This window comes from Peromyscus maniculatus, chromosome 19 (genome assembly GCF_049852395.1).
Source record: "Peromyscus maniculatus bairdii isolate BWxNUB_F1_BW_parent chromosome 19, HU_Pman_BW_mat_3.1, whole genome shotgun sequence".
In the NCBI taxonomy this organism is placed as follows: domain Eukaryota; kingdom Metazoa; phylum Chordata; class Mammalia; order Rodentia; family Cricetidae; genus Peromyscus; species Peromyscus maniculatus.
The window spans coordinates 57,148,794-57,725,509 of NC_134870.1; the positions used below are offsets into that span (position 1 = coordinate 57,148,794).

The 576,716-nt window shown below is 44.6% G+C and overlaps 3 protein-coding genes across 9 annotated transcripts; 1 reads left to right on the forward strand and 2 right to left on the reverse strand.

Annotated features, from left to right (window-relative positions):
• Positions 1-5,936: 5,936 nt before the first annotated feature.
• On the reverse strand, positions 5,937-29,239 carry Lman1 (lectin, mannose binding 1). 2 transcript variants are annotated; one of them, XM_006970059.4, is made up of 14 exons: positions 28,977-29,231; positions 24,895-25,049; positions 24,709-24,816; positions 23,946-24,007; positions 22,871-22,970; positions 21,131-21,254; positions 19,587-19,645; positions 19,054-19,186; positions 17,664-17,860; positions 17,506-17,576; positions 14,798-14,948; positions 9,440-9,561; positions 9,119-9,181; positions 5,937-7,904 (listed from the first exon to the last, which is right to left on the reverse strand). In XM_006970059.4, exons 1-13 carry the CDS (start codon positions 29,212-29,214, stop codon positions 9,145-9,147), a joined length of 1,557 nt encoding a protein of 518 aa, XP_006970121.1. In that variant the 5' UTR covers positions 29,215-29,231; the 3' UTR covers positions 5,937-7,904; positions 9,119-9,144. The 2 variants fall into 2 exon arrangements, with proteins under 2 accessions (XP_006970121.1, XP_042120395.1); XM_042264461.1 differs by having other exon boundaries at positions 5,937-9,181; positions 28,977-29,239.
• A 44,901-nt stretch (positions 29,240-74,140) lies between these two features.
• Ccbe1 (collagen and calcium binding EGF domains 1) lies at positions 74,141-336,025 on the reverse strand. Of its 6 annotated transcripts, none has more exons than XM_042263829.2 (11): positions 335,506-335,950; positions 334,995-335,075; positions 126,555-126,607; positions 114,975-115,109; positions 112,610-112,762; positions 104,273-104,376; positions 97,785-97,905; positions 90,353-90,492; positions 90,222-90,257; positions 89,524-89,559; positions 74,141-74,302 (listed from the first exon to the last, which is right to left on the reverse strand). In XM_042263829.2, the coding sequence occupies exons 1-11, from the start codon at positions 335,637-335,639 to the stop codon at positions 74,225-74,227; spliced, it is 1,071 nt and encodes a 356-aa protein (XP_042119763.1). In that variant the 5' UTR covers positions 335,640-335,950; the 3' UTR covers positions 74,141-74,224. The 6 variants fall into 6 exon arrangements, with proteins under 6 accessions (XP_042119763.1, XP_076411506.1, XP_006970122.1 ...); XM_076555391.1 differs by having other exon boundaries at positions 90,222-90,274; positions 335,506-335,781; XM_006970060.4 differs by lacking the exon at positions 74,141-74,302 and adding an exon at positions 83,749-87,872 and having other exon boundaries at positions 335,506-336,025.
• A 180,126-nt stretch (positions 336,026-516,151) lies between these two features.
• On the forward strand, positions 516,152-523,558 carry Pmaip1 (phorbol-12-myristate-13-acetate-induced protein 1). Its single transcript, XM_015997626.3, has 3 exons — positions 516,152-516,392; positions 518,648-518,806; positions 521,231-523,558. The coding sequence occupies exons 1-3, from the start codon at positions 516,341-516,343 to the stop codon at positions 521,332-521,334; spliced, it is 315 nt and encodes a 104-aa protein (XP_015853112.1). The 5' UTR covers positions 516,152-516,340; the 3' UTR covers positions 521,335-523,558.
• The last annotated feature ends 53,158 nt before the right edge of the window (positions 523,559-576,716 follow it).

The following is a 576,716-nucleotide window of genomic DNA, read 5'->3' on the forward strand; positions in this document are numbered from 1 at the left end:
TATGTTGAACCATCTCTGTATCACTGGAATGAAGCCTACTTACTCATAATGGATGATCTTTTTGATGTGTCCTTGGATTCAGTTTGCAAGTTTTTTTTAAATTTATTTTATGTATGAGTGCACTATTTGCATGTACACATTTATGCCAGAAGGGGGCATCAGATCCCACTAGAGATGGATGTGAGCCACCATGTGGTTGCTGGAAATTGAACTCAGGACCTCTGGAAGAGCAGCCAGTGCTCTTAACTGCTGAGCCATCTCTCCAGCCCCAGTTTGCAAATATTTTATTGAGAATTTCTGCATCTATGTTCATAAGGGAACTTGATCTGTAATTGTCATTCTTTGTTGGGTCTTTATGTGGTTTTAGTATCAGTGTAACTATGGCCCTATAAAATGAACTGGGCAAAGTTCCTGCTGTTTCTACTTTGTGGAATAATTTGAGGAATACTGGCATTAATTATTCTTTGAAAGTCGGATAAAATTCTGAGCTAAAACTCTCTGGTCCTGGACTTTGTGTGTGTGTGTGTGTGTGTGTGTGTGTGTGTGTGTGTGTGTGTGTGTGTGTGCGTGGGGGGACTTTTAATGACTGCTTCTTATTGTTGGTTGTTTCTGGCTCTTTTGGGGAACCCACCAACCCAGCTCCCAAATATCATACACAGAAGCTTATTCTTGATTATGAACACCTGGCCTTAGCTTGGCTTAGTTTCTAGCCATCTTGACTTAAATTATCCCATCTATCTTTTGCCTCTGGGCTTTTCCCATTCTCTTACTTCTGTAAATCTTATTCTTACTTCATGGCTTGCCGCATAGCTGGGTGGCTGGCCCCTGGAGTCCTCCTCCTTCTCTGGCTAATTCCTTTCATTCCTCTATCCCTTTTCTTCCTCCCAGGTTTCTCTTTCTATCTATTCTCCCTGCCTGCCAGCCCTGCCTATCCTTTCTCCTGCCTCGCTATGGGCTGTTTAGTTCCTTACTAGACCATCAGGTGTTTTAGACAGGCACAGTAACACAGCTGCAACACCAACAACATTAACACACCTTAAAATAATCTACTACAGCTTCTATTTCAGTCGTAGTTATTAGGTCTGTTTATATTGTTTGTTTGATCTTGATTTAGCTTTGATGGGTGGTTTATATAAAAAAAATTATCCATTTCTTTTAGATTTTCCAATGTGGGTGAAGTAGATGTTTTTAAAGTATGTCCTTATGATTCTCTGGATTTCCTTGGTATCTGTTGTTATGTCCCCTTCATCTCTAATTTTTTAAATTTGGATCATCTTTCTCTGCATTTTACTTTATTTGGTTAAGGGTTTTAATCATATTGATTTTTCTCAAAGAACCAATTGTTTGTTTCATTAATTCTTCATATATATATATAAAATATACATTTATTATATATAAAGAATATATATACATACATATAAAATATATACTCATTATATAGAAAGAATATATACATATATTCATTATATAAAGAATATATATACACATATATAAAATACATATTCATTATATATATATAGTTTTTGTTTTATTGGTTTCAGCCTGAGTTTGATTATTTCTTGCCACCTACTCCTTTGGGGTGTAATTTCCTTTTGTTCTAGAGCTTTCAGGTATAATGTTAAGTTGCTACTATGAGATCTCTCCATTTTAATTAATTAATTAATTAATTAATTATTTTTTGGGGGTTTTTTTGAGACAGGGTTTCTCTGTGTAGCATTGCACCTTTCCTGGAACTCACTCTGTAGTCCAGGCTGGCCTCGAACTTCCAGAGATCCTCCTGCCTCTGCCTCCCGAGTGCTGGGATTAAAGGTGTGCGCCGGCTAATTTTTTAATGTAGGCACTTAGTGCTATGATCTTGCCTCACATAACAGCCTTCATTGTGTCTTATAAGTTTGGGTATGTTGTGTTTTCATTTTCATTCATTCTAGAAAGACTTTAAATTTCTTTCTTGACCCATTATTCATTCATTTGTGAATTTTTTAGTTTCCATGAGTTTGTAAGCTTTCTGTTGTTTCTGTTGATATCTAGCTTTAATCTGTGGTGTTCACATAAGATGAAGAGTGACACTTCCATTTTTTTGTATCTGTTGAGCCTTGCTTTGTGTCCAGGTATGTGGTAAATTTTGGAGAAACTTCAATGAAGTGCTGAGAAGAAAGTATATTCTTTTGTGTTTGGGTGAAATGTTCTATAAACATCTGCTAGGTCTATTTGGTCTATGTCAGTTAGCTCCAGTATTTCTCTGTTTAGTTTTTATTTGGGTGGCCCATCTGTTGGCAAAAGTAAGGTTTTGATATCATCTCCTTTATCATTGTTTGAGGGGCAACATGTGATTTAAGCTATAGTAGTATTTCTTTTATTTGTATTTGGTGCATAGAAGTCAAGGAAGGCAACTTTCCCTTGGTGGGTTTTTCCATTAGTATGTAGTATCCTTCTGTATCTCTTCCAAGTAGTTTTGGTTTTGAGTCTATTTTGATAGTTATTAAAATGGGTACTCCAACTTACTTCTTAGATCCATTTGCTTCAAATCTTTTTCTATCCTTTTATGCTGAGGTGATATTTATCCTTGATGTTAAGCTATGTTTCTTGGGTGTAATACAAGGATATCTGGGCTTGTGTTTGTCCGATATGTGTTCCTTGGTTCCTGTTGCCCACCCTCCCCCCATCTCTTTTAACTTTAATTGATTCTTTGTGGATTCCACATTATGCATTCTGATCTCACTTTTCTCCCTGTCCCCCCCTCATATTCACCTTCTGCCCTTGCAACCCATCCCCCAAACAAAACCAAATTTAAAAAAAAAATAAAAAACCAAGACAAAAAACAAGTGAGGTGAGAGAGAGAGAGAGAGAGAGAGAGAGAGAGAGAGAGAGAGAGAGAGAGAGAGAGAGAGAATATCTTGTGGTAGTTGTAGTGTGGCCTGTCTTTACTTGCAAGTGTTCACTGCCAGAGTCATTGGTCTGGAGGCCTCTGGCTTCTGCTACACCACTGATTACGGGCTCTCACTGGGACATTTCTTGGATATCCTGTTATTGCCCTGTGTCGTGGAGATCCTGCTGTTTTGGATCTGTAGGTTCATCCCCTTCACCTGTTCCAACAGTTCATAGATGAGGTGGATGTTGGGGTGTACTGGTTCTGGACCTGGGTGGTAGCTGGGTTAGTCAGCCTGCCGCCAGCTCTCCCTCATTATCACTACCTGGATGAGCTCCCCCCAGCCCTGCCTCAGCTCCCTCATCCAATGCAGCCTTCCACAAGGAGCAAGGCCAGTGCTCCTGCTCTCAGAACCTCGGATCCTGTCACTCACACTATCAGAGCCAGCTCTACCGTTTTGCCCAGGTGAGGGATTGATGTAGGGGAGTACATGGGGGAGGGGGCGGGGATCAGCTCTCCTGCTCTCACTCCCTCAGAGCTGGTCCCATGCTCAACAAACAGGGTCAGCTCTAGGGTGCTGTTCAGGTGGGGTGCAGGGCCCTGCTCTCCTTTGTGCTGCAGCTGGTGAGGGGCGGGGCAAGTTCTCTCACTCTTGTGACCCTGGGGCCAGCTCTCTCAACTGCTACAGCAATGGGTGGAGTGGGGAGGGCATGGCAGATGAGGTGGTGGGGTCAGCTCTGTTGCTCTCATGCCCAGGGTTGGCTCACCTTTGTCCCCAACAGGGTCAGCTCCAGTGTGCTGCCCAGATTGGGGGTGGGGGCAGAACCCTCTCTCTTGTGTGCTGTAGATGCTGAGTGTCAGGACCAGCTCTCACTGGCAGAAGGTGGTAATGGGTGAGGGGGGCCGGTCTGTTGCCCTCTTTTGTTCTTAGAGAGTGTGGTGGCTGTATGTTGCCTGGTAGGGAATGCTGAGATCCTACCAGGTGTGGCCACTGGGGGTCTGGGTAAAATATGTATCTCAGTATTGGGAGCTGGCACTTAATAACAGGGAAGGGCTAGGAGTCGGAGGTTCAAAGGAGGGAGGAAAGTAAGGTGTTCCATCAGGTTAGGCTTAGTCCCCTAGGAATGGAGGCAGAGTGGGAGGCGAGGCCCCAGCAGGCAGTCTGTTACAGAGCTGAGGTGAGGGGACTGGATTTGGAGGAGAGTGAGGATCTGAAGGTTGTTTACCTGCTTTGCTGGCCTACTTGCTTCTGTGGTAGGCCTAGGGAGATGCCATATCTGCACTCAGCCTACTTGCTTCCCTGGCCTGAGTGTTCCCAGGGAATGCCTGCTGCTGTTAGGGCTGAGATAGAGTGGAGTCAGGGGAAGTAAGAGTAGAAGGGAAGATCTGTGTAGGCCACTAGAGATGGAGGCAGGGAAGGAGAGGAGGTCTCAGCAGGTGGTCTGTGAGGGATCAGACTAGGGGATTGAATCTGAAGAGGGAAAGGTGAAAATCTGCAGTTAGTCTACCTACTTTCCTGTAGAGACCCAGAGGTTTCCTAGTGAGAAATTACTCAGGGTCCCAGAATCTGAGCTTGCTTTACCCAGCAGGGCTGCATAAAGGGATGATTTGACCACGGGCATGGTTACCAGGTGTTTGTAAGGGTCTACACTTGGCTGTGTGGTGTCTTTTGTCCCGCCTCTTGGCAATGTTATAAAAAGCCCTTTTGAAGAGGCAGAAGGGGCCATTGGGTTTTGATCCAGGCCCTCCCGAAGCTATCCCATGTCTCTTTCTTCTTGTCACCTAGGTCTCTCTTTCTACCTAATTATTTCTTATCCCTCTCTCCTCCTCATAGGAACCCTGGAGAAGGTGGGAGCTGGCCCCACACTTTTCCGGCTGCCATGCTGCTTTGCTGTTTCATTTTGTTGTTTTAAACCGTGTCTAATCTTGATATAGTGGCTCACCTTTAGAAATACTGATTAGTTGTGACTTACTCAGCTTGAAAAAAATTGTATGGCATCTGACCTAAGGACTTTACTAGAGTAACAGTAATCCCATTAATGAAATTAAATTTTAGAAAAGATATGACATCCACACAGTACAAATTCATTTGGGTCTTTCACCTTGGCTTTTTCTGTTCACACCAGAGCTGGTTTGTGGCATGGTTTCTTCTTCGGGTTTCCGAGGAAAGCATCTGTAGTAACGGCTCAGTCTTCAATCTTCTCCCTCGATCCCCCAGTGCTAGCATTATAATCAACTCCCACCATTGGTGGCCATTTTTTTTTTTTTGATGTTGCTACTAATTAGAAGTGACGGAATAGTCCAGCTAAACCGGCAACACTTAAGCCAGCTTTTGATTATGTTTATACACTTTGTGCAATTCTAGGGATTGAGCCAAGTGCCCCCCAAATGCTGGACAGGTGTTCTATCAGTGCTCTACATTCCCGGCCTTCAGCATTTGGTCATTAACGGGCGAAAACACCAAATACATAGTTTTAACTAATACGTGCTTTTCATGCCTGGCAAAGGTGAACGTTTACCCATCTCTAGTTCTCTTCTCCTCCTGCCACCTTCTCTCTTCAGGCATTGATGCCATGGATGGCAGGCCACCCAGGACAGTGTGATGGGCAGTTTTAGTTGTCAGCTTGCCAGATAACTAAAGAATAACCTGGGCATAGCATCTCCATGAGGGACTGCTGACGTCTGACCTGTGGACACTTCTGGAGGAGACTGTTTTCACTGTGTTCATGGAGGTGGCAAGGCTGTTGATTGTGGGTGGCATCTCCTGACTTCAGTGCAGGGCAGGGGTGGGCATGAGTAAACAGTCATACATTCCTTCTCTCCTAGCTCCTGACTGCATGTGACTAGCTACTTCAAGTGCCTGCCTTGACTTCCCCAAAATGACGTGCTCTAACTGGGAATCAGAAGCTGAAGAATAACCCTTCTTCTCTTAAAGCTGCTTGTGAGCCACTGGAAAGGAAACAGCATCAAGGTGCAGATCACCGGTAAATAAAACACAACTGCAAAAGAGGACCTATCTGGAAAATAGCTACTTAGGCCCCAACATCAAATCAATGAAGGAAAAAGTCAATTTACTAAAATATTTCTTTTATTTGAATAAGGTCATTGACATTTCTTGAATTCCAGCTAGCATCAAGTAACAATCAGAAAAGCAAAACAAAAACAAACAAACAAAAAAACTTGACAAAATGTTATATAGTTGAAATTGACAGTGGATAGAAAACCCTTTTAAACTTGAACATCATAAAAGAAATACCTTAAAAAGGGCAACATACAGATTTAAAAAGTTGCAAGAGCTGATCTCACCCTAAATCTTACAAATACAAAATTCCCAATGACTAATTTGTTCATCGCCTTTCTCCAACCAGCATGGGGGCCCTTCGAGAGAATCTGACTCCAGCAACCAATCAGTTCTTTACAAAGACCGATTCTCTACAGAGCAGCAGGTAAGCGACCCCTTATTCAAGTCTTTCCCATTCTCCTCAAGTTATCAACAGATGCAGCTGTCTGGGATAAAAGGAGGTGACAATCAGGAAGGCCACAGCTTCAGCAGGCAGGCTTCATGATGGGCACGCTTAAGCTTTCCCATGAGCCAAAGACGATTCTACAAGTTTCGAAGTCATCACTGAAGCGCTAAGAGGTCAGCTAACAACCGGTTAGTGTGTAGTCGCTGATGAACAAAGAGTCTTAGCAAAACAAACACCAACAAGCACAGAAGAATCAGCAGAGTTGCCCATCTCAAAGACAGTGAAAATGTGCGTAGCTCAGCTTTGAGCCAACAAAACAAACTCCCACCACAGCCCTTTTCCTACTCCTCATGTCAGTGGCTCTCAACTGTCAGTGTGCTATGTCTGTGGTGTCTATGGAAGGGGATGGACACTCTGAAGCCCCACCTGAGTTGTGACGCAGCTGGGCTGGAATGGGGCCTTGGAATCTGTATTCCTAAGAAGCATTCCATGAACCGAATGGCTGGTCCATGGGCCATACTTGGAAGAACACTGAAGTGCCTTAAAAATGTGACAAAACACTGGTTTATTGTTTGTGACTTCAGGTGAAGTTTTAAGCTAAATAAAGCATTCAAATAATTATAATGCAAACAGCATATGACACAAGTTTATCAGCAATTACATAATTGCAACTTCTTTTAAAAGTGGCATCATAAAATTACATTGAAGTTTTAAAATAAATTTTGTTTTAATCCAAGGCACCTGTAAAATACTTGCTGGTGTGAGAAGTGAATTATTCCAGTTACACAGAACACTACAGAAATGGAGGAACTCTGGCAGTGATCGTGTCCCACAGAGCAGGGTTGTGCTCAGGAGATTCCGACTTAATGATTCTGAGGAAAACACAGACAGACAGACAGACCGACCATGTGGACGACCTTGCAGAGTGATTCTGAAGCAATTAACAAGTAAAAAGATTCCTGCTCCTGCTCCAATGGCTAGCTGCAATCACATTAGGAAGGATCAGTGTACTTCCCTTCAGACTTCAACCTCCAAAACGTACCCTGCCCGGGTCTGGATCCCCTTAACGTCCAGGCACCCACGACTGTGGGCTTTCAATACTGGGCTCTGGCAGCCTTTTATTTCAAGAAGATTTCCCAGTGTCTGCACTCGGACATTTTCATGGAGGATTTTTTAGTAAATAAGTTCTGGGAGATGACGCTTATGGAACATGAGTTTCCAAATGTGAACTCTAGAGGAGAGAGTGAGGAGCACTTTATGCTGCCGAGTCTCATGTAGGCACCGAGTGCACTGTCAGAATTTCTGGGATCTGGGGTGATGAATGGCAGCATAAAGTGTGGGGAGCCTGCACCCGTGGTGCCAGTTAGGTAGTGCCACGGCACAGAGAGCTCTCCAAAAGTCTTCACATAGGCTGGGCTGTTAGCCCAGTCTGCAAATGACAGCTGAGAGAAAACTTACAACAATTTAGCTGCGTATCTTATTAAACAGTGTTGTCCTGGATCCCAGAGCAAACGAGACCATTACTTTAATAAGAGGTAAACTGTCTTGAAGCCAGCGAAAGTCTAGCCCAGCTGTGAAAAGAAAGAAAGGTCACAGGTGGTTTCTCAAATACCTCCAACTGTGGCTGTCTCAACTCTTGCCAGCCTAATGTTCCTGGTTAATTCACTAACGGATGCTTCACAATATCCTGATTTCCAGCGTTTAAAGGAGAAATAGGTAAGTATTTACGTGACAAATTTGCTCTCAAATCTCTCAAAGCGCTTCTGTCATAGCCCCCTGAAGTCACAAACTAGACTAATGTAAACCAGAGTGTCCTGGTGCCTCCTGTGACTTTAGAATAGCTGCAGGACATGCTAGCAGAGCCACACTGCATGTTCAACAAAATGAAGAAATGAATCCCACAAATTACAAGTCTAAAAATTATTTCTGTGATACTGAATTGACATTATTGGAACAAAAATATTCAAGGCAATGGCCATCATGAATGAATACACCACCAGGCAAAATACCATTAAAAACCATCGTCATAGGACTGTCCTCACCTAAATGACGTAGGCAAAAAGCATTTTCCACCAAAATTTCTTTTCAAAGTGAAATACACCTTGAAAGAAGAGGGGACACTGGGTGGTGGTGGTGCATGCCTTTAATCCCAGCACTCAGGAGGTAGAGGCAGGCGGATCTCTGTGAGTTCAAGGCCAGCCTGGGCTACAGAGTGAGTTCCAGGAAAGGTTCCAAAGCTATACAGAGAAACTTTGTCTCAAAAAAAAAGGGGGGGAAACATTTCATGAAATGCTCTGATGCCCGCCGTCTCCTTTAAAGCTCCCAGACAAATCCCTGATCCCAGAGGGAGCCGTGTTGGGACCAAAGGACTCTAGAACCCATTCTTGTGTTAGGGAATTCTCACATTTAAAAACGACTTTGGTTACAAGACTCACATGAACAGGGTGCTCTTGTTTAGATCTCATATTCTGGGAAGAAAGGCAAGTGTGTTTATATAAATAGAGAGACCTCCAGAGGCGGGGAGGTTAATGTCCACAGCCAGCAGTGGCTTCTGTTTAATGTCTTGCTTGCCATTATTCTGTTCAGTGGTTGTACTCTGCCTACCAGAAACTCACTAAATTTAAAGACATGTGTACTATGAACAAAATGTGGTTGTCTTTAAGATTTATTTTTTACTGAAAAATGAATGTTTTCTAGAGTTATTTTATACAAAATTCAATAACTTAGACTATGAAGCAATTTAAATACTAAATCCCCTCAGAAGACAACATTTGCACATACATACATGATGTACATATTGGAAAATGAAGGTCAAAAGAATTTTTTGGCAGCTGCTTCTTGCTGAGTCCTAAAAAAGAAAAGAAAAACCAATAGATGATCTATATACTTAACGGGAAAGGAATGGGATTGTTTAAACTATCAATGCCCTCTGAAGTAGAAAATAATACTGAGATAAACACACTCTAAACACGCACACCCAAGAGACTAGTAAACAAGTTTGCTTTGAGGTGAACTGCCCGTTAGTGAAAGCTGCATTAGGTCCTATTGAATTCCACAGATATTTAATCCAAAACCATGCGGGGTCAAATGTCATCAAGAGACTTACCTGTACATGATATAGCCAATGAACAACACTGTCTGCACCACCACAAATATCACGAAGTGGATCGTGGATAGACATGATGGAAATGGGGGCAGTTCTGGGCATTTGGGTTTTTCATTAGCTGGCTGCAAAGCAAAGAACCTGTATTGTAATTAGTCAAATTAATGGCCTGGAAAGACATAAATATAAAATTGTATAGAACTCAGTCTGTTAAATAAAGAAGTATTTTCATACTCATTTCCCTAAATATTTTCTACCTATTTAACTTGAACTATCTTTTAAAAATTCTTTTTCTTTTAAAGAGCAGCTGACATAAGAAGGTTCCCCCTCATGCCAACTTGGTGCCACCCCCTACCCCCTTCAGTACAAATGATGGCTTCAGTGCCCTTCAAGGTTCTAGCCTCCTACTGCCCTGGCTGCTTCCACTTCCCAATTTCTGTCCTGACATAATAAGAGCACAGACTTCATGCTCAGTAATGTTCCAGTTCATGCGATAAATTACATGCTATCATCAACAGACTACTTCAACAGAGTTGTTTCCTTTCACATCCTCTGCAATCTCACAACACCAAACCTGACTGACTTCTGAAAACTGTCCACCTTCTGTCTCCAGAAGGCAGGGTATCTTAAGGGGTTAAGTAAACATCAGGGACAAAGAAGTCACCCAGACATAGTGGCTTCCAGGATTAGTTCTCAGTCGGCTGCATCTATGAGGCATAGTTTTTAGGACATACCCACCCATAGCACCAAGTTGGCCACTGCGACACAGAGGGAAAATACCTTCAAATAAAACTAAAATACAATGATCTGGATGAAAAGCCAGGGCCAATAAGAAAACTATTAAGCAAGATTTGCAAAAATGATTCAAGGCATGAACAGAGAAATGATTAAGAAAGGCAGTGTCAAAATATAATGGAAACAAGATTGGAAATTGAAGGCTCAAGTGTTTTCCCTCTGATGACCTGGAGAAAGACATGTTAATGTCATTATTGCTGACATAAATATAACGCATTTCAAGGGGTTGGGTCTCCTGCTTCTTCTAAGCTTGATTAGGACCAACTACATTACAAATGTGTGCTGTACAAGGCTACTAGCCAGGCGAGGAAAGCACTCAACACAATCTTATTTAACTCTACCTCGTTTCAGAAAACCTAACTGATGTGACATAATAACAAAACAGCAAGAAAAGTTCAGGCCATAACCTTGGGAGAAAATATGCCAAAGAAATATGCTTTTTAAAAACACAGACTTCAAGAATAGTCAAGATCAAGGCAGCTAAAATCCCAGTACTAATGGTGGCGGGGCTAATGAAGTCCCACCCCAGCTTAACTCCTAGTGGCTACTGGTGGCTGTTCCGGGAGGAAGAGTCAGTTCTCCTCAGGGATGTGGCCCCTGATGCACTGCCAGGCACCGGTGGGTGGGTGGGTGGCCCTCATGGGGGAGGGGGAGTAGGGAATGGGTCTGGTCAAACACCTTATATATCCTACAGCCTTCCCTCCTCATCCCATCCTTTGTCTCACTGGCTAACAACTCAGCTTCTCTCTCCCTGGAAACCCACTGACCATGCCCACCAGGGAATCAGGAAGGTCATTTGTACTCTCCTTCTAGTCCTCCAATTCAAATCCCCCAGTCTCATTCCCAGCACTGTAGCAGAGCACCTGCAGGGGGCTAGTCTTCCCTCTCTTCCTCCATTCGCTGCAGACCCCAGAGATCCTCTTAGCAAACCTGGCTTTCCTCCCTCCTGCCCACCTCTCAATCCCCAGCTCTTCTAGCCCATCCCCATTCCTGCATGTCAACTCCCAACACCTAGAAACAAGTCTACCCAGGACACCCAGTGGCTACACCTGCCAGGGACCCAGAAGCACTCCTTAGCAGACAATGTACTGCCACTGCACACTCCTATGATCCAGAGAGAGCAACAGAAACCAAGGACCAGAAAACTCACTCAACAAAGACAACACCTAGAATCATAATCATCCCAAACCCAGATGCCTAGACACCAGAGTAAAAACACATTAACAGACAGGAAAGCATGTCTCCACTAAGCTGGCAACCCTACTAGAGTAGGTCCTAAGAAATGCAATATAGCTGAAGCATAAGACAAGGACTTCAAAACAGCTATTAGGAATTTGTTTGCAGTCCTTAAAGAGGATATGAATAAGTCCATTAATGAAATCTGTGAAAACATAATCAGGGAATGAAATGACATGATTAACAAAAACAATATAGTATCTCATAAGATGCAGAAAAGGACTTTGACAAAATGCAACACCCTTTGTGATCAAAGTCCCGACATGTCTAAGATACAAGAGACATACCTCAACATAATAAAGGCAGTTTCCAGCAAGCCTACAGTCAACATCAACTTAAATGTAGAGAAACTCAAAGCATTTCCACTAAAATCAGGAAAAAAGAAGGTTGTTCACTCTCTCCACATCTATTCAACATAGTACTTGAAGTCTGAGCTAGAGCAATAAGAGAGCTGAAGGGGATATAAATAATAAGATATCAAGGGGATATAAAATTAGAATGAAAGAAGTCAAAGTATCTTTATTTGTAGATGATACCATAGTTGTGGTGTGAATGAAAATAGCCCCCACAGGCCTATAGGAATGGTACTATTGGGAGGTGTGGCCTTGTTGGAGGAAGTGTGTCACTGGGGGCAGGCTTTGAGGGTTTAGAAGCTCAAGCCAGGCCCCTTGTCACATTCTCTTCCTGTTTCCTGTAGATGTAGGTGTAGCAATCTCAACTACCTCTTTAGGACCATGTCTGCCTGCACACCACCATGCTTCCCACCATGAGGATAATGGACTAAATCTCTGAAGTGTAAGCCAGCCCCAGTGAAATGTTTTCCTTTATGAGACTTGCTGTAGTCATGGTGTCTCTTCACAGCAATAAAACCCTAACTAAGCCAGAAATATACACAATGACCCTAAAAACTCCACCAGGAAGCTTCTACAGCTGATATACACTCTCAGCAAAGTAACAGGATATAAAATTAACACACACGAAAATCAATAACCTTCTGATTATTACAAATGACAGACTGAGAAAGACATCAGGGAAACAATACTTATCACAATAGCCAAAAACAAAAACAAAAACAAAAACCCTTAGTGTAACCAAGCAAATAAAAGACTTGCATCATACAAAATTTAAGACACCGAAGAAACAAACCGAAGAAAATATCAGACAATGGAAGGATTCCCCAGGCTCATGGAACAGTAGGATTAATAAAGTAAAAATGCCCATCCTACCAAAAGCAATCTACAGATTCAATGTAATTCTGCACAGATCTGGAAAGGTCAATTTTCAGCTTCATATGGAAACACAAAAAACCCAGGGTAGTTACATTTCTGAATGATAAGAGAACTGTTGGAGTTTTACCATTCCTAACCTCAAATTGTGCAACAGAATCTTTTCCCATTCTGTAGGCCGTCGTAATAAAATAGTAATAAAAACTGCATGATATTTGCATAAAAACAGACACATTGATCAAGAGAATAGAATTGACGGCCCAGACATAAATCTACAAACCTACAGATACCTGACTTTTTTTTTTAAAAGAAGCCAGAAATACACACTGGGGACAAAAAAAAAAAGGACAGCATTTTCAACAAATGGCGCTGGTCAAACTGGGTGTCCACATGTAGACAAATTCAAGTATATACATATTTATCACCTTGCACAAAATTTAACTCCAAATGGATCAAAGACCTCAACGTAAGACCATATACAACACATCTGATAGAAGAGAAATTGAGGAATAATTTTGAACTTATTGGCACAGTAAAAGACTTCTCAACAAAACACCAACAGCACAGGAACTAACAATAACAATAATAATAACTGGACCTCATTGTGGTGGTTTGAATAAAAATGGCCCACATAGGCTTATAGGGTGTAGCACTATTAGGATGTATGGCCTTGTTGGAGTAGGTAGTGCCTTGTGGGGAGAAGTGTGTCATTGGGGGTGGGCTCTGAGGTCTCAGAAGCTCAAGCCAGGCCTAGTGGCTCACTGTCTCTTCCTACTGCCTGCAGATCAAGGTGTAGAACTCTTAGCTACCTCTCGAGAACCATGCTTCCTGCCATGACAATAACGGACTAAATAAACCTCTGAACTGTAAGCCAGTTCCAATTAAATGCTTTCCTTTATAAGACTTGCCATGGTCATGGTGTCTCTTCACAGCAATATAAACCCTAACTAAGACACTTTAAAAAACTGAAAAGCAATATAAACCCTAACTAAGACACCGTATGAAACTAAAAAGCTTCTGTATGGCAAAGGACACCATCATTCAAATAAAGCGACAGCCTACAGAATGGGAAAAGATTTTTTTACCAACTACACATCCAGTAGAGGGCTAACATCTAAAATACACAAAGAACTAAAACAACAACAACAACAACAAGACATCACAAAAAGAAATAACCTAATTAAAAAACGGAGTACAGATCTAAACAGTGAGTTCTCAAAAGAGGGAAGTCAAATGGCTGAGAAACACTTCCAGAAACATCAAACATCCTTTTTTATCATGGAAATACTTTGAGATTTCACCTTATACCAATCAGAATGGCTGAGATCAATAAAACAAATGGCAGCTTATGCTGGCAAGGCTGTGGAACAAGAGGAACACTTATCCATTGCCTGTGGAAGTGCAAACTTGTACAACCACTATGGAAATTAGTGTGGTGGTTCCTCAGGAAGCTGGGACTAGATCTACTTCAAGATCCAGGTACACCACTCTTGGGCATCTACCCAAGGGCTCTACATCCTATGGCAGAGACACTTTCTCAACCGTGTTCACTGCTGCTCTCTTCATAGTGTCCAGCCACTGCAAACGAACTAGAAGCCTGTCAATGTCCGGGGTTGAGGGAGGAGGAGGAGGAGGGACAGCTAAATCTAAGGGCCACCGAGGGGTTGGGTGGAATCTACTTGTGCTCGCCAAATGACCGGGGAGAGAGAGCTCCAGCTGGACATTTCTTGTTACCAAATAAAGCGTCTTGGAGGAGTTGAGGAGGGGAATCTATAATCAGACTATATCGTACTTAAAAAACAAAAACAAAACTAGCTTCAATTTAAAAAGAAAAAGACCCACCTTGTATCCATGTAAAAATTCTCAAACAAGATAAAAAACATGGATTATAGAGGATATTAAAACGGGAATACAAATATTTTCATTGCCTGGCACCCAATAAGTAATGACAAGAGCAGACACAGGCTTCTACTTTCTCCCCAGGAAACCCAAATCCAAGGTTTTTGGAACCCATGGGGCAGCTAGGAAAGAATGCGAGCACTGTTTAAAACCCCGACCCAGAGAAGCCCGGAGAAGCCCAGAGAAGCCCAGAGAAGCCCGTTACCCCGCTGCGCTGCACCAGGTTGTCGATGTCTCTCTTCACGACATGCAGGTGCTCCTTGATGTCCATGAAGTGCTGAGTGGTCTCATAGACGCCTGCTGAGCCAGGGTGCTGTATGCCACTGACCAACCGGACCGTTTCACTCATGGAGTTCCTGGAACACAAAATCCCTTTGAAATCACAGGGTTTGGGTTTGGGTTTCCAGCTATAAATTTCAAATGGTTACCCCTTTTTAAGTTCAACACGTCAGATCACTAGAAAAACAAATACCAAACTGGCGGGCAGGCAGGCAGACACAGTAGCACATGCCCACCATCTCCGTACTTGGGGATTGAGGCCAGACGACTCAGAGCTACACAGGGAGACCCTGCCTGAAAAGAGGGACATGAGGGGAGGGGGAGGGAGAGGAAATGAAAAGGGGAGGAAGAACCCTAGGAAGGAAATTTGGATTTCGATGAGTCATCTCAGCTCCCAGGAGAGGATCTGTGAGTCCTGCTTGATTCTGTAACATGAGGTAGGTCTACACAAACACCTGGAACCTTAAAGGACTGATCTCCAGAGGGACAGGAAATGTACTGAAGGTCGGCACAGGGCTCCCTACCCATGTAAATGACCTCTAGTAGAAATTCTAGACACCAAGGCTTGGGTGAGCTTCCCACACTATTTAGGGAACTACCCCTGACTTACGGGGCATCATGTCTGGATAGAGCTATCATAAACTAAATGAGAAGCACAGTTAATACACCTAGCACATAGAACACCTTGGCTCAGCACACAGCACAGCAGAGTTTTGCTTGCTGACCCTCACAACTAAGTGTCTGACTGAGATTTGAGATTAGACACCACTGCCTGCTATTGCCATATCAGACCAATAACCATACCACAGTGCAGGAAGAGATCAAGTTCAAGATCTGTAGTACCGTTTTTAATGCATGCTTATCACCTTCAAATCATGGTGAAGTAAAAACTTGTAATTCAAGCCCTGTGTGCACTGGGAAGCTGCTGGGAGGGGCAGAGGGAGCTTCCGGGTATTTCTGGACTCTACTCACGCGCCACCGTTCTTTGATGACTGTTTCTTTTTGGGGGGCGGGGTGCGATTCAAGACAGGGTTTCTCTGTGTAGTGTGTAGCTGTGAAGTCTGTCCTGGAACTCGCTCTGTAGCCCAGACTGGCCTCGAACTCACAGAGATCCTCCTGGCTCTGCCTCCCGAGTGCTGGGATTAAAGGTGTGCGCCACTGTTGCCTGGCTGACTTTCTTTCTGTTGTAACAAACCATGACCAGATTGACAGCAGCTTTCTCTGAGTACTTCTGGCAAGTCAGGGAATCTGCTGGTCTTAGGGACTCCTGACACAAATGTACTGCGCCTCTATCTCCCTGTGTTCCTATCAGATGGCCCTCAGGTACACGCCCAGAACGGCAACAGGAGGCCAGGCTGTCCAGTCAAGTAGGAAGGAAAGTGTGACAGTCTCCTGACCCTGTGCACCATTCTTCCACACTGACTTTGGGACACATTCTCCATGCAAGACGTGACTGCACTACTCAGACGTAAGGCCGCAGAGCTGCCACTGAACCCTGGGATGTGAGTGACAGCATGACAGGAGAAATGATGAGCACGCTGCTAACGGAAGACACAGAACAGACTCTCATGAAAACAAGGGGCTGGAGAGATGGCTCTGGTTAAGAGCACCAGCTGCTCTTCCAGAGGGCCTGAGTTTCAATCCTAGCACCCACATGATGGCTCACAACCATCTCTAACTGAAGTTGCATGGGATCCAACACCGTCTTCTGGCCTCTGAAGGGACTGTATGTATGCACATGGTATGGACATACATATAGGTAAAACCACCTATATACTTAAGTACATAAGTCTTCAAAAAACTATATCAAAATAAAAAAATACTATGTTATACAGTAGACTCCTAAAGGAAAGCTATTCCTTTAGCTAAACTATTTGAACAGGGCAAGTACTGACTTGGGAATTGTGAGCCAAGAACAAAAATGTTTCTTAAATGCTAAGGAGCAAAAACAGATTTCCTCTCGTCAGTGGAGTCCTTTCAGTCCTTATCTCCTGTTTAACCTCATCCTGTAGGGTTGTTCGGCTCACTTTGACACTCTCCTGTCGAGGGTTATACTGTGGGAACACTGAAGCATTAGCTTATGAGAACACACACTGGCTGTGGTCTCTCTCAGACCCCGAGAAGGTTGGCTATCTGTGTAAGTCTTCATTAGAGGCGTATCAGTGAAGCGTCTATGCAGTCTGATGTAGGGCAGAAGATGGAATCGGAAGGAAGTTCTGGAGCAAGTGTGCCTGTTCCCACAGTAAATGTCCTTCTACCCCAGTATGTCTCACGAAGTTTCGACAGCTCACTCCACACTCCCATAATTCCCAATGACAGGCACACTCCTGGTTTCAAGTCGCTACAGCAAATCTCTCTGTTTTTAAAGACACTAATACTGAAGCCTTCTCCCCCCTTTTTCCAACTTTTCATGATTTTTAAAATCTAGATGTTTGCACCTTGCATATGTACTCTTTTATTTCTAACCCGGCCCCAGGATGCGCAGCTTGCCCTCCTGAAGGGACACGGGAGGGCAGGCACACGAGCTTCCTTAGGACAGGGAGGGCAGGCACACGAGCTCCTCTAGGACAGGGAGGGCAGGCACACGAGCTCCTTTAGGACAGGGACATTTAAACATGACTGCTGTCTACTTACTTCATCTCGTTCACTTGTCTCAAAATCTCATGCTGGGTCTTCACAACTGTATCCAGTTCCTGCTGAGAGACCTGGAGGGAGACAAGACGAAGCAGCTTAGCATGCACTGGTCATGTTCTGACTCTCCTCTGGCTGGAGCACTGGCTTGGGAAGCTCACCTGCCCACCAGGCTGCCCCGCGGCCCCCACTCCTCTCCTGGAGATCTCCTCTGTCAGGGAAGAGACGTATCTCCTCTGTTCATCAAGGATCATGTCCAGCTGCCGGTTAAGTTGCTTGATTTCCAGATGAATACGATTCTGTCCTTCAAAGACCTGTCTTAGCTCGCGATCTCCTATGGTCTCGAATATGTCATCCGCTGAAAAGTCATCACAAATTACAGTCATCACAACCCTCTACACATCTGGAGCTTTGAAATATTGTAACAGGCCAAGTGCTGACATATACCAGAACACTACCAACCAGAGGTATAAACTTCCAAACAGTTCAGTCATGACTAAATTACTATTTCGGTAACTCCTAAATTACTATTACAAACTACTATCTGAACTTTCTCACTTAGAATAAATTTCTGTTTTGTATATATTGTATAATTTTACTCAGGAGAACTAATCTGGAGTAACAGAAATCACAACAGTGACAGGCTATGTGGGGAGTGGTTTACGGAATCAGAGAACTTTCTGGGGTGAAAATAAAATATTCCATGCAGTGATGCTTAGGTGGGTACCCATACTTGTCGACAGCCAACTGTAATCTACACACCTTCTACAAGCAACTTCAGGGTGTGGTGACAAATGACACGACGTCTGTCATCCACTGAGAACTGCACGTTACAAAGTGTTCAAATGCTAAGACACAGGCCTTACCAAGCAAGCCTCCATCAGTCAAGCTGATGGGAACAGACAGACACAGAACAGCAGACACTAAGCAGTCGACTGCTGGCCTTCACGCTGTCCCACTGTTGAGGTTGTAACAACATATAAGGTCTTAGTTTCTCTGGCCTAAACTAGCATTTAAAAGATTCCCACCACTGAAGCCCAGGATCCTTGGCACTAAGAGAAGGCGCTGGGGCAGAGGGCGTCCTTTCCTTCAATGCTATGGCCACTATTAAGACTCACTGGAAAGAAGGGGTTCAGAGGGGAAGGAAGGTAACACAGGGAAACGGGGTGATATAATTCCAACACACTGTATAGTGCTCAACGCTGTCCAAACTTCTCAAGAAAGGCCACTGTGTAACGCTGGAAGGAGAGGGAGATCTGGGTGGTTTACTCAGCACCTACCCAGGAGGGCAGCGCTGTAGTTCTTCACGTGTTTAGTTGAGAGAACACAGTAGTGGCCGTGTCAACGCCACCCTCACCGAGCGCCAACACAGAGGCTCGTGGTCACTGCTGCGGGGGGCTTCGTTCACACCCCGCGAGCCCCTCTCCAACCCCGAAGGACTCAGGACGGCTCCCCCCCCCCCAAAGCAGCTCCCGACTGTGCTGAGACAGCGGGGGTGAGGCGGACAGGAGACCCAGGCGTCCTCGCAGAACCGCCCCAGCTACAACTTACCCGGCTGCCCCTGGAGGTCAGGGTGGTCTTTCTGGAATTCCTCCTTCTTCTTGTCCAGTTCTTGTTGGAAGTGCTCAAACTCCTCTTGATACTTCTCCTTTTCTTTTTCTGAAATGTCTTTTTCTGGTGTCGGCTTTTTCAGAGGAAGAAGAGGGTGTAAGGAAGGGACTGGTGAGACATGTTGGCGCCTGTCCTTTCTCTCAAGCTCACCCCTCCATCACTGGCTGGAAGCTTGGCCCTTACTCAAACTACAGCTAATCTGTTCTGGTTTTAGTAAGAACACCCCAATCACAGTCACCACTACCAGTTAGTGAGCATTCACTATAAGCACACGTGTCTCACTTAACCCTGACAAAATCAAGAGGTGGTCACTGAACATCATCAACAGCAAGCTCCAGAGGTTCAGGAACTTATATAAGACCAGACGGCAGTGACCGAAACAAGACCCAGACTGACGTCAGTCTTCTCACAACCACAGCTCGGGCAACACCACTGAAAACTGGAAATTCACTATTGGATAAAGGTATACTCACTGGCTCTTTTCCAGGCTCAGTTAACTGGAAAGTCAGGAAAGAAAGAACATCGTGGTCATCTACAAATTTAAAAAAGGTTCAAGAAATGCTGTAAGCAGTTGTTTCGTGGTTGTGAATTTACCTGGCAGGTATTTCTTACTCATCAAAGACTGACTTCAGAACTACTCTAGACCCTTGACCCCAGTCAGCCCGGGCAGCACTGTTGACTGGAGTGAAGAGAGTGAATGGTAGGTGTCTGACAGGTGAAGGGTCCTCCTACGCTTTCCCAGTCTCCTGCACGGAGGAAGTCCTGTTCCAAGTGCACAAAACCCTATCCACCTCTTTCCAGTGCCTTTCCTCTGGTTCACGCCAGTCCTGGCTTTTCTCAACTGAATGATAATGATACTTCTATCTGATCTAAACCATGTAAGGTCAGATTAATATCAAGATGTTTGAGCTAATGGCAGGAACTAAGGAGATGGGACCTCACAGCAGTGAACCAGTCCTGGCTGGCTGCGTCCATGGTACAGAGTGATTTATTTCAAGTGGGCAGCATCCTTCTCCTTCTGCCTCTCTGGGGGATCTGAAGAGGTAGCCAGGTAAACAAAGCATGATGCACTGAAGACTGGCTAACTGGAGGACAGGGCATGTGCTCAACACTCAGGAATCACAAATCCAGACCAGGACTTTCTGGGGGAGACTGAGACCTTGAGAAACTGCCTTCATCTGGATTTGGCAACACCTGAAAAAAATGGGGATACAGACCTCCCCTCTCTTTGCTTGGGTTGTATAGAACAATCTATAGCTTTAGAAGCATTTAAAATGGTAATGTGTCATATGAATACAAAGCAGTATTGATGTGGAGGAACTTCATTTATCAACATACATGGAAAATAATAGCAATTATTTTCATTTAAAGTTTGCCCCCAAATAATATTTCCTTGGGGTTCCAAAGTCACTTGTATATGATACAGTAACTTTTAAGAGTCCTAAAACACTTAGGAATTAACTTTTTATATCCTCAACTTTAAATATGTCCCCTTCACTACAAAATGTGCCTAAATGAATGGTGTAATTTACATCCATGCAGCTCCAACACAGCCAGAGACGGGTAGAACAGCCATGGGAAGGCTCCAAAGAGATTTGAGTGGAATGGAATCGAGTCTATATACCTGTGAGAGCCCACAATGGTTTTCTAGTGAGATCTGAGCTTGCTTTACAGAGCAGGGCTGCATTAGGGGATGGCCTGACCACGTGCATGATCACCAGGTGTTTGGGATGGTCTGTACTTGGCTGTGCTAGGGGGCAGTCCTTTGCTCCACCCCTTGGCATTCCTTTAAAAGCCCTTTAGTAGGGACAGAAGGGGCTGGTGGGTTTTGACCCAGGCCCTCCTGAGCTATTCTATGTTTCTGTCTCTCTCCTCTATATTTCTATCTACATATTCCTCACTTCTCCCTGCTTGAGTATATTGGTCATAAAAGTTCCCCACATATACCCTAAACATACTATTATTACCACTAAGAATCACTCACAAGTTTTCAATATGAAAAGAAGGTAAGATTTACCTGCAAGACCTCCTGTTGCAGCAGATATCCCAAAATGCCCTTGGGTGGGGATAATCATATTTTCCACTTTGGCACAAAATTCATAATCATTTTTATCTGGTGTAAAGCCATTATTGATCATAACCTAGGAAGACACACCATAGCTGTAGATTCTTATAACACATTTAAAAATAAATTTTAGCATTTTGTGATGAATAATATTCACTCTTGCTTCCTTCTATTGTTATAATTCTTTTTGTATATGGATGTTGTGTGTGTTTGTGTATGCATGCTTGCATGTGTGTGATCATATGGAGATCTGAAATTGACTCTGGGTATCTCTCAATCACTTTCCCTTTATTTATTGAGGCAGGATCCCTAAATTGATCCCAGAGCTCAGTGATTCTCTAGACCAGCTAGCCATCTTGCCCTGCCTCTTGAGTGCTGGGATTCCAGGTGGCCACATTTTCTTAGCTTTTACATAGATTGGGATCTGAGCTCTGGCTCTCAGGCTTGCATGGTGAGTTCTTTATCCACTGAGCCATCTCCTCAGTCCTACAAAGGTAATTTGAAATAAATTCATTCACTAACCATCATTACCCAGTAAGATCATTCACTTAAATTTTTTACCCATTATTTGTCAAAGGCTCAAAAAGAGAAAATGTTGATAGTTCAACAATCTTTCTACAGTGAAGTAAGTTCCTCTCTTGCAAAGCCTTAGGGAGCCGTGATCTTTCTGAATAATCACACAACAGGAGTGCAAATGCTCTGCACTATCCTAGGTTAGCAAATGTGACAGTGCTGCTCATCTCTCCTCTACCTTCCTTTCGGCATCTATCACCTCAGGTCAGGCAGCAGCAAGCGGAGCCCTGCGGACAGGATGGAGCTGGTTCAAACCACAGTGCTGTTCAAGTGACTTGAAATCTCCCACATTCCATGTCTCCATGTTACAAATGGAGAGATGTAGCTCACAGAGCAGTTTGAAAAGCTGCATTTAAAATACAAAGCACCAGGCGCGGTGCTTTAAGGGTCAAAGAGCCTCTATCATCTTACCTTTAGTTCCCACCATTTACTCTGGGGCCTAAGTCACTTGGTAAAATTGCAAATACCACCATTTTACTTCCTGCTGAGAACATCAACTCTCTTAAAACTTCTTCCTCACAGGATGGCTACTGCCAGCCTTTCCACCTCACTTCTGAGATGTTCTCTGTCTTCACACTACAGCAAACGACTTGCTCTCTCAAATGTTCAGTTCTTCAAGGCCCTGTCTGCTTTCTGTGGCTGGAACATACACACATTCCCTATTCCTGCTCTGGAGTGCAGCTCAATTAAACCCCTTGCAGACCTTCCCCAGGGTCATTTCTCAGGGTCCAGGTTCCAAGCTCACAATTCCTTACCACTGGGTCATAGCCCTTATCACACAGCACAGGGATGCTCTGTGTTTCCTCTACGTCTACGAGCTCTTCAGGGAGAACGGCCTTTGTCTTACTCATGTTTCTACCATGAAGACTTGGATATGTGCTTACAGTATCTTCGAGCTGGGGCTTAACCCCCCTCTAACCAAACAGAAGCGTACTGGAAAAGCTGCACTGCAGGAAATCACACACACACACACCAGATGACACACTTACTTCTGTTGCCAGGGCAATGCATACAGATGTGTGGATACCCATAGACCCATGTTTAAGTACTTTAACTTCCGTCAAGAACTCCAAAGACAAGTCACGCTAGAGTATTGATTATCTGGTTACTGTTACTTACTGTCAATGTTTTCTGGTAATAGGTAATCTTTGCCCGGACAGGGTAGGGTTTATTACGAAAGTCCCTCTGACAACTTGCTAAGGCTTGAGTGGCACCATCACTGGAGTGTGAGAGAGAAGAAAAAAAAAGGCTTTTTAGTATTTAAGATTCAGGAAGATTCAAAAATATCAAGTTCCAGTGAAGCTTATGACGGCCCGTGTCAAGTCAGAAGACAGAGAGGCCTTTCCTGTCAGAACTCTGGGGACACTGAAAGGGAAGCCCAGTGCCACTGGGTGCTGAAGGGAGGGAGGATATGCTATTAGGAGACGAAGACAGCATCCAAATCATTCAGGGGACTTCACTGTTTTCTTTATGTTTTGTGCTATTGAGACTTGGACCTAGAGTCTTACACTTGCCAGGCAAGTGCTCTCCTCCTGAATTCCATCCCCAGGCCCTTGTGGAGTTTGTAAAGATGCAAGTCTGTCAACTCCATCTCAGCCAGCTGAAGCCGAATCTCAAGGAAGCGGCCTAGACACTTCTGTTTTACAGTCCGCCAGGGACTGTAAAAAACCCCCAGCACCGCAGTCACCAAGGAGGGGAAGAGCAGAGCCAGGCGTGGATAAGCAATCTTCCTACACCCCTGGAGCCTCTGTAACGCCAACAGTCTTAAAGTGACATTAATGTTGAAAACAGCCGCACAGACGCGGCACTCATTAGTCTGGTGAAAGCTAAATTTATTTTACTGTATTTTTTTTTGTTTTTCGAGACAGGGTTTCTCTGCGTAGTTTTGGTGCCTATCCTGGAACTCACTCTGTAGACCAGGCCTCGAACTCACAGAGATCCACCTGCCTCTGCCTCCCATGTGCACCATCACCACCCGGCCTAAATTTATTTTTGAAAGCTCTCTTTCAGTAAACATGGAAAGTGTGGTTCACAGAAAGAACTTCAAAACACAAAAGAAAGTAGACTTTTTCACTGAGTTACAATGTAACAGCTCAAGAAAAAAAAATCTTATTTCATTTGGGAAATGTTGAGATTTATTTCATGAAGTTTCCAAAGAAAAATTGAAATAAGAAATAATGCAAAACACACTTACTTTTGATGGTCATAATTAATCTGTCCATTGTTGCCTATGACTACTATAGCAGGATTATTTTTCTAAAAGTAAAGAGAATATATTTATTTAGTATCTTTCATAAAAAAAGTCATCATTCTTCATTTGCTATGAAATCTCATACTGCTGAGATTCTAAGGAGCTTAAATTTTTAAAATAGTATGGCCTAAGTTTTCAATGCATCATTAAAATGTCTTTAAATTGCTAGCAGTAACCTCTGAAAATCAATAACAACTAGCCAAGGGAAGACCATCAGTCTTAAAGCTTCCAAGCTACAAGTTAATGTTTCGGCATGTAAGTACACTTTGTTTTTAAGACATCAATAGAAAAATGGCCTGACCAAAAAGTAATTAACAAGAAGCTGAGTGTGAGGTCCAGTCATGCCTAGCACTCGGACACTGCCATGGCTTCCTCAACACTATTGGCTGCACTGCCCACATCTAGACTCATGCTGATGTTTTCATCGTTACTAAGCACACACAGGGTGTGAATCACCAACAGGTTTTCAGAGCTAGGCCTCCATCATGACTGCAAATTAGTATGCAAAAAAATCATGTCTGCAAAGCTTCGGTTGCAAGATTCTCTGTCACCAAGACTAATGACCATGCTCAGACATCAACCAAGATCTTTATTAGTAAATTTAAGGTGTCAAGTAAGCTACCTTCTCACAGCCTAACTCTGCTTAAAAACAACAACAAAAACCATTAAAATGCAAAATGGCTAACAGTTTTAACAATAAATATACCTTTCCATCATTGTCAAAAGAATCAAAAAATACTCCAACACCATTCCACATATCAGCTGATCCAAACACAGGTCCATCTAAGCCTGGATTTTCTGTATACCAAATTGCCTGGAACACACAGAGGGAAGAGTTAGGAGCCAGTGGCTTATGCAACTATACTCATCCAAGCAACAGAAATGATCGTACTAGGCCATCAGCTCCAATTCGACCTCTTCCGGTCACTCGAAACGTCACTTCCACCTCCCAGTTCTCGAAGGCTGCTTTTGCTTTTGTCCACACTGAACCTCTTTGGCTTTTTAATGATGGTGCTATTCGAATTTGATCTGAACTTGGAATAGCATCTACGGTAGAAATCAGAAAAGAAAAGCTTTAAGTTATAATTATGCAGAATTCAATGCATTACCACTGAACTGCTACATAGAGCTAGATATCACATTTTACCTTCCTATTATACAGAAGAATCTTGTTAGAGATTGCTTCATGCTGACAGCTACGTTTTTGATATGTTAAAAAGGTAGTATCTCTTTTGTCTTTTGAACAGAGAATTGCACCTGCAAGCCAACACCCACATATTACATATTAAAAGTCCCAGAGACCAAGGAAGAGACTTCAAACTTTTGCTTGTATATTATGGTTTCCAATTCTGTGTTTTTATGGGGGTTTTTTGGTATGTTTTTGTGCCGTTTTTCTGTTTTGTTTTTTGTGTTTTTTTTTTTTTTTAAATCTGGTTTGTTTTTTTACTTATCTGTTTTCTAAAGAGAGAGAAGGCATAGAATTGGATGGGTAAGGAGGATCTGGGGAGGGGAAAAGGTGATCAGAATACATTGTATTATTGTATGAACTTTTCTTCTTTTTGGTTTTTTGAGACAGAGTTTCTCTGTGTAACTTTGCTGCCTATCCTGTAATGCACTCTGTAGACCAGGCTGGCCTCGAACTCACAGAGATCCGCCTGGTTCTGCCTCCCGAGTGCTGGGATTAAAGGCGTGCCCCACCACCACCTGGTTTATTGTATGAACTTTTAATTAAAAAAAGGCAAACTGTTTGATTTTCATAATCTATTTTTAATAAAAATTCCCCCAAATTTGCCCAATATTAAAAGTCTGTGTTTTACCAGTTACATATTACAAACTCTCTCTATATAGTAATAATGTTACCAAAAAAAATTATTAGAACCAACCACTAGGAATCAAGTTCAGCAGTGACTTTGAACAAATAATTTCTGTGTTCTATTAGATTCATCATATATGTTCATCTGTAAAATAAAGGGGCAGGCTGTATAACTTCTCTAAACTCTCCAAAATCATATGCAAAATATCCTGCATATACACATTTTCCCAGGAAGAGGGCCAACTAAATTTTAATTTAATAAGCAGTTCTTTAAGTTTGGTTTTCTCTCAGAGAAAACAAGTGATTCTCAAAAGAGTACCTGGCCTAAGTCCCAATCCAGCCACTTAGGACTGCTGGATCTCCAGCAGGTCATTGGTACACACTGAGTATGGACGTGTGTATATATAGGTACTGCACAGGAATATTGCTGGCTCAGTTTCAAACCATCACAGCAAAGCAAGGCACACAATTTTTGGGGTTTTCCAGTGCATCTAAAAGTTACATTTATACTATATACTGTGTGTAACAGTATCATATCTAAAATAACAATGAGCAGGCTTTAATTTTAAAATACATTGAGGAGTTGGCACACAGATGAATGAAAAATACTTATCACTCACAGGCCCGGTGTTGGACTCCCAGGACCTCAGAGACAAAAAAACAAAACCAACAGTGTCATTGATCGAAACTGCTAATGATCATCTCCTGAGGCTGGAAAAGCAGAACTAACAGACTTCTGAACAAACTTTCAGTCTGTAAAAAAAATTAAACAGTCTCTGCAAAATTCAATAAACTGAGACACCATAAAACAAAGTATGCTTATAAGTCCTTCAATCCTCTTACTATTGGCAGATTATTAAGGTGCCTAAAAGGCCTAAATTTGAACAATTCTAACATACTCTCTTAGATTGTAATCATTCTGACATTGATGCTAAGAAATAGAACAGCAGTAATGCTGTTCTTTATAGGGAGGAAAAGAAAGCTGAGATACTTTAGTGTACTCACTGATTCAAACACTCAAAGGGTAAGGGAGAACATCATAGAAAAAGCCCTGGACAGAGAAACAGGAGACTTTGTCTGCAGATCTTGTTCTATCAATACAGGAGATGCCTGGCTTCCTACTACAGCTGAAGAAGGTGAGAGCTTTGAGAGTTATGAACAGTTACAGATCACTATCATTTCTTGCCCTTATGAACCCAAGGATATGTACTGACAGTACAAAAGGACAAAAGAGTTATAAAAGAGAAATACCACCTATGTGATCCTAATTAGGGCTGAATGTAATGGGTGTGTATAAACTAAATCCTAAGTTTCTCCCATTTTGTTTGTTTGTTTCAAGTGACAGATTGCAAGGATAAATGAAAAGGGAGAAAAATGAACAACAGCATTAATAGAAGAGTAAGTTTAAAAATTAACAGTAACCATGAAATGAGGGGATTTCCATGCCACCCACACCAGTGAGTGTCAAAGTCAGTAGACAGATCCAGTCATGACTAAAACAGCAGAATACTTTAGCCACACATTTGCATTGGGGTAAATTAGACACACCCTCCATTTTCAGCCCAAACTGAAGTTAAACTCAGCCAAGGATGACCTTGAACTTCTGAACTTACCTCCACCTCCCAGTGTAATCAGTACTAGGATTACAAGCCTGAACCACTACACCTGGTTTATGGGGTACTAGGGATTGAACCCAGGGCTTGGAGCATGCTACCAACCGAGCTACAACTCCAGCTCTTTATCCTAACCTCTTTCACAGTAGACTAGATTTGTTGCATGTGGCTCCGTAAAAGAGAGTGAAGATATCTAATTTCAGTAGTTGATTAACATTCTGAATTTGCTGATGTGTGACTGTGACGGGAAAGATAGAGAACAGCTGACAGGCAAAATGGAGAGGTACAGACAAACCCACCATCATTTCCAAAAGAAAATCAGAAACGGAAGATCTGAAAACCTGTGCTTGGTATCATGTCCACTATCTTTGTATATTCAGAGCAATGCCATCTTGCTAACAGGAGCCCAGAAGGCTTATAATAAATGAACTGAGTAACAGCATAATTGCAATGTTTCAACTACATAATGACTCGGTCATTAAGCCCAATGAAATTTACACCTGATAACTGCGCATTAATTTGAGGAAAATGGCCCTTCCGGGAAGTGTGCTTTCTATTTAGCAATTACTTCCTAGAAATGAAGCATTTTGTTTCAGTCACTGGAAAATCCCCAATGACACTTAAAAGCCTTCTATAAATGATCTCTTAATTGCACACAAAAATAGAAGGTATTATTACTTGCTTTAGTGGCTGTATTTGACAGTCTCTGAAGAGTTTATGGGATGACAAGTGCTACTGAATTCTTTGCTCAGCAGTGACACATCAGCACTCCAAAGTGTAGATACGTTTTCACCAGTGCAGTGCTCAGTCACAGTCCTGTCGTCTGTGTCAGAGTGCACAAAACTTGTACAGAAGATATGACTGACTGTTCTTAGTCCCAAGTTCAGAAACAATCAATACGAAAAGTACATCTCCTGTATAACTAGAGACACTAATAAAAGTTCATAGCATAAATATCAGAGACTACGCATGCCGTCAACTGAGAGGCAAATCTATGGTGAATCTCAACACTTTAAGAAGAACATCCGAAGACCTAAAAAAAAAAATCACTCTAAGACTCTATGCTGTCTTGGAGCACTCGGGAAGTTAGGTACAAACCTAACCAATCATTGACTGCTAACTCCCTAAAACAAGCAGACAGAAGGAGGCTGCTGGAACTGGTCTCAATTGCCATGGCCAGGCAAAGTGTACCCATGAGACGTGGCATTAGGGTATAATGTAACGCGACACCCAGAAACTGGCTTGCGCGCAAAGGAACTGCAGAAAGTAACAAAACACCTCCGAATCAAACAAAAGTACCGATGAGATTAAGAAGGGGACGACTGGGAAGTGGGTGGACAAGCTGGGTGAGAAGATTCGGGACACGCGGGGAACCTGGGTGCTAAGGGGACCTGGAGTAGGGGGGCTGCGTGGAGTGGGGCGTCCTGCCCTAGCGCATGTGGCGTGCAGGACTGGAGCTGACCCTCGGCCCTGCAGGGCACTGGGGAGATGGACCAAAGAGACGGAAAGCAAGGAAGGAACCCGGCCCCCGGCCCAGCCCCGGCTTACTCCCCGCGTGGGCCCAGAAGGGCACGGTCCCATCGCTCTGCACCAGATGCGGCCCCTTAAAGCTGTATTTGTACTCGAAGCGGCGGTGCGGTGACTCGGCCGGGGTGCCCGCGGCGCCGGGGGCCGCAGCGTCGCCTCCCATGCCATCGCTCCCGACGAATCGGCTGAAAGACAGCAGCAGGGCGCAAATGAACGGCCGCGCTCCGGCCCGGGGACCCTTCCGTCTGGACCCCGCCATCTTGGATTCTGGGACGCAGAGGCCGGCGGGAGAGGGAGGGGCGCTGGAGCCGCGGATGGCCAACAGGGCGCTCACTGATTGGTGGAGCCTGGGAGACCCGAGGGCAAGGGGTGAGCCCCGCCCCTGGCCTCCCCGATCCCGGGACCCGCTAAGGACCGAGCACCCGTGGGCGGGGCTACAGAAGGGGTGGGGCAAGACTGGGAGGCGGAGCTGGCGCCGGCCTCGTGGGGCGGGGGCGGGGGCGGGGGCGGGCCAGGGGAGGGGACGGAGACCCGAGCTTGAGGTGCCAGGGTACCCCAGCTCTGTAGTGCGCGTTGGGAAGGTGATTCCCACTTTTCTCTGCCGCCAATTTTTCCAAGCCCCAGAGTAGCGGGCTTCCTTCTGTGGTTTAGAAAACCTTGGGAGCCCCAAGACTTGTGGAGCCAGCCCATATTAAACTCTATGTAGAATAAAGGCATTCATTATTCAGTGACTGGCTTTCCCTTTTGTGAACTTTTCCAGACACAAGGCATGATCATGAATGCAAACCGTTTCAGCCCACTGAGAGCATCTCAAAAGAGCCCTAGGATCTTTGGGGTGGTTGAATCAGGGGGGTTTTATGTCAAATCAACGTTCACTCCTCAAAAAGTGATTTCAGAGACTTTCCAAATTCTTGAAACCGCGGCAACAGTGCGTTCAAATAAAACTGGATAGTTTTGTTACAAGCTTATATGCTATGTGCAGAGCCGACGATTAAGTTGCATTTTGTTTTATCTTTATTATTTTGTGTGTATGCGATAGCTGTGCGTGGGCATCGCCTACTACAGCACACGTGTGGAGGTCAGGTGGCCACCTTATAGAGCAGGCTCTCTCCTTCCATGTTTACATGTATTCTGTTCTTGGGATTAAACTCAGGTCCTCACATTTTTGTAGCATCTGTGTTGTTAGCATATTCATGGTCATCCAGAGTTTTGTTTTACTATGATTTAAAAAAAAAAAAACAAAACGTGAAACAGCAAAATGATTTTTACAAGCAAGTCTAGTTCATCTGGGCTATTGACAGCACACTCTCCTTAGGGATGTATGATATATATATATATAACAGTTCTCATCTCCTGGAGAAATATGCTTCTTTAGTCCCCTCTTGGGTACACCAGTAACAAACATCTATAACTGTGCGTCGTTGGACTGTGTGGGTCACTGCCCTGGGTGCTCTGGGATCTTAATTCCACATCTTTCCCCTCTTCAGTTCTGTAATCTCTGGAAACCATCACTCGGAGTTGCACAGTCGCCTTCAAATACTTATGAAGCAAACGTGAAGTTAATAAAAACTGGCGAACTCTTACTGAGTCCTTACGGCGTGACTGAAGTGGCACCAAGCCCCCTCTATGTAAGGTAGGTGCTATTATTAGCACCATCATTTACAGTGAAGGCATGGAGGCACGAAATGATCAAATAATTTACCCAGTATCACACAGTAGGAACAGAGATGGATTTTAATTCCAAGAATTCTGTTATTAAAGCCCTCAGTCTTAAGATTCATTCTATCTTAGACAACACATGCAAAGAATATTTTAAACTTATTGATAATGGTTTTAAAGTTAATGCTATGAGCAACCCAAATTCCAAGTACAAGAAATGCCAGTTGGGCCGAAGAGATGGCACAGGGATTTAGAGCACTTATTGCTTTTGCAGAGGACCAGTGCTAATTCCCAACATGGCGACTCAAATCCATTGGTAACTTCAGTTCCAGGGGATCCTATGACCTCTTCTGGCCTCTATGGGAACCAGGCACATACATCATACACACATGCAGACAAAATGCTCCTACACACAAAGGAAAATAAATTAAAAACAAAAAAGAAACACAAGCCATACTTTGTAATTTTTCAGGAACCAAAACATAAATGATATACTATAAGGCTGTTATTTTTTTTTAATGTCATTAAACATAATATATACAGAAAGTGCCTAGGTCCTAAGAAACTGCCTGATGAATTGCCTGTAGCAAAAGTATCTTGCATCACCAGTGTTCACTTTTAAAAGGAAAAGCAAAGGAACACATTCCTACCTTGTGCAGAAAGAGGAGTTGCTGGGCCATAGAAGCCACCCCTAACCAGTTTTGCAAAGCATTCATACTAACTGATATTCCTACCAAGAGCCTACTAGAACGTAAGCTCCTGACTCTCTTACACATTTCCACAAGTTCTTTCTTTTAGATATCATTCTTTGGATGTATGTTGTTTCAGACAATTTTCTTAAATATTGTCTTTTCATCAATAAAAGTTCGTAATTTTAACATACATGAGTTTATCACACAGACCTTCCTTTAATTAGTCAGGGTTTTCTATGTTCTAACCTGCATTCTTTATAAATTGATTTTCCAGAGAGATGTGCATTTTCTACATTCATATTCAATTGACCCAGCAACGTTTGTAAAAATAGGTTCCTTTCCTCACTGGTCTCTGGTGTGTTTTCTGTCAAACACCAGGTGACAGACATATGAGTGTATTTTTGGACTCTGGTTCCACAGGTCAGTTTGCTTATCATTGTGTCAGTGATCATGTCTTGCCAAGTGTTTTTTTTTTTTTTTTTAATGTGAGTGTTCTGCTTGCATGCATGCCCTCATGCTTGAAGAGGGCATCAGATCCCATTATAGAGGGTTATGAGCCACCATGTGGTTGCTGGGAATTGAACCCGGGTCCTCTGGAAGAGCAGCCAGTGCTCTTAACCACTGAGCCATCTCTGCAGCCTCCCAGTGATTTCGTCTTAAGTGCTTAAGTGCAGAGTGTTACACAGGCTGTGGTGTCCAGTCATGTACATCACCCAGTGTATTCTTCAGCGTTGCATAGGCTACCCTTGGCACTTTCTTTTCTTTTATTTAAGCTTTTTAAAGCATGTTGTACATGAGTACTGTATTTACATCATTCCCCTCTCCAATGCCAACTGTGTCCTTTCCTTAAATAACTGTTCTCCTTTGCTCATATTATTATTTTTACCTATATACACCTGCGTGTATGTATATAACCTGGTGAGTCCGTTTAGTGTTGCTCATATGCATATGTATTTAGGATTGACTGCTTGGGATTATATAACTTACCAAGAGGTTCAATGCTGGAGAAGAATGATTCTCCCTTTCTCAGAAGCTATTGCTCTTCATCTAGGCTTGCGACCATGTAAGGTTTTCTTCATCTGTATTGAAATGTTATCTGAAGGTGTCATTATGCAGGTCTGGTTTAAGTGACCACATTGTTGAGATTTTCATGTATAGAAGTCACATTCTCACAGCAGGCACCCTAGTCCTCTGTCTTACAATCTGCAATATAACCTGAGTCTTGGGTATAATGGTTGCATTGTAGATGTATCACTTGGGGCTGGGTACCCCACAGTCTGGTTATTTTTGTTTTGTTTTGTTTTTTGCATTTTGCATTTTGGCCAGTCATGGATTTCTGTGATAGTTTCCATTTTGGTGAGGGCTGAGAGCCATACTTATTTGTGTGTATACAAATTAATATTTAGAAAAAAAGGATAAATATTTAGAATGTAGTAGGAATTATACTTGGTTTAGGAAGGTGGCATTGGTATGTTCCTCTATAGGGCTCATAACCTCACCAGCCACAATTAGGTTTACACTACCAAGCATAAATTCCCTCTTGCTGGAGATGCTGGTAACCAGGGAAGCAGGCAGGCAATCATCAGACTTTCACTTCTCCTCCTTTCCTCCAAATCCAATCCCCCAGTCTCATCCCTAGTTCTGCAGCAGAACACCTACTCTGGTCCCCCTTCCTCTCTGTTCCCATCTCCAGTGAATCACTCAGACTTTCTCCTACATACTACCTCACCTCACTAACCCCTTTTCTCAGCCACCAACTCCAGCAGGCATTCTCCAGAAATCCAGTGAAATAGGTAGGTGATCTTTGGGTCTTCACTCTCCTTCCTTTCCTCCAAAGACAACCCAGTGTCATCCCAGTAGCAGACTATCTGCTGTGGCCTCACCTCCTTCTCTGCCCCCATTCCCAAGGGACTAAACAGATCCTGGTGGCATACCCTGCTTTACTTCTTTCTTTGGAACCCCTAAACCTCCACTTCTAGCTTATTCTCCTTACTGCCAATGTCCAATACCTAAAAAAGCATTCTACTTGGAACCCAAGACCTAAAAAAAAAAAAAAAAAAAAAAAAAAAAAAAAAAAAAAAAAATCCTACCTGGAACTCAATACCTAGGAAAACATTCTACCTGGAACCTAATACCTGGAGAAAACACTCTACCCAGAACCCTAGTGGCCACACCTGACAGAATCTGAGAAGCATGTCCTACCTAACAACTCACAGCCACCACCCTGTCCTAAGAAACAGAAAGGGCAACAGAAACCAAGAAATGGAGCACCCATTCAGCAAAGACAAGACCAGATACAAGCACCTAGAATTATAGTCATCCCAAACTAGAATACCTAGATGCCCAAACACCAGTGTAAAAACACAGTATCAGCCAGAACAATATCAGTCCACTATAGCCCAGCAACCTTACTACAGTAGGCTCTAAAAAAAATACAATACAGGTGAAGCACACGAGACAAGGACTTCAAAATAGCCTTTATAAATATGTTAGAGTTCCTTAAAAAGGAAGTGAATAATCAGTTACAGAAATCTATAAAAACGCAAACAGTGGAATGAAATGAAAACTGTTCAAGACAGTAGAAATGGAATCAATGAAGAAAACCCAAACTAGGGAAAAATGGAAATGAATAATTTAGGAACCAGAACAGGCACCTCAGAGGCAAGCCTCATCCACAGGATACAAGAGACAGAATAAGAGAATCTCAGGCACTGAGGACAAGATAGAAGAAAGAGGTCCCTAGGTCAAAGAAAATGTTAAACCTAAAAAATCCAGACACACAACATCCAGGAAATCTAGGACACTATAAAAAGACAAAGCCTGTAGGCAGAAGTTTTCCTGTGTCCCACAGCCACTCAGTATCTCTTCTAACTCTGCCTTCTCTTCCTCTCTCTCCCTGAATTCCCCATCTGGCTCTATTCTGCCTTCCCATAGGCCATAGCAGCTTCTTTATTAACCAATGGTAACAACACATATTCACAGTGTAAAGAACGACCATCCCACAGCAGAAGTCTGCAACCAATAAGAAAAGAGGAAGAAGAAGATACTCAGGTCAAAGGCCCAGAAAATATTTTCAACAAAATCATAAAATAAAATTTCCATAACTTAAAGAAGGGGGTGGCTACTAAGGCACAACAAGTGACCAGAATAATAAAGGTGATTTACAGCAAGTCCACAGACAACATCAACATAAATGGAGTAAACTAAAATCATTTCCATTAAAATCATGAACAAGGCAAGGTTGCCTACTCTCTCCCTAACTACTCAAAATCGTACTTACATAGTACAATATAGTCTGAGTTAGAGCAATAAGACATTTAAAGGGATTAAGGAGATACAAACAAGAAGGGAAGAAGTCAAAATACCTTTATTTGCAGATGATATCATTGTATACATACACGACCCCAAAAACTCCACCAGGAAGCTTGTACAGCTGATATCCACTTTCAGAAAAATAGCAGGAGACAAATACAATTAGCCTTCCAATATACAAAGTGGAGTGAAAAAGACATTAGGGAAACATTGCCTTTCACAATAGCCTCAAAAATTCTTGATGTAACTCTAACCAAGCAAGTAAAAAAGACTTATATGACACAAACTTTAAGACATTGAAGAAAGAAATTGAAGAAGATATCAGAAGATGGAAAGATCTCCCATGCTCATGGATCAATAGGATTAATATAGCAAAAATGGATATCCTACCAAAAGCAATCTACAGATTGGGAGGATTGAACTGGGAGGAGGGGGAAAGAGAAGGGTGAGGGAGGGAATATAAGGAGGGACAGCTACAACTAAAGATCTTTTGAGGATTCATATGGAAACCTAACAGAGTTGAGGCTTCCTATAATATATACATATGTGAAGGGTATCCAAACGAAATCTCTAAAAGTGAGGGAGAAAAGAGAGAGAGAGATCCAACTGGACATATCCAGTCACCAATCGAACTTTCCAGAAGTCCCTATTGCTGAAGACAATACCTACACACCTCACTGAATATTAAGAAGTCAAGCTGGTGCTTACCTAGCACTCCTATGAAATAGTATTCATGGTACTGGTAGGTCCTTTTCATGCTACCAAGGGAGACAGGAAAACACCAACCCAGTCACAAACCCTACAATCTACAAGAGTGATCTGCCTGCAAGATATGCTGAGGCAGTAGTGACACAAAGCTTATTGGAGTAACCAACCAATATCTGATTTGAGTTGAGGCTCACTCCATGCGATGGAACCTAAATCCAGTCTGCTTGAGTGTCCAAGAACCTGAGACTAAACAGGCCAAACCAAATACTACTGTTCTGCTAAATGAATGTAGCAATATAATGACAATTCTGCTATACTCATACATAGGTCAGTGCCTTGCTCATCCCTCTCAGGGAAACTTCCTCCTGCAGCAGATGGAAACAAATATAGACCCACCGCCAGACAATGTGAAGAGAGTGAGAGACCTTGATCATTCAGCACTAAAATGGATGTCTCCATAAAATACCTCCCTTTAGGGCTCAGGAGGAGGTGAAAAAGAAAATAGAGCCAGAAGGTGGAGTAAACCAAGAAATCAAGGCCTTTTAAATACAACAAGATCAATGCACTTATGAGCTCACAGAGACTGTGGCAATATGCTCCGTGGGTCTGCACCAGATGCGGTCCTAGAGCTGAAAGGAGAGAGGTGGATGCATGTCCTCATCCCTAATTCAAAGCTATCTCTGACTGATAGCTACTTGAAAAGGGTTAGTTTTCTCCAAGGGAGAATCACCAGGGAAACAAAGCACTCTTAAGGGTAGACTCCATGCCCACCATTGGATGGTGAACACAAACAAACTCAACAGTATCTTTGGAGGTTCTTTGTTTCATAATGTTAAGTCAGGGCATTTGTTGTTGTTGTTATTATTATTATTATTATGATTATTTCTATCTTTCTGGTCCTTTGTGTATATATTAAGGCTTCCCATTTTGGGATTTTATGGGATTCCTGAGTCTGTGAAGGTGTGTCTCTCTGCATCTATATGTGTTTCTTATGCTTTTTCTTTGGCTCTTTTTCTTGTTTGGTTGTTTTGTCATATTCCATTTTTTAAAGATTTGTTTTATCTTATTATTATTCCTTAGATGCCTGTTTGTTTTCTAATGAGAGATAGAAAGGGTGTGAATTCAGTGGGAGGGATGGTGGGAGGAACGTGGAGGAGAGGGGAAGCCATAATCAGAAAATATTATATGAGAAAAATCTATTTTCCATAAGAGAAAAACAGTTGGAAAAAATAAAAGTAAAGAATTGAGCTGTTGGCCAAAGGGCCCCATGGGAACTCAGGCTATTGCCAAGGCTATTGGTTGCTCTTCTCAAACTGATGGTAAGGCCCTATGGCTGAAGACAACACCTACATAACTCACTGAATATGGAGAAGTTAAGCTAGTGCTATTTAATGCTTCATCCCTACTGACTAGTGTTCATGCTACTAGAAGGTATTGCACATGCTATCGGAGGAGAAGGGCAAACATCAACCCAGATATAAATATTGTTTGCTGTTTTATTACTCTTTTGGGCTTTTTGCTCCATTGGGGGGCCCACCACCCAGCTCCCAAATAAATATACACAGAAGCTTATTCTTACTTATAAATGCCTGTCCCTAGCTTGGCTTATTTCTAGCCAGCTTTCCTTAACTTAAATTATTCCATCTACCTTTTGCCTCTGGGCCTTTTCTTTCTCTTTCTTCTGTATATCTCACTTTCACTCTTACTTGGAAACTGGCTGGGTGGCTGGGTGGCTGGCCCCTTGGGTTCTCTTCTCCTTGTTCTCTTCCTATTTATTCTCTCTGCCTGCCAGCCCTGCATATCTTTTCTCTTACCTCACTATTGGCCATTCAGCTCTTTATTAGACCATCAGGTGTTTTAGACAGACACGGTAACACAGCTTCACAGAGTTAAACAAATGCAACAAAAAAGAATGCAACACATCTCTGCATCATTAAACAAATGTTCCACAGCATAAACAAATGTAACACATCTAAAATAATATTCTACCACATAGAAACCCTTCGATCTTCAATGGTGACCTGTCTGCATGCTAAACTGGTGCAATATGGCACAAATGTTGTGGTAGTGACCAATCAATATCTGAGAGTTAAGGCCTACTCCATGAGATAGGACCAATGCCTGACTTGGCTAGTGTGGCCAAGAACCTGAGACTTGATAGGTCATGGGCCTAGTGAAAATCCAAATACTACTGTTCTGCTCAAGTAACACAGCAATAAAATGACTCTAAATGACTTTCTGCTAGACTCATGGGTCAATGTTTTGCTAAGTCATCATCAGAGAAGCAACTTCCTGCAGCAGATGTGAACAAATACAGAGACCCATAACCGGACAATATGCAGAGAATGAGAGACCTTGGAATACTCAGTCTTAAATGAAATGTCTCTATCAAATCACCCCCCCCCCTCAGGGCTCAGGTAACTCTGTGAAAGAGGAGGTAGAAAAACTGTAAGAGCCAATGAGGCTTGAAGACATCAAGAAAACAAGGCCTCCCAGACACAACAGTACTGACACACATATGAATTCACAGAGACTGGCAGCATGCACAGGGTCTACACAGGTCTAACCCAGATGTGGAAGTAGACAAAATCCCCCATCCCTAAACCAGTGGTATCTCCAACTAATAACCACTTGCAAAGGAGTAACTGATTTCCTCCCATTGAGTCTCACTGGGTATACACTTAAGGGCAGTAGACCTCATGCCCAGCAGTAGATGGCCAATAGAAAATGAACTCCATGGTATTTTCAGAGGAGTTTGTCTCACAGTGCTTTTTCTGAGTAATTTTTTTTTTACCTTACAGCTATTTTGCAAATAAATAAATAAATAAATTCAATAGCTTAAAACAATAAAAAAAAAAAACAGGGTGCCAGTATAATGTCCTGAAATGTCCAACCAAATGCTTTTTTATTGAGAAGTGGATTGAAACACCTGAAGAAGGAGCCACCATTGAAAAGCTTTCCCTAGCTTGTTTGCCCTTCCTTCTGGATAAAATGCATGTGTAGAACCTGTAGATAACAGTCATCTTTGATTACTGACCCTGATGGTGCAGGAAACAATGGGCCCTCCATGATTTCCTCGAACCCCTCTATCAGGCCATGACTGCCCATGTGTAGCCTTTCATGTTCTGGGCTGAAAACCCCCACTCCTGTGACCCAGTATTTCAGATTTTTTGTTATGTGCAATCCTGATGGCCCCCATGCAGACACTGCAGTATGTAATCCACTGTTCTAGATTTTACGCACACACTTTCACTTTTAAATCAAGTTAACCTGACTTGGAATATTTTGAAAGCTGTTTTCTGAGTTGTGATAAATCATAAATCCGTGGTTAAGCATGAAATCTTTAGAGCTGACTGGCTAGACGTGAGACTTGGCTTTCCTTCTGTGTGTAGCAGTTACTCTCTGCAAAGCTCCATTTTCTCATCTGTACACTAGAGACCAACAATAATGCCCACATCACACATTTTACAGAGCATTCAATGCTAGCAAACCGCTAGCAAATATTAGTCGATCTAATGACAGCTCCTCCCCTTCTATCGATAACTTGGATAAGCCCATTTCTGCCCAATTAAAGCAGACACATCATGGGTACATCGAGCAAGACACACAGCCCATCTGCTCCTCTCCACCTTTTCATCTTGCGATAGGAAAACATACCCAGTGCAGTGAGAGCTGTACATTCAACACTGAAGTATTTTGTCGACTTCACTTTGCAGACTTCACATTCATAAAAGCTGCCTGATTTCTCGTAGGCAGGCAGCCGACAGTTTGTGAGTAGCCTGAGAGTTATCCTACATACTTGAAAGAAGCAAGGTAATATGGTCGATGGGTAAGGGAGTTCCTTTTTCCTATTTCATTTTCCTCTCGCTGTGATGAAATATCTGACGGAAGCTACTTAAGGGAACAGGAGTCTGTGTTGGTTGGCTCACTGTGTCAGGAGCTATCAGCCCACCAGGCGTGGAGAGTGTAGCAGCTGCTATAACCTGGTCTATGTCAGCAGGAGCCTGAGGCTCAGTTCATTCATGTGTTGGTGAAAACAGATAGAACCTTCAAGGTCCACTCCTAGCCAGCTACAACTTTCTGCTGAGGGATCACATGTCCCAGAGTTCCACAACTTTCTAAAATACCATCATAAATTAGAGACCAAGTGTCCAAACACAAGAACCTGTGGAAGACACCTCAGACTTGGACCGTAACAGGCTATCTCTCTGGTGTTACGGCAGTTAGTGGTAAGAAATTTGCCACTTCAAAAATTTTCAGACTGATCTTTTACTGTTTACCTCTTAGTCAACGAATGTGGTATATATGAGAATTGTTTGAACTGTGATTGTGGTTAAGAGGGGGAATGAATGAATGATGCCATATTTAATATAGGGAGCACTGGCATCAGCTGCCCATATATTAACTTGTCATATGGGACCAGGCATCCTCAAGCTACTAAGTAATATTCCTTTAATATACTTAATTCTGTAAAGACGCTTTTTTTGGTCCTTTTATGTTTAGATGAGCTAAATGACTTGGTTCCTCCTTTAGGTTTTTCTTTTCTCTCTTTCCTTTTTTTTTATGGTGCTAGACTCACATACTATATCAGAATTCTGCCCCTGAGCTACTACCATATAGACCTTTTTTTTTTTTTTTTAATTAGAAAGTTTACCCAAACACATACACTGCTTGCTAAAAGTCAGCAGTGTATGTGTTTGGGTAAAGAAAAGAACTAACGAACTTTTCTTCATATTAGAAAGGTTAGCAATCATGTGATCCTTTATACTCTCACTGTTTCAATATTATTCTTTATCCATTTTCTTAGTTCAAAGAACAGTTCAGAAGAAATCGAAGGAGAAAAAGGAGGTGGGGAAACAGAGTTTACAACAGGCGAGAAAGAGAGGTTTGCAGAAGGGAAGACATTTCTTCCATCAGCTCTAGCATTCTGCACCATACTGAACGCAGAATAAATATTTGTAGATGCTGCTTTCCCAACAGAAATGACAGCGACAGGAAGAGAGAGCTTGAGTGAGACGTTTCAACTGGAGAATCAGACTAAAAGTAAAGAGGACGCTGCACCAGGAGGGGAAACAGCGCCCTCCACTGTACACTGAAGAATCGAGCCAGAGCTCACGGGAGGTTTTATCAGTTTTTCAGAGACAGTCTGCACACATTCACAACACAGGAGCATATTCGGTGTGGGGGGGGAAAATTCCAACAGCACGTGGAATAATAACAAGTTCTTCCTGCAGTCATTGGGTCTCAAGATCTCATTAGTTGCCTTAGATCCCTTTCCAATCGCTGTGATAAAATACACTCACAAAAGCAGCCCATGAGAGGAAGGGGCTGTTTCAGCTACAGCTCAGTGTGCAGTCCATCACAATAGGAAAGTCGAGGTAGCAGGGGACAGAGCAGCTGGTCGTGTATCATCTGGATCAGGAAACAGATGAATGCAGGCTGCTGCTCAGGTCCCTTTCTCCTTTCTCTCGGTTCTAGGATCCTCCACAGGAATGGTCTCGCCCATCATGAAGATGGTCTTCCTATTACAGATGAACGGGATCCAGGTAAGCCCCAGGCACGCCTATCTTCTTGGTAGTTCTTGACTCGATCAAGTTCACAAAATCAACATCACACGGGATAGGATATTTTCCTACCTATTTCTTGAGACTACCTGGTGTTGTGACCCTGAGAAGAACAATTTTCTAATAGGGAAGAGACAGTAGTGTAATCGACAGACAAGTAAATGCATCAAGCCTAAGTATGGATCACCTATTTCTACTTTCCTATTGAGAAAAGAACATCCATTCAATAATCCAAATTATCTCAAACCCCAACAGCTTAGAACATGAACACAGTATTTCCTCAGTTTATCCAAACTAACATTGGACTGATTTTTATCATACTTTTGCTTGAGCGGAAAATATTTGCTGAGCATATGACAGTACATTAAATATTCTCATAAGGTAAAAAAAATTTCAGAGATGTTAGCTTGTTAATTTTTCAGAATTGCGTGTTGATAATTATACACTAGTTGCATTAGTTGCTAAGGGTGATCTTCAAGCTCTACCTTCTCAACTCTGTCAAAATGGCAGTAAAATGTCCAAATTCCAAGCCAGGTTCTGGAGGGAGAAATCAAACTGGCGCAGGTATTCTCCTTATTTTATGTGCATTGGTGCTTTGCCTGCATGTATGTCTGTGTGAGGGTGTCGGATCCCCTGGAACTGGAGTTACAGACAGTTGTGAGCTGACATGTGGGTGCTGGGAATTGAACCCAGGTCTTTTGGAAGAGCAGACAGTGCTCTTAACCACTGAGCTCTCTCTCCAGCCCTATAGGAGATGTTAGATGAGAATAATATTGTAGAACTTTATAATTCAGTTCAAGTGAAGACAATCCTTTAATGTATTATATAAATGTGATAAAACATGGACATAGACTACCAGAGCACATTGTATACTATGTCTCTTTGTGCTAAAGTATAACAAACAAAACCAGAAGACCTTGTTGATAATGAAAGTCTATTTATATGTGGCAAAAATCTCCCCAGTCCTACTGATATGAGTTATACTATGTTTCGTTCTGCTTGCTTACAAAAGGGTAATTCTTGGAACCTTGTTTTCCAGTTGACTATTTTTATGACATGAAAGTTTCCCACATGACCCATAGTGGCCCAAACACAGGTGTCTCCTCTTTGGCCGAGGCTCTAGCATAAAGTCTTAGTTAGGGTTTCTATGGCTGTGATAAAATACCATGACCAAAAGCAACCTGGAGAGGAAAGGATTTTTTTTTTTCACCTTAAGGTTTATAGTTTATCATGAAAGGAAGTCAGGACAGGAACTCATGGCAGGACTCAGGGGTATGAACTGAAACAGAGACCAAAGAAGAGTGATCTCTACTGGCTTTTTCTCCATGACTTGCTCAGGTACTTCCTGTATACAACCCCAGACCACTTTCCTGGGCGTAGTACCAACCACAGTGGTGTGGACCCTCCCACATCTATCATTAATCAAGAAAATGAACCCAATGATTTGCCTACAGGCCAATCTGAAGGAGGCATATTTCTCAATTGAGGAGCCTTCTTCCCAACTTGTGTCAAGTTGACAAAACCAAACAAACAAAAACCCTAACCAGTGTACCCCTCTCGATACTTTGCCTGAAAAGTTGAACAAAGCTTGCTTTCTACTTTAGTAGACACACGCTGTGGAAGAAAGTGGGTACACAAAGTGGAGTGTGCCTGGCACCATTGGTATGTCCCTGGTGATTCCCAGTGGCTGTGATGATTTGAGTCAGAAATGGCTCCACAGGCTCAGGCATTGGGACACGTGGCCACCCGTTGATGGTGCTGTTTGGGGGAGGTTATAAGGAGCCGGTGCCTTGCTAGAGAAATTTGGTTGTATTTGCATCTATTAATTGAAGCAAGTTCAGGGAAGTCTAACTTCCCAGTTAGACCAGTTAAAGAGCACTGCTGGTGAGTGCTGCAGACACTGGGGGAAAAGAATTGCTTTAACAAACACATTTAGGTGACTTGGCTCTTCACATTGCGTGCTAACGTATTAAACATACGTGGAAGCTCATTAACGGTGAATTGTAGTCAAAGTTTCCGCAAATGCATTTTCATTTGGTACTGAGGAGATGACTAGTGGATAAAGTGGTCGCTGCGCAAGCGTGATGACCTTAGTTCAGATCCCCAGCCCCCATGTAAGGCCAAACAGAGGCCTGGAATCCCAGCACTAGGGATGTGGAGACAGAGAATCCTTGGAGCTTCACTGACCAGTTGTCTAGCCAATTAGAAAGCTGGAGCCAATGGAAGGCTATAAAAAATAAGGTGGAGAGTAAAATAAGGAAGACACCCAAATTTGACACACACACACACACACACACACACACACACACACACACACACACAGAGGATTTTTTAAAAATGCTTATAACACAGTACTTCCTCAGATTATTTAACCACAAAATCATTTTCATAATACTTAATATTTGCAGGACTTCTGTCTTATAGAATACATTTTAGGGAATGTTGAATGGTGCTGGTTTTATACACTATCAAATTAGACCTGAGATGAAGCCCAGAGATAAATTGCCTGTCTAGAATACAGAAAGCCCTAGGTTTGATCCCCAGAACTTCAGCTAACTTGCAAGAGAGAACACCGTCAAAGGCAATTTCCCTTTTGCTGGCTAACCACTCCATCACTTACTAAACTGCCTTCTAAAAATTCAATGTGATGGCTGACCCCAGTATACCACAGTAAAGCCAGTGTCCTAAGGTTTAACACGTATGCTCAAGAGGTGAGCAAATGTAACAAGGTGATTTATCTGCCAAGGTCTCTGCGGATGATTACAGCTTAACAAAACGAGGCCTCAGGAGATTCTCTATACACTAGATACATACAGAGTTTCAAAGGTGACAGCTAGTTGAGAAATACAATCATGACAGCATAGTACTGGCTAAGGAATCCGTCCAGCAGAGACCCCATTGGTCACATCACCAGTGACGTGTATTCTAACATGCTTCGGTTGGGTTTCTGAAATGCCTTTTGGATGGGTGACTGTGAAACTCCAGGCCCTGTACCGTTCCAAGCGTGAGAACTACTCATTTAAATGTTAAGGTAGTGTCTTATCTTCCTTCCAGAACTCTCGTCAGCAGCTTCACTTACTGTCTGAATGGATAAACATCTAAGAAGGTTACATGGCTGTTCATGACCATTCTCACTCCACATTTGCATTCGCCAGTGTGGTATTCATCTGCAAAAAGGGTGTGTGAAGGGGCCTCTCATTAGGGGTGCTCGACTCCCCCCCCCCTTCAGTCTAAAATCTTAGGGAGGACATGTTAGCGCCCAGACGTTTTTGCCCAACGTGTTCTTCTGTGTTTTCTCTTAGTCCCTTGCATGTCCCAAATCGGTACATTAACCACAACCGTGTGAATGTGAGTGGAAACGGCAGTTATAGGAGAGCTATGGGCCGAAGCGCACAGCATCTCTGAAGACAAATGGATGCAGACTCCCGCTGCAGAATGAGTCTGCTCAATATTGACACAGTGAATTGTCATGAGATTAAACCACAACCAGAGAAGCAGGCGGAGGAGGGTGCATGAGTGACAGGGGCTTTATGGGACGCAGTGCTTCCTAGTGGGAGAGTTCATCTTCTTACTCAAAGAGACGCCTTCAGGGATCATGTGACTTGAATTCCCTCTGAATTCAGTGTCATCTTGGCTTGACCAGTTCTGGAAGAACATATTAACCTCTGCCTGTGATTTCCAGAAAACCATTCTCATTTAGCAAGTAATTATGGGTCACATGCGGGACAAAGAGCTGGATAATCTTGGATTACCCACAGGAAGCTTTGTCTCCAAGGCAACCCCCCAGTGGTGGGGCCTGCTAATGCAAAGGCCAGTCGGCTAATGAACTGGGAAAGATAACTGGGTCTCCCCCCCATCAGAGCCAAGGAAATGGACACAACAATTATATGGCTATTGAGTAATTTGGTGTTGGAGAATAAATGCCTCCAAAAGCCAGCAGAGAAAAAACATTTAAGGAATGGAGATAATTATCACTGCTCAGCCAGGCCAGGCTCGTACAGCTCCACTTCGCCCGCGGTGAGCTCAAGTCAGGCCAGGCTTTACCAGTTTTGCCTAGTGTCCCGCTAAATCTTGTTTTTAGCACTTTCTATAACCTGGTTTCCTCTGATGAATACCTTGTTTACCTTGGGGCCAGAAGAGTGGCCTAAGGGACTTGGGAAAGGAAGACAGAAGGAGTATTTTTCCATCAGAGTCTCCATGAGCCCAGGCTGGACTGAAAATTAAGATTAAGAGGCATGAGACTTTGTGGCCAGGTTGGTAAAGGTGGAAGTGTGCAGGTGAGTGAGCCCAGGTGATGCCACCATGGATGAGAGGAGACCAAGAGCTGTACAGAAGGAACCTGAGAGGTAGAGGAGAGAACTCAACTCCCTCTAGTTCCTCAATGCTCCCTCTTCTCCTCCCTAACACCTCCCCGCCCCGTCTCTGACAAAGGCAACTCTACACTCATTCCAGGCTTCTCTTCTCCACCCTAAGCCACTCTTTATTGCTAGAAGACCTCGTTCATACCCCTCCTCTGAACACTTCCAAACCTCACTGTCCACCTACCCACACCTAACTCTTTCTGTGCTGGTTCACAATCCACTTTGCCTAGGTTTTGGGTCTTGTGGCATCCAAGTCAGATGCTTATGTAGGAAACTGTGTTCACGACAAAGGCATTGCTATGGTTTGGGTCTGGAGTGTTGTGTTCCCCAGGGCCAGGTGTCTGATGGTGAGTGCCCAGCTCTTTGCCATTGGGAGGTGCTGGAATCCTTGGGGGCGGGGTGGGGCCTGGTGAGCAATCTTCCTGTTAATGAGGGGATGTACTTGAAGGAGAAAGTGGGAAAAAATTTTGTTCTATTTTTGTTTATCTATAGGTGTGTGTGAGAGCATGCACACATGCATCCAGAGTGCTTGCTGAGGTCAGAAGGAGGCGTTCCGGCTTCCGGATCTAGAGTTACATAGGGGCAGCTGTGGGACTCCTGACGTGGGCCCTAGGGGCAGACCTCCAGTCCTCTGCCAGAGCAGCAAGTGCTCTTAACCGCTAAGCCCTCTCTCCAGCCTTTCTCTTTCTCTGTAGAGCGTCCTGTGCCACATACTTCCACCATGATGTGTCTCTGCGAGCCCAAAGCGAGGGGAGCAACTGTTTGTGTCCTGGAATGCCTGACTCTGAGAGAAATCTTGCCTTTTCTCTTGATCAGTTATTTACCTCAGGTATTTGTTTGTTGTGCTGACTGAGAGCTGGCTAAGGCAAGAATGAGCCCTAAGCGCTGACTGGTAGGAAAGGCAAAAAGGGAACATGTCTGGTTCAGCAAGGCTCAGAGCGTCCCGGAAAGTCGATACCCAAGTAGTATTACTGAATGAGAAGCAGCAGTCCAGAGAAAGTCCAGAAAAACATGGAGTCATTTGGCCTCAAGATAAAAAGTTAAAATGAGGGGGATGGCTACCCAGCTCAGCAAGTAAAACACTTACTGCTGAATCCACATTTGATTTCTAGGACTCACACAGTAAAGAGAGAACTGACTTCTGAAAGTTGTCCTCTGACCTCTACATGAACAGTATGGAATACATATTCACACACACACACACACACACACACACACACACACACACACACACACACACAGAGAGAGAGAGAGAGAGAGAGAGAGAGAGAGAGAGAGAGAGAGAGAGAGAGAGAGTAAATAAATACAGAAGAAAATAATTCAAAGGAAAACAGAGATGCCAATTTCATAGAGGAAAATGGAAAAGATTTTCTTGCTTATTGAAAACACAGGGTGTGAGAAGACACACACCCCTCAGGGCTGGGGGGAGGAAAAGCCTGTGTACTTCGCAGAGATGTTTGGAGGGCGGCACATGTTTACACAGGGAAATGGAAACGGGCAGAGAGGAGGGGGAAATCTGTTCTTGCTCTGAGTGTTTGTAAACAGACTTGAAACTCTAGGGCAGAAGGTAAACTTTGGAACACAGACAGCAATCAGATCTGACTGGGAGGCCGACCTCACCTGCAGGGGTCTGTCTGCTGGCTGTGTAAACGGCCCAGGAGTCCGTGACAAGTTATACTCCACGTGTATAACTCTGATAATAACTTGTAATTCCCGGGTTAAATCTCAGATGTGCTGAAGCACTAGGGATATGCCAAAAGGGAACCTGTAACTGTAATTACCCCATTCATTCATTCAGTAAGCATTCATTGTGCCCTTTATGAACCACACCTAGGGCTGTGCTGGATCTTAGGGATACAACCATGAATCATGTAGCCAAGAACTATCTATCCCAGTATTTTACATGCTTCCAGGAGAGACAGGCAATTGGAGGGGCGAGCCTGGGAGGAGGGATTGATCTTTTTCCTGCCCATCATAAAGAGACACGAGAAGATGGGTCAACAAGAGGAAAACACTGTAGATCATTTGATCATTGTTTTATGGATCACAGGAGTCTTGAGATTGACGACCCAAAGGCCCAGGGGAACTCGTCATTTCTATGCCTAGTTTTGATGAGTCAGGGACAGCCCTGTAGCACAGGACTTTATATCGAGGACCTGGGCTAACGGAAGCAGACCATGGGCCAAACAGCAGCTCCATCTACCCAGACCCTCTTAGTGCCTTAGTTGTAGAATCCTTCCCTCCCATCCTGGGACAGGAGCCTTCTGTCTGCTCCTACTAGAGAAGTCTTTCCTGGCTGGGTTCCCGGCAAAGGTAGGTGAAGGTTCCTAACACTTTCAGGCTTTCTGGCTGGCTCTGAGGGAGAAGCATCCCAGCCTTTGTGATCTGCCTTGGGGAGAAAGAAACTCTGGATTCTAGGTTTGGGTTGGGTGGCATCAAAGTGGCAGGACAGGAGTGTAAGAGAAAGGGGCAGGCAGGGGAGAAACTGTGTTTCTGAGGTTGGAGCATCATATTCGGAACTCTGACACCACAAAATAAAGTCAACCACTTTAAGGAGACTTCAGTTTATGAAGTCGATAAGCGCCATAGACGCGAGCAAACAGAAGCAGAGAAACGGGACAGAATGTGACCAGCGTGGTGGGACGGTGCACGAGGGGATCTTGCCCTTCCGTAGACAGCTCTCCGCAGTCCTCCCTGTGGACTCCACCTGAGCTGAGGGACACGTGGACCACAAGTGAGGACAAAGGGGCAGGTGTCTCAGAGAAAAGGCAGTAAAGACATCTGTCTGTCTCAAAAAAAAAAAAAAAAGAAAGAAAGAAAAAGTACATTGGAGAAGGCATGTAACATTAACCACTGACTTCCACATGCATGTACTTATTCACAAGAACATACACACACACACAAATATAACACACACACACACACACACACACACACACACTCCAAATAAAACAGAAAAATTACAAATACTTGTGAGGACATGGAGAAATCCGAAGTCTCCTGCATTGCTGGTGTAACTCTATTAAATTGGGACTCTGTTTCCCTCTCAAGCTATAATACTGAGATATTCAGTCCTGGCTCTCCAATGCCCCTGTCCTCATAGGAAGATTTTTCTAATAAGGCCAATCAATAGTTCTATAATTAAATTCAATTTAATGTCATGTAAGTTATTTTATGGGCTTAATTTACAAAAGAAAAACACTGGTAGATTGTGTGTCCCGGTTTTTATTTTGACTATCACTGAAGATATGGTCACTGAACTGATGGAGGCCACATGGACTGGACCCTTCTGCTGGCTCTTTCAGAAGCTGCAGCCAGCTGGCAAATAGCTTCCCCAGCCTCCTGCTGGAGCATCTGCTAATGTGTGGAGATTACCAGGTCCCCTCCACACACACCCTCCCACTGCTCCTCACCCTCCATGCTCAGGCTGCTCATTAACTCATTAGAGGCTGCCTCACCAGGAGCTGAGGGAGGCTCTGGTGCCCGTGACTACAGCTTACAGTAACGTCTGCCTCATGCACAGGACACAGGCCAGGTTTTGTTCACTGTGAGTATCCCAGTTTTCGCTGGATGCTAAATGCATGGGTACAGGAATGACCAAATGAGTCAAGCTAACAAATGACTGTTCTCTTAGGTATACATTTGTCCATGTCAATGAAAAGATCTTTCCACACCACTGATTTGGGGCTGACATGTAGGTCTATGTGTCAGTACACTGTATAAATGTATATAGGTGTATACATACATATAATTGGCTTCCCCTGGTCTAATCTAATATACCCAGGAACTTCATAACAGGTGACTGGCAACCTCAATTTGAGAGTCAACTCTTTGTGCTGTTAAAAAAAAAAAAGCATCATGGGGGTGGAGAGATGCTCAGCTACAAGCTAAGAACACTTCCTGCTCTTACAGTAGACCTGGATTTGATTCTCAGGACCAACATGATGGTTTATAATCATTTATAACTCCAGTTCCTGGGGGTCTAGCATCCTCTTCTGGCCTCTGTGAGCACCAGGCATGCATGAAGTGTACATATAGGTACATGAAGACAAAACACTCATACACATACAACAGAAATATATCTAAACAAGAAGAAGAAAGAAAAACAGTTCCAAGTTTGTTGGTTGATCTAGAATTTAGGTTTAGCCACTTCCTAGGACCTGGAGGATTTTGAACCCATCACTTGGTCTGAGGAGCAGTGGTCTGGGATCAGAGCACCTGGCTGGCATTTTCTAGCACCGAGGTTCTAAGGGTCATGGACAGTGTTCACTCTATGTCCTTCTGAGTCCTCTTCTTTAGGTCTACAGTTTCCACATCTGGTTCATCCTCTGTTTTGCGCCGATTCCTTTTGCCTATTGGGACTCCCTGTTCTTCAGGTTTCCCCCCTCTCGGTCGCCCTGTGTCGGCTCTGAATTGCTGGCCCCTAACTGCACGGCAGGCGAGGTTTGAAGCACTTCCTAGGTATCCACTCATTTCCTAAGGGTCAGACTCAATCTACTGACCTTTGGTGCACATCATGTGCTCAGATTTGTAGGTTGACCTGTGTCGTGTTAGTTTTGTATTTGTTTGACTTACGTACCGTAGAGTGGAGTTCACGTCAAGGCAGTGTGGAAAAGTGGACGGAAACATTTAGCAACTTAGGTGAGAACAGAAGACAAATGGTGGGCTTCACTGGCCTCAAGTGGGCCATGGAGTGTCAGGTATTAACCTTCAAGAAGGGTTTAAGCACAAGTGTGAAATACTCAAGAAGTGCTAACTCCATGGCATGCTTTGTAAATCCAATAAAACACTCCACAAACACCTTGCAGATCCTCCCGGAGGTCAGGAGACAGGCTGTGCGGGGATGCCTGGACGAAGCACATGCTTCCTGGTTAACCCTCAAACTCTCATAGTGTCCTGACTTTCCAGGGATCCTTTTACAGAGCAGGCCAGGCTCAGTGCCCTTTAACGATGTTTCTAGAAGCCCACTTTTGCACTACACAGGGGGCTCCCTTCTGCCAGCCAGTCCGTGGTACAAACAAAACACAAAAACCAAACAATTGTAAATATATGTTAAATGTTTTTTTTTTCCTGCTTAAAAGCCATACAGTCTCCTTTTAGAAAAGACAGAAAAAAAGCGAAGAGGATCAATAATAACAACAATACCCCTCCCCTAAAAATAAAAATAAGATCCCCAAATCAGAATAGACCCAGCTTGGGGCCAACGTAGGTAAGGCAAGCCTGAGTTCATGTCCCTATCTTGTTGAGCGTCATGCGTCCAAGTGTGGGGGAAATTTGCTGAAGACATCCTTCCCACAGCCGATGGCAAGCCGCTTCCAAAGGGCTCGGGGAAAACTCTCTCTCTGAGAAGCAGGACACTTGTCAGCAGATGCTGCCTACATTTCTCCCTTGCAGTTTTGAAAGGGAACCAGGGAGTTGGGACATGAAGGTTATTGACTGAGTTCAGGCCCAAGATGGGAATTGAAAGGCGGAAATTGCTGGACTAGCAAGATGCATCCTCTTCTGCTCTGTGAAGATGTTCTGGAAAGGTTTTAAAATGCCCGGGACTCCTTTCCCGTTTCCATCAAACTTCCCTTTGCGTGCACACAAACCCAGTTTTATTTTTGTGGAGCTACATACGGTTTCTCTCTTCTCTCCATCTCATTAACTCCACTCCTCCGGATTCCCTCGCTTTTCTAATGATTAAAGTCGTGGGCTTTTTAAAAAGGCCTCCAATTAGCACCTCATCAGCTCCAATTAGAGCAGACAAAGGCAGTGTAAAGATAACTCAGTGAGAGGGGCGGGCGCAACATCATGTAATCACTTAAGACAAGCATTGAGCATTCCCCGGGCGACCCACACTGGGCCCATTCACCTTTCTTTCTTCCTTTTGGATGCATTTAAGACTGTTTGGCTGGGAAGACAGGCCCCCCAGGAGTCTCATAATTCCTCATTCAGAGGCTACCTGTTTACTTCTCAGAGCGTCCAAGGACCTAAACAATCCCATATTGTACGCCTGCTTCCTTAAATTCCAGATCCTTAATAGTGTGTTTTCGGTGGCCCTCGGAACAAGTTAAAGGCCCGCTTTATACTCCCAGAGGGTTCTCCTTGTACTGTCTTCTAATTACAGGAGAGGGTAACAATGTATTTTTTTTCAATGAGAGTTCTTTGGAGCAGTTAATTTGGTGCCTGTACTAAATGCCCCCAAACATTAATTAGGGTGGAAGAAACCCTAATTTCCTCAGCAGCTTTCCCTCCATTTAGTTCCCTCGTTTTCACATAGGCCTGGACGAGTCTCCATAATGAAATTACCTCATTAATGTCTTTATTCTTCACAGTAACTCATTCAAAACCGACCATTTAGCTTTAATTGAATGCTGTCAAAAGGAGAAAGGTGCATTCATGGCTTTGATTAGCAAAAAATTTTGCCCCCTGAGGGGCGGACAGATTTAAATTATGAAGATGGTGAGCAGTGAGTTATAATTGGGTACAAGCAGCCCTTCAGAAAAGCTGAAATGCTTTCAAAGCCGGGGCTGGCCAGTCTGCGGACTATTAACTATGTCCAGGGCCTTGTTCTCTATTTGAATTGATGGCAACTTAACTATCCAAAGGAAAATGGGGTTTACTTTTTGTTTAATACACAGTGGGGTTCTATTTACCCACAGAGCGATCGTTCCTCCATGAGCCCCGTCTTTGTTCTCCTAATAATTTATTATTTGTGCTTCCTAACACGGGTTCTGAAGGGCGCCGTGCATGTTGCTGTCTCCAGGGAGAAATATAATGGTGGGTGTACACACCGAGCGGCCGGGCCGCTGGCCCAGCACCTCACCGGGGCAGACACAAGAAGGTGTGCCCGAGCCAGGGCCAAATTGGTGGTATAGAACCTTGAGAATTAAACCTCCAGAAAGTCTTTTCTTATTTGACACAATTCTGTGAAGATGTAGTGTCAAGTGTCAATGAAAAGACAGAGTTTCACGGGCCCGAGAGAGTGACTCAGATACATGGTTAGGGCGGGGTGCGGGTCCAGAGGCTGCTGGAGCAGAAGCTTGGGGTGAAGCACTATACTTTGAGGGTTGAAGGCAGGGCTGCTTTCTGGTAACATCTAGAAAGGTCGAGTGTATTTACACTGGCTCAGATTCAATATGTGTATGAAGAAGGCAGCCAGCATGGCCAGCAATATCGCTCTAGTGCTAATGCTGTCTACATTATATGTGAAGTGACGTAGCACACGAGTCATGACGCAACCAAGAGCCAGAAAGATGTAGTATAGGCCGGTCTGGGCCCAAAGTGTCAGTTAGTTATAAAGCATGAGTGATAGAAAAGAGACAAGAGGGAGGGAGGAGAGGAGGGGGGAGAGAGATGGAGGGAGGGAGGGAGGGAGAGAGAGAGAGAGAGAGAGAGAGAGAGAGAGAGAGAGAGAGAGAGAGAGAGAGAGGAGTAAGGGAGAGGAAGAGAAGGAGGTAGAAAGAGAGATGGAGAGAGAGAAAAAGAAGAAATATACAAACCTCCGAAAGCTTCAGTCAAGACAGAGAGAGCTCCAGTGATGGAGAACCAAAGACAAAAACCCAAACTGAAGCAATCTTGCTACTTCTTTGGAAGCCTGAAATACTCAACAAAGAGGTGAGGGATGCAATGGGGTAAGTATGGGTCTTGGAGTCAGACAGGTATGCCTGTGGGTCCCACCTCCGATCGATCCAGGTTCTTTACTTTTTCTCAGCCATTTAGTTTCTTCATTAGTCCTGTGGAGATAATCAACCCACACATGTGGGTGAAATGGGAGAACATGTGTGAAGAATATGGTCATAACAACACCTAGTAATCTCAGCCAGCAAGGCGAAGCTAGCATTAACAGTCACCAACCCAAGGGACTCCGCACCCTTGGAAAGGACCCGAGAGGCATTGCAATCTACATGTTGGCATTGATTCATATATTTAATATTTATGACTTACCATACAGTATTTAAGTGAGAATTATTTTTAAAGCCATGTCATTAAGTATGCAACATATTTCTAAGCAAGGATTATAATATTTTGGACACAATACTCCAATGCAAGTATCTCTAAACTCATAGAAAACACCAACACGGGGCAGGGGGGAACATATTTTTCTACATGGAATCATGGAAACGCCATCAGATAATTTGCACGCATTTCAGTTCCTCATCAATGCCCAAACCAGCATAGCATTTGCAGAAGGCTCTCTTTTTTTTTTTTTTTTTTTTTTTTTTTTGGTTTTTTCGAGACAGGGTTTCTCTGTGTAGCTTTGCGCCTTTCCTAGAACTCACTTGGTAGCCCAGGCTGGCCTCAAGAAGGCTCTCTTTATCAATACAAAAATGCCTGAACATTTTTATTTATTAATTATTATTATTATTTAGCAAATAGCCCATCACACTAATGTGAGAATTAATATGTTTTTGATCTTTGTCCATCATTCACCAGGCTTGGTCACTGTTGAGATGGCTATCATGTGTCCCTGTTGAGGACCTTTATTTCACTGACTTGAAAACACATTCAGGTTTGGTGAGGATTGGGAAACACAGATTCGTGATCTTCCCAGGGGAAGGTCCTTTGTACTGGTTTCTGGCTTTCTCTCTCACTCAGCAGAGGGACTTCTCCTTCATCTATATTCTTCCCCTTCCTTCCTTCCTTCCTTCCTTCCTTCCTTCCTTCCTTCCTTCCTTCCTTCCTTCCTTCCTTCCTTCCTTCCTTCCCCCGTTTCTGTGAATATATCACACTTCTTTTCAAAACCCATAGGTTATAAGGCCTGCACAAGTAGGTTCAGATGTCTTTTACCATAAATGGCGTTTCTTGGGAGATTTCTAGAAAGTTGTGGTTTACAACTTGGAAAGTAGAGAGGCAATATACACTCAGGCCTTAAATATTGTTCACACCCCACCCCTATTTTTGAGACGGGGTTTTACTATGTAGTCCTTACTGGCCCAGAACTCAGTATGTAGACCAGGTTGACCTCAAACTCTCAGAGATCCACTTGCCTCTGCCTTCTGAGTGCTGAGGTTAAAGGTGTGCGCCACTACACCCAGTCTGGATTTTTCTATTTTAACATTCTTATTTGGAGCACCTCTATATAAAAGGAAGATTCTATCTGGGTAGGCATCCCTCACAGAAAATGCTAATTGTACTGTGATTCTTGACTCTGGCTGTCCAGAGACCTGAGCAGACTTCAGGCGTAGGCACTTCCTTTTCTTCCCAAGTCCCTGTAATTTTCCTTGTCTTTCTGTCTGCCTCGGGAGAGTTGCAGATCATGCAGTGAAATGGAGACTCAGAACTGGAGAGATTGACAAGGGTACACAGCCTTGGACGCAGAGCTGGGTTATAATGAACTTTTAGCTGAATCACTGATGCCAGAAGTGAGGACCACAACAGATCCATCCCTTTCCAGGGAGTGGCCCCCATACACCTTGATTTGTGGTTTCTAGTCTCCAGGACTGGGAGGTAACATTTCCTGTCTTTGAATCACTCAGCTTATGGTAATTGACGTTGATAGCTCCAAATAATGAACACACATTCTAACACAAGTACTTTCAGAACTGTTTAACATTGTTATAAGTAATTTGGCATCCTTTTATGTCATCATGAATAGTTTGTTATATACATTGAGTAACATATTTTTAATTGTTTATCAATTGTTTTTATCCAAAGATCTTCATATGATTTTTGACCACTAATAGATATTTATTAGAAAACAAACAAACCAACCTGCCCAAGCATTCTTGTGACACTCTTTCCTTTCCTCCCAAATTCTCTAGTAAAATGGTCTACTTATATGCAGCTTCATTTGGGACTGATGGCCATAGAGAAAACCCTGGATGTTGGTGTGATCTTATCACTGCTAGTAGGAAGACACTTCAATCTCTTATTGCTAATATGAAGACAACATGTGCATGTCAAAAACTATAAGGAAATTAATGAAGCACCTGATGAGAACAGGGGGTTGAAGCTGGTCAGGTGGGGCAGGGACCCAAAGCAACAGCTTTAAGAATGTCCTTGCTGGAGTCCATGGATGGAGAAGTGACTTCCTTCTTCTTCTCCTAAATGACCATCTCTGCCCAGAGGCTGTACATCAGAATGTTCCCCAAACTGACAGGAGGCACTTGGACACCTCGTGGTCAGTCCATCAGGACTGACCAGCTCACCCCCGTTCCCATACTTCACTGCTATAAGCCTTTTAAAAAGTCCCAGACTAGTATCTCAATGGTACTCTATTTCCCAGGACTCCCTCCTGCAATACAAATCTCTCTCTCCTCTTTCTCCTTTCTCTTCTCTCTCTCTCTCTTCTCCCCACTCCCCTTCCTCTTAGGTACTCAACTACCTATAATAAATCTCTCTCTAAAATTTACCCTTACTGTGAATTTCATTCTTTGTATTTGAGATACAAGAACTCAAAAGCCACTGACTTGGGTGGCTTTGGTGGCTGTCAAGTTTTGAGAACCCAACTTGGGTGGCTTTGGTGGCTGTCAAGTTTTGAGAACCCTAGCTTACCGAGCTAAGATCCCCAAGAACCAAGAAAGGCTCTGTTGTTCTCAGAGACACCCCTATATTTCACATCACCCACCATGACTGGACACTAAACTATGTCCACTAAACATACATTTCCTAAATTTAATTGACAAAGTTACTCTATAAAGTCCTTCATTTTGCTGTATTTATTTACTTGTTTGCTTGGCATGAGGATTTGAACTTAGGATGCTGTGTGTGCTGGGCAAACATTCTGCCATACTCAGCTTTTCACTTTTCATTTCGAGGCAGGGTTTCATTAACTTGTCTAGGTTGGCCTTGAACTCAGCCTACAGCTCAGGCAGGCCTTGAATTTTTTTTTTCCATTTAGTATTTTTTTCTTTTATTTAGATAACATTTTTTTTCATTTATTTTACATATACACCACAATTTCCCCTCCCTCTTCTCCTCAGGCCTTAAATTTTACTCCTCCTGCATCAGCCTCCTTTGTATTGAGCGTTTTAGGCCTGCACTTTAGAGATGAGGACCTAAGGTGCTGAGTTACACTTCTAGGTCACAGAACACCAGCAGGCAGTATGGGGAGCTAGAGACTCCAGAAGCGCCGACTCCCTTCTGTTTCTTGCTCAGACCAGCCAACACTGAAAGCGCCCCCCCCCCGGCCCCCGCCCGCCCCAGATTCCCTGTAATGTGTACTTCCGCCAGCATATTCATTTCTTGATGTCAGAACGTTGTCAGCACGCAGACTGGGTAGCATTCTTGGACCTTTGTCACGGCTCATCCTTCCGGGAAGCTTGGCAAGGGGCGCTAGTGTATCTATTTTTACATGTGCTGAGCTGGCTTTTAACGCGGTTATCTGGAGCGACTTCCCTTTGTCGGGACTCATGCCAGATAACAGAAAAGCTGAGGATACGTTCAAATGGCAGGGGAGCAATGGCCGTGACGTTTGTCCCTGGGGAGGACAATGTGTGGAACGGGCTGTGACGGTTTTGCCCAGAGGACCTGGAAAGGCAGGAAGAGGACTCAGAAAGGACCTGAGCTCAGCGAAAAGTCACAACAGGATTTGCACGATCTGGTCTCCAAAATAATCCTCGTGGCTGAGTAAGGGCGACAGTATTTAGTGAGTTTCTTTTTGCCATAACAAAATGTCTAGAAAATCAGCTTCAGGAAGGGAGGAAGGCAGGAAGGGCTTGAGAGCTCGTCTGTCATGGTGGTGAAGACACGGTGTCAGGGGTGTGAGGCATCTGGTCACGTTGTATCTGAAGCTAGAAAATAGAGGAATGCCGGAGCTAGCTGACTTCCTTCTTTTTATCCAGCCCGCAACATTATGCCCCAGACTGGTGCAGCCCTCATCCACAGTGGGTCGTCCCCTTCAGTGAAATCTTTCTGTAAATAACCCTTACGGATCCATCCTGAAGTGTGTCTCCTGGGTGACCCCAAGTCCTGACAAGTTGACGGTCACAATTAATCGTCGCAGCCAGTTTAAGTAACTCTAAGCAAGCCAGAAGCAAGCGCTCCCAAGACAGGGTGCACAGGTCACTTCCTCGGCTCCCGGGGAGAAGAACACAGAGGACTGGGAGGATGGTTTTGAAAATGGAGGCACTGAGTATCTCGAATGAGGTGGAACCAGAGGATGAGTGAAAACCATCACAAATGAATAAGAAACAAGTTTAGACATGCCCAGGGCAGTGGCTGGGATATAGTGGGTGCTTAAGAAATGCCCATTTACCTACCCTGCCTCAGTCACAGCTATCAGTTTAATGAGACAAAACAATAAGGCTGGCTATATCACAGGATCACACAAAAGATGCCTAAAGGCTGGCTTAACTTTGGACAGACAGAAAACATGGACAGACAGCATGAGACTGAAGCAGCACTAAATAGCAGGTGTCAGGCAAGGCTTTAAAAGACACAGGTGAGAAATACCCAGCATGCTTGTGCATGCATGGCTTCTTCCAGCCCCAAATAGCCTCATTGCCCTCTTGTACCTTGAAGTAGGATCTGCCTCAGACATTGCCTATTTGTGTCCACAGACTAGTTCCTTGAAAAGACTATCAGCTTCCAGAGGACTAGGAAATTTTTCTATACATGATTGGTTTTGCTCAGTCCATCATTTCAGTACTTGGAGTGGCACTCTACATATCTGTGTCCTGACTTTATACACACTTGTGTGTGTTTAGATATATGCCTTTGTGGATAAGATCTGGACTCGGTACCAACACACAGGTCCATGCGCATCCCATTGCCTCTTCCTGATCTGGAGCACTGGATGAATTATTAGCTTGCGTTTTACAGTCACTCTGGCTTCTGGCTGTTGTATAGCTGTTTCCTCTAAGATAAAAAACCTTCTCGGAGGAAAGCTTGTTAAGACACAGGGTGCTCCAAAGGGAGGAGCACTCCAGCCTGCAGGGACTCAGAAAACAAACAACTAAAAGTCTCAGGAAGTCACTAGAGCCGTGACGTGACGGTCCTCAACCTTCCTAATGCTGCGACCCTCTAAAACGGCTCCTCATGTTGTGGTGACCCCCACAACCACAAAATTATTTTCATTTCTACTTCATAACTGTGATTTTGCTATTGTTATGAATTGTGATGTAAATATCTGATACTCAGGGTATCTGATAGGAGACCCCCCAATGCGGTCATGACCCATACGTTGAGAACCAACCGCTTTAGAGTCTAAACCAACCAGGTACATCAGGTCTCCCTTTCTCCCAAGCTTACATAAGCAGCAGGGATGGCTGAGTGACAGTCTCAGACCAACTGGGCCGTCTGCAAGCTGTACAGTGAGCTCATGGTTCTCACCTGTCACCCGTGCTGGGGTGGGATTTTGGTGACGTGGCTGACTTCGGGTCACTTCTGCTCCGGTTAAGTAACCTCTTCTAGTTTGCTGTTCATTTACCATGGTAAAAATGCTGGCCAAAGGCAAGCTGGAAAGATCAGGGTTTATTTCATCTGACACTTTATAGCCCATCATCGAGAGAGAAGTCAGGGCAGGAACTGAAGCCGAGACTTACAGAGGATCGCTGCTGATGGCATTGCTCCCTCGGGCTTGCTCGGCTACTTTTCTTTTAACTCTTTTTTTTTTTTTTTTTTTTTTTTTGGTTTTTTCGAGACAGGGTTTCTCTGTATAGCTTTGCGCCTTTCCTGGAGCTCACTTGGTAGCCCAGGCTGGCCTCGAACTCACAGAGATCCGCCTGCCTCTGCCTCCCAAGTGCTGGGATTAAAGGCGTGCGCCACCACGCCCGGCTCGGCTACTTTTCTTATACAGCCCAAGCCCATTTGCCTAGGCATGCCAACACCCACAGTGGGCTGGGTGTAAGGATTATGTCCTTAATTACGTCACCAGCCTGCAATGGCCTCCCAGCCTAAAAAGCGGGTGTGCCCTCTGTGCGTTCCCTTCCTTTCCACACTCTCTCCTTCCATTCTCTTCCCTCCGTGAGCGCCTCCACTTAACCAATACTGGGCCCTCCTCCATCAATTAGCAATTCATAAAATGCACCCCAGGCAGCCCCACAAGACAGTCTGATGGAGGCAGTTCCTCAGTTGAGGTTCCCTCCTCCCAGGGTAACTCTACTTTGGGTCAAGTTGCCAAAAAACTAACCATCACATAACCCATCACCCATCATCCTCTAAGTTACCCAGGAGAACTCATTGGTTCCCCGAGGAGGACATTGGTGGCACCTGTAATAAAAATAATGCAGAGATGCAGACACACTTGATCTCAACAGGCTGAGACTGCTGTATCGGAACAACGAGGGGCCCCAACTTTTCCAAGGGGTGAAGGTTGAGTGCATTTAGGGGAGACATGCATATATACATAGGTAAGCTAACAGGAAGTTACAACTATTTTTTTGTGACTTAATTGGAAGCAGGATAGGTTGTTTTTGATATCCAGGTATATTGTTTCTCTTCCTGTTGGGCAAGTTACCCCTCTGGTTACCCCTCTGCCTGGCACCAGGACTTCAGTCTTTCCCTTCAGGCAGCGGCAGGATTTCTGGGGACATTTTCACTTAGTGGGGAACAGCAACGTGAGCCTTTAGAATATCTCTTCTCCTGTCAGGGTAGGCTTCAAGTGTGACACCCTGCAGGAAGTCACTGTGGAATCCGGGCTGTCTTGAGTGTGAGGCAACTACCTTTCTGCCTTCTTCCTTTCTGTCCAAGAACAGGGTGGATTCCCTTTGTAAGGTAATGTCCATTAGAAAGAGCTTCCTTTATGACAGGGCAGAACTACACCGAGCTAATGGATCCATCTGAGGTAACACACACACACACACACACACACACACACACACACACATACACACACACACATACACACACACACATACACACACACCACACCACACACACACACACACACACATACACACACATACACACACACATACACACACACATACACACACACATACACACACACATACACACACACATACACACACACACACACACACACACACACACACACAGAGCAAACCTGGCTAAATGACCCTTCTTTACCATACATTCCTTAGTCACTGTCCTATAACTAATCAATGCCTTGCCAAAGTCCCCAACCCTCTTTCCTTTGTCCAGCCTCATCTTTCCATTTTATCTCTTTCTGCTAAGATTGCTGTGTACACTGCTGATCTCCAGCTACTCCTCTCTGAATTCTACGCACATGCACACTACAGGCGTAGCTTACCCTCACCCTGCTCATGCGTCCTTTGTCACTGGGGTTTGCAGAGCACCAGTCACAGCACACAAAGGGCAGAGGAGCTGGTTCTCCTCGCTGCCAGTGTGGACTCTGGTTCGACATCTGATAGTTAAAGCTGTACAATTAAGGAAAGTGAGGAAAGCAAGAGGAAGCATTGTGCGGACACACGCTACCTGATGTTTACAGATGTGGAGTACATGCTACCTGATGTTTACAGATATGGAGTACATGCTACCTGATGTTTACAGATGTGGAGTACATGCTACCTGATGTTTACAGATGTGGAGTATATCTGATGTTTACAGATGTGGAATACATGCCACTTGGTGTTTACAGATGTGGAGTACATGCTACCTAATGTTTATGAATGTGAAGTACATGTTACCTGATATTTACAGATGTGGAGTATGTGCTACCTGATGTTAACAGATGTGGAGTACATGCTACCTGATGTTCACAGACATGGAGTTTCTCTCTGGAAGGGAATGTCAGGCCATCAAGATAGGGTGATGTTAACCAGGACCACGTCACTGAACCCCATGTCTGATCTAAACAATGAAGACAAGAGTAGGTCACCATAAAAATAAATACCATGTTGATGTAACAGGAGACAATCTCCCAGGGAAGAATTACGATTGTGAGTCTTAAAAACTGCCCATCCTTGATTGCTGACCTGTCTGACTTTTAGCAGAGTGCAGATCTACTCTGAAGAGCATAGGTGTAGTTTGCACATATGCTGTGGTAAGTATAGTTCATTCCCTTCCCCCTGACTGAACTGGAAGGAAATACCAGGCCCTGTCCTCCCCGGTCACATATGGGCGACTCTGACAAACACTACTAATGACCAGGTTATATCGGCATTACATAGTCAAGTAGCCCATTCAGCTTGCTCAAAAGAGCACAGACATAATCAAGCATGGGCCTGAATGGGCAATTCACACTGAATAGGGCAAATATTTGGATTCAAGTATAGGTCAGCAGCAACCAATTGAAATATTGATAAAAGCAGCCTGTGGGAACCAACTGCACATAAAAGAGAGAAAAAGGGAAAGAAAAAAAAAGGAGGTTCTTCAGGGGCAAGACAGGGCACAAGACCACAGGGGGTGATTTGTCGGCTCCGCAAGGAGGGAGCTGGCGTAACTGGGGGGCTCGCAAAGCTGGTGGATGGCTGGCCATTGTAGCTACGGAAAACTGTGTGTTCAAACTGGATTGTGTTGTTCCAAAGAGGAATCCATCATTTACTGCAAGGGTGCCGTGACATTTCCTAACAGGAAGCCCCTTGTCCGATTCACCAAACATTATTTAAAAAGAGAATCAGCTTAAAGTCCGTGTGTGTCTTCTTCACACTGCTCTATTTAGCTACCAGCTCTCACCAACGTTAGTGAATTTTTTTTTTTTTCTCAAAATCTCAAAGTCTCCCAGGCCCTAGTACTGACAGTTTGGGGTAACGCCTTTCACTGGAGCCTCTGACATCCACTCACCCATGACAATGATGCTTAGCAAATCCAGACCTCTGTCACCCAGAGTAAACGTCCGCCACGCTCACAGTCTGTTTATAATCCCTGGCTTCATGGGTGAGTTCTTCTACAGCATCCACTTGGCATGTTGGCAGCATTAACCTGTCCCACCACACTCAGCCACATCCCCCTGCTCCTCAAAGCAACAGAAGTTCCAATCTATCTTATCCTGAACACGCAGCTTTCTTGGAATTTCCTCCTCTTTGTGTTCCTGTACCACTTCTGCAGGTCTAGCCTATGCTTCAGGTCTAGCCTATGCCACTGAGCTTTCTTTTGACAACCTTCAGTGAACAGTGATAAGGCAAAGTTCCCCCTTCGACCATTCCTCCCACAACCTTATCCTCTGGCTTCCTGCACTGTGCCTTGGAGCATCATTCAAAGCCTGGATAACTGTGGAGCTAGGGAAGGCATCTGGTACCCAGGCTTCTCTGCTTGGACTAGAGAGCTTGACCCCGGTCTTCAAATCTGAGAATTGTAATGAGTTTCAGAGAAGGAGGAACCAAGCTTATTTAGCTTATCATGGAAGAAGTTAAGAAAAAATGAGCTTTGGCTTTGAGCTACTTTTGGAGTTGATGCTGAGTGAAAACAGCCCAAGCCATGTGGGAGACACAAGCAACCTTGCTTCCAAAGCCCATGTAAGAATTTCTCCTGGAAATCCATTGATCAAGAATGTTTAGTAAACCCGGAGTTTCAACTCTGTTGGTGAAGATGAACGGACCTTTTTTTTTTTTTTTAAAACAAAACAAAACAAAACACTTCAAAGGGCATGTAAGTGAGACTGAAATGATGATCGTGCTGGGCGGTGGTGGCGCACGCCTTTAATCCCAGCACTCGGGAGGCAGAGCCAGGCGGATCTCTGTGAGTTCGAGGCCAGCCTGGGCTACCAAGTGAGTTCCAGGAAAGGCGCAAAGCTACACAGAGAAACCCTGTCTCGAAAAAAAAAAACAAAAACAAAAACAAAAACAAAAAATGATGATCGTGTTAGCTGCAGTGAGCAGGTGTGCAGATCTATAGGTGAATACCACAAGGCAAGGCTACCCACTGGCTCATAACTGGCAGTTTATAAATCACCTGCAGTTTGTAAGACACAAAGTATAAAATAATTTGTGTATAATTAAATTGTTGATTTAATATGGCATCAGCATACTTGGGGATGAGTGTCGAGATTATGAAGGGCACAGGACTTTTCAAGATGTAACTGGATAAGAGGATGGGTCCATGAGCTATGCCTGGTGAAGCTCACAGGTCATAATGACCTGATGTCCTGGTTAGTTATGTTTTGTCAACTTGATGTAAGCTAGAGTCATCTGGGAAGAGGGAACCTTGTTGAATTTAATTCTTTAGTTTGTGCTGACGTTTCATTCTGAAGTTCCCAGAGGGGTTGCCTAGTCCGGGGATGTGTGCTGTCATCTGATGTTGCTATAGGAACCACACTTTATCCTGTTATCACCTTCTTCTTGCATGGGCTTTCTCTTTCCAAAATGGAAAGTCCTAATGTTCCACAGGCCGATAGCAGCATACTCGCAGGACGGTTTGAGCCCCAGTGAAAGGCATGCGTTACCTGTGTATGAGTTAAGTCTGTCAACTTTCAGGGGTTCAGGAGACAGATCTTGGCATGCCAGAGAGTGTTTCTAAAGAGGTTTCACTGAGGATGGAAGGCCCACCCTAAACCTGAATGCATGCTGGGCTTCCAGATCTATCAAAAGGGAAGCAGACCCAGTAGGGAAACCCAGTGGGCACCAGCATTCCTGGCTCTGCTCCTGACTCCAGAAAGCCCAGGCTGCGGCCAGCACTCTGAAGCTGATTACAAGAATATGCCACCTGTCTCATAAATATTCAGGAACTCTTAAAAAAAAACACACACACACACACAACCCAGAAACCACTGCGCTACTCTACCTTTAGAGGCAGCCCATGCCAATCTCTTTGGAGTTCTTTCTTTGCTTAACAAACGTCTGCTGAATCTGTGTTTCTTGACTGAATTCTTTCCTCCAAGAAGACAGGATCTGATGGGCTCTTGCAACAGCCTTTTCTAAAAAACAAACGAAAAAATAGCTTTGATGTAAAGAAGTCCGTAGCGGAATGTTCCCTAGCACCTGCAGTAGAGCACGGAGGAGACAGAAGAAACCTCATCTGTCATCTTCAGAGAGGAGGTGGCTGAGTAACTGAAAACCTATTAAATCGTAGGCTTTTAAAGAAGTAAGCATTCTCACCTCGCCATAAATGTCTATCCACACCAACTTTAAGATTACCTTTGCACGGGATCAGCCCGTCATGGGACTCTTCATTGTTTCTTTTCTTTTCTTTTTTTTTTTTTTGTATAAGCCATGTTTCATATTTTTAAACCATTGACAATCCTTTAAAGTTATTCTAGAACTCTAGTAGTTGATCACTAGCTCTAGCAGTCCACACATGTATTCTGTACAGTAAAAAAAAAAAGTGTATGTATATTTATATAGTCTTGTCAAACCTAGATGTCAATCAAAGTAGGCTGCCTTTACCTTGACAAGGTTGTAAAACCATTCTCAGCAAATGTTTGTTGAACAAAAGCACCTTGCCCTAACCCTCTGCTGGCTGCCTTCCCAGGAGGGCCTTTTCCCAGCGTTATCCCACACATATCAGTGGTGAAGGTACTGAGCAATCGCAAATGCCTCTTAAGGTCATCTTCAGAGAGGAGGGGCTTGAGTAACTGAAAGCCCACCAAATCATAGACTTTTAAAGAAGGAAGCATTCCCACCCCGCTAAAATGTCTAGTCACGCCAACTTTAAGATCCAGGTCTATTGCCTTTGCACGTGATCAGTCCATCGTGGGAGCTCGTCATTGTTTTTTTTTTTGTGTGTGTGTAAGTCATATTTCATATCTTTTAACCATTGACAACTGTTTACAATTGTTTTCTTTAAACACCAAAGCCATTGTAACCCAGCAGAAGAGTGGAATTTATTCAATATTATCTTTCTCCAGAACACGTATAGTAATCTTGGCCACCTCTGATTTGATGAAGTTAGGTTTTTGTGACTGCTTGTTTACATACCCACACCTCTTCGAAGTATTTAACTTAGTGAGCCTAGACAGAAAGGAATTACTTTAGTGAACTCACATTTATAGCCCTGGCCAGTGTTGAGCTCTGTAATTACACTATGACTTGGAACCAGGCCAGCATTGCCTGCGAGTGTTGACTGTCCTGGCTCCGTCCCACATTCCCTCCCACCCTTCCCTGTTAGTGTCTGTGTGCAGTGAATCTAGCTCCCATCTATTTCAAGGGAGACCTCCAGCTAGCGTAGTGCACAACACAGTTGTCAGGAAAAAAAAAAAATCCACTGAGCTCACCTCATCCTGACGTGAGAACACACATTAAACCTGGCCTGCGATTCCCACGGTTTCCTTCTTCGTAGCTGCAACTATTAGCAGAGAGGAGCCAGGAACCTCTCAGGAGATAACTTTTGTTTGTTTGAGGTGGGAGTCACCCTGTGTTACTCAGGCTGGCCTTGAACTGTTGGGTTCAAACGATCTTCTTACCTCAGCCTCCCAATTGCCCTGTCCAGCATTTTCAAGCATAATAGTTCTGTAATTCCTCCTCCTCCTCCTCACCACCACCACCATCATCATCTTCTATATGGGTGCGGGTGTCCATGCCGTGGAAGGTCCATTGAGATCAGGGGATAACTCTATGGAGTCAGTTCCCCCTTCCAGCTTTATACATGGGTTCTGAGCACTGAACTCAGGCTGCAAGAAGTCTCCTGCAGCAAACGCTTTCCCTGCTTAACATCTCTCCAGCCCTCAATTATTTATATCTATTGCTAAGCCAGGAAACTGGACTCATATATGTACTAAATTAACTTCTATTAATATAAAGTATGGCAATCCCATGATAGAGAACTCAAAACAGAAGGAATAAATAGTAATCTTGCTAATTGAATCATTGCTGTTTTGATGATAGGTGAATTTGTGAATTTAAAAAAAATTTAATGACGAACAAAGCAAAGAGGATAGGAATTAACTATCAAGTCACTAGAACATCCTCTACCCGGAGTCTACTCCAGCAGCCCGTGGAGACCCCCGGCTGGTAAACAACCTCACCAAACAGGGCTGGGCTGACTCTGGAATGGAGCTCTGCCTTGGACCTGGCTTCCAGACCTTTCTGGAAGCCTGTCCAGGTAGACCGCGGCAGAGGAACCCGGTGTCCCTATGTGCCTCCATTTCTTAGGCCGGTTCTGGCGTGTGGCCGTGGTGCTCAGTGTGTAACAACTGCCTGGTCACACAGGAATCCAGGGCGAGCCACCGTCAAGTCTGGTGCCGGGTAGGCAGAGGTTTCGGCACTTGCCCTTGGAGGGGATTTAGGTAATCAGAGAACCTGGTTCTTTCTAAGAGTTCCGGAAAGCAGCTAACAGGGGTGGCGTCTCCTACCCCCGCTCTGACCCCCGCCAGTGGTTTTTCCATAGTAGCAGCACTTACTGCCCCCTGGTGGTTGCTCAGAAAAGGACCGCCGGAAGGAGAAGGTGAGAGGGCAGAACTTGACAATCAGGAGGGAGCAGAGACCTTGGCTATTTTACATATAAACACAACTTTAAAAAAACCACTCCAACCTATAGTAGTATGGAAGTAAGTAAGAAAGATTGGGTTAGGCTTACATTTGGCGGAAACACTGTTAGAGGTAGTCACCTATACAGTGTGGCTTGTGGGATCCGAGTCACCAACAGCTGCTGTTTATGGCCAGCATATTCAGAACGGTGCCGTGATCAGGCCAGACTCCTTAAGGCTTCTAGAATAGTTGTGTGATCATTTACATATGGAAATATATATTAATTTATTATAATGAACTTTCTTTTGTTTATTCTTTAGATTAGAATGCTAGAGTTTTGTAATGGTGAGTTTTGTAAACCGCATATTATGCCTTAAGATACTATAAGAAAGAGTTACATGGTTCTGTTACAGGTGGACTTTAGTGTAGCAAAGTAGAGAATTGTGGCACATGCTCGTCATTCCGTGGGTTGAAAAACATGGAAACTGGCTGTATGCGGGAATGCCACTGTTCTGGGCTCTGCCTCGGCACACTGCTGAGCCTTCCCACATACTCTGCATGGAGCTGCTGTCGGGTAGGTGCCCATTCCCCTTCGGAACCTGCTTGTTACATGGCAGAGTCCACACAGACGGCTGATTTGGTTGGACCCCGGGAAGTTGGGTACTGGATCTAAGTCCGAGGATTGCCATAGGACAGGCAGCCTCTGTAAAAAGCTGAACTCGTCTTGCATCCCACCCAGAAGATCAACTTTCCTTCGCCCCGCAGATGAAACGATACAGGGCCGATACACTGTGTATTCTGAAAGCTAAAACATCTTCACTAAACCCAGATCATTGTTAGCAGCGTCTTGCACAGACAGAAGGTTAACTTGTCAAGAATGTGGGGTCCGAAGAAGTGTGGGCAAGTGTGCCCAAGAGCCTGCCTGGAAGCACCGGGTAGGTGATCAGCCCGCCAGCTGGACTGCACAGTTGGCGTCTCCGGCTGTACCTGAAGCTTTTTTTTTAAACCACTCTTCACCTGGAAGGCCACCTTCCAAAGATAACCTTCCTGGACAAACAGGTTTTGAACCAAAGCCTACTGGGAACTGGGAACTGCCACATGCACGGAGTTGATGGAGCCCTCGCCGCGCGCGACTCACCTGCTCCACCTGCTGTGTCTGCTCGGAAGTGCAAGAGACCCCCGACAAAAGGACCCAAGGCGATAATGGCAGTGGCAGGGGATGGATGGTGCTTCTTGCTGGCAACATTATGACTCAGAGGGATGTGCGTGAGGAAAATATTATCCTTATGGCAGATGAGGAATCTCGAACTTCGAGGTTCAAGTTCATGTGACATTACGCGGCACACTCGATTCTGTAACACTACCCTATAACAGGACAAGCAAAGCAACTTCCCTTTTAGTCTCAATGCCGCTAAGGAGGCATTGAGTTTCAGAGACGTGGGCCTTAATGCTCAGAGACCTGCAGGTGCCTTTTCTGTGGCCCAAAGTTGCTCATTGGCTGAGTTCTATCTAGTTTTTAAGTTTGGCCCTGAAGGTGCACACAGAGAGATAAAGTAATATCACACCCGTAAACAGAGACTAAAGCCGAGTAGTTAAGTCTAGATGAACTGCCTCGCTCGTTATTTTCCAATAAGCAGACGCATGTTTCTTTTCTAGCACAACTGGATGGGAAAATGTGTGCACTAGCGTGTGTGCAGGTGTGCAAGTATGTTCGTGCGTAGTGTGTGTGTGTGTGTGTGTGTGTGTGTGTGTGGTTTGGAAAACTCCATCATAAACTGTCTTGTTTCAGAGAAGATATAAAACCACAGTTTAGTACCATTTTTTAGAAATGGGTTTCATACTTAAAGCTTTTTTTCAAATTAAGATAATTTTTACATTTATATTCATGTTACTATAAAAAATATAAGAATAAACTGACCCATTTCCCAGGGTTTCCCTCTACACTGCCCCACCTAGCACATGTCCCAGAGGTAAAAGCCACATGTCTGCCTACACTATTTTCTCTGCACTCACTTTCCTGTCTGGAGAGTGTGTTCTTGTGTTATGGGATACCTTTACACGAAGGATGTGAAGGCCTCAAATTGCTCCCCATGTCATCCCACTCAACAATAGGATGCAGAGTTCTTTCCACACCAGAGCAGACAGGTAGATCTGCTTCATTTACTTAAAATCATAAATGGAATGGGTCGACTATATTTCCACACTGATTTCCCACTGACGGACACCTGGCTTGCTTTTTGTGTCTACTGCTACAAACACCACCACACTGAGCATCCCTGTGCTTGCCTGGACACAGGTGAGTTTCTCAAGGATGGTAGGGCACGGACGTGCTGGGCTATGGCAAACGCACAGCCCGAGTGCTGACAGAGCCAGATTGCCCTTCCAAAGTGCAGGGCCTGACCAGCAACTCCACCTTTCCCGCCACCTCTGCCAGGCCTTGTTGACATCACTTTTAAACTGTGGTTTTCTTTTGGGTGAGAGTATCGCGATATTTGAAATTTCCACGACTCTGATTCTTAGTGAGTCAGAGTAACTCTTTCTGTAGTTATCATGTCCTCCTGGCTCTTTACTCTATAAACCTGTCCTCTTGTTTATGATTATGTATGTATTATGGAAATGCTTTCACTGCATTTTCAATGCATGGTCTTAGGGTGTGTGTGTGTGTGTGTGTGTGTGTGTGTGTGTGTGTGTGTGTGTGTGTACGTGTTGGAACTATTTGGGAAGGATTAGGAGACGTGGCCTTATGGGAGGAAGTGTGTCACTAGGCGCCTTCTTCGTGACATCATGAGGTCTGGGCCACTGCCGGTGCACCTTCTTGGCTTCTCATTTGTGGATCAGAAAGTAAGCTCTCAATGGTCACTCCGTCACTATGTGTGCCTATCTGCTGCCATGCTCTCCCCCACCATGATGGTGATGGGCTCCTATCCCTCTGGAACTGTAAGCCCTCCCCAAATGTATAAGCTGCCTTACTTGTGGTATTTCATCACAGCAATAGAAAAGTAATAATACTAGAAAGCGGCCTATTGCTGTGACAGGCCTGACCATGTGGCTTTGGGAAGGAATGTGATCTAGAAAGAAAAGCAGTTGAATACTGGAAGCAGGGCCTAAGGAAACATCCTAGCAGGCGTTTAGAGGACAGTAGTGCAGGAAGTGCCATGGGCTGCAGAGGCCCAGCTCAAGAGGTTTCAGAGGGGAGCAAGGACTTTACCAGTCAAAGCCATTAGGTGATATTTTGTCAAAGAATCTGGCTACCTTCTGCCCTTGTCCCGAGAATTTGCTTGAGGATAAACTGAAACTAATTTCTTTGGTTGAGCAGATTTCAAGACAGTCTAATACTGACTCTGTTGTGTGATTATTAGTAATCATTCTTATGCAGGTATATAATAAAAAATGGGGCAGAAAGAAATACAAAATGTACGATTTAAAGAGGAAAAGAGCAAAGCTTGTTCTGAAAGAGATAAGGAGATTAAGCAGAGGTCTAATTTGTGCTGGAGTAAAGAAAAAAGTTCCCTTGGGGCAAAACTCTACCCAGCTAAGCTTCCAACTTATAAAAGGACTAAGGAATTTTTTTTTTTGCATCTAAAAAGCAGTAATAAAGGAAAACTGCTATAACATGACTAAAGAGGACCAGGGTCCATCCCAAGCAGGGAGTCAAACTTTTCAGTCTTGTCCATGTGGTCCTGGCTTTAGAGTCATGAAGGATACATGAGTAAAAGGATTGTGGAGTCTTCCTCTATGGTTAAGGAAAGCCACGGAGGCCAGGTAATGTATGGCAAGGCGCTCTCTGCATGAAGGCCCAGAGAGAGCAAGAGGCCCTGAGAGGCATTGCATGAAGCTGTAAAAATGTAGTCTTTATTATGTTGGAGACCCCAAGATGTTAGAAGTGCCAGAGGCATGAAATGTCTGCCAGGGGGAGCTGCAGACAGGGGGTGAACCGGCCCAAGAAAGAGAAGGATGTTACACACAGCAAAGCTGGAGAGGCAGAGTCATCTAGGCCCTCTGACATCAGACATGGAGCTACAGGGTTTGGAGTTTGCCCTGCTGGGTTTCAGCTTTGCTTTGGTCCAGTGTTTCCTACTATACCCCTCTTTCCTCCCTTTTGGGATAGTAATATAAATTGTTTCATTGTGTGTTGGAAGTATGTAATTTGCTTTTTGATTTTACAGGAGGTTCATTACATTTAAGAGCTAGCCTTGAGTCTCAGAGGAGACTTCAAACTTTGGACTTTTAAACAGCGTTGAGACTGAACGCGTATGAAGACTTTTGAAGCTGGACTAGCTGAATTTTACTTTATGACATGGATATAAGTATATGGGATTCGGGGAATAGAATGTGGTGGATTGAATGAGAATGTCCCCCACAGGCTCGTAAATTGGTAGAACTATTTCGGTAGGATAGCAGGAGGTGTATCACTGGGGAGGGCTTGGAGACTTCAAAAGCCCACACCATTCTCAATGTGCTCTTTACATCCCGTTTGTAGATCAGGATGTGAACTCTCAACAGCTGCTTCAGCACCAGGCCGGCTGGCCTGCCTGCTGCCGCGCTCCTCACCACGATGGTGATAGACTTCTATCCCTCTGGAATTATAAGCTCCAATGAAATGCTTCCTTGTAGAAACTGTTTTGGTCATAGTGTTTTATCACAGCAATAGAAAAGTAACACACACACACACACACACACACACACACACACACACACACACCATAAATAAGTTAACATTTCTTTTCATATTTATACCTAATCCAATTGCATTCAGCCTGAATTAGTGGCGGGAATTGAAGACCAAACTTGATTTTTTTCCAAATTTTCCATTTCCTTTCTGGCTGTACTTTAATAGCATTTATTAACATCCTCTCCTATAAATATGGCACACACTGAAATTTTATATATACCTACCTACATATATATGTATGTTCATATCCACTCTGATACCCATTCTGTTCTGAGTTTTCCCATTGTACTTGTTGGTATAAAATATGTCAGTTATGGCGCTTTATAATGTTGGTTTTAGTGGTTGATGGGAGAAAATTTTGTTTCCGAAACTGACACGGTTAATTTTACGCAATTATTCTCTTTTTGGAATTTTAGGGTAAGTGCGTGACGTTCCAGGAGAGCTGACACCATTGCATCTTCATATCAAAGACCTTGACATCTGCCGTCCCTCGTCTAGGTTTGCAAACGCTCTCCGGGATATGTTTAGATTGTCTGCGAGAAGACACGGTCTTCCTCTGCTTGTTTGCCACTGGATCTTCTGTCTTGTTGCTACAGTGCACAGGATCCTTCAAACATGATTTCCTGGTGACTTCCTGCTGGAGATGAGTGATCTGTTTTCTGTCTCCCGCCCCCTAGTGGCAACCTCGTGTCATTGTTTTGCTTAGATTTCTTTCTGCCGTGATTTCTCGGGTTTAAAAGAAACAAACCAACGGATCCTATTAGCCGTGGACAGTGGCGTCTGTGCCTCCCTGTATTCGTATCTTTTGCCTGTATGGACACGTGTGTGCAGCTGTGTGTTTTGTGGACACAGGTGTACGTGTGGGGATAAGGGGACAATCTCAAGCGTCACTCCTCTGGTACTTTCTACCCTTTGAGACAGGGTTTCTTGTTGGACTGGACATTTACCACATACCCCAAACAAGCTGGCCCCTGAGGTTTCAGGGAGCTGCCTGCCTCTGCCTGTCATCCCGCTCGTGTGTGCCCCCACACCTGCCTCCTCACGTGGGTTCTGGGGACAGGAACAAAGGCCACGTCATGTTTGCAAGGCAAGGGTTTTACTGACTGAGTGATCTCCTCAATCTTGTCTTTGTGTCTTTGAAAACAATATTGCTTGATTTTTATGACGGGCCATACCGTGTATAAGAGTGTGTGTGTGCGTGTGTGTGTGTGTGTGTGTGTGTGTGTGTGTGTGTGTTATTTTCAACATGTTATTTATTTAAGAAACTGATTTCTTAAATCTGAGAGCCATCATCTGTGACTAATTCAGGAAAATTCTCTGCCTGTCTCCGGGGGTTCACCATCACTTTCCAGTGCATCCATTCTGAACTGTAGGCAGTGTAGTATAGTTTGCTCCATATTGTCCCATACATCTCTTCCTTCATATTTTATAATTGGTTTCTGTCTTTACTTTGCCTATTTTCTTCTGGTTTCTCTTCTCGTTTACTTTTTCTGCTGTAGCTTACTTGCTCTCTGAATCACCCATCTCCTTTAAAAGCGATCACACCTTTCTCTCATCACAGTGCTGCAGTTCCTCTTCTAACTCGGTCTGGTCAAGCCTAAGAGTTTCACAGTCAGCTTCACATTTTCAGTGGCTTTTCTCAAATCATGTCAAACATATTTGTTTATATAAAACATATTTGTATATATACATATATGTATATAAACATATATATACAAATGTGTTTAACACACACACATAGATATATACATACACACATACACTATATATTGCATGAAAATTCCATGTCTGTTTCCTTTGCAACTCTGTTTCAGCATTCCACTCTTTCCATGGTCTTATTCTGGGTTCCTGTGGGTTCCATGATTTTTATCCAGAGGCTCATGTTTCTTGGAAATGTACCTGGTAGACTTTCCCTTGAGGCCTGGGTTGAAAACAAAGTCTGTTTATCTGGAGGGGTTTGTTTACCTCTGCCAGGCGCCTGGAAACACTATCTGTTGTGGGTCAGGTGAAAGGTAATGTACACTTCAGCATGTTTAGGCCACAGAAGTGGCTTGAAGAGGGCTGGCATTGGCACTGTTTGGATGGAGTCCTCTGTGGGTGTTTTCTTTTTCTATTGCACTCTCTGAGGATATAGTATTTTGGGTAGATGTCCAGACTTTGGACTTGGGCCCAATCCAGTTTCCTCGTCTGTATTGTTTCTAAAGCTGCAGAGTTCTGGAGGCTAGGAACTCAATGCAAAGGTGTTGGTGAGACTGAGCCTTTCTGAAGCTGCGAGGAAGGATCTGGAAGCTACTGGTGTCTCTGGTGTCCCCTGCTGTAAAGGAACTTGACCCTGATTGAAATCTATTCTGTGTTGTGCACGTGCGTGCGTGCGTGCATGTGTGTGTGTGTGTGTGTGTGTGTGTGTGTGTGTGTGTGTGTGTGTGTGTGTACACTGGCTATGGACTTATTCTGTGACCTCACTCTGGCATCTACAATGGCCTCATTTCCAAATAATGTCACATTCTGATGGACCAGGGACTAAAATTTTACTAAATAAACTTTCCAGGAATGCTATTCAAACAAGCACACTCCTGTGTCTCTGTAGGTTTTGTTTTCAGTCTACATGTGCCTGGTCTATTGAAATGAAGGTTCCAGGTGACAGGGAATTAGCAGAGGCTGGAGGTAGATGTCACTCAAATCTATGCTTACCTCTCTGAGTTTGTCATTTTTGTATTCAAATTAACCCTTTAGTGTTCCACAAGTCAACCATGTACCTAAAAAGATATCTGAAAAGTTTTAGCCATCTTCAGGTTCACAAAAGAAATGTTTTAAAAATGAGTATTTATTTTGAGCTGGCTCTGGAAATGGGAACCCCTTTGGTATAAAACAAATGCAAAAGTCCTACATAACTTCCCCTCGAAAAGAAAAAAGAATTTCAAGTCGCTCATTGACTGTGACCAACATTTTTCAATAAACCTTCCAAATGTTTTTCCATTTGAAATAACACAAGATATGAAAGATAGGAAAGTTTAAAAATATGGTAGGAATTTGATGCTTATAAAAAGGAAATATTTATTGGTTTTATGCATGTTGCTTGGACTGGTGAGATGTTAATATGAATTTGGATCCATTCACGATAGTCTTCTTTGCTTTTGTGCATTCAGAAAAAGTGGGTTGTAAATCCGCCAGTAATTCCATCCAGCAGCAACCTGCAAACCAAGACCAGGAAAACACTGTATTTACCCAGTGGACCTGAACAGGTAGGCTTTTGCTTAAGTTTTCAAGCCACGAACTTTCCAGATGTACTCTGTGATTGCTTCTGCCAAGATAATGGTTTCTCAACAATTCATTTCTCAAATTCTAGGAAGGAGATTCACTGAACCATGCTACTTTGAAATTTTGATTTTAGCCTTCCCACCAACCTCTTTCCCAACCGTATAACAAACTCCAAGCATCTTCCTCTAGCTCCTCCCTCTCCTCCCAGCTCCACTATCAGTCTTCTCCAAGTCTTCCTTGGGGCTGCCATAGAACCTCATGTTACACCCCGAAGACATTGTCCCTGTTAGTCTGCACCGTCTCTTTCAGTTCCACACTTGGGTAGAACACATTGCTGCTGGGGGATGTCTTTCTGTATGCTGTGAATATGTGTTACTCCCATTGGCTAATAAATAAAGCTGCATCAGCCTATGGCAGGGCAGGATGGAGCCAGGTGGGAAAATCCAAGAGAGTCAGTGAGAGGAGAAAGGAGAGTAAGGGGAGACGCCAAACTGCCGTTGAAGGAGCAACATGTAATGGGACACAGGTAAAGCCACCGAACACGTGGTGATACATGAATAGTTATGATTGAGTTAAGTTGTAAGAGCTAGTCAGCAAGAAGCCTGAGCCATAGGCCACATAATTTGCAACTAACATTAAGCCTCTGAGTGATTATTTTATAAGTGGCTGCAGGACCATGGGGCTGGGTGGGACCGGAGAAATTTATGGCTACACATTGCTACTTAATCACTCTTATCTTCTCCTGCCTTCCTCATACCATGGTCAAAGAGAAGACTGATATCAAAAGAAACAAACTGCCCGTTTATTATTTGTATTCATAGTCAAGTACATGTGCTCTCAGAATGTAGTTCCTTGGGGATGTAGCTCAGTTGGTAGAGCACTTAACTGACATGCAGGATCCTTGAGTTCAGTTCCCAGCATGGCATAAACTAGGTGTGGTGGTGCACGCTTGGAATTCCAACAACCAGGAGATGGAGAAAGGAGGAGCAGAAGTTCAAAGTCATCTTCATAGTGAACCCAAGAGCAGCCTGGGATACACACAAGTCTGTCCTAAAGACAAAGGTGGTTCCTGGAATAAAATGCAAAATGGTCCACCTCCACTGGGCCCAGGCTCAGACTCTAGGGACAGAGTCAGCACTAACCATCTCTCTCTGATACACACTCGTGTGTGTGTGTGTGTGTGTGTGTGTGTGTGTGTGTGTGTGTGTGTGTGTGTGTGTGAAGGCTCCTGTGCACCTGTTCACATGTGCGTGCATTGGTGTGTATGCTCATCCATGTGTGTGCATGTGTGTACATGTGCATGTGTGCTCCTCCCAGATTCTCCTAGTGGAGCCAACAAGCATCAGAGTCTCTTCTTCAAGTGCAGGCCCTAAGAAAAGCATACTTCGTTTTTATTTTGTTTTTTGAGACAGGGTTTCTCTGTGTAGTTTTGGTGCCTGTCCTGGATCTCACTCTGTAGACTAGGCTGGCCTCGAACTCACAGAGATCTGCATGGCTCTGCCTCCCGAGCGCTGGGATTAAAGGCGTACACCACCACTGCTCGGCCAAAAGCATAATCTTGAAAAGCAAGCATGTAAACATGTAAGTCTGAGCATTTAATTGCCTACTGTTTCAAGATTAGCATTTGGGATTGAAAGAAAAGCTAGCCTGAGTGCTAGCAGCCATCAGAACTACTCAATGCCATGGCTAAAGGAAGTAATCAGCTTCCACCACCTTGGAAGTGTGCTAAATGGCAAAGAGGAGGGGAAGGGGTGATTGTTTCCTCCACTAAAATGAACTACTGGATGGTTCATTCCAGACCTGTGGCTGGGTTTCTAATTGGGACCAGAGAATTCACTAATCTTCACTGGCCTGCTGAGAGTTTTACCAGACTCAACCAGGTTTGATTACACATTACAAAACCCTCAAGACATCAATAATTCCAGTGGCTCAAAGTGAGGAAATTCCTTCTTTTCTCACACAAGTCTAGGGCAGCCAGCCCTGATGATGCAATGGCTTCCTTGTCTCCTGGGACTCTGCTTTCCTTTCCTCTGCAATCCTCAATGGGCAATTCATGGCTTAGATGACTGCTTTGGTTCTCAATACGACGTCCAAATATCAGTCAGCAGGAAAGAGATGGCTTCAGGAGCCAGCTTCCTTTATGGACACATTCTGGAAGTTAAATATAGCATTCATCAAGGGGTAGATGTCATATGACCTCCGCCAGTGGCAAGGGAGGCTGAAGAGGTAGTCTGTTTTAGATGGCCATGAACCCTGCTAACACCAGGAGTGTTTTGTTGCTGTGTTTTCCTAAGGGAGAGAGTTGGGGATCGTTAGTGGACCCAGCCTCAGTCTGACTTTAGGGACCATCAGACATGCATATGTCATTCCTCTCTTCCCAAAGTCATGCATCTTTGACAAGCTTCTATGGACATTTTCATTTCCAAACACGTACAGATGCAAGGAGGATGTTACAATGGTCTTAGTTTGTTCAGATGGCTGCAACAAAAATTCTATGAAATGGGGTGCTTGTAAGCAGCAGGAATTTATTTCTCTAGAAGTTGGATGTTGAAGACGAAGCCATGGGCAGGTTCAATGTCAGGTGAGGACTCACTCCCTAGTGCGCAGATGGAGCCCTCTTGCTGTGTCTCATGTGGTGTAGGGGCTAACTTTCTGGGGCCTCTTTCATAAGACCACTAATCCCACTTACGAGGACCTTAACCTCAAGATCTAAGCACATCTCAAAAGCCTTACTCCTCATTCCAACACCTTGGGAGTCAGGATTTTAACTCATTATCACATGATGTGTATCAATACACACACAATATTGTTTGATATATATTTATATCTATTCTGTTCACCCGATAAGAGTAAATATTTCATATAACAGGCATTACACTTTTACTTTTTGAGGAGGGAGAATGCAGGGTCTTGCTATGTAGCCCAGTCTGGCTTTGAACTTGTGATATTCCTATCTCAATTTACTGAGTGTTGAGATTATAGGTGTGTAGCACCACACTCCGCTCAGGGATCACATTATTGCAAATAACTATTGTAAAGTGAAGAGTGGGCAGAAAGATTGTTAAGAGCCAGAGGACCATGGAGTTTGCTGTGAGATTGGATCTCCTAGTAACACCAGGAGCTATAGCCATGAAAGTCTCATCAGCATGACTGCCCAAACATGAGATGTACAAAGAGGATCAGCCGGATGGGAAAGCCTATGAGCCTCAACCCTACACAAAGAAGTATAGGCAGCTGAATTAATCTGGGAGCAGGAGATGTGATCCTCCCCAGGGAAGAGCATACAACTGGGTGTTCAAGGTCAAACTGTCAGCTCTGAAGACATACACACATGTAACATGTATGAACTCAACATTTATATATATATACATATATACACACATATACATTTATATATACATATATATGTATGTAATAACGATTGGTGAAAAAGAGGCCGTAAACTTGAAGGAGGGGTATCTAAGTGAGTTTGGAGGAAGGGAAGAAAGGGAGGGCTGTAATTAAAATACAATCTCAAAAAAGATAAAAGAAAAAAATTAAACACAGTAAGTCCCCATAACGTGTTTTAATGGGCCAAGTATGGGTTCTCAAGCCTATAATACCAGCACTTGAGAGGTGGAGCCAGGAGGGTCAGAAGTTCAAGGTCATCCACATCTGTGTAGTGAATTTGAGACCAGCCTGGGATACATGGAACCATATCTTACCCTCCTCACCTCTTGGGGGGAGAAAATGTCTTAATTGTGTCTGAGAATGTTCTCCACCAACTCCCAGGTCAGAATTTCACAAACCCAGACCAAAAGATCATCTATTTTTTTTCTTCCACCCGACACCCAAATGAGTCACCACAGTCGAAAGCAATCATGGGAATATCTGGACATACTCCCTAGGCTAACGTCACAAGTGAATGATTAGCCCGAGGTCACAGGCTATGAATTTTTGCAGACAGATCTTTATATATGTGATTCTCCTCTATTTTGAAGGCAGATGATCCTGGGTTGGGCTTGCCATTTGTCACGTAGGCAGGTCTTGGACAGGTCTAGGCTTCCTCTTCCCATTCCCAGAGGTCACATCAGTTGTGGAATACCAGACTCACTCCAGCACGGGTTTCTCCTGCCTAGAGAAGGCCGAGTTCTGAGGAACAGTGTTAATAGTAACAAGATGCTACGTGTCATCAAGACGGAGGGATAGCCCGGGATTTCAGATCCATGGCTTCCTGGGTTTTGTTTGGGTTGCGGATGGATAAAAGGAAGGAGCAAAACAAAATGGCTCAAACCCGGCTCCGTGTACAAGGAAAGGCAGTTCAAACCCGAGTCACTCTAAGGTGGACTCAAAAGTACTAATTCAAGCATGTGTTTCATTTCTAATTAGTTTCTTTAAAAGTCTGAGGACAAAAATGGAGCTTTAACTGTGTTGGAAGCCCTCTCTCCTTTTGGTTTATGACGCCTTTCACGCCCATTTCTAACTTTCTTGTTACCTTTCTGTTAGTTCAATCCTGTAATCAGAAAACCTTGAACCTCGCATCACCGGAGCCTCAGCTTGTCTCTGCTCCCAGTTCCAAGGATGCAGGGCTGTGGGAAGGGAGCAGGGGTCTGGCCTTCCCTCCTCTGCCTCTACTAATTAAATGTCCCAGAGGGCAGGCAAATGGTAGGAGTTAAAGGGCCGCCTTTGCTGATGCCTCAGAGGAAGACAACAGATACCTGGCACCGGACATTCTCTCCACTTACCTCTATGTCCATTCATACACAGGCAGGTCCCCTTGTTCACAGCTGGACCCCCACCTACAGTCCCAGAGAAGAGGCTGCTCTCACCAGGCCTCCAACTTCACAGGAGAAGCCATTAGTTTCTATGTACAAGCGTGTCACCTCTTGGTGGCACCTCTGCCCAGCACCCTTCTCCATCCTTAAAAGGACAACCAATCTGACTGGCAGACTATTCTATCCTCCTCCTGGGAAACTTCATGCCCAGCCTTGCTCTGGCAACACACGGCAGGGACCTGTGAGTTCTGCAGCTCAGCTCCTGCCCAGCAAGGGCACCTGGTGCCCTGCAATGACAAAGAATGACATGTTGGCACCCCTTCCTCTTAGCTATGGGGATGGGCAGGGACTAACGGGTGAGAACTCAGCTCATCATCGTGAGTACTCTGCTCTTTCTGTGTCTGTGTCTGTCTCTGTGGTTGGATGCAGAGATGGAGAGAGACAAAACTCTGCATGGAACTTGCTCGTTCAGCAGCTCCCTACCTGCCCTCTGAAGTTTACTTTAGAATGTGGGGCTTCCGGTGCATTTTGTTCTCTGCTTTGGGCCGACAACACGATTTGGTTTTCAACATGGCAGCTCCATTTCCTGAACAGGCCTTGTGGATTTTGCTGAGTCTGTAAGGCCACACTTTGCGCAGGAGCAGCAGCCATCTGGTTCCATCTGGATCAGCCACTGAGGGGTGACTTCAAATATAGCGACCACGGGGTAAGTCAGTGATGATGTAGGCGCACCCGAGATGCTGACTACACCACAGAGCTAAGAGAAAGCGCCGTTTTGACACAGAGCCCAGAGCTATTGGTATGGTAACGGTACCTGTGTATGGCCGGGGGCCCAGTTTTGTGTACTTAGAACACCCAGATCAAATCACACCAAAGATTTTCATCCCATATCATGGAGATATTTGTAGACAAAGCTCTTGTCAATCTCGCTGGTAGAACTGGGTCTCCACAGTCAACAGGGCTAATAGAATAAAACTTGAAGGAAAAACGCATTTGCCCGGTACCCTGGAAGACTGTTTTGAAGGAATCGCTTTTCAAAACGCTTTCCAGCTGTTGTTTCCCCCCTGAATAATCCGAGCCTAATTCAATTTGTGGCACCTTTTTCTTTTCCAGGAGGCAAATGGTCCGCAGATGGTTCTTTGCGTTTATGTATGCGATTAGCTGGTTTGGGCTGAGGTTTCTTACTAAATTGTAAATAAATGATCCTGTCAGTACACGGGAGAGGTATTTCTTCCACATGATATGGTTTTTCAGTTATAAGGCACGTGGCAGAAGGCTGTGCATTCTCTGCAGAAGACTCACAGCAACTTCTAAGATGAGTCGGAGCAGGTGCTGCATGCTGCTGTTTCTGCTGAGGAGACAGAGCCAAGGACACTCACAACTACAGTTTAAAAGTTGACTTTGGAAATGGTTTCATCCCCAAACATCAAAAAAAATGTTAGCAAAATATGATCCTGAGGACCCCACAGATACCATCTCCCTCCTGGCTTCATCCTTTTCCCACTGGCTCCCTTTTCCAGTGCTGCTGTGGGGATGTTAGAGATCGATAAGGGTAGAAGGCAGCAGAGGGTACACTGGAGCAGAGCAGTGCCAATCCAGAATCTAAGTTGTCACCTAGGCCTGAAATGGAGAAGAACCAGTAACTGAAGTCACCAGGGGAAGCTGGCGGAATTGACACCATGCAGGCAGGCACAGTTGGAGAATCCAGATTACTAGGGTCAGCTTGCTTTGTGGACTTTGTTACTGCCCTTTTAACTCTGTGAGTCAGCCTCCAAAATACGAGTGGCTGTGTCCAGGCCAGGGCCCAGGCTGGCGAGAGTCAATACACAGGACAAGGGTCGTGTTTGCTATCTTTCCTCTGGCCCCTCAGGGACACCATCTTTTCCTTCACTGCTCTAACTTTATTCCTTATAAAAAGTTACTGGAGAAGTTCTTTTTTCTCTCTCTTCTTTTCTTTTCTTTTTCTTTTTGAGACAGGGTTTATCTGTGTAGCCCTGGCTGTCCTGGAACTCTAGCAGACCCCCTTGTCTCTGTGTCCTGGCTGAGTGCTGGGATTAAAGGTATGTGCCACTATGTCAGGCTACCAGAGAAGTTCTAGTTCTTGGTGTCTTAGGATGCACCAGTTTCCAGGGATTCCTCAAGGGATTGGCTCTAGCAACCTCTTCTCTTTGGCTACAGAATTCTAAGGATTTTTCAAGTGCTTTATAAAAAAAGTGACTTGGGGATGGAAAGGTACCTCAGCAATTAGAGTGTTTGCTGCTCTTCTAGAGGACCTGAGTTCAGTTCCCAGGACCTATGCTAGGTGGATCTGACACCCTCTCCTGGCCTCTGACGGCCACTGTACATACATGGCATACAGTCACACAGACACACATGCACATATATAAATGAAAACAAATTTTTAAAGGTGGTATGTTTGCACATAACCCATCAGATCCACCCATTGACTTTCTATCTCTATATTACTTGCATAACCAGCACAGTGAAATGCTGTGTAAATAATTGTATGGCTTAAAGAGGGGCAAGAAGAAAGTCTGCATGTATTCAGTATGGACACAAAATGTTTTCCTGAATATTTTAGATCCTCGGTTGATTCCATGGACATGGGGCCAACCATATAATTTTTTAAAGTAGTAGAAGAGACTAAGTCATCAGGATATAATAGCCATATGTGAACTCTCAACTCCTGTCAGAGTTGCAAATTCATCTAATTTTGCCCTGCTTGTGTGTGATGATCAGAGCATACATTCCTGTGAGAGAGATGAGTCTCTGCTCCATAGAGCTCATTTCATGAACCCATCACATCACTCGGGAGCTTGCAAGAATGCAAACCTCAAACCCCTTGAGTCAGTCTTCATTTTTGTAAAGGTCTGCAGATGATTGATGTGTAAAGTTTGAGGGGGCTGATTTAGTCAACTGGTCTTCAAGTTATGGGCTGCTACCCATCGGAAAGTCATGAAGACAACTCGGGGTGTGACCCAAATTGTAAACAATTGTGTAGAGAGAACATGAGAATGTAGTCTATATGGTAAGAGTAAACATTGTGAAATGCTTGCTTCAACTATAAGTATACAAGTGTTTATGTTGGCATATTCTGTAAATCATACTTTCTCAGTGGATCATGCTCAGAAGCTTTGAAAACCACGGAAGTTATGATCTGGCTGGTCACTCCCCAAAGCCTCTATGCTTTACCCCATCAAGTTCACCCACCAGAGCACTATCTGTTCAGTAAGTGCCCGGTGCAGAGACAGAATCAGAACATTCTTCTGTTTGCATGCAGCTCAATGTGAAATATGCTGGCAATGGCTACTAATAAGGAATTGACATAAAAATTATCCCAAACAATTGCAGGTTTCCTTGTATTAGACCATTTGCTAAATCTATTCTGTTTCCCCTTTTTGAGTGTTGGCTCCAAGTTACCTTTGGGGAGTAACTGTATTAGCTTTGCTAATTTTTTTCTTCGCCACTAAAGACAATCCCAACAGCCTTACTTACACATTTGTCAGTCACCTCATAGCGCCTAGTGTGGAATAGAGCATTGGGAAGCAAATGGCCCTGTGATGTCTTGTTGACACACTTTCTTTGTGTTATCTTCTGCACCGCGGTAAACTTTTAAGTGATTCCCAAGTGGGGAAAACTGTGTGTATGTCTGTGCTACGCTTACAAAGTCAACAAACACAGTGATTCTGGTTTGTTCTGAAATACACCTTTATTAGAAATGTTTTTAGCTTTGTGGCATTTTTGACAAGATGACTTACCTCCCAGGATGTGTGTGTGGCATAATAAAGGCATCAGTCTTAGGGGTTCATGAGGAATAAACTTTAGTTAAATCTAGTTTACTCAGCTCTTTCTGTACACTGGGAACTGTTCAGATGCCCAATAGGAAAAAAAAAAAAGCAAGTTCTTGTTCCCAGGGGCTGTGTGTGTGTGTGTGTGTGTGTGTGTGTGTGTGTGTTACACATATCAGTGTGGATGTGTGCTCATGTGAATGTGTGCAGGCATGCAAATAGAAGTCAAGGTCAATAGAGTGTATCTTTCTCAGTCATTTTCCACATCATTTTTGGAAATAGGGTCTCTTACTGAACCTAGAACAAGCGCCAAGAATCCCCATCTCCACCTCCCCAGTGTTGGGGCTACAGATGTGTGTGGCACCCGGCTTTTTACGTGGGTGCTGGGGATCTGAACATGAGTGCTCATGCCTGCATGGCAAACATTTTACCAAGTAAACCATCTCCTCAGCCCTCCCAGGCCCTCTTAGTCTAGGAAGGAGGCAGATAGATCGGTACTTAGTTCTCAGAGAGGCCAAAAATCAATAAGGAAGCACGTATCTCTGCTTCCTGAGTGCAAAGGCAATGTTAACAGCCACCGTGATACCTGCAGCTGTGACTTCCCCACCACGGTGAAGTGTCCCTCAAACCATGAGCAAAAAACAAAACAAAACAAAACAAAACAACAAAAACCCCAAACCAAACCAAAACAACAACAACAACAACCCTCCCCAAAGTTTCTTTTGTCATACAGATATTTTGACATTCAACAAGAAGAGTAATGGATGCACCATATTCAGTTGGCCAGGGGATGGCTCCTTTTACAGTAGTGACCGGACAAAACACAGGAGAACCACGTAAGAAAAATAACTTTGTTATTAAGCATATACAGTCATACAAAAGCACTTCATAGTATTACATCCATGACTGTTGGAATATCAGTTTGACTGTTATATGACCTGATATAAATAATGGAGAGAGATATTGAAGTATAATACCAGTCACTGGGAAACAGAAACAGACTCATGAACCCCTCAAGGGAACAAGCTCTGGGAATGAGACAGAACATGCTGAGCTCCCTGAGGGATGTGTAGCCCAAACATCCTTTCCATGGTTTCTCTCTGATGGTAACATTTGTAGGAGGAGTATATAAAGCATATTGTTTCAGCTTTAACAATTACAGCTCTTGTTTTTCATCTAAATAGAAACTTATTTTTGATATGTTGTGAAACATATATGATTACTATGTCAGGAAATAATACATCTATTTCCCTGAATACATGACCAATAACTTTAGAAGGCTCTATTCTATTGCTTGGCTCAGGTCCCAGCAAATGATTTTCCCTTTCAGAAAGGTTGCCTGGCAGATAATTTTGCTTGCAGGAGGCGCCTGCTGAGGCTGTCTCTGTGACACAGCCTGGATAAGGGAAGAAGAGGGAAATGATATTCAAAATAAGATGGGTGGTTGCTTCCTGAGACCCCCAAGATGAAGTATGATGCCTGGTCATGAAGAAGATCTGTCCCAACATGCCTGATAGTGACAATCCCAAGGCCAAGGTTGTTTAGAACCTTGGAAAGAGAACATGGCCTATCTGGACCTACCTGGGTGCTCTGCACCTGGTCTTTGGTGGGGTAATATTCCTTCTTTCCCTTGAAGGTCAATGGGCACTTATTATTTACCTGTTGGACAATGGACTGACTCTACACAGCAATATGACTTTAGTTAATTCTGTAGCAAGTACTGGAGAGTAACACAGAAAGCAAGAAAGGGCAGCATCCTCTTTGTACCCACTCCTTTAAAAAAAAAGGAGTATGTGTATCTATGTGTGTATATGTGCATGTGAGTGCAGGTGCCACAGAAGCCACAAGGGGGCATCAGATCACCTGGAAGTGGGGTTATAGGAGTTTGTGAGCTGCCAGATGCATGAGCTGGAAATTGAACTCTGGCCCTCGGGAAGAGCAGCAAGCATCATTACTGCTGAGTCATCTCTCCAGTCTCCTACTCATTATTATTATTATTATTATTTATTATAATTATTATTACTGTTGTTTTGAGATAGGCTCTCATATAGCCTAGACTGGCCTCAAACTTGCTATGTAGCTGAGGTTGACATTGAACTCCTATCTATATCTACTTCTCAGGTGCTGGGATTACAGGCATATACCACTGTATCTGGCTACTAATATTTTTTTTTTTTTTTGGGCACAGGAAAGCTAATTATTTTTCCCTCTAGAACTGGGAAGGGAGAGTAGTTTTTTTCAACTAAAATGCATGTCTTCTCAGTGAGTTTTTATTCTCATTGCTTTATAAACACAAGTCTTACTTGTGGGGATTAGAAAAATTGAACAATTCTACTAATGAGTTGAGGGAGATATTTAAAAAAAAACATTTTTGCCATGAGATAAGAAGTGACTCAGTAAATCTGTTTAACCATGGGATTTTTGAGAAGTTTGTTTAGATAGTAAAGCTTTGATTTTTTTTTTATCCACAACAAAAAGATACATGAGCAATAATGCTTTATCACTGAAAAGAACCTATAATTTGGACAAGTAGGGGGCATACTTTGGTCTTATAGGTAGTTGGTAGTCCAAGTTTTGAAAATTTGAGGAGTAATGATTACCTAAATTGACCTGGTCCAGCAGACTGAGGTTACAAGATACAGGCTATTGTATGTTTTACTGGAGATAATTATCTAGAATAGACTCATGAATCCCGGGTATTATGACTTTCACTTCATTCTTTTAGTACATTATCCTGGCCTCTGGCCAAGCATGGAGTGTGCTTGTATTTAAACAGCATTTGGCAATAAAGATTATATTTCTAGACACATTTCACTGTCTAGAGAAAGTAGAGATTATAAAATTCCTCATAAAAAAGATGGACATATCATTGCTCACAGAGCCTGTGCATAGTATTAAGAATTCATCCATCCACACCCTTGAAACTCCGGGTTCTATAAGCAGGCAAGCATGAAATAGGTTCCAGGTGGGACTTGACTGTGGTTGCATCCATCTCTTCAGGAACCCATGGTTGGCAAGGCCATCTGTGGTGATGCTCAGGTTCTGGAGAGACTGAGTGGGAAAGAGGAAGAGACAGGAAACAAGCAGGCAAGTGTGTGTTTGCCTTTACCATGAACTGCTGGTGGACAGCCACTGGAGATTCAGCATGAGTGTGTGGGAATCCTGCCTTTCTACTGGATTAGGAGGCCAGCAGGCAAGCAGGGATGGAGGGAGGGAAGAAAATAAGAGAAGTGAGGGACTGGTGGAGGGAGAGGAAGGGAGGGAAGGAGGAAAGGGATAGAAGGAAGTAAGGAAGAAGAGAAGGGGCAAAGGAAAGGGAGAGGAAGAGAGAAAAGAGAGAGAAGGGAAGGGGTCATAAGAGGGATGGAGAGGAATCGAAAGACCTCTGGGCCACCTGAGCTCTGTAGACAGAGCCCCTTCTCATTGCTCGGGAAGGATGGACAGTGCCATGCCATGCAGACCCAATAGCAATTTTCTTCCAACAACCCGTCATAGTAGGGGTGGGAGATGATGGAGCCTCTCAGGATATGGGGAAGAGGTAAATGGAAACTTCTTAGAACTATGAGGGGACACTGCAGGATAGCAGACAAGGGACCCTGGGGTAGGCAACCATATGAGCAAGATCCCTTGGGAAGCTCAAGAGAGCTCGAAGACACAAGGAAGGAACCTGGCCTCTTGTTCCTTTCTGGGAACATGAGTCCCTGGGGATTCTATAATTGCTCTAAGAAAGGATTTGGGGAGACACTGGAGAATGTGCATCCCTCCAAGCCATCTCCATCTGGCCCAGGGGAAAAAGTCAAGGAGACCTAGAACAGGGATTTTAACCAAATCAGGGGAAAATAGTGGAAAATTATGTCAAGTTAGAAAAAAATCTCTTCCCCTTCTCTGTCTCAGCGATCTCTCAGCTGTGCATTATTCCCAGGGCACTGGTTAGCTTGACTGGCTGGGGATGAGAACTCCAAGTGTCTTAAGAGCAGATTAACCTGCCTCTGGTGATCAAGCATTAGTGAAGCCCTCCTCAATGCCTCCCCGTCACCCTTTGCCAAGATTCCAGGCCAACAACTTCCCTCCAGCCTTGATTCAGCTAGGATCAGGGCCTGGGGGAACTTCTGGCCACCTGGTCAGTGCTAGGGCATTTTGTACTTCTTTTTTAATTCTTTTGTTTCTGTAACTAAATATAAAATAAGAAGCCTGGAAAATAGGATGCAGAATTTGAAATCTGTGATATTGCGAAGCAAAAGTCATTTTTTTTTTTATCAACATCAATCTACATTGTGCTCCTTCAATCCCCCTTTAACTGAAGAGCCATACTCCCGACTGTAAAGGGTGAACAGTCAAGTATTTTGAACACAATTTTCTTTTTAGGACGAACCTTACACTTCCAAGAGCCCACTTTGCCTCCCCTATTGGCACTGTGTCAAAATGTAAGATTCTGTGGGAACAGTTAACTTAGAAATTCAAAAGCTCCCGAAGAACTAGGATGTCAAGGATGGTCCTGATGAAAACCACCCAGCGGCTCTTCAAGAAGAGCATGTTAACCATCACATCCTCCTGTTGCCAGTGTGATGTGCAGGGTACCTGGAAAACAGGATTTGGAAGCAGAGTCAAGAGAGGGCAGGAAGACAGTACAGACAAAAGGCTTTGGGCCTCCAGTGGTGTTTTCCTTCCGATGCAATGACTGGGCGAAGCTATGCTTCTCTTCTGGTGCCATGAAGACGTGGGACGTGCTATGGATAAAAGTTCCTGGGGGCCTCAGAGTCTCTTGCTTCACTTCTTCTGGAGGAGTCATCCCCAGATCCCAAGTCCAGAGTCTCTGGGTAGCTGGAAAATTCCTGAGGTAGGGGGAAGTCCTCCGCTGAAGAGGGAGTCCGGTGCCCGAACACCTTCTCCTGCAGCTCGGCGATGTCATTGCGGATGTCAGCCAGCACAAGCAGCAGGAAGTCGAAAGAACCCGGGGGCCCCTGTGCACGTGGGAGGAATCAAAGCTGTGAAGTTACAGCTACTCGTCACGGCAGCATCCTGCAAACTGGCTTGCTGTGAGTCCTGTGGCTCGTGGGTGACTGACTACCTTCTAACCAACTCTGTGGCCTAAACAGAGTAGATAGATCTAAGGTCTGCAGGAGCAGCCTGGGATCCTCAGGCTTGTCCTCCGGTCCCTCTTCTCACACATGGACACTGGTGACACAGTCACCTCTCCTTTCTCAGGGGAGTTCCCAAAGAAACCTGGAGGTCAGTGCAGTGGTCAAGAGGTTAAGATTCTGCTGGATTTGAACCAACCTCTTCTGAGCTGTGTGTTCATGGCAAACGACCTGATGTCTCTGTTTAAGCTTTCTCCACCTGTAAAATGCAGATTCACCACCACAGGCTTCCACTGGGCTCAGAGGTGGACATTTAAATGGAGTGAATGCAAAGGGCTTAGAGGGAAGGAAGAGTTTGAAATGTTTTCTGCTCTTGCTTAAAAAAAATAATGAAGTTATTAATATGCTTATAAGAGGGGCAACTAAATGAAGCTGAGAGTATGTTGTTCCTTCTTGTCTAGAAAGATCCTAATCAAACCTTCCTTATTCTATTATTAGATATTCTTCATCACGTATAATATTTGGTAAGCTTTAATTTTTATGCAATGCCTCCTCAGAACTAGGATTACAAGTGTACTCTAATAATATTGGCTTTTTCACATGGACTCCAGGGATTGAATTCAGGTCCCCTTGCCTGCATGCCATGCACTATACTGACTAAGCTGCATCTTCAGCCTTTCTTTCAAACATCTTATGATACATTTGAAAAGGGATTCCTGGCATAGTGGGCTTCAGAGGACATATTTCACATAAAGATTGTCAAGATCAAAGAAAAAGTAACAACAGGAAACAGATTTTAAAAATTCAAATGAGCTGCTTAAGGCATCTACAGCTTTCTTCCTAACCACAGACTCGACTGCCTGAGTGACAGCTGAATGTGTCTTCTGCTACTAAGACCCACTCATACATGCTGTGGAATAATCCTTTGTACACTGTGAAGATGTGCTGCTCTCATTGGTTTAATAAAGAGCCAAGTGGTCAATAGATAGACAGAAAGAGGTTAGACAGGAGAGCAAGACTGAGAAAACACTGGGAAGAAGATGGGTGGAGTCACTAGGCAAACACAGAGGGAGAAGGTCATGCAGAAAATGAGGCAACAAGCCATGAGCCATGTAGCAGCATGTAAATTAATAGAAATGGGTTAATTTAAGTTGTATGAGCTAGTTAGTAACAAGCCTAAGCTATGGGCTGAGCATTTATAATTAATAATTAGTTTCTGTGTGGTTATTTGGGAGCTGGCTGTTGGCACAGAAACTTCCACCCACACATATATTTTTTTAAAAAAAATGTTTAAATGTTATTTACTTGTGTGGGGATATGTATATCACTCCTATGGAGGTTAGAGGATGATTTGCAGGAGTCAGTTCTCTCTTTCCAACATTCGGGTCCTGGGAATTGAACTCAAGTCATCAGGCTTGATGACAAGTGCTTTTACCCACTGAGTCATCTCACCAGCCCAAGCTCTACCATTTTATGAGTGCCACACTCTTGAGAGCATCCCCACTGGGTAAGCAGGACAGACAGTATAACTTACCGGAGACCCTGGGGGCCCAGGTGCTCCTCTCTCCCCCTAAAACCGAAAGGTGAGGGTTAGCATTCTGGAGCATGCAGATGTTAGCACCACTGTCTCTGGTTAGACACCCACCACCCACCACCGTCCTCCTGCAGGGAATAAATTCAGAGTTGGAGCTGGATTCAGGGGGGCCTCTTATTGGAACTGGCAAGCTTGGGTTGAGTGGCTTGGCTGCTGAGTTCTCACAAGGCTATGTATTTTCAAACCAGATCTGATGAGGAATCTTGTCTTTCTAGGAAGTGTGCGAAACACCAGCCTTTCGAAAGTAAGGCAGGCACACCAGCTGCTGGCTGAAGCAAGCAGCTGTCAGCTCTAGAGAGAAGCCAGCACTTGTGTAGAATGGAGCTGTGTGCGGTTCTCCACTTAAATAAGTGAGGCCATTCTAAAAAAAACCATAGATTAGTGAGGAATATGAGTGTAATCCTAACTACACAAGACTTATAACACAACACCCAGCTTGAAATTCATTTCCCCCACAATGTTGCATATGCTCTAAAAGTTTAGGATTTTCAAGCATTATAGGCTGTGGGGTTTGCCATTCTCAACTTGTATAGCTGTGTCTCAACTTTCAATGGTAAATGGGGTTTGCCAAGCTTCGTTGGATGTCCAAGTGGCTAGAAACAGACCTGTAGCTGTTAAGGACCATTTACAAGACTTACCTTGGAGCCATGTCGTCCTGGTGCTCCTGGTGGGCCCTAGAAGACACAAGCATCTGATTTAACTACAATAAATGTACAGAGCAAGAGCCATTTTCCCCCAGTATTACATGGGTCTCAGAGGAGATACTGACCACAGGGCCCCTCCGGCCTTGCTTAATGTGAGACAGGTCAGGGGATGGTCCCATAGGTCCCATTGAGCCCCGTGGGCCAGGCTGTCCAGGAGGGCCTGGCATACCAGGGAATCCAGGACTTCCCTTGGGTCCTGGTGAGCCTGTAATCAAGAACATCTTATTAGTACTTACCCCATAATAAAGACAAATACAGAATCTAGGAGTCACTGTAGACATTTACCTTTTAACTCTGCTCTTTGCCTTGTGGCATTTATACTGTGTTCATGGAAATTTAAACTCAACACACTTAAAAGTGACTTCACCTTTCTCTCTTTTTTTGGACCATCTGTCACCTCTTTGCTCAAGTCAGAAACTTGAAAATATTCCCACAGTAGATCCTTAGTTCCACAGCCTCCCTGCTCAGTCACAGGTCTGCTTGCTTTACCTCTTTAAGCCTGTCCTGCCCTGTGTCTCTCTATCCCTGGATCCCAGAAGTATGTGATATATCTACAGAGTACTTAAGAGTGCAAGGTTGTGGGGCTAGGGAGATGGCTCAGTGGATAAAGTACTTTCTGCATAAAAATGAAGATCCAAGCTCAGATCTGTAGTACCCATGCAGAAGTTTGGTGTGGTGGTGAATATCTATAAACACAGTCCCTCCCAGAGGATGAGTGGGTCGATACAGGAAAATCCTAGGGACTTGCTGGTCAGCCAGTCTATCTGAAATGCAAGATGAAGACAGTGGTAGAGAAGACAACAAAAATTTGACCCCCTAGCCTCTATGTGTGTATGCTTGCACACACCCACACACCAGCAGAGAAAAAAATTTTACCATCAAAGAGAGCTACATTTGAATCCTTGACAACTTGTTTGAGATCTCTGAACCTTAGTCTCTTATTTCCAAATGGGAATCAAATTCTCCAATATAAAATGGCTGTATTAGATAAAATTTTAGACACGCACACACATTACATGGCATAGTGCCTCACAGACAGTAAGCACTAAAAGTCTGCTGGGCCTCCACCTTTCTCACACTTGCCTCAACTCTTGCCTCATAACTTGTGCCCTCTGCCTCCTACTGATAGTGTTCACTCCTCACCCATGCTAAGAAGCTCAGTGGAATATTTCTTAACTGTAGAACTCTCCTACCTTTAATCATTACCATAAAAAAAGTCAATCCCCCAAGATGGGGAGCAAATGCTCTCTCCTGTAGGCATTATACATACTCACTGCTTGTGAGGGGATGGTAGAAGATACTGTTCTGTCCATGATTGTCTGGGGATGAGCGTGAAGAAGAGGTCTTACGTATTTAAGGCCCAGAAGCGTGGGACAAAGAAAAGCGAAACTGTGTCTGCTCCCACAACTCCAGTATGAAATATAAAGTAAAAGGAATCTATGACTGAAGAATGGACAAGAGAATTGTGGAGGGACCTCAGAAAGCTGAGAGTGGAATACAGAGAGAACCCACGGATACCCACAGCACAAAGGAACAGAATGGATTTGAACATTTGAAGACTGAAAAGCACTGACGGAAAATATAGTGACAACAGAGCCCCAAAGTAACTTAACTCGGGATTAGCATGACTCAGCTTCCTGTTACAGATCTGACAACAGAGGAGGCCTGTCTCAGAGAGTTATTGGCAAGTTCCCCAGGCTTTAGCATTTCTCTACAAATGACGCACAGCATACAATAAAAAAAAATCAAAAAACAAAACTGACACACATAAATAAGCAAGAGCAAAATAAACAAGCAGCTATCAAGTGATATAACAGTCAGCAGAATCAGACCCCAAGATGACTCACATATAAACCAGACACCAGATTACATCATATGGCTAGTTCTTAAATCCTCCTAATGCTCTGTAAGGAGCCGGATTTGATGGGAGAAAACTGTTCAGCGGCTTCCTTTGCTCCAAGTTCAATCCCCTACTTGCTCATTCTCATCTTTCTCCAAGGCCCTCTCCACCCCGTGACTCCTGTCCTTCCCCAACAGACCCTGAGATGCTGTATCACCCAGGCTTCTGCTCTTCTGCTTTGCTGCTGCCCCACTGAAACACAACAGACATTGTACCCCAAATCATCTCAGTTCCTTTCCCTGTGAAAATTAAGTGCCCACTTCATCATGAACTCATCACATACAGGTGTATGTCTTATAAGCAACTGTTGCCTGTGAATATTCCCACTGCTTAAAGATTGGGAGACTTCCTGCAAATATCTGGGTTTCTGGCCATAGTTTGAAAACAGGAAGAAGTACAATTAGACCCCAGTTCTGCTGCTGGCACAATGGTCTGGGGCATCAGTAGGTGTCCCTTTGGTTGAAGTCTGTGCTCTTTTCCAGTTCCTCACACAGTCATATTCACCCACCAAGGTCACCTGTTGGATCTCTGTAGACATAAATTTGTTTTCTAAAGTTCTCTTTGCAGGCTTGTATCAACAGAGCATTGGAAGTATTTAAGAACTAGCTACATGACCATTTTTGTACCTGGGTGATGATAGTTGTTACCCAACTTTCTCATATAATTTTGTCATGGAGGTTGATTCAGAAACCTGTGGGGTTTCTCCACCTTTTATGAACATAGTTAGAAACAGCCATGTTGGCCTGGGTGGAGCTTGCAATAAAGGAAGAGGTACCCCTGCACTGCCATTTAAGACATGCATGCAGGACACAGAATGTCTGTCCCATCATGGGGTCTCCAGGAAATGCCTTTCCTCCTGAGGGCCACAAATGTTCAAGTTGAGGGGCTGAACCTTGATACAGACTACAGCGCTCACTTCTGACCCTGAACATTATCCAGGGAAGATATGTGAAAAGGGTACAGGCAGTTAGAATACTTTTTTTTAAAAAAAATGTGCATAAAATACATAATACAAAGATTTTCATTTTAAAAATTTGTAAATGTGTAATTTACAAGGGTTGGGTGCCCTCACAAAGCGGTATCACAGAGCTGTAGAATGATTTCATCATGTAAGAATAAATCTCTATGGACACAGAAATCTTCTCAAGTGCTGGGATTCCAGGTGTGCTCTAGCATGCCTGGCTGTATCTGCTCAATTTAAAAACAGGGTGAAATGTCTCCTAATTAGGTTAAATACATAATGTCTCCAAGACTAGTTCATGTATCATGTCAAAAGGTAGACTAAGAGTTCATTTGTGTTGATGTATATACCAATTTTACTATTTTAGACACCCACCAAATAGTAAATGGGTAGCCTCTATTGGTCACTGAAGAGTAGTGTTATAGACATGGGTACTTGAATGCTTCAAGACCTTGCTTTCTATCCTCTTAGATGTATATGGACATGAAAAAAATACACAGAAGTGGGATTGCTGGCCCATATGAAAGTTCTAGTGAAAGCATTTAAAAATAACCTCATTACTTTCCCACAGAGGCTACATCATTTTACATCTTACAGTTTTCCTATATTAGTTAGCTTTATTGTTGCTGTGATCAAATGCCAACTGAAAAACCCAAGAGTGAGATTTAATTTGGCTCATGGTTTCAGACTTATCAGTCCACCATGGTGAAGAGCATGGCAGAGCTCACAGCACGGGAAGCAGAGAAGCAGCAGGGGAGTGTTGGGGACAAGACACATCTTAGGACATGGCCCCAGGGACTTGTTCCAGATCTCATCTCCCCAAACAATACCACCAGCAAGGGACCAAGCCCCAGCATACAAGGACCTTGAGAAGGAACACTGTATAGCCAAACCCTAACACTGACTGATGCTTAACCTTTCCTTCCCCTTTTCTTATGATAGTGGGTATAAGGGGACTATCTTACTGTGGTTTGGGTTTGCACTCTTCTAATGACTCATAAGATTGAGTGATTTTCACAGCTTTGTTAGCTGTTTGTATATGTTCTTTGATGAAATAACTATTCAAGTTCTTTGCCCTTTTTTGAACCAGCTTGACTTTTATTGCTGTTAAATTATCTCATTTAAAACATATTCTAGATGCTAATCCTTCATTAGGTAAATGGTATCCAAACATTTTCTCTCTTCCTATGGGCTGCCTTTTGACTCCTTTCAGGGTTTCATTTATACAGGTAAGTTTTAAAGTTTGGGATGATTTCACTTGCGTCTGTTTCTGCTTTTGGGAACGTGTCTAAGAAATCACTGCAAAATCCATAGCATGCCACTTTGTATGACTTCAGTGTTTTAACGTTTAGGTCTTTAATCCATTTTGAGCTAACTTTTTCCATTTGGTGGAAGGTCAGGGTCATTATCCTGCATATGGCAGAACATGAAACTTGACTTCAGTTCAGATAAGGAGCCCCGAGTGAGTGCAGGCTGTGTCTTATTCATCCACCCTCTCACACAGAGGTCATGTCAGTGGACTGCTTATAAAGCTTTCCTGCGAAATGACCACACTGGAGAGACCGGGTTGATTACTATGCCATATTGTCTCCTTTGAGTTGTCTTTTCACTCATCACCAGCTCCTACTAACAGAACACAGTGACAGCACAGGATAATTCCACCCTCTGGAAAAACAAAACAAACAGCCAAAGACCTTAGGCTTTTCATATTTGGAGAAGTCATTTCCAGTTCACAGAATAATTACGGCAAAGATGAAGGCAGCCAATGCTTCATTCAAACATATCCCATGTCCCAACTCTCAATACCCATTCCAGGTACATACTGAAATCGTTTATTTGGGAAGGGGGACAGATCGCTCCCGTAATTATTCTATGTCCATAAGCTAGCAGCGAGATGTCACCTGCAGTTACCTAACCAGTAAATGTCAGAGGTCACTGTATGTCAAGTGCCTTTAAAATGTAGGACCTTGATATGCCCACGGAAAGACCTTGTCATAACAGTGGAGGCCAGAGAGCTGGCCTCTCATCTCCAAAGCCAAAGGGCTATTCCAGTGCAGTCTCCTGTGCTGCTGTTCAGTATGCAATTCATGATGGGCTCTGGGTGGAACTTCTGCTTAAAGGAGAGAGAACCTCATGAGCTCTCTAGCCACCCCAATACATCTCAGTGGAAAGCAACCCAAGTCTAGAAATAAACGAGAAATTCCTCATGCATCGCAAAAGCTCATTCATCTGCAATCAGACTGTTTCCCTCAAGGACCCTGGACAGCTCAAACCAGGTTTGAAACCGGATGGCAGAACCGGATGGCAAACTAGTGAGTCATTTGTTAAGAAAACCAACAGCCAATGGCTTCCCTGCTCCTGCAGCTGTCCCTGTTCAGGTGACATGTGGACTGGCCTGGAGATACAAAGCAAGAGCAGCCACTTAGAGAGAGCCTGGGGCCACGGTGATAGGAATCACTTGTAAGGAGAGAGCCCCTGCCTACTTAGAAGAAGCAAGAGGATGCCAGTGTGAGGAACTTCTGCCATGACACTGAGAATATTCACATCAGGGGATGAACAGGAGGTTACACCAAAGTCCTGGAGCAGTTCTTCTGTGGAGACTGAGCCTCAGGCCAGTAGTGGAAACCAAGGGGTTAAGACATACTAGACAGAAAGCACAGAATCCTTCAGAAAGAAAACTTAGCCTTCCTACTGATCTTTTGATAGCTTGGCCATGCCCTTCCCGTTCTGATAGTTTACCAATCTCCCTTGACCAGTTCAATTCTCCAATGCCCACCTCCGACTGCAAGCTACATGCTATCTCCCTGCAGCCTTGATAATAAAAAGCTCCTGTGTTCTGACTGGGAGGAAGGTAAATCCCTTTCTTGATTTTGTTTGTTGTTGTTTGTTTGCTTTTTTTTTGAGATGGAATCTCACTCTTCAGCCCAGGCTGGTCTCAAATGCACAGCCATTTCCTGCCTCAGCCTCCTCAGTGCTAGGATTCCAGGGTAAGTCTGGCTTACTTTCCTCTGTAGTCATTATATGTCACCTCTTCCCAGCTAGGACATCAGAGGTCAGAACCAGCACACTGCTGAGTTGATAATGAGGCACCAGACAGCCATGGTTTAGTGTCACCTACTAATACTAATGTCATTTCTTGTACTAGTGTGAAAGACTCTACTGATGTATATGGAGAGGTTCACAATAAAGTGTAAAACACCTCAGAACTTGAAGAAATAAGTTCTCACTGTATCTTCTAACAAAGTAAGGGAGAATCTCTGAAACCATGTGCTGATAGAAAAATGACAGCCATACCGAACATAAGCTGTGCGGGTCCTCTGAAATGCATTCTGGGAATGGAAAAGCCTTGGTAAAGGAAAGCAGTTGGCGGATACCTAGAGCTGGTATGGGGAGAGCACATGGTGGTCCATGCCTCAAGGGAACTTTGTGGATGGTGGAAACTTCCTGTACTGTGAGCATAAGTAACAGGGGAGTCCATACTTGTCAAAAGCTAAAACTCAACCCTGGAATGGCCTACCCTCATTGTGTGATCTATACTTCAACAAATCCCACTTACAATATAATAGGAATAAGAATATCGCTGAAAATGCGTTAAGCAAGAAAAGACGATAGACAAAGAACTGGGGAAGGTGGCTATGGGGCTGGCTGCGATTCTGCAGAACTGAATGATTTTATGAGTCTACTACTCTGTATGTTAAGGTTTTCCTAGGAAGAATGTAGACAAATTGCTAAGAGGTCTTATTAATAAAAAACTTGGAGCCAGAAATTGGGGTTAAAGCCTGAGAGAGATCAGAGGAATAGGAAAAGCCACAGCTAACCTCACCTCACCAACTCCACTGCTTCAAAAAGAGAGCTACTTCCTGTCTACCCACACCTATATGTCTTTCTGTTCTGTTCTCTCATTTGCTCTCTCAGCCCAGCTACATCACTTCCTTTTCCTGCCCAGCTCTGTCACTTCCTGTCTATCTGTACAGACCTCCAGACCTTTATGGTTAGTGCTGGGATTAAAGGCATGTATCACCATGCCTGGCTCTGTTCCCAGTGTGGCCTTGAACTCACAGAGATCCAGACAGATCCCTGCCTCCCAATTGATAGGATTAAAGGCATGTGCTACAATTGCCTTACTTCTATGTTAATATAATGGCTGGCTCTTTCCTCTGATCCTCAGGTAAATTTTATTGGGAGACACGGTATATTGGGGGGACACAATACATCACCATGGAAGAACTTAAATATTAGTCTTCATGGGGCTTCTCATTAACTTAATTGTTTTTGAGATAGGATCTCACCATGTAGCCCAGGCTAGATTCTAACTCATGATCCTTCTTCCACTGACTCCTGAGTACTGGAATTCCAGGTGTGTGGTACCATTATTGGGTTTTAAAACGACCATTAGGAGTCTTATCTGATCTCAGAAAATTAACCCTTTCTTCCCAAGCTACAGAACCCAACTCCCCCCATGGCCCGTCATTGTACAGGCACGTTGCCCTGCACATCAGCTTTCACCTGTGAGAACTGGAGGAAGCTAGAGAGCCCTGTCCAACCTTGGTGGATGTGAGCTCCCAGTCAGCCTATGTTCTAGTGCGTGGAGAGGGCAGAAATGCCACCAGCTTCCTAAGCTCTTCTTCATACTCACCAGGAGGGCCCTGCCCCCCAGGCAGGCCAGGAGGTCCTGGAAGGTAGGTGTTTGAGGCCAGCACCTTGTCACCATTGACGTACTTGCCCAGTTCAGCAGCACTGTTGGGAAGCTGAGCAATCTATAAAGACAAGGGAGCAGAAAGTCAGCATTGTTCCGTGAGGAAGTCTATGTTAGAGTCTTTGGTAGAGGCTGCAAGATCTTCTCATGATTTTGCTCTTAACTGTAGCTAGTCAGAGTGTAAAGGGGCCAGAGAGATCCTGTCTAGCTGAGGAGCTGTCCAGCGCAAACTTCTTGCATGAGTTTCCTCAGTGAGCCAGTGGTTGAAGCCAGGACATTCATTCAGAGTTGCCGGGATCCACAGAACACAGTTACCACGACTAATAAAACAAACAGGCTTTGTACTTCCAGTCCTTTCAAGTAACCACTCTATAACTCAAACATATATTTATTATATATTGTATGCCAGGACCTGTGCTTTGTTTTATGGATCCAGTGGTGAACAAGACATGGCCCCTTCCCTTAAAGAATGTTCAGTCTTGGGAACCAGGAACAAGACTGTGGGTGGCCGTTCATATATACATTCAGGGCCAACCTTCAGAACAAATGGGCAGTAGAAACTTTGGTGTCTTAAAAAAATGTCCACAAATTCTTCAACACTCCTTTCAAAGGTGAGGCTTGTTTTCATTGTTGGATTGGTTATCTGTGTCTAATGAATAGAGTGTGGTAAAGGTGGCAGTGGGTAGCTTCTGAGACTCTTGGTTCTGAGGATACCACTCTGCTTGCTCTCTTGGATTTCTCATCCTAGAGGAAGCCAGAAGACTGCATGGACCAGTGACATTAGCATTCATTGAAGTCGGGCAACCTGTGAATCTGGGAAAGCTTTGATGGTAACTGAACAGCCGCAAAGTTAATTTCCTCACGGATAGAGGAGATGGGTGGAGGCAGCCTTGTGTGCCCTGAGAATCAGCATTGCATTATTTCAGATCAGGTCTCACGGTTTAGAGTCATAAGAGGACACTGCTGTGATCTGGTGTTCAATAAAATGCTGCTGGTGTCTTGTAGACAGCGACAACTTGAAAATGAATATAAGAACATGATGGAGTAGCAAAAGTAAACACACTCTCTGGGACCATGGCTCAACTCTGGCCACTGAAGCCTAATCCAGCCACTAGCCACCAGTTGAGACATGGAGATATGAATCCTAGTATGGGGCTCTGGCTTTGGAAAGAACAACACTGAAATGTCAGCCTTGCCAAGGTCCATCTGTAGGGTCTCGTTCTTGTTATAAACAAGTTGGTAACATTTGCCCATGAGGGCTGTTGCACACAGAAATGGATGCCTGGATCCAGTGTCCAGCCATGGTTACTGCCCAGTGGGAAGGTTCTGCCTGCACTCACTCCTGGCTCTGTGCCCAGGAGGCAACTTCAGGAAAGTCTTCTAGCCTTCCACGTTTTCACCTCCACATCTACAAGATGAGAAGTGTGTCACTAGATGATCACATCTTCATATTCAAAATCCTGTCGTCTGGCTTGGGATGGAGATCTACTGTGGCTGGGTTTTTAACACGGCTCCTATTGCTTTTTCCTTTTGGTTAACTCCAATGTTCAAGTTGTATTCAATTTATAAGATAAGCCAGTGAATACAACCCTGATGTTCCTGCAGCCTGTAGGCTCCATACTCCTAAGGCAAGTGGAAAGGAAAGGTAGTGGGTGTGACCAGCTACATTCTTCCAGAAATATCAGGGAGTGGGCTTGTGGGGTGGGAGTGTTTGGAGGCAAGACTTTAGCAACATGAGCAGGGCCTGAACTTTTCCTGAGTGTCAATCAATGGACTTCCCATTGCTATTCTCTCAGATCAGATTTTTCTTGTATTAAAAGCATCTGCTCTGGAGAGCTGTTGGCATGAGCTGGCAGGATACCAAATACAGAACACTCACTGTTAATGTTCAGCACATGCTTGGTAGATACAGAGCTTGGTCCAGGCAGCAGGCACTGCTGTAAATCTCTTAAGGACAATAATTAATTTGACATTGTATTTAACATGTGTTATCTCCTTTCATAAAGGCTACTTCTTCCAAGTCCATCATGTACTTGGTACTATATTCACCCCAATGAGCCTCTTTTTCCTCCCTCCTCATCTTCTTTCCTCAAGTCTATCTTCTGCTTTCATGACATACACACACACACACACACACACACACACACACACACACACGGACATATGCATGTACACACACACATACATGCATGAATATCTTTATGTATCTATTCTGCAAATGTGAGAAAACATTCGTTCTGGTTTGTTCTTTGTCAACTTGACCATCTTTGGTCATTTTGGAAGAAGGATCAGCTGAGAAAATGCCCACAGAAGAGTGTCCTGTAGGCGAGCCTGTGGGGCATTCTCTTGATTAATAATTGCTGTGGAAGGGCCCAGCCCGCTGTTGACAGTACCACCTCTGGGCAGGCGGTCTTTGGTTGTGTAAGAAAGCAGGATGATCAAGCCATCATGAACGAGGTGGTAAGCAGTGTTCCTCCATGGCCCATTTCAGTTCCTGCCTCAAGGTTCCCATCCTGACTTCCCCTCATGCTGGACCTTGGTTGAGTTATATATAATCAAATAAACCCTTTCCACCACAAGTTGCTTAATCATGGTCTTAATTACAGCAATAGAAACTTACCCAAGAAAGTATGCATTTTTTTTTTTTTGTCTGCGTCTAGCTCATTTCACTAAACATGCTAATCTCCAGTGCACCTACCTTTCTGGAAATTATTATTCTTTGTGGTTCAATACAATTTCATGGTGCATATGTACATTTTTCTTTAAAAATGTTATGACATGTATTTGTGTGTGTGTGTGTATGTGTGTGTGTGTGTGTGTGTGTGTGTGTGTGTGTGTGTGGTGTGATACAGCTGGGGAAGTCAGTTCAGACCCTGCATATGTGCTTGGTAGGAAAGTGAACCAGGATCACAGTGAGCCTGCTCACGGTGTGCACCTCACTGACCTCCGACTTCTCAAGCTTGGCTACCTTCCCATTCCCTCCATTCACCATTAAGTCACGCTGTTGGCTTGGTTTCTTGGTAAAATGTCAACTTACTTGATGAGGCAGGACCTTACTCCATACTGTTTGTATTTCCTTGTCCCTCAGGCTACTGTAGGGCAGAGTGGGTGCTCATCAAATCCCTGTGACATCACCATGACTGCTCACTATGGGCTAACTGTGGATGGCCGGTATAGGAGGGGAGAGGTCCCCTGCTCCCTGTACAGTGGCCTTTGGAGGCGGAGCACACTGGTGGGTTCTGAGCTGCTGAGCAGGCTTGCTGATGTGCTATGCCTCTCCCTTTGGGGTCTTTCTCCCCTGGTCCTCAATAGCTGCCTCACTCTTGCAGTTCATTTAGCCATGGGAGTAAATTTCTAAAGAGAAACCAATAGGCTGTGGACTCTCATTCTTCCTCCATCAACCAAAGCTGAAAGGCAGGCACTTTACCTGTCCCCAAGCTCCCTTTTTTATCAAATCACATTCCTTTTCTGACTTAAAAAAAATGAAGGGGAAGAGGCAGTGAGGTCTGAAGGGATGGTATAAGCCCCAAACAGGACGTTTCATAGAACCAATATATGTAGCTTAGACACTCAAGCCAACATGTAGACCTCCCGGCCCTCCCAGATTTCCCTAAGTGCCCTCCACCACTCTCCTCCTTTCCTTAAAATGTACCCACTGTCCTGACTTGTACATAATGTCTACATTAACCAAGCAATCCACCACCCAGCGATCCTCACTCGAACACTGCGGTTAACCTTGCTAGTTAAAAAATGACAACAGGTCTTGTAGGTTCCTTGTATCCTGCATGTTGCTGTTTTATGTGACTTTCTTTTCCGACTGATCCCTGAAGAGCCAAAGGATTTGGCCTGGAGCATTTTCTGTGGCTAGAATTCTGACTCCTGTATGCTCATGGTGTAGTTCAACATGTGTGCACATCACCTCATACTGTGGGGTTGGCTGCTCTCCAGCACCTCCCTCCTCATATAACCACTTCTTGGACAATGTTTATCCGGGCAAATAAATGCCTCGTGTTCTATGAAAAGAACAGATGGTATCAGCAGTAGAAAGTGGATGTTCAAAGCAAATCAGGATCTACACCAGGCTTCAGGAGAAGGTGTGGATTTTTAGGTCTGACCTCTTGAGTATGCACTGCATCTCTGGGAATGCTAGCATGCTTCTTACAAGGCTATGGTGACAGTTAAGTGAGATTTTGCATATAAAACTGCTTCCCATGTGACAGGAAGCCATATATTCCAGGAGGTATCTTTTAAAGAGAATTGACCCTCAGCTAGGTATGGTGACACGTGCCTGTGACTCCAGCACTTGGGAGGCAGAGGCAGGAAGATCAAAAGTTCAAGGTCATCCTCTACTGCATATAGTTCGTTCAAGGCTAGGTTGGTTACAGATGAGACCTGTTTGAAAGAAGAAGGGAGGAAGAAGAAAGGAAAGGGAAGGTAAGAAGAAAAGAAAGGAAAAGGAAGAGGAAAGAAAAGGAAAGGGAGGAAAATAAAGGAAAGGAAAAATAAATAGGAAAAATGTTCAGTGGGCAAGTGTTTGCCCTGAGCCAGGATCCTCAGCACTCATATAAACGCAGGGCAGAGAAGCACACATCTATAGGCCTGCTCTGGGGTGATGGAGACAGACAAATTCTGGGGACTTGCTAGCCAGTCTGTCTAGCTGAAATGGCAAGCTCCAGGTTTGGTGGCAGACTCCGTCTCAAAATACAAGTTGGAGAATGATGCAGGAAGACAACTAATATTGACTTCTGGCCTCCACACAGGCACGCAGATGGGTAAACAACCCTGCACACATATGCAGGCACATACCCCCCATACATACACATAAAGCATCACACCTCCTAATGCCCCACGAATGCCAGGGCTCAGGCCGTGTGCATGGGGACAGTGAGGCATAAGGTAGAGCAATACTTGCTCAACCCAACCACACGAGAGAGAGAGATAATAAAGGCTGAGATAACCTCATGATTCCTCGAAAATGTCAGCGAACCTCTGAGGGTCTTATGTATCTCAACATAAGTCGGCTTGCTTGGAACATACAATACTGGTGGGCAATTAAAAGAAGGCCAAACCCAGCAACTAGTTTTAGAAGAGCTCACAATATCAAGTGCCTTAAAACCACTCCAGCTGGAAAGAATTTGTGTAAGGTCATAGGTTATTTCCAGGGAAGGAAAGTGAAGCCAGCTTTGTGCCTTGAGACCATAATCAGCTATCTCCCCCACGCCTGATGCTCTACCCTATGAAAGGCAAGCTTAATGCTTCTACAAACCTTCTGGGTTTCCTCTAAAGATGTTAACATCAATTCAAGTGTCACCTGGGGATAGCTGTATGGGAGATATCCTCTTCTTTCCCTTTGTTTATCCTGGCACACAGACAAGGTTTTCTGCCTAGTATATCACGAGCTATTTATGATGAGGTCCATGATTTCCTCTGGACTATACAACTGTGTGACATCCAGGTCCATACAAGCCTCTGCTAACGTCGGTCATGACCTCACCAGCCCGAGCATCAGAGGTCGGAAACGCCGCTTCCCTTCTCCGCCCCTTGTTCCCATGGTTTAGCTGGTAGCTGGGTTTCTCATCAGGGCGGCTGCCACTCTTCTGGCCATGGAAGAGAGGGTGTCTCATGTTTACCCTTTTACCCTTTAGAATAACTGGCTGCCAAAGTTAAACAGATTATACACACCACTTTGATCTCCTGAGAGCCTTGAGTGGAAGTGATTAAACAAACAAAGCCGTACGTTTATGTTTGGGCAGCTGAAGAACCGTTTCAGAGTGGCTGACAAGCCAGCAAGTGTACTGACCTCAGGTGTAATAAACACCAAGCCAGGAGAGTCACCCAAGAATCCAGGCTGCTAAGACCTATCACGAAGCCCTTCCTCACAGCTGGATGACATTAGCAGCGCCCTGGTGCCCAACTCATCAGGCGGAGTCTTGCAGAAAGGGAGTTGGTCCTCACTCCTGGTGCCATGAGGCACTCAGAGGACTGATTTCCTAGATGCGTATTTTCCCCCAGACCATAAAGTTACATGAGAAAATGAAGGCACCACAGGATGCCGCCGGTTTACAGAAGAGAGAGAGAACATTTGAGAGAGAACGTTTTCAATGAATAAAACAGATAAAAATAGCATTGCCTAGGTCTGCCCGGGGCTGCGAATCGATACCTTCTACAAGAAGTATTAATGACTTTTTTCAACGACTTTGTATGTACCCATTGCCAGGGCTGATAGAGTGACGCCCTCCTTGGGTCTTCGCCTTGTGTTCCGTTGCTGTTTAGGTGGTCAGCAGCTCTGGAGCGGGGAAACATCCAGAGTTCCCGTCTGGTTGACGCTAACCGCAACGCTCAGCTAGGGCGGTCTGTTTTCTCACCCAGCCGCCGTTCCCCAAACCCCGACACGGGCTTCACCCTGCCCCTTGCCGAGCTCAGTGTACCTTCTGCTTCAGCTGCAGCACCGTCTGCTTCATCTGCGAGAACTCCTTGCATGTCGCGCAGCAAGTCCCGGCTCTCACCTCGTTCTCGGCCTTCTCCTCGTGCCCTGGGGAAAGACACAGGCTCAGCTCCATCTGGGAGGCTGGCAGGGCACATGCCTGGAGAGATGGCACTAAAGGGCAGTCTCTGGGCACGGGGTACAGAGAACGACCACGGGAGGTGTAAGGGGTAGGTGTTGACGATTTTATGGTCCTCAGGTTGATCCAGAATGACCCAGGGTCACGGGGGGGGGGGGGGGGGGAGTGGAAGGGACAGAGGAGAGAGGCCCTGCTACTCTTTGGGGCCAGCTGTTCTTAGACATCCAAGTGTGTGAAAACACGTGTTATGGCCCTTTAATTAGCAGCTTTCATGTGTGGAAATGTGGGCATTTGCTGGTGCTTTCTAGAAGGGCGGCTCTATAAGTCTGACGTGATTTTATTGTTTCCCCAAGGGCCAACGTTCACACGCTGCACAAATTCTCACACTCAGACAGCAGTTCACACACCACTGACTGCCTTTCCCCATCTCGGACAGTGCAGTATCCAGGGGGAGCACGGCCCAGCGGAGTGGGGCCCAGGACATGGAGTCCGAAAACAGGGCTCTTTGCAGGAGAGGACAGCTGGAAGGGGATGAGTCCTCCTTCCGATGGCTGCATCATTCAGCCAGGAGAGACGGCCACCGTCCACTGTCCTTGTGTATCTACAAACCCGCTAGACATAGAGAGCCGTTGTCTGTTTCTGTAGGGGTTCTTCCCTCTCTGCTGTGAGGGTATCTGAAGCTAGCTAAGGAGTCTGCCTTTCCACCACGAAGGGCAGAACTCAATCCTCCGCTCAGAGCTATCCATCTTTCTCAAGCACGCATCCACTGCCGGGGCACCCGTCCGTGCTGGTTTTGTTCCCTGTTGCTGTGATAAAATACCCCGACAGAAGCAACTTAGGGGAAAACGGGCTTGTTTTTGCTCCCAATTCCAGGTCATAGCCTGTCACTGTGGGGCCATCGAGGTGGCAGGGGATGGAAGCAGCTGGTCAGATCCAGTCAAGAGCAGAGACATAGGGCATGACTTTATACTCAGATCACGTTCTTCTCTTTTATACGGTCCAGAATGATGCTAGCCACTTTTAGGTCGGGTCTTCAACTAATGATCACCATAATCACGGCACGCCCCCCACCCCATATGCCTGTAGATTAATTCAACTCAGATGTTGGCTCATTGGGAGACTTCTCAGCTGATTCACAGTGTGTCAAGTGGACAGTTCACACTAATCATGACGCCACTCTTCCCACCACCCTTCTTCATCTATAGAGCTACACACTGTGTGAGGTATTATGAACGGGAGATTAAAAAAAAAATGAACATTTCTGCTTCACAATTCACATCTGGCCTTGGTGGAAGGCCAAGCCACCCATTGAGGGTACACGTACAGGAGTGAAAAGCTGATCTCTGCACCCCTCTTTGCCCATTTCCAGCTGAATTTTCCAAGTGTCGGTGCAAATTGCATATTTGCACAACAGGATAAAGCTGCCTCGTCCCTTGGTTCTGGACTCATATTATCTGGATCATGGACTGCTGGAGCTGGCGTGTCTTTAGTGCTCCCTTACAGATAAGCAAAGTAAGACCTAGAGGGGGAAGGTTACTTGATCACCCAGAATGCTGTGCGCAGACCTCACAACTATAGGGCCCAGCCGGCCCTTTGGGACATGGGGCAGGCACAAAGGGAGGCTGTTATTGGAGTTTCTGCTGAGAACACCCAGATGTGGTCGGGCCGGTCCAGGGAAGACACGCCACTAAACTTACTGTATATCTTAAATATGCTCTGAGCTCAATTTTGCTGACTTCCCAGATTTTTAAGGATGCAGTACTCCCAAGTAGCCACACGGGGGCATGGAGCTCTAACTTTTATGAGAGTTAAACGTGGTGAATGCTAAAAATGTAACGGCTTAGATATTAGGGTAACGATATCAAATAAACTGAGAAAAGCCTAAGAATGTGCATCACGTGGGAATTGACACAAGCGAATAAAGTATATTTGTTTAAAAACTTGACTGCTGTTTTGGGAACTCAGTCTGGGCACGTTACAACCCAGGGGGTGGGGCGTGGTGGGGGGTGCTTTGAAAACTCCTCTGGAATCTCCTCCGCCCCTCCACCTGGGGGCGGCAGTAAGAGACAATATCAATATGTTTTAACATTGCCCACATTAAGAAATCCCTAATCTATTATTATCAGAGCTTGAGAGTTATTTGAAACACCTGGTCGTTTCTGAGTCTTTGAACTGTATTGAGTGACACCCGGGGTCACGGTAACTTTATCAGAAAATAAACACAAGTTGAAAAATAAAGACCAGTGAGCTAATCACGGTGGAGCCAACATTTCCTACGTTGTCTCCCTCTTGTGCTACGCAGACTCCCTTGTGTCTCAACTGGCTCCAGCTCTGGGTTTCCAAAGATAAAAATCAAAGAAACTGAACACTGATTTGTCAGATGGCTTGTATCACCCAGCCAGAGGACATTCTTTCAATTGTCAGAGGCTGTCCTGAAACCACACCCCTTTTTTTTGCTGCTAGCCTTCCATATCATCATCATCATCATCATCATCATCATCATTTTAGTTTTAAAATGTATTGCATATGTTGTGTGTGCATGCCATGGTATGCATGTGAAGACATACATTTGTCTCCATGGAGACACACAGACAACTTTGTGGCATTAATTCTCTCCTTCCACCTTTACATAGATTCTGGGCTCAAACTCAGGCCATCAGGCTTGTATGACAAACAGCTCACCGGCCCTGGACTTCTATTTTAAATTTGTCCGACTCTAACATTGTAGATGTTGGACAATGAAAAGCTTAAGAAATATCTCTCCCCGAAGAACTTCCCCCAAACTCAAAACATATACCAGACAGGGAGAGGTGATTTAAGATCATGTGTTTATACTCAATAATCATTATCTTCATTATTTAAAAAAAAGAAAAAAAGCGGTGAAATACTGGGCTGACTAATTTGTCCAAAGCAGCTGGAAATGCTTAGCTGCCTCATGTCCAGAAGTAAGCATGGCTTACTATTGAGCTGCTTGTTCAGATATGAAATTACTCACCCTTGAGATACTGTAAGGAATGTTCCCTGCGTGGGGGGTGTGAAAGCTGGTCATGTTTTCAAGTCTGAGTACTTGCACAGATAGAGGAGAAGGGAAAAAAAATGCAGGTAGAACTTGCATTGTTATGTTGTATTTCAGAAAAATTTGAAATGTTTTCCAAGGGTAAAAGGGGCCCTGGAGCTGGAGACCAATAGTGTCCCCAGGGACCGGTCTCAAGTCACACAGTCAGCGAGCACTAACCCAGCAGCTTTGGTCACCTGCTCTAACTTCTCAGGCAAAGAACTTCCTGTGGCATCATGGCTGTCGGACAAATGATTGCTGGCCCCCTTCCTTCCTTTTTTCTTCTTTCTGACCCCAGCGTCATCAGAGGCAGGGGAGAACGTGCCTTGAGGCAGTGACGGCTCCGTGGTCGCGCAGTTGAGTTAGGACGGGGACCTTCTGGGTGCACAAAGACCCTGTCCTTTCTCAAAACTATCAACATTAATGATTCTTCCCAATTTCTACCCTAGAGACCCCTGATCACCAGTATAACGATGCTTCTTTGTAAAATATAAAACCCAAACCAAACCCCTCTACGCCTATGTGTTGACTTCGGTGGAGATCGTAAATTGAAAATTCAGAGCAAATCTTGTAAGGACCACACTTCTGGGGGGTGTGAAAGAGCTGGTGGTGGCGTTTCCCTTCTTTCAGAATTTCAGGTGAAATTGCTGTGTATGGAGGGTGGTGGAGGAAGAGGCGGAAGGAAATGGGAGAAAATCTCCAGCTCCATTCAGTTTTTTAAGCTTTGTGTCTCTGTAAGGCTTGGTGGTGATAGCACCAGATGGTTTGTTCTAGCAAATGACAAGGACCTTTCCCATTTGTGCCACTGTTAGAGGAATCAGGTATCTCTGAATGTGGTACAATAAAGAGGCCTGCCTGTTTCCACCTGTTCTGCACCAGGCCCCGGATAGTGAGTGAATCACCGTCCTCTGCACTCTAGCTGCTCTGTCTGCTAGTAACACCTTTGTCTGAGAATGGACCAGATGTCCATCAAGTTTAGCCCCAGAGCCCAGATTTGTGACATAAGATGGTTTCCAATCTGCGCTTTTTAGGACATCATCATCTATGAGATCTTAAAAAAACTATTATTTGGGGGCTGGAGAGATGGCTCATTTGTTGAGAACACTGGTCACTATTCAGAGGAACCAGGTTCAATGCCCAGCACCCACATGGCAGCTCATAACCATATCTAACTCCATTCCCAGGGGATCCAATATCCTTTCCTGGCTTCCTTGGGCACTGCACACATGTGGTACACAGACATGCATGCAGGCAAAACACCCATACACATATAGTAAACATAATCTAAAATATTAACACCCCTTTTACAAATTATTATTTTGCATGTATATGGGGGGGGTATTGAGGTGAGTGTGTGTCTGGTGTCTTCCTCTAGTGTTCCCCAATTTATTTTATTAAAACATTCAGTCATTTATTTATGTGTGCATGATAGCATATACGTATGTGTGCCATGTACATGCAGATGCCTGAGGAGGCCAGAAGAGGGCACTGGATCACCTAGATCTGGAGTTACAGGTAGTTCCAGGAGGCCTGATGTGGATTCAAATCCAGCTTCAAATTCAGCTCTTAACTGCTGAACTACCTCTCCAGCCCCTCCACCTTATTTTGGAGACAGGGTCTCTCATGAACCTCAAGCTCGACCTTGCTATTTTGCTTAGGCTGCTTGGTTGACAAGCCCCCCCCCCCATCTGCTTGTCTCCACCCCCAGCTCTGAGGTTAGAGATATGTGCTGCTGCAGCTTGCTTTTATGTGGGGGCTGAGGATCCGAACTTGGGTCTTCATGCTTGTGTAGCACACACTTTACCCACTGAGCCATCCCTCCAGCCCTGTTAGATGGTTTATAAGGTTGTGTGAGTAATGATGTGACATTCAAGGGTCCTAGTTAGCTTGGTCAATTTGACACAGCCTAGACTCACCTAAGACAAAAGCCTCAACTGAAGAATTGCCCAGATCAGATTGGCTTGTTGACATGTTTGTGGGGGATAGTACTGATTACTAACTGATGCAGGAGGGCCTAGCCCACTGTGGGCAACACTATCCCTAGACAGGTGGTCCTGGGCTATGCATGAAAGCTAACTAAGTATGAGCCAGAGTGATAACAACCACTTTCTGATTGGACTTAAGGCCTGCTCCACAAGATGAGACCTATACCACCATTATCAGGCCAAGAACCGATAGCACGGACCCTACTTTGTTATTCTGCTACAGGAACATAGTATTGACCCAACTCCTAATGACTTAGTGTTAGGCCCATTGATTGGGGCATCTGTCAGCTCTCGTTCGAGATCCTTCTGTTTGCAGTAGATGGTGATTAAGAATTATAACAGGCCAAGGTGCAGAGTATATGAAACTGTATGAGATTCTCAAGGAACTAAGAAAGAAAGAAAGAAAGAAAGAAAGAAAGAAAGAAAGAAAGAAAGGAAGGAAGGAAGGAAGGAAGGAAGGAAGGAAGGAAGGAAGGAAGGAAGGAAGGAAGGAAGGAAGGAAGGAAGGAAAGAAGGAAGGAAGGAAGGAAGAAAGACAAAACAAAAGATACAATGAGACCTCTCAGCCGCCCCTTCTCTCCCCTTTGCTAAGTGCTCCTTGCTGAAGGTGGGGCACAGGTGAGTGCTTCTCATTGACTCAGACCCTATTATAGCTGATAGACCACAGGGGATTGGATCCTGCCCTGAAGTCTAGAAAGAAATATGTGCAGAGAACCCAGGAATTACTTCCCGGGGGTGGAGATTTCTCGAGACCCCAGGGACAAATGAACTCAGCATATAAAATCTTACACAGGCCTCTAAGAACTGCCATTTGGTCTCTCTTCTTCTTTTTGTTAGTGTCTCTGTCCTTGGAGATCATTCTGCCCCAACACAGAGGCATTTCTTGTGGGAGGGGTCAGCTCTGGGTTATCTGTATTTGAACACCTCCCCCCTCCCCCAGAGGCCCCAGCATGGGTTTCTGCCCTGACACTCAGCAGCATGCATTTGCTGTTCTGATGGTTTGACTCTGTTTTGGGCTTCTCCAGGCTCCATCCTGCCCATGTTTTTTTTTTTTTTTTTTTTTTTCTAAGACTCATCTCTATATCAACTCAGGCAACCCACAGCCAACTGTGTACAGACAACTGGAAATCCAACTCTACAATGAAAACTTAGAAGGCAGCTTCCTGGTGATTATTTCCCCCACAATCCCACATCTGAAAGGATTGGTAGCTAAAAGGCGGTACCCACTGTCAGGGAGCGCCTTCATTTCGATAAAGAGAGATGCCATACCTCCCTGCCCTTTTCTCATACTCTTTGCCCATGGGGCAAACTGCAGTGATTTTAATTTTGAGTGAAAAATGGTCCGTAAATTATTATCCCGATTAAACTTTATTCCCCAAAGATTGATGTCCCTTGATCTGCGCTGCCCTCCCAATGGGTAGGCTCCACATGTTTCAGAGTCTCAAGGGTGTCCCCACGCTCATGCCCTCTAGTTCATGTACAGGATCCCTAAATGCCCTGTCCTGAGCTGGCTTCAAGTAGCTGTTTTGCATTTTCTTTTTGCACACAGTGGCTTCTCCGTGACTCAACCTCGCTGCCCTTCAGAATCTGCCTTTGTAGTCGTTCCTTGTGAGGCAGCTGGTCTCCAGCTGTCTGCTGCCTCCCAGCCCTTTTTGAAGCTCAGGGCCCCATCTCGTGCGTGCCCAGATGTTTCTGGTTTTCTCAACTCCCTGCACATCTTGGTACATGTGATTTGCCCTAGGAGCCTCCTCCCTTCCCAGGGATGGCTCAGGCCCTTTAACCTCTCTTGACTGTGAGTTCATGTGAGTGCTCCAGCACGTGCAGCGTGCATGTTCATGATGGTACAAAACTCAACTTCTGGCTCGCTAACTGGCTAAGGACTTTCTCTCCAGGGAATGTGTTGGGCCAACACTGATAGTGAAAACTATTTCACCACCAAGTTCATTCCAGCTGGCAGGTGACTGACATGGTCCCCACAGGCTAAAATTCCAAATTTTAATGACTAGCTTGGCATTTGGCAGAGATATCAGAGTTACTTTGCAAGTGAATGTTATAAGCATTTGCCCACCAATCTGGGAGTTCTTTTCTTTCTCTTTTACTCCCTTCTTTTTCTTTTCCTTCAAACTCAAAGAAGTAACCCAGCAGGCAGGCTGATCCCATGCTCCAGGGGCCAGCCATCTTGGCTGAATCAGGCTGCCATGTTCATGTCCAGCAGCCTCCCAGCTCCATGCTGAAGCTCCAGATGGGAGAAATTTTGTAACTGACCGTGGACTGATACAAAGTGAGTTGCTCAAAAGATTATACACGAGACACAAGCATACCATTTGGAATTTAAATAAATGTCCTCTGTCAAATTGGTGTAAAAAAATTCGTTCACACTCTCATTTTCTGTTTTTATCTGATCATAAACCAACCAGCTAGTTCACAGATGGGCACACGATATGGACTGCATTTTGGGCTGTGTTGAAATAGACTGGGGCCATATGTGGAAATTATTCAAATACACATTTCGGCATATTTTCTTTGAGAGAACATAGTCCATCTGGCCTCTTTCCTGTTCACTCTAGATGCCTGGAAACACACAGCCAAGCGCTACTGCTTCTCCACAGGCATACCACCTCTCTCCAGCGCATGCCAGCCTGCAACACTTGCCACAGACACTGCTCCCGACAGCTCTCCTCAGAATCAGTTTGATCTTGGGTTGTCACCTAGGTCCCACTTGTAAGTGTCCCATCCTGCACAGGGTCACCAGAGAAGTGGCTGGGCTTCCAAGTACCTATAATTTACACGTTATGTATAATATGTACTACACATAAATATAGAACATGGGATAAATAATGCATATATGATATAAAAATAATGTGTACTATATATAATTACACAATGTGGACTGTAGATTATACCTAATTGCATTTTACATATTATAATATGTATTATTATATATCATGTGTACATACCATAAGATATTACATGGAATGTCATTTTACATATAAATGTGCAATATGCATTATAGATATAAGCTACAGTTACAGAATATAAAATCCTATAAACATGTAAGACATAGTTTCATTGCTATGTATATGTAATTGTCAAACCGACGCTCTATATAACATCAAATAGAAACGTGCACACAGTTAGGGCTGCCATGCTTGTCCTGCTTACCAGTGTCGTTGGGGTACTTGTCTCCCCTGGTGCAGGTCTTCCCATCGTCCTCAAGGACGTAGCCTTCGCGGCACCCACAGTGGTAGCTGCCCACGGTGTTGATACAGATGTGTGCACACAGAGTGGTGTTGCTGCTGGCACATTCGTCAATATCTGGTTTGGATCAAATGCAATAGAACAATTTCAACACAGCCACACACCTGACCCCTCTGTTGACATGAGCAAGCGAAACTTCTAGACCGGAACCAGAGAAATGTGGAATAAAGTGAAGTTCCAGGAACGTGGGGCCATACAGGAAGCCTTAACTTTGGGCCATGTGCCTGTCATCAGAGACCTAGAGTGGGGGTGTCTGTCCTGTGGCTTGGTGCCTCAGAGGCTCACTCACCCATAGAGCATGACAATGAGGCCAGCCCTAAGCATTCCCTAGGGCTCCATGGAAGAGAAAACAAAATGCCAGCAACACAGCTGACTTCTGTGGGTAGCTTGGTGTGCTGAGGCTTAATCCCCCTTTATAATGGGAGGTTCCAAACAGCACGCTGGTGACCCGAGGGTCACTTAGGAATGGTCTCTTCCCAGTTAAGAGACATGGCAGCAACTGGAAAAAGCTACTTCTAACAAAAGTAAATAGTAGGATGGGCCTCCTGGAGAGAGGTTTCCCCAGACAGCCCCTGCTCCGCACTGACCCAAGCTGCCCCCTGGTGAGCCCTGGAAATGAGCCATGAGATCATCAAAGAAGGGACCCCAAGAGAGTCCGCATGGACTGTGTACATCACTGACTCAGTTCCCCGTGGCATGGGGTGGAAACAAAATGTTTCTTGCCACAGGAAAAGGGAGAAGGCTGTATTCCATTTCCTGTTCACTGCATGAAGACACCACCTCAGACTCTACACATGTGGCAGGCAGAGCCCAGTCCCGAAATTCAGGAGACTGACAGCTTCCCAATGCTCCCTGGGCAAGCTGCCAAAGCCCTCGCTCTGACAGGAGCTGAGGGTGCCAGGGAGAGCATGGCAATGTGGGTGTTCCCCTGGCACTACACACGGTCATCTAGAGGCTGGGGGTCCCAACTGAAGCCTGCTTACAGGGGACCCTGTCATAATGTTAAGTATGGAGCTATTGTGCTTTGGGGGTACTCTTTGTTGAACCCAAGCTCCAGTGGTCAACAAAAGAAAACAGGAGGTTGAAGTAGCTATTGGACACTGAAATATTAGCCTCCTTGCGTGGCACTGAGCCACTGGGGACATCCCCTGCTCTATGTAGGTGGTGTCGTGGGCTCCTGCTCTATTTATTTAATTGTGTTGGCCGCATCCTTTGTTAGTGTGCGATACTATTTCCAGATTCTGTTGGGAGGCTGCAGAAGGCCCATGGATAGACCCTTTCCCAAAAGCTTCTCCGCAGAGCCCTAGCGGACAGAGGGGAAGAGCTGTTTATCAAAGGCTCTTTGCTAATTCCCACTTGAGTCTATTGACCATCTCAGTCCATCTTCTGATTCTTGAACCTCACTAAACCTGTCAGTCACTTAGTGTCATTTGTGAAAAGGCACATTCCTGGGTCTACTGCTTGGTTTGTCTCACTGGAAAGGAGGCCAAGACCCAGGTTAGCCACAGAATGATCACACTTGGAAATAGACAATCTCCTGAGATAAGTCTGAAGCCTTCTTAGAAGGGAATGGTAGAAAACCCCAGTCAATGGGGACACAAGAAACAGGCTGGTACCCACTGAGGGTGGCTGGACTGTTTGCTCAGCTGTAGTCCAGGCAGTTGGCCTCCGCTTTCTTCAAACTGCTTCCCACCTGCTCGACATACCAGTACTTCTGTTGTCCTGCTTGAACTCCAGGGCTGCCAATCCTCATTTTGTTCTGTGTTTTTACATTTCTGATTTTTTTCTTTTCTTGAGATAGGGTCTCTCTCTGTAAACCTGGCTGTCCTGGAACTCAATATGTAGACTAGGCTGGCCTCGAACTCAGTGAGATCTTCCTGCCTCTGCCTCCCTTTAAGTGTTAGAGTTAAAGGTGTATGCCGCCACATCTGGCTTCTGACCTGCCTTACACCATTCTTGTTTACGTGGGACACTCTTCCTTTTTTTTTTCTAGCTCTTACCTCTCCTCTCCGTTAGGCTCTGACTAATTCCACCTCCTGAAGACATCTTTGTACATTATTTGTTTTGATAAACATGATGAAAGCTATTGCTCCGCAGGCTAAAACCAAACACCACTCCATCCCACAAGTACAAAGACTTCAGGGGAGGAGTCAGAGCTTACAGCAGCTCCTCTGACCTGGTCCTGCTGCAGCAGCAGCAAATGCAGCAAAGGGCAGGGGTATCTGAACACAGCATGTCCCCAGGAGCTGGAAATGCATTTCCTACGCACCCAGGCAGTATGGCTTCTCCCGCTTTTGGTGTCTCTCTCGGTCATATCGGTATCCTGGGTAACAAGTGCACAGCACCCGGCCGAAGTTATCCGTGCATTGCTGTTCACAGGGAGCTTGGGCACAGATGTCATAATCTGAAAGAGAAGAGAGCACTCACATCAGCCTCAGCATGCACTGGGTGACCCAGCCCTAGCCTGGAACAGACGTCGGGGGCTGCTCTGTGCTAAGGGTTAAATGTGAAGTGTGATTGGCTCCCTTCGTAGAGCTATTAACTCTTTCCAAGTTTCTGAGAGTGCCACAATGGACAGTTTAATGCAGTTTTTGTTTTTTTGTTTTTTGTTTTTTGTTGTTTTTTTTTTTAGTTTTTCAAGACAGGGTTTCTCTGTGTAGCTTTGCGCCTTTCCTGGAACTCACTTGGTAGCCCAGGCTGGCCTCAAACTCACAGAGATCCGCCTGACTCTGCCTCTGAGTGCTGGGATTAAAGGTGTGTGCAACCGCCGCCTAGCTAAATGCAGGGTATTTATGTGACCAAAAGCAAATGTCACTTGGATTTTCTTCCTTAGGTCACCATATCAGCCTTCCATTTTCGTCCACTATCCAGAGCACCAAGATGTTTAGGCAGCCAGGCTCTGCAGCATCACTGGGATCTGTTTTACCCTTTCCTCCTAATGACACAGAGAGTGTATTCCTTCCAGCAGTTTGTCAAGACAGTCCAGAGCTGGTGAGAGTCGAGTGTTATACTATGAGAGGAAGACCTTGGGGTTAGGCAGGCTCTGAGAAGTAGCAGAGATACTTTGGAGTTGTGAGGATTTTTCAGAGCCAGTGCTGGCAGGAGCAAGTGTAAAAGGTGAGCTCACGGGAGGACTGATCCTGCATTCGGAGAAGACGACTTGTACACATTTGAATAGCTACAAATGTCTTATCAGCCTGAATCCCACGCAACCTGGAGTAAGTTTGCTATTACCCAAAGAATTAGGGCATGTGCTCCCCCGGGGTTTTAACGAACTGGTGTTTAATGCACCTCTTGAAGGGCCTTTGGCTCTGAGTCAGTAGCTCCGGCTCAGCAGTTGCTCCCAACCCAGACTCAACATCTCATTTATCACTGCTGCTCTCCTCAGGTGCTGACAGATGCAGTCTCCTTGGACAGAGAGCGAGCCTGGCTCTGCTCTGCTCTGGTATATATGAGGCCAGACAGGTGGGCTGTCAGCTCCTGATGCAAGCTGGGTTAGCGTGACAAGGGCCGTGTCTGTCTCATGATGAGCTAAAACTGCCCTTATGAAGCACTCCTCCCTACAAGGATGAGTCCAGGTCTGCTCTGCCTGCATGGCTTCTGACCAGCCTTGGAAACTGTTTTTGGCTAGATAGGATTTTCTCAATGAAACTCTAGGTTCCTTTGGCTTGAGAGCCAGGTCTCGGCATGGGTGGTGAGTGACCCTTTCCTACCAGTGCTTACCATCACTGGGCAGCAACCAGAGAGAGGAGGAAAGGCAGAGTGCTGGCCTAAAGGACTTAATGCCAACTGTGGCACCCAGCAAGGCTTGCTTTGAGAAGCCACCGTCCCAGTGCCCCCTTCTACCCCTGCTTCCCTGGGGCGTCACTTCCACCCCTTCCGGTGAGGTGTGTTTCTCATATTCACCTCTGCATCTCACAATGGCCAGCTCACCTCACGTCTCTCTTTCAAGCACTCCCTGTTGACTTCCGGTTGTGCAAGAGATGTGTTCAGCGTCTTCATCACCTCCCCGCACCCCTTGAAGGACACACTTCTTTCCCCATTTAGTCAGCAATTCTTTGGAATTTTAGTTGAATAAGATTTCAGTGTTTGCAAAACAGTGACATTACGAAAGCTGTTATCTGCTGAGTTTAGACATGGACTCTGACCATTTATCTTTTGGGAGACCCCCCCCTTTTTTTTGCTTCCCCAGAATTAAGATAACCCCGGTGACCCTGGTGTATGTTTGGGGGTTGCTAATGATTCCAAACCTGCCCTACCTCCTATTCCATGTGCTACTTTTTGACTTGGGTCTTTGGACGGTTTTATTTTGGTAGCCACTGGCCCATTAGGCACTGTGGTTAAGGGACTCTGGGGAAGGGGAGGAGCACAGTCAAGATGCGCACATAGAAACACCAAGACAGGGAGCTTGAAGGAGGAAGGGGGGCTGGGCGAGTCTGCTTGCTGCCTGGACTTCCTTTTCATGGGAGTCTCATCTCTGTCTCCCTCCTCCTTCCTCACACTAGCAGAGTGTCTCAAGAGTGGTAGGAAGTGCCAGTGAGTAGTGTTCCTGCCAGCTGCAGAATCGGCTGCGTTATATCCCATTTCATGGGTTCCAGATCCATGGGTCATGTTCTTGGAGTTCAGAGCAACAATCCTGACTGTCTAGTGCCTCAGATGTCTAGGCTGCATCCAGAGATATGGTTGTAGTCAGAGTTACTATTATAGCTGTCAAGAAACCACAAAGCAACTTGGGGAGCAAAGGGTTTATTTGGCTTACACTTCCACATCACAGTTCATCATCAAAGGAAGTCAGGACCAGAACTCAAATAGGGCAGGAATCTGAAGGCAGGAACTGATGCAGAAGCCGTGAAGGAGTGCTGCTTATTGGCTTGTTTCTTATCGCTTGCTCAGCCTGCTTTTTTATAGAAACCAGGACCACCAGCCCAGGGTGGTAAGCACCCATGATAGACTGGACCCTCCCACATCAATCACTAATTAAGAAAATGTCCTCCAGGCTTGCTTACAGCCCAGTCTTATGGAGGCATTTTCCCATCTGAGGCTCCCTCCTCTCTGATGACTCTAGCTTGTGTCAAGTTAACATAAATCTAGGCAGCACAGATAGATACTCTCCCTCTGAGCTTGCAAGTCTGAACTGGTCTTTGCTCCCCTGGGCAGAGCTGGTAGCCACTGCCTACACTTTTTATCTCTGTGGTACTTACTGTTTTCCTTTGGCTTTTTAAACTCAATGTCCCCCCAGAAATTCTTCCTATCAAATCTTCTCTGTTAATCAGTTATTGTCATCCTTCGAGACTTAACTTTTGATCCACACAACTCAGGTTCCTCAATGCTGTAACTAATTTATCCCCAGAGATAATTTTGGAAATCTCTTAAAATGTCTGAGGTGTTTGGATATATTAGTGAATTAATCTTGGGGAGGTTCCCCCAAACAGGTATGTCCAACCTTCAGTCCCCACATAGGCCACATGTGTCCCTGGATAATTATGAATATAACCTAATACATTTGTAAATGACATCATGTTACACTGTCAAAAGGGTGGACACCCGTGATGGAACATTCTGATTTCTTCCCATTAAGACACGGTATGTACTCACTCATAAGTGGATAGTAGATGTAAAGCAAATGATAACTAGGCTACAATCCACAGTCCTAGAGAAACTAGGTAACAAGGAGGACTCTAAGAGGACACATGGGAGCAGGGAAGGGGAAATAGATGAGATCTCCTGGATAAACTTGAGGCAGGCCACGGGGACAGGGCATAGAGGGGGTAAACTGGGGTCGAGTTGGGGGAGGGACAGAGGAGAGCAGCGAAAGAGATATCTTGATAGAAGGGGCCATTTAGGGGTTAGGGAGAAACCTGATCCCAGGGAAACTCCCAGGAATCCACAAGGATGATCCCAGCTAAGACTACTAGCAATAATGGAGACGGTGCCTGAACTGGCCTTCTCCTGTAATCAGACTGGTGATTACTCTAATTGCCATCAGAGAACTTTCATCCAGTAACTGATGGAAGCAGATGCAGAGATCCACAGCCAAGCACTGGCCTGAGTTCTGGGAGTCCAGTTGAAGAAAGGGAGGAGGGATTAAAAAGCAAGGGGGGAGGGGTCAAGATCATGACAGGGAAACCCACAGAGACAGCTGACCTGAGCTAGTGGGAGCTCACAGACTCTAGACCAACAGCTAGGGAGCCTGCATGGGACTGACCTAGGCCCTCTGCATGTGGGTGACAGTTGTGTAGCTTGGTCTATTTGTGGGGGCCCCATCAGTGGGATCAGGATCTGTCCCTGGTTCATGAGCTGGCTTTTTGGAACCTGCTCCCTATGGTGGGATGCCTCTCTCAGATGCAGGTGGGAGGAGCTTGGTCCTGCCTCAACTTGATATGCCAGGCTTTGTTGACTCCCATGGGAGGCCTGCCCCTTTCTGAGGAGTGGATTGTGGGGGTGTAGAAAGGAGATGGGGGAGGGAACAGGAGATGAGGAGAGAGGGGAAACCGTGGTTAGTATGTAAAATAAATAAAAATATTAATAAAAACAATTTATGTGATTATCTCTTGAGGGGTACCTCTGCCTTCTGCCATTCACTTTATCTTTTCTGGTTTTCTCTCTCAGTTCGGTAGAGCCTTCTGTCCAGTGTATTCCCAAAAGAGGCCACAAAAGAAGTTGAGTTGAGCTCACACACATGTAAAAATTACTGTCAACACATAGGGGTGCTGATGGTGGAAACATGTAACTAGGTTGGACAACTTGACATCATTGTTTGAAGGCATTGCTCTCTTGTCTCCTAGCCTTCAGTCGTACTACAGCTAAATCCTCATCTTTCTATGTCAAATGAATTTGTTTTTATTCCCCTTTGAAAATTTTCAGGATTTCTCTCTTTTACTTCTAGTGTACTAAAATTTCATAATGTATTTATTATATGTGGGACTAGGTCAATCTTCAAAGGGCTGCTTTTATCTGGAAACCCATCCTCCAGTTCTGGAGAAGTTTCTGGATTTGTATCTCTGATGCTTACCACTCCTGTTCTGGGTGGAATGATTAGGTACCTGGACGTTCCTCTAACAGTCTCATGCTTTCTTCTTAGGTTTCATTCCTTTGATATTTTTGCTCTAGTTCTTGGGAAATTTCCTTCGTTTCATCTTCCAATTTTTGTGTCATGTTCTTAATTTCTAAGAACTTTTTATTCTCCTGTTTCTTTTTAGTAACAGAATGTTTCTGTCCCATGGATGTTGTGTTGTCCCCCACCCCACCCCAAGCTAAATGGTAGTATTTTGAAGTGTTCTCCATGTAAAGTCTGTGTTTTCTCTAAGGCTCTTTTCCTCATATGTTTTGTTCTGAAGACTTCTGCTTTAATGTCTGGAGACCCTTTGGTGCCTCTCTTGCTTAATTATGATTTATTAACCATAGCTCTTTGCATATGGGGTTGTATAGCCCTAGGCCTCACTATAAGTGACCTGGGTAGAATGCTGGTGCCAGGTCTTTTGCATGAGCCATCTGGTATACCCAAGGATAACATTTCTAAATCATTGCCTGAGAATAAGTCACTGGAACTCAAATGAACAGAGAAGGCTGGGTGTTTGAACAGGCAATGTGTGAGCATGAGCTGAATGTCCTGGACTCTGTCTCTGATTGTCTCTGAAACCTGTGCTTCACCTTCTCAGAAGAACTGTCTTGACTCTCCTTGTCTGGTCAGGCAAGGGTCGGTGTTCTGTCTGAGACAGAACAAGATCTGGGAGGGCAATCTCTTTGACTCTTAGCCAAATCTTCTTTTCTTTCTGTTTTTGCTTTTGCGTGTTTGTATGTACATGTGTGTGGAAGCCAATGGTCAATACTGGGTATCTTTCTTGGTCACATTCCACCTCATTTATTGAGAGAGGGTCTCTCACTGAACTTGAAGGCTCCCCAAATCTGCTAGACTTGCTGGCCAGTGAGCCCCAGGACCCCACTTACCTCTGTCCCTGCAAACCCTGGGGTTACAGATGTTATGCCATCTGGCATTTTAATGTGGGCACTGGGAATCTGAAGTCAGCTTCTCATGCTTGTACCACAAGCACGTTCCTAACGTAGTCATTTCCCAGTCCCCTCTTTTACTTCCAGTGATCTTGCCTGTCTGTTTTAGTATGAAGCCAGTTGTTCTCAGCCTCCCCTGGTGCTGGCTAAGGCTTCATTCTCCCCATTTTCCTAAGCTTCGTCCCACCCCCAGGTCTGTTCTCTGGCTTCCAACATTTTGTTGCTGATATCTGTTCTTTCTTTCCTTTTGATCTTGGAGACTCAGGTCTTTTCCAATTTGTAGGCTTTTGAACGGAGCAAAGGTAATGATTTATGCAGTCCTCTATTTCTGATGCTTGTTTTCCAGAACCCGCCCACTCTCGGTCATGCAGCTTCTATCTTTATATTGTATCTACTTTCTCTCGTCTTGGTTCTGTTTCTCTTGGCATTATTCTAATTCAGACTCCGAGACTCTTGTGTAAACAGCACCGCCACCAGGATTCTCCACCTTTAAATGCACTGTATAGAATTCTGCCAGGCCCTCCTTGCACGGTTGAGCTCTGTGTGGCTCAGTCCTTGCTCAGCTAACCCAGGCTTCCCGTATATGTAAAGAATCCCTAATCTGAAAACTTCAAACATTCGGACTCCATGGTGTTTTTGGATTTTGAAGTCTTTCAGATTTCTAGATAACAGAAGCTCAGAACAGTAAAGTCTGTGCAAATATTTCCCAATCCAAAAACTCTGACACACGAAGTATTTCTGGCCCTGAGCAGTTTAGACAAGAAGTATTCAGCCTGCACTCACCAGCTTTAAACCATTGCTTGGTCTTGCATTTGTGGTCTGGCATTATAGCCCTTGAGACTTTCCCAAACTTCACAGTCGTTTATGAGTCCCAAGACTTCCAAAGCCTCAACTCTCTTTCTTTGTACTGTGTCGTAGACACACCTCTTACCTCCACACAAGTTTTCACCTCCAATAAAGTCCAGCCAGCTCCTCCACCTTTCTCCTCAGTGCTCTGCAACTGATAGCCTAGAGCAGTGGTTCTCCACCTTCGGTGGTCAGACAACCCTTTCACAGGGGTCACCTAAGACCATCGGAAATAACAGCTACTTACATTACGATTCATAACAGTAGCTGAATGACAGTTATGAAGTAGCAATAAAAAAATTTTATGGTTGGGGGTCACCACAACATGAGGAACTGTATGAAAGGGTCACAGCATTAGGAAAGTTGAGAATCACTGTTCTAGACAGTTTTCGAGCGACATTGTCAAGGCCAAGTCTTTCTTGACCCCCAACACGGTCTAGTTTGTCTCATCAAAACCCACAAGGCTCTACTCTGTCACTCACATGTTCTTCCATTTTTATTGAGCAACCGCTTTCCTCACCTGCCCAACTTGAGCATTCTCAGTATGATCCTCGGGGTTTTGTTGTTTAAACACAGTGTCTTGCTATGTAGAGCCCAAGCTGGCCATAGCCTGGGGCGAAATTCTGTCCCAGCCTCTCCGGTGCTGGGATTACAAGCAGGGTCTTGACATTTCTATCTCCTCTCTTGTAAAATACTAGTAACAAGACTACTGATACTCATACCACAGTGTTTTCATGGTAGGCTTAAGTGCTACATGAGGGACAGTGTCTAGGAAATGTGACAGTGACTAGGAAAAGCTCTCCCTACCTGTCTGGCCCTTGTTCCTAGTTATTACTACTGTTTGCCTACCTGTCAGGGGATGATTCCCCTGGGATTAGCAATATGGTTCCCTCCCCAGATGATGCTCATCCCACACCTGCTGAGCCAACCAAACATTCCCTTATCTCACTTATAATAGGAGTCAGAAAGCACTTTCTGGAAAGGACCAGACCTTACCTTGGGTGTGCAGTCCTCTATTTTGACCACTCAACCTTACCGTGACCATGTAAAGAGGCCACAGGAAGTACTTAAGAGGATGGCTCTGTGTGTGCTTCAAGAGAACTTCATTCCAGAGTTAGGTGGCCAGGTGGACCCACAGGCTGTAGAGTATGAATGGGAGGCAGCGACATGCTTAACACCTGCATTTTCTATCAGCAGCAGGTTTGCTTAGAAATTTTAATCTCCTTCTGCTGTCCGTGGTCTGGAAGTCAGCAAGTCAGCTCAGCTGGGCCACAGTCCCCGAATATTTGGTGTGGTGAAAGATCCCCCAGGAGGATGTATGCATTGTGAGTCAGTGTCCAATAGACAGCGAGCTGGCAGTGTTTCCCCTTCATGAAAGGAAGTCAGTCTTTTTCTATTAAGCCTCCCTGAGTTGAATGAGGCTGATCTGCACCACGAATATAATCTGCTTTGTTGAAATTTGAGGGACCTAGAGGTGAATCTCAGCCTAGCAATGCATAGGGGCCGTTGCACCCACACCACATTCTGCCGCATTTACTGCGCATCTCCCTGTCCGCCCAACCTGCACGTTCTCTCTGTGCTCTTAGGGCTGCTGCTTCTGTGGCCTCACGCGCTGCCAGCCTAGCTGCCTCAGCTCCAAATGGAGCATGCTCCCTCTAGGAAAGAGAGGAGTGATTCCACTGAGCTCTGGCCAGGGCACTGGCTTCTGCATGCCTGTGTCCCGAGCCAAAGAAAGAAGTCACCGTGCCCAGAGACAACTGGTTCTAAACACTAAGTGGAAATTGTTTTGTTAGTCCGCAGAAGCTAAGCCAGTGTGTATGGAATATGAGGGGCCCTTGGTTATGTCTTAGGGTTATGAATACTATGACCCAAGACTAAAGCCAACAGAAAACTACAACAGTTTAGGTAGGATCAATATTTTAGATGCATTAGGAATGAGGATAGGGATCACCTGATCATGTAATAAGAACTATGAGTCGGGAGGGGAGGCATTTATTAGGGTAAAAGCAATAGGAATGAATGATGGAGAAAGGCAGTTGTGAAGAGCAGATATGACCATGGGGGGCCAGTAATGGAAATGAGGCCTATGGTTGTCCTGAGTGTTCATTTCTTCTCTTGTGAATATCTGTAAGTATCTATACATAGCTCTCTTTACTCCCTTTCATGTTGTGGGTCATAAGATGTGTTAACTTCATATTAAAGCATTTAAGCACTGTTAATTTTAATACCATGGTGTTTAAATTATAGAATATCAAGGAGAAATTTTATCATTCCTTTGCAGCTTCCTCAGGCAAATGGCTAGGCTGTTTTTACACAGCATCATGGTCTCATGTATCGTGGCCTGGTTACTTGAAAATTCAATATCCAAAAACCCAGTCAAATATTTATTCTAAGATGTTTCTGTGTTGGTTGTTTTGTTTTTGAGACAGGGTCTTACACTGTAGCCCAGAAATTCACTCTGTAGCCCAGATGCCCTGAGGCAATCCTCCCGCCCCCCCAAATTCCCAAATGCTGGGTTTATAGGTGTGACCTCCATGTCCAGCTCATTTTTGTGTCTATTGAGGATGAAATTAACATTTAAACTTGTCAACTTTGAGAAAAGCAGGCTATACTCTATAGTGAAGGTCAGCCTTGTCCAACGTTTGGAAGGCTGACCAATCTGATTGAAGAGGGATGCTGCCAGTAACTTGCCTTTGGATTTGAACCATCCCATGAACCTGGTGGCTCTCACTAGACATTGGGGCTTGCATCTCAACATTCTTATGAGCCAGTCTTAAAGGACACAACTTAGTTACAATCAGTTTCTGTATGTAGGTGTGTCTGTGCACACATGTCACACTGACCAGCTCCGTGAAATCTTTTCTGAAGTCCTGTATGTGTACTTTGTGATCCTTATCCACTCTCCATCCCGCTTTGAGTCACAGTTTCTCTCTGTAGTCTAGATTGGCTTGGAACTCAGTCTTGCAGACCAGGTTTTCCTGGAACTCTTTTTAAAGCAGAAGACTCAATTTTATTTGTTTTCTAATTATGTATCTGCCTATGTGTCTGTATGGGGAATGTGCATATGAGTTTGGGTGCCCACAGGGGCCAAAAAAGCGATATAGACCCCCTGGGGCTGGCATTACAGGTGGTTCTGAGCTGTTTGATGTGGCCACTAGGAACAAAACCCCCAATCCCCTGAAGAAACAGTCCACATGTTTAACCTCTGAGCCATCTCTCCAGCCCCTTGACCTTAAACCCTTGATCCTCCTGCCTGTCTCCCGAGTGCTAGGATAATGGGCTATTCCATCAGCCCTGGCCTTATTTTTCATTCTTGAGTGATTGAAACCTCTTTGCTAAAGATATCATTAATATCGAATACAACCACCGTTCCATTCCCTTAGATCAAAACAAATAAACATTAAACACGATTCAGATGGAAAACAACAGAGCAAAGACTTAGTTCTATACAACAATGTTTGGGCCTGCTTTCCTGGCAATATGCTGTTCTTTGTACTACTCATAGCTGCTGCTGTCTTCAAGGTGAGGGAGGCTAGATTTTGGCCAAGGCATTTGAGATTTTAATACCTAACATTAAGAGAAATGCCACCTAGTATCCATATGGTTTTAATCAGGTTGAACAAAATCTTTACTTAGGATCTGAAGTTTATAAGGCCTAAACCTAATTTTCTTTGCTATTTGCCAAGCTGTGATGTAAGTGATACAGTTGGTAACTGAGAAGATCAGAGGTGTGATGGAACTCTTCTAACTTACATGATTTTTCCCCCAGCCTGGTTCTCACCCACAGAATCAACCAGCACAGAGCTCCTCAGTTCAGAGAGACCCAAAGGCACATGGAAAACCATGTGTGAATCTATCTCCTAAGAGCCTATGGTTCCCATGGTTCCACCTATGGTTTAGCAATTTCTTTCATCTTCTGTAGAAGATGGCAGTAAACAGGAGGGAGGCATCTAATTCAAGACAGTGGAGACATTTTGCTCCATAAGATAATGCAACAGAATTAGCTTGCCAGGGATCCCAGGCCACTAGAGAGACACAGCTTCTAGGGCAAAAGTGAAGAGATCTATTTTGCATACCCCATTCCCTGTCCCCAATCCAGCCCAAGCAAACTAACCCATTGCTCTTCAGACAGTCTTCCACGACAACACCTTGCTTGGAATATTTTGCAGCATGGAATATTTTCCTCTCCTACCTAATCCCTGGGCAGCCTTCTTGATGATGACCTGGCTCAAGTCCTTTCCTGAACCTGCCTCTGTCTACTGATGCTTTGTGTTGTGTCCCCTGTGAATGTCTCTGCACTAAACGTCTGCTGTGCCTACGGAAGTTATCAATAACTACAGCAGTAGTCACTATTCACCAAGGACTACAGGACTCAGTAATAAGTAATACAAGAATCAGCCCCCGGCTCAAGTACTTTATATATGGCAAAATTCTTTAAACATGTGTATGACTTGGGACCAAAACCTCCCTGTAAAAACAAAGGCTTAAAATGTAATTTGCCCAAGATCCTATTAATAGCACATTAAAACATAATTAAAATCTGTTCATCTTGTTCAAAGTGATCTGCCTGCTGTCTCTTTACTCTGAATCACGAGCCCAGAGAACCAGTTCATGCCTGAAACCTTTCTAATTTTAGGGCTGGGCTGTGTATTTGGTTAGCATTGCTAGAGTCCTCTCCTCTAAAGAGGCATGAAGCTTCATACTGGAGAGCAGGTAGAGAGTTCAGTAAGAGGATCATGTTACAGCTAGTGTATGTGATGCCAGAGAAGAGACTACAGTTTGCTAAGCATGGATCCAAACTCTAAGCATGTTGGCGGTTCACACAGAGCACACCACATAGAATCCAATCATTGAAAAAGAAAATTATGATTATATCCATAACTAGACATACATAATGTATTTATAGCTAACACTCACTCTATGTGCATCCAAACTTTGTAGACCCTAGTGATTAGTCACAAAAAGGGGAGATGAAATCATCTATTTAATTACATACCTTCTGGAATACACTGTCCAAGAACAAATTTATATCCTTTGCAGCATTTTTTCCTAAGAGACAAACAAAAAAGCATCTTAGATGTAATATTGGGTTGAAAAATAAGGTTATTTATAGTTACTGATATTGTAAAACATAATGTGTCCAAAAAACTCCCAGATATAAAGTAGAGGAGGAGTGTTTTTAATACAATCTGAGGTTAAAAAGAAAAATACTATAATCAGATGACTGTATATCTTCCAAATACCAGGATCTGCCACATAATATATGAAACCAACCTTCTGGGTCCTATGAAGTAGATTAATTACCTCTGGAGAACTAGTTTAGTGTATAAATGAAGGACCACAGACAGGAGTAGGTGAAGTCCTGAACTACCACCTACATCTACTACTGTACATCTGATCAAGTAAGTTGGTTGCTCCGGGAAAGTATCTACACTCTAAACAAGTATAGATGCAATGTTGCTAGAACATGCTTGTACAAATGTGATCCCCTCTGAATGGCCCAGATGTCAGAACAATCTGACTTCAAAGTAGCTCCTTATCTATGGTTCAAAGACATAAAGGAAATATACTTGTAACCAATTAAAAAAATTAAAAATTTCAGCAAAGAAACAGAAACTCTTATGACAGGAAATTCTAAGACTAGCCAGATGGCTCAGTGGGTTAAAGTGTCTGGCATGCAGCCTGATGATCCAAGTTCAGTCCCTGAACCCCACTGTAGAAGGAGAGAACTGACTCCTGAAAGGTGTCCTTTGACATCTACATGTGTGACACCCTCCCCCTTTCCCTTCTCAAATAATAAAAACGAACAAAAGAAAAATTATAAAAATGGAAATTCTAAAACTATAAAACCTATCTAAACATTGAAAAAGAAATCCGCAAAACCCCAAACAAGTTCTGCCGTATGTATTTAACAGAAAAATGGAGAGATGATGTAGGAAAAAATACTGAATTAACTATCTGGGCATGATGGTGCACACTCATAACTCTAGGACTTGAGAAGCTGAGGCAGTTGGATCCTAAGTTCAAGGCCAACTTGGGCTACAAAGTGAAACACTATCTTTAAAAAAAATAGTGAATTAGTAAACATATAAACAATAATTATCCAATCTGTAGAAGAAAGACAAATATTTGAACAGCAAATGAAGATTCAGATTTAGGGACACGTGGCCAGTATCAGAGGTCTATTGTATTACCAAAGGGGATGTAGTGAAATGAAGTAGAATAGGCTTGAAAGAACTGTCGAAAATCCCCAAAATTTAGTGAAACAAATTTACTGATTAAAGAAGTGTATCAAGCACCATATAAGCTAAGAACACACACACACACACACACACACACACACACACACACACACACACACACACACACCACAGATTTAAGGGCCACAGTTTTTTAACTAAAAAAGTAAGCAATGGGTAATCCAGGAGACAGTTGTATGGCATCTTTTAAGAGCTGCAAAAACATTCCTGTCAACCAAGAGTCCTAAATCCAGTGAAAATCTCCTTCAAGAATGAAGAACTGAAGATATTTCTGATAAAACAAAGAATTAGTCACCAGCTCTGCTGCTCTGTAAGATGTACCATGAGCCCTTCAGGCTAATGAGGAGTCATATCAGATGGAAACTTAAACCCACAGGAAGGGATCATAGCATCATAAATGGTAACTATCTACATACACACATAAGAGGCTTTTAGTCTTAATTTCTACAAAGCAAAAATAGTCACATTGTCTTACAAGGCTTAAGATGCATTTGGATGCAGTTACTATGGTAATTAGGGGAATGGAAGAGCAGTAAATGGATCTACATGATTACTGAGTTCCTCATTTTCCATGAAGGAGCAAATACAGCCATTGCTAGTGGAGACCAGCGTGCTCTCTGCCTCTGTCTCCCGCTTCCATCATCCCCCTTTTGCATTAGTTACCATTTTCATCACTGTGACCCAGTATCTGAGAGGACTACCTTAGAGGAGTAAAGCTTTATTTGTTCATGGGTCCAGTCCACAGTGGCACAGAAGACATGACTGTGGCAGGGCAACATGAAGTGGTCACATTTCGGCTACAGACATGTTGCCTGAGTCAGGACCCAAAGCAAAGCTGGACTATAACTTGAAGGTATGTCTCCATTGACTTCTCTCAGCTAGGTCTCACCTCTTAAAGGCTCCACTGCCTACCCAGATACCATGAGCCTAAGGGAAACATTTCACATTCAAACAACAATGCCTTCCTTTCCCTCCTGGGGTCCACATAAGCTTTTACCTTTTGCAGCATCCTACACCAAGGCAGAGGATAAATCAACATTCAGTGACTCTGTCAGTCTCAAGATTATACCATGATACTTTCAGTTTACTATAAAAGATAAACTACAATTTTGAAAGTCGTTTTCTTTTTTAATACTAAAAGAAATTAGACTTAAGGTTATCCTGTTTGCAGTGCTATGCTGTGTTTCATCACATTTTCTATATGCGTAAGTTAAATACATCCATCAGGTAGGGATTGCACCTTATTAGGCCACAGAAATAGGCCACTTGATGATGAGGTAGATAAAGAAGCACAAACTACTGAATGTAAAAAGTAGGCATTATTTGTGGTGGTATTGTGTTCCCCAAAATATTGTGTACCCTAATAAACTTATCTGGGGTCACACTATTAAACATATAGGATATGCAGTGGTAGCACACGCCTTTAATCCTAGCATTCCAGAGGCAGAAATCCCTCTGGATCTATGTGTGTTTAAGGATACAGCCAAGCATGGTGACATCACGCCTTTAATCCCAGAAAGCAAGCTTTTAATCCCAGGGAGTGATTGTAGAAAGCAGAACAGTATATAAGGCATGAGGACAAGAAACTAGAAGCTTTTAGCTGGTTAAGCTTCAGGCTTTCGAGCAGCACAGTTCAGCTGAGACCCATTGGGATGAGGACATAGAAGCTTCCAGTCTGAGGAAACAGGATCAGCTGAGGAACTGTGGAGGTGAGGAAGCTGTGGCTTGTTCTGCTTCTCTGATCTTCCAGCATTCACCCCAATAACTGGCCTCAGATTTGATTTTATTAATAAGACTCTTTAAGATTCGTGCTACAATTATTTGTAGAGTAGGCATGTTTAACATGCACAAAGCTCAGAATTTGAAACCCCCAAACCACACATATACACAAAAAAAACCTAGGTGAGTGTTGCCTGTCTATAATACCAGCACTCAGGAGGTGGAGGCAAGGGAATCAAAAGTTCAAGTAACCTTTGCTACGTAGTGAGTTCCAAGTGAGGCTGAACTATACGAGACCCTGTCTCAAAGGGAGAAAGAAAGGGAAAGAAAAACAACAGGCATCATCTGAGTCCAGAAACCATCAACGAGGTTAGAAAAGGCCTCTGTCTAAAAAGAAATTTACAGGTTTAAATTTATTCTTCCTTAATGATAAAAGTCCTGGAGAGACTAGGGATACAAGGGACATACATAATAAAAGGTGAATTACAGCAAGCTCAAGGCCAACATCAAGTTAAATGGAGAGAAACTCAAAGCAATTAATCTAAAATCAGGAACAAGACAAGGTTGCCCACTTTCTTCATACCTATTCAATAAAGAATTTGAAGTCCTAGCTAGAACAATAAGACAACCAAAGGAGATCAAGGGGATACAGATGGGAAAGAAAGAAGTCAAAGTATCTTTATTTGCAAATAATAAGATAGTATATATAAGTGACCCTAAAAATTCCAGGAAACTCCTACAGCTGATAACATATAACATTTCATCCCAAACTCCTACAGCTAATAAACACTTTCAGCAAAGTAGCTGGATACATATTTAACACATAAAAATTGGTAGTCTTCCTATATACAAATTAGAGACGGAGAAAGAAATTAGTGATACAACACCTTTCACAATAGGCTCAAATAATAAAAAAATATCTTAGGGTAACTCTAATCAAGTAAGTAGAAGATTTGTATGGTAAAAACTTTAAGACACTGAAGAGAAAATATGAAGAAGATATCAGAAGATAGAAAGATCTCCCATGCTCATGGATGAGAAGGATTAATATAGTAAAATGGCCATCCTACCAAAAGCAATCTACAGATCCAATGAATTCCCCATCAAAATTCCGACACAATTCTTCATAGAACTTGGAAGGACTATTTCAGCTTTATATGGAAACATAAAAAATACAGGATAGTTAAAATATTCCTGAATGATAAAAGAGCTGCTGGAGGTATCATTATCATGGCTATCAAATTATACTACAGAGCAATAATACTAAAAACAGCATAGCATTGGCACAAAAACAGACATGTTGATCAATGGAATAGAATTGTACACCCATACATGAGTCTATACACCCATGGATACATGATTTCTGATAAAAAAAAGTCAGAAATACACACTGAAAAAAAAAAGTCATTATATTCAACAAATGGTGCTGGTCAAGCTGGATGGCTGCATACAGAAGAATGCACATGGGTCCCTATTTGTCACCTTGCACAAAACTCTATTCCAAATGAATCAAAGTCTGCAACACAAAAACAGATACACTGACTTGATAGAAGACAAATTATGAAATCGTCTTGAATCCATTGGAAAATACTTTTTGAACAGAACAGGGTTAGCACAGGAACTAAGAACAACAATTAATAAATGGGACCTCATGAAACTGAAAAGTTTCTGTATGGCAAAGGACACCATTATTAGGACAAAGGAAGCTACAGAATGGGAAAAGATTTTTTTTTATTAACTACACAAAGGGTGGGAACAAATACAGAGACCCACAGACCATGTGCAGAGAGTGAGAGACCTTGGAACACTCAACTCTAAATGGGTTGTCTCCATCAAATCCCTCCCCTCAGGTCTCATTCCCAGTGAAAGAGGAGGTGGAAAGAATCTAAGAGCCAGAGGGATGGTGGACACCAAGGAACCAAGGTTTTCTAGACACAACAGTGTTCAGTGACAGATGAACTCACAGACACTGAGGCAGCATGCATGGGTCTGCACCGGATGGGGTCCTAGAGCTGAAAAAAGAAGTGGATACTTGCCCACATCCTAAACTCAAAAGTTATTTCCAACCGATATGCATTTGCAAATTAAAAATTAATTTTCTCAACAGAGTCTCTCTGGGGAAACCAGCCACTCTTAAGAGTAGACTGTTCCATGTCCAGTAATAGATAGCTGACAGAAAATAAACTCCATGGCATCTCTGGAGGTTCTTTGTCTAATAATGTTGTCAGCCCCCAATCGCCCCTCCCCACCTTTTAAAACCTTACAGATCATTTGTGTGTACATTATGGCTTCTGGTTTGAGGTTTTCATGGGATTCCTGTGTGTGTGTGTGTGAACATGTGTGTCTATATGCCCTGTGTGTGTGAACATATGTATCTATATGTGTTTCTTGAGCTTTTTCTTTGTCTCTTTTTCTTGTTTAGATGTTTAGTCCTATTCCAATTTGTTTGGTCTTGATTTATTTTATTATGATTTCTTAGATGCCTATTTGTTTTCTGAGGAGAGACAGAGAGGGGGTGGATCCAGATGAGAGGGGAGATAGGGAGGAAATGGGAGGAGGGAGGGGAAATAATTACAAGGATATATTGTATGAAAAAAATCTATTTTCAATAAAATAAAAGTAAGGATAATTTGTACAGTCTATAATATTGGTCAAATCAACTCACATGATTTGTCTGACTAATGAATTACTGTTTATGGAAGAAACTTTAGTAATCTCTTCTAAAAACATAAGGTTTACAAAATGTTATGAGGTGTGTACTCTCTAAATCTTTGTAAAACTTATTAAAAGTCATACGAAGTCATATTTGCAAGAGAATCTGAAGTTGTGTTGGGTATGGCATCTCATTTCGTCTCCTCCTGCGGTGTCTCTCACAGCTGTGGCAGCTTCTCGCTTCAGAAGCACACAAGGTAGCTATGAAAATCAATGAGCTAGAGATTAAGAGCACCACTGTTCTTCCAGAAGACCTGGGTTTGATTCCCAGCGTCCACATAGCAACTCATACCCACTCCAGTTTCAGGGGATCTAACGCTCTTTTCTGGCCTCCAAAGGCACCAAACACTCAGGTAATACACAGGGAAGGATGTAGGCAAAACATACACACACACACACACACACACACACACACACACACACACACACAGAGAGAGAGAGAGAGAGAGAGAGAGAGAGAGAGAGAGAGAGAGAGAGAAATGGTGTCAGGATGTTCTTGAAACAGAGTTGAGCAAAAAGATAAATGTTCACTCTCCCCACCCATTTTCCCCCCTGCCTGTCTTGTCTCCCCCCAAATGGATAAACTTGTTCTATTATTTCTTCTTCATATTTTATTAGAAGGAGACTAACTACCCAGCCAGCCAGCCAACAACTTTTATCATTGACTAGCATTGCATGTGGCACCTCTGTCAGAACCATGCATTGAGAGCTTGGCACTGTAAGTAGGCATTTCTTCCCCCCCCCCCACCCCGCATGGGGAGGTCATGTGACTATGCCCTTTTTTTGTGGGAGGGGCCCTGAGAAGGGCTGAATCCCTTTCCTGACACAATACTAATACATAGGCTTGTGATAGCCCTCTCCCCACTATCCAACAGTTCCGCCAGGGTCAACAGACTACCCCCAGGTTCAAGCAGCCTGAAGATCATTGACTCAGGACTGCTTGAGGACCACCAACTCAAGTGGTAACCCTTGCCACAATGTAGTCGAGGTTATACGAGAGGGGCTTACATCAATTCTTTCATTAAGGGAAGTCGGGCTTCATACAAACAGCCAATGGCCACGGTGCCAGAACGTTCCACAGTGACAGTTTACAGTATCGCTATGAATGACATAATGAGACATAATTTCCCAACATCTCCAGCTAAAATATCTCACTCCGAGGGAAGCCCATGTGGAACACATTAACGGTGATGACTTGAGGATCCACCTTGACGTTTCTATGGAACTGAAACTCAACCTAGTTTTCCACAGTTTAGAAAGCCGTCCAAGCTGCCTGCAACCCAAAAGAACCCCTGCTTTATAGAGCAGTCCATTAAAACTTTATGGTTATTACCTACTGAGATACTTGTAGTTGCTCTTTAGACAGCCGTGAGAAGAAGAGCAGAACTCTCGCTGTTTTGATACTGAAGTGATCCATGAGAAGGGTGGGTGGAGTGGGAAAACATGTGTTTTTGATACTCAGGTCTAACAGCATCTAAGCATGAGGTTTTTTTTTTTTCTTCTTCTTCTATGCAAGTGCTACAGCTTAGGTACAGCTGACATACTAAGACATTTGAAAGATCATAACAGATGGTACCATCCCCACTCTCACCCGCTCTCTTCATTCAAGACATCACACTTGGGTACTGTCCGGGTTTTGATCATTTGAAAGGCTCTGGGTTTTTTGTTTTTTGTTTTTTGTTTTGTTCTTTTCTTTTTTACTTCCATTAATTCTTTTAAGGGGGAGGGAGGTGGTTTGTGGTTGTGTGTGTGTGCAGACACACACATACATGCATGCACACACACACATACATGCACACACACATACATACATGTACATACACATACATACATGCACACACATACATGCATGCACACATACACACATAATGCACACATACACACATACATACACACACATATACATGCACACACACACATACATGCACACACACACATACATGCACACACAAACAGAGGCTAGGGGCTGATATCAAGTGTCTTCCTTGGTTGTAATTTATATATGCATGCATTTCTTTACAGATAAGGTTTTAAGGAACTTGGGGCTCATGGACTGGGTCAGAAAGGCTGGCCAGTGATCTCTAGGCATCTCCATTTCTCTGCCCTGAAGTACGAGGCTGACAAATGCACATTGTAGTGCTTAGCTTTTTCTTGGATAACCTTTTACAAGATGAAATGATGTCGAAGTGATTTGGTATGTTTCAGAAGGCTCCAGGGAAGCTCTGAGTCCCAAGATGAATGCACGCCACTTAAACACCAGCCTAAGAACTAACAGGCACTTGGAGTTCTTCTTAATTGCATCATCAAGTCCAGCTCTCTGTTCCAGCAAAGAGGCACTCGGATGTGAGGCCACCTTCCTACCTTCCCCAGAGTTCCTGGGAACACGTCATTATTTTTGCATGTTAAATACCCACCAATCATAGATTGCCATTTAAAAATAAATGAAATATTCTCAAGTATAGGAAAATAAACACTTGCTACATACATCATACCATGCCAAAGATTTCTCACAGCATAATTTACATGTAAAAAAGTTGAGACAGCCCAAGCAAAATCTTGTCATGCAAGCCAGGCACTTGTTAGATTGAACTCCAAACACCACTGTGCAGTTTTTATCTTGAAGAAAAACAAACTACAATGAGGAATGCTTACAGGGACTCTGGGGAGACAGCCCTTCTTAATCCACTTCATGTGTTATAGCTGGGTTTCCAAATGAGGATGCTTTTCTCATTTCTTGGCAGGGGGAGTGGTGATTAGATTGTTATTACATAGCAAGACCAGCATCTGCTAATCAAGGATGGGTCCCCTGGGTGTCCCTGGGAGTTATCACATGCATAAAATTATAAATAAAAACTATATAACCCAAAACATATTTCATCGGTCAGGTGTGTCTGTACATGTGTGCGTGCATGCGTGCATGTGTGTGTGTGTGCATGTGCATGCACATGTGTGTGCATGCACATGTGTGTGCATGCACATGTGTGTGCATGCTCATACATTTGGAAGGGAAAAATGAAATTACAAGATGAAGATAAGGCCATCAGGCTGTTTGCTGGTCATTGTATTACACTAGAACTCTTAGCAAAATCCATAGAATCAGAGGGCTTGAAAGGTCAATTGAGGTAGTAGACAAATATTTAAACACTTATTGTAGTTTCCCCAAGATCTGCTTGGGTTTTCTCTTATATTACTGTCCACTCATGTACCAGATACAGAGAGTTTCTGTTTTATGAGAGAACTGTGTTTTGACAGCATTTTATAGTCCTCAGTGCCAGGCTTCACTTAGACAATGCAGAACTGAATCCAGGAATACTGACTTTACAATTCTGGCTCTGTCGCTTAATGAGCTAAGGATGTAACTTCAGGCTTGCTTCCTACACTTGCTGGGTTTCAGCTTCCCTGTGGATAAACATGGATACCTGTTATTGGCCTCAAGGGACCACTGCAGAGATCGTGAACAATATCATAAAGGTGGTTGTTGGCACAGGTCTGGTTTTGGGGCCAGAATAGTATTTATGCTACAGCTTTATCAATACAATAAGCAAACAGCAAAAGCAACTTCTCTCAGCTGCTCTCACCTTGAAACTTATCTTTTGCCTGCTTTTTAAATTGGAAATAGATTTTCTTTCATACAATATATTCTTATTGTGATTTCCCCTCCCCCACCTCCTTCCAGGTCCTGTCCACTTTCCCACCCACCCAAATCCACACCCTTTATTTCTCTCTCATTAGAACACAAACTGGCATCTAAATAATAATAATAATAATAATAATAATAATAATAATAATAATAATAATGATGATAATAAGTAAAAATAAAAACAAATAAATCAGAATAGGAAAAATCAAACAGAATAAAGAGACAAGGAAAAAGTACAAGAAACACATGATGCTGAGACATGCACATTTACACACACAGAAAACCCATAAAAACCAAATCAGAAACCATAATATATAAGCAAAAGATCTGTACGGTTAAAAAAAACCCTCCAAAAATGCCACTGCATTTGTTTTGTGTTGGCCATCTACTGCCCTTAAATGTAGTTTGAATACCCAGTGTGACTTTGTTGGAATTCTCATGGGGATTGCATTGACTTCTCTGCTGTGGGATCTTCTGTATGTCCTGTAGGAGCCTGTTCTCGGGTTCCTCATGGCTTTACCCAGCAGGTCCACATAGAGGATGATCAGGACCACAAGCCTGAGTGCAGGTGTCTGAGATGGTCTGCACTTGGCTGTGCTGGGGGATGGTCTGTATGTCAAGTTGCTCTGATTGGTCAATAAATAAAACCTGATTGGCCATGGCTAGGCAGGAAGTATAGGCGGGACTAACAGAGAGGAGAAATAAAAGAACAGGAAGGCAGAGGGAGTCACTGCCAGCCGCTCACCAGGACAAGCAGCATGTGAAGATGCTGGTAAGCCACGAGCCATGTAGCAAGGTATAGATTTGTGGAAATGGATTAATTTAAGCTATAAGAACAGTTAGCAAGAAGCCTGCCACGGCCATACAGTTTGAAGCAATATAAGTCTCTGTGTTTACTTGGTTGGGTCTGAGCCGCTGTGGGACTGGAGGGTGACAAAGATTTGTCCTGACTGTGGGCAAGGCAGGAAAACTCTACCTACACTTCTCCCTTTCTATTTGTACCCCTTTGCTCTCCTTCAGTTGTCTTACTTGAAGCTAAGGCTTCAAGTCCTATATTGAATAGGTATGGAGAGAGTGGACAGCCTTGTCTTGTTCCTGATTTTAGATGAATTGCTTTGAGTTTCTCTCCATTTAAATTGATGTTGGCTATAGGTTTGCTGTAAACTGCTTCTATTATGTCTAGGTGTGTCCCTTGTATCCCTAATCTCTCAAGGACTTTCATCATGAAGGAATGTTGGATTTTGTCAAGGATCTTTTCTGCACCTAATGAGATCATCATGTGGTTTTGTCTTTCAGCCTGTTTATATATTTAATTACCTTTAGAGATTTACATAGTTGAACAACCCCTGCATTTCTGGGATGAAGTCTATTTGGTCATGGTAGATGATCCTTTTGATGTGTTCTTGGATTCAGTTTGCAATTATTTTATTGAGAATTTGTTCATCTATGTTAATAAGGAAAATTGTTCTGTAATTTTCTTTTTTTGTTGGGTCTTTATGTGGTTGAGTTATCAGGGTAATTGTGGCCTCATAAAAAGAACGGTCAATGTTCCTTCTTTTTCTGTTTTGTGGAATAATTTCAGAGTATTGGCATTAATTCCTCTTTGAAAGTCTGGGAGAATTCTGTGCTGAATCATACTGATACTGGGCTTTAAAATTTTTTTTTAGTCTTTGTTGGCAAGTGTGGGGCATTGAAATCTCCCACCATCACAGTGTCAGGGTCAATATGTGATTTAACCTGTAGTGATGTTTCTTTTATGAAGTTGGGTGCCGTTGCTTTTGGTGCATTTAGAATTGTAACATCCTCTTGATGAAATTTTTCTTTGAGTCTGTAGCATCCTTCCTTATTTCTTCTGATTAGTTTTGGTTTGAAGTCTATTTTGTCAAACATTAAAATGGCTACACTGGCCTACTTCTTGTGTCCATTTGCTTGAAATATCTTTTTCCATATCCTGCCCCCCTCCCCGCCTCCTTGAGGTGATATCTATCCTTTATGTTAAGGTGGGTTTCTTGCATGAAGCACAAGGATGGATCCTGTTCTCAAGCCCTATCTGTTAGTCTGGATGTGTGTTTTTGTTTTTTAAGTTGGGAAACGTAAATGATTGATGTTTAGCATTGTTAATGAGCAGAGTTTGTTGATTCTCATTATTTTGTTGTTCTGGGGTGAGTCTCCCCTTCCCCCCTTTTGATTTGCTGATCTGGGATTATTTATTCCTGTGTTTTCTTGGGTGCTGTTAACCTCTTCAGATTGAAGTTTTTCTTCTTGCACCATTTGTAGAACAGAATTTGAGGATAGATACTGCTTAAATTTGGGGTTATCATGGAATTTTTCTCTGTTATTGTGGTTGATAGTTTTGCTGTGTATAGTAGTTGGAACTGGTACCTGTGGTCTCTTAGAGTTTGTAGAATTTCTTTCCTGGTCCTTCTGGTTTTAGAGTCTCCACTGAAAAATCAGGTGTTATTCTAATAGAGCTACCTTTCTATGTTATTTGTCTTTTTCCATTCTAGCTTTCAATGTTATTTCTTTATACTGTATTTTAGTGTTTTGATTATTTATGTGTCATGGGGAATCTCTTTTCTGGTCCAGTCTATTTGGTGTTTCATATGCTTCTTGTACCTTGGTAGGCATCCCATTCTTTAGGTTAGGGAATGATTTTTCTTCTATGATTTTCTTAGATATTTTCTGTGCCTTTGACCTGGGTTTCTTCTCCTTCTTCTATTCCTATTATTCTTAGATTTGGTCCTTTCAAAGTGTCCCAGATTCTCTGGATGTTTTGTACCAGGATTTTTTTTTTAAATTTAACATTTTCTTTGACCGAGGTGTCCATTTCTTCTACCTTGTCTTCCATGACTGAAATTCTCTCTTCCATTTCCTATATTCTGTTGGTGAGGCTTGCCTCTGAGGCTGTGAATTGACTTATTCACACCCTCTTTAAGGTTCTTGGACATATTCAGAATAGCTATTTTGAAGTCCTTGCTTTGGACTTCAGCTGTCTTGCATCTCTCAGGACCTACTGTCATAGGGTTGATGGGTTCTGGTGGAGACATATTGCCCTGGATGTTATCATTTGCATTCTTATGCTGTCTATCCAATGTGGTATGAGCTGATTATAGTTCTGGGTATTGATATTTGGTCTGGTCTTTGTTGGGTGTAGATCCCATTTCTTGGTTTCGGTTGCACTCTCTGGATCTTGGAAGAGTGTGGTGGGTGTGGTTTCCTGTTAGGTAATGCTTCTAAGCCCCTGTGCCTCAGGGTCCCAGATAGAGGATGTTCTTAGGTATTGGGTGTTGACACAAAGGAATGGGGGTAGGCTAGAAGGGGTGGGGTGCTGAGAGGATCTATAGGAAGGAAGCTGGGTCTGCTATGAGGTCCTTTGGAGTCCTCAGGGAACAAGGACACAGAAGTCAGGCCTCTACTAGTGGTCTGCTACAGTGCCTGGGATGAAACTGGGATATTGAAGATGGAGGACAGAAAGGAGAATGAAGACCCGATTCCCAAGGCAGTGTTTCCAGTGAGTTCCCAGGTAAGACAGTGCCTCTGGGTATCGGTAGCTGATACAGAGGGATGGAGTGAGTTACGAACACTGGGTCTGCCCTTAGGGTCTAAGGATTCCTCAGGGAATGGAGGCAGAGAGAAAGGACAGGCCCTTCAGGTGGTCTGCTGCAGGCTGGGGAGGAGACTGAGGAATTGGGGATATAGGATGGGAAAGAGAATGAAGATCACCTGCTTGATTCCCATGCCACCACGGCCAGCAGGGTCCCAGGTAGTGAGTACCTTTGGGTGCTGGCGGCTGACCTTTCTCCCACTTCTTAAAGGCAGACATGTTTCTTCTTCCAAAACCAAAACGGAGTAGGAGTAAGAAAGAAACTTCTGATTTCATTTTGGCAGCAAAGTACAATTTCTATCCCCTCTTTCTGTCACAAGCTAACCCCAAGTAATACTAAGAAGTAAACTTGTGACTCCATATCCCAAGGACTTAGGAGACCACTGTCCCTCCAAAGCAAAGCACAGTACAAGAGTTGATCTAATTGAAGAAAGGATGGGAATGATGGTGGAGAATGAGATACTTTCCATCCAAGTGCTTTCAGAGGTGGTTACGACAGAGAAACAACGTCACCTGTCCCGTAGAACCTCAGCAATATTTACAAGTCTTATACCAGCTACGGAAGAAAATCGAGATGAGAAGACAGGCAAGGTGAATTGAGGGTCTTCTGAGATGTTCCATCCCTGTTCCTCCCCAATCCCAGCAGTCCAGTGAATAGCCTTTGCCCGCTACTGTGAGAAGTATATTTGTTTTGAAAAATTGGACCAAGAGTTCAAGACTCTGGGACAGTAAACCAGAGAGCCAGTGGAAGTTCCCATCAGTAGATGACACTGTCCAGGCCCGGAATTTCCAAGTGTTAACCAACTCCTGTAGTCTGCAATTCCCCTCCAGGTGAGGGTCACACTGAAATGGTTTCTAAAGGCAACAGAGATAGGACTTCCTCACAGTTCCTCTGTCCTAAGTGAGGATAGATGAGCCTTAAAACAAAACAAACAAAAAAAGCAAAGCAAAGAAAAACCACAACAACAAAAACCAAAACAAAACCCTAAATATACACAAAAACTAAAAACGCAAGAGTTTGCATAATTTATGTTCCTCATGCTACCCAGGCTGTGGTTCGCCTGAGAAGAAAGCATATAAACAGCCTCTTCCAGGGAGTGCACAGATGAGGTCCCTTGGGGCTCATTTTGAAGGGCTCAGTGTTTTAAAGTGGGTCTGAATTTCTCTGTAAAGTTCCCTGAAGCAAGGAGTGTTTTCCTCTTCCCTTTTAACTTTTTCCTTCTGTTGAAATCTTTACTGAGCCTTGCCCACATTCATAGGCTACCACAGTTCCTTGTACACCAAAGCCCTGAGAACAGAAGCAAATAAGATGATTCACTTCCCATCTGGGCATACTTGGTTCTGCCTTTTAACAGGATTTGACCAGTGAGTGCTGCTCCCAAGCCAATGTCATAGTCCCGTATTTCATACTGCAGCCCTTAAGCATAAATTCAAGACAAAAACCAAGAAACACCCCTCACCTCCCTATCTACTGGTCTATTTTGTTAAGCTTATTATTACAAGCCTTGCCAACAAAAATACGAGAATGGTAATGAACTTGGTGGTGTGTGCACAACTGATGGTCAAGACCAAATGAGGACAATGCCACAGTTACCTGACGTCCTAACCACACCTCTTCAAGAGGAGAGAAAGACTCGCTCAAAGTGCATACTGTACATCAGTGCTCACCGCAGTGCTTGTCACAATGTCCCAAAGATAGGAACCTGGATGACCCCTGATGTGAGGATAAACAAAATGTCACCACACATACACACACACACACACACACACACACACACACAGAGAGAGAGAGAGAGAGAGAGAGAGAGAGAGACAGACAGACAGACAGACAGACAGACAGACAGAGACAGACAGACAGAGAAAGAGAGAGAGGGAGAAACAGAGACAGAGATACAGAGAAAGACAGAGGGGGGGAGGGAAAAGGGGGGCAGGAGAATCATTCAGTCTTAACAAACATATCCCAACATACTATATCATAGGTTACATATAAATATATAACATATACTTTGAAGACATTATGCTAAGTGAAAGGGAAAACAGCTTGATTCTTTTCAACCAGTGACCCCAGAATGATCATGTTCTACTGTGCCCCCTTTCTACAGGGACAGAAACCCCAATTCCAGCTAGGTTTGTGAGTTGTCAGTTGGAAGCCATGTGTCCCAGCCTCTCTTCCTACTTGGGATGATCTTGTGACTTACATTGGCCAACATGATGCCGGAAGTCATAAGAAGTTTTGATTTTCAGGCAGTGTCCTTAAATGGCAAGGCACATGTTCTCTGCCTTCCCCTCTCACCTTTCCACGAGGTGGGTGAGGGGTGTGTAGCTACGGTGGCAGAATGGGAAGTCAGTACCTGCTATGATGGCTAGTCTTGTCAACTTGACAGGGTTCAGAATCGCCTATGAGTCAAGCCTCTGAGCCAGTGCATGATCACATTTCCAGGAAGGTTTAACTGAGTGAGAAAAATCCCCTCTGAATGCGGGTGGCACTGTTCAAAGTGTGCAGTCCAAGACAAAAAGGAAAGGAGAAAGCATGCCCATAAATCTCTGATTCCCGGCTCTAGACATATGTGACCAGCTACCTCGTGTTCTTGCCACTATGGCTTACCTTCCAGGGTGGACTGTACCCTCAAACTAGGAGCCTGATTTTGTCAGACATTTTGTTACAGCAGTGAGAGAATTCACACTGGGTGGTGGGTAAATCAATACCCAAGGAAGCTGAGGCCAAGGTAGTGCAATCATCAAGAGAGCCAAGGACACCTGACAGCATTGTGCAAGAGACAAAAAAAAAAAAAATCATCTTGGGTAATTTGTTATTTTTGGTTTTGGTTACTGGGACACAGCACACATTCAAAGCCAAAATGACAGAACAGATCGGACCGATGGGAGAAAAGCTACCGAAAGTGCCAAGGTGAGTAAGCAGAAAGGGGCCCACAGAACATGGAACCTTTATTTTGCTCCAGAAGTGAATTGCATGGGGCCCTTGAACCTTCTGAACTGCTGGTCCTTGAAATGCCAATGTCTGGAGCCTTCCTTGTAAATTACCCAAAGCTGGATGATGCTCTGCTTTGATGGGGCTACGCTCTCTCCTTTCATCACACGGAGGGGGGAGCTCTCTCGGCACCCAGGTCCTTTTTCTGCACTTCACCATGCACATGGGGCATTTCTACAGAGATCACAGTACAAGAATGAGCAGACACAATCTGCCCATTCAAGCTGCTGCCCACAAGCTTGTCACTTGGGAGTTAAACGAGGACATCTAAAGGTGTCACTTAGACTGAAAAGACAGAGGGACAGATTAGAAACTGTCCTCTGTAGGTTAAGTCATTTGACATGCTACCTCCCACTTCACACATGCACACAGCTCTGAAGGAAAATAGAACGCACCTGACATTAACTAACTAACTTAGACTAACATGAGTTAGGTCTAAGTCACTGGAGGGAGATTTTCATCCCAAAGCAGGATTTCTCCTTTCGAATTACTTACACATGGGAACAGACACCAGTTTCATGTCAATTCTGAACCTGATAACCAACAACTAAGTGTCAGAGTCAAAATCTGAAGAGCAGTAGGTGCTGGAGAGATGGCTCAGCAGTTAAGGGTGCTGGCTGCTTTTCCAGAGGACCTGGGCACAATTTCTGGAACCCACGTGACTACTCACAAAGGTCTATAAACTCCAATCCCAGGGGACCTGACACCCTCTTCCGGCCTCCTCTGGCACTGTATGCACATGGAACACAGACACACATTCAGTCAAACACTCATACACATACAAAATAAAATCAAATCTTAAAATTTCTTTTCAAAAATTAAAGAGCATTTAAAAACTCAAAGTGTTCAGTTTGCCTTCCTTCAACCAACACTTAATCGAGTTCTTACTTTATGGCAAGCTATGGTTTTTCCACGTATTGTTTAAATCTCACAACCCTTACAGTTGAGAGAACAGGCCTATAACACCTCTCACTAGCTGAGCTGGGACAAGAAGAGAAGCTGCCAGAGACCAGAGGTTGTCTCTGCCAAGAGCTAGTGAGTGGCACAGGAGGCCAGGAGCTGAGTATGATTGGGAACTGGTCCTCAGTGACAATCAATGTGTGTGCTAGGGATGAGAGCAGACAGAAACAAAAGCATCATCGAAGTCAGCACTCACAGAAGAGCATGCACTCCATTCCGGGAGCCAGAGGCACACAGGCATGCTGTCGGGGTGGCCACCTCAGAATGGCATGCCAGGATACATGGCAGAGGCATCCATAGAAGAGGCCTCCTTAGAGCAGTTATATATGGCAATCAGGATAACACACTGACCACCAGCCTCACTACCAGTTTGCTTGAACTTGGTCGTTTCTCAATTAGGAGTCTAAGCTACCTCCAGGCAATGGTTTCCTCCATCCCTTGTCCAGTAATTAACTAAGACAGCGCCAGCATATATTCCAAACCTGAATTTACTTAACATGGAGGTCATGAGAGGCACCGCTCATGGCTTGAGTTTACATAAAACGACCACAGATGGAACCACTAAAAAGCCAACTGAAGCTGGGCAGTAGTGACACCCGCCTTTCACCCCAGCATTCTTTGGGAGGCAGAGGCAGGTGAATCTCTGTGAGTTCAAGGCCAACCTGGTCTACAGAGGGAGTTCCAGGACTGCCAGAGACACACAGAGAAACCCTGTCTCTAAAAACAACAACAAAAATGAACCAAAAAAGGGCAACTGGAGTATTTCAGTCTAGAAGAGGGGGTGGGGGTAGGGGCAAAAAAAGACAGTGAGAACTGAAAAATGAAGATGGGCTTTGAAAATGCTTTATAGGCACATGAAGCTTCATAATACGCTAGAAGTAGAGAAGAAGAAAGCCAGAGAAGATGACACACTGGTGACACACACCTATACTTGCAGCCACTTGGGAAGCTAAGGCAAGAGGCTCAGCATTTCAAGGCTAATCTGGGAAACGCAGTGAAACCGTCTCAAAACGCACAAAGGACTTGGGTCCACAGCTCCCTGGTCGAGTGCTTGCCTAATATCCAGGAGGCTGTGGATTCAACCTCCAGAGCAATAAAACAAAAACCAATCCTGTCTAGGGATTTAATTTAGCATTGCTGAGCTGGGCAGGGCACTGTGAGTAATCAATATGAGTTAAACTGGGGGATAACTAAATAAGATGTTTTATTTTTTAGAGCACAGGTTTGGGGTGAGAAGGCATCCACACCTATGAACCTTGGCTAACTCTCAAGTCTTCGGCAGCCCAAGGAGGCAGGCATAGAGGTGTGCTGAGATGGTATTCACAAGGGCACAGGAAGTGGAGATCGTGGGCCCAGGAATTGACTTGGGGGCATGTCCTCCTGAAGATACTGGGTACAGTAAGGGAGCCAGAGAGAAAGACAGATGAGCTAGTCAGAAGTAACACCAAGTTCCCCATTTGTGTAAGCTTGTGCAAATCACCTTTCTTTGGATGTCTGTTACCAGCGTGTAAAGGGGGGAGAGGGGGGGGGTCCTAGAAATGGGTGATAGTGAAGATCTCCCCAGCTCTAAATGGCTCTGGCTCCAAGTCATTATTTCATACAAAACTGAATGATTATTTTCCATTAATGAAGTTTTGTTTTCTTTTTGAGAAAAAAAAAAGAAACATAGCTTAAAAAGCTAAAAAGGATATTTACAGGCTGGTTATCAGGAGAGGTGGGCCTCCCAAAGACTTCTTTTAGGCAGTTAGTCTCTGATCAGTTCAGACGTTAATATGAGTCAGCAAGCGTGACTTGAGTCTGTGTTTCAAACACATGGAAACGTAGGAGCCGCCTCTGGTGTGTCTTTAGATATGGTCTGTGCCATTGGCTCTCCATGATGCACTTTTTGCAGCAGCTCTGGCCTCCTTTGCAAGTGCAGCTCTCCAGTGATAATGACTTCAAGACCAAGATGCTCAAAGGGTTCCATAAGCAGCAGCACCACACGGCGATTAATGCACAGTTGACTTCAATAGGGACTTCCCAGGTCCAGGGCCACATGGTTAATCACGTATATTCATTATAGGTGGTATTGCGGTCGATCAAGACATTTTAATTTTCATACATGTATAAAATGTATGTTGAGTATGCTTCCCCCATTTTTCTCATTTCCCCTTTTTCTTTCGTTCCCCATCAATTCTCTCCCCCAACAGTTTGTTTGCACTTTCATGTCATATGTGTAAACATGCTTCCATGTCTCCATTCAAAAATCTAGGAATCACACACACATGAGAAAAATCACATATGTTCAGACATTGGCTTAATTTGATTGCCATAATTATCTCTAGTTGCATCCATTTTCCTGCAGATGATACAACTGTGTTCTTTGTGGCTGAGAAACTTCCATTGTGTATGTGTACATTTACACACATGCTTTATCCATCAAGGTCAGTTTCATAACTTAGGGTTATACTGCTTAGCTATTGGGAATAATGCTGCAAGAAACACTCACGTGCAAGCATTTCTGTGAGATGCTGACCTGGAGTTTTTTGGATAAGTACAAAGGAGTGGTGGAGCTGGATCAGAAAGCAGCTCTACCTTGTTGATCTGTTGACCTGGGCCTTAGAGTACCCATTGAAGTCAGCAGTATATGGGCCACTGTATTAGATTAGTTGAGAAATGTCTGTACTGATCTTTGTATTGACTGCACTAGTTTACATCTCCACCATCACTGTATCAACATACAATACTTGTCCACTTCTAAAAGAATCCAGGCTCCATGAAAGTTGGTGCATAATTTATTGAGAAGGGAGGGGATAGCCCATGTCTTTTTTGAGTTGGTTCTGGAGTTAGGTAGCTATGATAATTAGATTTTATTTTTGTCCACTGGACACAAGCTAAAATGTTCCCTCATCTGGGAAGAGGGAACATCGAAGATGACGCCACCATATTGGCTTGTAGGCAGTTCAGGATGGCATTATCTTGATGAACAATTGATGTGGGAGGGTCCAGCCCACTGTGGGTGGTGCTACCTCTAAGCAGTTGATCTTACGGTGTATAAGAAAGGAGGCTGAGCAAGTCTTGATTAGTAAGCTCTTAAGCAGTGTTCCTCCAGGGACTCTGTTTGAGTTCCTGCCTTTGGGTTCCTTCCTTTGGCTTCCTTCAGGGATAGACTGTGTTTGGAACATGTAAGCCAAATAAGCCCTCTTGTCCCTATATAGTTTTGGTCAGGCTGTTTAAACACAGAAATGGAAAGCAAACCAGGACAGTAACTTTCTAGTGAATGCTTTACATCTCCGTTTTTGCTTACCTCCCTGAACTCTAAGAGGGTAGAGACTGAATCCCAACTGTGACAAGCACTCATCCCAGTGTCTGAATGGTCACACACATGCTCTGTCTGTTCTCACCGAGTTGAAGTTGGCTAGAATTCTTTCTTTTGGAAAGAACCTTAGATCCTATTTATAAAAAGAGACTTTAAGGCGTTCTCTGCTCTTCCTCGTCTCCCCCCACCCCCTCATTTTATCTCTCCTGGTCTCCTGTGGGCTCTCACTTTTCCTTCCTTCCTCCTTTTCTGGATTACAGAAGAGAAAGGGAATTAGGAACTGGCAGAGGCAAAAGCCTGACTCAAAGTTGCCTGGCACATGGTAGAGCCTCAGCAATGCTCCTTGTAGGAACTCATGACAAATGCATTGCTTCTACCATCTTCTGCCCCGTGGGGATAAGAACTTTCCACTTTATCTGGAGTGAATACCATCCACTCTGCTGTTTTTGACGAAGACTTGGAGCTGACATAGTTCAGGCGAGCTGTCCAATATTACTTACAGTGATGCAGCTGGACTCAGAATTTAGGGCTGTTTGGCAACGAGGCTACTTTATCTAGGCTACAAAGCCACCCCAGGACATTTATTCTGTACCCTTGTTCATAATAACCTCTATTCTTAGGAGTCCTGACTGAATCAAGTCCATGAACAAGTAAAAAGCATGGAAATGGCGTGTGACATCGTGGCTATAGGTAACTTTTAAGACTGGCTTGGCCTGCAGACAGCTATGGATTAAAGGGTGGACCATGGGGCCCCACCACTTACTGCTGAGCAGTGAGTACAACTAACTAACAGCAGCTAACAGAGTCTAAGGGACAGGAAGGCACAACCAGTTGTGTACCAACCAATGATCCCATCAGTCTTCACTGGATAACACAAAACTCATAGCCAAACAGACAGCCATGGCTAAATTCAGTGCGATAGAATACAGAGTCATGAATATTGAAAGAGATTTGTAGGGAAGAGATGGGGTTAGCATAGGTGGCCGAAAGATAAGAGAGGGTGTGTGTGTGGAGGGGGGGATCAAAATGTATTTTATACATGCATGAAATTATCAAAGGACAAAATTTATTAATAAGAAAACTAAAGTGGACACTTCCCGAGGTCTCCAAATGCATGCATGTACACATGTACCTGTGTGCATGCGCTGCACACACACACACACACACACACACACACACACACACACACACATACACACACACACATACACACACACACAGGGGTGAGTGGGGAGAAGAGCAGGCCACTGACAGATAGATACCTAAGAGAAAGAGAGAGAGAGAGTTACAAAGTAAAAAGGCCCTATACCATTGACAACATCATAAATGTTTATCAACATAAGCCTTGAAAATCAGAAAATACTCAAGATGCCAAAACACACTCGATCTGACAATTCCCAAAAGATAGGACCTGATAACTCCTTTGCTCCATGTACAGCACTGTCTGGGATAGGCAGTTCCGGAAGGAGAACTGAGCTCAGGCAGTGGAAAAGGGGTCCCAAATGCGCAGAATGAAGGGGTGAGGAAGAGAAGAAACCTGGTACAGGTGAGAGTGACTGGAGATGCCATGCGGAAGAAGGACTCCCTCCTGACAGCTCTCCTGGTATCCTAACCCCAACTCCCTCCTTCGCTCTTGTCATTCATGTCCATCCCTGTCACTTGCCACCAAGACTGTGCTCCTTTCCAGCTAGACTAGTGACATAAAAGACCTCGTTTGGAGAAATAACTATAAAAGGTCTTTTGACTTGGGGATTCATTCCTGGTAGGCTTCAGTGAGTTATGTTTTATCAAAAGCTTTTTTTTTAAATTTTTTTTTAAATCATGGATAGAAGTCACTCAGACAATTCAGATAGAAACCCTCTTAACCATATAAAAATTTCAATTCTACTAAGAACTGTTGGGTGTCCAGGAGTTTTGTAGCACTAGTGAATTATTTACTCGTGGCCTTGAGAAAGTCTTGGAGCCCATATCAAAACAAGATCCCATCTGTACCAAGCAGAGCCAAGCAAGGGGAAGAGTCAGAAAACATGTTTTGGAAATGTGAGCTTGCTTTAAGTAACGTGCAAGTTCTTTTGTCCTTGGAAATTTCCATGCGTGGCTCACTGGCAATGTGTTGCTATTGTCTGTCTTCTGCTTGACTTTCCCTGTATCTGTCTCCAACCAAAGGAAAAAATGAACCCTAACACTAGTAAACAATGTGCTTGCTTCAAAGAGCTGGCCAGTTTTGTGTTAGTAACCATCTTGCTTCCCCCAGATATCTGAAATGCTTTTCCATCTGATCTTCTGGGGTATCCGAGGGCCGAGTGACCCCTAAACTTGGCGAGAACAATGTTGTTTCCCCAACCTCAGTATGGCATTCAAGACAAAGAGCAGATGGTGCTATGTGATTCAAAGACATGTGTAACCTTGGAACCTGACCATGATGAGCTCAGTGCTCATTCTTGAATTCCATACAGTGCCAGCAAGCCCACTGACAGACATGCCCACCCTTAAATTCTAAGAAACAGCCAACTAAGAGTCAATGAGGAGAAACAGACACTAGAAGATCCAAAACTTTATATTATCAGTTATTAGGAAGTCTTTCAACTAAGAGGCACAACTTATGCATGGAACTCTGGGTACTATAGTCAGATGAAGAATCCCAACTATTTAGGTTCTCAGCCCAGTAGGTAGCATCCCCATCCCAGTCTCAAATATTGTGGTGGGAGTGATGCTTATAGGGAGAAAAGGAAGGGGTGCTTTCTGCTGCATGATTAATGGCACTAGGCAAACACTGTCCTCTGTCAGATGAACAGTGGTTCAGTGCCTGAGGTGCCACTTCAACACTGGGAAGATCCTGAGATCACGCAGGGATGGAAGTATGTTTATGCTGGGCAGCATGGGTCCAGGTATATACAACAAAAGTCTCTTAAAGGAGCCATTGTTATGTTAGAGACTTCCCTTTTGAGCCAAGACCTTCAGACAAGCATGGAAAAGACTATCAAGGGGTGTGTGTGTGTGTGTGTGTGTGTGTGTGTGTGTGTGTGTGTGTGTGTGTGTGTTATAATGCCATGGACTATTCCTACCTGAATTAGTTCTACAAGGCAGGGCTTAGCCACCCAGTGGAGGCTATTGGTGTGAACAGATAACTCACGGGGAATGTTGCAACACTATTCTGAGGATCACCTAGACCACACACAGGCCCACGGATGCCCTAAGAATGATGGTCAGGACCAGGTTCTGTTTTGAAATTGTGTTGATTGGTCACATGCTGAGCATCTAGACCCTTAGCAGAATGTCATCCTGCACAGCCTCACAGACCTATGAAATGACAATTTCCCTCTTCCTGAATCAGTTCTGAGAGATCACTGTGAGCAAATTCCACAACCCTTTCCTGTATTTTTATTTTCACTGTCACAGGGAAAGTGGCCCCACAGTGGTGGAGACGGTCTTCAGGCTGGAACATCAGGCTGGAACTAGGCATGGCATTTCACTTCGGCTTGGCACCATTAGGACAGCTTTCCACTAAGAGGCCTAACTTATGCATGGAACTCCAGGTACTATAGATGTTCACAGGCATCGTGACTTTGGTCAGTCACTGTCTCTTGCGTGTCTAGAAGTCTCCAGCAAGGATAGGTCCAGAGATGACCGCCTCTTTCATCTACCAAACGGTCAGTGATGCTCATGTAAGTGTCCATCCAGCCTTCCTAATGAAGCAGCTTTGCCAAGGCCCACTGAAGCCTCTGTGGTGGGAAAGCTACACTCTGGAAAGCAAGGGGCGGCACTAATTTTCCTTCTCTGTGCTCTTGTATGCCCCTTCTTGATAGAAGAAAATCAAGAAGCAGAAGGGAAATCCAGTCTTTGGGTCTGCCTTTCCTTCCTCCAAAGACAGTGGCCCTCCTCTGGTCAGATCCCTCCGCCTTGCATCAGTGGAAATTCAGAAAGAGTGGGGAAGAGTTCTCCTGACAGGGGCTGAGTCACAAGGCAAGAAGCTGTCATCTCCCAGGGTCCTCAGGACCACAGACACGATCAAGGTGTGCAAGTTGTCTCTATTGCATGGGACAAGAAGCTTAACAGATGGCTTCTGAATCTTGCCTGAGGTCATGTGATGAAGAGGGTTAGACCAGGGTCTTGGTGACCCAGGTGTGAAGCAGCATCTGGCTCAAAGCGACGAGAGACACAGAAGTGGGGGCTGCCATGCCTTCATGCATCATGCCTACTTGGTGGGGAAGCCCCAAGGGTGCTGGGCTGGAACACCTGGTTGATGGGACTTCTGGGGACTCTGCGCTCGCTGAGGCTGTCACCCCTCCCCCTTTCTAAGACAGTTCCTTTCCTTCCACACCTGTAACTTTAAAGGTGGAGCATGGGACCCATGCTTTCACTCCACTGACCCAAGAAAGTAAAACAGGCCAGCTCGCCCTCCCTTACACGTAAGTCAGGACCGTGGGGCAGTTAACACAGGAAGTGCGTTTACGGTGAGGGATGTGATCTGCTGTTCAGATGAGATGAACGGGCCAGGAAGGGACCTGCTCAGACCTTCCCCTGCTTGGGTGAGGGGCCCACAGTTCTCCCTGACTGTTTGTGTTTCCATCCTGCCGCCTCCTCTCGGCAGCCTTCCCTGAACTCCTGTCCCCCAACAACGAGGTTTCTGTCGCCTCAGAAGCCTCTCACTCTCCCTGACTGTGCCTGTCTTGGGATCGCTGAGGGAAGGGAGGGGAAGGTCGGCGTTTTCAGCCTTGACTGCGTGCCAAAACCCGCTAGAGGACCATTCATAAACAAACAGTTTCTTTGTTTCTTTTTATCATTATTTATTTATGTGTCCACATGTATCTATCTGTATGTGTGCTTGTATCTGAGGTTAGGGCCATCCCCTGGAGCCGGAGTGACAAGCAGTTGTAAGCTGCCTAATGTGGGTGCTGGGAATCGAACTCAAGTCCTCTATAAGAACAATACATGTTCTCAACCACTGGGATATCTCTCCAGCACCGCACCACCCTCCCCACCCCCGTTTCTCTTTTCCTTTCTTTTTAAAAAAGTTTTAATTAAGATAGAACTATACCCAGGCTCAGCCATGGAATAATTAAGCCCCAATCTCTGGGCTGGAACCAGGCACCCGCATTTCTTAAACTATCCAACACCGAGAGCTGGGCCGTGATGCCTTGGACTCTAGGTCTTGTGTAGCGCTTCCCTCAGGTCCAGCCTGGCCCCCAGTCATACTCTACACCAGTATCTTACACCCTTGACAACTCCCTGTGGGACTGGGCAACGTGGTTTGCTTTTATAAAAGGTCAGAGTCCAACCAGTGTGTTACCCTGTGATTTGGGCAACCGACAACGCCAAGCAAATAATCACCCCTTCTGCAGTTAACCTCTCAAGAGAGCAACAGGCTGTGTCTCTGGTTATCTCCTGCTTCCAATTAAGAAGGCTGCAGCCAGATTCCTTTGTGTGGCTCTCGGGCCCCAGCCTTGTAAATGGCACACGTTCAATTATTTATCTAAACAAAGGTGATCCAGAGGGCAGCTGGCAGCTGCAAACACATGCCCAGTGCACTTGAACTGGACTTGCAGCCTCGGAATTCTTCAGCTTACATGACTTGGCATTGTGGATTTAATTTCCTCTAGGGGAGCGGGTGAAAGGCCCATCAGGGACAAAGCCATAAATTCCATTTCTGAAAGGGAAGGCTTGCCAGAGAGGAGCTATACAAACGCCATGCTGGTCCGCTGGCGGTGATTCGGTTGCTAGGATCCCGAAATCAAACAGTCTTAACTCTCTGGCAGGGAGGAAGGGCTGCTGAAGCCGTTCCAGTTTGGAGCTGTCTCTCCCTTCAGAGGACACATAACATTCTACGTCCCCAGTGACTAGCAAACTCCCTTACGAAGGGACAGAGACCTCTAAACAGATCTGCAAAGGTAGCGAAAGGAGAGGCTGTCCCATATAGACAGGCTCCACGTTTCTTCAGACTGGTGCCCTGCCCTGCTTTCTCTGTCTCTGTTGGAATGGGGCTGTGCCCGTCCTATGGAGGGACCGGCTTGTGATGAAGCAGTGGCATCATCCACTCAGCTGGCAGTACGCATGGCAGCAGTGACATGAGAAGTCTGAACGGCGTGGATGGAAACCGAGTTCCCACACATTGTCATTGTGTCAGGTGTCGTTGGCAGTAAGGACACTCACTGGAAAGAAAACCTAGGAAGCCAGGGTACCTGGGTAGAAGGTACCAGCAACAGTACTCTTCTTCACGGAGTGAATGCTATGAATTCACTCTCTCTGTCAGTACACCAGGCCATAGGAAAGGACCGTGGAAACGCATTCCATTAGGAAGCCGAGGTTTGTGGAGGCTAAGCACCTTGGCCAGCTCATGCAACCAGCAAGTGACTGCGTTGGAATTGCGCCCAGGTATCTGATTCCAAAGCCTGGGTTTCTAATTATCCTATAACACAAACCCTCGATGCTGGGCTAACATCTGAACAGGTTCCTGCCTTCTACCATCTCTGCTACTGGCCATCTTAGTTCAGACCTTAAAATCTCCCTCCCTCACCCTTTTCAGAACCTCTTAATTGATGTTCCTGCCACCAGGCTTATTCTCTACTTTGTCAAGTGCATTACACACACACACACACACACACACACACACACACACACACACACACACACACACACACACACCTTATGCAATACGATCTTTTGTCCGAAGGTCACATCCGAATCTCTTACAAAGCAGACGTGGTCCCACTCCATTCTTTAAGGCTTTTCTGTCGTTCCTCGCTTTGATCCAGTCCCATCAACTACCCTGATAAACAGCTCACTATTCGTGGGAGGGAGGGTCTCATCTCCACCCCCAATGGTCTACCTGCTGGTCCAAGCCAGCGACGCCCTCTGTAAAACATTTTCTCTTTCCTCCTTCCGCTCTCCTTTGCTGACACGCCCGTCTTTCCATGTGGACTGTGAATTTTTCATCTTGTTCATCTCAGCAACTTCCTCAAGATCTGGCAGAAGTCAGAGCTAAACATATCTTAGACACCCAGGCCCTTTACTCACTGACTAACAGGATCCCAAGGGTGGAAAAAAATGATCATGATCATTGAGTTTTTGACAACTAAATATATGTGCATGGGGCCTTGGTGTAATCGACCTAAGCAATTCCACACTAGAATTCTTGGATTTTATGTATCTCTGGAATAATTCCAAGAAACTAGATTTAAATAATTAAATTCCTGCTGTATGCATGTTTTCTTGATTTTGTAACCCAGTTTTACTCCACTCAAAAGTGTTTTCCTTAGCAGAAGTCAGCCATCATCGGTAGCAGTGTCTGGCCCTAGAATACCTACTCGTTTCTTTCTTAGCCTGAGAGTCGTTTTCTTAATTAAGGATTTTACTATTACTTCCTCATTTATTTAAAGATTGGATGCCTCAATTATGTTGACCAGCAAATTAAACCAGGCATGCTTTAGAAGTACCCTTAGCAAACTCCGGGGCAGATTCTCTCAAATGGCAACCTGTCGGACTAAGTCCTCCTGCCTGCTCCATAGGAAACAGAGCCTTGCAGACCTCTGCCCACATCCCAGGACTTATCTCCAGTCCCTCTCCCACGCTGGTGTCATCTTCCCACGCTGGTGTCCTCCTCCTTTTGTTCTCCAAGCCACGCAAACTGTGGCCTCCCCGACTCCTAAATCCCTACAGCACTGTTTCTTTCTGTGCCGCTCTGACTGTGTAAACGTTACATGGCAGATCACAGCGGAAAGCTCACTGTTACGGAAATAAAGTTGTTGGCTCCCTCCTTGCTGTAACAGGAATGCCTCCTGGGACACTGGGAAGCAGACTCACTTCTCTGGGTCTTTTCCTCACCGCAGAAGGAGAGAGCTACGTTGGCTGAGTGAGAGGGCCACTCTGCACTCTGCCAGCTCTCCATGTGGATGAAAAATGCCAGATTATCTTGATAATGCGTGGAAGTTTGCCAGGGCCATGGAAGAAGAAGTGGGAAAGTATAGGACTTTGGGCCACGTTCAAACTATTAACAGTTGCAAACAATGGTTTGGCTGCTGGATGCCTCTTCATTTTTCTGAGGGTTCCACATGATGACATCTTCAAACTAAACATGAAACCCAGAGATAGCCCAGAAGGATAAGAGGGGCCCTTGCTGGGCCCGAAGCCACGGCTTGTATTAGCTATGCTATTAAGTGCTTATTCTAAACTGGAGTTAGCACAATAGTGTATAGGACGCAGAACTGCACTCACAGGAAGAACTACTTTAACATTCCTTTCAGCCACGACCAAGGAGTGTGAACACAGGCATCCTGCTTTAGATTAGCCACTGTGCACCCCTCCCTGAATATGAAAAGGAGACATGCAAATCTGATTTGGCAGGAGACAGGGAGACTCGGAGAACCAGCACTCTCTTACTAAGTTACCCCATTGCATCTCTTCTAGACTAATTAATAAAGGAATGCTAAGATCAAAACAAAAGAGTCATTCAGAATAAAAGACAAACACTAGCAGAAGAGACCCTCTGCAGCAGAGCACCGCATTTAAGGCTAATTTTCCTGCATACGGAGGTCCAAAAGGGAGATGAATTCGTTTTCATGCAGGTTGACATGGGGGTCAAGACGTTATTAAAAAGCATGTTTACCAGTGTGAACCCTAATCCAAGATGGAGGGCAAAGTAAGATTAGGATAAGTCAAGGAGGGCTGGCTTGCATGGAGACTAAACTACCAGTGCTTGGATGAGGGTAGTGGTGTGGAGGAACGGTGAGGTCAGAGGCAGAAACCCCTGTCTCCAAGCACGGCAGAGACGCGAAGGTTGAATGGCATTCACTTTCAAAAATTCATGTCCACTGAAGAACCTCAGACTATGATCTCACTGGGGAATGAGGTCTGTGAAGATGTAAATAAGGGCTGAGGTGAGATCATTTTAGATCTAATAACCATGTGTCAATGAGACACGAGAAGGTAGACATGTAAATATGGAGGCGGAGATTGGAATGAGTCACCTACATGTCAAAATCACTAAGGACTGTTGGAACCAGCAGCAGCAGGTGAAGGGAGGTATAGGAGAGTCTCTTCCCTCGAGGCCTCCAGAAGGACTTAACCTTACTGACATCAGGAGCTCAGACTTCTTGTCTCCTAGACTGCAACCATACCCATGTCTAATGTCCTACGCCGCTCGGTCCAAGGTCATTGCTCATGGTAGCTCAAGGAAACTCAGATGCCACCCCACGTCCTAAAGGGATAGCGAGGCACAGACACCACCCTAGTGTGAGAGGACATGGCGAGCTGCCAGCTAGTGACCTTCAGTCAATGAACCATATGCAGCCGCACAGAGCCAGCATGCACCAGCCCTTCAAGGCGGCTAGGTCGCTCTACCGGCACACACATATGAGGCAGTTTCCCATGACAGGAGCTGGGAGACTGAGGATCACGTTCACAGCCATCACCTCTGAGAAGACAAAACTGGAAACCGCTAACCTCCTTTGCTTTCAGTGAAGTGGTCATCACTGTCCCCAGATATAAGAAGCAATGGTGAGCACAAGTCAGTCTCTGGCTCCTGTGTCAGGTCCATGCCTCCTCAACCCCTTTTTAGTTGAGGTTGGCTCAACTCAAGCCTCTCTCAGGCTCCCTCGGTCTCTCTCCCTCTCCCCCTCCCCCTCCCTCGTGTGTGTGTGTGTGTGTGTGTGTGTGTGTGTGTGTGTGTGTGTGTGCGCGCAGACACCCTACACCGTGGCGTTTTACTGGCATTGCTGATTCCCGTACCCACATCCTCAGTCTGACCTCCCACTCCAGTCCAAGTCCATTTTCCAATGACCCCGGGAAATCATCACCAAGGGATCTCAGAAACTGTTCAAAGTCAAAACATCTGAGAAGGAGCCATCTGTGTTTGTCCAAAACCAACATCCTCGGAGCTGCTTGTCTCATTTCTCTAAACTGTCTTGGCTTAAATCCTGATTCACCACTCACTGTTTCCGAATGTCAAGGCCTGTCAGCGTCCGTATGCTTCTCACCGCTTCTCTCTATTTCTGTATGACCAGCCTTGCTCAGAGCCAGGCCACACCCACATCCAACTGAATAACAGCCAATGAGCTCTAGGGATGCCTACAGTCCTGGTCCCACCTCACTGTGGCCAAGGCTATCCTCCTGTTCTGTTTCGTCCATGACCCTGCTACCTCATGTCCTCGGTCGGAGCCCTAACTCTTCCCGTGGCTTCTGAGGATCTTTATGCTCCAACTCCATGCTACTTTCCCAACTTACGTTCCTGTATGTGTCAATGTGAACTGTCTGTGAGCAGGCTGTTCTCTCATCCTCCTGTCACACTACAGTTATTTCAGTCATTTGTCATGTGTTGACAGCAGCCATCAGATACCAGGGTCTACCGCAGATCCAACCAAACTGAATGCGTTCTTACCATTTTATGTGCAGCCAGAATTTCTCTCGTGACTACTACTGATCATCAATCTGATCACAAACCCTTCGGCCTTTCTTTATGCCCTTCTTTTTAAGATTAGTCTTCAGGTAAAGTATTATAGTGATTAGTGTTTTTGTGGGACAAAGAAAAATTACAGCACCATGACATGAACTTGGCACTAAACTCAGGCGGACCTGGTTAGAATCCCACCACGGAGGACACACTAGGATTAAGACACTTCTAGGGAGGATTGCTTACCCAGAAACAACTTACTATCTGTGGAAACAGTGACTAGAAATTCCAGAGACTAAACCTCCCAAGGACCACATCTCTCCCAGTGACCCAATTCTTCCAGATATAATGAAGTCAAGTTTAAATTACATGGGGCTCAGATAGGCACAGTTGTCTGCTGGGAGACACTCACGGTCATCTTTATCATTTGCTTTGTTTTTTTCAGGTCTGGAGACAAGCAGAAGTAAATTCCCATAGCAGTTTTTTTTTTTTCTTTTTTTCACTAACCTAGAATTTGTGTTTCTGTAATTCACAAATTGTTCCACATCCTCTATTGTAGACTGTGCACAATAGGTATGAACTGATACATTATTTCCATATTTGTCAGCATGATCAACTGCCTCTTGTAGATGGCCTAACCATTAAAATCAAAAGCCAACCCAAAAGATACTTTTATGAAGGTGCAAATAGAGATAAGGTATAGGAGCAAATGCTTATATGTAGTGGCCGGGTAGGACAGGCATCTCTCTGACCCAGGATTTCAGAGGTGCCACCCACACATCAATTGCTACAACTAACAGGGGAAATAGGATCCTAGCAATTCTGTCTTTATTCTTACAGTGCATTCATAGACGTGGGACCAATACTAATGACATGCTCACAGTTCTATTTTGAATGTAATTAACACCAGGAGACAGGATAAAAAGGCAAAACAACAGAGTTGGTTTTTTTTTTTTTTCCTTAAGCAGAAATCCTCATGAGCACACATTGAAACAATGAGATTTTGGATGCATTTTTAATCTAGCCCATTTCTGAAGCTTAAAGCACACCGCATGACAGAGACTTTAGTGCCCAGTGGAAATGTGCCATTCATATGGGAAGGAATTAAAAACAATCATATCACAGTGGTTTCTATTAACTTTCCTGGGTCCAGGTAGATTCTTCTCTCTGAAAAGTACTTTTTTGATGGGATCAATTGATTGACTGAATACCATTTCTTCCAGGTGAGAAACAGAGTAATAATTAAAGTGAGCCAACCTGTTTTCCAAGGGATGGGGTCAGGGCGGCTTGTGGGGAAGCTTGGGAGAGGGAATGATTGCAGCTCTTGGACTAGGATGCTTGGCTGTCAGGGGCAGGAAGCTAACCGAGAAGCCAGCGGCATCCACAGTGCAGGCCAGGCTGATGCAGGGAGAGCCAATACTGAAATAGGAGTCCTCATCACTGTGGAATCCAAATGCTGTGGACACTGAGAAGTCCTGTGTGGCAAACATCCTCTTCTTCAGCCTTGAAGGACAAACGCACAGTGGAATCTGCTCAGCAGAGCCAATTGCTGCTGCTCTGTGAACACTGGAGGATGCTGGACTGCCTGCCGTGTCTGTCCAGTGGATGAGTTCTCCGTGGGTGGCACTTTGGGGAGTTTCACTTTACCATACTGCTTCCACTGTAGAGGACACTGTGGTGTTTCTTTAGATCTGAGGCCACCAGCCATGGTGAGATGAACCACAAGTCTGCGTGATGGTTTTTTTTTTTAAGTTGCCAATTAGTAGCTGATTTTCACTGAAGATCTAAAGCCGTTCTTTCAATCTTAATCAGATATTACATCACAAGGAATATATATGCACATGCAGGAATGCACAACAGATTGATTGAGAGGGTCTTTATTTTAAGACAGTGTTTCACTATGGACCTGTGGTTGGCCTGGAGATGCTCATTGCGTAGATAAGGCTGGCCTCACACTCACAGAGATCCACCTGCATCTTCCTTCCTAGTGCTGGGATTAAAGGCAAGAGAGTCTTAAAATGCTTTCACAGGTAGAACCTGACTTTGTGGGCAGCCTGAATGGGCCTGTGACTCCTTCTGGGAGAATGCTGCCGAAGGTGTCCATCTTGTCCTGTCTCAGTGACCAATGTTTGACTGTCATGTGCCTCACGAGTGCTTTACTGTGTTTTCAGGACTTTCTTCCTGGCAGCTGAGCCCCTAGTGACAGTGTTGATGTGGCTATGTTCACTGCTTGTACAGGTGTAGGCCATATACACCGGTATATGTGCAAACTGTATACTAACTGCTACTGGCTGACAGCAATTTCCTAGATATTGAAATGCAAAAGACTGCGCGTCTGAGAAGTGATGACAGCTGAGAATAGAGATAAACATCCTGTTCTAGTTCTAGGGACCTTGACCTTTTCATAGCACCTTGAGGCACAGCTCCCCTGCCCCAGGACATCACAGGACAGAAGCCCTTCCTCATCTATGAGAAGACCACAGCCTTGAAGGGATCCAGCCATGGCTGGACTGGAGCAATGGAACTGACTGGGACTTTAGGGAGTAAGAGACTGGTGTCACCCATCCACTGTGGAGAAAAGTTGAGCCCTGGCTGACTGTGCAGTTCGGGTAGCCATTTAGGGGACACCTACACCTTAAATAAACACAGGAAGAGAAGAAAGGCAGAATGAAGTAGACCCAGACAGAAGCAACAAGGAGGCAGGTATTTAAAAAGACACAAAAATTATCTTAGCTCTTGATTCTGGCTTCCATGAGGCTCACAAGTATATTTTCTGTCTTTGGGTTTACTGGTTACTTGGAAGCCTCCCAGTGAACCCCCATTTTCACCCAAGGGAAGAATGCTGGGATTATATTTGTAGCAACAAGATATACAGCAGTGGGAGCCAGATCCCTCCCAACTTCACCCCTCAGAAGAACAGAACTCAGGGGCACCCTGGGCATGCTCACATGATGATCTTGGCAGGTCTGGCATGGGTAAGCAAGAGTCCTGAGCCCCTCAGCCCACCATGGAGCTGCCCTCACCCAGAAACTTGCCAGAACACTGTTCATGAAAACAATGTACTTTTTGAGGTGAGTTCAAGTGAGTCTGCGGAGGAAGAAAAAGTCTGTATTATTGAGAAAGAATCGCCCTGGGTGGCAGAGAGAAAGCAACCTTAGAGCTCACTGAAGACAAAGGTTGAAAACACAGGTAGCCATTTCTTCTCAACTTCCACCCACACCCCATCCCACACCCAGAGCTGAGAGTCTGGGTAGGCAAGGCTTAGGGCTCTCCCAAATGGAAACCCCTGCTCCCTTTGTGACAGGAATTTCAGGAAAAAAGACTAAAGAGGAAGATGTAGCTGGAGAGTTTTCTCTCTGGGTCCCACCAAGCCCCCGACAGTCTAACAGCCCACTTATAAAATAAACACACAGACGCTTATATTATTTAAACTGTTTGGCCTTAATGGCTCAGGCTTCTTGCTATCTAGTTCCTACATCTTAAATTAATCCATTTCTATAAATCTATACCTTGCCACGTGACTCCTGGCTTACTGGCATCTTCACATGCTGCTTGTCATGGCGGCGGCTGGCAGTGTCTCCCTCTGCCTTCCTGTTCTCTCCATTCTCCTCTTTGTTAGTCCCACCTATACTTCCTGCCTGGCTACTGGCCAATCAGTGTTTTATTCATTGACCAATCAGAGCAACACATTTGACATACAGACCATCCCACAGCAGGAGAAAGACAAGACTGAGGAGACGGCTCAGTTGGTGAAGTGCTTGTGGCACAGACTTTAGGATCTAAGTTGGACCCCCCAGAACTCACATCAAAAGCCCAGTGTCATGGCGGACCTGTAATACCAGAACTGTAAAGGTTAGAGACAGGAAGGGACCTGGGCCTCAAGGGCTAGCCAGAATATCTAATGAGTGAGTCCCAGGTCTAAAGACAAGGGTGACATCTCCCAAGGAACAACCCTCAAGCTTGACCTTACACTTGTGAGCATGTGTGTGTCCACGTGTGCACACATGTGTGTGTGCACACAGACACAGAAAAAGAAAAGGAAATGTGCGGTGCGGTACAGAGCATCCTTCTATGGAGATACACAGTAAGGAAGTAGCAGAAGGGTTAGCACGATATAGGAATGGCCCGTGAGTGTCCTGGGTATAGGGATAGGTCCATTAGGATGGAGAGGAAAGGGACATTCAGACACTGAGACCCTTCCTGCCTGGCTGTCCAGGGAAGTCCATACTCCAGCCATCTTCTTTCTTGGTGATTTTATTCTAAGGTTCCCCAGGCCTAATGTCGTCAGAGAACTTCATTGCAGCCAGGTGTGCCACCTGGGGATGGGTGAAAGAGAGCTGTCCAACAGTCACTTCCACCAAGGGTCTGCTGGGTAGACCGGGAGCTTTTGGTGGCAGAGAAAGCCCATGAGCCTGGGAGTCACAGGAAAGTTGCCTCTTGGCTCCTCCTTAAATTGACAAAGTGTTACTTGAATTTCTAAAGGTCTTTTAACAAATAAATAAATACATAAATAAATAAAAAACCTGGAGCCAGATATTGGGGTAAGTGCTGAAAGATCAGAGAGACAAAGGAACAAGCCACTGCCAGGTCTTACCTCTAGGACTCCTCAGCCTGAAGAAGCTCTCTAGCCAAAAGGGGCTTCTGGCCAGAAGACTTAGTTCCTGTCTCCTCACACCTTATATACTTTTCTCCACCCTGCCATCACTTCCTGGAATGAAAGGTGTGTGTGCGTCCCACATACTGGCATTAAAGGTGTGTGCCACCACTGCCTGGCCTCTATGTTTAATCTAGTGGCTTGTTCTGTACTCTGATGTTCAGGCAAATTTTATTAGGGTACACAATACATCACCAGAGCAAAAGCCTTGCTTAGAGAGGGGGAGAGAAAGAGTAGAGAGGCTTGACAGTATTTATATGCAAGAGTCTTGTCTACAGCAGATCCCCAAAATCCATATTACAGACAGAGGGCACAGGGGCAATGGGCCAGTAGGTGAAGTGCTTAGGTCAAAAACATGAGGACCTAAGTTGGATCTCCAGAACCCACGTAAAACTGAGTCTCAGAGCTGGAATTCAGACTCACACTTGACTGCTTTTACAAATCCATAATTCCTCTTATCATGTCCCACCATTTCCCAGGAATCAGAGAGAGAGAAGCCACAATGTTGTGTTCAGCCTGTCATAGGCTAGCTGCTGGGTAGGGGGTTGGTGGAAGATGGGAGCCTTGCTGGGCTGTGCCTTGGCTTGCAAGAGACACTAACACATCCAAGAACAGAGCAAGCACAGTGGCTAGCCCTCTCACGTAAGCCATGGCTCTGTGACCATTTCTTGCAAGTACTCACATACTTCACCACTTGCTTATAAAATATTTGTAAGATTAATACATAAGCTCTTTCAAATGGAGTGATTCTGCATCTTTCAGACAACATTGACCTTAATCTTGAATGGTTACGCATCCTAGAGAAGGGAATTAAGGCCCACAGTTGCTAAGCCTCAATCTGGTGTAGTACCCAGTAGCCACAATTCCCATTGCTATTTACTGTGTGCTAATAAACATACTTATGAGAGATTGGGAGTTAGACAGACTCCTTGGTACTGAAGAGAGATAGGGAGTGGAGCCATGGCTAAGGTCTTAGTTAAGGTTTTTATTACTGTGAAAAGACACCATGACCATGACAACTCTTATAAAGAAAACATATAATTGAGGGGGCTCACTTAAAGTTTCAGAGGTTTAGTCCATTATTATCATGGTGGGGAGCATGGCAGCATACAGGCAGATGTGATGTTGGTGCTGAGAGTCCTACATCTTGACTCAGAGGCAACAGGAAATCGACTGACTGTCACACTGGGTGAAGCTTGAGAAAACTACCTCAAAGCCCACCCCTCCGGTGACGCACTTCCTCCATCAAGACCACACCTACTCCAACAAGACCACACCCACTCCAGCAAGACCACACCTACTCCAACAAGACCACACCCACTCCAGCAAGACCACACCTACTCCAACAAGACCACACCCACTCCAGCAAGACCACACCTTCTAATAGTGCCAATCCCTTTGGGAGCCATTCTCTTTCAAACCACCACAGCTAGGTGATGAAGGAGGCAAATTTCCAAGATGGCTAGCTTCTTCCTCACCCTACTGACTTGCAACACAAGCCTGGCAGCTTAAAACAAAGGACTTGTAGGCTTGCGTTTCTAGCCAGCAGGGCCCTGCTGATGGACTGGCCCAACAAGTTCAAGACCTACTTCTCAGGACATGTCCCACAACAGCTCTGGGCCAATCAACCATTCCTGTCTTTCTTCAACCTGACTGACCCTAAATTAGGAGAGGAAAGACCTTCAGAGGCTTTAAACACCTCAGCCCTGGAGAAGAGACTGAACTTTTCAGCTTCCTGAGCCCCCCTCAGCTCCCCTCTACTTTGCATGTCCTTTTCTGTGTGTGTTTACTGCATGTGCGTATCTCCTCGCGCCCACAAACACCTTTCTTCATCTGCTGATTCTGTTTGCTCTTGTTTGTACTCGAGAATTTTCCTAGCTTTTAATTCTTCAACTGGCAGAGAAAACAAACCCATTTGAGACTCCTAGACTACATCACATAGACTTTGCAGAGGTCCCCTGCTAGGCTTCTGAGTCAACCTGGGGCCTTCCCAAATGAGAAGGTTCAGGGCAGTGATCTCTCTGCCTTGATCCATCACTCTGTTTTCTTGCTCTTTGGTCTCCTGCATGTCCAATATCAGCAACCTCACAGCCCCTATTGGCTTGGAAAGTCACAGCTGACATTTACAGTTAGCTCAGGCTCTGAGATTGGGAACCCTGTGTGTCTAAGGGTAGCTTTTGGCGAGCATCTCATTTTCTGTGGAATATAGATGCCCAATAGGAATTCAAACATATTTTCCTCTTCTGCATTTTTTAAATCCCTATTTTTTTTTAAAGGCTACAATTCTGCATGACAGGCACTCATTTCAAAACGCTTGCCATGACAAAGATGCCATTTTGGTTTCAATTACTAAGACACACCAGGAGCCAGTCATAAGCTTCAGCAGATAATACAGTTGTTGTATTGGCTGCTTACACTGCCTCATTTTATGTCAACTTAACACATGTTAGAGTCAGCAGAGAGGAAGGAGCCTAGATTGAGAAAATCCCTCCATAAGATCAGGCTGTAGGCAAGCCTGGAGGGCAGTATTTCTCAACCCTTTAAGTTCCTTATGTTATGCCATAAGATTATTTTTGTTGCTGCTTCATAACTGTAATTATGAATCATAATGTAAATATCTGCTATGCAGGACATCTGATATGTGAACCCTGTGAAACGGTCATTCATCCCCCCAAAGGGGTCACAACCCACAGGTTGAGAACCACAGCTGTAGGACATTTTCTTAATTAGTGAATGATGTGGGAGGACCCAGCCCATTGTGGATGGTGCTGTCCCTGGGCTGGTGGTCCTGGGTTCTATGAGAAAACAGGCTGAGCATGCTATGAGGAGCAAGCCAGTAAGCAGTTCTGCTCCATGACCTCTGCATCAGCTCCTGCTTCCAGTTTTCTGCCCTGTCTGAGTTTCTGTCCTGACTTCCTTCAATGATGAACAGTGTATTATTCAGGGGTCGCTAGAGGAACAGAACTGAGAAAATGAATCTATATATAGAAAGGGAAATTATTAGAATGGCTTACAGACTGTGGTCCAGCTAGTCCAACAATAGCTCTCTACCTATGGAAAGCCCAAAAATCCAGTAGTTGTTCAATCCATGAGGCTGGATGTCTCAGCTGGCCTTTAGTATATGCCAGAATCCTGAAGAAGTGGGTTCTGATGCCAATGAAGGAATGAATTTGCCAGTGACAGTGAGGGCAAGCAGGCAGAGAGCAAGCTGTCCTTTATACAGGCTGCCACCAGAAGGTGTGGACAGATTAATGGTGGATCTTCCTGTTTTGTTAGAAGCTCTGCCTAAGTCCTCCTCTCCCTCTCCAAACCCTGTCCCTCAGAAAGCCTGCCAAGCATCAGCTCCTCCCCTGGAGCTGCTCAAGCCCTCCTACAGGGTATTTAAGCTCCAGCCCACAGACCTGCCATGTGATTTCTCTCTTGCTTCCTCTCCCAAGATCACCCAGGAGTGCTTTGCTCGGATTAAACCTAGTCCTTCACCTTTTAATTTGGCTCAATTTGGTTTACTATTGGATTTGGATTTTGAATCCACTACCAAGGATTCAAAAATATTTATCACTTCCCACCTCAAAAGGCCTGGATTAAGGTGTATCTTCCCATCTCAAAAGATCCAGATGAAAATGGGTCTTCCCACTTAAAATGATTTAATTAAGGGGAAAAAAAAATCTGTCACAGGTATACCTAGCTGGTTGTGTTTTAGTTAATTTCAGATGTGGTCAAGTTGACAGCCGAGAGTAGCCATCACAAACAGTGATGTGGAGGTGTAAGCTAAACAAATCCTTTCCTCCCAACTTGTGTTTGGTCATGGTGTTTCATCACAGCAGTAGAAAACCTCACTAAGGCACGGCCCTTGTGTAGGCTTTTCAGCTGCCACCAATAAACCTCCAGGATTACAGCTTTCCTGATCTTCGCTCAGTGGGTGCCTGGAATTGCCATGCCTGGGGCTAAGCTCTCTCTCTCTCTCTCTCTCTCTCTCTCTCTCTCTCTCTCTCTCTCTCTCTCTCTCTCTCTCTCACACACACACACACACACACACACACACACACACACACACACACACACAGCTGTATTCTTCTGCCGGCAAGACTAAGAGGCAGGGAGCTCTGACATGCATTTTACACTTAAAACTCATGCCTGTTTAGCTGTCTCTGAAGACGACATAAGGCCCTGTATGATAACAAAACACAAGAGAAAAAGACAAAGACGAGGAGATACAAGAAGGAAGGTAGCCAAGAGGGAGAGGGAAGCCGAAGAGAGAAAGTGGACACCTGTCACAAGCCACGGTTGTCTGTGATGAGTCCCACACTGGTGTTGATAAGGCCATTCCATAGAGAAGGGCACCGCTTTATTTGAATCAAATTATTCACGAATCAGTACAGAACATTTAAATACTGCAAGCAACAGTTACTTACTCAGTGCCTACTGACAAGTGCCCGCTCACTAAACACCGCATGCATGGGAGGCCAGGGCTGCTGCTCCCAAGAACTGCCCAGATCTGCAATCCACCCAGAAAGCCTACCACGACCAAGTGTTCACACAATGGCTTTTTGCTAGGACCGGCTATTAAGATGTCCTTGTGTCCGTGCTTTCTCAAAGTGCCTCTGATCCAGTTCTTGGTGCCACCAGTTCATACCACCTCTGTGCAGTCGTCCATTTGTATGGTTGGCACGGTCCTTCTCAAAGACCTCGTGCGTGTCAGGAATGATTGAAGAGTAGGTCAAGCTAATGTGCATCTGAGGAAGAGTTGGTTTGCTTCCCTTCTTTTCTAATTAACTTTGCAGAATACAATCGCCCTTATTCATAGAAGCCATAGGGAAAGGGGAGGAGGACACAGATTTTCTTCTTTGCAGAGACCTCTGCTCCTCCCTCCCTGCTAGGAATGCAAATATCTCCAACTCTTCATTAAGGGAGGGGGATTAAAACAGAGCCAGTGCAAATGAGAAAGACCAGGAGTCTGCCAAGCGGGGGCAGGAGCTGCCAGTGTTTGTTGCTGCAAAGGTACCTCCCTGGGTGCCTAGGGGATGGATATTAATCGTTAACATTCCACTGATGGGGGCAAAGTGATCTGTGCTGAAAGCAGGGGGCGTTAGCACATTTTATCTTGTTTACCTTTCTGCTCTGACTCACCATCAGGGGTCTGTTTCTCTTCCTAAGAACTAATTTGGCTCACCACTGTGACCACCCTGGCTTGCTAGTTAAACTTCTACTTAATTGGTGTTCACGTTCTGACCTGGTTCCTCATACCCAAGACTCCTTGGAGGCCAGTCCCACAGCTCTTCAGTAGGGTTATGGCAAACTGAGTAGGAGTGTGAGATATATAGCAGGGTGGCCAGGACATCCCAGCAAACACAGAGGCTGCATTGGTGAGGGTCTGCCGTGGTAATCTACACTACTGTATATGAGCCTCTATCAAAATGTAACATTCACATGCTCCTTCCTTAGAAAGTACTTATATACCCTTCTTCCAAACCAATTCCATGCTCAGGCTCAGGTCACCCCCAGATGTCTGCTCCTCGCTGTCTAGAGAGGGGCTTCTTCCTAGGTCTCGGTCACTTTCCTCATCTCTTCCGAACAGAGTCTAAACCCAGACCAATGTGAACTTGGAGGTCCTTGGACTTACTGGCGAAGGTCCAGAGCAAACACTATGATGGTTAGGGTTAATCATAAACTTGACAGAATCTAGAATTGCCCGAGACAAGGGCCTCTGAGGATGTCCTCAGGAGATTATCTCCATTACTTAGCTGACACAGGAAGATTTGTCTTAATTTGGGCAGAACCATTCCTCAGGCAGGGGACTCTGGACTGACTGCCTACGAGGAAAGGGAGGTGGTAGCGGCCTGAATTCAACTGCTGTCTTCTCCCAACTACAGATGCAATGCTTGATGCTCCCACTGACCCAGCTTCCCTGCCATGATGACCTGTATCTTGAAGTAAGAGCTAAAAATAAACTCCTCCTTCCTGAAGGTGCTTTGTTAGGACATTTTATCCTACCAACGGGAAAAGTGAATGAGATAAGAACAAGAAGAAATTAGAGAGAGAGGCCATGACATTGCAGACTAGTTTTACAAGATGCTCATTAATCCGTGGTGAGGTGACCCCCTTAAAAGCCATCACAGAAGGAAAATATCATAAGTCAAAAATACATATAACACACATCATCTCTGGAATACCAAGATACAGGTGCTCAGAGGATGTCCATGAAGCCTATGGTTGCTCAAAACCATCTTGCATAAATTAGCCTGGTTTATAATATAGTACTGTGCATCTCCTATGATTTGTTAATGCAGACTGAAACAAAAAGCCAGAAATGATTGTGTGGGCACCTTTCTGTGTTGCTGTAAAGGTGAAAAATTCCAAGTGAAGCCACTGTTGGCAAAGTATATGAGTAGACTTCCTCTGGATGCTAAGCATCTCTGCTGGACTTTCTGCATGGACTCTGGTCCAGAGAAAGTATGCCCGGCTGCAACACACAACTTTCAAGAGTCACTGAAGTAAAAACAAAATCCAATAATTCTCTTCTGAGTACAGATCTGTTTAAATCTCATGGAAAGAAGAGAAAGTGGTAACATAGACAATGCTTTTTAATCAGCTCCAATTTTCCCTAAAAAGCTGAGCTGTGGTGACAGTGACCTATCACCACCTAGCAGCGTACAGCATTTATAGCCAAGGAGTTGACTCTTAGTTTTAAGGATTCGGTAGTCTGAAGGGTTTATAGTTTGCCAGTAACTCAACAGAATTTGACAGCTGATTCCATCTATTTCCTCCGGTATTCATCCCTATAATTATGTGTTGAGTGCATACTCTGTTCTAGGCATTGGGGGTGCTACTGGCTGATAACTAAGCCCATTCATGGAGTTTATAGTTCAGGAAGGGAGGATGATTCTAAGTCTTATACCCAATATTAAAGTAGATGTGTAAATGGAACTTTGGCCAAATGTTAATGCCCAGAGCAGCCGAGAATAGGCTCCTCATGCTATCCAAGTTGAAATGTAAATTGGTACAATTTTTTAGACAGCAATTTATGAGAAATGTCTTAAAGTTTGCTTATCCCTTGGACCCAGGGAATTCCAACATCTAGGAATTTATTCCAACAAAATGATCACAAAAATATATAAATTAAGACTATTTTGAACTATCATCCAAAATTTTAAAAGGAAATAAATAATACTCAACTATTCAGCATTGTTAAAACAGGGACTACAAGCCATAAAATGAAGAACCGAGAGACCTGAAAGGCATAGTGTGATAGTATAGATGTAGCATGAAGTGAATTGGAAGGTGGGAGTAACAACATACATAAATTACTTTATAATCTCATATGAGATCTAGAAAACTGTCCAATCTAAGTGCTAATGTTATCTTTGTAGGATAGCATGTGATAATTTTCTTTTTTTAGTTGTGAATAAATAGTTTTAGGAATTCTGTAAAATAACATGTAAAATTCTTACTTGAGGAGAGAAAAAGAACAGTTCTTTAAAGCTGAGAGGGGTTTTGTGTGTAGATGCTTTATTTATTGATTTATTTGTTCATTGTGGCTGCTATGTCAGAGAAACAAGAACACAGAAGACATTTGCTCATAAATACAAAGGGCGAAAACTAGACCTTTAATGTATAATGGAGGCAACTCAGTAAAGGAGGTTTCTCATGTCCCCCTCCCAGGAGGCATGACTCACTTTTTACAAAGCCATGTTAAAGGATTCATGCATGTCAGCTCAAGGCTGTTCTGTCCTGGGATTCACACTGTTCTCTGGGAAAACAGGGGGCTCTGAACCTGTCACCATGTAAGGCTTTAACTAGAAACACCTCAACCATTTGCTCTGACACTGAGGCCAGGATGATGGTTGATTTTAAACCAGATGAATGGAAAAGAGCATTTCCCCCCAAACCAAGTAGTGTCCTGCTCCTGAGAAGAGGGGGTGGATGTTATGCAGAAAAGACATATTTACTATTCACTAAATGGCTGTCTGATAATAGTGGTAAATTTAATAGAATATGGGTTTTTTTTTTTGTTAATCTCCAATTCATTTAGTAATTATTTTCTCACAGCAGTAATATCTCCTTTCTTGAAGTACAATTTCCCTTTTAACTCACAGCTTACACACTGGAGGGGTATATTTGTACAGATATGCACCTCTCTAGACAGGATGCTAGGATTTTTGAACATTTTTTAATATGATTTAACATTTGTTATCATGTTATTATAAAGATAATATGCTGAGTCAGGAAGATGGTTCGGTGGGTAAAGCACTTGCCTCTAAGCCTGATGATTTGAGTTCAATCTTTGGAACCCATATGATGGAAGAGGAAATTGTCCTCTGGCCTGCCTACACACACACACACACACACACACACACACGCACGCACGCACGCACGCACGCACGCACGCACGCACGCACGCACACACACTCAACAAATCAAAGTCAGTTTTTAAAATGAGTGACGTATCATGCTTACATCCACAGGACTCATGCAGTGCCTTTCCATAGCTGTTTCCCTGCTGGTTTGCGCCTTCCTTTCTGTTTTTTTTTTTTTTTTTCCCTCTCTCAATCTAAGGAGGAGACAAGGTTAATACCAGCACAGTACAAAGCCGACAAGCTTCAAGTTCAAAGTCCGGAGCAAACAGATTTCCTCCGATACTGCAGTGTGAGAGGACCCTGATGAGCAAAAAGCACTGTCCCCAGGATAGCTGAGGTGAAGCAGTGACGCTCAAAGTCAGTGCCACGGAGCTCTTGTCTGTGAGTGGCTGCACCTCGGTTGCCCATCAGGCCCTCTGTGACAAACCCCATCTCTTAGTCTCCTCCCCAATCTAAACAGCTTTACATAGCTTAGTCATAGTCTTTCCATTGGTCCTACAGCTTTGTTTTCTGCCTTCTTCCTTAGCACAAAGAGTTTATCTATTAATTAACTGCTTATGATCCAGTCATTTGTGTCCCCAGCTAGTATCATAGTTTTGGGGGCTGTAGCACCTCTTAGAAGTGGTACTTAGCTGGTAGAAGCAGGGTGGCACTGGGCCAGCCTTTCAAGGTTGTATCTGCTCCTTTTCTTGGTCTAACCTCTGCTCTCAGGCCTGCTGGGATGTCAGCTGTGCCTGCCTGTCACAGCATTGTGCCCCAGGCATTCCTTCCCTGCCATGATGCACTACAATGTCTCTGACACTGAGAGACAAAATAAACTTTTCCCATTAGAATTGCTTTTGTCAGAGCAACGCAAAAATAACTCGCACACATTGAATGTGAGCTTCAATAGTGTTTTACTTATATTTATCAGTCGAAAGGACTAGGAAGCTGTGTTTTAGAACCATATTCACTGAAGGCTGACCTTGTCCAGTTGCTTAATCCATCTGTCCTCAAGCTCTGGGCCAGAAGCACAGATTTCACAGCCATAAAGTGGAATTGTTAGCCTTTGTTGCCAATGATCTGTGTTGCATTTGCATTCAAGTATTGCCCAACAAAGAGTAGAGATGACTATTTTAAGCCCGCAAGCATTTTTACAAAGTTCAAGATTAAGCGTCAAATTCTGAAAAGCATTACACACATAAAAATCCCCTAACTCTGATATTGAGATGTATCAGAACTGTGAGTTTGGATCTGAATCATGATTTCGACACAACTGTGTTTTCAGTACGGATTTGTCTGGTTCTTGGTTGTGATGACAATCAAGAAATGTAGTCATGAATTATGTGGACTGCACAAGACATTGGATCAAGCACATCATTTTCTTTTTTCTTTCTTTCTTGAGAAAACATTTCCCAAACCACCAGGAACTCAGCAGAGAGTTCCAAGAGGATCTGGGAAAGCAGAGAAGCCGAGGCCTCCTCAGTAGAGCCCAGCTCCACTGTCCACTCACCCTTCTCCTCCTGTCAGCCATTTGTGGCGGCCACATTCTAGGCTCAGGTAAAAATCCCACGGTTTCTCAAGGAATCTGATACATTGGCCTTTTCTCACAAGCCAAGCTGTCAAGCCAGAGGATATGTTTTCATTCGGGTTTTTGTTGTTAAAGTATCAATGTGGAGAAAATGCTACAGGCAAACTGCATACTTTGCAGAGTAAAAACTTGGTGAGAAATCCCACTTCCAAAAAGGAAATTCACCAGATTCAGTCAACTTTTTGTTTTCAGAAAAAGTCTTAAAGCCATAGTTTTTAAACATATATTGTACTGCGATATGCAAGTTTGAAAGTTTTAGGGATAAGTAAATGGTACCCATTTCATAATCCTAGTTCTCATAAATACTAATTATGTAATTATATATAATACATTATATATACAAGAACTTCAAAAAATTGTTTTTTTTTCTTTTTCTTTTTGATGGGAGTTACAACAGAATCTTGCTTGATAGCCCAAGCTAGCCCGACACCTATGGTTGTCCAGGTGAGTCTTGAACCCCTGATCTTCTTGTCTCTCCCCACAAGTGCTGATAGTGTAAATACAGACATTGCTCCTGGCTTAAGGTTCTATTTCATTCCTGGCTTTAATTTAGATTAAATATCCATTGTTATTAAATATCTTGTGAACACATGACATTTATTGGCCATGTTCTATTCTATCAGAGGGGTTAACCATAGTTCAATTTCATTTCTCCACACTGCATATTTACATAGTCTGAACTCTGATGATCATACGTGAAATCCTTTAACTGGTATTGCTAACACGATGGCCAAGTTGCTTTCCAGCTTTGGCAATGTGCACTCCAACCAGCATAATGCGAGCGACCATCCTCCAGAACTTTCATCAGCACTGCGTACTGTATTAAGATGCTGGTGTATTAAGATGCTGGTAAGAAGCTGGGCGATGGTGGCACACGCCTTTAATCCCAGCACTCGGGAGGCAGAGGCAGGCGGATCTCTGTGAGTTCGAGGCCAGCCTGGGCTACCAAGTGAGTTCCAGGAAAGGTGCAAAGCTACACAGAGAAACCCTGTCTCGAAAAAAACAAAACAAACAAACAAACAAAAAAAAAGATGCTGGTAAGGAAGAGTAGTAGTGGGAACATGACCCCCTCCCAGCTTGGTTAGAGCTCTGCGTGCTGAACATGTGGTCTTTAGGCTCAAATCTGTACTCAAAACCTGAATCTGTCACTGGTTGGTCTTAAGAAAGTTACTTCCCCTTTCGGCATCTCTTGTTCTTCAACTGTACCTGCCTCAAGGCAAGTGAGGTTTAAGTTAGGTAATACATATGAAATGTTTAATACAGTGCCTGATTTCCAGTATAGGCTCACCGATCATCTATCCATCTATTAATATAGTTATGTAATATGAACTGAAATACAATAATAAGCTTATGACTAATCAGACTTGATTGTTAAATGATTTCACATATATTTATTTCATTTTTTCCTAAAGGCACACATTAATAGTAATAATGCTAACTTCTTGTAAAAGAAAAGAATGCATGAAGTTAGGAAGTAGAGGGAATAGTCTAAGGTGAACAAGGGGCAGAGTTAGGATAAAGTCCCAAGCTGCTCATCTCCACCACTCTCTGTCACATTTTTACAGGACAGAGTACTGTATGATAGCCTGGGATATTTGTAGGCAAAGACGTTCTCTCCCAGGACTAATACTCTCTCTATGGGCCTAGCTTTGGTTAGGTAGGCTGCTTGGAAAATCGATGTGCTGTTGGGCGGGAGATGATAGACAAGCAGCTTTGGCATCATATTTAATGAGTTACAGCCAGGGAAGGTGAAAGAAATCTATCCTGGTCCCTGGCCTGAAAATTGACTTCTTGGTTCTCAGAAAGCAGCTAGACCCTTTTCTTCAGCCTGGATCTAGACTCATTATTAAGTCCAGGAATGAAAACTGACTTGTCTTCTTTGTATTCAGGTGGCAATGCTCACATTTGGCTAGCTGGCTATGAAACTCTGCCCAAAGTCACCTATAGCACAAACACAGGCAACTTCTGAAACACCTAGGGAAACGCGACCTTTCTACCCGAATGACAGAATTAACTGGCTCACATTTATGATTCTGTTGCTGTCATCTCCGATCTTGCTGGAGGAGGCTTATAGCTGTGGATCTAGGCTCAGTTTTGCAAGTTAGTTGGAGGGGGGACTCTTCTGCTTTAAGCCTGTCTTAGTCAGTGTTCTTGTCATGAAGAGACGGCAGGACCGTGGCAACTCTTATAAAGGAAAGCATTTAGCTGGGGCTGGCTGACAGGTTCTGAGGTTTAGTCCATTATCATCATGGCAGGAACCATAGTGGCCCACAGGCAGACACGGTGCTGGAGAGGCAGCTGAGAGTTCTATATTCCGATCCACAGGCAGCAGGAAGAGAGAGAAACTGGGCCTGGCTTGAGCATTTGAAACTCCAGTGCCCACCACCAATGACATACTTCTTCCAGCAAGGCCACACCCACTCCAACAACTGCACATCTCCTAATCCTTGTCAAGTAACACTGCTCCCTAATGACCAAGCATTCAAGTATATGAGCCCATGGGGGCCATTCCTATTCAAATCACCACAAAGCCAAAAGCAAAAAAAAAAAAAAAAAAAAAGAAAGAAAGAAAAGAAAAGAAAAAATCCAGGTTTCTGTAATCTTGTGATGCAAACTCCAAGGACTGTGGCTGTGATTCTGTTATGAACAGATGGAACTACTGGACATTTTTTGTTGTTGTTGTTTTCTTTGTTCTCGTACCTCAGATTTATACATTGGTTTCTGGGTTCCTTTCCTTGGCTCCCACCAAGAGATGACTGGGTAAGCCTTGGGTGTGGTGGGGTTAGTATAAAATCCCATCATAGAACTAGACCCCCGATGCAGACATATCCTCTCTCTGAAGAAACAAGTCCTTCTAAAATTATCTGAAACTAGTAGATGGATAACATTTATTAGTGTGGAATTGTGGGAAATTAAGCTCAAATATCATATTCCAAATGAAATTTTAGGGCTGTGCTTTAACAGGATGGGTGGGACAGTCAGTAACCTAAGAAATATAAGTGCTGCAAACTTTATTTTAAAACATTCTGATGATAATTATACTTTGTTTGCATTTAGTATTATGAAACTTGAAATACAAAAATTTAATTACTATGGTGAGCATTTGCCAACTCTAGCTAGGAGGGTAGAAACAAAAATTACAAATGGATGTCAAAGAATTATAAACAAGCAGACTTAACAATCTATATTGCCTAAGATGATTGTATTTAAAAAAACCTAATGGAAGATGCCACATCATGTGGAGATTTGGGACACAATTGTGCTCTCAGCTAGGCTTATGATGTCCTGAGTAGGCAGTGACTCCCAGTGTGTAAGATCCACTTGGAGGTATCTGAACACTATCTCCTGGCCCAAACCCACAGTTTTGAGTCAGTGGACCCACAGAACAGACCAGAAAAGTTTGTTTCTAAGAAGCTCTAAAGTTGAAGCTGCTGGTCCATCCCAATCTTTCTCCTGCAGGCTTGCCTGTGTTTCTGATCTTTGATGAGATGACGGGCCTGGCTGAGGCCCACTGGCAGGGAAGATGTGCAGGAGGCAGAGGAAGAAGGACCAATGAAAGAGAATCTGGACATGGGCGAGGATGGAGGTGGAAGTGCGGGGGGGGGGGGGGGGGGGGGTGTGAGTGGAGGGGTGGTTGTGCCAGCATCTTGGCCCTGAGTTGAGGATTTCAAAATTGTGGCTTATGGATTCTTGAATGGTTAGACAAACCAAAAAGGATGGCAGGATTTAAATTGCCAATTTAAGAAGCATGGCCCTTTCATGATGGGGTTGCTGTGGTACCCTTGGACCGACTCTGTGTGGGCTACATCACTTTCACTTTTATTTTTACATGTTTTCCCCCTGGAGCTTCACTCTAAACTTCCTTTTATGCACAGAACTTCTAATCCATAACACTACAGGACAGCCCACTATAGATTAGAAAAGGAACATTTCCACTCTTAAAGCCAATTGCAGGTTTTCTTAGCTTTTATGACACGACTCAGCATGAGAAAGGTGGACTACTCAAATGCAGCTGTGTAGAGGTGTGTCTATGATTGACAAAGTGTCTGTAATTATCTGGGGAATCTGATTTTATTTAAAATTATTTTTATTGATTTTACATACCTACCACAGACCCCTCTTCATCCCCCCTGAATCTGATTTAAACTATATTTTATTGTATAAAATGGAGGAACAGGAATGAAGACCATGAAAATAAAGACAAAATGGAAAGGAATTTCCTCCAATGCTACCTTCTATTGTTCTAATATACAACCCTCTTTTCAAAAGTCATCAACAGATAGTATTGTTCATTGTTGCTGAAGATAACTTCCCAAAGTACTCTCCTGCTACTTTACTGTAATTATTTTTAAAGGCTAATGAACTTGTTTTCTTGTGCGTAATGTTTTAATAGAAGGCTTTGTGACAAGAAACAAATTCTTTCATTCTGACAACATCTGCTAAAGTGCTGGCCCTGAGCTGCGTCTTTCAAAATTATTAAAATATCAAATTCCCAGCTGGAGCACCCTGGAGAGGACCCGCTTTAAATACAGCCGAGTACTCGGTGTTCTTCCAGGATAACACGGAATGACAGGGAAAGCTGAATGATCTGATATCCCCCCAAATCAGCTTGCAGGCCATGTAATTCCTCAACTAAAAGAATGCCAAACATTAAAAAAGGAATGACCCAGACTCTAGAAGCACTGTCTCATCCATGCCCTAGCCAGCGTAAAAGACAAAAAGAGACACATTCAAGATAAAAATAAAAACACATTGATTTTCTATCTCCTGACTTTTTTTTTTTTTCTGGACTTCCATCCAAGAGTCTCATTCACTGCAAACTCAGGCTTTTGAGAGGGAACAAGAGAAAAAGAGATGAGAGTGAGAGAGACAAAACTCAAAATATTTCTTCTTGGGAACAAAAAGAAAATAGTAAAATCCCTACTGCATGTTTACGAGGGTTTGTGCTTGGAATGGAGTGTCTTCAACTGGAAATCCACCAGGAGCCATGTTCCACAAGAGTAACGTGAAGAGAACCATTCAAGTCAACCGCAGCCAGTGCACATTAGCAGCAGGGGCCCTCAGAATTGGAGACTTTCTAAGGACTAGACGAAAACAGGGAAAAAATGCTGGGAGGAATCACTAGAAGATCAGAATTAGGTCTTGAATAATGAATGAGAATTAGCTATGTGGATGATGTTTCTGGAAAATAATGCAGGAGTATGAGGGATAAATTTAGGGCAGGGCAGTTTTTCCAAAACTTGGAGAGAGAAGAAGGTTCCCAGAGAAGAGCAGAGCTGCAGTCGGAAAGAGAGAGAGCAGGTCAGAGATCATACAAGCAACATTTAGGAAAGTGTGACGTGGGGTCTGTGTGTGGTCATCTGTAACAGTGTGTAGTCGTGTGTAGTGGTTATAGTGATGGCAGTTAACACGCTCCTTTATCTTCATCATTAAAATGCTACTTTGTTTACTTTGTTCTAAGCAGGTCCCCAGAAAACTCCAGGACAATGTGGTGTCATGGAAATGACCCTGGAGCTAATAGGACATATGAGTCTCAGCCCCAATACCACACATATTCACCTTCCTGTCTTGGGACATCTCACTTTAGCTACATGCTGACTGATTGCTTCCTTAAAGCAACAGAGTCGAACACAATCACGGCATCTTTGCCTGACAGTTCTGACACACAAGCTTTCATGACAACCTAATTGCACTTGTCTCATACATTGTTGTGAGGATAAAAATCACAAAGGGACATAAGACACTCAAGAAGACCTGGTGTGTAATAAGCACTCAAAATGTAACTTGCTTTTAATGTAGATGATTTTAGTATTTGGTTGTTTTAAACAACTGTGTGATCCAAGTTAACAAATGAGTCAACAGACACCTGTCCATTTATGGATCTGAATTATAAGTCTTAAATGTTGAGCATTTACCTAGAAAACTTTTCTCATTATAAAACTAAAGTGCAAAGAGAGAATGCTCCATTTTAAACATTCGTTGATGCTTTAGTTTCATTTCTGTTGATGTGATAATACATTGTGTCGGGGGGAAATTACAGAAGAAAGGGTTCTATTTTGCTTACAACCCCGAGGCATGACCATCACTGTGGTGGAAACCAAAGCTAAAACTTCAAACAGCTAGTCATATCATATCCACAGTCAACGGCAGAGAGAAATGAGCAAATGCATGTTCATTTGCTGGCTTTTACTCAGTTGGATAAAGTTCAGGAACCTCTCTGGCTAGGGCAGTGGTTCTCAACCTTCCTAATGCTGTGACTCTTTAACATAGTTCCTCATGTTGTGGTTATTTTTGTTGCTACTTCATAACTGTAAGTTTGCTACTGTTATGAATCATAGTGTAAATATCTGTGTTTTCTGATGGCCTGAGGCAACCCCTGTGAAAGGGTCATTTGACCCCCAAAGGAGTCTTGACCCATGAGTTGGACCACTGTGCTAGGGAATGGTGCTGTCCATAGACCCCACAGACCAGACCATGGGCCAATACAATAGAGAAAATTCCCTTTGGAGATTCTCCTCCCGGGTGATTCTAAGTTGTTCAAGTTGACAATAACATGACACCAGGCTTCACTGTCCTCTCTCCCGTTGAGACAGGTTCTTACTATGTAGCTCTGGCTGTACTAGATAGAACTCATTATGCCAGTGGTTCTCAACCTGTGGGTCGCAACGCCTTTAGTGATCACATATCGGATATCCTGCGTATCACACATTTCCATTACAATTCATAGCAGTAGCAAAATTACAGTTATGTAGTGGCAATAAAATAATTTTATGGGGGATGGTCACCATAATATGAAGAACTGTATTAAAGCCTCACAGTACTAGGCTGAGAATCGCTGTACTCTGTAGACTAGGCTTGGCTTTGAACTCACAGAGATCCACCTGCCTCTGCCTTCCAATGCTGGGATTAAAGGTGTGTGCCATGTTGCCTGGTTTTCACTGCTATTTTGAACACCTGAGAAAAGCCAACACTTGGAAGGTATTTAAGAGGACACCTCCACTAGCTTACCCCAGTGATCAGGTGGATGAATACCCTAACTGTCATCATAGAGCTTTTCTCTAGTAACTGATGGAGCAGATGCAGAGATCCACAGCCAAAGACCAGGCAGAGCTCCAGGAGTCCAGTTGTAGAGAGAGAAGAGGGATTCTATGAGCAAGTGCATCAGGATCATGATGGGGAAACCTGCAGAGATGACCAAACCAAACTAGTGGGAACTCATGAAATTTGGATCAACAGCTGTGGAGCCTGCATGGGACTGGATTAGGCCCTCTGCGTAGTGGGACAGTTGTGTAACTCGATCTGCTTAAGGGGCCCCCTGGCAGTAGGATCAGAATCCATTCCTGGTGCATGAGCAGGCTTTTTGGAGCCCAGTGCCTATGGTGGGATACCTCACACAGCCTTGAGGCAGGGGGAGGGGCTTGAACTTGCTTTTACTAAATGTACTTCTCCATGGGAGGCCTTACCTTGTTGTAGGAGGGAAAAGGGGGTGGGTTGGGAGGGGGAGGCTGGAGGAGCAGGAGGAGGGAAGAGGGTGATCTTTGATTGGTATGTAAAATGAGTAAAAAAATTCTTAATTAAAAAAAGAGCTGGAAAAGTGTCACTTATGAGCACATGTCTTAATCACTTAACTATGTCTTTAAGACCTTTAGATACCTTCTTTTTCAAAAGCCACACCTCTCCTATGTTCAGTAGACACTGAATAAATTCATAAATGACCACCCACAAAGCCCTCCTCTTTAGTTTTTGTTATTATTTTTGTGTGTGTGGAGAATGTACAGAAGGTTAATATTAACAAGGTAACAGTACATTGAACTCATCCCTTTCATCATGGTGCCAGTGATCTGCTGAACTGGAAGGTTCCTGGCACCCTGAGGAGGGTCAGTGTAGATGAGGGTGATAATAGATAATAGTGATATAGATAATAGTGATAACTATTTCTGAGCATCTCCTGACATGGTCTCATATGCTATCTCATGCCATCCTCAAAATTCTGTGATGTAGTATGTTAACTGCTTTACACACTGCAGAACCATTTCATGACTTGGATCAAGTGTGCCAATCATGAATGGGAGGAAGTTTGCACATCTCTGATTTCAAAGTCATGCCCTTCTGATGCTGGGAAGCCACTTTAGAATTTGGCCTGCAGAGATTGCAATTAAACTTTGCTCCTGGAATAACAATGACATAAAATGAAATTCCTTGGGGGAATATCTAGGCTTTACTCATTTTCCTCATATACTGTCAGTGACATGCTGGACAATGGCATCTGCCTAGTGGCCGTCTGGCAGTTCTCCAGTGGCCACAGACTTCAGAACACTGTAGTAAGCGTGGAGAGTCAACAGCCAGAGTGAGGTCGACATGAAAGGGAAGTGCTGCATTGGATTATTTCCTTTTCATAATATTTGGAAACCTTGGTCCCAAGCCCCTCTCCCCTTCCCCAAGCTATTCTTGGCTTTCATTCCACTGCAGTTAATATATGATTAAACATAATTCTTACATATAAAACAGAAAGCAGATTATGACTAGAAATTACATTTTATTATGAACACAGTAAGTTCTAAAGAATTTAAGTACTGGAATTCTATTAGGTTAAGATAAAACACTCGTGATTCTGGAAGTACTAGAAAACAATTTCCCACCACTCCAGTTACGTAACTGGATTTGTCTTTTGAAATAGAAAAAGCAAAAACCGAATTCAAACCAAGGTAAACATTCTCGGTGGAGGTCTTAAACTAGATTAACTGAATTCTCCTGCACAAAACCGGAGATTATGCAAAGTACTTAACCATATCTTACTTTCAGTACAAATTTTATATTCATGCATGCATGCATTCCTGTACTAATTTTGACTATGCATAATTCTTCCCACAGCCAAGCAACATAGAAAGAAAGTAGTCAATACGTTAGGTTTAACTTTATTAAAGTTAAAGCATTTTGCTGTGAACAAAAACCCACATGAATCAACATGTATTGAATATGATATTCATATTCAGCACAGCAACTGCTTGTCAAGACCCGTGTAAAGGTTTTCTAGGTTAGATATTGCAACCTCTCCACACAGCCAGATGCTGCACTTCCTGTACCAGGGTCTATCCAGGTGAATCTGCCTGATCTTCCCCTCCATGTTCCCTCCTCAATCCCCTAGATCCAGTGCGGGTCTCACATCCAGTGCTCTGGCCTCCTCTGGCCACCCCATCCTGCAGCTCCCTACACCTCGATTTGTATAATGAGTTCACAGCCTGCACACATCTTCTACGACTCCATGCACACAGAAAAGAGGCACACACACTGTAGCCCAAATGGGGAGTACGGCATGGCACCAAGGCGTAGAAGGATGAAAATCCTTATTTCCTCTATCCTATCCCCCACATTTAAATGAAGTGATTGTTAAGTATTAGTTCCTCTAAGGAGTTCCTACATCTATATGGTTAAGAGAGAACCGTACCAAGAATTCTTAACCCTCGGGGTAAACGATTATTCATGCTACTGTTTTAATCACAAAAATGAGATCAGCAGTATGATTAAACCTTAAAGATGAAAAGAAATGAAACTGGCAATGTTGGAGACACAGATTACATTGCCTGAGTATTAGGGACTGAACCTGAACCCAAGCCTCCCACATGCTAAGCCCATGCTCTGTCACTGTGCTACAGTCCTTAGATGTCCGAGATTTAACAGGACAGTGTTCATTGGGCGTGGGTGCTTGTCTACTGGTTTCTTCTTTTGTAATAACTACAAAACTGCACATTGATAGCTCCATTAAAGGTTCTACACCCACAAAGGTGACAAACTGGAAGGGCCAGCAGTACCAAGTATTAGTAAACATACAGACAACCGGGACCTCCGGGCTGTTACTACAGGTAAAATCAGAACAATCAAGGAGAGCAGTAGGCAATGTCTGGCCATGCTAAAAGTGCTCAGTTAGTCCCAGCAGCTCTGCTTTTACGTGTGTCGAGGCCAAACATAAATACTTCCTCATGAGGCACTGCAGTAGGCACATGGAAGAGCTGAGAAATTTGGAAGTATCCCAAAAGTCCATCCAGAAACCATTTACATGATAGGTAATACAGAAAAGTAACTTGCAGCAAGCAGTATCAGATACAAAAGCGAGCTGAGTAAGGATAGGACAAGCCATGATGCCGCTTACATCAGGGAGGAGAGCAGTTATAGTCAAAGAGTGCAAGTGTGAATAAAGTGACTGGAAACATTGGGCTCAAATCTGGGCGAGTGCGCAGTCATTCTGAATAGCAAAGGGCCTTGGTCCAGGACGTCCTCTGGAGTCACAGCCACTTTAGTCTCTAGTCTGGCTATCCCCAGACTGCTTATAATACCTAACACAGTGCAAATGATTTGTAAATGGCTGTCAACTGCATTGTTGGAATAGTATCAAGGAAAATGTCCGAGTTTGGACAGGTGTAATTTCCTCCCAATATTTCCTAGCCAAGCAAGGTTGACGCATTGAGTAAAAACCATGTGTGCTGGCTAGATTTATGTCAACTTGACATGTTAGTCATTTTAGAAGCAGGAAGCTCAATTGAGAAAAATGTCTCCACAGATTGGCCTGTGGGCAACCCTGTGGTACATTTTCTTGACTGATGATTGATGTGGAAGGAGCCAGCTCACTGTGGGTGGTGCCACCAACAGGGCAGATGGTCCTGAGTGTTGTAAGAAAGCAGGCTGAGCAAGAAATAATGTAAGCAGCACTCCACAATGGCCTTTGCAGCAGCTCCTGCCTCCAGGTGCCTGCCCTATTTGAGTTCCTGCCCCGACTTCCCTCAGTAAAGGACTATGCTGTGGACCTCTTTAAACCCTTTCCTCCCCAAGTTGCTTTGAGCTATGATCTTTATTACAGCAACAGAAATTCTAATAAGATGCCATGGATACAGAAGAACTTGCCATACCTCACCGAGAGGAATGAGGAAACAGAAGGGCTCAATTGTATTTATAATTTTTTTCAGGTGAATAAAAAATTTTATTATTCTTTGACATTTGTGGAGCTCTGAAATAATTCATATGAAAGATAATTTTGACTCTAGAACATAACCTCAATTTCAACATAAACAATCTCAATTTCAGCCCTTATGAATAGTGGGACTTTGATAATCAGCTTCTATAAACTTTTGTTTTCTCAATTGGTCTCAAAGAGGATTTTAGGTCAAATGACATGTTACTTTTGAGATGCTCCACAACTGGAGTGTGCAGCTAGGATGCAATAAACATGTGCACATCCTTTCATCCTTCCCTGTATCCCTATCTTCTTTCCCTCCCCTGCAGCATGGCCAGCTCTCCCCTCTGGTTAACTACAGATTACATTCTGCAGTCCATGTATGAAACTGGGCTGAGTTTGGGACCACCCCAGGCAATGCAAGAGGGAAATCTATACATACCCAGAACAAAAAGGTTGTCTTGGGCTAGGGAAACACCAACTTTTCTAGAAAAAAGTGAAGATGAGAATAACTAAATGCCCAGAAAAATACAATGTGGCCATGATCACAGATCAAAAGAATGATTGATACCAACTGTCACGAAACAAAATTATATTCAATCTAATGAATTTTTTACACTAAACCCAAAAAAGTAAAATTGTGGGTTTATTTTCTAACTTGCTTATAAACCACACACGAACAAATTTTAAATGTGTTTCTTAGCAGAAAGCTTCTGTATAGATTTGTGGGGAATCCCTGTTTCAGCTAAAGGCTTGAGACTATTTTCAGGGATGAGAACTTTTAACAGTTAGTACATTAGCTACCTTCTCATTGCTATGATAAAACACTATGACCAAGGCAACTACCAGAAGGAAGGGTTTATTTTGGGCTTACAGCTCCAGAAGTTTAGCCTCCATGATGATTGGGACAGTATGGCACCCGGTGGCAGACGTGGCAGCTGGAGCTGGAAGCTGAGAGCTGAGGACGCACATCTCAAACTACAAAGAGGAGGCAGAGAAGGAAGTGGGAATGGCGCATGGCTTTGAAACACTCACGGGCCACCCCTAGTGACGTACTTCCTCTATCAAGACCACACCCCTTAAACCTACCCAAACAGCACCACCACTGTGGAGCTAGTACACAAATGCCCAAGACCATGCTAGGACTTCACATTCAATACACCACAGTTAGATTCATCCTTTGCATATGACTTCTTATCCATTTCCAAGAACACCAATGTCCAGTCTTATCTCTAATTTTTAAAATCAGGCTCTGGGGATGTTTTATATTAGTCTTTGGTGACATAATGCCAGCCAAACCAAGGTGACAGCCTGTGCTTGTTTTTACCAGTAGATAAAGGACTCAGTATTTAATGTGTCCACACAAAAGGCATGTGGCTAATCTTTCTTCTGTTTTTAATATAGTTTCTTATCTCACCCTTTAAACTTGAACATAACAAACTTAATGAAATCTGACTCATGATACACCCTTTCACTCTGGTGTGCGCTTGGGCAGGAAGGTCACTTAATCTCTTGTATGCTACTTATTTTATCTGTAAATGGAAGTATTAATAGTGCTCACTTCTAGAACTGTGATAGACTCTGAACTATTTCTTAAATATTTGAAGAGTGCCTAGAATACAGTAACCACAAAATACACTTTAAGTGGACATGGTTATAAATATGCACTACTGTCAAAATAAGGTACTATTTAGCAAAACATTTTGCTTTTCATTAAATATGGCAAGTGGATAACATACCTAAAGATTTATGGTCTCATAAAATCAGGATGCCAAGAATAATATGAGCATATTTAAATCTGATATAGAATAGCTATAAAATGGATGAGTTCATTCTCAGGAAAGTCCTTAGTAAATTTCAGATGTATCCCAAGCTTCAAAGAACTTCAAGGGAACATTCATCTTCAGTTGCCAAAATATACATGTACCCTTGTTTTCTCTTCATTTCCATTCTGAATCATCTCTGATAACGTTTTTATTCATCAGAGGAACCGAATTCCATTTTGAAACATAATCACAAACAGGTTTCTGTCTACCATCATATGTCCAAGAACAATGAAGCAATGCCAACAAAAAAATACTCTAGCTGGCATCTTCCACATCCATTCCTTCTGTCTTCTCTTTACACAAAATTCATGCCTCCCTGCTGTCACACTAAAGATCCAATTCCCCAAAGGACAATGCAATGACACTGAAATGGTTGTGTCTACTCATGGGGAATCCTGGCTAAAGGGCACTAGTTAAAAGGACTCTCTACATATCAGGGTCCTGTGTGAAGAGGGTGGGAACAAAAGCGCCCCCAGGCAGCCATATGTTGTAGAAGCCCTAGGGACATTTACAGGTGACTTCTTTACTAAGGACAGGAGTGGCCAGACAAGACTTTGGAGGCCTTTGGAAGACAGATATGTATGATGGCCTCCTGATTTCACCTTCCTAGTGTATAGTGATGTATAACCTTCATGTGACCCTCTCCCCTTAAAGGCAGTGACTTGTTTCTGACCAAGAGATATGGCAAAGATGACAGATGCCACTCACGTACTTCAGCTGTAAAAGCCCACGGCCTCTGTCTCACTGACAGACTATCTCTGACGCCTTGCAGCTTGCATGCCTTGGTGAAGCATGTTGCCATGCTGAAGAGACATGTTTGGCAAACAACTAGGGGTGGCCAGGAGCCAGTGAAAAACTGAGGCCCTTTGTCCAGCATCCCATGAGAAACAGAGCCCTGCCAGTAACCACCAGAGCTTGGAAGTTCTTCTTTCCTTGAGTGAACCATGAAGAACCTCAACCTTATGACTGAGCTGACCCATATTATAACCAGGACTCCAAGACGGCATGCAAATTCTTTACCAACAGAAACAAAATAGGAAAACATGTATTGCTTGACATTGTCAGGTTTGAGGTTGTTTGTTACATAGCAACTGATAACCAATATGACTTCTAACATTTGGGTACGGAAAGATTGCTCAGTGGTTAGAGTGGGTATTGCTCTGGCAGAGGACTGAAGGTCAGTTCCCAGCACCCATGCTTGGCAGCTCCTGTTACAGTTGCCTGTAAGTCCAGCCTCAGGGGATCAAGCACTCTTTCCCACCCTTCACAGGCATCTGTTTTCACGTGCACACACCCATACATATGCATATAGCCATACATAGACATATACATGTACATAGACACAGACATATATGCATAGTTAAAAACATCTTCCACCATCTAATGGTGAAAATCAGACAGAAGATCAAGTGAACATCTCCCTGGTTCTCCTTGGCTGGTAAATCTGACCATACCCATAGTTCCCCAAAATACATTAACTCTTATCAGTTTGGAAACTATTAAGGGATATTCTTGTTCTCCCCAAAATTGTATTGTCTGAATAGCCTTCAAAGCATACTCAATAAAAACCAAGATGTTTAACTTCTGTTATATATCCTATGAGACTATGATATTTAAGCTTAACTTTCTGTAAGTTATGTTTTGAATACAGTACAAGTCTTTTAGTTTAAAAAATAAGTTTTATAATAGATATGTTTGGATTTTTTCCAATTCTGAATGTCTTTGATCCACCCAAGTTGATTCCACCCAATAAATTCTCCTGTCTTACCTTTAGGATCCTAAATTCTCACTAAAGCATCCATAAAATTCCAAGTCCTGAGACAAGGGGAATGAGAAGTTATTTTATTTATACATGGGGGCAAAAATCTATGCACGCCATCATGAGTTGTTTTGAGTCTGTTCTACACTTTCTATAAAACTAACCCAAAGGAGCCAACACCTTAATATAAGGCCTGGGAATAGAAGACCCCATTAATTCTATGTCCAACTCCTTTCTTTATCCACCCCATTTTCTGTTACCTTTCTTTACAATAAACTCAATCACACATGAACAAGAAAGGAGGGAGAGGGAGAGAGGAAGAGAGAAAAGGAGAGAGCGAGAGCGAGAGCGAGCGAGAGAGCGAGAGAGCGAGCGAGCGAGAGAGAGAGAGAGAGAGAGAGAGAGAGAGAGAGAGAGAGAGAGCACTATTTTATGGTTGGCGGTCACCACAACATGAGGAACTGTAGAAAAGGGTCGCAGCATTAGGAAGATTGAGAACCACTGTTCTATTGCTTTGTGTGTTGTTTGAAAGAATTTATGGAACAGTGCTGGGAAACACATCAGGACCAGAAAGTGCAAGGAAGTACCTGAGGCATGCAAGAGTGCTCTGCAGAAAGTGGAAGAAAGGACCTAAGGCATGCAAGAGTGCTCTGCAGAAGGTGGAAGAAAGGACCTGAAGCATGCAAGAGTGCTCTGCAGAAGGTGGAAGAAAGGACCTAAGGCATGCGAGGGTGCTCTGCAATGGCAAAGCCTTGCTTTCCAATTATCCCTTGCTGTCCAAGCACCCCCACAGAACACCATGGAACTGAGCCTTCCAATTCCCTCCTTGGCTACATCCTTCTTCTTGTGTCTGCAGTTGAATCCTTTGTTACTGGTGAACCCCCAACTCCCCCTAAGGGGAAAGACTGATTACTCCAAGCTTCCACCAAACTCGGGCCACCCAGAAGTGGCCTTTCCTTCCATCCCTGCCTTTAAACATTCTTTAAAAATTTCAGAAACAAACCTATCTAGGACTCACTTCAGCATTTTTGGACTCCTTCTTAGAGAGTCTCCATTTTAAAACATTGAATCCCAAAGGTTTCATAGTCCACCGAGCTCTGAAATCACCTAGGGAGCCAATTAAAACACAAAAACCGGGCCCATGCTTCTTGATTGGCAGAGGCCTAGAATTCCACACAAATTACTTCCTGTGGAGTCTGACATGGATGATCTGTGAAGGATATCTGAACATCCAGCTAAGGAACCCAGCATTCCACCAGGTTTACACTAACACTCAGTGTTTAGGGGAAGGGCTTGAAGAGAAATGCAATATTAAAGCACATTTCTCTTTTCCACCCTGAAAAGTCTTAAAATAACTTCCACTATGGCTAATATTTAAGGTATAAAAAGGAGGTGCTGGAAAGATGGCTTAGCAGTTAAGAGCATGCACTGCTCTTGTTGAGGACCCGAGTCCAGCTCCCATCACCTACATCAAGGCAATTCACAGCCAATGGTAACTTCAGCTCCAGGGAATCTGACACCCTCTTCTGGCCTCTACAGGCAACTGCACACACATGCCTATACTCACACATGGACACACACACAACTTTTAAAAGTATCTAGAAAAGAGATGTAACGAGGAAATGGTTGGCTGTGTATATAAGCTAGGAGGCTCCTCCTAGGAAACGGTGGAAAGTGGTTAAGGTCAGACTCAGGACAAGGATTATAGATCTAAAAGCAGCTTGTAATAATCTGACAGCAAGAACACAGGATCAGACTGTGATGGGAATCTCAGTGTGTGTCCATAAGTACTCCCATCTTTCATAGAAAATACAAAAGCTACATTGTATGTATCATGGAAACAGATTCTAGGGGATTTTTTGGTTTATAAAAATAACTTTTAGGAAATAAAATATTGCACGTGAATTCAAATTCATAAAATACATGAAGAACAAAGACTGTAATAGGCAGTTGATTGCCGAGCCTCCCAGGAACACACCTACTTTTTAATAAAAGGTGTCAGCTCTGTACTGGGTGGTTCCCTAACTGACTTTTGTGTAACTTTTGATCTTCCACGAAATGTCACTGACTCTCTCCATAGCAACAATTAACAATAATTCTACATGTATTTATCAGCTACAAATATGTTTCTTTAATTCTCACTTTTAAAATATTATGACAATTTATTTTTATTATTTTTATTATGTGCATGTATGCGTGTGTGTGTGTGTGTGTGTGTGTGTGTGTGTGTGTGTGTGTGTTGGAGTATGTGTGTGAGGGTGGGAGTCCTCAGAGGCCAAGGCGTTAGATGTGCTGGGGCTGGAAATACAGGTGACTGTGAGCCACTGAACTCGGATGCTGGGGACAGAATCCTTAGTGCTCTGGTCCTCTGCAAGAGCACTAAGTAGATGCTCCTAACCACTGAGCATCTAGCCACCCATTCCTGCTTTATTATTAATAGATTTAAAGAAATTAACTCTCCACTATTAGGAAAACTATCTGTGTATACACCATTTTTCTTACAGAAGTGGTGAGATTCAATAATATCTTGCAAATGATCTCTTCCAACTGACCGAGGTTCACACTTCCATCCCCCACACATCGGTCTCTGACCTTCCAACAGGAAGTTCTTTTTGTTTTGTTTTGATTTTTGTTTGTTTTTAAACAGTCCCCACAGTTTATTCAGTGATACATCAGGACAAATCTCCATCATGTAAGGCAGATACAGGACTGACTCACTGAAATGCATTCTTTATAGGGACAAAGAAAACCCGGGTTTCACAACATGTGTGAAGTAGGACTTGTCGCCTATCAGCAGCCATTCCTCCCTCTACTTCAGGCAGGAAGTTTGCGGGTGTTTTTGTTTCTGTTTTTCTTCCAAGTCTGTCTTATCATGTTTTAATTTCTACCTACAGCCTTGTATTGGCATGTCTGTTAGGATTTGTAGGGTCCAGTGCATTACAGGCTGTGCACAGGCTGGCTCGGGATGTTCAAGCCGTCTCTCATCTCCGACATTCTCATGTCTTTGTGATGAGAACATTAGACTCCTCTCCTCTCATCATTTTGATTTCTTTCATGAGAGACTGTTAACTGTAATCATCTCCTGTGTAATTGAACACCAGAACTTACTGGAGTCTAGCCTCGTACTAGTCAACCCATCTCTACCCACAGCTTCTGGGAACCCCCACTCTCCTCTAAGTCTATGGGCTCAGCTTCTTTAGTGTATGTTGAAATCATTTAACTGACTTAAAACACAAAGTTCACTCCTAGTCAGGCATGGTGGCACATGATAGTGTAATTGCAACTTTTTTTTTAATGAAGAAATTTTTTATTCATTTTCTATACTAACCACAGATCCTCCATCCCTCCTCTTACTCCCCCCAGTCTCCCCCCCCCCCCAGCCCACCCTCCATCCCCTCCTCTGAAAAGATAAGGCCTCCCATGGGAAGTCAGCAAAGCCTGGTACATTCAGTTGAGGCAGGTCCAAGCCCCTCCCCCTGTATCATGCTGTTTACAGTGTCCCACCATAGGTAGTGGGCTCCAAAAAGCTGGTTCCTGCACCAGGGATGGATCCTGTTCCTACTGCTAGGGGACCCTTAAACAGACCAAGCTACACAAGTGTTTCACTATGCCCTCTCTTCAACTGGACTTCTGGAGCTCAGCCTGGTGCTTGGCCATGGCTCTCTGCATCTGTTTCCATTAGTTACTGGATGAAGGCTCTATGATGACAGTTAGGGTATTCACCAATCTGATTACCAGGGTAGGCCAGTTCAGGTACCCTCTCCACTATTGCTAGTAGCCTATGATGGGGTCATCCTTGTGGATTCCTGGGAACTTCCTTAGCACCAGGTTTCTCCCTATCCCCATGATATCTCCCTCTATCAAGATATCTCTTTCATTGCAATGTGGTACATATATATACAATGGAGTATAACTCAGTTGTAAAAAAAACAATGACACCATGAAACTTGCAGGCAAATGGATGGAACTAGAAAATATCATGCTGAGTGAAGTAACCTAGACTCAGAAGGACAAACATGGTATAAACTCACTCATAAGTGGATACTAGATGTAAAGCAAAGGATAAACCAGACTACAACCCACAGCTCCGGAGAAGCTAGCTAACAAGGAGGACCCTAAAAGGGACTCATGGATTGCCCTGGGATGGGGAAATAGATGAGATCTCCATGAGTAAACTGGGAGTGAGGGGTGGGCAATGGAGGGTAGGGGATGGGGGGTGAGAACATAAGGGAATGGGATGGTAACAACATTTTAAGAAGCTGAAGCTTAAGGATCAGGAATTAAAGGCCATCCTCAACACACACAAAGTATGAGAGCAGTCCGAGCTACATGATGCTCTTTCCAACCACCACCCTAAGCAAAAATGCTCAACTTGGGAAAGTCAGTCACATAAAGCCTTAACACACAGTCATTAGCCATGGATAGTTGACATTCCACATGAACAAAGATGTGATCACAGTCATAACTCAAGGTCAGAAATGGAAGTTCAAACGTGGGAGGGATCAGCATGCTGGTTGAACCCACAAGGTAATGGAATTTGGATGTAAAGCTGGTATATATGTGAGTCATTAGGAAAAGAAAGCAAGAGGGAAGGTGTGTGTGTGTGTGTGTGTTAGTGCACACACGCCCATGCCACCTTTCATAATGGTCACTGGGGACCCAGCTGATGGAGGCATCTAACACCAGATTAAAGAGGGTGACCTTAATTAGCCAGGAGCTGTCTGTGAGATCTGTTACAAAGATTAACCTGGGAGTAACATCAATTAAGAGAAGGGAGGAAGGCTATTAATCAAGTACTGTGAAGTTCCAAAGAAGTATTCAAGGAGGGTGTTAATGTGGAACAAGTGAGGTTGATGTTGGGCAAAGGGGAGGGAGGCAGGGAGGGGGAGGGAGAAAGGGAGGAAGTGAAATTTCCACACAGAATCAGAAGGACTTGGGGAAGATGCATGAGCCCTGGGTTACCTGAAAACAAACAAAAATAAAACAAAACAGCAGATAGACATCTCAGAAATTTTCACCTGAGATAAGGAACCTCATCCAGCCCAGCCCACAGCTTACATAGCTCTGCAGGACACAGGGTAGTTTTGAATCCTGAAACTTGGCAAGGGGCGCGAGGGAGTGGGGGGGTAGGGTGGGGGTGGGGGTGACTTTCTGACCTTTTGAAAGTCATAGTAATAAAAATCTTAGTTTGGGTGCTTATCTGCCTCCTTTGACCACTCTGCCTGTGACACTCTGACTCCAGTTTCCTGAGGAGGAGAAGCTGGGTGAGCGATCTACCCAAGTAAACTCTGGGAAGTAGGACCCATGCACAGAGACACTCTGAAACTAAAGCTAGATCCCATTGCAGATTCAGAAATCAATCACATCACATTTACCTTTAAGAGGCTTGGCATGTGTCAGCCTTGTAAGCTCCACACTCCAATGCACATCCTTGTCCACAGAAGGATCTCAGAACTGTGGAGGTGGCCATTCGTTTTCATCTCTTAGAGTGCATACTTTTGGGAAGGCTGCTATCCCTCCAACAGTCTAGATGGTTCCTGATGCTAAACATATACTCTTCTCCTCTCTTGGAGACCTGCCCACCTACAGACAAGTCCAGGTGAAATGCTGAAGGCAAAAAGGTTGGTCAAGTCCACAAGAGGGCGTGTATGGTGGGTGCATATGAAGATTTGAGAATTTCCCACAGGGACACATGACAGTGCCTCGAGGTTCTGCTGACCAAAACTGGGGTAAGCCAAGGAATGGCTTTTTATTGGGGTAGTGTGTGTGTGTGTGTGTGTGTGTGTGTGTGTGTGTGTGATGTGATGTGTCTTTCTCTGTGTGTATATATCTATGTCTGTATATGTGTCTGCGTGTGTGTCTCTGTGTATGTGTCTCTGGGTGTGTGTGTATATCTGTGTCTCTCTGTGTATGTGTCTCTGTGTGTGTCTCTGTGTATGTGTCTGTTTGTGTGTGTGTGATGTGTCTTTGTGTGTATATATCTATGTCTGTCTATGTGTCTGTGTGTAACTCTGTGTATGTGTCTGTGTGTGTGTGATGTGTCTGTATGTGTGATGTGTCTCTGTGTATGTGTCTGTGTGTGTGTGTGTGTGTGTGATGTGTCTGTATATGTGATGTGTTTCTCTGTATGTGTCTGTTTGTGGGTTTGTCTATGTATGTGTGATATATGTCTGTCTATGTATCTAAAATCAGCTCTCCTGGTCTTCAAGGAACATGGTCAGTTAACTCACTGGTCAGTCCTTTGTAATCTCCAATCAGTTTTTTAGTTGGTATGAAATGTCCTAATGGTTGTCAGCTAATCGTCTCTACTCTCGTCTCTGAAACACATGAAGAGCAAAGTGGGAAACTGAGGTTGCCTGCCTCAAGCAGTTGAACAGAAACCTCAGTTCTGTACTTATTCATAGCACAGATGCACATGGTCATTAAAATGTTACTCACAATTTCCAGTGCCATGGCTGTCCTTTTTGAAGGATATACTCCAAGGCAAGGCCAAGGACTCACAGCATCCATCTAAGCATAGACGACAAACAGCCACAACTTAGTTGCCTGTGACCATAAGAAAACCTATGGCTGTTTGGTGTCTGTGATCAGCATAGCCCAACTTAAAGGCTCCTCAGGCCACAATCAAGTTAGGAATGGTGTTCTGGGAAGGGAGAGATCAGCCACAAGTTCTGTGATGGCCAGCAGACACAAAGCCCAGCTCCTAAAGTTCCCAGGGCCAGTGGCAGAAAGGGAAAGATTTCTGTGGTGGTATGTGCTGTTGTCTCATAGCTGCATATTGTCACAATACCTCTTGGATTACAACCTAGCACAGAGAATGCTTGTCCACATTCCACAGGCAGCCAACAAGACCAGACACCATTGGCCTTACATAGAAGACAAATGAGAAGCCATTCAAACAGCAAAGTAGGAGATAGTGACATTCAAGTGGACAGATGGGCACGGGACAGCAGTGGGAGTTTGGATACAATTGCCACATAGAAGTGACAGTGAAGGAATATGGCTTCCGTGAAATTCTTGGCTAGAGCCAGCTGCATGCTTCTATTAGAGCAGGAGAGAATATAGAGACACTCAAGACCTCCTCAAAACCCGAACAAATCTGGTGGGAATGAGAACGTGAGGATCTGAACAGAAGCTAAGAGAATTTGAGGAGATGGAGTCGAACGCCACAATACAATGTAGGGGTTGGGGTAGAGAAGGGAAATGAAGGAAGCAGAGAGATGGCAAGCTGTTCACAGCTGTGGTCAAACACTAGACAGAAACAACTTAGAGGGAGTGTTGTTAGGACTCATGCGTCACAGGGCCCAGGACAGTTGGGGAGGCCTGGAGGAGCCACTCAGTCACATCATGGCAGGCTAGGAAGCAGAAAGTAATACCTGTTGGTTGCCGTCATCCTCCCTCCAATTCTAGTTCATTCACGTGGAGCCAGTCCATGAGAAACTGCCCACTTACATTCAGGGCAGGATGCTCAATTGATACACTCTGAAAAACACTGTCATGGTCACACAAGAAAAACACCTCACTGTCTCCTAATGTGGTGTTCTAAGTGGGTCAGGTTCATGTGGCAACAAAACACCACATATGTCTTCCTCCAGAGGAGAGCCAGAGGAGAGCTGAAAGGGACTGGAGATGTTAAATGGTCATGGTTGTGGCGGTGGTAGTGGTAGGAATGGTGTGTGTGTGTGTGTGTGTGTGTGTGTGTGTGTGTGTGTGTGTGTGTGTGTGTTTGGGGGTAATATACAAGTAGGACAGAGAAGCCCTAGATTTCAAGTTAAAGTTTACACTGGAGAGAAGGGCAGAGATCATGGCAGAGTTTAAAAGTGGGAAAGTAAGCTGATCTGGGTGACAGAGGAGGGCCTTGGTTTTCAAGATGTCAGCACCAATGAGAAAACTGGCCCTAAGCGGGGGGCAGTGATTCTGATTGTCACACTAAGAGCCATACAAAGAGAGAAACTTAAATTAGCATCCCAAACAGATGACATATGATGGCAAATAGCTCATTAAAAGCACCAATGGCCCACCGGTTACACATCTGAGGAGGAAGGAGGGGAAGAGGAGAAACAGGGGGAGGAAGAAGAAGAGGAGGAGGAGGAGAAAGAAAGAGAGAAGAAAGTGGATAGAGACTGTATGACTTAAGTTCCCGGACTCTTCCTGATTGACACAGAACAAATGCACACGACAGAGAAGCCTGGGGAGCCATCTGGTCAACCCCACATAGAGATACTCACTTGCTGCAGCCATAAGTGAGACCAGGCATTTGCAGAAAGTCCTTCAAGCTAAATTTGTTTCCAAAGAAACACTTCACACTGTGAGGCTCTTCATACCACATGGAACTGCAGACCACCCCGTGCTTTACGTGGGATGTTTAAAATTAATCTGCGATTACAAATAGCAGCGTGTGAGTCAAACATGGCAGCATCCTAGCAGTGAATGCTGGTGAAAGCAATCCATCACGCTGGATGTAGATTTTAGTTTAAACCATTCTTGTTTTTGTTACTCTGCCATCTCCAAAAGGGTTCCAGCAAAATAAATCAAGCTCCAACTTGAAGGAGCAAATGCCTAATGGTCGCCCCACTGAAGGCTGCGAGAGACAGTTCCAAAAAGCAAACTGAATTACAAGCATGTAATATCTGATCTCACTGATTGAGGCTGATTTTTACAAACAAACTCCATCTGGTGAGCCTGGGCTCAAGAAGGAGCCTCTATTGATCAGGCAGTAACCCCTGAGGGAACAGCAGGCACCATATTCCAAGCAGCTCTTGCCGCCTCCAATTATCATCTGACTGCCTGTCACGAGGGAGATTCCAAAACAGACTGTAGGACGATATTTATGGAGGTCCTGCCATCAACGGTGTGGGTAGAGAGCCAGGGCTCAGGCAGGCAAATCAGCTTGTTCCCAAACTTCCTGGCACAAATTCATTTGAATTGTCTACAGCTGCTCCCCACAAAGGGTGATAATAGTCCTGGAGTTGACTTCTCTCGGGAACCAGGCATAAAGAGGACATGAGGTTGGCATCCACAGCCCACCCATGTCATTGTGTCTGCTACTTATTACCCTCCTCACTGCCCAGAAAAGTCAGCTGAGATTCAGCCGTCTGCCCAGGACAACCTTGGACACTTACCTTGGCCAGAAGGCCATCTGTCATGCCCCTGCCTGCTGACTTGCTTTGCCTGCAGCCCAACAAACGATGGTGCTACTGGAAGGATTATTTCCGTAAACCCTGGCTGTAATGACCCACACTGGTGAGCATGAGTGAGCTAAGCTCTAGTAGAGAACGATAAGCAAATGAGTATGTGGTGGCTGTTTGAAGCCATTTCCTGAGACATAACATGGTAGCTTGAGCACACAGCACAAGCTACAAGTTGTGTGGCCCGTTCACTCCTCTAGATGTCAGGCCAGCACAGGCACAAGCACATGGCTTCATCCTCTAATGCAGGCGTTGATTAAGGCAGAATGGGCTTCACTGCTGATCTTCACAAATAAGTTCTACTGGGACATAGCCACGCTTCTTTACTTACTGCCCGTGTCTGAGGAGCTACACTTTGGAGCTGACTAGCTATGACACACCATAAAGCTTTTAGAGTTTAAGAGACATTGGCCTTTCACAGAAGGTTCCCAGGCTTGTGTCCAGCTGGCAGAATAGCTCTTCAGAAAAGACTTTGACCTCACCTACGAATTCACATGCTTCAGAACATTGCCTTCACAGGGAACTGGCTCCCTGGGAAATTTTTTTTTTAAGTGGGCATATTTTTTTCAGGAAAGGCAAAGCCTGTCCATATGTACAGGGAGCCATGGGCCTTGAGATGTGAGAATGTTTACAGCTGTGTTCTGGAAATACCAGCCTCGAAAGGGCAGGTGGCACATTCTCTAAAGTGCCTTGGGAAACATTTGTTAGTGAGTAGAGACAGAAAGGTAAGTTCTAGACAATATTATTTTTTTTCCTCTTTACCATCATCCATTTATAAGAGATTGGGCCTTCAAATAAAATCTGAACATTTCCAGTAATTTGGGACTTTAACATTGAAGTAGAGTAGTTTTGATATTGATAAGCAAAGAATTGGAAGTCACGATCCAACCATGATTGCTGCCTACTTCTTCAAACCTTGGACAAGTTGACTAACCTTGCTGATGTTATGTTCTTCTATCCAAGGATCTATTGTTGTGTAACATGTCACCACAAAACTCAGTGGCCTCAAACAACCACTCTTTTTTTCTTCATCATCCTCTCTATCAGACTCAACTCCGACCCTTGCTCCAGTTCATGGCTTAAGGCATTTGCTGTCTGGGCTGGGTCTGGCAGGTGTTAAGATGGCCTCATGTGAGTGGCTGGTGTATGAGCATTGGTTGACAACTGGACCTTCCTCTCCACAGGCCTTTTATCATTCAGAAGTCTAGCCTGGTTTCCTTCTACAGCATTCCATGAGGCGGGGGAGCTGGGGCTCTAGTAAATCAGGCCCTGGAGCTTGCACAAAATCCCCTCTGCCACATCCTATTTGCTAGGAAAACCCCGAGGGGTTGGGAAACAGATTCCACAGCTTGATGAAAAGCTACAGAAGGCCGTGGCCACTTCTTCTCCAGGACACTCATGCCTTTGTGCTTGCTGTGATTACAAAATGAAATAACACATGCTGAGTGTTTCATCCGAGGTCAGTTCATGAACTTCCTGGGGTAAGAACGTCTCTATGCTTCATCCAGTTTTTGTCAAAATTATGTGTCTTACAAACATTCCTCCTATGAACGTTCATCCCGATTCGTCCCCTGCTGGAGCCAATCCAACATCTCCTTAGAATTCAGCTATCCCAAGCATCTACTTGTTCACTTAATAAGTCAAAAGAATCCTACCCCCCTGTCAGATGTTGGCAATAATTTCAACCTAGCTCTTTATCAGGGAATCTGATTTGGAAAGAGCACTTTACTATGGGAAGTTGTTTAAATAAAAGAGAAAAATACTTGGTCACATCCATTTATTATGATAAATAGTACTAAGTGGCAGCCTATGGAGAATGTGCTGGGAGTGTTTTCACTTGCCTCTTTCGTGAAAGGGCTCATGCCATCAATTATTTCAAAGAAAAAAAAAAGATCATACATCAATGTCCCTGCAGTAGATTCAGTTAGAGCCCAGCCCCCAAACTGTCAAGATGGCCTCCCACTCATCTACTACAGAGTTATACCAATGCCCATCCTTTAAAAGGCATTAAATGAGAACACTGGGAGCTAAGATGAACACAGGAAGGGGGTCTCCTCTAATCACAGCCTACATGTCTTCTGCAGAGGGCTCCTCCTCTGGGCTTCAGAAGACTTCCCACTTGCTATGCTGGTGTTGGCTAATGAACAATCTAAGTTCACTATCATGGTCCTAGGATCAGTAAGGGAAGATCAGCAAGCTCTGTACAAGTTTGACAAGATACACTGTCAAACAGTCCCTTTTCTGATCTTCAGAAGCCAGTGTATTAGTCAGGGTTTTATTGCTGTGATAAAACACCATAACCAAAAGTAACTTGGGGAGGAAAGGGATTATTTCATCTTACAGTCTGTAGTCCATAAACCAAGGAAGTCAGGGCAGGAACTCAAGACAGGATTCTCGAGGCAGAAACTGAAGCAGGAGCCATGGAGGAATGGTGTTGATTGTTCTGCTTCTCCCAAGTCTGTTCTGCCTGCTTTCTTAGAGCATCCAAGACCACCTTTCCAGTGACGGCACCACCCACAGTGAGCTGGGTCCTCCCACATCAATCATCAGTCAAAAAAATGCACAACAGGCTGCCCATGGGGCAGTCTAGTGAGGGCATTTTCTCAGTTGAGGCTCCCTTTTCCAAAACGACTCTAGCTTATGTCAAGTTGACATAAAACTAGCCAGTACAATTGATGCCTTGTCAATTTGACACGCAATCACATGACTCAAACCATAGCCTTTCTTGCTGTTCCCAGCATATCATAGTAATATCAATATTACAATATGAAACATATTCCAAACTTTAAAATTTCCATAGTTTTTAGAAGTTCAATCTCTTTAAAACATTCAAAGTTTCTTCCAACATTAAAAGCCTCACCAAAATATTCAAGTTTCTAAAAATACCCAAAGTCTCTCTAAAACTCCAAACTCTCTTTAAAAATTAAGTTTCTCAACTGTGGGCTCCTGTAAAATTAAAAAATAAGCTATATGCTTTCTTACTCCAAGAGGGAAGAACCAGGGCACAGTCACAATCTGAACAAAGCAAAACTAAACTCCAACAGTGTAAGCAACTTGGTGTCCCGTGTCTGAGATTCATTCATGATCTTCTGGGCTCCTCCAAAGGGTGTGGACTTCTCTGGCTCAGCCATTCACAGCACCCACATTATTCTGGGTTCAGGGAGTTTCCACTCCATAGCTACTGCTGTCCTTGGGTGGTCATCCATGGTACTAGCATCTCCAAAATGCTGGGGTCTGTAATACAACTGGGCTGCACCTTCACCAATAGCCTCTCTTTAGGGACTCTGACTGCCACACAGTACCAAGCCTCAATGTCTCCCTGATCCCTTCAATCCTGGGCTTTCTATTGCAACTGAGGCTGCATCTTCACCAATGGCCTCTTCCAGCCACTCCTCAGGGACCTCAGACCAACAACACAGTGCCAAACCTCAGCTGCTCTCTATGACTCTTTTGTGCCTTCAAAATCAGTACCATCTGAATGACTCTTACACTACCAAGTTTGGCTGCCAGGATGAGGTACAACATTGGCCCCCTCTGGACCACAGATTCTGTATGTGGAGCCTGAGCAAACATCTTTTAAATTTATGATCCTCAGTGACACTCGCTTCTTCTGAATCACTGCTAACTTCTCAGCCCCAGCTAACTAGCATCAACTATGCCAGCAAAGATCTTCCTTCAGTGGTACTGGTCTCTTGCTCATCACAGCTGACTCCTCAGCTCCAATTGACCACAGATAACCACAGATTCAAAGTACTGAATAACCCCAATAGGGTCCTTGAGAGACTCTTAAGAACGTCTCTCTGAAACTTCACAAGGCACACCTCCATCATCTACATTTCTTTCAACATTTTTATCTTCCTGTCTCCCACAGAACAACCCACTGAACTCTGAGCACTCACCAATTCTTCCAGTCTAAATTTCAAATGCTGTCACAGTTCTCCCTAAAGCACACGTCAGGTCCGTCACAACAATATCCCCAAACCTGCTCCCAATTCTGTCTTAGTTAGGGTTTCTATTGGAACTTGGAAAGGAAGGGGCTTGTTTCAGCTTGCCATTTGCAGTCCACCATCCATGAAATCAGAGCAGGAACTCAGGGCAGAAACTGAAGTAGAAGCTATGGAGGAGGGCTGCTTGTTCATCCTGCTTCATTGCCGTCCCCAGGACCACCTCCCCAGGCATAATACACAGTGGCCTGGGTTCTCCAACATCAATCATCAACCACGAAAATGCACCATAGGTATTGCCCATAGAGCAATGCAGTGAGCACATTTTCTCAGCTGAGGCTCCCTATTTCAAAGCGGCTCTAGCATGTGTCAAGTTGAGATAAAACTAGCCAGCACAGCCAGTCTAACTCAGAGCCTGTCCGCTCTTACTCAAAGTCATTTAATTAGAAGGGGATATTGTGCATTCTAGACCAATCAACTCAGAATAGCATATAAGCAGAAACACAGAAAACATCACAGGTCCCAGAAACAAAAGGGACTCTGTTATTTGAATGATGAAGAAACGGAGGCCCAGAGAGGTCATTGAAGTCACATTCAACCAGAGACACACCAATGCACAAGCCGAGCCTGTGAAACCCAGATGTAGTGGCAGACCCACCTATGGAAATCAATGGGCTGCTGAGTCCTGGGTGGCTGTGGACTTTCAGCTGCCAAGAGATGCTGATAATGCCTTTTCAACAGCATCATAAATTCAGGCCATTAATCCTTTCTGTTTCTGTGGGAGGAGGATGAAGGACAAAGTCGAAGACAAAATTCATGCCAGGCACAAAACCACTTTTGTTGGAGAAAAGAAATGTGCTTTTTAGGTGGGCAGACATTTTGCCTTGGAGGCAGCTGCCTGCTACCAAGCCCCAAAAACTCTTTGAAGAGATAGAGCTGCAGTGCCATGGCCCTGTTGTCCTCAAGAACACTGGGCGGCTGGATTTCAGAAGGTTCCTCCAGCAGCCATCACCACTGCTTGGAGGGCTCTGGCTTCCGGAGTGTGGCCGTGTGGTGCTGTAAACATGCTCAATAGTGCTAGGGCTTTCCTATTGGTGAAATTATTAAGGCCACTCCATGTAGTTAAAAGGGAGGTTTATTTAGTGGGGGTAACTTAACAAGTGAAGGGATGCAGGGTCTAGGAAAGACACAGTGCAGTCCGGCGGTGTTCTCTGGAGAACTCTGCTCGGTCTACCTCCAGCATCCAGGGTCCAGGAACCAAGAGAGACGGCGCATTCGGATCTCAGGTCTTCAGGGTCCTCTCTTGGCCCTGCCTTGTAGGCGTGACAGTTACCGATGCCTCAATGGGGGTTGGAACTTTCAGATCAAGGTTGGAATGGCTACCCACTGCACTTTCCACTCCCTCTAGCCCTCAGGCCACACGTGGCTGTGGTCACCTAGCATCTGGAGTAGAGTTCCAGGGACCAACCAGCATTCAGTGAAATAGAATAGTTCTGTCAAGGGGCTGGAGAGATATCTCAGTTGATAAAGTGCTTTTCTTACAAGTGTGCAAGCCAAACACTGATCCCCAGAACCCATGTAAAGGAGCTGGGCAGGGTGGTACACACCTGCAACCACTGTACTGGGGAGGCTTCCTGGCCACCCAGCCTAAGCTTAATAGGTGAGCTTCAGGCCAATAGGAGACCCTGTCTTAGGAATTCCTTAGGATTCCTTAGGAATGATGTTGGAGAATGTCCGGCAGCCTGCACATACACCTGCACATGTATACACTAAATAAATAAATAGATGAATAAATAAATATATAAATACTCTGTCAGGGTCACAAACTTGAGCCCACATTAAGGCATCAGGGTGAGAAGTTGGCTCATCATTTCCATGATTTACTGCCTCTTGTTTCTGCATTTGAAACCACGCCACAGTCTGCCTTCAGATTTAGATTTCCCAACACCCACAAGACATTTTTTTTAATTTACCCTGTGAGCCAGTGGTCCTTTGGGTTATTGTATTAACTGCTCCACTTTGGGTCACTGGTCCTAAAATGCTGGTAGGCTGGAGGACTTCTAAAAGAGTTCTACGAAAAAATAAGCCACAATAGCCATGTCTTAAGATTTGTTAGGTAGACATGGCACTGGATTCTTTTCTCATTGCTCTGTAAGAGATGTTACACAAGAAGGTGATGAGAAAGTAGTTGTAATCTAGCAGGGATCACCATCTTCCTCCACACTGGACGGGCCAGTCTTGTGGAGGTTACTGCAAAGGAAAGAGGGTATCAAATTGTATGGTGTGGCTCCGCTCACCTTTCCTAGTGAGCCGCCTGGGGATTTGATTAGACCCCAGGTGTCCCACTGACAGCTCCATTGTTTAGAAAGAATAAGGGCCTGGGATGGGAACTCCGAACATAGAACATCTGGTCTCTGCCAGTGGCCACATGGATCTGACTAAGGTAGGCAGTGGTTTCACCATTTGGCAGTAAGAGGGCTTGTGTCCCCCAAGTCCTCATTCATCCGTTTTGTCCTTGCCCCGACAGCTCCATCAATAGGCATGTGTGCTCTGCACATCCCAGCACAAGTTGAGAATGTGACCCTAATAAAGAGGTAACGTGGTAAAGAAACCATTTCAGAATTTGGAATGATTTTTTTTTAAAAAACGATTTATTTTATTTTTATTTTATGTGTGTGAGTGTTGTGCCTGCACATGTGTGCATACACCAAATGTGTGCCTGGAGCCCATAGAGGTTGAAAGAGGGCACTGGATAACCTGGAATGTTGTAGAATATTATTTGAAGGTGTGTTACTTTTGTTTATGTTGCATTTGCTTAACTCTGTGAAGCTGTGATTCTTTGCTCATCTAAAATACCTGATGGTCTAATAAAGAACTGAATGGCCAATAGCAAGGCAGGAGAAAGGATAGGTGGGGCTGGCAGGCAGAGAGAGGATAAATAGAAGGAGAGATCTGGGGGAAAGAAAGGAGAGAGAAGGAGAAGGATTCCAGAGGCTAGCCACCTAGCTACACAGCCAGCTGTGGAATAAGAAACAAAGAAAGGTATACAGGAATAGAAAAGGGAAAGCCCAGAGGAAAAAGATAGATGGGATAATTTTAAGTTAAGAAAAGCAGGCAAGAAACAAGCCAAGTTAAGGCTGGGCATTCATAAGTAAGAATAAGCCTCTGTATGTGACTTATTTGGGAGCTGGGTGGTGGGCCCCAAAAGAGACAGAGAATAAGAAAACAACAGGAAAGGGCAGCAGAATTGAATGGGAAAAGGGAAGCAGATAATGTCAGTCACAGAAGCTGAGAGACTGCCTTGTGACCTGGACCCTGAGTTCTTGTCCCCTTCAGTTGGGTCTGGGGGACAAGTGGCACCCTCAGTTTGTGCTCCAGAGGCCCAAGACTAGAAGTCACAATTCAAGAATCTGTTCTTGTACCAGATCCCTGGACCTCTACTCCAGAAAGGTCAAGACAGTGACCCTGAGCCTGCCACATGGTTGCCTTAGTCAACGATGACAGAATTCGTACAGAAGCTGTTATTCCCAAGCACTCAAAGGTGCAAATGTGTCAAAGTTTAAAATACATACTGCCCTCCTATGTGGAAATAGCTGGTGTTATTATTTTTGTTGTATAAGAGAAAGTCAATGTTGTCCACAGTGTGAACATCCTCAAGAAACAGTCTGGCCCCATTTGTTGTGAAGTCCTGTTAAAGCCACTCCTTTAGAGCGTAAAGGAATCATGGAAAGTACTAGAAGAAAGTCTTGCTGTCTATAACCTTGATAATAAAATGTCTTCCTACAGGTCCAAAGGCAATTGTTTTCTCAGTTCTACTCTGTGTTCTGAAGCAGGGTATCCAGGTCTTGGCTGGGCAAACATCAGGTCAGCGGCAACAATACTCAGAACTTTGACCTGCTTCCTGGTACCCAACATCCTGCTTGGTTTTTGCTTTGAGTGACATCTCAGGTGACTTATCTGCCTTGGCTTTGCTGTACACCGCTTTGGGAAATGCAGATGAGGCATTTTGTCCTCAGTTTCTGAGATGTTAGCAGAGTTAAATCCAAGCTATGGCCAAAGTCCCCGGGGTTGACAGGACACAGCTGTAGTCCATCTTCCAAGAGTGATTCAAGTGGGGGCGCCAAGATCAAGTACTGAGTTCGAGGGGGACTCCAATCAGGAGGGAAAAGTGACCTGCAGTGACATTTCCTCCCAGCATCCTTTCCTGCAGATGATTAATGGGAGCTCCAGGAGGACCTTCCTCAGATGCACTGTAAGTAATTACTGAATGCGACCCAGCTGCAGGACACAAAGGGTTATGCAATATTAAAGGCAGCTGGAGACAGAATCCCAACGGCAGGGCACACGTGCAAGGGCAGAATTTAATTAAAAGGGTGCCTCCCTGCTTCGAGAGCCGGCCACTTTTTGTACGCTACACTCGGTTCTGAAATTAACAGTTATGTGGAGAGCTGTTACAAGATTGTAGTAACTCCCCCAACTCACTGTAAGGTAGCTTTCAATAAAGCAGACGCGTTATTCCATGCCAGCCAAGGTTGATAGTCAGCTTAATCTGGAAACGGAGGCAGAGTTGTTTGCATTCTTTAGGGGACTGTGTGCACACTTCCAGATCCTGCTGCCTCCATGCTGTGGCAGCTTGGCTAAGCTTGCAATGCATTTCTCTGAATTCCTGGCCCAGGAAAGGTTGCACACAACGTGGGAGGCACGTAGCAGCAGCCTGCTTTGTACGTTCCCAGGGTCAGTGCCGTCACCAGTCACAGTCACGGGGCAGCAGCCAGACCCCAAGTCCCCCAGCTCCTACTGTGCTTTCCCTTTCAACTTCTCCGTACCCTGGGCCATCTTGAGCATCCCTGGACTTAAGCAGCTCAGCTTCCCTGCTGGTCTTCCGTATGGTGGAGGACGGACACGTGAGACGCTATTGACCTGTGGGCCCAGCTTGTCCTTGGTCTTTGCAAACGTCTATCTTTCCTGAGTGTTGGTCTTTCCCATCTGAGGCTCAGCACCAGGTATGAAGGCAGTCACTTCACAAAGACTGTTCAGCCAAAATCGTAACTACAGAACGCTGCAAGGTTATATATTATAATGGACTCCTCAGCACCCCAAATTCTCTACTACTAATTCTTTCTCTGGTCCACATGTCTTTGTTTAGTTACACACGGTATAATGGAAGGGTTTACTGGACTGTCTTTTATGCTTTATTTTCTATTTTGGTGACTATATTATTATTACAACCGTTAATAACAGAAACAAGACACAGGGCAAGATATCTTAACAAGGTGTGGCACCACCAAACCTGATGACCTAAGTAGTAATTTGATCCCTCATGCCTTCAAGGTGGGGAGAACTGACTTTCACTGGTTATCCTCTGACCTCCTCCACATGTGGGCATGTGCCATGGCATGGGCACTTGTGCGCGCGCACATACACACACACACACACACACACACACACACACACACACACACACAAACACGGGGGTGGGGGGAGAATGGTCTGTAATTTTACAAAAAGTCACAGAATCAAAGTGTTGGCAGAAAAACCCCTCCAGACTCCTCTATGGAAGAACTAAAGATGCTTCAGTTTGATTCAAGGATATCTTCCATCTCCTTTCTAGGGTTCAAGGCACCTTCTTAAAACTGTTTCCAATTTACTTGCCTAAGTGCATTTGGCCACCCGGGTTATTGAGCCAGCAAACTTCATTTTACATAGAAATTCAAGTCTGCTTTGTAATGGGATATGAAAACGGTTGCCTCCACTCAGCAGCCACCGTGACTGCTGACAGTTCTGAGACTGGAAAGTCTCGAGTGCTTGTGCAGTGCTTGTGCAGTGCTTGTGCAGTGCTTGTGCAGTGCTTGTGCCGTGCTTTTCAACTACACACACAGCTGAAAATCGGACCCCAAGGACAAGACCAGCAGGAGACCTTTTCACAAACTTACTTGTGAATTCTTAGGTTGAGTAAAACATGTAGAGAAGACAGGTGGACGTTTGAGCCAATATAACTTGTAAGCCTGTGTTATATTTATTTGACTACTCTAAAGAACATGTAAGAATTAAAGCTGTATTAAAATAATAAATTCTGCAATAACCCACACTTCTCTTAAGTCTTTTTAGCATGATAGTTGTGTGTGCACACATACAGGTACGTGCATTCACTTGGAAGAAATACCTGGCCCATTGGTACACTGGGAACCAACCAGAATCTGTCTTTTCAGAATGCTAAATAAGGTATTTAGAGATGTGGTTCAGATGTTGCCAAGGAGGAGGGGCGCAGTGTCCAGCAGGGGACAAGCAGATGTTTCCAGAGACAGACAGTGAGCCAACAGAGAGAAGCAGAGACAGAAGACCTCGTGGCTCTAGAGATTGAGATATCGAAACAGGGCAGAAGACCGAATGCAGAGGCATGTTCCCTGCACGGCACCACCACAACCCTTTGAGTTGCTCTGTAATGAAACTGCTTTCTACCTGTGTCAAAGGGAACTTTTTCTTTAAAACCACATGAGACCCGACCAGAATCTACACACCTTCTCCCATGAGCACGACTAAGCTTGTCACATGCTAGTCTTTGGCACTAACAGTACCTTGGGCAGCTCCTGCCAGGAAACATGGAGAATCCCCTCCGAATTCTGCATTTCCTATTTCAATGGCCTCCTACCTAAGAGCATGTGGAAAGCCTTCCTTCTGGGTGGTGGGTGACCTGTCTCTCTTGCTGACCTCTGTGTCCTGGCTGAGCCTGCAGACAGGTTTCCACCTGTCTAATTGAGTGGTAGCATTCAAGGAGGAAGATCATTCTAGATTAAACTCACTTCTTGGATTGCTTTCAGCTAAAATGCAAACAGGTCTGTTGGCATGCTCAGGAGAATAGTTATATATCTTTGTTGATCTTTGGCAGTTCTAAATACTGGAATAGGCCAGATGGGTGAGGTGCCCAGAACCTCCAGACTCAGGATGGACTGAAGATATAATACATGACTTTTTCTTAATCACAATATAAAATTCCAACCACACTGGAAGGGAGGGAGGGAGAGACCGAGGGAGGGAGAGAGAGAGAAAGAAGAGAGAGAGAAAGATGGGAGAAAGAGAAGAGAGGAGACGAGAGAGAGAGAGAGAGAGAGAGAGAGAGAGAGAGAGAGAGAGAGAGAGAGAGAGAGAGAGTGTGAGTTGGGGACAGGGCACAGACTAAACTGCTAAAATAAACATCAGCTGCTTATAATTTTCTTCAATAACAATTATTTGCTACTTGTGCATTACTTGGCCATGTGGCCAACACTTAGAGCCATGCATCCAGTAGCAAGCATCCAGGGCAGTGAGACGTTCTAGGACATGCAACAGAATATCCTGCTGTAGAATTTTCCCCATCCTGAGAATGAGGGAAATGACATCACTATTTGGTTTGTGTTGTGGCACTCAACAGGCCAGCTCCAAAGGTAGCAGAGGCTCCAAAGCAGCTGCTGGTCCTGGCGGAGATGAACCAACTTTACAAGATGCCCAGAACCTCACCCTGCAGACTTCACTTCCTACCCCAAGGCCCCGAGCGCTGCCCGTTAGGTCCACAGAAGCCCCATGCTCCTGAAGACATTAAGGAGGACTGGAAACTAGTTCTCACCAATACAGGAGCTGAAAATAGAGGTGAGTAAAGCATGGGCCATGGTTGTGCAAAGTCGCAGGATCGGGTGTTTTCGTGTCCACAATCCCAAATCGTTAGCGCCTCCACATTTATGTGAGAAATAGCCCTGGATAGACAGCTGGGGAGGCAAATGTGAACAGTGGGTTTGAGTTAAGTGAAGAGGAGGAAGGGGTTTCTCACAAAGGGAGAGCATGAATCATAACACGGATGAAATAACTGCCTTAAACAGTGAACATTTGCAGGCTAAGTGGAAAGTTCCAGAAGATTGACTAAACAGATACATGAACAGTGAAAGGAAGACAAACATTATGTGGCCATACAGTCTTCTAAGAGCAGACTGACTCCAAGAACCACACAGTCACAATAAAGACCATCTTTCTAACAATTATTAGGTTGGATCTTAATTCCTCAACGTTTCCTGTAGATATTTTTTATTCATTGTCACACAAAATTCAAACATTATATAAACCTATCATAAGGGGCAACTCCTTTAATCTCATCTAGAAAAGATAATTCATTGGATGCAACTTTCCCAGGGGTTCACACCGTGCATAGACAAGAAATCATATATAAGTGAGATGACAATTAGGTATTATATGTGTCCATTCATTTGTGTTCACTTACATATTTTTATATTTTACAGTGTAGGTCATCAGACTCACCTACTATGTGAAAGGAACAGATCCTCCCCCCACTGGGCCAACAGTGTCTGAACTGAAGGATTAATAGTTCCCAGCAGAGAAGGGAAGACAGAGTAACAACACTGGATTTTTTTTTCCTATATAACTTGTTAACTCCCTGACAGATTTTTGGATGGTCAAATGTTCTCCTCAAAGAAAATCAATTACAAACACCAACTCAATGCATAAAATAATCTAAGGTAAACTTTCTAGGCTGATGCCCCAGGGAACTTCCTATCCCAGCTCCTCTTAGTCATTACTTCTGACCACTGATCTACCAAAAACCCAGTTTTAAGACCACAGCAGCAGATTCTTCTTTCCTGACTAATAGGAAATATCTTTAATTAGCAACCATATTCCATATCTGCTGCTGACACTTCTAGGCACAAACTCACAGCAATGAGAGCTAAAAGGTATCACAGAAGCACCAAATGCTGATCATCAAAGCTTCCATGTACAGTCAGAGTCCACCCACTGGCAGCAGACACCTAGGACCTCTTCTGTGCCCATTCCTGAGGTATTCATTTTATTATTTTCTTAAAGGGCCCCTGAATCAGCCTGTTGTCTCTCTGATCATCTTTGAGGAGAAATTTCTCACAGTGGTTGTAATAACATGTACAAGACCTGTGCAAGCCCAAGTCAGACCAAATCCCAGCCTGGAGAGGGGAGCCGAGCACAAAGCCCCACCCCTGGCTGAAAAGCTATTAGCAATTGTTAACTGCTGGAAAAGGAAGAGCCAGTGTTCTCTCAGAGTGTAGCCCTTGATAAGTCAACCACACCCCAGTGGAAAGCCACACAGCCAAGAATCTTTGTGCACAAATTGGCCTTGATGAGAAAAAGAAAGGACACAAAGTCTGGTGGGAAGGGACAGTTGGTGGATCTGGGGAGAGTTGGGGCAGGGAGGGTGACTATGATCAAACATGTACATGTACAAACTTTTTATGGTTTTTTTGTTTTGTTTTGTTTTTGAGACAGGGTTTCTTTGTATAGCCTTGGTTGTCCTGGAATTAGCTCTATAAACCAGGCTGGCCTCAAACTCAAGAGAGATCCATCTGCTCTGCCTCCCGGATGTTGAGATTAAGGGTGTGTGCCACCACCACCTGGCTTAAAATTCTTAAAGAACTATTGAAAATACTTTATTAAAAATTATAAAACAGGACACAGTAGGTTATGGGCTGAATAAATAATTTACTTATCACTAATTAAAATAGTCCTTATGGATTCTCTAAAACTAGAGCAGTGTTTTATTAAATATCTGGCCACCTCGAATGAGTTACAACCTCCAGTCTCTTCACATATTTGTTTGTTAAAGAGTTCATAAGAATCCTCAGACAGGAATAGAGCTGTTCTGTCCTGCTGTAGATTGTAATAGTCTTATTTGTGGATGCTGCTAATTCTACCTAAAAATATTAGCCAAGACCTTAAATCCCTCCTATGAAAAGATTTCACCACTGATATTGCCTAACACTTACTTCCCAAGAAATGTCATCACTCCTTTGCTGGCTAATTTTACATCAACTGGACATATGTACTCTAGAGTTGTCTGAAGGGAGGGAAGTTCAATTGAAAAAATGCCTCCATGAGATCCAGCTGTAAGGTATTTTCACAATTAGTGATCAGTAGGGGAGGGCCCAGCTCATAGTAGGTAGTGCCATCCCTGGGCTGGGTGGTCCTGAGTTCTCTAAGAAAGCAAGATGAACAAGCCATGGGGAGCAAGCCAGTAAGCAGCACCCCTCCATGGCCTCTGCATCAGCTCCTGCTTCCAGGTTCCTGCCCTGCTTGAGTTCCTGTCCTGGTTTCTTTCAATGATGGACTACACAAAGTGGAAGTGTAAGCCCAATAAACTCTTTCCTCCCCAGCTTGCTTTTTGGACATGGTGTTTTATTGCAGCAACAGTAATCCTAAGACAACTCCGTTCCTCTACCTTCCCACTTAAAAAAAAATTCTTGGTGTACCCAGCTCCCTCTGTAAAGCCTCATCAGGTATTAGGTATTGAGAATCACAGGAGAAGCTAGAAGGATAGTTTGGTCAATAAAGTGCTTGCTACACAAGCATTCAGACCCAAGTTCAATCCCAGAACCTACATAAAGAGAAGACCATGGTGGTGTGTGCTTCTAACCCAGTGCTAGAGAGGCAGAGATAGGCAGATTCCTTGGGTTCTTGCACACACATATTCTTGTGTATCCACACATGTGGGTGAACACACACAACCACAAAAGGTTGTTTTTTTTTTAAATGAAATGAGAAGTTAAAACAAACTGAGGTTTAAAAGAACAAAGCTTTATAAGACGACTACAGTATTACCACAAATCACTTTGTAAATGGTTTTGTGGTGTGTGAATGAGGGGTGAGAGGACTGGGCGAGGAGGAAGTCTCCTCGTTCTCAATCACCTTGGCGATGTTACACGTTTTCATTCATTCACTGTCTTTATTTCACGGAACATTTCTTGCTTGTAGACATCTTCACATTCACGAACTAATATGCCAACGAATAGGGAAATGTGGGAGGAGGGTGGAGAAGCAGAAAACTGGGTTCCCATTGTTCTTACAACTCCAGCTGAGATCCACCCTGTGCTGCCACCCATGCAGATCGCTCACGATGCACGGATTTCAGGGAACAATGCCTTGCAGGTCACAGATGACCCTTCTACTTGTCACTTTCTAGGACTGATGCTCGCCTAGGCTTTGCCTGGAATCACCTGAAAGTGAAATTATCAATGAGAGGCAGACGTACAGCTGCCCAGTGTACCCCAGGTTCTGTTAGTTTTCACACATTTCATGCAAAGGCATGGAAACCTTTCTTACTGTTATTTTTAAGTTATTTCCATGTCCTACTTACAGAATTTTTTAAGAATGGCTATATCAACTTTCAAGGTCTGAATTCACATACAAAAACAAAACAAAACAAAAACAAACAAACAAAAAAAAAACCCCACACAACTAGAAATCAGTCCCTCTCAAGACAAAAGTCATCCCCCATTTTATCTGGTCCTAATGCTCACATCCCAAGTTGTTTGGTAGAAAGAAGAGGTCCATATTTTCTGTACAATGTTCAGCTTAGTTCTGCTGTGACAGCCTGTGTCTTCTTAAAGCTGCTCACAAGGATGATGCTCCACAGTCCCCTGACCCACTCTGCCAATGACAGGTTACTGCACAGGCAGTGACAATGGCCAGGGACAGTGGATGAGGTGGGCAGGAAGATCAATCCAGATGTGACTGAAAGCAAAGACCTCCTGAAAGGAGCCAGTTTAGAGCCAGTTGGACCATCTTCTGATCTACCGATCCATCCATGCGGCTAGCAACAAAATCAAGCCCAGTCCACATTTTCACTTGGTAAGGTTTCAAGGAAATCACTAATGACATAAACCTTCAATGTCTCCTTCTCTGGAGCATGAGAACTAAGAAAATGGCTAAATACAAGAGCCAAGGTTGGTCTTGAAGACAGGCAGAACCTGATGGCTCAGCCAGCACAAATACAAACAGTGCCCACTGTGGGGAGCCCAACCCTGCCCTGAACCCCTTGTTGGGCATATTTCTCCCTCCCTGGCTGCAGGCTGCAGCCTCTCAGGAGGGGGTTCATGAAGTCTAGGCAGGTCCTGCAGGCAGGCACCTCACACCTCTGCTCACACATATGAAAAAGGGTGAACTAGATGCCTGCTGTTGGGGCATCCTCTGCCCCCTCACATGGAGGCTGGTTCTCAGGCAGGGTATGGATTCTCTCCATGGAGAGAGACTTATGAACTAAACCCCTCCTTCACTGCCACTACCTGGGACTGTGTGTCCTTACACATTACATGACAAACCTCCTTCACCAGCTGTCTCCTCTCCATGGGACAATTCAGTTTGGGTCATCTCTCCTGAGGTTTGATTCTCTTCTCTCCTTTTATTCTGGAAGGGGCACTCCTTACAAAGTTCCCTGCTTCCCTAGCCTGCTCCCCTGCCAGCAACCCTGTCTAGAACACTAGAGAATCTGCTGGGTTCGTTGTGCCCCAAAGCAAAAGTCTTAGGCCCTTTGCTACACCTAGCATGCCAAAGACAAGGCCCCTAGGGGGCTCTTCACAGCCTTAACTTACCAAAGTGCTGCTAGAAAGTGTGACGCCACCTACTCTGTCATTTCCCCAGTGCCGCGACAGGATGGGAGAGAGTGTCCCGTCTAGCCAATGGAACAGTAATGAGATAAAGCAAATTATAAATCACACTGGAAGTGAACACAAAGCCCCAGTTCTTGCGTACACAATGTTATGTAAACAGTTCTATACAACGGGGGTGGGGGGGGTTGTCTGTCTGTTTTTAGCCATTCGACTCCCTCCTCGGGATCATGGTGGATTCTACAGCCTCTTGTTCTCCAGCAAGATGGGTAAAATGACATCAGCTTCGCTTTATCATCTGTCACTGCTCCCTGGTCCTGTCACTGAGGTATTCATTGATCGAGCCCCACTCTGAGGCAAGTGTAGAGAGGGAGAGAGCCAAGGGTAAAGTGTGGCCATTTCCAATGGCAAATAGGACCTTCGCTGGACTGAAAGGCCTTCTTCCCCACTTCACTGAGATGCGGGATGGAGAGGAACCTGTACGTCCTTGACACGCGTCCACCGAGCACAACTTACACTAACTAGGAGGGGGCATCAAGGTTTGCTGGGGCCTGAGCCCACACAAAGGAGAGAGCGTTTACCCAGGCCAAGCAGAGCGACCCCCAGAAACAGACCACGAGCCCCAAGGGGAAGTGGTATATGACTTCAAAAGCCAGGCCTTAAACCCAGCACTTAAAACCATCCCGGGGGTCGGGAAGGCATTCTGTAGGCGCACATGTGAGCGGAAGGTTTGCGATCGGGGAAGTCAAAGACGTGCCTGGCCTCACACTGGTGGTGGGAGTGTTTCTGGCTTCTTCAAGGCTCTGCATACACTCTCTGGGATTTAACTTAAACAGCTGTGAACATGATCATAGCTAAGGCAGGAAAGTCCTGTGTAACATGGCCAGGGCAGTGACCTCCATAAAAATGAAAGGAAAGTCATCCTTGGGAAAGTGTTGAGAGACCAGGACCTCCCAGGACCCTGAGGTAGAGCATCATGTAGGATGAAGGCTGCTTTGCATGTGAGAAAGGACAAAGGGTACAATTGCCACTGGGCCTGGAATTGGAGGGACACCCCCCCCAGCCCACTAACTCCAGGAGAACTGACAGGCTGAGGCTGCCCACCAACCAAGATGAAAATCCAGGCCTCTCTCATTCACATGGTCCCCTAGCAGTGTCCTGGGCCCAGTTCCCACAAAACTGGGCCTTCAGCTGGGGGCCATGTTGCTTTAATTTCATGCTCCATCAAAAGAGCAAGATGACTGTTGAGTTATGATATCTGAGCCTGAGCCAGGAATTCACCCTTGCACTTATGCAGGCAGTGACAGGCAGCCCCGGTAGAAACGGGTTCCTTTGTTTCTGATCTACAGGGGAGCCTAGATTAATTCCCTTCTAATTTATAGATTGGCTTATTGATAGCATTGGAAAAGCCTGAAGCCTTTGGCTTATAATCATATATCATTACTTTATATCATTATCTAACTTGCCTGTATTTTTCACTTAAAAAAAAATCAAATTGGAAGACCTTTGATTACAGTGATTTTTATATTCACAGCCACATTTTTCTCACTAGATAATAAAACAAGTGAATTAACAGATGGAAAAACAATCAGAAACATGTAAGGTTTGCAGTGACTTCCTAGTGCGATCCACCACTGACTGCATAGGCACGCGGATCTCCAAGTCTGGTCCCACCCTGAGAATGTGTCAGAAATGGGGATTCTCCGGCTCCCTCCAGACCTACTGCGTCTGAACCAGGGTGGGGCTCAACTGTGTGGATGTCAACAAGCCGGTTGTAAATGTTGTCTAGACACTGAACGCAGCTCACTCTTACACTGCTGGGGAGTCTAGACTCGTCTAGCCTTTAGTCATGAGAGAAACCCATTAACATCCTTCCTCCTTTCCAGAGTTCTAAGACTGACACTGCCATGGGTCTTTGGAGCTGGCAGCTGTTCTGGCAGAGATGCTATCTGGGAAAGAAAACAAAAATGAAAAGGACTTTACGGCTTGGCATCCCCTTGGCATTTGCTGGCATCTTCCTTTGCTGAGTGGGAAAAAGAAGAAACCACGACATCCACAACAGCATGCCTGCACTTTTAAACGTCTTTCAGCATCAGATCGATCCTCCAATCATTTTGTATTTGGGCTCAGTGCAGCTGGGAGTGTTATTGTAGCTGTCACAGGTTTTATGGGTTTTTCTTTCCTTGCCCTGTGAAGCTGGAACCAATTGTTTCAGAGAGAGTAAATAAAAGGGCCCCGGATTTCCTGTTATTACAGATTGATTTTTTTTTGAGATGCTAGAATAATATGTGAATTTTTTTCTAGTAACATAATTAAATGCATGTGCAGCACTAGAGTATGGTTTACCTCATCGATTTGACAATGCTTCTAAATGACACAAGTCAAAGAAGAACCTCCCTGTCAGGTTCCCGCCCTTAACATCTTTTATTATTATTACAACATACTATTCAAAAAATGTCTGCTCTATGAGATGTCAAAATATGTAAGCTGATCACCCTCATGTATACGGCTTGTCTGCTATGACCTGATTCACTTTCAGATTTCAACAGAGTAGGGTGGCCTACAGGGCTTGAGGACAGCCATTGGCACAGGTAGCTAAAACCCAAGTTCTATCTTCAGGAACATGGACCATGACCTCTAAAGGCCTGCTCTTCATCCAGGATGCAAGACAGTGAAAGGTGAGCATGTACATGTTTCTAGGTGGTTAACTTCACGTGTCAGCCTGGCTAGATTCTGGCATCCAGCTGTGTGGATGGATGGATGCCTGGCTAGATGCTGATAGACGATTTTGAAGATTAACATCCAAACCTATAGACCATGAGCAAAGTAGATTATCTTTAACAACGAAGCCAGGTCCCAAATAATCAGTAAAGACCTGTTATTCCACTACAGAGGGCATCCAGCCCCAGACTGAAGCATACAAGACATACATCAATCTTGCCTTCATATGCAAGATTGCAATGGCTGCCTCCACTTACATATCCAGTTTGGGGTATGGATTTCAGGTTTTCCAGCTCTGAAATATTATGAGTCAATAATGGGACCCCTCTCCCCACCTTCTTCTCTCCCTTTAGAGCAGTGGTTCTCAACCTTCCTAGTGCTGTGACCCTTTCATACAGTTCTTTATGTTGTGGTGACCCCAGGTCATAAAATTCTTTTCATTGCTACTTCTTAAGTGTAATTTTTCTGCTGTTGTGAATTGTAATGTAAATATCTGTGTTTTCAGATGGTCTTAGTCAACCCCTGTGGAAGGGTCATTTAACCCCAAGAGGTCATGACTCACAGGTTGAGAACTAGATATACAGTCAGCCCCCCACATCTACAGGTACCAAATTGGAGGGTTCAACAAGCTATAGATCAAAAATATTTTTAAATTGCATCTCTATTGACTTTTACAGGAGATTTTCTTTTCATTATTCCCTTAATAATGTAATTAGACAACTGTTTACATAGCATTTATGAGACATGTCAAAATACTAAAGAATACAATATGACAATTGTTTACACTGAATTTATGAGACATTTTAAATACTAAACACTGTAGTCGGCAAGTGTTTACATAGCATTTACATTGTAGTGGGTGTTACATGGAGCCTAAAGATGATTTAAAGCATACACGCATGGGTTATATGCACATAATGTACCATATTATGTAAGAAATTTGAGCTTTTTTCAGATTTGAGTATCAACAGAGATCTGGAAACCAATTATCCCCAAGGATACAGAGGGATAACTGTACTCTTTTGGTCCTAATTCACTGAGAATCCTGGACCAATGTAGCCCTAAACTTCTGAGTCAAAGTCTCCATAACATTTATGCTATTCTTTAATTCTCACCATTCCATTTGAAATAAAATAGTTCAAACTGCAGAGACTGAAAACAAATCAACGAGCTTCTAAGGATTATTTTAAATCTCAGTGCTGTAAGCACGAGTAGAGTATGTTGCTGTCATCAGGCCAAGTCAGAATGCTGACACATGTGCCTGGCATCTTACACGACTTCACCCACACTCCATTATCTCATTTACTAGTACATGCAACTCACCTATTTCCTCCCTCATTTTACTCCCATTTCATCAGGCTATTCTAAAGGACAGGGAATGTTTAAATTATATAAAACATACTCATGCACATTATCTAACTTCTAAACCCTTTTTAACTTACTTTTTTTAGTTGTCTTACAAAGTAGTAGGTTTATTGCTGTTCCAAAAAGCCATGGCCTACTTAACAAAAATCTCAGTAATAGATGTAGGCTACTTCCTTAAGAGTTGTTGGTCAACGGTGTGACAAGACACACCTATGGGTACTATAGTGGCATGAATGTTAAGAAGGTGACCAATTGCTTTCTAATCTGATTTGAGGCCTGCTCCCTAGGAGAAAGCACATGCCTGGTACTATACATCTAACTGGGAACCCATGGTTGGGGAGTACATCTCAATGATGAACTCTTGTTCTGATGAATGCGCATAGCATCAGATTGCTTGCTTAATTTATATCCCTCTAGTCATAGATTAGTGTAGCCCTCAGGACTCGGAGAATTTTCTCTGTGCAGTGGACAGTGTGAAGGTTCACACCTGGCCAAAGTGCAAAAGAGTAAGTGTTAGTGGAGTGGTCAGCAATTAATAAGACATCCATATCACACTCACACTCACCAGCCGAGGGGCCATTTCAGAAGACTGGGCTGAAAGATTGCAAGAGCCAGACCAGAGTAAATTGGGGTCTGGTGGGCACAACATGGCTGCTGTAGTCGTGACCTCATAATTGCCTGCACAAGAACAAGCAAAAGACCTCAACGCTCATCTCCACCGTGACGCACTTCCTCCTTCCACTGTACCGAGTCCAACAAAGCCACACCTCCCAATAGTGCCAGTCCTCTTGGGGACCATTTTCTCTCAAACCACCACACCAGGGATAAGCCCCCTATTGCTCGTCTAATACCAAGTGATTAGTCCTGAAATTGTACACATACAAGGAACACTAAGCAGGTTCAACAGGTTGTGTTTATATTCATGCATTATGTGTGCATATAGATGTAACAAAATGAAGAAAAAGAGGCCATGAATTTGAGAGGGAGTGAATAGGGGGACATGGGAGGGCTTAGAAGTGGCGGCTATAGGAGGAGTGGAGGGAGGAAAGAGGGGGGAACGATGTAATTATACTGTATTTTTTTTTTAATTTAAAAAAATGGAAAAAAAGAAAGGCAAACAAAAGTTAAAAATAAAATTTGTGTCATTAAAAAAAAAAAAAGAAGAAGGTTGCTGGAGATATGGCTCCACAGTTGTGAGCACTGACTGCAGCTCTTGTAAAGGACCCAAGTTTGGTTCCCAGCACCCAAATCAGGCTACTCACAACTGCCTGCAACTCCAGCTCCAGGGGGGTCCGACCACCCCGCCCCCCTTTTGGACTTTTGGACTCGGCTGGCACCTGCCTTCACACGTGCACATTCCACAAAGACACACACACACATATGCACATAATCCAAGATAAATAATTATTTTTTAAAGACCCTATTGCTGAAGAGAGCACATACATTCGTTGCAAGATACGGAAAACTCTGAGCTGGAGCCAGGCAAACTGGAAGCTTCCCTTCAGCTGGCTAGCTTTCATGGTCCCAGAGGTGCTATGCAGGCTGCCAGGGGAGAAAAGGCGTCAGTGGTCTTAGCCAGCAGTGAACCCTATGAACTACAACACCAAGCTGCCAGTCAATGTGCCTGCTGGTGCAGTACTGGCACTACTGTTAGGGAAGTCACCAGTGGATTTGAGGTCTGCTCCACAGAACAGATTTCATGCCTAATACCGCAAACTTAATAAAATAAAAATCCATGGCTGAGGGGGCTTATACTCTAGGGGGATCTTCTTGTTTAGCTTCCTAATTATTTATGTTCATACCCACAGACAAATGTTACTCTCAGACTTATTCAGAGAAGCTTCTTTTAGCCATGAACAGTCGAGAATGCAGAGACTCAGGGAGGGTCAAGGTGTTAGGAATACGTGTCTGCTGAGTGCTCAGCCCTAAACAGGACATTTATACCATGCACTCCAGGGCTCAGGGAACATGGCAGAAAAGTACAAGGAAAGAATGTAAGAGCCAGGATAGAGGGGAAGGGCTTTCTTCTGGGCATGACAGAACCATTGCAATCCTGATCTCATGGGAACCACGGCTGCCACACTGGCTCTGCATAAGACTATTAATATTAATATTAATCAGGGGTTGTGGAGGGGCTCAAAGGGCCCAACTCTTCCCTACTGAGCTGTGGGATCCTGGTGAATTCTGGGGAAGTCATTGTCTTCAGTTGTGTGCATATCAATGAGCCAACCAAGCTCTGTTGGCTAGCTCAAGTCTGTGGTCACACAGACACCCCAGTTAAATGCAGTGGGCCACAAGCCAAAACAAAAAAAGACATGAAGGTGAAAAAGGCCCTGTAGGGAGAAAAAAGGATGGCATGGCGGGGATGAGGGGAAGATAAGAGAGGGTTGGAGGTGTGAGAATACCAGAACACATTTGTGTGTGTGTGTGTGTGTGTGTGTGAAATTGTCAAAGGTTACTTTTACAATATACATTTAATAAGTATTATTATTTGTTTTATTTTTATTATTATTTGCTAAATGAATAATCAAAAAATCTTCAAAATAAATGCCACTCAAATGCTCTTTTGATCATTCATGAATACCCTTCTCCAAGTTCAATGTGCTTTATCTGTGCCTCTGGGCAGAAACGAAGCATCTGTTGAGATGCGGGAGGCCCTTCAGAGGCTAATAACTACCTTCAGAGTTTAATACTCCCCAATGATGCCAGCGTCATCAAGGCCATCAGGTCTCAGTTACGATGGATGGCTCTTTCAGGGAGTCTGGGGCCACTGTGGCTTGGAGCCTGATCCCAGGTGTGACAACACCATCAGAATTTATAGCAGAAGGAGTTACCCAGAGTCTCTACTTTGGAACAGCCAGGGCTTGAGCTGGAGCAAACTGAACTCTGACGCACACATTTTCAGTTACAACATAAACCATCTCATCGTTCAGTACTTCACACTTGCAAGAAGTAAACCTCCAGGGCTGTGTGTCAGGAAACACATCTGTATTTAAAACACCATAGTAGGACTTCCATCATTCAAACATCTTGTTGAGATTGGGTCAAAACCACTAACAGGCTTCACAAGCAGCCTTTGGAGAATTATTTCATCTCAACTTTATATATTGATCCCTCAAAAAAAAAAAATCTACCTTTAAGACTCTATGCACTATTTTTGAAGAAATAGTTAGTCCAAGTCCAATTTTACTTGTGTGAAATAAAACCGATAAGGATATCTGCTGAACCACAGCTTGGCAAAATGTCCAGCTCTGTTGCACAGGCCTTGTGGTTTCCATGTATTTCGCCCAATTGAAGAGCTTCTCTTTTATAACTCTAGAGAGATGACACTGTCTCCTGTGAAGTAATTAATGTGAGGTAATTAATATAGCCTGAAATAGGCTTATGTGTGTACCCCCCCCCCAAATTCACACACCGAAGTCATTTCCAGTATTCAATATATGACTTTACTTAGAAATGGGGCCGCTATAGACATGATTACCGGGGACAAGATCACACTGGAACAGGGTAGACTCTCTATGCAATGACTGCTATCTTTGTCAGAAGGGGGAACTAGGATGAGGACACACAGACAGACAGACAGACAGACAGACAGACACACACACACACACACACACACACACACACACACACACACCATGTTGAAGAAGAAAGCAGAAGTGGAGATAATGTTCTCACATACCAAGGAACCCCAGAGATAACTAGCAATCCTCCCTAAGCTAGAAAAGAGGCACAGGACAATGGCTCCCCTCCAGCCCTCAGAAAGAACTAACACTTACTTGGGCTTCCTCCCTCCCGAACTGCACGGTGACAAGCGACAGGTGTCTCTTACGTGAGCTGCCTACTTTGTTGCATTTTGTCATTGCCACTCCACCAAATTAATACATACTTATGCTTTCAAAACATGTAAAGGTGAAAGAGCAGACCGGGTCAAAGGAAACATTAAACTGTTGTTCATTAACCTGGCAGCCAGCAGCTGCCAGGGATGCAATTTTATAAAAGTAGACTTAGTGATATAGTCTTCAGAAATGTATGGTCACAACTTTTACAACATATTAGAAATTAACATCTCATATGGTACAATATGGTCATCACAAAGAATAGCAAGATTTCAGAGTATTGGGAAAAGGGAGGCTGGGTGATCCCCTTAGATTCTTGTTTAATGTGTGCTTTGAAGTTAGCCACACAATTCTCACTTCACTTAGGAACTCATGGTCTTTAACCAACACTTTGTCTTTCATGAAATCCTCACTTGCAAATAAGCTAGACATTATTATCTGGAAAACTGAACCAAATTCACTCCGTATCAGTCAAAATTCCCATGCCTGGAGTACTCAACCCGGAGCAAAAGCCCCCAGCTCACATAATGGCGCTCTGAAAGATTTGATAAATGCCCCAACAGTGTGGAGCCTCAATTTTCATCTCATGTGGGTAAATGCTCAAGAAAGGAAGTGCTGGGTCATATGACAAGTGGAGGGGGAAATGACAGTTATATTTAACCTAAAACAATACTTTTAAAAAGTTGGATATTCTGCAGCTTGTGTGTAGATAAGCACAGCCGCAGTGAATTCGTGAGTACAACAGCGATGTCAGATCCATAAGCCATCTTTTTGCCTTGTATTTCCCCATCCTTTGCACTTCTGCTCTCTCTGCTCCGTCTTCTACAGTCGTCCCTGAGCATGGAGGGGATGTCGTTGCTATCACAGTTGGGTGGGGCTGATCATTGATCATTCCACCATCCCTTATTCTTTGCACTTCAGACAGCTAAGGGTTCCTGCAGTAACCACTGTCCAATGCAGTAAGAAGCTTCCTGATGAAGGCTAGAGACAGCATTAATATCGTTGAGTATTTAGAAGGCAGTTTGACAAAACAGTAATAGTAGATTCCTCACTGGGGCCGTGGATCTCCCCAGCCAAAGGCTACTTGACCAGGTTTACAGAACCAGAAATGAGTTTTCCTTTGTTTTGCCTAAAATCCAATCAGAAGTAGTCAGTTACCCCCATAACAGTCATACCACTACTGTCCACATCTCGTCTGGCAAGTTGTCGTTGTGGTTCACAAGGTTCACAGCTCAGTAAAAGAGCTGTTGACTTTTTCCTAAAAGCCTGCATAGCACTTTCTAGGGCCATGAAGACTAGCAAGTATGAAGGAAGCTTCTAGCACAGCCCCATCCTGATTTCTCTGCATCCTGTGAGCAAAGTATGCAGTATCTTTAGCAAAAGCATCTTCCCATCAAGTTCCAGTGGGTCTACAAGACCACACCACTCCCAGGGGAAACCACGGGCTTTCAACGCTTGTTGGGGGAATGGGTGTTTCTTTCTTCAGTGGTGTGGCCACGGGTCAGTTGCTCTTGCTGCACTGGGTAACTGCACACTCATGCTCAAGCAAGTAACTAATTAACCTAAGTGGGCCCCACGAAAAGAAGACATGGAAGCAGAAGGGGGGCTTGTCAAGAAGGGTACCAATGGGAGAGAGAGGAAGATGAAGAATGAGAATGGGTCTGTGAGACGACAAAAATTCGCTATGTAAGCGAGTGAAGCTGCCAAATAGTTTTAAAATGGGAAAATAAAGAAGGAGTCTTCGTTTTAAAATGCTGACTGTAGCAGAGAAGCAGGGTTGTTCACTCCCCGCCCTCCTCCCAATCCAGCCTCCCAACCCCGCCCCCAGTTCTGGAGCAGAACACTTGCTGCGGCCTCCCCTCCCCTCTCTGTCCCCCTCACCCAGATCTTCTCCTCCAGCCTTCCACCTTACCCATCCCTGTGTCTCAGCCTCCAACGCCAGCAGGCATTCCCTGGGAACTTGCCTGCCATCCTTCCAGAGAAGCAAGTTGGCCAGCAAAGCAGGTAGACAAGCTTCTGATCTTTACTCCCCACCCCATCCCGTTCTTCAAACCAATCCCTTAGTCTCACCTCCATCTCTGCAGCAGAATATCTGCTGTGGCCACACCTCCCACTCTGCCCCCCCCCAACCCATAGATAAGCACATCTTCTCCTCCAACCTTCCTTCCCTACAACTCATCCCCTTACCCCAGCTACCATCTCCTGCAGGCATTTCCTGGGACTCTGTCGGCCACACAGGTCAGGGAAGAAGACAGACCAACTGCAGATCTTCATCACTTTCTCCTCTCTAAATCCAATCCCCTCAGCAAAGTACAGGATATAAAATCAACTCACAAAATTCAGCAGTAGCATTCCTATGTGCAAATGACAGATAGATCAAGGAGGAAATCAGAAAAACAACACCCTGAACAATAGCCTCAAAAATATACCTTAGGGTAACTAACCACACAAGTGAAAGACAGATATGATTTTAAAAGAACAACAACAACAAAAAAAAAACCCTTAAGACATTCAAGAAGATATCAGAAGATGAAAAGATTGCCGGGCGGTGGTGGCGCATGCCTTTAATCCCAGCACTCGAGAAGCAGAGGCAGGCGGATCTCTGTGAGTTTGAGGCCAGCCTGGGCTACAGAGTGAGTTCCTGGACAGGCTCCAAAGCTACACAGAGAAACCCTGTCTCAAAAAACAAAACAAAAAACAAAAAAAGAAAGAAGAAGAAGAAGAAGAAGAAGAAGAGGAGGAGGAGGAGGAGGAGGAGGAGGAGGAGGAGGAGGAGGAGGAAGAAGAAGAAGAAGTTGAAAAGATCTCCCAAGCTCATGGATCAGTAGGATTAACATAGTAAAAATGGCCATCCTACCAAAAGCAATCTACAGGTTCAATGCAATCCCCATCAAAATTCTAATGCAATTCTTCATAGATTTTCTTTTTCTTTTTTATTTTTTTTCACATAATTCTTTATTGGAGATTTGGAAATTCCACATCATGCACTCCAATCCCACTTACTTCCCAGTCCCTCCATATCTACCCCAGACCCTGCAGCATGCCCCCTCAAATTAATTCAAAACAAAACAAAACAAAAAAACCCACCTCACTCCTCCATCTTTCCACCTCTTCATTCACCCTAGTGGTATCAGGAGCTGCAGTGTGTCACTCAGTCCACCCTTTTGTCCAATCAGCCCCACCCTCGAAATGGTCACTGCAGTGAGTCATTGGTCTGGTTCAAGGCCTCCAGCACACCATCATCACTGGGCCCTCATTGGAACCCCTCTTGTATATCCTGCTGTTACCCCGAGTTATAGAGATCCCATGGCTATCATTCCATGGAACCAGCCCTTTCACACACTGTAGTGGGTCATAGATGAGGTAGATGTCAGGGTGGGCCAACCCAAGGCCTAAGATGTGGGTTTGGGTGGTAGCTGAGCTGGTCAGTTCAGGTCACTGGGACTGCCCCCTCAGGCAAGGAGCAGAGCCAGCGCCACGGGGGCCAGTTCTCCCACACCTGTGGTGAGGGGTAGGGCCATCTCTCCTGAGTACATTTGCATGTGGAATATTACTCTCTCATTTAAAAAAAAAAAGGTGAAATCCTGAAATTCACAGGTAAATGGATGAAACTAGAAAAAGTTATTCTAAGTGAGGTAACCCAGAGCCAGAAAGACAGATATGCTATGTATTCACATCTATGTGGATATTAGCTCTTAAGTCAGTGATAATCAAACTACAATTCATATAACCACAGAGGTTAGGTATAGAGGAAGGGACTGGGGCAAACGACTGATCTTCCTAGGAAGGGGAAATAGATGAGATAGTTACGGATGGATGGGAGGGACTGAAATGGGAGTATTAAACAAGGAGGTGGAGCAGAGGAGGGGATATGAGGAGGGACAGCTAAAACAATAGACATTTGGAAACCTAATACAGTAAAAGATTCCTAAATTAACAAACGTGAAGGTGACCTAAATGAAATCATCAACTAATAGACAAGACAGAGCCCCAGCTGGACATCTCTCATCACCAAACAAAGCTTCAGTAATGAGAATGGTTACATCTAATCAAGTTGTTGACCCAAAGCCTCCCATGGGAACCCCCAAGTAGCCCAAGCTGTTGCAGAGGCTATAGGTTGCTCTTTATACAAACTGACAGTTAAGACCCTGCTACTGAAGACCACACCTATACAACTCACTGAACTGGCGAGGTTGAGCTAGTGCCTAGAGCCTATTGGCTAGTGTTCTTGGTACAGGAAGGTACTCTACATGCTACCAAAGGAGAAACATAACCACCAACACAGCCACAATCCCTTTGATCTGCAATGCTGTCCTGCCTGCAAAACACACCAGTGCAGTAGTGGCACAAAACCCGTGGGAGTAACCAACCAATATCTGCTTTGATTCAAGGCCACCTTTATGATATCTGATGCTGCTTGGGTTACTAATAACCTTCGACTAGATGTACCAGGGACCTAGGGGAAAACCAAATACTACTTACTGTTCTGCTAAAGAAACATAGCAAAAAAATGACTCCTAATGACATTCTGCTAGACTCCTAGATCAGTCACCATCATAGAAGCTGCTTCCTGCCATAGATGGAAATGAATACAGAGACCCACAGCCAGACAATATGCTGAGAGTGAGAGACGATGGAACACTCAGCCCTAATTGGGATGTCTCCATCAAATCCCTCCCCTTGCTGGACAGTGGTGGCACATGCCTTTAATCCTAGCATTTGGGAGGCAGAGCCAGGCGGATCTCTGTGAGTTCAAGGCCAGCCTGGTCTACAAAGCGAGATCCAGGGCAGGCACCAAAACTACATAGAGAAACCCTGTCTCGAAAAACAAAAAACAAAAAACAAAAAACACCAAACCAAATTCCTTCCCTCAGGGCTCAGGAACCCTGTGGAAGAGGAGGCAGAAAGAGTGTAAGAGCCAAGGGGGATAGAGGACACCCAGAAAATAAGTCCTTCTCAACACAGCAGGACTGATGTACACATGAACTCTCAGAGACGGAGGCAGCATGCACAGGTCTGCACAGGTCTGCACAGGTCTGCACAGGTCTGCACAGGTCTGCACCAGATGGGGTCCTGGAGCAAAGATGCCCCGATCTCTAACTCTCAGTTGGAGAATCTCCGATCGATATCCATTTACAAATGAAAAACTGGTTTTCTCCAGGAAAGTCTCACTGAGGAAACAATCTACTCTTAAAGGTAGACTTCATGTCCAGATGTGTATGGGATGAACTCAACGGTATCTTCAGAAGTTCTTTGTCTCATAATGTTGTATCAGGGCTTTTACTCCTATGTTATTTAACTAATTTTTTTTTAAACCACACAGGTTTTGTGTATATATTATGGCTTCTGATTTTGTGTTTTTATGGGATTCCTGAGTGTGCAAATGAGTGTGTCTATATGTGTATATTCTTGTTCCTTTTCTTGTTTTTTTTTTCTGTTTGTTTTATCCCATTCCAGTTTGTTTTTAGTTATTTTTTTATCTTACTATTATCCCTTAGATGTCTTTCTGTTTCCTAAGGAGAGACAGAAAGGAAGTGGATCCAGACGGGAGGAGGTGAGATGAGGAGGAACTGGGAGAGGTAGAGGGAGGCAGAACAGTAAATAGAATATGTTGTATGGGGAAAAGTCTATTTTCAATAAAAGAAGAGAAAAAAAATGCTGACCGTACCATAAGACAGCCATGCATTTCTCTCACTGTGCTATAGCAATTTCAAAGAAAGATTGCAGTAAGTCAGCAAATGTATCTTTGTGAGCTACGTCATCAGAAAGACTGGCAGTACGTACGAAGATGTCTGACTTGTCACGACCGTATCTGTTACTAAGGCGAAAGAACACAAATACGTTATAGAGGACAGCGAAGTTAAAATTAAAGTCTGCCTCTTTCTATGTTTATTTTGCTTCTGATTAGATGTGAGATTGAAATCACTTTTGCTAGGCCCGGCAGAGAGAGAGAGGAGCTGTGAGTGGGGCCAGGACATGGTTCCTTGGAAAAGCCTTCCAGTTTCCTCCCCCCTGACCTTCTTCTCTCACACGGCACCTCCTCCACGCTTCTGTTTTTGTACCAAAAGAGCGATGGTTTCCAAAAGCCCGGAGGAGATGAAACGCATCCGCGGGCTTCACCCAGACTGCACCTTCCCCTGTTATCTGTTTGCTCAGTGTTGAAGTGGGGACGCCAGTGAGTCTGCATGATGGTCGGCCTACTTAAAAGAGTTGTTTTATGTGTGTATGTTCCCAAGTGTGCATAGCCATGTGTGCGTGCACAGGCACATACATGTGGAGGCCAGAGGACAAACTTGGATGTTCCTCAGGAGCCATACACCTTGTTTTTAAAGACAGGGTCTTTTGTCAGCTAAGCTGGCTAGCCTTCACACACACACCCCTCCCCGCCTCTACTTCCCCAGCATTGAGATCACTAGGACATCCTACCACACCTTACTTTTTACATGGGTGCTGGGGACTGAACTTGGGTCCTCTTGCCCACACAGCAAGGACTTTACAAACTGAGATACTTCCCCTGCCCCTAAAGGAAGTATTCTTTGTAAACGTAACATCTCTCCTGGGTATGCGTTTGTGCTGGGGACCAACAGGGCTGCTGGCAGTAAGCTAGAGAGCTGCTCACGTGCACGTAAAACGAACACACGACTCTGGGTCCTTCTCAGGAGGGTCCTCACGTGACCTTGTCACTGTGGGGAAGCAGCGGTGTCCGGGGGAGGACTTGTCAGTCAACGTAGCCCTGCTCGCTATGGATCTGGCAGTGGGCGGGAAAGGGGTGAAGTCTGAGAGAGTGTGAGCAGTCAGTACACATGAGGGGCCAGGCACACTCTGGCTGAAAAGTGCTTCCAGGGTCACCAGACGTGACAGTTCTATGTGGGAGGCAGCCCCCTACATCCCCCTCTGCGCAGCAGCTCCAGATGGAGTTGGTTTTCTCTCCAATGAGAGCCAAGTCTGTCAGGGTAGTGGGGGGTTGAAGATTAATTTTGTAAAAGAAAGAAAGCCCGATGGAAGGACACGAGGGACTGACTGACTTGATTGACGGCACCTCTGTGAGTCCCAAGTCCTCAAGCTGAGTCATAACAAAGTCTGCCTCAGACCCTGTATATCACATTTGATGAAATGTGTTTGCCAGTAGAAAGAAGTGTTAATAAGAATGTGTGGACTTTGAAGAATCAATTCCATATGGACCTATGACTCAATAAGCGGAGCTCTAATACAAGCCTGGGTGCAGACATTGATGCACACCCATCTCTGTTGATGGAACAACACATAAATGCAATGGTCGGATTACTATACCGGGCTACAGACAAGAAGTAATGGTTTTTTAAAGTATGTGATTTATTTGGCCAAAGTGACCTGATCCTAACCAAGGGAGAGAGTCAGCCCATGGAGTTGGAACAGCTTGAAGAGAAGCTCGCTTTTATTACCAAAACATGAAGATATTAAAATCACCACACAGACGGGGCTGCCGACGCTTCAGTTTCCCTGACTGACATTAGAGGTAAATACCGTGCTGTTTCATGCCCCATTTCCTTCAGAACACAAGGAGGAAGCCTATATCAAAGCCAGGTGTGGTGATCTGTGTACACCTGTGATCGAAGCACCCAGGAGGTTGAGGCAGGAGGATCATGAGTTTAATGTCAGCTTCAACTACACAGTAAATTGAGGTCAGCCACGGCTACATCGCCAGACTCTAGCTAATTTGAAGCAGGAAGCTTTATCAAAGGAGTGGGCTATCTTTTGGCAAATTTTGAATCTTTTTTTTGGCAATCATTGTAATGCCTGTTGGACAAATATCATTAATTAAGCTCTGTTTTTATTAAAACTAACTTTTAAAAAAGGAAAGGAATTCTAGTACAGAGATGAAATGAGCAATGGTTTAGAGATCCATAAATGTGCAAACAGGAGGGAATCACACATCTGAAAAGAGCAGAGATTGCCAATAGCTGCTGAAGCTGGAATCCTGGGGCTCTCAGACACTGTGGGTGCCAGCGCCAGAGGTTCTCCCCTGAGAGGTTCTCCTGTGTGACTTGGGCACTGGGTGCCTTGATGCCTCCTCCTCTGTGGGCTGGGATGGCTGGAAATGACTGTTGTTCTTCTGGTTCCAACTGAGGACAGTTTTCATTGAACCCCCTGTCATGATGCACTTGTCCCACTCACAGCCAAAACATGTGCATCTGAAAAATCACATAATTCTCGAGGACTTTCACTGTTCCTCATAATGCTGGTGGTGGCCACCACCCCAGAAGCTGCCAACGGAGGGAAATGTGTGGGCATTAGTGTCCTTGTCCGTGGGAAGGCTCCACAGCTGTCCCCAACAACAGCAGCGCTGTGTTCCCTGTCCCGGGATTTCTAATTGTTTCAGCCATATGCACTGACCCCACTCTCCCCCGTTAAAACAGAATCACTACCGTCTTCACCACTGGGGGTGCTGAGCACCGGTGAAAATGGGGGTGCTCCTGGAATCAGGAGGAAGAGGAACAGTGCAAGAATCTCTCCAAATTTTCCCCCATTGTCCTTCATTCAACGGGAGCAAATGCTGTCTGATTTTGAAGGAAGGGAACAAATCCCCGTAGGAAGAGAAGATGTCTTTGCGGGGCTACCATGCTCCAGCCAGAGACTAGAGAGCTCACAAGTGTGACCACCACATGCGGAGCAAGCCTGGCCTGTGGACTTCAGGCCATTTTCACATCTTTCTATTAGGCGCTACCTCCCCAGTGGGCGAGCCAAAGAGCAGAGCTCTACCAATTCCTTTAGTTCCTGCTATTTCCTTTAATTGGGGCAAACTTGACAGCACGTTTGAGAAGGAAGTGACAAGTTCTCATATGGCTCAGCAGCAAGAGATGCCAGAAGGAATCTATGTTGACAGGAGAAATGCCAACGTACTGGGCAGGCGTTTTATTTCTTATGGAAAAATTTCAAGGCGTTCTCAGCTTGTCCTCCACTCTCATGAAAAGAAAAACCCCCGACGAGGCAGATATTGGAGAGCAGGAGCTTTGCTTAACAGCAATTAGTGGACTCTCTGTAAGCAACAAACATGTTCTCCCTCATCTTCCTGGACTTAGAAATATTTCATGGTTGTTCATTTTTAAGTCACTCAAACAACAAGGACTAAAGGGGAGTGTCCGGCTCCCTCAAAATGCAGGGATTGATAGTGCATTCTCATTTCAGAACTACTGGTGTTTGTTTTGCAGGTAGAGACTTTTATCCTGTGCTCTGGAGGACGCTGAGCAGAACTGTTACCTCCCACCTACTGGATGCCAAAACATCCATCCTATGCTGTAGTGGCTAAAAATGTCCCCTCAGTGGACCAATGGTCCCTACCTCCTGGTTGAAAGACACTGTGTACTGCTTTATCTGTCTTCATCCAGTTCATTTCCCAAGTTCACATATCCTAAGTCAGTCTCAAACTCTCTCTGTAGCTTCAACCATGAACCTTCGATCTCCTTGCTTCCACCTCCAGGGCTCTAGGATGACAGGTGTGTGCTCTGGCACCAAGCTTAGAGAATTGAGAAGTGAATACAGGGATTCGTGCATGCTAGACAAGCACTCTACCAATAGAACCACCCAGAACACGTGTAAAGTGAAAACAGAACCTCTGAACTGCGGGACTGGCCAGCCGCTGTTCCTCACGGTCCGACTCTCCTCCTCTTACACAGGTCTCTCTCTGCCACACCGAATATTCCCACTTCTTTAAGATGCAAATGAAAAGCAGCTCCCCATGAAATTGTATCCACTGTCTCTCTGCATTAGTTAGCTTTCTTTTATTATAACAAATATCTGAGATCGTCGACTCATTAAAAACGAAGGTTTGGGTTCACAGTTTTAGGAGGTTTTGGTCAGTACTCATTTGGGCCCATTGCTTCAGTGGGGAACATGTGGGGGGGGCAAAGTTAAACCATGACCCTCAGGAACAGTAAGCAAGAAAATGAAGAAGGGATTAGTGTCTCCAAACCCTCCTCCAGGACATACCCTCAGTGGCCCAATGACCTCCCACTAGGTCCCATCTCTTAAAGTTTTGGTTACTTCCCAATAGTTCCAAGTGGAGGACTAAGCCTTCAACAGAAAGGGATTGTGGCTTAGGGGACATTTCAGATCTAAAGTACTGTCTCTCCTTTCACTTATTGAGGGAGTTAAATTCCTACAAAGAACAAAAAGAAAGCCAGCTCCAGAACTCATACCGTCTGCACTGGCTTCTCACTATAGGACCCTAACACCTGAGACCTCTGAGGTTCCGCTCTCCATGTGTCCCTGAGCAGAACAGGCACCGTTCTCCATAGCTGCCAGATCTCATGCCAGTGCTGAATAGTTGGTTTAAAAACAAAACAAACAAACAAAAAAACAAAAAAACGATTTTAATTATGTGCTGTATAAACAGCCCCTGAGAGATGATTCACAGATTGTCATCACAGACCAAGGCAAGAGAGACAGTTGGCTCCTGAGGGTTCTTCCTCTGAGGCAGGGACAGGGTTTCACAGGGAGAGAGCAACAAGATCATGGTTGTTTACAAGATCACACCTTTACCAGACACGGCCACTTAGTGCTCCTCCTGGGATTCAGGCTGCCTCAGGTTTAGCTTCTGTCTGCTCTTGAGGTGAAGTGAAGTTTTTACTGGAAGTCAAGTCAGTACTGGTATGAATAAGTAGTTCTGCATTTTTATAAGAGGAAGAGCCTAGCTTCTATCAGCATCTAATCACGTTCTAGGCTAAATTCTAAGCCCGGATTTGTCATATGAGGTCAGCATGTGTATAATTTACTCAGTTCGAGCATTTTTACCTCAACTGAAATTTATGCTTTTGGCTTTGATTATAAGCTGGCAGGGCAGAGGACTTAAAACACACACACACAAAGAACTTTTCCTAAGCTCCACTGGGATGTAAAAAAAGTGTGATTCCTGGGGATGGTAGGGAACTTCAAGGCAACTCCAGCTGTCTATTTTAAAGCTGGCTATTTCTGAGATTTCTTCCACATATCTGGCCATAACTCATCTCCTGTGGGGGCAGAGGGCAGAACTATCCCAAGTTGAGACACATAGGAAGACAAAAATGTGCTCTGTCCTTTGGTTTTAGTTTTTGTTTTTTCTTGTCTGAACAGCCAATATTCTTTTTTCTTTAAAAAAAATCCCTATGATTTATTGGTAAAGGAAATGTTTCTCCCCTAAAAATAACAGTCAGAGGCTCCATTCCTCTCACTGCTCTTTGTGAGTCCTGGACTACTTGGTGAAAACAGAGATCTTCCCACACAGACAAGAGCAAGTCTTTGGTCCCAGCTATGTGCTTGGCCACATTCTCTACGGGACCCTTGAAATAAAATCAAGACCTTTGTATGTAGCCAGAGGAATCCACTCAAAAGACAAGTTTGACCACATCGCCTCCCTGCAAATACATGTCTATGGCTGCAAAGCCAAGGATCAAAACTCAGCAGAAAGATTCTGCCCTTCCCCCGTCTTGACAGATGCATTGTGGTCCACATGACTCTTGACCATCAACCGGGTCCTACTGTAACATCTCCAGTGTGGTGCATCCCAGCATGCCCTGAAGCCTTTCACCAAACTGTTCCTGTGACTTGGCTACCCCTGCTCATCTTACTGATATTAGTCACATGGCTTCTCCAGGAAACCCCAGTCGAATACCAACTCTACCGCATGGCATGTCCTTAAAGCACTTCCGTGCTTTTCACAATCATAATAATTCCTCATCTGTTTGTGGGTTATTTACCAGCTGTGGCGGGTTAACGCTTGTAAACTGCCAACACCTTGTGTGGAGTTTGACATGTCACAGAAGTTCAGGAAACAGCTGGAAGACGAATGAAGAGTCAAATCCTTTAGAATTTGCAGAGACTCACTCTCAGACACCTCAAAATCTAGCTTCTCCAGTGGTGGCGGGAGATCCTACTTTCTGAAGCCCCGACAGAACAGCTTCTTGGGTCTTTTAAATCCATGTGTATGGAAAATTACAAACAAACGTGGAAGATGACCGGCAGCTGAAGTCACTCCTCACCCAGCACCACATCCTCATTCTTCAGGCCACACAGCTTATGGCACATACATGAGACTGCATGTTCTTTAAAAAATTGTTCAAAGAAAAAACATTCGGTAAGAATAGGCTGTCTTAGCAGGCATGGTGGCACACACCTTTGATGCCAACACTCAGAAAGCTGAGAGACTGTGACTTCCAGACTAGCCTCTACATAGTGAGACTTTGTCTCAACGAATGGGAAAAAAAGAAAGAGACTGCTCTATTTTGATTTTTGTTTTGCCTTTGTGAGACTGTATCATGAAGCCTTGTATTTACTATAGCTGAAGCTGACCTTGAACTCCTGATTCTCCTTTCTCTTCCTACCACATGCTGGGATTATCAGTGTGTACCACCACACCTAGCTCTAATTTAAGCTTTTTAATTGTACACTTGTGTTTCAATTAATATTTCTAACCTAATTCACATGATCTTCAAAAATATAGCAATAAAACTCTGAGATGAAAAAATAAACTTTATTCACTGGGTTATATTTGTTGAATGGTTGATATAAAAATAGAGGGGATTCAGTTCCTCACTACTATCTTTCCAGTAATTTCACTTAAAATTTGAAATAATATTCTGTATCTCAAATGACACAAGAAATCTAAATTTCATGGAAACTGAATTGCTTGGTCCAACTTTGATGTTTTATTTAAGATAAGAGAGACTCCTCATTTCAATTTGGAGTCCAGCTAAGCAACAGAAAGTTTTCAGAGCAGTCACATAATGTCAATAAAAACAGAGAATGCTCCTGAACAATATCTGTCCTTCCATTTCCAAACCACAGGGAGTGTAAGCAAATGTGAATGTTGTGTCCAGAAGAAGGAACACATTACCAGGAGCACACTGTCCCGGGAGGGAACACATTACCAGGAGCACACTTGAGTGTCTGGGGAGGGAACACATTACCAGGAGCACACTTGAGTGTCTGGTGAGGGAACACATTACCAGGAGCACACTGTCCAGGGAGGGAACACATTACCAGGAGCACACTTGAGTGTCTGGAGAGGGAACACATTACCAGAAGCACACTTGAGTGTCTGGGAAGGGAACACATTGTCAGGAGCACACTTGAATGTCTGGGAAGGGAACACATTACCAGGAGCACACTTGAGTGTCTGGGGAGGGAACACATTACCAGGAGCACACCTGAAACCAAGAAGATGGGCCTCCCACATTTGGGTTACAGTGAAAAGTTCAGTGATTAAAAACAACTTGTGAAAGGACAGTGGGCTTCCCTGTACTCAGGAAATAGAGTCAACCATACTTCAAAATATATCTAGAACCAAGCTCCTCAGAACAAATACTGAGCTGGAGGCAGGCTGACACATTAGGTCTACAGTACTCATAGTTAGGGTTTTATTGCTTGTAACGAGACACCATGACCATGGCAACTCTTATGAAGGAAAACATTTCACTAAAGTGGCTTACAGTTCAGAGGTTTGGTCCATTATCCTCATGGCAGGGAGCATGGTGACATGCAGGTGGACATGGTGCTGGAGAGGTAGCTGAGAGTTCTACATCTGGATCAGCAGGCAGCAGGAAGAGCAAGTGAGCCACTGGGCCTGGTTTGAGCATCTGAGACCTCAAAACCCACCCCCTAGTGACACATTTACTCTAACAAAGCCACAACTATTCCAACAAGACCATACCTCCTAATAGTGCCACTCCCTATGGGACTATGGGAGCCATTTTTATTAAAATTACCACAAATACCTAGAGATTTAACACTCTCCACTAAGAATGAAGAAAGTGCAGTAGCTGTATGCCCAATACAGAAGGGGCCACAGCATCCAGCACGGACCACAACTCAAGTAGTCTGGAATCACCTTGAGTTCACTGTAGAGCTTAGGGTGACCTTAACTTCTAATCCTCCTGCCTCCACTTCTAGGGTACTGGGATTTCTTGTTCATGCAGTAATTGGGGATCAAATCTGAAGTGTTCCACGTGCTCAGCAAGCACTCTACCAACTGAGCCACATCAGCAGTCTCACGGATCTCTTTTTGAATGAGGAAGCCCATACTTTGTAACAGGGGGTTTAGAACCATCCACTGTGCTATGCCAACTCTACACGCAGAGCTGAGGCAGCAACAGAAGCACGTAAGGTGAGCTTGCACAAGAACTGGAAAGCTTAGCAGAAGAGTCCACAGGAAATACCTGGCCGACCCAGAAAATGATGCTACGTGATAAAGAAGGAATAAGGAAGACTTCTAATATTATGAAATAAAGTATATTTCTTGGGGGTAGGGTTGGGGTCCAGGCAATGATGGGACTAAAACCCAGGGCCTCTCACGTGTTGTTTGCCCAGCATGCTACAACTAAGCCACACCTCTAGTCCTAGAAGCTTTCATCCTTAAAAAAAAAAAAAAAAAAAAATGAGAAGGCATAGCAGACTTCTGATAGGAGATACAAATCAGAAGCAACTGAAATCATGAACATGGAAAGAAATCTGTAAGGAAAAAAAGGAGTATTGCATTCTAAATGTGAACTTCCAGGAAAAACTGAGAGAGCTAACTGACAAATTCTACTTAATATGGACAGAACTCATCAGTTCCCACTGAACAGAAACTCCAAGAAGCAAGATGAAATACTTCCCAAGGCCTTCTGTGCACAGTAGTAATGAAGACTTGTAAAGATGCAACTGTGAGAAGGAATCTAATCAGAAGCAGGAATATCAGTGTGAAATCTCTAGACAATATACTAGCAACGCCAAGCCCAGCAACAAATAGAAAGAAGAACGTTAAGACCATCTTAGGGGTGTTTCTGATCAGAGAGTTGTCGCGACCTTGCAAACAATGAATGTACCTGTCAAAGCCATAGAGTAAAGAAGAAAAATCACACGGTCATCTCTGGTGATGGAATGTGTTTGGTAGGAGCTGATGAGTGATAAAATGTTTTAGAAAGTGAGGCCCAGCCTTGCTCTTGTCTGATTATCCTTGGAGATGATAGATGGGTTACAGGAAGGAACCACCTCAGAGTGACTCAGCAGCCTGACACACACATGTCTGCATGGAACAAGTCGGCTTCGGCCGGCAGGCCCTTAGCGCAGCTCTCTTCCAAGACGTGACTCAGATCTAGGATGGATCTGGCTTCTGGCTTCTTTTGACACTTCTACTCAGCACTTCTCTACAAGTCTTGGCTACTGACTTCAGCAAGAAAAAACTAGTAAAAGATGTGGAGATTGCCAAAAAACAAAACACATTCATCAACTAAGATTAGAAGACAAAGTCAAAATGAACCCAGAATGAACTAGCATTGAAAGCAAGTTTACTGCATTGTGAGATGTAAATTTGTATGTTTTATAAAGAGGTAGCAAACTAGAAGGCGGCAGTAAAGACGCCATGTTAACGGCGCTAAAATGTCAAGTAGATGGCTGGTGATAGATTGGAGAAAAGAACTCTGCAAGGAAAATAGGAAATTCTGATACACTAACGATGACAAATGCACCCTGGAAATGAACCGAGTGCCTTGTCTTGCCCAAGTGGCAGGCAGCTCTCAAATCCTTCTGCAGAGTTTGTTATGGACTTATTACTAATCTGTAATAAAATTTTTGTTGGAATTGGATACATTGATTTTTAGATTTTGTATGAAACATCAAAGAACCAGGAGTAAGCAAGATTAATACCAATGCTGGGAATCAAACTCAAGGTCTAATGCAAGGATTAACCTCTATTCACTTCCAGTATGACGTATATACAGCTAACTTCAATTCGTGTTGAGTTCAGTGTACAGTCTAATCATTGTTCCACATGGATACATCAGAACCACCACCCTGTCAACTGAACTGTCAGCATTTCCATTCTGTCAAGTTCCTTGTGGTTTTTCTGTGTTGAAATCTGCATGAAGTGGGACTTGGGTAATGGCACTTGCTGTGCCAGAACCTACATAAAAAGCAAGCCGGCACTCAGGCAGTGGTGGCGCACGCCTTTAATCCCAGCACTCGGGAGGCAGAGCTCGGCGGATCTCTGTGAGTTTGAGGCCAGACTGGTCTATAAAGTGAGATCCAGGACAGACACCAAAGCTACACAGAGAAACCCTGTATATTTGTGGTGGGGTGGGGGTGGGGGCGGTGGGGAAGCAAGCAGGCGTTGATTACTAGTCTTGTGGCTAGCTGAAACCTGGGGTTTCAAGTTCAGGGAGAAACTCTGTCTCAAGCCAAAAGGCTAAAAGAGTAATGGAAATTGCTATATGCATACCTCACACATGTTCATGTGCATAAAACAAAGAGAGGGAGAGAAAGAGACAGACAGACAGACAGACACGGCTGAGGACTTTGTGACATAGGGCAATCTCTATTCTAACTTCCACCATAATGATTCTCTTCGTTATTTTTTTTTAAAATAGTTTATATGGGCTTTTATTCCAAGATTCCTTCTGATCACAACGGAACTGTAGATTTAAATATTAACCACGTATTCCATCACAAAGAAAACTAAAATAAATGACATTCCTCAAATTAATTTTATTTGTATGTAAAATATAAATTTTTAAAAAATTCCACACAAAACCTTCTTGCACTTATTTATTGTATGTAGAGGTGTGTTTTCGTTAGGATTTTATTGCTGTGAAGAGACATCAGGACCACTGCAACTCTTTTTTTTTTTTTTTTTTTTTTTTTTTTTTTTGGTTTTCCGAGACAGGGTTTCTCTTGTGTAGCTTTGCGCCTTTCCTGGATCTCACTTGGTAGCCCAGGCTGGCCTCAAACTCACAGAGATCCGCCTGCCTCTGCCTCCCGAGTGCTGGGATTAAAGGCGTGCGCCACCACCGCCCGGCCAGGACCACTGCAACTCTTATAAAGGAAAACATCTAACTGGGACTGGCTTACAGTTCAGAGGTGTAGTCCATTATCATCATGGTGGGAAGCATGGCAGCATGCAGACAGACATGGTGCTAGAGAGGAGCTAAGAGTTCTACATCTTGGTTTGCAGGCAGCAGGAAGTGACAGTGCCACACTGGCCAGGCTTCAGCTTTTGAGACCTCAAAGCCAACCCTCTAGTGCCACACTTCCTCCAAGAAAGCCATACCTGCTCCAACCAGGCCACGCCTCCTAAGAGTGTCACTCCCTATGAGACTATGGAGGCCATTTTTATTCAAACCACCATAATGTGTGGGTGTATACATGTCACAACATGAGAAGGTCAGAAGACAACTTGTGGGAGTTGGTTCTTTCCTTCCATCACGTGACTCCCAATGATCAAACTCAACAAACACCAGTCATCAGGCTACAGCGGTTGCCTTTACCCACTGACCCATCTCACAGGCCCAAAATACAGAATTTCAAAAGGCTCCTCCCACCCCCAAAAAGTCACAACTAGTAAGTCCCAAGGTGCCCACTCAAATCAAATTATACATTCACTCATACAGACCTTACACTTAACACTTCCCTAGTAAAAGCAATTATCCCATAATTGTAGCTACGTGCTATTGTTCTCATTTTGACTGGTTTAAACCCTCAAAAGTTAAGACATCTTTTCTACCAGATTGCAAGAAGCATTCTTCTTCCCTGCTCCGGTGTTCCTTCTTGTTCAGATTCCATACCCCAGCAGCAATAAACAGCTGCATCTGGCTCCCACTGTCATCCAAACTTCCACAGCAAAGTGTGACCTGTAAGGCCCAACATCTATGAGTTTTCCCGAGTGTCCTTTGGAGCAGCTTCATAATGGAAGGCCACCCGTGATGCATCTCATGAATGCATCCCTGGTATATCTCAGCAGGCTTTGAAGAGGAATGCTACTGACAGAAAGCCAGTAGCCCTATGAGTAGCTTTCACAGTAATGTGAGGGTAGCTCCCAGTGGTTTTCAATGCATGGTACTTCCTAATAGATAACTTTTTATAGCACCCCAGAGAGAGGAATTCTAGAAGGTTTCATTGGAAGAACACCTTAAGAACTTTTCCATTCCCTACTGAGACACAGTCACACCCTTTCCAAGACTTAGATGACATCATTGGAGAGCCCTAGAGCCCAAGGATGGGAAAGGACTCTCTCCCCTGATCTCTATCTCAGCTTTACACATACTAGTTGCTTTCTACATTGTCAGTTCAGTAATCTATATGAAGTGAATCATCTTGGAAAACATAATTCATCAACATGATCCACATAGTGACAAAATATTGCATAAACCAATTTCATAAAAATAGAGAGACAATCTCAGAAAACACAAGGCCCATACATTTCTACTGAGTAATCTGCTGAACCGTCAAAGACCAGAGGGGCTCAGTGTTTCCTAAATGATGTCATTTATCACACCAGAAAAGAGTGTTACAACTACTGCTACCACATACAATCATCTGGAATGCTCTGAAGACAGTATGAAACAGAATATTAAACTCTCATAGAAATGACCATGACTCACATACAACAAGGAGATGGGTACTTCAAGAATACATTTGGTTTAGCAGCAAGAATCATATCAAGATAGGCAGATGTGAGAGGAATATTATAGCATTATTTCTACAGGGTTTTTTTTAAGCCTTTAATCAATTCAGTACCCATTAAAACATAAAATCCGAGACCAGAGGAATGAATGGCTATACCTTCCTCCCAAAGTCAGAATCGTTACTTCATTTACCATTCCTAATGATAGAAGAGAGGTACTTCTGGGGAGATTATAGAGCCTCTCTTCCCTAGGCTGCTGTGTCAGAGTATTCAATCACAGCAACTGAGAAGTAACTGATACAGCCAGAGACAAAATACAATGCTACTTTAATTATGATGTAATTCATTATCGCTTAACATTATTCTACTTAGCAAACTCATTGAAGCAACATAACAAGAACTGGAAAAATAAAACTATGTGCTGAAGATGCTAGGTCTGGAAAAACAAAGAACCAATGAGCAAAGTATGTTCACAGTAGGATTTCCCAAAGTGGCATATGAACCAGCGACAGTGAATACCTAGCCTAGAATCTTTGTAAAACATGAAGAAAAACTATCTCAAAACACTACTAAAGGGAAAACCAACAGATGAGGACAAATTCAAAGCTCTGTCCTGTTCCTGCCGGGATAGGATGACAGCGTCATAAAGGAGTCACTTCTAATTAGGTTAATTTATAAATTCCAATAAAATTACCAACTCCAATAAAAACATCAGACTTTGGAGGTTTTATGAAGCTAGGCATGACACTAAACTTCATATGGAAAAACAAACATACAAGAATAGTTAAGAAAACATTAAGAAAAAAAAAAAGCTAGGGGGAGCAGCCCTGCCAGAAATGAAAGCATGCCACAAGGCCTCCTTAAATTGAAACAGAGTGGTGCTAGCACACAAGGACAGAAAGCAGAAACGCCGCCGGAGGAGAACTGATCACCTTGGAAACTTAATTTATGACATGGGCTATCTCAAACTACAGGGCAAAGACGCATTTTCAACAAGCTGTGCTAGCCATTTGCGAAAAGATCATGGAAGATGAAGCCTTTATTTGGCGTGCAAAAACACGGTCCAAACAGATCTCAGGTACAATGGAAATATTTAAACCACAAAAGTGCTAGAAGAAAACATGAGGTGATTTGATTTCTCTGTGCCCTAGGCATAAAAAGAACATGTGTAAGAATCATCAAATTTTGTATCCAATTTTTTGTTGTGCTTGTTTTTTTTTCCCTATGTCTAGCTATGTAGTTCAGGCTCCCCTCAAACTCATAATCCCCCTGCCACATCCTTCTAAGGACAAGGATCACAGGCATGAGTCACACACCTGGCTTTTAGATACGTGGTTTTTAAAGACAAAGAATTTTTTACTACCTATAAACCTTAGTGTGGAGAAATTATTATAAGTCAAATGATAAATGAAGAGGTGGGGGAAAATGCTTACTAGACATGTGTATATAATATGTACTATAGCTGCATACATAAAATTTTAAAATTAAAGAAAAATCTCAAAAGATAGTAAATAAGATTCATAGAGACCATATAAGACACAAAATGGTCCTTCAGTAAGTTAAAAGATATCTAAGTTTATTTAAAAATAAACTAAATGTATATGGAAATATCACCAATTATTTTAGACTTAAAAAATTAAAGAGCTAAAAAGTGCAACCTTGCTGGAACAATAGAGACCAGGCATGCCTACTAATGGGCATGCAAACCAACCCAGCCTTTATACAAGTTATTAGGCAATACCAGAAGATAAACCAACAAAACCTTCAACAGCATTTACATCCTGACTTCAGCAACCTCACATTTAGAAACTCCTCCTTCAAACCGAATATATGCCTGAACAAGGTTATTCACCACAGGATTGTGGATAATTAGAAAACACTGGCATAAAATCCGACTGGGAAGAAGCTGAATGAGCCACAGCAGAGTCACATAATAGAGCAATTCTGTGCCCATTTATAAACAAACCGAAACCCAGAGCCCCCGGCTGGTGAAATGGCTGGGCAGGTGAAAAGCACTTGCCGCCAAGCCTGACAACCTGAGTTCAGTCCCGGGGACCCACATGATGGGAGGAGAGAAGCGATGACCAGTGACCACGCGTGTGTCCAAACACACACACACACACACACACACACACACACACACACACACACACACACACACACACACACACCATAAATGCAATGTTTTAGAAGGAAGGCACTGAGATGTGAAAACATGGACAAACTCCAGGGGCCAGAGATGTACATGCAGGGGATGAAACTGCAAAATACAAGGAGATGCTGGTCAAAAGGGTGGCCCTTTTGAGAAGGATGGACCATTTGTGTTTCAGGATGTGGTGTGTATTCTGAAACATAAATCTTTTGGGCATAGCGAACTGGTAAAGCCATTCGCCCTAACGTCTGAAGACCTGAGTTTGATCCCTGAAGCCCACGTGGTAGGAAGAGGTCCACTCCTGCAAGTTGTCCTCAGAACTCCACATACACACCATGGCATGTCTGTCTGTCTGTCTATCCTCCCTCCCCTCACTTTCTCTCTCTCTCTCTCTCTCTCTCTCTCTCTCTCTCTCTCTCTCTCTCTCTCTCTCTTTTTCTCTCTCTCCCTCCCTCTCCCCCTCTCTCTTCTCTCTTTCTCTCTCTCTCTCTCTCTCTCTCTCTCTCTCTCTCTCTCTCACACACACACACACAGTTCTTTAGATAAATAAATCATAAACCCCCACATATTTTTGACTATGTAGATATGGGAAAACCCTAAGTCGTTGGCAAAGGTAGATATTTTGACCCGGATGATAATTTACAAATGTGTCTGACTTTCACAAGCTGCACAGCTGTTCTGAGGGTTGTTCAGGAAGAGCATTCACTTGAGCACAAAACTCTCAAGAACAAGACGGAAAAGCTGGCTCTCTGGCCGTGTCTCAGTGACCCTGTTGTGTTCAGAGGCAGACGTCCTTTAAATGTTGAGCTAGCATTTCTCTGTCACTCAGTCCAATTCCATAACATGTTCCATTAGATGTACAGGATCAAAGAGCGTATTCTAATTTTCAGATTAATTTTAGGAAAACACGAATAGGCGGCTTTAAGTACTGCCAACAATAACTTTGGTAATGCATTCCATACCAAGCCTAAATCCTAAGCTGTGCGCTCGGTGGGCTGTTTCACATTATGCACTGCCATCCTCATTCAGTAGCACAGACAATGAAAGTAGAGCCCCGTTTTGCAGAGGAAGAATCTAAGATAGTGAAAGTGGTCCTCTGCCCTACGCATAAAAAGCCCTGAAAGTTTAATGAATTCCCTGGACATGTTTGCAATCTTTATAATGCTAGCCAAGGGCAATTTTGGCTTGAATACTCTTAAGATTGATTTGTGTAGGTATTTTAACACAGGGGGAGGCAAAATCAGAACTGTTCACATTGTCCAGCTTCTAGCAGCTAATTGTGTGAACTGTAACAAATTAGGTCTGGTTACACTGGCAGACCACACTCAGGTCCTAAGAAATGTTATAAGCCAGGCCTGGTGGCTCAGGCCTATTTTCCTAGCACTTGGGAGGGTGTGTCTGCATGTTCAAGGCCAGCCTGGGCTACATACGAACAACAAGATAGCCTGGACTATAAGGTGAGGCCCTGATTCAGAACAACAACAACAAAAAAGGAACAACAAAAACAACTACCTGAATGGTTCTGTGTTCCAAGAGGGCCTTCCCATCCCAGGGGCAGCACCCTAATTATCACTTTGTGTATTGAAAAGCCACACTACCTCTCCTCTTACCTTATTTCCCAAGTCCCTGAAAATGGCCAGAATTGCTCCATCTTCCCTCAAAGTGTCCAGAAATCTAGATGAGAAGTCCCAGAACCATTTACATGAGCATCAGGCAAAGGTAACCTTGGAAAAATACCTCCTTTCTCCCCATGCACGGTGTTCAGAACCCTGTAGTGTTCAGAACCCTGTAGTTCTAAACCTGAGAGCTGCCTCCCCAGGCCCAACCCTCCCACTTTCTTCTAACATCTACAAATGTGGAACATGCAGACAGGAGCCTGAAATTTTATGTGTTAAATGTCAAGAAGAAGAGGAGGAGGAGGAGGAGGAGGAGGAGGAGGAGGAGGAGGAGGAGGAGGAGGAGGAGGAGGAGGAGGAGGAGGAGGAGAAGAAGAAGAAGAAGAAGAAGAAGAAGAAGAAGAAGAAGAAGAAGAAGAAGAAGAAGAAGAAGAAGAAGAAGAAGAAGAAGAAGAAGAAAACACATTGAGATCTAATTACAGATTGCAAAAGGCAGGAGTAGTCAAATGCATAAAATGCAGGAAACAGAATGTTGCTTGTGGGGTCCCCGGGCTGCGATCTCCTTGGGAACCACTTCCTGGTATTGCGTTTCGAATGGGAGAATTAGAAACTTTTGGAGATGGCTGGTGGTGATGCTGAGACCACACTGCAAATACTCTAAATGCTACCGAACCCACCCCTCACTCAGGAAGACCAAATTACAAGTGGATGCTAAGTTTGTCTTTTCCACAACTTAAAAGAAAGATGTGAAGGGTATCTTTGAGTAAAACAAGGCTGTTCGGTTAACGTAATCATCTTTTAACCGCTGTTTGCAAAGCACTGGGGCGGGGTGAAGGTGTGGAGCTCGGCTACACAGGCCACATTTCACATCCCCGAGGCCCTGGGCCCAAGCCCCCCAAAGTAAAATACCAACAGGGAAGCGGGGAATTAGATAAAAGAGGGTTAGGCCTTTGACTAGAATGCTGTGGGATTTGTTTCTTCTCTGCTGCTCACTGTGTACGTGTGGGTGGGCATGGGAGGCTGCCTTTGGTGTAGGATGCCAGTGACTGTGGGTTCCACGGAAGGGATTGGTTCCCAAAACTGCTGTGTCCTGAAGCTTAGGAAACAATGCTGTAGGGTTCCTCTCTTGCACAGTCCAGCCAAATGTCTAATTTTGAGTATGAGGCAGGGCAGTTCTCATGGACCCAATTGGCCTTGAACTTACCATCCTTCTTCCTTAACTTCTCAAGTGCTGGGATTGCATGCATTGCCACACCCAACCCAATACTGAAGATTTTATTCATAAATTTGCATTTGTTGTTTCTTAGGGAGCCACTTCCTCCCACAGCCAACTGGGTAAGATTGGGTTCTTCCCTATAGATGAGCCGTGTCCACAGTCAGAAGAACTCTTCTTTTTTTTTTTTTTCAATTCAAAACAAAACAAAAAAACCACAGTGTTCCATGGTAGTGCCCATTCTCTAGGACCCTTAATCCTATGACAACACTCCCTATGAACATTTTGCTAGAGTGAGTGACGGAAGGCTGCAGTCAATGACCAGTCTGGATGGAGTGGTTGCCGGCCCTGAAGAGGAGAGGAAGTCCCTTCTGCAGACCTAGGGTAACAGGAGCAGGTGCTGCTTAGACAGAAAATACAAACTGAGGCCAGCTGAGAACAAGACTGTGACGGCTGAAGTCTCCTTTTAAAAACTAATTTAGCCAAACGGTTGGTTTCCCCTGTTTAATATGAAAGGTTGGGCGGGGGTAACTATGTATGTCAACTGGCCATTTTGGAAATACATCCATATGACTCTCTGGATCATTTACAGATGGCCCCAGATATTTCGGAAGCATGCCTAAGGCCATGCTGGCAGGAAATCGTTCTTGGCCATGACATATGACAAGAGGGAGATGCTCCAGGCAGCAGCAAAGGACTTCACCTTCACCACAGTAGCTGGAGTCCTGAATCTCTCTCTCCAGCCCACCTCCCTGTTTCTCCTAATTGATGCTGAAGAGCGTGCTCATCTTTGGGTCATCTGTCGTTGAACAGAACTGAGTCAGTAAGGGTCTGGCAAGCCTTTTTGTCCATTCCTGCCCTGTAGCAAAGGCTTTATCCAGCCAGCCGTGGGCATGTTTGAAACTGAGAAGATGATGTGGTTCATCTGGTTGAAACAGAGCTCACATCAAGATAGTCTGGAAATGCTTCAAGGAACCTTTTTATTTTATGTGTAAACACACAATGTATATAAGCCTATGCATACACATATAATATATACATGCATATGTACACACACATCATCAAAGAAGCTTCTCTCTACAACCCACGGAGACCATCACAGGGAAATCACAACTAGACACAATGCAGGAATCAACAGTTGCGTAGGGGGCCAAATCCTAATGGCTCCATCACAGCTCCTGAATCTACAGGTCCAAGGACCCTGCAGAAGAGAGAGTAGAAAGGTTGTAGGGGTCAGAATACCAGGCTGTCTGCTGAGACAGTCTCTCCTAGAAATGGATGCATCAACAAGTCCAGAACAGCGGCAATATCAATAAGCACGCTCATATAGAAAGGGGACAATCTCATGGGCTCCATCCCTAGAAAAAGATCTACAGGCAACTAATGACCGCTGAGAGAGGAACGTTAGCCTCTCCCAGGGATGAGGCCCACTCCCATGCACACATAGGCAGCATTTGCTGGACTCTGTGGGTTACTTTAAAAACTATGAGGACATGAAGTTGGAAGAGGACTGTTGTGGAAATATTACTTAATTATGTAAAGATGTGTTACATTTGTTTATGTGGTGAAATATTACTGTAACTAGGCAAAGATGGGTTTTGTTTATGCTGCATTTGTTTAATGATGTAAAGATGTGCTGCATTTGTTTAATGGTGTAAAGATGTGTTGCTTTGCCTGCCTAAGGCACCTGATGGGTCTAATGAAAAGCTGAATGGCCAATAGCTAGGCAGTAGAAGAGTAGGCGAGGCTGGTGGGCAGAGAGAGAAATCATCTGGGCTCAAGAGGGGAGAGGAGAGAATGAGGGAGAAATAGAGGGAGACACCTAGGGCCAACCAACCAGGCAGCCGCCAGCCAGCCAAACATGGAGTAGGATATATATTACAGAATGAAAGACAAAAAGGCCCGAGGCAAAATGTAGATGAAGAGAAACGGTTAAATTAAGTTATAAGAGCTGGCAAGAAATGAGCCTACACTAAGGCCGATCATTCATAACTAGTAATTAGTCTCCTTGTCATGATTTGGGGGGCTGGTGGTCCGAGAAAGCCTGCTACAGAGAGATGTATTAGAGAATGGGAGAAGCAGGACCCAGCAGGTATGACAAAGACACACTGTATACAGGTGTGAAATGTTAGAAAAATTAAAAAAATAATAATAATCAGAAGGTTCATCCCCAGGAACAAACCCCTGTTCCTTCCCTTAGGAGACATTTACTTGAGCTGATTTCTGTAGAGAGAATCAAGTGTGATGAGGGGTAACCGAGAAGACATGCAAATATCAGTTTTCCTTATGTTTCTAAAGCCAGGAGAGAAAAGTAGCTGATGTTCTTTCAAACAAGAGCTCATCTTACCTGCTGTGATTGGATTTTCTTGTAATTGTCTCCCATCCAATAGTAAAGCTTACATGAAGGACGCTTATGTCTAGTCCAGATCACTACAGACTAGGGGTCTATAATGAAGGGGTGCTTCAAGTTTTCTTAAGCCAGGCATTTTAATTCAGTCTTTGATATTTTGTAAGAAACTGCCTCCCCATCACATACACCTGTCACATCTCTTGGTCCCTTTTCGCAAAAATCCTTTTCACCTCTGCTTTGCCAATCTTGAAATAATTAGCAAATCCAACAACTGATCAGGTTGCTTGTGCAGAACAGTGAATATCTCCACATATAAGAACCTTTTTAAAAACAGTAACATAGCCGGATTGGATAAGAAGTCTCAGGAGGGGCCCCACCTCCGTCCACCTGAGTGCCTGTCATTTGCAAGTGTATCTGTTATTACAGATGTGGGTTCCAGCTGGTTTTCTTCACTAACACCAGTAGACAGCTTTTCAGTAGTTTCAGGGGACCAAATAAAAACTCTCAGAATCCAGATCTCTTTAGTTTGAGAGAAAAACAAGAAGATTCCAGGGCAATAAGAGGAGCAACATGACTCGTGGTTTCTCTGGCTAGCATCCATTTTTCCTCATTCTGCATTTACCAACCGTCATGTCAGGAGGGAGCACATGGCGAGCTTCCAGCACACAGAAGCAGTCCTCTTCTCCCTTCCATTATGGTCCCCACTAAACATTCAAAGCACTGGCTTTATATTCTCTTCTATGGTTCTTTTATATTCCTACAGCCCATGCACAGAGTATAAATTCAACAAACACAATGGGCAGGATGCTGTTATGGCTTGAATACTGTTGGTTCCCTTCCTGCCCCAAGGCTCATGTGTGGGAAAGCTTGGTCCCTGGGGTGGCAGAATTGGGAGATGACATTACCTTTAAGAGATGGGGAGCAGCGGGAAGGTCTCAGGTCAGTAGAGGGCAGGGACCTGAGAAAGGTATACTGGTCTCCTCAGAATTAGGATCTGAGCCCAGATTCACACTTACAGGCTTGGTGCCCTTCGGTGGCTTGCAAACTTCTCTGGGCCTTATGGGCTCGAACCATGAAAGAAAGTGGTAATACATGGGGTCAGTGTGGGCCTAAAGTAGACAATGCTGAAATTCCCTTCACATGTCCCCAGGGGAGAAATATTTATGCTTATTAGCCAACACAACATATGGAAGACTAACAGGACAAAATATTTACTTTGAAGCTATCATTGAATAAATTAAGGGCATGTCTATGTGATAGTTAATAAATGTCAATGTGACAGGACCTAGAAGTGCCTAGGAGGGAAATCTCTGGGCATGTCTGTGAGGGAGTTTCTGGGGTAGGCTAATTGAGAGGGTCAAGCCCCATCCTAAATGAGGCACCATACCATGGCTTGAGGTCCTGAACTGCAGAACAAGGGGGAAACAATCTGAGCACTGACAGTCACCTCTGTGTGCTTCCTGGTGCAGACAAAATGTAACCATATCATCTGGCCTCTGCAGGTATACTCTCTCCACCATGACAGGCTACATCCCCTCTGCTGCAAGCCAAAAGAAAACTGCCCCCCTTAAGCTGCTCTGGGTTAGATATTTGGTCACAGCAATAAGAAAAAGTGATACAGTCTCCTCTAGCCAATGCTAACCAGTCATTCAGAAAATTCCAGAATGGCCACTAGAAGAAAAGAAGCTGTGAATCCATCAGTGTACCATGTCAGGGCACAAAGTTTGGTCCCGGAGGAAGCAGTTGTGGAAATGAGAGACGATGAGTGTTGCTATGATAGGTGAATTAACGTGCATTGGGCCCTCAGGTCTTTGGCTAAGAGGTTTTATCAAATAAAGGTTCTATTATTATTTCTAACACAATCCTTCTTGATGCTGCCCCTGTGAGGAGGCAGAATTTGGCCTTTAGAGATAAAGACAGCTCATCTCTCTGTAAAAACATCTGAAGGAGTCTCCTGACGTCTCTGGGGAGACTATCCCCCTCCTTCAAAACCTTCCCTTTCCTGGGTCACTTGCAAGTAATTAGGGAATTATCGGCTAAATGATTACCATGCATGTACCACTCTCGGTCCAGCAGCATTCTCTTCCTGTTCAAAGCTGTTACTGGGCCTTCCTCCCACCCTAGGAAATGCTTATCTTTTGTGAAGAAACTCGCTGGTCCTGTTTTTGGAGAAACGTGACCCCCACGCCCCCACCCCACTCCCTCAGCCTTGCGAAATTACTGGTAACTGAGCCAGTTACGTTACTAGAAGAGAGGGAAAAGCAGTCAGAGATAAGACAGTCTCGGGAGTATTTCCCAAAGTTTATTCCACACTCTGTTCCACCTCTTTGGGTAGGAGGGCTTCAGCCACTCTGTGCCTTGGTTTCCACTTTTGCAAAGACACGATCCTCGAGGGCCATCATGAGAATGAAGTAGAGAGCTTGACACTCCGTGGATGTGATGTTCTTCTTATTTAAGTGGGAAGAGGTGCCTTCCATCTCTCTCTGGCTCTTCGTGGCATGGACAGATAAGTGAGGAGGGGCCAATGGAGAAAGCAGGCAGAAGATACTGGAAAAGTGAACGAGACTCCTCCATTCCATAAGAGATTCACGGCGAGTGGCCAAATGAATCACAGGCCGGCTCTTCCTCTGCTCAGGAGCCAGGGTGGGAATGTGTGCAAAGCAAACCCTTATCCAGAACAGAGCGCACAAGGGTGGACACAAGTGTATCTTGGGTTACTTCCAGTGTCTGGTTGAGTGTCCTCTGCCTATTGGTCTGTGTCACGTAAGTAGCTCCTATCGCTATGACCGTCCTGCCACAGTGAACCACAAAGAGGACCACAAAAATCATAAATTATCTTCCTCAATAGCTGTGGGTATGCTCTTCATTACCTGTCGGTAGTGACCTATTTCCACCAGCTTATCCTGTGGTTACCTGCTGGGGACCAAATGTTTAAACACATAAACCTATAAGGGACATTCCCATCCAAACCAACATCGCCTTCAAACTCAGGACATTCACCCTAGCACTGACCTTCCAGCTCCCCACCCGAAGCACATTGTTACAGATGTTGACATCCCTTCACCACACTGCGGATTAAACCCCGCTTACCCTGAACTTACATGACTGTCATATGCACTCTGTTTTCTTAGGAGCATAATCTTACTGGACTGCTTGCTTCAGCCAATTTCCAGACCCCCCCGGGGCACAGATCACACATGGATTTTTTGCATGCTCCATGACAGTCTTTGGATGAGAACGGCCACGAGTTGATTTTTTTTTTTTTAACTTCCTTGGGATGGAATTTCTCAGCTGTAACAGGGACACTGTGACCCTGTCATGGAAATCAGAAGGGCGCCTGGCTGTGACAAAAAAAAAAAAAAAAAAAAAAAAAATGTCCACACAGCAAAACACAAAGTGCACGCATGAAATGCTGACTTCTCGTCCCATGTATGTTTATGAGTCGGACTCTGTTTTCATTATCCACATATTTAAGAAGCCAATTATGACATCTCGTTACAAACTGTCTTCGGATGAAGTAGTAAACATGACTGTTCCTCAGAGATAGCATCCAAGTGGGAACCCCTGCCAACTTCACATTAATAACCTGAGCCTCCCCACTGCGAGACAATCACATCAGCAAACCTTGTGGGAGTGTCAGGGGACACACCAAGAATAGTTCCTGGTGGTTGTGCTTTAATCCTGGATCTTGTGTTACCCCAGCTATTTTAGAATGGGAAAGAAATTTTTTTATCAGTCTGCTTTATCTGAGAACTCTGTCTTCATGCGCAACTGCTTAACTAACCAGAATAGTTAGCCTTACCGTGGCACAATGTGAATGCATTTATCTCACTTTACATCTCACTGGCCGCTCAAGAAAAGCTTTTGATAAATGCCCACATTCCACACGCAAACCCATACGCACGTACATTGTATTAATCAGACTGACAAACGGAAAGGCATGGTACTTGTTCTTGGGGCGGGGGGGAGGAAGGGGCTGGCGGGGGAGGGGCGGAGTTCTATCCCAGAAATGCATTTTTGCAACTGTAGGTTCTTTCTCTCCATCTGTATGCTTTGGGCTCATACTTAGCTGTGCACGTACCTATCAGCACACAGAAGAAAGGCACAGAGTCCCCGTGTGACGGGAAAGCCTTCTTAGACCCTCAAGATCTGAAGGCCCTCGAACAAGCTAGAGGCTAGATTAGAGACTCACAGGCACAGTTGGCGATCTGAAAACTGTTGTTTTTTTCCTATCATGGAGCCATTCCAAATTTCACCTAACTGGCCCAATGACTTATGATGATTAGCTGGGGAATGGCTGTACAGATAAACTAAGGCACAATTACGTGGCCCTGTAGATGACCCATAGTTGCCCCATAGTTAGAGGTTCACATTCTTCTTTCTCACATTCCCTTCTTGCCCTCAGTGACCTCAGATTTCACCCAGAGCACCACACTGGGACTTGAAAGCTAATGTGGCCAAGTCGTTAGACAGATCCTAGAGTTGACTCAAGTTCAAGGTCCATCCCCTTGCTATGTGAGATGATGTTATTAATCACTTCAGCTCCCAGGTTGCAAGTCCCATTAAAATAAAATGGGTGTGATGCATGTACGCACCTGGGAGATGCTCCTGCTTGAGGGAAATGTGCTACTCAGTATAGTGCTTGACACAGGGTGTGTAATAAGCTGCTATTATTTACACAATTCCTTCCTGAAGAGTTTTGAAGTGTCTTATAAGTGAATAGAACTGTATGCCAGACTCCTAGGCCCTACTTCAGACATATGATAAGTTAGTTTTTAAACATTTTATCTTATTTTTATGTGTGCATGTTTTGAGACAAAACAATGCAATATTATCTTACTTAACAGGACCTAAGAAAAAGAGCTAATCTTTTATTTAATCTGTTTTACCCCTGCTTCAGAGATATGTTCCAGGGAAACACATGAGTGTGACCTAATTCAGGATGTCATATCGGCCACAGAATCTTCTGGAGAAGTCCTTCATCCAAAGCTCAATTGGTCAACTATTCATCATACTTAGGGATTTGGGAGGAACTTTGAAGACTAGACTGTACACTTTTCAAATGGAACATTAATACAAACAAACAATTTGTTGGGTATAGATAAGAACTCTACCTAATGCCTAAGGAACCCAGGCTTCACTACCTTGGTGGCACTCACTGCTGTTAATTCACTTACTCAACCTTTCACCAGATTCATTTAACTGTGACCGAATTCAGCATCCATCTAAATCAGATGCTCTGGCTACTGAAATTTAGAAAGGAAGAATGCTTCAGAACAGTACAAGATGTTGGGATCCACCCGAACATGAAGTAAACTGGTGAGACTGTTTGAACACTCATCTGTAGAAGAGTTCTTGATTCATGCACTTTATACGATTGCATTTGTTTGACCTGTCTTGAAACTGAGAGGGAGACACTGGCACCTATATTCACTTCCCGGGTGTGCTCCAAAGCTCTCTCCTGGTAAGTGGCACATGTCCCCTGTGGGCACAGCTCTACAGTGCATAGCCATCAACAACCGAGACATCCCTACCGTTTGAACTCGGTTCACTGGCCTCCTGAGTTGCTTTCCCTGTGTAGGACCCGCCTCATGCATCGGCACAGAGACAACCAGAGGAGGAAGCTGTGTGCACCTGCCTGTTGTTTGCAGCCAACCAGAGGCTCCTTACTCCTGCTCAGTACTGAGTCATTGCCTGACCTGTCTCACGACTGGCTCTGGCTATCTCAATGAGCAAACACAGGAGCATCTGGACACACAGCTTTTGTAGACGGTCATGTGTCATTCCGCTGACATTCAGCATCTCCCCTTGCTCCTGTTCAGGCTGGCAAGCACACTAGTTGGGGGCCTAGAGAAATCGTTCTGTTGTTGAGAGCACATATTGTTCTTGCAAAGGACCCCAAGGTCCAACAAGGCTCAGCACCCACACCAGCCAGGCAGCTCACAACTGCTAGAACTCCAGCTTCAGGGAGCCGATACCTCTCTGACCTGCTTAAAACATACACCGACATACATACAAACACACAAATAAATACTAAAACATTTTAAAATGAAAGTGCTGGTTGGGGCTAGGAAGACTGGGAAAGGCAAAGGACTGTGTGCTCTGCATAGAACTCCAACATCCAGGGTATCCAGAAGCAAGATCTTATCCCAGGACTATGGTAGCAGGGCACTAAGCTACCACTACCACTACCACCCACAACTCCAGCCTGGCCATAGAGGAAAAACCTCTACCTACAGACTGAGCCATTCCTTTCTTCCCTAGAAAGTAGAAACTTTCTGGACAGCTGACTTTACAGTGACCATGAATAATATGGAGCTCTATTATTGCCAGGCTCTGGGGTAAAGCCTGGAAAAGAATCTGAGCTCAGGACAGCTGAAATCAATTAGCCAGGATCACAGCTAAGATGTTATGAAGCCAAGATGTGAAAGCCACGGTACTCCAAAGCCCCAGCTCAATGCTGTGCTGTGGGAGCCACTGGACACAGACGATCCTTAAGGTACACCCTTGTGACTTCCTGTCCCTGAAGGTGATCAAGGAAAAGAATGCAAAACACAGCCAGTCAGGCCGGGAGGTGATCTCTCCCTTTCCTTTTGAGCACATCCATTAGAGGTCTGGAATCAAGATGTGGGGAGGGAGGGGAGAGATAATTCCTGGTCTGGTTGGAAAACAAGACCCTGGAAGAATTACAGGCTGTGACAAGGGAGCATATAATTATGTGCTAAATTGCAAGGCACGGACTTCAGAGTCTGAGGAATTCAGACAGAAGACAGAGTTTGAGGAAGCTCCCTAACGAGGGGCTGGAGGCAGGCAGTGGGGTAGGTGAGGGCAAAGGCCTTCCTAGTAGGGGAAAACGGCTGAATCAAATGCAGGTGTGTGCTCATGTTCCCCCGGGGGGGGGGTGGTGGTGCTGTGGGGACCGTGTGGGCCAGGCGAGGATGACCGGAGAGCCAGAGAGGCAGCGGGGCACTGGGATCATCTTGCTGCCCTCTAAGCAGTGTTCGTGAAAAATGAGATCCAGCGTCTATGGGGTGGTGGCTTTGTAACATCTTTGAGGGTGCTTCTGATAGAGAGAGAAATTCTTCAAAAATTACTTTTTATCTTATTTTAAAAGTTACTCTGATAAAGCACAGGGACAAATAACCAAACAAATGGAAACACATGAACTATGAACCAAAAGCTGAGGGGCCCCCAACTGGATCAGGCCCTCTGAATAGGTGAGACAATTGATTGACTTGATCTGTTTGGGAGGCATCCAGGCAGTGGGACCAAGTCCTGTGCTCATTGCATGAGTTAGCTGTTTGAAACCTGGGACTTATGCAGGGACGCTTGGCTCAATCTGGGAGGAGGGGACTGGACCTGCCTGGACTGAGTCTATCAGGTCGATCCCAGTCCTCGGGGGAGACCTTGATCTGGAGGAGGTGGGAATGGGGGGTGGGCTGGGGGGAAGGGGAGGGGGGCAAGAAGGGAGAGAACAAGGCAATCTGTGGCTATTATGTAGAACTGAATAGTATTGTAAAATAAAAAAAAAGTTACTCATTCAACGCATTCAAGCTAAAACTCAAATATCTCCTTTGCTCCTAAAAATTAAAATTCAACTTACAAATACTCTGTGTCAGGCAATTTTTTAACATTTTCACCTGCATTCAGACACTAGAAGTATTCCGGGCTGAAGAGATGGCTCACTGGATAAAGGCACTGGTGACTTCAGTTCAAATCCTGGAGCCCACATGATGGAAGGAGAGACCTGACTCCTGAAAGTTGTCCTCCAGCCTCCACCTGCCACGCTATGACAGGACTCATCCCCACCACCCAATAAATAAAATGGAAAAAAAAACGAAGAACAAATTCAAAAGATACTCGAAACACTCCATTCTTTTTAGAGGACTTGAGTGCCTAACAATTTACTGGCATCTTAATTAGAAATATCGACATTCTTTCTTTTTAATGTCTCCCAGGTTCTCACACCTGAAATTTTCAGTTTTTTTAATTAAAGCATAAGAGTATTTCTCAAATGGAAGAAGCAGTTTATATAACTTTATATAGCACTAATGTTTAAACACAAATGCACATAGATGAATCTTTAAGAACCAGGAATGGTGCTCGATTTACCTTTCTAAGTTAGTCCCAGCTTAAACTCAAAGCACTGCCCACTAAAGAGAGAGGTCTTCCTGAAGGATTTGAGGGGCCAATCCAAGCTGGTTTGAGAGGGGCCCTTTCAACTAGCTGCATTTGCACACTTGCCAGCATCTGGGGCAGTTTTACTCAGATTCCTGTCACGGTCCTTAAGTCACTGCATCCAGGAGGACGCCCCCCTAAGCTCACCCCAGCACTCACCTCCTGCTTGCTGTCTACCTCGTAGTCTGAATTCTGGGACGGCCACTAACAGCCCTTCACCCTAGGGTGTGGGTTTCACCTCTGTGCCCTTTTGCCCATTTCTCCTCCAGGCTTTGCCCCCTTGGTCACAGTTCTAAATCTGAGCTGACAAACGTCTGTTAATTCACTGCATGACATGGTGACGTTAGCCACCTACATTCACCCCAGGTTATTGTAGAACGGTGTTGGGGAGGCTGCTCTGTGGTTAAAACTACTGGCTACTCTTTCGGGGGACCCAGGTTTGATTCCCAGCGCCCACATGATGGCTCATAACCATGTGTAACTCCAGTCCCAGGGAATCTGACACCCACCTTCAGGCCTCCACAGGCACTGCACACACGTGGCACACAGACATACATGCAGGCAAAACATCTCTGCACATAAAATTAAAATGAATAAAGCTTAAAAACAAACCTTAGGGCATGAGGAAGAACATATCCGAGTCTCAGATTGCTGCATTCCCTGGCGCCTCCCTAACAAACCATAGTGCATGCCACTTTTCAGTGAAAGGTGTGTCTGGATGTCTAAGATGCAGCCCAGAGATATCGACTCCTCTTTTTTTTTTTTCTCTTAATATATCCATTTATGAGCATGCCACACCTCTGTCCAGTTTTCCTACCTTTCTCTCTTTACCATATCCTTGGAGTCCAATCTTATGTCTTGATTGGAAGATTCTGTGACTTGGCATCCCAACTAGTCTCTCCAATATGTGTCCTCCATCCTTCCAAGTGACTCTGGGGCCATACAACCCAGATGGCATCCAGTCATTAAGATTTAAATGACAATTCCCTATGGTCTGCAAAATATGTTTCAATGATCCTTTATCAAAACTTTACTTCCAGTTCATTGCAAGCCAGAACCCCTTGATCTGCTTTGCTTCCTGGTACTATGTCTATTCATGCCTGGGACACTCACCTACAATTCGTTACTCTGTCCATTCATCCAGAGTCCATTCATCATACCAAGACCATTTCCAGTGCCATGGGCTCTGCCAAGCCTCTCCTGACCAGGTTTCAGAACAAAAAAGACCTCCTTTTCGTAGTCTCATAAGCACTATCATTACATCATACTGTAAGCTTGTGTCTCCTAAATTAGTAATGAGTGAAGGGCCAGAAACGATGTTCTTCTTTCTCTACATAACACTTGGAAGATATTCACTCAATGTCTCCCTTAAAGTATATGAAATAAACAAATGCCTCTCTCCCAAAGACACCACCAACTTCAGAACTCTAGATCCTTGAGGGAACTTTCCTGGGTTCACTGGCGGCAGAAACTGTGCACAAAGTAGGTGTCTGCTGTTTGCAGAAGAGGAAAGGTAAAACAGTAAGATGAAAATAAGCACACTTTAAGGGAGGAAATGGTTAGCACATAGACTTTTATTAAACCTAAGTTACAAAAGAAAACACTTGTACACACTCCATCACCAAGGAGGGATCCAGAGAAACATCTTCAAGCATCCTAGAAGCCGGAGTGAGGCAACCCTGCTAATGAGTCACAGAATCTATGAGACGCACACAGGCATCCAATCAAAAAGGTGAGAGGGAGAGAGCAGAGACTCCCTGGAGGGGTGCTGAGGCTGGACCAGCGTATCCAACAAGCCAGGCTGCTGTGGTGCTGTTAGTGAGAACATTCAGTCCTCGGAGAAAGGAGACAGAGACCAAGAGATGACAGCCAGGGGAAATGCTTGTTTTAAATGAAGAGTTGGCAAAACAGAAAAAGAAAACAAAAGGGGGGGCAGAGAAGGGCCTGCAAAATGGAGGGTGCATGATTTATGAGACACCCCTCCATACACACAAACTGGCTGATATAAACTCTGAGGTAAGACAGGCTAGGTTAAGTGGTACTATCTAAACTATGCAGAAAGTTGGATCAACTTCAAGCACAGATATGAAGAACATGACGCTCAGAATCTGCCCCTTGCCTTCTTCTCAGAGAATGTGCCTCCCCACAAAGAAACAGGTCTCCAGGCTGGAGGAGGGTCGTGCCATCCCGGCTGGAACATGTCTCGTGAAAGTCCAGGGCTCAAAGCCAAAGCCACTCCTTCAGTCCTGGCTCCAAAGACCGGTCACCTCATCTTTCTCCATACAACCCTCAAAACATAGGTATAGACAAGAGAGCCTATAAGGAGGGGCAGAGTTTCCAGAACTAAACACGTGTTACATTTCCCAGAAACAGATGCCTACTGTAATAACCAAAGAATTTCCCACAATGCCCACCATGGGATAAACTGTGACCAGAACGTCCTTTCTCACCAGCACAGGTGAGCCCTGCCACTTCCTGACAGGATCCATGCTGGGCAAGTTTGCTGATCACTCCAGACTTTGGCTTTCCCAGCCATGAAAGGAGAAAGGTACTCCTGCCTGGTGTGTGTGTGTGTGTGTGTGTGTGTGTGTGTGTGTGTGTGTGTGTGTGTGTGTGTGTGTGTCTCACAGGGTGCTGTGAAGTCCCTGGGTCCCAAACTTGGTGTCCCAAGTTGAGTTTCCCATGTTCCACCCCAGACCAATTTCATCTGACTCTTTAGGACTGGGGCCCAAGAATCAGCTGCCATAAAAAGCTTCTCAAACACTAGAATAAGGTGCCTACGTAGGGCACCGCTGCACCATACCAACTCTCAACACAATAAAGCTGACAACAGCCAACTTAAATCATGGCAGGGTCATGCTTCACATGATTTGGGGGCTTAGAATTATTCCTGAGTCTTCTTAGGTGAGTGGAGCACATGTCTCTCGCATTTTTCGTTTGTTACCAGCAGAACTTAGGACATTTATTAACTCCTTTGATGACAAATGTAAATTGGAAAGGCTTGCAAATTTTAGTCTGGGATTCTTTGTTCAGCAGCCTGCCTCTGAATACGGTACCTGCATGTCCACAAATGTAGCCCATGACTAAGCCATTATCTTCAAACTCACTCCTTAACCCGAAGGTCAGCTTCAGAGAACCAGGGCAGGAAATGTGAGACCCACAATTGCACTGAAATGGGGAGAATGCAATTTCCAACAGGGAAGCCACTGCTGGCCTTTGTCTTGCCAGGAGCAGGTCACAGGGCAGGGGGTGGGATGAAAGCAGAAGGCTGAGGCTGCTCGGGGCGACAGTTTCAGCCTTGTCTTGGGTTGAAAGCAAAGCTTGAGCCGCCACTACCGGCCTCTGACTCCAATGGACACCTTTGCCTGGAGCTCTTACCACATCAGCTGTAATTTCAGGTTTGTAAGGCATCTGGATCATCCGAAACACTTTTCAAGCCAATTAACCTGACTTGGAGATTCCAGAGGTCAGACCTGAGCTACGCTCACCACCGGCACCCTCCTCTGACCCCTGTGTGCTGAGAAGAGCAGAACACAATGTCTGGACGGCACAACCCACTGGGTAGATCCCATGCCATATAGAATTAACAGACATGCTGTAAACTAACTGGTGAATTCTGCCACTTCTTAGAAACAAAAATTTAAAAGTATGGATCTAGGATCCATTCCATCTTTTAAAAGTAGTTAAAAATCCAGAAGCTCTAAGGGGTAGTCTAATTGTATCTAATTCTATAGTAAAATCAAATGTCCTATACTATACATTAGTCATGTGTTAATTTCTACTGGCTTGCCTTCATGTTAAAGTCCTTGAGAGATCAGGGGTACAAAAGACATACCTCAACATAATAAGGGCAGTTTGCAGCAAGCCCAAAGCCAGAACCAACTTAAATAGAGAGAAACTCAAAGAAATTCTACTAAAATTAGGAGCAAGACAAGGCTGTCCACTCTCTCCATTCCTAACCAATATAGTACGTGAAGTCTGAGCTAGGGCAGTAAAACTACTAAAGGAGATCTTGGGATTCAGATTGGAAAGGATGAAGTCAAAATATCTTTATCTGCAGATGATATGATAGTATACATCATTGCCCCCCAAAAATCTACCAAGAAACTCCTACAGCTAATAAACACTCTCAGCAAAGCAGCAAGAAACAAAATTGACCCGAAAAAATCAGTTGCTTTCCTATATACAAATGAGAAACAGATAGATAAGGCAATCAGAGAAACAACACCCTTTCCAATAGCCTCAAATAATATAAAATACCTTTGAGTAATTCTAATCACGCAAGTGAAAGACTTATATGATAAAAACTTCATGGCACTGAAGAAGGGAATTGAAGAAGATATCAGAAGATGGAAAGATCTCCCATGCTCATGGATTAGTAGGATTAATATAGTAAAAAATGCCCATCCTACAAAAAGCAATCTACAGATTCAACACAATTCCCATCAAAATTCCAACACAATTCTTCACAGGTCTTGAAAGGACAATTTTCAGCTTCATATGGAAACAGGAAAAAAAAAAAAACAGGATAGCTAAAACAATCCTGAATAATCCAAGAACTGCTGGAGGTGTCACCACCCCTGACCTCCAATTGTACTACAGAGCTGAGCTAATGAATACAGCATGGTGTTGAAACAAAAACAGACGTGATTCCTGCTACACACATTGATCAATGGCATAGAATAAGTCCACATAGGTATGGGCAACTGTTTTTGTTTTTTTTTATAAAGACGCCAGAAATGTGCACTGGAAAAGAAACAGTATCTTCAACAAATGGTGTTAGTCAAATTGGATGGCTGCATGTGGAAGAATACAAATGGATCTACACTTATCACCCTGCACAAAATTCAATCCAAATGGATCAAAGGCCTCAACATAGGGCCAGATACACTGAATCTGATAAAAGACAACGCAAGGAATAGCCTTGAACTCATTGGCACAGGAAAAGACTTTCTGAACAGAACACCATTAGCACTGGCACTAAGAACAACAATTAATGTTAGACCTCATGAAACTGGAAAGCTTCTGTATGGCAAAGGACACCATCATTCAAAGCAGCAGCCTACAGAATGGGGAAAGATTTTTACCAACTACATATCCCGGAGAGGGCTAATATCCAAAATATATACAGTACTCGAAAAACTGGATAGCAAGAAAACAAATAGCCCAATCCAAAAATGGGGCACAGATCTAAACAAAGAATTTTCAAAGAGGACACTCCAATGGCCAAGAAGCACTCAAAGAAATGCCCAACATCCCTAGTCATGGAGAAATGCAAATCAAAACTACTTTGAGATTTCATCTTACACCAGTCAGAATAGCTAATATCAACAAAACAAATGACAGGTCATGCTGGTTAGGATATGGAGTAAGGGAAACAGTCATCCATGGCTGGTGTGAGTACAAACTTGTACAACCACTATGGAAGTCAGTGTGGTAGTTCCTGGAGAAGCTAGGAACTGATCTACCTCCAAGCCCAGCTATACCATTCTTCAGCATATACCCAAGGGATGCTTCATCATACCACAAAGACACCTGCTCTATTCATTAATAGTCAGAAATTGGAAACAACCTAGACATCTGTCAATGGGTGAATGGATAAAGAAATTGTGGTACATTTACACAATGGAATATTACTCAGCTGTTAAAAATGAAATTCACAGGAAAATAGATGGAACTAGAAAAAAAATTATCCTGAATGAGGTAACCCAGACACAGAAAGCCAAATACAGTATATATATGTGTATATATATATATATATATATATATATATATATATGAATATATATATATTCACTTCTATGTGGGTATTACTGCTATGTCAATGATAAGCAAGGCAGAATTCATAAAACCACAGAAGCTGAGTATGGAGTAAGGGACTAAGGATAGAGCTCCCTAGGAAAGGGAAATAGAGTAGATGGTTACAGATGAATGGGGGAACTAGAATGGGAAGTGGGGAGGAGAAGGGAAACAGGGGATGAGGGAGGGAATACAAGGACAGACAGCTAAAATCAAGGGTCATTTGAGCGGAAGTATGGAAGCCTAATACAGTGGAAGGTTCCTAGATATATACATATATGAAGGCAATCTGAATGAAATCACCAAACAAGGGAGACAGAGCCCCAGCTGGACATCTCTTGTCATCAAATGAAGCTTCAGTGTGGGCAATGAGTTATATTTAATTGAACTATTGGCCTAAGGGGTCGCATGGGAATCCCCCAAACAACCCAGGCTTTTACAAAGGTTATAGGAGGTTCTCTACAAACTGATACAAGGCCATATTGCTAAAGACAACACCGATACAACTCATTGAACATGGATTAAGTCAAGCTAGTGCCTGCCTAGGGCCTTCACTCTACAGGCTAGTGTTCTTGGTACAGGAAGGTATTCTGCACACTACCAAAAGAGAAATATAAATGCCAAAGAGCTACAAACCCTTTGATCTACAATGACGACCCAGGATCTACAAGATAAGCTAGGGCAATGGTGGCACAAAGCTTGTAGAAGTAACCAACCAATACGTGATTTGACTTAAGGCCCATTCTAGGAGATGGAATCTGTACATGACACTGCTTGGGTGACCAAGAATCTGAGACTAGATAGCCCAGGGACCTACAGGTAAACCAAATACCACTGATCTACTAAGGGAACATAGAAATAAAATGACTCCTAATGGCATTCTGTTTTATGCATAGATCAGTGCCTTGCATAGCCATCATTGGAGAAGCTTCCTCCTGCAGCAGATGGGAACACATACACAGACCTATAGCCAGCAAATATTCTGATAGTCAGAGACCTTGGACCACTCTGCCCTAATTGGGATGTCTCCATCAAACCCCTGTCCTCGGGGCTCAGGGAACCCCCCATGGAAAAGGAGGCAGAAAAAAAATGTTAAGAGCCAGAGGGGATGGAGGACACCAAGGAGTCAAGGTCTTTAAAACACACAGCATGACTGACTCACAGGAATTGAATCAGCACACACAGCGCCTGCACAGGTCTACACCAGATAGGGTCCTGGAGCTGAAAAGAGAAGTGGACTCGTGCCCCCATCCCTAACCCAGAAGCTATCTCCAACTGGTAAACCACTTGCAAATGAAAAATTAGTCTTCTCCCAGGGAGGCTTACTGGGGAAACAAAAGGTAGCAAAACCTAATGAAAATGAACACAAATGCACATCTTTGGCGGTTCCAGGTCCTATGATACTGTATGAGGGCTTTCTTCCTCATTTAACTTTATTTTTATGTTTTACCCTATACATCCTTTGTGTGTGTGTGTGTGTGTGTAATATATAATATATAGAGATATGAAAATGTATAATATATATGTATATAATGTATAATGTGTGTATATAAAAATGTGTAATATGTGTACATATAATGTAATATATATATATTATGGCTTCCTGTTTCATGTTTTTATGGGATGCCTGAGTGTGAGAACAAGTGGGTCTCAGCATTTGTATCTCTTTCTTGTGCCTTCTCTTGGGCTCTTTTCCTTCTGTGTATTTTGTCCTACTTTGATTTGTTTTGATTTTATCTTAGTATATGATATCTTAAAATTATCCCTAAGAAGCCTGTTTGTTTTCTAACAAGAGGCAGAAAGGGAGTAGATTTGGAAGAGAGAGGAGGTAGAGAGGAATTGGGAGGAGTAGAGAGAGGGAAAACCATAATCAGAATATATTGTATGAAAAAATCTAATTTTCAATAAAAGAAAATATTTATGGTGGTTTGTGTGCAATTTAAAGATGTAAAATCTTGACTTCTTTTGGCCAGTGAACTCCCAATAAATGAACAGGGTGATCTTCAGACACATATATCTCAGATACTTGCCTTACAGCAGTCCATCTTGGAAACTAAACATGAAGGCCATTATAAGGTGGATGGGTCTCTACTATTTGGGATAAATAAGACCCTTGTGATTCATTAATGTGTGTCTGTCACACATCCAGATTCCAGATTTTTTTTTTCTTTTTGAGACAAGGTCTCTCTATACAGCCCAGGTTATCTTTGAACTCATGATCCTCCTGCCTCAGCCTTCTCAGTGCTGAGATTACAGACTGAGAAATGTTACACAATTACATTTTTACATATACTTTTTAAATAGTGATAGAGAAAACACAGAAGGGACATTTGCTATCCTGTGAATTACATGACATAATTATCTGGACTTCAATGTTCTCTTTGGACTCCTAAGTTCCTCATGATTACAGATCTCCTATTAATAATGTTTTATACTGATTTTTAAGCATTTAGAAATTAAACTTTTCTCTTGTTAGCCTAAAAATATTAAAGGAAAATAGGAAATGACTCCAAAATGGCGGCAGTGTCATACATTCTATCTGCGCCTGGATCCTCTGCATGTATGTTACATATGTGCTATGTCTCAGCTCCTAGTCGTGTGAACTATGGTGCGCGAGGAGGGCCACTGGTTCTCTTTTCAAGTTGAAAGCCAGTTGCTCTGAGCTCCATAAGGAACTCATGACACCTGCTTTCTCATATAATGAAGTCTCAGATCTAAGTCCCTCCTTTGATTTATCCTGCTCCACTTAAGCGGTTTTGGTCAACACAATGAAAAGGCGATTTTAGCGCCATATTTTTTTTTATTGTCTGGTCGGACTGTCTACATATCGTAATTCTCATTTGGAATTTGCTTTCCTGTTCTCACCGGTTTGTGGTGCCAAATGAATTTTAGATTTGTTTTTAAAGGCATCGATTTTTAACTCCCTTTATTTTCACGAGGAAAGGAGGCTTTAAATCATTCCAGCTGAATTTATCTAACTTCAGCTTTGATGGAGTTGTTTTCACAGCCTCTTCATGGTCCACATTGCTGAAGCAAAGAGTCTTCCTTTTTCAAAAAAAAAAAAAAAATGTGGAGATGCGGAGATTACAGCGGCAAGCCAGACATCCCCACCTCCTCAGCAGATCTACAGCTTCGTCCCTCATCACTGTAAACCTAATCATGAGAGGGAGCCAGGGAGAGGGAAGGAGCGCCTTGTGGTTCCAATGTGAATGTCTCCCACAAGTGCCAGTGGCACTGTTTGGAGGTTGCTGTACCTTTAAGAGGTAGAACTGTACTGGAGGAAGTGAGTCCCTGGGGCTGGCCTTGCGCTGTTATAGGCTAGCCCACTTCCTGTCTACTCTGCTTGCTGAGTGCACAATCCTGCCACCCTGCCTCCCTGCCATGAAGGCCTACGTCCCTCCTTAAATGGTGAGCCAAAATGAAGCCTTCTTTATATTGCTTTGTTGGAGATGTTATCGAAGCTGCAACAAGAAAAGTAATACTGGGAGGGAGAGGAGGCAGGGAAGGGGCGGGAAGAGGAAAGAGAAAGTTATGGGGAGGAGAGGCAGTGGGGAGCAGAGCAGAGGTGCATGCATTTCTACACGGTAAGCCTCTGCTCATCTCTTGGGGTGCCCTCTTAAGTTGCCTGCAAGTTTTCCCTTCATGGGGAGACAGCTGAGTGAGATGGCTCAGGTGTCTGCAATGAAGCTTGACAACCAAGTCCAACCCTAAGACCTACACGGTGAAAGGAGGGGAGTGGCCTCCCCAGGGTCCCTCCGACCATGTGTGCTGTGGCATGTGCACGCTCACACACATATGCCTTTTTTTTTTTAAATGTTTCCCCTTCAGTTCAGGCCTTTAGTGCTTCCTCATTCACTGGTGTAATGTGTTGGGGAGATTACCCTGGGTAAATATAAACCCAAACCCACTTCTAGCATTTTCTTTGGAGGATAGGAACATATTCCTCCCCATAACTGTGTAGCCATGCCTTGCAGCTGTCTTAAAAAATAAATAAATAATAATAATAATAATAAAAGCCGTAGCCTCTTATTACTTTAAAATGGGTTCTTCAACTTACATGCAGTTACAACAGATCCCGATACTGTATGTAGCAAGATTGTAATATGTGCCAGCTGAGACTGGGGGGTGCATCTAGACTTTGTTCCTTCACAGAAGAAGCCACAGGAACAAAGGGGGTGGACCACAGGAGCAAGAAGTGACAGAGTCCAGTGTCCTGCTCATCACAGTGGAAGCGAGACAATTGTGAGAGGTCCTAGGCTGCTTCTCTCTGAAGACTTTCTCAGGATGCTAGAGCCGAGCAGAGTACACGGCTGGGCTCAGGGAATGCTGGGAAGTGGTGCATCACTCACAGGTGGTCCCAGCTTCTGAAAGAAAACAGCGGGATAAAACCCCCACCCTCTGACCAGGCGGGGATAAAACATGGTCCCTGCAGCTGCATCCTGGCTGAGAGAATGCAGGCAGACAGTCCGCTTGGCCAGATCTGCCTTCCTTAAGCCTGGACTATTCATAGCCGTTGTTTGAGATGTCTCCACCACCTGTGACCTGCACTGGGGTTGCTGGAATCACAGGTTTTATTAGCAAAATCACTCAGTGACAGTGTTTATGCACAGGAAAGATTTCTGAGTCACCCTACCCATAGACATGGAGACAGGAATGAATACCACTAAGTGATAGTTGTGACAATTCATCAAATATCGACTCAGGCCCCAAGTCAGTGAGGTTATAACCAATCCCCAACATGACCCTTAAAGAAGCTTGGGGTTATCTCAGGTTTACTGAAGGGTACAAAGGGAATCCGAATGGTCACCAGTCTTCCCAGAGCCACAGATGCCCCTGTGCCACATACATGGTGTTAAAGTGTGAATCTCAAATGTTCCCCCACAGGCTCAGGTTTTGAAAATTTTGCTCCCATTTGGGGGTGCCACTGTGGTAGTTCTGGGAGCTTTAAGAGATGAGACCTAAGTAGAGGAAGCGAGTCATTGGTGGTGGGCCTGTGAAATGTACACCTGCCCCTGGCTCCTGACACACTCGGTCCCCTTGACTACTGTGATGTGAACATTCTCCAGCACAGGTTCCTGTCGCCATGAACTGAGCTGCTCTGCCCTGCTTCCCCTGTCTGGTGGACTAAAACCCTTGGAACGATGAGCCGACACAAATCCCCCTCCCCCACCTCGTTTGTCAGACATTGTGTTCACAGCATCGCAAGTAACTGACGCATAGAGCTGTGATGCTGGAGGAGGAGAGGGAAGACCTGTTTCCTTGGCATCTGTCTTCACCATTTGCTCTCATGTTAGATCCCAACCACCAGGAAATCGCTGGCTTGTGAGCGGCCTACGGCACAAGAGGTAAAACCATGGGCTACAGACTGGTGTCACTGTTGGCCGGAGTCCAGTGTGGGATGATTCTCACTCCCAATCCACGTGAATGGGTGTCCGGCACTATCGGACATCCTCAAAACAAAGGTACAAAGAACTCTACCCACATGTGTCCTGACTCAGAGCTGACCGACCCAGCGTTACCTCAAAGGCGCCTTTTCTCAGCACTTTTCTCCCATCTCTGCACCTGCCTACCTTCTTCCAGGGCAAATTCCATCTGTTATCTTCCCACGCACGCTGACCTCCAGAGACGCCTCCCACCTGTTCGAAAAGCCTTCATTTGCCGGGCTGATTCCAGGCTGCCTTTTGGAAGTCCTGCTCAGGTTAAACGATAGCTAGAGACTTTAGATCAGTGGCTGTCAACCTTCCTAATGCCACGACCCCTTTACAGCTCCTCATGTCGTGGTGACCCCCCAACCATAAAAGTATTTTTGTTGCTTCTTCATACGTGTAATTTTGCTACTGTTATGAATTGTAAATATCTGATGCAGGATATCTGATATGCTACCCCTGTGAAAGGGGTGATTGACTCCCAAAGGGGTTGTGACCCACAGGTTGAGAACTGCTGCTTTAGAAGTCCATCTGAGCTTTCTGCCTTTCCAAGCAGCTGTGTTAAGCAGCTGCATATGTACATCAGCACCTAAAACTTAGATGTACTCAGATATTTGGTTAAAAAGTCAAGAAGCCAAGTCCAGTGGAGGCGGGATGGCGGGGAGGTGCGGGAGGCGGGTAAGGGGAGGGAGACAATACTGATTGGGATGTATAAAGCTGCGTGAATTGGCTATATGGTATATGATGTCAAGCATATGATAACAGTCTGAAAAGGGCAAAACTGGTGTCATGTTGCCATGGCTGAGTCCATATTTCTGTCAGGGCTCACTCTTGAGTTCACAATTGTAACAAAGACTACATTCTTGTGTGGCAGCTATGTGTGCGCATGCGCGAGTGTGTGTGTGTGTGTGTGTGTGTGTGTGTGTGTGTGTACGTGCACGGGCAGAGGAGGTGTTTTGTGTGTGTGTGTCAGGGTTAGATGAAAACTCCCCTCTTGTGTCTCAGCTTTTTATGGATCTAAAACTGTTGAAAGAAAGTCTATTTTTAAAAAGTGGTCCTAACTGTAAAACCAGACCGGTAACTAATTCGGTTGCTCTACTGTCCACCAAGAGTCGCTATGAGCCAGTGTTGATGCCAGGTCCTCGGAAAACTGCCTCACACTCAAATCAATCAATCGGCAGCACCATCACCGCCTCACACCTTACGCGGGGAAACTGGTGAGGAGTCAAGACCCCTGCCCGAGTCGCAGAACTATAAGGTGGCAGAGCAAATCTGCCAGGTTCCCTAAAAGTATGCCATTTCCCTGGCTCAGCCTGGGACTTACTAAGGAGAGGACCCAATGTGGGGTATCTTTCTGGGCGACTGCCCTCTGGACCACATCGGGAGACACAAAACCCAGGCGGGACCATAGATAAACTAGCACAACTTTGCTTCCAAACTCTTATGTCACGTTCAATTCAAACTGAGAGACCCTTGCTTCAAAGTGGTACCCTGGTGTGTGTGTGTAGAGGAGGGGCTATACCTTGTGTTGAAGCAGCAAGGCCAGGGGGCACACTTGTGAGTCTACTGGCTGCCAGGTGGGAGCCCTGGCACTCTTGATGCCCAGCTGTTCCGGGTTTAAGGACACACACAAATTCAAAGGAATGCTGGATCTTGCAAGCAACAACAAAAAAGACTGAAAATAGGAAAAAACAAAGTCACAAGCAGTTTCTCAGTTCAAGAGAAGGGGGCCGAGGCTGTCAAGGGGTGTGTGGTTTTTATTCAGTGTGATCTGTGGCTGTTCAGAGACCCAAACCACAGGGCCACTAGGAATACACCGTTCCAAACGATAAAGGGAGGCGAAGACCAAACTTAGCAACAGAATTACTTTTCTGGACAGGAAAAAAAGAAAAAAGAGGGTAGTCTGTTCAGGTCCCTGCTGAGGTCACCCAGATGCAATTTTAGGTGACCTGTGGTTATTGGCTGCTTTGTGGAACCTGGTGAGGGAGCATTTTTTTTCACCTGGGCTGCCCTCCACCATCCCTGCAAGGCCACAGACTGGACAGGAACGTTACTGGCATTTCCTCCTCGTTGGCCAGACAAGGACAGGTTAACCTGAACTGCTCTGGTCTGTGGTTGGATGCATTCCAAGGCGAAGCCTGTTTAAGGACACTGGGACTCAGTAGACAGCAAGGGCAGGGCCCTCTCAGCGGTGAGAGAAGGGAACCATGGGAGTTGAAAAAGATAGACATCAGGCATGCAGTAGATTGAAGCTATTTTTGAAGTTTTAAAATACATTTGTGATTGTTGGAACTGCAAGCATCTTGTGAGCACAACTTTCCAAGCTTTCCATCCTCCAGGGGCTGGGATGACAAAATACAGAGTCCAGGCTTCCTAGCTTTGAGGTTTTTAAGTATAAGAGGATGGCCCAGGTCCAAAGAGGCCTCAGTTTCCTCTTAACACAAGTACAGGCACATACAGTTGATGCTGGTTGAGAAGCAGATTCAGGGGAAGGGGTGCAGAGTAAATGTCCGGTGTCTTCCGCAATCTCCACCTTAGTTTTTGAGATAGAGTCTCTCCCTGAAGCTGGAGGCTACAGTGTACATCCGTACATTCAGTACACAGCCAGCAAGTCCCAGGAATCCTCCTGTCTCCACCTGGAGGAGGAGGAATTCCAAGCTACACAACAGACAGACAAACAAAGGACATTCAGTATGCCAACTCTAATTCCCATTCCGCTTTATGCGACAAGCCCCTCAAAGGACGGGACATTGGTTATTTCCCTGTCTCCTCAGGTCCCCGACACTAGGACTGCAAGCATGGGCCACTCGCTGCACCTGGCTTTTTTACATGGGTTCTCCTGCTTGCACGGTAAGAAGTTTACCTCCCGAGCCTCTCAATTCAGAAAGAGCAGCAGTGAGCCTTGAACAACTCAGAGACACTGTAGTGACCGGCCAGGTCAGCTTGTTCAAATGCCCCATTTCAGTCACTCCTGAAACTACTCAGGGCACTACCTACCTGTTTAAAAACAAAAAACAACTAACCTTAGAAAGGGAAATATTACCATAGATAAGTAGTAATAGGATTATAAGGTATCCAGTCTCAGGCATTTCATTATAGCATCAAAACCAGACCAAGGCAGTAATGCCTGACAAGGAAGTTCTGGGCACTAAAGTGCTGGGTAGAAGACCTGGGTTGGATGCCCAGTGCCCACATGGCAGCTCACAACAGTCTGTAACTCCAGTTCCAGGGGATCCAACACACTCTTGTGGTCTCCCTCTTCTTTATGCAACGAATCCCTCAAAGGATGGTGCATTGATTATTTTTCTGCTGCGGGGATAAAATACCCTGACAAAGGTAAATTAGGGAGAAAGCATTTATTTAGGCTTACACGGGGCACCGTCTATCACGCAGGGAAAACATGGCTGCAGCCAGGGAGGGCTGGCTGGTCACGCAGAATTTGCACTTGGAAAGCAGAAAAGTGAACAGGAAGTGGAGCTGGGCTACAAAGCCTCAAAGCCCACCTATAGTGGCCTACTTCCTTCAGCGAGGCTCCACCCCCTATTGGTTCCATACCCTTCCCAAACAGTGCCATCAGCTGGGTACCAAGTGTGGAAACATGTGAGTCTATGGGGGACACCTCACCTTCAAACCCGTGACAGACAGTCTATTAAAGTTAGCATTGACACGAAAGGGAATTTAAAAAAAAAAATATTTGTTTGGGGAATCTTACAATAAAGCCACCTCTTCAAGTATGTATTCTAAAAATCCCCAGCCTTCCTCAGAGAAACACTTGCACCAAAACAATGCCTAGCTGTGTGTTATTACATTCAATCAAAATCTTAATTCTCAATGCCAAAAGCCTGACAAAAGTTAAAGCTTATTTGAAATCATCTAAATGTGTACAAAAGTAAGGAAGAAACATAAAATCCATCCCACTGCAGCTATTTATTTTAACTGGGTCATCTCATTGAAAGCGATGGTTCCTAGTTTACACTATGCTCAACTCCCCATCTGTCTATCTTCCTTTGATTCAGCCATGCTGAGATCTGTGTCCTCCAGAGGGGGCATGTTCCCACCCTAACTCCCAGTATCTGGAAATGGGATGTTAGTTAGGCACAGGGAGTTCCCAGACAAACTCACATTAAGATGAGATCATATTGGATTATACCGGGCCCTAATCCAATGACTGGTGTCTGCACAAGAGGGGGAGCTGGACACCCAGAAAGGCCACCATGTGAATGCAACAGTAGACACCAGAGTCAAGGACCGCCAAGGCTTTCTGGCAAGCACCAGAAGCTGGGAGAAGCAAGGAGTGAACCTCCCGTGAGCCTTCAGAGGGAGCCTGGCCTTGCAGATGCTTCAACATCATATTTGACTTCTCAAGTCACCCAGTTGGTGGCAATTTTTAAAAGTCTATTATCAGATAGTCATTATACACAATAGTGGATTTCATGATTACATGTACACAATGTATTCTGGCCAGATTCACTCCCTATTACCCTCTCTTGTCCTTCTCCCAGATCCCAACTTCTGTCTGTGGGGATATTTTTCTACTAATAAACATTATAAAGGGATCACCTAAGTATAAGCTACGATTTTCATTTGGAAGAGAAATAAGACAGAAGATATTTCTTCTTTTATTGGCCTCTTAGAACAAGACGTGCAAAATGTGGCTTTCCTGGTTTTTGTTTCTTGTTCCATCATCCCTACCCCCACCCAGATCAAGAGATAGAATAGCTCTTCACATCCTTCAAACATTGTTTGAAATAATGTTGCCATGGACCACACCATCACACTGCCTACAACTTTGTGGAATAGATGACAGCTATTAAAACATGATAACCCGAAACGTATTTCAAATACCAGCACAAGACTGTGGGCCCCCCACTGTCAGGCCTCCTAACCTCAGCTGACACAAGCGAGCAGCCTTCAAGAAGGGCTACATCATTAAAGTCTGGTCTCCATCGTGACCTCCCCATCCCTTTCTTCTGATGACTATTCTACATTTCAAATCTGATGTGACCTCGAATGGACTGCTGACCTCATATTTGTAAATCACCCTATCAAGTAGCATACCAAAGACTTCAGAAGCTGGCCTCAACCTCTCTCTTCCCCCAAAATTAGCTGATGCTATTGGCGCTACCTTCAAAATGTACTCCAAATCCAGCCTCTTTTTATCTCAATTTCCTGGGGCCCAGTCTTCAGCCTCTCTCATCTGCATTATGATAACAGCTTCCTGTAGGATATTTTGCTCGTACTTTTGACTCTTCTTAAAATTTGTCACAGTAGCAACTTACTTGAGAAAACAAACTGGAGGAAAGATTTGCTTTGACTCGTAGTCTTGGGGGTTTCAGTCCGTGCTAGCTGGCTCCACTGTTTCCTGGTCTGTGGTGAAGCAGAGCATCATGGTAACTTAGCACAGTGAACCAGAGCTGCTTGCCTCACGGCAGCAAGGAAACAGAGGAGAAAGCTAGGAAGAAGTTAAGGCATAAGTTAGTACACAAGAACATGCCCCCATCAACTGACTCCATAATGCTAAGCCCAACCTCCAAAGTTTCCAGAATTTCCACTAATAATGCCACTGGTGGGGCACCAACACTTTGACATATGACCTTGTGGGGGACACACATCAATCCTTAACAGTCCCCCCCAAGAGTGGATTTACCATCAGCAGTCACCAATGTGGCCAGAGATGTCTCTAGGCAATAAATCAAATCCTCATCTCCATCCTGTTCAATGGCTTCCATGTCTTGGAGTGGAATGTCTCAACAAGAGTCCCCCGAGTGCTCTGACTGCATCTACCCATGACATTAAGAGGCCTGGGCAAACTCTGTGACCACCTTCAGGCCTTTGCACTAACAGCTACCTCTTCGAAAAAAAATGACCTTTCCCCAGATACCATATGGAGACAAAATGCTTGACAAGAATCAAGGAAAGTTATTTGAGCTCACAGTTTGAGGCAGGAACTGGTCACATTGCACCTACAGTCGGCACCCAGACAGGAAGATGAGTGCTGCTGAGGCCAGGCTTGCTTCCTTCTCTTTATTCAGGCCAGGACTCCAGTTCATGAATAGTGCCACCTTCATTTCAGATGGGTCTTTATACATCAATTAAACCAATCTAGAAATTCCCTCATGGACATGCCCACAAGTTTACCTAGGTGACTCAGTCCTGTCAAATTGCCAGTATTAACCATCACATCATAGCTGACTCCCTCTTTCTCTGCTTTATTCAGACACTGTTGTCCCAAGGAAGCTGGGACCACACCAGCATCTCCACCCACCTCAGTCCTTTCTAATGCTGCCTTCTTACACACAGTAAATTCTGCTTATTGGTTCTGCTTATAATCCATTGTCTCTGTCACCATTAGAGGGTGAATTCCACAACTCATGGCATTTTTGTCTGTGTTGTTCTTGTCCAGAATCTAGAACACTATTCAGCACAGAATAAATTCCATCAGCATTTGATTAGGTGAAGAGGGAGCAGTTCAGGAAATCATATCAGCTCCAAATAGTCCTTCCAGAAATAGGTCACTACTCTTGCTAACTTAGTTCATGCAGCATTCTAAGAATGGTCCAGTGAGCTCTGCCTGGGGCACAGATCCTGAGGCAACTGTGCACATGCATGTGAGGTGCCTAGCTGCTCTGAGCAGCTTTGGGGAGTGGGAAGAAAGTCCGATGGACACAGAGAAAAAGGCCAGGAGCCTGTGTGGCTCTCTCCCTGCCCAGCTGTTAAGACATCTGCAGAACAAAGGAGAGCACACTTTCCAGGAAGGACATTTTCCTCCTAATCCTGTCATACCATTGATAGAACGCACTTGGGCCGGCCTGCCGAGATCAGTCTCTGTGAGCAAACAGAAGTTCTCCAGGTCCCCAAGGACCTGTAGGCCACCATGTGCAGCAAAGCTGTGACAAGCGACTCTGGCCTCCCCCGCTTGCTTATGCTGCATCCACTCCCCAAGATGAAAGAGAGAACTTGCCAGCAGCTGCTGGCAGGAGAGAGATTTATTATTTGAAAGCCTTTGGGGGAAAATCAGTTAATTTTTCTTCATAAACAGATCTTTTATATAAACACATTTGTATTGAGATCATAGCCAAAGTAATTTTTAACATGTGTGATCATCACTCTCTTCTAGCGGTGTTGAAGAGATAGCTATTTGCCACAGAAATCCCCCTAAAATGTAATGGCTTACAACCACAACTGCTTTGTCCCATCTGATGCTTGGGTGGTTCAGAATGTCAGGCAGGGCTTGCCAAGGTGGCCTTTCTATTTGCTGCAGCATCAGTAGAGATTTCAAGGTGCCACTTGGTTTGTCATGGGTTTTGCCCTGACAATTCTTTACAGGAATGGCTAGGAGGCAAAAATCAGCTGGTACTCTCCATCTGAGCATTCTCCGTGTGCCCCTTCAGCATGATAAAATCACGGTTAACTCACCTGGGGAATCCAGAATCCAAGATCAAGCATTCCATTGAAGGAGGTTGTGTGATCTTTCCTGACTTCTTGGAGCACTACTTCTACAGTATCCCACCAGCGGACACTGTTCCAAGCCCACCTTGATTAAAGAGAATCGAGTGCAGATCCTCGCATCTCAGTGGTAAGAATATCCAAGTGCTGCAGCCATGGTTTAAAACCAGGGTGCCATGATTTCTAGATACACCCTTAAAATCTTTGACTTGTCTAACCTTCTCTTGGGTGCCCAGTGGCTTTGTGGTGCTTACTGGCCTTCGCACCAGTTCCCCGATCATTCACGACAATATGCAGATGCTGGCAGAAATCAAAGCCAACAGCATCCTGCCTGTAGTAGATTGACAAACAGAAAGATGAAGGTAACCAACAAGTGTTCTTTTGCTTGTCTCGCATTAGACAGTTCTTCCTTGGGGAATGGCACTTCCAACTTACTTGAGGTACAACCTCCCTCTGATTTGATGTGACTTGGCCGGGTCCAAGACCTAGACCTGGCCAACTAAAATATAATGACTTCGCTACCCCGTCATCACAAGCGAGTCAAGGATTGACATGTGGCACACATTCCAGGACTGTCCCATGATTTGAAGACTCCAACAAGCAAGAATGTGGGATGGAGTGGAGGGCCTGACAGGAGAAGGAACAAAACCAGAAAGTCAATCAAAGGACAGAGTAAGAGTGAGAGTGAGAGTGAGCTGGGGGGTGGGGGACGGGGTGGGGTGAGTGAACTGGACCTGGGTTCTCCATGTACCTCAGCCAACCCAACTCTGGGATTTCCAAGTATATCAGGAAATAAACTTCCTCTGTTGGTTGAAAAACAAATCTTAGTTGGGTTTCTTTCACTTGCTTCTGAAACTCACAACTTACACCCAGGAGACAAGAAAACATAATATGCTGATTAATGGACACGTAGTAGAATAAGCACCATGAATGGACCTCTGAGGCTAGACATGAAAGACCTCCCAGAGAAGGACTGCTGAAGAGTAGTGTCAGATCAACCTCTTCCCAATCACACTGGGTACTTCGCATCCTGTGACATCTGCCATGGCCTTATGGGTTCATGTGGATTCCCTCCAGCCGTTCAGCCAATGCTCAACCTCTTTAAAGCAAAGAACTATAAGGAGTTAAAGCTCACAGGTGCCCAACAGCCCACAGTTTTCCAGCTTCTTCCACTAGGTGGCACCACTACATCAGGGAGGCAGAAATCTGGGGTCAACAACGAGGCTGACAAGAATTGGGATCCTTGATGGATGGAATGTTAGGAGGAGAAAAGAAGTACAAGAAAACAACAAAAGCCTGGGACAGCATTCCCCAGTCCATAGCTACTGTGGATTTACAACTAAGCTTTGTTATTAAGAGCCAGTTAAAATATAACATGCATGTCGTAAGAATTTTTCATTGTTTTTATTGCATTTGTTTATTGATTGATTGATTGAATATGTGTATGTGGTGTGTGCATGTATGCCCTGGTACTCCCAAGGGATCAAACTCAGGCCATCAGGCTTAGTACTAAGCCTTTACCTTGAGCCATATCACTGGCCCAGAACCTTTCAATCTTAATGAGAAGCAAGAATACAAACTTTAAGGTCTAATACAATAGAATGGAAAACTTAATACTGGATTTTTGTGCCACAGACTAGAACAGTAGGAATGCTTTGTAGACTCGGAGCTCTAAGAGACACTCCACCATTCACTAAGACAAACAAAGTCCCAAATATCACACAATAGATCGGAGAGCGCTAACTGAGAGTTCTCTGTAGATATAGCTGGAGAGTGTGGCTGGACAAATTTACAAGGCCAAAGGGCGTGGGGAAAACCAAGGGGTAGATCACGAGACCAAGTGAGACAGTCACTCCTGAGACCATGATTGTCCTGGCTAGTTTTCTGTCAACTTGACACAAGCTGGAGTCGTCGGAGGGGAGGGAGCCTGAGTTGAGAAAATGCACAAACTTGAGCTACAGACAAACCTGTGGGGCATTTTCTGAATTAGTGATGGATGTGAGAGGGCCCAGCCCATTCTGGGTGGGGTCATCTCCGGGCTGGTGGTCCTGGGTTCTATAAGAAAGCAGGCTGAGCAAGTCATGTGGAGCAAGCCAGTAAGCAGCACCCCTTCATGGTCTCTGCATCAGCTCCTGTCTCCAGGTTCCTGCCCTGCTTGATTCCTAGCCTGATTTCCTTCAAAAACGAACAATCATCTGGAAGCATAAGCCAAAGAAACTGTTTCCTCTCCAACTTGCTTTTGGCCATGGTGTTTCATCACAAAATAGTAACCCCCCAAAAATGATCATTTTTAAAATCGACCATACCTATACCACCCTTAAACATGTCATTGATAAGAGAAAGTTTTTTAGGCATCTCCCTATGGCCCAAACTTCAAGACATGATAGGTAAAAAGCCTTCAGCCCATGGCAGAAATAAGTGACAATCATGGGCTAGACAGCAGTTTGGAGACAGGGAAGCACTATCCAAAGCCTTGCTATATAAATCTAATGATTTTATTAAGACCAACTGAAATTACCTCACTGCTAAGTTTATGACTAATCAGCTCACAACAGCAGCCGTGGCTCAGCCGCCCATTCTCCAATACCTTTTCCTCCCGGGGTCTAGTTTTCTTTCCAGGTTCACGGCTTAGAGAACCACGGTAGATCGTTTTTCCAAAGCTACATTAACAATTTTCTCTAGTCTGAGCCCAGGCATGGTCTCTTGTTTTGTTATTTACTGCCGGCAGCATTGGTTTCTCCCCCCCACTCTGGAGCTCCTGCCCCCGCTGAGAACAGAACACATCCCTCCTACAACCTCATCTGTACATTTCATTAAGTCGTGTCTCCAAGCTCCTTTGGGCCCATGAAGATTTAGTGAAGGATACTCAGCCAGCCACAGCCCTGGAGGCAAAACATTGAGAGTGCTGGCTAAATAATCCAGAGGTTGAGTTTCCAGAAGGAAGAACAGTCAAGCTATCCAAAGACAGGCTGCTTCTTCCTGTATTAATCATATTCTCTCTCTCTCTCTCTCTCTCTCTCTCTCTCTCTCTCTCTCTCTCTCTCTCTCTCATGTTACTTAGATCCTAAAAGTATGCACTAAATGTATTAATAGATATTAAACCCATATAATATCAACAATGGACTTGATCTGGAACCCGAACAAAAATAATAGATTTTTATCATTGCAAAAATCCAAATAGAAGTTCCATATTGGATTAACTAAGGAAAGCATTAATAGAGTTGTAGGTGAACTTCCATATTCAGGGAAGACATGAACTCTCTGGGGGAATGAAACAGGCCTAGCAAATGTGCCTGCAAAATTGCAGGAATTATATAAGTGTGTGAGAAGGAAGTGAAAGACTTCTACACAGCTTGGGTCTCAATTGGCTGACCAGAAAGACTATAACTGGAGCAAATTCTGTAACAATGTGATAGGCAAGACTTCAAAGTGAAGTTGAATACAGTTATTTTGTAGAATGAAAGCAGGGCCTTCAGACAGTTTATTAAATATTTAATATTTATACATGCATATACTGGGTTTTGATCAAATACACCCGTGATTCCCTCTCCTCCAATTCTTCCCTATCACCCATCACTACTTGCTATTCCAATTTCACGTCATTAAAAAATAATAACAGCAAAAGACCAACTGGTTTCATTTAGTATTGTCTGTATGTGCATGAATTTGGGTGCATGCTGGAACATGGGTAGCATCTCAGGTCCTGCATCCCTGAAGAAAACCAACTTCCTCCCCCAGCAGCCATCAGTTGCCAACAGTTTCTCACATGAAGAATGGGACTTCACGAGCCTCTCCCTCATCCTCTACCAACTGATCAGTGAATCTCTCAATGCTCCTCAGAGAGGCTCCTTTTTGCTCATGGTGTCTAATACAGACTCAAAACCAGTCAAGTGGGAAGAAGAAATGGCAGAGAGCTCAGCTCTAAAAAAACGACATCTCTGCCACCCCCACCTCCCTTAAGGCTCAGGAATTATCATGGAAGATGGGGCAGAAAGATTATAAGAGCCAGAGGAAGTGGGTGTCTACAGTGAAATAGTATTTTCCAGACATAACATGTTGCAGAATATTATTTTAAGGTGTGTTACTTTTGCTTATGTTGCATTTGTTTAACTCTGTGAAGCTGTGTTACTGTGCCTGTCTAATGGTCTAATAAAGAGCTGAATGGCCAATAGTGAGGCAGGAGAAAGGATAGGCAGGGCTGGCGGCAGAGAGAAAATATAGAAGGAGAAATCTATGAGAGAAAAGTAGCCAGGGAAGGAGGAGGGCTTCAGGAGCCAGCCACCAACTACACAGCAAGCCACAGAGTAAGAATAAGATTTACAGAAGTAAGAGAACAGGAAAAGCCCAGAGGCAAAAGGTAGACTGGATAATTCAAGTTAAGGAAAGCTGGCAAAAAACAAGTCATGCCAAGGTTGGGCATTCATAATTAAGAATAAGCCTTTGTGTATGATTTATTTGGGAGCTGGGTGGTGGGTCCTCAAAAGAGCAAAAACCAACCAACAACATGACAGCATGGTTGCATAAGATCAAGCCAGGTAAAATCCCTGTGGGGCTACACTATTAAATGGAAGGATGGGTCAGGAAAACCTGCCAGCCACCAGAGGAACCACCTAGAAACTTGTCAATCCAAGCCTCCGTTAGCTCCAGGCGGAGGAAAGGCTTCCCCGCTACAAATCTGTAATCCTAGGCTTGTTTCCACAGCGCTTCACAGCTTGCACTTTTCCTACCTGGACAATCTGAGAGCACTCAAACTACAAAGCTGACAGTGGTCTCGAGGTAGCGGTGCTTTGGGGGTAAACAGAGTCATGGGAGGACACCCTCAAATCAGGTCTTCCAGGATTCTGGTGTGGATTATGACTGAGTCAGAGTTTCCAGGAAAAATGTACAAAGTATTGTAGAAAGAAAACAATCTCCGGCTGGGGGTGGGGGTGGGGACCAGACTGAAAACTAGACAATAAGCAGGCACACTTCACTCAGGAACCCTCAGACATGGGGACATGACTCCGCTGACAACGTGCTTGGCACATGAGCGTGTAGACTGAAGACCTGAGTGTGGTCCCTAGCACACACATTTAAGAGAAAACAACCAGTCCAGCCAACTCTGTGAACTCCAAGTTCAGTGAGAGGCACTATATAAAAATAGGAAGGTGGAGGGTGATCGAGGAAAACACCTTACATTGACCTCTGATCTCCATTTGCATACCCTGCTCACACATGCACAGACAGGTGCACACGTATATAAAATAAGAAGAATCTTAAAAATATGCCATATCAAAATAACCAATTAGAAATGTCATGTACTTGAAGAAATAATAATTAAACCAAGAAATGAGGAAGGAAAAAGAGAAGCGAACAACCCAGGTATTTGAAACAATAGGATTTCTAAGCATATGAATACATAAATACAAGTACATTGAAATTGCAAACATGTGCGAAATAGACCAGATACACTTACAGAATGAGCTGCTGTTTCAGCCAGTAATTGTTGATTCTGAGGTTACTGGCACAATTCTCAGGCAGCGGCCCCACAGGATGTGAAAGTCCTGCTGGATCCACCTCCTGCCACTGCCACCAAATGTGTTTTTCACTAAATCTCTAATTGTTTTATTTTTCAATACAACTCAGGAGTAAGAGGCTGGGGTGAAAACCTGCTAGCTCAGAGAGGTTGACGAGCAACTAGTTGACTTTCCCTCTTCACTGGCATCTCAGAAAGAGGTCATCTCTTCCACTCCACCAAAACAAAAAAGACTGCCGCACTCACAGTCTCTCCCTACTACTTCCTGTGTGGCTCTCTAGCCATCTCTCAGACTCCCTCTGACTCTCCATGATTACTTTCTGTCAACTGATTGCTGGTTCTACCTCCTGACCCAAGGTTTATTTTATTTAATTAACACAAATCCAAAATTGGGTTAATGCTCTTAAACTGTGGGATAATGCTCTTGTACACTGGTTTAATAAAATGCTGACTGACCAGTAGCCAGGCAGGAAGTATAGGTGGGGTGAGCAGATGAGGAGAATTCTGGGAAGAGGAAGGGCTGGGTCAGGAGTCACTAGCGAGACACAGAGGAAGCAAGATGACAAGGCAGAACTGAGAAAAGGTACCAAGCCATGTGGCTAAACATAAATAAGAAGTATGGGTTAATTCAAGTGTAAGAGGTAGTCAGTAATAAGCCTGAGCTAATGGCCAAGCAGTTATAATTAATATAAGCTTATGAGTGATTATTTTATAATCAGCTCTGGGTCCACAGGGGGCCAGGCAGGACCAGAGTAACATCTATGTTCGAATATCCCATATCAAACTTCTATCTAAGAAGACATCCAAGTCCAGGGGACAGAAAGAAACACAGAAGCAGGATTAAGAGGGAGATAAAATAAGGGCTAAAATACTGTGTCTGCCTAGAAATCGAAAACAGAAAAAGAAAAGGGATAGAGAAGAAGCCAGCAGTATCTGAGAAGGAAGAGCTGAGGATTTCCAGAATTGATGAAAGGTAAGAATCTTCAGATTCTGAAAACACAACAAATTTTAATTAGGGAGACAGGAAAGGAGAGCTTTAGGAGCAGGATGATGAAGGAATGTAGAGTCTAGGGCAGAGGGGGGAAGGCTTCAAAGCCGCAACTGTGTGATGCTGCCCTTTACCAGCTCCAAATGGAGGCCAGATGTCACAGGATGGGAACTTCAAAGTGCTGTTAGGAAATAACTATCAGTCTAGGATAGCGTACATAGCTAATCTGGTATTCAAGAAATAAGGCAAATTATTATTTTTAACAACCAGAAAAAAAAAGAGAAAGTTAAATGTGAACAGCTTCACCAAGGGAATTTCTCAAGGATGGATTTCATCATAAAAGGTAACTAAGAGATCTGAGGGGGGACAAAAGGAAGAGCAGTTAGGCATGGATGGAGGCACACACCTGTGATCCCAGCACTTGACAGGAGAATTGAGAGCTGAGGCTAACCTAGGCTACACAGTGAGACCTGGTCTCAACAAAAAAAGAAAGGGAAAGAAAGAAAAGAAAGAAAGAAAGGAAGGAAGGAAGGAAGGAAGGAAGGAAGGAAGGAAGGAAGGAAGGAAGGAAGGAAGGAAGGAAGGAAGGAAGGAAGAAAAAAGAAAAAAGAAAAAAGAAAAAAGAAAGAAGAGAAGGAAAACCGATGAGGTATTACAAAATACTATCAACAGTTCAACAACATGTGCCTAGTGTGGAAAATTGAAACAGAGATTCTAAAATACTGACAGTTATAGATAGAATAGAAATGGATTGTCAAGTCACTGTAGTCTAATGAATTCCTGAATTATTAAGAAAGATAAAGAACTATTTGTCTGTGGGGCCGGAGAGATGGCTCAGTGGTTAAGAGCACTGGCTGCTCTTGCAGAGGACCTGGCTTTTATTCTCAGCCCCCACATGGTAGCTTGCAAACTACCTGTAACTCCAGTTTCAAGGCCTTCTTCTAGCCTCTGTGGGCACCAGGCACACAGCAGTGTACAGACACATGTGCAGGCAAAACACCCATACACATAATTTTTTTAGTTACAAAAAAGCAATTTATTCCTTGTTAGTGGTATTAGACCTAGGTACTCATAACTTTGTTATCCTTAACACACCTTTTTAGGTAAAAATAAAGAGTAGAGGTTGTATTAGCAGCCTGCCTACATAACCCACAAGGGTAAATCCTGGTAGCATAGCTGGAATCAACCATTCAATTATGAACCAACTTTACTTTGTCCTACAGCATACAACATCAACTGACCTTAATTTTTCATGGCAGTATATACATCCTTAATGCTATTTAGCTGTCTTCTTGGACAACTGGGTTCTTGTATTTTAATATTTAATGATTTTGTTCTTTTTGCCTAACTAAATTAACAAGTTTTATCAAAACAAGTAGAAAAACTAAAGCCTGTTAACAAACTATTTTTAAATCTGTCCATATAAAAGGTGTAAAAAGAAAAAGAAGAAACAGAAGGGTAGCCACACAAAATTAGAATGTGGATTATAAACTAACACACACACACACACACACACACACACACACACACACACAAAGGAAAAAGAAATGAGACATTTTTAGGGCAAACAAATTGTGTTCTTTGTGAAGACAAAAGGGACAAACCTCTGCCAGGATTAATGAGGAAATGAGACAAAAAAACAAGCAAGACCAGGATGGAAGAGTCTGGTTATAACTTCAAACGCAGACTTTAAAAATAAATACAGTTTCATGAAAAATAAATACATATACATACATTTATATGGTTTCCTGAGATGGGTCTCATTGTTGTTCAGGCTAGCTAGCCATGATCAAGGATGACCTTGAACTCTATCCTCTTCCCTGGATCTCTCCAGGGCTGGGATTATGGGGAGGAGTCACGACACCTGGCTTAGGTCTATACACTGAGTAAAACATGAATACACTCCTAGTAAAACATAACTCAAGTTGTCCTAAAGAAAACAGACACCTAAGTATTTTTATAACCACTAAGTTAACTGAAACCAATAAAGAATCGTTTCACAAAATGAAAAGCAGGCCTAGATACGTTCCAATAAGTTCTAGCAAGTCTGCAAGAGACAGGTCATTCCAATGTATACAAATTCTTCTGGAAACAGAAAAAGTAGTAACAACCTTCTAAGTTCATGAAGTTAATTAACCATAACCTAGAAAATAAAATCAAACAATGATCAATTGATTAAGCAAAACCTTACTGAGGAGAACAGATAAAAAAAATATTAGCAAACTGAATCTTATAATTTACTGGAAAGGTAAGTCATGATGTAGGTGGCTCCATACTACAATATACATATTTTAAAAGGTTATGCAAGTTCTATGAGTTGGTTAACATGCCATGTTCATAGAGACTCCTTACTTTTGAAAAAACTGATTTCATTTTTATTTTTAGATTCAGTTACTTTTTGTAGACTTGAAAAACTGATGCAATTTACAAGAATCTGAATTTTTCAATCAAAGTAGGGATAATTTTCTACTGGATATGGACATATGTACACATATTGTAACCAAAGTAGTTTGATAACAATATAGAACTCAACAAAAAGTTGAATGGAGTAAAAAGTTAAAAAATACACATGTACATCCATATACAATTCACACACATATAAAAACCTTACTATGAGAGATGACATGTGGATGAAATGTTAAAGGTCTGGACAACTGGTTTTCCATAAAGGAAAAATGTGGTTGGATTCATGCCTCATGTTATGTATAAAATAAATCCCAGATGGGTTTCAAAGTCAAAACTGTAAAGCTTTAGGAGCTGTCTCAGATGGGTATTAGGACAAAAGATATAAATCAAAGTATTTCTAAGCAAATTAAAATTGTAAACTCCTTATTGAAATACAACAAAGAAGATTCCATAGGGGTTGAAGAGCTGCCTCAACAGTTACAAGTGTTCTTCCTAGCTTGGTTCCCAGTACCCAAGTCAGGAGACTCATCATTTCCGCTTCAGCAGGATTGGATGCACCTAAGCATCCATGGGTACCTGCATTCCAGTGCACAAATTCATGAACACACATGCATGTGTGCAAACATAGACACATATAATTCAAAAATAACAAAAATATTTTTAAGAAAGTAGGTCTCTATAACATGTACACTGACAGTGTATTAGTGTGAAGACTCATGGGGGCGGGGAGAGGAGAGGAGAGGAGAGGAGAGGAGAGGAGAGGAGAGGAGAGGAGAGGAGAGGAGAGGAGAGGAGAGGAGAGGAGAGGAAAGTTGGGGAGATGGTTCAGTGGGTTAAATCAGTTTCCATGCGAGCATGAGGACTAGAATTCAGAACCCCAACATCCTCCTCTAGAAAACCTGCAACACATGTTCACTGGAAGGCATCTCTCAGAACGTCCGTAAGTAGTAATGCTGTAAAAGAAAAATACTGATACTAGCAGAAAAATGTATATGATGTATAACCTAGTGGAACAGAAAGAAAAACTCAGAAAGTCATCCTTTTACACACAACTGGTTGATCTTTTTTTAATTTAAATTAACTTTATAAGTTAATAGGCCAAGTAATGGAATTCATTATGGCATCTTCATGCACAGGCCAGTCATCATACTTTATTCTAACTCACCTCTCCACCCCCACCCCCGACCCCACAATAGCCTTCCCTATCCTCCCCCAATCCCCACCATGCAATGGCCTTCCCTGTTCTCCCCCAACCCCACTCCCTGCAGCAATTTATTTTTGACAGAAGTGTCAAGCAAACCCTGGGAAAGGACAATCTATCCAGCAAATGGTGCTGAGAAAACTGGGTAAATAATGCAGTTTATTCACCAAAAAAAAAGATGGTGAATAATGCAGCTAGACTTTAACTTCTTGCTATACACAACAGCAACTGTGGGTCAAAGACTTAAACGTGAGACGACAGTCTATGTAAGGACTTAAAGACAGCAGAGGAGAAAAACCACAAAACACTGGTGTGGGCAACAATTTGGGGATCCTAAAAGCTCAGATAACAAGTGAAAAAAAACATTGTATCAAACTAAGAAACATCACAGTATAGTAAAAAAAATAAACTTGGAAAAGTGGACACTCTTAGCAAGCTACTCATTTAATAAGGGATTAAGACTGAAATGGATTAAGACTGAAATACATAAGGAATTCAAAGAACAAGTGATCCTATTAAGAAATGGGTAGCCGGGCGGTGGTGGTGCACACCTTAATCCCAGCACTCAGGAGGCAGAGGCAGGTGGATCTCTGTGAGTTTGAGGCCAGCCTGGGCTACAGAGTGAGTTCCAGGAAAGGCACCAAAACTACACAGAGAAACCCTGTTTCACGAGAGAGAGAGAGAGAGAGAGAGAGAGAGAGAGAGAGAGAGAGAGAGAGAGAGAGAGAGAGAGAGAGAGAAAGAATGAGAGAACAAAATGTGTAATTGATCTTAAGTGATAACCTCTCAAAAGATGATGGACAAGTGACCAATATGTAAATGGAAAAAAATCAGGAAAATGCAAACCCAAATGATGAGGTAGCTCACCTCAGAATGGTTATTACAATCCATCAATAAATTAAATCAATTAATTAATAATAAACACACACAGGGCTGGAGATGTAGCTCAGTAGTAGAGGACTTTGCAAGCACATCCTACGCTCTGAATTTGATCCCTAATGCTACAAACCAAATCAATCACCACAGACGCCAGCAATGGCATGGTCAATGGAGAATACTTGGATGCTACTGATGGGGGGGCGGGGCGTGCAAATCATCATCACCATCATGCAAAACTGTGCAGAGCTGCCTCAAAAAGTCTAAAATCAAGGCTGGGGTGGAGCATGAGCCCAGCACATGCAAGACATCAGGCTCAATCTCCAGTGCCTGAAAAAAAAAAAAAAAAAAAAAACTTAAAAATAGAAGCACTGTGTGATCCAGCAATCTCACTGCTAGGTATAGATTCAGAAGAAATGAACTCATGTCAAAGAGATAGCTGCACCTCCAAGCTTGTCGTGGAACTATTCACAAGGGATCGACCAAGGTGTTCGTTAATGAATCAGGAAGATGGATGTCATCATTTGTGGAAGCTAAAAAAAACAAAATGGAAAAAAGAAAAGCAGAACACCTTGCAGAAGGTAGAAGAGGATAGAAGAGGAGTTAGTAAACACTGGCGACTGAAGAGAGAAGGAGAGGTAGGCGGAGGAATCGCAATGGTGTTCCATAGCGCGGCAGGCCAACCATGGGCTACAGTGATTCGTGATGTATTTCCAAGAATCTTGAAGAGCCCAAACCCAAGAAATGATCATGGGGAAACCGAAGTGCTGATTACCCAGATCTCATTATTTCATGTTGCATACACGTATCAAATTATACCTTGCCAGTGTGAAATGCAGCGATGACTATCTCTCCGTGTGGGAATTTGAAGAGCCGGGGAATAATTTACCATGTGCTGGCTTACTTTCTGGTGTGGTGGCCAGCAGCATTGGTGATGGTGGTGGCTCTTACAATCTGGGCCTCTGAGAAACTACAAAGAACAGGGGCCCCTGCCTCAAAAATAAGCAAACAGAAGAATAAACGACGTCCCTAAAGGGATAAATAACCCCAATACTGGATATGAGGATGAGTGAAAAAAATAAAACACTTGGTAGTATTTTTAAAGATTTATGTCAACTGTGTGTGTGCATATGCACGTGCCAGGAGAGTACAAGATTTATGAGCTGCCTAACATGGGTGCTGGAGTCTGAACTCTGGATCCTCTGACAGAGCAGCAAGAACTTCTAACTACTGCGACATTTCTCCAACGCCTAATCTTAATTTTTAAAGCAAAAAGACAACATACCAGGAAAGTTCTTTATTATAATATGCTTTAACTGCCCTAGACAGTTATGGTGGCACAGGCCTGTAATTCCGGCACTCAGGTATTAAGGAAGAAGGATCGTGGTTTTGAGTCCAGGATGGACTACATAGCAAGACCCTGTCTCGAAAATAAGCAAACAGAAGACTAAACCACTTCCCTAAAGGGGTAAATAACCAAATATAATCTCTCCTCAGAGATCTGACAGGTCTTGGGTAGCAACAGTTTGCTAATGACCTGTCCTGATGAAGTCCCGATGTACAGCCAGTCTTTTGCTGATGAAGCGCTGATCCGTCTGCTTCCACCCTCAGTCCAGCTGTGAAAGGGACCTCTAGTGTCCAATGAACACCGAGGACCCCAAGACAATGACCAGGGCCCTGAAACATTTCCTTCCAGATGGCTGATGTCAAGTCCATTCCCACCCCGGCTCAGACACTGGGGACCTCCAGCTACTGCAAAGCGTGTAACAGGCTCTGGTCACTCCGTGGGCCTCAGGATGGGGGCATCCAAGCAGCAGGAATGTGCTGAGCTGCTTGGCTCTAATAATAAAAAGAGTGACTGCAGCAAAAAGCAGACGTGAGAGCCTGCACAAGGATCCTGGTAACTTTCCCAGGCCTCTCCTCTTTAGTGTCCATTGATGTTTGGCTTCATTTCTGCCTAAAAATACCCACTGTGAACTCAACAACAAAGAAGTTCAGCCTTAAAACATGCCATAGATAAGCCTGGCGGTGGGTGTCTTTAATCCCAGCATTCTTGAGACAGAGACAGGCAAGTCTCTGCTGAGTCTAGGCCCAGTCTGGTTTACAAAGTGAGTTCCAGGCCTGCTAGGACTACACAGTGAGTGAGACCCTTATGAAAAGTTTTAAGTGTGCAAAAAAAAAAGTGGAGTTTATTAAAAGTAACTCCAAAATAGAATTAATCCATATTAACCTCTGTGTAACTAATGACATGGGAAATGTCCACCACATAACTGTAACAGAGACAAAAGACCAATGGGCACTGAACTGCAATTAGGTATGAGTAGGAAGTTCTACTATGCATTTCACCAGCAGGTAATGACAGCCCATAATTCAAGACTTAGGAGAAAGAGTTTTAACATTTTTCACTGTAAATATTTGATATGCTTATTCTGATCCGATAATATACAATATACATATGTATTAAAATACCATATGATATATCACACATATGCGTTCTCTTCTATGGGGTATGTGGTGTGTGTGTGTGTGTGTGTGTGTGTGTGTGTGTGTGTGTGTGTGGTACATGCACGTATACACTGTGACACACCCAGAACTACTCCAGTCATATCTGCCTGCCTAGTGTCTGTCTGTCTGTCTCTCTCTCTCTCTCTCTCTCTCTCTCTCTCTCTCTCTCTCTCTCTCTCTCTCTCTCTCTCTCACACACACACACACACACACACAGAGTTAGTTCAATGGTAGAGCAAAGAATAGGAGAAGACCCCCACACACACACACCCTGCCCCAGTTATCTTCAAGTCTTGGGTCTACATATCCTGGGAGAATCAGGTGTCTGGGTCTCCAAAAACCTTGTAGAAGACAATCCAAGCTCAGATCCTGCTTGGTTGATGGTTCTAAGTCCAGGTGGGATGGTTAACTCTGATTATCAACTTGATTGGATAAAAAAATGCCTCCAGTAGAACCAGCAAGATGGTTCAGCAGGTAAGGGTACTCGGAACCTACCTATGTGTCGGCAGAAGAAAACCACTCCACAAAGTTGACCTCTGCCCTCCACAAGTGTCCTGTGGCACGCTCACACATACACACGTGCACTTGAATAATAAATGAAATCTATCTTTAACAAGGAAATGGCTATGGCATCACTGAAGCGTGCTGCTGGGTGCACTTATGAGCGTGTGTCCAGGAGGACTAAAAAAGGGGCTAAGACCCACCTTGAATGTACACGGCGCCAGAGTCTAGACCGGAATAAAAATGGGAAGGGGGTTAATCTGAGCAATGGCATTCTCCTTTGTCTGCTTCCCATTCTGCCAAGATGTGAGAAAGTGGGGGACCCTTAGCCCCATGCTCCACTGCTATGCCCCCCAACCATGATGGAATGTATCCCTCAAACACTAGGCCAAACTGAACCTCACCTCCCTCCAGCTGCTTGTTACCAAGTACCTGGTCACAGCAATTAAAATAAGTAACAAGTTTTCTGAACAACAGCTGAATTTCTTTTTTCTTTTTTCTTTTTCTTTTTTTTTAGTTTTTCAAGACAGGGTTTCTCTGTGTAGCTTTGCACCTTTCCTGGAACTAGTTCTATAGATCAGGCTGGCCTCAAACTCACAGAGATCCACCTGGCTCTGCCTCCAAGTGCTGGGATTAAAGGCGTGTGTCACCACTAGGCTTTCTTTGGATGTCTGAAGCATGATCCTAATTAGTCTTAACCAAATAGTCTTAACCACAGTCAGATATCAGGGTAAAAGCTGAAAGACCAGAGAAGCAAAGCAGCCAGCCACTGTCACTTCTTACTTCTAGGAAATCTCAGACCAATTTGGGGGAGGGGGAGCCTCTCTCTATGAATCCTCAGACTGAATAGGCCCAAATCCTGTCTCCACCTGCCTTATATTCTGTCTCCACCTCCCACATGCTGGGATCAAAGGCATGTACCACCACTGCCCAGTTCTGTTTCTCTTTTAGACTGGATCAATCTCCTGTAGCGCAGGGTGGCCTTGAACTCCTGATCTTCCTGCTTCCTCCTCTCAAGTGCTGGGATTAAAGGTGTGTGCTACCACGGCCTGGTCTCTATGGTTAACTAGTGGCTAGCTCCACCCTCTGATCTCCAGGCAAGCTTTGTCAGAATACAAACAAAATATCATACAAGAGACGTCCACAAAACAACCCCCAGTGACAGAGCCATCTCCACACTCGGGACCAGAGATCAAGTCCTGTTTCTTAGCCTTTCCTCTTGGACACGCGTGGGTGGGTGCAAGTTGTGAAACCATTACTGACTGTTCTCATTTGCTGATGCTGCTTAAGATCTGTCTGACAGACATACAGGGAGCGAGAGACTTTAGAACACCCAGTCCTAAATGGGATGTCGCCATTAAACCTCTCCCCTCAGGGCTCAAGGAACTGGCCGAGGAGGAGGTGGAAAGATTGTAAGAGCCAGAGGGGCTGGAGGACACCATGGACCCAGGGCCTTCCAGACACAACAGGGCTGATGCACTATGAACTCAGAGACTGTGGTCCCATGCACAGGGACTGCTCGGGTCCAACCCAGATGGAGTCCCAGCTCTAAGAGGAGTAAGTGGACGCGATCTCCCGTCCCTAACTCAGAAGTTATCTCCAGTCGACAACTGCTCACAAAGGAAAAATTAGTTTTCTCAGGTGGAATCTCACTGATATACAAATCTCACTGAAGCGCAGGCCCCACTCCCAGCAGTAGACGGCCAGCAGGAAACAAACTCAATGGTATTTTTGGAGATTTTTTTTTTTAACCTTACTGGTCTTTTGCTTGTAATACTATGGTTTCTCATTTTGTGGTTTTATATGATTTCTCTTTCTCTCCCTCCTTGTGTGAGATGTGCAGTGTGGTATGGTGTGTGTGTGTGTGTGTGTGTGTGTGTGTGTGTGTGTGTGTGTGTGTTTGTGTGTAAATGTGTGTGTCCACATGTGTATGTGTGTGTGCATGTGTGTGTCCACATGTGTATGTGCATGTGTGTGTCCACATGTGTAGTGTGTGTGTGTGTCCACATGTGTATGTGTGTGCATGTGTGTATCCACATATGTAGGGTATGTGTGCGTGTGTATGTCCACATGTGTATGTGTTTGTGTGCATGTGTGTATCCACATGTGTGTGTGCATGTGTGCGTCCACATGTGTAGGTGTGTGTCCACATGTATAGGTGTGTGTATGTCCATATATGTGTGTGTGCATGTGTGTCCATATGTGTACGTGTGTATGCATGTGTGTATCCACATGTGTAGGTATGTGTGTGCGTGTGTGTGTCTACATGTGTATCTGTGTATCCACGTGTGTATGTGCTTCTCATGCTTTTTCTTTATTTTTTTCTCTTTCTGTTCTGTTCTCCTTGGTTTGGTTTTTTTATTTGCCTGTTTTCTGAAGACAGCGAGAAAGAAGGTGTGGAGCTGGATGGGTGGAGAGGATCTAGGAGGAGATGGGGAAGAGGAAACTGATCAGACTTTATTGTATGAACCTTGTTATGGACTTTTTGGGGTTTTTTGGGGGGAAGGGTGTTCTGTTTTCTTTTTCAGACAGGGTTTCTTTGTGTAGCCCGGGCTATCCTGGAACTCACTCTGTAGACCAGGATGGCCTCAAACTCACAGAGATCCACCTGCCTTTACAACTGCTGGGATTAAAGGCATGCAACACCATTGCATGGCTGTTGTTGTTGTTGTTTGTTTTGTTTTAGTTCAGTTTTTTGACTCAGCTGCCAACACCCTGAGACATTTCCTGGAAACCTGCTGGCCATTCAGGTCAAGGAATCAGGTAAGCTATCTTCCCTCTCTTTCCAGTCATCCCATCCTGCAGCAGACTACCTGCTGGGGCCTCTGCTCCATCTGCCCCCATTCCCAGGGGGCAGATCATGGCAGACGCAGCTTTCCTTCCTCCTTTGAACTCTTGCAATGCCACCCCACGTCTAGCACACCCCCATTCCTTAGGTCAGATCCCAATACCTAGAAACAAGTGCCCTGGTACCTCCAGTGGCCGCACTGGGCAGGATCTCTGAAGCATTCTGCACCAAGCAACCCACAGCCACCACGCTCTCCTAAACACCCAAAAGAGCAATAGAAACCAAGGAACAAAACACCCACCCAGGAAAGAGGCCAGATATCAGCATCTAGAATTAACAATCGTTCCAAACCCAGAGGCTTGGATGCCAGTGTAAAAACACAACCAATAACAGCCAGGACTAGATGTCTCCACGAGAGCCCAGCAACCCTACTCCAGTAGTCCTGAGAAATGCAATACAGCTGAAGCACAAGACAAGGACTTCCAAATAACAATCATGATTAGGCCCAAGGACCTTAAAGAGGAAATCAATGAATCCATTAAGAAATCTATGATACACAAATGGTGGAATGAAATGAAGAAAAAAAGTTCAGGACATGAAAGCAGAAATGGAAGCAATAAAGAGAACCCAAACTGAGGGAAAGCTGGAAATGAAAAGTTTAGGAACTCAAACAAGAACCTCAGAGGCAAACATTGCCCAACAGAATACAAGAGATGGGGCAAAGACTCAGACATTGAAGACACAATAGAAGAGATCATGCACGTCTTTTACTTTTTTGGTTAGAGTTACCTCCAGATTTTTTTTTTTTGAGGTATTGTTTCCCTGATTTCTTTCTCAGTATATCTGTCATGATTTTCTTTCCTGCTACATAAATGTTGATCAGCTGTAGGGGCTTCCTGGTTTATCAGCTGTAGGGTTACTTATGTATACAATCATATCCTCTGCAAATAAAGATACTTGAACCTCTTCCCTTCCCGTTTGTCTCCCCGTGATCTCCTTCAGTTGTCTTGCTGCTCTAGCTAAGACTTCAAGTGCCATATTCAATAGATATTGAAAGAGTGGGCGAGCAAGGAAAGAGAGACCACGATAAATGAAGACATCATGGGACTAGGGAGAAACAGGGTGCTAGGGAAGTTCCCAGGAATCCACAAGGATGACCCCACCTTAGACTACATCTAGAGGGTGCCTGAACTGGCCTACTCCAGTGGCCAAATGGCTGAATACCCTAACTGTCATCATAGAGTCCTCATCCAGTGACTAATGGAAGCAGATGCAGAGATCCACGGCTGGTTGCCAGGTCAAGCTCCAGGAGTCCAACCAATGAAAGAGAGGAAGGATTCTATGAGCAAAGGACATCAAGATCATGATGGGGAAATGTACAAAGACAACCAGCCAAACTAGTGGAAACTCATGAACTGTGAACCAATAGCTGTGGAGGCCCCATGGGACTGGACTGGGCTCTCTGGATAGGTAAGACAGTTGTTTAGCTTGAACTGGTTAGCGGGACCCCAGGTAGCAGGGTTGGGACCCATCCCTGGTGCATGAGCTGGCTTTTTGGAGCCCAGTACCTACAGTGGGACACCTTGTGCAGCCTTGGTGCAGGGAGGAGGGCCTTGGACCTGCCTCAACTGAATGTACCAGGCTCTGCTGACTCTCCACAGGAGACCTTGCCTTGAAGGAGGTGGGAATGGGGGAGTGGGGTGTTGGAGGGGAAGGCTGGGGGGCAGAAGGAGGGAGGAGAGGGGGATCTGTGGTTGGTATGTAAAATGAATAGAAAATTTCTTAATAAAAAAAGAAATGGGCAGGAAAATTTTTTTTTTAAAAATGTTGCTGTTGTCATGGTGTCTCTTCACAGCAATAAAAACCCTAACTAGGACACCTACCCAGAGCCTTTACCTCTACTGACTAGTGTTCACAGTACTGGGAGGTACTCTGAATACTACCGGAGTTGTGTGCAGGTAACCACCAAACCAGTTACAACCCCTTGGACCTACAGTGGTGACCTGCAGGCAAGATACACTGGTACAGTAGCAACGCAAAGCTTGTAAGGGTGACCAACCACTAGCTGATTAGATTGAAGGCCTACTTCGTGAGATGATCCCCAACTGAGATGAGACCTGAGACTAGATAGCCCAGAGACCTAGGGGGAAAACCAAATACTACTGTACTGCTAAAGAAACACAGTAATAAAATGACTCCTAGTGACATTCTGCTAGACTCATAGGTCAGTGCCTTGTTTAGCCATCATCAGAGCAGCTGCCTCCTGTAGCTAATGGGAACAAATACAGAGACCCACAGCCAGACAAAGTGCAAAGAGTGAGACCCCTTGGAACACTCAGCTCTAAACAGGATGCTGGCACTCCATCTGATTGGACCTGTGCAGGTCCTATTGCTGCTGTCACAGTCTCTGTGAGTTCATATGTACAGCAGTCCTGTTGTGTCTAGAAGGCACTATTTCCTTGGAGTCTTCCATCCCCTCTGACTCTTAAAATCTTTCCACTTTCTCTCCTGCAAACAGAGTTCCCGATAAACAGAGATAGAGTTTTCTGTCCCATACACTTGATTATACATAGCAGTCACTTCCCAAATTATCACTCAGCGTCTTATATGAATTATAAATGCTTGGCCAATGACTCAGGCTTATTACTAGCTAGCTCTTACATTTAAATTAACCTGTATTTCTTGTCTATGCTTTGCCACATGGTTTGTGGCTTGTTACCTCACTTTTCAACATGTCTTGTTTTCTCAGCATCTACCCTGACTCCGCCCTTCTTCATCTCCGTATTCAGTTTGATTGTACCATCTAACCTTATCTTGCCTCACCATTGGCCAAAACCACTTTATTATCAACCAATGTGAGCAACACACGTCCACAGCATACAGAAGGACATTCCACAGAAGTTCCCTGTGCCCTGAGGGGATGGATCTTGTCAAGTCATCCCATTTAGGACTGAGCATTCCAAGGTCTCTCACTCTCTGCATATTGGAAGACCCGTTTTAAAAAGCAAAAACAAAACAGATGCCTAGTAGAAGACAAAGAGGCCTCCAGTGTCCACCTCTGCCAAGACACCAAGTTGAGTGGATGGATGGACCACAACAGTGCACCCAAAGCAAAACAAGGGCTCTGCACCTCCAGAGTGGCCTGGTTACCCCTGTATAAGTCACATGATCTTCCCATGGCCTTCCTCTGGCCTTTTCTCATTCCATGGGAAACTCCTGACGTGACTAGGTTTCAGTGTGTCTCCAGCATGTGAAAAAGATGCCTAATCCTTTTAGTGCAAAGGATAATCGTTTTGGAAAACACTAGCACCTAGCACCAGCTTGCACTCAGTGACATTTCCTCTGAAGTTATTATCCCAGCTGGAATTTGAACGGCAAAGCGTTTTTGATGCTCTGGGAAACTCACCCAACATCCAGAGCTACGCTCCTCTCTGGCATATTTCTTGGATGATGCAGCTTTCTGTACTTGCACTGCCTTTGCAAATCTCACCTGAGAACACATGCCTCTCTACCCTACCACCTCCCGCCCCCACCCTGGGGTATCTGGGCAAACAGCTCTGAGACACGAGAAGGGTTCATCCTGGGTGGGCCAACAGCGACAGGAACAGGTGAGTTGTAAAGAAACTGAGAATGGAGCAGAGACAGCGGAGAGAAGTACCCAGAAAATAGACTCAGAAGCTAGGTCACATGGGTTGTTGGGATGGCTCATAAGGCAAAGGTCCTTGCTACCAAACCTGGCAACCTGAGTTCTATCCCCAGGACCTACATGTGGAAAGGCCAGACTCCCCAAAGTTGTTCTCTTTCCTAATATGCTGTAGCATGCATGTGTGTACATGCAAATAAATAGATGTAACTTTAAAATTTTAAAGAGGAGCCAGAGACATGACTTAGTGGTTTAAAGCACTGGCTGCTGTTCCAGGGGACCTTGGTTTGATTCCCAGCATCCAAGTGGTGACTATAACCATCTGTAAATCCAGCCCTAGGGCTTGTCTGCCCTCCAAGGGCAGCAGGCACATTTGTGGTACACAGATGTACATGTAAACAAAACACCCGTACACATAAAAAAATAAAATAAAAATTTTAAAGAAACCCTAGCGTGGAAAGGACAAGATGAGTTTCCACTAGTTTGGCTATTTGTCCCTGTGCTTTTTCCAGTCATGGTCTCAACAATTCTCACTCATTCAATCCCTCCTCTTTCTCGTTGACTGGACTCCTGGAGCTCCACCTGGGGCCTGGCTGTGGCTCTCTGCATCCGCTTCCATCAGTCATTGGATGAGAGTTCTAGCGTGACAATTAGGGTGTTTGGCCATCCAGATCACCAGAGTAGGTCAGAACTATGAACCAATAGCTGAGGAGCCCCCAGCTGGATCAGGCCCTCTGGATAAGCAAGACAGTTGATTAGCTTGATCTGTTTGGGAGGCATCCAGGCAGTGGGACCAGGACCTGTCCTTAGTGCATGAGCTGGCTGTTTGGAACCTGGGGCCTATGCTGAGACACTTTGCTCAGCCTGGGAGGAGGGGACTGGACCTGCCTGGACTGAATCTGCCAGGTTGAACTGAATCCCCAGGGGAGTCCTTGCCCTGGAAGAGATGGGAATGGGGGGTGGGCTGGGAAGGGGGTGGGGGGGGAAGGAGGAGTGGGACAGGGGAATCCGTGGCTGATATGTAAAATTAAATTAAATTATTAAAAACAAGCAAACAAACAAAAAGGACAAGATGAATTTATTGAAGAGTTTACCATGGCCAGATTGGTTCCAAGTGACAGCCAGCTGTTGGATCTGGACATAGCACAGACTTAACATCAGCCTAATGTGGTGGGTTGACTCTGTTCTCTTTCTCCAAAGGCAAAAAACAAAGCAGTGAATCCAAGGCTACAGAAAGGGAGGACCTAGAGCTGCCTGAACCTCCCATCATTTTGCGAGCAGTCGTCTGAGCGCCATAATACCCTAAGCACTGAGACAGGATGAGGAGCTGACAGACAGACAGAGGGTTTTCTTGCAAGTGTCCAAAACTAAGCACGCCTCACAAACAAAACTCTGCATCTCTAAATGCAAAGCGACCACAGCCTCCTCAGGTCAGAGCGTTACCGAGAAGGCATGCCCAGAGCTGGTTCACTTTTATAAGCGATTAGGCTGGCAATCAGCCACAGAATGAACTCCAGATTTCTCTGCACCGTTAATTTCCTCCTGAGAATCAAGAACCCGGGACATGGCTCAGCATACCTTGGCAAGGCTCTTTCCTGAGATGGAGAGCAATTGACAGGGACTAACTGAGTTTACATTATTCTCATTAGTATTTAAAGACTTTAATTATGCATATATGTGTGAGGAGGAGGGTATATGTGCATGAGTACAGGTGCATTTGGGAGTCCAGAAGAGAGCACTGGTTCCCCTGGAGCTGGAGTTACAGGCAGTTGTAAAATACTGACCTTAGTGCTGGGAACAAAACTCAGGCCCTTTGCAAGAACGGTATGCACTCTTAACCACCTAGTCATCTCTGAGGCCCTCACTCTTGACTCTTTTTTAAAATGTGAGGCCTAGAACCTAGAATAAAATGCTAGAGTCTCCTTAAAACCTTGGGTCTATAAGACACTTTGTAGTGGGATAAAAGAGAGGAGAAACAGTCACCACACTGAAATCATGGAGACGCCATCTCTGGCTCAGAACTGAATAAGGAAGATAGTTGCCCCATTACACAGAGCCATCTCTGTCCAGTACAGCTGGAGCCCAGCCTGCACTGGGAGCGTTTGTAGAAGGAGCATGTTGCTGGAGGGCTTCTTTCCAGGTTCCACCAAGTCCTGCAGTCCCACAATCCACGTATAAAATAATCACTCAGACACTTATATTATTATAAACTGTATGGCCGTGGCAGGCTTCTTGCTAACTGTTCTTATATCTTAAATTAACCCATTTTTATAAATCTATACCTTGCCACGTGGCTGGTGGCTTACTGGCATCTTTACATGTTGCTTGTCCTGGCGGTGGCTGCAGTGTATCTCTCCTTCTTTCTGTTTCCCCAATTCTCCTCTCTCTTTGTCCCGCCTATACTTCCTGCCTGGTCACTGGCCATCAGTGTTTTATTAATATAGAGTGATATCCACAGCAGGAGCACCCTGATGCAGCAGCGCTATCTTCTGCTAATGACCTCGTTCTGCAGCTCTTCAGCTATAGTCCAAAACACTCAAGGAGGTTTGTGGCGAGAGCCTTCACAAGACGCTCCTGGTGGCGCCTCACCATTTCCTCCGCTTCTCTCTAGGAGGGCACTGTTTTTCCCTCTCTCACCACAGAGCTGGCACACTTCCCTCCTGTCCCTGGGGGTCCAGAGTCAGTCTCGTAAGGCCGCTGTAGCTTGATTTTTTCGCCTTGCCCACAGTCAGGACAAATCTCTGTCACCCGCCAGTCCCACAGCCGCTCAGACCCAACCAAGTAAACACAGACACTTATATTGCTTTCAAACCGTATGGCCGTGGCAGGCTTCCTGCTAACTGTCCTTATCTTGCTAACTGTGCTTTTATCTTAAATTGATCCATTTCCATACATCTATACCTTGCCATGTGGCTGGTGGCTTACTAGCGTCTTCACATGCTGCTGGTCATTGCGGCGGCTGCAGCGTCTCCTTCTGCCTTTCTGTCCTTTTATCCTGCCTAGCCACGGCCGATCAGGTTTTATTTATTAACCAATCAGAGCAACTTGACATACAGACCATCCCCCAGCACAGCCAAGTGCAGACCATCTCAAACACCTGCACTCAGGCCCATGGTCCTAATCATCCTCTATACGGACCTGCTGGGTAACGCCACAAAGAACCTGAGAATGGGCTCCCACAGGACATACAGAACATCCCACAGCAGGCCGCTGCTGATTGTCTTTCCTTACAGAAAGCAGAGGGACATCAAACACTGTTGGCCTAAAAATGAGTCCATTTAATCTGGTACTATTGCTTTAATCCCAATTTACAATACCAGTGCAATCAAATGTTCATCACTGCCTATACAAAAACCACAAATTACAATGTTCCAGGGTTTCCACTGGAGTCCCGCGTCAAAGAGAAGGACCTGTGTGCTTAATGCAGTTTCTGCTAATGTTCCTCTTTCAACAACATGGTGAGGTTGGTGCTGCTGTTTCCACTTCAAGGATAAGCTCAGGAACAGGATGACAATGCCTGAGGTCAACCAGAAAGCCACCAGTTCCACTTCACACTGTGCAGTGTTAGGGCCTCAGTGGGATGAAAGATCCCATGCTAATAACAGGATTAAAGACAGAATTCATGAGACCAAATACTGCTCTTTTACTAGTCTAAGACTTGATTTTGAATTAATAAAAGTTGAACATTAGTGATCACTCTGAGGAGGAGAAAATGGGAACTATCATCAAATACAGCTTATGTGGCGAATGCACGCTATTTACAAAGCATAAAATGCATATAAATGGATATGCCACAAGCAAAACTTCAGGCTCAGTGAGAAACAGTAATGTATAAAACTGATTCTACAAACATAAAGCCTGATTGCAAATATTGCTAGAATAACCACTGAAAAGCATATGCTTTGTCACAGTGTTTAAACAGTAGGCTACAGAGCAGGCATTATAACTGTTGACAAGAAGTGTTATGCATTTTACTCTGTGGTGGATAGCCAAGCTCACTTCTGTGTTGCTATGATAAACACCATGACCCAAAGCAACTCAGGGAGAATATGGTTTATTTCTTCTTATACTTTATGCTCCGTCATCAAGGGAAGTCAGGACAGGAACCAAATTAGAAACCACAGAAGGATGCAGCTTACTGGCAGGCTCAGCCTGCTTTCTTATACAGCCCAGGACCACCAGCCCAGAGGTAGCACACTCACATTGGTCTACACCACATCAATCATTAATCAAGAAAATGTCCAACAGACACACCCACAGGCCGATCTGATAGAGGCAATTCCATAATTGAGGTTACCTCTTCCCAGGTGACTAGTTTGTGTCAAGTTGACCAAAAAAACTAACCAGCACACTAGCTAAAGGATGATTGGATAAGCAATAAAAAAGGAACAGCTTTGAATATTCAGTGCTTTTTTATTTTACTGACTGGATAAACAATAGGGAAGGAAACTGCCCTGAATAGTCAGTAATTTTTAAATTTTTCTTCTGACCACTAATCATCTCTTCTGGCAAATCTAATATAAAGTCATGTTTGGTAAAAAATAAAGGGAGAATTTCCCCTGTGAAATAAAAGCTTACTGAGAGTGTTTAATCTGGGCATGTGCAGAAGGCTGGCAGCAATGTATGACAATGGGAAGAGGACCCCCAGGAAACCTGCCCAGGATCACCTAGCCACGTGACCTTGGCCAGCCTCTCTCCCTCAGCATCTTCTGAACCACGAGGGAGCTTGTCCCGGACCCAGGAACCGGCTATCTTCTGGTTCTAAAATTCTGTTCACATGCTTACCCTGTTTGTGACTGTGCCGTGACTGTGCCCCATTCAATAGGGGAAATCCAAAGACAAAGTCTGAGGCATGGGTGAGAGCACGCTCTCTCTCCCTCAGGTTCTACAAGACAGCCCACCGGCTGGGATGAAAACCACAAGGTAAAACCCACACTGCTGAGAAGAAAGCAAACAGGACCCACGACTAGTTAGGAAGCCGATTTTTGAATGGGGTTCTCTCAGAGAATTTTCAGTGAAAAGGCCAGACAGCAAATCTTTGAGGCTTCATGGCCTTGAAATCTCTGGTATAAGAACTTCGCCATCGTCATGGGGGAGCACCCCACAGATAGCACAGGAATAGGATGTGGCTATGCTCCAAAGAAACTCTATTCAAAAATAGGCATGGCCGGGCCCAACCTAGGAGTAGCTTTGGGAGCTCTTAGGAGTGGGAGTCCTCGTGCTCAGTACCACTTACAGGAGGAAACTGACAGAACTGCAGAGCCCACTGACAGCAGCTGTCGGCCAGGTCCACCTCCACTGGGAGGCACTGGCTTCTCAGTGTAACTGGTGTGTTCCACCCGCCATGCACTCAGCTTTAAAGTTCTCAGGGTTGCAGATGAGAACAGCATCACTTCACAAAGCAAAGAGGGCACCATGCTCACTTCTCACACCGCCTGAGAGAAATCTGGGGTGTCTGTACATACCTCGAGCTGCTCTGACAATCTATTCCAAATGTTGATTATACTGTGAACGTGATAACCAGGGGCACACAAGGGTATGGGTGGGAGAGGGGGTCAAGCAGAAAAGAGAAGGTATTTCAGTCAGGGCTTCTACCTTTCAGTCCCTCAAAAGGCTAATGACTGTTCCCCAAGGCAAATGTTTGCACACTATAATTTTACAATTAGGCTGTGAATGGGCAGGTCTACTTATGGTCAATCAGAGGAAAGAGGGCTCATTTTAAAAGGATGGAGTAGGATTTCTGGGGCACAAGCGTTAGCTGAAATTCCCTACACCTAATGAAAATAGGAACGCATATTTTCTACTATTTATGAACATAGGGGCTACTTCTTTAAAGCTCTAGAGGGTGTGCATGGTTGGTCTCTTTTCACCCAAGAATGGCTTCAGTATTTTGAGTTATATTAAATCTTAGAAGCACAAATGACTAGCTGAACATTAAATTATTTTCTTGCATATTAGGTAATTGCTGGTATATAATATGTTTTAAATGGAAGGAAGTTAATTTACCTCCAGACAGCCAGTGCTTTAAATTGGTCTAAGGAATTTAAGAACACAACAGGTCTAAGCACATGAATTCCAGGTCATTGGCTTTAGTTTTTGATGGGCAGGAACAGCAGCTGGGCCTAATTACTCCCGTGTGTATCTAGCAGGCTATTATTTGGCTAATTGATCTATTTTAAGTGGGCAGCATTTTAGTGACAAGTTGTAAACACAAGGCTTATATTGTTTAAAGAATAAAGTTTCTTATATATCCGATGCTTTTTCTGCAGGGTCCTTCTATAGGAACTGTTCAGTGTCAGTTTATTAAAACACAGACCAATTTTCATTGCAGCAAGAAGATCAAAATATCTACCAGGATGTTTCAGCATCCAGAGGACCATGGATTGTTGTCTCATTGGCTGAGAGATCCCAGAAGAGAGAAAAAGTTATCACAACTGAGAAAATGGATAGGGGGTTAAGTAGCTTCACACACTGTCCCCCAGAGTCAATAGAATATACAGGTCACTTCCACCCCTAGTCTTCCGCAGCCTAAAGTTCTACTGTGAGCATTCATGTCCTTGGTCCTCCTACCACCTCTATAAATCCTTTGTTTAAAACACAACAACAACAACAAAAGCCAACACCGTTGCCTGGTGTGTTAACTTAGTATTCTGCACCTTGGCTGAAAATGAAGCTGTAAGAATTTTCCAGCAGAGTCTTTAGGGACTTTGGTGTGTAGAATCATATCATCTGCAAATAGGAATACTACAACTTCTTTCCTACCCCCTTCACCTTTAAAAGTATTCCCTTTCCCTCCTCCATTTGTCTTACTGTTGTAGCGAAGGCTTCGAGTACCTGTGTAAGCTCAAGCCAGGCAAAATCCCAGCCTAGAAGGAGGAGGTCGGCACAAGGTCTCACTCCTAGCTGAGGAGCATTGGCCACTGATAGCTGCCAGGAGAGGAAATGTTAGCTTTCTTAAGGGCATGGCCCCTGCTAGGTCAAACAGGATCCAGCCGATGCCACACATCCAAGAGTACGTAGTCAGCACTAATGGGGCTTGATGGTTTCTTAAAGGGGGGGGCACAAAATTGAATGGGTCTAGAATGGGGGAGGTAGATCTGGGAGGAGATGGGAGGAATGGATATAATCAAAACGCAATGTATGAAATTCTCAAATAAATAAAGACAATCTTCAATTTTATTTTAAACTTTATTATAAGAAAATATGCAAGCTGGAGAGATGGCTCAGAGGTTAAGAGCACTGACTGTTCTTCCAGAGGTCCTGAGTTCAATTCCCAGCAACCACATGATGGCTCATAACCATCTGTAATGAGATCTGGCGCCCTCTTCTGGCCTGCAGGGATACATGCAGACAAAACACTGTATACATAATAAATAAATAAATCTTAAAAAAAAGAAAATTTGCAAATAAAAAAATTTGTCAGTTTATAATCTGAAGAAGGTAAATGCATTGCTGTACTGCTGATCACTTATAGTTACTGACTGTGAAGGCTGAATGACTTAGATGTGCAAAGACTATTCAGTAATACCTGGTACACAAGCACTCAGAGGCTGTTACCAGAGACCGGTAGCTTCTTTTTGAGTTTTGAGATAAGTAACACTCAGTTGCCCAGACTAACCTTAGACTCACTCTGTAGCCCAGGCAGACTTCCTACTTGATATCTCCCTGTCTCAGTCTCTGAGTTGCTGGGATTTGGGAACTGCATCATCAACCCTGGCTTAACTTCTTACAGAACTCAGACCACTCAGTTTTACACTGGAGACAGTCTTGTTTCCCAGGGGAAACAGGCATCTCCTAATATGTTATTCTCAGTAGACTATATTCTAATTCCTAGATACCAACAAAATTGCTCTTCTCAGAATCTTCCCCTTGTGATATTCTGGGTATGTCTGTGCAGAGGGCAAAGGCTTGTTGAGCCTAAATTAAACATCCGGTATATACAAACTATTTGAACCACACTACACAAATACTGCTATGTTCTCAGCCTGGACATTTCTTTCTGCTCTTCCCACTGCTTCCTTCAGAGGGAAACGTGCATGGCAATGTCCACTCAAGTCAAAGGTTCTGTCTCCATTTTCTGCTTCTAACAAGTAAATGAAAATACAACACAATTTCTTTTTTCAAAGATGAGATGAAGTAACCCAAGAATACTTCCTGAAATACTCAGAAATTTATTCATAGAAGTAATTAGCTGGAGCAATCCTCTCATATTGGAGTAACATAATTCCATGGCCAAAAGGTCAACCGCAGATTTACAAATGCCTTTTTGTCCAGACATCCTACTACCTAGCAGACTTTGGGATGAAGAGGAAAATATAAATAAATACATCTTTGCGAAATATTTCCTCCTGTGACTACTCAATGACCATGGATTGGGTTGGTGTTTTGTTTTGTTTCTTAATGTGTATTTTTCTCCTTGACCAAAGCTATTTTCCCTGGAGATGTTCCAACAATATACTGTTAACATATCCCCATTATGGAATTCATCTGGAAAATTTTGCAACTTAAGAAAACATCCCCAACATCTCACAGACGTCTCTGTGGGCCTGCAGACTGGAGACCAAAAGCATACAGTAAATATTTTTTTTTTTTTTGTGAAACTCAAAAGGAGTTGGTGATTTGTACAACTGAGTATATTTGTAATGACTCACTGGAGAAGTCAAGATTCTGTTCACATGCATTTGGTCTGGAGGTTAAGGATCCAGAGGCTCAAACGTACACAGCGTCTGACTCAAGAGCAGAGGCTCAATAAATATTTGTTGAACAAATGAAAGTTGCAGTTAACACTCATTAGCCCACTACTCTGTGGTAAGAACTTTAATTCCTTGGAGCTTCTGTGTGGGAGCTGAGGTAGGAAGATCCCAACTTCCAGGCCAACAGAGAAGATTCAGCCATGGATGGATGGATGGATGGATGGATGGATGGATGGATAAATGAGGCTGGGAAGATAGCTCAGTAGGGATAGAGCTTGCTATGCAAGCATGAGGTCCCCCAAATCTACATAAAATAATAGGGCATGGAGGTGAGTGCTCATAATCCCAGCACTGGGGAAGTAGAGGCAGGCAAATAATGGCACTTGTTAGCCAACCTAATCTGTGAGAACCAGACCGAGTAAGAGACCTTGTCTCAAAAACTAAAAAACCAAGGTGAACAGCACCTGAGGAACAACACTGTGGTCGTGCGCGCGCGCGCGCGCGCGCGCGCACACACACACACACACATACATACACCAAACATAAAATTCTTGAAGCTTCCATTTCCACAGTAAAAAGGTACTACATCCAGTTAATCCTCATTAGTCAAGTCATTATAATGCTGCTGCATATGCTAAACCATACTCACTAGGGGAATTAGGTAGGGCTGCTGCCTGTCTCTGGTCATAACATTTTCAACCCACTACCTTATTTTATATGTTTCTGTTCAAAGACCTTCTCTGGCAAGCATCACAGATCCATTAATGTCAAAGTCACAGTCAACAAGACCTATGGAGCATATAACCTGTCCTGGAAGGCACTTCACACCCTTTTCTGGACTTAGAAACACTGCTCAGAGATTCCACACTACACTTAGGGGCTGTTTTAAACAGTGACATCATTGACAAAATACAAAACCACAAAAAGCATAATGCTATGCAGACTACAAAAAAAAAATCCTTTTCACAATATGAGAGTTAAAGTAAGATAGAGCATTGTCTTCCTTCCTCCCTCAGCTGGAGACATGGACACAGGGTGCTCAAACCATTCCCTGCTACACACATGCCCCTAAATAATTACAAAAGGACATCAAGTGGTTACATATTAAGTTCTCCAAGTGGATAAGTTTTGAAATGTGCTGTTTTGGATATGATTAGTAATCTACAAATAATGAAAATCAACTATGCCTTAATCACCAACTATCCACTATCTCAGTGCCACCACCAGGATACAAGAGCTATCTCCAGAAGTTTCCTCCCCTGCTGTACTAATAGTCCAGAGGGGAAGGTAAACTAGTAATCAACTACAAACATTGTGACTGAATGTGACAGCTGCATGACGTAAAAGTTCTATAAACAGGGGCTGGAGACGCAGTCCTTGAGAACACTGGCTGCTCTCACAGAGGACCCAGTTTTGGTTCCCAAGATGCACAACAAACTCATAAGCATTTGTAACTCTAGTTTCAGGGGATCTGGTGCCATTTTCTGGTCTTCTTAGGTACCAAGCACACACCTGGTACATATGTGTACATGCAGGCTAACATTCACACATATAAAATAACTTTTTTAAGCTCTAGAAATACACCCAGAGACTTGGGCATGCTGTGTAAGGCCATAAATAGGCTGAAGGGCAGTGGGGAAAAAGAGTCTATTTCATGAGGCTCCAAAGTAACAGGTAATCAACTTCATAGATGTGGTGGAGACTGAAAGACAGGGAAATAGTAACTCCAGTGACTGTATTTGGGAGGCTGGGACTTTAACCAGAAGCTGGGAACCAAGACCTGGAATGCAGAGTGGTCAGGAAACAGGAGCAGGAAGAAGTGTCTTAGACGGAGGTGTGGGTAGAGCCTTGGCGTTATCTCTGGCTGTTTGACTGGTATCACAGCACACTACAAACCAAGCAACTTGTAAACACCTGGAACTTGGGGATCTCAGTACTGGAGGCTACAAGTTCAACATCACAGTCACAGCATGGTGAGGTTCTGGTGAGAGTCCTCTGGTTTGCAGTCCTCACAGGGGAAAGGAAAAGAAAGATAGCTCTCTAGGGTCCCCTTGTGAGGACATTCACTAACCTCATTCATGAGGGTAAAGCCTTGATCCTCTCCCAAAAGTACCACCCATTGCCTTACAGACAGTTCCACCACCTGGATTTGGAACATATACTTAGACCTTAGCAGGAGCTCCTAAAAAGAGACAAGCAGTAAGTGACTGGCACATCAGAGAGAATATAAAACGGCCCCTCTCGTACCAGGATTTTTCTTTTGGGCCAAGAACCAGCTCCCAAATCATGACACAGAGACTTATTATTAATTTTGAATGCTTGGCCTAGCTTAGGCATGCTTCTGGCTAGCTCTTTTAACCTACACCAACCTGTGTCTCTTTATCTACCTTTTGCCTCAGGGCTTTTTACTTTCTTTATGTATGTCTTATTTTCACTGCTTCTTGAGTCCACTGGCTGGTGTCAGCCTGGCTTCTGGTCCCGGACATCTCCCTGTTCTCTCCTCCTCCTCCTCCTCTCGTTCCTCCTTCTCTTTGAGCCTAGATTTCTGCTATTTATTCTCTGCCTGCCAGTCCTGCCTATCCTTTCTTTCTCCTGCCTAGCTACTGGCCATTCAGCTCATTATTAGACCAATCAGGTGCCTTAGGCAGGCAAGGTAGAACAGCTTTTCATAATTAAACAAATGCAGCATAAACAAAAGCAATATACTGTTACATAATTAAAGTAATATTCCGCAACATAAATGTAACACACCTTTGCCTAGTTAAAATAATATCCCACAACATGCTCTGTATCTGCCAGCAGAGATAAAATAATGGAAACAGGTGAACACAGCTGAGATGGGAAGAGACCCCCCTCTAATACCCTGAGCATTAGCTGTCCCCCAAGACTTGTCCAGCATGCAACCCTAAAAAGGAATAGACATACAACACAGATAACACCTCAGCTTGAACCCACTAGCCACCTCCACACCAGTCCTTTAAATTAGACTGCCACAATTAAGTCCCCAATCCTGCTTGGGAGCTACTGAGCCCAACAGTTCAGGTATGAGCTAAGGAAGAAGTAAGTGACAGATTGTCAGGCAGGTAAGGTACGGTCAGTGTCTTTTCTGTTTACTTTCTATTGCTGGGATGAGACACCCTGTCCAAGCCAACATATAGAAGGCAGAGTTTGTTTGGGACTTAACAGTTTCAGAGGGTGAGTCCATGACCATCACGATGGGGAGCATGGCAGCAGGCAGGCACGGTGCTGAAGCAGCAGCTGAAAGCATACACCCCAATCTATAAACACGAGGCAGAGAGAGCTAACGAGGAGTGCCATGGGCTTTAGAAACATCAAACCCCACTCCTCCTGACACACCTCCTAATCCTTCCCAAATGATTCTGCCAACTGGGAACCAAGTGCTCAAACTTATGAGCCTGTAGAGGCCATTATCATCCAAACCAACACAGCTGGCCTTCTTGCATACTCTCACATACTACTGATTTCCTCAGAGCAGCTGTATTTCCTTCTGTAAGTCCGGGAGCAAAAGGCAGCCTTGACTCAGAGACATCACACTGCAGCTTCCTGTTTATGCCACCTCCCCTTGTCTGTAGGGAGTGTTCACCAAGGCCAGAGCAGTTAAGTTACATGCACCAGCTGGAATCCTTCCGCTGCACATGGGATCATCTGCAAACCCAGGTCTGCTGTCAGAGGCCTGCCCTCTGCTGCCCACCGGGATCATCCAGGGTACTCTCCTGAGATAGAAACTTCGTCCTAGGGGCACGGGCAAAAACCCTGCTGCAAGCTAGTAACTGCGTTTTCAGGTGACAGAGAGGATTCACCTCCACAGCATCTCCCCGCAGCTTCACTGGCAATGGCTTTTCTGTGTACATGATTAAAGGCACCCAATAGTTCATGGTACATGACGTGCTAGACTAGATGGCAGGACAGAGATGCTGCAAGAATTATTTTTATCCCATTCTAAGTGTTAGGCAATCATTTCCAAGCTTACTCAAGGGAGCACTGTAACGTGAAAGTGTAAAATAAGAGTAAAGAACACAATTCACATTTTCGAGCTCCAATTGAGATGCCCCAGTGTTCACGGAAACGGCTTCACTGTGCATGAACAGGAAAGCGTGCTTTTCCTCAGAAGGCAAAAGAAAAGCTAAATCGAGTGTCAGGAAGCATTAAACTCGAGAGCAGCAGTGTTTATAGATCTGAGTTGATGCATAGACCGGAGGCCAACTTCTTGCTGATTAAGTGTTTCCCACCGAAAAGCAGTCTGCTCACCAGGCAGCAGAGCACATGTGTGGAGTGAACATCTGCCTGTCTGTTTTTTGGCTATTGCTATCAGCTGAGGAACTTGGCTTTCACCAAGTAGGGAGCACCGTGGGATCCCAGCTCAACTATCAGTGAGCCAGCATGAGTGGGATAAATCCTGGGCTAAACAGTCATGAACAAGCTGGGTGGGGAGGCTAGTCCAAAGAATCAGGGAGTGAATAGCCCAGATCACCCTCAGGGAGATCAGGCACTGATATCTTAATGGCTGACAAGAGGCACAAGCTGAGAGCGAATGAGAGCGAATGACATTCTGCATGAGAAAAATGGCCAGGCAGTGTGACTAGCTAGCCACTATGACTGCTCAGAAAAGTGTCACACCGAGCACATGGAAGATGCATCATCATATGTATGAGGAGGGTTTGCTGCTGGAGTTGGGTCTCCTACAGTGCCACAAAGCACGTTTCTCAGCCTTGTAAGCAATATATGGTCATGGCAGAGAAATTAGAATCCGCAGATTTATTCCTTTGGGACCCAGGAGGAATGCTTTGTGACAGCTATTATACAAAGGGCTAGGGAAACCGAGCCAGGACATGAGGCACCTAGGGGTTTGCCACAGCAGGACATGGTCTGAGAAGAACCAGCCTGGGGTCAGAAGAGATGGGACAATACTTAAGCAAGAGCTACCAGCACTCTTTATTTTGACTTGTCTCACGGTCACACTCATACCAAATAATGAGATATGTTATTCAGTAAGATAGTCTCATTCAACAATATGCTGAATTACCCATAATAATCATCTTACTCAACATACACTGAATAACCCATGCACTGGAGCAGAACTTTCAAGATGATCTGCTGGCCTCTTCCTAGCAAGTGATATGTAACCCTATAACTCTACTGCATAAGGTATTTTTAAAAATTCATCAAAATAAGGTCTAAGCTGGAGACTGATTTTAAAAGCTGTGCCACGATTTGGCCTCAAGCAGAGCTCCATGGGGGGTGGAGAGGGGGCAACTAAATAATCCACTTTCATCATTAGATTGGAGGAGGCTCATGATTAGATTGGAGGAGGCTCATTAACATAACTGCTGAGTTTGGGAAAGCCAGCAGGACCCACATGCTTCAAGGGTTCACTTTCCCAGCAGAGAGGGTGGGAGGAGAGGATCTCCCAGGGAAGTGACAGGGTGTAGGTTTCTTCTTAGTGGACTTTCCTGAGACCAGCTGCTGTGGAAAGGCCAGGAGGAGCAGGAAGAGATAAGGCCTGGGAGAGGGACCGCTTTGAACAGTTGGGTCTTGTGAGAGATGAGGTTATAGCCGCCTGAACATAGGGGTTAAGGGAAGAGAGAAAGTGTGCTCAAAGCTGTTTTGTGGGATCAAGCAGAGGGAAAAGGAGTTGGGGGGGGGGCTAGGAAAAGGGTAAGCGTCACTCTAGGAGAGCATGGTAAATGAGCCGGAAGAGGAGGAAGAAGCAACAGCTGGTCCCATTGGCAATTACAGGCTGATGAGCAAAATACTAGTTTCAGGACAAGACAAAGAGCTCCCCACAGTAAGGACAACTGTTCACTAACAGAGGTGGGGCAAGGACATTAGTTGGATTGGGATGGTGGCGGGCATTTTTTCACTATTTGAAAAGCACTGGGAATCAGTGAAATGGCTCAGCAAGCAAAGGCTGATGACCTCTGTGTAGTGGGTAGCCATTCCAGCTTTGATCTGGAAGTTCCAACCCCCATTGAGACTTCGGTAACTGTCACGCCTACAAGGTGGGGCCAAGAAAGGACCCTGAAGACCCGAGATCTGGATGTGCCAGCTCTCTTGGTTCCTGGACCCTGGACGCTGGAGGTAGACTGAGCAGAGTTCTCCAGAGAACACCGCCAGACTGCGCTGTCTTTCCCAGAACCTGCAACCTACCTATCCCTTCATTTGTAAGTTACGCCACTAAATAAACCTCCCTTTTAACTATGTGGAGTGGCCTTAATAATTTCACCAATACCTCTGTTCAATCCCGGGGACCCACAAGATGGAAGAGAGAAGGGACTCCCGCAAATTATCCTCTGACCTCCACCCACATGCCGTGGTATATTTACCTCTCTCCACATGGAAATAAAATGTAACTCAATTCATTTTAGTTTGTATTTATTTATTGTGCCTGTGCACATGTGTACAATGGTATACTCGTGGAAGGTCAGAGGGCAACTTGAGAGGGTTAGTACTCTCCTATCATCTGGGTCCAAGGGATCTAACCCAGATTATTAGTCTCGGCAGCAAGTGACTTTATCTGCTGAGCCCTCTTGTTGGGCCCCCAGATGGTCTTGATTCACATCAAGTGAATTAATAGGTATCACTGGACTAGAACATGGAGATAAGGGCTCTAGGCCATCACCTACAGAAATAAAGAGAGAAAGAAATGGTAGGAGTTCTTTTTAAAGTGGTCAGAGCTGGCTATTTGGAAAAGGAAATCAGCCCTCTGAAACAAGAAGACAAGAAAGAGATCATGGGGCTGGAGAGGCAGCTCAGCAAGTAAGAGCACTGGCTGCTTTTCCAAAGGACCCAGGTTCAATTCCCAGCTTCCACATGGCAGCTCACAACTGTCTGTAACTCCAGTTCCAGGGGTTCCGATGCCCTCACACAGTCATACATGCAGGCCAAACATCAATGCACATAAAAGTAAACATATTTTTAAAGAAGAGAGAGGGAAAGAGATCACAATGCTGATGTCGCTTATAATCCCAGCCCTCAGGAGGCTGATGCAGGAGGTTAATGAGTTCAAAGCTAGCCTGGGCTATATAGTGAGACCCTGTCTTTAAGAAAGAATGGAGCTTAGGAGATGGCTTGGTGAGTAAGCACTTGCTGTAAAGGCTGAGGACTAGAGTTCAAATCCCTAGAACTCATGAAAGTGGGGAGTGGTAGTGCAGGTATATCACCCCAATGTGAGGCGAGAGGCGGCTCTCTGGTGTGTGTATTATAGTCAGGGTTCTCTGGAGTAACAGAACTGAATGAAAATACATACACACACACACACACACACACACACACACACACACACACACACACACACACACACACGATTTATTGGAATGAGTTTTGGGCTGCAGTCCAACTAATCCAACAATGGTTGGCTGTAAATGGAAAGTCCAAGAATCCAGTAGTTGCTTAGTCCCACAAGGATGGATGTCTCAGCTAGTCTTCAGTATATGCTGGAATCCTGAAGAAGTAGGTACCAATGCTGGTAAAAGATTTGCTAGCAAGATGAGGGCAAGCAGGCAAAAAGCAAAAGCTTCTTTCTTCTATGACATTGAAGGACATAACAGACCTTCCAGCAGAAGGTGTGCCTTCCCATCTCAAGATCTGCATTAAATGTGTGTGTTTTCCTGCCTTAAGATCTGGATCAAAGGCATGTCTTCCTACCTCAAAGGTCCAGACTAGAGGTGGATTCGCCTACTTCAAACCAAGCAAAACATCTCTCACAGGTGTGCCCTCCATTTCTGGATTATAGTTCAGATGTAGTCAAGTTGACAACCAAGAATAGCCATCACAGTGTGTGTGTGTGTGTGTGTGTGTGTGTGTGTGTGTGTGTGTGTGTGTGTGTGTGTGTGTGTGTGTGTGTGTGTCTGTACATGAGGGTGTGTAGATGATGTACATGGAAGCCAAAGGTTGTCAGATGCCCCGGAGCTGAAGTTACAGGCACTTAGAAGCCAGACAACATGAGTGTTGAAACTCCAGGCCTCTGGAAGAACAGCAAGTACTCTTAACCACTGAGCCATTTCTCTGGGCCATCTGCCACTTCTTTTGAGCTGTAGTATGCAGTGAAAGAGAGTGACCTAGGCTAGTTTCTTGTTTTGTTTTGTCAGATTTTGAGATAGGACCTCATGGATACCAGGCTGGCCTTTAACCCTCTTTGTAGCCAACAATGACCTTAAATTCCTAAACATTGCTGATCCTATCCACCAAGATCTATGCTCGCTCTGACTTTGAGAGTCCTGGGCCTCAAGAATTTCTACCAATCACCGCTTCCTTCTTGGATTCTTGGATGGTTTATGCCACCATGAAAGGAAGTCCTACCCAGACTGCTGACGCTGAGACACAGGTGGAACTGGTCAGTCAGAGGAGAATCCTGTCAGCAGCCAACACCAAAGCCAGAAATACTACGATGAGGCCAGTTCAGTCTCCCTGCCAGGCAGACCCTCCTCCTGGAGTCTGCCCAGAGTGGGGACCCCAGAGCTATAAGAGAATAGCTTAAGCCATGACAGTATCTGAGAGCTGTGGATCCTGGGACACAATTCTAATGATAATGACTGAAAAATGAGCAGAGGTAACTGTCAAGTCCAGATGGGGACATGCTTCCACCAATGTGTAAGCTGCAAGACTTTAAGAAAGCCAAAATGACAAATCTGTGAGACAAAATGAGGATTCAAAGTGGTTCCAGATTTGAGATGGTATTTCTAATATATGTTGCTAACACAAAGCCTGAGTCATAGTGAGTGTCCATGTGTACATATTACTTACAACAACTACTATTAAGAACCAAGTCAATAAGAGTATTTTTAGCACAACCAAAATTGATGATTTATTACATGCTTCTTTGGCACTGTCCAGAAAAATTTAACAAGTATAATCTCTCTTGCTGTTACAAAATATTTGCACTTCTAAGGAACCTTGTGTAATTGGCAACTACATTATATAAATAACTCCTTTCCTAGGGAAAGGGTGTTTAGAACCTATAAAGTTTTTGGATTTATCACAAAGGTTATTTTCTGCAGGAATTTAATAAACAACAATAGCCATAAAAGCTAAACATCCCTGGGCAAACCCAGCAGTTAATCATATCCAGGTTTTGCTCAAAAGACTTTTCGCTTTCTGCCCTCTCTAAGGCTAACCTTTACTCGGCTGCACACATCCTTATCTTCATCACCCAGGGCTTGTCATAAAGCACAAAATAGAAACAGGATGGTTAATAAAAAATCTCAGCATTCAAATAAATTGTGGCTGGGATCAGGAGAGAGAACCTTAAAGGAAAGAACAAAAGCCAATCTGTCAGCTGAGAGTCACGCCGGTGACCTCTGTTCCCATGAGCAGTTCCAGTGCCCAGTGATGAAAGCCTTGTTATCAGCGGAGCTCGAGGCAGCCACGCTCGCTAATCTCTACCAGATCCAAGTGGGAGAGGCAAGAAGGCAGGCTCTGCAGGAGACACATCCGCACCACAGCCTAAGTGTGGTGCTAAAAGAACTCTGTGAGCTGGGATGTCTTCTTTCACTGTGACTGGTTCATTCCATACGGCTTTCACTTGGCACTGCCTACAGGAAAAGCAAAAGTGTCGAAACTGAAGCTCACAGCAGCATCAACCCGTCACACACGTGCACAGACAGAGGACCACTGTGCTGTCAGGAAGGTCTGTGGTCTGTGGAGTCTGTTTTACTGAAAGCCGCTCCTTGAAATGGACAGCTCCCACCAGAAGAGACTTTCCACACCTAAGGAAAACAGCATCTGACTCCTGGCTCCACTCTCTTTAGGATTCTCAGACTGTGAACGTGTACCCATTATTGAGTTAAAGGACTGCCAGGTGACTTCGGGAGGTAAACGAGAAGCATCAGAGAGGTTAGAACATCACTTCATTTAGCGCAAAGAGACTGGGCACAGTGGTACACACCAGAAATCCCAACCCTCAATAGTATGAGGCAGGAGGATCATGAGTTCCAGGCCGGGCTAAGTTACACATCAGGACCCTGTCGTCTCCAGGAAGATGGAGAATGAAAGACAGGGCAGCAGAGAGAGAGACAGACAGACAAAGACAACAGAGATCCAGAGACTGAAACCAACTGACTGAATATGAGGGAGGATTAGAACTCTCAAAATACTTCCTGGGAGTCTAACCCCCCTTTACCTAGTGGTTGCTTATACAGGAAGAATATATGAAACCTCGGGGTGGGGTAGAAGGACTCACCAGCAGAGCCTGAAAGAAAATGAAAGGAAAAGCAGGGTTTCTGAAATATTTCACAGCATCCAGGAGAACTAACATGATGGAAATTACATTAAAAAGGCAAGAAGTACGCCTGCTCTGCCCATGCCCAGGTCTGTAGACTCTGAAAGCAGGCGGTAGCTCAGACAGCAGCCGCAACAACCATGTGCTGGACAGCACCTTACACCCCCGACTCCCACCCCATACATCAGCATTAAGCAGCCACTTGGCAGGGTGCACTCATATTCTAGAAGGTCACTGGGAAAATAGCTCCTGTGAGATTGGCCATGTCTGTTCTGGGGTGATCACCCCACTACATATCATTCTTTTTTTTTTTTTTACAGCCACACTCAGGTAAAAAGTTTCTCTTTGTTCTCAAAGAGCAGTTGTTGTTCTCAGGGGTATCGTTCTGTTTTTACCATATGGCTGTGTGTAACTGATCCTCCCTCTCTGGATACTAGAAAATTCAGCACCAAATGGCCCACCCAGCGAGCCGATGGCTATTTGCAGTATGCGTTCTTAGCCTTGATCCTGGCTCTACCAATGAATGTCTCCTGCCTCATTTCATCTTTCCTTATTTTTTTTCTCCTCTTTAATTTATGCTACTTTATATTTGATGTGTGATATGTCTGGAATAATTCCAAATCAAATAAATAAGACGTGTGGGTTGTATGTCTTTACTTCAGAGGACAACCATCACACAGAGGAAACAGAATGGGCACCAGCTTGAGACAGGAAAGAGTCTGTTATTGGAAAATAAGCACTGAGGAAAGGCAGCATCAAGGACAGTGGAGAGGCACCAGGAGCCAGGCTGCACAGGGTCTCCCAGAGCAGGTATAGGGTGTGGATTTTGTTTAAAGGGTGATGAGACAATTTTCTGTCTGGGTCAGGTAGAGGACATCTATTGGAAGGGTTGGGACTACACATTCTACCACATGAGAGCAGACTGCAGGTACATCAGCAAACAAAGAAAACAGCTGGTGTAAAGCTGCTCGAAAGACCATGGCTGGGGAGGTCCTAGGTCCTAGGGGGAACTTACTATTTTTGTTTTGCTATTATTGTTGCCTGCACAAGATCAAGCCAGGCAAAATTCTACCACCGATGGGAAAAGGGCTCATATCATAAAGCCTCACCCCTAGCTGAGGGAATATATGTATATATATTTATTATGTATATATATTTGAAGTATATATAAATACAAAAGATTTATGTTAATATTAGCTTCTCTTTAAAAATCTTAGGGGTGGTGGCGCACACCTTTAGTTCTAGCACTGGGGAGGTAGAGGCAGGCATATCTGAGTTCAAAGCCAGCCTGGTCTACAGAGTGAGTTCCAGAACAGCCAGGGCTACACAGAGAAACCCCCGTCTTGAAAAAACAAACAAACAAAAAACTTAGGGGTGACCATGAAGATTCATTACATTGTTATTTAAGCATATTTGAAATCCTTATGCTTAAAAGCCATACTTTGTAAAAAGAACACACCCTTCCGTGTGATAGTTTTGGCTTTGAGGTCCAAAGTGTGGGTCTTCTATGTGGTACAGGAATCTTACACTTAAATTCTCTTGGAAGCAGAACAAACAACTGTCTTAGAGTAGCTGACTTGTCCAGGAGTATCTGGAAACAGAGACCTGCTCAGCTATAAATGCTATGGCGAGGCACTCTGGGCCATGGTATAGTATTTCCATTCTAGAAACCTGCTCAGAGTTAGGCACAATCTTTTAAAGTACAGAGTTCTTCATGAGGATAGACATTCCATGCATCCAGCTCTTCAGAAAAAAAAAATACCTCACCAAACCCATTTTATCTGTGGAAAAGTATTGAGGAATAGAGTTCATATCGACTGGGGGTGGTGATAATGGCATTTTAGTAATATATGAAAATTCCACCTCCTTCTAAATACATACTGAGATTGCCTTGATGAGGCAGCATGCCTATGACTCGCTTCAGAATGCCTCAGAGCAGAAATTTAAAAAGGCAGCAAGATCTTGATAGACACTGCGGATGCCTCATACACTGCTACGGGGCACATTTGAAATTCTGACCAGAAGAAGCTACATTTATTCTGGAGAAGTGGCCCAGCAGCTAAAAGCACATACCACTCTCCAGAGGCCCCAAGTTTGATCCCCAGCACCCACGTCAGTCAGCTCATAATGACCTGTAACTCCAGCTCCAGGCGATTTGACTCCCTCTTCTGGCCTCTATGGGCACCTAAACTTGTGTGCACTGACCCACACACAAACATACAATTTGAAGCATGTCCTTTTAAAGCTACATTTGTGGACAGGCAGTCTCCCAACATTAACCTCAGGCCTTCATACATATGTGCATGCATGCCTACACATATGTGCATCCAAACACTGACATACAAATTCATGCATTAAAATCAAATACAAATAAATAAAAAGCCACATTATGAGAGAGAAAATGTGGCTACCTTTTCTTTGCTGTCCCAGTAGTTCTTATGACCATGATGCATACAAATAACACACAGAAAACAAAGGCTTCTGGGGATTCACTGTCATCTGTCACGCAAGCCCGAACAGTGAAAATGTTTCCGGGAGAGGAGCCTGCTGACTAACAGAGAAACGTGAATGAGCTGGCAGAGTGCTTAGAGGATGTTCTTTTCAAAAAAAAAGAAAAGAAACCCTGATAGCTATCTGGGTGAATCAAGAGGAGCCCTGCTCCATGTTGGCAGTCTGACTGGGAGAAAGGGGGTTCTCGTTTTTTACAACCCATGCAAGACAATGATTGCTAACTGTCTTGTTTCACCATTTCCCTTGAGGGCTCCAAAAACATGGACTATGATGCAGAGCAGGGATGTAAGCAGGGAATCTACAGGCTCCACTGTGTGTCCAGGCTTCTCCAAAGACCCCGAGAGCCTGCAGGGCAGTTACTTTGCCCTATAAATAAATTTGAAAGGCTTTACACATGTTGAAATGTAAGTTTGCAATTAAAATAAAATAGGAACATAGATAAGGCATCCATACTAAGTCCAGGATGTTTGGATAATGGACGGGAAGGGAATTTTACGAGGAAGCTCAGCACAGCACATGCAGCTTCCCACTTGAGCAGCTCCAGCTCTGCCAGATAAACCTGACTTCCTCCTTTAAGACGTTGACACTGACAGCAAGCTAGCCGAGAGGAGTTTCAGTGAGGGTCCCATGATGATGGTGTGCCAGAGGCCTTGAACCTGACCGGTGACTCATTGCAGTGAACATTTTGTAGGTGGGGCTGGTTGGACAAAAGGGTAGATACTGAGTGACACACCTCAGCACCCGATGCCCCTAGGATGAATGAAGAGGGGTTGGAGAGATGGAGGAGCAAGGTGGGGTCTGTGTGGTGTGTGTGTGTGTGTGCACACGTGTGTGTGCACGTGTGTGTGCTTTTGTTTTGTTTTTAATTGATTTGGGAGGGTTCTTTTGGCGGGGAAGCGGCAGGGATGGGAGGGTGGATATGGAGGGACTGGGAGGTGAGCAAGATTGGGGTGCATGATGTGAAACTCCCAAAGAATGAATAAATGATTATTTTTTAAAAGGAGTTGCTGCTGTGAGACAGGAGCTCATCCCATGTGCGTGCTTCACTCTCCTCTCTCCCATGGGATGATGGACAGCCCGGATGCAGAAAGGGGCAGAGGTCCTGCACCTCCCCTGGGCAACACAGTAGAGCTGTCCCTGTTGGCAGGGTGGGGGGGGGCGGAGTGTGCAGGTGAACCAGCCCTGAAGATGTGAGAGTGGGAGAGCTAGCCCCACGGTCTGTCGCATGGAGATGCCCACCCTCGCTCCTTGCCCCGAGCCACTTACTGTAGGCAAGAAAAACTGGTCCCAGGTCATGAGAGTGGGAGAGCTGGTCCTGCCCCTCACCAGCAGCAGCACACAGGAGAGCAGGTCCTGCACCTCACCCGGGCAGCACACTAGAGCTGACCCTGTTGGGGGGTGGGGCACAGGCGAGCTGGTCCTGTGGGCATGAGAGCAGGAGAGCTGCCTCCTTTCCTGGCTGCCTGCTACATTGGGTGAGCTAGCTGAGGCGGTGCTGGAGAGCTTGCCCAGGTGGTGACGATGAGGGAAAGCTGGCAGGCTGATCAACCCAGCTACCACCCAGGCCCCAAACCAGGGCTATGAGCTAGTCTACCCCAACTATGAACTGCTGGAGCAGGTGAAAGGGTTAGACCTGCAGACCCAAAGCTGCAGGATCTCCATGATACAAGACAACTATAGAATATCCAAGAGGTGTCCCAGTGAGCCAGAGGCCTCGAACCAGATCAATGATTCATTCATTGCAATGAACACTTACAAGTCAAGATGTGCGGACCAAGGGGCATACTGTGAGACACACAGTACAGCTTCCACACTGAGATTTTGTTTGTTTTTGGTTTGTTTTGGTTTTGGATTTTGGTTTGACATTTAAATTTTGGGGGTTTTGAGGGGGAATTGTAGGGGCAGAGGGGACAGGGAGCTGAGTGGGGTCAGGGTGCATGATGTGAAAACCACAGAGAGTCAGTAAAAATGAAAGAAAGAAAGAAAAAAGAAAGAAAGAAAGAAAGAAAGAAAGAAAGAGAGAGAGAGAGAGAGAGAGAGAGGGAGGGAGGGAGGGAGGGAGGGAGGGAGGGAGAGAGAGGAAGAGAGGAAGAGAGGAAGAGAGGAAGAGAGGAAGAGAGGAAGAGAGGAAGAGAGGAAGAGAGGAAGAGAGGAAGAGAGGAAGAGAGGAAGAGAGGAAGAGAGGAAGAGAGGAAGAGAGGAAGAGAGGAAGAGAGGAAGAGAGGAAGAGAGGAAGAGAGGAAGAGAGGAAGAGAGGAAGAAAGAAAGAAAGAAAGAAAGAAAGAAAGAAAGAAAGAAAGAAAGAAAGAAAGAAAGAAAGAAAGAAAGAAAGAGAAAGAGAGAAAGATGGGGAGATGGGGAGACGGGGAAATGGGGAGACAGGGGCATCCACATGGAGAGAAAGAGCTGAGCCTGTGTTCATGAAGTACCAGTCTGCAAGAGCCCCGGAGCTGGCAGTAACAGGCATGGAGCCTGCTGGCAGAAGCAGACACCTGGGGAGTTAAACGGCTTTGTTTTATTTTTGTTCTTGTTTTTGTTTTTTCTCTACATAGCCTATTAGGGCAAGAAACTCTCAAAAGCATCCTAGAGAGTCCCAGCTGGCGTCTTGTTTCAAAGCTGATGGGAGATAACTGTGTCAGAGCCTCCTTCAATATCTTCACAGCCAAGAGGCTAATCCTGATGACCAACTAATCCCTGGTGCTGTAAACTCAGCCTGCTTCTGTTCACCCTGCTCTCTGAGAAGGAGTGAGTGATCAGTCACGCTGCCAGCCCTAGAAAGAACTCCAAAGTTCCACCACCCCCCACCAAGGTTCAGAGAGAGAGCCTAAGGGTATCAGAGAACCCACAGAGCCACACACCCCACAGTAGTGAAAGGGTGGGAGACAAGTGGTGTGTCTCACAGATGCTCAGCAAGCTGTGATCTGAGTACATGAGGTCATCTCATGGCGCATCTTGTTAAGATTAGCATTCTTGCCCCAAGAGTCAAAATCCATAGATGTTCTAGTTCCTTGCCAAAAAGTGACATAGTATTTTCATTTGAGGATAAGGCATCTTCTTATATACATAAAGTATATTGTAAGTGACCGAGGTAACCTATATTACCTAGTAAAATGAAAATTCTAGATAAATGGTTGTTACACCGTCCTGTTCAAGGAACAAAACTACATTTTCAGTACAGGTACAACTTCCTTTCTGAATTATTTTTGGCCCACGGCAATGCCAAATCTTTAGCTGGGATGTTCTAACCATACATGAAATTGGCACTTAAGTTTAAAACCTAAACATATATGAAATTCTCAAGGAATAAAAATACATTTTAAAATGATTATTTTTTAAAACTAAACATGCTAAGGCATCAAGGGATGGCGCCCTGAATATTGGCTGATTTCCTCACAATGAGCTCTCCGTTGAACAGATGAATAACTGTGCAGCCCTACTGTGCTATCGAAGGAGTACCATGCTACAAAAACATGGAGCCCACTGCATACAATAAGTAACCTCTCTTGATTGTTTAAATAAAACCACTCACAAGGAGTCACTAAGTACACCTGCCCACATCTGCATAGAAAACGTCAAGAAAAATACACCCAGTCCCTTGACAGGTTTTTACCTGGTGTCTGGAGACTGCAGTGGGGTCTCAGGTCTCAGTGCTAAGCTGCATGCCATGGTATGCAGAATGTGCAATGAACAGACACTAATGTCGTTATTAAAGGACATTATATAGTTCTAAGAAAGGAAAAGCATGAAGAGGAGCAAGAGATGGGAAAAGAGATGTGTGAGATGGAGAAAAGAATTCATTAGAATTCATGAAAGCAGAAGGGGGCTGTCAGCATCAGGGAAGAGATATACAGAGGAGGAAACAGGGTAATAGTCATCACAGTGCCAGGCAGTGCACCAAGAAACACTGACGTGCAAACATCTCTGTAGTATGTTGACTCAGAGTCCTTGGGTTCAATATCCAACTGGGTCATATCATAGAGTTTTCTGAGAAACCTCCACACTGATGGCCACCAGCAATTCACACAGGTCCCTATTGGTCTGCACCTGCACTTATTGCTGTGTATTTTCTTCGTGGTTGAGTTGGTCATCCTTTAAAGGCCGGACAACAAGAAACTGCTTCTTGTTTTTTAAGCAGGCAGTATCTCAGTATGTTGGCACATGTCTGTAGTTCCAGCCACTCAGGAGACTGAGGCGTGAACATTGCTTGGACTGTGGAGTTTAACATCATCCTGAACAACATAGTGAGATGGTGTCTTGTGAGTTGAGGGGGTTAAGGAAGGAGTCATGGAGAATCAGGGGCAATTGATGTAGCTTGAATAAGCAGGTAGATGAAAAATACTGGAGAATCCACACTAGAAGCACACCCATTGAGGCTCACAAATTTTCACCTCAGCCCTGCAATAGCCATATACAGAAACAGCTAATGGTCCCCTGTCTCAGGATAACAGGAGGACTTCCAGAGCCCCCAGGCCAGGCACCCTTTTCCATGGACCTCACTTGTAAGCTCCACTGACTCTCATCTATACCTATTTCAAGACTTGCAAATGTGCTTCCCCAAAGTTGAGGGCCTCTGGGAAAGGACTCCGGAAGTAGGGAGTTTAACAAGGATAGCCAGTAGCCTGTTTGGCATTGCAGTGGCTCTTCTTGGTAGTCAACTACATCTAGAATTAACTAGAAGCCAGTGGCTAGTCACACTTATGAGGGATTTTTTTTTAATTATTTGAAGTGAAAATACCCACCCTAAATCTGAATCTTTCAAGGAGGGAAGATCCACCTTAAATTTGGGCCACACCTTCTGGTGGCAGCCTATATAAGGGACATAGAAGAAGGACACTTTTGCTCTTTGCCTGCCTGCCCTCACTCTGGCTAAGAAGTTCATTCCCTCACTGGAATTAGAGCATACTTCTTCAGGGTTCCAGAGTACACTGAAGACTAGCTGAGATACCAGCCTTGTGGACAACTACTGGATTCTTGGACTTTCTGCTACTAGACAGCTGTTGTTGGACTAGCTGGTCTACAACCTGTAAGAAACTCGAATAAATCTCCTTTGGATGGATGGATGGATGGATGGATGGATGGATGGATGGATGGATGGATGGATGGATGGATGGATGGACAGATGGATGGATGGATGGATAGATGGATGGATGGATGGATGGATGGATGGATGGATGGATGGATGGATGGATGGATGGATGGGCAGGCAAGCGGACGGACAGATGGACAGATAGATAGATTCATTCATTCATTCATTCTATCAGTTCTGTTCCTCTAGAGAACCCTGACTAATACAGACATTTACTTGGGTGCCTTACTGGCTTTGCTTTATGGATCTATTCCAATAATGTACTGTGTATAATACCAAACTCGGAAACTGTATCAAAACTCAGAGGTCACTTACTTAGGAACCAACCCATGCTTCTCCAGTCTTAAATTCAAAGAAATCCCTCATGAAGAACCTCAGGCACCTCTATCACAAGGTACAACCATGTTTCTTTTATTTATTGACTTATAATCATTTTTATTTCTACGGTTTTGTCAGCAATAGTCACTGTTAGAACACACAAAAAAGAACATGCAATTGTACATACCTACCCACTTGCTGTGCAGCTGCCGATCTGGGCACTGTCTTTAAGGCCAAGGATAAAGAGAGCTTGCACTTGAAATATCCAGTCAAAGTGAAAAATGTATCGCTTCATGTTGCAGGAAGTAGAAGCCCATAGCCAGCCCTGTGTTCACCGGGGCTGAGGGCCTTGAACTCTGCTGTCAGAAGGAGGGGACTTCAGAGTAGACTGGCTACAGATGAGTGGGAGGAGACTCTCAGTGGCATGGACTATGAGGAAGAAAGTGTGTTTTATTCTCACAAGGAAAGAATAACACAGCTTGACACTACAGCTTTCATTTAGAATGCTCTGAGCTGTGTTTATATCTCGAGAAAGTTCATGCAGTTCAGCAACAAAGCAGAACTTTTTTTTAATGCACCACGGGTCACCAAGTAGCTGCAGACCCCGAGCCAAAAGCCACTTCACAAAATGGAAAAGGATGGAATTTGAAGCATGGGATTTGGATCTGATCAGCTTAAACTCAGAAGATCTCATAAGGAATGCTCTCCGGTTGATCCATCTCAACCCAAGGCACAGCCCTGAGTACCCTCAAACCTTCCAGCCAGGGGTAGACGGTGGGTGCAAGGGGTAACAGAGCAGACTCAATGATGAGGGATAAGAGACTCCAGCATAGTGACACTAACACATGGGTCCATCCTTGATGTGTTCCATCCAGGGCTCTAGACCTTGCAGTCATTGCTAAAATTATGAAAGGGTCCTGGATGCCATGCCCACAAAACTGAGAAATAGGCTCTTTCCCCAGCCTCTGCCGAGGTAGGTTTACCATTCCTTTATGCTTGAAGTTCCATGGTGGTCAGTCTATGGTATGTACTGGAGTTGTACCTGGTACCTGACTCCAGAGTTTATGCAAGAAAGCATCTTCTCTGGGCCACAGCCCGAATGCTGGGGTCCTCGCTCATCTCCTCAAGTCTTTCCAATGTGCCTTGTTAGTAGAAGTTGGCAGCCAAGTGAGAGACGGGGCTACATCAATGCAGTGAGGCTTAGCATTGTAAAGCCTCACTGGGGACACCAAGGGACTTTGCCCAAATGTGAATTCTGATTCAGTGGGCGGGGCCAGGACTCCAGTGTCTGCATCTCTAGGAGTGATATCTTGTTGGAACTTGCTGGAATAGATTATACTCTCCAATGTTTGGCACCATCCTGGAGAGGGTTCATAGAAGCAAAATGTATAAACACCATGGTTTACACCATATTGGCTATCACTCCAATCTTTTTTTCCTTCAGTGGTGTTGCTGAAAGTAAATTCATTGTATAGGTAACCTGAAGTCACCACACTGGACAGTAATACCCATGAAAATCGAAGAGTATACGCTGATACACCCTTTTACTAAAGAGCACCAATGAGGTATAGATTTTTGTTGTTTAGTTTTGCTGGCAGAGTTCTGGTGTATGTTTTGGACATTTGTCCAACTTAGTTTCTACCAATGAGACGGATACCCTGCTCCCAGCATCCTTTCTTCTCCTAAACTCTCTTTAATAGATCATAAAATTCTATTTACAGACACCATGAATAAAATTTCATACATGTATGTCACTTTTCATACATGTATACAATGTCACTTCTCTCTGTGGATGTGGCCACTGGTAGGTTGCTCATACCCCAGTGGACAACCCCACACCCATGCACATAAGGGTCAGTGCTAATTGACATGGGATTAATGATAGTAATAAAAGAGCACATGAAAGTCCTTATTATGGGAAGTAGATGGGTAGGGAGTTCTGGGGGGGGGATGCTGGAGACAAATAGTGGGGTGAATATGATCTAAATCCTCTCTTTTCAATAAAAATTATTTTTTATTTATGTGTCTGTGTGTGTCTGTGTATTCTGTGTGTACATGTGTGCAGGTGCCCAAGGAGGCCAGAGGAGGGCGTTAGATCTGTAGGACCTAGAGCTAGAGCTCCAGATGACTATGAGCAGGCAGACATGGGAGATGGGAGTTGAACTCTGGTTCTCTGAAAGAGCAGCAAGCACTCTTCACCACTGAGCCAGCTCTTCAGCCCCTAAACCAACCAACCAACCAACCAACCAACCAACCTATCTTGCAGTTTTCAGGGAAACAAAATTGCTACAATTTTCAGGCATTTAAAAAGTGCTCAGCATCAAGCTTGGTATATACTAGGGACTCTAAGGGATCGTAAGTTTGAGGTTAGTCTGGGCTGCATATGGGCCAACATGACCCACACAGCAAGACTGCTGCCTAAAGAGCACTGGGGGTGGGGGGCAGCAACATACACGTGACATGAAAGAGAAAATGAAGGAAAGAGGGTACTTCAGTTGAGGGGAGGAAAGAGAGGAACAACACTAAGGATGTTTGACAACACTGTAAGGAATCATATTTTATGAACCTAAAACTGCATATAATACATACAAATATATGCATATACATATATAGTTGAAATGAAGTTATACCACCTGGGCTGACAATGCTACCCTCAAGAGCCATAGACTATCTAGTAAAAACCCCAGTTCCAGGCATGAGAAACACCCCCTTTAAGGTGGTGGTCAGGGTAGTCTAAGAGACTCCGAAAACAATGTAGATTATTGCCATGGCCCTTGGTTGCCTCTCAGAGGTTGAAGGTTAGCATTTATTGTTGAAGACACTATGCACTTCAGACACAGGACTCAGAAGATCCAAGCTGGATCTGACCTCAGTGCCTCCTCTGTGAGGACTAACTTCCATAGTCCCAGAAGGAGCTGTACAAGCTATCTAGGGAGGGAAGCAACCAATAGTTCTACCCAGCTCTGAAGCCCATGGACCACACTAATAATCAGCATTAGTAAGTTATCCTTAAAGGTGCAATACTGGCACTCAGATCTTGGTGATAGCCAACAACTGTCTAGTTGGCCTGCTCAGCAGGATGGAAATAATTCCTGGTACTAGAAACCTGGCCAATTGCATGTGGCTAGTAAGGTCAAGGATCCTAGAAGACAATCTACTACCATGACGTTACTAGACCAGCATAATCGTTAACTGCATTCTAAAGTCTTGTCTTTGTGCTTATGGATATGTGTAGCTCCCACCCCTCATCAAAGAAGGGTTCCGTGTGCAGCAGGTGGAGACTATTACGGAGATCCACAATGGGTCAAAATGCAAAGAATCAGTGACTGTGGAGTGGCCAGCCTCAGTTGGCACATCTACAGTTCAATCTCTATACCTCAGCATCAGGACACATCTGAAAGAGATTGAACGAGCCAGAGGACCAGGATGGCTGCTGTGACAGAGTGTCTCCTAGCCATAACAGCTGCACCTAGGAAGCATCAAAACAAGAGTCGCACAATGACACCAGTTGACATGCTGATGTGGATGGGGGACATTTCACAAGGCCACACTCATAGATGAAGAGATACACACAATCAATGGCTGCTTAGGGAGAATCAGTTTTCCCCATAGGTAAACCTCTGATAGGTCATCCAACCCCAAATGGCCAACACTAAACACACTGACATACATGCAATACTAGGTGGATCCATTAGGTTATATACACAAACAAAAAGAATAAAAATAAAGACGAAGTCATGAATTCCAGAGTGTGAGAGGATACAGGAGAGTTCAATGGATAAAAGGGAGGGGCAGAAGTGATACAAATATAGTACTCATGCATCAAATTCTCAAAAAATAAATAAAAGACACAGGAGCAGGCAGGCATGAGGGATTACATGGCTTCATGTTTGTAAAACTTTGCCAATCTTTCTGAACTTAGTCTGCCTTCTACTGAGGCTTCCACAAGACTAACACAACCATCCCCCCACACACATACATGCAAGATATATATATATATATATATATATATATATATATATATATATATATATATATATATATATATAAAAATTTAACTTCAATGGAACCTTTTGTTTTCCCAACAAAATTTTGGCCTTTTCTCTTTGCTGAACAGCATTTTTTTTTTACAACCTTCACACAAATAAAGGATTCAAACAACTTCCCTTGTTCCTTCAGATTTTTCTTCTCCAGAGTTGTGCTCTGATATCTACATACCAGGGCATGTGTGCTGCCATCACACATATATATACACACACACACATCATGCATACACATACACAATAATAATTTTTTAAATTAAGTTTTATTTACATACAATATAACTGTAACATGGAATGCTTTTCTGCCATATACAGATTCATATACAAGTATGACTTGGGAACCAGCAAGATGATTTGGTGGATATAGTTACTTATAGCCAAGCCTGATAACCTGAGTTTTGTGCCTAAGACCTATATGGTAGAAGAAAGATTTCTACAACTTGTCCTCTGTCCTCCACATGCATGCATACATGCACATAGGCAGACAGACAGACAGACAGACACACACACACACACACACACACACACACACAGAGAGAGAGAGAGAGAGAGAGAGAGAGAGATTAATATCTTCAAATAAAATTGTGATTCAATGAAGTCTTCATTGAAAATGACTACTTTTATAGGTACTTTAAAAAAAACTGACACTAGCATTTTATCTTGAATGTGAAAAGTTTTCCAGTCCACAAACTCAAAACTAACCTGTCACATGTCTGGAGAGGGCACTTTCAGTCAGAGCCTGTTACCGACATGCAAGTAAATCATGGAGGCAGGCAAACAACCTGCCAAGGCCCCTCGGAGACAGTCCTGGCCCTGGCTCTTGATTTTGACACGTACTTGGACAGTCTATATGAGAGCTGCCTGGTTTGGGAAAGTCTGCCACAGAAACACTCAGAAAAACGGGTCAATGCTCAGCCACTTGCAAATGCATCAGCCTCCTAGATTCTGGTAAGTTATGCTCATTTAGAGCATGGTATAGGGTTGAAGCCCCGGCTCAACCAAAGCAATGAGATTAGAAAAACAACTCATAGTAAAAAATCCTGAGCCAAGGGAACTAGCTACAGTGTAACCAGGAAGTTCAGGGTAAGCAACCTGAACACTAAGCTGGCTAAATGATTGTTCCTGAAGTCACCTAATGAGGACTTGGACAGGCAAAGTGTCATACAGGAAAACTTCACTACTGATCTTCATATGAAGAGGAGTCTGGAGGAGAAGGGAACTTCCTGGAAAAGGCCAGCTAGCACACGTTTGAGGCTTTGGTAGCCAAATTAGAATGTGTGTGTGTGTGTGTGTGTGTGTGTGTGTGTGTGTGTGTGTGTGTGTGTGTGTGTGTATTGTATGTACTAACTGTGGGTTGGAGAGGTGGCTCAGTGGCTAGGAGCACTTGCTCTTCTTCAGAGAACTTGAGTTGGATTCCAGCACCCAAGTCAAGTGTTTCACAACTGCCTTTAACTCCAGTTCCAGGGGACCAACACCCCCTTCTGGCCTCTTCAGGCACCTACATTCATGTGCACATATTCATGTATACATACTTAAAAAAAAACATTAGAAACCTAAATAGGCAGCACAAATTGGCATTGATTGAATTATATATTTAAAAGGAGGACATGAATTTGAGGGGTGGGTAAGTAGAATAGATCTGGGAGGACTTAGGGAGAGGTTTGGGAGTGACTATGATCAAAATATATGAAATTCTCAAAGAATTAATAAAACATTTTAATGTATAAAGCATTCCTAGGGAAGGGGGAGGGGAAATAAATATGTAAAGAGGAGGGAGGTGGATAAAATGACAATAAGGATGTCTGAAAGGCCACACAGAATCAGACTATTAACTATTTGCCTCTCAAAAACTATAATGCACATAATTCTGTGCATAAATACACATATCTAGTTGAATGAACTTTCCTCTCTGGGCTGTCCTCCCTCCAAGTGCCAAAGACCACCTAACAAAGCCCCCAATACCAGACACGAGAAGCCTCTTGATTTTTTTGGCCAGGGCTGTCAAAGAGACTCCTAAAATATACAGCCTATTTCTGTTGCCCTTGGTTACTCCTAAGAGGTGGAAGGTTAAGTCCCTATTGCAGAAGACACGGCACACTTCAGAAACAGAACCCAGAGTTCCCTGAGCTGGAACTAACTTCCACACCGCATCTCTAAAGACTAGCTTTCATGGTACCAGAAATCACCATGCAAGCTTCCAAAGAGGGAGGCAACCAACAGGCCTACCCAGCTATGATATCTATGAACCTCATCAATGACCAGCATGTCATGATAACCCTAAGGGTACAGTAGTGGCAATCAGTAACCAAAAGCTCTCTAATTGGACTTAAGACCCAATCAACAAGAGGGAAATCATTCCTGGTACTGGGAACCTAGATAACTACTCAAGGCTAGTGAAATTATGGTCGTTGAAGGAGAATCCACAACCTCTAATTTACTAAACTAGCATAATCCCTAATAATAATCTATAAACATTTTTTCTTTATGCCCACAGACAAATGTACTTTTCAGCCCCTCATCAAGGAAACTTCTCATTGCAACAGACAGAGACCACTAAAGAAAACCACACAATCAAAATACAGAGTTGTGGAGCCCAGTGCCAATGGATACATCTACAAAACATTCCCACATCTGAGGCTCAGGGGTCATTGTGGGAAATGGAGCAAAAAGGCTGTAAGAACCAGAGGATCGGAGAGTCTGCTGTGAGATTGCGTCTCCTAGTAATATCAGAAACTGCATCCATAAAGTCCCACCAATATGACTGCCCAAACATGAGCTGAACAAGGATGACAAATTGGACTTGGGAAATCCCATGAGGCCTCAACGCTTAACAAAGAATTAAGGCAATCGAGGAAAGGTAGGAATGGGAGAGGTGGTCCACCTCAGAGAAGAGCACACCAATTAGTCATCCAGTGATAAATGGTCAGCTCTGAAAACTTACATACAAGTAATATTATATGTCTAGGCAAGTTATATTAAGGAGAGAGAGACAGAGACAGAGAGACAGAAAGACAGAGAGACACAGAGAGAAACACAGAGACAGACGGAGACAGAGAGAGAGAGAAGAGAAGAGAGTGTGTGTAATAACAATTAGTGAAAATAGAGGCCATGAATGTGAAGAAGAATACAGAGAAGTGTGTGGGAGGGTTTGAAGGGAGGAAAAGGAAGAGAGAAATGTAATTATATATAATCTCAAAAATTAAAAAATTAAACACAAAAAATTGTTGGTAATTCTTAGATTACCAACAGTACAAAAACAATCCATGAGCTATTTGCCAATCTCGGGTGTATGCCAAACCCCTAAACTAGGTTCTACACACACAGAAAACTCCACCTGTTACCCCACCAGCCTCCCTTAGATCAGCCACAAAGGCTTACAGATTAAGTTACAGGGAACTAAGGATGGACACTTCCTTCCCAATGGGAGACACGGATCATCCCACAATTGCGGAGAAGAGAACAGATGTGAACGTATGTACAGGTTAAGAATGTGTGTGTTCCTAGGTCCTGAAATCAAATGGGTGCAGCGAGAAGACCTATTAGGCCCCAACTTCTGACACTGTGAAATGACATCATCTGCAAAGTTTATGCTGAGACCTGTACAATGTAGTTTAGAAAAAGGAAAAGGTTGAGCCAAATTCAGGCCATCCCTGTTCAAACGTGGCCTGCAGGCTGCAGGTTGGACATACCTGAGTCTAGCCTGAGTTTCACCCTAATGGACAAAGTAACAATGTACTGATTTACCCCAAGCTGGACAATCCGGATGCTGCCATATACCTGTTAGTCTCTTGGCCCTGAATTAGCCTTCCCATTTTTATAATTTTTAGAGACAAGAAACTTGTAGTGCATGCTAACTTCGGGCGGGACAGAGAGGAAGAAACAAACCAGGTTTGATCACCACCATTCATGGATTTTCATGTCTCTGCTTGGAGCCTCATGGGCTTTTTTATTTGTTGCTGTTTTCCTGAAAAGATACATCTTGGCTACAAGAAACTTTAAGATATTAGTCCTGGAAATGTGACATTACTCATAGGTGCACCAAGAATACATGAAAATGCCCTTCCCTAAGGATAAACGAAAATCCGTAACTCACAGCAGAACAGAAGTTTGTCTGCTCCTTTCAAATGTATTTTACATGCATAGAATGAAGCTTGGCACATTATAAGCCCCCAACAGACATGTGCTGACTAAATGAAAAGTGTAAGACTGTAAAATTAGCAAATAGATTCATGGGGGAAGGGGACCTAACTTGGCAGAAGAGGAGTTGCAGATGTTAGAGCTGTTTGCTTTCTCATCCCCGAAATAAAGGAGTGAGAGGGGAACAGAATGAGAGCTTTGTTCTCAGCCCCACAACACAGCCCTAACAATGCCGCAGCCTCTCTCATTCACAAGGGCATCCCGGTCCAGCTGAGCAGGAAGCAGAAGATCTAGGGAAGCTGAACATGGATGTGGAAACCGTGAAATGAAAACCTTCTCCTGAGAGAACACAGCGGCTAGAATAAAGAGGACGCGCCGCCCCAACTTCATTTAGAAAAGATGAAGTGATGTGAACCACACACAGGAAGCCAGGGAACTACCATTTCAGTGACAATCGACCACCGGTAGTCAGTCGATCGGATCTCCAAGGACACAGCAATGAAAGCGTAGCCGTGAGGCTGGCTAGTTCAGTTGAGAGCCGAGGAGGCATGAAAAGCGATACAGAATCTCAGTTTGGCCACCATTCCCCACTCACCTTTGCCTCCCCTCTTCCTGTGAGAAGGAAAGGGCCTCTCAAAACTGCCTCCCTTCCCTTCAAGTCATTGTCTGCTTCAAAGTGTGGGCAGGAGTCCACGTGTCATCTTCGGGTGTCATTCAGCTTAGCGAGTTGGAGAACCAGACTGTAACTACCAGAATCCAGCATATCTACACCACTCGGGCAAGGTCAGAGAAGCAGGTCTGGCTGGGAAGTATCACATCAAAGGAGCAATTAATCTTCTTTCTACAGCAGCCTTCCTATTAGGTTTGGTGCAACACACCTGTAATTCCAGAGCTTGGGAGGCAGAGGTTAGGAAGATGGAGAGTTCAAGGCCAGCCTGAGCTAAATAAAACAATGGGACCCGCTTAAAAAGATTAAATGAAACAAAACCATTTTCCCGTTTCTCAGCTTTTAGAAATTTAATTTTTTTTTGTTTGTTTGTTTTTGTTTTTTCGAGACAGGGTTTCTCTGTGTAGCTTTGCACCTTTCCTGGATCTCGCTCTGTAGCCCAGGCTGGCCTCGAACTCACAGAGATCTGCCTGCCTCTGCCTCCCGAGTGCTGGGATTAAAGGCGTGCGCCGCTGCCGCCGCTGCCGCCGCCGCCGCCGCCGCCGCCGCCGCCGCCGCCGCCGCCGCCACCACCACCCGGCTTTAAATTTTTTATACTGTGTACATGTGTGGGGCGTGCTTATGTTACAACACATGTGTGGTTGGCGAGAACAACTTGCAGGAGTTGGTTCTCTCATACTATGTGGGTCCCAATAATCGAACTCAGGCCACTGGGGCGGGCAGCAGTCACATTTGCCTACTGGGCCATCTTACCAGCCCCTTGCTCAGCTTTTAGAGGACACAGGACACATACATGAGTAACAACAGAAATCCTAAAATGCTTAACACATTTAAATCAGATTTTGTCTTTGCCTTCTCACCTTGACAATCATTCACTTGGTCATTTAACAAATGTATATGGATAGAGCACTCTTTTCCAAGTATGGAGCGAACCTGTGAGGTCATGGCTGTGAGTAAGAGAACAGATGATCCATGGCCTGAGGGCTGGCAGTCTAGAGAAAGCCTCACGTAGAAAGGGAGACTGTCTTCCCTGGATGTGATTCAGGCCCCGGTCTGCTCTTTCTCAGTTTTGCTCTTTACTATTTCCCATTTCCTCCCTTATAATGATGGCTCATGGACGGCTCTGAAAGCATGCTTCCTGAAAGGTGACTCATGTGTCCTGAATGAGACACAGTCATTCATTCACAGAGCTGCTTTGATTCCCATTCCCTCAAGCTATGTAAGCCATAGGCTGGAGGCAGCAGAGGGAAGAAACAGAAAAAGGGGAGGGGGGACCCAACTATAAGGATCTCAAGTCTTATTTCTGCAATGACCACCATTCATGGCCCTGGGCAAAAAGCACATTCCTCTTGTCTTCGAAAATGAAATCAGCATCCAATTCAACCTGGCTCTGATGTCCACCACTCTGCAGTGATAAGCAGAGAAACTTCAGTGGTCATGGGGGAGGCCTCAACATGTAAAGATACTCAGTGTCATCCCAAACCACTAGATTTCTGGGTTACCCCACACTTGGAGAAGAATCTAGAAACATGGCATGCTGACCAGTAGAGACCAGTCACTGGTGTGTCGGATCTAGGTTTATGTTCAAAAGATCTCTACTGGGTTTTCCCAGACGCCATAGTTACCAAATAAAATCCCACTGCCAAGTGTGGGAGTATCCTGGGGACTCCCCAGAACAGTACAGGCTCTCAGCTTTGCTCTTCGTTATCCTCCAGAACTTGATAATAAGCCCCAGTTAATGAAGACACCATACATTTTGGTCAAAGGACAGGAAGAAATCAAGAATAAAAAAAATACCACATATTTTTTAAAATCTCCATTCACAGAAGTCAGTGACTGTCCACTGCACAACGTCTGCAAGCCACCCCCATGCCTCACTTGAGGTGCAGGGGTGAGGGGAAGTGATGCTGAGTCAGCATGTCCCTCACAGCATCTTGAACTTCTCAAAGCACATCACACATGTGAACTCATTTACAGTGCTCACAGCCAACTCCAAACATCGTTAATGTGAGCCTCAGAGGCCAACGGAGAAAATGAAAGCCTGGATCTTAAGAAGCGGGTTCAAGGTCAAAAAAAAAAAAAAAAAAAAAGAAAGAAAGAAAGAATAGAACTGAGATTCAGAGAGGAGCAAGGAGTTTGTGACTGTGTGTGTTCTGACATTGCCAAAGCCCTCAATGGGAAATCGGCAACCTGCCAGGGCAATGCTCTCTCTGCAGCCTCCCCTCAGAAGCATCCTCAGCCAAAAGCCCAGGATTGTCAACCACTCGGTGTTAGCCTAATTAAGTGGTCCTCTTGTACTACAAGTTCTAAGTAAACACATCTGCAGAAATATCACATGAACCTCCATGTTCCCACAGGGTTTGGCGACATAGTTGTACTATCTTCAACGACATTGGAAGTTTCTGCACATCCCGTGTCTTTTTCCCGTGGGAACATGAGCCACCTTAAGCTAGAGCACTCCCCAATGAGAAGGCACAGACAGGGCAGCCGTGTGGGGGTGGGGCATCTGTATCACTTCTCTGTTGGGAGACTCGGGGAACTGAGACCACAATCACAGGTGGTTTTTCCCAACTGTGTTCACTAATACAGTCTATGGTAAAGAGCCACCTTGAAAAACCAGGTCCAGTCTGCACTTGCCCGAGAAGTCATTCCTAGCTGCTATCTTGTCCCTGTCGTTAGTACTGTGTGAACCACACAGCTTTGGATTCCACCGAGGCCACCATGTACTGGCTCCCATCACAAAGGGCTTTTCTCCAAAATCAAGCCCGTAGACTATCTGTATTTTATTCTTTTATAGGCAAACATCCTCTAGAAGGGATCTAAGTTCTTAATAGATATGTAAATCTTTTGTCCAGAGAATCAAAACAGTTCATGTTTTTTAGGCATAGCCTCACCCAATAAAAGCTGGGTTGTTTATATATATACATTTTAACACTTCATTTTACTGATGTAAGACACAATAAAAGAAAGATAAACAAGCCTTCTATTGTAACTGCATGGTTTGAAAAAGCAAAATCACTTGCGGCGGAGGTGGGGGGTGATAATGATAGTTCCAGAAGGGTAATGTCATAATGGCTTTTTGTGCCTGTTTAATATGCTTGCCTTGGCTGTCATGAATCCTTACTTCAGATAAATCATACCCCAGCTCTGATATCTTAACTACTGGTAAGAGAATACCCTGTGCTAATTATCATGCTGGCTTTAGACTCATTAAGATGTCACTGATACTCATGGAAACAGTGTTTAAACTTTGGGTACTTGGCAGTATGCATGTTTACAGCCAAAATTCTAGAGACCTGGACCCAAGATTGAGATAAGGAAGGAAAGCTATACATGTATGAACCCATTTTGTATATAATATGATTATTTAAATAATCAATTAGGTTGATTATTTAAACTCAACTGTCTGAAACAGACCTCAAGGGCAATGGCTCCAAAGGATGACCAAGGTCACTGTGGGTATCCGTGCTCTCCTGAACTGTCTGAAATGTCCAGCCATCTGAGTTTTGTCTTCCTCTTTCCACCCCTGGATCTAGAACATTCACCCAATCAGTAGGATTTTCTTAGATAATGAAAGAGTCCAGGGCTTAGAAGTCAGACAAACCTGAGTTCGAATCATGGTGCTTGTGTGTGTCCGCTGTGAGAGCTTGGGCATGACACTCAATCCCTCTGATTATTTTGTTCCCACTTTACAGAACAGAGATAATAGAAATGCTCCAGTTGGCTCTCTGCATCAGAGACAATGTAAACAACATTCACAGAATCGTGCCAAGTCTAAAGTTAAGTCTTCCAACTATTGTTATTTAATAGCTGACATCAGATGCTGAAAACCAGAGAAGAGCTGCTTAGGTGAAGTCATAAAACACACGGGTGTCCAGGACAAAAACTATTCTGAACCCACTTCTTCTCTAAATTTCACAGTGATGAAGCAGGTTTATCTCCCACTCTGTTCATTTTACATATATTCAGATCTACTCCCCACGCCAACAATGACCTTTTGAAAAAAAAAAATCCCTTTAGCGAGTTCTGAATCCTTTCATGTGCTAAAAATCGTTCACTGGACATCTGGGAGACGGTGGTATTTTCCCAGCTCTGAAGCTGTTTCCCAACAGATGCCACGGCGCTTATAGCTTTAGAGAAACCCCAGAGGAGGGTGCTTTCTCCTCATGAAGTGGTGGTGGCTGTCCTTTTAGGATGACATGCTGAAAGCTGCTTGCTCAACCCCAGAGGCCTCCATGCTTCTGAGGATTTAGCAAAAGGGTTTATACCACGTCTGGGGTTTGAAGACCCTGGGTTTTATGTGGTGTTCCTCAGACTTCAACATACATCTCATGAAGACACAGATCCAGTTGATCTCAGGAGGGTCTGGTCGTCTACCCAATGCCCAGGCAATGCCATGAGAATTGGTGGGCAACACTGAAAGAGAAACTTCAGGACTACAGGGCCACACAGGGTCTCCCAGCACTCTGCCATTCTTGAAGCTCAAGAACCAGCGAGGCAATGATCAACTGACTTTAAGTATTAAACTGTCTGGCTATAGTACCACACACACACACCGGCAGGCTGGAAGAGGGCAGCATGAGTTTGAAGCCAGAGGCCAGCCTGAGCTACTGGGTGAGAGACCCTGTCCCAAACAGCAAAACAAAATAAAAATAGTATAAAGCTAACAGAATACGCACAGAACTCATGACTTCCGTAAAGAAATGAATAAGTTTATAAACTGACCAGCCAGGCATAGTATTGGGGGTCACCCCTCAATGCCAGCACTTTGGATGGGCAGTAAGATCTTGAGTTCGAGGCCAGACTGGGCTATAAATGAGACTCAAAAAACTAAAACAGCAACACTTCTATTAGCGTACTGGGGGACTGATGTCACTTTCTCAAGCTGAAAGAACCCTTCCCATCATACAGATTAAAATATTCTTTTTCTTGGTAGAGCTGTGGGTCCAACAGGCTGTTTCACTGGGTAACTGGTTAGTGAGAACACACGGGCCAAGACACACTGTTAATGCCTCTGAATGAGACAGGGTAAGCGGAATACCACACTACTTTAAGAAATCTGGAAAAGTTGGCAAAAATGGAGCGTAACAAATAGAATAATCAGGCACTGATGGTTTCTGAAAGCCTGACATGCGTTCTGTAACTGTCACTGATTTATGTGACGCCTGACCTTTAGGGACTAAACAAACGAGCAAACCATCTCAGGAACACGGTCCATGTTCAATTAGAAGCTTTATACAGCAGTGATAGGAAAACAACATGTCCTAGGAAACAGCGTGGTCACGTGGGTGAAACACAGGCCTGGAACCAGGCATGCAGCTCCACAGCCGGTACTGCCTAGTCATTTCACCAACTGGATGACCTTGCTCACCCAGTGCATCTCCCAATGTCTCTGCCTGCCGGCTGAGTATGTTCCTCACATCTAGGCTACCGTTCGGCTCTCCTAACCATTCTGCGCAGGAGCAGGTAGCCCCTTCTGGAGCTCACATAGGTGTCGCAGCTGACATCAATCCATCCTTACTGCCAAGAGCTAATCTGAAAGCACAATACAACTTCCGTATAACACAACCGACCTGCCTGTGGGAGCACTTCACATCTGAGCCTTGCCTGTGGGGAAGAAAGTTCCCTACATAGAAATCATTGGGATTAGCTGGTTGGCCAGAGGATAGTGAAGACAAACTCTTCTTTGAGTTCATTTCTGGGATTTGTTTTATTTTGTACCCCCCAAGTTGTTTCTCAGGCTGGCATAAGTGTGTTAACCCCAGTGCCTTGCATAGCGTCTTTAAAAAAAATCGGACAACAATAAACATTTAGGGATATGTGTCATCTCCATCCTGTGAGAGACTGGTGCAGAAGTCAAGAATTCAACGATGCAAGAAGCAAGTCACTCCTCAGTTCCCAAAGGCTTCAAGTAGGGAACCTTGGTCCTCTCCTTTGGGGACAGGAGCCACCTGTTCTTGTTCCCGGTTGCACAGGGAATCACCTGGGAAGCATTTTAAAACGGCATTCCCTGGCCCAAGCGTGCTTCCTTTTAACAAGACCCCAAGTGGCTGCCAATTCGCCCCCCCCCACCCCCTATAGATCCATACAACATGTTTTCTTAAAGATCACTGCCGGTCTTGAGTCTCAATAATCTTGACGTTTGTTTTCATTCAAGGCAACCGTCCCATCTACCCACAATCCTCCCCGCGACGACTTTGCCCACAGAGACCGTGACAGTGGTACACTCTGTCCCAACACAAGGTCAAAAGCAAGACAACTAACTGCCAAGTGTTTCCTTGTTGCCGGCTGTATTTTCAAAACAAAACTCAGACGAGAAGGAAGCCATTCCTCTCCATTAAGTTTACACCCACACTCCAATCCACTCTCATCAACTCGCAAACTGCTTCACTCCAACCTCTACCATGCAAGTTTTTTCGCGGAACGGTACATGTTCTCAGCTCTTCCGGCACACACTGGTTGCAAACTCGGTTGCTCGGCTTTGCTCTGGTCCATGAACACTGAGGAGGAGCGCAGCACCCTGCAGCACCCCCACCCGGGCACAGGCACAGCCCGGGCTCCACCAGCGCGTCTCCAAAGCCCTGCTTGACAGGGGCGCCTGTCCCTCCAGACTCCGCAGGGCCCCAGCTTTACCTGAAGCACGTGGTGAGCTCGCCCGAAGACTTAAGACACGGGTATTTGGTCGTGGCGATCTTGTTTTCCGAGCACACTTCTCTATGGGGGGAAAAAAAGTTGGAGAGGAAACTCCGTTGAAGGTCAGAGGCAGAGTGGAGAGCAGGACGCGCTGGGCTCTGCGTCCAGACGCACCGGCTGCTACTGGTCCCCGGGCGGCCTCAGCAGCAGGAATGAGCCCGGAGAGCTTCCCAGAACGGGGCGACCCCAGTCCCAAGTGACTAGAAAAGCCAAAGAAGTTGGCACCGGAGCGTGGCGGGAAAGCCGGGCGGAGGGCACCCAACGCCCAACCCACAGCTGGGAGCGCCGAGGCGGTTCCCGCAAGAGATGGAAGTCACCTGGGTCAGCTAAACACCCTGCTGGTGGCTCAGAGAGCAGGGATCTGTGGGTCCGCCACTTGGGACAGTCTGCACCCCGCCAGCCAGCCCTGAGCGCCCCCAGCGCGTCCTCAGCTGGGGCAGGTGGCCCTTACCTGTCGCGGTCCTCTGGCTCCTCTCGGTAGGTCCACGTGTGTCCCAGCGCCAGGAGTAGCAGCAGCGGCCCCAGGCTCTTGCCCAGCTGCCCCTTGGCTGCTCCTCCCCGGCACGGAGGAGGCGGCGGCACCATCAGGGAAGCTCGCGGCTTCTTCTCGGCGCCGGAGCTCTCTCCCAGCGCTGTGCCCAGAGGCTGCGCGGCCGCGGCCGCCTTCCCTCTCGCCAGCAGGGGGCGCCGGAGAGCTGGGGCGTTTGCACCACCTGCGGGCCGCACTCAAACTTGGGGCGAGAAGGGGAGAATCAAGCTTATCGACCGGGTGATGCCTGCCTTGCGCGGCCAGCGGGAGGATGCTGGAGTCCCGGGAATCTCTTCTGGACGTTCGCGCTCGAGTCACACACCGGCTGAACTTGGCTTCAGGCGGCGCCCTCCTCTCTTCCCTCTCCCACCCCCGGGGAGAAGCACGCGGAGTTGAGGCAGCCAGGAGCTCCTTTGCATTTTTTGCTCCAAGGTCTCTGCCTGGGAGGAGGAGTTGTTGGCTGTCACCAGGGCGAGAGGAGGAGAGGAGCGGGGTTAATAGCTTCCTTCCTGTTGTCAGTTAACTTCCACAGCGAAGGGTCAAGCCAATGTTTGCCTTTCGCCCGCGAGGGCCTTCTTGCGTGCTTTTCCTCTATCCTGGTTTTCTCTCAGAATGTAGCAGCGGCTACAGGGGGTCTCCTATCTCGCCCTTCCAAACGTGAAATAGTCCAATCAAGAAAGTGTGGTCGATTTTCATCCAACCCCTTTTAGAGGAAAGTCGGGCATTTCATTCGTCCGCAGCTCTTGCTGTGCTTTTCTGGGTACGTGCAGATCAGGACAAGTAAGTTCTCAGCTGAGGGTCCAGGGGTTCTGAACTCAGCTGCCTGTCTCTAACTAGTACCCTGTAGGGTCTTGACTAGACGCGTTTTCTCGGCCAGTTATGGAAATGGAAGGGCAGGAAGAATCTCCGGCGGCGGCGGCGCAGGCAGCAACCGTGGTTAAAACTACAGAAGTACTCTCGCACCCACAGAGGGGCGACTCCCCCCCACAAGTGCAGATTCTCAGAACGCTCCAAGCGGCCGGGGGTGGGGGTGGGGGTCCTGGTCTTCCTCCCATCTTTTTCAACTGGTCAGCTTAAAAGGGGGAGGGATGGTTGACAGGCTTATGAGAGAAACCCAGGTCAGCCAGAACGGGGATTCCTACCCATGGAGGGGAGGGGGTTTGATTCTAAGTGATGAAGTTCTAGGAGTTTGCCGTCTGTCTTTCCCTATCTGTCTGCCTGCCAAGATGTTTGTCTGCTTCCCTAACCTTCTCCCTGCAGCACACAGCGTCAAAGCTGAAAATACCTTGGGGGAAATCATTGAAAACACCGGAGTCCATGTATCTTAGCGATCAGGGAAGTGACGTGACACTGTGTGGACCACGACATGCAAATTACAGGGCCATCACCTGTTCACCACAACACTATCAGTTCTTGTCAAAGAGAAAGTCATAACAGAAATGTAAACCACAAGACTAAGAAAGCCGTGGCCCAAAAATAAGTCAGTAAAACAAGACGTTAAATGTGGAATTACTAATATTGATCAGTTCTGTAGCTCAGGCCTAGGAGAAGGTAGCTCATTCACAAGCTACAGGTGTGCCCACTGGCGAGATAAATAGGTATTTTGAGTTACACAATAGTCTGGTCTGCTGAGACATGTCACACATGGCACCTGTACACTGCCATTTTTATAACAGTGACACCCTTATTCCTCTGTCGAAAATTTTGTATTCCTCAGAGGTTTTCTATGGTCATGACTGTTGCTCAAATTTCTGAAAGGTCTTTTAATTAAAAAGAAGAAAACCCAAAACCAGATATTGGGGTAAATGCTGAAAGATTAGAGAGACAAAGGAACAGGCCACTGCCACGTCTTACCTCTGGGACTCCTCAGCCTGAAAAAGCCTCAGCTGATAGGCCTCTAGGTGAATGAGCTTCTTCAGCTGAAATGACTTCTAGTTCCTGTCTACACACAAACACACACACACACACACACACACACACACACACACACATCTTTTCCACCCAGCCATTAAAGGCATGTGTGCTTCCCAAGTACTGGGATTAAAGGTGTGTGCCACCACTGCCTGGCTCTGTTTCTCTCCTAGAATGAGTCAGTGTCATGTAGTCCAGGGTGGCTTTGAACTCACCTCCCGAGTGCTAGGATTAAAGGTGTGTGTGCCACCACTGTATGACCTCTGTGTTTAATCTAGTGGTTTGTTCTGCCCTCTGATCTTCAGGCAAAGTTTATTAGGGTGCATAAAATATCACCACACATGGTTTTATTTGATCTTCACAATACCGACCCTACACAGCATGCTCATTACATTAGCCATGTAGTTGTTGTTGTTGTTGTTTCCTATGAAACATTCATAGAAACAAGAGCATGAAGCACCCTGGATGGTAAAATCCATTGGTGCTCCTCAGACACAAGTTCATTTTCAGCTGGTCATTCAGTGGACATTCTCACATCCTTTGGAACTTGAGAGTGACTTTCATGGGATCACTACCTGGATTCAAACTTAAGCAATGTTTTGTAGGTGAGTGGTCCCGGGTAACATTCTAAAACCACATTTTCTTGTCTATATACTGAGGAGTTGCAGGAGTACATCTCCAAGTGTATTCAAATGAAGTGGGTCATGTAAAGCATCTCTTGAGAGCTCTCTGGGCATTAATGTTAGCATCTGGGCATCATCTTTAACACAAATTAGTCATTGCACAGACAGATTTTTAGTTTTTGGTTTTTTGATTTCTAGATATATAGGAGCCTATTTGCAGCAGCTATTTGGTTTCTTAAGGTGAGACCATGAAAAGTAAAGCCATCCTGGAGCGTAGAATACACTGGATGGATTTAAACTGTGCCATAGATGTGTTGGATACCATCTTGGAAGGAAGAGGACCAAGCTGCAGATAAGGGTTTACATTTTATTTTCTTACCAATGCCTCTGTTTTGATAACTTGGTTTGTTTTCTTTCTCATCTTCATTCATTTTAGATTTTCACCGTTGCATCACGGTTGTTGTTCTACAAGCAGTAGACCGTGATGTGGAAGATTAGTCATCTGCTATATTCAATAGATGACTTACTAAGACATGTGTGTAGGTGAGCCGCTTTTCAAGGAAAGTAATGTATGATGAAAAACAAAAACAGGCAGATACAGTGGTGCACACCTGTAATCCCCGAACCTGGGTGGCGGAGACGGAAGGGTGGAGGGTTTGAGGGCAGCCTGGACTATATAGTCAGTTCCAGGGTAGCCTGAACTGCAGAGTGAAATTCTGTCTCAAATCTAAAAATCAAAACGACAGTAACAACAAACAAAGAGAAAGCCAAGGGTGAAAGCCGAACCCCGTCAGTTGTGGGCACTAAACTGGTGTCAGCCACCATCTCTTTTGGGCCCTACACTAAGCATCGGTGAGGATGAGGGCCCTGAGGAGATGCCAGCCAAGTAAACAGTCCATATTCCTAGGGAAGAATGTCATGGTATGTGGTCCGAACATTTATGAAAGAGAAGAGCTGTCGCTGAGACCTTTCAAACCCTCTGTTTTTCGAGGGACTGAAATTCTTCCAGCTTGGTGTGCTGTGCTAAGCAGAAGGAGCACATGGATGGCCACGTATGGATACCAGTCTGTGAAAAGTTGACCAGTCCCGCCAAAGTCAAGCCTGGCTCTGTGCAGGCAGCAGCCTGCATGGATGTCTCCAGAATTGAGTTTGCAAGTGGCAGAAACCTCAGGGGTTTTAGGTTTTTTTCTCCTCAGACTCATACTCTCTCCACCACCCTACCCAACTCAGGCCTGCCCTCATTGATCTGCCCTATCTCCCCTCATCTGCAAAGAGCTGGCGTGAGAGAACTTGCCCATAGTCTCTTCCACAGGAGTGTCGCAGAGATTAATGATAGGGACCTCACATACCTGGGAGGAGGCTGTGGCTGTTCCTTCCAGTGCACATTGGCAGTGTTTTCCCATCCAGACCTGTCAACCTCCCTGAAACAAGCCAGAGAGGGGAGAGTTATACAATTTACCATATCCTAAGGGCCTGGGCTGTGAGGGAGCTTGAGAGTACACTGTGTGCTGTAGGTCAGGGCCCGGGAGGAACAGGTATCTTAGCAGCAAGGCTGAGAGCTTCCTGGGAGCCCATGAAGTAACTGGCTGTAGACTAGAGGCCAGCACTCTAAAAGCAAAGGAACAAGAAAAGTTAGGCGGAGCACACACTCTCAGAGGATGCCTCGGTAGTCAGTTTTCCAGAATCCCGACATCTTATGGGGACAAAGCTAACACAGAATTAGAAAAGTGAAGCTGCTAATAAAGATACTTTCCTACAGAAGACAGATCGCCACCACTGGACAGATGTGTGGGCATAGTCTATGCCTGCCTACTCTAGAGCAGCTCAGGCAGGGGAAAACCCGGGAGACTGGAAATGAAGCCGGACAGATGTGGACTGACAGACTCTAACTGCAAAGGGTCCTGCACTACATTAGACCACAAGTCAGCTCTTGGACCCCCGGACGTCAGGTCAGGATGTTTACATGACCAGTTAAAAGAGTCAAGGAAACAAAAGCTTATAAATTTGCTTTTTCGAGAAAATGACAGGGCTGAAGAGATGGCTCATGGGATAAAGGCACTTGCTATTTAAGCCTGGAGACCCGAGTTTGTTCCCCAGTGTAAAGGTGGAAGGAGAGAATCTACTCCATAAAGTTGTCTACTGAACTCCACCCACACATAAAATAGTAATAAATTCTAATTAAAAAATAAGGGATCTCTCTCTCTCTCTCTCTCTCTCTCTCTCTCTCTCTCTCTCTCTCTCTCTCTCTCTCTCACACACACACACACACACACACACACACTGGCCTCCCTGAAATGTGGCCAGAATGACCTAACGATAAGGTGAAGGCTCTTTCACAGAAACAAGACAGAATAAAACTAAGTAAAGTTCACTGTGTGCTGTGATCAGTTGCCATAGGATGAGGTACCCCTAGAACTAGCACATTGCCTTAAGAGCTATCTTTTAGTCTCAGTCTTGATTGACATGCAGCCAGGTCTGCTTAGAGAACTGGGGTTACACCCTAAAAGTGTAAAAGTATTCTTGTCTACACGCCATTGTGAGGGATCGCTTGAGGCAAGAACAGCTAGAACATTTAATACTGAAGCCCTGGTCCAGGGTGTGTTCATTACCTCCATCTAAGCCAGTCTTGGTTTTAACTTGCACGGGCTCTGAAGGTTTGCTGAAGCTCTAGTACTGGAATCTTCTCCAAAACTAGGAAGAAGTACTAGCTTCCCCATCCATGATGGAACCAATTGCTGGCCAATTTTGAAATAAAATGTTAAAAAGATGAATTAAGCCACTAGAAAAAAAATATTTAGTAGACACTTAAAAAAAAGAAACCATTTACACCTTGGTCTTCAGAATATAAAGAACAGAATTCATGTGATTCTGGTGTCATGCTTGTTCTTGAATGTATCTGTGCACACACACACACACACACACACACACACACACACACGTTCACATGCATGCATATATACTCTGTACAATCTCGTGTCTAGGAGCCCAAAGTTTCTCTCACAGGAAGGCCTCCTTACAGAGATGGCAGTCAGCAGTCTCTTTAGCTTGTCAGATCTGTAGGACCAGACCTAGGAGTCTGGGCTGGAGAAGTGTCAGGATTGGAGAAGTGTGCTCTTACTGCTCCGGTCTGCAGCTCTCCTCTCCACTAAAGCTAGGACGAGGGTGACCCTTTGTCATACTCTCCCTGTAAGTATAAACAAGGAGGAGTAAGGAGCCACCAGCAAAGACAGGCTGTAAAGTCACTGTTTTCTAGAAAACCCCATTAACGCCACCCCAGGCTCTGCCATGCCAACCCCAACATCTCTGCTTCGTTCTTACAGATCCTTTGTGTTCTTTTAGTCATGAAAGAAATATTTAACACTTCCTGAGCCCTACAAGATTCTCCAAGTAGCCAGCCAATTTGACAGCTCATAAGAACACTGACCTAAAGTTTTCTTATCTGAGGGCTTGGGGGAACAACCCCATTCATAGAGTGCTTGTCTAGTATGCATCAAATCCCAGGTTTGATCCTTCACACTGCAAAAAACAACCACTGTTGCACACACCTGAAATCCCAGCATAGAGAAGGTAGAGAGAAGCTGGAGGATCAGGCATTCAAGGTCACGCTTGGCTCTAAGACAAGTTCAAGGCCAGCGTGGGCTACATGAGAATCCATTTCAAACCAAACAACACAAAACTTTTCTGATGTGAGCTAATATATCCACCACCACCACCCCCATGTTTCTGAGGATTGAACCCAGGACCTTGTTTGTACTGTGCAAGTCTGCTGCCACTGAGCGACATTACTAGCCCTCCAAGACATCTTTTATAGTAGAATAAAGATAACGATAGGGGCTGGAGATGATGGCTCCGCAGTTAAGAAGGCTTGTTGTTCAGTTGTGAGGACCAGAGTTTGAAATCCAAGCACCCACATCAGGTGGCTCACAATCATCTGTAACTCCAGCCCTGAGGAATCTTATGTCTTCTTCTGGTCTCCAAAGGCATTCACACATGTATGTGAACATACACCCACACAGAAACACACACACAGAGTGAACTATAAAAGTCATACCAGTAGTGCATGAGCTGGCTGTTTGGAACCTGGGGCTTATGCAGGGACACTTTGCTCAGCCTGGGAGGAGGGGACTGGACCTGCCTCGACCCGAATCTACCAGGTTGAGCTGAATCCCCAGGGGAGTCCTTGCCCTGGAGAAGATGGGAATGGGGGGTGGGTTGGGGGAAGGGGGGAGGGAGGAGGGAGGACAGGGGAATCTGTGGCTGATATGTAAAATTAAATTATAAAATTTTTAAAAAGAAAGGAAAAATTTTTAAAAAGTCATACCAGCACAGTCTGCATATTTACTACAAAATAAAAATGTTGTTTCCTTCTACAATTGGAGTTGATCTTATTTCCCTTTATTAAAAACAACAAAAAAAAAATGGCTTAGAGAAAAGGCATCATGGATGGAAAGACCCTCGACCTACAACTCAGATATGCATCCTAATCTCTGTGTGACCCTGATCATCTTGCTTAAACCTCCTGAGACTCAGTTTATCCATAAATACAAATAGCACTGTCCAGCTCAGAGCATTGTTGAAAAGACCAAATGAGGGTACATATTAAGCCTGTGGTGCCAGTGGTCGTAAATGAAGCACAGCATCATCTTAATCATGTTTCTCAGCCCATCTGCCTCACCTAATTTGCTTCCCATAAGAAATTAGCTTTGTCAAATATCTGGCTATGGACAGAGACACCCTGTCACAGGACTGCCTAATCTAAGTAGCAGGATTGACACTGATGTCGTTAATACTATGCTTTATCAGATCACACGGAATGACTATGGCCCTGAGTAAGTCAAGCACAATAAGAGTCACTAGAAAATGGAATGTAATACTTCCCCTTTGAGAAAAGCTGTGCTTCTGAGCTCTGTCTGCCTGAGTTCTGTATATTTCAAATCGCGGTTTGGGAAATGACCAGCTTAACCCATCTATGACCAGCTCCATTCCCAATGTCTCCAGTAGCAGGGATTGAGCCTAGAACATCACACATGGACACTCTTTTCAAATTTACCCACTAGGGATTTTTGTATTATTTTCTGTTGAGCTTTTTTTTGGGGGGGGGGGCAGGGGAGAAGAGGAGTAAGACTCTGGCCTCATGCATGCTGCCCACCTGCTCCATCTCTCAGCTTCATCCAGCTGTTGAGCTCTTCGGATTGGAAGACACCTAGAGAGTTGGCAATAGGGTAAGGAGATCACTGTCTTCCAGAAGAGCTCTGGTGCTTAAAGGAAATACAGACGCTGGGACTGTTGGTTCAGGTTTGGAATCCCAGCCACTGTGAAGGCTGAGCCGGGAGGTTGCAAATTCAAGACCAGCTTGGGCTACTGCCTGAGTTCAAGGCCAACCTGGGAACTCAGTGTCTCATTATGAAAAGTAGGAAAGAGGCCTGTGGATAACACCCACTGGTATAGCACTTGCCTAACATCCACAAGGTTCTATCTCCTAACCTCCAAACAAACTGAGATAATCTTTTAAAACATAGTTCATACTATGTAGAAAAGTCTTAGGGTTCGTGTTGAAGTTGTCTAGTAGAATATCAAACTCTTTTCTTAACAAGATGGAGGCCTATTCACGACAAAGCTGTGTTCCTACAAATAGGGATGCTATTTGTAGAAGAATTTGATACAAATAGCTCTGGGGGACTCAGTGGTGGAGACAGGGTTCTGTGTGTTTTCTAAGTATTGCCTCATTTAATTCCTGCTGCAATCTAATGTCTGTGGCTCTACTATTTCCTGAATGTTAGAAGTAAAGAAAAGAAAAACTGAAGCAGTGGTTTAACGAAATGCCTGAGGCCTAGAATTGTAAATATGATGTGGGCTGTACACACTGTGATCACAACCACACTCTCAACTACTTCCTGGAAAGGGGAGCCTAGGGGGAGCTTGCTCATATCCCCTCTGCTTGCCTGGGGAAGATGTCCAGTACTATAGCCATAACCCTCAGGATCTGATTCTCTTTCTGTGGCTTTGTGTCATCCACCTGGCCTGGTTCATTTCTTACCTCTGTGTCCTAGCTGACCTCTCTTTAAAGAAAAGCTGAGCTGCATCTGGCCCTTGGGGAGAGGCAGCCTGATTGACTCCGGGATACTTACTGGCTGCTGGAGAATGGAGATCAGGTTTCAATGCACTTGAACTACAGGTACTTTGGCAAAGGAGCCTTCTGGTCCCATCCTTGACCTAAAAGAAAAAAAGTCTTTGTCAGACCTAGAACTCTCTCTGGAGAACAGAGCTTATAAAAGCAGCCAGGACAGATTTTGTTGTAGACAAAATGTCTTGAACATTTCGGAGTCTGGTGGACTCCTGTGAAATCTCTTCAGCTTAGAAACTGATACTTGGAAATTCACAAAGGAGGGTGAGCAATCAGAACCAAAACTAACACACACACACACACACACACACACACACACACACACACATACACACACACACACACACCTTTCTCTCCTTTCTTCTCTCTTGCTCTCTCTATCCCCCAAGCCCAGCCTCAAGAACTCACATCCCGGCCGGGCGGTGGTGGCACACGCCTTTAATCCCAGCACTCGGGAGGCAGAGCCAGGTGGATCTCTGTGAGTTCGAGGCCAGCCTGGTCTACCAAGTGAGCTCCAGGAAAGGCACAAAGCTACACAGAGAAACCCGCACATCCCCAACTCTATGCTGTGGATGGTTTGAGGTCCACATGATCGGCCCCTCCTGTCCTCGTCTTTACCAACAGTGCAGAATTCCAAAGGGATGCCAGATAAAATAATCTGACTTGGTTTATTCCACTCGGCGGTGTGCATCCGTCTTTGCATGCACCATCAGGGATGTGTTTACCTTCTTTCTGCTTCAGAGATGTTTAGACCTGAGTGTGCCTCTCTGAGATGTTTACTCAGTTTCAAACCTCTGGTGAACGTCACGATGATCATTAATCAGAAAGTGAGCCCTTTGGAAGCATCTTTCAGTTTCAACATTTATCTGCAGAATAATTATAATGAGCTTGAAAGTTGTGCGTAGGCAGTCTGACGTGAATTTGGCTCTCGCATCTTCACATACTGAAACAAGACTAATGGGCCCCGACCCTGTATGTCAGTAACCCATCATTGAACCCTCCAAGTGACCCACTCTCAAATAGATCCCGTCTCAAACTGGTGTCACCTTTTGGACAGTGGTTCCTCATATCCACTGGGGTCTTTTTCCCTCTTTGTCTGCTGTCTCTCTGCCCATTTTCCATATTGATCATCTCAGCTGTTATCCCTCATGTCGTCAGATGTTCTTGAATCGTCTAGGTCCAAAGTTCACTGGTTTTTTTTTTTTCCTGATCTTTTCTTTCTGCTACTTTTCCTTAAAGTATGTCCCCCCCCATGAATGTCTTTCTCCAAATCATTGGTTATCGACTGGGGGACAATTTTATTAGCAGTGGAGATTTGGTGATCTCTGAAGGCATTTGCTGCTGTCCTGTAGGGTTGGGGAAGATGCCCTTTTCCTCAGGCATCGTGTAGGTAGAAACAGGCTGTTCACAGTGCCCAGCCATGCCCAGAGCTGCCGCTTCCACACACACACTGAGGAGCTGGTTCCTGATGTCCATGGAGATGAGTTTGAGAAATCCTTTAATTGCTCACCCATCTGCCTTGGTGCTCTTATCACCTGTTTCTGATTCCCAGGACGGCGTAAGGCTTTCCGCAAGCCCGCCTTTTATCTCTGCTCCCACTTATCTGCCTTCTTTGCCTCATGCCCATCTTCTGGACCCTGTCTCCCTCAGCAACCCCCCTTCTTGGTCTGATCGGCCCCCTTGATGTTTCTCCTTGTCTTGCTGCCTTTGTTTTCAAGGTTCGGTTCAGCAACTAACTACCTTATCTATCTGCTGTCCTGGAGTGACCTCAGGATCAATGAAAATATTTTTCTTAGAACTCTGTTTATTTTCCAAGCTTTCACAAATCCAAAACAGCCCACAAGCTCTATGCTTCTGGTTTCAAAGTCTGAAGCGGGTCCCATGGGCCTGACCCGTGCAACTGCGCAGGCCCTCAGCTCTGACCGCCCCACCCCCCATGCAGTCTTCCTGCTGCGCCTCCCCTGCTCACCTGCCGCTGGTAGCACAGGTTGCTGTCTTTTCCTCGTGATGCTGATGTGCAGGTGTGGCTTGCCATGATTGACATGGTAGTACCAGCTCTTCTCCCACTTACGGCAGGGAAGCCATACTTATCCCTCCCTTCATTCATTCTTTAGGGGAAGGGATGAGGGTTGAGCCGATGCTAAGCATCACTGAGTGATGTCGGAACTAAAATGAATGAGACGGAAACTAATGGCTAGTCTTCATTCTCAACTTGACTGCATCTGGAAGCCCCCGGGGGATGTATCTTTAGGGTTCTTCCAGTGGTATTTAACAGGAGAGAAGAACCACACTGAATGTGTGTGGCAATAAAAAGGGAGAAGGGAGGAATCAGCTGAGCATCAGCATCCACCCATCTCTGCTTCCTGACCATACATACCATATGGCTGCCACCCCTTGGGCTCTGGGTGCCAGGCCTTCCCTGCCATAATGCATTGGAGCTCAAATGAACAAAAGAGCAAAATAAACCCTTTTTTCCCTTGAGTTGCTTTGGTCAGTTATGTTTTTCACAGCCCCCAGAAAAACAAACGAATATAGAAATGGAGCCCCTAATATAGAAATCAAGTAGAGAGAAAAAAAATCAAGAAAAGTAACCAAGCCCAAATCAGTGCTGTCTGCAAGAAGTCAGGGATGTGGGAGCTAGGGAGAGGAAGTCTCCTGTCTCCTTCTGTGGCTGTGACAAGTTTCAACCAGAGCTTTCATGGTACTGGAAAGAGTTATACTTGCCTCTAGAGGAGAAAAGTAATCACCAATCTCACCCAGCTGTGAAGCCCGAGAGCCACCACAATGACTGGCCCGGCATGCTCTCTACTGCACCAGTGGCGCAAACGTCATGGGAGTAACCAACTGCTTTCTGATTAGACTTCAGGCCCACTCCACAAAATGAAACCCATAGCTGGCACCATTACTGGGGGAAAAAAAACATGTATAGACAGGTCAAAGACCCCAGCAGAGGAATAATAACTAGGGAGAAACGACTGCTTTTATTCTGCTAAATAGGCATCGTATAAACTAACTCTGTTGCGGAATATTTGTTTACACTGTGTGGAGATGGGTCACTGTGATTGGTTTGATAAAGAGCTCAATAGCCAATAGTTAGGCAGGAGAGAATAGACGGGACTTCCGGGGAGAGAGAGAGGAACTCGGAATAAATCTAGATGCTCAAGTGATGCCAGCAAGACACCAAGGAAGTCGAACATATGGTACAGAGGAGAGGTAACCAAGCCACACGGCAGAACATAGATTAACAGAAACAGGTTCATCTAAGTTACACGAGCTAGTTGGGAATAAGCCTAAACTAAAGGCCAAGCTTTCGTAATTAATAATAAGTCTCCGTGTTATTATTTGTGAGCTGGCGGTCCAAAGGAAAGTCTGACTACATAACTCCTAATGACTTATCATACTCATAGATTAATGTATCTCTCAACCCTCACCGGAGGTTATTGGCAGTCGCAGATGATTAATAGAGACCAGCAGCTGGCCAAGGTGCAGAGAGAAAAGAGACTTCAGAATGTTCAGCCCGAAATAGAACATTTATATCGTACCCCCTCTTCCAAAGGCTCAGGAGTCATTGCAGAAGAGGGAATGGAAGGAGTGTGAGAGCTACAGGGAAAAGGTGTCTTCTGGACACAGCAAAGGAGCTTTGCACATGAGTGCACAGTGGTTGTGATAATATGCGCAAGTCTCGTGCAAGCCAGATCAAAACAGCAAGGAGAGGAGAGAAGGACATGAAGTTCCACTCCTTGGCAAGAAGCTATTGGCAACTGTGAGCTGCAGGGAGAGGGAACGTTAGTTTTCCCTAAGAATGTGTAGTCCTGGTGAGTTAACTGCTCTCCAGTAAAAGACCACATATTCAAGACAGCACAGAGTGGCCTTGGTAGAAAAAAGGAACATGGAGTTAGGTGGAAAAGAAGAGAGTGGATCTGGAAGGAGTTTGGGGGGGGGGGGAGTGGCTATGATCAAAACACGTTGTATAAAATTCTCAAAGAACTACCAAAAGTATATATAACAAACAAGCCACAACCAACTTAGCAGATGATTAAACAAAATGGTTAGTTTACAGTTCTACAAGCCAGTAGTCTGAAGCCAGTCCCATGGGACGAAACTCAAGGCATCACAGGGCCAGTTCCTCTGGCAGACACTGGAGAAGAATCAGTTTCAGAAAGCTGCTTGTCATCCATGGCTCCTGGCTCCGTCTCTAAACATAGCTACAGAACTTTTGGCCTCATTTCCCATTTTCTTCCTTGTATCTCTTTCTTGGCCTCTGTCCTTCTTCTATTTATTAGAACACACAATGACAATGGCCCTACTCACAATCCAGAATTATCTCCCCAAATGAAGCACCTTGCCTTGGGCATGTACAGAGTCCCTTTGCCATGGAATGTGGCATACTGGCATGCTGTAGGGAGTCGTACATGCCTGTCTTAGAAGACAGAATTCAGCCTATCCCACACCTCTCATTGGCTGGGGTAGGGAGGCAGCTTCAGGGAGCTGGTGAGCCCAGTGGAGGCTAAAGAATAAGATGCTCAGGGGGGTGGAAAGATAGCTCAGTGGTTAAGAGCACCAGCTGTTCTTCCAGAGGACCCAGGTTCAATTCCCAGCATCCATATGGCAGCTCACAACTGTCTGTAACTCCAGTTCCAAGGAACCTGACACCTTCACATCAATGCAAATAAAAGAAAGTTTTTTTTTAAGCCAATAAAAAAAGAAGGAGAAGATGTGCGAAAGACATGATAACAAGTTTGGCACAGGCTGGGCCCCGAGAAGTTTGTTTTGGTAGGAATACAGGATGTGTCTGTACAGGGGTTGGGGGAGGGGGGTCAAAGACTGAGTTGTAAAGAGCAGTTTGAAACCTCTCGTAGAGAGTTGGAGTGTAGGGTTGTGTCATGGAAAGACTTTGAAAGATTCTCCAGTGCTGAACCCACAGTGCTGAACTACACAGAGCTGGGCTAGGTAGTCTGAAACCCTGGCAACTGAGCACACACAGTGAGGCAGGTCCAAAGTGAGGGATGTGGAGCGCCTACAAGATTTCAAGGACTCGGCATGGAAAAACCCATGCCATCTCTGACTACATCTTTACACGGACAATGCTTTAGATATATTTGATTCGACACAGTTTGTTCAGATTAACTTCACTTGCTTCTTTTCTACTTAAAAAAAAAAAAAATGTAAGGCTGATGACAAATTGAAGCGTGACGTGTGGCTCATGCTATATTTCCTATGTGTCCTGCTTGATCACAAGGCTCAAGAGGAAAATCAATTGAGGGGTCAAAACGGTAGAACAAGCTGGACAAGAAGTGATATGAACGAGTGTTGTGGCCCTGGTATACAGGATGGGAGGTTACCCAGAGAATTCCAGAAGCTGTGAACAGGTCTAGGTGGAGCCAAGAGAAAGGGCGATTGCCCAGGCTTCCACGGCTGGGTGCAGGGCGGGAAAGACAAGGTCCTTTCAGGTGGAGAACCTGTCAGGCCGTTAGCATACAACAGCACGGGGCCTCTGTGGGGATGCAGGCAATGGCCAGCGATGCGCCCAAAGTCACTGTGAAGTGTTTTCAACCTGGTTTGGCCTTCCAGTACTCGAGCCAGGAACACATGTACCTAGGGTGGGGCACTGGCTAGTTTTATGTCACCAGCTGCAATCGTCAGAGAGGAGGGAGCCTCAACTGAGAAAATGCCTCCATAGGGCCACTGGACAGCATTTTCTTAATTATTGATCACAGGCTGAGCAAACTATGAAGAGCAAGCCAGTAAGCAGCGCCCCTCCATGGCCTCTGCAGCAGCTCCTGCCTCCAGGTTCCTGCCCTGCCTGAGTTCCTGCCCTCACTGCTTTTGATGATGAACTGTGAGTGAAATAAATAAAGCCTTTCCTCTCCAAGTGGCTTTTGGTCATGGTGTTTCATCACAGCAATGGTAACCCTAATGAAGACAGATGGGGACTGGGAGCGACGTGAGTGACACCCTTCTTTGTTACAGTTAAAAAAAAAACCCTACCCTCCCTTATAGTCAGTCTGTTAACTCCAGCTTCAGTGTCTTGCTGCCTACTCCACACGTCCCTTCCTTGACGGTACACAGCCCAGGCCAGAGCTGTGGGGATGTCGGCTGGTCAGAGTATTGTAAACCATCTTATCTCCATCCTGTTTTCCAGGGACTGCTAGAAAAAAAAAATAGCGCTCTTTTAGGCCATGTTTGGATGTATCCAGGTCTTCCGAGTTCAGTTCCTCGATATGTTGAGTGTAAAGAAGCAATTCTTCAAGGTGGACATTGTTATTTTAAATTTAGAACCATCCCAACTCCAGTTATACTCAGAAAGATCACATCGCATGTTAGTTGACACATGGAATTAGAGCTCAAAATTACTGCTTCTAGGCCAGGGCTTTTGTTAGTTAAGTTTTGAGCTTGTTTTTGTTGTTGTTTGTTTCTTTGTTTGCTTGCTTTCTTCTCTGCTTATAATACCTATTTCCTCTCTATCTTTGTATAGAATAATAGTGAAGACAGTATGCCCTTCAAAAGTTTTACATCTGTTCTTGATATCTATCTATCCGATACCCTAAACTCTGATACCATTCAAGAAATTTTTATCATGGGAGTACTGTGGCACACATCTTTAATCTCAGCACTCAGGGTAAGTAAGCAAATCTTTGTGGGTTCAAGGCCATCATGCTCTACATATAGAGTCCCAGTCCAGCCAGGGCTACATAATGAGATGCTATCTAGAAAAAAAGAAAGAAAGAAAATAGTCATCAATTGTAAGACCTTATGGGCCAAGAGTGCTGCTAGGATTCTGGTTGCTGCACACTGCATTTGAAGCTGCTGAAGTGCCAAGAACAGTCCCAGAGCAGACCTGTGGCTCGGACTTAGAGCCCTGAGGTCTGCCTTACACCTGAGTTACCACCTGAACTAGCCTAGGTGCAGTTAGAACAGTGCTCGTCTTTAACACGTTGTCAAATAGAAAGAGGAAAAGTCGTGCGAAAATGGTTCTAATTCTGTTGGGAGACTCCAGGGGATGAGAAAGGACCCTGGGGACTTTGAGATTTCTAAGTGGGTAAGCCTGATGGCCTGAATTTAATCCCCAGAATTCACGTGGTGGAAAGAGGGCAAGAAAGTACCAACTCTCACACACCATCCTCTGACCTACACACACACACACACACACACACTCACACACACACACACACTCACACACACACTCACACACACACACTCACACACTCACACTCACACACACACTCACACACACACATTTTAATTTAAGGGCTCTGAAGCTTCTTCATACAGGAATGAGTTGCTATTGGTGACAATAATAACATGGAGGTCAAAGCTCAGATTCTCATGTCAGGTGACCCAGCAAGTCACAGTAGACATGTCTTCCTCCAAAGCTTACAGGAGAATTAACTGATAAGATGCTTTGAAAACACTTAGGACATTTCTGGCATGTGATAAAGACTTGACTGTGGGGACTTGAGAAGTGGCTCAGTCGTTAAGAGCACATTTGCTTTTGCAAAGGACCTGGATTCAATCCCCAGCATCCACATATAGCTCACAACCATCTGTAACCCCGGTTCTAGGAGATATTACATGCACACACATGGTGCACATGCATGCATATGAATAGAAATAGTCACACACATAAAGCAAACAAATAAGTCTTCTTAAAAAAGATTTGACTATGGTTTTTGTTCTCCTCACCATTAGGCTCTGTACTGTAAGCTGAACACTGACTCACTGTGTTTCAAAGTACTTCCCAGAACATTTTTTAGGGGTGGGGGGTTTATTTCATTTCACAAGTTACAACTCATCATCAAGGGAGAAGAGATCATGGAAGATTCGGTTTACTGAGTTGCTCTCCAAGGATAGCTTGCTTTCTTATACATCCTCAGGCTTACCTTCTCAGGGGTAACACCACCCACAGTGGGCTGGTTCCTCCTGTATCAACATGAGTCATGAAAATGCCCTATGAACACCCCCACCGGCCAACATGATGGAGGAAATTCCTCAGTGGAGGTTCCTTCTTCCCAGGTGACTCTAGTTTCTGTCATATTGTTTGGAAGAAAACACAAGAACTGGTTTCCAATTGTCTGGTGGAGAAAGGGAACAGGCAGGGGTGTAACGATGCGAATTTCTGAAGAGTTTTGTAGTTTGCCGTGTTGTGATGACAGGCAATGGTGGAGTGCCCTGGGTAGCAGGAGGGGGCCTGCCAGAAAGAACTTGGGACCCCTGGGCCTCCAGGATTGCTTCTGCCCCCACCCCGCCCCGCCCCCGTGTTATTTTTCTGAAAATCCACCACAAAGTAATGATTTTCAACCCAACAGTGTGGTCCGGAGAGAAGTTTCTCTATCAGCCATTTTCTGTCCTCTTTGGCTTACTAAGAAAGAAAGATCTGGACTGGCAACATGGCTCAGCAGGTAAATGAGCTTGTCATTAAGACTGATGGCCCCGGGATCCATGTGGTGGGAGGAGAGAACTGACTTCCACAAGTTTTCCTCTGACCTCTACATGTACATTATGGCACGTGTGCACATATGCACACATGTACACACACACACACACACACACACACACAAGTGTTAAAATTTTTGAAAGAAGGAAGGAAGAAGACAGGAAGAAAGGAAAAGAAAGACCTGGAAGAAAGTCTGGACCCAAAAAGGAAAGAGCCAGGATACGTATTCGTTTTTCCTTGAACCATCTAGGCTGGGGCTTGCTCCCTAGTGTTGGCCAAGTGATCAGTGTCAAATACGTGGGTGGAGGGCTGCAAGGTGGACAGCCACTCCATGGAGGAGGCACAACACAGCATGGAAGAGAAGTCAGGCCCCCGGTCAGCAGGGCCTCCAGCCTCACCCTCCTGTCTAGGGGGCCTCTTTTACAGATGAGCTGTGAAGTGAGGTGATACAGTTGCACACCAGTGTGGCTTAGTGGAATCGCTGCAAGAATCCGGGCAGACCATGTGACTTCCCCTCCCCCAGTACCAACATGAAAGACCAGCATTCGGAAAAGACCACAGTAACCGGAGATTCCCGCACTTGGCCCCAGCACACAAATGTCCACCCACGGTTCCCAGGAGTGCTGCAACCGCTGTGACAGTCCTGGAACTCTGACTTTTATGTCTTTCTCGCAGCTTTCAAAAAAACACTTGCAACGTTCGATCAAGCCTCAAAGAAGGGTCAGAAGGCAGGTGGTTTGAACTTCCGAAACTAAACAGTCCCTCTTTCCTGTACAAGCCATTTTCTTTCTGTAAAGACCAAACACTTGTTAATAAATCGAGGTGGGCCAAGTAGCACGAAAGCCACAGGAAATCACCCATGAGTGACATCAAGTGAACTCTCTGGAAATGAAGGTGTCTGTGAAAGTAGGAAAGTGCCCCTTCTCAATGACAGGTGTCCCCTCAACACTATGAAACAGGCAGGTGTGGCCCGTGGCATCTGTTTAGGGGCTGATGGCCTCTCCTCTGCCCTGATTCCTCTGAAACACAAGGTCAAGAGTTATCAACAGGCAAACAGCAGGATTGGCTGTGGGTCTTGGATGCTGTTGTTCCCGTGAGAAGAACTTTGGTATAGAAAAATAATCCCATGTTAGAAAGAGAATTTTCCTCCCCGGGATTGAATGGAGCTCAAAACATATTTCAAGTCCCCCTCCCAGCCTTCACTGATGCGTGTTCCTCCAGGAGAGGGAGGGGCCCTTTCCTGACGGAGGTCTGGATATTCCCCCTAAGACCATTATCTTGTTTGTGATATGCTATCTCCTGCCGGGTCATCCCATTCTCCTTGCTCTGGGAAGTTGATGCGCTCTGTCTTCCCGGTACTACGCTTGTGACTCAGCATACCTCAGAAACACTCGTGGCAACCTATAACTAGCTGTCCACTGTGTGCTAGCACTGCACCAAATGATCTTCCATCTTCTGTGCCGGTTCTCAAAATAAGATCCTGAGGTAAGAAATAGCAGCCCCATCCTCTAGATGAGGAAGTGGAGGCATGGGAAGGACAACCACTTTGAGTGGCAGAGTCGGGACTGAAGGCAAACGGTCTGCTCCAGGAAAGCCCAGCGTCAGCCCGCACCCTATCTGGATGCCTCAGTCTCTTATCTGAAGTGGCTCTTTAGCAGACTCACTGCCCAGGCCCTGCAGAAACCCCCCTTAGATCTCTGAATATCATTTCACTGACAGGTCCTCATTCCCTCATGGGCATCTTGTCGGGTGGCCTGAGTCACCCACTGGGAAGCCTACGTTTTGCCTCAAATAAGCTGTGGGTTTCCCTGAAAAAGAGGGCATGCTCTAGTTCCCTCAGCATGTGTCCTTCAGAGATCACTCAAAACAAATTAGCCAAGTGGGGTGATTCACGGCACCAAAGCTTAAAAGGCTGTCCCTACATGACCAGACAATTTCGCCAAGCTCTGCGGCCACAGGCTGTGTGCATAATTACAGGCAGCCATCTTGCAGATTCCTAGAGCTGAGAGGTCTTGGAGGGCAGATGGAAGTAGATGGCCACAAACATTTTCACAACAGCCTCAAACACAGGCAGAGGGGAGGGAAGTGTGTGTAAGCCAATCAGGTCTGAGTTTAAGATTTAAGAACAAGTCTTGATAGTGAGCGGTAGAATCGCCAGGGCTCATAGTAAGGCCCTGCCTCAAAAAGCAAAAGATAAAACAACAATACAAAAAAGCTAGAAGAGAGGACCTTATATGCACCTTTTGATATCATACAGAGGCCTTTTGCAATATATGTTTCCAATAAATATGTGCTGGCTAGAGAAGCAAAATAACTTATTTGGTGCACTGTGACCTTGGTTGGATAGGATGCACTTCCCCTGATTGTTAAAGGTCTCCATCTTCACCATGATCAAAGAAAAGGAACAGACTATATGAAGCTGCCTCAAAAGTTCCCTCCAATTTATCACCAGCATCACTGTAGCAGCAATAAGGGAGGCCCAGTGTTCTAGGTATCAAAGCTGGGGGACCAGATGCAGTGTTTCCACACTGCTGGTCTCACCTCTTCTAGAGCCACTCAGTCCCCCAGTCCTCCAGCCCCCCAGCCCCCAGGCCACTGTCCTGCCCTGCCCACTGGGTTTTACCATCTTATTCTTTACTCTCAACTGAGCCTCTGGGAGTGTCAGGCTACCACTGGAAAAGAAACACAGACAGCAGAAGCTTGAGTGGGCGTGGAGCTGCCCTACAACTAAGGACTTAACAGAATCCCAGAGATAGAGATGGGAGGGAATGAGTGAGTAGTCATAGTCAAGAGGACTGCACCACACCAATCAAAGTAGCTCAGAGAAAGAACTTCCAATGTTCTTCTCACAAAGAAATGATAGACGTTTAATATCACAGAGAGCCCAAATATCCTGCATTGATTGTGACTCATGTATCCACATGTGTGCAAAAATATTATTGTCCCAGTATGTGCAATTTTTGTGGGTCAATTAAAAATATGAAGAAACAGGTGGTAAGCTAGGAAAAGAACTGACCACCACTGGAACAGAAGCTGGGAAAACTGGTTCACTAGAGAGGCAAAGAGCTGAGCATAGGCAGAGAGATAAGGGGCCATAGCTCAGTGTGTGACCAGAAAGAAGGATTATACAAAAGTAGGGACTCAACACCCTCTCTGTGGATCTGGATCAGTCTTCACGGCCCAGGCAACAGCTGGTTCTACTGATCGCTTGTGGGTTCCTAGAGCCTCTGAATTACAACTCTCCTTGAAGCCGTTTGCTGCTCAGCTGCCCCAGCAGACATTCTCAGTCTGGGGGAGGGAAAGGAAATAGAATTAAAACTCTATCCGTGGTTTTCCGGATTGGCACAGTTCCACCAGAAGCCTGAGCGGGAGAGGGCTTTGGAAGTGAGGGTTTTAATGAGGTGTTGTGATTGTTGGAGGTGGCCTGTCCCCCACTGGGAAGTTACTGTAATCTGGGAGAGGTCTGCCAGAGGCGATGGTGAGCGCCATGGAGAACAGAGGAAGAGGAAGGCCCCTGTGCTCTTAGGCTTTGTCGAGACTGTCTCTTTGCCAAGAGCACCTCTTCTTGGGGATGGAAGTCACCTACAGAATGGTGGCCCTCCCCCACTCCCCAAGGACAACAAGAGGCAGAATGTCAGCCTCTGTCCTTTGAACTGAAAGGCTTGACAAGAGGTGATATGTAGCAATCCTTCCTCGTCTCCCTATCTAGGAACGCAATCCAAAGGTTTTTCTAACACTTCATATAATTCAGCTGTGCGAGCCAGACGATTCGATTGTTCTTTTATTTTGCTTTTAAAGAGAGTATTTGTGTATGCGCACAATATATTTTCAGAGCAAAGCTGAAACAGTGATTCTCATAGCAGCTCACTGGCACAGGGCTAAACTTCCACAGTGGGGCCTGAGACGCCTGTTTTCGCAGTTACCAGAGCTGGCCAAGGTTGCTTCTGCTTACTCATCTTCCTCTAGGCTCCCAAATGTTTTCCTGGAATATGCTCATGGTGTGTGGGGGGTGGGGGGTGGGTGGGAGGGGTGGCTGGGGATGTTATTTATAATCTCACATCATTCTCATTCTCATACAGAACACGTGCAGATTTGCTTTGCACAGGGAGAGTAACAACCCGCGTGAGCAGGAAAGAATATAAGGGAGGCACTTGGCACTCCTGACCCCCAACCTGTATCCAATTTAGAAGCCTTGGCCTTCTGACTATGGGCTAAGGGGTGATGGACCCACGACACAGAAGAGGGCCTGCCTGTCCTTTGGAAGATTAAGCTCAGTCCGGACCCAACCTTCAGTAGTGACATCATGGCCAATCCATAGTAAAGGCAGTAACGGGGTTAGAGGTTCTGGGTCACAGGGAGTAAAGGCTCTTCTAGCATCCTTTCTCCTTAACAGCTCACACAGCAGAATTTACCTTTGCATCACTGATAAATTCTAAAATGGCCATCGGCTGAAACAGAGCTATAGACCGTCTTTGGAAAAGATAGAAGAAACAATTTAAGGTTATAATTCAAATAAAGCAGACCTAGAAATAGCCCAGGTTCTGGAATTAGCCATCGTTCATGCTGATCCTATGACACTAGCCTGGGGCCACAGCTTCACCTAGCTGTCTTCTCAGTTTCAAGATAGAACAATTCCTGCTGCATATGGCCATGTGAAACTGGATAATACACAGGGATCCTATAGCCAGGCTACTAGGTAAAGAAAATGTGCTCAGACTAGAAAGATAAGCTTGGTAGGTAAAGTTCTTGCTACACAAATGTGATGACCTGAGTTCGGGTCCCCAGAACCCACATACAGCTGGATTTGGTAGTGCATATTTATAAACCCAGGGCTCCCCTGGTGAGGTGAAAGGTGAAACCCTCAGGATTCCTGGAAGGTCACAGATCAGTTAGCAATGGCCAACTAGAAATCTTTTTCAAAAAATATGGGAACCAACATTTGAAGCTGCCTCTGAACTACACATATGTGATATGACATGTGTGCTGTAGCATATAAAAGCACACACACACACACACACACACACACACACACACACACACAAATGAACAATGCGAGGAGCAGAGGAAGCCTTGAGTGAACGTGTAAAGAGCAGATGAAGTCCTGAGTGAATGTTTATTGTTGGCATGGGCTCAGCCATGTCAAGGACATCGATGCCTCATACCCATGGGAATTGGCAAATCCTTCCTCTGGGTGGGGCTCAGAGGCAATGGCAAAGCTTTCCTCTTGTCCCAGAGTGAGTGTTTAGGAGCAGTTGAGCGAAGTGAGCAGAAACTAGCAACTGCCCTTCTGCTAGGATGATTGCCCTCCTGCAGAGACCTCCTACAGAGGCTAAGCAGCTCTTCCTTCCTTGCGAGGGAAGATTTATCAACTCCCAGAGGTTCCAGGTTGTTGCATGGTTGGTACTGCTCCAGCAAAGGGAGCATTGCCCACCTGATCCCAGTCTTTCTATATGTGTGTCTGTGTGTCTGTCCTTTTTTGTAATTCCCTCACTGCCCTTGTCAGGTCAATCCCTAAGTGGTGATGGACTCAGCAGAAAAGAAAATCTGTGCTCAGTAACTCTCTCTGTTTCTGTGTGTCCTTGTGACTACAAGCATTCCACACAACACCAACACTTCATGAGAAGGAAAACCACTTCACTCTCTGTCCTCGTGTCCTATTGCTGTGAAGAGACACCATAACCACAGGAATTCTTAGAAAAGAAAGCATTTCATTTGGGTTTGCTTGCAGTTTCAGAGGGCTAGTCCATTATCAGCGTGGTGGAAAACATGGCAGCGCACAGGCAGACACGGTGCTGGAGAGGTAGCTGAGAGTTCTACATCCTGTCCCATAGGCAGCAGGAAGAGAGACTCTGGGCTTGGCCTTGGAAACCTCAAAGCCCACGGCGAGTAACACACTTCCTCCAACAAGGTCACACCTATTCCAACAAGGTCACACCTATTCCAACAAGGCGGCACCTACTAATCCTTCTCAAACTGTGCCCCTCCTGAAGACTAAGCATTCAAATAGATGAGCATATGGAGGCCATTCTTATTCACACCACCACACTCCCCGTGTCATTTTCCTCTCAGAACATGAAATCAAGGGCAAGACTAACGTTCAGAGAGTGCCCCACCTTCTACCGACAGGCAAACTGTCAACACAGAAAGTTACTCTCTTATAAGTAAGGGGAATCTTACCTATGCGTCAGCACTGAGCTTGCTCTAGGAGGGTTATAGGAGAGCATTTCACCAATGAGCCTTTTCAACAGACTACAGCTTCTCATGCCACAGGGGCATTCTACAAGCAGAGCGGCTCCAGGAAAGCACGCCGAGTTCAGCCGCAGACCACGTCTGTCTGTAATTGAATTGCTAGCTGACAATCAATTAATCAGTGAGCTCTGGGGCTTGTATAAATACTTCCTGAAAGTTCCAAATACTCAATAACCTCTTATCAAGAATGATGAGGAGAGAAAATGCCAGAAAACCCATGGTTAGGATGCACTGATGACTGGGGATGTTGTCAGTTGACCTGCAGTTGAAATACACTGAGGCAAACTTTTCTAATCAAAGCCACAGCTCTGGGAAATATCTTCTTCCCTTTTGGCTCATTTGGAATCAAAATGTGTTCAATTAACGGGCAACATATGATGCATTAGAGAAACTGGCCTTTAGTGGTTGTATTTCCCTGTGTTTTACAGTACCATAACCCAGGGTCATATCAGTCATGTTAAAAGTCAGAGAAACACATGCCCAAAACACGGTTATTAATTTAAGAGGTTATCTTTCTGATGTCATGGCCATTGTTTGTAGATGCTACACTCTGGGAATGCTGATGTGATGTTCTTGAAGTTTGGAATTCAAACAGAATTTGGGTTGGTGAGTAACTAAAAGGGAACTTTCCATTTGTTATGTTAATTAAAGCCATTCCAGAAGTGCAGGAACATGCTTTTATTATTTATTCACTGTTTCCAGCTAAGCAGTGGGTTATTGTAGCTAAAGGACTTTAACTTTCTACTTCCTGGTGTGTCCTTCAGAAAGATAAGTTGACAACTCAGATTGCCTAGATGGGAACCTCTATGGAGACAGGGTCATTGCAGATGGAATTAGTTAAGACCATGCCACACTGGGGTAGGAAGGAACCTGAATAGAATGAGCTGGTGCCCTTATAGGAGGAAGAGAAACATACAAGGAGGCATGGCCATGTGTCAACACGAGCAGATGATGCATTGGTTTGCAGTGATACCAGCAAAGAAAGGATGGGGACTCAGGCAGGCTTGGGGACATGGCTTAGGACTGGACAAACAGACTGGAGGGCCAGAGGTCAGCTCCCCAACACCCACACAAAAGCCAGGCAAGTGTGGTGGCCTGCCTGAAATCTCAGCACCCCTTTGAGAGGCAGAGACAATAGATTTCCAGGCAATCCTGGAAGTCCTAGATTCAGTGAGGGACCCAGTCCCAGTAAATAGAGTGGTGGATAATCAAGGAAGACACCCAATGTCAACCTCTGGCCTCTACATGCATGTGCACATGTGTGTGTGTGTGTGTGTGTGTGTGTGTGTGTGTGAGAGAGAGAGAGAGAGAGAGAGAGAGAGAGAGAGAGAGAGAGAGAGGGAGGGAGGGAGGGAGGGAGGGAGGGAGGGAGAGGGAGAGGGAGAGGGAGAGGGAGAGGGAGAGGGAGAGAGAGAGAGAGAGAGAGAGAGAGAGAGAGAGAGAGAGAGAGAGAGAGAGAGAGAGAGAGAGAGAGAGGAGAGAGCATGCATATGTACTCCCCACACATATAAACTTAAGAAAAGAAATGCCAGTCGGGATATTGGCATGTGCCTTTAACCCCAGCACTCGGAAGGCAAAGGCAAGTGAATCTGAGTTTGAGGCTAGCCTTGTCTACAAAGAGAGTTCCAGGATAGCCAGGGCTACACAGAGAAACCCTGTCTGAAAAAAAACAAAAACAAAAAAGAAGGAAAGAAAAGAAATGCCAAGGACTAACAGGCAAAAGCTGTAAGAGGCAGGGGAGAACTATCCCCTACCACTTTGAGGGAACGTGGTCCTGCTAACACTTTGGCTCCAGACTTCTGCTTGCTACAGCCATTAGATGGTGACATGCTACGTTGTTTTAAGCTGTTGGGTGTGTGGTACTCCTTCAGGCAGCCCCGGGAACTGAATACACCGGCCTGCATGCTTCTTTTCACTCTTATCAATGTCACTTTGCAGTGAGAGGCTGGTCGTGGTAAACATTCAGAACTTAATCCTTAAGCAATCTGCAACTGCTTACACTTTGAACCCCGTCCACATAAGCATCGCCACACACAGTGGTCCAACCAGAGGCCTACAGACACGGGTCTCTGTAGAACGCCGTAGGCAGCCCCCAAAGTGCTTTCAACAGAAAGCTTTGCCATCGTGAGCTGTCAGATTTCTTGATTTAGAGCTGTAATATGTCTCTTTGTCTAGCTGTTTAATCACCACACAGAACATTTATCACCCTGTCAGTTCTTAGAAAAAAAAAATCACTGCAAAGGGTCACTGGAAAACATGGGTTACTTTTAATTCCAAGATAATAAATATGGTAGGCACAAACTTTTAAAGAATTATAGTGATTTTTTTTTGTACTTGTGAATTCTGGCCCTAGTCTGATTATTCTTACTAGAAATGGCTGTCTCAATCACATTTTTACTAGCAAAAGTATTTAGAATATACATCCATTGTCTTTAATTGTTTTTTAGTTATTTTTAATGGTGCAAGATTGACAAAGGATGGTTATAAAACAGTTTAAGTGCTTAGGTCAAGGACTGCTGTATGTTAGATTATCTAATTACTATTAATATTTTATTTATAAAATATATTTTATGCCATTAGTACTTTCCATATGTGCATAGTCGTGGGATACAGACAACCTACCAGTGGCCACATCTCCAAAAAAAATGGCTCTCCCTCTGACAGCAGCCATTAACTCCCAACAGCTCCTAAAACAGGACATGAAGATGGGAAGAAGCTGTGTTAGGGGGAGGCCAGCGCCAATTGGAAGGAAGGAGTGGGTGTGGGCGTGATCAAGATACATTGTGCGCATGTATGGAATTTTCAAAGCATAGGTTAGAAATCAAGTCAAATTAAATATAGGCATTTTTTGCATGGGAAATGCTTACCATGCACTCCAGTGGGGGAACTGAGATGAGTGGTAGCATGGTCGTGGGTTACGCCATATTGATAGAATGGCAGCTTTCTAACTATGCCTCAACTTGCATTACTCTGGAGCAACAGCCTTGACCGGAGGGACTCCATGCTGAACAAAAGCACCAAGAAAGAAGGGACTCCATCTAGACCTGTCCACACAAGACAGCAGCCCCCAGTGTCGGCGCCGCAGGCGACATACACGGAAAAAGAATTTGTGTTGCCGGTTGACACCTGAAAGTACAACAGCTGTCACCAGAAACACCAGACGCAGGAGCGTCTCTGTCACCGTGAAGGAGATGCCGAGACGGGCAGGAAGACTGGCTCGTCACCTGGTCTCCTGTCCTGAGCTGCGCACGTTCTGGAAAACCGGCCACAGTAAAGGGTTCTCGCCTCTGTCCCCAGGCTCCCTGCCAGTGCAGCTTCTCCTAGCCATGACAGGCAGCCCGCTTCACCGTGACCCGCAAAACAGCCTGCCACCCGGACCTGGATCTGACATCTCTGTCCCCGAGCATCTATCTCTGTGTCTGCAGTTACTTCTTATCCGGTCCCTAGCAGACTCACCTTGCTCTTGTGTCTGCCTCCAGCTTCAGGAAAGCTGTCTGAACGCCAGAGACTCTATAACCCTTTCCTAGCAACTTCCTCTCCCTCTCCCTGTCACACACACACACACACACACACACACACACACACACACACACACACACTGTATGTATGAAGTATGACACAGTTTTAATGTTTCATTTATTATCTGCAGGTATATGTATGTGTGTATATCAGTAAAGGTGCACACATGTCACAGTGTGCATGTAGAGGTCAGAGGTCAACGTGTAGGCGTCAGTTCTCTCCTTCCATCACAGGGGTCCTAGAAATTAGTCAAGTCATCAGTCTCAGCAGCAAGGACCCACCCACCCATGCCAGTCCATGAAGTATAATGTGTGATTGATGAATTAATATTAATAATTTAAATTGGAATCATAGAAGCTGTGGCTGCTAACAGGCAAGTACCCAGTGAAGCTCGGCTTGCGTGGCAAATTACAATCAACAAAACTGGCATGGCTTGTGAATTTGTCATTTAGTAAATTCTGGCGTCATGGAAAAACACACATTCTGACATAACACCCTCGTGACACTCTTTGCCATGTGATTTTACAGAGATATTTTTCCACCGAGTCATGCTGGCTAGACCATGCGGCTTGTTTGGGGCCGTGATAAGGGAAGAAGTGATAGTGTCCTGTTTGGGAGTCTTGGCTTTAAGGTGCTCAACCTGGGGGGTCTAGGGATGTAGCTCTATTGGTAGAGTGCTTTCCCAGAATGCATGAGGTGCTGGGTTTGATCTCCAAGACACAGGAAAAAACAAAAGACAAAAAGACAGGTTGGGCTGGGGTGTCTGCTCCCTGACCTGCAGAATCTCTCAGGAACAGCTAGTGCCTCTTGAGCTGAGGTGAAAGAACACACATGGAGCACATCCAAGTCCCAGGCCACTGAAGAGCTGAACCCCACAAGACGTGCTGCCTGAGGCAGGGCCATCTGCTGGGACCTACCTGGAACAACCGTTTAGCCAGCCCCAAAACGTGAAAGTAAATGTCTGTGGATGAAAGACCTGGAGTTTAGATGATTTGTTCCACAGCAAGTCTAACTGTGAAAATGCCATTGAGAAAGGAAGGCCCCAGTATTGGGCTGGATAAATACTAGCTCACATGGGAATCCCATTGTTCTTATACTGCAGCTTAAACATACTGCTAGCCTTTCGTTACTCCTGAATACTCATGAGATTATTTCCTTTTTGTGTTTATATATCAGTTTCCAGAGTACGTATTTATGAAAATACATCAGTTTCCAGAGTACATATTTATGAAAATACATATTTGGCAGAGTGGTTGAAAACTATGACTACCCCCCAAACACCACTGAGTTCATATCCGGCTGTCGATTCTTTCCTTGACTGACACCTGTCACATTTTGTCACATTTCACTTTGTCACATTCTGGCTCCCATTGAAGACTAGTTTGGGGGGACACCGTCCTAAATCTGCGTTTCACAGCTCCCATTGAGAATTCTAAAGCTATTCATCAGACTGCACTGTTCTTTCAGAGCAGGGTTCCAGCTTCAGCACCGTGGGCACTGGGAGCCTCGTCCTTTCTGTGGAAGCTGCCTGGTGTGTCTTAAGATATTCAGCAGAACCTCTATTTCTATCCACTCCATGACAGCCGACCCCACCCCCCACCCACCACCCACCCCCGCCCCGCAGCAGAGGTAATGATCAAAAAATGCTTCCAGAAATTTCTAACTGTTTCTGGAGAACAAAGTCATCCTCAACTAAGGACTTTGCTGTTCTTCTGGTCTTGGAAGCTAAGCAGGGCCAGGCCTGGTTAATACTTGGGTGGGAGAATTATGTTCTTATGGGAAATTGGGATTTCGTTTTGTTAAGTCAAATATGCAATAGACATCATCTGGCTATATTTTAAGATTTAGTCATATAATCATTTAGCCTCTACTAAAAATACATGATCTGGAATACAGTCCTAACCACCAGAATATCTGCTGCTTATAGTAAAAATAAATACCTTCGTATTGATGACCGTGAGAAAACCCAAAGGGTATTGTTGTTTTGGCAGATAGACATCCTCAGCTGATCTGCACCTACTCCCGATGTTGGGCAATGCCTTCCTTGTTACACACATCACAGACAGCTTAGTGGGATAGGTGATACCACAGACATTGTTTTTAAGACACAGCCTCATAGCCAGCTTAACACTCAATAAAAAAAGAACAGCAACTAGCCAATTCTTAAGCAGAAGTGAGGAACTTCAAATACCACCTTTCTCCAAGATTCCATTTCTATCAGAGGATGAAGCAAAGCTTTCATTTCCTGGCAGTTTATATACTTTGGTAGGAATGTGAGCAAATGTCATTTAAGTGCAAAACCTGACAAGGGACATGTGTTTAAAATAAATGTCAGAAAAACATCTTGTACTCATGATTACAACCTATTCAACATAACAGATACATTTGAACTACCTTAACCCCAAAGCCTCTGTTATTAAATTTTCAAGTCCAGTCTGAGTTTGGGGGTCATTCATTAAGATTATTTGAATCTCATTTTCCTAATCTGTGAAATGAGAAGATTCAAATAAATAGTAGCTGTATTTTGAACTATATTTTTGGTATTTGGGGGAGGGTACTACCCCACACAACAAAGAAATCATGCAGTATTGGGGAGATCCCCACAATAATATTGACTGGGACGGTTGGAAGGTAATTTGCCTGTGGTTATCACACAGAGCAGAAAAAGAGTTCAGCACTGGTAGAACGATCCCTTCCATTCTTATTGATGGCCTATCAGGCGATCCAGGTATAAGGCAAATAGGGGTATGGGTGTGGCATCATGGAGGACCATTTATCTAAGAGGCCCGAGGCTCTGGGTCTCACATCCAGCATCAATAATAGAGGGGGAAGGGGCAGAGACAGCAATCTGGCTCAGGCTTGTTGGTTCATGTCTATAAGTCTAGCATGTGAGGGGATAACCTAGGAGAGTGAGTTCCAGGCCAGCCTGGACTATAGGAAGAGACCCTGTCTAAATAAACAAATACATACATAAATACATGCATACATACATACATACATACGTATATACATACATAAAATAAAACAGTCGTTAGAAGAAAGAGCCTCTGATTGGTCATGAACCTCAATAAATTTAATTAAAGCATGCTCCTCAAAAGACAGCCCCCTGGAAGGCAGAGCGTGACTATCATAAGTCACTGAAAAGAATAAGAAACTCCAGAGAACTGGGATGGGCAACCAGGACTGGTGTCTATAACCATAGGCCAACGAGTGCATTTATTGGATGTGAACGTTTTTTGTCAGTTTAAGGAAGAGTTTCTGTAACCTCTATCAAAACCTGGTGGGCACAGCTCTATGTGAAGGCATTCTTGTTGGGCCCACTAGGAGGAGAGGAGCTTCCTCAGCAAGGTGGGAGAAAAGGGCCTTCCTCTGTGGGCATGCCTCAGCAGCGTCAGTGGGTGTTCCTTGGCAACATCAGTGGGTGTACCTCAGCAGCATCAGTGACTGTACTAACAGGGTCCACGAGTGTACCTCAACAGCATCCAAGAGCACTGAGGTCAGCAGTGTCCAGGGGTGCATCTTGGCAACATCAATGGGTGTACCTCAGCTGTGTCTGTGGGGGTACCTCAGCAGCATCTGTGAGTGTACCTCAAGATTGCCTGTGAGAGCTGCCAAACCAGGCTCTGGAAAGAGAACAGCATGTAAAAAGCTCTTCACTCGGTCAAATGGGCCAGGGCCTCAGCATTGGATGGCTGGCCTCAGAAATGGATTCTACACCCCAAGTCCTTCCCGGTTGGACACATTACAGAAACCTCTGCTACCACTTCATGACCGATCCGCTTCACCATCTTAGGAAGGGAGGCTCTGTAAACTTTCGACTAGAACCACTCGGGGTGTTTAGTTAGAATGAAGAGTTGGCTGTGGAGTTGCATCTTCTAGTTTATTCCTTATTTTACTATCTGCCTATTCTACCACAAGGGAATTGCAATTTATATCTAATGTGTTTCCCTTCGAGATTTAAAAAGTAAACAAACTCCAAATAGGCCTGATTGCAAGAAATGACCTCAGGGAGGCACTCTAAATCCTTGCAGGCCACACAGGTTCCACAGGCTACATTCTTGTCTCTTGCGGGCAGAGCAGAGATCCTTCATCTAGTTAAGCCAATGGAAAGATCCAGCGTTTGGAAAGAGTGCTTGTCCCCCTTGTTTGTTCCCGTAAACAACTCCACTTCTTGTTGCTCAATAAAAATCGAAACTGACAGTTGGTAAAACCCAGAAAACAAGAACTCTTGGATTTTGTTTAAGGGCTGATGGATATTTCCAGAGCCCGTGGGGATCCTGGGGGGAGAAGTCTATTTAGGATTCCACAGTGACAGCGGGAATCTTTCTCTGGAAAACCTGCTGCAAACGGGCCAGGAGTTCTTCCATTCCAAATTCCAGTTCAAATCTACTGAAAGATGTTGGGCTCATGGAAGACGAATAGCAGGGAAGGGCTTACATCATTGCAGGTTGAAAACTCATTACCAATAACTATAATTAACAGTGAGCTCCGCTGAAACCGAAAGGATTTGAGATTTGCGATTTCAATATTCTTAACGCTGACCCAAGTAGACTTGACCCATGTCTGCCCGGGGCCAAGTTAAAAAGAGTATTCAACTACAGGTTGAACAATGCAAGGAAGGGGAAATCATTATTCCTGGATCTGTCTGTGAAGACACTTGATTAGGGATACACAACCTAGATGGAAAAGAATGGAGTTTGGGTTAGACAGAGCACCGAACTGGCCTCCCAGGATTCCCTGCTTCTGCCAGCTAGTTCCTCACGCTGTGACGAATGCCTGAGAGGAAGTTTCAAAGGTGTTTCTTGGTTCACGGTCTCGGAAGTACATGGCAATTGCTTCCATTGCTGAGGCGAGATAATGCTTTCTGCAAGTGGAAGTGTGAACTCCAGCAAACTTGCTCATCTTGTGGCAGCCAGGAAGGAGAGGGCAGGAAGGTGTCAGGACAAAATTACTCCCGGAAGTGTCTAATAATTTTCTTACTCCAACCAGAACTCCAAGGGTTGGCCCCTTCTCCTAACAGGATCTAAATCTGGATCTATCAATGGAGTAATTCATGGAATAAGACAGAGAGCCCTAGAGGTCCAAGGCGCCTCTCAATGGCACCACCAGCTGTAGCCCAAGCCTTCAATCCATGAGCCTAACAGTGCCGACACCCCCAGAACCGTGGTACACCATCACCCCTGCAATACCTGCTGCTTTACGGATCTCAAAGCTATAATTAAAGTTTTTAGTTGGTTGACTTCAAGCTAATCAAAAGAAAGATACTCATGAGAACCTGAAAGCAAAGCCTTTCTCCAGCTGACGTGGTGGAAGTCAGAGGGACCAGAAGTGTGGTGGAAGGAAGAGATACATCGGTATCAGTTGGGCAACAAATGTGGGGTGCCCCCTTGCCCCAGAAATGCAGACTTAATTCTGCTAATGTGGAATACAGAATGCTGATAACCTGCGTGGGCACTTCCTCAGAGCCCCCAGATTGGAGCCCCACCTGGCCCACATCTGACCCAAGAGAATCTATTTGCACATTCTTAGACTCTTGTCCTACACAACTGTTAGAATAAAAGGTGTTGTGCCATGGCAACAGGGAATGAGTACAGGTTCTTGGCGAAGTCTGAATAAAAGTCCTAAATGTTGACTATGATACATACATCTAGATTAGCATATAAGCATGCAGATATTTTAATTTTGTTACTTAAATTTTATCATAAAAAAGTTGAAATGGCACATTTATCACCGCTTCTCCATTTTTGCATCCGTAAAAGTGAAAAGTGGGAAGGAACGGATTTTCAGTGGAATCATTGAAAAGGCTCTCAAGTTGTGGCTGGGAGTCCACTAGCAGGAGCAACACTTTGGCTCTGGCCAGGAACACACATGTAGATCCCACACCAGACCAGCTAAACTCTACGGGACCCAAGAGTCTATGCTACTAAAAAGCCCTAAGATCCTAAGGCACTGACATCTGAAATGTCACTCCCACAAGCCCTGTCTTTCCTCAGAAAGGACTTTAAACCCTCCTCATATGAATCCGGACAAGGTTTACCTGTCAGTGGCTAAGACAGTGGTCTTCAACCTGTGGGTTGAAACTCCTTTGAGGATAAACGACCCCTTCACAGGGGTCACCTGAGACCATCAGGAAACACAGATATTTACATTGCAATTCATAACAGTAACAAAATTACTGTTATGAAGTAGCACTGAAAATAATTTTATGGTTGGGGGTCACCACAACACGAGGAACTGTATTAAAGGGTCTCAGCATTAGGAAGGCCGAGAACCCCAGCTTTAAGACCTCTCCTGCCTTTATGACCCTCACTTAGAGAAGAATGAGAGCAGGTTGAGGTGGGTGATGTCAGGGCACAGTGCCAGAGACAGTGCCTCCGAGTCCTGCAGGGCATACTTCAGGAGCTGGAACACCTGACTTTTCATCTCAGCTCGGCTGCACTGGATTGGGAATCCTAAGCACGCTACTCAAATGCTCTGTGCATCGGATTTCCCCCTATATAAAATACAGTTGATAAATTAGTAAATACAAACACTGTTTTGAGAAGTGCCTGACGCGTGGGAAGCCCTCAACAACTCTGAGAAAGGAAAATTAAAAAAATTTTTTTTGAGCTACGGAGAGTGCTCAGTGAGTAAAGGGCTTGTAGTGCCCATGTGAGGACCTGTGTTCAATCTCCAGCACCCAAGTAAAAAGCTGGGCGTGTTGGAGCATGGGAGTAATCCCAGGGAAAGACAGGAGGACCCCTGAGGCTCACAAGTCAACCAGCCTAGCCTATGGTGAGTTTCTAGCCACTGATTTAAATCACAAAATTATAGATAGTTAAGTTACAATAATCTACCCGATGAGCTGATTTTTAAGCTATTGTAGCACATCATAATTACTTGGGGGCATCATTCATCAGAAAAACAAACTATTCTTTGAAATGGCCATAGCTTGCTCTATTGTGTCCTAAACAAATTACCTGGGGTTTTATATAATTGACAGAGCCGTTTGCTGCTTCTATATGGAGAAACCTGAACACTCATTGAACTTTTACAAATGAATAATTGGATTTATTTTAACATGATAATGTTACCATGCATAATCCCCTCAGATAATCCCCTTTTTAATTACAATGCCGTGAAGGAGATATCAGGTTCTTTGTATTTTGTTGTTTGCTTTTCCCATGACCCAAGGAGGAAATATTCCCATGGAAATTCTATCTAAATAAATGTGGCAATTCGTTTAAAGAAGCTTCGCCCCTGTGGTGGTGGCATTGCTGTGTGCGCCTTTCTTGGGTTTCTTTGCCTTCGCATCGTCTATCCATTCACTCGGTTGTTATTTTAAAATGTGTATAGACAGCTTACCATGTCCTGTGTTAGGAAACAAGGACAGACAGGACAGACCCAGGCCCTCCCCTCATGGAGCCTAGAAGCACGTATTTGCTGCAAGTTATTAAATCCGGGTACTATGCCGGGTGCTTAACTTGGTCTGTCTCTGTCTCTTGTTCTATATGTATGTGGTATGCGTGTATGTGTCTGCACATACACCCACACATACATGTACATATAGAGCCAGAGGCTAACCTTGGGTATCATTCCTCAAGAACCATTCACGGTAGTTGTTTGTTTGTTGTTGAGACAGGGTCTTTCACTGGTGTCCGAGACTAAAATCACGCCAGGCTGGACCACAGTCTCCTGTTTCTACTTCCCCGGTGCTTGGATTGTAAGTGTGTACCACCACTTTTGCTTGGTTTTGTTTTTAATGTGGGTCCTGGGGATCAACTCGGGCCATCAAGCTTGCACCCCAAACACTTTACTGGTTAAGCTAGCTCCCCAGACTCCAGACTGTCTCTTCTGGTTCTTACCACCTGAAGATGCATACAGTCAAGCCGGGCGGTGGTGGCGCACGCCTTTAATCCCAGCACGCGGGAGGCAGAGGCAGGCGGATCTCTGTGAGTTCGAGGCCAGCCTGGGCTACCAAGTGAGTTCCAGGAAAAGACGCAAAGCTACACAGAGAAACCCTGTCTCAGAAAAACCAAAAAAAAAAAAAAAAAAAAAAAAAAAAAAAAAAAAAAAAAGATGCATACAGTCACATCTTACAGATAGGGAAACCAAAACTCTAAGTGTGTTGTCCACTGTCACACCACTTCACTGAAACAGACCGAGGATTCCAGTCCAACATCAAACCCATGGCCCTGTCACAATAGTGCTGCCTTGTTTTTCCCAATTGCTCCTCGATGACAAACCATCCATTCCTGTTTGGTGAATTGCTCTGTGCTCTATGCACAAAAGCCTCCTGTAAAGGCCTTGGTCAGGCAGCCAGACCCAAAATGTGACCCAGCCCGCCACATCTAACCAAGACTCTGGTTCTCCAGGTACATTCCTCACTGGCTCCTCTTAGCCTCTTACCCTGCATCCCCCACTCAATTCTCATTGAAAATCATCCCCAGTGTTCACTTGCTGTTTCAAACCTCTATCATAATTTGCAAGATAGACTACCAAGTCCTTCCCCCAAGACCTAGATTTTCTTTTCTCTTACATTTTCTATAGAACTTGAGCAGAGAATTTGGGTGCTCAAGAAATTACTAGTGTCTTGCCCACATCTGAATTAATTCTCTGATCCTAAAAACTCTCATAGATTCACAGAAAGATGTAGAATATTATTTTAAGATGTGTTACTTTTGTTTATGTTGCATTTGTTGAACTCTGTGAAGCTGTGTTACTGTGCCTGTCTAAAACACCTGATGGTCTAATAAAGAACTGGCCAATAGCAAGGCAGGAGAAAGGATAGACGGGGCTGGCAGGCAGAGTGAATATATAGAGGGAGAAATCTGGGAGGAGAGAGAAGTAGCCAGAGAGGAGGAGGACATCAGGGGCCAGCCACCTAGCTACACAGCAATCCATGGAGTAAGAGTAAGATTTACAGAAGTAAGAGAACAGGAAAAGCCTAGAAGCAAAAGATGTAGAGGATAGTTTAAGTTAAGGGTAGCTGACAAGAAACAAGCCAAGATAAGGCTGGGCATTCATGATTAAGAATAAGCCTCCATGTGTGATTTATTTAGGAGTGTGGGTGGTGGGTCCCCAAAAGAAAAAACAACCAACAAGAGAAAGTAGTGATTTGTTAACCAGAAAAGAGAATATTCTCACCTGGCCACCTCCTCTCCTTCAGTTCTCCACAGCCATGAGGAAGACATTACTTATGCCCCACAAATATAACTGTGGGGCTTTGCATAACTGGTTTGCAATGATCCCCACAATCCTGGTTTATGTAATGAAAGTGGACTAGCATGTCTACCTTAAGCCTTGAGCCAAGGCCAAGGCTAGAAATCACTGGGGCATCTATTTAGCCTAAATTTAAAGGACAGGAACTTACAAATCTGTCATTGGTTGTCCCCTGCTCTGACAGCCCACGGACCTTTCCATTCTCCCTCTATGCACTTAGCAAGGCATCGGGAGGCTATTTATCATCCTCTGTACTCTACAAGTGACAGTGACGTGGCCTGGCCCAGGAATGTAGAAAAAGTGCTCTCTCAATGACTGTTGACTGCTCTGGATTTATGAGGGGATTATTTCTGGGAACCTCTTGTTTGGAAGCTGCTGGAACTTCCTGAAGTGTTGATAGGCATTGGCTCCTCAAAATGGTTCAGGGCAGCCAGGAAGTCTTAAGATATTTTGGCTAAGCTTAACTTCTAGATCCCACCTTTCCCTTCACTTCCCTTTGAAGTAGCAAATCCTGTAGCTATAGTCATGATACATAGCGGCCTTGATAGTGTGTGTGTGTGTGTGTGTGTGTGTGTGTGTGTGTGTGTGTGTGTGTGTGTGTGTGTGTGTGTGTGTAGAAATGTCTTGAAATGGAGAAGGTCTATGAGTTTCAATTGTTCTCAGGCCATTTCCATAGTAGCTGCTCTCTCTTAGGCTCGGCTAGGAGACCCTGTCTTTCTCATCCTTCTTTAGAAGGAGAATAGGAGCAAGCCAAAGGATGCTTTGTGGACCAGGGAGAGGGCTGGAATGTTTCCTGCAGGTGAACACTGACCTCTCAGGGACCGTCCCCTTAGATGCCCTCTGGGACCCTGTACCCTGGGAGATCTAAAAGCTTGTCATTTGCTCACATTTCTCATTTTTCATCATCTCTGACAGGCTTGCCCTGTGTCCTACTCAGCCTGCTTCATATAAGATATAAACCAGAACTCTCCATTTCTCATGTTAGCCTGTGCTCTGACTTGAGATGATGGCAGCGCACGCCTCCGAACTGTTGGCAAGGGCTTGGCAGTAAGTCTTCTTGCCTCTGCCTCTCCATCCTTCAGACATCTTATTAGATAGCGTAGTATTTATGTCCCTACTTAGGGCAGCGGATTCCAAGTGATCGCAGAGGAGAGGGATTAGAAGTCCTGAACCAGTGGCTTAACGTTTCAATGCTATTATTTAATATTCTAAATGTTTGCTACGTTTTCTTCCCTCTTTACAGTACCTTATCTTATATGTCAGCTCCCAGGTTCTCCACCAGCTTAGATGACATGAAGAGCTCAGACCCCTCCTGAACACACATCTCTTCATTCAGAAAATACACACCAAGCTCCTTTTAGCCCTTTGCCTTGTCTATAGCTCTTTCTACCTCATATCGAATGCAGCCCCAAGGCTTCTCCTTGATTTCTAATGTGGCTGGTCATTGTTTCCTAAGTGGAAACATTTGTTACGTGATCCGTGGCTCCTTTCTTTCTTGATATTGGCCATTCTCAAAGTCGTTTCCCGGAAGGGCTCTGCGAAGAAGGTCCTGTGACTCACATTTAACAGTTTAGCCTCACATTCAAGTGGTCAGACAGGACGTTAGGCCACAGACTTAATCATCAGATAAAATCATGCTGAAGATGTAATGGAAGCTACTATCTGCTCTGTGTTCCTGGCCAAGAAAAAAAAAAATACTTATTTAGGGAAACTAAGTGAATTAAGTTTTCCAACAAGCCATAGAAATGGAATATGCCAAAGACATAAATAAGAAAAACACTGACCACCATATGAACTCAGGTTCTTAGGGCAAGTCCCCTGCAGAGTCATTCTGAACATCCTCACCATCCTGTGGTAAATGTGACTATTGGTGACACATAAGTTACTTCACAGTGAATAAATCTGCTGGAATTTTAAAAATCTGTTTCTGTGCTACAGTGTCTGCTGACATTTTACCATGATGTGATTTATCATGTCTACAAAATGCCTATTGGCTTGAAAACGGACAGGCATGATGTGACTGAAGAGTCGTGATGCTCAAAGGACTATCGGCCCTGTGTGTTCTATAGGATGCCCATGCGGTCTTCATCGCACTGGCATTGAACAGGGATCACTGAGGAAGCATTGCAAGACTCAGATGACTCTCAGCTCATTCCCCATCGTGTAGATCACACTCCTGGTCACTCACTCTGTGTGGGGCATTTCCCTGAATGTCAAAACTTTTCATGAGATTAGAGGACAAAGTGAGAGCCAACATTCCTTCCTTTTGAAAAGGAGTTTGTAATGTTTTTTCCTTTTTCTTTTTTATTAAGCAAATGCTAATTGTTTTTCCTTCTATCTTAAAACCACTTTATCCTTCCTTCTTTTTCTCCAGTGAAATTCTAACATGCAGATGGCTAGTGGGTTAAGTCAAGCGTGCAGTGATTTCCTTCTGATAGTTAAAACCTTAGCTCAATTTTTCTTATTACACAGAATTTTTCCTACTTATTTTTAATGTTTATAGACTTTATTTTTAAAACAGCTCACAGTGAAATTGAGTGGGAATTAGAGAGCCGCCATGTACCTCGACTCTGTGCACAGCCTTTACCAATGTCAATTTCCCACCCAGAGTGGCACAGTGGAGGACCCCATATTAACAAGCAATAACCACTCTGGGGCATCCTTGGTTTTAGACAATCTGTGGGTTTAAACAGGATGGGAACTGCCACTCCAGCATTCTACAGAACAGATTGACTCTCCTAAAACACCTTAACATTCTAAAACGTGCTTCCCTTCTCTCCAACCCCTGGCAACCACTGAACTTCTTTGTCTCTATAGTTTTCACTCTCTGGGATGTCTATGCTGGACATCACCCGGTGTGCAGTTCCCAGACTGTCTTCTCTCACTTATTGAAAGTCCCTGAATGTCTGCCTACAGCCTAACCGGTCACTGAATGCAACTCTATAATTTGGCTTTATCAGCTTGTTTATTCACCTACATAAGGAGGTATTGGTTGTTTCCAAGCTTTAATAGTTACAAATTAAGCTACTGTAAACATCTGTGTGTATGATTTTGCAGCGACCTAAATTTCAATGTAGTTGAATGAATATCAAGGAATATAATTTCTGGATGTATGAGGATAGGTTTAATACTTGTTTAGTGTATTCCAGAGTGTTTTCATTCTCAGATAATCATGCCAGCCTTCTGCAAGCACTTGGATTTCCGTCTGCTTCTCTTCCTGGCCATATTTCTTCAGCTCCCATCCTTCAGCCGTGCTAAGGCCAGCACCCCCGAACCATCTCTACTATACAGATTAGAAAACTGAGATTATCTGGTAAGTGACATAGGCAAAGTAGTAAACTAGGCTTTGGACTTGGCTTGTCATTCCCCTTAGAAGATAACATGAGGACCCTGCCACTTAATTTTGGTCTGTATTTCTTAGTGCAACATGCAAATCTAGCCAGGGACATCCATTTGGCATTGAAGGAGAACCTGGGGCCCTTCTACTTTCCACATAAATGAAGAGGTAACAATATGACTGAGCTGAAAAGATTTATGGAGATTTCAGTTGGTTAAACAAAACAAGTCAATAGAGCTGCTCACTAGGGTTGAATCCTTCTTTCCCTTCCAAATTTGATGGTTCTCTCTCTCTCTCTCTCTCTCTCTCTCTCTCTCTCTCTCTCTCTCTCTCTCTCTCTCTCCCTCCCTCCCTCCCTCCCTCCCTCCCTCTCTCTCTCTCTCTCTCTCTCTCTCTCTCTCTCTCTCTCTCTCTCTCTCTTTCTCTCTCTCTCTCTCTCTGTCTATCTCCATCTATCTATCTACTTCTGTATCCCCCAACTCCCTCTTCCTGACCTCTCCCTCTTCTTCTCCTCTCCTTATGGACATAAGTACATGTGTTCATTAGTCATTGCTTCTTCAAGACAGACAGCTTGTGACTCACTTCCCTCCAAGATGGCCACATCAAGTAGGAACTATCCCCATAGCACACTAATAAGGAGACTGGAATTCAAAAAACTTCCCTTATGTAATTCAGTATTGAAGGTGACTAACAGTTTTCAGCTACAAGTGGTCCAATAAGGCAACCATTCTTTCTGGGATGTGTGCACCAGTTTTGAAAGTGGTCTTGATACTGGGACTCCAGATTATGTTAAATCATAGGACATTCAAAATTTAAAAAGTAATAAGTACTTTCAAAAATAAATTTATGAAAATACTTTTCAAGAGAACCAGTCAATCAAATAACCCTGTATTACAACTCCAGGAGAAAAAAAATGGAATTGTAATATATAATAGGGCTTTCCTATGCTGGTTGCAAGTCTGACAGATATGGGTCTAGGAGAAACAACCCCAGAGGGCACTTTGTTGGAGTTGGGAGGGAGCTTTGATGCCAAGTATTCAAGAAGGATGAAAAAAATTCAGGCTAAAATCATCTCAGTCATTCCTCCTCCATGCCACCTAAGCCAGAATTAAGGATCTCAGCCTCAGTCAGAAGGAGCATGTGCTTACTCAATTAAGATATTTTCTATCTGTTCATTCATCCATTCATTTATTTTTTTGCTCAATAAATTTTTTATTATCTACTCTTCAAATGTTAACACTTTTGGATTGTATAAACAAGTTATGGGGCGGTTATGGCTCACACCTTTAATCCCAGCACTTGAGAGGCAGAGGCAGGCAGATCTCTGTGAGTTCAAGGCCAGCCTAGTCTACAGAGTAAGTTCCATGACAGCCAAGGCTACCCAGTCTCAAAAAAGTTATATTCTGATTACAGTGCCCCATTGTCTTAAGGTTTCTATTGGTGTGATAAAATACCATGATCAAAATCAACTTGGAGAAGAGAGGTTTTGTTTCAACTTACAGTTCTCAGGTCACAGTCCATCACTAAGAGACGTTGGAGCAGGAACTCAAGTCAGGAACTAAAACAGAAGCCATGAAAGAACATTGCTTACAGTCTTGCTCAATCTGCTTTCCTATATCAACTCAAGGATGGCACTGCCCATAGTGAGCTGGGCCTTCCTACATCCATCATTCATCAAGAAAATACCCACAGGCTTGCCAACAGGCCAATCCAGTGGGAGCATTCTTTTCTCAATGAAAAAATTCTCATTCCTCAATGAGGTTCTCTCTTCCCAAATGACTAACTCGTGTCAAGATGACAAAACACCAGCCTTTTGTCACCTGGCTAACAGGGCTAACATGATTTCCCCCTAAGGTACCCACAAGCCTGATAGCTATAAATGTGTGTAAAATGCTTGGCCCAGCATCTGGCCCTAGGAGGCACTCAAATTGATTTCTTCTTGCTATTCCTGTGTGCTGGACTTTGAAATGTGTAAGACATCTTATGTCACACTGCAAATCCCTTCTGCCCTTATAGCAAGCAACCTCCTAGTATATACCTTAAAGTTGCATGGCAAGACTAGACTAGAAAACCTATCTGGTACAGTGGTCTCTGATTTTCAACAAGGAAAATGTGGCCCAAATTCTTGGTGAATTTCTCATGGTTTCAATTAATAAGCTCCTCAAGGCTGGGTATGGTGTCTTCCAACTTGCAGTTCAGTGGCACTCTGCTGTCCTTTGCTTCCTCGGGTACTGGGTCTGCTGGAGTATTACTACTGCTCCATTCTGGGTCTTCTACCTGAGTTCCTAGGAACTGGGAGAACTGATTGAATTGAATTAATTCTGAGAACTCAAACCCTTACTCTACAACCTTGCTTTACTTAATGAAATAATAATTACTTGTTAAAGTTTGAATGATGCTTAACCCAGAGAAAGCAATACCCATGTGTCACTATTTTTCTAATATACACTAACTTTTGTTAATAAAATGTATTGCAATCCTCTTTATTAAGATTTACTGAGCACTTAATGAGTCAGGCATGGTGTTAAATATTTTTCACACATTGTCTCTTTTAACGAACACTTACTTCCTGCTCAGAGGTCTTCTGCCCTCAAAGAGAAACATGGCCCTAAAAGAGGAGATTTTTGTGGGATGAGTTCCTTGATCTTGGGCAGTTCAAATGTACACACTTGGTCCCAAACAAGAGATGCAGCTATATGAGCCAGGGTATTTAAACCATAGTAACACAGTGTGTTAATTACTTTTCTGTTGCTGTGATAAAACGCCATGGCCAAGGCAACTTATAATAGAAAAGAGTTTATTTGGCTTTACGGTTCCAAGGGGATGAGAGTCCATCATGATGGGGAAGCATGGCAGCACACAGCAGGCATGCCACAGGAAAAAGAAGTAGAGAGCTTGTGTCTTCAAACTGCAAACACCAAGGGGAGTGAATGAACTGGAAATGCCTGAGACTTTTAATCCCGAAGCCCATCCCAGTGACATGCTTTCCCCAGCAAGGATGCACACCTTAAACATTTAGTGGCACTGTCTGGGGATCAAGTTGTTCAGACACAGGAGACCACAACGGGCTTTTCTCATTCAAACCACCTCTTGTAGCGATTCCTCTTAAAGATTGAACAGAAGACTCTTGTAGATTGCCAGAGCTCTGATTTATCCTTTGGATTTATCTGTGCCCAGTTTAAAAAGCACCAGTGCTAAGAATGTAGCGCAGATGATCTGCAATTATCTTTCAATGCAAAATCTCACTGCAAAAGACAAACCCAATGAGGGCAGCCCTCAGACATAACCTTAAAAGTGTCTCAGAAATCAACCCATCCTCCCAGATGAGAGGTCTTGTCTGCCAGAGAACATGAACATGGGAGATCTGGCCCCAGCCTTCATCTGCCATATGGTGTTGTGGGTGGGGGAGAGATGCTCCTCCAGCCCCCTCACCCTTCATCCTCCCATTCCCCCACCTCGCTGCCCATGGCAGGTGGGAGAGCTGGCCCTGAGATCATAAGATCAACAGAGCTGTCCCTGCCCCTCACCAACAGCAGCACCCGGAAGAATGGCCCCTACACCTTGCCTGGACAACACAGAACTGGCCCTGATGGTCTGGGTGTGGGAGAGCCGACCCAAAGGGCATGAAAGCAGGAGAACTAGCTCCACCCTTTGTTCATCACTGCAAGGGGTGAACTTGCAGGGGCAATGGAGGAGAGCTTACCCAGGTGGTGAAGACAGACAGAGCTGGTGGGCTGGCCAACCCTGCAACTACCCAGGTTCAGAACCAGGGTTATGAGTTGGCCCACCCCAACATCCACCTCATCTGTGATCTCCTAGAGCACTGAAGGGGCTGATCCTGTAGATCCAAAACTGCAAGATCTCCCAACACAGGGCAACAACAGGATAGCTAAGAGGAGTCCCAGTATCAATAGTGTAGCAGAAACCAGAGGCCCCAACCCAGACCAATGACCCTTTGCAATGAACACTTGCAAGTAAAGATGTATGAATAAAAGGGTACACTGTGTGACTTGCTGTGTCACACTACAGCTTCCATGACGAGATTTTTCCCTTTTTTTCTCTTAAATTTTATTTTATTTTATGGAAGGGGGATATTGCAAAAGCAGAGAGCAGATACAAAGGGATGCGGAAATGAATGGGATCAAGATGCATGATGTGAGAAACACAAAGAAGAAATAAAAAGGAAGTTTAATAAAAAAAAAAAAAGAGTGAGCTGTATTAGGGTGCCTGAAGGTACTGGGAGGGGAGAGTGGAATGGATATGGTCAAGATGCATTGTTTACATGTATGAAATTGTCCAAGATAAACAAAAGATATTCTAAGATTTTTTAACTAAAAAAAAGAAAAAGAAAGGAAGAGTGGTTCATGAAGAATAACACCCAAGATTGACCTTTAGCCTACACACACACACACACACACACACACACACACACACACACACACACACCATGCAGCTCTCTCTCACACACACAAGCAAACACATACATATAATGTGTCCTATCAGTGATTTTAAATCAGGGTTCAAACTTTTTTGGTTAAGGTCCAAACGAAAATATTTTAGGACTTGGAAGCCCTGTGAGCTTTATTACAACCACTTACTTAGGCCAATGTGGTCCAAAATAGTCACAGAGAAGTCACAAATCAGTGAGCATGGCTGTCTGAACTCCGATAAAGCTCCTATTGCACAGGGTGAAATTGGCATTTCATGTAACATTCATGGGTCATGAAATAGTATAATGGATTTTTACCCCAACCGTTGGAAAAAAAAAATGTGAAATGCATAAAAACACAGGGCCAGAGCTGGCCACAGACTGTGCATTGTCAGCCCCTGCTCTAAGTGATCCCAGTAGACTCTTGGCTGGGTTGCAGGAAATGTTGCTCACTGGTTTGCCGTTAGTTTCTGAAGCACTTTTAGTCCCGACGTAAAGCTGATACAGATAATAATGGGGAGGGGGCAATGAGGCCTTGATATGTAGCCCAGGCTGCCCCCTATCTGTCAGCCTTGCCTCCCTCTGGAGGGCTGGAACAAGTATGCCCCACCATGCCAGGGCGCTAGAATAATTTTTAGCTTACGTGACTTGGATGGTTTAGAGTTCTTGGTGGTAGTTGATGTTATACATCAACTTGGATACATAAAAACTTGGATCATACATATAACATATAGTGGACCACAATACCTAGTGACTTGGTCAAATACTAATTAAACATTGTTGAAGCTGGGCGGTGGTGGCGCACGCCTTTAATCCCAGCACTCGGGAGGCAGAGACAGGCGGATCTCTGTGAGTTCGAGGCCAGCCTGGTCTCCAAAGTGAGTTCCAGGAAACTACACAGAGAAACCCTGTCTGGAAAATCCAAAAATAAATAAATAAATAAATAAAAATTAAAAAAAATAATAAACATTGTTGTAAAGGTGCATTTTAGATGAGGTTAACGTTGACTTTAGTAGACTCGACCCAAGTAGATTACTTTCTGATGTGGGCGAGCCTGGCCCAATTAGCTGAGGGGCTGAAGAGCAAAGGCACAGAACTCCCTTTCCAAAAGAGTATGGCTCAGCCACTAAGAGCACTGGCAGCTCCGCCAGAGGACTCTGGTTCAATTCCCAGCCCCTACACGGCAGCTCACAACTTTCTGTAACTCCAGTTCCAGGGGATCTGGCGCCCTCACGCAGATATATATGTAAGCAAAATACAAATGGACAGAAAAACAGACAGGTGGTTTTAAAAAAAAAATAAAGAGAGGGTATCTTTCCAGCAGATGGCCTTTGGCTTCAGGCTATATCAGCTCTTCTCCATCAATCTCCACAACTGTGTGAGATGGTCTCCTAAATCAAGTGCTCTCTCTGTCTACCTGTCTCTGTGTATCTCACTCTGCTTCTCTCTCTCCATGTACATGCACATAGCTTGTTTCTGTGTCTCTGGAGGGCCTTAACACATGAGTCTCTTGGGATCTTTAAGAGTTGATTCTAGAGCTGGAGACATGGCTCAGTAGTTAAGAGCATTTCTGCCCTTGCAGAGGACCAGGATTCAGTTCCCAGTACGTTACATGGTGGCTCACAACCATCTCCAACTCTAGTTCAAGGAGATCTGACACCTTCTGGTCTCCACAGGCACCAGAGACACACATATTGTTCTATTGAATACATGCAGCCAGAACACTCATACATGTGTATGTATACATGTATATATAATAAATGAATCTACTTCCAAAAAACAAACTGATTTTGTATGACAGCAGGATCATTCTGTTGTTGGGACTTGAACTCAGGGCCTTTTACAATGATGATTCTCATTCTCGTTCTCTCTCTTTCAAAATATCTCTCTCTCTCTCTCTCTCTCTCTCTCTCTCTCTCTCTCTCTCTCTCTCTCTCTCTCCTCATACTTTTTTCCTTCCTCTCTCATTTCTTGAGACTCAGTTCTATGTGTCCCTGGCTGGCTTCTAACTTTCTATGCAATGATGACCTTGAATTTCTGATCCTGTGCTCCCCTCCCCAAGTGCTGGGACCACAGGCAGACACCTCCCTACCGAGCATGTGCAGTGTTGGGGATGGGATCAGCCTTTGCGCATGTTAGGCAAGCATTTTACCCAATGAACTGCACCCCCAGCTCCTATTTTCTTTTCCTCCTCCCCCTCTCCTCCCTCTCTACCTCCTCCCTCTCCCCATCCTTCCCCTCTTTCTTCTCCCCCTCCTCTTGCTCCTCCCCCTCCTCCTCATTTTTTAGACAGGCTCCTTCACTATAACCCTGGCTGGTCTCAACCTTGTAGCAATCCTCCTGCTCAGCCTTTCAAGTGCAGGAATTACAGGTGTATATCACCACATCTGGCTGATTCTTTTCTTAATAAAGATATTTTATTTCAATTACTAATGTTACAATTTGCTCAGGCTCTTTTATGGAAATTTGAACCCCTAGTCAAGAAAGTCACTCAATCATTTCATGGGTTTAAAGCAATAATGCGGCTGTACTGCACTTCCACAGGAGAACTTGAACTAGTTCTCTGTCAGGGTGACCAGTGCATCCTTCACCTCCTCAGAAGCCGGAATGACACTTCCCTATTGACGATGTCCTAATCCTCTTGTCTTCTGAAATCTACACCTTCTTTAAAACACCAGATTGAAATATGAAACACATTACAGCTGAAGTCCATCGATTTACATTAAAATAAAAATCACAGTACTTCATTCTCTTAGTATTTTTTTTATTTTAAAAAAAGTATTTGTGTGCATGCGTGCACATGTGTGTATGTACACACGTGTGAGTGCACTCGTTCCCAGTGAATTGCTCATGGAGGTGAGAGATGCTGGATACCCCTGGAGCCAGAGTTGCCAGCAGTTGTGAGTCTCCAGGTGTGGAACCAAACTCTGGTCCTGTGCTCTTAACCACTGAGCCGGTTCTCCAACTCCCTAACGTTTTTTAAAGTATGCTTTGTTGGCACATTGCCTCGTTGTTCCATAAATTGGTCCCTAAAGAAGAAATCATGCAGGAAAAAAATTGGAAGCTCTGCGTGCTGTCTGCCACCTGTAGGGTTTTGTAATATATTTGGCCTATAAATGATTTGAGAAATCCTGTAGGAAAGAAACCCATTTAAATGTATTGAATGCAGTGATTCCCAAACACACTTGACCGCAGGATTGTTTTTTTCCCTAGCAGCATCTATTGGAACACATATTGGAAAATGTCTTGTTATAACTTTTCTATCCTCCTTATGGGTCATAAAAAGGCTAGAGGGAATATTTCCTTAAGGATAAGCAATAAATCAACAGCAGCACACATCATCTCAGGAAACCAGTGGGGATTCCTGCTTGAAATGAACAGCATCAGTTCCATGAACTATCTTTTGCTACCTGCTCATTGTCTATTGAGATAAAATGTCCCCTCTGCAAACCATCACGCCTGCCATCTTCAAGGACAGTCTCTTGCTTACCCAGTGAACTGAGCAGTTTTACATTTGATCCCAAGGTTATAAAAAAGGAATGTGGCATTCCCTTCCCTTGGCCTGTTCTAGAAATGTCTGCTGGTGATAAATGTCACCAAACTACCTGAGCAAGAAGAAGGAATGAGTTAGCCCGTCCCTTCCAAGAAAGAAGGACAGTTATGTGGGCTGGGTCTTACACAGTTCCTCTCAGTCCATCTGGGGAAAGCAGCAACTTGGAGTGTGAGATAGGCCTGATGCTACCAGAGTGTCTGCTGGGGTCTCTTGGAGTCCACAACAGAGCAGCAGAAACGACCTGGGCATGTAAAGAGGGGAAGCTGTAACCCATTATAGCCTGACCACTTTTTTGGCAAAGGAAATACAGCTTCCGATTACAAACCTAGTCCCTCTCCTATAAACTGCTTCGCTCCACATTTCTAAGCCAAAGCACAGAAGCCAGGCCCCCCAGTTTGCTAACTGAACAAACCCCCAACTGAGCTGTGAAATTCTGCCTTCGGGAAGGTTCTAGGGGGTGAAAGGGTCTTCCTATACACCTCACTCCAGGAAATGGATGCTGTGTACAAGACTTCCATGTGCTGTGTACATATAAGCCTTTGCTGGATTATTGAGACCTTAGGAGTCTAAAAGAATGAAGTTCACTTGATCAAATAATGGAAGGCCAAATGGCACATCATATGTATCTGAGATCTTATCAGGGCAATAGAGGAAAAATGCTCACTTGCTAAGTTTTGCTCACTGTGAGAAACTAGCTGACAGTGTCTGGCCCTGTCCAGCCCTCTTCTTAGGAGAAGGTCTCTGCTCTCCAGCCTGGGAACTCAGTCTGTAGTCCTCTGGCAACAACCACTGTCTAGAGGTCCTGCCCCTGGGGAAATCCTGTCTGTGGCTGCCAGCTCACCCACCTGCTCTGAGAAAGCCTCTAACTCTCTAAGGGGGCCTGGCCTAGTCACATTGTTTCCAACTTTCTATTTCTTCGGAATTTCAAATTCTATCTCTCTACTTTATACTCCACTTCATCTGATTATTTCCTCTTGCTGAAATGGTCAAGAAAATACTGAGGCTAACTCTCACTGTGTCTTACTTTTCTAATCTATATAATGAAGCGTAAGTAATCCCCATGCTAACTGTTCGGTTCCAAGGATACTTGGAATCCGTTCAGGCAGAAAAGACAGACTCTGGGGCACAGAGGGAAGCTTGCTTGCCGGAAACAAAGGAGGTGCCAACAACACACACCAAGTACTGAGGAGGGCAGGCAGTCCTGCCCATGGTAGGATCTTCAGTGTTTCCTTGTCCTGGTTTATATGCTTAAAAGCCATCAGAAGATCCTGGTGAGTGATTATTCTTCTAGATCACAATGTAACTGTACCTGAAGGCCATCAGCAGACAAATTCTCCTGTTTCTACAGATAGCTGTTTCTCCCTCCCTGCTTACTATTTCTGTTGACACCTCTCTGGTCTTCCCGGGTAGCCTCTGACCTTTCTTAACTGACTACTGAACATGTGGCCCACATGTTGTTGAGGGTCTTCCCAGTTGAGCCCTCAGCGTCAACCTGGGTTTGGAGCCACAGACATTCCTTCTCTCAGCTCTGATGTCTACCAGCCTGCAGCCTCCTCCACAGGCAGGAATTGAAGCACTCTTGGTCCACAGAGAAGGGTTCTTGGGAGGAAGTGCAAGTACACATCCTTACCAAATTTTAGGAAAGGCATCTACATTATCTCCCTCCTGCAAGAGTCTGATTGTGTTGACTCACCTCCAGGAAAGCTGGGAACTGAACTGGTGTGTCTTTCTGTTGGAGGGGAATCAGGAGTGCTGGGTGTTTGTTTTGGCTCACTTTGGGGCAAATGTCCTCATCCTCCAGGGCACAGAGCACTAATCTGTAAATAAGTAGATGGGATTGGGATTTCTGTGGTCTCACCCAGCTCTCAGAATCGAATGTTCCTGAGTCTCCTCTTGTGCACTTTTGCCCAACTTCTCCATCATGAATGCCAAGGACAAGATAACCCAAGTATAGATCATGCTCAATAAATCTTTAAGACTAATTTTTTTAGAGTATTTAGGCCAGATGATATTTCCATGAAATTTCTTTTAAAAAGTCATTAACGACCAATCCCAGTGCGATCTCTATTGTTCCAAAAAAACAGAAAAGGATGGGGGGATTACCAAATTCAATTTATAATCTGCACACTCTCAACAGCTGCTCGTATCTTAGCAATATCAAAATGTTAAAACCATACAAATAAGAACGTTAGTTCGAGTCTGTAGACTGAAGGCCATGGTGAATTAAAGACCTAGAGCAGAGCTGGAGAGAGGACTCAGGGCCCAAGAGCAATGCTGCTCTTTTAGAGGACCAAATCCCAGCACCCCCAGAATGACCTGTCACTCCAGATCCAGGGAGTCTAATGCCCCTTTCTGGCCTCCATAGACACCTGCATTCAAACACACACACACACACACACACACACACACACACACACACACACACACTTAAAAATAAAGTGAACTTTAAAATTAAAAGACTAGGCAAATACATGCAGACAAAAGGTAAAATGATTGTTAGGAAGCACTAAGAGGAGCAGGTAGCACAGAGTTATTTAATGGGGACAGAAGTTCAGTTTGAGATGCTGAGAAAATTCTGGAAATGGCTAGAGGCGACACTTCCACAACTTCTCAAATATATCTCATGCCATGGAATTGTACAAAGAATGTGTCATAGTGAAACCTATTGCTTTGAATGCTGACTAAAGACATTAGTTGAAAAGGATGATATGACTTCACTCATATGTAAAATCTAAAGGTAATAAATACAGCTGAGGACGTAGCTCAACAAGTTAAGTACCCGCCTAGAGTGCATTAGGCCCCCGGTTCAATCTCCATCACCATCACCACACCACCACTCGGGAGGTAGAGGCAGAAAGACCAGACCACTCAAGGTCATTCTGAGACACACAGCAAGTTAAAGGTTAGCCTGGACTACATAAAATGCTGTCTCTAAAAAAAGGAAAGAAACAGCAAAAAAGTTGCCAATGGTACCTTCTTATTATACAATGTATATTACAAAATTTTGTTATGTATATTTTACCAGGAAAAAAATTTGTTCAAGATAAACTATGGAAATGTAACTCATTTAGTGTGTGTGTGTGTGTGTGTGTGTGTGTGTGTGTGTGTGTGTGTGTGTGTGTGTAATTCCATTGAGTATTGAGTTAATATTAAAGAAACTTTGTAAATAAAAATGTTTGAATTTGAAAAAAAATGTAGCAAAATAATAAGGGAGGGAAGTGTTACCTATGCAAAGTAACGGGGAAGGGGAGCTACCTATACAAAGTAATGGTAAGGGCAAGCTACCTACGCAAACATTGTACCAATGCTGCCTTCCCAATGTGGTGTTGTGCTGAAATTGTATAAGATGGCATCATTGGAGAAACTTGGTGGAGGGAACTTAAGACCACTTTGTGTTAATTCTGCAACTTTCTCTAAACCTAGCCATTGTTTTTGTAATTTTAATTTTTTTACTTCATTTATTATTGGTGGGGGTGAATGGGTGGAGACGCAGGCATGTAGAGGTCAGGGAGTGCTTTCTCTCCCTTCACTGTGGGTTCTGGGGTCAAACTCAGGTCATCAGGCTTGCGTGGCAAATGCTTTTTCCCACTGAGCCATCTCACTGGTCCACCTAAAATGATTTCAAACTTAAAATAATGGATTGAAAGGATAAGTCACACACACACAAAAAAGCGTAAGCTGGGCGCCGTGGGGCACACCTTTAGTCCCAGCCCTTAGAAGGCAGAAGCAGGCAGATCTCTAGGAGTTAAGGCCAGCTTGGTCTACATAAGGAGTTCCAGGACAGCTAAGCTACATAGTAAGAACCTGTCTCAAATATATAATAATAATAATAATAATAATAATAATAATAATAATAATAATAATAATAAATGTGTACCTGGCAGTGCAAGAAGGATGGAGACTTGTGAGTCTAGTAAAGTCTCACGTGCAGCTGAAAGACCAATTCTGTCATTCTTTTCTGATCTTAGAAGAAGCATAATGCTCATGTAGATTTCATCCATTTATTTCTCTGTCCTTGGGCAATCCCTGTGTCTTTCTTAGGGTCCTCTTTACTAGGTAGCCTCCCTGGAGTTGTGGGTTGCAGTCTAGTTATCCTTTGTTTTACATTTAGTATCCTCCTATGAGTGAGTACATACCATGTCTGTCTTTCTGAGTCTGGGTTACCTCACTCAGGATGATTTTTTTCTAGATCCATCCATTTGCCTGCAAACCTCATCATGTCATTGTTTTTCTCTGCTGAGTAGTACTCCATTGTGTATATGTACCACATTTTATTTATCCATTCTTCAGTTGAAGGGCATCTAGGTTGTTTCCAAGTTCTGGCTATTACAAATAATGCTGCTATGAACATCGCTGAGCATGTGCCCTTGTGGTATGGGAATATGCCCAAGAGTGGTATAGCTGGGTCTTGGGGGAGATTGATTCCCAGTTTTCTAAGAAAGCACCATATTGATTTCTAAAGTGGCTGTACAAGCTTGCATTCCCACCAACAGTGGAGGAGAATTCCCCTTGCTCCACATCCACTCCTGCATAAGCTGTCTTCTGTGTTTTTGATCTTAGCCATTCTGACGGGTGTAAGGTGGTATCTCAGAGTCGTTTTGATTTGCATTTCCCTGATGATTAGGGATGTTGAGCAATTCCTTAAATGTCTTTCAGCCATTTGAGATTCTTCTGTTGAGAATTCTCTGTTTAGCTCTATAGCCCTTTTTTCCCCCTTTTATTTTATTTTAAAATACCATTCAGTTCTACATCTCAGCCATGGATTTCCTTGTTCTCCCCCCTCCTGTCCCTTCCCCTTCCCCCCAGCCCACCCCCCATTCCTACCTCTTCCAGGGCAAAGCCTCCCCCAAGGACTGAGATTGACCTGGTAGACTCAGTCTAGGCAGGTCCAGTCCCCTCCTCCCAGACTGAGCCAAGCATCCCTGCATAAGCCCCAGGTTTCAAACAGCCAACTCATGCAATGAGCACAGGACCCAGACCCACTGCCTGGATGCCTCCCAAACAGATCAAGCCAATCAACTGTCTCACCTATTCAGAGGGCCTGATCCAGTTGGGGGTCCCTCAGCCTTTGGTTCATAGTTCATGTGTTTCCATTCGTTTGGCTATTTGTCCCTGTGCTTTACCTAACCTTGGTTTCAACAATTCTCGCTCATATAAACCCTCCTCTTTCTTGCTAATTAGACTCCTGGAGCTCACCCCGGGGCCTAGCCATGGATCTCGGCATCCAGATCCCTCAGTCGTTGGATGGGGTTTCTGGCACGACTATTAGCGTATTTGGTCATACCATCACCAGAGTAGATCAGTTCCGGCTGTCTCTCGACCATTGCCAGTAGTCTATTGTGGGGGTATTTTTGTGGATTTCTGTGGGCCTCTCTAGCACTTTGTTTCTTCCTTTTCTCATGTGGTCTTCATTTACCATGATCTCCTATTCCTTGTTCTCCCTCTCTTTTCTTGATCCAGCTGGGATATCCTGCTCCCACAGGCTCTCTTTCCCTCAACCCTTGCCCTTCATTACTCCCACTCATGTCCAGGTTGTTCATGTAGATCTCAGCCATTTCTCCATCATTGGGCTATCCTCGTGTCTTTCTTGGGGTCCTGTTTTCCAGGTAGCCTCCCTGGTGATGTGAGTAGCAGTCCAGTCATCCTTGTTCCACATCTAGTATCCTCCTATGAGTGAGTACATACCATATTTGTCTTTCTGAGTCTGGGTTACTTCACTCAGGATGATTTTTTCTAGATCCATCCATTTGCCTGCAAACCTCATCATGTCATTGTTTTTCTCTTCTGAGTAGTATTCCAGTGTATATATGGGCCACAATTTATTTATCCATTCTTCAGTTGAAGGGCATCTAGGTTGTTTCCAGGTTTTGGCTATTACAAACAATGTATAGCCCATTTCTTAATTGAACTGTTGGGCATTTTGAGGTCTAATTTCTTGAGTTCTTTATACATTCTGGATATCAGCCCTCTGTCAGATGTGGGATTGGTGAAGATCTTTTCCCATTCTGTAGACTGTTGCTTTGTCTTGTTGACCATGTCCTTTGCTCTCCAAAAGCATCTCAGTTTCAAGAAGTCCCACTGATTGATTGTTTCTCTCAGTGTCTGTGACTGGTGCTATATTTAGGAAGTGATCTCCTATGCCAATGCGTTCAGTAGTAGACTACTTCCTACTATCTCGTCTATCAGGTTCAGAGTAACTGGATTTATGTCGAGGTCTTTGATCCACTTGGGCTTAAGTTTTGTGCATGGTGACAGATATGGATTTGCAGCCTTCTACATGTTAACATCCAGTTATGCCAGCACCATTTTTTGAATATGCTTTCTTTTTTCCAATGTACAGTTTTGGCTTCTTTGTCAAAAATTATATGTTCATAGGTGTGCAGATTAATGTCAGTGTCTTCAATTCGATTCCATTGGTCCACATGTCGGTTTTTATGCCAATACCAAGCTGTTTTTTATTACTGTGGCTCTATAGTAGAGCTTGAGGTCAGGGATCATGATGCCTCCAGAGGTTGTTTTATTGTACAGGATTCTTTTGGCTATCCTGGGTTTTTTTGTTTTTCCATATGAAGTTGAGTACTGTTCTTTCCAGGTTCTTTCCAGGATGGGGGGAGGGGGTACTGAAGGGCAAGGGTCGAAGGAAATAGAGCTTAGGGGAGTGGGAGATCCCAGCTGGATCAAGAACAGAGAAGAAGAACAAGGAAAAAGAGACCACAATAAATGAAGACCCCATGGGAATAGGAAGAAGTAAAGTGCTAGAGAGGTCCCCAGAAATCCACATATACCTCCACAATAGACTACTGGCAATGGTCTAGAGAAAGCCTGAACTGACCTACTCTGGTGATCGGATGGCCAAACACCCTAACTGTCATGCTAGAAATCTCATCCAATCACTGAGGGAAGTGGATGCAGAGATCCACACCAGGCCCCAGGTGGAGCTCTGGGAGTCCAACTGGTGAGAAAGAGAAGGGATTATATGAGCAAGAATTGTTGAGACCATGATTGGAAAAAGCACAGGGACAAATATCCAAACTAGTGGAAACACATGAGCTGTGAATCAATAGCTGAGGAGCCCCCATGGAACTGGATCAGGCCCTCTGGATAAGTGAGACAGTCGATTAGCTTGAACTGTTTAGGAGGTCCCCAGGCAGTGGGACCGGGACCTGTCCTTAGTGCATGAGCTGGCTTTTTGGAACCCAGGGCCTATGCTGGGATACTTGCTCAGCCTGGGTGAAGGGAGGAAGGGACTGGACCTGCCTCAACTGAATCTACCAGGCTGAGCTGAATCCCCAGGGGAGTCCTTGGCCTGGAGGAGATGGGAATGGGGGGGGGGTGAACTGGAGGGAGGGTGGGTGAGTGGGAGGAGGGAGGACAGGGGAATCCATGGCTGATATGTAAAATTAAATTGAATTATAAAAGAAAAGAAAAAAAGAAAAAGAATTGCCATAATGCAATAGACTTCCCAGCACCAGATTCCCCATTAACTTCACCAAAAAAGACTCACATCTACACCAGGCTTAGCACACAAGCACTGTATTCTTATAACCTTGGAATAATATAGGGTGCTCAGGGTCATGGTTCCCAGTATCACTCTAGAGTGTTGGTCCTCATGATTTCACAGTAAGTATCTTAACCACTGAGCCACCTTGCCCACCCTTGCACGATTACCCTTAATATTCTTTATTAAGAATCTTCTTAGCTTTGGCCACTTTTGCCCCCTAAGGAGGCCCCAAACAGAAAACAGATAAAAATGGAGTTCTTATTGAAGCAAGGCATCTTCCCCAGTTTCTGGTCAGTCCTTGTCCGTCCTGTGATCCTGCTCTTTCCTTGGCTGGCCATGGATGAGAAATCTCCTCAGATACAACCAGGGAACCCTGAGATTCAGGGCCCCTTCTTACATGCTGGGCAGTGCTAACGTGATACAGCTCTTTGAAGGTGACATACGGGCTTTGATATCAAACACAAAGTGATAAAGAAGAAAAAGGCTAAATCTGGTTTCTAATGACCATGAATTGGGAGACCTTGATGACAAATCTTCAAGCTATTCACGTGATGAAGTGAAAGCCTTCACCTCTGTCTTATCTGTGATCCGAGGAGGTCGATTCATTCCACAGTAGTCATGTAACTGTAGCCTTCATGCTGGACCCCTCTGTCAGTGGATACGAACATCTGAACAGCTCTTCACACTCATCCCACAGGCCCCCTTGTTCTGCAGCTGGTAGCACTGATGACGACACTTCCTAGAGCCTTGTGTCACGTACAGTCACCAGAGTGAGACTGAAGAGGGACAAATGCAAGATTCAGAACTGCCTACACCCCACTCCAGTCAAGTCAAACTCTACCCACAGCATCCTGGGAATCCATGTTGTTAGAGGTTTCTCCCATGATTCTAATAAACACCAAGATGGAAAACCATTGTCCAAGCAAAACTATGAGATATGTGGTGGGCGGTTTCACTCAAACTCAGATGGTCTACAGGTCCTCCTGTACAGGTGGGTGTTGTTGCTGTTGGGACTAGTTGATGACACTCACCTATAATACTTTTGCTTGTGTATCAAGCATGTGTCTGTCTTATCATAACATAGAATACCAAGCTCCCAACCAAATACCCAGCCACACTCCTGTGCACACCCAAAGCTTTCTTAAGGAAGATGTCAATCCTGCCAAAGACTGTTCTTGTTGCTAGAGAACTGGAGTGTTGTAACTCCTTTCCCGGAGGCCACACTATGGATGATTCTTAGTTCCGTTGACAGTCTTAGAAAAAGCAATGCATTTTACGGGAGTAACTTCATTTTCTCTCCTCAAATGAGGTCATCGACACTATTTTTGAACATAGTAAATGAACCTGTGAGTTCACCTAATAACTCGGAGGCACTGTCCTGCTAATTTTGCTGGGGTATTTGGCTTCCTGTCACACGTGACTGGATCACAAGCCAGCATGTACCATGTCTGTGTAGAGCTACTGGTTCAACTCACTGTCCTCTCTCTCTCTCTCTCTCTCTCTCTCTCTCTCTCTCTCTCTCTCTCTCTCTCTCTCTCTCTCTGTGTGTGTGTGTGTGTGTGTGTGTGTGTGTTGAGACAGGGACTCTCTATGTAGCCCTACTGACTTTGAATTCACTATGAATTCACTATGTAGACCAGGCTGACCTCCAGCACACAAAGATCCACCCATCTCTGCTGCTCAAGTGTTGGCACTAAAGACATGCAACACCAGATATGGGTCATGTGTATTTAAGAAAGTTTTTTTTTAAGTGATTTAGACCTTTGAAGGTAATCTGAAGCTCTTGAGGCAATCCTCTATTTCAGTTTGCTTGTCCTAATTATCCCGTTGCTCTATGGTCACTGAGGCTATGGGAACAGTAGTGAGGATGAGTGGAAACATGGTACCTAATTCTTGCAGAGGAGAGTTGTGCACAGGAATTAAGGCAGTGGAACTATTCCTTACGATGCTTTAATGGTGGACACCTCACTGAACGTTTGTCAAAACTCACAGAAAGGACACCAAGAGTGAGATGTGATGTAAATTATGGACTCTGCGTGATTATGAGGTGTCAGTTTAGGTTCAGCCTCTGGAACAAATGTGCCACTCTGGAGGGGGACTTTGACGATGGAAGAGGCCATGCATATGTGAGGTCAGCAGAAAGAGGAACTCTGTATTCTCTGCTCAGTTTTTACTATGAACCTGAAACTGTTCCTAAATAAATAAGGCCTAGTTAAACATGTCATCTCATACCTATAATCCCAGGGCATTGGAGAATGGTAAATTTGAGGGCACCTTAGGCTACATAGTCGAGTCCTCAAAACAAACAGGGCAAGGGATGTAGCTCAACTGATAGAGCGCTCGCCTAGCATGCACAAAGCCCTGGGTTTGATCCCCAGCACCACATAAACTGGACATGCAGGCACAGCCTGTAATGTCAGCACTTGGGAAGTAAAGATAGGAACATCAGATGTTCAACTCTGTCATACTCGGCTGCAGTTGAAGTTTGAGGCCAGCCTGGGCTACATAAGACTCTGTCTCAAGCAGACAGAGAATGAGGAGAGTGGGGAGCCTTGCCTTAAAATTTTCTTTTAACCTTGGGAATTGGAGAGCAGTTAACTGATCCGAATCCTGGGACCCAGCCATGTCTCCTGACCACACACTCTCCTGGGCGTGACTCTGAAGAACACCCTGTCCTCTGCTCCTGGGTTTCTCCCCGTACTCTGAACCTCTTTCTTCCTTGCTAATGACTTACATGTCACCTTTGTCTAACCCAGAATCATCCGCTAAGTTCCTCTATCCAGAGGATTCAAGAAGTTTCGATGTCTGCCATGCACTCAGCATCAACTTGCCCCAAACGGAAAGTCTTGGCTCCCCCCTCAATTCCTCTCATACTCAGTCTCTGCATTAAAGCAAACAGCTCGCTGTGCAGACAGGAACCCTAGTTATCTCCAGCCTTCCCCCTAGCTCACAACAGTCTCCCTTGTCATCAGCTATAGTCAACTGAATGCTTGGGGTATCTGGGATCCTTCTCAAAGCCCAATAAAATTACATTATAATCAAAGGATTAAAGGAGAAAGCATAAGCCAGGAAGGACAAACTGTCCATGGAGGGAAGACAGCTACGCAGTTTCAGAAGATGGGAAGCAAGAAGAAAACAGAAACTGGCTTGGCCTGGAAGCAAAAAATAGTACCCAAGTCGGTGATGGGGAAAGCCAGAAACAATCCATGTAACACTGGAGGGACCCAGAGGGCTCAAGGAGACGAGGCTTCTAATGGAAGCAGGCAAGTAAAACATCGCACATGTCCCATCTCATAAACACAGCCTGTAGCTTCTGTTTACTTTGTCTAAAAGCATGCCGAGGACGTGCCCCATTGGAACAAAGAGGAAGCCAAATCCTCAGCTGGGTTAGGATTTAACACAAAGGAGGCACAGGGTGTCCTGGCTTGTCCGTGAAGGAATACCCTGGGGCTGTAGACTTGGAAAGTTAAGTCATTGGTGCAAGGCTCTGCAGCCAGTACGGTGAACTTTGAAGTTAGGAAACAAACTCAGGTATTTCCAATCTAAATAAAGTGTTTCTGCTGCTAGGTAACTCTGGGCCCGAAAATGCCCAACACGGGTATCGGTAGCCTCAAATCACAAATATACCATGAAAATTAAACAAGCCGGCACCCAGCTCATCCAAGGAGTGTTTGACACATGATGTTGTACTTAAACTTAAAAATATAAGCTACCATTGTTGCCTCTGCCAAATGTCTCAAAGAGATTTAGCATTTTAGCCAGACTTAAAAAGACAAGAAGAATGTTGATGCCCAGTGTGCTGCTTAGATTGGTTGGTTGGTTGGTTGGTTGGTTGGTTGGTTGGTTGGTTGGCTGGTTGGTTGATTGGCTGGTTGACTTTTGGCCAACTTGACACAAGCTAGGGTCATCTTGGAAGAGGGAGCCTCACCTGAGGGGAATGCCTGCATCAGACTGGCCTGTAGGCAAGTCTATGGTACATTTTCTTGAGGAATGATTGATGTGGGAGGGCCCAGCACATAATGGTGGTGCCACCTGGACAGGGAATCCTGGGTGTATGAGAAGGCAGGCTGAGCACACCATGGGAATCAAGCCTGTACGCAATGTTTCTCTGTGGTCTCTGCTTTAGCCTGAGCCTTCAGGTTCCTGGCTGGAGTTGCAGCCTTGGCTTCCTTCAGCGATGGGCTGCAGGCTGAATAAACCCTGTCCTCTGCCAGGTTCATCTGTCATGGTGTTTATCACAGCAATAGAGACCAAGCTAGGACAATCAGTTAGCTTTCACAAACATAACAAAATGTCATAGACTTAAGTGGCATAACAAAACAAGCAAACATCTCATTCTCAGTTCCTGAAGGGTAAGAAGTGGATAGCCAAGATGCTAGCAGGTTCTATTTCTGATATGTGAGTTCTTCCTGGCTTGGAGAGAGCACTTCCTTCTCTGTGTGTCCTCTAATGGAAGACACAGTCTAGTTTCCTCCCTCCCCCGCCTGGTCTCACCATAGGGGACCCCTTGTGACCTCATTCCAACTTAATTACCTCCCAAAGAAGCCATCTCTAAATATAGTAAATCCCTTATCTGTCTTCAGTGGATGTGTTTCAAGACTCCCATGATGCCTGAAACCATGGACAGTGTTAAATCTTGCATATATTATGTTTCTCCTATAAGTAAATGCCTATAATAAAGTTTAATTTGTAAAATTAGGCATAATATGAGATTAACAATAAGTGATAATAAAGTAGAACAATCCTGATAATGTATTATAAAAGTTGAATGAATGTGAGCTCTTCTTTGAGAAGCTCCTGTTATGTTGCATTCATGCCTCTGGTGAGAGTGAAAGATGATGCTCTTCCCATCTGCTGAGATGAGGCAAGGTGAGTGATGCAAGCAGAACCAGAAGGAGGATGCAGCAATGCCCATTGGCCTTGGCTAACTCAACTCACAGAAGGTAAAGGCACGAGTAAAACCTGGGGCTGCAGCTCAAGCTGCTGGGGATGTCTTTCTGTATGCTGTGAATGTGTTGCTCTGACTGATTGATAAATAAAATGCTGATTGGCCAGTAGCCAGGCAGGAAGTATAACATAGGTGGGATAAGAAGAGGAGAATTCTGGGAAGTAGAAGGCTGAGTCAGGAGACGTCACCAGCTGCCACCATGAGAAGTAAGATGTAAAGTACCCGTAAGCCACAAGCCATGCGGCAACTTACAAATTAATAGAAATGGGTTAATTTAAGATATAAGAACAAAATAGCAAGAAGTCTGACATGGCCATACAGTTTATAAGTAATATAAGTCTCTGTGTGTTTACTTGGGTCTGAGCGGCTACGGGCCCGAGTGGGACTAGAGAAAACTCCAACTACATCAGGCAGTAAAGTGCTTACCTTGCATGTGTGAGGACCCTTGTTTGAGTCCCAGCACCACCAGAATAAGTAATACATTTTAAAAATCAGTCCTGCATGGGTTGGGGATTTAGCTCAGTGGTAAAGTGCTTGCCTAGCTAACACAAGGCCCTGGGTTTGGTCCTCCCTCAGCTCTGCTTTAAAAAAATTTTTTTTTTTTTTAAAAATCAGTCCTGAAAAAATGGTAGTATTCACAGTAATCCCAACACTTGGTAGGTAGAGGGAAGTAGAGGCAGGATAACCAAGAGTTCTCACTACTGTATAATGAGTTCCAAACCAATCTGTGCTTAGTGAGACCATGTCTCTGAACAAACAAAAATCATAAATAAAGAGGGAATGCTATAACATTATCGAGGAGGGGAAGGGTTTGACACAAAGCTGGGGAGATGGTCAGTGGGGAAAATGCAAGGACCTGAGTGTGGATCCCTAGAGCCCACATAAAGCTGATCATCATCATCATAGCACACATCTGTAGTAATCCAGTGCTCCTCTGGGGAGAGCAGAGATGAAGACATGAGAATGCCCAGAAGCTTGTGTGTCAGTTGGCCTGGCCCTCACCACAAATGGCAATTAAGAGATTGCCTCTAACAAGCTACAAAGAGAATGATCCCCAGGGCTGTCCTCTGTCTACCACACATGTGCCATGCCATGTGCATACCTAAACTCATGCACACACTACACACACAAACTATACACAGCACACCACATACATACACACATACTGCACTACATATACACATGTTTCATACTACATACAACACACACTATATGACTTTTTAAATAAAAGACTTCACATAGAAGGGTAAGGTCGTAAAGGGACAATATTAACAAAAGGAGAGAGGACCACCACAAGGATGTATACACCAGACATTTGTCAAAGAATACAGTTCCTAACTAGCTACGGTTCAGCACTTGGCTAAAAGGTTGCTTTAAACCTTTGGGATTTAGAAGAAACATGTTTCTCCATTTCTCTGGGTTCTGCAGGCCTATCCCTGAAGTGATGAGGTCATCAGAAAGCCGCAAACCTGCTCTCTATTATCGTCACCCCCAGAGGATTAACCTTCATAGAATTAAGATTAATGCCATGCCCTTAAATCTTGGAGGTGAGGAATAAGGCATCAATTTGAAGAATATTTTCCCATCTTTCTCAGAACTGTGGTTGCAGACATTGTGTACTGTGTTACCCGTCCTTCACATCTGAAAGGCGTTTTGTCCCTAGATAAATCTGTATATTTGCTTTTATCATGCAGTGACAACTTCATAACCCAATGCCAGGAATGGACTTAGTGCTTAACAGCAGCTGTTTAATTCATACCAAATGCTCCAAAATAGCTCTCTTCTTGATGTAAATATATAAAAAAAATAAGTACAATTATTTATGTTCATGCATTTCAAATAAACTTTCTGCTATTTTTTGAGCAGGTGGGGTTTAGACAAATAGAATTAGATATATTGTTGAATTCTGGATTTTTACAAGTGTCAGGAAAGAAAAACATGTATCCTGAAAATGACAGCAGGGTGGGAGACGCCTTATATATATATTATGGATTCTATGGCATCCTTATAATTTAAAACATTGGATCCATTTGCCCTCTGAAATTTCAACAGAAACATGTGGAAGTCCTCAGTGGGAATAGTTATCTGCTAGCAAATAGTTATTTGCTTTCCATGGGAGAAAAAAAAAGCACCTTAATATCCTGCTTAATCATTTTTGTCTACATAGTCAGCATTAGTGAGGTTACTCTGCTGTGACAAACATCCCCAACCTCTTAAGAGGTTTAAATCATGACAAGCTTGTTTCTTATTTCCAAATATCCATATTTGGCAGAGAGAGCTTTCTACTCTACATTATCCTCACTTGGGAACCTAGATTAGAAAAGCAAAATGCTCTCATCCCTTCCTCCAATGATGCACCTGAAAAGTTTCATTCCAATGTTGTTTTCGATCTTAAATTTAAGATTGTCCATCATTTAACAGTGTAGCAGGAACAGAGTAGGAATATGATGAGAACTGCCCTTGGAGGTGGAGAAGGAGACACAACAGACCCTGGTTGGTAGCGATTCTGAATCCATTGGGCAGGTATTTCAGAGACTCTCTGTGAGAAAAGATGCTCACCTGAATATCCAAAGGGCCTTTTCCCTTATTCTCTGTGGCAGCATTTGAAGCAGATCCCATGGTCTGAATGACTGTGACACGCCACCATCACCAGGTGCATAAGTTGACATCTTTGCACCCTTCTCAGGGGGCGGTATGAGAGAGCGGGACTTTGGGAAAGTGATTAGAACATGAGGACTCCACCCTTTTGAACCAGATCAGTGCACCCACAAAAGGCTCCAGAGAGCTCGCAGGTCCCTTCCACCATGTAAAGACCCTCCACTGACTGAGGAAGGCAACTCTTGATGAACCGGCTAGTGCCCTGGTCCTAGAATTCCCAGCATCTCAAACTATGAGAAAGAAATAGTGTGTGCATGCATGACGGGGTGCACATGTGTGCAGCATGGCAAGGCAAGGGACAACGTCGTTTGTTGTTCCTCAGGGGCCAGCCACCTTAATTTTGCTTGTTTGTTTTGAGACAGAGTCTCTCACTGACCTGAAACTCATTTGTTGAACTCCAGGGAGCTTCCCATCTCAGCCTCCCCTGTAATGGAATTATAAACACTCATGATCATTGCTGTCTGTCTCTGTCTCTCTCTCCCTTTCTTTAACATGGGCATCACCATATCAGTTTTTTTGTTTTGGTTTGGTTTGGTTTGGTTTTGGTTTACAGGGGGAGAGGATAGTTTTTGAGCTTTGAACCTGGGTCTTTGTGCTTACAAAGCAAACACTGTACTGACTGGTCTATAGAGCGAGATCCAGGAAAGGCACAAAGCTACACAAAGAAACCCTGTCTCGAAAAACTAAAACCAAAAAAAAAAAAAAAAAAAAAAAGCTGCAAGAGGAAAGATCAGTAACATATAAAGGCAGACCTATTAGAATAATGCTTGATTTTTCAGTGGACACTAAAAGCCAGAGGGCCTGGACGGATGTTCCATAAACTCTAAAAGACCACAAATGCCAGCTCAAATACACACAGCATAAATTTCTATCACAATAGCTGGAGAAAGAAAAACAGTCCATGATAAGACCAAACTTGATCATTATATATCTACAAATCTAATGATAAAACCAAACTTAAGCATTATATATCAACAAATCTATCTCTATAGAAAGCACTAGAAAGACAACTTCAACCTGAAGAGGTTAATCACACCCAAGAACAATAAGGAATAAATAATATCAGACCAGCAATTCAAAAGAAAGGCAGAAGAAACCCACACCACAGCAACAAAACAATGGGAATCAACCAACATTGCTCATTGATAACCGTCAGTATCAATGGTCTTGACTCCTCAGTAAAAAGATACAGAAAGATTGGGTTCAAAGCAGGATTCATCCTTCCGCTGCATCTAAGAAACACGCCTTAAGATCAAGGATAGACATCACCTCAGGGTAAAAGAATGGAAGGAGATATTTCAATCAAATAGACCCAAGAAGCAAGCCACTGTAGCCATCTTAATATCTGACAACATAGACTTCAGCCCAGGGCTAACCAGAAGAGATAGGGAAGGACATCACATACTCATCAAAGGAAAAATCCACCAAGAGGATATTGCAATTCTTAACATCTATGCAATAAACACAAGGGCACCCAAGTTCATAAAAGAAACACTGCTACAGCTTTGATCACATATTGACCCTCACACAGTGACAGCAGGTGACTGCAATACTCCAGTCTCATCAATAGACAGGTCATCCAGACAAAAGCTAAACAGAGAAATGCTGGAGCTAAACGATGCCCTAATTCAAACAGATTTAGCAGTATCTGCAGAACATTTCGCCAGACACAAAGGAATATACCCTTTTCTCAGCACCTTATAGATTTTTTTTTCCAAAATTGACCACATACTGGGACACAAAAGAAGGCTCAACTGATACAAGAAATTGGAAATAACACGCTGAATCCTATCTGACCACCATAGATTAAAGCTGGACATCAACAACAGAAATAATTGAATACTTATGAACTCCCAGAAACTGAACAACACATTGCTGAATGAAAAACAGGTCAAGAAAGAACTTAAAAACTTTTTTAAATTGAATGAAAATGAAAACACAACATATAAATGGGACACAATGAAAGTAGTTCTAAGAGGGCAAGTTCATAGCACTGAGTGCCTTCATTGTGTGTGTGTGGGGGGGGTTCATATAAATAACTTAACAGCACACCTGAAAGCTTTAGAACAAAAAGAAGAAATGACACTCAAAAGGAGTAGACAGCAAGAAACAATCAAACTCAGGGCTGGAACCAATAGAATGGAAGTAAACAAACAAAAACCATACCCAAAAAAATCAATGAAACAAAGAGTTGGTTCTTTGAGAAAATCAATAAGGCTGACAAACCCTTAGCCAAATTACTAATTTTAGAGAGGGGTGACTCAAATGAACAAAATTAGAGATGAAAAGGGGGACATAACTGTTAGGATTCTGCCACGCTCCAGCCGCATGACCGCACATGCGCAGTTCAGGAGCTAGACAAGGGGGTCTTGCATCTTATGTCATCAGTGTGTGATGGTGATTAAGTACGTATGCTCACAGCACGGCCATGCAATCTGCACATGCGTGGCATAGCTCTGTAAGCCCACCTGTGCCTTAAAGAGCCATGGCTCAGACCCCACCCTCTCTCTCTTCCCCCACCATCTTTCCCTCCCTCTGCACATGCTCCTTCCCCAGGCCTGGTTCTCTTCCCCCTAATAAAGCTCTGATACTGATACTGGGTTCTGTCGTGACGGTGACCTTTCTGCACAGTAACCAGTGCCGCGTTATCATTCTTACAATTACCACAGACACCGAGGAATTCCAGAGAATCATAAGACATACTTTAAAAACCTGTACTCTACCAAATTGGAATTTAAAAAAAAAGCATAATTTTCTCAATATATAGCAGCTACCAAAGTTAAATCAGAACAGGTATGCAATTTAAACAGACATAACCGCTAGTGAAATAGAAACAGTAATTAAAATTCTCCCAATTTAAAAAAACAAAAAAAACAAAAAACAGGGCAGATGGTTTTAGCACAGGATTTTACCCTGACTCCCAAACCACACACAAAGACCCACCCAAAAAGAAAGAGTTCGAGAACAGCTTCCCCTAGTAACACAGATGCAACCCTATGTCCAACATTAGATAACACACACAAGTTCAATGGCATCTTTGGAAGTTCTTTGCCTCAAAATGCTCTATCAGGGCGTTTTTTTTTTTTTTTAATTTTACAGGTCCTTTGCATAGATATTACAGGTTCCAGTTTTGTATCTTTAGGTGACTCCTGTGTATAGGAGTGTATCTCTACAACTGTGTTTCTTGTGTTTTTCCTTGGCTCTTTTTCTTGTTTGTTTGTTATGAGAGACGGAAAAGGCGTGGTTCAGAGGGGAGGGGAGGTGGAGAGGGTATCGGAGGAGTCAAGGGAGGAGAAACTGTAATCAGAACATATTGAATGAAAAAAAACTCCATTTTCTTTTTGTAGGGGGCATTAGAGACAAAATTTCTCTGTGTAGCCCTGGCTGTCCTGAAACTTCCTCTGTAGACCAGTCTGGCCTCATCACTCCTGGCCTTAATTAAAAAAAAAAAAAAAAATTAGCCTGGGCAGTGGTGATGCACACCTTTAGTCCCAACATTTGGGAGGCAGAAGCAGGTGGATCTCTGTGAATTCAAGGCCAGCCTGGGCTACAGAGTGAGTTCCAGGACAGCCAGAGCTACACAGAGAAACTTTGTCTCTAAAAACAAAACAAAAAATCTATATTCAATCATGAAAAAAATTTAGTCCAAGTTAATTCTTGACTATGTAATGAGTGATTGTGGCCTGCCTGGGCTACATGAGACACTGTCAAAAAGAAAGGGAAGAAGAGAAGAGAAGAAAGGAGGGGAGGGGAAGGGGGAGGGGAGGGGAAAGGGAGGGGAAGAGAAGGGAAGGTAGGGGAAGGGAGAAAAGGGAATGGAAGGGGAGGGGAGGGGAGGGGAGGGGAGGGAAGGGGAGGGGAGGGCTCTTCTTAAAAATGGGAGCTTTCTCAATCCACTTCTTGCTCTTAGATGATGACTTCCAAGTCTATTTAAGTCTGCGTGTATGTGAATGAATATATATGTATGTGCATGTGTGTGCAAGTGTGTGTGTGTACACTCATGCATACTCATGTGTTCATGCATGTGTGTCATGTGTGGTGTGTGTGCATGTGAGTGTGCAGTTGCACAGGCCAGAGCAAGGTATCTGGTGTCTTCCTCTTTAAACCCTTCCCACCCCTTATTGCTTTGAAACAATTGGTCTCTCACTGAGCCAGAAGTTGGTAGAAGTTCATAGTTTGTAGAAGTTCATAGAGACCAGCTGGCCAATGACTTTGAGGGATCTTCCTGTTCCTACTGCCCTTCCCCATCCAGGCTGGAGTTACAGTCGTACACTATCACACCCAGATTTTTACATGGTTCTGGGGATCCAAATTCAGGGCTTCATGCTTCTGAGGCAGACATTTCATCAACTGAGCTGACTACCCAGTGCTTCATTTGTCCTAAGGAACTGTCACCATCTCTTAGGTTCACATTAACTAACGGATGCTTCCTTTGTTAATGTGGCTCTGCCCTCAACATAGCTCCTTATACATTTTATTCAGGTCAGCTTTATCCGCCATCGATCGCAGTCCTTTTGAGACTTGGGCATACATTTACTTTTTCTTCCTCCTCCCTAGTCCTCTCTCTACCAATCTGACTAACTCTCTGGAGTAATCATCTTAAATAGAAACGTCTCTTGGCCCCGAGTCATTCTTTTTGAACACCCTGCTATTAACTGTTATTCAGAGTCATCTAAATGCAGTCATGGGCTTTAACATTAGGTATGAAAACTATTCCCCTCATTTGTCCCCTGATGTAAAGTTGGCCTTTCCTTGACCCCTGCCACTGCTATTTAGGATTGAGTCTTCTTTTAGGTTTATATGCCTAGGAACTCTATTTTCTTACTTTACTACTTAAAGAGAATCAATTCCCTTTGGGGTCTACCTCTTTCTTGCAACTTTGTTCAAAACGGTCATCAACAGACAGCCCATGTTATTCATTATAACCCCTTTTCCCCAGTCTCTTCCCTTACAGGTAGGAGTACAACCTAGGATATTCCGAATTCCTGCAGAGCCCATTTCTTACCACTACCGTCCCTGCATGGCTCATAAGCCAACATAGCAGCCCACTTCTATACAATGAATGTACCAATGGCCTTCTTATTCAAAATATACAGTGTCGATGGGGGGAATCCTGGCATCTCAGTAGCTTAGGGGAAATTATTGCCTTCTTCTGCTACGTATCCAGTTTGGGTCAGTGGAGGACACTTTATATTAGCTTTACTCAGGGACCCAAGATGATGGAATCTGAACCAATGAGGAATATCAGTCATTGTCACGACAGAGAACAGAAACAAGCATGCATCTCTCCCAAAGTGATTCATATTGTTTCTGCTGACATCTCATTGGCTGAAACAAGTCATGGGACCAAATTCAAGTGGATGAAAGGGTAAAATCTATGTCTCCGGTAGACATGACACTTCTGTCAAACAGCAGTAGTGACTGCGTACCACCCGTTCCATAAACCTGCTGTGCTTTCCCCAACACACACACACACACACGCACGCACGCACGCACGCACGCACGCACGCACGCACACAGAGTTTATGTTAAGCTTGTAGTCTCTGTTCTCTCATAGAACCTCCCTGTTCCAACAAAGAGAGATTGAAATTTAATTCTCAGGGTTTCCAGTTTCAAATTATTGTCTCTGGCATTGTTGACGTTGAAAGTTTAAAAAAAAAAAAAAACAGCTAAAACGGAGAGGAGACATTTACAGACAGACACGGGAGCAGGTAACTGAGTATGTAAGTGTGTTTACAAATGTCACAGGCAGGTTGGCTTGTACCTTTTCTGGCCAAGTGAATTGTTCTCTAAGCTCCAAAGCAAAGATAAGTATTAGCAATTTCAATTGCCTTAAAACGTTGAAGGCAGATCCACCTAGCCCTAGAGTACGGAATTCAATATCATCCAAGTCGAATTTTCCCATTGGTTGTCTGGTTACTCAATAAATATTCAATTGATTGAGTAATCCCATGGCCCTGACAAATATTGTGGCCACAGAAAGAAACAACAATCAGCCAGATGAAGACAGAGTTTCCATTCCAAACCCCTTTGGCCATGACCACAGCTTGGTCATAAAGCTGGGAGCGTTTGGCCAAGGTTGATGCTGGAATGGAGCTAGACACTATTTATAAACTCTGGGAAGAGATTCTAGTGAAATGTTTAAGTGTGCTTTTGGAAAGCGAGCAGCTTTGTCCATTTTACTGTCCAAACTTTCTTTGATCCATTAATTTCACATTTCCTCTGATTTCTATTCAAGAGCAAAACAGTCATTTTTTTTCTTAATATGGTGAGCAACAAATCATTTGCTCATGATTGAAAACCTTGTGAACAAATAATTGTGGCTCTTTCTTCTGTCCTGAGCCTGGGGTCCTGTGAAAAAAGGCATTGCCAAAAAGTGTGTCTCTCACGTAAGGCCCGTAAGACCAGTCTTCCTCAGCAGAGCAGAGATACCCTGACTGAGGATGATGAACAAGAAAGGGTGCTCCCAGGGACATCAGCATCTTCTCCCAGTCTTTCCTGGAAACCCATGCTGTGACTATCGATATATCAGAGACTACTGGGGCAGGCCCGGGGACTCTGTGACAGTACAAAGTGACTCTAATTGTAGTTGTCATTTTTGTGATGTAATATGCAGTAAAGCATCGGGTAGGTCACATTCACGGGGGCTGCTGGGCATCATAACATCAGCACACCTTTTTGACAGACAGGATTTGAACTAGAACCACTGAGCTGGAGGAACAGCTGAACACTTCTGTGCTGAGGGAAGCCTGAGCGTCAGCTCTGATCTCCTGGTGTGAAGAAACAGGCAGTTGCTGAGCTCTGAGTACAGACGACAAAGATGGCAGCTTACAAGGGAGACGGTCTAGAGAATGTTCAGCTGTTACAAGTTAGTTGGCTAGAAGGCGTGAGCTGTGCAGCCGCTTGACATTGATATTAACTCCTAGTAACCCAGCCAGTATAAATGTTGTAATGTCAGCACTACAGGGATCTCTAAGAGGCCATTTGGTCCATCCTCCTACCTTCAGAAAGGGACATATCCACTGTATCCTGGAGGGATGAGACTAACTATCTTTTAAGGGTTGAGGATAATAATTTAGAATAAAAGTACTTCCCTAGCATGAATGCTGTTGGTTCAGTCCTTAACAAAACACACACACACACACACACACACACACACACCTTTTAAAGCTCCCCCATCCTACAATCCTACAATGTAAAGTAGCATGCTAAATCAGTTGGAGAAAGGGTATCATTGAATGAAGAATATTGAAATAATTCACAAAAAATTAAAGTGAGACATGAGATTAATCAAATAGTAATTTAAGGACTATGAAAGTGCTGTCAGCAGTCACGCAATAGTTTTCCCCTGTAGCCTCAGCAAACTGTAACACAAAAACTCAAATAATAAGAAAATTGGGGGCTGGAGGTTCATGAGTACAGCACCAGTCAGGTATTTGAAAGACCCTGGGTTCAATGCCTAGTAATAAAAAGGAAAGAGAGGAGGGCGGGAAGGAAGAAAAGGAAAGGAAAAGGAAAAGGAAAAGGAAAGGAAAGGACAGGACAGGAAAAAGGAAAAGAAAGCAAGAGAAGAAAACTTTGCTGGCAAAATCAATCCCAAGCAAAGTCAAAACATAAATCACGCACTGGAGAAAAGATGCAGCTCCTGTCCCAGAGGGCGAACTGAGCAATCAACAAAGAGCCCAACACATTTAAAGACCAATAACCTGGAAGGAAAATGGGGCGCAGTTTGCAGAAAAGGAAACTACACATGGCGAGACAAGTTCACAACTAAAAGAAGTTCAAGATCATGAGTTAAGCTTGTTTTATCTCTTAAGTTATCTACGGAGAAGACTGATGAAGTACACTGTTTTGCCCAGCTCACTGGAATGCAAGTTTTTGAAACATGTGATAATGACTAACATATCCATTTGTCTTTCATTTTTAAAAGCTTGCTTTTAGATAACACTTCAGTATTCACACATATTATTATATTAACATTATATATATATACACAGAGAAATGCATGTGTGTATGTGTGTATACATGGTTTGGAAGGTTTTTTTGTTTTTTGTTTTTTGAGAAAGATTCTCTCTGCATAGCCCTGGCTGACCTGGAACTCACTCTGTAGATCAAGAGTGGCTGGCCTTGAGCTCACAGAGATCCTCCTGCCTCTGCTCTCACATGCACACCTCACAGCATCTCTAATTCTAAATCATCCCTTGGCAAAATGGCACATTGATTTCACTTTAAGAGATAAATCAGCCTCTTAAAAGATACATCTATATTTTTATAATTTTTTATTTTTATTTGAGAGCGTTTCATGGATCCCACTCTGGCCTCGAACTCTCAGGGTATCTCAAGATGATCTTGTATTGCTGACCCTTGAACTTCTGAGTTTCAGCTGTCTTGCACACCTAAGTGTCTTATCATTCTCAAGTCAGGCCAGCTTCTCTTCTTCCTGTCCTTACACACATGGTAGAAATTCAAATCTTGACATAATGTGAACCATCAGTGACCATGTCATCACTGACAGGGATCTCTCCATGTTCTACTGGTCACAAATGAGACTCTATCACAGTGGTTCCCAACCTTCCTAATGCTGCGACCCTTTAATACAGTTTCTCATGTGGTGGCGACCCCCAACCATAAAATGATCTCATTGCTACTCCATAACTGTAATTTTGCTACTGTTATGAATCGTAATATAAATAGCTCATATGCAGGATATCTGAAATTCCACCCCCTGTGAAAGGGTTGTTGATCCCCATAGGGGTCTCGACTCACAAGTTGAGAACCACTGCTCCAGAGTCTAGAGCTAGGCGGGCGTTTTGTTGCTTTTAGGGTTCCTTGAGCTAGCAATAGCATTTAGCACAAAGGCTGTCTTCACTACCACTAGGTGGAACCCTCCCCTAAATTGATTACCAGGGCTCACTCTGAGAGCGTCACTTGCAGGCTAATTCTAACCAAGGGTTAGTCAGGGTCGTACACTCATGCACACTGGGGATGAAGGGCGGGATTAGACAGGCCCTACGGAAGTATGGCTGGATGGGAAGAATCAAAACATAGAACTGTGGGTCGGATCTGAGGCTAGCACTGTTTGTGATGAAGCAAGTTGGATACAGCGAGGGAGAGACACAAAGATGTGGCACCAGGATGGGGATGTAGGTGCCGGTAGACCACATGGTGAGAGTGTGTCAAGCCCTGGGTTCGAGCCCAGTCCTATATAAACTGGGCATAGTAGCACATACCTGTAATCCCAGCACTGGGGATGTAGAGCCAGGAAGGTCCGTTCAAAGTCATCTAAGCTACACAGGGAATTCAAAGCCAGCCTGGCTACACAAGACCTTAGCTCAAAAAGTAATAACAAAATGTGAGGAGAGAGCAGGTGCAAAGGGCCTGAGGCAGCAAGCAGCAGGGAAACTGCAAAGAGGAGAAGATGGGTCTCCTGGCCTTCAAGGGCTTCATGGTTCCAAGATTTCCCTCTGAATGAAATGGGAGAACATTGAAGAATTTATTATTTCTAGCTTCCCATGGAAGATAGCCCAACATCTCCATAGGAAACACCAGAAAAATCCCACATTGAGGAACTCTATATAAGATAGTGGCCTGATTTGTTTTTTGTTACTGTTATTTTCGTTGTTTGTTGTTTTGACACGGGTGTCACTATGTAATCCTGATCAGCCTGAAACTATGGAGACCAGGTTGGCCCAGGATGCTTGTGGCAATCCTCCTGCCTCTGCCTCCTGGCGGCCAGCATTACAGATGACCAAAATACAAGCCAGGATTCTTTTTGTTTCGTTTTGCTTTTTGTTTTCTGGTTTGGTTTAGATTTTTGAGACAGGGTTTCTTTGTGTAGCCTTGACTGTCCTAGAACTCGCTCTGTAGATCAGGCTGGCCTCGAACTCGGAGATCCACCTGCCTCTGACTCCAGAGTGCTGGAATTAAAGGTGTGTGCCACCACTGCCTGGCTAAACCAGGATTCTATAAAGTGTCAGGGTTGTAAAGGACAAATGCTTCCTTAGAACCCTTTCCAGAGCAAGGAGACAGAGTGCAAAAAGATGTTGAGCTGGGAAGGGGCTGTTCCACCTCAGAAGGCACAGCAGAGCCTGTGGCTCAGTGGGCAGATGGGGAGCCCACTTTCAGGTTTCCTAGTGGCTTTACCCAGCAGGTCTGAATAGAGAGGATGATTGGACCACAGGCCTGAGTGCAGGTGTCTGAGATGGTCTGCACTTGACTGTGCTGGGGGAGGAGGTCTTTTGCTCCACCCCTTGGCGTCTCTATAAAAACCCTGGGAATAGGTTCCAGGCCCTTTCGAGGCTATCCTGTATTTTCTATCTATTTATCTCCACACTCTAAATCCTTCTACCTAATATTTCTTGCTGTTCCCACTCATAAGCACTCTGGGGAAATGTGAGGGTGGTGGACAGCCCCCAGACACAGGGAGACAGCCTGCCTGGCAGGCTCGAAGACCTGCATTCCAGCACCAGCCTGTGTTATCAGGATAAGCTTGTGTACACCTGTGATCCCAGCACCAGGGAAGTGGGAGGCAGGAAGACCAGGATTCTGAAGTCATCCTCGGCCACACAGCAGATAGAAGGCAAGCCTGGAATCCACAAAACCATCTCCAAAATAGAGAAACAAAATAAAATTCGGAAGCTAAGCAAACTGTGGATTTAATAGGCTCGTAGTTGTTGGATTAAATCCTGACCCAGATATGGGCACTGGAGTTACACAGGTGACAGCACATTTTTAGGGTGCCTATCATGACATCTTACAAGGAAAAGGGGGGCCGATAACTCAGGGGGTAAAGGCATTTGCCAAGTCCAACCTGGAATTGATCCCTGGGATCCGCAATGGTGGAGGGAGAGAACTGACTTCTGAAAATTGTCCTCTGACATCCACACAAATGCCATGATGTGCTTTCAAGTACACAAATACAAATACACACACAATTAAATGCAATGAACATTTAAAAATAAAGGGTAAAATGGAGGAGCTCTTGGGCCGCTGAACACTATTAGAGAGTGGAGACTTAGGATCTTCCACCCTCTGGGGCCTGTGTGTCTCCATACGGTACACTTGACCACTGAACTTGCCCCCACCGAGATGAGGACTTCTGTAAGGAACATCACGATCCTCACAGCCCTCGTCTTCCATAGCACTGCGGTATTTCTGTGGGTTTTTGCACCTCACTCTAAAGTATATGGTGCCTATGTCTCTAGAGAACCTTCCGGAGAGCATACAGTCAGCTACCCAGGAGGCTACGATAGCTAACCTTCCCCTCCTCAGGGCAGGACAGTCACCTTCTCCTGAAGTGACAATAACGCTGCTAAAATGTGAGGACCAAGGTAGGTGTGGTGGTGCTCAGCCGTGATCGGAGCACTTTTGAGGTAGAAGTGGGAGGAGCCGTAAGGTCAGCCTGGACCACGGTAGAAAGCCTTATAGCAAAAAAAGGGGGGGGGAGTGGGGGCTGGAGACGGGGCTCAGCCGGCCGGCCGTTAAGAGCATGTGCTGCTCTTACAGAGAGCCAGAGAGCAGTTCCCGGCACCCACATCAAACAGCTCACAACTGCCTGTCACTTCAACTGCTGGATGGCACCATCTTCTGGCACACAAGTGTACACACACACACACACACACACACACACACACACACACCAATCTAAAATTTAAATCTTAAAAGAAGAAAGAAAGGAAGGGAGGGAGGGAGGGAGGGAGGGAGGGAGGGAGAGAGAGAGAGAGAGAGAGAGAGAGAGAGAGAGAGAGAGAGAGAGAGAGAAAGAAAGAAAGAAAGAAAGAGAAAGAAAGAAAGAAAGAAAGAAAGAAAGAAAGAAAGAAAGAAAGAAAGAAAGAAAGAAAGAAAGAAAGAAAGAAAGAAAGAAAGAAAGGACTCCGATTTCTCCAGCATAAACATCCCGAAGGGCGCTGCCTTCCCACAGAAAAATCATTTCCAACATATAATCCCATGCTTAGGAAGCAGGCTCAAAAATGTGACAAGAGATTAAGCTCTGGGTAAGCAGTGGAAACACACTGCAGTTGTTTAGAGTCCGAATTTGGTCTGTTTGCTAAATACGACCCCTGGAAGACGTGGAGAGTTTAACAGATGAGAAAGATGGTCGGGGCTGAAGCGGTCGCGCATCGGCACCCATTAGACCACAAGCAAGGTCGGCTGTAAAGTGCTGTGAACGACGTAAAGGTGACTGAAACAGGCACTTGCCCCCAAGTGTGGCAACAGAGGGTCTTGCTCGGGCAAACTTGGGAGACTGAAATTGTCCCAGCCTCGTGACACCGACCGACCTGTAGGTCCCAGCTGAGGCAGGGCCAATGACAGAGCTCAGTGGAGAAAGGTGCTTGCTGCCGAGCCTGACAACCTGGCTTCGAACCTCCAGAGCCCAGATAGTAGAAGGACAGAACAGATGCCTTGTCCTCTGACCTCCAGACATATACTCCCTGCACACACAGACCCTGGGGGAGGGGGGGCGGCAACTTAATCTCAAAACACACAATTGAAAGAGGGCCGGGAATATAGTTCTGTGGTAGAGTCCACATCGAGCATGTACAAAGTCCTACGTGAAATCCACGGGATGGGGGAAGAGTCTGAGATTATGTATTTATTTATTTAGCCTTCGGGAAGGTGGGACAATGCCCCTGAGAAAATGGATGCTCCATTGACCATGGCATGAGCTACACAGGTTGGCAGCTTTCCAAACAAAACTGCAACCACAGCTACCGGACAAGGCCCTTGCGATTTTGAAATTAAGAGAAACCTTGGAGCCGGTCCAGAAAAGGCTTACAGTGGAGCAGAAGCCGTACACGTGTGTTCCGTGGAGAAGCCTGGGGCCAAACTGCCTGCAGAGGGCAGCACTACTTCACGGCTGCCGCGACTGTATCCGAGAACAGACAAGAGGAACTCCCTGGCTGAGCTTCAACTGCGCTCAGATGCAAACAGAAGAAACCGAGTTTCAATTGTAAGTGAAACATTTTGGATTTGTTGATCTCAGGAATTCAGAAATTGAACCCAGTCATGTGCTACCATGGGCTTGTGAGATGGTTCGGCCGGTACTCGCCGGCCACCAAGCCTGCGGACCTCAGTTTGATTCCCGAGACCCCCATGATGGAAGGAGAAAACCAGCTTTAGAACCTGTTGTCCTCTGAACCCCCACACGTGGGCCATGGCACTTGTGTGGCCCCCCCACATGCACACACACATGCATACATACATATATACATACACATACATATATGTAATTAAAAAAACGCTGGGATCTCAAATGAGCAACCTATGGAAGGGAGGGAGAATGGGACAAACAAATGAACTACAGTTTCTAGGGGTTCTATTTTCCAAGAGGATTTTCAAGGGGAAACACAGCTGTTTTCTCTAGCTGGGCTTCTCGCCTGAACAGAGGACAGTCACTCATTGACGACGGTGGTCACAGTGGAAACCCCGTGCCTGTCCCATGGCGCCCGAGGGTCTCTCCTTGGCCATTCCTTCTGGGTCACATGCAAAGACGATTCCATGGAGTAGCACAGACTGCATTAGCAGCTCATAACACCTCTTGTCCTCAAGTTATCAAATTAATGAATTACGGATGGAGACCCTTAGGAAATAGGAGACAAAATAACTCAGTGTTGATGATATGGGAGGGGCTGGGAGGGGTCTAGAACTTGAGAAACGCTGGCGACAGAGAAGAAGCCCAGGAGGGAAAGTCTGAATGGATTCCCACTGTCAAGAAGTGACTCAAGGGTTCCCATGACAGAGCCCAGAGCCTCTGGGGTGGAGTCTCTCCGTCTGTCTCACAGTCTGCTTCCTTCTGCCATGTGCTCTACAGCAAGCACCAGGCTCGCCCACACCGTGCCAGAGGCTCAGTGAAGAACAAGCCTCCCTTCACGTTCCCAAAGGGAACCACATAGCACTAAAGAAGTTATTCACCTCATTTTCCCCAGGATTTTTGGTACTAGAGTGAAAAGGACCCTGTGGACAACAGGGTCTTCGCCTGGGAGACCACAGCAGCATTAGTAACATAGTAACTCCCTGTAGGGAAGGATCATAGACCCTGGGCTACAGAAACAGAGCCCACATGATTCTTGAAGGCAAGCACTCACCTGGGGCTGTCAGAAATGGGTTCTCACTCTGCTGTAGTTCCCGAACTTTCGCCTTAAGAGACAATACTCTGGATGGGCTGTGGTGGCGCATGCCTTTAATCCCAGCGCTCGGGAGGCAGAGACAAGTGGGTCTCTGAGTTCGAGGCCAGCCTGATCTACAGAGCAAGTTCCAGGACAGCCAGGGCTACACACACACACACACACACAAACACACACAAACTGTCTTGAAAAAAAAACGAGAGAGACAGAGGGGGAGGGAGAGACAGAGACAGAGAGGATACTTCCTCACTGTCCTATCTGGTGGGGGATGGGACTTGAGACTCTATTGACTCCTAAGCACTTGCTGCAGGATTACTCTGTGAGAACACGTGTTGGCTGTCCTTGCAGCCTGTCCAGCCGTCTTATTAAAAAGACACAAACAAACAAGAAGTCACCGAGCTCCTTCCAGAGACGTTTCACTCTGAAAACTGAACCACTGCTGTTTTTTACTCTTTTGGGAGGCCGCCACCCAGCTCCCGAGTAAACCACACACGGAGGCTTATTCTTAGTTATAAATGCACGGCCTTAGCTTGACTTGCTTCTTGCCAGCTTTCCTTAACCTTAAATTATCCCATCTGCCTTTTGCCTCTGGACATTTCCTGTTCTCTTACTTCTGTAAATCTTACCCTTATTCCGTGGCTGGCTAGGGAGCTGGGTGGCTAGACCCCGCTGTCCTCCTCCTTCTCTGGCTACCTCTTCTTTTTTTTCACCTCCCAGATTTCTCCTTCTATATATCTCTCTGCCTGCCCACCCCACCTATCCTTTCTCCTGTCTTGCTATTGGCTGTTCAGTTCTTTATTAGACCATCAGGTGTTTTAGACAGGCACAGTAACACAGCTTCACAGAGTTAAACAAATGCAACATAAACAAAAGTAACACCCCTTAGAAGAATATTCTACAACAAACCACTTTCAACTTTTTGCTGGTTTTTTTTTATGTACTCCCACAATCACACCAAAAATTTAATGTTCATTGGGGGAGAGGAGGGAGGGGAAACTGTGGCCGGGATGTAATATATGAGAGAAGAATAAAATGCTTAAAACCTTAGCACTGCGCTCAAAACATTAAAATGAAGCTGGGTTTCATAGAACAAACCTTCATTCCCAGCTATACAAGAGACTCTGTGCCAGACTGGGCAACAAAACAAAACATCTCAATAAACAAACAAATATAAATAAATAAATAAATAAATAAATAAATAAATAAATAAATAAATAAAGCCATCAGAAAAATATAATAGAAACAATAATTTGAATGCTACATGGCAATTTATTAAAAAATGAAACACAAGTACTTACTGTTGGAAAATGCATGTACGTAGTGTGTGTGTATGTGTGTGTGCGCGCGTGCGTGCGTGCGTGCGTGCGTGCGTGTGTGTGTGTGTGTGTGTGTGTGTGTGTGTGTGTGTGGTGGAATATGCGTCCTTGTGAATGCTAGGCAAGCACTCCACTCTACATCCCTAGTCCAAAAACGTCTCTTCTAATCCCTAATTACTACAGTGTGTTCATTCCAGAAATTTTTACTGAGAGTCTGCGTTGCGCAGGCTAAGCACACAGTGCAAACAAAACGGCTGCCAAGGTCTGGCTCCTCTGTTTCCCACCCACACCCTACCTAAGCTTGACTGAAACCAGAACCTGGAGCGGCGAGATGGGCCGTGTGCTGAAGGCTCCCGCTGTAAAGTTGGCCCCGTGAAAGCCACATCCTGATTTCCCCTGGGAAGGTTGATGTCAGGGACTGTTGCGATCCAGACCTGCCTGAATTCAGCGGATAAATCTCCTGCAGGACAGTCCTCGGGGATCTGCCTCAACTCCCTGGAAGGAACCGCGGACGCAGTCAAATGCCCAGGTTCAAGGACCACCATGCAGCTCAGGAGGAGGTAACACAGCTGCCCCGGGACCCTCCTTGTGAGGCACAAGCTCTGGAGCTCCACAAATCACGTTGCTGCCTCTGTGGCGGAGGAGAAGGAACCTCACAAAGCAATGGCGGCTCAGATGTTTCCAGTTGGAGATCAAAAGGCAGCCGAGTGCCTGGGAGGGGAGAAGTGTGAGATCATTCATAAATCTGCAGTTATTGCTCTCAGACTGGAAGTCAAAAGCCTCTCGTGCAAATGAAGATGCTGGAGGCTATTCCAGCAGCCAGAGCTTTGAGGTTCTGGGCCACACTGGGTGTGGGCTCAGTGACTCCTGCCTCCTCTCCCAAGCCTTGCCTTGAAAGAAAGAAAGAAGGAAGGAGGGAGGGAGGGAGGGAGGGAGGGAGGGAGGGAGGGAGGGAGGGAGGAAGGAAGGAAGGAAGGAAGGAAGGAAGGAAGGAAGGAAGGAAGGAAGGAAGGAAGGAAGGAAGGACCCATACATGCACAGAAAGAAGAGAGAAGAAGGGAAGGGAAGGGAAGAAGAGGGGAGGGGAGGGGAGGGGAGGGGAGGGGAGGGGAGGGGAGGGGAGGGGAGGGGAGGGGAGGGGAGGGGAGGGGAGGGGAGGGGAGGGGAGGGGAGGGGAGGGGAGGGGAGGTTCAAGTGCCCTCACTGAATCTCCACTGGCATTTCCTTGATGTCCCAGGCAGTGTAACATCACACTTACCTATGGCCTCCTTGCCCTCCTCCATTACTGGCTCCTGTGAGAACAGGAACTCGTTGGGACATGATCTATTTTCAGGACTCCTTCTCTTTGTCTTCCTCCCTGTCTATTCACCCACCCATCTCTTGTCTGAAATTGGTCCTTTTTTTCCATTTGCCCATCTTCAGGACACTCCTGACTAGTACATACCTCCGTCCCTCACTCCTCCATGCCCGTGGTAGGACACATTCACGGAGGGATGAAACCTCGACTTACTCACCTTTGATTCTCCAGTCAACTAAACAGCAGTGTGGTGGTTGGAACGAGAATGTGCCCCCCCTGCCCCCGTAGGCTCCTAGGTTTGAATACTTGGTCCTCAGTTAGTGCAACTATTGGGGAAGGATTAGGAGGTGTGGCCTTGTTGGAGGAGGTGTGTCACCAGGGTGGAGGGGGTGGGAGGGCTTTGAGTTTTAAAAGCCCATGCTATTTCTAGTTAATTCTCTCCCTCTCCCTCTCCCTCTCCCTCCCCCTCTCCCTCCCTCCCTCCCTCCCACTTTCAGATAAGGATGTAAGTCCTCAGCTCCTGCTCCAGCGCTCACTGCCTGCTGCCACGCTCCCTGCCATGACTGTCATGGACTCACCCTCTGCAACTGTAAGCTTATGTAAACTCTTTATTCTACAAGTTGCCTTGGTCATGGTGTCTCTTCATAGCAACGGAAAAGTAACTAAGACTTGCGAGAACTTCAGAAATGTTTGATAACCAAGTAAAATATTTCTTACCAGAATGTTAGACTTTTCAAAATATCACAGTTTCAACTCCAAACTGCACGCACACACACACACACACACACACACACACACACACACACCATACTGGCAAAGTGTATGAAGGGGCACACAGCAATACTTTGTTCTTGTCTGTTTCCAATATCACATAATGCTATGATCTGATACAGAATGTCTCCTAAAATATAAATGATTACACCAGGTTTGCAACATTTTAAAAATAAAGGTAGGAGGCTTCAGAGATGGCTCAGCAGTAAAGAGCACTTACTGCTCTTGCAGAGGACCTGGGTTCGGTTCTCAGCACCTGTGTAGGTAACTCTAGCTCCAGGGACCCGATGCCCTCTTCTTGCTTCCCAGGAAACTGCACTCATGAGCACATTACAAGCATCCATATATGTAATTAAAAATTTTAATATAAACTAAAGAAATTTTTGAAGGATTTAAAGAAAATCTAAAATTTCTTCACAAACTAGGACAAGAAGTTAAGTATTAGATAAGAAACAACCCTCTTAAAATTCAAATCTCCAGGTCAGTTAATAAATATTCTCTTCTTCAGTTCTTTTACTTTTCCAGATAAAGAGATTGCTATCCACATTAAAACTATATACTATTGTTATAATACCTTCAGATGAAAGTATTTGGTATCAAGCATATGGTTATCAATCATATGCCATTTTACAGTTAATATATTTATACATTTATTGTTAACATTATTTTCTCTGAAGTGCTGGTTCCCTTTGTATAAAAGAAGTAGTCTTGGATCCAGAAATTCACAACAAATAATAGGAAAAGTGTATTAGTTGTGTTTATGATGCATGACAGTACATGTCAAAGCTGTATAAAATTTATTAATATAATACCTTATGGAGTTATTGCTTCATACAGTTTCCTAAACTTTTGACCCTCTTTCCTTTTGATGATATTGAATTCAGATGCCGGATCCTCCACATCTTCATAATCATCTGGTCCTGTGGTCCACGCTTGGGTAGTGTCAGGAAGAATTTATGGGTTGGAGAAGTAACCTTCACTGCAAACCTACACATGAATGCATAGTAGACAGGACCCATGGGGGGAAACCATAGGAAACTCACACAGAGAGGATTAGCAATGCCCTATATTCTTAGAGCTCTGAAGTCATCTGAAGAATGAATTATGAGTCATTGGTGGACAGACAATAAGAAAATCAGTTAGACATCTTTCCTCCCCTTGAAGCGCTCATGTCAGTTCTGGGTTTCGTTGAGTGGAATGATGTACCGTATATTGTTTCTTTTACTGCTGAGTGGCTGGTGCAACGTGGCCTTCTTTCTAGCCATATGGGGAGCCAGAGCAACTCTATTCCCTTCCACATGCTGCTCCTCTCCAGCGGCTGGCGTGTCTAAGAGCCGAGCGGTTATTAGCAGAAATAAGGAGTGAATGAGTGAAGCAATGGTCCTCGCTTTGTATTCTCTACCTTTGTGTGTCTCCCCTCCTGCTGCTCACCTTCTTAAGGCACGTCGGTTACATATACAGGTAACCTCGCAGCATCCGAAGCTCCAGCTCTTAGTTCGTGTTCGATGGTCTACAAACATTTCTGAAATGCCTGTCGTGAACCCTGTACTAAATCCAATGAAGCTTTAGAAGACTTCTCATCAGGCATCCTGCCCGGTCCAGTGGAGAATGGGCAAGGATACAAGAAGAGAAAGAAAAGACTGTATCTCCTGACCATAGGACCAGAGTACTGGTTGGTATCAGCTAAATGTGGTGGCACTGGGAGCTGAGGCAGAAGGATTACTAGTTGAAGGCCAGCCTGGGCTTGCATGTGGAAGGCCATGGGTTCAGTGCCTAGACCTGCAAAGTACACAGAGAAAGATAGCTTGAGACACTTTTCCTTGAGAGTGTGGCTGCTACTAGGTTGCCCATGTCCCAGTGGACGGCCCCACACCCATAAGGGAAGCACTAATTGGAACCAATAAGTTGCAGATAAGAATAAAAAATGAGGACATGAAGCTGGGAGGGAGATGGGGGGATACAGAGAAAGTTGGAGGAGGTAGTGGATGGATACGATTGAAATACATTATCTAAGTATATGATTGAAATACATTATTTAAGCATACAAATTTTCAAAACAATATACAAATGCTATTTTTAAAAAGAAAGATTTACCAGATACAGTTTCTATTTACTTATGAGGAAAGCTAATAATGGTGCCCAGTCTCCATCGAGTGAGTACAAAATAATCAAGAGTGCCTGGCCACTGTGACCACTGCCATGCTTGCTTTTGCTGGATTCTTAATAAAAGATCGTGCCTGGGGCCAGCCGTACGTAACAGGCAGAGTGAAACACCAGCTCCTTTCTCCTTCAAACGGTGAACACATGATTGAGTTTTCAGCCATCTTCCTCAGGCCTCCCTGCAAATTCCATTTACCGTGTTCCGTTCTGAGTACCAGCGCTTTGTGGGCGTCAGTCACAGCAGCCCAAAGGTCCCCCTTGCTCACACTCCTTCTGTGAGCTCCCAATGCACACACATGTGGAGGTCGGGGGACACCTCTGGGAAGTAGAGTCTCTCCTACCACCACATGGGTCCTGAGGAGGTCACAGGCTTGAGGCTGAATCATCTCAACAGCCTTCCCTCGTTCTTAATGCAATGTCATTCATCATTCATATAAAGTCTTCAACCTTTTGTGAATCAGCACATCCAGAAAATGAGGAAGCAGGTAATCCACCCAATCGACTTCCACTGATTTTGAGTCTATTAAATTAACACACAAACCTACTACATTTTTAATATTAATTGCTTTTATTTTATAATAAACCAATTGCTTGTATTTTATAATTTTTTATAAATAAAAATTCATTTTATTTAAAATCAAAACTTACTTGTTTTATTTTTTAAAAGTGTTAAAAATTTATAAAACTTGGGCTGGAGGGATAGCTCAGCCGTTAAAGGCTAGGCTCACAACCAAAAAAAATTTATAAAACTTACTATAAAAATTATTTTATAGAAAACTAATTGCTTTTATGTCACAAAAAGTACTTATTAAATCTATTGTGGCTTTGACAATGATGTTAGGAAGTTCTTCCATCCTTCCTTCCTGTGGCCTCACCATTAAAGTCTCTTCTAATAGGCTTATTAGCCGCCCCCTCTGAATGCTCTCCTTTTCTGTGTTCTTATCTATCTACTTCGGAGATGCACTTTCTGGTCTTAATTATAAGTCCTTCACTGCTGGAATGTTAACACATGGGAGATCCTTTTTAAGTATTTGGAAGAAAAAATACAACCTTTTATAGTTCTCATTTTTCATAATCATTTCAGAGACCAAAAAATTCAGGTCAGCCGGAGAAGTATCTGCTCTCTGTATGTCAGCCCTTAGTGAGGAGTGTGCAGTTGGCTTCCGGTCCTTCCTCTAAGGCCCCCTCAAAACACATCACCAGTGCTGGGGAGTGACTCTTTGATAGTGACATGGGATGTATATGGAAGTCGGGTTCCAGCTAGGTCCACTCTGGAAGAGCCACACCTCATCTGTGACATCTCACTTCACAGTTATGCTCAGTTGTGCATGGCTTGTTTGTTTGAGACAGGGTTTGTCTGTGTAAGAGCCCTGGCTGTCCTGGAGCTCTCTCTGTAGATCAGACTGGCCTCGAACTCAGAGATCTGCCTGCCTCTGCCTTCCAAGTGCTGGGATTAAGACATATGCTGCCACCACCCGGCTTGTGTCTGATTTTTTACTCAGTGGCTTCCAAAAGATTTGAAGTAGCTCCAACGCATAGCCTTACTAAAATGGAAGAGCAGACCTGTCAGGAAATTTAGTGTTTGGTACTGGAGCTGACAATAGATATCTTGTCTTGGGCTAGCCCACTAAGTACCAGAGGCTAGTCTCAAGTCTACAGAGCTGAGTCTTGCTGGTCTTTGTTCCTGTGAGAGTCAGAACTTGAAGGGGAGAGGGGAGTTCTTAAGGAGAACTACCTGGTACAGTCTGTGTGCTGAATTCAGCAGTCAAGAAACCTCCCCTTAGGCACCCAGGCAGGGGGATTGGGATCTGTCCCTGGTGCATAGGCAGGCTTCTGGATCCGGTGCCTGTGGTGTGACACCTTGCACAGCCTTGGTGCAGTGGGAAGGGGCTTGGACCTGCCTAGGCTCAGTGTGCCGGGCTCTGCTGACTCCCCAAGGGAGACCTCGATTTGGGGGATGCGGAGATGCGGGTGGCTTGGGAGAGAGAGCTAGGGAGTGGGAGGAGGGGGAAATCTGTGGGTGGCATGTGGAGTGAGTAGAAAATTTCTTAATAAAGAAAAATGGAAAACACACACACACACACACACACACACACACACACACAAAAAAAAAAAAAAAAAAAAAAAAAAAAAAAAAAAAAAAAACCCTCCCCTTGACCTGGTCAGAACTCAGAACCGGTGTCTTTACGCTAAACTGAAAATTACTCACACAGTACCAAGGGACATGTAAAAAGCATTTTGGTCAGAAGTATTTTAATCATTCTTCTTCCGGGTCTACTGGGAAATGTGTGTGCTGACCCAGACTGAGTCCAAACGTCTGTTGTGATTTCAATTAAAAAAAAAAATGTTTGAAAAGGGCTAGTCTAACCCCTTCTGAAGGTGCTCATTGTGTGATGTAGTGGGACAGGAGTGGCCCTGGTGAATAGTTCCCACCGTGGCCCTTCACACATGCATTTGTACAGAGACGACATAATGCAAACATGTTAATTAATGTGCATAAGGCGGAAAATTGCCAACTGATGGGGGGGACCGTGTTCCCTGCCCCTGTGACTGGAAGAGTCACACCACTGCGGGTCCTTGCTTTCTCTGCCTAGGAAACGAGGCTGGCACTGTCCTCACAGTGGCTCACCTGTGGGGCACAGCCAACACACGCGGTGTTTAAACCTGTTTATTTTACTTACCAAACAGACGAAAACACACAATTCCAGTGAAAAGCAGTGAAACGAGACAGATTTTACTACAAGTAATTAAACGTTGCCAGAAGCTAAAAGCACTCATACAGCCCACGGCAGCCATTAAAAAGAGTCCTCGGTGACCACCAAAAACGGCCATAAAGCACACAGTAGGAGTAAAAAGTTGTCATGGAGTCCACAGTAACCATCAAAAGCTGTCCTAGAGCCCAAGTAGTGGTCCAAACCTGTACTGCTCCCGCCATAGCGCCCAAACCTGTCAGGGACCCTGGTACAGCAGTCAAAGGTTGTCATAGAGCCGACTGCTGTTGTCAAACACCTTTACAGGGTTCACTGTAATTGTAAAAAACTTGTCAGGATACTGCTTCAGCCATCAAAACCGGTCAAAGAACCTGGTATACAAGTCTAAAGTTCTCATGGGGCCCATTGTAGGAATCACAAACTGTCACGGAGCCCACTGTAACCAGCACAAACTGTCATAGAGCCCACTGTAACCAGCACAAACTGTCATAGAGCCCACTGTAACCAGCACAAACTGTCATGGATCCCACTGTAACCATCACAAACTGCCATAGAGCCCACTGTAACCATCACAAACTGTCATAGAGCCCACTGTAACCAGCACAAACTATCATAGAGTTCACTGTAACTATCACAAACTATCATAGAGTTCACTGTAACCATCACAAACTGTCATGGATCCCACTGTAACCATCACAAACTGTCATAGAGCCCACTGCAACCATCACAAACTGTCATAGAGCCCACTGTAACCAGCACAAACTGTCATAGAGCCCACTGTAACCATCACAAACTGTCATAGAGCCCACTGCAACCATCACAAACTGTCATAGAGCCTACTGTAACCAGCACAAACTGTCATAGAGCCTACTGTAACCATCACAAACTGTCATAGAGCCCACTGTAACCAGCACAAATTGTCATAGAGCCCACTGCAACCATCACAAACTGTCATAGAGCCCACTGTAACCATCACAAACTGCCATAGAGCCTACTATAACCAGCACAAACTGTCATAGAGCCCACTGTAACCAGCACAAACTGTCATAGAGTTCACTGCAACCATCACAAACTATCATAGAGCCTACTGTAACCAGCACAAACTGTCATAGAGCCCACTGTAACCAGCACAAACTGTCATAGAGCCCACTGTAACCAGCACAAACTGTCATAGAGTTCACTGTAACCATCACAAACTGTCATAGAGCCCACTGTAACCAGCACAAACTGTCATAGAGCCCACTGTAACCAGCACAAACTGTCATAGAGCCCACTGTAACCAGCACAAACTATCATAGAGTTCACTGTAACTATCACAAACTATCATAGAGTTCACTGTAACCATCACAAACTGTCATGGATCCCACTGTAACCATCACAAACTGTCATAGAGCCCACTGCAACCATCACAAACTGTCATAGAGCCCACTGTAACCAGCACAAACTGTCATAGAGCCTACTGTAACCATCACAAACTGTCATAGAGCCCACTGTAACCATCACAAACTGTCATAGAGCCCACTGCAACCATCACAAACTGTCATAGAGCCCACTGTAACCATCACAAACTGCCATAGAGCCTACTATAACCAGCACAAACTGTCATAGAGCCCACTGTAACCAGCACAAACTGTCATAGAGTTCACTGCAACCATCACAAACTATCATAGAGCCTACTGTAACCAGCACAAACTGTCATAGAGCCCACTGTAACCAGCACAAACTGTCATAGAGCCCACTGTAACCAGCACAAACTGTCATAGAGTTCACTGTAACCATCACAAACTGTCATAGAGCCCACTGTAACCAGCACAAACTGTCATAGAGCCCACTGTAACCAGCACAAACTGTCATAGAGCCCACTGTAACCAGCACAAACTGTCATAGAGCCCACTGTAACCAGCACAAACTGTCATAGAGCCTACTGTAACCATCACAAACTGTCATAGAGCCCACTGTAACCATCACAAACTGTCATAGAGCCCACTGTAACCAGCACAAACTGTCACGGAGCCCACTGTAACCATCACAAACTGTCATAGAGCCTACTGTAACCAGCACAAACTGTCATAGAGTTCACTGTAACCATCACAAACTGTCATAGAGTTCACTGTAACCAGCACAAACTGTCATAGAACCCACTGTAACCAGCACAAACTATCATAGATCCCAATGTAACCATCACAAACTGTCATAGAGCCCACTGTAACCATCACAAACTATCATAGATCCCAATGTAACCATCACAAACTGTCATGGAGCCCACTGTAGCCACAAAAGGCTGTCATAGCATTCCTTGTAAAAAAACAGCAGCTGTCATAGAGTCCCATGAAGCCCTTAAAAACTGTCATAGATTCCAGTGTTGACACCAGTCGCTGTCATGGAACCCAACATAGCCATCAATAGATGTCATAGACACCACTGTAGCAATCAAAAGCTCTCATAGAGTTCACTATAGCCCTGAAAGCCTATCTGTACTTTCCTTTGGTTCTTATTTTTCACATGAGAATCTCAAATCAATCTGTTGCTTACTTCAGCACTGGTGTATGCTGCCAGAGACACACCAGTCTCTTTTTCAAAGTGTTTAAAAGAAAAAGAAAGAAAGAAAAAGAAAAAAATACAAGTTTGAAAGGAAACCCCGAGACTACACTTCCAGCTCTAGACTAGTTCCCCCATGTCTTTCTAGCTGAGCTCTTGGCTTCTAAGGATCTTGAATTCATCCCATTTTTTATCTTTTATTTTTTGACATGACCCTTTTGCTTTTGGCTGGTTCTATCTTCATGGATTCCTGAATGTACTAAAAAGCAAAACAACAACTAAGAGTCGAGTCCTGACTATCAACGTCCCAGGAGAGGTGCTCCAGCTTGCCGACTCCTAACCTAGCTATCTACAGAAATGTCTCCAAACCTCTCATGCCTGCAGTCAGTTTCCTGAAATCATCCCCCTCCTTACTACATTCTTGGCAGAGCCTGTGACAAAGCCTGCTTCTCCAGAGGACAATGAGACTGAGGACATTGTGTTCCATTTGTATGACACGATGCATGTTTCTCAAAGGCAAATCCTCCGTCTCCAAGGACTGAAGAGATGGTACCTCGAGAGCATTCCAGCTGGCTGGCTGAAGGACACTGGCAGTCAGCTGTGAAACTCTGAGCTGGCTCTGAACCCACAACGTGCTCTTAAGATTGTGAGTTGGATAAACTCTTACTCCTTTGCAGCTTTTGCCTCTCTCAATTCTAAAAGAGGTAAAGGTATGAGCTTGTGTTGGCCCAGCACATCATCTCGTTGAACTTGAGGTCCACATAAGCAGCATTTATAACTGATAAGTATTTTTTATTTATGTGTACGGGTATTATATTTGCACGTATGTCTGTGTATGGCATTGTGTCTGCTCCCCCAGAGGCTAGAAAGGAACATCAGATTCCCTGGAACCACCAGTGTGAGCCACTACGTGGGTGCTGAGAATCAAATCCAGATTTCCTGAAAGAGCAATAAATGTTCTTAACCACTAAGTCATCTGTCTTAGTTACGGTTTCTATTGCTGTGAAGAGACACCATGACCATGGCAACTCTTATAAAGTAAAATATTTAATCGATGTGGCAGCTTGCAGTTCAGAGGTTTAGCTCATTATCAGTCATCCTGGTGGGAAGCAAGGCAGCATGCAGGCAGACATGGTGCTGGAGAAGGAGCTGAGAGTTCCTACATCTTGACTCGCAGGCAACAGAAAATGGTCTGTCTCACTGGGTATGGCTTAAACATATAGGAGACCTCAAAGCCCACCTCCAGTGACACACTTCCTCCATATGACCACACCCACTCCAACAAGGCTGCACCTACCTCCCAATAGTGCCGCTCCCTTTGGGGGCCATTTCCTTTCAAACCACCACACCATCTCTCTCGCCCCTAACTGGCATGTCTGGGTGTGCAAACCAGTGGCTAGTGCCCCTGCCCTCCACCGCTTACCCTGCAGTTCTGACTGCCCAGGCACCTGTCTTTCTGTGGAGGTCCTGTTGTCCTCACCCTCTCAGCCAGCTCTTCTTCCACGGCTTTGTGTATTTCTTTTTCTACCTCTCTGCTCCTTTAATTGATCAAAATATAAAATGAAAGCAGGCACATTTTTACTGTGGAACAATCTTTTTGTACACTATGAATATGTATTACTCTCATTGGTTAATGAAGAGCTGACTTGCTGGTAGCTAGGCAAGATTTTTTTTTCTTTTTTGCCAAGAGGGAAATTTATTTATTTTTATATCATATAGCAGTTAACAAGAAATATATTCCTGAATGAGAATAATTTTTTTTTGTTTTTTTCGAGACAGGGTTTCTCTGTGTAGCTTTGTGCCTTTCCTGGAACTCACTCTGTAGCCCAGGCTGGCCTCGAACTCACAGAGATCCGCCTGGCTCTGCCTCCCAAGTGCTGGGATTAAAGGCGTGCGCCGCCGCCGCCGCCGCCGCCGCCGCCGCCGCCGCCATCCGGCAAGAATAAATTTTTTATTATTGAACTTTATTATTATTTAAGGGACATTAAAGCAAGACGACGGTCAACAACAATTGCATTATAGCACTTGTTGGGATATTAGAGAAGCCTTCTGTTAAGAGGCCTTGGAGTGGTCCCTGCCCAGTGGCTATCAGTGCCACATGAATTTCAGAAGTGTGCCATCACAGAGAAGCTGTGTGGGAGCTTCCTTGGCCCTGGGATACCTAAGACAGGCCTGCTCTGCATGCTATTTTTGAGCCCAACAAGGGAGTTTGGGAACCCTGTGGTCCCCACCTCACCTGGAAGCCAACATCTTCAGCAGGAGCAGCCTCATCAAAAGCCTGACAGTATAGTGACAGCAGGATTTCAACCTTCCCTGTCAGGCTCATCGCTTGTCCCAGGTCCCCTCACTTGTGATGGACACATTAGAAGGCTGGATGCTGAAATGATGATGTAACAGCTATGAAGAGAGGACTGAGCTAGGTAAGACTTTGGGGGCAGAGGAATGCTGGGAAGAAGAAGGGCAGAGTCTCTAGAATCAGGAGGAGACTTAGAGAGAAGCAGGATGAACTTGCCATGTTGAAGAAAGGTACTACCATGTGACAGAGTGTAAATAAAAAATATGGGTTAATTTAAAAAGTAAGAGCTAGTTAGTAATAAGCCTGAGCTATCGGCCTAGCCTTTATGATTAATATTAAATCTCTGTGTAGTTATCTAGGAGCTGGCTGGCAGGACAGGAAAACTCTGCCTACATGCTTTTCTATTCCATGTGTAATTACTGAATTACACAGTGTGAAATCATGTGGCCTCCACCATGTTACCTTTTTACGGGTAAAGTATAGTTACACAGACATTTTCATTTGTAGATAGAAAATATGAATCAAGAACATGGGAGATGGATGCAGGAGGACAGGAAGTTCAAGGTCATCCTCAGCTCTATAATGAGTTGAGGCCAGCCTAAGCTAAAGGGACCCTATCTCAAACAACAACAATAAACAAATGAAAAGCAAGCAGCATTGCAGCAGATGAATCAGACTGCTTAAGCTGGTAATGGCCTGATATTGCCAGTACGTTCACTTAGCTGTAGTTGTTGTTTGTTCTTGTTTTTTTTGTTTTTGTTTTGTTTTGTTTTCTGTTTAATTCCCAAGCTAGACAATGAGAATAAATTGTTCTTATCCATTAAGTAGTGTAGTGGCCCTCCTCTCCTGTCTCTTCCCTCCCAGCCCACAGCCCCCATCCTGCTTCCCACCTACTGTCAGCTGCCCGCCCAGGTTTTCCTTGTCAGGTGTCAGTTGCGTTAGTGAGTCCTGTGTGTCCTGCCCAGCATTGCAGCTTATGTCCCTCTAGATGGCACTCGTGTCCCTGTTACCTATCTGCTCTCATAATTGAGATTGTTCCCAGGGTAAGCCAGCCCTTCCAAACGGAGGTTGCTAGCTGTCCTTAGAGCTGGCACTGGCAGCCGGTCTCAGACCTGTGCTTACCAGGCAAGGGCTCGGAACTCAGCCAATGACTGACAGACGTAGCCAGTCTTCTCACTTGTCCATTGGAGACTTTGGCTTTCTTGACTTCAGAGCAGATATGCCTCCTATTCTAGAAGAAAAAACATACATGCTCTTCTTTTTAAAATAATTTGGAAAAAAAATCTGCTCAAACATTTTTAAAATGCAAAAGTACCAAGAAATCTGTGACTAAGAGAAGGACAGTAGGCCAGTGAATCTGCCTTCCTCCATCATACCATCCCTTTGCCTCAACCACCAATTCTCGCAAGTACTCCATAGAAACCCACCAGGCACCAGGGCCAGGAAAGTGGAGTAGGTACTCTTCAGTCTTCCTCCCATCCCTCCATTCCAATCTCCCAGACTCATCCCCAGTGGCCTCTCCTTCCTCTCTGCCCCATTCCCAGGGGTCTACACAGACACTGGTAGCATTCCCAGCTTTCCTCCTTCCTGTGGACTCTCTCAGCAGCCCCCCCTTTCTAGCCTATCCCCATTCCTAAGAGTCAGCTACAAATACCTAGAAACGCATTATAACCAGAAATCCCAGTGGCCACACCCAGCAGGATCCCAGAAGCATTCCCTACCAGCCAACCCACAGTCACCACACTCTCCTAAGAACCGAGAAGGCAACAGAAACCAAGGAATGGAACACGCACCCGGAAACACAAGATCAGATGTCAGCACCTAGAATTACAATCATCCCAAACCAGATGCCTAGATTCATATTTTTAAAAAAAATCAACAACAGCCAGGACAATATATCTTCACTAGACCCCCTTGACCCTACTACAGTAGGACATGAGAAAGGCAGGCAACACAGCTGAAGCGTAAGACAAGAAATTCCAAATAGCTATTACAAATTGCTTGAGGATGTTAAAGAGGATATGAATAAATCCATCAAAAAAATGCATCATCTATGAAAACACAAAACAGTGGAAAGAAATGAGGAAAAGTGTTCAAGGCATGAAAGTGCACATGGAATCACCAAAGAAAACCCAAAATTGGGTAAAAATGGATATGTCCCTCCAAGACCCACTCTGCCACCCAGCCCCATGTACCTGAACATCCTCTCCATGGCCAGCCCTCCCCTGCAACCCCAGCAGACTACCTAGGCACAGGTGCAAACCACACCCATTGGAAGACAGGCACAGGCACACCCACACCAGTTGGAAGAACACACTACATAGACACAGGCACAACCCACACCATTAGAACACACTACATAGACACAGGCTGTAGATGTAACCAACCGTCTTATTAAATAAGAAACACAGAAACAATGTAAAAGAGAAAGCCGAGAAGTCAGAGCTCAGAGCTAAAATCTCACCCTTCCTCCTGCTGTCCCAGCTTCGCGAAAAGAGACCTACTTCCTGTCGGTTCGTATTTTTAAAGTATGTTGTTCTGCCTTCTCATTGGTTGTAAACCCAAACACATGACTGCCTCGTCACTGTCTGAATGTACAGCCCCCTAGGTCTTAAAGGCATATGTCTCCAATGCTGACTGTATCCCTGAACACACAGAGATCTTATGGGATTAAAGGCGTGTGCCACCACCGCCACACTCTTGCTATGGCTCTAATAGCTCTGACCCTGAACACACAGATATCTATGGGATTAAAGGCGTGTGCCACCACCACCACACTCTTGCTATGGCTCTAATAGCTCTGACTCCCAGACAACTTTATTTATTAACATACAATCAAAATAATAATTCAGTACAATTAGATTACCACCACAACAGGCACACCAGTTAGAACACACTACATAGACACAGGCACACCCACACCAGTTAGAAGAACACAGTACATAGACACACCCACACCAGTTAGAACACACTACATAGACACAGGCACACCAGTTAGAACACACTACATAGACACAGGAACAGCCACACCAGTTAGAAGAACACACTACATAGACACAGACACACCAGTTAGAACACACTACATAGACACAGACACACCCACACCAGTTGGAAGAACAGATGAGTAAATATCAGTGTAAGAATACGTTCAACAACTGAAAGAGCAAGATGGCAAGATGGCACCACCAGAACCCAGTGATCCTACAACAGCGAGACCTGAACATTCCAGTGCAGCTGAAACACAAGAAAAAGACCTTAAAAAGAACTTTATGGAGACGATAGAGGGCCTTAAAGAAGAAATGAAAAACTCCTTTAAAGAAATCAAGGAAAAGACAAACAAAAATTGGAAGAAATCAGTAAATCCCTTAAAGAAAGCCAAGAAAAAAAAAACCAAACAGGTGAAGACTTGAAAATTGAAATAGAAACAATAAAGAAAACACAAACTGGGGGAATTCTGGAAATGGAAGAGCTGGGGAAGTGAGCAGGAACTACAGATGAAAAAGCATCACCAACAGAACACAAGAGATGAAGAGAGAATCTCAGGCATTGAATATAGAGGAAATAGACTCATCGGTCAAAGAAACTGTTAAATCCAATAAATTCCTAATGCGAAACATCCAGGATATCTGGGACACTTTGAAAAGACCAAGCCTAAGAATAATAAGGATAGAAGAAGGAAAAGAATCCCAGCTCAAAGGCACAGAAAACAAAATCATAGAAGAAAACTTTTTCAACCTAAATAAGGTCATGCCTATAAAAGTACAAGAAGCTTACAGAACATCAAATAGGCTGGACTAAAAAGAAAAGTTCCCTCACCACGTAGTAATCAAAACACTAAACATACAGAATAAATAAATAAATAAATAAATAAATAAATAAATAAATAAATAAATAAATAAACTATTAAGAGCTGCACAGGAAAAAGGCCAAACAACATATAAAGGCAGACCTATCAGAATTACACCTGACTTCTCAATGGAAACTCTAAAAGCCAGAAGGTCCTAGACAGATGTTTGCAGACACTAAAGGACCATGGATACCAGCCCAGACTACTATACTCAGCAAAACTTTTGACCACCATAGATGGAGAAAACAAGATATGTCATGACCTCCTGAAACTGAAAAGCTTCTGTAAGGTAAAGAACACTGTCAATAAGACAAAATGGCAGCCTACAGAATGGGAAAAGATCTTCACCAACCCCATATCTGACAGAGGGCTGATCTCTAAAATATATGAAGGACTCAAGAAACTTGACATCAAAATACCAAATAATCTGATTTTTAAAATGGGGTGCAAATTCAAACAGAGAATTCTCAACAGAAGAATCTCAAAACGGCTAAGATACATTTAAAGAATTGTTCAACATCCTTAGCTATCAGGGAAATGCAAATCAAAAGGGCTCTGAGATACTATCTTACACCTGTCAGAATGGCTAAGATCAAAAATGTTAATGACAGTCTATGTTGGAGAGGCTGTGGAGCAACGGGAATACTCTTCCACTGCTGGTGGGAGTGTTGTACAGCCACTTTGAAAATCAGTATGGTGGTTTCTCAGAAAATTGGGAATCAACCTACCTCAAGACCCAGCTATACCAATCATACGACAAGGACACTTGCTCAACTATGTTCATAGCAGCATTATTCGTAATAGCTAGAACATGGAAACAACCTAGAAGTCCCTCAACTGAAGAATGGATAAAGAAAACATAGTATATTTACACAATGGAGTATTACTCAGTGGTTAAAAAAAAAAAACAATGACATCATGAAATTTGCAGGTAAATGGATAGAAACAGAAAATATCATCCTGAGTGAGGTAACCCAGACTCAGAAGGACAAACATGGTATGTACTCACTCATAAGTAGATACTAGATGTAAAGCAAAGGACAACCAAGGTACAATCCACAGCTCCAGAGAAGCTAGGTAACAAACAGGACCCTAAAAGGGACACATGGATTTCCCTGGAAAGGGGAAATAGATGAGATCTCCTGAGTAAACTGGAGGTGGGGGGGTGGGGGGGTGGGGGGTGGAGATAGGGGGATGGGAAGATGAGGGATCGGTTTGGTCAAATTTGGGGCAGGACAGAGGGGGGGAATAGTAAAAGAGATATCTTGATAGAGGGGGCCATTTGGGGGTTAGGGGGAAATCTGGTGCTAGGAAAACTCCCAGGAATCCACAAGGGTGAACCCAGCTAAGACTCCTAGCAATAGTGGAGAGGGTGCCTAAACTGACCTTTCCCTGTAATTGGATTGGTGACTAACCTATTTTGTCATCATAGACCCTTCATCCAGGAAACGATGGAAGCAGATGCAGAGATCCACAGCCAAGCACTGGGCCGAGCTCCAGGACTCCAGTTGACAAAGGGAGGAGGGATTGTACAAGCAAGTTGGAGGGGGGAGGTCAAGATCATAATGGAGGAACTCACAGAGACAGCTGACCTGAGCTAGTGGGAGCTCACGGACTCTGGACCCTAGGGAGCCTGCATGTGGATGACAGATGTGTAGCTTGGTCTGTTTATGGGGACCCTAGCAGTGGGATCAGGATCTGTCCCTGGTGCATGAGCTGGCTTTTTGGAACCTATTCCCTATGCAGGCATGCCTTAACCAGCCTAGATGCAGGGGGGAGGAGCTTGGTGCTGCCTCAAGTAATGTGACATGCTTTGTTGACTCCCATGGGAGCCCTGCCCCTTTCTGAACAGAGCAGGAGTGGATGGAGGGGAGAGGAGGGAGCAGGAGGAGAGGGGGAAGGGGGAACTGGTTGGTATGTAGAATAAATGAAAAATTTCAATTAACAAAAAAAGAACTCCAAACCCCTCCCATCTACCTAATGCTTCTCTGTGTTCCTTTTGTGTTCTACTTTCTCAGCCGTGGCTACTGCTGTTCCCACTGATGTCTCCTGACAAGATTCCTCAACACCCCTCTTCTACAAAAGCTCCGTGACCGCCCCTTTTCTGACTCCTACCTCCCCGCTGCCTTGTGGGGCCTCTTCTAAATCCCATCCCAGGGGCTCTGTCAACATCACTGTTACTAAAACAATCTGTGCTAGCTCCTCCGCCTTCTCTGGTGTCAGGGACTCATTAGCCTTTCTTTAGTTCATCCTTTACAAGCGTTTGCACCCCTGCAATGATTATCCCACAGGTCTGCTTATGAGGAACTTGCCTGGCTACCAGCCATAGCCACTAACAGCCTTGAGTCTCTTCAATGACTGATAACCTCCCTAGCCTAGTTGTACTCCAAAACAGAAGGGCCCTGGATTTAATAACTGCTGAACATGGGGGGCTTGCATAGTATTGGGAGATGCTATGTATTATTCTGATGCTTGCTCCTTGTCTTTTTCTTTTCTTTTTTTTTTTTTTTTCTTTTTTTCTTTTTTCTTTTTCGAGACAGGATTTCCTCTGTGTAACTTTGGTGCCTGTCCTGGATCTAACTTTGTAGACAAGGCTGGACTAGAACTCACAAAGATTATCCTGGCTCTGCCTCCCGAGTGCTGGAATTAAAGGCATGCATCACCACCACCCGGACTGCTCCCTGTCTTATACAGTTTCTCCAACGACAGACCACCCATTGCTAGAATGACCACCAACCAAGTTATGGTCCGCTATCAGACCCCGGACCCCTCCGGTACAGGTTGTAAGTCTCTCAAAGCCTTTGATGACACCTCCCCATTATAAAATAAAACAAGGGGAGATGTTGGAGAACCCTGAACTTACGGTTGTAGTTCACCGTGTCTGGATAACTCTCTGAGCTCGGCCCAAAATGGAGGCCTCCCTTTCTCAGTAGGACTCTCCTTCTCTGCCTAGCCTTATTTGGAGAGTGTCGCTAAGTTCAGATGCCTGACCTTATTTCGAGAATGACTCAGCACAGAGCTCCCTGCAAACCCAGTATGACTCAGTACATAAATCCTACTCTTTCCTCCTGCCCTATGATAATTAGGAGCTGACCAATCAGCCCTTCCCATCCATGACCCTAAGAACTCTTATATACCTTACCCCTGGAACAATAAAATGAACTGTCTCTCTGAAGCTGGCTGGCTCCCGGAAGTTCTTTCTGTCATGCTCATAGCCATCCGAACCCTGCTCTCCGCTTCTGCTTCCTTTGCCCTCATGAGCCAGTGGCCAACAAACCCCAAGGAAAAGGGAGACAGACCCACAGACCCTACATACTCACCAAAGGGAAAATCCACCAGAGGACATTGCCGTTCTTCATAGCTTAATAGCACAGTCACAAGGGCACCCAAGTTCATAAAAGAAACATTACTACAGCTTAAATCACACATTGACCCTCACACACCCATGGTGGGTGACTTCAAGACCCTATTCTCATCAATATATAGGTCATCCGGACAAAAACTAAACACAGAAATGGTGGCGCTAACAGACATTATAAACCAGATGGACCTAACAGATGTTGACAAAACGTTTCACCTAAACACACAAAAAAATAACTTTTTATCAGCAACTCGTGGAACTTTCTACAGCATTGACCACATACTCAGACACAAAGCAAGTCTCAACTGTTAGGATTCTGCCACTCCTCCAGCTGCATGGCTGCACATGTGCAGTTGAGTAGCTAAGCAAGGGGTCTGAAATCTTATGTCATCTGTGTGTTGCATGATTACAACGTGGTCACGCAATCTGCACATGTGTGGCGTAGCTCTGTAAGACCACAAGTGCATGTGCAGGAGAAGCCAAACACAGACTCCTCCCCTCTCTTCTGCTCTTTCCTCCTCCCCCATCTCTCCCTCCTCCTCACGTGTCTCTTCCACAGGCCTGGCCATGCTCTCTTCTGTCCCCATCCCTCCTAATAAAGCTCTGATACTGGGTTTTGCCAGTAACAGTGCCGCTTATTATTTAAAACCAACATCAACAGATACAAGAAAGTTGAAAGAACACCCTGAATCCTTTCTGGCCATCATGAATTAAAGCTGGATATCAACAACAAACACAATAGAAAATGCATGGACTCATGGAAACTGAACAACTCCCTACCGAAGGAAAAATTGGTCAAGACAGAAATTACAGAAAAATTAAAATTTTCAGATTTGAATGAAAATGAATCCAAAACATACCCAGACTTATGGGATACAAGGGAGGGGGTTCTAAAAGGAAGGTTTATAGAACTAAGGATCTGCAGGAGGGGGAACAGCTTTCAAACCAGTAATTTAACAGAACACTGAAAGCTCTGGCATTTAAAGAGAGAGAGAGAGAGAGAGAGAGAGAGAGAGAGAGAGAGAGAGAGAGAGAAATCAAACCCTAAAGGAATAGATGGCAAAAAATAATCAAACTCAGGTCTGGAATTAGTAAAGTAGAAACTATAACAGCAAAAAACATACAAAAAAAAAAATCCAATGGTCTCCAATAGGTGGTGCACGCCTTTAATCCCAGCACTCAAGAGGCAGAGACAGGCAGATTTCTGTGAGTCCAAAGCCAGACTAGACTACAAAGGGAGTTCCAGGACAGCCAGGGCTGTGACAAAGAGATAGCCTATCTCAAAAAACAAACAAACAAAAAAGATTCCATGGAACGATGAGTTGATTCTTTGAGAAAATCAATAAGATTGACTAACCCTTGGCCAAATTAACTAAAAGATGGAGAAGAAAATCCAAATTAACAAAATGTGAAACAAAAAGGGCTATATAACAACAGATACTGAAGAAATCCAGAGAATTATAAGTATATACTTTAAAAACCTATACTCTAGCAAATTGGAAAATCTAAAAGAAATGTATATTTTTCTTAATATATAATACTCATCAAAGTTAAATTAAGAACATATAAGCAATTTAAAGATCTATAACCCCTAGTCAAATAGAGACAGTAATTAAAAGTCTCCCAACTCCCCCCCCAAAATGCCCTGGGCCAGATGGTGTTAACTCAGATTTTTTTACCAGACTTTCAAAGAGGAGTTAACACCAATACCATCTAAATTATTCCACATATAGAAACAGAAGAGAAATTGTCCAATGAAATTTTTTCATGAGGCCACAGTTATCCTGATACCAAACCACACAAAAACCTACCCAACCACAAAAGAGAATTGAAGACCAGTTTCTCCTATTAACATAGATGCAAACATTCTCAATAAAATTATTGCAAACTAAATTGCTGTGGGATGTCTTTCTGTACTCTATGAATATGTGCTGCTCTCATTGGTTGATAAATAAAACTGTTTTGGCCAATAGCAAGGCAGGATACAGTTAGGTGAGAAATCAAGCTGAGGACTTGGATGAAGAAGGGCAGAGTTGGGACAGATGCCAGCCAGCCACCCAAGGAACAAGATGCCAGAGAACCAGTAAGCCATGGACCACAGATGTGGTGATATTTTATCTGTATAACCCAATATAGTTTATCTGAGAATCAGAGGGGAAAGCCAGCCACTATCGTAAACATAGAAGTCAGACAATGGTAGCACACACCTTTAATCCTATTGTTCAGAAGGCAGAGATCTATCTGGATCTCTGTGAGTTGAAGGCCACACTGGGAACAGAGTCAGGCATGGTGGTACATACCTTTAATCACAGCACTAACCATAAAGGTCTAGAGGCCTGTACAGAAAGACAGGAAGTGACAGAGCTGGGCATGAAGAAGAAGTGATGTAGCTAGGTGGAGAGGGGAAATGAGATGGCAGAACAGAAAGGCATATAGGCATGGGTATACAGGAAGCAGATCTCTTTGGTGGAGGACCTCCAAGTGGTAAGAATGTGGCTGGCTTCTTTCTGCTTTTCTGATCTCTCAGTTTTTACCCCAATATCTGGCTCTGGGTTTTATTAATAAGACTGTTTAGCAATTCATCTTACACACAGGGCAATAAATAGATTGATAGAAATGGGTTAATTTAAATGTAAGAGCTAGTTAGTAATAAGCCTGAGCCATCGGCCAAACATTCATAGTTAATATAATTCTCTGAGTGATTATTTGGAAATGGTTGCAGAACAGGGTGGGACAGAGAAAAGCCTCTGGTTACACCAAATCCAAGAGCACATCAAAAAGATCATCCTCCATGATCAAGTAGGCTTCATCCCAGAGATTCAGGGATGGTAAATTAATAAATGTAATCCATCATATATACAGACTGAATGACAAAAATCACATGATCATATCATTATATGCAGAAAAGACCTTCAACACAATCCAACACTCCTTCATGATGAAAGCCATGGAGAGACTAGGGATACAAGGGCCATATCTTAAAATAATAGAGGCTATTTACAACAAGCCTACAACCAACATCAACTTAAATGGGAAGAAACTCAAGCATTTCCACTAAAATCAGTTACTCATGAACATTGTCCACTCTCTCCTGGTCAATATGGTTCTTAAAGTCTTTTTTTAATGGTTACAATAGACATTAATTTAAAGTGAATCATCTGCAGAGCAAATAAATCTTAAATTGCCATCTGGGTTGGGCTAACTTCATAAAAATATGCCAAGACCAGGCATATCCACAGATCTCAACTCCAATGTCGCTTCTTTACCCATCCTTCTCTTTCATTTCTTTCCTGAGCAGCCACTTTCAGGTAGGGTTCAGGGAGATTTTGTTGTCCTCATGTTTTGTCCACTGCTCCTTAGGGAGGATCTGAAGCTTCATGTTCAAGTCCAGGGCTCGAAACATTCTGTTATGAAAGTCCTCAGGAGCCTTCTTATGGCTTCTTTTCTCATCTTCAGTCTTGTGATAGTGTCACCTCGAATTAATCTCAATTTGTTGAATCCTGCAGCATTATAACACCATTTTCAAAAGCCATCTAGCCACTTGTGGGACACTAACAGCAGGCCTGTCTGCCATTTTGACCTTCAATATAATACTAGAAATCTTAACTAGAGCAATAAGACAACTGAAGGAGATCAAGGGAACACAAACAGGAAGGGAAGAAGTCAAACATACCCTTATTTACAGATGATATGATTGTATACATAAGTGACCCTAAAAATACCACCATGAAACTCCTATAGATGATGAAGACTTTCAGCAAATCAGCAGGATACACAACCAATACACAAAAATCAGTAGCCTTCCTGTATACAAATGACAAACAGATTGAGACAGATATCATGGGGGAAATACCTTTTACTGATAACCTCAAAAAAAATCTTTGAGGTAACTCTAACCAAGCAAGTGAAAGATTTGTATAATAAAAACTTTAAGACACTGAAGAAAGAAAGTGAAAAAGACATCAGGAAATGGAAAGATGCTCATGGGTTGGTAACGTAAAAATGACCATCCTACCAAAAGCAATCTACAAATTCCAACACAGTTCTTCACAAAACTTGAAAGGGCAATTTTCAGCTTCATATAGAAATTTAAAAAAAAATTAGTAGATCTAAAAAAAAATCCTGAATGATAAAAGAACTGCTGGGGGTACCACCATCCCCTGATCTTAAATTGTACTACAGAGCTATAGAAATAAACAAAAATAGCATAGTGTTGGCATAAAAACAGACATGGTGATCAATGGAATCAAATTGAAGACCAAGACATAAATCCACACACCTATGAACACCTGTTCTGTTGTTGTTGTTGTTGCTGCTGCTGTTTTATAAAGAAGCCAGAAATACACACTGTAGCAAAGACAGCATCCTCAAAAAATGGTGCTAGTTACATTGGTGATGGATGACCTTTCATCCCAGCACTTGAGAGGCAGAGGCAGGCAAATCTCTGTGAGTTTGAGGCCAGCCTGGTCTATAGAGCAAGTTCCAGGAGAGCCAGGGCTGTTCCACAGAGAAACCCTGTCTCGAAAAACAAACAAAAAAACGGTCCTGGTCAAACTGGATGGCTGCATGTAGAAGAATGCAAATAGATACATACTTACCACCCTGCACAAAACTCAACTCCAAATGAATCAAAGACTAGACATTAGGTCCAATTCACTGAATCTGAGAGAAGAGAAATTGGGAAATAGTCTTGAACTCACTAGCCCAGGAAAGGAATTTCTGAATAAGACACCATTAGCACAGGCACTAAGATCAACAATTAATAAATAGGATCCCATGAAACTGAAAAGCTATATGGCAAAGGACACCATCATACAAAGTGACAGGCTACAGAATAAAACTTCTACCAACTATGTATCTGATAGAGGGATAATATCTAATACAAAAAGAATAGCTGGGCAGTGGTAATGTGCCTTTAATCTCAGCACTTGGAAGGCAGAGTCAGGCAGATCTCTGAATTCAAGGCCAGCCTGGTCTACAGAGTGAGTTCCAGGACAGGCAGGGCTACACAGAGAAACCTTGTCTCAGAAAAAAATAGGAACTAAAAAATTAGATATGAAAAAAGTAAATAATCCAGTTTAAAAAAATAGGATACAGAACTAAACAGAATTCTTGAGAGGAAACACAAATGCCTGAGTAGTTTTAAAAAAATGTTCAACATTCTTTTTTTTTTTCAACCTTCTTAATCATCAAAAAAATGCAAATCAAGCCGGGTGTGGTGGCGCACGCCTTTAATCCCAGCACTTGGGAGGCAGAGGCAGGCGGATCTCTGTGAGTTCGAGGCCAGCCTGGGCTACCAAGTGAGCTCCAGGAAAGGCGCAAAGCTACACAGAGAAACTCTGTCTCGAAAAAACCAAAAAAAAAAAAAAAAAAAAAAAAAATGCAAATCAAAATACTTTGAGATTTTTATCTTACACCAGCCAGAATGGCCAAGATTGATAGAAACAAATGACAGTTCATGCTGGCAAGGTAGTGGAGTAAGGGGAATGCTCCTCATTGTTGGTGGGAGTGCAGACTTGTACTATAGAAATCAGTGTGGTGGCTTCTTGGAAATCTGGGAATAGATATACTTCAGTATCCAACTATATCACTCTTGGGCATATACCCAAAGGATGCTTCATCCTACTAGAGATGAACTTGTTCAACCATGTTCATTGCTGCTCTATTCATAATAGCCAGAAAATTGAATCAACCTAGATGTCTGTCAATGGATGAATGGATAAAGAAAATGTGATACATTTACACAGTGGAATATTACTCAGCCATTAAAAGAATGAAATCATGAAATTTTCAGGTAAATGGATCGAGCTAGAAAAAAATAAATCATCCTGAGTTAGGTAACCCAGACCCAGAAGGACAAATACGGTATGTATTCATTTATATGTGGGTGTTAGCTGTTAGTTTTTGATAACCAAGCTACAACCTACTTGTAAAACCACAGAAGTTAGGTATAGAGTAAGGGAATAGGAACAAGGGGTGAATCTACCCAGGAAAGGGAAAAAGAATACTCATAGATCAATGTCTTGCTCAGTCATCATCAGAAAAGCTTTCCCCTGCAGTTTTGAGAACAAATATGGAGACCCACAGTTGGACTTGTTCAAGAGATGAACATGACTAACTGTGTGGCTGGAATGTGAAGCGTGCCTCCAGAGGCTCAGGTGACTGAAACCTGGCCTCCAGCTGGGGCACTTTTTTGAGATCATGTTGAATCTTCGGGTCTGTGGCCTAGCTAGCAGAAACGGGCCACTGGGAGCAGACCTTGAAGTGCTCTTTTTCTGTTCCAGCCAGAGCTCTCTGCTTCCTGATCCACCAAGACATGAGTTCAAAAGGCACTGCAAACCAGGTTACTACCACAGACCAAGCTGATCCTGCCACCATGCCCACCCCAGCACTGTGGATGGTGACCTCTGGTACTGTGAGCCAAAACAAAGCTCTCCTCCCTTAAGTGGCTTCTGCCATACATTCCGTCACAAACAGATTGAGACAGAGATCATGTGGGAAATACCTTTTATTAATAACCTCAAGAAATTAGAAAATTAATACAATCATTAATAATAAATATAACAAAAGTATAATGCTGTGGATATAGTTCTGTATAAATAAAACACTGATTGGCCAGTGGCCAGGCAGGAAGTATAGGCAGGACAAGGAGAGAGAAGAATTCTGGGAAGTGGAAGGCTGAGTCAGGGAGACACTGCCAGCTGCCGCCATGACAAGCAGCATGTGAAGATGCCAGTAAGCCACGAGCCACGTGGCAAAGTATAGATTTATAGAAATGGGTTAATTTAAGATATAAGAACAATTATCAAGAAGCCTGCCACAGCCATACAGTTTATAAATAATATAAGCGTCTGTGTGTTTATTTTATGAGTGGGCTGTCGGACTGCCAGGACTTGGCAGGAGCTGGAGAGAAATTCTCCAACCACAGTATAATAATATAATAGTAATAATGGTTATGTGTATAGGATGCCTTGCTCATAAAATCCCAATTCCTCATTACAGTATAATACCTGCAGACCATAACTGACCACATGTCACTGAGACCACAGAAAAGAGAATGATGGATAAGAGTGGGGTTCCTATAATTGTCAAAAAGAATGCCACCATGTGTCTCATGGTTATCACAGTCACGGGTCAGGAAATAGTCCGTGCAGACCAGTCAGACTGATGTCACTGACATATGCTGCTGTGGATATTGCTCTATATAAATAAAACACTGATGGCCAGTGACCAGGCAGGAAGTAGGTTGCCAGGCAGGAAGTAGGTGGGACAAGGAGATAGGAGAATTCTGGGAAACAGAAGGCTGAGGGGGGAGACAGTGTAGCCACCGCCAGGACAAAAAGCATGTAAAGACTCTGGTAAGCCACCAGCCACGTGGCAAGGTATAGATTTATAAAAATGGGTTAATTTAAGATAAAAGAACAGTTAGCAAGAAGCCTGCCACAGCCATACAGTTTATAAGTGATATAAGCATCTGAGTGATTATTTTATAAGTGGATTGTGGGACTGTGGGGCTTGGGGAACCTGGAGAGAAGCCCTCCAGCAACAATATGCTCATCACTATGACCAGAACAGTCTAAGTCCTTATCCCAGCATGATGAATTTGGACTTAGTTAGAAAAGGATCCTGGTCTAATTGTTTCCTTTTTGGGAACCACAAATGGAAATCTTAGGTACATGTCTAGTGAAAAGCAAAACAAGTTCAGTGCTAAAACCACTGACTGGGCTTCATGTCTGTCAATTTTATTCATGTCACTGAATGCCATGTATACTGTCATCATTTTCATTTCTGATTGTTATGATAAAATACCCTGACAAAAGCAATTTAGAGGAGAAAGGGTTCTTTCTAGCTCGAAATTCCAGGTTACAGTTCATCATAGCAGGGAAGTCACAGTATTAAGAGCTGGAGAGAACTGGTCATTTTTCCATCCACAGTCAATGGCAGAGAGCAATGAATTAATGTGTACACGCTAGTGGCTAGTGGTCAGCTCACTCTCGTTCAGTCCAGGGCCTAGCCCTTGACATGATGATACCCACATTCAGGGCGGGTCTTCCCACCTCAATCAACCCAACTAAGAAAATCCCTCACAGGCATGCCCACTAGGCCAACCCAATCCAGATAATTCCTGATTGAGACTTCTTTCCCACATGATTCATTGTGTCAAGCTGACAAAACCAACCATCACAAGTACTCCACATCATATTCCCAGAGGGACAAGAAACAGTCACTTCCTCGAGGGTCTTGGTCCACAACTACATTGATGTTTTCTTAAAAGTCCTTCATGTTGCACACCAGTGAGCCATGTGGATACTCTGTGCTGGGTCTTGACACTAACACCACCTGTAATGTCACACAGACACACACACTCCTATATGTGTGCTCTTGTATACACACTCAGTAACTGATACTTATAGGAAAACTTCTGTCCTTTCATGGAATTTTCTCTCCTGGTTTTGATTAACTGAGAAGAATCAGGCAACGTTTTGATAAAAGGCAGGAGGCAGAGCACACAGAATCATGCTGTTCTGGCCAAGGAATGGCCTCAATTTAAGAACCCAAGATAAGAAACAGGAAATGAAAAGAGAGAATAGAAAATCTCTCCCAATTGTAAAGTGTATTAGCAGCCAGGACCCCCGTAAAGAGTGTCTCTCTTTAAACATCAGGAAATAGGTCCTGGGTGATTTTCTTGACTGGTTCAATTTTTTTTTCTTTTTTCTTTTTTATTTATTTATTTATTTTTCTATTATCAGCTTGATACAGTATAAATTCTTATCCTAATAGTGAAATGTTTCATTGAGGCTTCCCAGTGATTGAATAAAACCAAAACTTATTATAAGCCATAGTTATCCTAGGGTCCCCCCTGCTATGTAGCCTCCCTGGATCTGTGGGTTGCAGTCTGATTATTCTTTGCTTTATATCTATAATCCACTTATGAGTGAGTACATACCATGTTTGTCCTTCTGGGTCTGGGTTACCTCACTCAAGATGATATTTTCTAGTTTGATCCATTTGCCTGCAAATTTCATGCTGTCATTGTTTTTCTCTGCTGAGTAGTACTCCATTGTGTATATGTACCACATTTCTTAATCCATTCTTCAGTTGATTGGTTCAATATTTTTATCTTTTTGTGGTGCATGACCAAGATTCACACAAATTTGGAACAAAATCTAATGAGTTCCATTTCCCCCTGTAATATCAAGTGGTTCTGTCTCTTCTCTCTTTTCTTCTAAATTTATCCAAGAATTTGGGAAGCAGAAAGAGGAGGATCAAAAGTTCAGGGTCATCCTTGGCTACATAATGTGCTAAAGGCCAGCCTGGGCTACATAAAACCCTGCCTCAAAGCAAAACAAAAATAGAGGAATATCATAATCTAGGTAGCAAATTCCACTGTGGTTCCCTAGTTCATTTTAAGCCAGGTGACTTTTGGTCTTGATTTCCCTAGTGAATGAAAAGTTTCTGTACCCCAATATTAAGCCTCTCCACTGATGCAGTAATCCAAATCAGACAAAATCAAGCCGCATTAAGAAAAAGCCCAGGTTAAATGGATTATCAGATAACTTTCCAGCACCCAGAAAGGACATGGGGAAGAGAGACCAAAAAACCACGCACCTGTTCTCTGGAGGATAGTTAAAATACCCTGTGGGAGTGGTCTTGAGCATCCTTAGGGAGGAGCCTCAGTTTGACAGGTTTTCTGATGTGAGGCAGGATTTGGAGAGAGAGTGAGATGAAGGGGGTGGGGCTGAGGTGGAGCTTCCACAAGAACAATGGTTCTAGCACAATCATAGCCCTGTGGTACCTCTTAGTACTAGCATAACTCACAAGCACCCTCTACAGGCCCTTTATCTGAACAATCCACTACACAGTTTTCACGTGTGATTTTTTGACTGAGGAAACCCAGGATCAGTGTTAGGAGACACACCTTCATCCTCTGATGCTTCCCACACGTAAGGGTGTTTGCACAGCATGGCCCCAGTGGGAAAGGTGTAGAAAAAAGTCCTGGTCCTTCTGCTCCACGTGGGAAAAACGGTGAGCTGGGCTGGAGAGATGGCTTTGCCATTAAAGGCTAAGCTCACAACCAAGAAGATGAGAAGAGTGATTAATCAGCCCGAAGTTTGAGAAGGCACTGAGCATGCTCAGCTCTGCTTTTCTGTGTGTCTCTTTCAGATGCAGTGGCCAACACACAGAGCACTGTCTGGTCTGCTTGTCACCACACGGAGCCTGTGGCTAGTTTGTTTAGGGGCAGCTAAATCAGTAAATCTGTAAATCTGCTGGGTCTCCGGTCAGAGGGCACACCCTCCCATCGGCTTAATCAGCATTTACTGACATTTTCGTCTTCACGTGCTCATCTTTCTTACTTATTTGTTTCCAAAGCTGAGTGAGCGTATTTGTTGAGCTACCAAACCCTAATATCTCTGTTTGGGCTCAGAAACAGGAACTGACCTTGAATATCACGGTAAAATGTAGAGGCTGGTGTTTGTAGCCCAGAAGAGCTAACATAGAAAGACAGTCCTTCCACACGCCTTTAGCTACAGTGCACAGCGTGAGTCAGCATTCCAGTGTGGCTAAGGAAAGAATAGTCCATTTTAAAAGTTTAAGAAGTGGAGAGTGTGGGAGGGGCCTGGGGGAGAAGGGATAGATGGTCAGTGGTGGAGTACACCTTTGACCCCAGCACTCGGGAGGCAGAGGCAGGTGCATCTGAGTTTGAGGCCAGCCTGGCCTACAGAGTGAGTTCCAGGACAGCCAGAGATACACACACACACACACACACACACACACACACACACACACAACCTGAGTCAAAAGAGAGGTGGGGGGCTGGAGAGATGGCGCAGTGGTTATGGACACTGGCTGTTCCTCCAGAGGACCTGTGTTCAATTCCCAGCACCTACATGGCAATTCACGGCTGTCTGTAACTCCAGTTCCAGGGGATCTGACACCCTCACACAGACATACATGTAGGTAAAACACCAATGCACATAAAATAAAATAAAAACAAATTAAAAAAAGAAGAGTGTGGGAGGATTGGGAGGAGTTAGGGAAGGAATCAGTGGGGAATGTGATCAAAACATGCTGTGTGCATGTATGAAATTCTCAAAAAAATGGATATATATTTTTAAATGTTTGTGAATCCAATGGAACTCACTGGAAAGAAAGCAGGAAATAGAGTACCAATCCTTTAAAAGTTATCTTAGTTTGCCGGGCGGTGGTGGCGCACGCCTTTAATCCCAGCACTCGGGAGGCAGAGGCAGGTGGATGTCTGTGAGTTCGAGGCCAGCCTGGGCTACCAAAGTGAGTCCCAGGAAAGGCGCAAAGCTACACAGAGAAACCCTGTCTCGAAAAATTTTTTTTAAAAAAAAGTTATCTTAATTCATTTTGTGCTGCTATAACCCAAGACAGGGTATCGTGTGTGTGTGTGTGTGTGTGTGTGTGTGTGTGTGTGTGTGTGTGTGTTGCATGTGTGCAACTGTGGGGCCAAGGTCAGTGCCCTGCTGTATCACTCTCCACCTCAGTCCCTTGAGACATGGTCTTTCACGGAGTCTGAAGCTGGCCTGGTGGGCAGCAAGTCCTGTTTCCATCCCCTAGCACTGGCTCTCAGGTGGCCATGGGGCCACGCTCACCCTTTTTTTTTTTTTAAGGTTTATTTATTTATTTATTCATTAGGTACACACTCTTCTTCCTGTAGGCCAGAAGAGGGCACCAGATCTCATTACAGATGGTTGTGAACCACCATGTGGTTGCTGGGAATTGAACTCAGGACCTCTGGAAGAGCAGTCAGTGCTCTTAACCTCTGAGCCATCTTGCCAGCCCCCATGCTCAGCCTTTTTATGTGGGTGCTGGAGATCTGAACTCAGGTTCTTGTGGTAGTTTGAATGTATTTGGCCCCCACAAGCTCATAGGAACTGGCACTATTAGGAGGTGCGGCTTTGTTAGAGGAAGTGTGGCCTTGTTGGAGGAAGTGTGGTCTTGTTGGAGGAGGCTGGATGACACACACCTTTAATCCAGACCTTTAGGCTGGAGGGCACACCTTTAATCTGGGTCACACCTTCTGTTGGAAATGTGTCACTGTGGGGGCGGGCTTTAAGATCTTTTTCTCAAGCGTCACTCAGTGTGACAGTCAGTCAACTTCCTGTGGCCTGCAAGATGGAGGACACTCAGCTATTTCTCCAGCACCATGCCTGCCTACATGCCACCATGCTCCCCTCCATGATAGACTGAATCTCTGAACTATAAGCAAGTCCCTTCAATTGCCATGGTCATGGTATCTCTTCACAGAAACAGTACACCCTAACTAAGGTGGTCCTCATACTTAAACATCAAGTACTTTTATTCACTGAGTCATCTGTCCAGTCTGAGACCAACTTTCTTTTGGGGGGGGGGGTTGAGACAGGGTTTCTCTGTGTAGCCCTGGCTGTCCTGGAACTCACTCAGTAGAGCAGGCTGGCCTCAAACTCACTGAGATCTACTTGCCTCTGCCTCCCAAATGCTGTGATTAAAGGCGAGCACCACCACTGCCCAGCTAGAGATTAAGTAACTTTTAAAGAATAAAAATGTATTTCTTCCTTTTCTGAAAGCTGGGGGCTCCAGCATCTGTCTGAGGTTTCTAACTGTGGCATTTCCATGGCAGAAGGACTAGAGAGGGAAGGACAGAGTGGGGGTAGGGGAAGGGGGGTTGCCAAAATTTTCTGTTTTTATTAGGAACTTACTCCTGAGATAACAATTCCCAAGATAAAGATCTTCGTCCATTCATGGTCACAGAGCTCACGTGGCCTAATTCACCTCTTACCTGCCACCAACTCCCAGGACTATGGATCTGGGTATGGAGTTTCCAACATGCTTCCGAGAGAACATGTTCAGACCATAGCAGATATTTTACTAAGAAAGTTCACTAATATTTGCTATGCACTGTGTGGTGACATTTGTGTCATGATTGGTCTGCACAGAGCCCAGAGTTTTCATCTGTGTTACTTGTCAAGGGTGTGAATTAACAAGACGTCTTAGTTAGGGTTACTATTGCTGTGATAAAACACCATGACCAAAGGCAGTTTGGGGAGGAAAGGGATTATTTGACTCACACTTCAGCACTGCTGTTCATCACTGAAGGAGGTCAGGACAGGAACCCAAACAGGGCAAGATCCTGGAGGCAGGAGCTGATGCAGAGGCCATGGAGGGGTGCTGCTTACTGGCTTGCTTCCCTTGCCTTGCTCAGTCTGCTTTCTTATAGAACCCAGGACCACCAGCCCAGGCATGGCCCCACCCACCACGAACTGGACCCTCCCCCGTCAATTGCTAATTAAGAAAATGCCCTACAATAGGCTTACCGAAAGCCTGATCTTATGGGGCATTTTCTCAACTGAGTTTCTTCCCTCTCCTCAGATGGCTCTGGCCTGTGTCCAGTTGACATAAAATTAGCCAGCACACAAGAGAAATATCTGAAGCCTCATTTTCTGGTCAGCACTATCAGAAGACAAAGCTCCTATTATGATCTCCATTTGTTTGTCTCAGTTGATTTCAAGCTCAGAAGCAGAAAAAAATGGGGAGAGGGTGGGTATTACTTGTTGTGTCTTCCATTCTTAGTAATCCAGACACCCAAGCAAAATAAAACAGTATCCACTGTCAGCTATGATGGCTCACACCTGTAATCCCAGCAATTCGGAGACGGAGGCAGGAGGATCATAAATTCAAGGCCCTGGGCTCCACAACCAGTTCACTCCAGGCCATCCTGGACACCATGAGACCCTGTCATAAAAATGAAAAAGATCTTTACGGCCAGTTGCAAAGCCTCTCCCATCACAGGGTTTCTCGTCCTGTTCCAGTCTTCTCAGTCCCTCACTAGTTAGGAGAGTGGTTAAGTAGGAGAGGAAATGCATCGTATAAATAGGACAGAGCTTCCTGCCTCCTGTAGGCTCCGTTAGCTGTTTGTCAGAATGGGCACATTCATGAAACCCGGGGAAGTGGCAGCGGTCCTGGTGAGACACTACTCTGGATGCAAAGCTGTCATTAGAAAGGACATTGATAATGCCACCCTAGACCACCCCTGCAGCCACGAGCTGGTGGCTGTAATTGACTGTTATCCCTACAGAGGGACAGCTGCTAAGAGCAAAGACGAACATTGTCAAAAGGTCAAATGTCAAGTCTTTTGCAACAGATTATAGGTATAGTCACTTCATTCTTACAAGATGCTTTCTGGGTGTCCCCTTGTTAAAACTATCATCTGTAAAGATAAGCTCATAGGCTGTGGTCTAAACACAGGGACTGATGCAAAGGCAGGGTTAACTTCAGAAGCAGATGCGAGAGAGGTGTGAAGAGTGGTCCTTCCAGAAACCCGGTTCAGAAAACAAGGGGGGAATGGGTGATACACGCCCTTAATCCCAGCACTTAGGAGGCAGAGGCAGGAGGATCTCTCTGAGATCAAGGCCAGACTGAGCCTGGTCTACACAGCAAGTTTCAGGCCAACAGAGGCCACATAGTGAGACCCTGTCTCAAAATTAAGTAAAAAACAGATAGATGAACAAATAAATAAGCATAGATTCAAACTCAGTGAATTAAAGGAGTTCTCAGGATAAGGACAACAGAAAGAGAATAATAAATAATAAACTACCCAAAGACACAGGCTGGAGAGATGGCTCAGCGGTTAAGAGCACTAGCTGTTCTTCCAGAGGTCCTGAGTTCAATTCCCAGCCATCACATGGTGGCTCACAACTATCTATAATGAGATCTGGCGCCCTCTTCTGGTCTGCAGACAGAATACTGTATACTAAATAAGTAAATCTTAAAAAAAAAAAAAAGACACAAAGACACAAAGAGAATGTTTCATTCATGAAGAAAGAAGCAGAGACAAACGTTTTTACAAATTGGAGTTACTGTGGCAAAACTGAAAACTGCAATTAAAGGATTGGAAGAGAGGTTAAGGAAATCGCCTGGAAAACAAGAGATGCAAACTGAAGACATGGAGTAAAGTAGAGAAGATGGAAAGCTTAAATTAGCGTGAGTGGTTGAACACCTTCACAATCGGAAGAAAAAAAATACCAGGAAAAGGAAACATGGAGGAAAAAGGGTAAAAGAAAAAACTCCAGGGGCTGGAGAGATGGTTCCGCAGTTAAAAGCACTTCCTGCTCTTCCTCAGGACTCCAGTTAGATTCCCAGCACTGCCTGCAACTCCAGCTCCAGGGGATCTCATGAGCTTTTCTGGCCTCTGTGGCACCTGCACACATGTGATGTATAGATACACACACAAAAAAAATTAATTAAAGTGAAGTTTTTCTCAAAAGAAACAATTCAGGGAAATTCTGCAGAACTGAAGCACGTTGATTTACAGACCAGAAGAATTACTGGGTGACTAGACCATCTTTTTAATTCACACCAACAAATCATTGTGAATTTTTAAAACATCAAGTTCAAAAATAAGACCCCAGAAGTGAGTAGAAACCAAGTAAATGTCTTCATAAAACCCCAGAAGTGAACAGAATCGAGAGAGAGAGAGAGAGAGAGAGAGAGAGAGAGAGAGAGAGAGAGAGAGAGAGAGAGAATGTAGAATGAGTGTGATCCTATGCAGCCCAGGCTGACCTTAAACTTAGAAGCTTCCTGCTTCAGCCTTCCTAGTAAGTAGCTGAGATCACAAGTGTCCATCAGCTGTAGCTAGAGTTTTCCTGCCTTGCCCACAGTCAGGACAAATCTTTGTCACCTGCCAGTCCCACAGCCGCTCAGACCCAACCAAGTAAACACAGAGACTTATATTGCTTTAAACTGTATGGCCGTGGCAGGCTTCTTGTTAACTGTTCTTATAGCTTAAATTAATCCATTTCTATAAATCTATACCCTGCCACGTGGCTCGTGGCTTACCGGCATCTTTTCATGCTGCTTGTCAGGGTGTCGGCTGGCTATGACTCCTTCTGCCTTCCTGTTCTTTCTTTTCTCCTCTCTGTTAGTCCCGCCTATACTTCCTGCCTAGCCATGGGCCAATCAGTGTTTTATTTATTGACCAATCAGAGCAACTTGACATACAGACCATCCCCCAGCACAGCCAAGTGCAGACCATCTCAGACACCTGCACTCAGGCCCATGGTCCTAATCATCCTTTATGCAGACATGCTGGGTAAAGCCACGAGGAACCCGAGAACGGGCTCCCACAGGACATACAGAACATCCCACAGCACATACCTGAATTTTTTATATATAATTTATTTATTTTTATTTTATTTCACGTGCATTGGTGTTTTGCCTGTATGCAAGTCTGTGTGAGGGCGTCAGATCTTAGAGTTAGGCAATTGTGAGCTGGAATTGAACCAGGGTCCTCTGAAAGAACAGTCAGCACCCTTAACCGCTGAGCCATCTCTCCAGCCCCCACACCTGACTTTTTTAACACAATTTTTAAGTATTTATCCTCCCACCATCATTTTCTTAGGAATCCACTGGAATATGAAATGTGTTAAATGAGGAAACTGACCAAGAAATGGCTGGAATTATAGCACGGAGTGGGTGGATAAGGAGTTCAATGGTGTCCTTGACTACACGAGACCCAGAATCAAAAGAAAAAAGGAGGAGGAGGAGGGGGAGCAGGAGGGGGAGGAAAAAGAGGGGGAGGTGGAAAATGACTTTGATGACAACGATGTGGGATCCCGGGGATGAGATGAAGCAGGACAGAAAATTCCAGAGTGACAGCAGGAGGAGATCCCAGGGCTGGAGCTTTATAGCAGGTCTCGGGATGCACCGACTCACACAGGAGAAAGACTCCAGAAGAGACGTTTCAAAAAGAAACACAGAAAGACTTGAGGGATGTGTTTGAAACCCTAAAAGGCTTATTTTGCTGGCTGAGGCGACGAGGGTAGATTAATGGTGCCAAGACCACTAAGCAAATGGGGAAAAGAAAATGTCTATTATCTCTAAGCAAAACAGAAAGTTGCACACAGCTCGTCTGCGCAAATGAATATCAATTTAGCCAGGACCTGGGGCAGATTTACAGTGGTCAGAAAGCGGGCGGAGTGAGAGAAGAAACAGTTTCAGATTGAAACATCGTCTGAGTAAAGAAGTCATGAGAGAATATTTAAAACGTGACATTTAAGTCAGCATAACAATGTACAGATGTAGGAGAATATGGAAATAAAGACCAGGAAAAAAATAACTAAAGTATTTAGGTGAAAATGATTTTATCTAAAGACTGAAAATCCAGGCCATGGAGGAGTGAGGCACAGAAATGTTCATCTTCATGTTGAGCAATGTATAATTATTTGACAGTGTGTGTGTGTGTGTGTGTGTGTGTGTGTGTGTGTGTGTACAGGCATGTGTGTGTATGTGATGTGTGTGTGATGTGTGTATATGAGTGCAGATTTGTGTGTGTATGTGATGTGTGTGTGATGTGTGTTGTGTGAGTACAGGATTGTGTTTGTGTGATGAGTGTGTAAGTGCAGGCTTGTGTGTGTATGTGGTGTTTGTGTGCGATGTGTGTGTGAATGCAGGCTTGTGTGTGTGTGTGTGATGTGTGTGTGTGTGATGTGTGTGTAAGTGCAGGCTTGTGTGTGTATGTGGTGCTTGTGTGTGATGTGTGTGTGAATGCAGGCGTGTGTGTGTGTGTGTGTGTGTGTGTGTGTGTGTGTGTGTGTGTGTATAAGTGCAGGCTTGTGTGTGTATGTGGTGCTTGTGTGTGATGTGTGTGTGAATGCAGGCGTGTGTGTGTGTGTGTGTGTGTGTGTGTAAGTGCAGGCTTGTGTGTGTGATGTGTGTGTAAGTGCAGGCTTGTGTGTGTGATGTGTGTGTAAGTGCAGGCTTGTGTGTGTGATGTGTGTGTGAATGCAGGCGTGTGTGTGTGTGTGTGTGTGTGTGTGGTGTGTGTGTGTAAGTGCAGCCTTGTGTGTGTGATGTGTGTGTGTAAGTGCAGGCTTGTGTGTACAGGAGTGTGTGTGGAGGTGAGAGAACAGCATTGTTGACTGTTTTCTCCTTCCAGTGAGGTCCTGGGATCAAAGGCAGGATTTGTGGCTTGAGGAGCAAGTCCCTTTACTTAAGTCATCTCGCTGCTCTTAATTTAACTTTCTAAAGCTCTGAACATGTTCAATAAAAATATAAATTAGGCTCAGAAGACTTTAGGGGGCAGGGAATGATGGGCTCAAGAACAAATTGGCTTCATTCGGCTAATCAATAAATCTTTTCCTCTCTAAACCAGATTTAAAAACTGTTTATTAGAAACACACAGGGTTGCCTGACATGGTGGCGCACACCTTTAATCCCAGCACTCGGGAGGCAGAGGGAGGTGGATCTCTGTGAGTTTGAGGCCAGCCTGGTCTACAGAGTGAATTCCAGGACAATCATGGCTCTTACATAGAGAAACCCTGTCTCAAAAAGCCAAAGAAAGAAAGGGAGAGAGAGAGAGAGAGAGAGAGAGAGAGAGAGAGAGAGAGAGAGAGAGAGAGAGAGAGAGAGAGAGAGTTCCTTCATCTTAGCACTCAGGAGGCTGATGCTGGAGGCGATAAAAGCCAGCCATAGACACTGTGACTTTAGGAAATTAACACAGAATAAAGAAATAATTAAGTAAAAAGCTGTCAAGAAGCATCTGGTCATGGCAGGGATAGCTCCCCTGTACCAACAGGATGGGGAGGAAAGCAGTGTGTCTAGGCACAAGAGCTGGTAGAGAGCAATGGGATGTTGAAACAATAGGCAAGCTTCTTCCAGTCACCTTTCCAGCTGAAGAAGTAGGAAGCGAGGCTACTAGCTCAGTGATGATGCAGAACTAGCTGACATTTGGAGACAGGCGGTGTGAAATAAACCTGCAGAAGAGGAAGGAATGGTGGTCATCACAGAAGGCCCAAGTTCATGACCATGTCTTAGTCCAGTGGGAAGGCTGTAATAAAATACCATGTTACCAGTGGTCCAGGCTGGGGCTCAGTAGTTCAAGGCTCTTGGCATTTTATTCAAGAAGGAAATAAAAGCGCACCCAGCTTACAAAATAGTTAGGAGACATTATTTAAAGAAAATAACAGAAAAAGTAGATTGTACTGGAAGAAGACACCAGGCCACATGGGCAAAGCTGCTCAAAGACCCCAATTATTTGGTGCTTCCTTTTATGAAATTCAGGAGAAGGGGGAATTTGATTGCTACGGGGTGCCTCTCTACTGTGATTAAAAGATTGGGTCTTTTATATTTGTTTTGTTGTTGTTGTGTTTTATTTTGCTTTGTTATGAAACAGGGTCTCACTATGTAGCCCTGGCTGGTATGGAACTTGCCCTACAGACCAGTCTGGTCTCAAGTTCGAAGAGATCCACCTGTTTCAGCCTCCTGACTGCTGGTATTGAAAGCATGCACTACTATGCCCAGCCAATAGAATAGGCCTTATAATCACTTTTCTACTGTGCATGTTGCTTTCCACAGTGTTGGTTGTTTTTGCTCTTTTGGGGGGAGGGGCCCCGCCATCCAGCTCCCAAATAAATGACACACAAAGGCTTATTCTTAGTTATAAACACCCGGCCTTAGCTTGGCTTGTTTCTTGCCAGCTTTTCTTAACTTAAAATTATCTTGTCTGTCTTTTGCCTCCGGGTTTTTACCCTTTCTTAATTCTGTGTATCTTACTTTTATTCCATGTCTTGCTGTGTAGCTGGGTGGCTGGCCCCTTGAGTCCTCCTCCTTCTCTGGCTACTTTTTCTCCTTCCAGATTTCTCCTATTTATTCTCTCTGACTGCCAGCCCTGCCTATTCTTTCTCCTGCCTTGCTATTGGCCATTCAGTTCTTTATTAGACTATCCGGTGTTTTAGACAGGCACAGTAACACAGCTTCACAGAGTTAAACAAATGCAACATAAACAAAAGTAACACACCTTCAAATAATATTCTACTACACCACAGTGCTTCTGATTTTAATCCTATGTGTGCCCAATTATGCATAGGAGTAACATAGTCAATAGGGAGTCCTCCCTAAAAGTTGGCTTGAGGAAAAAAGTTTTCCTTATTGAACATATACCCAAACCTACTTCAGGCCAGACTGCCCTTTCTATTCTTCTACCCAGACATAAGGAGATCATCATTGGCGAGGATTTGCCGAAGGTTGATAGTCGTTGGGAGAGAGAAACTTACTCCATCATTACAGAGGGGTATACGGGCAGCTTGATGCAAGTGAGGGTCCTATGTTGTTGGTAGATTGCAAACTACAATGTTCAGAGAGCAAGCAGTGTGTATGCACTGTGCATGCTGGTAAGACATTCAGGCTGCCAACTGCACGGTTAATAGGAAAGGGGTGTGGGCAGAGCCTAAACCATGTGGAGCCCCAGGTTACTAAACTATTCCCTGTGCTTCCTTGCCCCAGAGAGACTTACAAACAGCAGAAATTTGCTCATCGCTGTTCTAGAAGCTAAAAATCTAAGGTCAAGATGCTAGCGGATTCAGTATGTGGGGAGGACCCGTTTTCTCACAGAAGCCACATTCTATGCCCTCATTGGTAAAAGAAACTGTCTATCTCTCTGGAATATTCTTTGAAAAATGTGTCTACTTTGCACTTAATACTATATTTGTAAGTTTTTAAAATATGGCACTAGGAACTGAGTGAGGGTCCTGTATGCACTAGGCAAGCATGCTACTAACTAGGCGGGCAAAGCCCACAGGACTAGATCACTGTCCAAAGACCCCCATCTCCTAATGCTGCCACCATGGGAGGGGGTTGGTTTTAATATATGAAGTGAGGGAGCATAAACACTCAACCATAACACTCCCTGTGGATCCAATAGCACTTTCCATATTTTGTGACCTGTTTTGAGTATACCAAGGAAAAAGGAGAAATAAATCTGTATTCAATTCAAAATGGAATCCAAATCCTTATCATTGTATATGAGAAACACAAAATGGAGACAACGTCATTACCACCCAGTGCCATTTTATATCCTCAATCAGAGGATATTAGTGAAATTATTAAGGCCATTCCACGTAATTAAAAGGGAGGTTTATTTAGTGGCGTAACTTACAAGTGAAGGGATAGGTTACAGGGTCTGGGAAAGGTGTAGCGCAGTCCGGTGGTGTTCTCTGGAGGACTCTGCTTGGTCTATGTCCTGGACCCAGTGTCCAGGGTCCAGGAACCAAGAGAGCCGGCGCATCCAGGTCTTCAGGGTCCTCTCTTGGCCCCGCCTTGTAGGCGTGACAGTTAATGAAGCCTCAATGGGGGTTGGAACTTCCAGATCAAAGCTGGAATGGCTACCCACTACAAGAGGAGGTAGAATCTCCCATGGAGAAACACTGTCCAGCTGAAGGTATGTGTGTTGGTTAATTGTCAGGTTGCCTGGAGTAAGAAACACATGGGCTGGACAGTGGTGGTGCACGCCTTTAATCCCAGCACTTGGGAGGCAGAGCCAGGGGATCTCTGTGAGTTCGAGGCCAGCCTGGTCTACAGAGTGAGATCCAGGAAAGGTGCAAAACTACACAGAGGAAAAAAAAAAAGAAACACATGGGATGTTGGTGAAGTTCATAGCTGAATGTGTCTGTGGTAGCTCCAGGGAGGATGAAGAGAGCAGGAATGATTCTCTCCGAAGGTAAGTGGCCCCATGCCACAGCCTAGTGTCCCAGACTGAATAGAAAAGGGAAAAGAAAGATGTCAGCTGAGCACTGCCATGATCTGCCTCTTGATCCACCTGGATATGAGGAAGGAGATACATGCGTCTGCTGCCATCCCAGAATCCTACAGTGCCACTGTGTCATCCTAGCCATAAATGTCCTTACCTCCAAACTTTGAGGGCAAATAAATTCCCCTTCCCTTAATTAATTCAAGTCATGTGTTCGATCACAGCTACAAGAAGGGTAAGTAATTCAGCTGGTAACCCCTCTCATTAATTGGAGGTGGGGGAATCTACAATACCAGCTAATAATTGAGAGGAAGGGTAAAGTTAGAAAATTGCTATTTGCAGCCCCCTGTATTATTCATGTGAAGATCAGCTGCAGACAAGCCCACCAAAGCAGAGCCTACTGGAGGACAAGCTATTCCTACAGACCCCCCCCCAAACCACTCATGTATTACTTACCATGTACACAGAAAAAGTGCACCTTGACCTTGGAGGCACTTGGTGGTCATTGTCTTAGGAAAGGAATCAAATTAGCCTGAACGCTTGGTCCTCCCAATGTGATGTAGTAGATGTAGTAAGAACCAAGCAAGAATACCAGTGCAGAATTCTTGGCACGGCTGTTTCAACTATAATCTAACCATAAGGAAGCAATCAGACCATTTCAGACTATGGACATTCTACAAGACCAATTGGCCTGAATCCTTAGAAGAAGAAGAAGAAAAAGTCAACGTCTTGGAAGATGATAGAAAGTTGAAAGGTTAGCTGAAAAAGACTCCAGGGATTGACGACACCCATGCAAATAACTGCAGTTGGAATAGAAAATGGCCTAGCTCTACAAAACCATGTGAGGAAACGTGTGGGTATTTGCATATGGATTGTGCACCAGCTGATGTTATGGGAACTAATACTCAGTCCATTAAGAGTGGGGTCCATATGTTTATACTAGAGACTGCTCATCCCCGGGGGCTGTTGGCTGATACACCTAAAAGCAAAGCTATGATGACTAATTATTTTCCAATATTTCTACCCAAAATAAGACAGGGTGGTGTGTGTGTGTGTGTGTGTGTGTGTGTGTGTGTGTGTGTGTGGTGGAGGGGGGGTAAGCAATAAAAAGAAGGACCTCGCTAAGCAAATGCAGAGCTGTTCTGCCCGCTGAGGAAACAGATGATAAGTATCCACGTGTTCTTTGCTGTTGGCTTTTCTAAATGGGGTATGGCTTTAAAAGAGTCGCAGAAGGTCACAAGCTAAAGCACCCGAATACAAAGCTGTCTATAGAGGGGGAACACCAGGGTCATCTGAATCCCAATCTTCTCTTGGAAAGCCATGATTGCTGTAATTGTTTACACTCCCAAATCCCAGCACTGCAAACAGTCCTACAGATTTCCAATGAGTGCCTCAACTGTTCCTTTTCTCCAAGATATTTTTCCCTGAGCACCCAAACCAACCCCAAAATTTCCTGTCCCTCTGGAAGAGGAGGAGAAAGTGGGTTTTTTGAGGACTGAATGAGGACCCGGATCCCAGGAGCAAACTGGAACCAAAACCATCTTTATCGTGCCCTTCAGTAAGAACTCCGACTACAGGAGGCCAAAAGCAAATTGATTGGCTAGAGAGATGGCTCAGCGGTTAAGAGCACTGGCTGTTTTTCCAAAGGACACAGGTTCAATTCCAGGCACCCACATGGCAGCTCACAACTGTCTGTAACTCCAAGAAGCACACAACTGTCGGTAACTCCAAGACCTGAAACCCTCACATAGACATACATGCAGACAAAACACCAATGCACATAAAATAAATTAAAATTAATTTAATTTAATTAAAAGGAAAAAATTGGCTAATGGGTAATTCAAGGTCCCAGGAGCCAAGCAGAGGGAAACACAGCTGTTCTGTCCACAGACATCAAAACTCACAGACACACAGAGCCGCTTAAGGGTTATGCCATTAAGAGGGCCTGGAAGGCCTCAAGCAGACTCTAACCCCATCATCAAAGCCACATTAAAGGCCCAGAGGACACAGTTTCTGATGAAAAGGGAGGGGACAGGTTGCTTTGCCAGGGACAGGATGACCATGTATCCATTCAGTGGCGATGCTTCCCATTCAACAAGCTAATGATTCACCAAGCCGATGGCAACCAGATGCTCCTTACTGGCACAGTGCAGAAAGAGAAACTGGGCTTGCCACAGTGAAGGAATGTGTTTCGGGGAAGGGCGCTGGAAATGGGTTGAACTGGACCAGAACTCACATGTCTGGAGAACCATCCTTTTAATGTGTGGACCAACTTGATTAAAGGAGCATCCCCAAATGTCCCTGGTGTGGTGGTGTATGCCTATGCCTATGTTCCCAGCACTAGGGAAGCTGAGACAGACAGGTTGTGAGTTCAAGGCTGGCATAGTACGACTGTCTCAAAAACAAAACACAAAGCTAATGTGATGGCGGTACATGCAGTAGGGACAGATGGATCATGAATCTGAGGCCCGTTTGAGCTCAACTTGGCTGCAGCTGTATCTCGGTGGGTAGAGTGCTTGCCTAACATTTGCAAGACCCGAGGATCGATCCCCAGTACCATGTAAAAACCAGCCATGGTGGGCAGGGTGTGGTGGCGCATGCCTTCAATCCCATCACTAGTGCTCTGGAGGCAGAAGCAGGTGGATCTCTGAGTTTGAAGCCAGCCTGGTCTACTTAACAAGTTCTAGTCAAGGCTACGTGGTGAGACCCTGTCTCAAAAACAAACAATAACAAAAAGAATAGTGGTCCAGGCCTGTGATCCCAGGAGTCAGGATATGGAGACAAAGGGGTCAGAAGTTCAAGGTCATCCTCTGACCTACAGCAAGTTCAAGGGGGAAGAAAAAAGAGAGAGAACCATGGGGAGGGGTTCCCTCCCTCCCTTCCCTCTTCTGCTCCTTCTTTTAACTCACCTATCCCACAAATGCACTGCTCAGACCTTCCTTCCAGATAAAAATGTCTGCCCTACTACCTTGGATCCCAGGGCTTGAGAGAAACAGTCTGAATAATGATAAAGGCCCCCAGAGCACTCAACTACAGGAATGCCCTATTGAGTGCATTTGCCTGGCTGTGGTTTTGATTCCCTGTGTCTGTTTTGTCTAGATTCTTCCTGGGTGAGAGGCTGGCCACTGACAGAGAAGAAAGTTCCATTAGCAAACATCTTTCCTGAAACCTAAAAGAGGATGACGTGCCCACCCAGTTGGTAGACTGTCACCATCTCAGATCTGGTCACCACCCTCTTAACTAGCTTGTCCTCTAACCACTTTCTCTTCTTGTTTTGCTTGTTTTTGCAGTCCTGGGGATCAGTGCATCCCCCTACACGACCACCACCTTTGTTTTCTCTTTCCTCTCCTAAGGGAACATCTTGGTTCCAACTTGGCAGGTGACATTTGAGAATGAAAGAAAACCGTGACCACGAAAAGCTGCTACACAGACTCGGTGAGATTCTGTTCAGAGAAGACTTTGATCTGGAGCAACCTCAGAGTCAAAGCATTTTGACTTTCAATTAACAGCTGGAGAAAGAGACAAAAATATGCTCATCACATGGAAACGGGCTCACCTCGTTCCAAAAAGCTCAGCAGTTGACTTCTGGTGTCAATTATTTGTGCTCTTCTCACTCTGCTTCGTCTGGTTTTTCCCCCACCCCGATTCCCCTGTGCCCAGCTTTGCCCCTTATGCCAGGGCCATCACATATGACAGTCACCGCTTTTCCAAAGGGCATGTGTGTGTCATCAACCACTCCATCCTGGCTAGATCCTTTCCCCTTGCAATTTCCTACCAAGTTAGGGACTTGGGGGAGGGAGGGGATTGGGAACAAAATGACTCTTCTAAGCACATGTTCATTCTGGCATTTTTAAGCAAATGGGGCGCGGGGCGGAGGCGGGGAACAATGCATTTTGAGGTTCCCAGATCATCAAGAAGGCACCGGGTGCCTTTTCTTTCTCTTGGACCCACAGCGCCATCTCTAGGTAGCTCAGTTAATAACATTTGTAGCGCTGAAGAGGCTGTGAAATTGTCTTAGTATTTCAAACTGAAAACACAGAGTAAAGCCGCCCAACACAGCCTTGTAAAGCCGGCCTTCAGTTTAATATTCACCCGGTCGGAGAGTGCATTTGGATCCTGACATCATGGAGTCTCCCACGAGCCACTGAGGTTGGGTGAATCCCTAAGGAAAAACCTTATAGTGCCCAATGGACAGGGACCCAAAGCCAGCTGAGTGACCCTGGGTGGCAAAGCACAGGGCTAATTGATCTCTCAGACATTTATATAGTTTAAGGAATATTTCCTCATTTGTTTCTGACTCCCAGGGAAGCAGGAAGAAAAGATGGTATCTGCTAATAATAATAATAATAATATAAAGTTAGCGGGGCTGGAGAGATGGCTCAATGGTTAAGAGCACTGGCTGCTCTTCCAGAAGACCTGAGGACCTGAGTTCAATTCCCAGCAACCACATGATGACTCACAGCCATCTATAATAGGATCTGATGCCCTCTTCTGGCATGCAGGCATACGTGTAGAGCACTTATACATAAAATATAAATAAATAAACTTTAAAAAAAATAGTAATTCTACGGAGCCACACTCACACATTTCAAGGAGGAAAATATCAAGTAAATATTTGAAACATAATCAAATGTTAATGTATGTAAATATATGTGTGTATATTGAGGCAGCATCTCCTGCAACCCAAGCTAGCCTCGGACTCCCAAGTGGCATAGGATGACCTTTGAATTCCTGATCCCTTCACCCCCTGAGTGCTGAGACTCCATCATTATATCCAATACATGTGGTACCGATGATTGAACTCTGGGCTTCCGGCATACTGGACACTGTATCAAAGGAGTTATGTCCCCAGCCCTATATTTACATTTTTTAATTTAATGACTCTTAGAGACAATTGCTTAACTTTAAGGTTTGTTCTTGGCAGGCGTCTAAGCATTTTCAGTTATAAAAGTTCTCTGTTCATTCTTATTTTGGTCATAAGTCTATTATAAGTTCAGTTTCTGATGATGTCTTCCACATCATCAGTAGTTAGTTCCGAAATGCAACTGCTGTAGTAAGACCCAAGTTCAAGGCTGCCCTCGGCTTTGGTTGGAGCACGGAACCAAAGTCTTCAGAGCCTTGGTTTCCAGATCCACAAAACAAGATCAGTACCTTGTTGTGGAATATCTTTACGCTATATGGGGATGTGTCACTGTGATTGGTTTAATAAAGAGCTGAACGGTCAATAGTTAGGCAGGAAGAGGTTTGGTGAGGCTTCTGGGGACAGAGAGGTCTTGGGGAAGAAGAAGGCAGAGTCACCAGCCAGACACCATTTTAAAAAATGGCAGAACCACCTCGCAGTGATTGCGGTAGCACGCACAGTGCCTGCGCAGGTCCGCACCAGATGGGGTCCTACAACTGAAAAGAGACGTGGACACTTATGATAGAGAGCACGCACGGGAGGCTTTGGTGGGTAGAGCCAAGGTGCCCCACACGGGTGAGAGACAGAGATGCCATGCAGACAGCGCTCAGTGAAGAGTTTTATTTGGTGGGGGGAGAGAGAAAGGGGAAGAGAGGAAAAAAGAGAGAGAGGGAGAGAGAGAGAGAGAGAGAGAGAGAGAGAGAGAGAGAGAGAGAGAGAGAGAGGACACCTCATGAAAATAGAGAAAAAAAGAGAGAAGGGGAAAAGCTTTTCCTTAAAAAGAGGCTTTTATGCCGGGCGGTGGTGGCACACGCCTTTAATCCCAGCACTCGGGAGGCAGAGGCAGGCGGATCTCTGTGAGTTCGAGGCCAGCCTGGACTACCAAGTGAGTCCCAGGAAAGGCGCAAAGCTACACAGAGAAACCCTGTCTCGAAAAACCAAAAAAAAAAAAAAAAAAAAAAAAAAAAAGAGGCTTTTATGTCAGGATGCAGGGTGGCACCAAGGGGTGGGATTTCAAGGGGCAGATCAGAATATTAACAGACACAAGCCTCCATCCCTAACCCAGAAGCTATTTCCAATTGATAGCCACTTGCAAATGAAAAATTAGTTTTCTCCCAAAGAGTCTTACTAGAGAAAAAACAAACAAACAACAACAAAACAAAAAACAAAAAATTTCTTAAATGTAGCTTGCATGCCCACCACTAGATTGCCAAAAGAAAGTGAATTCAAAAGCATCTTTGGAGTTTCTTTGTCTCATAATGGTAAGTCAGCGCATTTTGGTTTTGTTTTTCTATCTTACAGGTCATTTGCATATATATTATTATATTATGGCTTCTGGTTGGGAATGTGTTTGGGGGGTGGGGTGGATTCTTTAGTGTCCAAACCTGTATGTATCTATATCTATGTGTTTCTTTTGCTTTTTCTTTGGGCTCTTTTTCTTGTTTATTTATTTTGTCATATTCTAATTTGTTTGATTTTTTATTTATCTTACTTTATTTTATTATTATTCCATAGATACCCATTTGTGATAGAAATGGTAGAAAGAGTATGGATCCAGATAGGAGGGGAGGAAGAACTGGGAGGGGACACTATAATCAGAACACATTGCATGGGAAAAAAATATATTTTCAAGAAAGGAAAAAGAAAAGAATTTGGGGGAGCTAGGCGGGGAGTGCAGCTCCATTGGTGGCATTCATGAAACTCTTCACTCAATCCCCAGCACTTCATAAGCCAGGCATGGTGAGTCATGTCTGTGACCCGGGCAGCATTCAGAAATGCAAGGTCCAATGCCATCCTGGTCTACAAGAGACACGTGACAAACCCAGGGCCAAGCCATTTTCTTCAGCTACTCCATTTTGGTTGGACCGTGACAACCCCAGCAAGTATAATACTTTGGTCTCTAGAAGTAAGTCAGCTGGCTTCTAGATTCTAGATTCCTGATGGACTCAAGCCATGCATGGCCTCAGAAAAGGTGTTTATGGATCATCTAACTTTTCTTTTTTTTTTTAATTTTACACAGAGACAGGGTTTCTCCGTGTACCAGCTCTGACTGTCCTGGAACTCACTTGGTAAACCAAGCTGACCTCGAACTCACAGAGATCACCTAACAGTCTTTACCTGACTACTCACTGGTTACTTCTAACAATGGCAAAAAAAAAAAAAAAAAGGAAACCTTTCCCCCTCCTCTCCCACCCTTTCAGCCCTGTAAGGACCTCATCTTGTAAGCAAGTCAACGGTGGGCTCTGACTCTTACAGAGACCCCTTCTGCAGGCTCCTCCCACCCCACCCCAAAGACAAAGCTTGTGCTATCTCAAGCCACCCTTCCCCTTCCCCACTTTCCTTCCTGCTAGCCTTTCAACAGTGTCCAAAAAAACAGAAAGGAAAAAAGAAAGAAAGGAAGGGAGGGAGGGAGGGAGGGAGGGAGGGAGGAAGGAAGGAAGGAAGGAAGGAAGGAAGGAAGGAAGGAAGGAAGAAAGGATCTTGTGGTGGTGCCGCACATCTTTAATCCCAGCACTCAGGAGGCAGAGCCAGGCAGATCTCTGTGAGTTCGAGGACAGCCTGGTCTCCAAAGCGAGCGAGATCCAGGAAAGGCGCAAAGCTACACAGAGAAACCCTGTCTCGGAAAAAAAAGAAAGAAAGAAAGAAAGAAAGAAAGAAAGAAAGAAAGAAAGAAAGAAAGAAAGAAAGAAAGAAAGAAAGAAAGAAAGAAAGAAAGAAAGAAAGAGAAAGAAAGAACCTTGAGCTTGGTGAAGATACACACCTGTGACCTCAGACTTCGAGGCTGAGGTAGAAGTACTGTCTTGAGTTCAAGGTCATCCCGGGCAGTATATTAAGTACCAAGCTAGCCAAGTCTACGTAGCAATGCCCTGCCTCAAACAAACAAACAAAACCAGAAGAAGGGAAAAGGGAGAGAGGAATGGAGGGAGGGAGAAAAATTGTATCAACTCTAAAACCAGGAGGGGATTCTTAAATAATGCGCAGCCATTGAAAACGCGGTCTTCTAGAATACCTTACTCTAGCTTGACCTCCTCTGGCCAAATTCCTTAGAGTGACATCAGTCAGCAGTGAGAGGAAAATCCCTGGTCTTTGTGGTTTTTCAGCTCTAAGAGGTAAGGTAGACCACAAGGGCGACCCAATAGCTCTCAGCCGGCCAGAATGGAGTCTGAGAGCAAACCCAGCTGTCTGCCCTGCCACCAAAACCTTCTGCAGCACTGGCTCCAGGACCCAAGTTCAAGTAGTGACACCAGACATCTATTTGCTGTCTAGGGGTCCTGGCAAAACGGTATGTTATGTTATACGGGGTGTTGAATGCATGGGGCCAGCTTTTCCCTGTGTTCCCAGAACCCCAAGATCAGTCAGCAGCTAGTGTCACAAACCAGTGAGTGACCACAGCAGAGCCATGACAGGCAGCGGGCCCCACAACAGAGAGCATCATACCCCTAGCTAGAGTGAGTCACTGCTGCAGGGTACCCCGTGATGCTTCCTGGTCACGCCTTCTCCTCTTCCTCTGCCCTTCACTGGATTCTCTTTCTTCAGATTCAGATTCAAATTAAAACACAACATTTTGCTGGGTGGCAGTGGTGCACGCCTTCAATCCCAGCACTCAGGAGGCAGAGGCGGGTGGATCTCTGCGAGTTCAAGGCCAGCCTGAGCTACACACAGAGAAACCCTGCCTAAAAAAACTGTCAAGTAGGCAAGAGTGGTTCTCAGATTTCTGCCTGTAAGTGTAGCTCGAGGTTTTATTTTTTAATTAGGGAAGTTGGAATAAAACTGCATAACGTTATGGATAGAGCATGGGTGACTTGGTGGGTTTTACACAGAGGGAACAGCAAAATGAATCTGGCTTCACAAGTTTGCCCACAACCTGTCTCCACCTCAAACACCCATCTGAGCTCAGGGAGTCCAAGCAAATGGTACAGTCTCCTGGAGCCACAGAGATTCAGTGTGAACAGCTTGGCTTCAGTGTGTTATCAAAGGGGGCCAACTTAGCCATGGGGTTCAGTAAAGTTTCAAAACTGTCCTTGAGGGCTAGGGATGCAGCTCAGAGGCAGAGCGTTTGCCTTGTACAAATGAGGCCTTAGGGTCTATCATCATTGCAGAAAATAATTGAAAATATACCTCTGTGCAGTTACTCTCTGATCAACATATAGAATGTTTCCATCATATCCCAATCCCCAAACTCCCACCTGCTCCTAAGAAGTAAACTGAGTTTGATCACACGTACCTGCAATCCCAGTATTTGGGAGGTGGAGGCAGGAAGATCGGGAGTTCAAGACCAGCCCCAACTACATAGAGAATTCAAGGCCCACCTGGGCTAGGTAAAAGACTGTTTGATCTGCAATTGCCAATATCATCAATACAGATTCTTTCCACTCTTCTATAATGTCCCGTCAATGCAGCTATATCATCTAAAAATCTTTCCACTGTCCTGTCATCTAATTCAGATGACACAATATGCATGACTTGTCTGAGATTCAGGAGCCTGCACCATCAATCAGTGTGGTTTATTCTTTTTTATTGCAGGGCACTTGATCACCATGACTTTGTTTAAAGGAGGGAAACATACTTTTCTTTACTTTCTAATTTAAGGGACTGATTATTTTACTTGATTTTATTTTGTGTGTATGTGTATGTTCAGTGCAAATGTGAATCGAAGTGTTCACATTTGTACACAGGCTTATAAAGACCAGAGGTCAATCTCAGGGATCGTTCCTCAGAACTCTGTCCATCTGTGTTTTTCTGTATGTGTTTTGTTTTTTGGGTTTGTGTTTTGTTTTTTGTTTTTTGTTTTTTTGTTTGTTGGTTGGTTGGTTGGTTTTTCGAGACAGGGTTTCTCTTTGTAGGTTTGCGCCTTTCCTGAATCTCGCTCTGTAGACCAGGCTGGCCTCGAACTCACAGAGATCTACCTGTCTCTGCCTCTCAAGTGCTGGGATGAAAGGCATGTGCCACTGTGGTTTTTTTTTTTAAGATTTATTTATTTAGTCAGGTGTTGTAGCACATGTCTTTTAATCCAGAGTTAGGCAGGTCTTTGTAAATTCAAGGACAGCCTGGTCTACACTATATAGTGAGTTCCAGGACAGCCAGGGTTATGTATACAGACCCTGTGTTGAGAGAGAGAGAGAGAGAGAGAGAGAGAGAGAGAGAGAGAGAGAGAGAGAGAGAGAGAGAGATGAAACTGTAGCTGAGCAGTAATGGCACACGCCTTTAATCTCAGCATCCAGGAGGCAGAGGCAGGTAGATCTCCAAGTATGAGGCCAGCCTGATCTACAGAGTAAGTTACAGGACAGCCAGGGTTACACAGAGAAACCCTGTCTCAAAAAACCAAAAGACGAACAAGAAGGAAAGGAAGGAAGGAAGGAAGGAAGGAAGGAAGGAAGGAGGGGAAGGAAGGAAAGGAAGGAAGGGATGGAGGGAGGAAGGAAGGAAAGGAGGGAGGAAGGGAAAAAGGGAGGGAGGAAGGGAGGGAGGAAAGAAAGAAGGAAAGGTACTGTAATAATTAGCCCATCCGTCATCTCTTAGTCTCACCCAGCCATCTTCGTCAATGAGTATGACTCTCTAAGAGTCCACTGCATGGATGAGCCATATTTTCTAGTCAGATCTTTTTTTTTTTTTTTTTTTTTTGGAAACATTGGTTGCTTTCTTTCCACCCACCCCACTTTAGGAATATTCTCCCACATGTCTCTTTTGAGTTTTGTGTAAAAGTATCCTATACAGGAACTCCCAATGGTGGGATGCCCATTCAAACTGTAAGAACATGCCACATTTAAAATTTACTTCCAAAGTACCTGTCTGAAAGATCAGACACAACCACACTCTCTGTACTAGCAACTACAAGCTCATTTCCCGGTCTTGGTAATATTTTACATTTGACAACAATAAAAACTAAACACCAAAACAAAACAGTGCTGAGTGTGGTGGTGTGCAATTGTGATTCCAGCACCGGGGAGCTGGACACAAGAGGATCCTTGCAAGCTCAAATTCAGCTTGATCTAAACAGCAAGTTCGAGACCAGCTAGAGCCAAAGGATAAGACCCTGTCTCAAAACAAACAAATAAACAAAATAATCTTTATTTCTGGTTTCAATTGAATAGATTAATTACTTCTGTGCTGTGGTTAAGACACTAAACATCTTTCCCTCAGCTCTGGGTTTAAACTCCAGTGTTAAGTCTTTTTGAGTACATTTCTTCAAAGCCTGACTTTCGCCAGAAGCTATTTTGCCACAAGAGGGCGCAGGTGCCACAGAAATGTACTTCTAATTGGGGCTACTTCACCAAGTGAAGGCTGAAGGAGCAGGGAGATGATTCCACATGTAAAGGTTTTGACGCCAAGCCTGACAACCTGAGTTCCATCCCCAAACAAACGTGGTGGAAACTGAAAATTATTCTCTGACATCACATTCAAATAAATAAATGTTAGGATTATACTGGCGTTGGGCAACAATGACAGACACCAGCAGTCCTAGCATTTAGGAGGCTTAAGCTGAATGACTGAATTTGAAGATGGCTACATAGTCACACACACACACACACACACACACACACACACACACACACACACACACACATACACACACACACACACACACACACACACACACACACACACACACACACACACACCTGGGACAACAGGCCTAGTCTATATTGTTTGATGGTAACCCCAGATCAAAATTAGCACAATTAATAAGGCTGTCTTGCTTAAAGATGTCACTCAAATATATAGCCAGGGATTCTTTCTAGTATTGTGATAATAGCCCATTTTTCCCTCAAAGCAAATGACCACACCATGCCCAAAGCCATCCAGGGTTACATATGAGACCTTGTCTCAACAACCCAAAGCAGAAAAAGAAAACCAAACTTCTCAAAACAGAATTTTTTTAATGCCGTTTATTTTATTTTTACACTGTGTGTGTGTATGTGTGTGTGTGTGTGTGTGTGTGTGTGTGTGTGTGTGTTCGTGCATTCTTTGGCATGCCTATAGAGGACAGAGAACAATTTGTAGAGTTGGTTCTCTCCTCCCACCATGTAGGTCTCTGGGATTTACTAAATCATCAGGCTCCAAGACAAGTGACTTTACCCACTGAGCCATCTCTGGCTCCTCAAAAAATAAAATTATATATATATATATAAAATAGAATGATACCTTCAAACTGTATTTTCTTTAGAAGTGTATAGCATACTGTCCTAAAATCATCGCAATTAGCATTGTTTACTCCTGATTTGCAATCTAATACCACTTCAAATTGAAAGAAAATCTGGGCTTGTTCTTAGGTAGCCTTGGGACTTTGTAATCAGTAACCAGGCTCATCACACATGGCCAGAAGATGGCGGCTGTCTGCTGCATTTCCAGGCTCCCAGCCCTTTGTCCATCACCGACCCTGACTGTGTGTCTGCCTCCTCTGCAGTCCCAGGCCACAGGATCCCAATGGCTTCTGAATAAGAAGTGGCTCCTCTAAAGTTCCTTTCTAGAGCCTAGTATAGTCAATGAATATAGCCACTAAAGTAATATATTAAAATCGGGAGCTGGGGCCATAGCTGGTAGAGTTCTTGCCTAGCATGCATGAAGGTCTTAGTCCGATCGCCGAAGCTTATAAAGTGATGTATGCCTACCTATTATCCCAGCACTCTAGAGGTGGAGGTGGGGAGATCAGAAGTGAAAGGCTACCCAAAATAGGGAGTATGTGGCCATCCTAGACTACGAAAGACCCTATCCACAAGTAAATAAAGAATATATGAATAAACAAATGTGTTGAGTGAGGTGGTGGACACCTTTAATCTCAGCATTCGGAGGCAGGAGCAGGCAGATCTTTGTGAGTTTAAGGCCAGTCTAGTCTATATGGTAAACTCCAGGCCAGCAAGGGCTACATAGAAGGACCCTTCTCAAAACAAAACTAGCTGAATAAATACTGGCACAGAACTCTCATTAGAGCTGATGCCTAACTGGATCGAGGAAAACATGGTGGGGCCAGTTCTGTGTGCCTAGACAAGTGTGACAACCACGGGAAGGAAAAAAAAGGTACAGAAGCACAGGAAAGGTATTGGGAGTGGTGGTATTTCACGCGGACGGGGCCGACTAGGAATGTGTTCACGTGAAGCTGTGAGGATGCCTGGGGTTGGAAAGGTTTTGGGACGGTCGTAGAATAAGCTGGAGTTCTGGAGTAGAAATGACCGAGCATGGAAAGAGAACAACCGATTTCATGATAGCCTGTGTGGACCAGAGAGAACCTGCAGAGTCTCTTCCCAGTGGTCTTCCAGGAAGACCTTCTCGTGACAACTGGGCTAGCTGATTTCCTGTGAGGCAGCACAGGGTTTTAGCGATCTGGTGTCTGGAGGCAGCACTCAAGGACCCGCAGACGTCCGAAAGAACACACCGTGAAAGAGGGCCGGGGTGCAGCTCAGCTGGCAGAGCGCACACCGGGTGTGAGTGACTCGCTAGGTTCTGTCCCTAGCACCAAATAATCAGGCACGATGGCTCACACCTGTATCCCAGGTGGAAGTCGTCAAGGATCAGAAGTTCAACGTCTCCATAGCTACGTAACAAATTCAAGACCAGCCTGTGATACATGAGACCCTGTGTTGGAGAGTGAGAAAAACAGAGACAGAGAGGTTCTACTCCCACCGGCCACACTCAGGATGATTGGAGAGTATCAGAAGAACAGCAAGAGCTGTGGGAGGACTGGGCGGATAAAAGCGCTTGTCGCCAAGCCCAAGGAACTGAGTTCAATACCCTCAACCCGCAAAGCGCAAGGAGAGGACGGAATCCCACAAGTTGTCTTCCAACTTTCACATGGTGGCTCACATGTACGTGTGTATACACACACACACACACACACACACACACACACACAGAGAGAGAGAGAGTAAATAGATGCGATTTAAAAAAGATTCAACGCTTAACTGAAATGATGGTACTAATCTTCCAATGTTCTAGAAAGTCCACCCGCAAGTAAGCAAGCAGATTCCAGGTGAGGGAGGGGTGGGGCTCACACTGTGGGAGTGGAAGGTCACAGAGAAAGATGGGGAGGAAGAACGGTCCGTGAAGTACTGGATTAGAGCAGGAGACCTGTGAATCACACCTAACTTAACAGAGACGCTATGAACACATAGAGAAATATTTGTAGGTAGGGAGGCTTATATGTGTAAGTTCACACACATGTATTTTCCTAGCTCTGTCCTAGGCAGATACCTATGCACAGGATCATGTATGCACACATATATCCTCACTCTGTCATAGGTAGGTGTATCTGCACAGGTCTCCACATACATGTTTCCTGGCTCTGTCGCCTGCAAGAACTAGAAGCAATGACATTGAGCTTGACCCCCAGCACCCAATGAGCCTTTCCTGACACACAGAGAAATGGCAGGGATTAAAAAATAAATAAATTTAAAAAAAAAACCCACAGCTGATAAAGATGGTGGGGATGAGCGAGCATTCTCCTTACAACTTGCCATCTTACAGTCCTTGGTGTAAAATGTGCCCCCAAAGTTTCTAGGGATGCTAAAACTGAAGAGACAGTAACCGCTTGGAAATGGGGTTGTCACATAGCCAGAGGGAGAGCCCTGCAGATCACTTATTAATTGCAATTGTGCCTTTCTAGAAGAGAAGTCTAAGGATTTCTGAAGAATTTCCTTAATCTAGGGACTCAATCTCAGTCCACTATAGCTCCAGCATGATCCAATAGACGGACATAATCTGTTTCTGAAGGTCTGGTGTAAAAACTCTGTCTTGAAATTTTTTCATGAGAAATGAACCCACAACATGGAACAGTTTACACAAAAGTGTGCAGAAAAGAAGATAGAAGGTATGTACTAAAACCTTTGAGGTGGACATCTGTGTTCATAAAAATAAATTAAAAACAACTACAAAGAGTATGTTCTGATTTGATCTTGGGTGAAAAAAACAAAGCATTGGAAGTTTTTCAGAGACACTTGGGTCATCTGAACTGTATATTAAACAATAGAGAATTAATGCCAATTATCTTTATTATATTTAGCAAGTTTATTGTGTGATTGTACATGTGGTAGTGTGTAATTTTCTGACGTTTATTTACTTATGCATATGATCATGTACATGTGCCATGGTGCATGTGCAGAGGTCAGAGAATGATTCATGGTTCTCTCCTGCTACCATGAGTATCCAAGGAATGGAACATAGTTTATCAGGCTTGATGGCAGGTGGCTGGATTTCCTGAGCTGTCTCAAAGGTCCTCGATTTTCTTAAATTGGGATAGCAGCATTGCCTTGATGGGTGGAAGGTGGTTACGTTCAGATGGCTGACATAGTTTGCAATAAACTGCCATAGTTTCTGCAACTTGCTTTATGATTTAGCAAGGGGGAGAGAGAGAGAGAGAGAGAGAGAGAGAGAGAGAGAGAGAGAGAGAGAGAGAGAGAGAGAGAGAGAATGGATCTGTGTTCAGGAACAGAAATAAAGAAAACTCACAAGCTGTTAACCACTGATGAACCTAATCAATTCCTGAATATGATACATCCTAAATGTTTGCTTCTGACAAATGAATGCTTTATGAATGAAAATGCAAAAGACACTGGACATGGAGACCCAAGTGCACGGAGGAGGCTGGGGCTGGACAATCGGGAGTTCAAAACCAACCTTGGCTACATACTGAATTCAAGCTGCACGGGCTAGATGAGACTGTCTCAAAAACAAAGCAAAAACAAAACAATAGAATATAGTATCCCAACGTAGAATTTCAGAATTAAACAGTAATTATAGAAGTCATAAAAAGAGATTCACCTATGGCACAGTAGCTCAGTAACTTTGTGCAGGATAGCTGAACCTCATTTCTAAAGAATAGCTAGGCCCTTCTAAAGGGACCGGTCACATTTGTCTGTGTCTCCTTTCCCAGATGTGACCTGGATCCCAGCCACCATTGATATGCAAGAGCACCATCTCTGCCTGTGTCTCCTCTCCTCGGGGCTGGGAAAGTATTCCCCAGTCAAAACATTCCTTCAGGGCAGGGAAGGCCAAATACACAAGTTTCCCTCATTAACCTCTTCCCTTTATCACTGCAAGACCAGAGTGACAGCCGGCAGGAACAAGTTTGAACAGGTAATAGCCAGTGGAAGTCGAAAGAAGCCCACACTTGCCAGGTCCCTGGAGCAAACTCGGGGTGATCTAAGGTGGAACTGGACACCACAGTGAGTAGGGAGCTTTCTGGAGCAAGTGGAGGGTTCCCTCATCCCCACAGGACAGCCTTCACCTGTGGGCAGTGCTTGGCTGTTTTGTGGAAACAACTGAAACTCCAGATGAGCTCCAAGGAGCACAGAACTTTTTGTTTGTTTGTTTGTTTGTTTTTGCTTTGGGGTTTTGTTTTGTTTTGATTTGATTTGGTTTGGTTTTGAACACAGAACTTTTGGGGGTGTTATCTTACAGTGCAGCAGCCCGTGGCCTGCACTGCACTCCTCGCCATGAGGAAGCCTCCCACAGCGGCCTGGGCCCTCTCCTCTCACTCATAAAGCGATCAGATGAGCAGCAATGCCACATCAGAGGCCTTCGGCAGTGAGATGACCTCTGTCACTCAGGAGATTAGGCACCTGCCCGGAGAGTGGCTGCCTGAGGCGAGGCAAGAAGAGATTGGGAAAGGATAAACCGGGTTTCAACCCAGCTGAACGGGGTTTAACTGCTAGCTGCGTGATGCGACCACAGATATCCACTTACGCTGCAATCTGCAGGCTACACTTTGTCTGGGACAATACGCCATAAAGTGCACATACATTACTTCAAGGTGAACTTGCATTGTTGTGGCTTGGACTACTGTTGTTTTTAAGACAGGATCTCGTTTTGTAGTTCGAAGTGAACAACAACCTCCTAGCTCCCCCTCCTGAGTGCTGGGATTATAGGCATGCACGGACCACAGGCCCAGCTCAGTGAAAACTCAGTTTTTCTGCTGCTAAGATGACTTCCAGAAGCATGGTGCCATGAAAGAACCATGACCTATGGGTTAAGAAGACTAGGACTCCTAAAAAGATTCTCCTGCCTCCGCCTCCCAAAAGCTGAAGTTTTCTATGGTGCTAGCGGTTGAGGGGATTGAAGCCCAGGCTTTGTGAATCTAACATAAACTCTCTATCAAACAACCTACATCCATGGCCTCTTAATCATGGACAAGTGCTAGTCTTGCAATAGGAGCATCACCCTCTACTTCTAGTAACCTTATTTTTAGCAGAGAGAAGTTCCTGCTCTGCCTGCTTCTCTGGAGTTAGCAGAGGAAGTCTGCAGAGGGTTGGCTTAGCGTTGCACACCTTTAATCCCAGCACTTGGGAGGCAGAGGCAGGTGGACCTCTGAGTTCAAGGCCAGCTTGGTCTACAGAGTGAGTTCCAGGACAGCCAGGACTACACAGAGAAACCCTGTCTCAAAAAAAAAAAAAGTCTGAGAGATCTAATACGAGGGGAGGGGATGCTGTAGAAATGGCTCAGTGATAAAGAGCACTGGCTGCTTTTCCTGGGGGGCTGTGACAAACACATACAAATGAAGAAATTTTAAATGTAACATATTAATTTGTTTTATACCTGTGTGCATGCCAGAGTGTATGTCTATATACTGGAAGCCAGACGAGGGCATCAGATCCCCTGGAGCTAGAGCTACAGATGATTATGAACCACCATGTGGGTGCTGGGAATCGAACCCCAGGTCCCCTGGCGCTCTTAACTTCTCTACATCTGGCCAGCTTTTTTTAAAAAAACGCTAATGCAGAAACTTAAGCCATTGTGTATTTTATTTGGAGTCTGGACTGCCTAGGATGTTTAACTCATAATGGTTGTATCTCTAGATTGCCAAGTGAGCGCTTTAGCAGAAAAAAAAAGATCACATAAATGGTGGGACACTTTTCTAGAACTGCAATCGGGTTAGGAGGCCCCTGGTCACTCCTGTTCCCCTCCTTTCTGTTCTCAATGCTGTCGGAGTTTGTAACTGGACAGTGCTGAAAGCCGTAGATCAGCTCTCATCTGTGTGTGTGGTGGGGAAGGCAATAGCATTATTTTTATGTGCTTGAGAAATTAAATACTGTGAAGTCCTCTATTATCCTTCCCCAAAGCACTTTCATTCCACACTTTTGAGTATTGGAGTCTTGGCTGTAAACAAGTACATGATGTACACACATACATACACACATACAGTCCAAAAACATATCCTTAAAAAAAAATGTTTAGCCGGGCGGTGGTAGCGCACGCCTTTAATCCCAGCACTCGAGAGGCAGAGCCAGGCGGATCTTTGTGAGTTCAAGTCCAGCCTGGTCTACAAAGTGAGATCCAGGACAAGCTCCAAAGCTACACAGAGAAACCCTGTCTCAAAAAAAGAAAACAAGAAAAAAAAAAGTTCAAGATAAATATGTCATGGGCAGGAGAGATGGCTCAGGGGTTAAGAGCACTGGCTGCTCTTCCAGAGGACCTGAGTTCAATTCCCAGCAACCACATACATGGTGGTTCACAACCATCTGTAATAAGATCCGGTATCCTCTTCTGTCATGCAGGCAGACATGCAGGCAGAACACTGTATACATAACAAATAAATAAATCTTTTAAAAAAAAGATAAATATGTCAAACCATTTCTAGGAGTAAATAGAACAATATTGAGAATCTTTGCAGGTGCAGTAACAGCAATCTTCCTGGTTAAAATTAATAATTAATTAATTTAAAATTTGAGGGGGAGTGAAGGAAGGGGAAGCCATGTAAATACAGAATACATATGTGCAATATTTTTAAATGAACTTTTGCTGAGGTAGCACACACCTTTAATCGCAGCACTCAGGAGGCAGAGGCAGGTGGATATATGACTTAGAGGCCAACCTGGGCTACAGAGACAGTTCCGGATACCCATGCCCTGACGGAATGTGGAGGTCAGAGGACAGCCTTCACAAGCCGGGTCTCTATGGGTTCTACTGCAATTCTCGCGTACGTCGTGTAGCCAACCTGAGGGCTTCTGGGCAACTCTTCTGTCTCCACCTTCCATCCCAACCTAGGAGCACCAGGATTACAGATCAATGCCATTGCAATAGGCTTCCTTATGTGGGTGCCTGTGAGCAAGCTCAGTTTGTCAGCTTTCCACTGTCCTTAGCTGTCTCTCAACCCATGTTCTTATAGCCAAACTATTGTTTGCCCAGGGCCCAGCAGCAGCAGGCATTCCACACAGTTCAACTCTTTACATTTACCTTGTTTCCTTGTGGTTTTGAGGATCAAACCTAATGTCTTACATGTGCTAAACACCTACTGTATCCAGGAGCTATCATCCCTCATCCAAACAATTTGAATGTATTTGAGTTATACTTCCTTGGAAAAGCCAATAAATTGGAAAGAAATTCAGTTAAGAGTAATAAAAAGGAGTATTTAAAAGACGTGAGAAAATAGTATTTCCAAGTTACTAACCCCAAAATGACTTTGAAATCTACAACAGTAAAAATAACAGCAACAATAAAAGGCCAGTCAGGAAACTGATATAATTATACTTCAAATAAAAATGCTAAGTGTGTAAGATGGCACATACCTGTAATCCCAGCATCAAGGAACTGAAACAATTCAATAAACCAGGGGGAAAAAAGAAAAGAAAAAGAAAAAAGAAACTGAGGCAAGACTATTTTGAGTGTGAGGACAGTCTAAGCCACATAGCAAGAGCCTGACCCCTAACCACAAAGGCTCTGTCAACATGAACAAGTGTCCAGTGTGACAAGGTGCGCTCCACTACAGTGAATGACCGCAGTATTCCTATGTGACGGCTCTACTTCAGTCCGCCAACCCACCAATCAGGGCAGGGCTGAGTGACTTAGCTCCTAGAGCAGTGGGTCTCCACTTTCTTAATGCTGCATGCGACCCCTTAATACAGTCCCTTGTGTTGTGGTGACCCCCAGCCATAAAATTATTTTCGTCACTACTTCATAACTGCAATTTTGCTACTGTGATGAACCAAAATGTAATTATCAGATATGCAGGATATATGACATGTGACTCCTATGCAAGGGTCATTCGACTCCCCAAAGGGGGTCACGACTCATAGGTTGAGAACCACTGTCCCAGTGGGGTGGAGGGGAACACTTTTGTCCAGACCAAATCCTGACTGCCAAAGTCAGCTTGTTAAAGCAAACCATAAAATTTTACAGCCCCTTTGGAGACCTGGCTCAGTCCAGCAATAATAAAAGCAGGTTTATAAGGCTAGTACCTGTTGGCACCTCCATCATTCTGAGTTAAGTGGCTTGGAAAGCCTCCCGCAGGGTTGATTGATCTGAGTTATCCTCAGTGGAACAGTCAAAAATAATGACAGACCAGGCAGCAAGGCTCCTGCCTTGGCTAAACCAGCCTTCATTCACTCTGGCTACAGTGCCTCCCACTCTATCAGATGGCCTTCCAAAGACAAACTTGTTCCTTAGCGCCTCGAGGGATTTTCTTTGCAGCTCTCACAGAATGGTTTGGATTTAATGAAAAGCAGATAGAGACACCCCTGCATGTTCCCTTACCAGCTAAAGCCAAACTGGGCATTTGGTTTAATTCTTCCAGACAGGAGGAAGTCGGGAAACTCACTTCCTTCCCATGTAAAGTGAAACAGAATGTGTCCATTCAAATTTGGAGTGCCCTCCGGCCTGCCTCCCCACCCTCCACCCCCTCCCCAATACACACTTCCCTTCCTCCCTCTTTTCCTTGGGTCTGTCCCTGAAAACTCTCCGGGCTCCAGAATGGGTTTCATTCCTGTCCTTTAGACATAGTCCCCTCTCGTTTCCTGTAGTGCTAGTATCTGAGTCTCCTTCGGTGTTGCCTTGGATGTCTGACCTCTTGCTCCACGCTGAGGAGGAAAGAGCTGTCCTTGCCAATCCTCAGAGGGTGGCCAAACACTCCAGGTCCTAGCTCTTGCCCTTTGGCCCTCCTCTCCCCAGTGGAGGCTGTCCTTGGGCAAGCTTTTGGGATACCACCCCCACCCCCCCCCACCCCCCACCCCGCCTAGTTGAATCTTCCTGAGGCTGGCTCTGGTGGGGCATTGCCTCCTGGCACGTCTGACCCTAACATTTCACCTGAGGGGGTCCTAATGAGAAAGGAGCCAATCTTTTGAGATGCTTTCTGTGGCAAATTACTGGATGGTGGGAACTAAGTCTCTCTGGGCATCTTCTTTTCTTTTTCTTTTTTTGGTTTTTCTAGATAGGGTTTCTCTGTGTAGCTTTGTGCCTTTCCTGGATCTCGCTCTGTAGATCAGGCTGGCCTCGAACTCACGGAGATCCGCCTGCCTCTGCCTCCTGAGTGCTGGGATTAAAGGCGTGTGCCACCACCGCCTGGCTTCTCTCTGGGCATTTTCTTTTTTTTTTAAAAAAGATTTATTTATTTATTATGTATATAGAAGAGGGCGCCAGATCTCATTACAGATGGTTATGAGCCACCATGTGGTTGCTGGGAATTGAACTCAGGACCTCTGGAAGGGCACTCGGTGCTCTTAACCTCTGAGCCATCTCTCCAGTCCCTTTCTGGGCATTTTCATCCAGGTCTTGAGTGCTGCCCTGGACAGAATGAGATGTATGGTGACAATTTTAATCTCTCAGGAATCGGAGGCAGGTGGACCTCAGTACGTTGGGGTCAAGTTGACAGCTGAAACTAATCATGACACGTAGTTTATCTACGAAATGTGAAGTGCTAGCAAACCACCAGAAATGAGAGAAAAGCCTGGAAAAGACTGTCTTTCCACATAGTCCGAACTGGACTTGAGCTCAGAACAATCTTCCTGCCTCGGCTTCCCTTGTCTCATGTATCCTAGGCTAAACTCAAACTCACCTTGTAGGGATGGATGACCTTGAATTTACGATCCTTATGGCTTCATCTCCCCAGTGCTGGCACATGCCTTTAATCCCAACAGAGACAGGGCAATCTCTATGAGTTCAAGGCCAGCCTAGTCTACGTAGCAAGTTTCAGGCCAACCAAGGCTACAGAGTGAGACCCTGTCACAAACCAAAAGAAAAAAAAATGTAATATTTTGTGTATAGGGTTTAGCCTGCATACACGTCTGCACACCAATGTAAATGGTTGGTGCCAATAGAGTCCGGGAGAGGGTATCCAGGCTCCAGGAACTGGAGTTACAGAAGGTTGTAAGCCACCAACACTACCATGTACATGCTAGGAATTGAACCTGGGTCCTCTGGAAGAGCAGCAGAGTGCTCTCAAATGCTAAGCCCCCTCTCCAGATGTCCCTTTCCTACATTTTGAGGGTGGGGGGAGTTGTTTGTATTTTTGTTTGTTTGTTTGTTTGCGCTTTGTTTTTGTTTTTTTTGGGTTGCGGGTATTTTTGTAGACCAGGCTGACCTGGAAATCAGAGATTCGCCTGCCTCTGCTGGGATTGCAGGCATGAGCCACCACTGCTGGCTTGAACTTGAAATTCTCCTCCAGGCTTTACTTCTCCAGAGCTGGGTTTGCTGGTATGTGCTCCTATGCCCTCCGTTATGTGATGCTGGGGGAGAAGCCCGGGTACATATGCTACTAGGCTAGCCCTTTACTAACTAACATTCCTGGTTCCCGTCCTGCTGGTTAGAGGTCCTGAGCAAACCAGGCCGGATGGGCTGACTAACGGTCTTGAGAGAGGGACGCTTCAGAAGGGTACCATGCATCCAGCACCCGAGCTGAGGGAAGCCAGCCCCCCAAGGCCTTTCTCTCAACACTCCCCCTGGCTCTGCAGCCGTTCTCAGGATGAAGTCACACCTCCGCCACCCCACCCAACCCACACCACCAACTTTTCAGCACTTTCCCTTTCTACCAGGCCAAGCTTTAGACCGAATGGCCCTCCAGATGCAATGTCATATTCAGCTAACAACTCTCAGGGTTGGTGTTGCAGAGGGCCCAAGGACCTTGGAAACAAGTGGAACCGACTTGCACTCTGGACAATGCAGCTTAGACAAGTTGCATCACAGCTCTGGTTGTTTTTTCTTTTACTCTCTGAAAGGAGGATTTTGTTGTCTGGGGTTGTAGCTCAGTGGTTAATACCGTCTCGCCATAAAATTAAATAAAAGTTTTATATCCAGCCGAGGCTAGAGATGGGTAGCTTTTATGATAGATTATGGAAGATCGACAGGGGGTGGCAATCATTAACCCGTGATCGAGATTAAGTCGGCCCGGTTCACTGTTCTAAGGGCTCACAATGTTTCTTACTCATCACTCATTTGATCCCCCAATCCATACTGGCTGGCCTCTCTGTCCTGGGCACAGTGCTGGACACTGAGTCCTGGAGACCTGGACCTAGGTGCCTCCCATATGTGAGCTGAAGTTTCTAGCACAGGACATTTGACTGGACCCCTTAGTGCCGTAATGGGCTGTAAATCAAGTGAAAAGGACGGGAGTGTCTGCTTTCAGCAGATAAAGGTGGCTAGTAAACAGACTTGCTGCTGGGGCTCCCGCAGAGCCCAAGTCCTAAAGAGCCAGTAATTAGAGAAACAAAGCCCTGGGGGAGGGGCCGCTTATCTCTCCAACTCCAGCAAACAGGCATCTGGCACCCCTAGTAAAAGAGAACCCGGGGCCTTCCAGTCTCTGGGGCACGTGGGGCTGGGCTGGCCTTCTGCGCCGGGGCTGTGTAATTAGCATCAGGACCAGGTCTCTGTCTGTGACCACTTCTATCAACGTCTGTCCGGATGGTGGGCACAGACTGTCATTTGAGGAAAAGGCAGGGCTATTACTTCCAAATAAACGAGGAAGAAGCCCTCCCTCTCATTCCCGTGCCCACTTTGTCAATCCCAGATGAAAGAGGGCAATACTTGGCGCTCTCCTAGGAGACCCGTGCGTAGTGCCGTGGTGACAAATGGCAGGACACAATCTTCGGAAGCCATCGAACACACAGCACTTGGAATCGTCATGGAAACTGTTGTCTATGGGTGGCCCTGATACCCCCCTACTCTAATGCCCATCAAGGAGGCGGTGCTTACGAGGGTGGAGAACACAGGAACATCTCTGTACCGTTTCGTTGCAAATTTTGTTGCAAACCTGAAACTGTTCTTTTTTTTCCTTTCTTTTTCTTTTTCTTTTTTCTTTTTCTTTCTTTCTTTTTTTTTTCTTTGAGCTGAGGATTGAACCCAGGGCCTTGTGCTTTCTAGGCAAGCGCTCTCCCACTGAGCTAAATCCCCAACCCTGAAACTGTTCAATTTGTGAGATGGCTCAACCAGTACTAATGCTTGCCACCAAACTGAACGCCATAAATTCAATCCCTGGGACCCCTGAGGCTGAAGGAGAGCACCAACTCTTGCAAATTGTCCTCTGACCTCCATGTGCGGGGGCATGCATGGGCACGTGCATACATAGAGTAAATAAATGTTATTTTAAAACGAACGGGCAACCTTCCAAAGCCCGTCCTAATAGCACAGGCCTGGAATCCTAGCAACTAAGGAGAGTGAGAATCCTAAGTGCAAGGCCAGCCTGGACACTTTACCTTTTTTTTTTTTTTTGGGGGGGGGTCATTTTTTTGAAACAGGATCTTCCTATGTAGCCCCTAGAACTTGCCTTGTAGACCCGTCTAGCCTCAAACACCCAGAGATCCACCTGCCTCTGCTTCCCAGTACAGAGATTAAAGAAAGGCATGTGCCACCATATCTAGTCCCCACTAGGCAGGGGTTTCCCTGTGTAGCCTTCACTGTCCTGAAACTAATTTTGTAGATCAGGCTGGCCTCGAACTCACAGAGATCCTCTTGCCTCTGCCTCAAAGCTTACCACACCACCTCCCAGCTACCATCTATTAAATTTTATAGGGATGAGTGTTTTGACTCCATGTACCATAGGTGCACCACATGTGTGTCAGTGCCCATGGGGTTTAAAAGAAGACACTGGATCCCCTGAAACTGTTGCTATGGGTGGTTGCGAGCCGCCACGCGCATGCTGTGAACCAAATCCAGGGCTTGATGCAAGAGGAAAAAAAAAAAAAAAAAAAAAAAGCTCTTAACCACGGCTCTATCTCCAACAATCCTGGACAATTTAGTAAACTCCACTCTCCAAATGGTTACGAGCACTGGCTGCGCTCCCAGAGGTTCCAAGTTCAATCCCTACCATGACAGTTTACACGGTCTGTAACTCCAGTCCCAGGGAATCTCCTCCAGTACTGGAGTAAATAATGTTTCGGACCCTCCAGGGGAGGAGGATCTGTCCCCCACGGTCACTGAACAAATGCCCACTTCCGAAAGTCCAGACCAGCTGGAGGCAACTCTCCAAAGCCAGGACGGTTTCTGCATATTCTAGAGACCAGAGCACCTGCCGTGACCCTTAGCACACTTTCCTTACATGACAATGAATCAAGGCCGGGGAAGCTCCAGGGTGTGTTGTTGTTTTGTGCAGTGATTCATCCAAAGTCTACGGGAAGTGGTCCGCTCCGTGCAGACACTCTAGTAAACAACATTTGCATCACAGATTAGATTGCTGTTTTCAAAACCCAGCTCATTAAAGGTTTATGTTTTCTGCCAATGATTTACGGACTTGACGCGAATCTAAACAGGGTCAGACAAAGAGTTAAAAGTATGTCAGTAGGTGAAAAAAAAAAAAATGAAACCAGAAAACCTCAAAGCCAAAGTCTTTGATTTCTAAGTTCTAAAACCCAGAGCACACCTTAAGGTTCCAGCACTTGGCGGGCAGAGGCAGACAGTTCAAGGCCAGCCTGGTCTCCAGGGCGAATTCTAGGAGAGCCAGGGCTACACAGATACAGATATACCCTGTCTCAAAAGAGTCAAAACAACAACAACAATAAACCCCCTGTGAGATAAGGCAGACAAAGCCTTTCCTAACGTGCTCCTCAGAAAGCGATTGTGTGATTGTTTGCCTGTCTAAGAAGAGGAACGAACTTGAGAGGCTCTTGCGGATGTTGGAAAAGGAAAAGGAAGTTTGGAGTGTTAAAACGCAGAATTAGTCATTGAAATTCTGAAATTCTGACTGCCGCCGCCGCCGTAGTGCGCTCCTATCATTTTAGCATTGAAGAGGTGGAGTCAGGAAGATCCAGAGCTGGAGGCTAGTCTGACCTACATAGGAAGTTCCAAACCTACCCGAGCTCCAGAGAACGTGTCGTATACACAAAAACTGTAGGAGTGGAGGGCGGGTACAGCTCCGTTGGTAAAGTGCTTGCCCGACATGCACAAAGCCTGGGTTCAATCATCAGTACTCCATAAAAACGGGCATGATGGTGCACCCCCATAATGCTAGCACTTGGGAGGGGAAGACAAAAGAAGTCTAAGGTCACCTATACCTGTGCAGAGAGTTCGATGCCAGCCTAACACGAGATTCTGTCTCAATAAAACAATCTACAATTATTATATAAGTATTTAAAAAAAGTCTGAGAGTTGACATAAACACAAAGCTTCAGCTGAGGGGTGTAAGAAATAGGGTATCGGTACTCTTAATTTAAACCCTTTGCTAAAAAGCGGGAATGGCGGGTGTGGAGCTTGGCTACAGAGTGCTTGTTTAATGTGCCATATATCTCTCCAGCTTGCCTTTAGCCTTGTTTATAATGCTGGCCCCAAATGGTGTGTGTGTACACGTGTGTGTGTGTGTGTGTGTGTGTGTGTGTGTGTGTGTGTGTGTGTGTATGTGTGTAGGGGGTCTTATTCAGCCTGAGCTGACCAGAACCCTCTAAACCACCCAGGCTGCCCTGGCCTTGATCTATCTGATTTAGCCTGTGTTTGGAGTACAGGTGTACGCTACCTCACCCAGCTTGGGTTTTTTGTTGTTGTATTTTCATTTACGTGTGTGTGTCTGTCTGGGGGATGCCATGGTAGGTCAGAAAAGTGCTAACTCAGGTCTTTAGAAGAGCAGCGAGTGCTGTTCATCCCTAAGACATCTCTCCATCCCTTTTTGGTCTCCTTGGTTTGGGTTTTGGTGTTTTGAGACAGGGTGTCTCATGGAGCCCAGGCGGAGACTTCTGACTCCCTGTGTAGCTGAGGATCACCTGAAACTCCTCGGTCTCCTGTCTCTGCCACTTTAAGTGCTGGGATTACACAGGGTATGCCATACTCCCTATTTTATGTGGTGGTGGAGATTGAACCTAGAACTTCATGCCTGCTGAGTAAACACCCTCCAACTGAGCTACATCCCCAGCCCAGTGAGTTGTTTTTAATCTTCGTGGTCCCCTCTGTCCCCTACCTCTCCTGGAATACCAGTTCGGATCCCCAACTTTGTCACCTTGGCTAGTGAGTAATTCAGGGTCAGGCAAGTGTGAGTAAGTGTGGCTGGTGTTTCCCTTGCACACACAGACCTACATCTCCACAGTTTGCAGCCCAAGCCTCAGAGTGCTACAGCATTCGCATGGTGGCATGACATATTTCTCTCATCACTATGGCATGAAGGAAGGAGCTCTAGCTTGTGTGACTTTCTATAGCACTACAGCTTTTAGACGGTTTCTAGAACCTTCTGTGAAATTGACTTCATGCAGCCAGTCAGTCTGAGTTCCGTCAACCTGTTTCTCTTTCTCTCTATCTTTGCTCCTTCTCTTGACTTATCCAGATGTTAGACAATACCAGTCACCACTCAGCAGCATCAAGGGGAAATGGTGAATGAAATACAGACCACTGAGGTTAATGGCATGCTCCCCCTTGTAACTGCCTAGAGACGCCATCAAACTCTTCTAGTAACTTCTTGATCTGAACAGGTCACTCTTTCCTTCTAAGTTCGTGGAATCCTTTGGGAAAGGTTTCCAACAGAGAGGGTGCTCTGTTGACTTTATAAGCATGTGCTGGGGCCACGGGGGGGGGGGGGGGGGGGGGGCGGCGGGGCCGGGGGCGGGGGACGATGCTGAGAAGTTCTGAGACAGACCACTGCACTCTGGTGGGTTACCTGTGGCTACCTCTGCACTCTGGTGGGTTACCTGTGGCTACCACTGCACTCTGGTGGGTTACCTGTGGCTACCACTGCACTCTGGTGGGTTACCTGTGGCTACTAATAGCTGTCCTGGGGTTGCAATGGGATTTTGATTGACAGCAGGGATGCCGAGGTGAAATAATCATAAGCCCACAAACGCATTGGTAGCCACACTGAAAGTGTGGTCAACTTTTCTATAGTAATCAGAGAATGTTAGTTAGATAAGTGGTGTGACCAGTAGACTCCTGGCAAACATAAAGCGTGCTCCAGGATGACAAAGATCAACTAGGGACACTATCTAACACAAGTGAATTGAGACTGTGTGTTTTCAGCAGGTGTGAGGAGCAGATAGCCCCGGTACCGCTGCCTAACAGTGAGGTAATGTATAGATACCGGTGGAATTCAGGCGGTGCCATGGGAAACACTGTTCTTGGTACTCATGTGCCTGCCTTTTACCGAGACTTGAAAGGACCAGCAATGACGTCATCCAATGGGAGCTGCAGGATTCCCAGTCCAAACCTTGGACGGTGGAATCCAATCAGATGCAAAGTCTCATTTTCAGACTGTGAGCATTTTAGACAAGGTGTACCTTATACAATGTTTCCTTTCGAGTTTGACCTGATTGGTTGGTGAGTGGAATACCCTGGGACTCTGTTTGCCAGTGGTGAGTGTGAAGGGAGAAGCAAGTTAGAGTTGAACTTTTTTTTTTCTTTCTGTGACCTCTGAGCTGTAGTTTAAGGTGGAAAAAACAAAAAAAACAGAACAAAAGAACAACAACAAAACATGTTTCTATTATACCGCCCAGTAGTTCCTGTTTGTAACTGTTATATGGACCATGCATCTATCACATGGCTAAATCATAGTGGCACATTCCTTTAATCTCAAACGGTGGGGAGGAAAAGGCAGGTAGAGTTTTGTGAGTTCAGAGCCAGCCTGGTCTACTCAGAGAGTTCCAGGACAGCCAGGGTTACAAAAAGAGCTCCTGTCTTAGGGAGAACAAAGGAATCCGTGGCTGATTTGTAGAACTGAATTATATTGTAAAATAAAATAAAAATAATAAAAAAAAAAATGAAAAAAAAGAGCCCCTGTCTCAAACAACAAATAGAAACCACCACAACAAATAAGACGCCTCTCTTATATGGCCCTTTCAGGAAATGTAAAGCAGATGAGCAATGTATTAAGAGGAACACGTTCTTTCGTTTTTATTTGTGTGTGGGGGGGGGTTGATTTGTTTTGTTTGCTTTTTGTTAGTTAGTTTATTTGTTTGTTTTTGGTCCTTCAAGACAGGGTTTCACTGTGTAGCCCTGGCTGTCCAGGAACTCATTCTGTAGATAACGCTGGCCTCAAACTCAGAGATCTTCCTGCCTCTGCCTCTGCCCCCCAAGTGCTGGGATTGAAGGTGTGTGCTATCACAGTCCGGCAGGGACATACCTTTTCTGGCAGGTTGACAAATATAAAAAGAAGATGATAGCAGTGTGGCTGAGACATTTGGAGGTATTTTCATTTACTGTTGTCAGTGAAAGGACCAAGCAGATGCCATAACAGGCATCTCTTCTCTCAGAGATCAGGCCTCAATTTCAGTTTCCTGAGACTGAGCAAGCAGTTGTTGGGAGGGCCATGAACAAAAGACAATTCATCACTGATGCCCCTGCCAGCAGGGACAGGGAGATAGGACACACCAAGCCTGGGCTACTGAGCCAGCTCCCACAGTCAATATGTGCTGGGCCAGCCAGCCTCCACAGCAGCTCAAGGACAAAGCCTGGGACTAGTCCAGGCCTGCCCAAAAATGGATAACTGTAGCCCTGACAAACTCCCAACTAACCCTAGCCAGTTAAAAGTTACTAAGATGATTGCCACTTGCATAAACCAAACCATAGTCTGTTCCTATGCAGTCTGTAGACCCCAAGACCTCCCCTTGGCAAACCCCTATAAAAACCCTGCCCCATTGCTACTCCAAGTCTCCCCTGCTCTGATGCTGTATCAGATGGATGGAGAGGCCCGAGTTAATTCACAACAATAAAAAGACTCTTCGCTTTTGCATTGGCTTTGGTCCCTGATGGTCTTTGAGGGACTCTGGGTACAACAGTCAGGAATACAGAGGACATAGCTTTTCTGGAGGGGCTTTAGACTATATTTCAAATAGCTTCCCTCTGGCCAGTCAAAGAAATACTTGCATGGGCAACTTTAACACTACAGAAGAAAATATTGGTAGGAAATAATGGACGAGATACACATTTTTTTAAGATTTTTTTTTCAAATTTGTGTGTGTGTGTGTATGTGTGTGTGTGTGTGTGTGTGTGTGTGTGTGTGTGTGTGTGTGTGTGTGTACATATGCACAAAGATGCCTGCAGAGGCCAGAAGAGGGTGTTGGTTCTGTGGAGCTGTCTGGTAAGGGTTCTAGGAACTGAATTCCCATCCCCTGCAGGAGCAGCAAGGGTCCTCACTGCTCAGCCCTCTCTCCAGGGCTTGAAGATGCTTTTCATGAGTTTGATGACGTCAGATTTGCTCAGAATAACACCAAAGCTGAACCTAACAAAAAAAGAAAGACACAAGCAAGAGACGGTGGTACTTGTGTACGGGATCCCATCACTTGGGAAGTGGGAACAGGAGGACCAAGAGTTCAAGGTCAACTCCCCTTACACAGTGAATCTGACACCATACCAGTCAAAAATACTATATTTGGGACTAAGGAGATGGCTCAGCAGGACTAAATACTGGCTGCACAGGCATGGGGTTTAGATCCCCAAAACCCATGCAAAAAGTCAGGCATGCAGGCACATGCATGTAATCCCAGCACTAGGGGATAGAAACAGAGTTCCGGGAACTGCCTGCCCAGCCATTGTGCTATTTAATGAGGTCTGGACTCAGTGAGAGACCCTGTCTCAAAAAGCAAAGTGGAGGAGGCCAGATGGAGGAAGGCACTGAACTCTGAGCTCTGTCTTCTACACATACACCTAGGTGCATGCACCCACACATACACCACACACTCATACTCACACTCAAAATGGAACTTTATGTATTGTTATTTATTATTATTGCACTGGCTGGTTTTGTGTGTCAACTTGACACAAGCTAGAGTCATCAGAGGGGAAGGAGCCTCAGTTGAGGAAATGCCTCCATGAGATCCAGCTGTAAGGCATTTTCCTAATTAGTGATTAGTTAAGGAGGGCCCAACCCATGGTGGGTGGTGCCATCCCTGGGCTGGTGCTCCTGGGTTCCATAAGAAAGCAGGCTAAGCAAGCCATGAGGAGCAAGTCAGTAAGCAGCACCCCTCCGTGGCCTCTGCATCAGCTCCTGCCTCCAGGTTCCTGCCCTGGTTGAGTTTCTGTCCTGACTTCCACTGATGATGCACTGTGAGGTGGAAGTGTAAGCCAAATAAACCCTTTCCTCCCCAACTTGTTTTTTTTTTTTTTTTTTTTTTTTTTTTTTGGTCATGGTATTTTGTAGCAACATAGAAACCCTAAGACAATTTGTTGTTGTTGTTATTTGTGTGTGTGGATGTTTTGCCTACAACTATGTCTGTGTACCACAGACAGGCCTAGAACCCACAGAGGCCAGAAGAATAGTCCGATCCACTGGGACTAGAGTTATATATAGACAGTTGTGAGCTGCCATGTAGGTGCTGGGAACCAAACCCAGATCCTTTGGAAGAGCAACTAGAACTCTTAACAAATGAGACATCTCTCCACACCCTATATTTTGTTGTTGTTGTTATTTAAAAGGGTCTTGATCTTGCTATGTATCTCTGGCTGGCCTGGAACTCCTTGTGTAGACCAGGCTGATCTCAAACATGGAGTAATCCTCCTGTCTTTGCTTTCTGACTGAGTGCTGTCACACTCAGCAACACAGTTTTAAAGATGACGAGGAGAGGAGAAAATCCTTGTTCCCAAGGTCTATCAGGATGGTACCCATACTGTAAAATCTATGCAAGTTTTTCCCTCCATACTCCTGAGTTATAGCCATTCTATGACGGGAGAGGAGAGTGAGGCAATTCATTTGTCAGTTAAGAGAGGGAAAACCTAGGCAGAGTGGCCTATGCCTGTAATCTATCATACAGGAAGTGAGGGCAGGAAGACCAAGTGTTCAAGGCCATCCTCCGCTACATAGCGAGTTGGAAATCATTCTGGGTTCTGTGAGAAACTGTTTCAACAAACCAAACCAAACCAAACAAAACAAAACAAAACAAAAAACAAATGAACAGCCCAGCAGTGGCGATGCATGCCTTTAATCCCAGCACTCAGGAGGCAGAGGCAGGTGGATCTCCGTGAGTCGAGGCCAGTCTAGTTTAGAGAGCCAGTTCCAGGACAGTCCAGGCTGTGAAGAGAAACCTTGTCTTGAAAAAACAAAAACAAAATTAGAAAAGGGCCATATGGACATATCCCCATGTACTTTTAACTTACTAATTTTTCAGTTAGTGATTTGTTTTTGTTTTTGAGGTAAGAATGTGTTGAACCCAGTATCTCCCTTTAAGCTGAGCATTCTACATTTGAAATACATCCCTAGCTCCTTTACAAAGATATATATATATTTGGAAACAGGGTTTCCAAATATGTGTAGCCCTGGCTGTCCTCAAACTCACAAAGATCTGCCTGCCTCTGCCTCCTGGGTGCTGGGATTAAAAGTATGTACTGCCACAACCTGGCTAAGACATAAATATTTATTTTCTGTAAGTATTACTGAGGACATCTTTGGCATGCTATACCATTTAAATTTTTAAATTTTTAATTATTTGTTTTCATTTATGTGTGTGTGCCCGCATGAATGTATGTGCGTCAGGTGTGTGCAGGTGCCCTGGAGATCAGAAAGGGTCTTGGGATGCCCTGGAACTGGAGTCACAGGTGAATGGGAGCTGCCTGACATGGGAGCTGGAAGCCCCACTTAGGTCCTTCTGAAGAGCCGCAAACGCCCTTACAGACTGAGCCGTCTCTCCAGCCCCTCACCCCACCATCTAAAGATACCAAGAATTACTCACTTGTATTCTTCTTTCCCTCTCTTTTGAGACGGGTTTTCTTTCTGTAGCCCAGGCTGGCCTGTATTTCTCAGCAGTTACCGAGCCTCAGTCTGCAGCGTGCTAAGATTATGGGCACAAGCCACCCTGCCCTGTGTAATTCACCTCCTTGAATGATTAATACTTAATTAATTAATACTGAATTAATTAATACTTAATTAATAATACTGAATTAATACTTAATTAATGATTAATAATTAATACTTAATTAATACTTAACTATTGGCTGTTCTCCTTGACAGGGAATCCTCCAGTGCTGGGATTAGAGGCATGTACCGCTACGCTCAATCTTAATTTTCTTTCAGCTCTGTTGCAGGCATAATTGACAACTGGGACTCACGAGCCAGCACCGTGCCTCAGCTGGTAAGGACGTTTCCTGCCAAGGCTGAGGGCCCGAGTTTGGTTCCAGAGACCCACACAGTAGAATGGGAGAACTGACCCCTGCAAAAGATGTTCTCTGACCTCCATGTACACAGTAGACGGGTACACACACACACACACACACACACACGCACACGCACACGCACACGCACACGCACACGCGCACGCACGCACGCACGCACGCACGCACACACACACACACACACACACACAAATAAATAAATAGCCTAAAAATATTTTTAAAACATCCAGACATATTCAAGGTGTTCAGGTGATGATTTAGGATGTATATTTTGTAACGAAAACTGCATCTGTGGCCTCGTGTCTGTATTCCTAACACACCAGAGGTGGAAGTAGAAGGATCAGAAGTTCATCCTCAGCCACATAGTGAGTTGGAGGCCAGCATGGCGTACTTGAGAACTTGTCACCCTCCCCTTACCAAAGAAAGACTAAAACAAAAACAAAATGTCCAATGTTACTACAGCAGTTACCACACCCCGTCACCACACTAGCCACCGTCACCTCTCTCCTAGAGGATCACAGGTGGACAGTGGGGAGGCTTTAGCTTTAGGCCCCGGAGCAGTAGATCACCACAACTTCCTCAATCTTAAGTTATGTTTTTGCCCAATGTCCCCTCCTTTACCTCACAAACCTGGCCCCTGGACACACTGTTCTACCCTGTACTTGTACCACTCCACAAGATAGAGAAGCGTAATGTCCCTCAGCCACGTCCATGCTTACTGAATCTCAATTTTACCTCACTTTGGTTTTTCAAGACAGGGTTTTCTCTGTGTAGTCCTCCTGGTTGTCCTGGAACTCACTCTGTAGACCAGGCTGGCCTTGAACTCACAGATCTGCCTGCCTCTGTGTTGAGTGCTGGGATTAAAGGTGTGGAACACCACCACCTGGCCCAACTTTACCTCAGTTTTAAGAGTTATGTAGCAGTGCTGGAGAGAGAGAGCACAGTGATTAAGAGTACAGGCTGCTCTTCCAGAGGACCCAGGTTCAATTCCCAGGACCCACATGGCAACTCACAACTATCTGTAACTCCTGTTCCAGAGAATACGACACCCTCACATAGACATACATGCAGGCAAAATACCAATCTACATAAAATAAAAGTAAATAAATGAGAGAGAGAGAGAGTGAGTTGTGTAGCCACAGTGCATGAGCAGAGCAGTGCATACCTTTAATCCCAGCACTCAACACAGAAAGCAGAGACAAGTGGACCTTTCTGCATTTGAGGCCAGCCTGATCTACAGACGGAGTTCCAGGTCAGCCAGAGCTAAATAGCGAGACCCTGTCTCATGGAAGGAAAAAATAAAAAAGAGTTATGTAGTCAGTGATGGTTTTCTTACCTGGTGAAATTGCAATAAAACGTACAGGGTTGTAGGGTGACCGTGACATTACATAGGATGTGAAAAGACTTGATTTCCTTGACATGGCAGATCTACCTGGCCTGTATGATCTTAAGTTATCCTGGAGTCAATATATAAAGAGTGGAACCAGGAGACAACAAAGAGCAACACCTTGCGACTCAAGTACAAAAAACAAAGCTCCACCTAAAAATAGCACATCCTTGAGGTTCCCCTCCCACTGGAGAGTGACGTCAGGGGTCACAAACCACAGACTCCAAGAATCCTCTCGAGGTAGGGGAACTGATGAAGGGCCGGAGTGGCTTTCAGAAGACAGGTGTTGGCCTGGGTTCCTGAGAAGTGCGCTCCAGAATCAAAGGTCCTTGCCATCAGATTGGGGGCATTCGGAGTGGTGTGTGTGCAGCTGGAGACGGCAAAGCTCCTTACAGATGGCACGCTGTGGCACCGGAAATACTTGATATGCCGTGTATGTATTTAGGCCACAGCATCATAGTGAAAAAAGAAAACGGGGTCTAAACAGAGAAGTCATGGGGACAGCGTATTTAATCCTATTTACTTGTCCTAAAGTCAAGTTACACTTTCAGGGGGAAGGTGGTTTTCACTCTTCCTCTTTAACGAGAAGGGATATCCAAGGTACTAAGAATAGAGCGCTTCCTCTTTTTTGCTAGACCTTGCCTAATTAAGCTCTGAAGTTACACAAACATTCCAAGGCTTCCCACATGCCACTCTTCTGTTTATAATTTCTCATGACTTTAGCTAGGAATATTAATTTCTTTAAGATTATTTATAAGCTTCTGAGAAAGTATGGTAGTATAGATTGTTTCCTGTTTTCATTAGCAGTATTATTTAATTCAGGAATTGAGGCTTATTCTTGACGGACCTGGTGACACGTGGCTTTAATCCCAGCCCTCCTGAGGAAGAGGTAGGTGGGCCTCTGAGTTACATGCCAGCCCGGCCTACTTAGCAAGTCCCAGGACAGCCAGAACTACATAGAAAAATCCGGCTTCAAAAAACAAACGAACAGCCGGGCGGTGGTGGCGCACGCCTTTAATCCCAGCACTCGGGAGGCAGAGCCAGGCGGATCTCTGTGAGTTCGAGGCCAGCCTGGGCTACCAAGTGAGCTCCAGGAAAGGCGCAAAGCTATGCAGAGAAACCCTGTCTCGAAAAACCAAAAAAAAAAAAAAAAAAAAAAAAAAAAAAAAAAAAAAAAAAAACAAACGAACAAACAAAAAGACTCATTTTCTTACATAGCTGTTTCCATTTGCCTAGTGACTAAGCTGTTATGTAACAGCTTCTTGCTAAATTGAAACATTCTATCCAGGAGGGTAACACTTGAAACAGGAAGATAAATAACTCAAAAAAAAAAAATCTTTAGGAAGTCCCTGAAACTGACCATATTCACTAGGCCCCTCCCTGCAGAGTTAGCTATAAAATCTGGGGGTCCCTCCTACAGGAGTGGAGTAAAGCAACAAAGAAGACTCTAGCCAAGCCAAGCTGTGAAGAAGACTCAGAAAAGCCAAGCCACAAAGAATTCTGACTCAGACCAGGCCAGCTGCCTGGAAGAAGCTGAAACTCGCCAAGTGGCCTGAAGAGGTTTAGACCAGAGTTGTTTAGAAAGGGCACTCTCCAACCTGTTGAGCTGCCTTCAGGCTGTGTAGTGTGCTCCAAGTTCCCAACTTTTTGTGAGCAGTCTTCCATGCGGGGGTCCACCTTGGCAAGGTATCTGCCTTTGAGTCATTTCTGCTTATGTGAATAACCCTTCACTCATATTCCTGTAAGTAAACCTCAGTAAAACTCATTGGTTCAGCCTGGCAGTGATGATGCATGCTTTTAATCCCAGCACTTGGGAAGCAGAGGAAGGTGGATCTCTTGAGTCTGAGGCCAGCCTGGTCTACACAGCAGGTTCTAAGACAGCCAGGACTACACAGTGAAACCCTGTCTGGAAAAACCAACCAACCAAGCAAACAAAAATAGTCATTGGTTCACCAAGTTGGACTTTGGTGGGATCTGTACTTTGGTCTGTTGTGGGCTCCTTATCTGGGGTGAGAAGACCTGTGGGTTACTTCTCCCCAGGAAAAGTTTTGTCAAACGACGTATGCACGCCTGGGTATGTGTGTATGTGTCAGTCTGTCTGTTTATGCGGGTGTACAGAGTGATCTTGGACATTGTGTCCAAATCTCTACACAGAGCTATGACAATGTCCCAGAATCTAATCAGATACCATTTATGACTGAAGTTATATTGTCTTCAAAGTCTCAAGTTTATAAAAAATAAATTCAGGTGACATGGAGAATTTATTTACTTAAAGATCCAAATAAATAAATAAAGTCAAGAGACCCACCAGGTAGGAACTATCGATGCCTGTGGGTGGAGGAGTATAATGTCCTCAGTCACAGTAGACTACAGGAGCCACAGTTTATGAAGTGGTTGTTCTAGGCTACAAATAAAGGACAGATATTTTATTGGGGTGTCTAACTTGAAAAATAGGAGCATTCTAGTCTCTAAACTTACATGATGATATCATGTTTGTGCAGTTTGAAGCAAAGATTGCATTTGTTTCTTTTTCTTTTCTTTTCTTTCTTTCTTTTTTCTTTTTTTTCTTTTTCTTTTTTTTTTTTTTTTCTTTTTCTTTTTTGAGAGAGAGAGTTTCTCTATGTAACAGCCCTGGCTGTCATGGATCACACTCTATAGACCAGGCTGGCCTTGAACTCACAGAGATCCACCTGCTCTGCCTCCTGAATGCTGGGATTAAAGGTGTGCAGCACTACCACTGCCTGGCTGAGAAGAGTTTTCTTAGTCCAGGCTGGCCTACAACTCACTATGAAGCTCAGGAAGGTCTAGAACTCATGATCTTCCCACTGAATGCTAGGCTTTGTACCACAACTAGCTGAGTTTTATGCCTCTAAGGGGAGTAATGTGAGGTTTCCAGTCATATTTACTCTCAGATGATGTCATGGATATTTGATATTACCAATATCTGTAATGAACACAGTTAGCACTTTTTGTTTACCTATTCACTTAATGACCATTAAGTGAAGTCACCTTGTTATGCAATGTTAAGGCACCAGTCAACAGCCCTGTTCCTGTGGTCTAACTAGAAATTTGTGTGAGTTGATTCATGCCTCCTTTTAGTTGTCTCCCCCTTCCTGCAACCGCCTTGGCTTCGGCTAACTAACTATAAACTTCACTTTTTCAGTTCCCATGTATAAGAACATAGGGTACCTGCTTCTCTGGGCCTGGCTTATTTCACTTTACACGATGTCCCCTATATTCATCTGTCTTGTAACAAATGATGAGTTTCCTTTTTATATCTTACTTTTAAGGCTGAATAGTATCCCATTAATGAGTTTCCCTTTTATATCTTACTTTTAAGGCTGAATAGTATCCTATTGTGTGTGTGTGCAGGTATTTCATGTCCTTAAAAATGTTTTACCTCAGGTGGTGGTAGCACTGCACACCTTTAATTGCAGCACTCAAGAGGTAGAGGCAGACAGATCTCTGTGAGTTCAAGGCCAACCTGGTCTACAGAGAAAGTTCCAGGACAGCCGAGACTAAGAAACCCTGTCTCAAAAAGAAAAAAATATTATTACACATTTATTCATTATTTTAAAATAAACTTTAAATAAAATAATATTATTGTTTAATATTTATTTATTATTATTTCACATTTATTGTGCAAGTGTGGTGAGAGCACTACCGCACATGTGTGGAGGTCAGAGGACAACTTCCTGGAGTCTTCACCTTCCACTTGTTGAGGGAAGGTCTCTTGCTGTGCTGTGTTCTCCAGGCTACCTGGCTTGACAACCTCTGGGCAATTCCTCTTTCTCCACCTCTCCTGTCACTACAGACCCGCTGGGATTCCAGATGTGTGTAGCTGCATTAGGCTATTGATTGATTGATTGATTGATTGATTGACTGATTGATTTGTAATGGGGGTTCCAGGAATTGAACTGGGATTGTCAAGCTTGGGCAACTGGCTCCTCTACTTTCGGAGTCATCTCCCCAGCACCTCTTTTCTTTTCTTTCTCCACCCCCCGCCCCCACAGGGTTTCTCTGTGTAGCATTTAGAGCCTGTCCTGGAACTCACTCCATAGACCAGGCTGGTACTGAACTCACAGAGATTCACTTGCCTCTGCCTCCCAAGTGCTGGGATTAAAGGTGTGCACCGCCACCACTTGGCTGGAAATCTGGATTTATATTACTCTATGTGGTTAATATTTAAGAAAATTTAGGGTTAGAGAACTACTCTATATGGTTAGTATTTAAGAAAATTTGGGGTTAGATAGTTGGCTCAGCAGTTAAGAGTGCTTGTTGCTCTTACTGGGGATCCCAGGTGGGTACTCCCAGGTACCTGAGGCCCCTCTTCTGCCCTTCTTGGGCACCAGCTCACACGTGGAACATACATGCATGCAGGCAAAATACCCATACACATAAAATAACAAAATAAATTAATCTAAAAAGAATTTTAAATAGAAGTGAAAGAAGAAAAAACTTAAGCCTATTCAAGGAGTAGAGCTGTATGTGGTCCTGTTGTGCCCAGATCACAACCCCCAGAGAGACCACCGAAGATGAGCTTACCAGAATGCAATAGCAAGGCTTTATTGGGGAGCAACACAAGCCTAGGCAGGGACCCTGTCAAGCACATCCAACACAGTGGAGGCTGGAGGAGGTGCCCGCCCCTCTGCAAGCTCAGTTTTTAAAGGCAAAAACCACCAGGTGACATCAGTTAGGGGCGCTAGTACTGGTACAATTCTGATTGACTCAATTCTAGGGAGTTTCCAGAAACGTTATCTTCATCTTACTTCTAGGTGGGTGGTTGGTTGTCAGCATTTCTCATTGGCTGCCCACGGGTTGGGACATTCCATGGTTAAACAGTCACTACCAGATGGTTAACTTAATACCAGCAGGTTGTGAGAATTTGAAACTCAGGCCTATTTCAAACTGGGGTTAGGAGCTTGCTTAAAATGGAGGTACTTTGGTTCTTCAGTCCTACCTACTGGGGAGGCTGAGACAGGAGCATTCTTTGAGAGCACAAGTTTAAGGATACAACAAGTGTCCATCTCAAAAAAAAAGCAGGGGAGGGGAGGGCACTGGTTACTCGACTCTGGTCTTTAGGAAGAGCAGCTAGTGCTCTTAACCGTTCGGCCATCTTTCCAGACCTAAATCATGCCTAATTTTAATTTGGAGTTACTAGGGCAATTCTTCCAACTCCTTGTGCCCCTTTGCAGACTGTCTAATTCCTCAGACATAAAAGTAAACTAAACAAGCTGGGCAGTGGTGGTGTACTCCTTTAATCCCAGCGCTCGGGAGGCAGAGGCAGACCCAGACAAATCCCAGTGAGTTTGAGGCCAGCCTGGTCTACAGAGTGAGTTCCAGGACAGAAAGAACTGCTACACAGAGAAACCTTGTCTCACAAAACAAATCAAAAACAAAAACAAAACAAAACAAACAAACAAAAAACAACCAGTAAACTAACCAGTGAGTCAGAACAGGAGTTCGAGATCGAGCTAAAAGGCATTTAATTCCCACTGTACGACCAAATGGAATTGTCTAAAATCCCGCTCATTTGAAAGGTGCTTCCACCATATGACCACAGCTCTGGGCTCCCCTTACCCTCCCAGAGTGCTCATCCACAGAAGTATCTCACAGTAAACAGCTTACTAGTTCATTTCTTTACCTTATAACATTCTTAAAACACTTAACACCTGTTGAATGTTTTCACTCGCTGTGGGTTCCATTAGAAACGGAGACAAACGGTGCTTGCTCCTTGCTTTTGTCCATGAAACAGCCAGAAATAATGCTAAGCCAGACCCTGCCTTCTACAAATATACCAAACAAGTCAAAGCATGAAAGGATGAGAAGCTGGGTGTGGTAGTATAGCACTTAAAAAGCAGGGGCTTGAGGCCTCTTAGGCTATAGTGCAAGCTCTTTCTTCCCCAGTAAATAAGTAAACGAATAAATAAACAATTTGGAAGAAAAATTTTCACATCTCAATAGGTGTTGAGTTTTATTTTAACCACTAATCATGGAAATCATTATACATTTTTTTATTAATTTATGACTTTGTAGTATTTTATTATTTTCGTGTGTGTGTGTGTGTGTGTGTGTGTGTGTGTGTGTGTGTGTAGATACATGCATGTGAGTGCAGGTGCCCTCAGAGGTCAGAGATGTCAGCCCTCCTGGACCTGGACAGGTAGGTGTTGGGAACTGTCTGCTGCCGGTGCTGGGAAGTGAACTCAGAACCTCATCAAGAACACTGCTTGTTCTCCTCGGTACGTCTCCAGCCCTGGTTTGTTTATCATTACTGCACGTGTATGTATGCACGAGTTTGTGGTGAGTGGATGTGGGGGTCAGAAGACAGCTTCAGGAAGTCAGTTCCCTCTTTTCACCTTCCCATGGGTTTCAGGCCTGGGTCGTAAGTAAGCACTGCTGAGCCAGTTCGCCAGCCTACACTGTCTTCCTTTCTTTGCTTTTTCTTTTTTTTACTTCATGTGCATTGGTGTTTTGCCTGTACATATGTCTGTGTGAGGGTGTTGGATCCTCTGGGAGCTGAATTGCAGTCGTGAGCTGCCACGTGGTTGCTGGGAATTGAACCTGAGTCCTCTAGAAGAGCAGTCAGTGCCTTAACTGCTCAGCCATCTTTTTCCATTGTCCGTCTTATTTTCATCAAGTACTCTGTACGTAAGTTACCTGACCTTGGCATGTTATAGGCTCAACAATGATTCTCTTAGATGATGTGACTATAGTTTAAAAAAAAAAAAAAAAAAAAAACAAACGAACCAAATATATATATATATATATATATATATATATATAGAGAGAGAGAGAGAGAGAGAGAGAGAGAGAGAGAAGTCAAACAGTGAGTAGCTCTTCCAGACAGAGTTTTTCTGTGTAGTCTTTCTTAGCCTGTAGACCAGGCTGGCGTGGAACTCACAGAGCTAGCTCCCACAGCTCCGGCTCCCCAGTCCTGGGATTAAAGGCATGCACCATTACCAGTAGTTAACTCTTCCTGAGCTTTTGTGCAGAGGGAAGGCAGGCAGGCAGGCGGTGCCACCTGAGCCGGGATCTCCCAGCCACACACAGGTATTTACCTTGCCACTCATTAACAGTAGCAAAATATCATTATGAAGTAGCAACAAAAATAATTTTGCGGTTGCCACAACACGAGGTCACAGCATTAAGAAGGTTGAGAACCACTGCTGTAGAGAACCCTGACTAACTCGGGCAGCCATAAGTTCTATCACCTAGAATCAGATTTTAGCTTTATTCTGGAGGACAAAAATGTATAGGACAAAATGTGCCCAGAAAGGTGGCTGTTTTCTGTGCAGGCTGTACCCTGTGTTTCCTTCCTTAAATAACACTGCAAAAAGGGACTTGTCCCCAAGTCACATGATGTTAACAATTTTTTTTTTTTTTTTTGGAGACAAGATCTCACTATGTAGCTTTGGCTGTCCTAGAACTCCCTATGTAGACCAGGCTGTGCTTGAACTCACAGAGATCCACCTGCCACTGCCTCCTCAGATTAAAGGCATTGTGTAATCATGCCTGGCCTATATAGCAACAAATCTTTTTGTTTGTTTGTTTGTTTGTTTGTTTGTGTTTTTCGAGACAGGGTTTCTCCGTGTAGTTTTGCGCCTTTTCCTGGAACTTACTTAGTAGCCCAGGCTGGCCTCGAACTCACAGAGATCCACCTGGCTCTGCCTCCTGAGTGCTGGGATTAAAGGTGTGCACCACCATTGCCTGGCATAGCAACAAATCTTGCATTTGAATTTCTTCTGCTTTTGGACTACTGAATGTCGTGATCATCATTGTCCTGGAGATTGATTGCTTGGTTGCCTAGAATTTGGGGGTGGGAAGATGTGATCCTATTCCTATGGTGGAACTCAGCATATTTTTGGCTTAGAAGCTTTTATTTTGGGCAAACTCCCTTGGTAGTAATGCTTTAAGGGAGGGAGGATGAGTTTTGAGGCGGAGCTGAGAGACAGCACCAGCTGAAAAAACAGTGACTGAAGTTTTTCCACTGACAGTTTGAGGCCAGCAAGTGCTAAATGCAGGTGCCCAGCAGGATGACAGCATGTCCTTCAGAGTCAGATATCACCCAGGCATCAAAAGCGAGCCATCTCCCAGCCCTGCAGCCAGGAGAGAAATGATAGCCACCGAGAAAAACAAGGGTGGGGACCCTGTGCAGAGACCAACTGTACCCTCACTTTCATCAGTAGCCGGAATCAGCTGGGTCAATGACTGTGTCCTTGGCTAGAGTAGTTCTGGAGGACTCAGATTAGAGGTGTGTGTGTGTGTGTGTGTGTGTGTGTGTGTGTGTGTGTGTGTGTGTGTGTGTAAGCATGGGGTGGAAGGGGGAGCTTCCTGCAGATTTTATAACAGCTCCATCAAAACAGTTAAATGAAAGCCTGTGCACACAGCCATTCTGGAACCCCGAGCACAATTCAATAGTATTTTTGCTGCTGTGAGCAATGTTGTTATTACGTGGAGTGTTTCCTCTCTGTTTGCTCTCTGAGCCAACCTTTGTCCCTGCCGTCCAGACACTCGCTTTCCTGGAAGGACAGACACTTCCAGTTCTAGAGGATAACAACATGAGTAATTGGAGACTTGAGGGGGAGAGGCATACCACCCCATAAGCAAAAAGCCCCAGTGTCTGACTGCCAGGTAGAGCCCTGGACTTGGAAATAGAGCTGGTAACCCTGAGGTTTCTAGAAGCTCATCTGGCTTTGGATGGGACTTCCTGGGGCCCAGCTTACATCTCTGCAATGTGGAAAGTCCCAGGAGCCCCATGATCCTTCTTACTCTAGCAGCTGGAAAATAGTTAAAATAATAATAATAATAACAATAATAACAACTGATTCTTTTGAAGTTGAGTTGAAAGAGGAGAGGAAGGCGTTGAGAAAAGCAGGAACTATTAGACGAGGTGACTCATGGGGGGGGGTGCAGAGGGGGAGTTCAGATTCAGCTTCTGAGTACGTCGTCTCTCTAATCGGTCCCTTGTACCCACCTATCCCTCTACCTGATTGCCTCCGTCAGAGGTGAATGACCAATGGCTTCTAAAAAGATACTGTCTCTGGGAACAGTCATAAGCTATCCACAAATTGGTGTGAATTCATTTAACTCATCATTAAATCGGATGAGAAGACACTGAGGGAGCCAGGTGCTCACTCCGAGCGTTGGTTTCTAGGGGAAGAAGCTGCTCCGAGGACCCCCGCACCCCCAGTTGTGATGTAGAGCAGGCCGAAAGTGATCTCTGTCAGCTGCAGCTCTTGCTCAGCTGTGTGCTCACAGAAACCCAGTTCCCCAAACTGAGGGATGTGGGGCTGAAGGTATAGCACAATGGTGCGCACTCGCCTCGAATGCCAGGGAGGCATGGGGTGGGGGGTGGGGTGGGGATTGATCTACAGATTTTCAGGGCCATAAAACATAAAGCTCAAACGCTTAAGGAAGAGAGCTGCAGCACAAGACACCCAAGCTCTGACAAAAGGTCAAGGTGCTTGGATATTGAACTTTAGAGACCTGAGTTCAAATCCTGGCTTTACGACTTGCCAGCTCTGGCACCTGTGAGCCAGAGCCCTGAGATCTAAGACACCCTGGTGAATGTGGTGCCTTCATCCAATAGTTGTGGAGACTAGAATCAATCACCTTGATGTGTTACTTCCCTTTTTTCAGTTCTAAAATGTCTGTGATTCCCAAACTGACTTTTCCAAAATCTAGTAGGTAGTTAGTTCAACGTTGTTTATCTCTGTGACGTCATGGAAAAATCTTTTTTTTTCTCCCCTCCTCAGAGTAGATGTGGAGTTATTAAGGAAAAGAGGAAGTAAAGTGGGAGGCCCCCAGGGAGGCATACCCCACCTCACCATCTTGCTATACCTCCCACTCATGCATAATGCGCTTATTTCAGTGTTCAGTCATGGGACATCACGGGAAAGCCAGTTAGTTCACCTGCGTCTGCGTTGAGCAGTGCATTTTGCTCTGTCTTTTAATTTCTGGGCTTCAACAGAGAATTAATTTTTTTTCTTCCTTTTTTTTTTTTTTTTTTTTTCTGTCAAGGTCTCACTACGTAGCCTTGTGTGGCCTGGAACTTGCTTTATAGTACACGCTGGAGATCTGCCTGCTTCTATCTGGGCATCGTCGGGTTAAGGGCATTAAGGACATGCCTGACTTCTTTCTTTAAGAAAAAAAAAATTTTTTTTTTTTTTTAATGTGTATGTGTGTTTTGACTTCATGTATGTCTGTGTACCATATGCCGGCAGCTCCCTCAGAGGCCAGAAGACAGAGGCCAGAAGAGGGTGTTGGGCCCCCTTGGAGTCTGAGGTACAGTTGTTAGCTGCCCTGTGGGGGCTATGAGTTGAACCCTAGTTCTCTGGAAGAGCAGTCAGTGCTCTTTCTTTTTAGAATATTATTTTTAGATTTATGTATTTCATATGTATAACTGTATGCCACTTGACTACCTGAGAGTTACATATGGTTGTCAGCCATCACATGGGAGTCCTCCAGAGCAACAAGTACTCTTTTTTTTTTTTTTTTTTTTGCTTGCTTGCTTGGGGCTTAGTTCACTCTTTCTCTTGTAGGGTGGAAGGCTGGGTTACTGACTTGACATCTGGTTTGATGTGGACACTTGCAGCTGTAAGGTTCTGAGGGTTCACAAGTACTCTTTACTGCTGAGTCATCGGAGTTTCTTAAACTGTCCCTCGAGAGATCACATGAAATTAGTACCATTTTCAGATTAGAGAGATCACAGGAAATTAGTACCATTTTCAGATTACTGGAAAAGCTCAATCAAGATTGATTTTATTATTTTTCGGTCGGTCTCATTAGGGTTGCTCCTGCACTTATCCAATCATTTTAATTTATCTGTCTGCTTACCTAGCATCTGTCTACTACTTACTGCCTATCACCTATTTATCAATATTTTATCCTATTTGCTATACTTTATTAATTTTTGCAGGGTTGGATTTAGGATCTCATGCTTGCTGGGTGAACTCTCTTCCCCTGAGCCTTCCTTTTAGTTTGCATTTTGACTCACAATCTCCTTGTGTTGTTCAGGGTGACCTTGAATTCCCTCTGGAGCCCATACAGGACTTGAACCTGTGTATCTCCTGTCTCAACCTCCTGATTATCTTGTATCACAGGCATGGGACACTGTGACCAGCTCTCATATCTATTTTACTTATAAATTGACATATAGCACACAGATATGAATGTGATAAATTCTCCAGTCGTAAACAAGGCAGCCAGATCAAGAAATGAATATTGCTGGGCAGTGGCGGTGAATGCCTTTAGTCCCAGCACTCGGAAAGCAGAGGTAGGCAGATCTCTGAGTTCGAGGCCAGCCTGGTCTACAGAGTGAGTTCTAGGACAGCCAAGGGGCTACACAGAGAAACCTTGTCTAAAAAAAAAAAAAAAGAACAAAAACCAAACAAACAAAATGAATATCAACCCTCCCAGAAGCCCAGCTATGACCTCTGATTCCAAGTTCCTCTAAGAAAGCGTTCCAGTCATGTGTGTTGGTTTTCTAGACTTGGCTTTTTATAAACAAGAGCACACAGTGTGTCCTCTTGTCAGTTTCCTTCTCTCTGCACTGTTTGCCATATTTATTGCAGCTGTCCTCTGTCTGCAGATCATTTATTGCAGCATGTATACGCAGCATATATGCAGTATTTCTATGTGGGAATGGGCTGTGATTTGCTTATCATCTGTATCTGGGATTTAGACAATTTCCAGCTTTGGATTGCTCTGGATGGTGCTACTATGAGCATCTATTTGGTTATCTTGGCAAACAAGGCTACACATTTTTATTTGTTGTATACCTGGGAGAGAAATTTTCCATCTACATGTATTTGAATTTTATACGCATATTCTTCTGACGACTAATGTGAACACGTGTTTGAAAAGGTTTAAAGGTTACAGCAGAGAGTGCAGTAAAACATCACTGCCCCATCTGGCTGTTGACCAGTCACTTGGTTCGCCTTCTAAGAAGCTCACTGTCTGTGGTTTTGTGTGGGGTCGGTTTTTCTTTCTTGGAAGCAGCTGGCGCTGTCAGTTACAATTACAGCTTTCAAACCACACCCAGCAGCCCTGCTCCTGGTGAGGATGCTGAGACACCTCCTGCACGCAGCACGTTTCTGTTTTGGTTTCTGTGTTTTGAGACAGCACCTTTCGTGGTCCACGCTGGCTTCCAAACTGCTATGTAGCTGAGGATGACTTTGAACTCTGGTCTTCCTGCTTCCATTTCCCAAGTGCCAGGACTACAGGTGTGCACCACAGCCTCCTGGCTTCTCACTGGTTACTGTCCCAGACTCAGGAGGGGGCATAGACAGAAAGGTGGTGCCTCACAATGGAGGGTAACTGGATCCAGAAAAGAAAATCCTTTATTTTGGATTTTGATGAGAGTTGGGAGAGAATCTGGTTTTCTGATTCTAAAACTAAGGGATAGTTCTTTCACGAAAGAACTGGGGGACTCTAAGTGGCAATGTGCAGGCAGCTGGCACCTCATCTGGGCTGCTTTGCCGAAGCCTGTGGAAGTCTGAGGACCAGAACCACTTCCTTGGTCTGCAGAGCTCTGCCACACAGGTTTTGGGGGGCCTTGACAGAGCAGGAGAGCTCCAACACTTCCCAACAAAGCTTTGCAACTCCATGTTGATTTTCTGTTCAGTTAGATGGATTTGGGTATTTGGTCTTGCATTTTTCCAGAGAGCTACCACGAAAATAAATAAACATAAAGTTAGGGACTTGCTAGATGACTCAGCAGGTAAAGGCCTCTGTCACCAAGCTTAGTGACCTAAGTTTGACCCACATGGTGGAAGGAACCAATGAACCAACCATGGAAAGTTGTGGTGTTGCAACCCCCCCACCCCCACCCACACATTGGTAATTTAAAAAATTTTTAAAGTTGACCAAGCTTGGTGGCAGTTTCTATCATTCCAGCTCTTAAGGAGATGGAGGCAGAAGGACCCCAAATTCAAGGCCAGCCTGAGCTACACAGTTACCACCGTGCGGCTAACCCACTCCTCTGTGTATTAGCTGGAGGTCTGGAGTTCTCTTTTGGTTTCCTTCCTCTGCCGGTCACCTTTTCCCATGATCCCTTTCTCTTCTTTTGGTTTCCTTCCTCTGTCACGGGTTTCCATTCTCTGAGGAACTCAGCAAAGACACTCCCTGCCTGCAGCCCAGCCTGTCATGTTCCCACAGTGGCTGTCAAGGCTTCTCAGCTGGGCTTTTGTGCTCAGAATCGGGGAGTAGGTGTCTCACTCATCTTTGCATTTACTCTGGGGGGTGTGGGGTTGGGGGTGCTTCCAAACTGGATTGGTCTCACCCTCTGGCTAAACTCACTTTAGCCTGGCCATTGTCCTAGGTGGGTGAGGTCACCGAGTTTGAACCTCCCCAGCAGGAGGGGCACTTGGGAACTTGTTGGCATGGACGAATCCTTTTCAGCATGAAAACGGCCCTGTAAAGAAGGTGTCTCTGGGGCTGGGAATGTAGCTCAGTTGGTAGAGCGCTGGACTAGCATGCAGGAATCCCTGGGTTTGATCCCAGCACCACATAAACTGAGAAGGTGTGGCCTGCTTGTAATTTCAGCCCTTAAGGGGAAGAGAGAGGCAAGAAGATGAGGAATTTAAGCCCCCCCCTCCACCTCCTCAGCTATAAGTTCAAGGCCAGCATGAGATACAGGAGACCCTGTCTCAAAAAAAAGAGAAAATGTTATTATTACTATAATTACTCTCCAAATTAGGAACATGATCACAGGAGTCGAACACGATGCAGAAGTCCACATTACAGAGAAAAGTGAAACTAGAGTACAAACACATTAGATAGATAAGTTCTTTTCTTGGGCTTTTTCATTTGTGTATTTTTATTTTCTTATCTTATTTTATTTGTTTTTTGAGACAGGGTTTCTCCATGTAACAGTCCTTGCTGTCCTGTAGCTAATTTTATAGACCAGACTGGCCTTGAACTCACAGAGATTCCCTCTGTCTCTGCTCTCTGAGTGCTGGGATTAAAGGTGTGTGACACCATGCACATCCTCATTTTTATTGTTTTAAAGCCTCATGGTTCAGAGGCTGGGGGATCTTTGTGAGTTTGAGACCAGCTTGGTCTACACAAGTGAGTGAGTTCCAGGATAGGTAGGGCTTTACAGTGAGATTCTGTCTCAAAAAACAAAAACCAAAACACACAACACACACACACACACACACACACACACACACACACACACACACACACACACACACGAAAAAAGAAAAAAAAGAAAAAAGACAGAGCTTCAAGCTGTCCTGAAACTTGCTATGGCAAGGATGGCCCTGAGCTCTTGATCCTTCCGTTTCCACGTGCTGGGCATTAGGATACAAGCCTGCATCACCATTTTACGCTATATTTATATTGTGCTGGGCTTGGAGCGCATGCACGCAAGGCAAGGACTGTACCTACCTACTGAGGTTGACCCCAGCCTCCGCAAACTTGACTTCAAACGTATGTATATGTTACAATTCTTTGAGACTTGACTGCTTACTTCAGGTGATGGTTTATTTTCAAAGGAATCGCCAAAGCATCTGAGCCAATAAAATAGTGTCACCGAGAGAAGCAGTTTAAAGAGCCCGGAGGAAAGGCATTCTCGGGAGGAGGGAGTCCCTTTCCCATGGGTGTGGCCAGCTTGTTCCGGACAACCAATCGGTGGCGTGCTGTACGGTGAGGCAGAGAGCTTCGGCCAACCAACCTGTCTGGAGGTGGAGTGCAAGAGGGAGCGTGGGACAAGTTTTCTGTGAGGGAAAGAATGCCGGGGAACCTGATGGGGTCTTCCCCGCAGAGAGAAAAGCCAGGGGTTCTCCTGCCTGAGAATGCAGGTATCCCGGTATTTTGAAAAAGAAGGCTAAATCTTTAGTTAGTTTAGTTAGTTAGTTTAGTTTAGTTAGTTTCATTTAGTTAGTTAATTTATGATAGTGGCTCAATTTTAGGAAGGAAGTGCTGGGTTTGAACTCCCTATGTAGCCCAGGCTATCTTCAAACTCAGAATCCTTTCTCTAGCACCCAAATCCTAAAAAAAATACAAGACAATGGTGTCCATGTCATTTAAGACACCAAAGGGCGTGCACACCTGTCGTCTCGGCACTGGGGAGGCAGCGGCAGGCAGAGGGTGACCCACAGCCCATCTGGGAGGGGATTCTCCCTGACAAAACCAAACGGGAAGCTGCAGGGAGGGTTCAGTGGGTAGAGACACTTGCCAACAGGCCCGGCAAGTTCGAGCCCCTGCCCTACATAGAAGGAAATAAATAATGGACTCCCTTCGGTTGCCCTCCGAGTTTCCCGTGGACACTTGTGCCAACACACAGAGAGTAAATAAGGACATGGAATTTTAAAAATTGAACAGCAGCTGGGTGGGCTTAGTGGTGTATGCACTTGGGAGGCAGAAGCAGGCAAACCTTTATGAGTTCAAGGCCGGCCTGGTCTATATGGTGAGTTCCGGGAGAGCCAGAGCTACGTAGTGAGACCTTGTCTTGAAACAAACAAACAAACAAACAAACCCTCAAAACTAAAAACCAACAAACAGAACAAAACAGTAAATGGGCTTCTGGCAATTCATACCACTACTTAGGGGAGGACACAAGAAGGTCAACATCATTCTCAAGTTCCAGGCACCCTGAGATACATGAGGCCCTATTTTAAACAAAGAAAAAGACATCAAGCCAGGAACAGAAGTCAGTTAGTTGATGGATGGTGACTTCACATTTCTCCTCCAAGGGCTGGAAGAGCTGTCCTCGGGTTCCGGAAAAAATAGATCTGAAAGGCCTAATGGCTGTTGGTGTGGACCCATCAACCCTCTCTGAAGTCCCCCTGGGGCTCTCGTGTCACATCTCATAGGGACAACCAAGTAGGAGGCAGAGAGAGATGAGGAGAGAGAAGTCAGCAGGGAAGAGCGGCCAGCCAGGGTCAAGTCAGTCCCTCACATTGGAGAGGGCACATGAAGGGTGAGTCTGTGGCTCCCACCCTGGGGGCCTGCCTTGGCCTCTGTCTGGTATTTGTGTCTGGCTTTCTGCTTCCCCACCCTGTTCAGCTGTCTGCCCGGGTGTCCCCAGCTAGTGTGCAGCGGCTGTCAGAGGGCCTGGATTAAGGGGCTGGCAGAGGGCCTGAACCCGGCCTTTGTTTCCACTTCTGCCCTTCATCTTCTGATCTTCGTTCTTAGTGTTGTTTCACTGATCCAAGCCTTTTAAACTTCCAGGAACCCACATGCCCTCTTAGGATGTGGTTCTAACAGGATGTTTTCACAAGCTATTCCAGTGTGGCGACTGTGAAAAATGTCTACAATTGTTCTAGTACTTTTTTATGTATTGACATTTCATTCTTCTTGAACATTTTGTTATTATTGTGTGCATGTGTGGTCCATGGAGGGCAGCCACATGCCATGGGGAGGTGTGCGTATAGAGGTCAGAGAGCAACTTTGTGGGAATCTTTCTCTCCTTCCATCGTTATGTGGGTTCTGGGGATTGAATTCAAATCACCAGGCTTCTGTCGTCATCTCGCCGGTCCTAAACCTTCCTCTAATCGCCGCCAACTTGAGGCCATTAGAGGACATCCTGTCAAAGTAGGTATCTCTTTCCATCTTGTGGATCCCAGGGATTGAGTTCTGGTGGTAACACCTTCAGGGCAAGCATCTTTACTTGCTAAGACATCTCAACAGCTCTAAGACTTGCTCTGATGCAGAGTAAGGTAGGGATCAGCTATATTTTTCCTGACTGTATATTTAGTCATCTTTGACTACTTTTGAATAATCCATCTTGCTGATTGAAAGGTCTTTTCAGTGATGTGCTTCATTCCCTATTTTGAGGTCCAAAATTTTTGTTTGTTTGGTTTTGTTTTTTCAAGACAGGGTTTCTCTCTGAAACAGTCCTGGCTGTCATGAAACTCAATTTGTAGACCAGGATGGCCTCCAATTCACAGAGATCGAGGTCTGTAGGTTTAACTCTCCTCTCATTGCTTATTTGTGTTTATAGCATTGTCCTTACATTTGCCTTGTAATATTTAATAAGTGCTACAAGCAGTTTGCCATTGTTTTACACCACTAAAGAACTCCCCATGAGACAGCACATGGAATTGTACTGCATTTATAGATTTACCCAAAAGACCACCCGTTGAAGACTGAATCTTCCGTTATGTATTTTAGTATCAAATCAGGGTGCTTTCAGGGACAAATAACCAAATGAATGGAAGCACAGGATCTATGAACCAAAGGCTGAGGGGCCCCCAACTGGATCAGGCCCCCTGAACGGGTGAGACAGTCATTTGGCTTGATCTGTTTGGGAGGCAGCTGTGCGTTGGTGCTGGGTCCTGGGCTCGTTGCATGAGTTGGCTGTTTGAATCCTAGGACTTATGCAGGGACACTTGGCTCGGTCTGGGAGGGGGGGAATGGACCTGCCTGGACTGAGTCTACCAGGTCGATCCCGGTCCTCGGGGAAGACCTTGATCTGGAGGAGGTGGGAATGGGGGATGGGCTGGGGGGAGGGGGGCGAGAAGGGGAGAACAGGGGAATCTGTGGCTATTAGGTTGAACTGAATGGTGTTGTAAAATAAAACAAAATAAAAAAAAATCAGGGTGCTTCACTTAGGATTTGCATATGCATAAGCCTATATATAATATTTACAATTTTTTGTTGTTACAAGTGAGATTAAAAATGATTATTCATTTTTGCTGGACATGGTGGCATATGCCTTTAATCCCAGCACTCCGGAGGCAAAACCAGACAGATGCTCCGTGAGCTCATGGCTAGCATGATCTGCAAAAACGAGTACCAGGCCAGTCAGGGTTACACGGTAAGATCCTGTCTCAAAATACAATTTGCACACATATATATGGATGAGTGTTTTACCTACATGTGTGTATGTATACAATGTGCATATTTGATGCCTCTGGAGGCAAGAAGAAGGCATTAGGTCCTCCTGGAACTGGAATTGCAGATGGTTCTAAGCCACCATCTAGGTACGGGAATTTGAACTCGGGTCCTCTGGAAGACCAATATCTCCCCAGCCTTGAATTTTATTTTATTTTATTTTTATTTTTGAAATGGGAGTTTCCACTCTGCATCTCAGGCTGTTCTGGAATATATTATTGGGGCCTCTAATACATGGTATATTCCTGCTTTAAGTTTCTAAAATGACCACTGTGAGCCATCGCGCCCAGCTGGGACAGGGCTTTCTGAAATTGTACTTTCTACTGATTATTGCTGGATCAATTATTGTTGAACCATAACTTTATTTTTGCACCATAGCAGTTTATGCAAGGACTGTTCTTGAACACTGTTGTGAAAGTCAAGTGTGATGGTGTATTTTTTTTTTAAGGTTTACTTGTGTTTGCTTGCATGTATCTTTGTGCAAGGGTGCCAGATCCCCTGGCACTGGAGTTACAGACAGCCGTGAGCCGCTCTATGGATGCTGGGAATCGAACCCGGGTCCTCTGGAAGAGCAGCCAGTGTTCTTAACCGCTGAGCCGTCTGTCCAACCCACACTTTTAATCTCAACACTGGAAAGCAGAAGGATGACAAATTGGAGACTCTGTATGAAGATCCTGTCTCAGAAAAGCAAGGGTTGAGGATGTGGCTCTGAGGTAGAAGGCTTTCTGTGTTGTCTAGTCTGTGCCAGGCTACACACACACACACACACACACACACACACACACACTACTACGGAATGCCGCTCGCCGAGGTCTTAGGATTCCTGGTGGCTCTTCCTCACTTTGTGGCTGTGCCCGTGTCCTGGAGCTGCTCTGACACTCAGGCCTCTCCTGTCCCCTCCCAGCTGTCCTCTTCCCAACAGGGACAGCCTAGAGAGGACAGGCAGGGCAGCTCACTTTGTTCTGTTCTCTCTGAGCATTGAATCTCTTTTGTTGTTGTTATTGTTACAGAGTCTCTCTGGGTATTCTTGGCTGGTCTGGAGCTCCTTATTTCCAGCTTCCAGAGATCTCCCTGCCTCTGTCTCTCAAGGGCTGGGGTTAAAGGTGTGCACCACAACACCCAACATGCGCGTTGAAATGTTTAAAGCCAAGCACTTATTGTTAATGGGAAATACTTGTAGAAAGCAAAGGGGCACATTTTAGATGCGTAGTGTATGTCACGACTTTGACCATCCTCTTACTCATTAGTGACTGACAGGCTTAGAGTAAGACTTTGGGGTTACAGTTGCTTCTCTTTGCTTATTAGCTCTGTGAATTTAGGCAAGGGACTTCATCTCTCCCAGCTCTGGCTTTTCTCATTGGAATATGGGGGGAAAAAATCCACTCCATAAACTGCTTTGAAGTAGAAAGCCTTTAGTGGCTTTGTTCACACACACACACACACACACACACACACACACACACACACACACACACACACACACACTTTTTTAACTTGCTATATGTGGAAGATGACTTTGAACTTCTGATCCTGGTCCTCCCGCCTGGACCTTCCAAGGTCTGGACTTACAGGCATGTTACCCCCACACCAGGTTTTATACACTGCTGGACATGGACCCCAGGTCTTGGTGTACGCCAGACAAGCACTCTAGCAATGGAGCCTCATCCCCAGACTAGCTTTGCTTTTATTTACTTACAGAATGTACCATGCACCTAACACAGTCCTTCTAAGCACTGGGAAGAGCAGGACACACAAGGTCTGAGTTCCTGAGGGCTAAATTTCAAAGGGAACGGTGTGGGGAAAGCTTAGTCAGTGAAGTGTTTGCCTTGCAAGTGTGAAGACCCAGAAACCCAAGGGGGGAAAATTGTTTCCAGCTCTATCAAAAAACTAACAGTAGCTGGGTGGGGGTGGCGCACACCTTTAATCCCAGTACTCAGGAGGCAGAGGCAGGCAGATCTCTTGAGTTCGAGGCCAGCTTGGTCTACAGAGTGAGTTCCAGGACAGCCAGGACTATTACATAAAGAAACCCTGTCTCAGAAAAACAAAAAACAAAACAAAAAGTAACAGTAAATAATAAACAAGTTAGACAATTCGATAAAAAGATTGCATGGTGGATGGCAGTCACTGGACTGCAATTTTAGGCAGGCTCGTTAGAGAAGGGCTGTTTCCCCTTCACTGTGCCGGGGGTTCAACCCAGGGATTCCCTTAAGGCACGCAAGTACACTCACACTGACATGTAGCCCCTTGTTCCTTAGTCGTGGTGGAGAGAGTAGTATTTGTTCTGCATCTTGAGTGAGGAATGTACAGACAGGTAAGGATCGGGAGAAGGAACCTTCCAGGCAGAGGTAACAGCAAGGTTCAGAAGAGGGTGTGAGGAAGGTGAGGAAGAGCCTGGGAGGCTGGCAGTGGAGGTGGTGGTCTCCACCACTTTCCTAAGCCCCACAGTGATGTCAGTGATGCTCGGGCCACACTGGCATGCAGTCGGCACTTTAAATAACTACCAATGATGGTTAGCAAGAACGTGGCTTCCAAGCTGGGCAGTGGTGGCCTTAATCCCAGCACTCGGGAGGCAGAGGCAGGTGGATCTCTATGAGTTGGAAGCCAGCCTGGTCTACAGAGCAAGTTCCAGGACAGCCAGGGATGATGTACAAAGATACCTTGTCTCAAAAAAAAAAAAAAAAAAAAAAAAAAGTGGCTCCTTCAGTTTCCAATTCCTCTGCCAGAATCAGAGGGAGTACATCTCCTCCTAAAGGCAGCACCATTAGTCACTGTCCAGATCACACATCCACACGCTAGTGATAACCCTGGAGGCATCGAGACACGCAAAGTCTAACCCCCTTTTCCTGTTACACTATCTCCATCTGTCTGCTTATGTCGGAGTCTTGCAGACCGCCTATCACTTATTTAAACTGTGCCTTTCCCCCCATAGCAAGTGTTAACGAAAGGGTGGCCAAGACCAAGGATTTTCTATGATTGCTGCTAAATCACGCTGCCAATGCCTTCCCCTCCCCCTTCTCTTCTTACGTCTTTCTGAGACACGGTCATGTTATAGAGACTTGACTGGCCTCAAACACTTGGCAATCCTTCTGCCTCAGCCTCCTGAGTGCTAGGTTCCAGGCATACGGGACTTTTTAGTTTTTTAGTTAGTTTTCTATTGCTGTGATAAAACACCGTGACGAAGGAAAGATCGTTTTATAGAAGTCTTTACTCGGGCTTAAAGTCCCAGAGGGTTAGAGTCCATGAAGGTGGAGTGACCGTAGGAGCAGGAAGCTGAGGACTACTCACATTTGGAATCAGAACCTCGAGGCACAGAGGAATTTGAAAGGGGAAGAGTGAACTCAAAACCGTGAGTCATTAAACCGGCAAAGCCCAGCTCTAGTGACGCGCCTGCTCCAGCAGGGCCACACCTCTTTTCTTTTTTGGGAGGTGTGTGGGGGGGGGAGGGGTTGCAAGACAGAGTTTCTCTGTGTAGTCCTGGCTGTCCTGGACTCGCTCTGTAGACCAGGCTGGCCTCGAACTCACGGAGATCTGCCTGCCTCTGCTTCCCGAGGGCTGGGATTAAAGACCTGAGTCACCACCACCTGGAAAGGCCACACCTCTTTAAGCCTCCCCCATACAGTGACACAAACTAGAGACCAAGGATTCCACTGTGGGGGCGGCCCCTCCCCCCCACACCCCCCACCCCTCTCCCCGACCCCAAGGTCAGACACCATTTCCTCCTCTCCCTTCCTATCGGTGTGACCGGGGAAGCTCGAGGCAGAAGGAGTTTGGGGGAGCTCAGGTCTGCATAAGCTCATCGGTTAATGCTGAGGTTGGCACAGACCACACTTTGGTAATCACTGTGTTGTTTTTCTACAAGAACAGGTTGTATAAGTAATAGTCAATAACTATGTAAACATCGTGTTATCAGCATTTGGTGTTCTGGTAAACACAGCGTTGACTAATAGTCTCTCCAAGGAATCTCTTAATTGATTGGACTTGTTGAAAATCAATCATTATACTACCATAAAGACCCAAGCAGTCCTGACCTGTGTCCCGTATTCCCCTGGCAGGTGCTTGTACTTTGTTTCATGAGGATGAACCCTAGCTTACACCACTCAGTTACATGCCGAACCTCTCACTGGCCCTTTTGAAACACACTATTATTTTTTTTTCTGTATTTTTTTTAAACAAATAAATAAATAAAACGAAGCACTAATACATTTGGTGGTCCTATCTGTGATACTCCAGAAAAAAAAAAATAGAAAAACAGGCATCCAAAGAGAACAAAATGAAGACTGCAGCTTTGAGTATGGAAACTCTACAGCCTGGTCCAATGCAGACAGTACAATCAGAGAAGAGTTTCTGGGAGTCAGTTCGGGAGGTGGGTCCTGGGTATCCAACTCAGGTCTTCAGTCTTGGGGTAGGTGTCTTTGCTGACTGAGCCCACTCACCAGGCCTTTGTGTGTTACTAAAGACAGCTGAGTTGATAAAGGGAGGTGTTAAGGGTTTAGTTATACTGGGTCAAAGAAATATTCAAGACTCCCGATAAACATGGATAAACTGTTTCACCAAGCCAGACTTTAGTAGCATGTCCAGGTGATGTGTGATAGTTAATCATGATTGTCAACTTGAAAAAAAAAAAAAAAAGTTTTAGTTATGAACCTTTCTCCTTTGTGTAAGGTCCCAGGCCTTCCAACTAGTGAATATGACTTTGCAAACAGTCTTGGAGATGTAACCACATTCAAATGAGGTCATATTGGTTTGGAGTGAGCCCTAACACAGCGAGAGGTATCTTTACAAGAAGAGATTGGGCGTAGTGGCACGCACACCTGTACTTTCAGTGCTCAGGAGTCTGAGGCAGGAGGATTGCTGAGGCACAGATAAAAGAATCGAGAGTGCTGACTGAGGCAGACCTGGGAGTCCCACATTTACAAGTCGCAGGATGCCAAGGAGCCAGTGCAGACGCTGGGAGGTAGACGCGAGAGGCAAGGTGTTTGCCTGAACATTCAGAGGGAACACACGCGGCCCCTGGTGAGAGCTTGATTTCAGACCTCTGCCTTCTAGAACCACCAGAGAGAACACATTCTATTGTTTCCAACCGCCGGGTCCATGGTCTCTTATCACTGCAGCCCTAGAGAGCTAATAAATATAGCATAGAAATGTCAAGTACATTTAGGCTGAAAAACAAGATACATGCAATTGGAATGCGGTCCTTCCCCGGGCACACACTGCTGGAAATGGGATAAGGGAAGTGGACTGTCACTGTCCTTCTGACACTACCATCTTGTATGAGAATTACCATACATTGTCCCGAGTCGCGCCTGTTTCAGAGCTCCGTCCAACTGACCCCTCCCCCCCCACACTTTGCAGCCTGGGTGACCTTATCAGAATCTGATCGCCTCACCCACCTGCGTGAAACCGGTCTGTGGCTTCCTTATTGCACAGACAAGAATATCCAAGTTCCTCTAGCACATCCTCCCCCACTGCCCCCTCCCTCTTCATCTGGGTCCCACTTTTCCCTTTAGCCTCCTTTTTCACTGCCTGGCTGACTCATGGACATGTCAGGTTTGGATGCAGATTCCCTTCCCTGTGGCTTAGCTGACACCCCGGATAGTCCCACGATCTGCCACAATGTTCCTTGCACAGCATTAATGCGAAATATATTGCACCTGTCAGGTTAGTATCCATGGCCCCCTCTAGTGCCCTCTAGTCTATTACTCAGAACTGTCCACAAACCAAAACCACCAGCATTTGATAAAAGATGCAGAATCTCAGGTCCAACCAGAGCTCTGGAATCAGCTATGTCTTTTCATTTATTTATAAATTATTATTATTATTATTATTATTACTATTTTGGTTTTTTGCGACGAGGTTTCTCTGTGTAGCTCTGGCTAGCCTGGAACTTGCTCTGTAGACCAGGCTGGCCTCGAATTTAAAGAGACCCACCTGCCTCTGCCTCCCTGAGTGCTGGGATTAAAGGCGTGCACCACCACTGCCAGGCTGCTGAATATTTTTAAAAAGATGTCAAAGCAATAACAACATATAGCTATCATTATTGCTATTCTCATTATTCAAAGGTCTTCTTTTGAGACAGGTCTTACTCTGTAGCCCAGGCTGTCCAGGAACTCACTATGAGGCAGTCCTCTTACCTCAAGCTCCTGAATACTAGGATTAGAAATGTGAGCTACCAGGCTTGGCTTCCTTCCTTCCTTCCTTCCTTCCTTCCTTCCTTCCTTCCTTCCTTCCTTCCTTCCTTCCTTCCTTCCTTCCATGGTTTCTCTGTGTGAATTCCTGGCTATTCTGGAGCTCCATCTGTAGCCCAGGCTAGCCTCGAACTCACAGAAATCCACCTACCTCTGCCTTCCGAGTGCTGGGATCAAAGGCGCCACCACCGCCAGGCTCAAGCCATTTTTATTCAAAGGAAACTGAATTATCTCCTGGAGATCCCACGGGGTCAAAGAACACTTTCTAGACAGTTTTGCACAGGGGTCTGTCCTACAGTAGAGATTTAACTGCTTGGGGCATCAGATAAATTTCTTGTTTACAAACACGCTTTCCAGGAAAACCTGAAGTAAACAGATCATACAGATTGCATATTTCATCAAAGGCTTCCTTTAAATATCCCTGCATTCCTTACTCATGTTCAGCTCTTCAGTCTTTGTGTTTGAAATGTATGAATGATTAGTCCATTTCTAACCATAAGCAAGCAGAACTTTTGGGGTAAATTTGGCTCATTGTTGTTACTAATTATCTACTTTCAGCTGTCAAGCGAAAGTAGACAATTTTCAGTAGACAAGCGAAGAGGAACCACAGTGACACAGGGATACACCTGGAAAATACTTTGTTCTCAGCTCCACATTCATGTTTCAAACTGCTGGGTCCCAAGTGCCTGCGCCAGGGCTGCCGGCACATGCGCAGTGTACTAAAGCTACCTGACTTAAACAGCTCAGTTCTTCACCACACAGGTCTAGCAGCCTACGAGCTTGGAACAGGTCGTGAGCTATAACTGAAGAGGAGAAACGTTCACTCTTCTGAACTTCACATAATTTGATTATATCTCTTTAAACCGTTAAACTGGGTGCGGTGTCGAATGCCTTTAATCCCTGCACTTGGGAGGTAGAAGTGGGTGGATCTCTGAGTTTGAGGCCAGCCTGGTCTACAGAGCGAGTTCCAGGACAGCCAGGGCTACACAGAGAAGAAACCCTGTCTTGAGAAACAAAGACACACACTGGCAGTTGGGTGTGGTGGTGCACATCCTTGTAATCTAGTACCGGGGAAGTGGAGGCTGGAGACTCACAGGTGTGGGTCACAGGTGTCTGGCTACATGCTGCTCTTTTTGGAGGACCTGAGTTCAGTTCCCAGCCCCCATGTTGAACAGCTTCCTACTTGCCAGGCACCTGCACTCACATGCATACACACACACACACACACACACACACACACACACACACACACAAAATCTTAAAAACAAGTGCCCTTTATGAGCCCCATGCCTGATTTGTGCGGTGTCAGGGATTGAACCAAGGGCTTCGCACAAGCGCTCTACCAACCAAGTCACATCTGCAGCTGGAACTGTCATCTTGGAGCTTGGTCCTCCTCTGTCATGGCTTTTAAAGCCTTATCAGCGCTTTCTGTGTGCTTGTTTTTGTTTCTCCCCCCCCCCCCCAGATTGTAGGAGATTAGAATACTTAATGACAATTTCACTATTTCATTAGCTCCTCTAGCCCCGTGAGTAGTTTTCTTGCATAGCTGGTGTACAATGACATTTTATGAGGTACACAGAGAAGAGGGACGTTTCACAGTTGGCTTCTAATTCTCCTCATTGAACAGCAGACCAGGAAAAAAACATTCTACGCACTGTTTCAAGGGGGAAGTCTTAAAAATGTCACCCATCAATGGCCTGCTTAGACCTGGTCTGAAGTCTACTATACCTTCCTTTTTGTTTTTTTTTTTTTTTTTAAGTAGAATTTGTAGTTCCAGTAAAGGCTCAGGTTTGTCTAAGATTTATATCCTTGATGGATCAACAATCTTTTATAATGATAATATCAGAGGAAGGATGGCCACAGGAAGCCTTGTGGGTAAACAGTGTTATAATTTGCTTTTCTCACTGTGTGTATTCATTACATTTCAGAGCCCGTGTGGTTTAAGCAAGTTTATTAGTTGATGCCATTAATAAATGGACGGTATTCTAATGAACAAAGGAAGTCAATGTGAGCTTTGAGAGGGGTTTGAGGAACCCAGGTCCCACCCCTCCATCAGTAGGGGCCTGTGAAACTCTGGTCACGTGGCGATAATTTGTTTCATACACGCCCCTCCCTATTTACCTCACTCAGAAACATCCAACAACAGCTTTAAAACAAAGTTGCTAAACCCGAGTGGTTTAGTTCACTAGTTCATTAGTGTGTCCGTGCCTCCTCCGGGCCACGCCATAAATAAATATTTGCTAGCTCGTGCGGATTGAACGATTTAAGGAAAACAAACAGGCTCAGAAGCAATCAGGAGCCGACGAACGTAAACAAGAACGGCCAGCTGCGGGCGTTGGGGTCCCCAGCTCCCTCTAACCCTGGCTCCCACGCTGTGCTTACCTGTTACTTTTTTGGAAAATGAAGTCTGAGTTACTGGAGTTTATTTTCCAATAGACCCCCAAACCCAGGCTTAAACTATTGTGAACAACTCCAAGACTCATTGCAGCTGCCTGCATAGAACCCGGAGGGTCCGCATTAAACAGAGCCGATAATAAAGCACTATTTTCTGAGACCTGTGATTGCTAGGAGGGCCCTCTTGGGTCACAGCACTTGCTTCCAGTGGGCCTGCCTAGATTCACTTCAGAGGGGTGTTGCTGTCTGCATAGGGGAGCTTGGGCAATTTAATCTCTATCAAATTATTTTTGCATCTGAAAAGTGGCCAAATTTCCGAGGGTCAGGTTGAGGACAGGACGAGAAAATGCAAACCCAAATCTTTATCATGAAGGCCTCCAAGCCTGATACCTAGAATTATTCAAGTGCCTGCCAGACAGTGAGCCAAGACGTCCCGGTTCCCAGAGAGCCCATCTTCCTCCACAAAGGATTTAGACTTTTCATAGTTGAAGGTGGTCCCTTTTCTGTGCAGTATCAACACATCCAGAGGAAACGTGCGTAGCTTTTCTACAATTCCAGTCCCGCCCCGGAGGACCAGCCCGATGCCCGGCGCCACACTCGCACGCGCCTGCCCTACGCAGACACTATCTCCTCTGTTTTAACCATTTGCAGTCAGTACGCAGCTTTCCCCAAGTTTAACTTTGTACTCGAACTTGGGACTCTGCTCACGTGACGTCTGCTAGTGAAGACCTCGTCTTATCATTTCTTGGAACGATGCATCCACATTTTAGAACGCTGAGAAAAGAAAAAAAAAAAAGTTTTCCCTTCCCCATTCCTTTCCCGGGTTGTTTACATTTGTCTCTAATAGGCGGAGACTAAGAAAGCCGAGGCGCCTGGTCTCACCCCGCCCCCACCTCGCTTCCTAGTAAGATTTTCTGAGCTACTCCTGGAGGGTGCCACTGCTACCGTGGTGGACCGGACCTCTCAAAGTTGATCCTTCTCTGCCACCTTTTTTTTTCTTTTTTTAAGAAAGCAATTTGGGGGCTTGAGCAGGACTCGCCCTTCTTGCGCCCCCCGCTGAGGGTCGGCGCCGAGGCGGTCTGCGGCTTGTCCCGGCAGGTTGCGCTACGGGGCGTCTCGAGACCTGCTCCACTTCGCTCCCGCGCTGCCGCGGCTCGCAGGGGCGGGGACACGGGCGGGCTGACGTCAAATTACGTCACCAGGGAAGTCCCCCCCTTTAAGACCCGGGAGCAGGCGTGGGGCGCCACAAGAGACAGGATTCCTGCGCTCGTGCAGCCCGCGGCAGCTCGGTGCGTCTGGCCCGAGGCACCCTCGGTCCATCTCGCGCAGCCGGAGCCCGGTGGGAGTCGCAGAGCCCAGGTTGGGGACCTCAGTACCCCCGGTGCGCAGCGGAGATCGCCGCGGCGCTTAGGAGATGCCCCGGAGCCAGGCGCGTCCGAACGCGCCATCGAACGCAGCGTGGGCAGGTACCTCTTAGCAGTTCGGCCAGCGGACACCCAGTTGAGGTCAGGGTCGAGGTCACGGTCGGACGGTTCAGCCCTTCGGGGCTCGGGCCAGAATGTTCGCGCCTGCATGTTCGGGCCAAATCGGCTCCCCGGCTCGCGCCTTCCGAGGCGTCTAGAAAGTTCTTCCAGGGCCTCTGCCAGGACTGCGGGCCTCGGGGGGAGCTCAGGCCATCGTGTCATTGGGATGCAGGTGCATTTTAGGCCAGAAAGGATCTTTTCCATCCGCCCGGTGGTTCTCTACTTGCTCAGGTGGTCAGGAGGAGAAAAGAAAATACATGTGCAGGCTGTGGACTGGAAGATAGTTTTAGCCGCAGGTGGAGGTGGGAGAGGCCTCCGGGCCTAGCGCTTCCTTGACAGGCCCTCTTCCTTTCCAGGCCATTTTTGAGAGCCCCCCCTTCATCCCGATTCCCGTTGCCCCTCGGACTCTCCCAGCTATCACACCCTGGATCCATAGAGGCGTGGGGTTGAGACTGACAGTGAGCAGCTTTTTTAACTGTCCAGATTGGGAACGGCAGGGGAATCCAGGAGAATAGTATTTGGTCCTCGACTCTCATCCATCAATTCTTCCCACTCCAGGCACTCACATGCAACTCCCTGTCACTGTTGAGGGTCGGTTCCCCCATCCCATTTTCTTATTTTTTTTCTTTTTTATAAATCTTAATCCAAGGTAACAGTCACCTACCTGCTAAGGGATTGCAACGCTCTGGTCCGGAAATAACTTTGCAGGGCATACTGGTGTTTACTCAGTTACTGGCCCGGTTTCTCCTATGGTTTTATAAGGTCAAGGGGCAATTCAGAATGATACATTGCAAGTGTGAAGGTAGTTAACAAGACCTAGATGGAGAAGCTTTGCCCTTTTTTTTTTTTTTTTTTTGGTCGTGTCCAAGTGTTCTGACCATGTTTCAGGAAGGTCCAACATGAACATGGCATGTCTGGACAGACTTAACGAGCAGCAGGGAGTCCCGAGGTCAAGTAGTGAATGTGTAACTCCAATAAAAATACGTTGCCGGGTGTCCCTGCCTCTAACTCCAGCGCTCAGGACGCTGAGGCAGGAGAATCCTCGTGGACTGTATAGTTTAAGGCCCGGCACTGTTACAGAGTGAGATCCCGGCTCAAAAACTCAATTCCCCCTCCCAAATCAAGGCAGTAGAACTAGGGTGAAGCGCAGTGGTAGAGCCAATGCCCAGCATGTCTGTGGCCTTGAGATCTTTGAGCTGCTTTTTGCCTCTCCCCCTTTTGACAAAGCACTAATCGCTCCTAGAAATACGGACTTCTCAATTTTTATGCTGAATTTTTAAAACCTGCATGTTAATACATTTTACCTTAAAAGAGTGTTCTATGAATATTTCTGAAAATATTTGACCCTGGAACTCATTAAAACATGGCACACTATGAAATCTCTTAGGGCCTCTGGTTTCACTCAGCGGTTACAGAAATTTATCCAAAAATAGGCTTGAGAGCGTGTTTTACTATGTACTTAAAGTTCGCCTTCACTGTCAATTTAAGCAGCGGGCGTCTTGGTTACAAAGTAGACCAGCTTTTTAATTTATATTCATTAATTTTGGACACAGTCTTGAGGGGTACGAGAACAACCAGAATTGGGTCTTGGAAATATTTTTTTAAAGTAGACTGATTTTATATTAGTTTTACTTGTAACAGTATTTTCTTAATATTCAGTTACTTTAATTATTCTTAGCATTATTCAGCTATTAGAATAGCTAAATTCTAAAAGGTAGTAAGACATGAATTTAACGTTTCTTCTGTTTCTTTTCTATAGATGTGAAATAGTACAAAGTAGGCTTGTAGGGAAACAAGTTTGGTTTTAAATTTTTTCGGGACTGTGGGCTTTTATAGTAAAATTTTATAAGGAAAAAATCAAGTTTTTAAAGGAGGGCATCATTGAGCAATGACACTTTGCCATTTGAAAAGCAGATCTACGGCGCATGTTTTCAGAAACCCAACTTCTGTTCCCTGGTCAATCTTAAGTGAGAGATAAAAGGGAGACCTCACTGTGTTGGCTAATGTGAACGTCTGTATTTGTAACTTTTGTATTGATCTATCAGGGTTGGTGTGTGGGTGCACACAATTCTAAGTCCTTAGGGAAACAAGCATGCCCAAATAGCATCCTAGGATGCTGCCTAGGTGGGTGTGCTAACTTGCGGGTCACGGGTTGGCTTGCTGTCAGTGTTAATTTCCAGGGCTTGCTTCCTTTTTAGAGCTAGCGCCCGAGTTCGCAGCTCAGCTCAGGAGGATCGGAGACAAACTGTATTCTGCGCGGTGTGAACCCGACATCACTGCGGTGCTGGCGGAGATGCCTGGCAGGAAGGCGCGAAAGAGCGCGACCAGGAGCTCAAGCCCAACGCCGGATTCAGAAGGTGCGGGCTCGGGCGCGGCGGGGCTGCGGAGGCCAGGCTTAATCCGTTGGAGCTCGCGCCTGCCTGGCGCGTGCCTTAGGAACCCCATCAGAAAGTTCTCGAAGCTGCAGCAGCTTGCGTGTTAGCCAGGCTTCTGTCCACTGCACGTTGCCCATCTCCACAGCTGGTGGGGGCGGGGAGGGGCCGTGCAGCCGGCCACCCTAGATAGTCACTGGCAAGCCTCCCCGGCGCTGCTGGAGGCAGGGCATCGTCGTCCCTGGGATCCCAGCTCAGAGGACTTGTCACCTGTCACCGTCAATGCCCCCACTCCTGGGACTAACAAAAGCAGTTCTTAAGCTGCTTCTGGACCCGGTTCTCCCATTCTGGGCTGTTTAAGGTTTAAAGACACCCCGTAGGGATGCCTGAGTTCTGGAACCCAGGGGGCCTTCCTCCTTAGTTAACATTTTTACGGTCCCTGTTGGGAAGGTTGGATGAGAGCATGGGGCTTAGCAGGTGGGGAGGAGTTCTTTTTTGCATTCTCTTGTCTCCGATTGCATCACTGTGTTCTCAGCCCACCCCGTCTTTTCGCCCCCCACCTTTTTCTTTCTTGTGAATCTCATCAACACAGGTCTGCAGTCAGCGGCTTAGGGGCCGGAACTCTGTAGGTCGGACTGCTTTTCCTTCAGACACCTGCAGTAGTAGACTTTTCGCTCCTTTATTTCTCAGCCCGGTAGGCGTGCTGAGAAAGTGTTACAGAGCTAGTGTGCTGACGGCTTAATTGGCGTTAGGTCAGCTTTCTCTGGTGCTTCCTTGGATGGAAGACATTCAGTCCACCTTTTGGGATGTCCGGGAGTTCTTTTGTTCACGTTCCCAATTGGGTGCTGGATAGTGGGTTTTTTTTTGGGGGGGGGGGTGTGGCAGGGAACAGGATCTCATTTAGTAGTAGCTGACCTTGAGCTGTCTGGTTCTCCTGTCTATCTCTGGGATTGACAGCTTGTGTGCCACTACGTCCATTTAGGCAGCGCAGTACCACCTGACCCACCACCCTGATGTTTTTATTTATTTATTTTACATATATATATATATATTTTTTAGACAGGGTTTCTCTGTGTAGTTTTGGTGCCCGTCCTGGATCTCGCTCTGTAGGTCAGGCTGGCCTCAAACTCACAGAGATATGCCTTGGCTCTGCCTCCCGAGTGCTGGGATTAAAGGTGTGCGCCACCGCCGCCCAGCAGCCCTAATGTTTTTTAAAAGGGTTTTGTGCTAATATAACCCACTTAACTGAACTGAAAAGAAATGTCTGTTTTCCCCCATGTTTAGCCTTGAAGCCCACAAAGAAAGACACGTACAGGAATTAGGCAAGTGCCATCATATGGGTTAAGGAAGGGGTCACTTGCCTCTTGTTGGCTGAAATGTAGTTTCAAATGTTTTCTTTACTGCATAGTCAGAGCTTACATTTATTTTGTGCCTTCATAAGTTTGCCAAGTCATTTTTGAAAACGCTGTCATTTTTGAATTTGTAGTTTTAAAGTTCATTGCCTTAAAGTGAATCAAAGTGGTCAAAATGATTCCTAAGATCTCTGTCAATTATGAAAGAAAATTGAAATTATGATCAATATTCAATTTATTTAGCAGAAAGCTTACTAGGGGACTCAATTACTTGAAAGCATTTTTCTTAATAACATCCAGCCAATCACTATACTTAAGTTGACAGAAAGCAGTAAATATGGGAATCACTCTTCTCTGCTTAAGACAATGGATTGATACAGACTGGGCTTGTAGAAATAAATTGGCTTAGCCCACAATGTAAATTTGAAAATGATTTTAGAAGGCTAGGCTGCAAGTCCAGCACACAGTACTAGGGAGGATCAGGAGTTCAAGGTCATCAGCTACAAATGCAGGTTAAGGCCAGAGGCTATTTCAAATCAACAAAATAAGTTTGTTTTAAAATGTAAACCCCAACTTTACAGTAAGCTTATATGATTCTTATGGGGGGAAAAGAGTTCCTAAAGACTCTATATTTTTCTGCTGTGAGGGAGGCATGAGTTAGGAGATAATGCCATTTGAAGATCAAGTCTACTTGAAAATAGGACAAGTGCTTGGACTTTGGCTTTTGTTCTTTGCTGGACCTTATGAGAAAAGGATGACATCATGTGAGACCACAAAGGGCTACTGACTAATGGTACTGCTGATAAAAATTTAATGCGTGTAATTTTTATATTTGGAGGAGAACTGACCTTATCTAGGGAGCTTTTAAAAAATCAAAACAAATGTTTATACTCTTACCTGATCTTATGTGTGTTTATATCACCATATTGGGGAAGTCAGGTGCACTAAAGTTGAAGTGGTCTGTGAGAGCCTCAGCTTGTCAGAGCAGTGTGCTAACTCTTGCTGGTTTACAGTTGAACTGTTGTCCAAGTTAATGTTTATGTTTGTTCTTTTTCAGACCTGGAAGATGAGTGTGTTCAACTCCGGAGAATTGGAGACAAACTGAATTTATGGCAGAAACTTCTGAATTTTATTTCCAAGCTCTTTAATTTAGTAACCTGAGTTCTTCAAACCTTTTTGCAAGAAGGGACTCCCAGAAAGGAAGTTCCCAGTTGGTGCAAATGTCTATTATAGGATGGACTGTGATGTGACGGAGAGGGATATAGGAGGTTCCCTGAGCACGGATAATGAATGAGATGGAAATGAATTTCTTCAGGAAAGTTTTCAGAAATCGTCCTTTGAGATGTGATAACGGGAAACCACATTTATTTTAAAAACAAGACTAGAGGAGTCATGGAAATAGGGACGTAACTAGGAATACACCTGTCTTTCAAGAGTTGGTCTGGAGTTTTTGCGAGAGGTTATTGTCAAAAGCCATGGGGAGGGGTGTGGCAAATGATTGCCTCAGGGTGGAGGAGAGTTGTTGAGCATTGCTTTTCCCTACTTGACAGTAACTCCAGAGTACTGTGTACTGTTGAGTTTCATCCACTTAATCTGCTGAGAGGAAACATTTCATTTTTGTTAACATTAAGTGTTATAGTGAATATTGATTTCATAGGTCACCATGAACCTCTTGTGCCTGTCTAGGTGACTTTTAAGTGTGTTACTGTAACCATTAACTGGAAAGTATGGAAAACTACCAAGTCACTGAAAGAAAAAGAAACGTTAGAAGTATATCAAGGTTACTTGGTGCCAGTAAAATTCTTGCAGATTGACTATTATGTGATAAAAAGAGAGTTGAGATTTTATGTAACCTGAGACAATGAAAAACAAGAAACTTTTTTAAGTTGATACAATTAAAACTTAGTAAAAGATTCATAAGAAGTTCTTAAAATTTTACCTGCCACAAGTATTTCTTAGAGGTTTGTTGTTGTTGTTTATTTTTTTGTTTTGTTTTTGTATTTTTTGAGACAGGGTTTCTCTGTAGCTCTGGCTGCCCTGGAAACTCTAGACCAGGCTAGCCTTCACTCAGAGATCCACCCATCTCTGTTTCCCGAGCCCTCACTACCACACCAGCTTTAGAGTTTCATTTTCAATCTGGGCTATAAATGTGAAACTCAAACTAGTCAATAACAAATCAGTCCTGGTTAACAAAGGCAAGAGACTGGAATAGACATTTCCCTGAAAGGCACGCAGATGGCCCAAAGATGAGTGATTCAGAGAAATGTAAACAAAAACCACCGTGAGATGATCTTATACTCTCTGGATTGACTGTTACCAAAAACGAAAGATGACAAGCATGGAAAGGACTGAAGAAGAGAAGGGATTTCTGCATAGCTTCGTTAGTGTTGTAAGGCAGGACGCCTAGTTTGTAAACTAGCATTGAGGTTCCTTTAAAGCTAAGACACCCTAACCCCAGCTGTCCCACTACTGAGTACATACGCAAAGGTGTTGAAATCTGTCTGCTGAAGGGATGTCTTCATTTTTTATTACTTGTATTAGCTAAGACTCGGAAACTGTCAAAGGCTGAGAGGGTTTTAAAAGCGGGAATATAAACAAAATTGAGCCTTAAAAAGCAGGAGATGTTATTTGTCAAACATGGATGTTAGATAACCGAGCTGCCTCTAGAGACAGCACTCTGCTCCTGTCGTTTATATTTTGACAAAAGGCCATGTCAACAAATAGGATTAAGATGGCTGTGGGGGTGGGCTGGGGGATGAGCAAATGGCCACCCCAGTCTTAAGTGCAAAGCTGGATAGTCTTTTATACAGCAAGGTGACGACAGTGAGTGCATACTTGACAAGAACTGAAAAGATGTTGCCTGTTCTGTCCACAAGGAAGTGACACCCGCAGAAGTGATGGGATGGGATATTCTCATAACTCTGTTTGATCTTTCCCCACGGTGTCCGCGTGCGTTGAAACTCAACCCTGTAAACGCATTTAATTTGTCTGTTAACGAAAACTAAAAATTGTCCAAAAAGGGAGATAATCTCACGATTGAGTTTTACCAGGAATAATATTTATTTTACTTATTTATAATTGAAGTATTGCTGTTTCGTTTGAACATGTGTGCCAGTTTCATTTTTGTTATGAGACAAGGGTTTCATAACCATGTGAAGGGTGTCACAGAACTAGTCACTTTGGAAGAACTTACCTCAGTTGTTAACGGGCCTCAGCATTAAGGTTGTTTACTTTGAAGATTTTTTTTTTCTTGGCCTAAAGGCAGACATTTTGCCAAATGGGTATTTATGGTCTGTGACTGTATTTATATGTATGTTTCCGAAAACTGATATTGTAGTCTGAACTATTAAATAGAGTTGGATACTGTAGCAGCTATTGAAAAATACTGCCAGTCTTCCCGTGTGTTTTATGTAAATTTAGAAGTTTATTATTAAGCACACAGACATCTCGTGTGTGTGTTTGAGTGCATGTTTGTGTGGGAAGGTGTGTATCAGAGGTCAATGGTTACTCCACATTTTTAAAAATACTATATATGTGTGGTTATATACATGGTGCTTTAATGAGGCCACAATGCACCTTTTATTTTGGTTTGGTTTTTTCAAGACAGGGTTTCTCTGCGTAGCTTTGGAGCTGTCCCAGAACTCACTCCGTGGACCAGGCTGGCCTGGAACTCACAGAGATCCACCTGTCCATGCCTCCCCCAGAGTGCTGGGACTAAATGTGTGTGCCACCACTGCCTGGCAACTTTTAAAAAGTTACATTTATCTATTGGGGTGCGCGCGTGCGTGCGTGCGTGCGTGCGTGCGTGCGTGTGTGTGTGTGTGTGTGTGTGTGTGTGTGCAGGTCAAAGGACAGTCTGTGAAGCAATCCTTTCCCTCCACTTTGGATCCCGGGATGGAATGTTGTCATGGCTGCAGGTGTCTTTATCTGCTTAGCTGTATTGGCTCATAGAAGACAGCTTTCAGGAGTTGGTACTCTTTCCATCAAGGCGTATGTGACTAGCACATTTACCCACTGAGCACTGGGATTAGAGGGCCATGCTGCTCTGCTCAGCTTTTGATTTTGTTATATTTTTTATTGTTTGAAACAATTTTCAAATCAAATATGTTGATAATATTCTTCTCTCCCAATCCCCTCCCCGTGCCTACCACCCAACTAACTTTTTTTCTCAAAAAACAATACAATAGCAACCACCACCACCACCCCGAAAAAAATAAAACAGGAAAACAAAGCCACATCCAAAAAGAAAAATAAATATCAAACTGTAACCAAATAAAAGCACAAACTGTGGAGCCCAATTACATGTTGATCAACTACTGAATATGAAGCCTGTCCTGGAGTGGTTGATATACTTTCTAGTGTCACTGGGAAGACTGATTTTCCCTCTCCCAGCAGAGGTGACCATTCAGTTGTTAACCTTAACCCTAGTGGTTAGGTTTTCATTTATTCATTTTTTAAAAATACAACAAAACAAACTATGATAAGATTAAAAAGCTACCACATGGAAGTTGGACAAGACAAACCAATAGAAGAAAAAGAGCCTAAGAGAAGACACAAGAATCCAAGAGCCACTCACTTGCACACCCAGGAATCCCATAAAAGAAACACTAAACCGGAAGCCATGTGCACAGGCAGAGGGCTGGAGCATGCCCTGTGCATGCCGCCACAGTCTGAGTTCATAGGAGCTTTGCTGATGTAGAGGGCCTTGTTTTCTTAGTGTCCTCCATGCCCTCTGACTCACACTCTTCCTGACTCCTCTTATGAGGGAGGAAGGGGGCTGGTGGTGTTTTCCTGGGCTCTGAGGGGAGGGATTATGTTTCAAAGTAGTGTCTGGCTCTGGGTCTCCATACGTGTTCCCATCTGCTGCAGGAGGAAGCTTCTCTGATGATGGCTGAGAAAGGCACCAATCTATGAGTGTAGAAGAATATCTTCAGGAGTCATTTTATCATTGCATTTTTTTCCCCTTTAGATCATTATTGTTTAGTTTTACCCTAGGTCCCTGGGCTATCTAGTCTCGGGTTCTTGGTCACCCAAGCAGTGTCAGGTATGGGTTCCATCTTGTGGAGTGGGTATTAAGTCAAGTCAGTAACTGGTTATACCCACAAGCTTTGTGCCACCATTGCCCTAGTATATCTTACAGGCAGTTACATCATTGTAGATAAAGACTTTGTGGCTGGCTTGGTGGTTATGTTTCTCTTTTGAGAACGGGTGCACACCCTCAATCCCAGCGTTGGACAGGCAGAGGCAGGCTAATCTCCGAGTTCAAAGCCAGTCTGGTCTACTTGGAGAGTTCAAGGGCTACAGAGAGAGAGATCCTGTCTTAACAAACAACAAAAAAAACGAGAAAACACTCGGCGTGATGTCAAGGTGCCCTGAGCATAGTGGGCTAAGAAGTGTGGCTGCCCTGCCCCTTGCCTCAGCCGAGCTGCTGCATGGGTCCCATCGCACTGAGCTGCTCTGTGGTTCCAGTTGCGCTGACCTCATGCCTCTCCCTCTGCCTCCAGCGCTCGGCCTGCAAGGATTGCTTCATCCTAAACCAGTCATGTGCAGAAGTAGGCATAATGCGGTGACCTTCCTCTTTGAATGTGAGAACTAGGAAACAGACTTCTGAAGCCTTATCTTTACCTCTATCCTCACAGCGTCTCATGACCTGAGGGGAGGGAGTGTAAACTGCCTCCTTTAACAGGAAGTGAGGGATAAAGAGTTTTTTTTGGGGGGGAGACCCCGCCGAAGTGGGGAAGCAGCTCCCTGAAGGTTGGGAGTTCTTTGCAGGAAGAGGCTCGCACAGAGATTGCTGTGTAAGACTGTGCAAGAGAAATTCCCGGCTTCAAAGCTTTCAGAGCTAGAATTGTGTGTCCGGAAGAACAAGTGGAGACTTTAATATAGAGTTCACAAACTTGACATATGTGAATTTGTGTTTGTGTGTGTGTGAGTGTGTGCATGCCAGAGTGTGGGAATGCCAGTTTGGAGGCTGGAGGAGGTCCCATTCTATCTTTTTCTTTTGAGACAAGGTCCCTCACTGAGCCTGGAGCCAGTGAGTCCTAGCTATCCTCCTGTTTGCCAGCACATACACACACACACACACACACACACACACACACACACACACACACACACCTGCCCCATTCCTCACTTTGGCTTTTTACATAGGTGCTGGCATCCAAACTCAGGTCCTCAGGCTTATGCGGCAAGCACTCTTTCCCACGGAGACATCTTATCCAGGCTTGGACAGTTTTGAGACAAGAGTCTCACTCTGTTGCCAAAGCTAGAATTGACTTGAACTCCAGGTCTGCTTGCCTCTGCTTTCTCAGTGTTGGGGCTGCAAGGATGGGTCATACGCCACGCCCTTGGAGAACCACATTTTAATGTTTAAAACATTCCCCCAAAGAGCTAGATACGGTGGCTCATGCTTGTTATCATATAGCATCTAGGAGGCTAAGGCAAGAGGGTGTTTGAAGGGGCTCTGGCAGGCCTTGCCCATCCCTCTTCCCTCTCCTTTGTGAACCACAGATTACATCCCTAAAAGCTAGCCACCAAGGTCTATTCCCTCATTTGGACACTTTCTTATGCCAGACTCATTCTTAAGGCTGACTACCAAGGTCCCGCTATCAAAATATTAAAGTCCAGCAATCAAAAGCCCCCTTTTGTCTGCCCTAATTAACATGCCCAATCAAACCAACTCATCCAACATGGGATTTCCCCCTTTCCCTTTATAAACTGCCATTTTCTTCAAGAAACTAGACATCAAAATGCCGGCCGGACAATCCAATTAAAAAAAAATGGACTACAGAGCTAAACAGAGAATTCTCAACAGAAGAAGTTCAAATGGCTGAAAGACATTTAAGGAATTGCTCAACATCCTTAGTCATCAGGGAAATGCAAATCAAAAGGACTCTGAGATACCATCTTACACCTGTCAGAATGGCTATGATCAAAAACACTGATAACAGCTTATGTTGGAAAGGATGTGGAGCAAGGGAAACACTCCTTCACTGTTGGTGGGAGTGCAAACTTGTACAACCACTCTGGAAATCAGTATGGCGGTTTCTCAGAAAATTGAGAATCAATCTACCTCAAGTCCCAGCTATACCACTTTTGGGCATATACTCAAGGAATGTTAAATCATACCACAAGGACACATGCTCAACTATGTTCATAGCAGCATTATTTGTAATAGCCAGAACCTGGAAACAACCTAGATGCCCCTCAACCGAAGAATGGATAAAGAAAATGTGCTACATATACACAATGGAGTACTATTCAGCAGAGAAAAACAATGACATCATGAGGTTTGCAGGCAAATGGATAGAACTAGAAAATACCATCCTGAGTGAGGTAACCCAGACTCAGAAGGACAAACATGGTATGTACTCACTCATAAGTGGATACTAGATGTAAAGCAAAGTATAACCAGACTGCAACCCACAGCTCCAGAGAAGCTAGTTAACGAGGAGGTCCCTAAGAGGGATGCATGGATCACCCTGGGAAGGGGAAATAGATGGAATCTCCATGAGCAAAATGGGGGTGAGGGGGGAGATAGAGGGGAGGGGATGGGGGTTGAGAACATAAGGGAACAGGATGGTCAAACTGAAACAGGGACAGAATGGGAGAGCAAGGAAAGAGAGACTATGATAGAGGGAGACATCATGGGGATAGGGAGAAACCAGGTGCTAGGGAAGTTCCCAGGAATCCACAAGGATGACCCCACCTTAGACTACTAGCCATAGTGGAGAGGGTGCCTGAACTGGCCTACCCTAGTAGTTAGATTAGTGAATATCCTGTCATCATAGAGCCTTTCATCCAGTAACTGATGGAATCAAATGCAGAGATCCACACCAGGTCGAACTCCAAGAGTCCAGTCAAAGTCAGAGAAGAGGGAGTCTATGAGCAAGGGGCATCGAGATCACGATGGGGAAACCTACAGAGACAACCAAACCAAACTAGAGAGAACTCATGCACTTTAGATCAACAGCTGTGGATCCTCCATGGGACTGGACTAGGCTCTCTGCAGAGGCGAGACATTTGTGTAGCTTGACCTGCTTAAGGGGTCCCCTGACAGTAGGATCAGGATCCAAACCTGGTGCATGAGCTGGCTTTTTGGAGCCCAGTGCCTATGGTGGGACACCTTGCACAGCCTTGATGCGTGGGTGGGAGTGGGTGGGGGAGGGAGGGTTGGGGGAAGGGTGTTGGACCTGCCTCTACTCAATGTACCAGGCTCTGCTGACTCCCCACAGGAGGCCTTGCCTTGGAAGAGGTGGGAATAGGGGATGGGTTAGTGGGGGAAGGCTGAAGGGTGGGAGGAGGGAGGAGAGGGGGATCTGTGGTTGGTATGTAAAATGAATAAAAAATTTCTTAATAATAAAAAAAAAGAAAAAAGAAAAAAAAACAAACCGCCATTTTCCTATGGGCCACACCTGTCTCCTCTCTATCCAGAGGCACTCCTTCGTCCCTCCTGCAAATACCCCTGCCTCCTCTCCCTTGTCCTCTGTCTCTTATTTCCTGCCCTTTGTCTTTCTGGGGCAAATAAATCTCTATTGTGCTGAGAACTTGGTCTTGGTGTGCCCTGTGCCAATTCCAGTCCTTTCAATGTCAAGTTGAAGGCCAGTCTAGACCACACAGCTAAGATCCAGTCGAGAAAGAAAAGATCTCAAGGAATCCACAGGGTTGTATTTGTTGGATGAAACAGAGAGCATTTTTTAAAACAAATATTTATTTATTATGTATATGGTATTCTGCCTGCATGTGTCCTTGCAGACCAGAAGAGGGCACTAGATGTCATTACATATGGTTGTGAGCCACCATGTGGGTGCTGGGAATTGAACTCAGGACCTCTTGAAGAGCAGTCAGTGCTCTTAACCGCTGAGCCATCTCTCCAGCCCCAAAGAGAGCATTTTTATCTGCATTCACTTTTGTATTACTATTGTTTATTTATCTGTGTGTGTAGGGGGGTGCCCATGCCATGGTGTGCCTGACTGTGGCAGTCAGAGGACAGCTTGCCGAATTGATTCTCCCCTTCCACCATGTGGTTCCTTGAATTGATCACAGGTCTCAGGCTTGGCAGCAAGTGCCTCCTTCATCTGCCAAACACTCTCACTGGTTTATTCTGGCTTGTTGCTGTTTTGAGACAAGACCTCACTGTGTAACACTGGCTGGTGTTGAACTCACTACTTGTACCAGGCTAGCCTCCAACTTACATTGATATCCTTGACTTTGCTTCCAGCGTGCTGGGATTACAGGCTTGGGCCACTGTGCCCTGGTTTACCTTACATTTTTTTTTTTTCTTGAGATAGAGTATTCTTTAGCCCAGATTGGTCTCCAAACTTGTTATGTAGCTGAGACTGGTCTTGTTCTCCTATTCTACTGACTCTACCTCCCAATTGCTGGAATCAGAAATGTGTGCCTCCATAGCAGGCTGTATTTATCTTTAAAAAAAAAAAAATACAGCTCTGTATATTTCAAACATTCTAGCTATCTATCCATCTCTCATTCATCTATCTTATCCTTCTATCTGTCGTCCAGTCACCTACCATTTATATATCTATCTTCTATAGAAATCATCTGATAAATTGTTTTTCAGGTGAATGCCCTGGTTTATTGTGCTGTGGGTTTGAGACTCTTACAACAACTCCAGGGCCCTCTCCTATGCCCACACAGGAGGAACATAAATGGTGAAAAAAAAAAAAAAATCTCATTAAACGCCTCAAATCTTTGTCAAAGGAGCATCCATCAGAATGATAGCTTGATGTTGACATCTTAAAGTGGTGATTAAGCTGGGAATGGTGGCCGGCACCTTCAGTTCCAGCTCTAAGGTGGCAGAGGAAGAGGGATCTTCAGCTGGAGGCCGCCTTGGACTACCTAAGGAGACACTGTCCCAAAAAACCCTTACAGACAACCACAACCACAAGTGAATCAAGACAACATTATAGGCAGTACTGCAATGCCAGGAACCCGCTGCTTGGCTCCTGGGCTCCCAAGGCAGAAACATTGAGCAACATGCCCTTGGGAAGGCAACCCGGCTGCGTCAGAATTATTGGGGAAGTAAGAGGCTCACAGCATCCTCGATCGTCAGGATCCTTGTGGGTTGATTGGAAAGAAGGGAAGGCAAAGGGACCAGAGGAAGAACTCCTGAGTGGTTGTGGTCCAAAGAGTCCCCGCTGAGCTCCTTGCCCACAGTACTGAAAGGAACTGAGGAGTTTGCGAAATGAAGCGAGATAACGGCATTTCGAAAGAAAGACCTCCATTTCGGAACCTTTCGCGCTGGGTTTAGAAGCCTCGGTGCCCCTGCAGGCCCATTTGGTAGAGTGTTTGTCCAGCATACACAAAGCCCTGGGTTCTGCCCCAGAACCATATAGACTGGGGGGTGCACACCTGTCACCCCAGCTCCTAAGAGGTAGAGGCAGGAGGGTCAAGAGTTGAAGTGGGGATCCTTGGTACAGCAAGTCGGGTGCTCATCTCTATCTCAAAAACAAAAACAAAACAAAACAAAACAACCAAAAACAAAAACAAAAAATAAAACAGAAGGAAAGGGAAACATTAGTTCTGAATCTTAAGTGCTTGGCTTTGTAACCATTATCCTGACTGAAAATGAGAACTCTCCACGTGTGCTGGCTCCCCAGCCCTGGCCGAGCTACTTATACGCAGCTGAAAATAGACGGGGTCACCTGACCGGACACACCCTGCTGTGTAATCAGGAGCATTTTCAAGGAATAGGTCACAGTTAAAAGAACAAACCCTTTGTCAGAGCAAAGCAGGTGCTCCTTTAAGGGCTTAGAGAAATTGATTTGACACGGCGAAACAGTCACACTTGCCCACAACTTTTTTTCTTTGTAGTCTGTCTCCAAATTCGTTATTTTTCAAAACACCAGAGAAGTGGGAGGGCTGGTAGGAATTTTAGACAAGATTCAGGACTCTTATGCTTGCTGTGTTATTATTAGCATGCTCTGGGTCTCCCTCCCAACACAGGGAGACACTTCCCTTAAGTTCTGTGTTATCAGAAACTTCACAGGACCCTGGTCTTGGGTTCATATTGCACAATGGGGTAGCATAGAACAACAAAATGTGAACTAACACTGTGACAGTCCCTGTTCTTCTTTCTTTTTTCTTAGGCTAGAGATAGGCTTCTATCCCAGGCTGGTCTTGAGCTCAAGACTCCCCTGCCTCACTCTCCTGAAAGAATGCTAAGGTTTCGTGCTTGTACATCCAGATTTTGTGTTGTAGTGTTGTCTCTTCCAAAGGGTAACACTCCTTCCTGGAGGGGAGCTCCTTGGGACTCAGGAAGTTCTCCTTCTCCTCCTCCTCCTCCTCCTCCTCCTCCTCCTCCTCCTCCTCCTTCTTCTTTGTTAATGATTTATTTTTACTTTATGAGCATTGGTATTTTGCCTGCACATATGTCTGTGTGAGGGTGTCAGACCCCTTGATACTGGAGCTACAACAGTTGTGAGCTGCCATCCATGTGGGTGCTGGGAATTGAACCTGAGTCCTCTACAAGAACAACCAGTGGTCTTAATTGTTGAGCCATCTCTCCAGGCCCAAGAATTTAGGAAATTCTAATGAGAGGCTCCAAAAGAGTTTAAATTAACTCATACATTTCAGGAAGTCCCTGAAATTAACTAGGTACACAGGCTTCCTCCACCTGCCCAGATCATATAAGCAATAAGGACTGTTGTAGAGAGGAGACACTGACCTGTCCAGCTGTCTGCATGTAGTACAGAGAGCTCCAGAGTTTGTTTGTTTGTTTTTTTTTTTTTTAAGATTTATTTATTTATTATGTATACAGAAGAGGGCACCAGATCTCATTACAGATGGTTGTGAGCTGGTTGCTGGGAATTGAACTCAGGACCTCTGGAAAAGCAGTCAGTGCTTTTAACCTCTGAGCCATCTCTCCAGCCCCAGAGTTTTGTTTTTCTAGAGACATCACCCATGCTGGGGTGTACCTTCAGTGACACAGTTACCTTTGAGTAGCAGGGTCCCTTTCTGGGGTAAGTAGACATTTCTGTCATATCTCCCCAGGAAAAATGCCACACAGCCTATAGGAAAAGGTTTCTACTCTTTTTTTTTTTTTTTTCCTATCATACACTTATATTTTCTTCCAGGGTTATGAGTTTTGTCCATTTCCAATGTTCTATTTCTAGTCAAGTATTTTTGAGACAGGAGTTAGCTTTCCTTAGCTAGTAAGGGCAGGGTCTAGGGTGAATCCTGAGCTAGATATGACCCCTCCCCTGAGTAGACAAGCTAGGTCTTTGGGCTGAGGAAATATACACAGAATAGGGAGACTGCTTACTGGCTCTACTCATGATGTGCTCAAAAATGACCAATCCTGATAGAGATTACATCACCCTCCCCCCCCCCCCAGATCTGTGGAAGCCTGCTGGGCAGGGCGGCTCGTTTCTATTGGTGGACTTTCCCCGGAACCCCACCCAGTCGGGCTTCGTTCTTCCTCACTTTTTCTTGATTAATTCACATTTACTCTAGTCACTCCTTGCCTGTGTCTCCTTATAGTTTGGGGTGTGAGACGATAAACCTAGAAGCCACTGGGTTTTGTGGCTGCTGCATTTCTGGAACCCAAGCTTCCTGGGTGAAGTTTACACACACACACACACACACACACACACACACACACACACACACACCAGAGAAATTCTTCACTGCCCTCAAAGAGCCCACAGCCCACATTATTCCCTCCTCTTCTGTCCTCTCCTCCCCTCCCCTCCCCTCCCCTCCCCTCCTCTCCCCTCCCCTCTCCTCTCCTCTCCTCTTTTTCCTCCTCTCTCTCTTTTTCTTTCTTTTTAAATACAAGGTCTTGCTGTGCAGTTCAGGCTGACCTGAATTTGTGGTAATCCCCCTGCTGCAGTCCCATCTTAAGTGCTTTAATTACAGGCAAATACTACCATACCCAGCTCTCTCAACTGTTTTGAAAATCACAGTGTTCCTGGCCCCACAGCCGGCATTGCTTCCGGGTTGGAATCAGCCTGTTCGTTTATCATTTGCTCTCTGATCCATGGTCTCTCCTAAAAGGCTATAAATATATCAGTTTCAATCCACCACAAAAATCACTCGCATTGATAACCTCCAGCCTTCGTAGCTCAGAGTCGGTGTCAATAAGATGTCAGTTAATTTTCCATTTGAGATGAAGGGTTAGAAGTTAGCTTCCTTGCAGAACTGGGGAAGATCTTGCCCCATCAAAAAGAAACTATCTCAGCACCTGGGAGGCAGAGGCTGGTGGATCTCTATGAGTTTGAGGCCAGCCTGAGCAGTTCCAGGACAGCCAAGGCTGCACAGAGAAACCCTGTTTAAAAACAAAACAAAACAAAAACAAAAAGAAAGAAAGAAAAGAAAAGAAAAGGACATGAAAAGGAGCCCTTTGAAGGGAGTGGCAGAACCGTGATGGATCTAAAGGGGAAGTGGCCATTTCCCCCCTTTGATGAGGCATCTGGTTTTCATTTGTCATCCCTCCTTAGTGATGGCAAACCATTTGTTGCCGCCTGTAGATCACAGATTTCAGGTACAATATTTAAATGAGCAAATACCATTGCGTGTATTCACATAAAAATCTGGATCTTGGGTGAGTGAGGTGGTGCAGTGGGTAGAGACACTTGCTGCGAAGCCCGACAGTCTGAGGTCAATCCCTGGGCTCCTGAATGCTGGCAAGAGAACTGGCTTCTGCAGGTTGTCTCCTGATTTTAACACACACCGCGTTCACTCGCCCATACAGAATACATAAACAAATAAATGTGATGAAACCTTAAAAAAAATTCAGGTCTTGGTTTTCATAAAGTAAATCCAAGATATTAAAACACCCACAAAAGCCAACCAGAGAGTCTTTTCTAGTTTGAATTTGAGAAAGGCTAGATTTGGATAAGACAGTTTCCCAGTGGGAATTATTTCTGTTTCTTTTTGACATGGTCTCACTTTGTAGCATAGGCTGGCCTAGAATTCACTATGTAACCCAGGCTACCCTCAAACCCTTCTGCCCAGCCTCCCAGGTGCTGGGATTAAGGGTATGGATCACCATGCCTGGCTTTAATGGGGAATCTTGAAGGATTCTTTCCCAATTTGAGAACAAGAATTTGGTCACTTGGAGGGCAGATGTCAGATCTTGTCTGATTTTGTTTTTGACTTTGGGGAGTCAGGTGGATATTCATCCACAGGGGTTTGATGCATCCACTTTGAATCCATCAGATGAACAAAACTCCCTTAAGAGACATGCTATTTTTCGTTCATTTCTGATGCACCACCAGATACTTAAAAACACAATTTTATTTCAGCTGTTGAACAGAATACTCCTATTTAGAAGGTGTGGCTGGTAATCTTCAAAAAAATCAGCAGTTTTCCCCAAAGTCAAGATACAGGATTTGAACTTGGAACTCTCTGGTTTCAAAACTGCCTCCCTTTGCTACCTCAATACAACTTTCTCCTGCCCCAGAGCCCATCTGCTTTGCTGTCAGAACAGAGCCTCACTAAATGCAGCAGAGTTTCACACGGGTGTAAAACTCAGGGGTTTCTTCTGGGTGAAGAGTTGATGATTAAGCTTAGCTGATGTGTGAAAAAATAATGATAAGCGTAGCACCATTCACATCCCTGCCTTGCAGGGGCTTCCGACTCTCCAGCAATAAAAGGGACCTAAGGAAATTGTCGTAGTACACTGCAAGACTCCAAAGGGAGCCAGCCATGGGGGTAAAGTCCCCTCTCCTCCCTGGGAGGGATTTGGTGATAAAAGAGGTTAGAATTAATCCCGAAAGATATACTGCCAACCAGCTCCCCGCTGAGACAGACCTGCTTGAGTTATTTGTAATGGGGGAGAAAAGGATTAAAAGGAGCGGGTCAAAGCCGCAATTTGTAGGCTTTGAGCTTTCCCCTCCCAGTCTGTCTCATTGCACAAGGCTCGGGCAGGAGTTAGGAAGGAAGAGGAAAAAACGTTACCATTCTGTTTTGAAGCGAACAATAGACACCATCTCCACTCACCAGTAAGCCTTGTTGATGACTCATCACCAACAGGCGCTGGGGTGGAGTAGGGAGCCCCAGATGGCTGTATCATGACATCTTATTTCATGAAGTCCACTTTTTAGTAAGGGATTCCCAGACACTCTGTCGTCAGAACGCATATCAGCTCATTAGGAAAACCCCTCCTTCCTGGGAAGAAAAGACGCCACGTAAAAGACAAAAGTCGTCCAAGGCAGCAGACTGGTAAAATGGCTTTCTCCCTGTTGCAAGTTTTACTGGAGTTCCACGGAAAATCAACAGGTTTCAGAGCATTAGTGAGTCTAGGCTAAAACTTTAACTCTTAAAGTGTAGTTATAAAAGAACATAAAGAACTCAGACTAATTCTTCACAGCTGACTTCTTAGCTGCCAGGGAGCCAGGGATCTTCCCTGAGGCCTGGAAAGTACCCAGCCGCGATGAGAAGGTTTAAATTAACTCACACAAGGAAGTGGAACAGGAAAAAAAGCCCTGTGTGTACATTCTTGCGATTCACACTATTTATAGACGAAGATAGCAGGACTAAGGAGCAGAGATACCCGGGTTCAAATACACTGTTATCATTCTCCTGCCCAAACCATCTTACAATTAGAGTGAGATGTGGCCAAAAATTATTACAGGGGCAGAGGCAGGCAGAGCTCTGTGAGTTTGAGGCTAACGTGGTCTACATAGTGAGTTCCAGGCTAGCCAGGGCTACATAGTGAAACTGTAAAATAATAATAATAATAATAAATAAAAATAAAAAAATAATAAAAAATAAAAATTATAGAGACTGGGAGTATGGCCCAGGGGAAAAACAATTGCCTAGTTGTCCCTGAATTTGATACCCAGCACTGTAAAAACTTAAAAAAAAAAAAAAAGGCAGCTATTCACATATATATGTATAGCTGGGACAATTTTGTCTTTATGTGTCATTCATATATATTATGCACATATATACATACACATATATATACATACACACATATATACATACAGCAAGTGGGCAATAGCTATTTGCCCTTGTCTTCATGGCAACATTCAATGGTTTTATCTTTGAAGAATATGGAAAGTTCTTTGGTCCTGACTTGCCTGACTTACTTGGGCCTATCCTGAGGTTAAATGGAAGATCCCATGTTTTGGAAATATTGGCAGTCCCAGGTGAACTGGTTGGTCACCCTTGTATGGTGCTAATGTGATTCTGTATGAATCTATAGCAGATTCTTTTTCTTCTTTTTGAGGCAATGCTTCATATAGGCCAGATTCTGTATGAGATGAGGCTGGTTCTGGACTCATAATCTTTCTTTCTCCACCTCTAGAATCCTAGGATGACAGCCATGGGCTACCCTGCCCTATTCATACAGTGCTGGACCAGGGCCAAATACATAGTAGGTAAGCACCCCCCTGGCTGAGCAACACCCCAGATCTATCTATCTATAGCAGCTTTCATTGGAAAGATCTCTACCTAGACAAACTATATTTCCCTTCTCTTTTTTCCTCACTTTTATGAGGTTGAGAAGGGATTGAAAGATTCTGTGGACGTCAGGCTCTTGGCCAGGTCTGCCCCCCTCAAATACTTCAGAGGATTACAAGAGCCCCTGGCCGTCACAGCAGTTCCTGGGATTATTAAGTTCCTACTGAGTGAAGCGATGAAGGATGCAGCCCCCTGCCTTACAGATGTTAGACAGATGAGCATGACCAGATGAAACAGTTGGCGATGGTCCAGAGCTCGCTCACGGCTCTCAACCAAGAATGTGGGTCATCATCAGAAGCAAGACAGGGGTCGGGGACCGTCCACTGTTTTTCACTTCAAATAAACAAATGGTTATCAGAGAAGTTGTTTTGCCATTGAAATCATCAGTGACTCAAATCTCAACAGGCAAGTCTGCAAGTTATGATTGGGGCCATTTCTCTAAAGATGAAGCTTTCTTGGGTTAACTTCCTCAAATGGTGTAATTTTTAATCATCGCGGCTCTTTTACAGTTGCTGTTTTTTTTTTTTTAAGGTCTCATTGCAACACCCAGCTCTTTTATTTCTGCTCTGAGCGCCGGCTCCTTCAAATGTAAGTAACGCGGTTAGTGTGCAGCTCCATGTGCCTCAGTCCTCTGGCGAGTTCCTCTTTCCCGTGTTCTTGAAATGTCAGTTTCTGCTTTTTTGACCCTGTTATTCAAGCACAGAACTCTCACATGTTTCGTCTTGCTTGTTTTCATTTTTTTTTTTTTTCCTTTTTCTGTGGCTTTGGGGAGCCAACTCTTAATTCTCGTAATGTTGACAACTTCTCCTCAGGGAACTACACCCCAAATCCTCTCCTGTCCTCTTTAAGCTGATTTCCAATCTGCTTCCCCACCCTCCTCCTCCTCTATCTCTTCGCTTTCTTTCTGGGATCTACTTACGTTTTTCTACCAATATTGGATTTCTTCTCGCTTTCGCTGTTCAAACCTTCGTGAAATGTCAAAATTCGTCTTCTCTGAGACGGTGTTGCCGATGATCAGATAAGAAAGATGATTTTAGCTTTGGGCAGGGTGTGCAGCCCACAGTGGAGAGCTGTCTTCGAAAGTGAGGAACCCTGGCTTCAACACTTAGCGTCACAAAAAGAAAAACAGAAGGAAAGAGAGGAAGGAAGGAATGGGTGAATGAAAAATAAGTAAATTCTTTTAGGGCCCTGTGCCGGCTAGTTTTATGTCCACTAGACACAAGCTAAAGGCATCAGAGAGGAGGGAACCCCAGTTGAAGGAATGCCTCCATAAGATCGGGTTGTAGGCAAACCTGTAGAGCATTTTCTTAATCAGTGATTAATGGGGGAGCGCCCAGCCCATGGTGGGTGGTGCCATCCCTGAGCTGGTGGTCCTGGGTTCTATAAGAAAGCAGGCTGAGCAAGCCATGAGGAGTCAGTCAATAAGCAGTGGCCCTCTATGGCTTCTGTATCAACTCCTGTCTCCAGGTTTCTGTCCTGCTTGAGTTCCTATCCTGACTTCCTTTGATGATGAACTGTCATATGGAAGCATAAGCTGAATAAACCCAACTTCCCTCCCCAACTTGCTCTTTGATCATGCTGTTTTATCACACAGTAGAAACCCTAAGACAGTCCCCATATCACATTGTGTGTATATGTTTGTGTGTGTGTGTGTGTGTGTGTGAATCTTGAGTGTTGTTCCTAAAAAGCTGTCCCCTTTAAAAAATTATTTTTAGACTTTTAAGTTTTATTTTATGTCTATGAGTGTTTTGCCTGTGGGTACATATGGATACATACCATTTCTCTGTGTGGTATCCATGGAGGTCAGTAGAGCGTGTTGCATCACCTGGAATTGAAGTTATAGATGGTTGTGAGCCACTGGGTGGGTGCTGGGAACTGAATCTAGGTCTTCTGCAAGAGCAATAAATGCTCTTAGCCACCAAGTCAACTATCCTGCCCCCTACTATTATTGTTTTAAGATTTGTTTGTTTTTATTTTTATGTATGTAAGTGTTTTTGCTTGCATGTATGTGTGTATACTGTGTGCATTCCTGGTGCCCACAGAAGTCAGAAGAGGCTATCAGACTCCTTGAAACTAGAGTTACAATTGGTCATTAACTACCATGTGGGTGTTGGGGACTGAACCCATATCTTCTCCAAGAGCAGCATCAGTGCTTGTAACAGCTGAGCCATCTCTCCAGCTCCTATTCCATTTATTCTTTTTTGAGAAAGATCTCTCACTAGCTTGGGCTTATCATTTAGGCTAAGTGGGCTGAATAGGGCATCCCAGGGATCCACCTATCTCCTCCTCCTCAGTACTGGCTTTTGAAGGTTATAACTGGCCCCTGAGTCTCTGTTTTCTGGTTTACCACAACATAAGCAGTCACCACTAATAAAGCCATTTCCTCATCCCTTTCCTGTTATCAAGGACTGGACTCCAGTGAAAACATGAGAAATAAAATAAATAAGGTAAATGAAGTCTTCCTTTAAGTTGTTCTTGTTAGTATTTGGGTCACAGTCAACAAATGTAATTAATATAGATATTGTCTTAGTTACTTTTTTATTGCCATGATAAGATTCCATGACCAAGGCAACTTATAGAAGACAGGATTTACACAGGCTTTACAGTTTCAGAAAATAAGTCCATGACAATTATGGCAGGAACATGGCAAGCAGGCAGTAGGCAGGCAGACAGGCAGGATGGTGTTAGAGCAATAGCTAAGAGCTTACATCTTGATCCACAAGCACAAGGTAAAAAGAGACACCAGGATTGGCATGAGTGTTTGAAACCTCAAAACAAACTCCAGGGACACACCTCCTTCAACAAGGTCACATTTCCTCATCCTTCCCAAACAGTTCTACCAACTACTGACTAAGCATTCAAATATGTGAGTTGCTAAGGACCATTCTTATTCCAACTATCACAGATGCAAAGAAGAAGTTGGTTGAGTTAAAAAAAATGTGTAGGTGTGTATCTGTTTTGAGGTATATGCATGTGTGTGTGTGTGCAGGTGCCCTTACAGGCCAGAAGAGGGAGTCAGATTCTCTGGAGTTAGAGGTGGTTGTAAACTGCCTAACTTGGGTACTGGGATAAAAAAGATCAGTATCGGCTCAGGACACACCAAGACCAAGTTCTCAGCACAAAGGAGATTTATTTGCCCCAGAGGGACAGAGGGCAGGGAATAAGAGACAAAGACAGGAGATAGAGGATGAGGGAGAAGGGGAAGGGAACAAGGGAGATGGGGAAGGGATATTTGTCCTGGAGGGACAAAGGACTGCCTCTGAATAGAGGAGACAGATGAGGCCCATAGGAAAGTGGTCATTTATAAAAGGAAGAGGGGAAAACCCATGTTAGGATGAGGTGTTTAATTTTAATTGAGCATGTTAATTAGGTGAGCCGAGGGGTCTTTTGATTGCTGGACTTCAGTACTTTGATATCTGGACCTTGGTGGTCAGCCTCAGGGGGAGGAAGTGGCCAAATAAGGGAATGGAGTTTAGTAGCTAGCTTTAGGAGTGTAATCTAATGGTTTTTAGCAGGGCAGGGGGAAGAGGGGAGAAGAGCAAGGCCTGCCAGAGCCATGTTTGCCATACTCAGGCTGGCTAGAGTCTCTTCAGGCGTGAACTTGGGTCTTCCAGAAGAGCAGTATGGTCTCTTAACCACTAAGCCATGTCTCTAGCCCCAAGCTGGTTGACTTTCATTCACTTTGTCTGGGAATACTTAGGGAGAAATGCCTCACAGAAACCATGGATACAGATCTGCGAAGTGTAGGAGGGGACTTAATCTTAAATTTGAGAAGGCCATGCAACAGTTTCCTCCAAGATGGAAACATTCTATCCTACAGGGAAACTCCTTAAGCTTCCTAAGGTAAACAACTTAAGAGCTTCAGGAAGTCCCTGAAACTGACCAGATTTACTAGGCCCCTCCCTGTCAGGGTGAGTAACAAAAGCTGAGAGTCACACAGAGTGAAGCTGAGCTGCCAAGAAGACTCTCAGACCAGAAGCAGAAGTCAGCTGAGGTTTAGACCACCTGAGGCACCTGAAAACACTCAACCTGTTGAGCTGCCTGCAGGCTGTGCAGTGTGCTTCTCCCAGCTTTTGTGAGCTGTCACCCATGCAGTTGTCCTTGAGTCATTTCTGTTCCTGTAAGTAACCCTTCACCCAGTAAAACTCATCGGTTCACCAAGGTGGACTTGAGTTATATTTGTACTTTGGTTTGTTGTGGGTTCCCTGTCTGGGCTGAATAGATAGATGTGTGTGTGTGTGTGTGTGTGTGTGTGTGTGTGTGTCTGTGTCTCTCCCTAGGAAAAGTTTGTCACACAACAGAGAGTCATGTAAATATCATTGGTAATCACAACCAGAAGAACTGAAGAATAAAATATGAACAAAAGGAACCACACAGGGGCTTGAGGTGAGAGGGCCAGGCAAATATCATGACAGCCTGCCCTAATAACTCAGTTCAGAACGAGGTCTCAGTTCCTGCTTTCTGGAACTGATCAGGCAGTTTCTGAGGAAGCCATGAACAAAGGACAACCAATCTCCAATGCCCCTGACAGCAGGGACAAGGGAAATGGAAAAGCTGTAGCTTTAACCAGCCCCTGACTAGCCCTAGCCAATTAGAATGTACTAATATTATTGCCACTTGCATAAGCCAATCATATAATCATATCTGAGATGACCTAACTGCCCTAGGACTCCCCTTGGCTATACTTAAAAGGAGCCTGCGAGCTCCTCTCGGGTCGTCACCATTTACCTTTGTGTAGGATGGATGGCCCCAGCATGCTGGAGTCTTCCTAGAGATAACAAACACTCTTGTTGATTGCATACCTGGATGGTGGTCTTTTGTGGGACTTCTCCAGGACCCTGACAGAGGACATGGAGCAAGAAAGGGAAGGCTGCAGGAAAGACTAAAAGTAACAAGCAGAAATGGTCCAGATTGTATCTGCCCTGATTCAAGTCAAAGGGGGAAAGGTGATGTCAGCAGAGGCAAGAGGAAAATCCATCTAGGTAAGTGCTAAATGCCTTGGAAACATTCATGCATGCACAGAAGCCTTCACTGAGGATTTTCTTTTCTTTTTTTTTTTTCCTTTTATTTTATTTTGCAATACCATTCAGTTCTACATAACAGCCACAGATTCCCTTGTTCTCCCCCTTCCTGCCCTCCTCCCCTTTCCCCCAGCCCACCCCTATTCTCACCTCCTCCAGGGCAAAGTCCCCCCCCCCCCCCAGGACTGAGATCGACCTGGTAGACTCAGTCCAGGCAGGTCCAGTCCCCTCCTCCCAGATTGAGCCAAGCATCCCTGCATAAGCCCCAGGTTTCAAACAGCCAATTCATGCAATGAGCACAGGACCCAGTCCCACTGCCTGGATGCCTCCCAAACAGATCAAGCCAATCAATTGTCTCACCCATTCAGAGGGCCTGATCCAGTTGGGGGCCCCTCAGCCTTTGGTTCATAGTTCATGTGTTTCCATTCGTTTGCCTATTTGTCCCTGTGCTTTACCCAACCTTGGTTTCAACAATTCTCGCTCATATAAACCCTCCTCTTTCTCACTAATTAGACTCCCAGCGCTCCACCCGGGGCCTAGCCGTGGATCTCTGCATCCAGATTCCTCAGGTCAACAAGGCAAAGCGACAGCCTACAGAATGGGAAAAGATCTTCACCAACCCTACATCAGACAGAGAACTGATATCCAGAATATATAAGGAACTCAAGAAATTAGACATCAAAACAACCAACAGTCCAATTAAGAAATGGGCTATAGAACTAAACAGAGAATTCTCAACAGAGGAAACTCAAATGGCTGAAAGACACTTAAGGAATTGCTCAACATCCCTAATCATCAGGGAAATGCAAATCAAAACAACTCTGAGATACCACCTTACGCCTGTCAGAATGGCTAAGATCAAAAACACTGAAGACACTTTATGCTGGAGAGGATGAGGATTTTCTTTAAGCCAGGCACTGAGGTAGTCATGGGCCATGATCAAGATGGACATTTCTTTTGCTCCTAGAAAGGTTACAGTCCAGTTGAACACAGGGACTGTACTGGCTGGTTTTGTGTGTCAACCGGACACAGGCTAGAGTCATCAGAGAAGGAGCTGCAGATGAGGAAATGCTTCCATGAGTTCCAGCTGTAAAGCATTTTCTCAATTAGTAATCAATGGGGGAAGGCCCAGCCCATGGTAGGTGGTTCCTATTCATTATTATGGGGCACTGTATTACATGGCACTGTTTACTGTGCAAGAGAAGCCACAAGGCACAACAAAACCCACTGTAAGAGTTCACTGGGGAAGGGAACAGAAGGAATGGGATAGGTCTATGGGAATAGAATGTGCAGGAAGAGGGAGAAGGGATAGATAGAACCTGCTTTTTTGTTTGTTTGTTTTTTCAAGACAGGGTTTCTCTGTGTAGTTTTTGGTGCCTGTCCTGGATCTCACTCTGAAGACCAGGCTGGCCTCGAACTCACAGAGATCTGCCTGGCTCTGCCTCCCGAGTGTTGGCATTAAAGGAGTGCACCACCACCACTTGGTAAGGAACTCCCTTTTTTTATAGGTTTCCCCCTGCACATGTGCATATGGGTTTATGTAGCTATGCTACTCAAGGGCATAGATTGTGTGATCACGCAGCTCACAGATTACGTAGTAGGACATAAGGCCCTGGGATGACTAAGCGTCTTGCCAGCACATGCGTGGTCAAGGGGGAGTGGCTAGGAATTCTGTCAGTTCCCTCCTGGGGCTGGTGGTCCTGGGTTCTATAAGAAAGCAGCATGAGCAAGCCATGGAGGCAAGCCAGTAAGCAGTACTCCTCCATGGCCTCTGCATCAGCTCCTGCCTCCAGGATCCTGCCCTGTGTGAGTTCCTTCAGTGATGAAGAAAAATGTGGAAATATAAGCCAAATAAACCCTTTCCTCTCCAACATGCTTTTGGGCCATGGTGTTTCAGTGAGGCAATAGAAACCCTAAGACAGGGACATAAGACACAGTTACAGTACCCAGAGGAAGTGGAGTGCTGTGAGAGGAAGTGACAGGGGAAGCGGTACTCAAGTCAAGGCTTCCTGAGAAGAAGAGTTGGGGACTGCATTAGAAACTCTACCAAGAAGTCTCTCTGCCAACCCGGGCTGGCACAGCGGAGATGCCCGGCTTTGTCTCATGACTTCTGCAGCCAACATGCTGCTTAGTCAGACCTATGGAACAATTAGGAGGTCTAGTGGGTTTTTGTTGTTGTTTGTTTGATACAGGGTCCAGGGTCCAGCTGTAGATACTCCTGGCTAGCCTGAAGCTCACTATATAAACCTGGCTTTGAACTCACAACAATCCACTTGGCTGTGTCTCCTGAGTGTTGGGAATAAAGGTATGACCCACCATACCACAAGTTGTACTAGTGCCTTAAGACAGCTACATAAAGTACTTTGAACCAAAGGGCTTAAATCAAAAGGAATTTATCTTCTGGTAGATCAGGGCGTCATCAGGTCCATGCTCCCTCTGAAGACTGTAGGGGAGGATTGTTCCTCCTAGCTCTTCCAGGTGTTGGCTGCTCATGCCTGCCAATCTTTGGCTCACAGATGTATCACTTCAGTCTGTGGTTCCATTATCACACGGCCAACTCTTCTTCGAATCTAGGTCTTCAGGTAGTCCTACCTATTTCTTACAAAAAAAATCATGCTGGATTTAGGATACACCCTAATGACCTCATGTTAACTGGTTTATATTCACAAAGACCTTATTTCCAATTAATGTTGCATTCCTAAGTGTTAAGACTTAGAATTTTGATATATCTTTTGGGGAATACAGTTCAACACACTGTAAGGAATGTTTAGTAAGCTCATTGAAGACAATTTTATCAGGCTTTGAATTTTAGCAGTATTGAGTGATTTATCTGAGAAATGCCTTAGAAAATGCTCTGGTGAGATACACGGCAGTCATTTCCTTTCTCATTATTTTTGGTCAGACAAAAATATTTCTGTCGGGTATTCCTCAATAAGAAAAGAGAGAATATTGACTAGTGTCCTGGTTGTTGTTTTTGTTTGTTTGTTTGTTTGTTTGGGAACTGACACAAGCTGGAGTCATCTAGGAAGAAGGGCCTTGACTGAGGAATTGTCTCCATCAGACTGGCCTGTGGGCAAGTCTGTGGGTACACTTTCTTGACAGAGGACTGATGTGGGAGGGCCTAGGCCTAGCCCACTGTGGGTGGCGCCATCCCTTAGAAGGTGGTCCTGACATCTATAAAGGGCAGACTGAGCAGGCTCTGAGAGCAAGCTAGTAAACAGCTTTCTTCTGTGGGCCTCACTTCAGTTCCCACCTCCCGATCCCTGCTTGAGTTCCTGCTCTGACTTCCCTTAATGATGGACGGTGACATGGAAGTGTAAAATTAAATGAACCCTTTCCTTCCCCAGTGTCTTTGGTCACAGTGCTTATCACGGGAATAGGATGCAGACCAGGACGCCCAGGCTCTTGCTGCCTCATGCTCCCTGATAAAGCTGGACCGAGACTCCTTAAGTGCTCCCAACTTCGCTTATCATTTGCCTGAGTGAGCACAGTGCTGGATGAGGTGACAAGCATCTGCAAATCCTAGCACTTGGGAGATGGAAGCAGGAAGATCAGGAATTAAAGGCCAGCTTGAATTATATGAAGAGTTTGAGGCTAGCCTGGATGGGATACATGAAAACTCCATCAGAGAAAGAAAACAAAAGAAAAAGACTGCGTAGATAAAAGAATCTCAGGGGTTTCCCTGAAATTGGGTATAAGATTTTTTTATTCCCTGCAGAAAGGGTTCATATCGTTTTTTGTTGGTTTTGTTTTTATGATTTTTAAATGTGCGTAGGTTATAGGAACATGAGTGGAGGTGCCCTCAGAGGCCAGAGGCATTGGATCCCCTGGAGCTGGAGTTCAGACTATTGTGAGCTGCCTGATGTAGGTTCTAGGAATGAACTCTGGTCCTACAGAGAGCAAGTGCTCTTAACCACAGGGCCTTTCTCTCCATCCCAGTTTATATTGTTGAGGGAGTCCATGACTCGGTAATGTTTAAGAGCCATTGAACAGGATTTTCTACATTTCCATATTGAAATGGACAAACTTAAACGGTAAGATCCAACCTAGAGATTCTTCTACTGATTGATGTGGGGCCTCGGTACTTTTATGTTTCCAGGAAATCATAGTGTATGGCTGCTAGGAACCCCCTACTCCCTCCCGTCTTTGGGCACTAAAGTTCAGATCTTCATGCCCTCTGCCCTTTGAGCAAATAGGACACATCCATCAAACAATGATCTGTGTCTTTGTGGGGAGGGTGTGTGTAGACCTCGAGTGTTATAGTTCAGGAAGTTTCTGGTAGGTATATTGGTATATACTGACCTTCTTGTAGGCTGTGGGTAGACATTTTTCCTGCACTGGGATAGGTGACTGGCTCCTGAAGAGTTGATAGGATGAGTTACCAACAGAAGAAGACACTGCAGAGCTCCCAGAGACTTTTAAGGGAAAAAGCAAGAAGAGGCAAGCCTTCCAGGTGAAGGTCTTGGTATCAAAGGAAGGGCGGTGCCGGTGGGTAGTGTGAGATCAGAGCCACGTACTGTGAATCAGGAGAGCGAGCCAGCTCGTGACTCTCCTGGAGGGTGGGAGTTCCTATGGTTAATGTTCAGTAAATATTTTATTATTTATTTGTGTATTACATCTGTTTTATTCATTGGTAGTGTGTATGTGCACGCACACACGAGCACACTCACACAGTGCACACACACACACACACACACACACACACACACATACACACACACACACACACACACACACACACACCATGTGTGTGAAGAGCAGAGGACAACACTCGGAAATCAGTTCTCTTTCTACCACGTAGCTTCCAAGAACGAATCTCAGGTCATCATCTTTGGCAACAAATGCATTTACCCACTGAACCATTTTGCCAGTCCTATTTATTTATTTATTTATTTATTTATTTATTTATTTATTTATTTATTTATTTATTTATTTATTTATTTATTTATTTTCAGTGTGACTGTGAAGGGCCTGAGGGGATTGAAAAAAATGTTTTAGTTTCTCTGTATCAGGTTTAGAAACAGAATTTAAGTAATCAACTTTTTCCCCCTAACTACCAACAAAATAACCAGGAAGACTGGATTCCTGAGGTCCAACACATCAGGTGTCGCCCCGGCCCTAACATGCACAAGTCAAGGCTGGCGGGGCAGCAGACAAGATGGACGAACGCAGATAAGACAGACACTTGAGCTGAGTACCCAGACGCCTCTGCTTGCCACCTTCTCTCCACAGACAGGAAAACTAGATATGGGTGTGCTGGCGATATGATCAGGGCCGCGGCCCTGTGGGACTTAAAATTACCCCGAGGGCAGCTGTGATGACTCAGCTGAGGATCGGCTGCCCGCACAGCAGCCCACAGTGTGGGGACCCGGCAGTCCAACAGGGAAGATTTCCCCGCGGTGTGGGGACCCGGCAGTCCAACAGGGAAGATTTCCCCGCAGTGTGGGGACCCGGCAGTCCAACAGGGAAGATTTCCCCGCGGTGTGGGGACCCGGCAGTCCAACAGGGAAGATTTCCCCGCAGTGTGGGGACCCGGCAGTCCAACAGGGAAGATTTCCCCAACGGCTCCTTGTTTAAGTTTCAGGGCCTTCTAACCTGTGGCAATGGCAAGGGTAGGCTGATTAGTCCTGGTGTTTACACTTTCGGGTTAATTAATTGGTGAATGCCAGCTCCTGGGTTAAGTGCTTTGTAAATGTAATTTCACAGAATCCCTCTAACAACTGAGACTAAGTATGATTATCTCCCTTCCCCCCTTTCTAGATTTCTTTTCTTCCTTTCTTTTATTTCTCATTCTCTCCTCTTCTTCCCCCTTTCTTCTCTCTCTGTCTCTGTCTCTGTCTGTCTCTGTCTCTGTCTCTGTCTCTGTCTCTGTCTCTGTCTCTCTCTTTCTCTCTCTCCCTCCCTCCTCTTTCCTGGTGGGGCTAAGGATGGATCTCAGGTCTCCTTCTGAGCATGCCAGCAGATGCCTTACCATTGAGCCACCCTGCCCCCTTTCCCTTCTTCAGCCTGAGCACATTTGAAGGCAAGGAACCTTGCTCCAAGTCACCAAGTCAGAGGACTAACGGTCAGGACAGAACTGAGACGGGTCTTATTCCAAAGCCTGGGTTCTCACACTCACAATAGAGCTCCTGTGAGGATTTCAGTCGGGGAGCGCTTGCTGAGGACCCATGACGTGCCGGATGCTTGGCTGGGCTTGGCAGAGAGCATAAAGCTGAAATAAATGTCCGGTGTCATCTAGGGGTCAAGAGCCTCTAGGAAATCCCTAGAGAAGCTGGGAAATGTTCATGGTACCTGGTGAGTGCTGTGAGCATTGGCAGCTTTATTCACAGGGTCATGTCATTTTATTTGTAGCTCTGAAACAGAAAGAACAAGATTAGTATTAATCCAGAAGAAAGAATGGAGGCCATGTCTTGAAAAGTCACATGTAAAAAAAGAAAGAAAAAAGTCACATGTGCTACTTTACTCAAAAGTGAAGCTTTACTCACCGTTCAGTATGAATTTTAGTAGAATAGACAGAGTCAAATTCAGCAGGCTCAGGCCAACTTCAGATGTCCTGGGGGTATCCTTGACACCTTCCCTCCCTCCCTTCCTCCCTCCCTCCTTCCCTTCCTCCCTTCCTCCCTCCCTCCCTCCCTCCCTCCCTCCCTCCCTCCCTTCTTCCTTCCTTTCCACCTCACTCACCTCACTTTCTCTTTCTTTCTCCCTCATCTCACGTAGCCCAGGCTAGCCTCCAACCCTATGTAGCTGAGGATGACTTTGAACTCCTCATCCTTCTGTTTCTACCTTCCACGGGCTGAGATTTCCTTCTCATTCCTGCCCTCCCTCCTATCCTCCCCCAACCCTCAAGTCTTCCCTTCTCCCCTTCCCTCTCTTCTCTTTTCTCTTCTTTTTCTATCCTTGAAACTGCACAGCTCAAGCTGGTCTCCTAAATGCTGGAATTACAGGTCTGTGCCCCCATGGCCGTCTGATACCGCTTCTCTCACACTCCCAATCCTAGCAGCTACATATTCTAAGTAGGGACCGACTATTTATCCTATCTATTCCGTCCCACTCAGCGGCCCCTCACCTCCTGTCTTGATGACCCTGTCCGAAGATCACCCACCAGAGAGGCCATTTGTGAGTACTGCTTTCAAGATTGCACCCACTCTCACTAACATCATTCACCACTTGGCTGCTCCTCACCAGCGGAGGCCGAGCTGCTGATTGGTTGGCAGCCTGACCTCTCTACACGCCTTGGCTCTCCTATGCACTATGCACTCACTCCCAGGGCCCAAAGCTAGCGGACATAGGGGCCACTCCACCCACACGTGACCTCTTTCAGCACATTCTGAACCTGGCCCACCCTGCTTAAGTTATATTTTGTGTATGATTGGACTCAAAATATAGAAGGTGAGCCGGGCAGTGGTGGCGCACACCTTTAATCCCAGCACTCGGGAGGCAGAGGCAGGCGGATCTATGTGAGTTCGAGGCCAGCCTGGTCTCCAAAGCGAGTTCCAGGAAAGGCACAAAGCTACACAGAGAAACCCTGTCTCGAAAAACCAAAAAAAAAAAAAAAAAAAAAATAGAAGGTGTTTAAAGATAGATTTGTCATGACGGCAGTCCCGGCAGCGCCACGCCAGTCAACACTGTCACATAGTTTTAATGTTTTTCAGTGTGATTTTAAGAGCGTTTTGCCAGGCAGTGGTGGCGCACGCCTTTGACCCCAGCACTCGGGAGGCAGAGGCAGGTGGATCTCTGTGAGTTCAAGGCCAGCCTGGTCTAGAGGGTGAGCAAGTTCCGTGACAGCCAGGGCCGATACACAGAGAAACCCTGTCTCAAAAAACCAAAAAAGAAAAAAAATATTTTAATGGCAAGGATTAGCCAATACTCTTTTCATCCCCCATTCTTTTGTATGTATCTGTGTGTATGGCATGCATGTGTGTATACGTGTTTGCTCAAGTATTTCTCAGTTTCTCTCTACCTTATCTGTTTAGGCAGGATCTCTCAGTTCAGCATAGAGCTCACTGATATAACTAGTGTAGATAACCGGTCACCTTTAGGAATCCCCTATCTCTGCTTTCTGGGTGCTGAAATTATACACGGGCCACTATACTCACCCAGTATTAACATGGGTACTGGGTTCCAAACTCTGGTCCTTACTGTTCCATATTCCATGAATTGAATGCAGGCATGAACTAAACCGAACTACCCACCTACCAGTAGAATAGCCCCACCCATTGCCCTAACCACTTTCCTGTCTTCTGCTCCGTTCCCTGGCACTCCAGCAGACAGCCCACTGTGGACACCTGTGCACTCATGCCACTCTGTGGATAGTTCGAAATTCAAGAAGAGTGTTTTCTCAAATCTCTCATCTGTACAAAAGGTGCAACATCTGAGGATTCAACTTACCTTAAATAATACTCTGAGCTGTGTAGTTGAACTTCTCTGTACTGCCAACTTACAAATAATGACACCGAGACTTTTTTTTGAGACAGGGTTTCTCTGTGTAACAGGCTGTTGTGTCTGGAACTGGTTTTGTAGACTAGGCTGGCTTTGAACTCATAGAGATGACACAAATACTTCTAATTAATTATGAAAGCTTGACCATCATCGTATGCTTGTCTCAACTAGCTCCTATAACTTAAGTTAACCCATTCATATTAATCTATGTTCTGCCACATGGTGTTACCTCTTTTCCATCTTGTACCTCCTGTTTCCTCTCCGTGCCTTGTTGGTGATTCCTCCTTTCTTCTTCCCTGAGTTCTCTCCCTGCCCGGGAGTCCCACCTACACCTCCTGCCTAGCTATTGACCATTTAGCTTTTTATTACATCAATCACAGCAATACATGTCACACAGTGTACACATATCCCACAACAGAGCTGGGGTCAAATATTGGTAGTTGCTTAATAGCTTCCAGATATAAATGCAAATGAACTTTTTCAAATGTTCTGCTTATTTGTTTGTTTGTTTGTTTGTTTGTTTTTTGAGACATGGTTTCTCTGTGTAACCCTGGCTGTCTTGAAACTCTCTCCATAGACCAGGCTGGCCTTAAACTCAAGAGATCTGCCTGCCTCTGCCTCCCAAGTGCTGGAACTTTTAAAGGCATGTGACACCACCACCACTTGCCATGTTCTGTTCTTGAAGTGGGGCCAGTTACTACTAACTGTGTATTGTTTTAAGTTTTTCATGCTTTAACTGAACTCAGAGTTCATTTGCAGTGTGGTAGTGCACATGCTTATATGCACCAGGCCTTAAGTTCAATCAATCCCCAACATCTCCAAATCAACCAGTAAACTGATGAAGCAACCATGAGGTTGACATTTCACTTGTCTCCTTTTACCTTTACATGGATGGGTTCTAGGGCTGGAGCCCAAGTCATCAGGATTGTTTAACTTGATATTTACCCAATGAGCCATCTCACTGGTCTCCAATATTTTCTTTTCCTTCCTTCCTTCCTTCCTTCCTTCCTTCCTTCCTTCCTTCCTTCCTTCCTTCCTTCCTCCCTCCCTCCCTCCCTCCCTCCCTCCCTCCCTCTCTCTCTCTCTCTCTCTCTCTCTCTCTCTCTTTCTCTCTCTCTTTTTTGGAAAAAAAAAATCCTTATCCTCTAGCCCAGGCTAGCCCCAAACTCTTGGTGACTCTGCCGCCTCAGTCTCCCAAATTCTGGAATTCCAGACAAGTTCCACCATGCCCATCTTGTTCTATATTTCCTTGTAATCTGAATGGGAAAATCCCTTTTCATAGCTATAGGTCTGACCTCATCATGCTAGATGATATATGCCTTCGGAATATCACCAAAGGTGATCTCCAGTAACTCACGAGCTTTGCCTGTCTCTAAGGGAGTTTCCTTTTGCTTGATCACATGCAGCCCCTGTGTGGCCTGCAGTGTGACCACATCACTCTGCTTAGTTTTGGGCTCATGATTCCCATAGGGGCCAGCTTGCTTTTGACTGTCCATATTGTCTTAGGTAACATAAAGGCTTTTCTTTTTATTGTTTTTTTTTTTTCCCCAACCAAATGTAAAATGAAGGGGACATTCTTGCAGCTGGTTATCTTGGCAGTGTTACTGTAGCTGGCTTCAGGTGTGTGTGATAGTCTCACTAATTCTACACACCTTCTGCTGTTGGGTGGACAAAAAAACAACCTCCAGGGAAAATTGCCCTAGCCAAGTCAGACCGGCATGATTTGCTTTGAATTTCAACAGCCAACAGCTGGCATTGAGATGCAAAAGACTCAAGAGGATCGGAGGTCAACTAGTGTTGGTTTTCCCACCGTTGAAGATTAGATGAACTGTCCAAGATCAAAAAGGCTCTAGACTCTGGGGACAAGCAGGCCAGGCATTTCAGCTGAAACCAGCATTATCCCTCCCTAGTGCCTGGAAGCCTCCACAAAGCTTCCATAGATGGCAGGCTGTCTTCAGGTCCTTTGTAGGAGGTTGCCTGTGGCCGTGCTTGCATGGAGCCCAGAGCTTTGGTCAGCATCTCACTTGCAAGGGGGGCACCTTGTCAGCTGCCTCGCCTGAGCTCTTTAAAGGGGCCTTTGCAGTCCCTCTCGTCCTTCCCTCAAAACCCAGCTTATACCGAGTGCTGGCAGGCCTCCGCTTCTAGAACTTACAGGTAAACAGGCTTAGCAGAACTCCTAAAGCTGCCAAAGCATGGGGCTCTTCACTGATTTTTCTGAACAATTGCAAGTTGTCTTATCAGAAGTATTCGTTCTGTCATCATTTCAAACACACAGCAGAATAAACGCAATTTATTATACTTGAAAAAAATTTAGGACCTGGGCATGCTGATGTATCTCTAATCTCAACCCTCTGGAGGCTGAAGAAGGAGGCTCAGAGTTTGAAGCTAGCCTGGGCTACCCAGAGAGTTCCAGGTCAGCCTGGGCTACCCAGTAAGACCTTGTCTCAAAAATTCAATGCACCGCAACAAAAACAACAACAACAACAAAACAAAAAACTCTAAAAGAAACTTAAAAAACCCAAATGTCTTGGTTCCAGTACCACATACCACTTAGCATTATAATCAGTATGTCAATTCATTACAGAACTAACTGTATGGCCAGTTTTACCAAAATCAACTCAGAGGATAAAACTCTTAAACAAGTCTCTTGATCTGTACCCTTTTCTAGTCACCTGAAACTGGCATACCAAAGTCTGATTTAATGTATATATTAGTCACTTTAGGGTTGTTGTGACAAAATGCCATGACTGCCTTAGGGTTTTTATTGCTGTGAGGAGACACCATGACCACAGCAACTCTTACAAAGGAAAACATTTAACTGGGGCTGGATTACAGTTCAGAGGTTTAGTCCATGGTGAGAAGCATGGCAACACACAGGCAGACATGGTGCTGGAGAGGTAGCTGAGAGTTCCACATCTGGATCAGTAGGCAGCAGGAAGAGAGAGCGACGCTGGACCTGGCTCAGGCATTTGAAACCTCAAAGCCCACCCCCAGTGACACATTGCCTCCAACAAAGTCACACCTCCCAATCGTGCCACTCCTTATGAGCCTATGGGGGCCAATTACATCCAAACCACCACTATGATCAAAGGCAACTTAAAGAAGAGTGTATTTGGGCTCATGGTTCAAAGGGCTCAATGTCCATAATCGTAGGGAAGCTACTGAGGCAGGAGCAGAAAGCTGAGAGATCACATCTTTAACCACAAACTTGAAGCAGGGGTAACAAACTGGAAGTGGGCCAAGGCTACAAACTCTCAGATCTGGCCCTCGGTGATGTATTCACTCCTACTAGGCTCCACCATCTAGAAGTTCCATAGCCTTCCCAAACAGCACCACCAACTGGGGCCTAAGTGTTTTAGTATGTGAATTTATGGGGGACATTTCTCATTCAAACCAACTTCAATGAGATGAACTGAGCAGAGAAATGCATGAGTTTTTCCCACTTTGTCAGTTTAGGCTAACTTCTGTTTTTTTTTTAAGTTGTGTTTTCTTTTTTCCTTCTTTTTTTAGACTCACTTGTTTTTATTTTATGTGCATTGATGTCTGTGACGGTGCCAAATTCCCTGGAATTGGAGCTACAGACAGTTGTGAGCTGCCATGTGGGTGCTGGAAATTGAACCCAGGTCCTCTAGAAGGAGCAGCCAGTGTGCTTGTAACTGCTGAGCCATCTGTCCAGCCCCCTTCTATAAACTATCCTAAAATGTAAGTGGCTTAGAAAAGGTAAAAGCTTCTTTCTGGCTCATGGAAAATTCCATATCAAAATTTTGATTGAGAGTCCAATTACCCCTTTCAGAGCCCAAGATCAGAGGTACCCAGGAGCTGTGGTACCTCCATATTTTGGTATCAGGAGCACTATCAAGGTTGAACTATGTCTCCCACAAGTTCATGTTAATTCTGCTCTGCAGTATTTCAGAATGTGAGTGTTTTCTTTAGAGATATGCTTAAAGCTAGGCATGGTGCCTTGAGTCTATACAGGCAGCACTAGGAAAGTTGGAGCAGGAGGATTGCTACCAGTTGAAGTAGGAGGCAGGAGGATCAAAAGTCCAAGGTCTTTTTCAGCTATATATGAGACCCTGTTTAGAAACAAACAGATAATGTGCAGGAACTTCGACCTACTAACTTTCAGGGACTGTGGTGTGTTTCTTTTTCATTTAGACCCCCTGTCCATCATCCAGTGACTGGTGCTAATAGGTTGGTAAATGTTCAGATATAACTATTGTTTATGTTGTTAGTGTATATTTTAAGCGCTATGGTCAGGTGGTTCCTATCACAGTGAAGAAAATATTAAAATTAAAAATTAAACAACAACAAAAAACCACACTGTAGTATCTCAAAAGCTGTGGCAGAATACATGGGCTAGCTGCCTTCTTGTCTGGTCTCTGCTCCTACTTCAGAGCTGGGGAGGGGAGCACAATCCTTCTGGTTTTGTTTGTTTGTTTGTTTGTTTGTTTTTTAAAGATTTATTTATTTATTATGTATACAGAAGAGGGTGCCAGATCTTGTTACAGATGGTTGTGAGCCACCATGTGGGTGCTGGGAATTGAACTCAGGTCCTCTGGAAGAGTAGTTGGTGCTCTTAACCTCTGAGCCATCTCTCTAGCCCTTGTTTGTTTGTTTTTGTTTTTGACATGGTCTGTGCTTGCTAGTTTTATGTCAACTTGACACAAGTTAGAGTCATCTGAAAGAAGGGAACCTCCGTTGAGAAAATGCATCCATAAGATCTGGTTGGAGGGTATTTTCTTAATTAGTGATTGATGGAGAAGGGCCCAGACCATTGTGGGTGATGTCATCCTTGGGCTGGTCATCCCAGGTTCAATAAGAAAGTAGGCATGCCAGGCAGTTGGTGTACACCTTTAATCCCAGCACTCAGGAGGCAGAGGCAGGAGGATCTCTGTGAGTTGGAAGCCATCCTAGACTCAAAAAAACAAAACAAAACAAAGAACAAAAAACCAAAACCAAAAAACAAATAAACGAACTCTTTTCATATTTTTATACCTGTTTGGGGGCCTAACATACCTGCTAGGGCAGTGGAAGACTCTCGGAATCTGAATTATGGTTTGCACTGATCCATGATACTATTGCTTTCGTTGAGTCCCATTCAGAAATACACTAACGGGAGACAAAATACCGTGATAGTCAAGAACAAACTCTGTTTCAGATCTGTCATGTGTTTATCGGGCATGCTTCTTTACCTCTCTGTGGCTTGATTTTCCCATTCATGAACTGATCTCTAGGTAGGGTTGCTGTGTGGGTACATGGAATTAACATATGGAAGGAACTGCATGCATTCTTGGTGCACAGTAAATGCCACTTCCATGTTTGCTGTTATCATTAATTCCCCTTGAGGTTTCTTTCTTTCTTTTTAATAGTGCTTTGTTTTTATGTGTGTATGCCTGTGTATAGATAGATGTGCACCACATGTGTGCAGGAGCCCAAGACATCAGATTGCCTGAGATTACAGGCAATTACTGGAGTTACAGGGGGTTGTGAACCACCATGCGGGTGCTGGGAATTGAACCCAAGTCCTTTGGACCAGAAGCCAGTGCTCTTAACCACTGAGCCATCTCTCCAGTTCCACAAAGTGGCTTTATCATCACCCAAGAACACACATTTGCTCCTGCTTTTCTGTATGAGTACCAGATTTCCCAGGAAGGGCAGAAGCTATCAGTGTGAAAAAAGCTAGTATGTCAGTAAAAAAAGGGAAAAGAGACATGAGAAGCGTTCTGTTTTGTTTGCTTTCTATCAAAGGTAGATCGTCAGCTGGGCGGTGGTGGCGGCGGCGGCGGCGGCGGCGGCGGCGGCGGCGGCGGCGGCGGCGGCGGCGCACGCCTTTAATCCCAGCACTCGGGAGGCAGAGCCAGGCGGATCTCTGTGAGTTCGAGGCCAGCCTGGGCTACCAAGTGAGTTCCAGGAAAGGCGCAAAGCTACACAGAGAAACCCTGTCTCGAAAAACCAAAAAAAAAAAAAAAAGGTAGCTCGTCCACGTGGGCCAATATCCCCTAAATCCCCCTATACCTGTGAAGACTTTCATGCAAAGGAATTCAAACCTTTTAATCTCGCCACCCTGGGAAAACTTTTGTTTATGCAAAAGGCCCTGCTGTATTCCTGGAACGCAGTTGTCCAAAGCTTCAGAGCCCCCTTCCCCATTTCCTTTGAGCCGTTTTTATAAATTAGCCAGTCAGGAATAGACTGCGAGGTGAATCTCAGCCAATGAGGAATAGCCAGGCTCCTCCCCCTCACATTAGGGATAAAAGGCAGAGGCCATCTTGACCATGTATGTTGCTTGTTAGCCTGGTTCCGGTCATGGTATACCCTTTTGATAAACGGAAACTGCCTTGTTGGGTTACTTTCACTTCATTTATGTGTTTCTTTGTGCAACACCAAGAATATTATTTTCTAACAGGGGACAACTGAACAAGGGGTAGAAATGAGAAAATGAGTTCTTATCTTGAAGAGCCGCAAGTCCAGGCATGCCTCCTAACATTTGACGCAGAACGCTATTCCTTCAGGGCAGACTCAGGCTTACAACCCAGATCACAAGTGCAGCTAGCCATTAATCAGCAACGCTTCAAACCTGACCAACAGGAAAGACAGGACAGGGTACTGAAGTTCCATTCTGAGCAAGAGTGGGGTTTTTTGTTTGTTTGTTTTCTTTCTTTTCTTTTCTTTTAAACCAGAGAAAGGAAACTGTACTTGGCCAGAAAGACTAAGCTTAACCTCTGAACAGATAAGGTTGAGACCAAGACTTGCCCAGTACATGTGGGAGTGTCTGTGACCTCAAATCTAGGGCTGAGTCAGAGTAAAGTGCATCTGAGGTGTTACCAAACTTGGGGTGACACTCTGTATCCCAAGAAGCCCAATTCAGCTATCTGTCCTCTTGAAGCCGGCTGAAGCAGCCATATTGGGTAGAGGTCCAGTGACCCCACTCCAGGTCATCTTCAGAGTCCCAAGGTGAGATTCAAGTTCAAATAGACATCCAAGGATATTCACATCTAAGCAATCTGGGTGAAGCTGTGGTGCCACCCACTACTGATCCATTATGCTGTGGTCCCGCCCACCACTGATCCATCAAACTGCTGTCTCACCCCATCAAGCTGTGGTCCCCAGCAGACCTCCAGCTCCACTGTGCTGTGAGCATATGCATGTAACCACTGCGGTGTCCTTCCAGGCTGTGTCCTTCCAGGCTGTGTCCTGGACACCGCAGTGCTGGGTAACAGGCAAACTGGTCACTGATTCTTCAATCTCAGTGTTCTTGTGTGAAAAGTAGTTATTGAATAGAAATGTGTGGATCCAGGTTGATTCAAAGCACATTTTCTGGTTCCATAGGTAGAAGTAGAGGCAAGCTTGTTCTCCGTCTTTACATAAAAATTCTTTTGGTAGCTGGAGTAAGAGCACGCTGCCTCTACTCTGAGAAATAAAAGTGGGGGATGAGGGCCTGGCTCTCTTCCTCCTCAGCTGGTCCTGTGGAATGGCCTGGGGACATGAACCACTTTCCACAGCTCCTCGATGTCTGCAGGGTCTGGCTTCTGAGGCAGCTTTACAACACATCTGACACCACCCTTACAGTTTCCCCCTCTCGTGAATTCTCCAGTTCTCTGGACACCACCTGGGTGCTCTGGGATCCCAATCAGTTCTCTATCCAAGCGCTGACATTGAGTTAGTGTACATTGTGTGAGACTGTCCCTCCTTTAGACATCACCTGAAAGTCCCGCGCTCCCACTGCCTTGATTCCAACTGGCTACGACTCTAGAGTTTCCAGACCTCACCCCATCCATGTTGGATACCTTGCTGGGGTGCCTTCCATGCACAGGACAATACAGCTTGTTCTAAGGGGTTCAGTTCAGAGGCACGCAAAGCCTGGTCAAGGGGCACCCCTTGCTTGCATAATCTGAAGAAATGATTTTTTTTGGACCTCAACTTCCATATGTATATTTTTCTAAAATTTTCACCTCTAAGTTTCGCTTGTAGGACCACCTTTTTATCTGTTCCCCCACCCCCCTTTTTTACGACCCCTCCTGAGGCTATGGTTCCTGGGTGTAACCACCCCGCATATGAAAGCAAACTGGAATTAAGGTGGAAGTGACCCAGTGAACAGCTGACCTGCACTGATGGGCTCTTTTGCAAATTAGAGAGTTTTTGTTTGCAGGAGGAAATAATCTTTGTTAGCCTTTATTTTGATAACTAACAAATGATTTGTTTGGTAATAGAGGGATAGGGTAACTGGGAGTGACTTATTTTTTGATGGTAAAGCATTCAAAATCACTTTATCAGGAAAACTGGGCAGAGATTCAGTTCCTTTCTGTACCTGAATTCCTTCTTTTTCTATTTATGTAACCAAAGTTTTCACAGTTCTATAAAACAAGTGAAAATTAATATTAAGTTTTATGGTCAACGGAGATTTTTTTTTTAAATAGAATCAAGAAAGACCAATGGGAGACTTTCAGGCACCATGCATCACATTAGGGTCTAACTCTCTGGGGTGCATAGAAAGGCACCCTGTGGAGAAGTTCCTGCCCCTGCCCATCCTATTTCCCTGCAGATGCTAAGTTTTAAAGGCTGTGGGTTGTAATGTGGCTGGTACTCTCAAATTAGGAAAGTCTAGCTCCCCCAAGAACTAAGTAATTAAGCCTAGTTGTTAAATCCTAATTACTCCTGTGCCTTTAGTCAGTCTCCATCACTTAGAACAAGGCCAAGGGCATTTACTTCTTTTCTTTTTCAGTAGATCAGAATGGCAGGCCATACATAGATAATGGGTTAGTGAAGAGCAGCCTTGTAACTATAGTTAGTGTATTCTTTTCTGTCTGGGGGTGGGGCATGTCTCTTGAGGTGTGTTTTGTTGTAATGAAGAGTTGCTTCACAGACTTATTCTGGCACATGACTACTAATGTCTTTCTCTCAGTGGTGGCTTCAGTGTGCCCAGGATGAGCATCCCCTTGCACTAAGGGTGAAGAGATCATGTGGACGCTTAGACAGCTCTGATCCAGCCACAGAAGGATGCTATTTCTGCTCACACTCCATAGAACTTGCTTGTTCACTGCATCATACACAAAGAAGCCGAGAAATGTGGCTCTCTTGTGCATCCCAGAAGAGGATGCTGGTTGGTTGCTCTACTGGAGTGGATGTTCCAGAAAAACTGAGAAGGTTGACAGTGGCCACTGGAGCTTGAAGGAAACAGCTGGCCTGGACAAAATCAGGCTGCCACATAGTATCAATATCAAGCTGCAATTTACTGGGGAAGGGAGGTCCAACTAGTAGCCTGCAAAGGTAGATAGTCCATGGTGCGTGTCGATGTGGAAGTATATAGGCCTGGCCAATGATTGAAAGTAAAGAAATAATGGATGCCGGAGAATGAGAAGGCAGAGGTGAGGGAGGGTCATCCAAGAGGGGTGCATTTGAAGTTAAAATTGTGGGATTGGTGGTCAGGAAAGTGAAGAGTGGGGCCAACAAAAGTGACTTTTTCTTCTGACTTGTTTCCATAGAGACTGCCCATCTAGTGACTGGGTATCAGTACATGCTGTCCTGGCCATCAACTGTTAAGATGTTTGAGTAGTTAAAAATAATTACTCAATGGATTTGGCTTATAAAATTTTATAAATGATTTCCCAATGCTGGGGGAAAGAAAAATCTGGATTTTGTAAAACGGAGAAAGACATTAAGCTATGTAGCCCTTTCCAGGTTATGTTTACAAATTATTACACGTGTGTTTTATATAAATAAATGTGGGAGGGCACTACAATACAGCAAAGAAGACACCACTCTAGCAAAGCCTAAAATTAAACTCTGTCTGGGAGGTAGATGGAAAGAAAATCTAACCTTCTTCAGCTGGGCAGAGATGGCACACACCTTTAAGCCCAGCACTTGGATCTCTGTGAGTAGGGGGCCAGCCTGGTCTACAGAGTGAGATCCAGGACAACCTGGACTGTTTCACAGAGAAACCCTGTCTCAGGGGAAAAAACCCAAACAAACAAAAACAATCTAGCTTTCTTCAACCTCTTAGAGTTACACTGTAAAGCCCGGCAAGGTGGCACACATCTTTAATCCCAGTACTGGGGAGGCAGGGGCAGGAAGGGTCTTTGAGTTTGAAGCCAGTCTGGTCTACAGAGTGAGTTCCAGAACAGCCAGGGCTACACAGAGAAACCCTGTCTCAGAAAAACAAAAATCCCCAAACCCTAAACCAAACCAAACCAAAGAACAACTTGAATGCATAATTCCTCCCCTTATCTTAGTAGATAACATTAACATCTGGTTGTTAAAACAGAGATTTTAGAGGAGCTAAAGAAAAATCAACAAGGGCTGGAGAGATGACTCAGAGGTTAAGAGCACTAGCTGTTCTTCCAGAGGTCCTGAGTTCAATTCCCAGCAACCACATGGTGGCTCACACCTGTCTATGGGATCTGATGTGCAGGTGTACCTGCAGACAAGTATACATTAAAACAAACAAACAAGGGGCTGGAGAGATGGCTCAGAGGTTAAGAACACTGGCTGTTCTTCCAGAGGTCCTGAGTTCAATTCCCAGCAACCATATGGTGGCTCACAACCATCTATAATGAGATCTGGCTCCCTCTTCTGGCCTGCAGGGATACATGCAAACAGAACACTGTATACATAATAAATAAATAAATCTTAAAAACAAAACAAAACTTTAAAAATTACTCTTAAAAAAAAAAAAGAGACCAAGAGGTGGTGGCATGCCTTTAATCCCAGCACTCAAAAAAACAAAACAAAAGAAAAAAGAAAAAACAACAGTGATTTAAACACCAAAAATTAGCAAATGACTTGTGTTTTAGCAAAAACTCTCAATTTTTTTCCTTTCCCTGGCAATGCCTTATCAGGTATCAGCTGATATTATTATGGCACAAGAAGCTACTGAGAGATAAAGTTGGAATCTCTAGATAGCAGGGTAGGTAAACACAGCCCAGGAATGTCAGGCTAGTCTTGTTGCAGAAGTTAGAACGGAGTCCTAGGTCATGTTAGAAGTGGAACTACGCATTTGTGTCCTGATGTCACCGTAGCATGGTGAGAGGCACTTAAGGGAAGTGTCTCATTGCCTGTCATTTTCTGCCTTACTCAGAAGTTGCCTACTGAAACATCTCTTCAGGGCTGGGGAGATGCTCAGCGTTAAAGAACACTTGATGCTTGTACAGAGGACCAGGGTTCAATTCCCAGCACCCACACAGTGGTTTACAACCATCTGTAATTCCAGGTCCTGAAGGATCTTTCTGTTTCTTAGGGCACCGGGCACACTCGTGGTGCATTCACATGTATGGAAAACACTTATACACACAAAGTAAAATAAATTTTAAAAAGTTATTTTAGCCGTGCAGCGGTGGCACACGCCTTTGATCCCAGCACTCGGGAGGCAGAGGCAGGCGGTTCTCTGTGAGTTCGAGGCCAGCCTGGTCAACAGAGTGAGATCCAGGACAGGCACCAAAACAACACAGAGAAACCCTGTCTCGAAAAACAAAAACAAAACAAAAAAATTATTTCATCTCGACTTCTTTCTCTGTCATTTCAGGATCTCACTGACCCGCACCATGTCCCAGTGGTGTCACATTGAAACAAGAACTTTTCACTGTTACCAAATACAAGAAACAGCCTGCTTTCCTTTACGATTTTATTTGTGAGCCAGGGTTTTGCTCAGGAGTGTGTAGGCTTGCCTTCACTTTATTATGTAGCACAGACTGCCTTTGAATGTGAATCTCAGTTTCCCCGATGCTGGGATGATCAGCATAAGGCAATTTATTTGTTGTATGTTTTCTATGCTGTCTAATTACATGAACTTGAGAACGTTTGCATGGTCACCATGGTCCCATTTTAGAACTGAGTGGAAGAGGGCTAAGCACCAAACAATAGAGTGATATAGTCAGAGTGCAGACGCCAAACCAACTGTTACAGTCTTCAAACTACCGTGGCAGTTTATATTTTAATAATAGGCTAAAAATGTAGCTTGTTGAACTGAAATTTTTCATAATTAGTTATGTTGAGTATTCATACATCTTGTATTTACCTTTTCTTTGCTTTTTTGTTTTTTCTGTCCTTGTTGTTTTGAGACAGGGTTTCTCTGTGTCACCCTGGCTGTCCTGGAACTCAAAAAGATCCACCTGCCTCTGTTTCCCAAGTGCTAAGATTAAAGGCGAGTGCCACCACAGCTCCATCTTTTTTTTTTCTTTTCTTCCTTTTTTTTTTTTTTTTGACTCTTTCTCTTTTCTTTCCTCCCCCTGCTCCCCATCCCTTCTCCACTCCTCTTCCTCTCCTTTGAGACAGGGCCTCCTACAGCCAGGCTGACCTCATACTCACTGTGCCATCAAGTCTGGCCTTGAATTCCTGATCCTGATTCTCCTGCCTCATCCTCTTAGGTGCTGAGATTACAGGCACAGGCCACCAGGCCTGGCTTTGTCTGGTTTTACTTACATGAGCGAAGGCCCAAGTCCCAGCGGAGACAGGGAGAGCTGCAAGCCTTCTCATGGGAGGTTTCATCAGACTTGAAAACCAGTTTGACAGGATGGGAAGATCACAGATCAGGAGTTGGGAGACCAAGGCATGAGTGCTAGCCCTGGGCTTTCCAATTGGAGCCTCAATCCCCTCCTAAGGCCCTGTGCACCACCGTGCGCTGTGACATCATCATCGGATGGGATCGCTATGGTAACCATGTTCGAGGGAAATGTTAGGCGGTGTTACTTTTTGAAGGGAACGTTATGTAGAGACCCCTGGTTAGGTGATTAAAACAGGTTCAGGAACTGTGACAGTTTATCCAGCTGCTCTGAGGCATGCTGTCTTGGAGTCTCAAACTTTAAATTGGTCTGTGATGTAATCATTAGTGAACCAAGCAAGAGAGCCCAGGCAACTTGGGTCAAAAGCTTTAAGAGAGAACAGAGCATATGTTAACTATTACAAAATTGAGTTTCAAGTTCAAAACGGAAGTCGTATTTCATAATGTACTTAAATATATCTCATTAGATTGAACTTAAATACTTCAGGAAGTCTGTTTTTCTTTTCTTTTTTTCTTTTTTTGTAATATAGTGGGGCCGGGAGTGTAGCTCAGTTTCTAGAGAGCTTGCCTAGCATGTGCAAACCCCTGGATTTGACTCTCTGCCCTGCACACACAGGGCATGATGGCAGAGGCCTGTTATCCTAGCACTTAGGAGGGAAGGCAGCAAGACCAACAGTCAAGGTCATTCTTTTCTACATAGTGAGTCTCGGGCCAGTCAGGGCTATGTAGTGAGACCCTGTCTTAAAAAAACCCCAAAATCCCATTGTTTAGGGCTGAAAAGACACTCAGCCAGCTCAGCAGCTCAGCAGTTGAGATCTCCGGGTGCTTTTGCAGAGGACTTGGATTCACTTCCCAGAGCTTCCCAATGCCTGTAACTTCACTCCTAGGAGAGTCCATTCCCTCTTCTGGTTCCAGGGGGACAGCATGCATGTGGTGCATACACATAGACGTAGGCACATACACATGCACATAAAATAAATAAGCATTGGAAATACGTGTATACAGAATTACAGTGTTACACGTTACAATGAGACGAACTATTTCGTAGTCAACCGTCATCACTGTGGCTGAGATCTTTAGTCCTTGAAGCAATGGGAGGCGTGTGCCTTAGTAAAATGGGAGAGCCTCTTCTTTCTTTCCTGTCATTTTTTTTTCATATATACTAATTTTACAGAGTAGTGGGTTTTCATTATAACATCTCTCTCTCTCTCTTTTTATATGCCTTGGTGTTTGCCATGGGTGTCAGGCCCCCTGAAACTGGAGTTATAGGCAGTTGTGAGCTGCCAAGTGGGTGCTGGGTATTGAACCCAGGTCCTCTGGAAGAGCAGTCAGTGCTCTTAACTGCTGAGCCATCTCTCCAGCCCCTCATTACATCTCTCTCTCTCTCTCTCTCTCTCTCTCTCTCTCTCTCTCTCTCATATATGATCTATCTATCTATCTATCTATCTATCTATCTATCTATCTATCTATCTATCTAATATGTTTTGATCATATTCATCTCCGTCCACTGCCCTCTGTTGTTCAGTATGTTCCTCATCACCCCCTTCCTCTCTGGTGGCTCTCTACACTTATAAAAGTGTAATATGATAAGTGTTCATGACTATGATGTTGGTTAAGCGGCGGCACTCATGCCAACTGATGTTGCGGTGGTGGAAGAATCAAGAGCCATTATTACCTTTCTAGAGCTTTATTGAGAGAGAAAGGGGGAGAGAGAGAGAGAGAGAGAGAGAGAGAGAGAGAGAGAGAGAGAGAGAGAGAGACAGATCACAGGCTGGTGACATAATTAAGGACATAATCCTTACATATGACAAAGATCTTTCTGGAGGTAGTGGCTGTGAACACCGAGAGTGTGAATGTGCAGGACGGCTCCAGGCAGCTGCTTATATTGTTTTTCCTACAAACTCTGGGCAGGAGTTTGCTGGAGAACACATCTGTCAACACCCCTGGAACATCTGGAACTTCAAGTGCAACAGTGCCAGAGCATTACATGTAGAACGCAAGACCGGCAATTCTTAGATTGACTCACTCGGACTTTTCAAGAACTCGCTGGTTTTTAACCACATTGACTCTTCCTATTTGTATTACAAAACATCTTTCTAAGTGAATTTGCTTTTTTTTAAAAAAATGCGAACGATTGGACCGTATGCGGCAGGAAAGCAGGTCACTGGATGTTTTAATTTCCTCAAGATGCGGATTTTAAATATTCTCCTCAGAAGCAGGTCTAGCTCAATAAGTTTTCTTTTCCTCCATTGAAACCGAATTCTGATCTGGCAGTAGATTTCGGTGTCTAAAATTTTAGAGTGCTCTCAGGAAAGCTTCTTGGAAACAGCTGTCTTGAATAGAAGTCTCCAGAGCTCAAAGCCGTGACTGATGGAAAAGCCAGAGAAGGGTCCACTTGAAGGCTCTGAGGTGTAGAGCGCAGGCAGTATCGCTTCTGATGAACAGCTGTCCATGCACTTTGCTCTCTAGGCAAGGCAGAAGGGCCCAGGGGACTTTGGGGTCATTTGAAATGCAGTCTTGAGAAGTTTGTGAGATCATACACTTACTAAAATATAGCATTAGCTTATCTCTTCAGAGCCGGAAGGTGTGGAGAAAGAATGTAGCCTTTGGGGTAATTCTTATTATTCTGTAAGTTTTTGCTTTTTTTTTTTTTTTTTTTTTTTTGTTTTTGAGCAGGGTTTCTCTGTGTAGCTTGGGTGTCCTGGAACTCACTCTGTAGACCAGGCTGGTGCACCACCACCGCTTGGCTTAGTAAATAAACCTTAAAAACAAAAAACAAAAACAAAAACAAAAAACAAGGCACACGCCTTTAGTTCCAGCACTCAGCAGGCAGATCTCTGTGAATTTGAGGTCAGCCTGGTCTACAGAGTGAGTTCCAGGACACCCAAGGCTACACAGAGAAACCCTGACTCAAAAACAAACAAGCAAACAAACAAAAAAACCGAAAGAAAAGAAAGCCCCCCCTTTTTTTTTTTGTTTACTTATTTCATGTTTGAGTGTTTTGCTTGTATGTACATCTGTGCACCAGGTTGGTGCAGGGAATAAAACCAGGGTCCTCTGGAAGAACAGCAAGTGCTCTCAACAGCGGAACTGCCTCTCTAGCCCACCTTCGAGCAACTATGAAACGCAGATCTGCAAGATCTGAGGGCGTGAAAACAACCCAGCTCAGATCTAGGTTTCTAATTGGACATTCTTCTTCCTCTCCTCTTCCTCTCCCCTTTCTTTTCTCTCCCTCCCTCCCTCCCTCCCTCCCTCCCTCCCTCCCTCCCTCCCTCCCTGCTTTCTTTCTTTCCTTCTTTCTTTCTTTCTTTCTTTCTTTCTTTCTTTCTTTCTTTCTTTCTTTCTTTCTTTCTTTCTTTCTTTCTTTCTTTCTTTCTTTCTTTCTTTCTTTCTTTCGTACTGAGGTTAAACCTAGGACTTTTCTCCTGCAGAGTAACATCCTCAGCCCTCTCTTCACTTCTTATTTGGACACAGGGTCTTACTAAGTTAGGCAGGCAGGCCTTACACTCACTTTGTTGCTTAAGCCTTAGACTTTGAACCTGTGAGCCCCCTGCCTCAGCCTTTGGGGTGGCTGGGATTGCAGGTTTCCTTAGGTCCTTCTCAAGCAGGGATTGAATAAAAATCGACTAGCTTTCTAAGCCCGAATTTCTGCTGTTCTTGGTTCTTTGGCTCACACTATTTCCAGGCTTGGCCGCTCCGAGCCCTTTTTCTGCTGAGTAAGCTGTGGAGTCGGGAGGCAACTGCTTTTCGGTGGGCAGTGGTGTTCGACCCATCCCAAGTGTGCAGCCTGCTCTTCCGGGCTTGTTAATGATTATTCTGAATGGTGGCTCCGGAGAGCGCGGCAGCGGGAACTGCCTTCTCTTTCTCTGGTTGCAGAGAGAGCAGGTGGACTTTCTTGCACTGTGAGAAGCAGACTACATTTCTCCCCATTTCAGAGGGGCTCTGCACCCCCACCTTCATCAGCAGGCTCTGGGCCCGCCTTTCTCTTGATGGATGATGTTACCGGAAGGTTGGGGATGTCTCTGGCTGGAGCAGGCCACTGTGGAGAGAAGGCCATTAGTAGGAGAGTGGCTCTTGAGGAAGACCTAGCATGAGGAGAAAGGTAAGAAGAGCAAAATCCACCCATGACCTTCAACAAAAGCAGCAGCACACATGGTTTGAGCAGAAGTATGCTAAAGGCCAAGTTTCCCAAACTGAGCTAGTGTTGAAACTGCATTTCAAACAAAGGAGCGGGGCAGATTTTTTTCTTTGTGTTTTGAGACTGCGTTTCACCGTGGAGCTCTGGTTGTCCTGGGACTCAATCCATAGATGAGGCTAGCCTCAAACTCAGAAATCCACCTGTCTCAGCCTCTGGAGCGCTGAGATTAAAGGTAAATGCCACTATGCTAAAGTATAAAGATTTTTTTTTTAATTACCAGGGATTAAACCCAGAGCCTCAAGCATACCAGTCAAGTACTATACTATATTCCCAGCTGTATTCCTCAGCCCTGAAAGATTTACTTCTTTTCTTCCAATGTTGGCCTCAGGCATCGTAGGCAAATGATCTACCCAGAGCTACATCCTCAGGCCCCCAAATTTTCAATATGCCAATGTCAATGAGAGTCTACATTTTCATCCAATGGGTGTTTATTACTGTTAAACGTTATGCTCCAGGCCTGATTAATTTTTAGGGATCTGAAAAATGAATGCATATGATCTGTATCAACCCGAGACCCAATTAGTACAGGGAATTTTAGCAGTAATTTTAGAAATCATTGCTTGGAAATATATCATTATAGAGTGAACATTAGCTCTGCTTATGACTCAGACCTAAGGCGTGGCCGCTTTCATAATGAAGCTTTAGCAAATCATCTGTCTGCAGTGGTTGTCAGTGTAACAGGTAGTATTAACTTGTTACTTTTAGTGTCCTGATATCATCTGTTAATTATTCAGGAAAACATGCTATGTGTTTATTTTAGTGGCTGCTGACAAAAATAACTATGGTTGAGGAGGTTTCTAATGACTCGTTTGAGTTGGGAGCATGAAAACAAACACTTGATTCTTAAGGTAGTTTGAGCAGAAAGTTGCTGAAAGCCGTCTTCCCCAGAAACTGTTTCTGACTTTCTCTGCTTGACTGTAACGTGACTACATATGACTATAACACGAACATGTGCTTTGTAAATATTTACTTGTTCGGATAAAAGAGCCATAAAAAATGACTCATTCTTGTTTTGTGAACAAGGAAGTTCATGAACATAAATCCTTTTGGTGACATCAACAAGGACAGACTTCAGTCTCCATCCCTGAAACCCTGTGTGTGTGTGTGTGTGTGTGTGTGTGTGTGTGTGTGTGTGTATGTGTATGTGTATGTAGGTATATGTATGTGTATGTAGGTATATGAGTGTGTATATGTGTAGGTGTGTGTGTATATATGTGTGTGTGTTTGCCCATAAAGGTGTATGTGGAGGTCAGAGGTCAGTGTTGGACAGGGTCTTTTGTTGACCCTGGAGTTCTTTGTTTCAGCTAGACTGGCTGTTCCCAGGGAGCCCTTGGAATCTGCCTACCTGTGTTCCCACAGTGCCGTGGTCACCTTTTCACGTGGGTGCTGGGCTTGCAAACACAGTGCTCCTGCTTATCAAGCAAGCACTTTACCCCCTGAGCTACCTGCACGCCCCCAGCCCTGACTTCAATTTTGATGTCAATCCTGAGCATTCATTCTTGTAGGGCTGAGCGGCTACAGAAGCACAGGGGCATTGACTATGCTACCTAAGGAAACCCTAGGTATATACTTGGAGGCATCAGTATATACGTGGAGGCCTTAGTATATGTGTGGAGGCATCAGTATATACGTGGAGGCCTTAGTATATGCATGGAGGCATTGCTATATGTGTGGAGGCGTCAGTATATTTGTGGAGACATCAGTATATGTGTGGAGGCATTAGTATATACATGGAGGCATCAGTATATACATGGAGACATTCATGTTCTCTCTTTAGAAGCAGAAACTGAGTCCAGTGAAGTGTTATTGCTGTAGGTTGAGGACAAGCCCAGAGAAATGATTAGAATTCTTGAGCTTTAACAAGCTGTCATGGCCCCCTAGGTCTGGTTTTCCCCTAAATTAGGTCAGAGACCATAATATCAGCTGGAAAAGACATCTCTTTCTTTAATTTTAATTTTATCCTTGCCCTCAAAATGCATACACAGCTTCTACAATATCAAAATACTGTGATTTAAAGGGAAGAAGTATTTAAAAATTTCTCCCAATACTATGCTTATTGGATTTGTGGTATGATAGATTAATCAACTGTTCAGCCTAAGAAGGCTCTTTTTTGTTTGTTTGTTTTTGGTTTTTTCACTTTTTTTGAGATGGGGTTTCTTTGTGTAGCCTTGGCTGTCCTAGAACTAACTCTGTAGACCAGGCTGGCCTCAATCTCACAGAGGTCCAAGTGCCTCTGCCTCCCACATGCTGGGATTGAAGGCGTGTGCCACGACTGCCTGGCCTAAGAAGGCTCTTAATGATAATTAGAGTGTATTATAAAAGACTAGATCAAGTACAAGTGCTAATCAAGTCATGTATTAGAGCAGAGATGCTTTAACATTTTAAAATATTTCTTTATTATTACTATTTTTGTGTGTTTATGTGTGAGTACATGCCACAGAAGGCATGTAGAGGTCAGGGGACAACTTCTCTCCGTCTGCCATGTGGGTCCCAAGGATCGAACTCAGGACATCGGGCTTGGTGGCAAGTACCTTGGCTCACTAAAGCCCCTTGACTGTCCCTACAGCAGAGGCTCTAGAAGAAAAGGCTCCTATGCAGTGAAGCTGAGTAGATATTCCTGGATGTATGCACTTATTTATCTTCAAGATTAATGGTAAACAGTGGCTTTTCTATACTACTCTATGGAAGTCAGTTCAATATTCTCAAGGAGGTAATAAGGAAAATCTTTTGATGAAAATACTTGTCCCTGGCTTGGATGGCAGTAAGTGTAAATTCTGGCAGTGACCATGTCCAGTACTCTTACAAGTTGACCTTTATTTTTATTGTTTTAAAACACAGCATGCATATTTAATTTAGATAAATATATTTAATATTACAATTATCCACATAGAATTGAATTGAAAAATTTCTATCTAAACATGAACATCCAGCCATGCATGGTGGCTCATGCCTTTAATTCCAATGCTCAGGAGGCAGAGACAGGCAGATCTCTGTGAATTCCAGGCCAGCCTGGTCTACATAGACCCTTCTAGGCCAGGCAGGGAGGGCGACATGGTGAGACCTTGTCTCACAATGACAACAACCCAGTGATAACAATAAAAAGGGACATCCAGTCGGGCACGGTGTCCCCTGGAATCCCAGCACGCAGTAGGCAAGAGCATTGAGGGTTTGTGACTGTGTAACTAGACTGTGTCTCAAGAATCAAAACAGAGAGAAAACGCGTTTTGAGCTTGAACCTATCACGTTCTGCTGACTCTAATTTGGTCTGTTCTGAGATTACATTCGCATTTCTTGGGAAGTTGGAATGTGTACCTCATAGACTGAGTCAGTGGCGTCTCTTAACTTACTTTCCACAAGAATGGGGAGAATTTTTTTTTTTTTTGAACTTTCTGACTGCCGGTGTTTTGCCTGTTTGCATGTCTGTGAACCATTTGCCTGCTGGTACCATTGGAGGCCAGAAGAAGACAATGAACCCCCTGGAACTGGAGTTAACGGTGGTTGTGAGCCTGCCACGTGGATGCTGGGAATCAACCCCAAGTGCTCTGTCAGAACAACCAGTGCTCTGAACCCATCTCTCCAGCCCATTAGGATTTAGTTTTTAAGTGTGTGTGTGTGTGTGTGTGTGTGTGTGTGTGTGTGTGTGTGTGTGTGTGTTGCCTGTGGAGACAGAAGAGGTGTCAAATCCCCTGGAGCTGGTTGTGAGATGCTTGGCATGGGTGCCAGGGACCAAACTGGCTTCTGCAAGAGCAGCAAGCACTCTACGACTGAGGCAGCTCTCCAGCCCCTGCTTCTAAAATGACAGTGGGAACAGGCATGTAGCAAAATGTTTTCACCGGCCTTTCGGGAAACAGCTCAGAGGTTGACATACTAACGCTTCTGAGTCATTTGAATGGTTTACGGGGAAAATCAAACAGAATTAGCTCAAGTATCTCATGTGTTCAAGTTTTTTTTATTTCCCCCTCTTTCCCTCTCTTCCCTCTTTCCTTGTACCGTCCATACCCACCACCTTCTCTCCTTTTTTCTTCCTTTCTTTTTGACAAGGTCTCATATATCTCAAACCAGCCCCAAATTTGCTATGTAGTTGAGACTATGAACTTCTGATCCTCCTGCCTCCTCCTGAGTGCTGGGATCTCAGATTTGTGTCACCGCTCCTGGTTTTTGTGTCACTGGTCACTGAGCCCAGGGCTTCCTGCATTCTAGGGAAGCCCTTTATCATACTGTATCTCCAGGCCTCAAATTATATTTATCTGTTCAGATATTATCATATTAATTATTAAGATTATTAGTAAGATACTGAAACTCTTCAAATACATAGAGAAGAAACACACGCATTCATTTAGCAGACGTCTACTGATTGTCTACATGATCTCTATGTTTGGGACATGTCAGAGAACTCTATGGGCACAATCCCTGGCTTTACGGAAAACGCTCCAGCAGAAAAGACAGGCAACAAAGGGTTACCGCAGAGATGGTCTTGTGTAGACAACAGGTGATGGGCTCTTGTATGTGGATCCTGATTCCTCTGCTAGCCTACAGAAGTGAGTGGCTGCATGTGGTCCAGACACTGATGGGCAGGTGGGTGGAGAGGGGGTGGGGGTTTTTTGAAAGTATCAGTGTTCTTAGCCTAAGAAGCCAGGCCAAAAGGGTGAATGTAGGAGAGGAAGTATTAAGATCGGAGGAACTGAAGATGTAAAAAATTAATTTAGATAAAAAAAATTATACAAGACCTATAAACATCCAAGAGATTGAATAGACCACATTTTGCCATATTTTGTTTAGATTTTTTTTCAAAAATAGTTGCAGAAATAGTCAAAGAAACTCTTATTGATCATTTATTCTTCTCTCCTTATGAAGACTGATATTGATGTGTATGATTGTTGCTGATTTTTTTTTCTTTTTCTTTCTTTCCAGACAAAATGTTGCCATGTGGGCCAGGCTGGCCTTGAACTCACTATCCTCTTCTCCCTGTCATTTGAGTGTTGGAAATATGGGCTGGAGCTATATATCACGGCTGGCTGATGTGTGGCCAGCATGCACAGGGCCCTGCAGTTAGGGATCCAGTTAGATTGGCAGCGGCTTGCTTCTCTTAATAGCCGCACGTAACAAACTCCCTTTGGACCTGTCCATAGCACTTCCACCGCTCGGCTTTTTTGTTGAGGTCAGTGATGCCCAGCACAATTACGTCATTTTCGCAGTGTGTCAGCAGATGACGACATCACATATGTTCACGATGTTGCGTAACCACCATCGCTAACTCTATTGAGAGCTCTTTCATTATTCTTCAAATAAACTCTGTCCCTTTTAGAAAACAACTACCCTCCCCTATGAGCTCTGGGATCCTCTATTCTGCTTCGGAGTCTCCGCCTTTTTTTTTTTTTTTTTTTAGGAGCTTCATTTAAATGAAACTGTGATGTTTATCCTTCTGTGTCTGCTTGTTTCACTTACGACTGTTTTCCAAGTCCACCCATGTGGTTATGTATATAAAATGTTCTTTCCTCATGATGGGGTAACATTAATGACCGACTTTTAGTAGATCTCTGTGAGTTCGAGGCCAGCCTGGGCTACCAAGTGAGTTCCAGGAAAGGCGCAAAGCTACACAGAGAAACCCTGTCTCGAAAAACCAAAAAACAAAACAAACAAAAAAAACAAAAACAAAACAAAACAAAACAAAAAAAAATACGGCAGTAGTCAGCTGTGTGGGAGCAAGAGGGTGGAGGACGCAGAGCGCCGCATTGCGATGCCTTCTGTCTTTCAAGGTCTGCTATCATCCCTAGCACCAAGCTGTTCTTCCTAAATTCTTTTTGAGGGACTTCATTAACATCTTGTACAAGCTGTACTGAATGTCATCTGCTAAGGGTGTGCACTGTCAACATATCAGGGCCCTGGAAGGCTGCCAGGCTCCCTCTGAGCCGGAGCGGGTTGCCAGTGGTCCCCGTGGGCCGGAGGCGGGCAGGTGCCGGAGGAAAGGGCAACTGGGTCTCCAGAGCAGCTGCTGCTTGCTGACCGGAAATAGGGCCAGCTGAGCAGGGGGTCGGGAAGGAATCTTTTGGTAATGGCTCCTGTAATTTCCCTCCTGGAGTGTAAACAGCCTTTAAAATGGCAGAGCCGCAAAGAGAAAAAATGCTTCTTGGTGATTAGGCTTTGTGTCTCCTGCTTCGCCGGATGGTTTCTGAAGTCTGAAAGACCTGGACTCTGGAATAGTGCCATTTAACAGGCATCATGTTCTAGCAGAGACCCAGCTTCACCTTCCAGATTTCATCCTTCAGGAGATTCGATACTCAGACACATTTGCTAAATAATGCTTGTAATGCACATTATTGATGATGATGATGATGATGATGATGATGTGCCATGGGGAATTCTAATTACAACTCCCCTTTGTTTTTCAATTTTTTTTTTTCTAATTTTTTGGTTTTTCAAGATAGGGGCTCTTTCTGTAGCCTTGGCTGTCCTGGAACTCACTTTGTAGACCACAGAGATCCACCTGCTTCTGAGTGCTGGGATCAAAGGCATGTCCCACCACCACCAGGCTTGTTCTTCCAAATTTTCACCATTTTTTTTGGTTTGTTTTGTGTTTTGTTTTGTTTTTCAAGACAGGGTTTCTCCGTATAGTTTTGGTGCTTGTCCTGGCTCTTGCTCTGTAGACCAGACTGGCCTCGAACTCACAGAGATCTGCCTGGCTCTGCCTCCCGAGTGCTGGAATTAAAGGCGTGCACCACTACTGCCTAGCATCCAAATTTTAACTTAAATTTAAAGCAGTTATGAATGCTTTTTGAACTGGAGCCTGGCCCATTCCTTTTGCAGGGATCACTAATGTCAACAACAGGGGATACATCCCAGTTTGGGGGAGGCCAGTGTGTGCCACTGCCCATATAGACACCTCAGCTAGTATTTACAGCTATCCTGTAAAGTAGACGGTGGTCTGATTCACCTCTCTTATTTTCTAGTCGAGGAAGCTAGAGCTGGATGGAGCCGTGTAAACAGCCGAACTCCAGCCCAGACCCAACATTGCAAATGCCAGTGAGCATATTCTTACTCACTCTCCAGCATCAGATTATTAGAGGGGATCAAGACAGACAGGCGGCTGGAAGCCACCTTGTTAAATACAGCCCCAGAGACTGAGGCCCAGACTGCCAGCAGCCAGCCTCCCATCTCATGGGGCTGGCGAGTTGCAGCGGGAGCTTGTGAAACCTCTCCAAAGCCTGAAGATGCACGTGCATCCATGAAAGGTTGCCCGGGGTTTCCTGCAATGGGCCGCATGTTCAGTGGCTTCACAAAGCAAAGCCTTGTAAAAAACGAACACACTGAAGAAGGGTAAGCCGGGAGGCTATAGAATCACAATTTTTCTGGAAAGTGGGAGAATGGCTTGATGCGCCGATGGGTTGTTTCGTTTTGCCACCACATTCAACTCAGACTTCACGCCTGCTCTCCCTACCTGGCATCTCCTCTCCTCTGAGGCTGCCCGAAAATTTTGAGATACTGCCACCTAACAGCAAGACCTGGGTTTGCACCATGGTGTTACTGGGTTGAAAAAAAAAAAAAAAAAAATCCCAACGCGTCTGTAACCTGCAAGAAATAAAGACAAATGGAATCTCAAGGCCAGAAAGAAACCCACATGGGCAATTCCTTGGTTCTGTGGATGCATGTACAAATCAAAGCTGTTATTTGTATTTGAATATTAAGATGAGTACCCAGGTATCCTTAGCTGTTTTCCCCCATTTAATCCAGTATACTTTAGGTTTAATTTTAGTCTGCAGTCATCTTCTGCTCAGGCTGACCTGGAAATCACTACACAGCTGAGCCTGGCCTCGAACTCCTGACCCTCCTGCCGTCAGCTCCTGTGTGCTGATTCTAGGTGTATACCACCACACCTGGATGTCTTTTTGTTTTGTTTTGGTTTTTGTTTTTTTGTTTTCTTTGACACAGAGTTTCTCTGTGTAGCCCTGGCTGTCCTGGCACTCACTCTGTAGACCAAGCTAGCCTTGAACTCATAGGTCCACCCGCCTCTCCCTCCTGAGTGCTGAGCTTAAAGGTGCGTGCCACCACTGCCCAGCATGCAGCGGCCATTCTTAAGCTGTTGGGAACAAAGGTCAGAGCTGAATCTGCACCACTTCAGATGGTAGAAGTGGTCACAGGGCACATGAGCTGCTGCTGCTTAGCCTTTTAATGATAGCCAGCCCCGTGTCTGAGTCACATTCTCTAGTCTGACCCGCCAGCTGCTGCACACTGTACAAACGTATTTATTTAAAATCACATTTACCTATTTTATTTGCATATGTATATATGTGGGTCAGAGGACAGTTTGGGGGAGACAGCTCTCTCTGTCCACCGCACATCAAATTCAGGTCGTTAGGCTTATTGGGGGCCACCTCTGTGTTTTTATTTACTCCTCTTGAAACAAAGCAAGACGATACTAGTTAAGAAATACGCATTTCTGGGGCTGGAGAGATGGCTCACTTGCTGCTCTTCTAGAGGACCCAGGTTCAATTCCTAGCATGCACACGGTGACTTGCAGCCATCTGTAACTCCAGTTCCAGGGGATCTGATACCCTCTTCTGGCCTCCCTGGGCACAAGGCATCCAGTGTACATACATATGCACAGGCAAAACCCTCACACACATCAAATAAAAATAAATATCTTAAAAAAGAGAAATACTGGGGTTGGGGATTTAGCTCAATGGTAGAGTGTTTGCCTAGCAAGCGCAAGGCTCTGGGTTCGATCCTCAGCTCTGGGGGTAAAAAAAAAAAAGAGACAGAGAGGGAGAGAGAAAAATGCACATTCTTACTAAATATGGCCTTCCTGAGATAGTGCCAGGAGTTTGCTTTGGATTTTGCTTTGCTGTGCTGGGGACCCCATGCAGGGCCAGGGATCCCACTCAGTGCCTCCTGCATGTCACCTGGTGTCCCGTGGCAGATTTACACTCCCAGCATTTGTTTCTGATGGCTCATGGCCTCCACCTTCACCACCAAAGCCTCTTGTATAACACCCTCCTCAAGTCCTGCTGTGTCCGAAACCCTCCTCTTTATTTACAAGGGCCTCTTTGCCTATCCTCAGATCCCCTATCTAGATTCCAGCAGAGATTAGAAGGCCTGGAGAATGTCCTATTTTGATATTATCTCCAAATCTTCTAAATGCATCTTCTTGTAAACAATCTTCTAAATAGTTTGGAAGCTGCTCCATCTATTTACTTTTGATGGTGCTGATTCTGTTCCACTGGCAATAGGTTCTTTCTACTTTCTTTCTTTTTTTTTTTTTTTTTTTTTTTTTTTTGGTTTTTCGAGACAGGGTTTCTCTGCGTAGCTTTGCGCCTTTTCTGGAGCTCACTTGGTAGCCCAGGCTGGCCTCGAACTCACAGAGATCCGCCTGCCTCTGCCTCCCGAGTGCTGGGATTAAAGGCGTGCACCACCACCGCCCGGCTACTACTTTCTTTTTTTAATGGAAATGTTAAAAATGTAACTCAATGGTTCAGGGTTCTTCTCACATGTGTGGTATTGTACCATCACCACTTGTGTTCCAGAACATTTCCATCACCCATTAATAAGAAACCTACTCATTATCAATCACCCCACCCCCTTTCCCACCTACCCAGAGGACTCAGGTTCGGTTCCCAGCACCCACAGCTCAGGCACTGTCTACCTGAACCACCCCTAATGCCCCTGGATCTCACTTCCATGTTGTTTTCATTGGAGAACAGGGTAATCGCCATGTTCAGGGACAGTGTAAAGGACCTTCATCCCCATCATCCCTGGAAAACCTCTGCTTCCTTTGCTGCCCGCCCCCCAGGCCCAGAGCTCAGCACCAACTTCAAAATCACTGGGCTCATTTCCAACCACCTATAACCCCAGTTTCAGGGGATCTGACACCCTCTTCTGGCCTCTTCACTCACCCGAATTATTTATGAACACACACACACACACACACACACACACACACACACACACACACACAGACTTTTATCATTTTATA

Coding starts and splice junctions, on each gene's coding strand:
- Lman1 (XM_042264461.1), bottom strand. CDS start 29,214: ATGGCGGGGTCCAGACGGAAGGGTCCCCGGGCCGGAGCGCGGCCGTTC. Junction 24,817..24,894: donor GAATTGGAGCTGATGGCCTA/GTACGATCATTT, acceptor TGTGTGTTCCAG/GCAATTTGGTATACAGAAAA. Junction 9,562..14,797: donor ACCTGGTGCAGCGCAGCGGG/GTAACGGGCTTC, acceptor TTTGCTTTGCAG/CCAGCTAATGAAAAACCCAA.
- Pmaip1 (XM_015997626.3), top strand. CDS start 516,341: ATGCCCCGGAGCCAGGCGCGTCCGAACGCGCCATCGAACGCAGCGTGG. Junction 516,393..518,647: donor ATCGAACGCAGCGTGGGCAG/GTACCTCTTAGC, acceptor CTTCCTTTTTAG/AGCTAGCGCCCGAGTTCGCA. Junction 518,807..521,230: donor CCCAACGCCGGATTCAGAAG/GTGCGGGCTCGG, acceptor GTTCTTTTTCAG/ACCTGGAAGATGAGTGTGTT.
- Ccbe1 (XM_076555388.1), bottom strand. CDS start 335,639: ATGGTGCCGCCGCCTCCTCCGTGCCGGGGAGGAGCAGCCAAGGGGCAG. Junction 112,763..114,974: donor GGAGAAGCCATACTGCCTGG/GTGCGTAGGAAA, acceptor GATCCAAACCAG/ATATTGACGAATGTGCCAGC. Junction 90,275..90,352: donor AAGGCCGGAGGGGCCCTGTG/GTCAGTATCTCC, acceptor TAGTTAAATCAG/ATGCTTGTGTCTTCTAGGGC.